At 42.7% G+C, this 564,048-nt stretch overlaps 2 protein-coding genes and 2 long non-coding RNA genes across 9 annotated transcripts; 3 read left to right on the top strand and 1 right to left on the bottom strand.

The window, feature by feature from the left end:
* Nucleotides 1–5,235: 5,235 nt before the first annotated feature.
* TGFB2 (transforming growth factor beta 2) lies at nucleotides 5,236–70,685 on the top strand. 3 transcript variants are annotated; one of them, XM_016165069.2, is made up of 8 exons: nucleotides 5,236–6,053; nucleotides 19,485–19,568; nucleotides 48,582–48,745; nucleotides 61,889–62,021; nucleotides 62,131–62,241; nucleotides 63,845–63,907; nucleotides 64,994–65,147; nucleotides 67,847–70,685. In XM_016165069.2, the coding sequence occupies exons 1-8, from the start codon at nucleotides 5,708–5,710 to the stop codon at nucleotides 67,869–67,871; spliced, it is 1,080 nt and encodes a 359-aa protein (XP_016020555.2). In that variant the 5' UTR covers nucleotides 5,236–5,707; the 3' UTR covers nucleotides 67,872–70,685. The 3 variants fall into 3 exon arrangements, with proteins under 3 accessions (XP_016020555.2, XP_016020553.2, XP_016020554.2); XM_016165067.2 differs by having other exon boundaries at nucleotides 5,239–6,053; nucleotides 63,730–63,907; XM_016165068.2 differs by lacking the exon at nucleotides 19,485–19,568 and having other exon boundaries at nucleotides 5,244–6,053; nucleotides 63,730–63,907.
* A 13,434-nt stretch (nucleotides 70,686–84,119) lies between these two features.
* Nucleotides 84,120–434,426, bottom strand: LOC107520858. Of its 4 annotated transcripts, XR_004955424.1 has the most exons (19): nucleotides 434,299–434,426; nucleotides 432,770–432,861; nucleotides 352,630–352,713; nucleotides 272,849–272,924; nucleotides 222,747–222,908; nucleotides 189,909–190,030; nucleotides 184,275–184,396; nucleotides 180,063–180,168; nucleotides 169,841–169,952; nucleotides 163,516–163,608; nucleotides 125,683–125,815; nucleotides 118,467–118,641; nucleotides 106,730–107,875; nucleotides 105,330–105,465; nucleotides 96,513–102,623; nucleotides 95,070–95,189; nucleotides 94,537–94,740; nucleotides 90,416–92,592; nucleotides 84,120–85,235 (listed from the first exon to the last, which is right to left on the bottom strand). It is a non-coding gene; the product is annotated as an uncharacterized LOC107520858 (long non-coding RNA). The 4 variants fall into 4 exon arrangements; XR_004955421.1 differs by lacking the exon at nucleotides 84,120–85,235 and having other exon boundaries at nucleotides 89,709–92,592; nucleotides 94,606–94,740; XR_004955422.1 differs by lacking the exons at nucleotides 84,120–85,235; nucleotides 125,683–125,815 and having other exon boundaries at nucleotides 89,709–92,592.
* On the top strand, nucleotides 192,604–194,299 carry LOC118613365. The gene is made up of 2 exons (XR_004955429.1): nucleotides 192,604–192,685; nucleotides 193,095–194,299. It is a non-coding gene; the product is annotated as an uncharacterized LOC118613365 (long non-coding RNA).
* A 58-nt stretch (nucleotides 434,427–434,484) lies between the features above and the next one.
* Nucleotides 434,485–457,669, top strand: LYPLAL1 (lysophospholipase like 1). Its single transcript, XM_036235447.1, is given in 8 exon segments — nucleotides 434,485–434,589; nucleotides 439,537–439,593; nucleotides 439,596–439,635; nucleotides 447,322–447,491; nucleotides 456,510–456,625; nucleotides 457,386–457,419; nucleotides 457,422–457,568; nucleotides 457,571–457,669. Coding segments are annotated over 8 exon segments (708 nt in total). The 5' UTR covers nucleotides 434,485–434,492; the 3' UTR covers nucleotides 457,618–457,669.
* The last annotated feature ends 106,379 nt before the right edge of the window (nucleotides 457,670–564,048 follow it).

Here is a 564,048-nt window from a genome sequence, read left to right on the forward strand (position 1 = left end):
TCACTAACGTGGGAAGGGGACAGAATTCATTCTGACTTTTTGGAGTCTTTACCTATTGTTCATTTTCCAAAACTCAAAAACGAATCTGGCTGTGCAGACAATACCTGAGAAGCTTCTCAACCCTCTCTGGGTGGGCAATGGGCTTTTGGGGAGCTTGCGAGAATCCACCGAGCACCTTCGAGGGGCTGGTTTGGGACCGCTGCGTGCTGGTGTAAGTTCTACGTCGTACAGGTAAGCGTGTTCAGGTCAGAGCTCCGATCGTGAGTATCTGACCCTGCCGCACAGGCAAAGAACAAACAGGCCTGGAAATGGGCAAACGGTACGACTAGCCAAGAAAAGGTGAAAGTCTGATGCATTGTACAGATTCAGACTTTAAAGTGGCCCGATTTAAAGCCGAGTGGCAATGAGGGACAGTCCTGGTTCACCCCTGTTGTGCTCTGTTCATGAATAAGCTACCCCTGCATTTTACGGTCACCCGCTTCTAAAAACTTTCTTTCCTGAGACTTGAAACACACATCAGGGGCGGTTTGTGGCCGAGTTTAGGCATCAGAGCGATCTGCGTGGCTTCAGTTTTTAAAAACGTGGATGCTTACGCTTTGCTTTCCAGACCACTAGTTTCCCCTTCTAACGTGAGAAAGCACCTCCGGGTCATCCTTTTATGTGTAGTTACTACTGCCTGTTGGTTTGTATTTTATTTTCACATTTTCATTGCAGCATAATTGAGCCGAGGTTGTCTGAAATAGGTTGGTAAGTTTGCTAATGGAAATTTCACATTTGGAATTTTGTACAGTCTGTGAAGCCCACTGAAATGATGATGAATTCACTTAAAGACTGTTTTTTAAAGTAAAAATTCCATTTCATGTCATACTTTTTAATTACGAGAACATACTCATGTTTTTCTCTCTATCATTTACCTTTTCTTTCCCTTCCTCAATTTAATTTTCATTTTAACTGTGTGCATACTTCTTCCTCTCCCTTTCTCCCCAGCAACGTAAGACTGGCTTCTTGTTTTGTGAAGTGTGTCTCTGGATTCACAGCGTGGTCAGCAAAGTGACACAGGCCTGGGGATTCTGTGAGGGCGTAGGGGACTTTTGTGGCTGGCTTCCGATGACCAATAGCATCTTATTAGGCATGTACCCACATTATGCTGCAGGCTAGCTGTCCCCATAATGTTCATTATCAGTCACTAAGTACTATTTATTTACACCAGTTACTAATGCCATTGGAGTGGATGAATTTCGCCAGGGGCAAGAAACCACAGGCTGCCACTGACTCCAGTTGGCCCTGGGGTTGACAAAGCCCAGGCCACAGAGAGACTTCCTCCCAGAGAAAGACTCGCTCCTGTCAGAACTCTCCCAGAGCTGAAATGTAGAGACAGGTAGAGACCAAAGGGCCCCAAAGCCTTCAGCAATAATCTGTCAGCTAGTCACAGCTCGGAGGAGTGAGATAATGTTCTCAGAGTTTCATTAAAGGCTTTCTTTTCCCCTTATCACTTCTTTCTCAGATTAACCTATAGATCCAGATTGAAGAAGAACTAGATTACTTTTTATGGAGAAATCGCCGACCTTTCTTTCCATTTCATCGTTCTGAGAACAGAAACATTTCTCTAGAAATGCATATAGAATGTGAGGCAAAAATTGTTATAAACACTTTTCGAGTTCGGTATTAAAGATAAAATTATAAGTGAGAACAGAAAAGGCGTTCGACGTATTTTCACACTAAAGGGGTCTGTCGCATTTATCGAGAGTCACTTTTTAGAGTAAAATGTAATCAGTTACAGTAGGTCCCTATGTATCTTTTTCTCTACCTCATTCTTTTTTTGATGCTTGGAACCATTGGAGAAAGCTTTCGAAAAGTGTTAAAAGTAAAGGTATTCTTTCATCAGAGTTAGGAAGGGCCTGTTAGATCATAAACTCTAGGGCAAAACTCAGGACAGGGATGAGCAATTGTTTTGGTGCCAAATGTTTGTTGAGCCTCTTGTGGGAATTCCACACCGCTTACGGCAGCAGACCCTCGAATGAGCAAAAACGGGCCAGCGGGCGAAACAGCTGCCCCCTCTACCTCTGATCTGGATGCAAGTAATATTCTATTTTAAAATGTTAAATAACAAGAAACCTTAACGTTGAATTTGGACATAACTGGACTTCGATAGTCATTTAGAGCGCTATTCACCAAAAGTGTATTTTCCTGTCTTTTCTTCCTACAATTGCTAGGGGCAAAATACCTTTTTCTTTTTTTTTTTGAAAGACCATAATGTTTAAAAGAACTTAATGACCACGTATGTGCAGAAGGGAACATTTAAAGAGCACACACGAGGTGCCGGGCTATGTTAGAAGCGCCTTCTGTACCTTGTGCGATGTAATCCTCACAAAAATCTCATGTCGCCGGCACTATGTGTGATCCCAATTTCTCAGGTGAAGAAACTTACAAGCGTGTGAGTGACTTGGCCAGGATCACGCAGCCAGAAAGTGACAGAAATTTGAACCCGAGAACACTTGAATCCGGAGCCTGCCCTTCTAAACACTGCGCTCTCCCGTCTCCAGATGGTCTCCGTGGGTTAAACAGCCATGAAGTCTCTAGCACATAAGATCTCAATAAATTTAGTGAATGTTTACTTCTCGAATATAGAGATGAAAAGACTACAAGAGTCACTTAACATAAGAAGTATCCTTCCATGGTTACCAAGGAGACAGCTCTTACAGTCTTACCCGTTACATCCTCAAAGGATCGCTCACCTGAGAGGCAGAAAGTGGCTCGCCCACACCGACCACCTCTCTGTCCTACCTTCCTGAGCTTTAGGGAAATTAAAAGCAGCCTCTTAGGAATAGGCCAGGGGCCTAGGGTTGTAGAGAAAGCACTAAGTGTCCAACCAAGTGTCGTGGACCGAAGCGGGTCTGTTTATGTTGGGAAGGGGGGTGGTCGTCAGCAGAATTACGGCCTAAGTGCTTTTCCTAGAAGTGGTTAGACGGGCTTTCGCCGCTCTGTCCACACTCTAATCTCACTCCACCCAACCGCAGGTGTGTCTGTGTCTGTGCCCAGAAGGTGGTCCCCCAGGCTTGCAGAGAGGCCGGACCTGAGTCCTCAGTGCCCCATGGTGGCTGAGGTAACCAGCCGTAGGGCAAAGCGACGTCGTCACTTAGCGGAGCTCCTGCTTTACACCGTCATGGTCCCAGCTCGTAACTTTCAGAATTATTCCTAAGTGGGTCGGAATAATTCCTTTATTCCAGAGCTTTCTGGGGTGTATGAATGGGGAAGAGGGGTGGGGGAATTCCATGTTCAAGGGAGTTTGGAATATGCTGGGTTCAAAGCCTGGACTAGTTGTCTGCAGGGTTCCCAGCCTTTCACATGACGCCGGGATCGTGACTCCGTAATGGCGCCCGGTGTCTCCTGTGTCCCATTGCGGAACCCTGCAGGGGCCAGAGCGTCTTAACACGTGGACGGCGTCGTCTCAGACAAGGCTCTTTACCCGCGAGGTGTCGCCTCACCTGCAAAACAGGTGATGATCATGATCACTCCTCCTCAGTAGGGTTCCGAAACTTAAACGGCCACATACACCTCTCTCTCTCACTAAGTGCAATACATTACCTATTGTTGTTAGGACTTTATTCGGCTCTGTTTACTAACAATATAGGCCCCATTTACATAACTGTAAATTCCAAAAGTTAGAGGAAGTTTCTCGTGAGCTTTCCGTAAGGGGGGGGGGGGGTTAAACAGTTTCCAGTTTAAATCATCTGTCTAGTCAGTGTGGCCACAGGGGTGATGAATTAAAAAGTTGATTTTAAGTAACTGAAGGTAAAATAAACGAAAAAGGAGAACGTGAACTGGCAAGAATTATTCTTGTGTTTCTCTAATTTGGATTAGTTTGAAAGAGAAAGTGTCAAGTTATGTGCGAAGTGTAACAGTAGACATCAGACACTTCAAATTCCAGCTCCCTGGATGTTTGCTGTGACGTTGGTGGCTAAGGGAAGCAGCGGAGAGAAAGCCATATCAAGAAGTGGCTTAGGCGCAGCGAACTGAGAAGGCACCCCTTCATGCGCGTGGTAAAACAGACAGACAGGCTTGGTTCTCTCGGTAAAAAAGATGGAGCGCTGTTTGGGGCTTTTCACAGGATAGCTTTAGGCAGGGGTGCTAGCCTGGGGTCGGGGAATAACAAAGCGATTCCATCAAAAAGGCTGGAGGCGAATCCTAGATGGGACCTCACGTCTCATGGCTGTGCTGGTCCGGAGTAAACTGATGCTCAGTTTGCTTTGTTTTGCGCGGGCGCGCGCGCGCGCGCGCGCGCGTGTGTGTGTGTGTGTGTGTGTGTGTGTGTGTGCACAATACAGGGGAGAAGACTTCCATTCTGGAGCACGTGATTCAATTTGGGAGGCTGTGCGTGAGCCCCACTAAGCCCAAACGGGAGGCTGGATAGCTTGTCCTTCAACAGACGGGGCCAAAATGACTATATAAAGTAAATACCATAAATCACTGTTGTCAGGGCGCACACCCCACCTCCGGCTCGCTGCCCGCAGCCATCCCCGTCGCCACACCCCCTCGGCGGTTTGGGGCGCGCTCCTGCCGTCGTCTAAGTAAACGGGAGGACTTCTGACTGTAACCGAGCACGTCACTTTGTTGAAGGCAAACACGTGGTCCGGAGGGGACGTATAAATCTCCCTCCCCGGCAAGATCGGGATATTATCTGCTGGCAGCAGACGGTGCGCTCCGAGGGGAGCCGCGGCAGCTCGGGACGGAGAGGGGAGAGGGGGAGAGGGGGAGACGGAGAGAGGCAGAGGCGGAGAGAGGGGCGCAGAGAAGAGCCACTGCGCAAGGGACAGGGCCGGGCCGGGATGGGGACCCTGGCGTAACGGTCCGGGCCGCCCGGGGTCGCAGCGAGGGGCCGCGCACAGGGGGACGGGGAGGGTGTATTTCAGGGTGCCAAGTGCCCCCGGCGAGCGAGTCCAGCGGGGCTGAAGGCAGGCGAGGCGGGGAAGGGCGGGCGTCCCGGGGAAGCCCCTCGTCGCCCCCGCCCCCGTAGGCGCACAAGTCCCGCCGGCGGCGCCCGGGGCGAAAGCCACGGCGGCGGCCGCGGGGCGCCTGCGGCCGGGTCGGCGTCCGCAGCGCGAGCGCGAGCGGGAGGCGGAGCGCGCGGGCCGGGGCGGAGGCTCCGGGCGCAGGATCCTCGCCGCCGCCGCCGGCCCCGCGCGCGCCCCGAGCGCCCCGCGCGCGCACACGCGCGCCCCGCCTCGCACACGCACACACGTGTGCGCCCCGCCGCCCCGCGCGCGCCCCTCGGCTCGGGCCCCTCGGGCCGCGGGCGCCGAGTTCGGATCCGCGTTCAGACCCGCGGCTCCGCTCGCGCCGGCTGAGCGTCCGGCCCCGGCCGCCCGGCCGCCCCTCGGCCCGCCCCCGCCGCGGCGCTGCGCGAGCCCCCCCGGGTGCCGGCGCCCCCGGCCCGCCGTGGCCCGGCCTCGCCGCCTCGGGACCTGCCGGCGCGTCTTTCGAGAGGAGCCCGAGCGCGAGACCTGTTGTGCTATGGGACGTTGACTCGAGCGTTTGCAAAAGTTTAGCATCGAAAAGAAAAAGAAAAAAAAAAAAAAAAACAACCCTGCCTGATCTGCACTTCGAAAGTGCTTGATTGCGTTTTTTCTTTTTACAACTTTTTTTTTCAACTTTTTTGTTGGTCTTGTTCGTTAAAAAAAAAAATCCTTTTTCCACTTAAAAAAAAAAAATGCGCCGCTGCGTGCTGAGCGGGCTGGTGGGGCTGCATCTGGTCACGGCCGCGCTCAGCCTGTCTACCTGCAGCACGCTGGACATGGACCAGTTCATGCGCAAGAGGATCGAGGCGATCCGCGGGCAGATCCTGAGCAAGCTGAAGCTCACCAGCCCCCCGGAGGACTACCCCGAGCCCGAGGACGTGCCCCCCGAGGTGCTGTCCATCTACAACAGCACCCGCGACCTGCTCAAGGAGAAGGCGAGCCGCCGCGCGGCCGCCTGCGAGCGCGAGCGCAGCGACGAGGAGTACTACGCCAAGGAGGTGTACAAGATCGAGATGCCGCCCTTCTACCCCGCCGAAAGTGAGTACGCCCCCCGGGCCCCGGCCCCGCTGCCCCCGCGCCCCGCGCCGCCCCGGGTCGCCCGCACGCCCCCCGCGCGCCCGGGGACGCTGGGCTGCAAACCAGTGCCTCTCCGCGGCCCCTTCTCCATCTCCCCCTTTCCTTCCCCCCGGCCACCAGCCCCCCAACGCCTCCGTCCTTTTTAGGGCGTTCTGCTCCCTCTCCACTTCTCCCCCTCTCGCTTGACAAGGCCACCAGCTAGAAGTTGGTCGCCCTCTGTCACTCGAGAGGCGCTCCCTCGGCCCGGGACTCGTGATGGGTTTGTTTTCCTGGTCCCGATTGGCCGTGGAGCCGGCCCAGCGGGTGCAACGAAGGGTTAAAAAACGGGGCTCACAACTGGCCTCTGCGGAAGGTGCCCCTTTTCTGGCCCAGCTACCCGCTGGTTCCCCCCCAGCTTTCTCTGTTGTCTCGAGCTCCCCCAAAAACGCCAGCATTGCCGAGGCAAACCCGATTTGGGAGACACCCCTCGAAAAACCTACCTCGGGACCCCCACTCCCGAATCTATTGCCACAGCTCGGCGTTTACAGCCCCCAGAGGCCAGCCCTTGCAGCCAGGTTCTCCGTGGTTTCACCTGGGGGTGGGGGGGCGGGTGAAGCACAGCTTCGTTTCTGCGGACGTTTAAAGGGGTTTGACGTTATTTTTTTCAGAATTCACTCAAACCTCCCATCTTAAGCTGGCGGGTGCCGTAGATCATTTTCCTCATGCGTTTAGCTTTCTCCCCCTTGACCCTCGTGCTCCACAGTTACTTCCCTACCTTCCTAAACCTCAGAGTAGAAGACAGCTGTTTTTAAACAAAGCAAAACAAACAAACAAACAAAACCCCTGGCTTCTCAGAGGGCAGTGTCCTCAAAACCGGCTGGCCGTGCAGCAAGCAAGGGGAGGGAACTGATTTATGGAGGAGTTCCTTGGGGTGGGGGTGGGAGGATGAAAGAGAACGTAGAATTATTTCCAAGTTCTTAAAAAAAAAATAGAAAAAAATTAAAAGCATCATCTAGTGATAGCTGAGAGGGTTAAACACCAGGAAGAAGAAAAAGAAAAAAAAAAAAGAAAAAGAAAAAGAAACTTCAACTTTTGCGCAGTCCAAACCCCAAGTTGTAAACTTTTCATTGGCTGCCCACTCTCTCCTCCCCTTTCCTGCCCTATATACTTGCCGTCTGCCTTCCCCAAGTCTCTGCATCTTGCCCAAATAGATAATATGGCCATCTCGATAATCTTATCCTAGAGGTTCTAACGGCGGGGTGGAGCTTCTCTTTTTTAATATTTATTTTTAGTTTGACAAGTCGCAGCTCTGTGACTTGCCGTTGCCTCCTACTCGCCGGCGTCAGGAAGTCAGCCCCCGTAGTGACCCCCGTCTCCGTGGCCACCTTCTGCTGCAGCTTCTCCTCTTTCCGTGCAAGGGCAGTGCAGATGCAGGAGACCCCGGCGAGCAGGACGGGTCTAGTATTGTGATTATGGCACCGTCCACCTCAGTGGTGATAAATACACTCCACCCCCGTTAGTCTCCAGGGGAAATAAAGTTCTCTACCTGGGGAGGAGCCAAGGAGGTATTAGGCAAGAAAATTTACTGTCATTAGTCCAAAATCAGTGAGACGGAACGGGAGGGGGGTTGAGTCAGTTCGCTGTCTCCAGCACGTGCGTGAGTCCTGCTGGTTTTTGGGGAGACAAGCGAGTGTGTTATATAGAACGAGTCACCCCTTTGTTTACCTGCACTCACGAGCAGCCGGCACTTTTTGGCAGACAGAGGTCCGATCTCATCATTAGATAGCTAGAGAGAGAGCAAGTTGCCCACGAAGGTGTTAATTCTGTTCTTTCAAGGGTATTTTAGTCCCAGGGCTGAGGAGAGGGGGCTCAGGATCCCGGTCACCACCAGACTGAAAACATTCTCAGAGCATTAGGATTTCAGGGGATGCACCCAGGGTCTGTGTGTGGACGCTTTTCCCCATCCCACCCCCAGCCTCCGCCTAAATTAAAACTTCTGACAAGTCCAGTGTGAAAAATATCCTATCCGTTTCCATGCAAAGAATACGAGCTTCTTGAAACCTGTATTGTGTATGGATATTTAGGAGCAGAAAACCATATTACTAGCAGATCTGATCCTAACTGTGCAAGGACTGTGGATAATTTTATAGAAAGTAGGCTAACTGATTTTCCAGCACTTTCTAGTTAGACTGGAATATAGTAAACCCTTCCAAAAAAAAAAAAAAATGAAGAAAAGAGAAAATCACTCCACCATATTTTTAAAGAGCAAATTGAAAGTACAGCATTGGCTTCTATACCAACTTTTCCTCGTTAAGCCTGTGGCAGTGGCTGCGGGAGGGAGTATGCCCGTCATTTATTGCAGTGAGTCCTGTGAGGGTCATAGCCTCAGAGATGAAGCCATGGGAAAGATCACTGGTTCATTTTTTACCACCAACTTATTGGCGTTTGGGGAGTGACTTCAGCTCAAATATTACAAATATGCTCTAATTATACTCAATGAGCTATATATCATTGCAGATCGCTGATAGCCCTTTGTGGGACATTTTATACAGTTCAGACTGAATATTTTTAGCAACGTGGAGATTTAAAAGTAAAAATATAAGAGATATTGTCTATGCCTTCAGGCATATTTTGTCTTAAATATTATCCTTGGCCCAGCGTGCTATATAAATACAGTAAATATGAATAGAACTGGCCAGTTGCCAATCTCCTAGGATGAATTTTAGTCAAGAAGAAAGGTATTTATAGGATATAAATAATACTGTGTCAACATTTAAAGAAAGGGTCCGATTAGTTTTGAATTTGCTCATATTGATCTTTTCACATGCTGTTAGTTTAAGGCTCAAAGTGAAGTTATGCTAAGGTTTATAGATAGTTTACCGAGTGGGACTTGGTGGACTTCTAGCCCTTCTTGAAAACCTGTTTGAAGTTCGGGATACATGTATTCAAAAGATACCGCACGAGGCTTTGGAAATTTAGAAAGCGTAGCTAACTCCCTTCACTAGGGTAAGGTGCCACAGGTTGCCAAAAGCTTGCAGGCTCGCACACTCGAAACAGGGAGGCGGCGAGGAGTTTCACTTTCTTTCCTTCTTCTCCTCCTTTCATTTGAACAAATCAGGCACTCCCCCTGGTTCTTCTGACTTCACACACACACACCCCGCCCCCACCCTCAGGGATCCTGAAGGGGTGCTACTGACTCTCCGTGGGTGGAGGCCAGGGATGTCCCTGACTATCCTGGAAGGCACAGGACATTCCCCCCCACGGCACCCCGCCCCCCGCAAAGAATTATGCAGCCCAAAAGGTCGATTATGCACATGTTGAGAAGCTCCGGACCCTGGTATTTATTTGGGGTTTCTGAATTCTGCTAGTAGGGTCGTTTTAAAAAGTCATCAGCTAACACTAAAATACCTTTATGATCAAAAGGACATGAAAACGAGAGCAGCGAATACAGAGATAATCAGGAAGTCATTTTAATTAAACAGGAGTATAAATTGGACCATTATATATGGTATATACTTTGTCATGATGATCTCAAACCACCTACATTAGAGGCAGCCGAACTTCCCATTCATTTAGCCTGAGTCAGCGGCTTCAGTCAGCAGCAAGGAGGCGTCAGAACAGAGAGAAGACGTGAGGGAAGGGTCCTGGGTCTTCCTTGAGCAGGAAAGCAAGCGCTCTGCGCTGATCAGGAGTGGGCCTTCTGCAGGAGGCAAGCGGAGGAAGTTAAACGAGCGTGTTAGTTTATTCTGTCATGTCGAATTAGATAAACTAAAGCATCCAGCCCGAGAGCCCTCGCTGCGAGGCTCCCTCTGCCATCTCTTCGCATGAACGTTAAACATCCGATACCAAACAATGTCCTTTTCTATTTCCCCCGTAATTTTCCAAGCGAAATCGTGGAACGTAGAGCGAATCCCAGTCGCGCTCTGTTTTGAGGGAATGTGACTTAAGAGTCTGTCCATGGCTGCGTCTGTCTGTGTCTAAATTACTGGATTATTGGCCAATTGCCCAATGAAAGAAAACATTGCCGGGACGTAGTAGTTATTTTGGCCTGACGTTCAGAGATTTTATTTTTTAAGATGCCCCGCGTGGGGGGGGGGGTGTGTGAGAAAGAGAAATGGGGGTTTGGGGGCGGGGGCAGGGAGGGGGAGGGAGATGTCAGAGACAGACTCGGACCCGGCCATCCACAGAGCTCGAGTTATTAATACACCGCAGACCATCCGATCCCCGCACCTTTGTGGAGTCATTGCTTGTAGCAACTCTAGTGCCTGATTGTGGTTACAGTTGACTCAGGCCACATTCTCTGTCAGGATTTCCTCTTTTCTTTCTTTTACTTTTCAAGGACTAGGAAAAACCCTCAAAGAAACACACTGTTTATAACTGAAGCAGTCGCGGGTCCCTGTTGCCAGGTGAGGCCAGCCTGCTTGGAGCCTCTCCCCAGGGCGCCCCGCCCTCACCAGGCTGGGCTTTGCAGAGGCCGGAGGCGGTGGGGGACCCTTGACCTCCCCTGGGGGTGGGGGGGACCTGCAGCCCTCTGTGTCCACAGCGGCCCCTGGAGGCCACTCGGGGAGCTGCATGTTTTGAACTAGGGCTCCTTCCTGGTGGAAACCCGCCGATGTGACTTAGTTGCAGCCTCTTTCACGTAAAGACGCGAAAGAAGGACAGGTCATCGTTCCTAGAGGAAACGGGGAAGTGAAAAAAGGGCCGGTGACTCACCGTTGGCCCCGCATCAAACCCCGGGGAGAACCGCGGAGGCCGCTGGCTCGCAGGCCCTCGCCCAGAGGCGACGGCACGCCAGGCGGCCTTTTCACAAGGTCAAGGACACTAGCGTGGGGGGAGCGGGCCCTGGGACGGGCGGTCTCGCTGACCGCCGAGGGGGCCCCGCCCCGCCCCGCCGCCTGGGTCCTCCGGGAGCTGAGCCGTCCGCCCAGGGGGCAGTCTGAGAACAGCCCCGGACGCCGCGCTGCGGGTCCCGAGGGAGCCCGGAGAGGGGACGCGCGTCCTCCAGATGTGCGCGCTCTGCTCTGGCAGCTGGAGGGCGGATTCCAGTTTTCAGATTCCCAGCAGCTTGACGAAAGATGCCTCCGGCCGAGATAAACAAACCTTTCCATTGTCATGTTGAAGCCATATGGTGTGCTTGTGTTTTTCAACTAGTCTTTAAACAACAAGTTTTTGTTTTAACCTAGGAATTCCATGTTCTTCAGGTATTTTAAGTTGAATAGCATGCGAGGGTTTTATTTTTTGTTTTTTGGGTTTTTTGGTTTTTTTGACGGCTTAGCGTAGGGGTCTGAGAGGTTCTCGCCACGCCGCGGTCACACCTGGCTTCGTTTCTGTTGCTGTCCTCTGCTCTTGCTTCTTCCGTGACCTCCGCTATCCAGAAGTGGGTGTGGAGCTGCGCCTCGGGGTGGCCACCGCCTCGCTTCCTGCGTTGGCTTAGGGTGGCCTTCACGCCGCAGAAAACACCCCCCGGACCTCTTCCCCAGGTCTCTGAATTTCTTTCCGGTTCTTCACTACTCCGGAATATCTGCATGGATGGGGGTTTCCTTCACTGCCTCAGGCCTCAGTTTCTTCACTTGTAAAGATGAAGATTTCCTCTCTGAAGGGTTGCAGAGGGCTGAGGGCGTCGGGCATGAAGAAGCAGCTAGCTCTGCCTCTGGCCCTTAGCAGGCCAGCTCTGCATGGCAGCTGTTAGTCACTGAGTCACCAACACCATTCCTTGCTTTTACCATACCCCATTGTTTTGCTGGCACTAAGAAACAAACATCACTGACAGCTCGGATGTGCCGTTAATCATAGGAGATATTAAAAGGAGACGAGAAGTGGATGCTCTAGGACCCACTCCCAGCAGCCGGGATGTCCCTGGCCCTCGTGCTCATTCTTTTCCCTGTGGGTTCCACTCAAGGGATCTATTTCCTTTGATCACTTGGGTTCTTTCTTCGTTGACTTTGCCACGTGTGGGGCTGGGAAGCCACCATGTCCAGCACGATCTCGTCTTCATCCAAGAAGGCCTTGAGGATTTAGCCTTCTTTGGTAAGAGTTCAGACTTCTTAGATAACGTCCGAGACCCTTCAAGTCCGGCCTCTCCTCCTTGCTCCATCCCAGCTCTCAGTAAAGCTCCGCATGAAAACCGTACTCCGGCCTCGCCACCGTCTTTGCCTTGATCCACACGGGACAGTTATTCCCATGCCTCCCGGCCTTGGTTTATGCTGTTCCCTGCACTTGTAGGGCCATCTTTTCACACCTTTGAACATTCTTCGAGGTGTAGTCAGATGCCACCTGCGTACGAAAACGCCTTTGATTTTCCTGGCCGTACTTAGTTAGCTCTTCTGCACTCTCTCAATACGGGTGTTCACCTCCATCTTGGCCTCTTTTCTTTTCTTGCTGGTCAAATCTGGCTGTATTCTGACCTGTCTTCATTAGTTTGGAAGTTGCCTTAGTTGCCTCTCAGCCTTATCCGTACTCTTACAAAAACTAGCCACATTTCTTTGCTTAGTACCAAGGTTAAATAAATGAGTGAACATTTCCCTTTAGAGAATAAAATCGAACCACCCGAAGACAGATCTATGAGTTCAAAGCATCAGGTCCAGGAGAGGTGTAGAGATGAAATCTACTCACCTCCGTGACCAGGGACGACGCGTCTGGTGGATCACAGCACTATGCCGAAGGCCACACGGGGCTTCTCATCCGTGCATTTCCTGTTTCCAGTTTTACAGATGGTAGCGAAAGTACTGGCAAAGATGGCGATGAAAGCTAGCCTTCGCTGGGCACCTCCTAGGTGCCAGGCCCAGTTTGACATAGTTTACATGATGCACTTACTTAACCCTCACGAGCAACCCTGTAAGGTCCTTGCTGACATTTACCTGTGACATGTGAAGACGTGGATACAGCTGTTTCTCTCGGTGATGTCTTATTGACAGCAAGGCTTTCAGTCACCATATTTAATAGGGGCCCTAAAATAGAGACCCAGAAACGGAGAGCATGACTTTCCCGCCCTGTCGTGAAGTGGAATAGGACCGTGACGACCGTCCTCTCTTTCTACACACTACATTTATAAGCTCTAAATTCTTTCCCTGCGAAAGGACAAACCGCCGAAGGCTCTGGGAGTTCGAGGCACTCGCATCCAACTCCGGGTCTTTACTTCTTGCCTCTAACACAGTCAACATTTATCCCCGCCCTCGGTTGATATAAAAATTGTGATTTACCACGTTTTTTGGGGGCCTGGACTTTAACCGCGACCATTTTTTTTTTTTCTCTCCAAGTTTTGATAAATTTGATGGGTAGGGGATTCACCTTTTCTCTTTTGGAGAATTCGTTTATTTGGGAAGGCAGATGGTGGCGTGCAGAGCTATCAAAACGTCCTCGTTGACACCGAAGTTGTCTCCCGTTGAATTCAGGTCTTGGCTCTGCCGTTATTGGCTTCGAGACCAGGTTGAAACCCCTTCACTGAACCCGGCCTCAGTTTGGTCACGTGTAAAGATGAAGAAGAGAATGCCCACTCCCTTGAGACTGTAAAGGACTGAGGATCCCGTAAGCAAAGAAACTCCTAGTGGTATTGCTTCCTGCACTTAGTAGGACTGCTTTGCGAGGCAGCTGTTACTCACGGAATCGCACACGCCGTCGGCTTTAAGACGCACCATTATTTTATGTGCCGCCAAGAAAGAAATAGCGTTGCCAATGAGTTATAACGTGCCACCAATGATAGGAGAGAGTTGGGATTTTAGAGATAGTAAAATATGAAAACTATGCGAAAGCAGTGAAATTACACGCATGGGAATCCGCGCGCGCATAGCAGAGTGCCGTTCCGGAAGCTTCCTGAAAAGTGAGTGAGGTGGAGGCGTGAGAGCCGCCCCCGGGAGACTTTAAAGAGCGGCCAGCTGGTCACAGCCACCCCTGGGACCCCAGGCGGGAAGCCGGTGCCCTGTTTGTCTCCAAGCCAGAATGTCCCGCTAACGCATTCCTCCCCAGTTTTGACGTTTTGGGAGGCATCTCAAGATGTCACCAGTCGTTTCAAAGGTAAATGCATCTTTAGAGGAACCGATCTCTCTGCCTATGCCCGTGAGCCACGTGGCCCTCTCATCTCTCTCTCTCTGTGTGGGCCATAAAATCAGAAAGCCAGCAAAGGATGAAGGGGGGGGGGTGTCGTTCCCAGAAGCCCCCGGTGCCCCGAGGAGGGTGCTTCTGGGTGACGTGCTCCTGGGCCGGGGCCGCCCATCCTCACGGGCCCCCCGGCCTTTGTGGAGAAGGAGGCCGGGCTGAGGCCCACGAGGCCGCTGCGGTGAGCCCTGGGTAGACCTCAGGTCACCTTGGCAGCCGACCAGCCCCAGTCACAGCAGTGTCTGAGCTGTCAGGTCATTCATTTCGGAATGACAGGAGGGAGCAGAAGCGTGGAAGAGGAGGATGGATGAGAAGGGCGGGGAGAGGGTGCTCAGCTGTCGCCACGGAGGGGCTGAGGAGGAAGCAGAAACCTGGGAGGGGACGGGGGGGGGGGGAGGCCGCCCTGGACCTGGGCGGGTGGCTACGGCACAGGATGTCCCCGGCACGAGGTAGCCCTGGGCTCGTGTGGACACAGAGGGCTGAGGTGATGGGGTTCAGCGTCTGTTAGGGGGAGGGAAGGGGAGCCCCACGGTGCCGCCCGGTCTTCTTCGGGGACCAGGCCCCTCCCTTCGCGCTCTCAGAGGAGCGCTCGGCTTCGGTCCTGCCCAGCCAGCCGGAGCGGGGACTTAGATGTCCCTTTAGCCTCGACCAGAGGAACTTGAGGCGAATGGAAAAAGCTTCCTGGATATGGTGGAGCCCAGACCTTCTGAAAATAGTTCGAATGCAGTTCCAGCCTCCACCGGCAGCTGTCTGCTCTCACTCCAGTGTGCCCCACATGTCCCCGGTCACAGGGGGGGTGTCACCCCTCCGTCAGGCCGTCCCCGCCACCTGCGTATTGGTAGCTGCGAAGGAGGCCATTCCGTAGAAGAGACACCGTGTTTCTAAAGGAAGCTTCACGGGCAGCTGTTGGAGCATAAGACTTCTTTTCTGGGAGAGGTTGTTTGCTTCAGGAAATACCGTAGCATCTTTCCAGGCTTACGAAAGAAAGAGAAAAATGTTAGGACTTAGACGCTGGCTCTGTTCGTTTTGGCTTTCCCTACCTAACCCACATCATGCTGACAAATACCACATCTGTCTTGACGAGCTCGTTCACAAATAACTGGCTTGTAAGCATCCCGATTTTATTTGTCACTTCATCTTGCGAATGAGAAGGCAGAGTTTGTTTTTCGAGGAAGACACTTGAAATGACCACAGGTCCGCTGGTCTTTGCAGATCTCTGAGGAGACACTAGCTAAAAGAGAAGATGGTATTGACTGATGCATTTGAAGAGCACTAGACTATTTATTGTTGCCAAAACATAAATGGGAATTGTCTGGGAAGTGCAGCTTAGTTTTTAAGGGTTGGGTTCATTTTAGTGTCGTTTAGTAATTCGATGAATGCTTCTTAGACCAAATCCATGAGGGGTCATTCGCTCTATACCACGAGCGGCAGTAAGTCTGCCATTTCTTCCATTTTGGCCTTATTCTCATTTGGTCATTTATTCCCTTGACTTAATCTCATTTTCTCTTCTGCTTTGACATCTCCGGTGACTTTCCCATCGAAGTCGTATTTCATTATCATAAACTCTTATAATTAAGTTGCTTGCTTTGAAAAACCAGAAAAGACGACTGACTTATTTTGATTCCGCTGTAGAAAGAGAAAATAAGAATAATAATAACCACAGACCGAGGACCTTTCTTTGCGGAATACGGTCGGGGGGAGGGGCCCTCTCCTTGGGGGTCTCTCAGGGTTTTCTGTGGGGACGGGTTTCCACATGCAAGCCCATCGCTTGGCGCTTGGGGCTTCGGAAGTTAAGGAGGGGAAATCAGAGTTGGGACAACGCCTGACTTTCACCCCACAGGAGCCAGGCAGAACCAAAGCCGAATTACGGCTGCCGCCTCAGGCCCCAGAGCAGCCCCTGCACCCTCAGACAGGCCTGTTAAGAAGTCACGTCGGTTCGGTCACTAACTCAGTCGTTCGCTTGCAGCTACTCACAGGATTAAGCCGGAGGTGGTTAAGTGTGTTCACGGGTGTCACCGGCCGGTCAGGCCTAAGGACAGAGTCCTCGGCGGCCACTGGCTCACCCCAGTCTCGTGCTTTTCTCTTCCACAGAATGAGGTGACTCGTGCTAGTGTGTCTTAGAGAGAGAGAGAGAGTTCAGAAGAATTCCGCTGTCAGAAAATATCACCATCAGTAGGAAAACTATGTCTATAGAGTCATGTCTGAATTCATTAGCTTTTTTGGCAGTAGGACTCAGATTCTAGATGGAGGGTCTCGAGCCAAGCCGACCCCAAGTCATTGTACATTTGGGATCAGCCATTTGCCCCTTTTCAGAGTTTGCTGAGAATTCTCGAAGTAGAGTAAACATTCATTGTATTCTAGTGTCGGGAAGAAATGATAGGACCCACTTATGGACCTGCCGTCATCACAAGCGACCTTCGTGTGAGGGTTTGGGAGGGGTCGCGGGAGGGAATTAATCTGCGTGGAGTTTAGGGAGCATTCTTAACAACACTTAATGCTGCTTAAGATATCCATGCAGCAAGAATGGCTTTACCTCTTTCTTAGAGACACTTTCACACTACACAAAGCCATTACTGGAACAAATAGCCCTTGTGAGGGGATAATTTTTTCTTGATCCACTTGGTTGGGCGGTTTTTTGAGGTCAAATGAGATTTTGTAAAAAGGCCTTCGTAAGTCTCGAATTTCACCAAGCAGAAAGGATCACCTGGAGTGCTTATTGTAAATGCAGATTGCCGAACTCCCTCCCCCTCCCCTGCATCCGGATTATGATTCGGTCGTTTTAAGGCGGGCTCCAGAAACCCACGTCTTGACAAGACATCCAGGCGATCAACTCTCAGGCAGGTAGTTCAGAATCACACTCCGAAAACAGTGCGTGTTTTTGTTGTAGTTGCTTTATTTCTTAGCTGGGTCATCACAGGCAGAAGTGAAACCCGACATATTTGTAGGTAGCTTCGACTTTCAGTTGTTTTGTAAATTACCCATGCAAAATTTTAATTCCAGGCCTGTTTCTGTCTTACGGCGTAAGCGAGCCATAGTCTTCCATTGTGCATTAGCGAGCGCCTGAGTGTTGCTGGAAAGTATTATTTCTCTAAGACTTTTAATGCCTTACATTTTCCTTAGGGTTTTGCATTTTGAAAAGCATTTCACGTACACCCGATGCCTCATGGACCTGACAAAGTGTATCCATACCATCAGGCCACTGCAATCATAAGGATTATTGAAAATAGATTTAAAAAAAAAAAAAGAATAGTTTTCTTTGACTTAAATGATCACCATCAGCATCACTGATATCTCCATCCGATTCATGGTTTTAACTTCTGAGGCACCAAGTGCATCCTGCCCACAGGCCCGGCTTAAAAACCAATCAGCAAACAACAGCAACAAACAGGAAGGAAGGGAAAGAAAGCATTCCCAGGGCGTAAACAACACCGGAGGCTCCCACGGGAGCAGGCTTGCTTTGACCTGGGTGAGCTCGGTGACCTGGGCGGGGCAAGTTCAAGGGTCTGGATCCTGTTGACAGAACTGTCCCTCCGCTACACGATACCCACCGGCCTGAAGAAGGTGCTGTTCCCCAGGAAAAGGATGTAAATCCCCCCAAAGAAACGCAGAGGGCCGCAGCGTGAGGGCGAAGCCTCGCTGACCTGGGGACTTCTGCCCTGTGCCGCTCTGCCTTTCTCTGGTGAGATTCTTTGCTGGTTTTTTTTTTTTTTTCCTCCTAACGCTAACTTACAGCATCTCCTCTCAGAGGTCAGGTATGAGTGAGAAGACGGTTTGACTCGCTAATCTTAGGACAAACCGTTTATACCCAGTGTAGCTTCCTGTCTTTGCCAACTGGTTATCCGAGGGAATTTCCTCCCTTTAAGACGGTGGAGAAAGCTCTGAAAATAAACAGCATGGTCGCTTACTGGTGAGGGCACATGCGAGCGGATGTCAGCCGGCGACGGCGTGTGGTGGCAACGTGACACCGGCAGGTCTCGGAACGCTGGGCGCGCGGGCCCTGCCCTGCGGGCCGGCCGCACTCCCACGCCCCAGGTCCAGACGGCTCCGACCGAGAGGCGTCAGCCACGCACGTGCGCACGTCTGTCCCATTGGCGAGCTCAGCATCGAGCTCAGCGTCGGCAACGGGAAGCCGGAGGGTATGGGAAAAATCGTCCCTATCTTAAAATGGCACAAAGGGGAAAAAAAAGGGGAGAGGGATCCGTAAGGCCACTCGTTGTTGTTCGTCGAAAGGAATTTTCACGCCAGGTCAGGTCTGGATAGTGGCAGTGATGCTTCTAGAAGATACGACCTAAATGAATGGGAGGCGCGTGGATCGTGAACCTGTGGAAGGCGGTTTGAGCCGCGTCTGGCCAACACGTTACGTAACTGATGTCACTGCAGTACTTGATTACCTTTCATTTATCGGTCTTTTCAAACGCCGTCATCTCATTTCAATCTTATAATAACCTTCGGGGGCAGCATTATGTCTGCTTCATCTTGTAGAAACAGAGGCCTGGGTAAATCAAGGGACTTTTCTAAAGCTTCACCGCAAACCAGGGACAGAGCAAGGGTTTCAGCTGCATCTTCTCATGCAAAAACGCCGTGTGTGTTATTGAGTCTACACAGATCGGCCAGCCTTTGAGCCTCTGAACACTTAGCAGTGCTCTCTTTTCAACTTTTGATATAAGGATATCGTGGGCAATGTTTAAGACCTAGGTGGTGTTACTTTAAAGAAAGTGAGGTTCAAACTCTCAGGGTGTTTTAACCGTCACGGAGGACACGTTCCGCACATCCCAAGGAGTGCTAGCTGCCCCAGCTGTAGCTAAGGAACCCCAGACCAATACGCACATGCACGTTCGACTCATTCGGGGAGGAGTTTTCATGTGCACGTGGGCACTGGTGACAGGTGGCTTTACGAAAACTGACATCTAGGCCAACCAAAGGAAAAACAGAGTTTTATTCTTAATAGGTAGGCTGTCTTTCATCAAAAGAGGTCAAGGCCTTCCCCACTCACCTCTAATAGAAGTCAACGTGTTTATTTTAACATTTCGGTGTACAACCTGTCCAGTTATTTTAACACGAGAGCACATTAAAGGGAACGCTGGACTCAGGAGCCTGGTGGCTGGTCAGGGGATAACAGAAGACCTGGGACTGGGATCCAGGGTCCCCCAGAGGTTTTTAGGGTCTAGTCCCCCGGCCCTGAGCATCAGAGACCTTAGATTCCCCGGGGGAATGATAAAGCAGATTCGGTGAGTCCCTCTGCTGCTTTGGATGGTTGTATAGCTCTGTGCGAGGCGTCTCGTCAGTCAAATGGCTAATGACTGTGCTTTTTGAAACTCCTAGCTGTCTGCCCCGTTGCCACAACACCCTCGGGCTCAGTGGGCAGCTTGTGCTCCAGACAGTCCCAGGGGCTCTGTGGGCGCCTTGGTGAGTACGCTCGTCTGCTTTATACCGCGTTTGCCTTAGCGCTGTCGAGTCTCTCTGTAGCGTGTGTCTCCCGTGGGGAACCGGTCAGGGGCCCCGTAGAATGCCGGCACTGTCGCTGAGCAGCCTGTCACAAAGGCACCCCCAGATTTTTGAGCCGGTGTTTACACGCGCCCCTCACGAACAGCTTCGAAGTCGTACGATGACTCGATTGCAGTATATAAAGGGACGGGGTGGGGGGTCCCTACGTGAGATGGGCGTTCCAGGGGGGGTCACAGAATGATTTGAAATATTAATCTCCTGACCCTGAGGAGGTCACCCTCTGGAGGTCGAATAACTTGGGCCAGAATGTCGAGGGTCCTTCTTTTCTGGTACCTTATTTGTATCTGTTTCCTTATTCCTGGCACATAGTAGTTGCTCAATGAAGGAGTTTTTTGTTTTTTTTTTTTTCCCTTTTCTCCTTTGACATTCTCGAGGGAAGCCCGTGGGAGCGGAGTGCCGATGCTATTATTTGTGACCTTCACGTCGCCGTTTCTAAGAATGGACGGTCACGGGTCACGGCTCCAGCCGACTGACCGGGGAGCTCGCCACTCGCCCCAACCACTTAGCCCCGACTCTGAGAGCCAGTGCCACGTGCCAAGCCAGAGGTCTCATTCCTTCCTGACTTGGAACGTTAATCAAGTCGGCTGGCTTTTACCGAGTGTCTCCTATATGCTGGGCAATGAGACCTCCACGAAGAATAGGTCTCGGTGACCCTGACACTCAAGAATTCAGGGGTCCGGGCCGCCCCGGATCATGCTCAGGGCAGAGGGAAGGGGGCTTGCAATGCCCGCATTGGTTCACTCTGCGTTTGTGAGGCCTGGAGAAGGTGGATTATATTAATGCTAAATGTGGGCAGAGGTCCCAGATAGGGACAAAAATAAATGTTTTCATTACCCAGATAGAGGCCTGGTTTACTGGCAATTTATCATGCCCAACCTTGCTTCGTAGGAATCAAGGAATAGAATGGCTTATATCCAGTGGCCTGAGCTGGGGTTTCCTCAGAAAGAACTGATTCTATTGAGAATATATATTATTTTAGTACAGAAATATATGTTATTGTAGGACAGAAAGCAGCAGAGTAGCTAGAAACTGCCATGTGAATTAAAAAAAAAAAATGGAAGGTTTCATCGATGCTTTTAAAGTTATTCAATCTGCATGTGTGTCATTTCGCTGTGTTGAATAAGGAGTTGCCTGTCTGATGCTTTTTCCCCCACTAGCTTTTTGGGATGAGGGACGGGCGAGAGAGAAGGACAATGGTCCTTATGTCCCCGGTGCTTGGGGAGGCATCGTCATCCTCCCCGTGCCGGGCGTTGGCAAGGGCCGGGGTGGCGGTCCCCAGCCGGCAGGACGCGGGCCTTGGAGCGGGAGGCGCCCCGCCCTCGCTCGTGGGGCTGGCCGGTGCGGAGCCGGAATCCGAACGGGGGTCCGGCCCCCGGCTCTCCGCCGCGGAGACCCCGGACCTGTGATGGGGGATGGGGTCTGGTCCCCTCGCTCTCGGCCGCGGAGACCCCGGATATCTGGACGGGGGTCCGGCCCCCGGCTCGCCCCGCGGAGACCCCGGACCTGTGATGGGGGATGGGGTCTGGTCCCCTCGCTCTCCGCCGCGGGGACCCCGGACCTCTGATGGGGGGTCCGGCCCCCGGCTCGCCCCGCGGAGACCCCGGGCTTCGTGTCTGCCTTCCTTTCATGCTCTCTTTGGAGTCTCGTCCCCTGAATTTTGTCATTTTCTCGCCGACGACTTCGGATGAATTTCCGTTTTCGTCTTTTCTGCCCATAGAAACAAATCGAGAGGCCCCCGTTGGTCGTTGGCCCTGTTTCCCCCCTCGCTCGGGGTTATTGGGGTTATTTCATGGCTTGCAAGCTTCCCTCTTCCTCTCGTTGCAAAAACACTGGAAACGCACCCTGTTCCCAGCGAGGGGGCGGGGGGGCAGGGGGGGGGCTGGGGGCAGCTGCACCCAGGGCCCCGTATTGCGTCCGTCGGGGCTTCCGTGCCGGTGGGAGAACTGGGGACCCCCCCCCCCGTCCCCCAGACCTGCCGTGTAAGGGCGCTAAGCAGCGGGCTCTGCATTGAGTGTTTTTTTCTTTTTTTTCCTTTTTGGTCTCTGTTCTTAGAAATAGTAATTGGGTAAAAATGTGCGTGAGCAGGTGCCAGGCGGCCGGCGGCCAGCGTCGGGGCGCGTCTCCCGGCGCCGAGAGGGACTCCGAGCACGCGCCCGGTGGACACCGGCCGTGCCAAGCAGCCCGAGGGCCGCCCCTGTCACCTTGCGTGACCCGCCTCTCGTCCCCGGGGGCGAGGCCCGCAGGGAGCGCGGGGCCCGCGGCGCCTCCCGCCCCGCCCGGCCGCCCTGGGACCTGGGCGCAGGTGCCACCCGCGTGTGCCCACGCCGATGGCCGCGCTGGCCGTGCGAGGCGTCCGCAGCGCGCAGGGACACCCGCTGGAGGGCGAGATAACTCCCTCCCGCTCCCCACAGGCCCGGCGGCCGCCAAGTCGGTTTTCTCTTTTTTGAATAGATTAGCCCGCAAATATTGGTCGGGGTGAGACGAGTCTGCCTGGTGAGATAGAAGAATCTGGAAGAGAAGCAGCAGAGATGGGCTGCCCGTGAAGGAATAGATTCAGATTCGTGAAGGTGGATTCAGGGGCTTTGGGTTTGGGGGTTTTTTCCTAAGTGTTTCCTGAGCAAGAGGCTTTTAAGTAGTTTGGTTAAGATTTAGAGACGGTGCTGCTCAAAGCGCTGAGTACGTCCGTGTGTCCCGAGCTGTCCTCGGAAGCAGGTCCGCTGGCCTGTCTCGGAGCCACGGGGCAGGGTGGCGGGTCAGTCGCGTGGAGCAGGGGGCCCTGCACGGGGAGGCGGCTCTGCAGGTGCTTCTGCTGCCATCGGGGTTGGCACGTGTCACCTCGGGGTTGGCACGTGTCACCTCGGGGTTGGCACCTGTCACCTCGGGGTTGGCACCTGTCACCGGGCCCGCGCTTGGTCGGCTGGCCCTGCAGGCGTGGGCCCCGGAGTTCACGGCACAACCGGGTTCCCCCGGCCCTGTCCGCGTTCCCGGGCGTGGTAGGCTTGACAGTGACATGCGTGGCACTCGCCCCTGCTCACCCTCGCCGCAGAGGGGCGCGGAGGAGGGTGCTAGGAAGTCAGTCTCATGCAGAGGGGCCCGATGCCTCGTTGGGAGGCTGCGCGTGGGGGTGGATCCCTCCTCTCCGCGGCCTCCCACGGGGCTTCCGAAGCTCGTGCATGCCACCTCAGGGGCGCGTGTTCTCTACCACGCGGGAGGTTTGATTCCCCGGGGCGGACTTTGGTCAGAGCGCTGTGGACTCTCGGCGGCCCGGGTCCCCATCTGGGACGTCCCGAGGGAAGGGTCTCGCCAGCAGCGGAGTGTAAACACTCCGCTCTCTCAGCCCAGCTCAGCTTCCAGTGACCGTGGCTTTCTCGTTCCAAACTGTGTTGTTTATGTTTTTCAACCAGGGCTTCAGAGCAGGTGAACATACGACTCAGCTATTCAAGGGAAGAGTTAACGATAAATCGCGTGCTCTTTTCTTTGTGCATTAACCGCCCCCTTTATTCGGAAGTCGTGTTGGAACCACCACTGTTCTGAGCAAGCCACGCAGTGTGGGGTCCCACGACGCCCGTGCTGGTTTTGGCCCTCAAATGGTTAGAGAAATACCCACTTCCACGTGGCGTGTGTTACTGAGCAGTCCACGGGGCTGCCGGAGCATCAGGGGCGTGACTGGTAGTGTGAATTCTGCTTCCCAACAAGCCGCTTCGATGAAAAGATCTCAACATTAACTGCCAACGGAGATCTGGTTAAGATAGATGTCAGGCGTGTGCAGAGATCATGGCGAGGCCAAGGTAGAGAGGCGACGTTCTCACGGCGGACCACTCGGCGGTGTCTGTGGAGTGCCTGCTCTGCGTCAGGCACTGCCCTGGGCTCCGGGGATCCCGTCCGGGAACAAAGCAGCAAAAACGCTTTGCCCTTGGGAGCTTCCCACTCTGGAGGAGGAAGACGGACAATTGGCTAAAAAAGATTAAGAAGGGTAGAAGTCGATGAATGTCAGAGGGGAGGAAAGCCGAGCAGGCTTAGGGGTGGGGGGCTGAATTGCAGTTTTAAATAAGGCTCATGAGGAGGGCGGCTTCAAGGCCGAGACCGGGAAGAGGCCAGAGAACAGCCCGGGGCGCTCTGCGAGAGAGCGTGAGGGACTTGAGGATTATCCGAAGTGTCCTGGGAGATGAGGTTAGAAAGATCATGACAGGCGGGTCACGGAGGGCCTTAGAAGCCGTTCTGAAGTCTGGGGGTTCCTCGGACTACAGTGGGGAGAAAGGTGGCCTTAGCCAAGGGGTGCCAGGGGCTGTTGAGTTGGGAGTAGTGCACGGGGTGACCGAGGTAGGAGCCAGACCCCAGCGGGGACTCTGTAACGCACCCGAGTGGTCCTCTCCACAGCCGTGTGTCTGGGCGACCCTGCGCCAGGCCAGGAATTTCAGGCAGACCCCACCCCTGCCCCGAGTTCTTGCTTTAACAAATAAGTTCATAGGCAGGCTGCAGTGGCTTCTGTACATAGAATATGAGTGTTTTTTGGTTTTTGGTTTTTTTAATTGTCTTTAGTTAATATTCCTGAGTCGTTGGCAACCCATCCTCCTCCTTTCTGGACAGAAGCAATCTCTGCACCATTCTGTGCATGAAAATAACTTCCTGAGTCTCCCATCTCGTGCCGACAAGTGTGGAATGATGGTTATTGGCATTCGTACTCGCTGTGAGGCTGGTCACCGACATCTTCTGCCCGGTGGCCAGGGACACAGAGCACTAAACTCATGGGTGACCGCACACTGGCCTAGGAGAATGACACATTACCTGTCCCCATGTGAAGCGGAGCCTCTGGCTTAGGGAGGTCTGTGGATCTGTCCAGCTCTGCCGAGTGCCTTTGCCTAAACTCTGAAATGAGGCCGTGAGCCAAGGAATTTGTAAAACTATGTCTCTTATCAGTCAGAAAGCATTTCTGTTGGGCTTGAGTTTGCTTTCTAATTTTTAAGTTTTGAACATCAAGGTTTTCCACTGGGTTGTCAATGTTATTCCTTCGCCCGTCTGTACAAGAAATACCTATCGAGCCTACAGTTCCATGCGTCAGGGGCTGTGCTAGGCCTGCCGATCGCGCAGCGTGTAGCTTAGACCCTGTCCTCAAGAGCCTCCGACTGGATGAGAAAGTCAGGCAGACCAAACTCACCAAGCAAAAGCAAGAAGCCAGCACCACGTGGTCGACTATAAGGAAGGGCTCTGAGAGGTCAGAAGGAGAATCGTTTATCTTGGTCTAGAGAAGTCAAGGAAGCCTTCTTGGAGGAGGTGATGTTTGCTACTTGAGAGCTGGCCGTTAACATTACAGCTCTGCGGTCAGCAAGCAGCAAGAGGCTGCTCATGCTTTCCGGGAGGAGGCACTCACCCTTTCTTCCCCTGTGAGCCCGCGTGGTCCCTGCCACCTTGATGCGCCGTGAAACAGCAAAAGCGCTTAGTGTGGTCTTTGAAAAAACTGATGCTTTTCTACAGGAGACCCACTTTGAAACAGGGCTCAATTGTTAGCTCGAGTGTTACTTATTCAAAGTAGATAAATTCAGAAGACACAATTGACCCGTCGCATATAAAATCCATTATGCCCGTGACGTGCTATGGTATAATGGGACTCTGTAGGATGTGGTATTATTTTATAAGCTCAAAGTCACTGTGTAGAGCTTTTCTCTTCATCTTAACGGAATATTGCAAAGAAGGATCTCTCGCTCGTATTATATGGATTTGGGGGTTGGCCAGGGCACCTTCCTTCCTGGGCCCCAGCTGAGGGAGCCACCTCCAACCCGGGCATGTGTCCCCCATGGCCGGACCACGAGATGTGGCAGCCAAACTGGAAGCCACGTGCACAGGAGGGGGCGGGGGGGGGGAGCACAGGGTCCAGGCTGGTTCCGTGAGAACACGCCGCCTTGCCCGTGCCGTGAATCATCCCTCTGCCCAGAGTCTCCACAGTGTAGACGCTCCCCGCCCCTCAGTGACTCAGTAGCCGTCTGGGTTACCACCAGATCGACCGTCGCGATGTCTCGGTGCGTGTGCTCAAGTCACGCTTGTTTTATTCACTCGTGGCCCCAAAGGGCAAGAGTAGCGATACTGGGGATTTGGACATGCCAAAGGGAAGCCATAAAGAGCTTCCTTTAAGCGAACAGGTGAGTACAGTGTAGTAAGATATTTTGAGAGAGAGACCACATCACTTTTATCACAGTACGTTGTTAGAATTGTCTTCTTATTGTTGTTGACTTTTTATTGTGCCTAATGTATAAATTAAAGTTTGTCAGAGGTATGCATGTCTGAGGAAAGCTAGAGAGAGAATTTGGGTCTACCTGTTGTTTCAGGGGGTCTCGGACCGTATTTTCCGCGGATAAGAGGGGACCGTTTTGTGAGTGTGACATGATCGAATCCACACGATGGCTTTATCTATGGAAGTACGAGCAGCTTTATAATGCGTGCTTACTGAATAATTAGTAGGTCGACTTTATAAGACAGGCATAAATGTCTCCCTCCTCCATTTTTATACATGACTTGTCCCTCCGACTGAGGCAGGTTCGTCCACTGTAAAAGGCACAGTTGGTGGCACTAGGTTTCTGAAGCAAGTCCTGATGCGTTGTGTAAAACTCGTGTGTGTCAGGGAAACTCTGGAACAGACACTCACCTCCGAAACGTGCGGGGATATCCCTTAGCCTCAGGGTCTCGGATTGCCACGTCGCCCTGACATGCCCGGCAGGAGCCGGGGGATGTTGTCCGCAGCAGGGATCCAGGCTCAGGCTGCTGCAGTGCTTAACTTAGCTAGAGAGAGGACGGCTTTCCTCTCTCTGATCTCTCTGCGTGAGTCCCGTGCCGGCACGGCACTGTGGACATCCCGTGCCGTGCGCTTCCCTGGGAATCCCGTACCTCAGCCTGAACCGGGGTCTCCTGACACTGACCTATCAGTGGACCGCTCCCACTCACCCCCCCCCCCCCCGCTATGCCCAGTGAGCAAACTGCAGAGCAGCCCTGCCTGGCATGGGGCGTCTCCCGGGCGACTCTCGCCCAGTGACAGCCAGCCACGTGCACTGACCCCCCTGAGCGTGCGTAGGTGGCTTGGCGATTGCGAGTTGATAATCATCGCCGCGGCCCGTTCTTAGTAGCAGCAGATGCCGAGTTTTTCCATTCTCGCTCTCGGGGTCAGCGGTGGGAAAGAGCAGGAAAAAAACGAAAGCATTGTTTTGCACATGGCCGGACATCTGTATCTCTGAATTGCCCTGTTGTGTGCATGATGCAACTGTTGGAGCTGTCCGCCGAACGTGAACTCTGTCCACCCACTGGAGTCGAAATTGGTTTTGGATCCTTCTGAAATCAAAATGGTCAGACCATATTTTTCTAATCTTCGCTTGGCCCGTGTCTCCGCCCTGCAGTGGGGCCGACTCGTGTGTACGCGCATTCACAGCAGGGGTTGCTGCTTTATTTTCCTGGGCCGTGCTGCTTGTTATCTCAAGGCTGCTACTTACCTCGTCCGTGTGGAGGGGAGCTAGGGGGCAGCTCCCCGGGGTAACTGCAGCCACTGCGCCTCCGGGGACCGTGCACTCGAGTGTTTTATTGTTAGTGCGAGAGCAGACGGTTTTTCAGAAACTAAACAGACGAAGCCCCGAGAATAGCTAACCTACCTACGAGGTTAGGCTGGGACCCTGGCAAAAACTTGAACTTGGTCGTCAGGGATCAGAGCCCTGGGGTCTCTTGATGGCAGTGCTGACGGTCAGAGCTGTGGTTTCTGGGTTCAGCTCCGGCCCTCAAATTCCCAGCCTCACTGCACACCAGAATCACCTGGGGTCGGAGTGCAGCTGACGTCTCCTGGAGCCTGGGGTCCACCTCCAGCAATGCTGACTCGGTTCGTCTGGGCTAGGAACTGGCATCTTTAGTTTTAAGAATCTACCTGGGTGGTTCTAAGGTGCAGCCAGAGTTGAGAACCTCCACTTTGGGAGTTTACATAGCTTTTGCTAAAACTGATTTTCTGTCAGGCGACCCATGTTGTAATATAGGCGAATTTCTGCATGAAGAGAAAAGGCCTGCGTTTGGGTCAGGGTCTCGATAGGTGAGGAGGACGGAGTCCGTCTTTAGAATAATAAGACGAGTGAGTAATAATGGTAGCGACAGCCATCGGTCGTTGAGTGCCTACTTAGGCACCACGATAATCGCCATGTCATCTCTTTAAGACGATAGATACCGTGACTGGTCTCGGTTTTATAGATGAGGAAACCAAGCTCACAGGCTTCATATGAGTTTCCCACAGCCAAAGGATAATAGCCAGCAGAGCCAGGCCTTGAACTTGGTGTCCGATTCTGAGACTCATCCTGCCAGTCACTCCCCTAAGATGATAAACCCCGATAGGAATAAGAAGGTTCTAGATGAAGGGACGAGACTTTGGGAAAGGAGAATCCACTGAGTGAGAGTAATACGTACCTGTGTTGTGAGGAAATCCTTTTCTGAAAAGGAGGATAAAAGGTAGCTTGGGATGTCTTTGTTTTCTTTAAATCCGGTATTCCTCACCTCCGAACCTACGAAGGTTCAAGGGGGGCGGCAGAAGCCATGGGCTCGGACTCTGGTGTTGGGATTAGGCAGGGACTTCTGCCCTTTGTCCACGTATTCGCTTCTCATCCGAGGGGTGACAGTGGTTTCTTTGATGAACGCGAAGTCTGGTACCCCCTCTCCATTATTCTCCGGTCCAGACTGGGTGGTCATCGCAGCGTGCAGTGTAAAATCCTGATGAATCTTTAGGAAATTTCCCGACAGTCCTGTCTGTACCCATGCACAGGAAGAAATGTTGCAGATCAAGGCCCCCGGTAAATATTCGTTAAATGAGGGAGCGAATGAATTTTGCAAATACGGAACGTGATAGGAATAGTGCTTCGCGTATTGCTAAGGACTTTTTGGGAAACGAGAGAGGCTTTAGTCCATTGGTACACTCCCAGTGTCTCTTGTCGGCCCACGTGACCTGTTAGCCAACCCCAAGAGCCTACCTGTCTGAATAGACTTAAAAAAATAATCATATCATTGCCAGCCTCTGCCTCTAAATCCCAGCCTCGATGAAAGGCTACTGTCTGTTTCTTCGCCCTCAGTAGCATTTTTCGTGTGATAAGTTAGAAAAAGTTCAGAGCTTCCCCAGGGGACATGAGGACCAAGAGAGAAGCCACTTGCCAGCCCATGTGAGAGCGGAGAAGGCCAGCTCTGACCCGTGCTGGCCGTGGGGAGGCCCTGGCTTAGACACTGTTCCCTCCGTGGGCTCAAGCTGCTGTCACTGGAGTTATAAAGGGGCAGTCAGGCCTGTGGCACTGAGTCCTCAGCCAGACAACACAAATGCTTTTTAGGACTCTCCTTGTTTCTGTCCGATTCCTGCTTGAAACTTTCACACAAGCAGGCCGCACCGAAACGACTCTGAAACTATTCTCCGGGTAGTGTAGGAGGAGTTGGATTGGCGCTACAGCCTTCAAGCAATTTATTTTTTTTATTACTAAATATCCAACAGGCTGAACAGAGGAAATTCAAGTCTAACCCTGGAGAGACCCCTGTTTAGTCATCTGTCTAGACAGACGGGTTCATATAATGGGCCTCTGTGTTTCTCTTGCTTTGTTGCAGCAGACGGTGGTCCCTGCCTTTAAACGTTGTGAAGATGTCAACATTTGGTTTTTCTTGATCCCAGCCTACTATCGATAAGCCAAGAAAGTGACTCACGCACGAGCCAAAGATGACTCTGAGTGTGACAGTCAGTCTGTGATATAGTAGAAAGTAAATACAGGCTTTGCCTCAAGCAGACCTGGGCAAAATTCCAGCTGGGTAGCATTGGGGTAGTCAGCTGCCCTCTCTGAAACTGACTTTTCTCTAAAATGAGAATTAATTTTTAAAAATTTACTTCTTAATGGTACTTTAAAAAAAGAAATTATGTAACATAAAAATGGCTTGCATATGGTGGGGGCTGAATAAACTCATTCATTCATTCATTCATTCAGTTACAAGTGATTAGTGAAGCCTTTAACTTTTTTTGTTTTCCTATTTGTGGAAACCATAGAAAGCCAGAAATTTCACCCCACGTTTTAAATATCAAGTTGGCCTACACTGAGAAAGGCAAGTGACGTTTCTTAGAAGTCTAGGAGGAAAAATTAAAAGTGGTACCCATTTCTGTAAGAGGAAAATAATATCAGATATTGTTCAAAAATTGGTAGAAGTAAATAAGGCAGAATGACATTCTTTTGTCTTATCAGGAGGGCTCGAAATTCCCAGAACTTTGCTAACGAGATGATGCGTGTTAGCAACTCTCTCCCTTTCATTTTCACTTCAAGCCCTGCCCGGATTGTCCCTGAAAAACAGTGATGTGGGAAAGTTTTGTTTTATTCAGTTTAATTTGGTAAATATTCAGGGAGCATGTACAGCCTGGAGGGCTTAGCACCTGAATCAGACAGGTGGATAGAAAAATGAGATGCCTGGGGATGGAGCCCCTCCCGAGAGAGCAGGGCAGACAGCCCAGAGGAAGTCACTCGGGCCACACACGCTGTTGCACGCGGCCCCTCCCCGCGACCTCAAGTTACATAACATCAGATCATCAGATCCGGCAGGTGGCCTTTTTAAGCCTCCGTTTCTTATCTTCCACTAGAATGGGATAATCTGGGTTATGTACCTGAAGGCATGCCCCTCAAAACTAAGTGATATAGTTTTTGTTATTTCTTTTTTTATTGCTGTTAGTACATGAGCCTTGACTTCAAGTAGCTTGCAGCCTATTTCTGCAGACCTGTTTGTAAGTGAACTACCTTACACAAAGCAGAATAATAATAATAACAATAATAATAATAATAATAATAATAATACCTGAACGATATTGACAAGCAAAGGGCAGTGGGGGCTCAAAGGCGAGGTGGCCGATTAATAAAACCAGCTTTTAAGAGAAGCAATCCCCTAACTACCTAGAACCGTGAGCGCAGCCACAGCCTTCCAGGGAAAAGGGAAATAGGAAAATCGGCCTCTTTCTCAGCCGTCGAAGGACAGACGTGAGTGACGTCTGTGTTAATTAGTAGTGCAGTCTTCACGTCTCGTGGTGTGCGGGCCTTGGCGCTTCCAGACATTGAAATTCCATCAGAACCCAGCGCCTTGCGTGGCTTCAGATACGGTGCGACTGAGTCATGTCTCTCTCGGTACAACTGCAATCAATTAAATAAATAAATAGATAGATTGATTGATTGATTGATAGATAAATAAATAAAAAAACAGTACGGTGCGGTTAACCGCAGGCCACGCCCCCCACCCCCCGCCCCGCAGATCGGCGGCGGGATTCATCCAGGTCGGCGCCGCCTCCCCTGACATGCTCAGGGTCGCGGGAGTTGTCAGCTTCTTCCTGCCCAAAGGGCAGGAGTCCTGCTCCGGCGCTGGCTGCCGGCCCCGGGCCGTATCGCTGGCCCCGCTCTTGAGCCCTGGGAAGCCAGCCCTGTCCTGTGCCTTGGGTGGCTGCCCCGTGTCATGGCTCTGCAGAGTAGATGCCGCCTAAGGACGCAGTCCGCGGCCCGGAAGGCCTCGCTGGGCAGAACGACCAGTTTCTTCCTCTCCGTCGTCGCTGTAACTCAGGCCGCTTTTTGCAGCCTCTGTGCGAGGAGCCCAGAGACGATGCCCCCCCTCCCGCCATCAGCCGTCGCTTTTTGAGTTTTTAATTCATCCTGTATGTGTTAGTGCGTTTTCTTGCTTTTCCTTACACGCGCAGAAGGGGCCTGAGGGAACATCGTGAGCTGTGAGCTCACGGGGAGGGCGGGAAGGACCGAGAGGTGGGTGGAAGCAGGTGTGGAAAGGGCGCAGAGGTGGCCTTCGACCGCTTTGTCCAGGCCCGCGGCTGTCACTCACGGGCGCAGCAGCGTCCCAGGGCAGGGGGCGGCTGCCTGCCCCCTCTGGCTGTCCTCCCAGCGTCCCTGAAACGTGACCTCCGTCACCCACAGGGGAGAGCTGGCCTCGCGAGCACCCGTAATCGTAAAAGCAGACCGAGAGCGTGTGCTCTGTTTTCTTTACCCGTAGGAAAATGTCGAGCCTTTCTCTGTTCCTCCCTCACGCTGGAAGTCAGCTTTCATCTTTTTTCCTCTCAAAGTCGCCTTTGTGCAAAGGCTTTTTTTTTTTTTTTGCAAGTTCCAAGGGTAGCTGTCCAGAAGGTAAGAGGAAGCCAGTCAAAAACGGAATCCTTCTTTCTGCTCGAATGACAGAGAGACGTTCAGCTCTGACGTTTGAATCAGTGAAAGGCAATGACACCTAAGTCGCTAGCTACGCTAGCATCTAACCTTAGGGTTTTCTCTCGACTTGCTTTTAGTTCGTGGAGCAAAGCGGGCCTCAGTAAGTCCAGCTGCATTTAGCTTCTTTTACTCACTTACAGAACAAGTTTCCCTTAGCTAAGGACCCGTGTCTATCTAGTTTCTCTTAGTCACACTTGGTATTTGCTCGCTAATACAATAACGGCGACAGTAACAATGATTTTAATTAATTACTTCTGCAGTGCGTCGTATACTCCAGGGACTTTTTTCAGCTTGTTAGAGATACTGATTCATTGATGCTGGCAACTGTAGATGGGTGTTATTTTCTATACTTCGTGTAGAAAAAAAACCAAGGCACGGATCGGGAGCTATGGCGTGGTACCGCCGGGGCACCCACCCGCCGCAGCTGCCGCTGGCCTCACCCCTCACGCCCACTGGCCGGAAGCTCGCGTCCGTCGCCAGTTATGTGACCACAAAAAGCAGCAGTAGGGCGCACTGTTTAAGGACGCAGACTGCAGGATAAACGTGCCTAGGGCTGTTCGTTTGGGAGAAAAGCAGTCCACTCTGGAAGTACAGTCTACCTGGCCTAGAACATACAGATCACTTCTGTATCGGAAACTGATGTGCGCATGTGCACCCGAGGGTCCCAACCGAAAAGAGCGGTCAGCACGCCAGGCTCTTTTAGATAGCTTCCTTCCTTCCATCCTTCCATCCTCCCTTCCTTCCTTCCTTCCTTCTTCCTGCTTTCCTTCCTTTATTTTTCTTTCTTTCCCTTTCCTTCCCTCCTTCCTTCCTTCCTTCCCTCCTTCCTTCCTTCCTTCCTTCTTCCTGCTTTCCTTCCTTTATCTTTTCTTTCTTTTCTTTTCTTTTCTTTTCTTTTCTTTTCTTTTCTTTTCTTTTCTTTTCTCTTCTTTACTTTTCTTTTCTTTTCTTTTCTTTCTCTTTCCTTCTCTCTCTCTGTCTCCCGCCCTCTCTTTCCTTCCTTCCTTCCTTTTTCTTTCTTTTTTCTTTCTTTCTCTTTCTCTCTCTCTTTTTTCCTTTCTTAAAAAAAAGGAACGCCTTTGATTAGCAAACAGTACAAATGTTTATAGAGCTGGAAGATCTCTAATATCTTTATTTGAATTGCGCGAAGCAGCCAAGTGTCGTTTGGCCCTGGGCTGCAGTGAGTGCGTGTCCGGGCGCCAAGCATTCCAGACCCGTTACCTTGTAAGTGTAATATTTACCAGATTTTTGCTTCATCTGGAGATGAAGAGCAGAGCTGAGCGGGGGCGGGGCGGGCGCTGGGCAGGGCGCTGGGTGATCAGAGGGTCCCCGAGTGAGCAGTAGCTGGGAAGGTGGGCGCGGACTTGCCGGAGACAGCCCGTGTGCTGGTGACCGGGGCTCTGGGGAAAACCAGCAGAGGCTGACCTGTCGCGGTGCTGCCTTCCTGCCAGGCTCAGTAATAAGTGTTCTCGCTCTCACGGTCCTAGTTTATCCTCGTAACTTGACCAGGAAGATGCCGCCTCGTCCCATTTGATAGACGGGGACAGTGCAGTTTCTAGCGTTAAGTAAGTGGAGGCTCCTTGATTTTTACTTTGGTAAAACTGGTACTGAGAAGGGACAAGAGTGGCCAGGTGGAGCCCAGACGAGTCCAGGCATTTCCTGCACCCTCTGTTGATTCTCATTTCCTCCAGTTTCCCAGCCTCCCTGCAAGGCAGATGAGGAAACCGAGGCCTAAAGAGATTGAGGAGTTTTTGCCGAAGGCCCGCTTTTAAGTGGGAGATTCAGCCCGCTGAACCCCAGAGCTCCATCTCTCTGAGTTATAGCAGGGCGTCCTCATGAGGCCCGCCGTGCCAAGATTACAGACGAAACCAAACCCTGCACCTCACAGCTCCCCGTCATGTCCCTGCGAGAAGGGGCTCGGGGCGGAATTCCAGGCGGTCTGCACTGAACTCCGCCTGTCAATACGCAGAGCTGGTAAATGAGATAATGTGAGAGAGAGAGAGACAGAGAGCGAGCGCGAGCACACACATGCAGTGAGGAGCTGTAGGCTGCAGCCCGGAAGAATTATTCTTAAACCGAAGAGGTCAGCAGTTGCCAGAGAAGCACATGTGTCACATCCCATATTTTGGATGTATCATCACTTTATCTGATGAGTAAATGGTGACAAGACATCCAGGGTCAGCAAAAGGAGATGGCGAAAGCCGGCTCTGGCGCTTTCTGCCCTTGCCAGGTGGGGCCTGCTGTCCGCATCCCCCGCCCCCCCCCCCCGCCCCGTACTGTTTTTTTGTTTGTTTTGAGGTGGTGTGGGGGGGGGGGCAGTCAGTGTTTGTGACAGTGAAGCCATGGCCTTGGAACAGCCCTCCCCCCCAGCCGGAAGCGTTCCGGCCTGCGATGCTGGAAATGCAGACAGCAGAACCTCCTGGCCCAGAGGCGTCTTGCCCTTAGCCCTCCTTCCGGTTGAATCTCACCCAAAAAGCAGTATTTTTAGCTGAAGGTGGAAAATTATAAAAGCGAAGGTGTGTCAGGAAGCTCTCGGGTTAGCCTTGCGGGTGGAAGAACCGAGCCCCAGCCCCGAGAAAGTGTTTTTGCAAGACTCGCAGGCAGACTAGAGCGGGCCCCTGATTCATCCCGACGCGAGGCTCGTAAGAGGACTCACAAAGCGCTGGGCTTCACGTCCAAATCAAAGCAGGTAAGGTAGTCAGGTTCTTTCCCTGTGGAAATCTCTGGGCTTGGTCCCGCCACTGTGTCCTGCAGCACGTTTGGGCATGGGAATGGAATCCGAAGAATGTTTTTCCATCATTTCAAACCTTAAAGCAGAAGAGAGTGGAATGATTAGCCTGGAGTGGAAGAGTCAGGGTTTAGGGAAAGGAGTCTGGATCAGGACGAGGAGGGCTAAGGTACCCTGCTCCCAGCGCAGGGCTGGGACCGTCTAGGTGCCCTGCAGCCTCTCCGGCCCTGACCGTATGTGGAGGTGTGATGTGCCGTTTTATCTTCTGGCTTTTGAAAGTAAATATTTATAGTGCGAGGAGGTTGTTCTAGGCCACAAGCCTACTGTAAGTTGTTTTTAGATGCCTTCTTGGAAATAATTGGGTTTTTGAATTAAAACGCTAGATGATAAGGAAAGGTTTCAGGGAAGACTATAAAATATAAAACAAAAGGCAAGACAGGTCCCAACCAGGAAGAAAAAAAGCTACGCGAGAGAGCCCTAAACGTTTGGCGTTTGCCGCGGGTGCTTCAGGAGAGCTGGAGAATAGAATTCATGATGTAAATACAGGCGTAAAGGGAAGACTATGAGCAGAAGGGAGCCCGCTTTTAGACAGGATCCGAAACCCCTGTTTCGTCAATGTGTAGTCCTCCCCGGATCGCTAAGTGACCTTCAGAGGGAGCAAAATGCAAGCCAAAGCACCTGTCTTTTAAGAAACGGATCATGTCTTGTAAATATCGATCTACGTTTAAAAACTTGCAACAGCATTTTGCAGTGCAATCCCGAGACCGCCAGTTGTCTCTTATGGATGGGCAGCGAGCGGCCTCAGGGGTGGCGAGTCCCAGGCCCTGGGTGTCACATGGGTTCATATGGCTTCGTAAGCGAACGGGAGCTTCTTACCGAGAAGCGGCGGCGTATCCCCTTATACGCTATGATTGGGAAGTCTTGTTTTCGTTTTCGTTTTCCCGAAGGATTTTGACGCAGCTATCCGCCAGAGGACTCACGTTTGGCGATACGTCTCATGAGTCAGGTTTTTTCAAGGAGTTCGACGTTTCAGCAGAAGGAACCACAGGCTTCCGGAGGCCTTTCCGTGAAAGGCGTTTTTGAGTAAGAAACGCCGCCTTGGGGTTTTCCCACTCGAGAAGGTAGAAAATCCCCACGTGCTGGCAAAAAAGCACCACGTTTTGGAGCCTCTCGAAAGCCGGGAGAGGACACAGCAGGCAGCCCCTCCCCCTCACGTCTTCCTTCGTTTCGACACCTCAGAGTTGGTCACACCTGGCGATTCCGTGGCCGTTCTGCACAGCTGAGTTATAGAGGAGGTTTATTTAAATAACATAAAGTCGTTCATTGGGGTTTTCCCGCTCTTCTCGTCCGGAACATCTTGGTTCAGTTTAAAAAATAGAAAAAAGAAATCGAGTAAGTGCGGTAGATCTTGATGCAAACCCTTCCTTCATCCCTCTAACCACAGCCACTTGTCAAGACTGAGGCCGAAGTCTCGCCGAGCTGCCTCAGACAGCGCCGCCGGGTCGGGACCTAGAAAGTGACGCACCAGAGGCGTCCTTGCCTGGGGAGGAGGCGCAGTAACCGCACCCCGTTCTGGCTCCTCCGGAGCCTGGATCGGGCTCTTCGTGAGCTCGGTCTCTGAGCTCCCGGTGCTTGACGATTCAGACCGGCCGACCCCGGCTTGTGCTGACAGCAGCGTCCCAGGTCGTCAGCGCGGTGGCGTTCTAAAGGTCATCTGCTCCCGTCGTCTCTCCTCGAACCTGGCCAGGAGACTCGGCGGCTCCCAGGGCTTACCACGCGCCCCTTCTGCGCTTTGAGCCTTAGAAGGCTCATCATTTCCTGAGCTTGGGTCGTTCGGAGACTCTCCGCCCCTGGTCCTGGAAATGCTGCAGCACGAACCTTTACCGGGAGCGAAAGGGACATGGAGCTGTGGAAAGAGGGGGGGCCGGGGCTCGGGTAGACTCTTTGGCTTGCAGGTCCTCAGCGGCGGTCTGCGCTCCCTGTATGCACAAGTGACTTGCCTGCCGTGAACCCCAGTGTGAAGTACCCCGCACGCGGCACAGCCGTAGTGAGATGGCACTTACGTGAGCCACTCAGGCTACGAGCGTGGTGTAAAGAGCGTGTCAGCGTGGGCACTTTTACTAGTGAAATCACGAGGAGTCAGTGTCCTTTTATACCTTGTTTGTATTCTCCTGGGGGGTCAACACATCGAGTGAGTGCAAGAGCGGTTTTCTGAGACGCGCCCCACAGAATCGGGCTCGCGTCCCGGACCCTAAGTTGGACCCCGAGGGGCAGGGGCAGGTCCCAGGGCGGGGCTGGCTCGCCGGCATCCGTGAGGCAGAAGCAGGCTGGTCCCCAGCCGCAGAGCTTCCGACACCGCCGCCGCCGTGACGCGTGCGGCGTGGTCTCTGTGCCTGGTCGGGGCGGTCACCGTGGCCGCGGACCCGGAGCAGGTGCAGCCTGGCCCGCTGCGCCGTCCGCGGTCAGCGAGGTCGCCGCTCGCTGCATTCGCGCCCGCGCCCCGCTCCACGCCTCCTCGCCGCTCTCGGGGCGAGAGTTCGCGCCATCACGTGTGAAAGACACAAACGAGTCCGAGTCCTTGCTTTCATGCCGTTCTCATCTAGAAGCTAAAAGTGGAAAGGTTTTTTTGTTTACTACCCAAGATGATAAGTGGGGACACAGAGAAGGGAGAAACTGATTCTAGAAGAGCTGGAAATTCTCCTGAGAAGAAGCGGCACTAAGGCCAGATGCGTAAATGTGCCCAAATGAACGGGGTTTCCAGGTGAAACATCGATGGGGCCTGGGCACGGTTTGGGGGGGGGGGGTCTGTCCATGGCACATTTGGAAGTCACGTGGCGTGTAACGGGGGCGCGAAGGGAGGGGAGACGTCTCGGCAGAGTGCCCGCGAGGCTAAGAAGGCAGGTTGGGGTCACAGGGTACAAAGTAAGACGGGAGACAGAGTCGCCTCTTCGAGGTATTTGGAAATCGTTGTCAAGACTTTTCACTGGCCAGAGGTCGAGAGGGAGTTAAGGACGGCCGAGAATGGACCGGGCTAGCTCCACCTCCAAGCCATGACGGAGTTTGCAGTTGCTGACCTTGAACCCCCATAGCCTCTAGGGCAAGCAGTGACTCTCCCAGCCTTAGACGGAAGGGTCTAGTCCCAGGCCGACAGGTGTTTAGACTTGAGGGAGCGGCGGCCCGGAGGGTTGGCGATGGCTCTGCTGGGCAGCCGCGGAGACACCATGCCCTGCCCCTCCCACGCTGCGCACTGCGAATCACTTCTCGGTCTACGTGGCCGCACGGCCACTGTCCCGGACCCCTTCGCACTTGACCTGTTCACTCCCCTTCACTCACGCTGGACTTGAGGCCATAGCTGGTCTGATTGACAGCTGGGGAGACAGGCCTGGCCTGTGTTGACCGTCTATGTATTAGAGTCATAAAGCGCGTTCGGCATTCTGAGATCCTTCTCCGAGATAGTTTTAAATGCTGACTATGCCGTGAAGTTCATGTCTCACTCTGTGTCCCAATGCTCCCCCTCCCCCCCAACGCCGTGTCATTCTACACAGAAATGCATGCAGCCCCGCTGAGAACAAAGCCATGCCTCCGGGTCCCCTGCGAGCTTAGAAGCTACAGTTAGAGGTCCCCATGCGCCCACAGGCCACGAAGAGGACAGGACGTGGGATGAGGCGAGGGTGTAAGTAAGGGTACGGAGAGGGCATCTTTGCCTCCTTGAGCCCCCCAGCTTCCTTCCTACAAAAAAGAAAAAAAAAAAAAAGCTACGTATGGTCAGTTGGTTTCAAAAAAAGTGAGCCAAGAGATCGACTGGCGTTTATAAAAACCTTCGTTGGGGCTGCACTGGTGGCCTGTCTAGGGGAGAGAGGTCACGGCTGGCTCCCCACACCCAAGGGACATTCGAAGGGTGCTGTCAACTCCCAATTCTGTCACTGAGGGCGACGGTCAGAACGAGCACCTCGGGGTCCCTGCTGTGAGCGCTGCCGCAGCCGCCTTGGCCCAGCCTCCCCTCCCCCACCCACCGTGGAAGAAAGAGCAGGCTCTTCTAAAGACGCCTCACGACCCCCGCTGAAACGCGGCGGCCCTGGACGCACGCCCCCGGCCCCTCTCCTCTCCGCGCCACTTACGGAGAGGGAAGGTCACTGCATGCCACAGGCCCTGAGGTGGCCGCCTGGACAGAACCCGCTCTCTCCACCTCGGTGCCCTGTGGACACCCCCCCCGCCAGGCTCCCGTGCGTTTGGAGGAAGGCGCTTCTGTTCCCGGCGCCAGGACAGCTACCTGCGAGGGAGATTCCTACTTTGAAGACTGTTGTGTATTTTTCTCTCTCTCGCTACGGGTGGCCTGACCTTGAGCAGAAAGCCGCTCACACCCAAACGAAGGGCGATTTCTTAAAACGAGGCTGACACAGGCAGCTCCATTCCAGAGCCCGGTTATGGCACAGCTCACCTGGATTCCTGTAATTCCTGTGCGATCCAGTATCTTAATTGCCCACAGCTCTGTTGCCAGTACAAACAGGAAGGGGAGGAGTACACTCCCGAATCCGGCAGCCCGGCAGCCCCAGGGAAGCGCGAGCCGGCCACACTCTGACAGTGGCTGTCAGGTCCTGCGGGGCCGCCTGCCCAAACGCAGGAGGGCTCTCTGAGGGCTTCAGAGCCAGCCCGATTCCCTACCATCTTGCCAGTCAAGTTTCAGGGCGATAATTCAACATTAAAAAAAAAAAAAAAATCAGACCTTGCCATGTGGCTTTTCTAGGCAGCATGTCTGGAACTAACCCTCGGAATGTTGGTTGTCGAGTCGAGGACGGGCATTCTGGGGAGTGGTGGGCTCTGGAACGTTCCTCAGCCTCGTCTCCTTGGCCGTTTTTCTTGGCGATTCACAGGAGGGCATTCGCCTTGAAGAAAATGTGCTACCAGGCGACGGTTTGTTGTGGCAGTAGTGTGAGCCTCTTCCCATAGACGTGCCTGACCCTCCTGGAGACAGGCTGTGTGTGGCGGTGAGGCCTGGTGTGGAGAAACCACCTCACAAGGATGTTCCAGTGCGGATTCACCCTACACTGATCATAGAAACTTGGTTCGTGACCTTTGTTCATGTTGGGAATCTGGGGTCTTGAGTGAAATGGATACTAAAGCTCTGACCGTCCTTTGCAATATCCTTTAACAAACGAATGCACGAGTCTACCAGATTAGACTCCGAATCCATCGTAGCATACTTGGAATGAGTCAAGTCAAATTAGTATGCATCGAATAGGGGTGCCTTGTAAAATCTGCTTCGAAAACCGTCAGCGTATAAAACATACGATGTCGACATCTGTGAGATAGTTTTACAGATAGAAAAGGCCACATGGAAAAGACCAAAAGGCCAAGACTTGTGATTTATCATGCATTCAGAAGCATAGAAAATACCACGTGAGTGCAAAGGTTAAAAAAGGAGGGAATTGTCGGGGTGCATTAATAAAAGTGTAAGTTCCATAATCGTGCTACTCACCTTGAGAATTCTAATCCTGTTCACATTTAAGAGTTCAGATTTAAGGCCGGAGCCAAGAGAACACCCACAAAGGTGAAAAGCTTTCATGAAAAATAAAAGGAAATAGGGATGTTGGTTTAGGAAAGAAAAAAGATGAGGCCGGGCGGGGGAGGGAGGAGAACTGGCTTCGGGATTTCTGCACGGGGTGGAGCGGAAAGCAGGAAACCACCTCGGGAGGCAGAACTAGATCCACAGAGTAGACTCTCAGGTTGGCAGACCTGAGCCCAAGACGGGGAGGAGCCCTCAGGCAGCGGGAGCTGTCACACACCAGACGCACCCGTCTCCCTGCGTTCTGGGCTCTCTGCCCCTGAAGCAGTCGTGGGAAAGGCTGTCTTGTCTCGTCTTGTGGACGTACCTGCAGGAAGAGGAGGAATTAAGTATCAGTACCCTTGAGAGTGCCAGGCAGGTGCCAGGCAAGCCCTTTCTGGGCTCTGGTTTCCAAGTGCAGTGAAGTTCCGTAGAGACCGAATGTTGGCTCTTGTGTTCGGTTTTTTCCCTTTCTCTTGAACTGGTTAGTCCAGACCATCTGTTCCTTTCCGTAGTCACTCCCAAATCCTGAATGTAATGCGTGCGCTCTAATAGCCTCTCGCCACTTGCTTCAGGTGGTAAATGGCTTGGGATCCTAGCAGGGTGTGCCCGGAGCTTGCTAGCTTAGCTTTGGGGCAGGGCAGCAAATCAGCCTCCTTCCTCAAAGTAATTAGGAGGTTGCCTGACAAAGAAGGTGGGCCGCAGGCAAGAAATTTACAGAAAACACTGAGAAAGGCCCCGGTGGTGCCAGACATGCATGGCCATTGTATGCATCCACACTATAGTTTTAGGAAGATTAGAGAAAGATTTTCAGGCTGGCGAGGAGTCACCAACCCTCATTAAGCTTGTGGAACAGCCTCACCATCCTTACAGAGCCTCGGGGAAAACGCGGCAGTTTCTGGAAAGGGGAATGTTAAAGTTTGCTCTGGGATGAAAGTGTTTGCTCTCTCTGCTGGAATGAGCAAGAATGTCCTAGACGGGGTGTTTTAATCCTCACTTTGCCGATGTCCTCTATCATTTTGGAAAAATTTTACTCCCCAGTTTTTTAATCTGTAAAAAGAGATTAAGAATAAATCCATTTTTTGGATGTTTCTAATCCATGGAGATTAAAGATAATAGTCTAAATTTTCAAGTTGAATTCTATCCTGGCCTCGACACATAATGCCTCCCTTCACCGCCCTCGGGGGAAGCCAGCGCTGCAAGAGGGGACAGGTACGTGGATAACTACAGCATGGGGTTACCGGCCTCTCGAAAGCCATTAGTGGACCGAAAGTGTGACTGTCTTTCCCCCTGGATACTGTAGAGAAAACAAACAAACGAACAAACAAACAAAGATCGAAGAGAAGTAAGAAAAAGAGGAGAGGAAGGATGTGGAACAAAGGAAGGAGAGAGGATAAAAGGAGAAGAGGAAAGAAGAAGAAACCCCCAACCGGGAGAGCGTAATGGGCCTAAGGATCAAGACAGGGCGGAGAAGGGCGGCTTCGGTTGCCTGATCTAAGCATGAGGACAGCCCGCCTCTGCGAGGCATTTAGAACGGGTGTGACGTCTCCGGCCTCCAGGGGACCTCTAAGGGAGCCCACACTACTCCCGTCAAAGGCGGGGTGTGGGGAACGAGGGGCCACCGCACGCATGAAGCGCGTCGGGAGTCCACGCCGGTTGCTGCAGAACGGGAGGAAAAGCGCCGTCCCTCCCGGAAAGGGCGAGGAGGCACGTGTGCTGCTCGTCGGGGCGCTTGGGGGTGCGAACCGGTGGAGGCCGCAGGGGGCCCCGAGGTGCCTCTGCGTGGGGGCGCAGTCGTCGGCGTGGTATCAGCGCAGTGCCTCTGGCCGGGGCCTTTCACGCTGAGCAGACCCCCGGCCTGACCAGGGCCATGCCCCGAAGGCGCCTGCCGGACCTGACATCGGGGTCTCTTGAGCGTCACTGCGAGTCAAGGCGGCCTCCGGTTGCGAAGGAGCCACGCTCGCGTGCCCGTTTTCCCAACGCCGCTGCAATGCGGGGTCGCTGTTTCTACCGGGCGTCGAGTCCGCGCCCTCGACCCAGGGGGGCCCTCTGTGCAGGGAGGAGGCAGAAAGGCCGCAGGTCCCACTGAAAGGCCGGCCTCGCCTTGGCCAGGGGTCATGTGCTTGCCTTGCTCTTGCTCTTAGTTTCTTTATCTGTGAGATGAGGCCCAAGAACACCTCCTCGGCACGAACCCAGGATGCGAAGCCGTCCTATCCTCACGCACGAGGGAGGCATGAAGTGGAAGTCCGAGGCCGCAGTGGGGCCAGGCCCTGCTTTTCAGGGTGTGGATCGTGGGATGGAAATATTTCATTCATCCCTAGCTGGTTCACGACATTGGGAGGGAAAGCCTGGCCAAGGTCGTTGTGGTTAGACCACAATCCGAGGCAAATGTTATTGGACCTGCGGATGAAACAGAATCGCGTTGGGTTCACCCAGTGGGTGACTGGAGCCAGGTAGTAAGCACATTAATAAGCTCCCCCAGGCGAGACTGATGTCGGTGGTGAGTGACAGTCATCTCGCCCAGGAGCTAGCGGAGAAGGTAGGCTTCGAAGGCTCATCCACGGGGAGCATCACGATGAGAATGACGTAAAGGCAGGGTTTTAACAGCCGGGGCCATCTAGCCCAACCTCCCCCGAGGCTCAAGACACCCCACTGCGTCTCTCGGGGCAAGGTGCATCTTGCAATGGCATGAATCCTTCCGGTGAGGTGAGGGCTCCCAACATTGAAGAACAAGGCACACCTTTTTTTAGATAGATAGATAGATAGATAGAATAAAGCTCTGTATATATTGAGGCAAAATATCATGCCCCAGCTCTATGTGAAATAAGAAATTTCCATATGAAGTATTTGAAATCTCTGAAGGGATCTCGTGTCTCTGAGTCATCTCTTCTGCAAGCTGAGTAATACCATTTGCTCTAAATGAGGGGTTCTCTGCCCCGCCTGTGCATGAGACTCGTTGGAGGGGGTGTAGAAAAGTCTCCCCTAGTCCAGTGAAACCAACGCTCAGGGCTGGGTCCCGGCGTCAATATTTTGAAAGTTCTTCAGTCTGAGAAAGGTGAAAGGGATTAAGAAGTACCAATTGCTAGCCATGAACGTAGTCACGGGGTTGTAAAGTACAGCACAGGGAAAAAAGTCAATAATGTTGTGATAACTGTGCATAGTGCCAAGTGGGTACTAGACTTATCGGGGTGATCACATTGTAAGGTATGTAGATGTCTAATCACTATGACGTACACCTGCAACTAATGTAATATTGAATATAAACCGTAATTGAAAAATAAGTTTAATATATATATATATATACACACACACATATTTCACAAAAAAAGTTATTCGGGTTTGACGTATGCAGTCAACGTAGATCGTTCCTGCAAATCACGGGGAATTTTATTTTTCTATTATAAGAGCTTTAGAACTACAATTTCTTTTCTTTGTCTTACTCTTTTTTTTTTTCTATGCAAAATGCCTGATCGAAATTTTACATGTCCTTTTTTCTTTTTTTCTAATCATTTAAGACTATTTATCGAGCCACGACTATGTTCTGTGCGTTTTCCTAGAGAGTCTGGCTGCTTCGTTTACCAAAACAGACAAATCCCTCTCAGGAGTTTACATTCTAGCAGCAGGAGACAGATGATAATAAATAAGAGACGAACTAAATAGCCACTTTTGTGGTATGTTAGAAGGTGATCAATGCTTTTGAAAAATAAACTTGTATACCAGTTGCCTCTGTATCTGTCTATCTTTGTGGATTTCTCCTCTTCTGTCTTTCGTTTTAGTGGTTCTCAAACTTTAGGGCGTGTAAGATTCGACCAAGGAGTTAGATGGAATGGAGACCCCGGGGCCTGCCTCGCGCCCACACTTGGAGAACTCCAGCGATATGGGTTGCGTATATCCTGGCCTGGGCTGCTGGCTAAGCCTCTTGCAGCTTTTCCCGTAGGCGGGAGGTGAGCTTGTCTGTAAGGTTCAGGGTACATGGTGAGAGGCTGGGCGGGAAGGCGAACAAGACCTGCAGGCCTCTCATAATTCCTTCTAGACCCACACTTTCCGCGTTTCAGTGTGAACTACTGACCTTCTGCCTTAACCTGGAGGCTCGCCGGGGACGCTGGGACCCGCGCCCCGTTTCCCTTGGGGGTCCTGGTCAGTGCCGTCTCCAAGAAAGTTGCCGTAGGTGCCGAATCCTCTTCCCTCTCGTTCCCTGGCCTCTGCCCGTGAGCTCGTTCTGTGAAGTAGCACTGGTCTGACCAGCTCGGCATCGACCGTATCTTTAGCCCAGTGGTCCTCACACTTCGGTGGCGCGTCAGATCCCCCTGGATGATTCGCATGTGTCACAGGTTCCCAGGTGAGGCAGGCGCCGGAAGTCCAGGACCACTGCTTCAGCAAAAGACAGCAAGAGGTCCTGGACCTGAGCCCCCAGCGTCCGCCCCACTGTCCTTCCTGCCGGTCCTGTGGCGTCGCCAGCCTAGTAGGGAATAAACCACCGACGGGCGGCTGAAACCTCATGCTCCGGGCATCCTTGGGGGATTCCTTTCAGGCCCCACACCCACGTTCCCTGTCAGAGCTCCTCACATAACTGCTGACGTAAGACTTTTCTTCAAGTTTTGTTTGTCGCTAACTTTTTTTTTTTTTTTAAATAGTGCTAATATGAGCATCATAGTGGGAGGCGGAATTGCTTGATGCAGGAATTGTTTGGCGGATAGTGGAATTCCCTTGTCACCCCTTCTGCTGGTCAGGGCTTAGTAAAACAGGCGAAGCATTGCAGGATGAGAGTGGGGGGTCTGTGAGACCGTGTTGGTGACTATGATCTCTCTGTCTACAGGGGAGACGAATTAGAATCTATAGAGTTGTTTATCCACTGCTCAAGGTGCTTACGTAGGGTGGAAATAACATACAGTGAGCTAGCAAGTTATTTGGAACATATAAATCAACACATAATGCTTGTAAAGTAACTCATAATTAAGTGCTATAATTACGCTTTCTGTATGCTGCGACTTTGTAAGTAAATAACGAGTTAAATTTCCTCATTTTTCTGCCTCCGTCCATTCCCCCAAGTTTGATTCAGCGGGGATGTGTAGCCAAGGTGGGGGTGAGAGCAACACCATTCATTTGATGGCATTCTGGAATCTTCTACGTGTAAGATTTTCCCTGAGAGGAAGACACGAGGCAGAGAACATGGGGAGAGGAGCAGAGTCAGCCTGGTGGTCTGAGTCGGTCCAAAGGGTGGAAGGAAAATCAATCCGATTGAACCAAAAAAAGTGGGTCAGAATTCGAGAGGAAGAGAGCCAGCCAGGATGCGAGTGTGGGTAAGTCGGCCAAGGTCAGGCACAAGTACCTGACCACCTGGCGATGAACGAGGAACCGGGATGGGAATTCCAGAGGGCTTGAGAGAGAACTCCCGTTCCCTCTAAATGAGTTCTTGGAGCGGGCAGAGGAAAACGCTCCGTTCTTCCAAGGTGCAGTGGGTGGATCAGGCTGCACAAGCCATTACGCACCGACCCTGCCTCTCTGGCACCCGGAGCCCGGAGCCTGGGAGCGAGCCCGCCGCGTCCGGCCGGGAGCGGAGGGCCTGCTTTCGGTGCTCCCCACGCCAGGCATCCAGAAGCTTTGACGAGGCGAGGGCAGGGTCACAGACTAGGCTGGAGCAATTTGCTGTGATGGTTTTTTTTTTTTTCCCCCTCAAATGCAGGCACATTTGGCAAATCGCTCAAGTTCCTCAGCCGGGTAGGGGGACGGGTGACCCATAGCAGACGGATGGCAGGGAACAGCTGGGACCGACCCTTGCACGGGGCGGTCGGGTCTTCAGCCAGCAGTCCGTACGGGGCGAGCCGGAGCAGGGGTGTGTGGCAGGCGGCCGGTTCCTCCTGGCCTGCTCGCTTCACTCGGGCCACAGGGACAGAGCAGGGCGGCTGCTGGGGGCCACGCAGCCTCGTTGCACCTGCTGCATTCGCTGCTTCTGCTCATAGAAACGAGATCCCAAACTGCAGCTTTGTGTGATCAGGCAGCGGACGCAGACAACAGCCAAGTGGTGGTGGCGGCCGGGGACGGGAAGGGCGGCTCGCTAACGAGCGGAGGAGCGGGAGGCACTTCACCAGCAGGCTGCTCCTGTAAATATTTGCAAACGCCCCTTCAAAGCTCGAAAGCCCACGACAGGACCATTGGATGATTTGCTTAGAAGAAGAAACAAAATTGACCTCACGGTCCGCATCAGCCATAAAAAGAAAGTGTGTGTATGGGCAGAAAACCAGAAAGGGGGGGGGGGAATGGCTCAGAGTTTACTAAACACAAAAGAGAATAAAAATAAATCTCGAGAGCACTTACTTACGCACTCGATGGAAGGAGAAGGTTGGGGCGGGCGGGGGCGGAAGGTGGCGTTCGAGGGGCAGAGCGGGCCTCGGAAAGGGGAGCGCAGATCCAACGCGCTCGCCTCTTAGCGACAGGACACACCCCGGATGAGCTCTGCTCTTCCGGAATGTTCTTCAGAGCGCGTTTGCATCTTCTGCTGTCTAATGGGGAGGCCGCGGAGGGATGAATGCAGCCGCTAGGCCTGTGGAAGGTTCTAGACGGTTTGCAAGACCAGCGAGCGTGGCTCCAGCCTTGCCCGGGTTTTGCTGCCTGGGCGTCCGGCCTGTTTTCAGCTGAGCTGGTCGGGCGCGACCCAGCCCACCAACCACCGGGGCTGGGCGCGTGCGGGCGAAAGACCCTTCTCTTAGCAGCTGCCTCTTCGAGTGGCCACGCCAGGGGCTCCCGAACCCTCCCGCCTGTGCGCGCTGGCCGGCCCGTACACAGTCCACCTGCCACGTGGCGGTAGTCGTGCTACTAGGCCATCTCCGTGTCGGCATAAATACTTTCTTTGCTTTAGATTTCGGGGGTTGTTTGTCTGTCTGTCTGTTTCTGATACTTCTGGCTCACGAGCTACAAAGCCTCAGTTCACACCATCGCTTAGGAAATAGCCGTCAAGCAGAGCATGACTTGGAAGTCACCAGGACCTGGGTGAGGGGAGGGGACCCGGCCCTCTGGCTCTGAGGGTAAAAAGCGCAGAGCTCTTCAGATGAGGAAATAAACCTCGGTGTGTTCTTTGCATTTTTAGTGTAACCATCAGGGCATGGACTTCTCAAGAAATCATGAAAGGTGCTTATTTCTATTTTAAGATCGGCAAGATGGCTCATTTTTTAAAAAAGAAGTTAGTTTTGTCAATAGCCAGACACCTGAGTCTTTCAAGGCTCCCGTTGATGACAAACTGTGCAAACAGTGGCTATTTGGTGAACTCCGCGTGTGCGGAGCCCTGTCTTAGGTATGTGGGGGAAAAGAAAGACTTGGCAAACAGTCTCTGCCCTCGAGATTCTTAAAATTCAATGGGGTAGGGGAACAAACAAACATAATACAGAGGTAATAAAAACGTTTGTCAACGGCCGTAAACAACCGCGAGCGGTTTTGTCGTGAAGCTCCATCGTGGCGTGGATGCATTCCGGAATAATGACGGAGAGCTTTCAGAAGGGGACCGTAGACACATCTGAACCAAGCGGCTTGCCCCGTGCAGCTGCTCAGTAAATGGGGGTGGTCCAGGGTGTCGGGGGGCGGAGTTGGGACCCGCTGTGCTTCTGCTCAGGGATGCGGCAAAGGCAGTGGCAGATTGAATTCTTGAGCTTGACATCGCTCATCGCTGTACTCGCTATCCAGATGTTTCACGTGGCTCAGAATTGGAGGGATTGGGGCCTATTCCTTCTCTTCATTCGGCAGGATTGCCTCCTACCAATGGACGTTAATTAGCCTGAGTAAAGAATTTTAAGACCGGACCCGGGTTAGCCAGTATATTGGTATAGCTTTTTTTTCTTTTCTTTCCTTTTTTTTTTTTTTTTTTTTTAATTCAAAATTCCTCACCCTAACTTAACCAGAGGGTGTACTGGGTCACATGGGTGTGAAAAACTAAACTATCAAAGCCAAAAAAAAAAAAAAAAAAAAAAAAAAGATGCAATACCTGAACCTGGAGAGGGTAGAACATTTGAGTTCCAAACCTCCAAGGAAAAAACATACATGGACGAAGTGCTTGCCATGGCGAGCCGTTTCCTTGGCACACGTGGCGAAAGTGTCCGCGAGCCCGACAGCTCTCTGCAGGCGTCAGCTGTCACGAGCGTGGTCCAGTTCATAACCGCTCAGGATTGTCGACTTTCAAAAGATAGGGGTAACCGCGCGCCCGCACACAGAGTGGGAAGCGTTTGGTTGGTTAACGTCTGTTAATCTGCTGCCCCTGTAACCAAATGTACATGCTTATTTTTTTTTTTTTTCTGGTTAAATCGTTAATGCTATTCAACTGGCCATTGAAAACGAAATCAGTCTGTAGATATTTCCCTTACGGTCCCTCGAGACTGCCTCGTGCCGCACAGCCTTTTTCTTGGGAGAACAATGGATCTTTATCATTTTCACTTTTTTTACAGACACCATCCCGCCCACTTTCTACAGACCCTACTTCAGGATCGTGCGATTCGACGTCTCAGCGATGGAGAAAAATGCTTCCAATTTGGTGAAAGCGGAGTTCAGAATCTTTCGTTTACAGAACCCCAAAGCCAGGGTGGCCGAACAACGCATCGAGCTGTACCAGGTAACTAACTGTCGCGTGGGTCGTTCGAATGGCCCGTCGGCCCGAAGTCTTGGGGTAAAAGTCTTCGCACCTCTGAGATTTTCCGAGCTGACGTGAACCGTCCTGTCTATGCGCGATCGTGAGGTGGCCCCCAGTCGTCATTCCCTCTACAGCGAGACCTCATTGCTCCATCACTTGGAGAGGAAGGACCTTTAGGATGACGGGCGGGTGCTCCGAGCACACGTTTTTGGTGGCGTAAAGCCGTTGGCGGGCTTCAGTCCAGAAGCCCGGCCCCTAAGCTGGGAAGGCAGATAATCGTCCAGTTTCACCATAAGGAGGGAAGTCAGCTGACCTTCTTTTCTCATCTGATGGTGGTCCCCCCTGTCTCCTCTTCTTTTATCTGCCTTCCCGTCATCTTCTCTCTCCCTCCTCTTTATTCTTTTTTCTTCCTCTTCGCTACCTGTTTTTTCTTCATGGACCTCTTCCTGTCTCCTCTTCCTCTCTGATTCTGTCTGCTCCCTCCAGCCCATCCCACGTCCCCGCCTCATGCACACACGCCCTTTGTCCACCCTGTTTTCATTACCTGAGGCAGCCCTGTCATCTCTCTCGTTTCCCTACGTACGGTTTCTGCGTAGTTGTGTCAAAAAATTATGATGGCGATGATGGTGATGATGGTGATGATGGTGATAATGATGATGGAGATGATGATGGTGATTATGGTGCTGATGATGGTGATGATGGTGACGATGATGGCGATGATGATGGTGATGATGGAGATGATGATGATGGTGAAGAATGTGATGACGGTGTTGGTGATGATGATGGTGATGATAGTGATGATGATGATAATGACGGTGATGATGATGGTGATGATGATGTTGGTGATGATGATGATGATGATGATGATGGTGGTGATGGTGATGATGATGATGGTGGTGATGATGATGGTGGTGATGATGGTGATGATGTGCCCAGTGACCGAGGCTGCAGAGATGTTCTTTACTGTGGCACAGTCTAAAGGCAGCAGCGTGAGCATCACCTAGGAGCTGTAAGAGAAATGCAGCCTGTCAGGCCTCACCCCAGACCCAGTAAATCAGAACCGACATTTTTAACAAGGTCGCCAGGTGACTCTGATGCCCGTGAAGTCCCTGCTCTGGAAGCCCGGAGACTGGTGAGGGAGCAGATGCATAAACGAGTAACTTAGGTGTGTCACAATGTCACATGAACAACCTGTACAAGCACAGAGAGCAGAGCTGAAAAGATTTCAGCAGGGCATTGATATTTGGGTGGGGCCTGGAGGAGTGTCTGTCAAGACAGGACGAAGGGTGGGCGTTCTCGGTGGAAGGAGCAGTTTGTGCAAAGACAGGGTCTTGAAGGGGCCGGTCGAGAGCACCAGACAGACGGTGCCCCGCGCCCGAGGCTGGGGAGACGCAGGGGGGAAGCCGGCCTCCAGGAAGAGCGTGGAGCGGCCGGAGAAGCAGGACTGACTGCCCCCGAGCGCGCCAGAGTCGAGCGGCAGGCGTGTGTGACAGTGTGACTAGCAAGTGGGCCGACCTTAGACAGAGACAGGAGCTGACATTGTGCGTGTGAACCTCCCGCTGTCCTGGGTTCTAAACCTTTGGATATTAGGATTATTTGGACAAGAGTTTTCTTTGTATGTCTGATGAAAACGGGGAAATACCATACCCACGAATGTCGTAGATGAGATCTCGGAGAATACGTTTAAAGATTTTAAAATGGTTTTCAAAGAGCGCTTTATGGGCGTGATCATGAAAAGCAATTCTCACTTATTAGAATGAGTCCCCGAGGACCTCTCTGAGGTGGCCTTCAAATCTTAACGCATGTCCTGAGAGCACCTGGGGTGTCACTGCTGCCTGTCACCTGGCGGAGCTGCCTGTGTGCTAGACTGTCGTCTAAGGACCCCCCCAGGTGTTGGGGTCCTCAAGGCTATCCTGTGATGTTTGCGTCGTGAAACTTTATCTTTTCCAGAGACATAATTGACATATAACATTCTGTTAGTTTAAGGTGTACAACATAACGATTCGATGAAGGTATGTATTGCGAAATGCTTACTGCGTTAGGTTAGCATCTGTCAGCTCACATAGTTACACATTTTTTTTTTTTTTTGCCTTGTGGTGAGAACTTTTAAGATCTCTCTTAGCAACTTTCAAATGTACGACGTAGTATTGTGAACTACAGTCACTATGGGGCACGTGACACCCCTCAGGACTTAACGTATCTAATAGCTGGGAGTTTAGACTTTTTGACGCCCTTGACCCAGTTAAAGTCTTCTTTCTACTCCTGTTTCCTTTTCCCACTTTACAGAGAAAGACACTGAGCCACAGACACATTAAGTCACTTGGCCAGGGCCACGCAGCTTGGAGTCCCAGCTGCCCACTTCTCACCAGACACTGTGCTGTTCGTAGCAAATCTTTCCCTTTCTCTTCGCCTCAGTATCAGCCAGAACAGACGAAAAATAAGAGAAACTAGGCCGGCCAGAGGGTGGAGTGATACTTGGAGGGAAAGCAAAGATTGGGTTCTCTGGGGGAAAAAAATACGAGATCAAAGACTTCTAAGTCTTCAATTACTCCAAGAAGAAGAGCCTTCTACCGAGCTACCCGCCAACGTTAGTTGCCAGGTTATTTTCAAGATGAACTTATGAGCTTCGGACCACTGATAAAATTATGCAACAACAGCTCACTGGGAGGCAGTGGGATGTACTGGGTTCATACATCATAAAGCATCAGGAAGAAAATGTCGGGTTCTTGCACAGAGCTGGTGTGAGGCCACAGATGTTCATGCTGGGTGCCTTGGTAACGTACAGTCTGCTGGCGGGGTCCTGTTTATAAGTAGAAGCTGAATGTTCCAAGGTATGATACAAGCTCAGTGGATTTGAAAGGAACCTTAGGTTCTCTGACTCAGGAGGCCCAGTGGCGCTGTTCGTCCTCATAGAGAGAATGGCATCTAGCTTCAGTCGAAGTCACCTTTGCCTAATAAGAGAACTCTCCCCGCCACCCATGGAACCCTCTAGAAAAACTCTGACAAAGGAGAGTAAAACAAAATCCGTCTTCTCGCTTTCTCTGACCTCTTTCTTTAATACTCAGATTTGAATGCCTATCTGAATTCGCATTGAGACAAGTAACCAGTTTGTCGAACGTGATGACATGTCATTTCTAGAGACCGCTCGCGAGGATAGACCAAAACAGTGGCTAAATCCTAAGCTGTTTGCGTCCATTTATTTTCCACTTCAGAGCAGAGCTGCATAGTAAATGTTAAAGGATGTTTCAGATTCGAGGATGAAAGGATGCATCGATATTTATGGAGAAAAAGATTTTAGTGAGGAGGAGTGAGTCAACGGCCACTTTAATGCACATTTCACATAGCATCTCTGCAAACACTTTCAAGCTACACACAGCCCCTAAGGCTTTACAGTAAAAATTCAGTGTAAATGGTGTGGGCCTGCTTCATACGGGGCTCTGTTGCTATCAAGTGAAAGTTGAGGGTTCTGACATTTTGGGGAACACAGCACTAATGGGGTTAATGAAAGTCGCCCCTCTTCTTAACCCCAAACACACGCACACACACGCACACGGAGTTCAGCTTTCATTTCTCATATTGCCCAAGGGTGTGCGGAATAAAAAGGGTCAGCCAAAAAAACTGACTGACTGTTCAATTAGACTTGCACAAAACGCTACTGAAAAAATAAAGTGACACCATGCTCCCGCTGCACAGACTTTTACAGCCTACAGTGTCCCAAACGCCAGCCCAAACCCAGGCGCCACGGCGGAGACACACGCCTACAGCAACCCACTTTCAGAAAAAGGCCTCGAGGCATAATCAACGGTCTGTTCGCACGAGGCTATTAATATCTCAGGCTTTTTCCGTCTGACCGAGCGACATGCTTCCCTCGTGCGGAAATCGGATCGTTATCATTTGCGTCCGGTGTGGCGTTACCTGGCGTCCGTTAACTTCGCGAGCAGAGGTTTGCACGGACGGTAATCCTGCCACGCTGTGCGCGAGGAAGTGTTCGGAAACGTGCATTTGCAACTCATCAGTCTACACTCGCTGTATTTTTTGGAGCTTCTGTTGTAGAACCATGTTCTAGAACAGATGCCACAGTGGAGAATTCCTTCGATGAGGACGCATCTGGATTTTTGAAAGGTAGTGTTGATTTTTTGAAAACTGCCGAAGTTCTAGGGAAGAAGGAAATGAAAAGTGATCAAGTTGATTTTCCTGTGTGACGGCAATTTTGAAAAGACAGATCCGAAGTGCAGCCACTTCTCACATCTTGGCCGCTGCTACTCTTGTCCAAGAGGTCCTTGTCCCTTGCTGGAACTCTGCAGTGGTCTCCTAGCTGGCCACGCTGTTTGCAGGTAGAATGACCTCTGCCGAGATATGGGTCAGATCAAAAGTCCCTGTTCAGAGACCTGCAAAGGCCTCTCGCCGCACTCTGGGTGGGAGACAAAGTTCTTCCTGTGCCTTATGAGGCTGTCCCCGTCCTGTCTCTCGCCCACCCCCACCCCCAGCCGTGACGTCCCTCACTCAGGCGGCTCCCCACGCTGGTCTCTGCCGCTCGGACACCCCGTGGTCGCTCCCCACTAAGGCCCGCGGCTTCTCGTCCCTCTACCCCGGGGCCTTTTCTCCTATGCAGAAGCCTCTCCCTCCCTTCAGTCCTTTAGGTCTTTCCTCGAATGTCACCTGCTCGGGGTCCCATTCCCAGCAAACACTTCCTATCCTCACTGTCCACCGTCGGTTTCGCCTTCACGATCCTAACTCTTCGCCATTTGCGATGCTTGCCTTTCTCCTCCATCTTTACCTCGCCGATAATCTCATCGCCACCTCTAGAGATAATCTCCCAAACCAGTGGCAGGTGCATCGTGGATGCTGAATAAATGTCTTGAATGAATTTAAGAAACATTCCAAGATAAGATTCAAGTACAAGGAGCATTGTTGAAATAACTGTGGAATATCATGAGCGGACTTGAGAAATATCATTCATTTATTTGGATTTAGAAATTCAACTGCATTTGTTTTAAAGATATCCATCTTTATAAATATAAATGTATACATAAATACATACACATACACCCCTATTCTGTTATTTAATCAGAGCTAATAGTGGTTAAGTGGATAATAACCATGAAGTTAAAAAAAATAAAATTACATAATAAGTTAGTGTAACTAATATTCTTAGGTAACCCATAAACTCCGTATGTTTGTAGAAAAACCAGAAGCATTACCATTTTTTTTTTTGAGTCATTACTTTATAGTCACACCCCCTAAATTAAGTGCTGAGCTGACCGTAAGCATGGACTTAAATCGTAGTAGAGGTCACGTGTTATTGGAGGCCAGGACAAGTGTGTGGGAAGCGTGTTCCCCGAGCGTGAGTGTGTCAGTGCAAAGTCAGAGTGGAATCAGAAAGATCAAACAAGAAAACCAGAAGACATGGCCCCAAAGAGCTTGAGGGCTTGTCGGGGAGGCTGGTCCCCTCCCGAGGCAGGAACCAACTAGAATGATCAGGATTCATGTCGGTCGGTGTGGTTCCGCCTCAAGGGCGACTTAGTTTCCCTTCAGACCCTGTCACGGGCTGTCGTGCCAACTGACTGTCTTCGCTTGCCCGGCTGCTGCGACTTTTGTCCAGGCGGACCTTTCTCTCTGCTGCGCGGTTCACGTGTGAGGGTCTTAGGCGTGCGGTGGAGGGGCAGCGTCCGCGAGACTTCGGCTCACACACGACTCGTCCATCCCTCGGCCTGGAGAAATGAACTGGCTCGTTTACACACATGTGCAGCCAGCACAAAGGCCCATCTGTAGAGAAAGAAAAGCGTGAAGGGAACAGTAGAGAATTACACGGTCACAGAGGAGAGGCGTGTGTGTGTGTGTGTGTGTCAAAGGCACACGTGGGGACAGTTCTGCAAAGCTCACGAAAGATCCGCACATGCCATACTTTGTCCTCGCTTCACATGGATGCTGTCGTCCGGAGCTATGTAGGATAAAGCGTTAGCCGAGGGGCCTCATAACGAAGATGTCTGAGCTCCGGCGGAACGGTAGTTGTGTGGGTGTCTTTCCCTCGGTGCGTGTCCCTCGGGTGCCTGCCGCACAGGCTTGCCTGGGGACGCTCTCGAGGCCTCCAGGCTCAGGACCTCGCAGTGGGGAGCCCTCGCAAAGGAGCCGTGGCGATGACAGGACACAGAGACGGGGGACGCGAGACGAGCCGTGGGTGTGTCAGCCCTTCTGAAGGAGGACCCGGCACCCCCGGGGGGGGGGGGTCTGCGTCGTTCAAGGAGACCGCGGTTAAACGGGAGAAAGGTGATTTTATCAAGGAAAGAGATTCTGTCAGTCCCGATTCTCCGTACAGCTCCACTTTCTGGTACCCAGGAATTCTCTTGCTTGTTTCTTCTCTCTTATTTTCATCCTGTGATGAAGCACATTAACCAGAAAGGGTCAAATATAGTATTCTTTAAACTGCTGGTGTCAGCAAACTGGAATATAAGGTTCGCGGAGATTTAAATACATTTGTTTCTCTCTATCTTTTAAGAGCTTGCTACCCCATTAAAAGAAATGGACATTTATACACACACACAGGGTGACTCTTGAAGCCACTTTGTACACGGGGCTAACCACTCGGCGTAACCAATAATTGCTTGGGGAGCTAGGACAAGAAAACTGACAACGTGTAATACTTTTATTGAAAAACCTGACTGAAGAGGTAATAGCAGGAAGGGTTTTTTGTTTGTTTTGCTTTTAGGTAAAAATCAGAGTTGGGGAGAAGACATTCTGATAGGGATACTAGTCCTAAACACAGAGTTTGGGACATGTAGTATATGTTTTAGGGATAGTGTTTAGATTAGGCTTCCAGAAATGAGAGGTGTGTCTAAGATGATAGCTTTTTGGCAAGTTGTGTCTTAAAGACTAATCTAAGGAATCTGGAGTTTATTCAGCAGACAGTAGAAGCCTCTGGAAGATTTTGACCAGGTAAGGAGCATGATTATAATAATAACTTACATTTATTATTGAATACCAGCCTTCCCTGTCATTTAATTCCCTTACAAATATATAAGGTGGGTTTAATCAATCCTTTTATAAATAAGAAAATCACAGATCCAGTAAATGATAGTGTATGTTTGCCTGACTTCAAAGCCCGTGAACCTTTTCGCTACGCTAATGATTTCCCAGCAGACTCGGCACACCTTACGGGTTCTCTGAGAAACCTAAGAAACAGAGGCAATGGATGGATCGTCAGCTGGCGAAGGTGGGCAGGCCTCCCGGCCTGCACCGGGCCTGCACCTCGCTTGCGCTCGAAATTCTGCTTCTGTCCACTGCATACGACATAACGCAGAGTGTTGACCCGAGACACAGGGCCCCGGCGGAGAGGCATACCTAAGGGTCCGGCGACGGGTCACGGCCTTGGCCTGCGTCATTTCACGCTGTTATCATCGAGCTGATGAGGTCACACGGGACGCGCAGAGGCCGGTGCCGTGTGGCCGGGAGCGACGGCAGACGTCAGCGCCCGAGAGACCCCGAAAGGCGAAGAACGGAGGTCGAATAAGTTCAGAATTTACACAGACGTAGGTGTAATTCGAAATTAGGTTCAAAAAATGAACTGCGTAACTATAGACCAGAACGACGCTTCTCAGCGTGGCCCCTGGACCAACCTGCAGCCGGCGCACCACCGAGGGACAGCTCAGAAATGCGAAGTCTGGGGCCCCATCCTCATCCGTATTAAGTCACAAACTCTGGGCATGAGGCTCAGCACTGAATGCATTGAAAACCTTACATGCATGTAAAGACAGCAGCACGGTGGGTTTACACTCGTTAAGCCGTAGTTTCCTCTATAGCCCGTTGTTAAATTTCTCTTTCCGTTAGAAATCTGGTTGAATTGGCCTGTTGACTCCCCCATAGGTCTGTCGATGTCTGAATATGCAAAGTAAAATAGTTTCCAGTGCTTTCTTATAACCCTTCGCAGTGTCTCACAGGAGCGGAAGAGGTGTTGCCCCTAAAGTCTACGCCGAAGCCCGAGTTGATTTACAGCATTATTCCTTTAAGACTTAAGATTTTTCTCTGGCCGTAATTTCGCACCTAGTCTATTTCTTTTTGTTCCTTTTTGCTCCCAAACTATTGGGTGGCATCGGTGATTTTCACCTCCATCCACCCCCTGATTGGCTGCTTTCCAATGGTAGGAAGATGAATAGATGCTTTTGTGTACAGAGTTAGGTAATTCAGTGAAGAGCCTTGCCAAAGACGGCGTGTGGGTATTTTGCACGTATCATTGATGTGTGTCTATCAATAACACAACGTGGGTAACACGAAAACATCGTGTGGGTGCCAGCAACATGACACACAGCTGAATCCCATTTCAGTACGTCGGAAGCCCTCTTCTCTAAGTTAGTCAGGAATCGTTGTTGGTCTGTTGTTTAAAGAAAAATTTAAAGCAGGGGATTATAGAAACATGGGGGGGCTGGAGAGAGAGAGAGAATGCAGACCTTAAATATTTTACCTTAAAGCATCTACGTGTGTACATCTGTACACACACACACGCACCTGCACAATTTCCATGCTGGGTTTTTTATAAAAGGCCAAGGACTCGTCTTTGTCTGTGGCTCTCTCTCCCTGCTACAGTTTCTGCGTGAGCCGCATCCATAGTGCACCGTTTGTAATTTCTAGATTTTAGTTTCTTTGAAGAAAAGAGAGGTTTCAGGATAATTGCCGTGCAGTCCGCGTGCAGGATCCTCCTAGATTATTGTCACATTATGCCTTTTGTTACTTCTTTCATAGCTGTCTCTGCTGCATCTGAATTTATTTTAAAAAATACTGTGGCAAAATATACAGAACATAAAATTTACCTTTTCATCATTTTTAAGTATATAATTCGGTGTTATTAAGTACATTTACAATGTTGTACAGCCATCGCCACTATCCATTTCTAGAACTTTCGAATTAAACCAAACGGAAATTCCGTACCCATTTAGCAGTTACTCCTCACGTCCCCAGCCCAGCCCCTGGTAACCTCTGTTCTACTTTCTGCTTATTCTAGAAACGTCAGATGAGTGACGTCCTATCATATTTTGTCTTTTTTATGTCTGGCTAATTTCACTTAGCGTAATATTTTCAAGATTCACCCATGTTGTAATATGTGTCAGAATTTCATTCCTTTCTATGGCTAAATAATATTCTATTGTGTATACACTACGTTTTGTTTCTCGCGTATTTATCGATGGACACATGGATCGTCTTCACCTTTCAGTTATCGTAAATAACATGGCTGTATGTACCCAAAGTCCATGCTTTCCTTTGGGTTTATACCTACGAGCGTCATTACTGGATCATATGGCAATTCTATATTTACCTTTTTGAGGAACCACTAAACTTTTCCAAAGAAAAAAAATTTTTTTTTTTTTTCTAAAGTGACTCATGTTTATGAAAACTTTTCAAGGCATTCAACTCAGTTTTCCCTGTGGCAACAGCTCTCTTTCCTTTTGGTCCCGTAGTTCGTCAGTTTCTAGACCATTTAATTGACTCACATAACTACAATACCAAGCCTGACGATCAGAAACAGGTTTTGAAACGTATACAGTTGACACTCGCCAAGCGTTCAATGCCGCTAGTGAGGCCAGTGCACTTGGAACGTACTAGACAGTAGCCTGCCATTACCCCCCACATGCCATGGGCACCAGCTGGTACATATTCCAGGACAAATGGACAACACCAGTTAATCTGGCCAGTTAAAAGGAGGCCAGTTAAGAGAGCTTCCACTGTTCAGCTAAATTATCTTTGTCATGATAAGATGCAGAAAGGAATTTAAAAGCGACAGCTGCATGTTCACGACTGTTAACACTCAATGCACTTGTTGTTGAGAGATGAGAGAGAGGAAGGCAGACAGCACAGGCTAAAATAGACCGGGAAGCTGCCTGGTGTGGCCATTTGGTATAAATGCTTGAATTTAAGAAAGTACTAATCAGTAATACAGCAGCGGGTTGATTGTCTCCCTTTACAGTTTCATTTCGCATGGCGATCAATGGAACGTCAACAGGGAATAGGAAAATTGTGCCTATTCTTGGAAAGAAGATACCCTTCTAGTTAAGATTTGAGAGTTGGACGTGTGATTAGAAGGTTTGCTGAAGCAAAATCACGAAGCCGTAGGAGGAGGACTTTTATAAAGCATCATTCATCCTTGTTAGCGACTCACACGATTAAAGGTTTGAGAAACGACTCCTCTAAATATGGGCTAAAGGAACTGGGTTTATTTAGTTTAGAGAAAGAGAGCGAGCGTGCTGAGGGGGACTTAATAATAGTCTCCAAGCATATGAGGGATATTCTCTGAGTGATGGGGAGCAGCTGTTTCCTGTTTCCACGGAGGCCTGGGTAAGAAAAAAAGGAGTCAAATTGCAACAAGTGGGTTTAAGAACTCCTTGGCCAGAAGGTTCGAGACAGCACACCACCAAGACCAGAGCTGCTTCTCTGTTTCAGGATTAAGTAGCTAGCTAGCTGTCTTTCTTGGGTGGTTTAAACTGGCCTGTTCTTGAACTGGTAAAAAGCTGTGGAAGGCCTTTTGCCCCCGTGATAACGTGAAGCTGTCAGTTGTCAGAACTTACTAGCATTCATTCTGCGGCAGAGGAAGCACGAATCTAACGAGATTAAAAGTTTCAGAATAGTTTTGCTCCCCTTGGGTCTGTTTCTAAAGCAAGATCATCAGGATTCATTCCTTCTCTATGAGGTGAAGAATTTCCATGGATTAGAGAGTGTGTTTTCTGCCATTATGGTCAAAACTGTCATGATCTTTTTTTAAAAACTGTCTTCAGTGAAACTGTCTACACTCATATATGTCTCTCATGGGTAGATGCCATAGACATTTTATATATATATATATATATATATATATATATATATATATATAATCACATATATATCAATCATGTGATTATATATACATACATATATATGTCATGTGATTAATTCAACAAAGAAAGCAACGTTTTGTTCTAGACAGTGTGTCTAAGTGTTAAGGATATGAAGATGAATAAGATATTCACTGCTAATTACCAAAGGAGCAAAGCAATTACCAAAGCATTAGGAAATAATGCATCATTATAGGAGGTCAATTAGGGGAAGAAATTTAAAGACAGAAAAAAATGAATTCTGGGTGTGTTAGTGGGTTTTAGACAACGAGGCAGATGGACATGCCTGGAAATGTCTCCGCCCTCCCCCCCCCCGCCCCCCGCCCCCGGCCATTGTCTTATCATTATCCTAGTTTGGGTTAATTACGCCATTTATTCTGAATCGGATGAGTGGTACCTTACTTATTCAGCTGGGAGCGTTCTCAGGGTGAGGTTTGAATTCCAAAGGATTTGCCGCTGTTAAAAGCCGTGTCTTTAACATGACAGGTTCACGTCGGCATTCACTGAATCCATGAATCCATGCCTTCCACAGTTTACATTTTCATCTTGTATGAAAATGTATGATGTTTAATAAGAACATCCTGTATGATGTTCTTATTAAAAATCTTTGCCTCCGTCATTGCATGGTCTCTGTCACCTGGAAGCGGGTGACGAAGAATGATGTTTCAGGCCCGGCTCCCCCAGCACTGATGTGGGAGAGCGAGTCCTCACTGTGAGGCCTTTGGGGAGATGCTTAGCCTCCCAGAGTTTTGTTTTCTCAATCTACCTCGCAGGAATATCTCAGGGGATTAAATGAAAGGAAATGACGTGTGCTCTCACGTCGTGTTTACTTGCTTCCATTACGTCACAAAGAGCATCTCTTGCCTGTGGAGAGAACCATGACTAGATTCTCTCCGCTTTGTGGGGTTTGTTGGGCCCTAGGGGTAGGGTCTGTAGAGTAGGTTTTGTCTAAAATTCATGAAGACACTTCAAAACTCAATTGTGTAAATCGCTTCCCTTTTCTAAGCTTCCTTAATCCGGGAAAAATAAATTCTATAATGCCAGATATTCTAGGACACATTTGTTGCCAAATGACCTGAAACAAATCACGTACGCATGGAAGAGAAGTACATTTCAAAAAACGACGGGAAGACTATGCATTCTTGTTTTCCAAGGTTCGAAGGAGAGTAAATAAATCCTCTGGATAGTCAGATAATCATTTCACAGACACCGATGAAATCGAATGCTGTGCCTTCCAAGGATATCAGATTGAAGACACAGTCCCTGCGGAAGCTCACGAACGTGCTGGAGACCAAACGCATACGTGTGAGATGACCACAGAGGACTTAGGCTCGGTGTCAGGAAAGGCAGTGTGAAATGACAGGGCTTGAGCCCCCAAATCCTGAAGGAAGGCAGCAGACGGATTTGGGTCAGGGGCTGACATAGCTCCAGGAGACCCAGCATCTCGCTTTGAATGATTAAGAAAAGCACTGTCATTTAAAGACTGACAGAAGTTTCACAAACCCACCCAAAAGGTCCACCTCCTACAGAAACCCAAGATCACACTGGCATCTCTCTCTATTTATTTGAAATGAATGTGTCCTTCCACATCTCTGTGTTCAGGGTGATTCGCTTTTAGATCGTCACTGCACATCATGCCAGACTCCTGCCCGGATCCATTCTTGGTCTGTGGGATGTGGAAAATCTTCATAAATCATAACAAGTCACATTGAGAGTAAAAACCCCAGCTGGAGACTTACCTCAAAGCCGAGGCCACATTTTTGTAATGTCAGTGGATTTGGGAACCGGGGTTAAAACCTTTCTCTCTTTATTAGAAGGCGATTTATCATTTGGGGCCCGCAGAGGGTGAGCATGGCTCCTCCGAAAAGGACCCCTCCCCCTCCCCACATCCCAACTCCCCAAATTAAATAAGTGGGGAAGCAGGGTAACAAAACCATTAACTTAACAGCATAGAATTTATGGCCGAAATCTTGCAAAGCTTATGTCAGCAAAGTAAAATCATTACTGTCACTTTCTTTCAGACACTTGGCTTTATGGTTCCTGTCACCTTATCCTAACACGCAACTGATTTAGTAGCTCTGTTTTTCATGGCAAACGGCCTGGTTTCGCGTTTTTATGCACGTGGCCCTGCCGTGAGGACGACGCGACCTGGAGGTCCTAGGGCGGGAGCGACATTTCGCCCCGCGAGTTTCGGGGTTCCGTCCACGGCTCGGGTGTAGTCGCGCGGTCAGCGCGCCCACCGAGGCCTTCCTCTTGCTCTCCCCTCCTCCAGATTCTCAAATCCAAAGATTTAACGTCCCCGGCCCAACGCTACATCGACAGCAAAGTCGTGAAAACCAGAGCAGAAGGGGAGTGGCTCTCCTTCGACGTGACGGACGCCGTCCACGAATGGCTGCACCACAAAGGTGACGCGCCTCCCCCCCCCCCCCCCCGCCCATTCCTCCCTCGGGGCCCGGCACCCCTAAGCCGGTGAGACACGCATGCCCATGACCTGCTTGACTTGCTGTTTTCCAGACAGAAACCTGGGATTTAAAATAAGTTTACATTGCCCCTGCTGCACCTTCGTTCCGTCTAACAATTACATCATCCCCAACAAAAGTGAAGAGCTGGAAGCGAGGTTCGCAGGTAACTGGACTCGGGCGTACGCGGCGGGGGGAGGGGAGGGTCTCTTGATCATTCGACGGGGGGGGGGGGGGGGGGGGCGGAGTCAGGGGGCGTGTGAAAATGGGACCGTTTGGGGAGGCCTGGGAAGTCTCATCTGTTCGGGCAAAGATGCGGTTGGAGGAAGATACACGAAGGCAGCAAGGACTGGAAGAAAGGGCCCGGTGCGCAGTGTTCATGGCCGGGCGCTCACTGGCCGACTCGACGACCCTCCGAACTCTTAAACTGTCAGTTGAGCCCTCGGCGGAAAGCTCACGCTCCATCCGTGCTGGCGTTTTAGGGGAAGAGAGCATGCTGCTGATGACCCCCACTGCCAGGAGCCCGCAGCCGTATCTCACAGAGGAGGGGGTCCCTTGGTCCCCTCGGCCTCGTTAGCCCACCTCACCCGCGTGGGAGCACGTCACCTTTTGTAGCCCTGGCGCCCGAGATTTTGAGTGTCTTCCTTATCAGACTTTTATCATAGTTCAGAAACGTATAACAGGGGTTTAGTTTTCCCTACATTCTTGCTCACCTGTTAGTGAATTAGCCGAAAGTCAAGGAGACCAAGGGGAAGCCCGGGGTTCGGGCTGTCCCACGTGTCAGGTACCGAGTCGCTGAATGACAGGAAGGGACCGGGGGGGGGGGGGGAGGGTTCTGCACCCAGGCTCGGCACTGGCCCCGCCAGCGCCCCAATTCAGGAAGCTGGTCCCCCTTCCCTCATGAACACCGCCCTGGACCAGGCGAACGGTGGCCCTTGCTCACGGAAAAATACTCCCTGAGGTCGAGAGATTTATTTCGGTCTCTAACCTCATCGGGATTCTCCAGAGTGTGGAGATTAAATGCTTAAACTGGCAGCCTCTCGAGCGTGCTTCGGGGAGCTTGAGTTTCTGGATCGCGGATGGAGTCAGGAAAGCGTCGAGGATGCCATAAAATAAATGAAAAAGCCCTTTCTTTCCATCCAGCTTCCCAAAATAGCACTGGGTAAGGGTGACTTCTGTTTCGCCTGAACCGAACTCACTGCAATTTAGTGTAAGCCTCAGCTTAACGCTCGTTAGGAAAGAGTTTGGGGGCCCCAGGAAGAGAGCAAACCAGCGGGTGACAAGGCGGGTTTCTGTCGCCGTGGCGGTCACCGAGGGGTCGAGCACAGCCTCAGCCGAGGATGGCCGGAAGTTCCCTGCCTAGATGGCCGGCCCTTGGACTGGAGGTCAAAGACTCCTTCTGTAGTGACGTTCCTAACCCGCAAGCCCTGCCTCGGAGCCCCGTTTACAGCGTCCGTTGTCACCTGCGGTAGCCCCGGTTCACGCCCTCTGTGTCTCTGCGGGGAATGACTGTCCCCAGCCGATGGCTGGCGTCGTCTGGTGGTCATCACTGCTATTTGTGACAATATACAAAATAAAAAAAAAAGAAGTTATGGCTGATGATATTTGATGAAGGTAAAGCTAAATGTTTATTACCCAAATGCATTTTTTCAAGGTATTGATGGCACCTCCACATATACCAGTGGTGATCAGAAAACTATAAAGTCCACTAGGAAAAAAAACAGTGGGAAGACCCCACACCTCCTGCTAATGTTGTTGCCCTCCTACAGACTGGAGTCACAACAGTCCTCGCGGCGGAAGAAACGCGCTCTGGACGCAGCCTATTGTTTTAGGTAACGGAGATTAACGTTCTCACAAGCCCGGTAACGCGCATTCTGCCCCTGCCCGTCCCCCGACTGCGACCCGACTTGAACTTCAGCCGGTGCTTACGGCCAGGTGCACAGTACCCTGGAGCCATCGCACCTCGAAACGTTATTCTTCCTAGAGGCTTCGCGTAGCTCTCTGTGGTGTAGCCATTGTCCCTTTAGCAGTGAATCCAGTGTGCAGGGAGAAAACGAGCTCCCTGAGATTGTGTCCCTAAAAATCTCTCCGACATGCTTTGGGGCTGAAGGAGAAAATGAGCTGTTTACCCGAGGGGCATGGCAGTGGCTCCCCGATGAGAGAGACCCCCCCACACACACACACACACCTGCATGAGGCCGTCCTCACTGCACCGTCCATGGTCACGGCCCTTCTACTAGAGCGAAAGACAGAGCGCGTGATTTGTCACGTCGTTAGCTGCAGAACACGAGATGCGGGAAGGCAGCACGATTTACCTCCCGTTGCCACGTGACCGCTTTTCTGTGGCTTCTGCTCTGCCGAGGGGAAGGTTCTATGTTTGAAGAGCCGCGGGGCGGCGAGGTGTCCTCACGAGTAAAATGACAGTGCTTGGTTGTAGAGCCCCTGTTGGGCACCAAGTGCGGTCTCCATGTTTTTGGATCTCCGCTTCATCCCTAGATGAAGAAGTAGGAACTGAAATAAAGGATTTATTTTCAAGGGAAAGAACCCGTCTTAGAGGGCACGTCGGAAGCAGCTGCAGCGCTTCGTTGTGTGCTCGGGGGGCAGCAGGGGCCAGATGGCTCCCCTGTTGGTTGGAGAGACCTTGGTCCCCAACAGCCCACGCTCTGCTGTCGTCTAGACAGGGAAAGGCTCGATTTTTGAGGTCACAGAGAGGGGGTCAGGGTATAGAACCCAGAAAGGAAAGTAGTCCAGCAAATCCCCGTGATACCCCATCGCGAAAGTCCCTTAGATTATAATAAAACCACAAAGCGTGGCCCATGATACCTGCTCATTTGTCGAATAAGCGAGCCGTTCTCGCGGTTTGGGATGCCGCGGGGGAGACGTCAGCTTTAACCTCTCCGTCGCTCTTCTTGTGACAGGAACGTGCAGGACAATTGCTGCCTGCGTCCTCTTTACATTGATTTCAAGAGGGATCTTGGGTGGAAATGGATCCATGAGCCCAAAGGGTACAACGCCAACTTCTGCGCTGGGGCGTGCCCGTACCTGTGGAGCTCCGACACCCAGCACAGCAGGGTAAGCGTCCGGCTGACTGGCCCCCTCTGCTCGTGGGACAGGTGACCCTTAAGCAAGGCGGAGGTGGAGGACCGACACCTCCCCTACAGTCCCAACTCCGCGCAGAGCTTATGACCCCCATAAAACATAACTGCAGCTGTCCATCGGTGGCCATGCGCTATTGGTTCTAGAACCTTCTAGGGACACCCAAATCTGCAGATGCTCAAATCCCTTACATAAAATGGGCATAGAACAAAGTTTGGTTTATTTTTTTCCTCGTTTTCTTTTTTTTTAAATTTTTAAAAAGCTGGAAGTATAAATAAGTAGCTAGAGAAACTCTTTTGGAATCACTGGATCACTCAGAGTCATGTGCGGCAGAGATGTGCAGGGACCCAGGTCCCCACTGAAAAGGGGTCCATTGTCACCCACGGCAGGGACCGTCGTGTTCGAGAGAACACCGAGGAGATGCCTTTGCATAGTGAGCCACAAGTGTAAGACAGTTAGAAAGTTGTTTCGCCTCTCTGAACCTCAATTTCTCATAGGAGAAAGGCAGGTTGCTATTAAAAATTGCCTTTAAAATCAACAAAGGCAAGCTCGGGAGCCGATGCGAGGAACAAAGAGGTGATTGAGACATGCGAAAATGATTGGAAAATTAGTCTTTCTCGACTATAAGCCGAAGTCAGTGAGACTCGAAATGCTTTAGCAAGCTACTCCGATGAGGGTTGGAAGGCTCAATCAGAAGGCAAAAGGACTTCATAAATTATCTTGCCCAAACCTTTCACTTTTCTAAAGAAACGGGAGTCTGGATCACGTAGGTGGCTTGCCTAAGATCAGGCCGCTGGTGACAAATGAGAGCTTGGAAGGCAGAGCAGCGCGGTTTACAGCTCGGCCTCCGTGTTTCCCTGCCTCCCTGCGTTTCATTCCTGAAACGTGGCCGCCCGTTGGGGTCACGCCTCTGTAAATCTCCTTATTAAAGAGGCATTAGAAAAACTGCCTTCGCCGCGGGCTAGGAAAACGGCCCTGCCGCCAGCGAGATCACATAATGCCTTCGGCCGAATCCGAGAGTTTCGGAGTGATCAATTATTCCAGACAATCCGTATTATCCAATTTCTCTTTAATTCCTATGAAAAATCATGTGCTAGGAGAACGTGAAGTCCGTTTATTTATCAATGCCTCCGTACGCTAGACTTTAAGTCGACAAAGATGGCTCCCCTTCCTTCGGCTCTTTCCTCAGCTCCCCTGTAGTTTCTGGCAGGCAGAGCTGGCCATGTGCTCAGCCACGTGAGGGACGTTCGCTCACGCCTGTCCCTTCGTCCGAGCCCTCTGGCCAGGCTGCTGCATCTGGGCTGTGGCGACGGTAGCCGTGATGTGGGCGAGGCCCAGCTGCCAAGGAGAAACATAACTCCCCTCCCGGACACACAGAGGGAGTGTGTGAAGGCTGAGACCAGGCTTGTTTTTCAAGGAGAGAGGAAGAATAACTGTCATGGTCACAAATATGCGGTTTGGACAGTTACCCAGGAAGCCAGAGCTAGCTGAATAAAGTTGGTAATGTTGCCGCCCTGAACAGATCTCTGTCTTGGGCAGAAAAAGCTGCAGCGAATCTCGAGGAAAAGGTCGCTTGCCGTTTCACTAGCACGGTGATGGCATGCTTGGAAAGGTCTCCTTATCATCACTTGGGAACCCGCATACTTTTAGTGCTAAAAGTCACATTGCCCTCTGATACAGAACGAATGGGGTGAAAGGCACGGGACTCATTCCAGAACTTTCTGCTCATCCTGTCCTACCACTGGCTATGACATCTTCCAACTTGGTCACTGCCATTTAGACACAGAAAGCTAAACAGAGTGCCAATTATTATTATTATTATTGTTAGTAATCACTTTTATTTGTTTGTTTGTTTGTTCATTCATTTATTCATTTATTTTAAGCACACTGTAAGGAAGCGAACAGTTAAGAATAACGATTGTTTTTGATGTCATTCTTCACGTGATTGTATCTGTGAAGCAATCATAAAATTAAAAAGGTGGCCGTTTTTTTTCTTTTAAATGAAAACTTAGATGACATTAAATTGGCCTGAGAAGACGCTAGTGTAGAAAGACTTCACGCAGCAGACAGGTGTCTTTTTCTATCTATACCTAAGGGTAAAGTTCTAATGGGGGTTTTACTAAAAAAAAAAAAGTTTTTTCTCCTTACCCACGTATCCATTTCTTCACCTAGCATATAAGTCTTATTTGTCCAGAGAAAACTGACAAGGGCCAAGAGGTAAAAACAAAGTCCGCAGGGTGGGAACTGAAAATATACACTCGTGAAATACCTTCGGTTACAAAGAAGTGTAGGGACGAGACCAAATACTACGAGAACTGTTTTTCTGACGGCCTGGGAGGCACATGCATCAAAGCTGGGGTCAAAGTAAGGACTCCCTGGATAGACCGGAAAACCTGTCGAACAATTTTGGCCAATCCGAATTTTAAAGAAACAATAGTTTACGATGTACGAGGAAAGGATTTTGCAAGAAAATGATAAATTCGTTGATTACCAGAGACACATCCCCTTTTGACCACAATCGGGGTTCAGAAAAAGAGATCATAAACCAAAACCAGTTTAAATTGCCTACAGGGCTCTGATCGATAAGATAACGATATGAAAAGGTTTTTAAAAAATAATCGCCTCTTATTTTTGCTCTTCTCCTGTGTCGTCTTTTCTCCCCCGTGACCTTCCAGGTGCTCAGCTTATACAACACCATAAATCCAGAAGCATCTGCTTCTCCCTGCTGCGTGTCCCAGGATTTAGAGCCACTGACCATTCTCTACTACATCGGCAAAACACCCAAGATCGAACAGCTTTCTAACATGATCGTAAAGTCTTGCAAATGCAGCTAAGATCCTGGGGAACGTGGCAAGACGGTAATCACACGATGACGGTGATGATGACGGTGATGATGATGATGATGATGATGATGATGATTGATGATGATATGACAACAGCAAAGCCAACGTGTGTAACAAGAAACGGAAGAGAGCTTTGCTTCATCAGTGTTAAAAACCAATTTCAAAAAAGCGGTACTAGTTCAAACACTTTGGAAGTTTGTGTTCCGTTTGTTAAAACTGGCATCTGAAACAAACAAACAAAAAAAATGTCGAAGGCTTTATTCCACATTTCAACCTACTCTGTACGTGAGAGAGACAAGAAGCAAAACCTTTTTTTTTTTTTTTTAAGAAAAAAATAAACACTGGAAGAATTTGTTAGTGTTAATTATGTGAAAGAAAAAAAAAAAAAAACAGGAAAATCCCGTTAAGTGGACTTGCTGTACATACGTTCCTACCCTATGCCTCACTTGATTTTTCTGTATTGCTATGCAATAGGCACCCTCCCTTTCTACTCTTAGAGTTAACCATGAGTTATTTATTGTGTGTTACTATATAATGAACATTTCATTGCCCTTGGAAAATAAAACAGGTGTATAAAGTGGAGACCAAATCCTTTGCCAAAACTCGTGGATGGTTTAAGGAACTTGAACTCAAACGAGCCAGAAAAAAAGAGGTCATATAAACAGGATGAAAACCCAAGTGTGTTATTGTATGACCAAGCGAGTCTGCGTTAAGATAAAGACCCCGAAAACACATGCTATGTACCAACTGCTTAAGGAAGCTTCTTGTAAGTTTCGAAACTGAAAAGCCTGTTGTTAATAAAGGAAATTTTCAGTCAGAAGAAGTCTGTAAGATTTTTTTTTCTTTTTAATTGTTAATGGTCCTTTGTCAGTTTAGTCAACCAGCAAACCGTTGCAATGCTTTGATTCATACCGGTCAAACTTCAGACCTTAAAGTATTGCTGTATAGTTATGCTCTAGCTGTTGCCTTAGTGTTGGTATATGTAACCGTACCTATATTATTATAATACATGGGTGTAGAAGCCAGTATAATTGGAAACACATCTGCAGATCTTTTTTTTGCAAACTCTTAAATCAAAGCATTAACTACTTTATGTGTAATGTGTAAATTTTTACCATATTTTTCATGTTCTGTAATAATGTCAACTATGATTTGAATCGGACTTAAATTTGGGCTCTTTTTAATGATCACTCAGAATTGCGTGTTTCCTTTAGCTGGCCAGTGCTTTTGAGAAAAGCCCCTAGATTTTGACTTGCACTAAAAATACATGTTTATAGCATTTCCTCCACCTGTGCTTTTTATGAATTGTTCGTTATTATGAAATAAGCTACCTGAGTCCACTTGTCCTTTTCTTTTTTTTTTTGCAGAGTGATAGATTTGAGTTCAGTTGTCTTACTTCATCTTCTAAGCATCACTACAAATCAATTCAGACGTTAAAAAGCTTCTATTTTTGGAAAATTGAGGAATATTATAAATCCATAGATAATGAAGATGAAATGTTTTAGCAAAGGCTTAAGGATCTGACTCAAGCTCAGAATCTTAGTGACTGAGTTAAGAAAGTTTTCTCTCATTTGGTTTCCACAGAAATCTATCGTTATTAAAAAGTAGATAGTTCATAGGAAGCATTTTTTTTTCTTTTTAATCAGGTTTTTAGTATTCAGGGGGAAATGGAAAGAGTTCCATTTTAGCTGATTTTTATCTAAGGGAGTAAACAAAAAGAGGTCAGTATATCTCATTTAGTTTTTATAGATGTTCTTTGAAGATTGAAAAGGCACGAACCAAATTCCCCTATGATCAAAAGATATTTTTTTCCCCCTCTGAATGACAGTTACATAGATTTGAGTCTAGAATTTACCTTGCTTTAATAAATGACTTGACACACCATTGCAGAGGAGGTAACCTTATGTCAGGGTTCGTAGGCCATGTCGGTTTGTCAGATGCCACATTTAGTTTTAAGATAAAAATTCATAGGTCAAACAGTGGCATATCCGCAGTTTTGCTAAAGAGCAGCGCAGTGAGGTGTGAACCCCAAATGAAGTTGTTTGCTATAGTAAACTTCTTTTTTCTGGAATTTCCTGACCGTTAATTATAGTGACGAATTGGACTTGCAAGTTGGAGAACTGGAAAGGCAAGGGTTGGAATGCCACAATAGCAAAGACCCTTGTGGTGGGTGCCACTCAGTCCCAGATTTGAGTGTCTTGATTTTTTTTTTTTTGTCTTCCACTTTACTATTAATTCTATGTAAATCACTTTTATTTCTGCAGGCATTTTCCTCTCAGAGAGAAATGACATTTGTTTTGTATTATTTTGTCTTTCCTCATGAATGCACTGATAATATTTTAAATGCTCTATTTTAAGATCTCTTGAATCTTTTTTTTTTTTTTTTTTAGTTTGGGGTTCTATAAGGTCTTTATTTCCCATAAGTAAATATTGCCAAGGGAAGGGAGGGAAGGGGGAGGAAATGGGGAATGGGGGAAATGTTAGTATGTGGGGCGGGGGTGGGCAGCAGTTTTTCTGTGTTAAGGAGCAGTACAATTTTATGGTTGGCATGGTTTAAAAACAATGGAATATAAGAATAGCTGTTCTGTATTTTGATGACTGATTACGCTGTATTTTAACACCTTTGTCTGTTTTGTGGTGCTCTCGTGGTAAATAAATTATTTCAATTCTGTGTCGATGTGTTTTTCCTATCGTGGCATCATCATCAAAGCTGGAGAATACCTATGATGCGATGACAGTGAGATCAAGCTGGAAAAGTCACACTTTCTTTAAGATCGTGGCTCTCTCTCCCCCTTCCCCACAGCCCCCCCCCCCCCCAAGGAGACTCACTACAGAAATGTCGTGGTTTACAGCTCACGAGCCAGGATGTATCTCTCAAGAACTGAAGAGAGTCTTGTGCGGTCTTTTTCTTCTCTTGTTTATTGCTATTTGGTAATTGTTCGAGATTTAGTTTCCATCCAGCTTGACTGTCTACCAGAAAAAAAAAAAAAAATGCAGAGAGATGTTTGGACCATGCTTTGGCTTTCTGGTTCTATGTTCTGCCAACCCCAGGGCCAAAAGAACTGGTCTAGACAGCATCCCCTATAGCCCCATAACTTGGATGATCGCTGGGCCAGCCAGATATAACAAGAGCCACGTGCTCTTTGGGGATGGTCTCTGGGAGCGGCTACTTCTCCCTCCATTTTTCCCCATCTCACTGCACTGAAAAGAAAAAATTCCTATTTCCACAAATTTCCTTGGCTGTTCCCTGCAAGACCAGACTTCACAAGTGAGTTGCCAAATTCTTAATAAATGGAACTAATAAAAAAAAGTAGTTATGGCTCGATCTGGTTGTCTTGCTTTATCTCATGAAAGAACTAGTTTGTGCCTGTTTTCTGAATGTCGCAGAGAAGTAAGTCATTAATGCAAGCGTTTGGGAAGAATAGAAAATGATCCCCTTTTCTGCAAGCTGTGTTTTAACTTTTGTGCTCAGTTCACGGATAGAGAAAGTGTCTCACTTTAAAACAAATGAGTTCATGCTTCTCTGCACAGGGCCAGTCCCAAGCCCATCATCCCAACCCACGTCACCTCTGTGTGCTGAGTGAGAATCGGAGGGTGGCATAAGGTAATGAAAAGAGCCACCGAGCAGCTGTATCGGTTTGGGCAAATGGGTCGGCTACTCTGAGTCTCGGCTTCTTTATTAGAATGAGGATGAGAGGATCTGCTTTTCCGAGCTTTGCACGTTTGTTTTTGTGCCCTTGTTAAGTGAATAGACATATGAAAAGTCCTTTGGCATTTGGCCTGTAGTCGAAGATCATCAATGGTACTCTTAACGCTGTTTCCCAAGCTGTTCTGTTTTGGGCTTCTTGACAACCCTGTTCTAATGAGCTGCTTATATCAGACCGTCGCCTGGGCCCATACATCTTCCTCTTGATGTGGAATGCGTAAACCCTCGAGAGCCTAACCTCGTAAGTGGACCAGCCATCAGTTATCACTGAGACGATTTTCTAACCCTATATGTTAACCTTTTGGTTACGCGACTGACCAGACGTTGTTTAAAATAGTGGAGAAATGTTCACGTTAAGCTTTGTTTAAGTCCACCGAGTGAAATTCAAAGTAAAAGAGACAAAGTGGCTAGTCAAATGACCCATTTCCCAAGATGATAATGATTGTTTGCCAAGCACCTACTAGATGCTATTCTCATTAACCTACTTAACCTCACATTGTGCCCTATGATGTAGGTATATATACATATATACCTCCATTTTATAAGAAGTGAGCAGACTCAGAAAAGTTAGCTACATGTTCAAGGTCACCCTGTTTGAAAGAGGAGGGTCTAGAACGTCATAGTTCAATAGACTAGCTACTGGCCAGACGTGGTCTTCAAGCAGTTGAAATATGGATAAACTAAACTGAGATACACCAAGGTGTAAAATATGCATCAGATTTTGAATCCTTACTACAAAAAAAAAAAAAAAAAAAAAAAAACAAGTGAAATGGCTCATTTATTTCTTTATATGGGTTACATGTCTAAATAAGACTATTTTGGATATATGAGATTAAATAAAGTCTAATACTACAATTAATATCACCTGTGTCTTTTTATTTGTTTAATACAATTGCCAGAAAATTTAAAATTTCAGATGTGGCTCACGTGTATTAGGCAGGGTGTGTGGGTTTTTTTCGTTGTTTTTTTAAGGAATCAAAATTGTAAATTTTCAGAGCCTTAGAAAGAGCCCATAAAAGTGAAAAGCTGGAATATACATTTCAAAGCCGCCTTCGGGCCCTAAGGTAGAACATGCCTGTGCTTCTGCCAATGACTGTTACCCTGTAATTCTAGCAAAACCTGGACCCCGTCTCTTGACTGCGAATCTGCGAAATCGGTCGCTCCCAGTCTCTGTCCAGCTTTTGTCTCTGCGACCACATCTTGTGTGCTGAACACACAAAAATAAGACCCTGGTTTTGCTAACATTCCAGGTCAGAGGCAAGAGAGGAAAAGTTTTTATGCCTCTTTTGAAACATCATAACTAGACCCCATGAGAGTAGAGGAATCGTTAATGTAAATATTAGGTCATCGCGTCAATAGATATGAATAACTTTACATAACGTTGCAAAGGGAATGCTTTTCATGTCCTTATTTTTAATGAAAGAATTGCTTTAGGTCTTTCCCTGATTGTGTCTTTATGTCCTTGAAATACCGTGTAGTTGGTTTCTTCATTTCGGCAAGTAATGGCTGTTTGAAGGAGACGTGGGACATTCCCGTTTGAGGCAGGGTTGCCACAAACCTTCAATGTAATCGGCAGAGAGCTGGGAGAAGGGACAGAATGTCCTCAGGGGGGCCGCTGTGTGATCAAAACGAAGAATATTCAGTCTGAGAGAACAGACATAATTAAACACTAAGGCAAAACAATTAGTTGTAAAGAAAAGGGCACAATGTAATTCCTCAGGCTTTTCCGCCCAAAGAGGGATTTTCTCTCCCGTAGACACCAATCCAATTAAAGGAACACAGATGTGTCCTTCAGGTGACATCGTCAAGGTCTGGCCGGACCTGGTCATGGAAACCCTCTCCTCAGGCCCAAATCTCCATTCTGAATCACATAGAAAGTTCCTAATCACAAGATGCTGGGCACAAAAAAGCTAAGGAATCATGTAATCTGATACCGTTCTAAAAGCAATGCGAAGTCGTGCAGTTCGGCTTGTTCTCAAATGTGGATACAACGCTAATTTCTACACTTAAAACAAAATTAAGTTACACAGGACACAAAACTGAGAACTTTAAATCAAGCGGTGGTTGTTCATTTTGTGAAACATCAAATTTCCCATCCCTTCCCACTCCCATCTTCCCCTTGCCCGCAGCCTGGTGTTCTGAGAAACCACTGGACACTCTGATTCCTCCAGGGCTGAAACACGGAGTCTGCTGTGGGCGGCCTGGAGGAGCCACAGGGAGGTCTGGCCACCTCTGGACCTGGCCTACTTGTTATAGGCTCTGCCAGTCAACAGTGAGGGATTAACCCTGCGGCATTTTCAACCAAGGAGACCCAGATATACATATACAGATATATCCATCCATCCATCCATCCATCCATCCATCCATCCATCCCTCCCTCCCTCCATCCATCATCTATCAATCATCTACCTACCTATCCACCGTCTGTCTGTCTGTCTATCTATCTATCCATCCATCTATCTATCTATCCATCCATCTATCTATCTACCATCTATCATCATCTATCTATCTCTCGCTCTATCATCTATCTGTATGTATATATACACACCCACACAGATAGAGTCACGTGTCACTGACGGGTACATTCTGAGAAACGTGTTGTTAAGTGACGTCATCACCGTGCGAACATCACAGAGTGCGCTTACACGAACCTGGATGGGTGCATGCCACAGAGACACGAAGCAAGTGAATCCTGTTGGAAAAATCGTGCCCGTAGACTTGTTCGAGGCAGGGTTGCCATGAACCTTCAATGTGTAATAAAATGCAATGTCCGTGAAGTGCAGGAAAATGTGGCATGCGTGTGTGTGTGTGCGTGCGTGCACGTGTGTGATTTCTTAATTTCAATATCGCCAATGGGGTAGCACAGGAAACAATTCAATCCCAAAGCGCTGGGATCCATTTTGATTTACTTACCGTAGACCGGGGGTCCGCGGTGCTGAGTCCAGCGAATACTTCAGGGCCCCGTGGAAGTGGAAGGGAGGAGGCGACACAGGGGAGGGGGCAGGAGAGGGGATGGGGGACACCGAGCCCCTGCTTTACGTACATGGCACATGCAGTTCGATGTCTATATGTACATAGCACCAAAACGACTGAACGAATGTAGCGAGAAGTTCAGAAACAATTCATCAGCTGGGCTTAACTTCAAGCGAAAGACCCGAAGGAGGAATCCCACTGTGCCGTTGTCTTTGTGCAGGAGGCTTTAAAAAACGTGCTGGTTGCATAAATGATGTGACTGGAAGAAGTGCCTCTTTGTCCTCTGTCTCTGCCCTGCCGTGCCGGGTTTTGGGAATAGTCACGGCCCACCCCCAGGGGTCTTCCTCGGAGCAGCAGCCTCAATGCTACATTTCCTATTCTGGACTGGTCTTTATTTATCTTGTGTTCCCAGTACCTCACACATAATTTAGCTCACGGTAATTTAACAAGTATTTGTTAAATTGAGGAAAGGCGAGGGATGGGGTTACAGCCCCTACTCCGCTACCGATGTGCTGTCTGGGGTCCAGAGAAATCCACAACGTTCTCAGTGTCTCGATAAAACAAAAGTGTTGGATTTGCGACCTATAAAGCCCTTTGCAGTATTGTTTGTTTGTTTCCAATTTGCAGGTTGTCCTCATGTGCCGTTACGTGATTAGAGCAAGGAGCAGGAAGCAGCTATTTGTAATTCATTCATTCAACAAATAATTACTGAGCGTATCCTAGAGACAAGATTTCGTTTTAGGTTTTAGCTTTAGGTTCACAAAAGTGAACAAAACAGGTCAAGTCTCTGCCCTCAGTAGATTGTTTCGCTCAAGTGAAAGCCTGGAAGAAGCTGCTGTAACTGCCCTTGCGCACCACGATTTCATTTACCATCTTGACGGTTCCAGATGCAGGATCACAAGCCACCCTTTGGGCATGATTTTAGAAACAGTGCAGAAGGAAGGGCCCTCACTTGCCCGGATGCTTTTCCCATCAGAGGCTATAATCGGGCAAAGCCCTTCATTAGCCCGACAGAGATGAGGCTGGAATATAAACCCATGTTTAACTCCGCCGGTCCACACAAAAGAACTGATAATAAAGGAAACCTGGAACGATGCTGTCTCTACAGATTTAGGATCAGGCTCTATGACGGAATATCGCTTCGACCCCTAAGAAACACTGCTTCTGCCCCCTCGATTGATGCTATTGTGAAGGGACGCCTCGGTCCACCCGCCTCTCTTCTGTCTCTCCAGTGCGGTCCTCTCAGATGAGCAGGCGGGTCTTTCTCAGGTCATCCTCAAATACGTCCGTCCCTACTTACGCCTCTTCGGTACATTCCCATGGCATGGATGGCAGGCACGTTTTAATCCTCAACATGGTGGACGTGCGTTTTAAGATTCTGTACGCAGACATGAGAAAAATAATTTAGGTTCCCGTGACTGAATCCACTTAACTCGTGAGCTTCTCATTCCGTCTGGGTAGTAGAACAATGAGGCCCGCCAAGCCGAGATAACTGTGTCGCTTTGGCTGACCACTCCGTCCGTCGGGGATTTGCTCCGCCCACTCCTCCTCCTTGGCCCCTGTTCCCTGAGTAGCATGCGGGGCTCGGAGCGGCCTCCGTACCCTCTGGAGCCTCCGGGACGTTCACATTCGGTCCATGGTGCTGCTGTCTTTTTACTGGTCTCTGGGGTGTATAACCCTCCGGATCTTGGACTTGGCCTTGTATATCAAAGAGGGTCCAAACAGGAAAATAAAAACCGCTAGCGTTTGAAGTGGGAATTCGATGTTTGAAACTGATTACCAGGTGACGACAGAGCTGAGGGCACAAACGGGGGACATTAAGGCGATCCAGGGATCGGCAGCAACAGGAAGCCAGCAGCACCCCCAAGGCAGAGAAAGCAGTGTCCCGGGGGGCGGGCATCGGAGTGGGCCTGTCTGCCGGGAGCTGGCACCTCGCGGCGGTGAGGAAACCCAAGCCACGTGGAGAGACCAGGGTCAAGTGTTCCAGCCAGCAGCCTCAGGTGAAGTCCTAGCTGACAGGATCGACTCTCAGATACGGGCGTGAGGAGGCCTTCAGCTGGCTACGGTGGGCGCCGCTGACTTTCCATATGAAGAACCCCAGCAAGAACTGCTGAGCTAAATCCAATTAATACCCAGAACCACAAATGGCAATAATAAAAAATGTTTAAATAATAAATTATTGCTGATTTGAACCACCAATCTGGGGTGATTAGTTATACAGCAATGATGGCTAAATTACTGTTTTTGCCTCTATAATTAAGAACTTAACCATGTGACATTTGACTTACTAATTAAACTAAGAGCCTCTGTAAATAGGAAAATCGAACTATATGATCTGCATGAACTCTTTTCACCCCAAAATAACATGTGTTTATTTGTTTGTTTTTGCGAGTGTAGTCATTCAGCAACTTCTTATATTACCGGGAAATGTATAAAATTTCTGGAGATTCAGATATGGGGAATCCATCATTTCTGGCCACAAGGTTCTCAGCGCCTTCTGAAAGAGACACCTGTCTAAAGAGCAAATACAACCTGGAAGTCTAAAGCAACTAATTCATTGAGTATCGACCGAGCTCTCTACAGGTATTGGGAATACGGTGGTGTTGGGGTGACAGGCACAAGAAAATAATGCTAGTTGGTTATAATAATAAATTCGTGAGCTACATTGGAAGCGTATCACAGTTCTTAGTAACGATAGAAAATGATTCGGGCAAAGTTATTAGCTTGAACCCTGTGAATTTGGCTTTATTGCGGGTCAAGAAAAGATTGACTATTGATCATTTTCTATGAGGCTCACGGAATCAACAGGATTCAGGGTGACTAGACTTGGGGATCAGAATGGCTTCAGGGGGGCATGGGCAGTCTGGAGGCAGGAAGCGGGGATCAACCTTCTGCTGGTGGGGGTACCACTGAACACGCCGCCACTATGGCTGCAGAGGTTATGACGATGGCCCCTAAAATGCTCCCTCCGTCTGTCCCTCCCTCGCTCAGGGTGAAAGGTTCGAGAAGCGAGCATCCGATTGGCTGAGGGAGGTCCCGTGCCAGTTTTGCTGGAACATGAGATGTTAGAAATAGGATCTGTTTCCTTCGCTTTGCGGTGGGAGAAGCAGCAGCAAGATCTGCTCCCAGCGAGACCGCTCAGGAAACAACCGCTCAGGAGAAAAATGAGCTTAGCTGGGAAGACGCATGGAGGCTGGTGTCTACGTGTGACTTTACTGGGGCGACTGAGCCGAAGCACCGCACCTCGGGTGGCTTAACCACCTAAATACATTGTCTCACATTCTGGAAGCTGGAATTTCAAAAAGAAGGTGGGGGCAGGGTCGGTTCTTTCCGGTGGATCTATTCCGGGCCTCTCTGTAGTTTATAGATGGCCATCTTCTCTCTGTGCCTCTTCAAGTCACTTTTCTTCTATGTCTGTCTACCTCCGTGTCCAGATTTCCCCTTTTAACAAGAACACCAGTCACACTGGATGAGGGCCCACCCTAATGACCTCGCTTTAACTTAATTACTTCTGTAAAGACCCTACTTCCGAAGAAAGTCACAGTCCGAGGTGTTTGGGGTTAGGACTTCAATTTTTCCTTTTTGGGGACACAGTTTTCACTCAGAAGTACAGAGAGTAATGACTAATTATTCCTGGAGAAATTCAAGGAATAAAAAACTGTATACGAAATGGGCTTTACCAATCTGCTAATGGCTAGATATTTCTGCCAAAAATAAGAGAAAGAGTCAGGCCAATTAGACCACACTCTGCTCCCAGGCTCCTTTGAAAGACATTTTGAAGAGTCTACAGTTGTGGAGGGGAAAAAGCTCTCACGCTCCCACACGGATGGGTGCCCCACCCGGCCCCAGTCATCCCAAGGTCCCAAGGCAGGGTACACAGCAGAGTTACCTGGAGAACTTTTTAAAATCAGTTTAATGCCAGCCTCTGTCAATGACTGTCCAAACAAATGCATATAAATTTATGAGAAAATGTTCATACAAATGAGACCATTTCAATGGTAGTTTCCACACACTACAAATATCTGAAGGGCTGTCAATCAGGAGGTGAATATGGATGCCAAGTGGTCACAGACTCACGCTCACATCTGCAGGGGCCTTGATGGCCTCGGCTCTGTTCTCTTCTTGGAGATGCTTGTATATCCGTCTAACTCTCCAAAAGCAATGTCACCCATCTCTAAAAGAAAAAAAAAAAAAAGAAGCATCTTTATCTCCATTCTATTGCGTAGTGAGGGTAGGGTCGGGTCTCTTGGGAAAATGTCAAATATCAAACATGAAATGTTTAGAAGTCCATAGTTTGTCATTTCCCAAGATAGACATATCCCAGGACAAAAAGGAGAATTGTTTCTTCACATGACGGCGGCTGCAGGAGGCCGAAATGGAAGTTTGGCAAGTGGCGTGGTCTGTGATCCGTCACTTCAACTAGACATTTCCTGTGGGTCTGACTTTTTCTCTGGGAACTTTCTTGCGTGCTTCTCTCGTAGAGAGATCTTCCCTGATAGCAGCTGTTTGTCTGTCCCTAACTTATACAGAATGATGGCTTTAATAGAAGTCTCCGATTAGCTCAAACTCTCAGGATGAGAACAACAAAGAAGTTTTGCTAATTGTTCCAAAAATCGAATCGGTCGACTCGTTGATTAGTCTCAGGCAGCCAATGTAATGATTTTTTTCCCTCCCCTCTTTTCAGTAACACTTTGGGGGTTGCTTATGCGCCTTTAATGAGAAAGGTTTCTGAGGCCGGAGAAACTTTATCTGACTTCATGGCGTATGGAATGAGTGTTTTCCCAACAATATTGCAGCATGTGGTTTAAGCATCTGCTTTCCCCTCTTAGCACCTGTCTGCCAGGTGCCGGGAGAACTGGAAGGAATGAGCAAAGAACAGATTTTTCTGTGTGGCTCAGTCCTCACTGCTAATTGGTCTACAGAAAACAGGTTGCCGCAATTTATTTCTAAAGAAAATAGTCCTTGCGAGAGAACGCGAGCGCTTGACCTTTGAAGTCCTGAGGGGGAAAAAAAGGTAAAGATGCCAACTCATAGTGCTCGGCACATAATAGATGCTCAATAAACTTCGATGTCCTTCCTTCAGCTCCCCGAATCATTACACCCTCACCTCGTGGCGGGTCTCCCCGAAGACCGCTTCGTGCTTTCTGCAAACCTGTTCCTGCGTGGCTCGCTTGACAATCAGCCAACACACCGGTAAGGCGCTCAGCAAGGAGGAAGGTCGCCCCGAAACAAGCCCGGGTCCACAGGTCCCTCATCTGTCTTCACAAGTCTCCAACTACCCACTTCTTTTAAAAGCCACCCTGGCGACAACTGTGCCAGATCCCCCCAGCGTGCAGTGGGCCACTGCCTGGTGTCCTGGAGGGAAGGAGACGTCTGCTTTCTTAGGGGCTGGGGAGGTAGCGGTGTCCCGACAACGTGTTGAAATGTCAGCGCCCTGGGAATTCGCAGGGCTCGTTCTCTACGGGGCGTCTGCCCCTCACCACGGCAGAGCACAACTGCTTTTTCAAAGGAATGTTTGGATAAAACATTTTCCAGGCCATATTTATCCCTCCGCACGACTATGTTATATGTGACAACCTTCCAATTTTGAGGCATGGCTTGTGCCAATCCACACAGGCAATTAGAGCTGACACATTCCATGGGCTATTGGTCAAGTCCTCAATAGACCAGAAAGAGAACCCACAAAGGAAAACTTTACCAATAGAGGGAAACAATTGGACTCAGGCATGGAGCCGTAGAGTAGAAATTTCTTTCTGCACTTGTATGCTGGACTATTTATTGCTTCGCCATTTCTCCTGGCTAATCGCCCCCAAGGCTGGGTGTATGGGGTGCTCTGTAACGTGGCTGACAGTGGCGGACAATACTTGGACATGACCCGCCTGAGGCTGAACCTGCAAAGCTCACAGTGATCATTTCTGAAGAGTAGTTTAAAGCTTGACGCCGCCTGCAATGATGTTTCAGTCGGCCTGATAGCAGCCCTCGTACCACGAACATGCACTGCAGGTGATGTAGAAAAAGCCTCCCTGCTCCCACCTCCATGACGGCGGCCATGACTGTCCTCAGGTACACGGGTAAGTGCGCAAATTATGGAGTAAAATATAACCACCTTTGGAAAAGTTGTGACGTTATTTCCTAACTGCAGAGCCTGTTAACTCGACAAGTCTCACAAACAAAGAGAATGTGATAAAGAAAGTGTTATATAATCAAGGCTTTGGGGGACTTAATACAAGGATAGTATAGCTAAGACACAGGAGAGCTCGTTGTAATTGTTGTCAAGATCTGAGATGTAAACGGTTTATGAAGCGCTTTAAATTATTCTTCAAGTACGCTTACTAAGCTCAGTGCAATCTTGTCTTTCTCATTTATTTTTTTAAGGCTTTGTAGAAAAATATTGCCAAGATCATAATCAACATACAATGTTGGCATTATTTTTAAATTAATGTTCTCTTTCAAAGGGGAATGAATTCATGCATTATCTCTGCTAAAGTAACCAGATTGGGCCCAAAATGGAACCCCTCATGTTAAGAGCCCCATGTCAGCAAACCAAACTTAACTAAGTGGCTGTGCTCAGCTCTCCCAGAAAAAAGAAGGCCCAGGTCAGCCAGTCCTGCTTGCCTGCTCAATTTTCATGACGGGCTCTAAGACTTCCCTTGCTCAATATAAGAAAAGTAACTTTGCAACAACCAAGCGATTCTTGGCCAGTGTAGCTTCTTTATTCCTGCTCATTTTGGTGGATAAACTATTCTTGAATTGAAAAGGAAGCCTCACACACTGCTGGTGGGACTCTGAATGCGTCCAGCCACTGAGGAAAACAGTATGGAGGTTTCTCAAAAAACTAAGGATTCATCTACCATATGATCCAGCAATCCCTCTACTGGGGATTTACCCCCGAAACTTGAAAACTCATATCTGAAAAGATATTTGCCAATGTTCATAGCAGCATTGTTCACAGTGGCCAGGACATGGAAGCAACCAAAGTGTCCCACGATAGACGATTGGCTAAAGAAGCTGTGGTACATATATACAATGGAATATTACTCAGCCATAAGAAGAGATGATATACTGCCATTTGTGACAACATGGATGGACCTCAAGATAATCATGCTAAGCGAAATAAGCCAGACAGAAAAAGTTGAAAATCACAGGTTATCACTTACACGTGGGATATAAACCTAAAAGCAACAAATGAACAGGACAAACAGAGGCTTGTGGACATGGACTGTAGACTAGTGGTTACCAGAGCGGAGGGGGGAGGGGAAGAGGGAGGGGAGAGTAGATGGGGTAAAGGGGGTCAAATACGTGGTGACAGAAAAATTTAACTATGGGAGGTGAACACAGTGTAAATATATATATATATATGTCTTACTGTAAAGTGTACAGCTGAAACTTATTGGATTTTGTTAAGCAATGTCACCATAAAAATAAATAAATTAAAAAAAAATTTTTTTAAGAAACAAAAATGTTCTCGAGTTGTATACAATTCTTTGGAGCTCCTTTCTATCTGCTGCTCAGTCCAATGATGCCTGATTCATGAATCCTGAATAAAGCCAATAAGATTTTTAAAATCTACTCAGTTGAATTTTGCTTGTAACATCTCTATCAAGACACAATGTAAATAGGAATTATGTGTAGCAGTAAAGTAAAATACTGCCTTGATTGGGAAGACACCCACCAAGAAGATGGGAGACCTAATGGTGCCTTAAATCCGTCTCACTCCCTGGACTAGGTTGAGGGCTTTTAAGGATTTGGGGGGAGGTGGTACATAGAAGCACTGCTCGGGTACGTTTTAGTTGGACGACCTTGGCACTTGGCTTTCTTCCATCATCAATGCTGGCTCATCTCAGACAATGAACCCTTTGCTTCTGAAAGGGTTCCGGTGTTCCGGTTCCAGTTACGTCCTGGTGCTTTGGTTCGTGTGTGTGTGTGTGTGTGTATGTGTGGTGGGGAGGGGCCGAGACTTGTTTCCAGGTGCAGCGGGAGGTCACCGTTCTCTGCTCTGCGCATGCTCCGGCCGCATGACTTCTCGCTTTGACCTCCTGTCTCTCAGAGGCAGCTCGGTGTCTTGTTATCAGGACAGGGCCATTTCGGCCAGTTCTCTGCTTACAATATGTCGGTTATACTCATGCAAAAGGCAAAACCATCGAACAACAGCCTGAGGCCGATAAGCACTGCCCATGTCATAGAATTCGGTAAGAATTAAATATAACCTGAAGGGCCCTGGTTTTTCTGTACGGAAATGTCCCCGTTTTGCTTGGATTCTCGTCCAGGGTGGGCCCCTGACTTTTGTTGCTGACTTTCGGAAGAGCTGTGAGGCAGAGGGCGTGAGGCCCGAAAGGAAAGTGTGTGGGGCTTACTTAGGCAGGTGGCCAAGATGGCGGCTTGGCCAACTCTGCAGCAGTGACACCAGGCGAAAGCGGCTCTAGGACATTCGGGAACAAGGCCCAGTCCCCCCGAGACCCTTGCATTCATCCACGGGTCTTTTTTTTTTTTTTCATTTGTCCGTTGCCTGGCGTCTGGATAGGATCTTTTCTAAAAACCTGCTATTTAGTCAAATTAGCCCCTGCCTTCTCGTCCTGAAAGTGGACTAGTGTCATCCAAGCTTCTGACTCTCTCCCCTGTCTTCTCCTGAAAGCCCCTCAGGCAAGACAGGAGTCAGGGCAGCTTGCAAGGCCCCGCAGCAGAGGTGACCTCGCCTGCACAGTGCCCACGGCCTTCCTTGCCACACAACTGGGATTGCAAAGCAGACCCAGTCAAAGCCACTGGGACGGCCTCACAAAACCACAGCAGGGTGTTCGGCTTCAGACGTGGCGCTGAGGTGACTCACCCCCAAACGCTTCCTGAAAGAGACTAATTACGTTACGGCAACATATTAGAATGGCATGTGTACTGCCCGTAGGAAACAGAAGCAAGTCGTTCAGACATGGCCTCTTTCTATGCACCATCAGCACCCCAGCCATTTCTCTGTGTTCGGTTTTCCAGTCTTCTTTTTCCCCCTGAATAAAGGCAGAGGCTACAAGAGTCTTCTCCAGCGCCCTCAGGGTCGAGCAACTGGCCCCCCACTCGCCAGACACAGCCTCTCAGATGCTCCCAGTATGCCCCCCACTGCCGGGCTACGGCCCCTCGCACCAGACGCTCTGGTCTGCCACGTTCCTTCCAACAGTTCTGTTCTCTGTTTATTAACAGGTCAGATGTACTGTCCCGAAGTGAGTGGAAATGCAGAGGTTATTCATTCTGGTTTCCTTGCACCGTGTGCGGTCCATTTCCATGGCTGTCCACTGGGTACCTCAGATATGGCTGAGGAGGCAGAGGACAGGCCGGGAGCTTGGATGGCTTCCCTTGGAGGTGGCGCACCAGGGCCTACCAGTCCCTAGGATGCCCTCGGGGAGGGCCTGATTAACCAACAACCTCTTCTGGGCTGACCTCACTCTGCAGCTCCAGGAGATCCCCATGCATCCCGCCCATTTTGGCTTTACCCCTACTGGTTGTGTGGATTTATATGTCTGCCTACCACTAGGCCACAGAAACCTCTGAAGCAACGATATTCCGTTTGCGTCCAGTACAGTTCAAATCACACAAAAGGTGCTTGATACGTGTAGGTCGAACACACACCTAAATGAACACTGGTTCTAGTTCTTTTCGAGTTTGAAACAAACTCAGCATCTTAAATTCCATCGATGGTTTTGTCAAAAAATAAAACGCACATATTAATCACCTATTGCGTCAGGATTTTTTCCGATACCTTAACTTCTTCAAACTGCACACCTCTACGATAAAGTCTTATCTTTAATCTACATGTGAAATTTCTGAGTTCAAGAAGGTTAAATCATTTTGCCTAAAATCTCTCTGCTGGTAAGCGCCAAAGCCACGATTTGGACCGCTGGGTGTTTTTTTTTTTTTTTAGTTTGTACTGCTCCATCATGCCCCGCCTGCCCCAAACTAGGTTGCTAGCTTCAACTGTGTGAATTAAACTGGGGGAATGTGCTTTGGGAAAGTGTCACTCAAAGAGTTCATACCAAAATAAACGGATGGCTACATATAATTTTACAGACCTTTGTATTATGGAAAATTTCACACACATACAAAAGCTGCAAGAATTGTACAATAAACCCTCATGTTCCCTCGAGCCAGGAATAACTTTTATCTACATTTCTATTCACTTTCCTCTACCCATCCCTCACTGGATTTTTTTTTTTTTTGACACAAATCCTATATTGTATCAGTTAAGTAAGATTTTAAAAATCATGAGCATCATGGTACTCCTTTCCTGGAATATAAAGAGACAGACAATTCGGGTAAAACCAACAACGGACATGGGTCCTCTCCAGGTGCCAGAATCGTGCAGCTGCTTCTCCTTCCAAAAGAACTGGGCGAACAGTTCCCATGATCCTCCAATCCCATTCGTCCTTCAGGGAGTGACATGTGTCCCACATCAGTGGAAAACAAAAGCTCCATAAAGTGTACTTCGTGTTTTAGATCGAGTCACAGTTCGGGAAGAATAAGCACGTAATCCTGCACGTCTCCTGGGCAGCCTTTCAGAGAGCACTGTAGAAGAGCACAAATGAGTTAAACTTTCAAGGGTTATTACTTTCTTTTCCATGGCGTCCTCTTCGATGGGCTCCCTGTCTGTTTCCCATAGGCCGGTTGTTGATAGTGACAACGGCCTCTTCTCATGACACCTGCAAGGGTTCGGGACAGCTTTGGAGAAAGAACTAGCATTTAAATGTGACTAGGAAAACTTGCAACCATCCCAGCGTGTTTTAGAAAAGTTCTGGGAGAACTTAGCAAGAATGGGCTTTTATCTGTGGGAAACGATTTAATATTTCTCTCTTCCTCATCCCAGTCTGGGTTATGATCAATAAGCAGGGGGCGTGTGTGTTTGCGTGTGTGTACACGCGTTTGCATACGTGTGTGTGTGAGTGTGTGTGTCTATAAACGCTCCAGACCAAGGCAAGAATGCTCTGTCAAGGGGACAGGAGGGGGTCCACCCATGAGGATGAGAACCATTTTGGTATCTGTAGCTTTATATACTTCGGAATCTCAGGTCTAAAAATAACCCCCGTTTGGAACTTTTGTTGTTTATCTGTATCCTGGGTTTTCCCATTCTTAAAAATACCCTGACATGCATATAAAGACTGCGTTCCAAAGGTTAATGCTCCTTAATCCTGAAGGGAGTGGTGAGCAAATTCTTTATATATCAATCCAAGAATAGGTCTTGGAGCTATTCTAGCCTTCGTCATAATATGAGTGTGGCTTCTTCTTTGTTTTTCTTTTTTCTTTTTTTTTTTTAAGGAAGCAAATGGCGATGGATGGGGAAAGATGAAAAGGAAGCGATGAATAAAAAAAGGCTTTGGACCAAACGAAAAGTGTCCTTAACATTTGTCTATAGCTTGGAAGAATCATTGCATAGAAATAGTTTTATCCGAGCGTGGAGGGGAAGAAGAAATTGTGGGAGAATACTTCTCACTGCCGTACTTCCATTTGAAGCCTAACCTGGGAACTCTGGAACTCAGAGGAAAGGGAGCACTTAAAAAAAAAAAAAAAATTAAGGCTGCTTTCTACTCTGCTTTTCTGGACTCAAGAGATTCTGACGCGTTTCTGCGCGGGCCGGGGTGACAGGCCCTCGGCGTGTCCGGCACACGCTGTCAACACAGAGTCCTTTTCGTCTGTTTCCTGCAGAAAGTCTGGCAACCAGACTTCCTGAATCAGGGTTGTTCCTGCACCGGGGTTGATCCAACATGCTAGGGGCCAGGCGAAGAGAAACGTGAAACACACACACACACACACGCACACACACAAAACTGGAGCTAACTCAACAGGCCTGGTAAAGGTTTCAGATAGCGTCGTTTGCTCTCTGAATTAATTTCCCTTCTCTGTGTCCCTTTATGCTCCCGACTGCCACCTCCCAGGCTGACGGATCACCTCTGGTCAACACCCACCCCTATTTCCTCCCAGGACCTGCTTTTTTTGGGCAATTAAAAACAAGCAAAATTTTAGAACAGTATACATCTGAGCGAGTTGGAAAGGTCAGCTAGGTTTTGTTTTTGTTATTTTTCTTTTAAAGGATGTATTTCTGTATGACTCACCGAGCCTTCTCACTTCCTGCCAGAATTATTACAAAATGAATCTGGGAGACAATAAGCCTGTTGAAGATTTCATGGAATATGGACAGGCCTACTACAGTATCCATGCCCCTTTTGCCAGTGGCCTTTCCTTGGTCCCCGCTCCAGGGTCACCAGCAAAGTCACAAGTTGTGCAAAGTTAACATTTTCTTCTTCCAGGCTGGCTTGTTATATTAAGCATTTTGGGAAAAGTGGTGCCTATTGATGGTGCCTGAGACATTTAGTCACATGCAGTCCTGATGGAAAAACGCATTACACAACGGGTCGCGATGACATTGCTTATGGTAACCGTTATTTTGAAACGTGTTCTGTAATAATAATATTACATCCATTCTGCGTGGATTTCAAGTTCTCAAGCACAAGCAGATATAGTAAGGAAGGAGCCCAGGGCACACTCAAAGGTCTTGTTCTGCTATCCCAACGACAATCCGAGTTGTCCTACAGGGTATTTAGATGTCTCCCGAGACAATCTTTGCTTAGGTGACATGATTCTCAAGACATTTTCCAGCCACGTGTCTTAGTTTCACGCCCACCAAACCCCATTCGGATGAATAACCCGGCTTCCTAGCTACTCGGTCCACAGACAGTGATGTCTAAGACCAAAGAGGCAAGGCTTCAGGCCACCAGACGTAAATTCACCCCATGATAAATTAGTACATTGACCTTCTGGTTTGCACACCAACCTCCTGTGGTGAATGGAGCGTGTGAGTCTCTCCCCAAGATTCTCACTACGTCTGGGATTATTGATAAGGGCCAATTGTGGGACTGGAAAGGCAGCGGGCCAGACTCTGGTCTGTGACTCATGCACCAAAGCCATGCCATGTTGGAAAACGCTTGACCAGGAACTAACTGGCTTTTCCCCTGCGACGGGCCTGTTTCGCCTCAAGCCTTGCTTTCCAGCTTCGACATAACTTAACCTTGTAAGATTTCAAGTCTCACCCCAGATGCTGGAAGTATCCCTTTCACTGCCTCCAAAGCCCCTTGAAAATTCCATTCGTACTTTATTTAGAAATATTCTGATTGGAAAAACAAAAAAACAAACAAACAAAAAAACCTCATGCCGCTTCTTTTTAATAAAGAAAACTAGATGAGAAGGTCAAATTGCTCTTAGAACTTTTTATAGGTCTGGCAGCGCTGGGGACGTTTCATCATTAAAGAACGTGTGACAAGTCCCTGGGACCGTTTACTGAGGGTTTCTTAGGGACAGACCAAGAATAGCAAAATAGATCTTTTCTAACAGACTCCACGGGTTGACTCGATTTTCCTGAGAACAGCTAGGACTAATTAGAAATAACTTACAGCTTGTATTGGTTACATTTGGGTATTTGTTAACAGGCTCTTGTATGCACAACAAAGATGGATTTCCACTTGATTCATCGCTTTGGTTCTCTGTTCATGTCTGCTTCCACCTTTTTAGTTCAAGGCAAGAGTTTCTTGTTTAATGTCACTAATTAGCAGAGAAAGTTGGGACGAGACTATCTCGTAGGCTCCAGCTAATTAGAATCCCAGTCATGAATGCTGGAGAAAATGTGGCTTCTTAATAAAAAGAAAACTGTCTAGAACAATATTATGCAGTTTATAAATTCCACTGAACCACTGTACAAATAAACAATGCTACCGAATCACACAACAAATCATCTCACAATTAGGCCACACAAGACCAGCTGCTTTACAAAAGAGCCATGAGCCAAAGAGAAAAACTTTGAAGATAAATATTGCCATATGTGAAAAGAAAAAAAAAAAGAATTCCCAGCAAACCTTAATTGCACGAAGCATCACTTTCAAATGCTATTTGCCGTGGGAATAAAGGATTTTGTTTTGTGACCCTTGAGGGTTATAAGCATCTTCTTCAGTCCTGGGGATAGGATCGCGATTCGATTGGAGGCAACGCGGGCCCGGACACACGTGCGACGAGCCCGCGTCCTGCTCGCTCTCAAGCTTCCCTCAGCCCACAGCATTTCTCACGATTTAGCCTATGAAATCAATTCTCCACGCATTCATGTGGACTGTCGACTTTGTTCTTCGAGTGAAGAAAAACTTTAAATGCAGGCTGCCCGCCCCAAAATAGGAGTCGTGGGGTATCCCCAGGGCATGGGCCCGTTTGAATATTTGTTAGGGTTCGGTGAAAAGGCTCCCTCAATTCGATGGCCCATTCCAATGCAACTCTTAGATTGTCCTTACATTTGCCAGTATGACTGTGGCTCCTGAATTATTCCTGTCACCATTGTCCCTCGTTTTTAAGCCTTGACAGGGACTGTACTTTCAGCTTCAGTTCTCATTTATGTCAAATACTAGTCAGGGCGGGACAATCACCACAAGAAAAACCAGAGAGATCCCCAGGGTGCCAAAGGAAGGTGTCACTGCCAAGTTTGTAGCCTCGGCCACCACTGTGACGCCTGGAGAATGAAAGCCAGTCAGGGACTCGAAGGAAAATTCTCACTCGAAGTTATGGAGGTGTCTCGCTCTGCTTTTGTTTAAATTAATTAATCAATCAATTAATTAATTAATTTTTCATGTCGACATTGGTTAATGAAATCCAGTAAGTTTCAGCTGTACACTTTAACAGTAAGACATACATATATATTTACACTGTGTGTTCACCTCCCGTAGTTAGATTTCTTTCTGTCACCACATATTTGACCCCCTTTACCCCGTCTACCTCTCTCCCCTCCTCACCCACCCCCTACCTTCTGGTAACCGCTAGTCCATTGTCTGTGTCCATGAGTCTCTGTTTGTTTGTCCTGTTCGTTTGTTGCTTTGAGGTTTCTATCCCACATGGAAGTGATATCATATGATTTTCAACTTTTTCCGTCTGGCTCATTTCGCTTAGCATGATTATCTCGAGGTCCATCCATGCTGTCGCAAATGGCAGTATTTTACCTTTTTTAACGGCTGAGTAGTATTCCATCGTATATATGTACCACAGCTTCTTTATCCAATCATCTATAATAGGACATTTTGCTCTTCTTTTAATACTGTAATCTTGGCAAATGCAATTTTTGGCAAGCTCTTTGAAAGAAAATCATTCCATCTTATTATTATTTGTGGAACGTTGACATGTCTACATCTCTTTATTAATAAAGGCACCACTTTCCCACTTATGTGGAGTCTCTCTTTAGTCCACGGTGGGTGAGGTAGTGACAGTAACAGCAAGCCTGTGCTTTTACTGAGCCATATCTGCATCGTTTCCCAAGATGAGTTCTTTTTTCCCACCTTACCCTTTACGAAGCAAATGCTTCTCTTTCCTTTTCCTTCTTCTCCTCTTGTGAATTCAGGAATCAAATCTGCCTGCATCAAATTAAAACCTCTCCAAGGAGCAACCAACCACATCTTAGGGTTCATAACATTCATCGAACTATGACGCAGACTGTTTTAAGGTTGATGGTGAAATAACGTTATATTTTTGAGCAATTACCATCATTTGTATCATGTTTTATTTTAGAAAGAAAAAATTAAAGAGTTCAGAAGAAGGTAAATGCTTTGTTCTTTTGCAATAGGAATGCAGCGTTAAGAGAAAAAGTTGGAGACGCACCTATTTACTTAAAAAGAATTTAGAATTTAAATTACATATAATTTGGGAGATCTTTTCTCCTGTATAGTTACCGGTCACAGGTCATTATCTCCAAGAGTATAAACTAGGCATCTTCCATTTTCATCTTCTCAGGGGTGGCTTGGGTTACAGCTTTTCCATTAAATCTGCTTCTTACTTGAAATCAGCCGTCTTAACACAGTAAATACCTGCAAGGGTGTTGAAAAGAATGATGGTTACCCATGCTCCCTCTTGCACCAAATACAACAGCTCCTGTTAGCTGTGAACTTTGACAGCAGCACAGCGCAAGAGTTAAGATCGTGGGTTATAAAGACACATATTTGGGTCATGAGGTTGTACGTGCATAGAAGCACTCCGTCACGAAACGGAGCAGTATAAACGAGATCGGGTGAAAGCAGGACTTCAAGGCAAAGGGCAGGTGCAAGTGCCAAGATGCAGATGCTCCTGGAACATCTTCCTGCCACACTGCTTCCTCCCTCTCAACACAGATACGTGGCCTCATGGGGGCCGCCTGTTGTCAGCTGACTGAGGAAGAAATCATTTAAGTCTGGTTTAAGGTAGTTCTTGATAACATGCTGGCACTACCCGGCAGTAGACAGGAACTGTCCTCCAGCTCCACCCTGGGGTGACCCCAGACATAGTGGTAAAGAGCAGTCTACCAACCAATGATGCAGGTGAACGTTTCCATGGATCTGCTGATAGAAAACACCACCTTTGAACCCCAGTGATGAAAAATGTTACCACTCCCGCACCAAGAATCCCTTTCTTCTCATTAGGAGATCTAAATTACAAAACAACAACAACAACAACAACAACAACATTACACTCAATATTATTATATTTTTAATTTCTCCAGTAAAAATTTTATGGAAATTGTCTTCTCTTTTATTGTTTAATACCTACATAATATCCTCTATTTTGCTTCTTAGCCCACGAAGCCTAAAAATTTACTCTCTGATTTCCACAAAAAAAGCTCGTTGGCCCCTGCTATAAAATATTGTGCAAAGGGATTTAATTATTAATAATGATAGTCACTGCTTACAAGCAAAGAATGCTATAAAACATTTTCTTTACCTCCTACCTACATTAAATCTCTGTTTATACTTTTAAAAACACAATACTCTTTCTTAGAGCTGGCAGAAAAAGAGGGAAGGAGAGAGAGAGAGAGAGAGAGAGAGAGAGAGAGAGAAAAAGAGAGGCAAGAATCTGTTGCCTATCTGAATTATACTCTAAATTTTATAATCTGAATTGCAAAATTTCAAAATTCCAAATTTGTGAAAATTTGAAGAAAAGTAAAAAAAATAATAATAATAAAAAGATCAGAAGAACCAAACCAAGAGTGGAGATGCTGGCTTGTACCATACTCCAAAAGCCCCATGAGGGTTTCTGTGATTGGCGAACCCTGGGGGCGGGGGAGATGGGGAGGGAGACTTGGAAGAAGAGACAGATGTTGAGCTAAGCGCCAGGGGTCCTCAGGCAGGCGGGTGTGGGAGTCGGAGCTTCCTGACCTGCCTCAGATGGAAAGTTACGGCACTAATAACATCTTTATGGGTAGAAAAACCTTGAAAAGGAGTCAAAATTAGTTTTGTATGAGAACAGTTTCAGATGGGGGTGTCTATTGAAAACACAAAATACAAAAATAACCTTGAGGGGCCACAGCGTCCCTTGTGTAGTTTTATGACATGTGTCAATATCTCCATTCAAGGGAGGAAAAAAAGGATAGGAAGAGAAAGGAAAGGAAGAAGAGATTTTCAAGCGCATACCATCCGTTTTTTTAATGTTTCGAATATTCGAATATTCGTCTCACTGCATGCCGGGTAAGTGGGGATGGACTGCAAAAAACGCCCAGAGTGCCTTTGTTAGAGACTAATTAGGTAAATTTGATTTTCTAAATCATGAGCCAGAATCGCAAAGGTGGCCTTTCTCATCCCCCCTGAAGGGGAAGTCAGGGGGAGATGAGAGAGAATAACCTTTACCTCATAATTTCCCTCCTCTCTGTGGAAGACACATTCGTCTCTCAGTCAAAAAGGTACTTGGAGAAACTTGCTAAAATTTTCCCTCATGCTTGAAATTTACTTACCCCGGGTAACAGGAAATGTGGAGTCTTGTGATGTAGATTGTTATACCAGATGGTAATTGAGCACATGCTATTCATGTCTATCAGCCGCGTGTGTCAGCCGTCCATCTGAAGCTGGCCTCGGCCACTGTCAGATTGGGTTCCACGCCACTGCTGTTAATAAATAATAATAACGGTACTGAGCCTGCGTCGTTTCGATGCACACTGAACGAGGCCGTTGCCCTCGCATGATGTTAAATACGGAATCTTGTATTTGCCTTCTCTCCTTTTTAACCACTGGCTAATTTAGCCAAGGATAATGGTTTCATATATATTACAGCTTTGATTACCTGGTGGTTGCAGAGAGGCCGGGTGCTGAGGGCGACGCAAAGATGCAAAGATAAACCCCCCAGTCAGGAGTGACCTCGTCTTTGCTTCCAACTGTCCGTCCATTCAGCTTTCCTGCCTTTAACCCTCCCCTGCGTCTCTCCTGACCCCTTTTCTGGCATTTTCCCCCGAACGGCGCCTAGAAGCGGGCTCTGCACGTATCGGTCCCTATCCTTTTGGCCTGTACCCATCTGCAGATTTTCTAATGCGACACTTGCCTGTCCTCTTGCTCGCAAGGCTTCCCACTGGCGCCCCGTCTTGTCGTAGACACAGGAAGCCACTTGCCTGCATCTCCGACTTCCCCTCCATGGCACCTGAAAACGTGACTCTTCTTTCTCTTCTTTCCCTCCGTCTCAGCTGGTGTTTACTTCTAAATTTGGTCAGCGCGTGGGCCTGGGTTAGTGCGACGCCGAGATTCGCTGTTCTCTGACCCTTCTGAAAAAATCCGTCTCAGCCTTCTTTTCTTCCTCCGTCCACCTTCTGTCAGGGCTGCATTCGGTACCTGATTCAGTAATGGCTCTGTCTATACTGGCGACGAAATGGGGCCATCCTGCCTTTCTGGGGGATTTCTTCCTTGTCTCTTGCAGAAAAAAAGCCATCATCTCCTCCCTGCCCCCCTTGGCCTGGCTTCTCTTACCCAACGATAACATTTCTGACCCGACATTGTTAGGATTAGGATTCTAACGTTTTATGGGGTTGAGTTTACATGCACTTTTGTCGTGGCCTCTCTGAGTGTGACGAGAGCCCTTTGTTTGCTGACTGAATGTGGATCAGACAAGAAAGCTAGTAAGCTCATGAGGGGTTTCACTCTGTGCAAAGTCCCACTGGAGTGACATACGGGTTAAAGGTCCAAAAGACACGAGTTTCGGGGGAAACGAGAGGCATCAGTTTGCCCATTCTGGTGGGAGTTGGGGAGTAACCTGTTACTGAAATCGTGCTGCCAATTGCAGGTGACTTTTTTTTTTTTTAGTTGCGTTACTGGCTGAGGCACAGGATTTTTAGGTCTCTGGGATTCTTCAGAGCGAGGTCATTTAACATCAAGGCCTTTCTAGGTATCACCTCCCCCAAGGGGCTAAGCTGTGCCCTGGCAGTCCACCTCTCCCCCGCCCCTGCCCTCTCCTGCTCGCTCTGGACCACCCCTTGTACCTCAGAAGAAACAGCTCTCTACAGTTTACTAAGGCCTAAACAGGGGCTCAACTGAGACAGTCTCAGCTCCCTGCTGGGTGGGGCGGTCTCCCCCAAATCAGCGCAGACGGCAGGCTTTGGGATCAGACGATGGCAGGCTACAGTTCCAGCCCCAATCCCTGTAACGTCTGACGAGTAGCCAAACCGCTCCTGGCCTTAGATCCCTCATGTATGAAACAGGCATAAGAGAGCGCTCGTCTCCCAAAGTGGCCAAGAGGGTGCAATGACAGCATCTTGTAAAGTACCTGGCACCAGCTGGTGGTGGCTATTTTTATCTATGATCCAGTAGGTAGAACATTTCTGTGCTTTCCCCGTTTTGAAATGGAGATGCCTTTACATCATCTTCCAGGGCTATTCTTAATGACTCTTGTCATTTGGCTTTCGAGTGCCCATCACGAGCTTTCTATAAAGCCACACGAATGGCAATTACAGAAATAGTCTCTGCAGGGCTTTGCGATCCTGAACTTGTGTGTCAGGCTCTCTAAATCATCGGAGAGCAAGGCCACTGATGAGCATTTGGAGTCTAGGATTATCATCAATACTAACCATCGTCTCTCACCTGCCGTGAAATGCTAAGACCTTACAGTCATACGAGACACCTGGGAGGTCACATACATGTGAAACCGAAGATCAGGACTGGAATCAGGAGATGCAGGTTTCAGAGTTGATTCTTCCAATGCTAATATCTTACGATCGACGATGGTAATCTCTTCAGCTAGATTATAAACTCCTCGAAGGGGTTATTGATTTCTGGAGGAAGGAAGGCGGGGGTCAGACTATACAGCGATCTGAAATAGAACCAGTTCGTATATTGCTTCCTGGGCTTATCTGAAAACTCCATTCCTCTCTGAAAGTAACCTGACCTCCCCAAACTGTCAGCTTTATAGTGATCTCTACCTGCAGCAGACAGCTATCTAGTGCCTGGCAGATCTCTCGTACGAAGCTCAGACTTCAGAGAAGGAACTTGCGTACTGATTTCAAGGTGATTATAATAATCTAATTAAGGAAATACGCAGGTCAATCTTGAAACACGAAGAGCACCCGTTACAAAGCAATTTATGAACAGAGACGATACTTACCCCTTTCAATTTTCCTTAACACGCAGAGTAAAGACTCAAGGCGGATTTTGTTTTGCTCTTTTCTGAAGCTTTCTTTCTTCATTCATTCATTAAATTCCTAAGCATCATATCTATAAGATGCTGTAAGAGATAAGAATTATAAAATTCTTGAGTACGATTATGGTAAGAGCCTATTTTAAAGGATAACGATTTGTTAGTTAGAGATTCTATGACTACGGATATCGACATGATGGTCCTATTAGAAAATGCCAAGAATTCAAAGACACTTGTTTGATGAGTCATTGACCTTCTTCCACAAATAGTCTTAACTTAAGCAGGACTCTTAAATCAACAGACAGAATTTGCTAGAAAGACACTTGCAACTAAACAATGAAGTATTATTATTATTATTATTTTTTTTTCATTGGCAATTCTTTGGCCTGTAGCATGAAATCTGGTGTCTGAAGGACTTAGAGATTGGCCCGGTCCTGGTCCAAGGTGATGATTCTCTTCACATTGTCCCTGGCTGTTCATTCTCTGTTGGCACACCAGTGCCGCCCACTCGAGACAGAAAGAGAGCCAATAACAAAGCCACATCTATAACTTTAAATTACAAAAAAAAAAAAAAAAAGTGAAGTTAATTTTAATACTATGTTTTATTTTAACTCATTATGTCCAAAACATTACTACGTCAGCATGGAATCATTGCAGAAGTTATTACTGAGATATTTTACATGCATTTTTTTTCATACCAAATCTTCAAAATTCAGTGTATTTTATAATTAAAGCAACTCTTAATTTGGACTAGCCACACCTGAAGTACTCAATGGTCACATGGAGTTTAGCAGCTACTCTATGGCACAGATCTAATACTGTCACAAAGAAAAATTCAGTCTGATACCTTCTGACCCTCCCCTGGAAACCCACTATGTTTTTGAAGAGCTCTAGGTCAGAAAGCTCTTGTTTGTGATCATTTCTGCATACTTCCAATTTCTACCCTTAGTCTTTGTCCTCTCTTCTCAATCATATTTTTAATACTACAGAAATTTCACGCTGGCTTTCAGTAGTAGCAAGATATCATGATGTAAGTAACCCTGCTCATTTTCAAGTTTTTTCCTCTTAAACCACATTTCTCTATTAAAAAACAAAAAATTGAAATCAGATTAATTTGAAACCAGCTACAGAATTTTCTGCTTAGAGTTATTACGTTTCACCTTGCCGGTTGGCCATTTGTTCCAGATGGACAAAATCTCTTTTGGAGCAGAATGCTCCCAACTAATGCTCCCTCCCAGTTGCATGCCCTCCCCGACTCAGTGACAAGTATGTTAAGGTGGACGGGGCATCTGCTGCCGGCCACGAGACTCCTCCTGCTCCGCTCAGTGTCCCCCCCAGTCACCCCGCTCGGGTCCCAGGCATTCGAACAGGTTCAGTCTACATCTTGCCCTGCAGGACATCATGACTCACCTCTGTCAAATGTCCTCCCCAGACAGTCAACGTTCTAAGCTGTCAGAACAGGAAATAAATGAAGACTTCTCGCTTAATTCAGTGAACCCGCGGGGAGCTTGGTCCAGAGCCACGTTTTTCTCCCTCCAGGCCTCTGTCACCTTTCACGTTCTCCATCGTCCCTCACAATAACCGACACTGGCTCATGGCGCTCATCTTTCGGTTTCCTCATCCCAGGGATCTTATACAAAATATGTATTTGGTCTTCTTTCATTCTTTTCCAGCGTGATTTCTTTCCTATTGCTATTTATTCTGTCCTTCAGGTCTAAAAATTATTTTTGAATATTCTGGCATAGGTTACATCATTTAAAAATAATGTTTATGGTTTCTTCACTGAAACAGGTTCATGCATGTAAGAGAGAGAGGGAGAAAGAGAGAGAGAGAGTGTGAGACAGAGAGAGAAAGAAAGAGAGAGACAGTGAGAGAGAGAGAGAGAGGGAGGGAGAGAATACTTTCTTGGTGGTGCAAGTTTCTGAAGTCAAAAGTTCTTGTAATCAGGGTGATAAGATGATATTTACTTCTCGGATCGGGCGGAGAGAGAACAAGCCTTTTGCCATAGAAAGCCATGATTTCCAAGGGCCTACCTATATCACCTTCTTTTTTTCTTTATCTGTCTTCCCTACTGATTTGCTTTTTTCTTTTTCTTTTCTTTTTTTTTTTTGGCAGCGCTGCTTGTCCTATAGTTCTGTTCCTTTTCTCTATTCCAACTTGTTGCTTTTCTTTACGTTAAAACGGTCAGTATCATTTTCTTTTCCAATCATAAGACCAAGAGATCTGAAGGGTTGTTATTTATAAAAGCACAGGAAAGCAACCAATCAGAGGCCCCGTGGAAGAAAAGATATTTCGCCAGCTCCTTCTAAAGCCACGTCCTATCTGTGGCCCAAAGCTGGGTCATCAGCTCATCACTATTATGTTTTAATTTTCTGTTTTGGGGTGTGGCTCATCTACAGTTCTGTGAATTCCTGGATGTCAGGGTCTAATAGCTTATTAATCTCTGCATTATCGGCACTTTATGCTTAACACCCACTCCATAAACACGGTGCCACAAATGAACACGTTCGTGAGTGAATCTCTTATAGGACACTTACATACACTGTCTCCTGGAGCGCTTCCTGTTAATGAAACACTCCTGAGCCAATCCACTGCTACGTTGGTAGCTTTAATGATAAAAAGCTTTTCTTTTGAATTAAACTAAAACCTACCTTTGGAACTTCCATTTTCCCCTAGAAAATACCTTTCTCCCTTATTTATTCTAAATATTAAAATGAAGGCTTCGGGCCCGATGAAGATGCCAATTTGGTTTTCAGCAGGAAGTCCTGTGCTATCCCTTTGCTTGTTCAACCATCCTCATTCCAGGGGCATTCCAGTGGCGAATTTCTGGCGTGCCAACCACACAGGTCATTTAGGGAGAAATCCAAATTCCATTTAGACAGATTTTGAGCTCCTCTAAATATTGTACTTTCTCAGGCTTCCAGGGGACCAGTGTTTCTCACTGGACGAGTACAGTTACAGAAAGATCAAGGACTTAGTTTATTCTGGGTCACATCCATTGAAACGGCCCGGGTTAAGCCAAGGAGTCCTCTTGTTCCCAACCACGTTCCCGGGTCTTAGAATGAAATTTCCTGACGTTGTGCCCTCCCGCCCGGCACGAACCCCTGTGCCCAGGTCGTTCCTGTTCTTCCTTCACTCGGGACCAGCAGAGCCGACTGGCACAGCGCTCTCCTGTCTTTGTCACCGGACAATACAGTGTGTGGGACCCAGGATCTCACACTCCTCCTGTTCAACACAAAGAGAAATGATGCCAGTGCCTCGAAATGGCTTTTAACATAAAATATGTCAATTCAGCGCCCCCTCCCCCAACCCCAACCTTGCTCCTTCTTTCTTCTTTGCATTTTTTTTTTTTATATATATTTGAGATGTTCCGAAGTTGTGTCATCTTGGTGAATTATGATTTTAGGACAAAGCATGTCGATATCATGAATCTACACTAAAAAAAAAAAAATACTGCAAGAAACATGTGACCATGATTATACTGGCTTTGATCACACTAATTCCACTAATTAAAAATTCCACCGAGGAGAGTGCTGTGGAATCATGTAAACCCTGTGAATTACCTAATAATGATAGAAATATTCAAAGCATTAGTGATTAATGAACAGATGTGAAGAGGCAATGCAAAGTTATGGGAAACCATTTCGAACAGTGATGTCAGCAAGAAACAATTTGCAGACATAATTACTAAAAAATTATCAGAGACTTCCTTGTCAAGTATTTTGTATGTTTATAGAGCTGGTGGTGACTCATTGTAGAAGTCTGGGAGCCTTATTTGATTTGGAATCAGGATTTTATTATAGCTTAGCTGTTATGTAATAGTTTACTCAGACTGATGGGGAGATAGTCTTCCATGTCAACAAACTTGTATGTGTTCAGTGAGGCTTCCTCATAGTTATTTCAGCAATTCAGATCTGAATGCTGTTCTGTATCTTCACGCCTGGAGTATAGTCTCAGTTTGTAAACTGAAGCCCAAGAATGGATGTGAGATTAATAACTGAAGAGACTACCACCAACTCCAATGGAGTGGGGCATGGGAACAAAGTTGCTTTACATTGCGAAGTTGGTAATGTCATGTGGGGTGGCTGCCTCTGGCATGCCGTGAGTCATCTATGAGTTTTTTTTTTTTTTGTCATCTATTTGTTGTGCTACTCAGCACAGTAAGTTGAAGTCCTCCATGGTTTTACTAAGGTCAATACAATAATTAGTCAAGCTTTCCCTACATACCCCCCAATTCCTGTGACTGGGTGCGAAGTCATCTGGGTACATCGGTTTTTAGGGTGCTGGGAAACTACTGTTTGGTCAACGCCTCCAGTTGCCAACTAGAAAGGAGCGTTTTCTTTGGCGTTTCTAACACACCGATGCAAAGCAGATAGACAGTGTGTCTGCCCCTTGCTTCAAATCTTAGTGATGTTGTTGTCTCCACCACACCTCCCAAAGGAATAGAACCCCACCTAAACATGGTGCTTTCCAAGAAAGGTTGGGTGTTACCTTTGCTCTGAAGGGGACAGAGCGAAAAAATGATTAACTAGAAGGAGGGAGGCTCTGGATTCTGCGCCTGGCTCTTCCATGGCCAAACTGCTGCTGGGCCCCTGCTAGGTCCGGTTTCTCCCTCTCTAAGTTTCTTTACGTACTGACTCAGAGAAGCAGAGCTGAACCATGCAGCTACACAATTAGTCTAAACATTTGCCTACACAGGTTTCTATGAAGATATAGGATCTTATTTAAACTCTTTTAGATGGACTTATTTTATCACTTCACATCCTGTTTGACAGTCTCCCTGTCTCTGAAATATATATATACACACACATACATAGAGAAGAGCAAGGGAGGAAGGATAGCATAATGGAAAAGAAGAATTTGAAAGAGAAGAGGAAAAGTAATGACTCGCTCTTTTGTATAAATGAAGGTCAACAATATATTTTGGATGATAGCTCTGTCATTGTTCAACATTAACAGAAATGTCTCCTGTTTTGTAGTCTTGAATAAAGAGGAACATTTTATGATCCAGAAAAGTCACAGAAAGTCACAGTACAAAGGAACTGCTTCCTTTTGGCCAGTTTTTAGTTTGCAATAAACAAAGCTTCTATTTTAATTCCTAAAGCACACATTGTCACGCAAGATGGTCCCAAGAGGAAGAAATGACGCTTCCTTTTGGCATCTTGTAGAATTTCTCTAAGACAATGATGTGGTCCTAGCATATCATGGCGACCTTCCATCTGTCCACAGAATATTTTGTGGGATGCGGCTGAGGAAGAGCAGGGCCCAAGGGCCTCTGGTCAGTGTCATCCACACACAGTCAGAAATCACGTTTAGTTTGTAATGGAGGAGGATGGGTTGGCAAGGTGGGCAAGCAGCATGGTCACCATGTGCCAGGAGGTGTGAAGAGAGCTGACGTTCAGTCCTGACACCAGCCAAGAACAGGACACCTGGGCTGGGGCTGGAGCGTCGGCCATTGATTGCGTCTCTGAATGTAACTCTGGGTGTTAGTGGTTCTTACAATTCCATTTGCACGGTGCTTCCTGTCTATCTACGATGATCCGGTGGCTAAGAAACCTAATTTACTACCTCCTATTCCTCTCGATCTTTGCTTAAAGGGCGGACAAGACAAGTAACAACCACAAAGACAGCAGTCAGCCTTATGGAGCCCTTGCTGCGTGTGTGTGAAAGCATTTCCCTTAAAGGGTCAGATGTACCACCCTATTGAGTCTTTTCAACAGTCTTGGAATTACTGATACTATGAACTTGGGATTACTAATCTCATTTTAAGGATGAGGAAACTGAGGCTTAGCAAGAGACTCACCCAAGGTCACCAAGCTAGTCAGTGGCAGAACAGAATTCAAACCCCAGCTGTCTGACTCTAGAGCCCGTGAAGGCTCTTAAGCAACACTGTAGTTAGCCCCTTCACGTACGGAGTTTGAAATGTTTGCTGCCAGAGCCGACCGACGATGCTATTGGTCAGCTGGAGAAGGACGTCGAAGTATCTTTGGATTTCAAAAGCAAATCTTCCACTTTATGTCACCGACTTCCTGCTTTTCATTCCCATCGCCGACACTAGAGTTTTAAGTCGCCATTGCCTCTGACCTGAACCTCTTTGAAAATATTATTTCTCGCTATTTCTAAAATTATTATAAACTCCTTGTCAAAATTATGGAAAATGAGGAAAAGTCGACATCAGAAGAAACTTCGTTTCCTGAGGACAGGATCTGTGATCTATTGACCGTCTCTGATAGTTTCTAGCAAATTCCATGCAAATATAGGTGCTTAATTATCATGTGAACTGATCTGGCTTTTCTTGAGTACTAGAAACTGTGTAATTTAGGCTGAAATCAGAAATTACAGGTTTGGGGATAATTGAGTATCTACTGTGCCTCAATTGATATTGTACTGGACTTCTGAAAACTTAGGCTATTTTCTGAGTTCTATAACCATGGTTACGTTATTGATTTCTAAAACCATGTCATGAGAAAACTGTGGGATTCTTGCAGTCTCTGGCTTTGACCTTTTAATTTTCTGGATAAGAAAAAAGGAACAGGGAGTTTCCTAATATCGGCCGTAACTGTTAGAGCAGGTGGCATATCTTCATGCTCGGAGTGCGGGTTCATTTGTTCTAACTCACTGCCTTGGACTCTCCCAGGGCAGAAAGATCAGATTAAAAACAAAAACAAAAACAAAAACAAAAAACCCAGTAAGTCTCTGCCTAGATTTAAATACTTATTTGCATCCGGCTGGGGAAAATTGGTTGTGATGCTCATCAAAAGTAGTTTCCTTTCTATTTAGCTGCAGCTTTCGAGAGCTTGTAATTTTCTGTCACTTGTATTGAAGTGGGCCTTTGCATCTGAAAGCATGTCCTCGCTGCTCCGGGCACTTCAAAGGTCAGATTTCACTCCTAAACTACACTTCCTTCAAAATATACTTTGAGGTGCCAGAGATTCTTTCTGGCTGAGTAATGAACATTTCTTTAGTATTAACTAATCACAGTCATTGGAGGTTAGAAAGGATCTTAAGACTATCCAATGATCTTATTTCACATTCAAGGACACTGCAGTTTACAGAGGTCCTGACTTTATGAAGTCCCCTGCAGCGATCGGGACCAGGAACAGACGTCTTTCTAAGGGGACGGTGCAGTTGTCATGACCTTTGTGTAAAGGCTGAGAAAACAGAGGAGGGTTACGTCACAATGCGACAGCCGTTGGTCTGTTCATTTGCTTAGGAGCATGGCATGGGTATTTCCAAAGTTAAGCCGAGCAGGATTCAGACGGCGACTTGAGCTGGATGATTCAAAGATGAGTGTGAGGGACGGTAAGGAGGGCGATGATGGAGAAGCGAGCTGTCATTAAAACAACCCCACGCGTCGTCGGGACTGCAGCCTCCAGCCGGTGAGCTCACGGATGTCTGGAGGCTCTTCCACTTTACACCCAGCATGTGGGACGCTGGGCTAGCTCACCTCGGTGACTGTGTGCCGAGTGACTGGAGTGCATGGCCCGATGACAGAGCGGTAGCTCAGTCAGTATCGATCTGCTATTAGAAAAGGAGAAAGAAACAAAAACGAAAACTAAATAAAGGGCACAATAAAAAATACTCCCTCTCTGTCTTTGGTTCTGCATTGTACACGTTTAAGGTATTATTAAAGGCTTTGTTTACAACAAAGCTCCTGGAATTTTCCACATTTGGTCTTCCTTTAATCCCTTCACAAGCTCTTGAATCCTGTTCAGTAGGGCTTTTCTTCTGGCTCCTGGGAACGCTCCTGCCCAACTCACCAAGGTCACGGTACGGCCCAGACCTTGAGCCCCTCTCAGACCTCTTCCGGGTGAATGTTAGCAGCGCTTGGCGTAGCCGGCTTCCCCGATCCTTCCCGAAACACCTCCCTCACTCGGCTCCTTGCCACGACGGTCTCAGGCCCGACCCCTCACCGCCCCTTCTCAGAAAGCACCGAATCCTTCACCTCTGAGCTTCCAATGTTGGAGGACTTCAGGGCCCGTCCATGGGCTCTTCTCTCTTCTTCTTCTTTCCTTTTATTTTTTTTTTTTAGCCAAGGCAACCTTTGGTTGACCTCACAGGTCGCAAGGACTTTGTCAGCTTACAATCCCTTATTTTTTATTTTTACACCTGTAACACCTGGTCTTCCTAAGTGGTCTCTCATCCAAGTACTAACCAAGCCCGACCCTGCTTAGCTTCCAAGATCAGACTCTTCTCTCTTCTAATCGGCCCTGCCGTCCAGGTGATCTCGGCTTCCAGACGCCGGGGACCGTCTCCACTCAGGCCTCCCCGTCAGGAGTTGCCCTGGCCGCACGCTCTGCAGGAGCAACCACTGTCACCGTCGGCTTCTGGTCCCGCTTTGTTTTCCTTCACTTTACCTATCACCACCTGATAACCTGTCAGATCATCGGCACATCTCTATTGTCTGTTTAGTGTCTTCTGTCTGTTCCGCTGGAATGAAGCTCCGTGAGTGTAGAAATTCTCGAGTTCCCTCATGTATCTTCAGTGTCTAAGAAATGCCTAGCCCAGAGCGTGGACTCAGCACAGTTGTTGAATAAATAAACGCGTGTGTACAAACGACGATTAAAAAGACCATATTACGGCGGTGGGGTAATAGAGACAGAAATGGTGTATGGTCCGCAAGAATGACAATATTTACTATCTGGACTTTCTAGGAAATGTTTGCCGACTCCTGGTTTATATACGTTAGAACGTACTGGGTCAGAGTGTAGCTCTGGAGACAAATCCCCGTCCTGGGTTCAAATCCCCGCCCCCAACCAGCCGTGGCTTTGGTTAAGTCACCCGCCCTCTCCGTTCCTCAGTTTTACAAACTGTGAAGTGGAGATCACACCAACAGTAACCGCATAGGGTAGCTGTGAAGATGAAACGAATTAACGTGAGTGGAGTCCTAATGTCTTCTAGAAACACACTCATGAGCGCTATTGTGTGGTGAGAAAGTACTTGAGGGACGCACTGCTAAGCGAAAGGATGTGTGTTTAATTGATCCCAAAGGATACGGAGCAAACAGCTAAGTACTTTTTCCTCCTCTGCTGGTTCATTCTCTTAGAACTTCTCACTTTGCTTGTTAAGACGGACGAGAGAGCTGCTTCTCCTCCTCCCCTCCTCCCACTCTCCTTCCCGTCCATTCCTCCTTCCAGTCTCTTCTCTCCATACCGAAGCTCAGGCAGGTCCTGAACTGGAAGATGGAGTAGAACTACTATCGTCTCGTCGTCTCCTCACCTTGAGTCCCACGTAAAGGCAGTGACGGTGGTTTCAGAACAAAATATCTACTCACCGATGACGCATCATCTACAAGGACTTGAATGTATAATATGTGTCAACTGAAACTGGTTCTCAGCTATAATCTATTATCTATCATCTATCTATCCATCCATCCATCCATCCATCCATCCATCTATCATCTATCATCTTGTCTGTCTGTCTGTCATCTATCTCATTGTGAGCATTTTTTTCCTAAGGAAAACATTTTGACATGAAAGTATGAACTGAATGGTAAAATTTAGACACAAATATATTAGGAAAATTGCAAGGTAGGTAAGAAGGCAAAGAAAAGCCATAATAGTATCTATGTTTTTGCAGGTATTAAATGACCAAAAAAAAAAAGCTAAAGGTATAACAGAATAACAAGGAAACCCCAATAGAACAGTATGTTTGTCAACCAGAGTGACTAGGCTGTTATCTTGGCTGAAGAAGTAAACATATATTAGATGGAATAGTATATTGTTCCCTCTAGAGTTTCTGTTTCTCCATTTTCTTTTTGAAAAGAGAAAATCCCTTCCTGGGAACACAATCTGATAGGAGTCGATTAGAACAGAGTGGAACGAAGAAATGGAAGGTGTTAAGATGTTTGGAGACATTGCAAAAACAGGAGCTTTAAAAGCACTTTAAGTTTTTCTTATGTCTATTAGAGAGAAGGAGAGAGGGAGAGAGAGAAAGAGAAAGAGAGAGAGAGAGAGAGAGAGAGAGAGAGAGAGAGAGAGAGAGAGAGAGAGAGAATTTTGCATTTAGTCCTTTGAAGGACCACTACTCAATAAGGAAGAAATCTTGGTCAGTGTGAATTAGTTCAAGTGGTGACTTTTGTACTCTGAGCATTTAGGGGAGGTTGAAACGCCCACAGTCCAGATGATGCCCTCAAGAGGCTGTGCTCATGGTGATGGCATCTGTTGGGGCAGATACAGCCTGAGACCGTAGATGGAATAATGCTGAGGACACATAGAAGTCACTAACCTTTGTCTTCTGAAATAACCCTGGAGCGTTGCAGTATGGGAAGTTGTTGATTATCCAGCAATTTTTCCCTCTAGGGATCTTTAGAGAAGAAGAAAACATTGGTGTGTCTTCAATGGATCATCCCATTTGTGGTGCTCTGTTATTTGATCCAAGAGAAAGAAAGAAAAAAATATATACATATATATACACGTATACACATAATACCCATGTTATATATATAATACGTACACATATATATGTCTATATGTGTAAACATCTTTGGTAAAGCTTATTAATGAAATTTATGTACTTTTCTTTTGGGCAAAAAAAAATCCATATGCATACCACAATTAATTAAGTCATAATTTTCCACTTTGTAAAACAATTTTTCCTTCAAAAAATGATTCTTTTTAAGTTTAGAAATGAATGAACCGATAAGATCTTACAGGTCATTAAAATAGGATTTGCTATAGCAGTAGGAATAATAATAATTAGCATTTATAAATCTTCCCTCTTGTGCCAGGCACTGAGCTAAGAGCTTTATGTGAAATACTGCATTTACGCCTCCGGATCACCCCAGGAGGTGAGGTCCTGCACTCATTGTCCTTACCTTTCCCTGCTTTTCAGAAGCTGAAGTTTAGAGAGTTTAGTAACTTTTCCAAAGTCACACCATTAATAAGAGGTGTAGCTGCAATATGACCTTACGTACACCTTTCTCCAACAGCATTGCTGTATTTTGGGGTACCACGGCTCTTACCTAAAGAGACACATCTGAGCAGACAGCTCGCTACAAAGCAACACACGAAACTAAGGTTTGAACAGAAATCAGAACATTAATCGTCGGTTTGGGTGTAATCGTCAAAATTCCAAGAATTTTGCCTTTACTTATTTATGTGTTTATTTATTTATTTATTTTGTAATTTGGGAAAATCTGATATCAAATAAATTCCTGAATTCATGCTATGTAACCATGTGGGCAACGCTAACCCAGAGCAAGCAAGGAAAGGCAGATGCAGCCTTCAAAGACAGAAGAATGTGGAGAAACTGCCAATCTAGATTTTTCTCTGTTTAAGTACAGTTCCATCGAGGCAGGACAGACTATGCGGGGACCAAAGCCTTAAGTATTGAGCGAGAATGTGGTTGATTTGCTTGTGGCGAATCACCCCTCCTGGACTTTTCTTAGCAAAGCAGGCCATTTCCAGCGTTTTGGGGTGTCGCCCAAAGGGAATTCAGTCTCGCACCTGGCTCGCTCTCACCTTCCACGTACTCTCCCGATACACACACACACCTCCTACAGAAACAGGTCTGCATGAGCGACAGGCCCACAGAAATGACCCATGTTTATTCAGTTCATCAAGTTTGAAGGGGTTTTCCTAGAAACACCAGCAAGACAAAGGTAGAGAGAGGAGCCCGGGTCCTACCGGAGGGACGAATGGGTGTGAGAAACCGCGAGGGAGGCTTTTCGTATAAACATAACCGAGGTCAAAGATCACCGCGGTCCCCGCCGGGCTCAAACGCGGAGAAGAGGAACAAACGGGCCCGGGCAGCAGAGTGCCGACTCCCGGGGGAGGTGAGGAGTGGGCAGGAGAAGGCGTCCACGACCTCTGCTTATCTGACAGCTGAAGTTCTGATCTCGAGGCTGGGAAAGACACGGCCAGAAATAAATGTTTAGGGCATGACATTCTTTCCATGTTAGGACACTGCATTCTTGCTGTTTGGTGACAAATGACTGAACAGCGAGCTTGGTCCCGTTTATGATCTAATTCCATAAAAATGAAACTCCGGGCATCGGCTTCAGAGCCTTCCAGGAAAGAGTTAAAGCGGACGCAGCTGCCTGGTTCCTTCTCCCTTCTGAGTGACCGAGGGTCCAGGATGCTGGACTGGCCTCGTTTGAAGGTGCTTTGTCTCGCTTCGTGCTTCGTTGTCTGCTTTCTGTGGAAGAGACCATCTCTCTCACTTTCCACTTCCTTTTGGCTCGAAATCACTCATAACGAACATGCCCCTTCCATCTGAAGACTATGCACAGAAGGTCGTAGAAACGGACCGTCACTCCCACTTTTGAAAAACGCAGACGGAGCGAGTGAGTGTGCGGGTGTGTCTGGGTGTGCGTGATCCGTGCAGGAAGCGTCTGAGTGGGGTCCAGCTGGTCTCCTCGCCACAATAATTCTCTAACCGACTGAACAAAGCTTCCAATAATACATGGTGACATTTACACAAATATTTGTGGTCGTGCTTCCCATTTCTTCTTATAGGAAACAAGTGAGATTTTCGAATGCTTTAGGGATGTGATCAGCAGACAGTAGTGGGAAAGAATTTCTCTGAAAGTTGACTCGCCATAAAAACGAGGAAGGAAGATCTGAAAGAGGTGAGAATATCCCAGCTAATCAGGATGTGGCGCTTTCCGACCTCTGATGTCCAAACGAGTGTTTTGAATCCGATAATGGGAACATGTGTCACTTTAATGAATATTTTCCTTTTGGAGCCGATTGGGTGGTTACATTTTTGGCACCGAGCTTGAGGTCTGTTGCTTCCATTACCTGACCCGCGGTCCTCTTTCCTGGTGTTGGCTGTGGGAAAGAAGAAAAGTGGAAACTATCTCAGAACCTGACAACGGCGTTGAGAGAGAGAAGATGTCCTGTCTTTGAACCGAACCACTTCAAGCAGAAGCTCTCGATGGACCATCTGCTCCCTATCTGTGACATCATGTGTCACAGGAGTGAAAAAACAAAACAAAACAAAACGAAACCCATAAAATGAGATGGGACTTTTTCAAAGCCTGAAATAGGTCAGGTCTCGGTTGTCCCTTAACAAAACCAACCAGAGACGAGCAACGTTTTTTAGATCCAAAAGTGTTTTTAAGAGTTTGATAATGAGCTATCGCAGTCGATCACTGAATTAGTTCCACACAGGAGAATCACCTCACGCTCTGAAAAGTGTCTTTAGGTCTCTGCTCTTTGCAGACCCCTTACACATGCTGTGTTTTCTGTCTTTTCTGTGTGCATGTCCATGTGTACCTATGAGTAATGCACGTGTGAGCATGTGCATATGTGTGAACATGTGCATGTGAGTGAGTGAGTGTGTTTCCCATTAGACACTAGGTCTCTCAGGAGCTTTATCAGAACACTTAAAGGCATAAGCTTCGGACTCGCGGCTCAAGGGGCAAATCCAGGTGCCATCGCTCTCCAGCTGTGCTACCTGTCACAGGTGGCTTCATCCGTCTGGTTTCTTCACCTGCGAACGGATGGAACAGCGGTGCCCATCTCGCCAGGCTGCTGTGAGAGAGCGCGTGGGAGGCGCTTTGCCCCATGCCCAGTAGAAACGTTCTCCGCGGGAACCCGAGATGCCATTCACGGGCTGCCTCTTCCCTTCACGGTTCCGGGAGGAGCTGTGGGTTTTGTTTTTCGTTTTGAGAGAACGTGGGTGTCTGTCTGTGTTATGGATTCTCTGACCCACGGCAGCATGTGGATTCTTGTCTCCGAGAAGCCGCCTGCTCACTCTGTCGGGAGAGGCACGGTCCCCCGCCCGTTCCGTGTGACCCACTTCCCATCTGGTGGCCCAGGTGCACATGGCACAGAGCTCGGCGATGCTAACAGCGGCACTGTCTGTGTGGAGAAGGAGGCTCCGCCTCCCTGCACACCATCCGGTCCAAGGCACAGAGCCCTCCGCAGATGGAGAGGAAGGAAGCCAAGCCAAAGGAATGCAATGGACTCTGGGTCCAAGGGATCCGTTTGTTTCAAAATGACTTTGAATTCCACTGAGTAGCCTCTTAAATTCCCATGTGTTGCCCTCAGAAGCAGTAAGACAGGGACGGAGAAGCACATGTCCTTTCCACTGGAGGGTCCATGACAGTGAGGCTTTGGCGAAACCCTTCCCCGTGGGGAATGCCCCTCCCTCTGGCTGCTGGTGGCAGTCACTCTGCGGCCTCCTCCCATACCTTCGAATTGCATCCTCTAAACTCCCTTTGTGGGGACGTGCCATATTTAGAAAGCCGATGGGTCAGTTACGATTTCAGAATTGTTTACTTATACATTCAACAAATTCCATGTAACACCTTCCAGGCGGTAGGCTCTGAGCTCAAAGCTGGGAGGAGAGGGTCGTTTAAGATACCATCCCTGATTTCCAAGCGTCCACTGCCCGGTCGAGGAGAAAGACGAGCAGATTCGTGATTTCAGGGTGGTGTGGCCCCTGCCAGGATGCACGTGGAAGCCCAGGATGAACGGGATGGCGGGAGGAGAGAAACCGGGGTCACCCATCGGGGTCGCAGAGTGTGGTAGGGGCGGAGCCAGGATTTGAGCATGGTTTCCATGACTACAAAACCCACGTGCTCACACGCCAAGGTAGACGCCTCTTCTGTTGCCCACGTAGATTTTGACAGATAACTAAAAAAATGATACTTAGATTCTGAGACGAAAATAATTCTACAATCATATAAATGTGGGTGACGTCTGAAAAATTTTATACATTATTTTTTTAAAAAATGACATTTTCTAATTAATCATAGTGACGCGAAGCAAGCTAATAGAGCAGCACAGGCTAAAACGTATGACCGGAGAGAAAAGTTTCGTTTATGCCGTGTCCGTAATGTCAGCATCGAACTGTGCAAATGGGGTCCTCGGGGTTTTTTCTGTCAGTCCGGATTCCGTCAGGCTGCATGGAACGGAGGGCGGACTGCAGTGGTTTCCAGAAGGTCTGAAGCGGCCGTTCAGGTCGGAAGCAGTGGGTCAGGGCCAGCGTAGCCATCCACAGGCCTTTTCCAGCTTCCCGGCCCACCATTCTCGCCGTGTGGTTCGCCAACACCGGGTATTACATCTACCTGCAAGGCTGAGTGGGCTACGGCGACCGGGGGCAGGGCGCGAGGTGCCTGCGGCTGAGCCCGGCCCTTTTCATTAGAAAAACGGCCCCATCGCCTTCAGCTTTACGCTCATTGTCCCCTGCCGGGTAACACAAGCACCTTGAGCTGTAACGACTTTGGAAATGAGGGAAGAAAACGCATATGAGCCAGCAGCCAGCACCGTCTGCCACTTTCCCTTAAAGTAGATGAACTATTTGCTTAAACTCCTGCTTAAACCATTTGTTCTCTCATGAAACTCCTTAGAAACACATAGAGGGTAAGAATACGATTCAGTCCGGGCTCATCTGAAAGGTCGCGCCGTCTAAATTAGTTGAGTCTACATCACAGTCGCCTGCACACAGGAAGCAGGTACGTTCTCGTCTTCCTTGTACTGCTGCAGCCCCAGAAGGTTCTTTTCGGCGAGAGTGAATCAGTTTCTTAGTTATTTTACGCTTTCAAGTGAAATGTGACTATAATCCTTAGATTATCTGGTTCTTCTTTTATTCCTAATTTTTGCCATCAGTTATTTTCAGTGGGCTGTGATAAAAGTTTTTATAAAATATGCCTTGGATTTAGAATCAAAATTAACCAAGAAGAACTGAATAAAAGTGGGAATACAGAAACCAAAGGGTTCAATAATGAATCACTCAACACATATTTATTGAGTGTTTTTCCATGGCCAAGGTAATTACTTTATAACACAAACCTTTATTATTTCCCCCGGCACCTGGCATGCTGTACGGTACACGATGGTCAATAAATGTTGCTGATTGACAAAACTGCGTCTAGCAGGGGGTTTAAATGGGCAGAGAAAAAACGTCATTTCACCTATCATCATCATCATCATCACTGTCGTCGCCGTCATCATCATCATTGTGTTTATTAATGGGAATCGCAGAATGTTATTTTTAAAGAGAAGAAGAAGAATGAAAGTTCTGGGCCGCTTAGAAGTCCTGGAGAAAAGATGTGGAAACGAGACCAGCACCCACAATCGCCCAGATGGAAGTCTTCCGGACATTGGGGTGCTGCCGCTCTACGCTCACTACTTTGATGATTCTGCTTTTAAAGCGGCCGAGCCTTTCCTTCGACAGAAAAATGAACAGAACGACGAATGTTTTGCGTTAAGACAGGTGCCGAAGGTCCACTCTGTTTGCGAAAGCCCATGTAGAAACCTACCCGCCTGCAGGTAGAGGTGGCTAACTCTGAGGCAGTGTGAATCAGGACCAGGTGTTCCAGGGGTGTGCTCAAGATCAGCCCAGGGGAACCGAAATGTCCACGCGTTTTGAAAGATGACATGGTAATACAAATGCCAACGGATCTATGTACTCATTTAGTCATTCGACAAACATGCGCTGAGGGCCTGGTGCGTGCCTGCTACTACATTATATGTTACGAATATAGCAGCGAACAAAAAACAAGTACCTGCTCTCACGGAGCTTCCGGTTTTGGCAGGTAAGCCCTCAGTGCATATTTATCGAATGACTAAATGAGTAAACGAATAGATCAGCTGACATTTGGATTACAATGTCATCTTTCAAAACACATGGGTGTTCCAGTTCTCATCTGGTGAGAGGAGGCTGATCATTAGGGACTAAACACACACACACACACACACCCCGGAAGTAAAGTGGAGCAGGTGAGGGGCTGGGAGGGCTGGGGTTGGGGTGCTGTTCTGACAAGCGGATTAGGGACGGTCTCTCCGGTTAGGGCACATTTGAGTGGAGACCTGAAGGAGCTCTGGGAGGCAACGTGACCCTCACGAAAGCCGTTTCTGTATAGGAAGGCAGTGCGTGGGGAAGATCGCAGGGAGACAGGGCGAAGCTGGTGGCTCGCAGGGCTGCCGCGGCCATCCAGGTGCAGGATGACGGCGGCGGGGGTCCCAGTGTGGGCCCGGAGCTCCTCTCCTCGGTCCTTTCCGTTTTTCTGTTTTGCTGGTTCTCTGGTCTTCTCCTCTTCGCCTCTAATTCCCTAACCGCGAAGCAGATGGAAAGCCTTGGCCCTAGCGTCCAACTGGAAGTCCTTCTAGTGAGCGTAACGTCTGCCACAGCATTATGCCGTCCGGAACCTTCTGTCCTCCTCTGAATGTATTTAAAGAAACAGTTACGTTTCTAGACAACAGAGTTCAAGGCCCCTACTCCCTGACCTTCCCGTCCCTCCTCACAGCGTGGTCCATGTTCTTATCCTCAAGCCAAAAGATGCTCTTGCTCTTGTTTACGTAGTCATCCCTCTTTCCTCTAACCATCATCTATTCTATTTTCCTTTCCTTAAAATTAGATCTTTGCCATCTGTTAATGTTCTGTACTTTAGTTGTATTTTCCTTTGCTAAGAGTACCTGGTTCTAGTCACAACTTGGATAACTCTGCTCAGTTAAGACAGTCTGTATTTACGTGGTTCTGCTTTTGTGCTAATTGTTTATTTGTTGTTTTTGGCATTTCTGTGATGACTTTCGAACTTCTCAGAAGTGGGTACTGTTTTGACTACCTCCTCTCTCCAATAAGTGTTCCGTATACAGAAGGCGCTCAGTGAATGGCTAAGTGAGAGCCAGTCGTCTGTTGATCAAGTGGGACACCTCAATTCTTTCTGCCCAGGGCCAAGTCCAAATACACCTCTCTTATCTGCGACACCGTCTGACCTGCATTGCCGTATTCCCAGACGCTGTGACTGAATTGCTTTGTGTGGAGACCACTGTCCGTGGGCACAAGTCCGGCTGGACGCATGACCAAAAGGACTTCCCACGCCGAGCACGCAAGTCTTTGGTGTGCAGCGAGAGGCACTTATAGACAGAATCTGGAACTGTTTGTGAGTCTAAGTTTTATGTCCTTTACGCTTCTCTCCGAGAGCCGCCCCACTTCTGAAGGATTAGCGTCGGGCCAGCTGCTGGCTACCAGAGCTGTTTAGCAAACCACAGACCTTTTGCGTCGTTTGAAGTGGCGTTCGAGTGGGCGTTTTCTCTGCTCACCTACATTATAACCGGCCGATCTCTGCTAACCATATGTAAGGCCACATGGTTCTCTCCGAGTCTGAATTGTACAACACAGCATGGGAGCGTGTGCTCGCTCGAATTGTTTGGTACTTGCTTCATGTCTGTACGTAACTCCTTGAGGGTAGAAAGATTCTTTTATAGTCCTACCAAGTCTGGTACAGCTGGTGATCGCTCAATCTTTACGGCTTTGCTGACAGACGAGACCAACGAGCGATGGAATTATCAAGGAAAGCTCGGTGGTTCTCAAATTTTAATGTGCTTTGGAATACCTGGAGGGCTTTTCATCAACACACGATTGCCAGGCTCCACCCTCGGAGTTTTCCCTTTCGGTCTGGGGTTGGCTGGAGAATTCAGTTTTCTAGCAAGTTCCCAGGTGCTGCCACCACCCCAGGAGTCACACCATGAGGATCACTGCCCGGGACTGTACCAGGAATCCAGCTTTTCCTCTGGGAAGCGGACAGAGTGGGACCTAGTCTAGCTTCAGGACTCTGAGCGTAATTTGTGCCTGGAGGACGGTGGTCCCATCCTCCTTCCACGTGTCTCTGGGAAGGAACAAGCTGTTTGGGCTCCTTCGTGAGCACTTTTATTAGTTCACCTCTGAGTCATGCCTAGCATACTTGATTATAACATTAGCCAGAAACACCCAGCTCTAAGCGCCGAGAATGCTTCCAAATACGTCACCACTGAAAAAGTGCCAACCCAGGCCATTGGGCGAGGGCCGGCCATCTGTCCGATGGCTGGAAAATTTACCTGTGGGTCTTGAACATTTTGCGGGATATGAAGAAAGAAGAGAACATGATATTGTAGAAAGACCAATGGATTTCAGCGTTAGCAGCTGTGTGACCGAGTTTTTTAAACATTCTAAGTTTCTGTTTCCTCTTCTTGAAAACGGTACGCGAACGCCTCACAGGGAAGGTTTACGAATTAATTGTGTATAAAATCCCTCTTTTTGTGTGGGACACACGAGACCTCTTAATGAATGGTGACTAGGTCCCTACGTTTGTGACGTCACACCCATCCGCTCTGTGTTCTGCCCGGTGCTTCCACAGGGTCCCTGCTCGCCCTGCAGCGACAGCCGAACTCATCACGCATCCGAGCAGGCAGCGATGGCGGCCTCGTCTGACACTCTTCAGAGCAGGTGAGCGGAGCCCAGCGGCGGGAACGATCGGTATGTCAGTGGTACCCGACGGGCTCTGCACCAGCGCTACGCAGAAGATGCTTCGCTCCTGGCTACGACAGGGCCAACCGGGGGCAGGATTAAAAAGTCCTCCAAATCGATCTTCAGTGCTCCTGAGGGCCGCATGCTTCGCCCCATTCCCCCAGCGCCCGCCTGCAACAAATCTCATTCCTCAGAAAGGAGGCGGTGTCAGTGAGTCCTAAAGCCTGCAGGAGCGGCCGTCGCCAAGAGCCCCCGTGGTTCTGGTGCGTGTCGCATCTTTGGGTGCACCGAGGGGTCTCCTTCTGGCGGAACCAGTGTCTTAGACAAGGTGTCACTTCGTTCGCTCGTGTTTGCACGTTAATCCTTATCACTCACTGGCGATCCGAGGGCTCCGTCCTTGACAGACGTAAGGAGATGGTAAGGAAGATGCAAGTGCTTTGGGCAGCTCTGCAGTCTGGGCCGCGGGTTTGAATTAATACTGAAAATGTCGCTGTGCCCTGTTGACAGGTGGCATGAGAAAGATCACACACATGCACGCGTGTGCACACACACACACACACACACACAACTTCCACTTGCAACCAATTTTTCTTTAACAGGACATGGCATTTTGTCAGGGCAGAACTGCTTTCCCACTCAGAGGAAATAACTCCTTTGTTTTTGCCATGTGGACCTCAGAGAAGAAAGTGCAAACATCTCAGGGGGAGAAAAATTTTAAAAAGGGTCCCCTTCAGCCCTGCTGGGACCCCGCAGCGTGGCTCCGGTATGTCCGGGGACCTCTAACCCGACGCGCGAACCATTGAGCAGGGAAGGAACAAGTATCGGCCGCTTGATGAGGAGGAAACTTCAAACAGGAGGAACAAAGGCCGGCTTCTGCCGCCCACAGAACACGAAATGACGACCAGCAGGGCAAAACGGAGCCGAGAGTGAAAAGAAAACTGGCAGGAGGCCAGGGTAAAGACATCCCCGACATCCTTAGCGCCGGTTTCTAAGAGAGGGAACATTCCAAAGACCACCCTTACCTTTCAGGGGCGTTTGTTCCAAGACGAGGACCCTGCTTAGCCAAGGGAGCCTCTCACCTCAGCTCCCTAACCCACGCGGATCTGCTCCCGAGAGCGGAAAACCTCGGAGTCTCCTGGTCAGGTTTTCCAAGAGACTGGGCTTCGGGCTTCAAGGGGAAGATCAAGGTGCGTTGTCAGGTTTCTGCTGGAATGCGTGACCAGGCACTATTTCTTCTAGCTTTACAGTCAAAAGGAGCTTCTTACACACGTTTTCTTTCTTTCTTTTTTTTTTTTTTTTTCAGCAGAATTCTGGAGCAAGACACCAGGAGGAAGGACAAGCAGAGCGGAGCCACGTACAGTGACTCCGAACTACCCGGGGTGTTTATCTGCGGTAACGCGCTCTCTCCTCCGATAAACATCACGTGCTTCACGCAGATGGCATGCCCTGTTCTCTCCTTAGCGCCATCGTTACGGGCACTTTGGGGAGACATCTTAATGTCTGTAAAGGGACAGAGCCAGGATTCAAACCAAGACCTGTACTTGCCAGAGACTGTGCTTGAAGCTCTAGGTAATTAGCTCATTACATCCTCCTGAAAACAAGGAAAGAAGGAAGGAAGGAAGGAAGGAAGGAAGGAAGGAAGGAAGGAAGGAAGGAAGGAAGGAAGGAAGGAAGGAAGAAAGAAAGGACAAAAACATTTCTCTCATTTTTTGCCTGCTTGGGAGTGAAATGGAATTCTCCTCCCTTCCAAGGAAACAGGGAGAGTTAGGGCTTACGTGTCCGCCTACAAGTAGCCAGACTATCTTTTTTAGAAGTTTGTGGTCTGCATTCGAAGGAAAGATTCGAGATGGTTTCTGGTTGAGCTGAGTCGATTTTCAAGCCTGTATACTTTGCGATCCGGTGCACGGCTCTGGCTTCCGAGCTGCACAATCCATGTCACCACATCTGCTCAAAATGAGATGATGATACACTTCGGTCATCTCGGTGGAGGAAAGCAGAGAAGCCAATGATTTAGCTAGACTGGCCAAAAAAAAAAAAAAAAAAAAATGAGGGGCATAGATTTCATATGCAAGTCATTTGCTTCTGTTCCAAGGCGGAAAAAAGACATCGGTCAGGAACATTTGGTTTAGAGAGGGTTTGAATGCTTATGTAGGTGAATACAAAGGGATAGCAAATGAGAAAGACAGAGCTATTTAACAAGATGATATAAGAGCTGCAGACAGATACGCACGTTAAGGATGACTTTGATACCGGTGGAGAACGTTGCCTAATGTGGTCGAGTCCCTGATGATGAGACATCAGATACTTTTCACCTTGCTCAGGGACGAGCGCATATGTCCAGACTGCACAGAACAGTGTGCGTGAGCTGGCTGTATCATCTTTACGTTGGACACAGAACTCGCTTTGGTGAAGGAAGAGATAATGGCAGAGTCCTATCCAGCTTGACACTTTTTAAAGCACGCTATGGCTCATATTTAAATTACGTGGTGCGTTTTTGATGTCGGAGCTGCAGTGTTCCCTGGGCCGAGGTCAAGAGTGTGACTTTAATTTCTTGTGAACGGTTTGGTGATAGATCCAAGATTCCTCCGGCGAATTTGAACATTTTGTTGATTAATATTTGCCGAGAGTTCTCCTCGTGCTCACAGTTCTTCAGAAGAACATCCTCTGACCTGGTTACTACCCTCTTTCATTCCCAAAACACATAAATCGGTCCGAGCGCGTGAACCACTGGCCCCTTACTGGAATGAGAGCCCGGATGCCGGGTCCAGGCCTGACATTCACCTCTGTGATCCTGGGGAAGTCACTTCATTTGTTCTTTTGACAAGGATTTTTTTGGCATGCACATCAGGCAGTGTTTTCAGCACTCGGAGTGATCTCTGCCTTCATGGAATTTAAATCTGAGTGGAGAAGACAGACCACTAAACAAATCATTACAATCAAATGTAACAAGCGCTATTTTCGGGGACAGGCAGGAGCCTGCACCAGCGCGAAGAGGACACCTCGGCCCTAAAGTGTCAAATAAAGCTTTCTCATGCTTTCAGCGGAGACTTCAAACTTTCCATGAATATCTGAGGAAAACATGTTTTGCAAAGGAGAAACTGTGTCTTTTTTTTTTTTTTTTTTTTACTGAGAGAAAAGAGAGGGCTGATAGCATAGCACTTTAAATCAGACAATTTCAGTTTGCTGGGATCCTGGGCTGTGAGGATGGCAGGTGGGGGCTGGGGAGGTGGCAGCCGTGACGTGAGGGATGAGCCTGGAGGGGTAGAAAGATCAGATCTTTGGAACAGTAGTGTCCACCTCACACACGTATGCTGAGAATCAAAGGAGGACGTGTGTACTAAACGGTCTCGCAACCTACACGGCACCGTACAGAGACGAGACACTCGCCGGGAGGAGCCGGCTGTGGGCTCTGCGTTATTTTCCTAGGAGCTCTTTGGTGGGATACCTGGAAGGCTCTCAGATACTGCTTAGAAGGTAATAAAGTTCTTCCACTGTGGCTGATGAGGCCAGTGTCTAATCAGTTGCTTGGCAGCTATAGCTGTTGCTCTGGTTGGTGGCCGTGGGGCCTCGCCAGGTGCCAGTGACCTTGGCTGTGCCCTGTCCCAGCTGGGGTTGGCTCGTGAGGCTCCGAGGGTTATACCACCCCTGTCTCGTGGCTCTCTGCAGTGTGGCCGGGAGGGGAGGCTTCCCCCTAGGATGACGGACCTTACCGAACTTCCAAAAGGACCTCGCTGTCAGCTTTCTGCGGTGACTCTAATACCGCCTCACTTTCACTTACCTGTCTCTTCCACCTGCCTCTTGATGTTCAAACTCCTACAAGCAGGGGTGGGAACCACCTGGGACTGTCAGATTTGGCAAGCAGCAAGAGAGGATGGCAGCGTCGGTATCACCCAAATGTTGCGTGGGACATACTTGGACCAGTCTGTGTTGGTGACCTGAAACCCAAATCGAACCCGGTGTCCTCCTTTTATCTATCCATCCTGCAACCACTGAATCCAAATTAGTGATCTTCCCACCTCCAGGCCCCTTGTCACGCTTACAGTGTAGCGGGGGTCACAGATTACATATGGAAAAGGAAAAAAGTTGCTCGCTTAAGGAAGCATAATGGCTGCCACAGATGGGTGCATGCAGGGGGGTGACTGTGAGCGACGCGGGGGTAGCCCGGGGCTGCATTAATATACTCACAAAGGGTCCGTTTTCCTTCAGGTTTGCGATCCCGAAGCCAGTGCCGTGCTGGGACAGCCTGAATGGCCAGAAGCCTCGACCTTGAGTTTGGCCTTCACGGAAAACTTTAGGGTTCTGATCTCTTTTCATTCACATCGAACAGGTGATAGAATCTAATGATTCAGACACCTAAATTCTGAAAAGTCAAAATGTTTATGTATTGATTGGGGAGGGCAAGAACATTTTATGGAAAACACGATGTTAAGCAATCATCTTTCATTTTCCTTTTTTGATATAAAGTATCACTTCTTTCAGGGGAAGGAGATGTCATGTCTGTGTGGGAATAACAAACTGGTAAATATCTTCGCAGAATCCTGTCAATAAATCAGGCAGCTTCCTGATGGACGAACGGACAAACAGTGGAATATTAGTCAGCCTTCAAAAGGAAGACGATCGCACATATGCTATAATCTGAACGAATCTTCAGGATTCATTTATTCTATGGGAAATAGATGAGATTCACTTATGCTGAGTGAAATAAGTGAATCACAATGGGAAATACTGTATGATTCCACGTATACGTGATATCTAGGTCATCAAATTCACAGAAACAGAAAGTTCAATGGTAGCTGCCAGGGGCTGGAGAAAGAAGTTATTTAGTGGGTATGAAAAAGTTCTGCGGATCTGTTGTACAACGATGTGAATATGCTCTGCACTATTAAACTATACACTTAAGATGGCAAATTTTATGTTATGTGTTATTTTTACCACAATTTTAAAAGAACAAAAAAACCCCAGCTTTTTAAATTTTTTTTTCCCTAACACCATCTGAAAGCATTAACTGGTCCACTTAAATATTATTTGGCTACGTAAATCCCTCAGATTGCTCAATTACCTCAAAAAATCAGTCTAACGAGACCTTCTCCATTCCTTCCCACTGGACCTTCACTTCGTCTTTCCTTTGGTGGTTGGATTTATCTCAGCTTAGCGTTAATAACTGCAAACATGTTACTTTGACAATTTGGATGCAGAGAGAGGAAAAAGGTTTTCCCCTTATTCACACATCATTTTGCAATGAAAGGTTGACAAATTAGAGGAATCAGGGGGATGTGTGGAGAAGAACCCCTGAAAGCATCATGGAGAATGAACGAGACTAACTGTCTGAGAAGGAGCTGTACAAAATGGAACTGGCCCTTGTTCCCTGGGACAATTTTTCTTACATACATGATTCTCGCAATCCAGAGTCAGAGAATATTTACCTTCCAAACGGGGGGAAAGAAAGATGAGAAAAATTGGACTCCAAACATGACCACCATTCAGAGCGATGATAAAATGTTAATTCGAATTACTGAATAAATCATTATCAGACTTTTAATAAGTTAATATGCTCTTCCCTAAATGTGGTCTTTAACATGACACTCATCATTCCCTTTAAGTAAACTATTCTCTAGATAATTCCCATCTGATGGTCTTCTCCAAGAGATAATTTTAGTGCCCAGAAAAAAACTCAATTTTGATAGTTTTTGTCACCAAAGACTGAGTGACTGCTTGGCCAGCTCCATAACTTCAAGAAATGTTTTTACTTTTGCAAGAATTCAACATCATAAAAATAGGCCATTTTAGGTGTCTATAAACAGCTGGCAACATTTTGGATGTTTTCGTGAAATATTTGGAGAAGATAATAAAATGTTCAATATAAAATGATTCAATTCAGGTGCTGAGGCGCTATTGATTTAGGCAAAGTGCAGAGTGAGGTGGAACCCTGCAATTTTCTCAATTTACTCATTCACTCATTCATTCCTTCACTGGGCAAATATTAACTAAGTCTTTAATATGTCGGGAAGTATTTTGAACACGGTTTAGGTAGATGAGCAATCCAGGTACACTTTGAATGAAAAATACAGTGAAGCTTTTGTTTCCCCGGGAGTTTTTCTTCGGTATGAACTATCTAGATAGTTGTTGACATTCTGTGTTAACTTCGCCTGTAGAACGACGAAGCAGAGAGCCTGAACCCTAACACAGAAATTACACTCCAGACGCCGAGCAGGAAGAAGGCACTGTTACTGGTCCTTACTGCCGTCGCCTTCTCCCCACTAGCATCCCTTACGTTTCCTGTCCCCCTGGGTCACGAAGCCCCCTCCGAGGGTCCCCCTGGACGCGCACAATGTGATGCAGACCCCGGATGTGCTCACACGACCCGCGGTCTGCCTATCTTCTCATTCATTCGGACGGCGGAAGCGCTTCCCCTTTCAGAATTCGATATTCGTTCCCAGCTTTGCCACTTGAAAATTCGGGTAAACATGTTTATGCACATTCCCATATTTTTCTCTAAACAAACCTTCCTGGGATGCTATTAAAATTCCAGAAGTCATGGCAAAACTACTGAAAGAGGGCCACGAGGAATGGGAGGGAGGATGAGGCTAGGTCCAGTGTGGGAAAAGTCAAACCACTGCAAGGCCGATAAACAAAGATGAACAAGAAGACGCCAACGGCTGTGCCACGCGTAGGCTTGAAAGAAACAACCCACTGTACTCCAGAGACAGGAAGCAGCGTCCGTCAAGAGCGAAACGTCTCCCGCTCTGCTCCATCGGTAATAAAGCCTCATCACATGAGTGGTAATCGGCCTGTAACGTTATCCACATGATGCTCCGGCCTTTGTTCTGCCTCCTTCTTTTCCTCTGCCTGGTTTCTGCCTGGGAACACTTTACAGTCCCACTGGGAGGGAGTGGGAGAAAAAAGATCCTCTCGCTACTCTTTAAGCTTTTAAAGAACATTTACTTTATTTTTCTTTTCCTACAGAGCACAGCCAAACGCTGGTCCTCCCCTTTGAAAGAAATCTCAGCTGTACCTGCTCTTTCATCTCCTGGGTGGAAAAACAGCTATCCGCTGGCTGGAAGGCCTGCGTCTTAATTTTCAAGGATTTTTGTTGTAAGCCGTTCAAGGCATGAGCTAAGGTTTCAGGCAAAGGTAACTTTAGTAGTTAAGCCTGATTTCTACCCCCACCCTCTGCCCTCCAGGGCTATATTTCTGTGAGTGGATAAGCTCCTTAGCTAAGAAGTAAACTTATGTTTTCTGGTATCTGATAAAGGATGCTGGAAACTGATACTTAAAAGGGGGGGGGGGGAAGAAAGAAAGAAAAAAAGAAAGAAAGGAAGAGAAGGAGAAAAAAAAAAGGGAGAGAAACTGAATCCAAAGGCTTACAAAGGGATTAGAAAAAGTATACTCCAGATGGAAAATTTTATGGGAGCTGGAGAAAATGTATAAGTAAAATATCAGTATCATAAAATAACAGGAAATAGTGTAATCTACCTGATGGAGAAAATTGTCACTTTAACAAAAACCATCCTAATTTCCTTCAAAATGGTTCTTGTTTTTGGGCCAATAAACTACAGCTCAGCTGACCTCGGCCCTTCCTTCTGCCAAACTCATATTTGCCAATAGAACCTCCGTGTGTTTACAATTGAAACTCTTCCATTCTATTTTTTTTTCTTCCTAATTAAAATAAAGCCACCCAGGGGCAGACAGAAATCATGCAATAAGGAAAGAAAATTGCTAATGATCTGGGTGAATTATGATCCAGAAGTTTAGAGGAAAATCAGACTGAGTGTGAGCGCAATGGCCTCAAAGCAAATTTGGGGTCAACCAGAAGAAATGCAGGAGGGGAAATCCCGTTTTCCTTTAATAAGAAATAATAATAATACAATTTGTCTTAAGTATGTGCATGGTAGAAGATAAATCAGAAGATGAATGCCTAAGGCACTTACTGTGGGGAAATATGATATAGATGTTATGTTTGCCTTGATTTCTACCTCCTCCGTCCCTAAAGCTCTAGGATGGATTACATGACTTAGTAAAGCTATTGCCGAGCATATGAGAAAAAATTTGTTCTCTTCTTAGACAGGGTATTAACAGGATTAATTTCCTGTTATCTATGCACATTATTTTGATTGGGATAATCATGGCATTTCCAAAGGTAATGGTTTAAATTGGTTTCATAATCCATGATCTACACACACACACACACACACACACACACACACACACACACACGCTATTCAATGTGCTCAGTGCAGTGGAGAATGGGAAGATGGATTGGAACTCAAAGATTTAAGTAAAAATGCCAGTTTGTTTCCGGGTAGAAAGTGATACATATCACAAGCGATGGATGGATAAAACTGTATAGAAATTCAAAGGATGGAGATTGACTTAGGGGTGGGATAAAGCCTGGGAAAGTCTTCGTAGAGGGGCAGCATTACCCCGCACCTGTAAGGTGGGGCAGGAATGAGACACGATCCTGAACAGGTTTGTGTGAATTTTAAATAGAGCTCTGTACATTCATTGCTCCATTCATTCATTTGACGATGTTCATTGGGCTGCAGGTATCTAGGTTCTGGGGAGAGAGCAGCGAACCAAATAGTCCACTGTCCCTCGGGGGGCTGCTAATCTGGCAGGACCAGGGTAGGGGAGTGGGTAGAAGGGGGTGGGGTAGTGGTTGTATTTGAAAATTTTATTTTCTTGGAACATCGTTGTCTTTGAATTACTGGTATTTGCTGCAAGTTGAGAAAATTTGTCTTTCTAACACATTCATTCGTGGCTATTGGAAAATTTTTAATAGGTATCAGCAAAGATACTGAGATGAGGTTCAAGTATGTATACATAAAACTTCAAACAAAAGCTGTAGAATTACTGTGCATTTCCCGCAAAAGAATAATTTGAAAATTCATATAGATTGTGCACAAATTGGAAAGAAGATGAGGAGAAAGGCAAATGACCATTGCTTTTACTGGAATTAAAGGATAAGAATGAAAACAATGGAAAAGAGGTGACCAACATAGGTTTTAAGGTAGGATGTAGAGCAGAAGAAATAGTAAATGTCTGGGATTAGTTCAGAAAGCAAAAGGTTAGATTTGGGGGAAAAAATCCTCCCAGTGGCCACTTTAAAATGAATGTGGGAGAATTAGTCTTTTGATACTTTGCAATAACTTTCAAGTTCATTGTCTTACACCCAGGAAGGAGATCAACTGTGGAAGAAAAGGCAGCAAGCGACAGCTTAATCTGCAGAGCTAAGAATGGTTCATGAATAAACCATGAATAGACTAGTCCCACTTACCAGAAAATGGATAAATGTTTGCTCATTTGTGGCTGTATAATCACTAGGAAATAATTTGTCAGTATTTAAATAATTTTGGTTTTAACATGTAAACAAACAAAATTTCAAAGAGGAATTAATCCGGTTTCTTTTCTTTAAAACATTTTTTTTTTTTTTGATCAGTGGGAGAAGAATCATTGGCTATTCACACATCTAACTGTTATATTCTGGATCTTTTAGAAAGCAGAGACTGAGGCAAGGCTTAAAATGTCAAGAATTGATTTGGAAGGTGCAAGCTAAGGACAGTGGGATTGAGGGGGAACTTAACGTCGAGACAAGGAAAGATGGGAAACAGCGTGACGTGATGGCTTACTTCATAGGCTATTGCTTTACAATAAGTTACAAAGATACATAACAGATTACTCAAGAAATCTGTTCACTTGCCTCAAGAGAAAGACATTTCTGGTTTTCAAGGAGAATCACATCTTAGAGCAGCCCACGGAGAGGATAACGAGGAGAGAAATTATGTGTTGAATTCCCTTTGGCCTCTTGTTTCCCATTGGTCAAGGTTCAGCCTCTGGGAAGTTAATTTTTCTGAAGGTTTAGGCTGCAATACTTGCGGTCTCTCAGGAAGCCAGACCCTGTGCTCCACGAGCAAGTTAGGAAGGGGTGGAACAGCTCAGCACGACAAACGAAGAATGACTAACAAGGAATGAAGGACCCGGGGGAGGGACTCTGGGAATACATATAAGATTTGTGTCGAATACACCAATCAAGGGATATTGACATGCATTTGCCCTTCCATTTGGACCTTCTGACTCCGATAGACGTTTCATTTCACTCTAGTCATAATGAGGCCAGTGGAGCACTCTATCCTTATTTTTCCCCACAAAATGAATTCTTTCTATATATTTTTGTCTCTTTCACGAGATCTTCATGACCTCCACAGGAATGAAGGCTGATTTATTTCTCCATCTCTAGCACTCATCAGAGGTCTTGACATATACCATTCCTTCAAAAATACCAGGAAAGAGGAGGATAGATGGAAAAAAAGAAAGAAGCTAGCAGTTAGTTTGTGACTACAAATATTTATTATGTCACTTGTCTATCTTTCCATCGAATGTGTAAAAGCATCAACCCTGTCAAGAGTCAACTGGTACTTTATAAACCAGGGTTTCCAAGGGAGACGGATAGGAAGTACAGAAGACAGAGGCACAGGTGTTTAGAAAATTCTTCAGGTGATTATGATACAACCTACCTTTTCTCTACATAGATAAGAACCAGTGTCATACCCCAATCCACTCCCAAAAGATATCGATTGATGTTCCTAGCAAAGAGAACAGCACGGAAGTGGTAAAGTATAGCATTTTGGGAAAACTTCAAATAGCCTGGTTTGCCTGTCTCTGTCAGTTTTCATTCCTGACCTCTTAGTTATGTGCATTAGATCCATTCTTCCAGAACAAGGCAGAAAAGATCTTCTGGGTGGTATCTAGGATTTTTGATGCCTGGAATTTCTTGATAGTGGTTGGATACTCTTCCATTATAAACCAAACGAGGAAGGACATATACGGTCTCCGTCATCCCATAATTTTAGAAAGAAAGCATTCCTAAGAGAAGCTACCAGTTCCCTAAATTGGAAATGGGAGTAGAAGGACCATAAATGACTTGCCAAAAATACAGGCTGCATGAATATGAGATGTGGGAAATGGGCTTATTCTTACATTATGGTCAAGCTACGGGCTTTCCTCCCTGACCTGGTGAGTGTTTTCAGCTTTCTTGGTGTTAAACATAGCCCAGAAACACGTTGCTACAAAACAGAATGGAAAACACCACGCCGAGTTTAACTCAATTTCTCTGGATCGGGTTGGGTCACTGTTACTCAGAAATAGCACACGAACAGCAGAATTTTCTCAAAGTCCTTCTACCATATTAAATTACCAAAATAAATGGCAGCTATATTTTATCTGCAGTATCAGCAAGATCATATAACACAACATCGGCTGGTATCACTTAACAAGCTGAGCTTTTAAAAAAAGCACACAAAAAACCCATAGTGGAGTATTGGAAAGTGTTGGGTGTTAACTCATAGCACGGTGTGTCTAGCTCATTATCATATGATGATGAATTAAAGCTTTAGATATTACTCACTGATTCGAGATCCCTGTGCTCTGCGATGTGATGCCCTCTCTTATCAACCACAATTAAAGGCTGATCTCTACGGCTTAACGCAGCTGCCCTTGTGGAATGATTAGATGTGTTCGACAGTCCTCTTTCTTTAGAACTTGAAAAAGAGTGAAAGAAGTACAGGTAAAGTTACTTTATCAGGTGAACCAAGAGAAGAAAGGAGAACCTACTAAATAAAAGATGAAAACGTCTTATGATTTTGATTTTCTCATTTGTAGACTTCAAAGAGAACCAAACCTCCATAATGAGAAATTGTGAACTCATTGCTGGGGGGGGGGGGGGCATATCTAATTTTGTGAAAATATATATAGCTTAGTTAGCTGCAAAATTATTTTATTACTTTCTTTCCTTTTTTATTGAGGTATAATTGACATATGACATTATATTAGTTTCAGGTGTACAATGTAGTGATTTTCTATTTGCGTATATCACAAAATGATCACCACAAGTCTAGCTAATATACATCACCACACATAGTAACAAAAAACGTTTTTTATTATAATGAGATCTTTTAAGATCTACTCTTAACTTAAGACCCACTCAGCAACTTTCAAATATGCAATACGGTATTATTAACTATAGTTACCATGGTGTATATTACATGCTCAGGACATATTTATTTTATAACTGGAAGTTTTACCTTTTGACCACCTTTACCTATTTCATCCACCCTACTCCCCTTAATTTTATTATTTCAAAGGACATATATTACTTAAATTAATGCCAGTGAAGTGCTCCCCAATTCTAGCAGGCCTGCGAACTAGATAATTCTTTTAATTTCTGTTAGTCTATTATTAAACTGTTCATGTTTTTAAAAATGATTTATTTTAACAGCCCCAGTAATCTTACTGATAATATGATATAAACATATTTTAAATTGAGTAGATGAAAGTCTAAATGAGTTTATCATGCTTAGATAAAACTAAAACAACAAAAACCCAAAGTGCCACAATCTCTTGATGAGATGATATAAAAATGGTACTTTTAAAGATATTTCCATTCTTGTTTACCTGGTAGTTGATATTAAATAAGTGGATAGTAAAACAGTTATTAAAGAAATGAGTGTGAGCACATGTTCACAGAAGCAAAGAATCACAGATTTTGAAGAGATGTTTGAAGGGATCCAGTTAACCTAAGACAAACCCTCTGACAATTCATTTCATCTTTGGAATGCTGAGACAGTTAAAAAGTTCTTCCTTAAGACAAGCTAAAGCCTGCCAACCCATAACTTTCCATCTGCTTGCCCTATTTTTTCCTCTTGGAAAAATATAAACTAAGCATGAGTCCTTTTCTATATGTTAACTGTCCAAATATTTGAAGACCATTATCACATTCCCCGTGTATTTTTTCATTTTTCTTTTTCATGCAGTCTGCTGTCAAGCCAAGTCTCCCCACTTTACAATTCTATTATTGAATTTTGAGGAAGCGAATGTAGAACTTACATCTTTAAAATTTCAATTTTTCAGAGGAAATACAAGTAGCTGATAAGATATGAGAAATAAGTGAATCTCTAAGTCACGAAAAAGTAAGTTAAGACCATTGAGATTCTACCTGTAACCTATACATGGACAAAGCGTCGCTCAAGATGAAACCAAGAATTTGACAAAAGAGAAAAACAGAGACTCTCATACGCCACTGGTAGAAAAGTAAATTGAGATAGTCTTTTTGGAAGGCAAATCAGCAATATCTATATCAATGATCACATTTTAGGAATTATTTTAAAGAATTATTGGTTTGGGACAAACATTTAAAGTATGTTCATAGTAACAATGTCCAAAATAACAAAATTGAAAACTATCTTATCATGGTTAAATCAATCCCAGAATGCCTACTGTGGTGTTGGAAAATGATATTTCAGAAGAATATTTAACGATGTGGTGTTAACTGGATAAAAGTAGGTTACACAACACCTATTGCTATATAATCTCTCTACACACATATATATTTATATAAAAGTAGAGGAACAGTTAGGAATAACAACAACAATAACAACAACAACAAAAACTGGAGGATTTACACGAAAGCGAAGCCAGTGGTCATTTAAATCGAGCCCTTTTTTGTGGTTTTACGTCACCATTTTACATCATCATTGCAGATGATTCTGACTCATTTTGCTGGCACAAGCTCTATTAGTTCCTCCCACACCCTTCAGCTCTGTCATCTTTAAACGTGATAAGCACACTGCCTTTGCTTCTATCCAAATCATTTCATAAAAAATGTACAACGGGACAGGGCCCGGGCCTGAGCGTGTTTTGTTTTCTGCCACCAGGATTGTGTGGCGAAAGCAATGGGTCAAGGCATGCCAGTCGGACTGTGTGCTGATGTCGAAGATGAAAGATCGTTCATTCAAGCACATATCCTTTAATCAAATGCTTATGAAAACCCAGTATAGGTCAGGCGCGCACTAGATATTTGGCTTCTCAATCATCTGTAAATCAACATCTTGTTCTGCTTTAAGGACACTTAACCTTGGGTCAGGATTCTTCATCCATCCACTCAGCAAATATTTCTTGAACGTCTATTGCGGATCAGCCAATCTGATGAACACTGGGGAAATCAGGTTTAATGATTATGTACAAGAGAGTCAAGAGAAGAACAATCTCATGACTTTGGGGCCAAATATATGCCTCCAGGCCTTGAATTAGGGCACAGAAGATTGAATCTGTTGGTCATCATGGAGACCAAACAGAGTGAGACTAGGAGGCTGAACTCCTTCCTAAATTAGTGTGGGGTTCAACTGTACCCAGAAGGCTTTGTTATGACTCAAGTTCAATGGAAGGACACCTTTCCCAAGCCTAAGATTACCTATGGATAAGTAGCCAAACCAGGGAGAGAACCCACAGCTTCTTTTTTTCCCTCTCAGAGATCAAAATGAGGATTGTTCATTTTAAATATAAAAGTCATCTCTTCCACATCTAAAAATGTTTATACATATGTACATATAATATCTATTTATGTCTCCCATGTGGTGACTTAGGTACAAATGATTCTGGAACATATGGAGTACATTTTCTTTTAATGTAAACAGAGATTTTTAATATTCAGGAAGAACCAATGGCAAAATGAGCGCTGGCTCCTCTAAACCCCTAAGAGTTCGAGGAAGTTACAATCTTCAGGTTACGAAAAAGAACTCTGTCTTTCCTGAGCTAACGTTAAGTTTAGCCTTTGTTTAGGAGAAATATGAAGTTTACTTTCAACTTACTGCAGCGTTATAGCAAGCAACGTGGAGATGTGATCTTGTGTTCGAGACGGTACCGTGCTGACTTTTAGATCGCAAGCCAAGAGCGTTTACATACATAATGAGCGATCCTGGCCCCGTCCAGTTAAATGAGACAGCTCCGGCTGAAGGACCACACTCAGGTGCCAGCCTCTTAGATCCATTCTAACCCGGGATCGTACTCTGTACACCTAACCTTAACTTTCACATGATAAACTATGTACTTAGCCACATTCACATAATTCAGCGCACTTTAGTTAATCTCGTAGGGGAGGGAAATACTTCTCTCTACGCTCTTAGTTTCAGTAACAGGAGTTTGTAAATTAAACTCACAGAAGGAAGATTGCAGTAGAAAAGGAATGCACGTTGAACTGGATGTTGATATCTTAGTATTTTTATGTGCACGGAGAACGTCACAAAAAAGAAATGAACACTCAAAGAGGCGCTCGGACCTGGGGACTTATATACCATTTTAACAAAAGGGTTTGTGCTTCTGGGGGTGGTATATTGTAGCAAGGCAGATCTATGGGGGAACCAAATGGAAGATAAGGGTTATTTTAGTAAGGTTTGTTTATGCAGACACATCTCAGCGCTGACTTTCTGTCTCCAGTGAAAAGGGCTGTTCTCCTTCTGGTTCCAGAGAAGGGAGTGGAAATACCTTCACAGAGGGAAATTTATATCCTGCTTCTTGGCAGAGAGACGGAGGGCAGAGCGCTCCTTCTACATTTGCTGCTTCTTAACTGTCCTGTGCTCAAAGCAGTCCTTATGCTGAAGCCTCAGATTTGGGGTGGCATAGACTCATTCCTGCCAATATCAACCGAGATTTGGCTAAATAAAGAAGAAAATGTATTTTATAATTATCTGAAGATCCCAGAGAGAGAAAGGCACACACACAAAGAATCACAACAATGAGGGCAATATGGAAAGTTTGGGGCTGAAAGTCCAAGGTGGGTACAGGAGAGAGAGCAACCGCTCTTCTTCGGGGAAGTCAGGGGAGCATCAGACGATTGATGCCTGAGCTGAATGTGGAGGACAGAAAAGATGCTGTGGCCTCGGATGAGAGCCCAGGGCGTTCAGGCAGAGGAAGAAGCATGCTTAGAGCAGAGGCATGAAATGAACAGCGTGCTGGGGGTAGTTCGATACTGCTGCCGCCTGGAGTGTAACTGGCAGGGCTCCCGATGTGCGGAGAGGGGGGTGGCTGCAGATCAGGCTAATGGATGGACAAGTTCATAACGTGGAAGACCTTATGCCCCATCTTCAGGAGTTTGGGACTGATTTTGAATTTGAAGGAGCACCATGAACGTGTCCGATCTCAGGCATGTAAGTTGGTTTACCTTGGCAGCCAATGTGGAGGGACTGCGTCGCCGGCCGGCTGAAAACATGTATTATCTCAATACTAGTTACTGAAGCCGCACGCAGGAGCAGTGGCCGGAGAGGACATAGTTCGAAGTAAGAACGAACAGGGCTCAGTGATCGATTTAGACAGTAAGCGATAAAGAGATGGAGAATTGAAAGTCCCTCTTGTGCTTATGACTTAAGGTTAATCAAAGGAGCGTGGTATCGTCACCTAAAACAAAACACAGAAGGACGACCAGGCTGGGGAAGAAAGATCATGAGTTTAGTTTGAGATACGTCTGATGGGACTGTGGCGCTTCGAGAGTGACAGGTGAGAAAGGTGGGTAGGCGGCTGACCGTAAAGATCGGTGTGAGTGAAACAAGACAGGTGTCCCACGTTCCTTCCCAATGGGTCAGAAATCACACAAGAATCCAGGGTTCGTGGGGCCTGAAGGTTTTAAACCATTAGGGATTCTTAAACATAAATAATACAAAATTTAAAAAAAATCCAAAAAGAACATGATTTTAAAAACTAACTGAGAATCATTAATTTAAAAGAATTTTTTGGCTGCATAATCATTGATTGCCTCTTCCCAGAATAATTTTTTTAATACTTCCTTCTATGCCAGACATGGACAGATAATTGTCTTTCCTCCTTGGGGGTCAATCCAAACTTATTTTTTAACATTGACAATTTAGTGATGTTTCCTTCAGATTCACAATTCATTCATAATTCTGTGAGTTTTTGGAATTGTTGCCAAAGTTGGGAACACATTTACCGAGTTTCTTTTCTGTCGGAGCACTAGCATTTAAAAGAATTTCCCATGGGTGAATTTGGGATTCCATCCATTTGAAACTTGATTTCTCTGCTGCTACCCACACACTTCCTGTCTGCAAGTAGGTGCTGGGGCATGTGTTTATAGTGTGGCCTGGCATCTTTTTTTTTTTTTTTTGGTCACAAGTTGTGGCAAGTCACTTGTGTGACCCACAGTCATGTTCTCGAAGCCGTTCCTATACCGGCATGACTAGCAATAATCTAGCAAAGTATGGGAGTATCCGTGAGCCACACACATACAGTCCACTAAAAGCAAAGTACATTGATCTCAAATTCCATTTCTTCTGATCCGGATCTCACAAATGCTTAGAGCCACCTTGTAGTCACCCAACATGACATGACATGAGCGAGTACATGACACATCTTAGTTTTGTATATTTTACAGAAATATTTGACCAGTGAGCTAGGGTTAGAGACCTTCACAAGCCTGGAAAGGGCCTCCTGCAAAGGGAGAGGTCTTGAAGTTTAAGCTTCACTAACTGCATGGGAAAAATCATCTCCGTAGCAAGGCCAAGGAGAAGCATAGAACTCTCTCTCTTTCTATGGAAACACACGCCGTTAATGGGAACCCACTTATTCCTCCTTTTCTACTTTTGAGATTGTAGTTGGGCCTCTGAAATAGATTCTATCTGTACTGCTTGTGAGATAAGACTGGAAACCTCTCCCCTGGTGAAGGAATTTGCATTTGTTTAGAACCTGCTGGACAACACGTGGCCTTCCTGCTATGAGTCTCCTGGAGGAAATGGCTAGCTAGCATCTACGCATGGTGGAAACAATTCCTTTAGACTTTGTATTTCCTAACACCAAGCATGGCTGTCCTTCTCTGTATGAGAAGGATATTGAACATGGGTTTAAAACAGCATCTCAGAGCATGTTTATTACATACTCAAGAATGAGTAAACCTAAAAGTATGAGAACTTGAAAATCTTTTGCAGCATGGGAGAACAAAGCATTAGTGACTGAGAGAAAATGAAAAGATTTATTTCATGAGGTCTAAAAAATATTTAGAGAACAACTTATTCTCAATGAGGACATTATTTTTATTTTAAAGCAGGCCAAAATAAGAATTTTTCAAAATAAAACCAGTAATCAAAGTAAACTGTTTGAGAATACTAAGAAGCAGACTCAAAATTCCCCCCCCCCCGCCCAAAAAAATTTAAAGAATGAAGTAGACAGTAAACTGAGAAACAATCTCAGAATTCAGAAGAAATTAGTATAAAGATAAAAGTAGGAAAGAATTGTTAGCAAATATGAAGAGAAATTCATGCGTACCAAAGTCCTGAATAATTGTGTTCTCATGTAGAAAAAAAAAACAGTCAACTTCCCAGATATAAAAAACTATCTGATATTAATGGATTTACTCTTTTTAGTTTATTTTAGTAAACCGAGATTTAAACAACAAAATATGTTGATAAATATTCAAAAGCTTCAAATATAAAGGAAGACAAGCCTCTATAGGGAGAAAACAGTATTTACCAAAAAAGCAAAACAAAACACAGTGATCTTAAGTGACTTCAGGGATCTTTTTTGAAACAACCAAATATGGGACAATATAGTTACAGTGCCTCTCCCACCTCCAAAAACAAACAAACAAACTGATTTTCGATTAAATTGACACTTTCATATCTACAAAGTTTTATAGAATTTAGCAGCTGACTACCACAAAAACTACTAAAAAGTATACCCCAGATAACTAAGGGATGGACGAGTTAACATGAGAACTAAGCAAGGAATATGCGTAAACTACCTCTTCTGTATTTCACAGCACAAAATTCCGAGGTTCCAATATTTGAACAGATTTATAATTTTTATACTTTCTTGTACTTTTTATATTTTAGAATTATATCTTGAGAATCTTGCTTTATATCATGGCCTTTCTAGATTATGGGATATTGAGTACAAGCCAGTTAGGATTCCCTGGAGTTTCTTTATATTTTTCTTTTCTATCTTTTTTTTTTTTCTTTTTTTGAGGCAAGACAACCTTTGGTTGACCTCACAGACTGCAAAGACCTTGTCAGTGTGCAATCTCTGATTATTTTTTTATTTTTTATTTTTTACGCCTACAGCGCCTGGTCTTCCCAGGTGGTCTCCCATCCAAATACTAACCAGGCCTGACCCTGTTTAGCTTCTGAGATCAGATGGGCCTTGTTTTTTACTGATTGATATGTGTGTGCACGTACGACTGTATGTTTGTTAAATATTTGAGTATGAATTTATTGATAGAGCTAGATTTTTTATGAACTAAACAAAAGCATAGTTTTATTTAATCCACTAAAGGAGATGATGTATTTAATTTTGATAATAATGAAGATATGATTAAAATGGAGGCAGATGCTAGGTAAATCAGGATGGTTATTTTAAGGTTAATTTAGATACGTATAACTTAAATGCTGTTCAAAAAATGCTGTGATAAAAAATAAATCAGCTACTATGTATGTCAACAAAAACATTACACTTTCCTTGCGTTTTTTTTGCTAATATAAATCTCTCCATTTCACACATAAGCTTTTAAAAAATAAACTACAATTTTACCAAGTCTGCATGACCTAATTTGTTATTAGAGCTGAAATATTTTATAAGAAGCAAAATTGGTAATTAATGTAATTATTGGCTTTAAATTGTTTTACTTCAAAACACAAGTTTGATTGTGGTAATCATTTCACAGTGTGTGTGTGTGTGTGTGTGTGTGTGTGTGTGTGTGTGTGAAACAAACAATTTTTATTTGTCCAAAAAAAAAAAAAAATTAGACTTTAGCAAATCCACAAACATAAAAGGGAGAGTGATACGAACCTTTGCCGAAAATGCAAATCCAACCTAACTTGCCACCCTGTTTTTTAGGTTAAAAAATTCTGGCTTGTTATTTTTTTTTCCAAATTAATTTTGGATCATGAGATTCTATTAGCTGGTTTTTGCTGGCACCACTTTTCTGAAAGAATGACAAAAAAATAGGGAGCCTTGGAAATTTTGCACATCTGCCCTAAGTATTTCAGTCCCATTTTATAACCCAACGTCTTAGATCATTTGGATCTGGTTTAGATAAGCCTACTAGAGTGAAACCGAATCGGTGAATCTTCTAAGCTCCCCCAGCCATCCTTCATTAAGGGAAGTCATTTTTGCCTGTTATGAAAACGCAGAGCCAAAAGACCAATCCTCGTTGACTTTCATCTGAAACTTTTCTCACAATTCTGCTGCCAACTCAAAGAGCAGAAGTTTCAGTTTTTGCATTGCTGTCTTTCAAATACGGGAACGTGATACGGGGATATTCTCTGTAGCTTTGTTGGGCCATCTGCTTCCCTTTGGTTTGGAGTTCTCAGAGCCGGGCATTTGTGGAGTGCTCAGGCACCAGCATGTCTGCCACCCGAGAGGTGCCAAGCAGTGTGTGCCTTTGCTGCCAAGGACTCAGAGAAGACACCTTAAAGGGATGTTGCAGTGTTATAAGCTCTTTTTGGTCTTCATCAGGTTCTAGCCAGATAGGTACCTAGGGACTATGGTTATTCAAGCTCTTATTCAAGCTCTCTCTGTAAACTCGATAGAATGGAGCATATTACACAGGCAAAAAGAGTCTTCTGTCCTTGGTGGACACACTCCGCCCTGACTTCCCGGGAACTCCCATCTTAAAGGAAGATCTTTGGGCTCCCCATTCACGTCCAATGGGAAGGATCCCAGACAGAGGAGCTTTGTATGAAATTCCAGCCTGTAGCAATTACAGGATCATAGAACATGAGAAGTAGAAGTCATCTTTGATATTCTCTAGTCCAATATTTGCATTTTATATATATAGAAAAAATGTAGTTCAGAGAATCAGGTGTCTCTCCCATGGTCTCATGGCTAGTTTGAGTCTGAACTAGAATTAGAGTCTGAGTTTTTCCATGTTTGGCATCTAGTTCCCAAGCTGTCCTTGGAGACTGATGGTTTCTTTTGGTCCTCATAAATTAGAAAAGTTCTAAAATGCAATTGAGTTGTTACTTTTTGTTCTTGATGTTGTCGAATTACAACTTTCAGTCTCAACCCTTAAGTTTATAAAACTGGCTTAAAATCTCTAACTTTCTCAGTGACGATTATAAATGTCTGAATACATAGTTTGGTTAAACTCAGAAAGTCACTGACCGAGAGTCCATAAGACTCTAGAACATACACTGTCACAGACCCCATTAGATTGTGAATTCTGTGAGGACAATTAACTACGGCCGCCCTGTTCAGGCCTAGCAGCGTATCTGTACATAGTCGGTACTCAACAAATCTTTTTTCAATAAAATTTTCCTCTGTTTCTCTAACTTGTCCAATTTATAAGCTGAAGTGATTCTGTTCCCCTGGCAGCAAGTCACATTCAAAAAAGTTTCTGTAGCCAACTTGTCCACCTCACACCCACCTTCGGCTGGACGCTCCCTGCTCTGTGCCTTCAGACGTCTTCCAAAGGCTTGGCCAATGCATCGATTGTATGTGTTGATCTTTTCTGTTAAGTCATTTACTGAATTATAATACAAACGTAGAAAGATGCTCGTAAGTGCATAAGCTTCCTAAGTTTTCTCAAATTTGTCTGGTTTGGAATAAAAGATACAAAGAGATCATGTTCCTATCATTGGAATCTCTTTTAAATAAAATATGTGCATAAAAAAATTAATTCTGCAAAGGGCATGTGCCAAAAGAATGGGGCACATGATATTTGTAGGAAGAGTTCAGAGGTGAGAAAAGGCTGAGCTGGGCTAGTTGGGACGATTTCATGGAAGACAGAATTCAGGCTGGAACTTAGAGAATGGCCATGAATTAGGAAAGGATTAAAAAAAAAAAAAGGATGTTTTTCTTGGAGGCACAGAGTGATCAAGTGTTACCATGTTCCATGTGAGGTCAATAAATGAGCAATATTCTAGAAGTTGTTTGGAAAGGCAGGGCCTTATCCTTTATGCTGTATTATGTACAGACTATGAGTAGAGGGGTGAATCGTGTTTTTCTTAACAGGATGGGAGAGAGAAGGAGGAAAGGCTGATTAGGAATGGCGACCGCACACCCAGCAGGTATGCGGTGCTCAGCCCACACAAACCTGCACGCCAGTCCCGACGGAGCCTGGCTCAGAGGGACAGCATCAGGGACGAAAAAGAAGGGGAGATGTCCGAGAGGCTGAAATAACTGAAGTGCTGTCAAACAGAGCTTAATTGGTAGAAGAAATTAAAGGCCAACCACGGTTTAATATGTCATTTCCCTAATAACATTTTAGGCTGAGCTCTTGATGTTTTAATTCCCAAAACTAACTTGTGAGTTTCACTATGAGGTTGGCTCAGGGGGCGATATATTTTTGGTCAAAGGCTTTTTTGATGAGCCTTAAGAAACAACTCCTCCATGCTTCTTTCATTTGTAAGCTCGACCCCATGTGGCGGTAGGGGCCAGGCAAATAAATAACAAGAATAAGAACGTCTTTATTCCTCTCGCATTCCCTTGACTTTGTCCTTTGTACCATGGCAAACTGGAAGGGGACATTGAAGCATTAATACGGTTGTGTGAGGCGCTCGCAGTGGCCCCCGAGGAACAGTTTTCAATGCATTAAACTGTTTTGTTAAGAAAGTTTGCAACCCAGCTCGTTAGATTCCACGCCTCTCTAGTAAGAATCAGCAGCGTCAAGTTGCTCAAAGAATATTCACTAAGTCTAAATAAATATGAGAATTTTCCACGAAGGTGAATTGGGTACCTCGTGGGCGGCTACCTCTCTCGAGTGTCTTCCTGGCGAGTAAGTTGGTGTTCAATAAATACTGGATGAAAAATTAAGGAATTGGTGAAAACTAATTCACTGATTTGGGAGGAAGAAGGCCAGAAACAGGGAGAACTTTTGCTGCACTCCAGACCTTTGATTACGAAGGCTTAAATGTGAACACAATGGGAACGTGGCAGGGCAGTCAGAGGTATACACTGTGGTTCACCGGCTGCATAGGGAAACTATTAAGATGTAGGGGAAGAAAAGGGTCGAAGATAGAAGTTGGGTAGTTGAATCTCAGTAGGAGCAGGCGAGTCGATGGGAATGAGCAGAAATAGCATTATTTACAAGCAGATTTGCTTCAGATCACGGTAGAAGCCTTTGCAAGGCTGATCCTGTCAGTGCAACTCTCCAACTGGTGTCTGGACCAGAGGTCTGGGCAGAAAGTGTCCTCGATTGATCCATTAACGGAAGTAAGCATGCCATTAAGATTGACACGTTATAATGCGAACATCGACCCTGATAGGGAAAAAGAAAATCATCCGTTTCATGGTAACCCAATAGTCAAATTTCTTTTGAAAGACTGGTGAATTTTATGTAAACCCAGAGTGCGTGCAAGACAACAGCTACAACAAATTCAAGTTCGTACTGTATCCACAGGGTGTCCAAACCACGGGCAACGCTGTTCTGAAGTGTTTCTCCACCTTGTTTTAATTATCATCCCTTAAGGAGCTTTTACAGACAGCTTGAGAGGGATGGTATTTGGAGTTAAGAAAAACTGATGAGCTCGCCTGCAGAAGAGCGTGAAGAGCAGAAACCTGAGAATCACACCAAAAAAGGGGGGGCAGAAAGGGAGAGAAACAGGAGAAACAGACTCAACACATTTAAAGGACTCAGGGTGTAAGATCTGCCAGTCACTGAGTCAGGGGAAAAGAGAGTTTTAATGAGGAGGTAATAATTATCAAGTACTAAATAAAGGTGCAAAAGAAAAAAAAATCAAGAAAAGACCATGGGATTAATTTAATACTTCATGAACTGGACTTATAAAATTTATGTCTGTCGCCAGTTATGACTCATTTATCACTAGTCAGATCAGTTTTGCAAATTAAGTACAAATAATCGTCTGCTCTTGGTTATTTGGTGCTGTGCATATGTATTTTAAGTAGAGCTGTTTGGTTTGTGGCTCTCAGTAGGCTGCACTGACAGTGGGTAGCTTTATCACAAGAATTCAGATAGACAGTCCCTTTCTTAGTAGTTGAAGGCTGCTTATTGTTAGCATCAAGGAAAACATGGTCCATTTAAGGTCGAGACATATTTTCAGCAGGAACTGGCAGTTCACTCATTGGATGGCTAACAAAGATTTTTCAGTGTCAAGACCAAGGGCGGCTGGTCACTCGGCTCCAACGTGCAGGTAGCCAGTGGGCTCGGCGGTGAGGCCGAACGGGAGTGAAGACATGTCACGGACCACAGAGATTTTTCAGGCCACTGCTGTGTGGGATGTTGTTTATGGGTCAATTTTGCAAACAACTTCCCTCAGACCGAATATTCAAGTAACTAAAGCTTGGGCACAGTTACGTGGGGGCTTCTGTGTGTACATTGAGTCCTGGACTTGAGCAGATCTGAGCGACCAGCGAGCCCAGCCTCACCCCTCACCCCCTTCTCTGCCTGCGATCCGTCTGGCTTCAGAGGCACTGACAGATGTCGTGACAATGTCTGTTTGAACGTTACCAGCAAAGAGTCAAGCACTAACTACACTGTGAGAAGTCCTTTCTGATATTAATAATCTGTATCTTAGAACAATCTTCACAATCTCCTAAAAAACAGTAGGAGAATGTTTAAAATCGAATACCTACTAGCCACTATTCTTAGCACTGCATATGAGTGTGCGTATAGCACTATAAAAATATGTTTAATCTTCTCTTTAACCCCATGGATATTATGGACACATAACAAAGTAACAAAGTAAATGCTATTAATTAATATCCATATTCTTTAGATGAGGAAATTATGGCATTGATCAGTAAAGTAACCTTCCTGAGGTCAAAGAATTTGAACCAGCAACTGAATTCATAACCAGTTTGCTTTAATGCTTACTCTTTCTTGTTGGTTATTCAGATATTTCAGGACAGTATTCCCTAAGCATCCTCCCTAAGAATTCTTTTCCCAGGCTCACTATTTGTAGTTAATGTAACCATTTTTCTCACGTGATGGCTGTGATCTTTTAGAAAAGCATAATGTAGTTTGTCATTGTTTACCTTAAAACTAGTGCTCAGGACTGAATATAGCCTTGGCTACGGTCTGACCAATGCACAGAATTGTGTGGAATTATGCTATAGTTAGGTTCTCAAATCAGTGTACAGCCAAAATCACCCTTGAAAAAGCCTTTTGCTAGAACTCCCAGTGGAGAGTACTTATGATATCGTGTGTACCGTCCCGTACAGAAATTCCTCTGTTCACTAAAATCTGAGAACCACTGCGCACCGACTAAAGAAGGAACAAGAGGGAAGTCGATACGCAGGTGCCGGCCCATTAAAAACATTCTGCTTTTCAGGTAAAAATCACATTCCTAGTGGTGAATGAAGGATGAGCGGAACATGTTTAACTATCTTGTTTACTCACAGCGTTACTTCGACCTGATGAAATGTTAAGCTCTATACAACTTACCATATGTTAGTATATTTGTGTCGCAGTGAGGATCAAACAAGGAAGGAGAGAAGGGGGCGTTCTGAGAATCAGTTTGTACGTTCAGTATAATGTAACAGGAGGCTTTAGCATCCAACAGGGGAGGTATCACCCCAAGGAGGCAAAAATTGATTATTGGGGGACAAAAACATTCACTCTTTTTTGTATTTAATTTTTTAACATTCATTTTATCCTTAATGTTCTAAAGATAAGTATTTGACTAGTTACTCATAAAATGCTAAGTCTGTCTTTCAGAAATTTTTTTAGAACACACACATATATGTGTGTGTGTATACACATATACATGTATATATACACACATATACCCTACATGTGAACATATACCTATATACACCCTATGTATATGAATACATATACTTTATACACATATATATTTTTAATGATCTTGTTCAACAAGTGTCCCTCCAAGAAGCTTATGTTTAAGATTAAGAAAAACAAGATTAAAAGGTCCAGCATATTCTTTAGTATAAGCTACAGATGTGCAAAATTAATAAAGAACTGATTTCTGAGATAGAAAACGATTTTCATCGCTTGAGGATATCTGAATAAGAAAGAGAAAGAACCAAAGCATTAGCTGTTAAATGTGAAAATTTTAGTTCCAGGGCCACTGAAATCTAAGTAGTGTAGGTCAACCAAAGAAAATTTCCTAATGTCCTTATACGAACAAGGCAAGATTTCTGGTCTGTTTTTCCTTAGGCAGAAAATTCGAAAGGGAATAATACTATGCTTCAGATGCATGTCAGTCACTCAACCAAATACTTTAAATATTTGCGATGTGCAAAACAATATACTAATCTAGGTTCTCCTACACTCGGGCTTTTCCCTGGGATCAAAAAATCACAAAGAGATAGTCAATTCCAGCAATGAAATTTATACATTAAAAAATAAAGCAAACTATCAACAAGTGAAAATTATTGTGATACCAGGAAAATACATTTAAACGGTGAGAGCCATGAAGAAAAAAAAGTAAATAATATATGGAAGATAATTATAAAAACGTCTAACCACTGTGCTATACATCTGAAACTAATAGTAAATAATATTGAATGTCAACTCTAACTGAAAAGTAAAAGTTAAAGAATATCTATGGAAGATAATGTAATGCAGTGATTGTGAGCATTCAGAATCATCCAGGTTTAAATTCCCATTCTGCTGCTGACCTGCTGTGTGACATTAGACAAATCCCTTATTCTCTCTGTGACTCAATTTGCATATCTGTTAAATGCGCATCGCAATAAGACCTTTTTTTTGTAGAATTCTTCTGAGGATTAAATGAATACATTAATATCTGGTAAGTACTTGACTGAATATTAGGAATAGACTAGAATTCAGTAAGTGGTAGCTGCCGCTGCTACCACTACTACTATTATTATCATTATATTTAATAATAAAATCGAAGAAAAGGTGAATCTCAAATGTAGTTTGTACTTGGACCAGAACCTGTGGCACTCATTCAAACCATGGCCCATATGGCAAAGCAACCCTGCTCCTCTTTAAGAAGATTTAGCCCTGTGATTCTTTAAAAGACCACATTTCTTAAAGAAACTCATATTCTAAGGTCTTAATCATTATATTTTAGATTCAATAAAATGGCCATATTTAAAAACCTTTTTTTTCTCGGACAACAAAACTAATATTTTTTCTACAGTAGAATGGCCAAACGAACATGTATACATTGTTTACTTGAGTACATGGGCTTTTTTCTTATCTTTTTACTGAAATGGTGTGAGGACAATACATAAACTATAGAGATAAGATGGAGTTTAAAATTCAGTCCTGTTAAATTCAATTACTGCCTCGCCTTAGATTTTAATGGAAAAGCAAGAATGTGTTACTTAAGAGTCTGAATTTGTGTGCTATGCATACAGCATTTCCTGGTTCCCTTGTCACATTTAGAATTTCAGTGGGAAATTTTTGTATTTCAATGGGTTCTGGTTTTTTGGCCAACACTCAAGTATCTGTCACAAAGAAAGGAAAGGGATCTGGATCAAGGATAAAGATGTCTGGAATGGGACTAAGGAAGGAGGCTGGGGTTCTGGATCCCGTTTGCTACTCTCTTGGCAGATCTTTGTGAAGCAAAGGCAAATGGCTCCACTTCCTAAACTTCAGCTTGCTCACCATGTGCAATTGTGAATTCGGGCAACATGACCCGTCACTGACAGCTATAAAGTTCTGATACTCACAGTGCTTCCTTAGACGTTTTGTACCTATTATAAAAATTATTACGTTTGTAGTAGAGACCAATAAGAATGTACAGTTGACCCCTGGACAACATGGGGGTTTGGGGCGCCAATCCTGTGCAGTCAAAAATCCACATATCACTTTTGACTCCCCTAAAACTTAAGTACTAATAGCCTACTGTTGACTAGAAGGCTTACTAATTACATAAACAGCCAATTAACATATTTTTTGCATAGTACATGTATTATATACTGTGTCCTTATAATAAAGTAAGCTACATAAAAGAAAATATTAACAAAATCATAAGAAAATAAATTTTCAATATCTATTGGAAAAAATCTGTGTATAAAGTGGACTCGCACAGTTCAAATCCGTGTTTTTCAAGGGTCAACTGTATTACTGACGTGATTGTTTTTGGTGATTATAGCTAAAATCTATTGAATGTTTCCTGTATAAGATATTAGGTTAAGTACCTTACAAATATGACCTCAGTTCAACTAATTCTCACAACAATACTGCGAGATTATTACTATGTTCGTTTTTTAGACAAGGAAATTGAGATAAATAAAAGTAAAATATGATGACGAAAACAAATAGATGTCTACCCATATGCACAATTTCCTTCATCCCAAACAGAATCTCTGAGCTTTAGCTGACCACTTAACCCGCACACACACACACAAAACAAAATCCTCTTCCCAGATGCCCTTGCAGTTAGGTGCGATCGTGTGACTGGGTTCTGATCGATGGGCTATAAATGAAAGTGTGTGGCAGCTTTGGGCACCTTCCTTAAAGACGATCACGCTTTTGCTGTGTCCTCTTTCTTTGTTTTCTATCCTGCCAGGAATGCAGACAAGATGTGTGAGGCCCTAGGTGCCACCTTTGATCATGAGGAGGAGGGCCAGCCACATCCCAGGGGAGGCAGTGCAGTCTCTGAGGTCACTATGAGGCTGAGACTCTATACTTGTCCCTTAATAACTAGCTCCAGACTTTGAGATGAGAGAGAAATAAAACTGTCTAGTGTACACCAAGGACATCTTGGGTTAGGATCAAACCCAACCTTAACTAGCCTGCGTATATTGCCCAAGGTCACACAGCCAGCGAGTAGAAGAGCTGAGGTTCAAAGCCTGGTTTGCCTGACTAGAGAGAACACAAGTACATTGCCATAGTGTAAAACTAAACCTAGAAGTAGGCCCTTCGCTCTGTAATAGTAGATATTTAAAACAGGTATACCCGATCCTGGATCAAGCTAATAGTTTGTTTTCGGTTAGTCTGTCTCTCTACTTATATTTGACTCTGGCTGATGTTACATCGAGGTCTATACCCTAAGCACATATACATACAGTTTTTGGCAAGAGAAAGAGTCTCATGAAGGCCAGTTTAACCTTAAATTTTTGTTGCAGATGCTCGGAGGTAGATTATGTACACCAAAGCTCTTAAAAAATTAGATTTGCATAACAATGATTTCCACCAGCCTTCTTTATTTGCATGAAGGGAGCTCTGCCTGAAGAGTTTGCCTGCCTATGTCAGGCGAGGGTCTGTAGTTGCTCACAGAAGCCTACTGCTGGGGTCCTGGTACCTTGCCTGGAGCATGCAAGCAATAAAGCCGTTTAACATTTCTTTGGCTATTTTAAATAAATACATTTGGGATATCGATTATCTGCAAAATACCTCAGTTCTACACTCAACATTGCAACTAAGAAAATAATGAACGATACACTCTGTCCTTGAAGATACAGTGTAGGTTGCAGGGAGGGCAGGGCATAGGCATTGTTTGAGGATGATTTAATTCCACTGCTCGACATCCCAAGAGAACTAATTGAAAAGCTCCTGAATTCATTAAGAGTTCATAAGATGAGCAGATACAATAGAAATCTTGGTAGTGTCCTTTATAACAGACATAATCGTATGACATTAAAAACTTTACTCATGTGAGCAGCTGAAAAGAAAACAAAGCTATTGAACCTAAGAGTAAACGTAACAATAAATATACTGGACTTTTAGGGAAAAAAAACTTCAAATTTTCTGAGAGATATTAAGGATAATTTAAATTAATGAAAAGTGATTAAATTCTTCTATAGGACAAGTGAGTATTGAAAAAGCGTTGGCTTTTCCAAATTAATTTATGGGTGATGTCATTCTGATCACAATTGTATTAGAATTTTATGAGATCGAAATAATTTTAAAGTTCATTTGGCATAATACATTAATAAAAACACCCAAGATAATGTTAAACATTAAGAATAATAAGGGCTTTACATTTTGAAATATATTAGAAAATAAAATCATTCAGTGTGATATATATAAAAATATAGGTGGACCAACAGTACATGTAACAACTCGATAAATGATAAAGTGGCATTAAAAGAGATAATTACTAAATTCTGAGCTTACTAAAAATTCAGTGTCGAATCAGGAGAACGTAAACATAGGTGAATCTATGCCACGTTTCTGGATGGGCATGAACTTCCAAGCACAAGAGCAGTAAAACAAACAACGGAAAGAAAAAGGAATAGATTTGACTCTATGAAAATTTATGACCTTTCTATGTCAAATGCACAGTATAAAATTAAAAGGAAAATGGGAATTCCCACATGACAGCGTGAGGAGCCCTAAGGAGCCGCTCTCCAGTGAAACAAGCATAATTGTTGGAAATTATACATATTATAATAATAAAAAAACCCCTACCATTTAAAAACTCTGTCCTAAAAACGTACAGCAAATAAAGAAAGATTTATTCAAGAGAACCTACTAGTCTCAGCAAAAACAGCAAGTCTATGGGATTTGGTCCACAACCTGCTCTGTCCTCCCTACATCCCAGCTCAGCTTGATGGGAGCTTCTTCACTCTGGGTCAGATGTGGCCAAATACACAGGGCTCCCTCTTTCCTCAGCTCCCGATCTAGAGGAGAAGTGTCTTACCAAGGAGAACAGTCTATAGCATTTCTCATTCCCTTCAATCCTGAGATGAAGAGGTTAAATTCCTAGTGAGTGGACAAAGAGGCTGGGGCTACCTCCCCATGGCAAGTGGAGGAAGTCGAGGCATGACTGCCCGCACCTCAGGTCCCTTGTAGTCGCAAGGATATGTGACCGGAGAGGAATCTATCAAGATTAAGTCTGCCATCCCACCAGCGCCCGCCGCAGTGGCTCAGAGATTTTGCCAAGGGGAAGAGGCAGAACACAGAGAGCTTCGAAGCTCACCCCAAAGAAATTGATTTTATTTCAAACAGAGTCTTGAGAAGATCAAGCCTTTGAGCGTTCTTAGAAGCAGTAGCTTAAGTAAGAGCAATGAGCAAAACTGTAGGTCCATCAGTCAGTTCACTGGAGAGGACGGCGAAGGAGTCAGCAAAGGAGAGGGTCCTTCTGGGCCCAGGAAGCCTCAGAGACAGGCATCCAGCACTCCCCTTACCCCAAAGGAGCTGGATCGGCCTCTTGGGAACTATAAGAGAGTCATCAGTTGGGGATGAGTGAAACTTGACAGTTTGCGATCATACGAAATGAGACAGACTAACACAGTGACCAGAATCAGGGACAGCCCCTGACCCCTCCTTGTTGGGTAGCCCCAAAATACCCAAGCCATGACTTTAATCTAAAGAATTCTTGACTGGTCATCTCTCCAGAGCCTTAACAAAAGCCAATGGAAATTCCCTCTGGAATTTTCTCTAGGTCTCAATAGATTCTTGAAAATAATTCTTCAAAGAGTCCGGGTATCTCGCAGTCAAAAATGACTAAGCATACCACGTGCTCAGACCTTGATTTCTAAATACTTAGCCTTGCCATTTTTTTTTTTTTTTTTTAAGGAAATAGGGTTTTGTGCCCAGGCCTGCAGCAGAGAATGTAATCATTGAGTCTGCAGGATCTTTTTGTGTGAAAATATCTGAAAGTGGTCTATATGCAAAGCTCACTGAAGCCAGCGTAAAGGTTGTTTTTTTTTTTTCCCCATGTAAATCAAGCATCTTAAACTTAAGCATCAAAATGATTATTCACAGTAATAAATGATATTAGATAATCAAGAGTTCATGTTGATAATGAAAAATATAAATAAGCAAATAAAGGGAGGAAGCTTTATTTTCGTTCGTTTGTGTGTCTTCAATTAACTGGCAGATAACTAATAAACATAGGATGACAGAATTAGAAAATCACCATTTTGCAACCGCTATGAGTATAACTGATTTGGGCAAAAATTGTCGATGGATACCGAAGCTACTGAGTGAAAGTTTGTTGGGAAATTAGATACTTGGTCTCAGAGCTTCTTCTCACAGGTTATTTAATAATTAGAAAGTTATAAAAGATATCTATAGACTGTAAAAAATAACATCACCTTAAATGCGCGATCAAAGTTAACATATATAAAAATAAGACCAACTGAAATCACATCCCTCTTGATGGACACAGATGACTTATGTCATACTCCTGCCGAAAAACGCATAACCTGAAACCAGCCAAGGGGAACCAACCAGACAAAGGCAAACTGGGTGACATTCAACACCACAATTAGACAACCCTCCCCTGTGACTTCTGCTCCCTTCTCATCTCTCCCATTCAATAAATCATCTCGTTCTGCGGATTTCACCTCCTAAATAGCACTAGGATTCATTTGCTTCTCTCTGTTCTCTGTTACATCATTTCACCTAATTGCTAAAACAGTTGCTGGCCCTGTTCCCCTTGAATCCATGCTTCACAGGTTAGCCTGAGCGATCTGTCTATAGTTTACATCTGATCACGTCATTTCCTTGCTAAAAAGATATCTGTGGCTTTCAGTGGCTATTAAAGGCGGATTCTTAAAATCTGTTTCATGAGGCTGTGCTGACCTGGCTCCTGCCCTCAGGCTTTACCCCTTGAGATTTCTCTGTTGCCAGCACCTTATTCTTTGCATTTGCCAGTTCCTTAATTTTCGATCTTGTTCTGTTTTTGTGTGGGATTTTATCCATATCTAGAACGTTTTCTCTTCCTGTACTTCCAACCTCACTACTTTTTGAGACTAAACCCTTTCGTACTTTGGGTCCCAGCTTAGAGAGGATTTATTCTGAGAAGCTTTCTTTCAATCCCACCACCCTGGCCTCACCCCGAGTCTAAGTTACATGTTCCTTCTGTGTAAAGCGGACGCACCTTAAACCTACTTCACTCTCAGCTCGTTCTAAACAGCACAAATTATGTGACACTAACCTTGGGGACTGTGAGCTGAAGATGATAGTTAAAGGCTGAGAAGTGACTTCCTGAACTTTCAGTGAAAAAAAAATATATATCTTGTCAGGGCCCGCCAGGTCTTAATTTTTAAACACCATGCTATAATAAAAGGAACCCGGACTCCTTGGAAAAGCAATTGATTCGAGAATTGGGACAGGAAAATATTAAGATAAGCGTGGAACGTCTTATAAAGCCTGGATGCAAGGAAATGCTCCAAAAGTATGAGGTAGAGGGATTAAGAAGTAAGTAAAGATTGGCAGTTATAAAAATAGTGACTGGGATAGAGTCGAGAACAGTGATAACTCTGTAGGTTTCGGGTGGGCAGGAGACTTACTGGGGTGATCACTTCATAAGGTATATCGATGTCTAATCGCTATGATGTACACCTGAAACTAATGTCATATTCTAGGTCAGCTGTACTTGAAAAAAATTTTCAGAAATTTTAAAAAATAAGGGCATGTTGTAAGGACGTAAGAGCCAACTGAAAGACATTCCATTGGCCAAAGTTGGAATAACTGTAACAACGAAATAAATAGTATTGAATTATAGCCCAAAGAATAAAATAAATATCCGCAAATCCATGCCGATCAAAATGAATTAAATAAACAAATACATGGGGGAAGGCCTCTTGCAGAATTCGTACAGAAGAATTCTCATTAGTAAATGTAGAAGAAATGGGGGAAATAGAAAATTACCATTAGGTAAACAGTAGAGTAATAATTGTTATAGGCAGGAGCCGTCGATGAATCCCCAAATCAGTGGGCAATGTTTGAGCAGGAACAGAATATTTATATGGCCTCGCAGTATATTTATTCCCCAAAACACATATTAATTACACAGGAAAAAAAAAATGGTGACTTTAGAGTTGAGAAACGTGGCAAACACCATCTTAACCAAATATGATACTGAAGAACACACATCACCTGGGTGATAGTTTTATCAAAAATGCATAACTTTAACCTAATCATGGGAAAATATCAAACTGAAATTGAGGGACATTCTACAAAACAACTGTCCAATACTTTTCAAAAGTGTCAATGTCACACTAGAAGAAACTAAGAAGACATGACGACCTAATTCGATTCTGAATCTTATGTTGGATTTTGGCACAGAAAAAGAAAAATGAAGATATGAATGGAAAGCAAAATCTAAATAAAGTCTGTAGGTCGGTTCATAGCAAAGAGAGAAACGGTTGTCTTAGCAACCAGATTATTGTGGAAGAAAGCAACTGTTTGCAAACACATGAGAAAGTACATTAGAGGTGCAACAGTTATGGAATGAAACATAATTTTCAAGCTGTTGAAATGTCTGTCCATTTATTTCTAAATTGAAATGAGTCCTTCAGGATGCCTGCCACTTGCCAAAGCGCCAGGCACCTCACAACGGGCTTTTTTTATTTCTGGTTTAGTCTTTCTCCCTTGGATTGTACCAGAGCCCGTGGCTTACAGGGCTCAGCATATCTGTTTGTGGTGGGGTGACTGTTGGTCCTTCTGCCACACGGCACTGCTGCAGTGTGCTGACTCCCCAGATTTGGTCAGGCCTGGGGGCTCAGAGCCGCTCTGAGCCTCGGCCAGCGGGTGCCTGCTGCGCGCAACCCCTGGGGTGCGGAAACCCTGGCCAGCTCCACAGGACTCCTGGGAACACTGTCCCTCTGAGGGGCTGCTAGGGTCCGGGTCCCTGGGTACAAGGACATAAATTATTCAATAAGCAAATGCCCCCTGCCCCCATCCCTACTCTCCGGTATCTTACCTCTTCCTAGGAAAGGTCCCTAGGGGTTAGGGCCACTTGCCTTCAGGACAGCCTCCAACTTCCCATCTTTGCAGACCTCCAGAGTCAGGGCGTGTGCGTGTGTGCATGTGTGTCTTTGTTGGCAAGGGGGATGCAATGACTACTTTTATGTGTCAACTTGACTGGGCCAGGCGCCCAGAAGTCTCATTAAACATCGTTCCGAATGGATCTGTGGATGAGACCACAGTTTGAATTGGTAAACTAAGGAAAACAGCTTGCCCTCTCTAAAGTGGGCGGACCTTCTCCGATCCATTGGAGACCTGACTAGGGCAAAGGGTGGAGTAAAAAAAAAAAATTGCTCGCACTGTCTGACTCTCCTGAAGCTGGGATGTCAGTCTGTTCCTGCACTTGGACTTGAATTTAAACCATTGGCTCCCCTGGGCCTCCAGCTTGTCAGATGCAGAACTTGGGACTTCTCGGCCTCCATAATCATGTAAAGGGCCCCTTATTATACACCCCTTTATATATACACACGCACATCCTATTGGTTCTATTTCTTAAGTCTATCAACTGCTTCTTGGGAGATAAGCTCTGGAATACCAAGCTGTCCTCATGAGAAAAATTAATTACAAATTGTAATTTAATTTTAAGTTACAAAGTACAGCCTAACATGCACAATAGAAAGAGAATAATATACAAATATCCAACTAAAAATGTTAAAATTTGCTTTAGTAGAAAATTTCCTATTCATCTTTTTACTAATGAGCAAACACTGACAAAACATGAAGTAATTACATTATTATAATAGATTGCTCTGCGATTCTAGCTTTCTTTCCATGCACATGATTTCGTTTTATTCGCATGTATTTAAAAAAAAGATAGCACACTCACGAAAGAATGGAATTAAAAAAAAAATACCTTGAAGTAATTATACCTGAAAGAACTTGAAGTCATAAATAATATTTCCTTTCAAAATAATATTAACTCAGATTTTTCAAGTTTACCTTCCCATTAATGAGGGTTTTTTATTTTTTTCTTGCCAAAGTCCAGAGGCTACGGGAGTTTCTTTTGATGACTCACTTCCTGTACCTTAAATGCTCTAAAGAGGTTATTTGAATTTATAATATTTTACTCACAGAAAAAGCAGTGCAGCAATTTATTCAGGGATCGGTGTCGCTTTGCCCACACGTCTCCTGCGCTTTTGGAAAGAGGTTGGCCTCTGTGAGGGACAGTTTAAAAGGAGAACACCCTAAACAGAGCCCATGACTAAGACTGAGCACATGTCAAACTTTTTTCCTAAATGAACAAGTCAAGTCGATTTACTCACCAACATATGATCAACTCCGTCCAACACCTTGTTCTGACATTTTGAAGTTGACTGACCAATGATTTGACAGAGATGACTGGCCCCACATCGTTAAAATGATTAATGTGTGTGAGTCGGGGCACAGCCAAGCACTGCTGTTCCCATCCCTCAGATGAAGTGGGGGGGCTCTTGGTCAGAGGCAGTCAACACACCCCGGGGTATTTTCTCTTGGCGTCACCAACTACAGAAAGAGAAACTTTCTTCAAGATTGATGAAAAGTAAGAGTAATTTCCTGAACTCCCAGTTCTTGGCTGAATGTTCCCTTAATTATAATTCAGATCCATTCCCTTTAATGTCCCAAGCCAGGCTGATCGACTGTAAAGGTTACCACAGAGTTGACTAACGTCTCTGAATCTTGTCATTCTTTAATCGTGAAAGAAGAGTCAGAGCTATCCGGTATCGCTTACATAGTCTCTTATCTTCTTCAGTTTCCTTTATGAAACCCACACACTATTTCTGTGATGGGTGATTTTATGTATCAAGTGGGATGGCCTGTGGTGTCTGGTCAAACACTAGTTCAGATGCTGGAGTAAAAGTATTTTGCAGAAATAATTCACATTTACAATCGGTTGATCCTAAGTGACTACAATGTGGTTGGCCTCGTCCAGACAGATGAAGATCATAAAAGCAACAAAAACCCCTGCAAATTTCCAGGAAAAAAAATTTCTGCCTCAACCCTGTAATGCTGAAATCCTGCTTGAGGTTTTAGATTGCCGGCCTGAAACCCATATGAGTTTCAGACCTGCCGGCCCCCATAACTGTATGAGCCAACTCCTCAAAATAAATCCTTTTCCTTAAAAAAAATCTATCTTAGATAGATGGACTAATAGATGATATATATGTATGTATGTCATCTATTTATCTACCTATCAATCATCCGTCCGTCCGTCCGTCCATCCATCCATCCATCTGTCATCTATCATCTTTCTCTCAACCTGTTAGTTCTGTTTCTCTGGAGAAAAATTCATCGCAGTGGGGCTGGGAAGACACTCACGTTTTGATAGATTTTCCCGCTACCCCTGTAACCTCACTATTTCATAACAACATCAACCTGAAAACATAGTACATCTGACTCATCCTTCAGGGCCCAGGGAGAATTATCTGAAGCTTATAACATTCCTGATCAAGTGAGAAAAAAGCGCACACACGACGCGGTAGTGTGCAAGGTGTGAGAGACGGCGAGACCCACGAGTGTCTCACAGGTGTGAGAACCATCAAAGGTTTCTGATATCTGAGTAGTCAGGAAAGGGGGAGCTAAGGTCCTCACCCCAGCAAGATTTAAGGTAGTTATAAGTATATAAAGACTATGCTGTGGCTAAAACAAAACAAAACAAAATAAAACAGAAAACAAACGAACAAAACCCCCAGAAATCGCAGTACTTTTCACAATTGATCTTTTGCTTTCCTGAGATTTTTTAAAGAGTCGTTATTTTTCAAAATTTCTAAATAAATTGCTTGGTCTCAAGAGAACTCCAGGAAGCCAAGTCATGAATTCTTGAAAAGAAGAGATTGTATGGAAATGCGTTCAGAGCTATGCTGGTCAGCAAGAAGCAATGTCAACGCGGTGCCTGGCAGCCCACTTTTTAAGCCATTCTCCGGTCTCAGTGACAATACAATGGAAATCACACACACACGCACACACACACATGCACACGATGTATAACCTCCCTGTTTGCCGTTTTCGAACACGCTACTCTTTTCCAGCCCATTTTCCCCCAAATCAGGCTAATTTCGAAGAGCGCGTTTGAATGTGGGAATGGACGTTTTAATCTGGAAGCCTTTGTCAGAAGCACACGTGGCTTCAGCAAAGCTCAGGGCACGTGCCGCCTGCACTTCTGCCCGTCTTGAGGTTCTGTCTGAGACAGAACGGAGCGCTGATCGAAAGCACAAATCCAGCAAACTGCCACTTCTACGGTCTCTCTGTGGCTCGGCTTTGTATGTGACGCCGAGCGGCTCACAAACGAAGAAACCAGTTGGTGGCCTTTCGTCTAGTGTCACCATAAATGTCAGGTTGGTTCTTTTTGTCCATTGATCACTAATCAATCACTTTCAGGGATTTTGTGTTGAGACACTCGTTGGACTGAGCTGGTTGGATTGGTATCAGAGACCCGGTTTCATTTCCTAAAAAATCATCGCATCGGGGCAGCCAAGTGTGATCGCTGATAATGACTTTGAGCATTTACTTTTCCTATATCTGAAAAAAAGAAAAGCCCAACCCAAACGCCCCCATTCCCAGCAGTCTAACAATAAGTAAGTCAGCACGAGACACCTATGGCTTCAACTTGAAAAATTTATGGCGCTTCTATTTACTCTTGTCCATTTTAAGAGTTCGTGCAATTTCTTGAAAAATCGTTCAAGGGCATTGCAATGTGGTCAAACGTGGGTATGTCTCATGACAGAAATGTGAGATTTGCTCATATACAAAATCAAAACGGATCATAAAACAGCCACTGAAACCTTTGGCCAATTGTCTGTAAAAAGAGACCCCCAATGACCTATAGCAGGAATATAGATGCAAACTTGTGCTTTGCCTCATGCCCTGGGGAGGTTTTTGGCTCTAAGATTTTTGTCTCCTCGCTGCCAAATGCGAACGCCAAGTGCATTGCTAAAGCTTTAGACACATTTTCATCAATAAAATGTCTTATAAAACAGATCCTGCAAATGCTGAACTTATCTGCCAAATAGCCAATTAATTATTTTACATCCTGGTTGAACAATGAAATAATTTATGATGGGTAAAGGTTTTACCATCCCAAATTAGCGTTCTGGAAACCACAAGGCCTAGCTTTCAATTAGCAAGAGGCATCACAATTAGGGATGAAAAGAAGCAATGCTGTGGGTTGGAAATTCTCCCCACAGAGAAATAAAACTCTTGAGGAACAATGACCCAGTTAATTTGAGAGACTTGGGTTTTTGGAAAAACAGATCCTTCTTAAAGGGAAACGTTCAAACACTGCTCGGATGACTAGATGCCTCCGTCCTTCCCCTCCTCGAGCATCCTTTCTTTTCGGAAATTGTGTAGCTATTGAACTTGGCGCATACTTGCCCATCAGGTATCAGCATGTGTGAATCCCAGTTCAGACACTGTGCGTTCACTCTCTCATCGACGGTCACCATTTCCTGCCTTGGGTCAGTGGGGAATGGTGCCTCCAATTCTTTGAATTTTCCAGAAAAGAGAAAAATCTGGGCTGAAATAACACTCATGCAATTGATCTGATTTCTCAAGTTCAGGCCAGGTCCGGCAGAGAAGGAGAGGTCTTATGGGAGGGCGTGTCCTGGGCTCCAGATGGCCGACTTGGATCTTAATGTGAGCCATTTGCAGAGGATGATGTCAAACTGAATGGGTCATGTGTTTAAGAGCCATACTTGTTTACCTAACCAGGGTGAAATCAACACCTGCAGGGAGAGGTAAGAAGGAGGCAGTTGGGACATAGAGCAAGACACTGTCTCTAAGGTGACAGCGAGAGGGACACTAGGGGAATCTTCATTCGTGGATGAAATTCTTGAACGTTCTGACACCCTCAGACGTTCCAGCAGAAAGAAAAGGGGGCAAAATGCAAAATCTTGGATCTGTTTCAAATGATATAACGGGATGAAGCTTGAAACCGGAGAAGGTCCACCTGTCTTCTTGAGAGTCTCATGTCCCCAGTGTTGTCTGGGGGTGTGTTTACTTCCGTAACTCCAACAACTTCCGGAAAGTAAACTTGCCCCCTGCGAAAACGCCCACTTTCAACTGGAACAGAAATCCCCTGAGCTGAGGATTTCGATCCCGGAGTTACAGGGGCGGCTCCTGTTGGAGTTCCTGGAAGCCACACGTTTACATCAGAGAAAAAAATCTGGCTCGGCCTTTTCCTCTTTACGCGGTCCAGGATGAAATCCCATCCTTTCAGAAACTTGTAAGTAAAAAATGTTGGCAGGTCTCGGTGTGTGTGTTCAACACTGTACCTTCTCCCGTCCCATGCGAATGAGGGTTTAGCTCTGGACTTGGGCGTGCGTTTCTCTCTCTTTCTGTGTCGTTCGCCAAGTCAGAATCAGCCACGCTACTTCTTTGTAATCAGCCATGACAAAGACTCCCCAGAAAATCTCTGGTATGGTTTTCTCTTAAGTACAAACCCATCTTCTGCAATAACCCACTTTCAGACAGTCCAGGATATATAAGAAATTCACATTTACAAATTAGATGAATTAGGTAGAATTTCGCTTTCTTTCTTCAAGAGTTTTTATTTTATTAGTAGAGTAACAACTGGTTCACTTAATGATATACTCCTTTAATACTTAATGACCACTTGATTTCTCTGAATCTGTTTTCCAGAAAAATGTTCAGAAACGCATCTCTGATAAATCAATCAATTGGTAGTAAGTATTCTTTATGGAATCAGCCATAAAGTCCTTGAAGAAAGTTGTTCCTAAAAATAGAGTTGAAATTCAAATGTCTGAAAGACAAACCAAACCAAACAAGGACATCTATATTATAAGGAGATTGTGTTCCCAGAGAAATAAAATTGCGAGGTCTCTGATTTGTGCATGCATTGACTTCCCTAGTCCCAAGGCTCCTTGGGGTCGATGAGACCCTTCTCCGGTGGGAAGAGACTTCTGCTCGTAGGTGCCAATTCCCCCCTGGGCCTGGGAGGTCATCCGAGCACCGACTGCAAGTTTTCACCTTAACTGCAGAAGTCAGGACTAAAAGTTGAGTGGAGTTTTACCTACACACTCCTCCAACTTAGATATGCTGGGGCTTCGCACCACCATCCCCAGGGAGGTTTCAGACGACTGTTCAGGAATCTCCCTTGTTATAAAGTGGGGGGTGAGAAGGTGCTCCCAAGGGACTGAGAGCTCCATTTACGTGACAAGTCCCCACCTAACGAGTTCCGCCGCCCCAGCTTCGCTAAATTTGCCATTTCCTGTTCCATAAACACAAACGTTGTCTTTGGTATTCTGTAAGTAGAGACTAAAAAAAAATACATTATTAATTATAAAATATCTTGGTTCCCTAAGAGATCATAACCATCTTTTCCTGAAGCATGATGAAAGAGAAGTTTGAGGCAAGTGTCCCACAGACTCAGAAAGAAGGGTTGACTTCCAGCCCTCATTTCGTTATTGGCTTTGGTGGCTCAGGGCAAGTCTTTCCATTCCCGTGAGTCTTGTTTCCTCGTCGTTACTCTGGTCATTCCTACCTCGGTGGATTATTAAGAGATGATGTGTGGGAAAGCACCTAGTGTAATTCCTGGCTCACGACACTGGCTAAAAATAAATACTGAGCTTGACAAACTTGAATGACCAAAGGGCATTTCAGAATGGGTTGTTTTGTTCTGTTCAACATGCTGCATCAACTTACAGATATTCAGCTCTGTTCCATCTTTTGGGGTGTGTGTGTGCGTGTGTGTGTGTGTGTGTGTGTGTGTGCATGTGCGTGTGCATTGGAGGGGATGAAGGAAAAGAGGACAAAAATCCAACAAGGCTTCTGATGTACTTTTCCCCTTCTTGGACATTTAGTTAATTTCCTGTAAGTAGTATGTCTTTATTTTTTATCTTGTAGTGTAATTTTGGACTGGGAAGGCTCCGAGAGGTGGAGGACCTTTTGTTTCGCAAAAGCCATTTTCTAGTTCAGCCTAAAAAAGATGCACACCTCCGACAGACAGCCACAGCTGGCACGTTTCTGAGAGAAATGCCAGGAAAAGTTGAGTGGTCGGGCTTGGCATAGAGCCACCCCCAAGTTCCCCAGACCCTGGGCGTTGAATGAAAAAGACCTAGAAGTTTCCAACAAGAGAAGCAGAAGATAGCTGAGGTGAGTATGAACTATGGCATGGGCTCTCCAGAGGGGACACAGGGCAAGTGAGAGGTGGCCCTGTGGGTGTGGGGCACGGGAGGGAATCACCCAAAACAAAAAATATGTGTGAGCTGCATTCGGGAGTTGGGAACGAGGGTGTCAGTAATGACTGAGAGAGGGTGCCTTTGGAAGCAGGACCGTCAGAGCTGTGACTGGGTCTCGCAGACGAGACCTGCGCTAGATGAACCGTGGGCACCTAAGAAGGCAGAAGCCATTAGGAGGATCGGGCCCCTCCTCACCTGTCACAGTGCCCTGCTTGAAGAGAGGACAATTTATTACAGAAGAATATCATTGCTCTGGGTTCCCAGCCGGTCTCCTGGAATGAGGAGCTGGGGGAGGCTGTGTGCTTTGTACAGAATCGCAGAGAAAGGTGGCAGGACTAATTTGAATCACTTCCATTTTAAATCAATCTGGCTCAGTCGCATCGGAAAAAAAATGGGGCATTCAGAACCTATCTGGGGCTTCAGTAACAATCGCCAGTAATCGGCAACTTGTTGTGATAAATCTGTGCCTTTAATGCTGAGAGGCTTCCTACGGTCCAGCCGCATGAAAACGCCTACGACAATGAAATCAAGAGCTCGTGATGAAAAGGCGTACTTTGACTTGCTATCTCCTTTGGTTTTTGAAATGGTTTGACCACTAGCTCCTTATTATGGCTTCTTACGTACACTCTTTCTGAGATTCAAATTATGCTTTTCAGATCCATTTACCGTGTTCCATAGGTTTCTTATTTTGTTTCTGTATTTTCTATTCTTTTTGGTTTCTGCTAGTACCTTAAATTTTTTAATTTTCTGCTGATCTATCTTCCAGTCACTTATCCTCTCTTCCACTGCTTCTAAACTTCATATCGAGGTCTTAATTTCAATTACTGCCTTTTTTTGATGCTGCCATTGGCATTTGATTCTTTCATTTATTTATTTTTTAAAATCTAGATTCTGGTTCTCAGATGAAATTCTCAATCTCACTTAAGTCTGATAACTCCAAAAATTAAGTCACATGAATGTCTGTTTTTATTTTATGCTTTAACCTGTACACTGTTTCCATATGCCCGTTACTTTTGTTCAATTGCAGACAGGTTAAAGGTGGTAGATCACTTTAATCTAATCAGAGAGTGAGCCGATTTGTGGCTGGGCTTCAGTCTTTATAAAGTTCTAGATATTGTTTATCTCTGCTTCTAGGGTACAGGCCTCTAGGGATCCCCACTGAAAACCTGGGGTGTTTGCTGAGGTCAATCTTGGTAAATCCAAGGGTACAGTATTTGTCTCCTTTTTTATCATGTGACTCTAGAAAACTCTGCTTTTATCGTCTCCATTGTTGTAGTTGTTTGTTTAATCACTTTCTCTAGAGCCTAGAGCAGCATGAGAATCCAACCAATGTCTTGAGGGGAAAAACCATCTGTGTCTTCCTTCTCGTTAGAGCTTGGCCTCCAGATTCTTGGTTGCCTTGGTCAACTCAGACTCTAATATTTGTCTCTCTGGCCCCATGATATTGCTAAAGACTCCTGGCTGCTGGCTCCTAATAGCGGTCATTAACCAAAATGACTTTGTTTTTTACTGAGAATCATCAAATGCTCCATGGGGGAAATACCTTAAAGAATGTCCACTGATCGCTCCAAGATTCCCTTAACTCTCCGGATCTTGCTTCTTTTGCAACTCACCAATGACCTCGAGCCCAAAGCCTCTCATTCTCCTGGGAAGCCTGCTGCAAACTACTTAATTATAACTGGAGGTCAAAGTCAGGCTTGAGACGCCTTCAAATTACACGTGCGTAATGTTTACAAATTTGAAATCCAGTATTTTTCTTCTTTGTCTTCATTTGGGGGTTTCCCTTCTACCATTAATTGGCATGACGTGGACATTCAAAGAAGAAGCTAAAAAGTTGGCAATTTTAGCTCAGCCCTTGTTCAAATAGACCAGGGTCTGGCCAGAGCTTTTGTCTAGTTAGTCTAACTCCATACCCACACCCCCTGCTCTGATAGCCCACAAATGCGGGCCACGGTCCCCACACCAGGGCTCCTACCAGGACTGCTCAGCCTCCTTCCTCTGCCCTGTCTACAGCCTGCTTAGCTCCGGGTCCTGCTCAGTGTCCCAATACCAGCCAAACTGTCACTCTTAGGTCACTTGCTTAGTGTCTCTAGTTTAATCCACAGAGTTCTCAAATGGTATTGGACTGGTCACCTCATGGGTTGGACTCATCGAATATTATTAAGCTTGTTAAAAATGTAAGTTTTTAGGCTTTGGCTGTACATTCTGAATCATTGTTGGTCTGAGACGAACTCTGACAATTTGTATTTTTAGTAAGCACCCGAGGACCCCCCCCCCAAAAAAAAAAAAAAAAACATTGTGGAGCATGCAGGATATCCTACCCTGGCTTGCATTCCCAGGCCTCATACTTCGGCAGTGGCTGATCTCACTGGCTCTCAGGTCTGCTCTGCCCTGTGCCCTGAGGAAGGGCATTAGTCCCTGAGAGTTTAATTAATGTGTTGTTGTTGTTGTTGTTGTTGTTGTTGTTTTAAATGATCCCTGCTCTCTGGGGAAAAATAATCAGAGGATCACCTAAAGGTGATGAGGACACAGCCCATTTGCCCATGGTAGGCGGCAGTGGAGGATTATGCGACATTTCATCTTTGCTACTCTTGGACTCAGAATATTTAGAATGTGAGGTTCAACTCAGAAACACCTGCCCTCGCTATCACCCCCCGCGGCAGTCTGGAGAACCCCTTCTCGTCCAATACACGGAGTCGCGTCATGTCTTAAGCTATTACTCAGAACATTTCTAGCCTTCGTTTTATGCTTAGGACCGTGAGCCAAGCCAAGAAGGCATAGTTTTGCGTCCCCCCGCCGTCTGCTCCCGACCAGTACTGGGGGGGACGTCAGCCTGCGAGTTGAGGGGATGTTATTTAGGGTGGCCTGAGGGGTAATAAGGAGGATTAATGGGATGAAATTGAGCAAAGGAAAATTTAAAGCAAACATCAGGAACATTTTCCGAAGATTGAGATCAATGATCCTGCGGAATTCGGATCCCAGGGGAGCTCGTAGGGGCCCTATTACTCGAATCAGTTCAAACCAGACTGGACCGAATATTTGAATATAATCCCACCTTGGCAGAGAGTAAACCTGTGATGGCTGGAAGACGGAAAAAATGACCTAATAGGTCTTTTCCATCCCTGACTCCTATGAGTCATCCAATGTATGCTGTCGTGCGTCACGCAGCCGGCCAGACCCGGGTCGTTCACTATACATTTCAGCCACAAAACCCTCAGATTCTGATGGTGCCGCTACCTCAGCAGACGCTGAGGGCTCCTTGGGGATTTCTGGTTAGTTTATAATCAATTAAATATCAGAAATGAAGGCAGAAGTCAGTGAGGAGCGGAGGGCGGTAACTGAGTTCTTTCTCGTGCCCTGTGGGAGGCTCACGCTCGGCCCTGTGCAGACAGGAAGGTTTCCACTGGCTTGTCGTCTGGAACGTCGCCTCTCAGGCCTGGCGGGCCTGCGGGCTGTGCCGGGACCTGCCTCCCGCCACTGCCCTGGGCCTGCGGTGGCCTCGGCGGCAGCCACCACCCTTCGACCACCTTCCTGGTCCCTGGCAAGGGGACCCGGCGTGCAGGGGCACTGCTCCAGGACTGTCAGCTGACACGAGCCCCGAGCGTTTTCTGAAACAGCATTACCGGCTCCGCCGCACCCTGCTGCTGCAGACCCAAGCAGCGGACAACGCCCACGACCCCCGTGAGCGCAACTTCGGATCCGCAGGGAGGGGGCCCGGGACCCACGAGAACTTTCCTTCTCGCCTGCGCCCCTCCTCGCCCCTCTGTCCCGAGGCTGCAGAGAGGAATGCACAGAGGCCGCTCCCAGACCCCAGGCCGCTTCTCTAGGCCCTTCTAGGCGTCCCCGTTGCTATCTCACAGTCAGTCAAACCTACACAGCGGAGGGCGAGGCGAACGCCGCGTCCCAGGCCTCGCGGAGCCCTGGGCCCGAGCCACGTGGCCTCGCCTCTCCCTCTCCCGGCGGCCCAGCCTCCCGAGCGGCCGGCGGCTGGACAGCACCCGGGGAGGGAGCAGAAAGGGAGGCCGGCGACCGGTGCCGAGCGGGCTGGGGTCTCGCATTAGCCACACCCGCCCCTGGCCACCCGCTGGCCTCCCTGCCGCCCGCCCGGGACTGCGGTGCCCATGGCGACCCCGGAGGACCCCGGCGGCCTTGGAGGACTCGGTCACCTGTCCTCTCGCCAGCTCGCTGAGTGATCTTTCCCTGTATTGTCCCTTCTGTTCATTCACCAGAGTTAAGTGCTGCCCTGACCCAGAACCTGAGGCTCCTCCTCACTTATTTTGGGTCCTTCAGATAGTTCCCGAATCCATGAAAAGTAAGCTTTGGGTTAGGAGCAACTTGAAAAACAAACAAACAAAAAAAAAACGGAAAACCTGGAAGTCACTGAAGTCCTTACCCCACTTTGTTCCAACTACAGAGGCTGAGAGAGAACCTTCGAGTCCTTACCCGCCCTCACCCCTTTCCCTGAATTAGACAAAGAAGAAACCTAAAGGGGTTACGTTGCTGCCCAAAGCCCCACTGCTTAGAGAATCAGGATGAATTCCGGTCTGACGCGAAGCCTACCCTCTTGTTTACTCCCAATTACAAGTAAATTCTCACTTAACATCATCCATAGGTTCCTGGAAGCAGTAACTTTAAGCAAAGCGCCGTTTAAGGAAAACTGTTACCACAGGCTCATTCATATAAACAAAAATTAAGTCCCTGTGGCCTGGCCACCAAAATATCCCCGAACTTCTAAATAAAGAGCCCAAACACTTCTAAAGTGAAACATTGTGCGCTATGCATGCATTTGAGAAAGATGAATGAAAACAAGTCGGATCATTGTTCTCCAGCCCTGACTCCCTGTTCAGGTTCTCGGCGGCCGGAGTCTCTCCCAGCAGCTCCGGGCGGCAGGCGGGACCCGCCCTGGACAGGACGCCACTCACACCCACCCGCGGTCACACGAACTGGGACAATGTCGACACACCTGTGTCCCCAACATGCACATCTTTGGGACGTGGGAGGACACCGGAGTCCCCAGATGTGGGGGGACGTGCCGGCTTCACACAGACAGTGGACCTGGCCGCTTCTGCATCAGAGTCAGGAGGGAATGGCGTTGAGTGACAGGACAGGCTGTCCTCGGGGAAAATCAGGGCACGGGGCTAGGGCGCGCGAGCTTTGAGCAAACTGTGGCAGCATTTAGAGGAAAGGTTTCTGCAGAAATGTCCTCGGAGGGCCATCTTTTACAAGCCAGTCCTCAGAGGGTCTTTTGTGAACACATCAGAGACATATGGATTACAAACATTTAAAATCCATATGGGTTGAAGAATGGAGACAGGGGAAAGATCTTGGCAAACGCATTTGCTTTTCTAATATACGTGTGTGCGTGTGTCTATATATGTCTATATATTATCAAATTTAAAACATTTGAAAGGCGTTGCAGCTGAAACCGCAGAGCGGTTCATCCGTCCGCACTAATAGGTCCCAAGCCTTCTGTTGTGTGGTCTTTCCATCCCAGGGGTTAGGACCCCCTAAGTCTGTTATACTTCAAACCTGAGTTCTGCCTGTTTTATCCATTTTTTAAGGTAAGTATAGAGAGAGTAAACCTCACCCTCCCAAACGGGAACCTAACTCCCCGGAGTCAGCATTTAGCCGAATGGCTTCATTGTATTTTGAAGGGTTTTAAGTCTGCTTATAAATAAATTGGGCTATACTGGTGCTTTTGTAATGCACATCATGAAAAATGAACAGTCGGCTTCAAATAGGTTTCCTTTTACTGCCAAGTGCGTTATGTGAAAAATGCACCCCGTCTGGCAGGCCGTGTGGTCGCGTGGATGGAGCTCGGATAACGGGGCCGTCCTTTGTTCAGAGGGCGCCATGCAGACCCTGATCCCTGTCGGGACGTGTGCCACAATCCACCCAGAAATCCACGACGGGACGGGCCATCACTGCTTCCTGACACCCACAAAGTAACCGTCCTTCCGACGCGGCAGCCGGCACTCGCGAGCCCGGAATCGACTACGCATCTGCCTCACTGTCTCTCTCTGTGTCCAGTGTACCCAGGTCAAGAACCTACGCTGGGTCGGTCTACACCCGACAGCCTGGCATCACCATTTCACGGCACCCGATACCTCCTGGGGGCCGTCACTATGCATGTCTTCGCTCCGGCAGAGCTGAACTTAAAACCAGCTTCTTGCGATTCTTTAACGTCGGCCCTTGTCACTTTGCTCGTTCACTCTTAAAGCTGACACGTCCTTCCGCTCTTTCCCTGTGAATTCGTATCCGTCATGTCCTTCAAGGTCCACAACAATGTCTACTTGCTTAAAGATGTCATCAACAGCCCTATCCAAACGCAATGATCCCGTCCGTGGACCAGGGGTTCTCTCGTATTCCCAAGTTCTTTTCCTCTCTGGCTTTCCTCTTTCCTTCTTATTTAAGACCACTACCTGTGGGAGGGGCTGGCAACTATATATAACAACATGCCACGGCTGCTAATCCGAGTCCTTCAGCCAGGTGACTGGACACGTCTTGAAATGTCTTAGTTCCCTTTCTAGGGACACCCATGAATTTTCATTATTATTAATTATTATTATTATTCTGAATCCTGTCTTCAGTATTGTGTTCACCCATCAGATCTAATTGGTAGATTTTTCTTTTGAGCTTTGACTCTAGGCTCTTCTCTAGACTCCGATCCTCTTTTATGATGTGGTTTTATACCTCCCTCTGTCCTGGCCTAGGTGGCTTTCTTGCCTGGTCTGCCCTCGGCTTCTGTGTCCTCCGCTGTGGTATTAGTCTGTGTCCACTCAGGAGAGGAAAAGGCCAGGATTCAGGGGACAAAGCTCGAATGGGAGGACAGCAAGAACCTTCCTGTGTGATGGGTAATGTATTCGGCAGGACGCCTGACTCAGGTTACCTAAAGCACCATCCCTGGGATCGTTCCGCGCACCACCGCCCACGGCAGGCTCTGTCTGGCACAGTGCTACGCATACCACAGGCAGTAATTACAGTTCACGGAGTGAGTGGGGACCGGACTAAAGAAAATGGCAGTGAGCGTATTCCCAAGGACCTTTATGGGGGTTCGTCCCACATGTGGAATTCTCCTGAACTGGCCGCCATCACAAGCAGAGTGTGACCCGTTCTCAACTAAAAGTCAGTCAGAGACAACAAGACTTTTCGATTTCCTCCCGTGGAAGCCAGAGAGAAGTTGGAGGGAAGGTCGGGCAGGTGGGCCGATCCTCTGGGCTTCCAGCTCAGTGCCCCGGGAACGTCAGAAGCAGATAAACAGGTAGGGCCTGGGAAAAACTCATAACCAAGAAGGAGACTGAGGTGGAGGGACCATCTTGGAAATCAGCACAAAAGGGCAAGTTCAAGATGATGGAGGGTAGAGGGGGTAAGTCGAGGAGACATAAAATTAGAAGATGGGCTATAAACAAAGCAGAGACACAGACGCCTCGTACTTATTAGGGGCTGATAAGGAGACAAAGTTGGTTTGGCCATTTCGAAGTTCAAGGCTGGCCACAACTTGGAATTAACAGTCTACTTAACGCCGTTATTTAAGGGCTGCACACTCAATCCTGCTACAGAGAGCTCTCCCTGCTCCTGTTGCTCTATCTCAGCATGTTAAGCACATGGGCTAAAAAAAAGCTCAGCACGCAGATTACACATCATGTACATAGCAAGCATCTTCGCGTCTGGAAACTGTGAACGTGTTACTTACCTGACCGAAGGGACCTTGCAGGTGTGATCTGGGGTCTTTGAGACGAAGAGATGCTTCTGGATCAGCCAGGTGGGCCCGGTGTAATCCGAGGGTCTTTTTAAGTGAAAGAGACAGGAAAATGAGTGAGAGATACAGAGATGCTACATCGCTGGCCTTGAGGACAGAAGGGGACCCCAAGCCAAGGGATGCAGGTGGCCACTAGCAGCTGGAAAAGGCCAGAAGATGAATTCCCTCCCGGAGTCTCCAGGAGGAACACCTTTGCCCTGATTTCAGTCCTACTGAGACCCGTTTTGGCCTCTTGACCTCCAAAACTGTAAGGTAATGAGCTGCGTTATTTGAAGCCACTGAATGTATGATAATTTGTCACAGCATCAGTGGAAAACTAACACGTTTGTACTGCTGCTGTTACCTAAGGACTAGTTTTCTTTTCTTTTTTTTTTTCCCCAGCTTGGCACTCAGGGTGAAATTTTTTCTTTTAGGTGATGCTCTCACCTATTAAAAAAAGAAACTTTATATTTTGTGGTTTAACTGCTTTTTTTCTGTAGAAAATATTAATGAAGAGATATTGGCATGTCTTTCTACTCATTATTCTCTTTAAAAATAATAATTAGAAAACTTCTTTAAAATCCCTAATTGTTTTAAACAGCTTTGTCTTTTCCCTGATTACCTCCTTAGGCATATTTCGATGGCCTCTTTCAACTAGTATTGCATTTTGACCTTAGAGCCAAAAGTCCTTGTATTTTGGAAAAAAGTTTTTTTTAAAACCAATCTTCTGTCCATCTCTCTAGAGGAAAAGTGTTTCTTATGCTACCCAAATGGCAGATATTGTTTTGCCATTTCTCAGGCCATTTTTCTTTTTTATTCCTGCCTCAGTAAGTGAAAAGAAGGCAATGCCTTGGAGAAGAAAATGGTAAATTTGTGTCTTTTATTTGTCTTCCCACGATCTCCAAATATTTGTATCTCAGGACTCCTTTAATTCTCAAGAGACTGTCTCATTCTTCCCCAATCTATTTTTCTCTACCTATATTCTCAATCCCTTATACTTCTTCCAAAAGCTTGTCTCATAAATTTATCTTTTTTGTCTTACCATAGCGTAAAAGGAAACTAACAAACATACATAATCAGTTCCTTTCGCTAGATCCTGTTTCTGTCTCTAAATAGTCATCTCTTTCTTATCTCTCTTTACTTCAATACTAGATTTCTGATTCCTTACCTTTCATTCACACTTCAGGGTTGGCAACCTGGATCCAATAGCAACTACTCCACTGAAATTATTTTTGTGAAAGTCATAGATGACCTGATTGTCATGAGAACACTGAAACTTAAACTTTCATGTCAAAAGACAACTTGTAGATATCATTGTCAGTGCTGGTGAGGCTGTGATACGTAGCTATTCTCAAAATTGTATGCGAAATTTATGAGAATATTCATCGAAGATTTTCTAATGGCAAAATTTTAGCAACAAACCAAATTTCCAATAATTGACGTTACTGATTCAATTATAATCTATTTTCTATACCAGAAGACTACGTAGATAGTTTAATGATGTTAGAAAATACTTAAGATCTGGAAATGGAAAAAAATTAAAAAGCAGTGACTCCCCTTTGTGGGGTAGAAGGAAAAAATTCACCATGTTTTAAATGGTCATGGATGACTTAAAAAACCGTTTGCCTTTCTAAATTTTCCAAATTTCTATGAAAGGTATTGATTTCATAAGTAGAAATAACCAGGAAAAAATTTATTTGTTTTAAACCACAATAAGCTATAATAACTAAAGAAGCCAGAAATATTTTGAGAGGCTGAGATTTTACTAAGTCTATGGAAAAGCTGAGTTCAAGGTAATGTGACTTGCAAACGGCTGGGAGGCAGCTCTTCTCTGAGGTCGCTAGAGATGGGCTCGTGGGCTCTGACCATCTGAAAAGCTCATGGTTGGACTGATCACCTCTTAGGGAGCTGATGAAAAATGTGCCCAATGAGAAGGACACCACATCTGATCATGGAAAAGAAAGCGTAGCTATGGGCTTAATGAGTGATGGAGGACTGACTATGACCCACTCTACACACAGAAGAATGCGTAGAGGTTGGTGGAGGTGTGGTTTTGGACGGATCTTGAACAAGTCAGGACTTGATCCTAGAAGCCCAACCCACAGGGGGACAGGTGGGAGCCACTTTGCTCTTGGAGGTATCAGATAATACACGCCTGGTCTAAGGCTCTGTCCGGAGCAGGAGGCAGAAAGAGCCACTGTAAAGCAAGAGTCCCCGGCACTTGGGGAACCGTTCGAAGAGAAGGATCAAGAAAGAAGCAAAGGTCAAAAATGGCTGAGCCGGAGTCACAAAACTGACGGGATGGGACATCAGTCAGAAATGCACTCACGAGCGCGAGCTGGTTTTAGAACGAAGACTTGAGTTTGATCCTCGATGTAGCATGTGAACAGCAAGACAGGTGAACGCAGCATCCAGCAAATGAGTGAAAATACAGGACAGAAGCCAGGACTGGGCATGGAGTATGTAATTATAAACCTCGTGGAGGACGGTGGGGAAAAAATGGAGACTATTTGATTGTCTGTGGATGAAGTCACACTCATATCACTAATGACTGCTACAGGCATAGATCTTTTTATTATACGTGAATTCCATTCTACAAATGCTATCAGATTCCTAGGTAGCATGATTCAGCGTCTCTTCTTCTTCTTGGGTGGTTAAAACCACTCACGTTGGCCTTGGACATTTATAACCTGATCTGTGATGGGATATCATATGCTGGAAATTAGCTTCATAGAATAAGGAAGGCTTTCTACTCTATAAGAAAGCAAAATACACTAAATCATATCCCCGATCTGTATTGCTGTGAAACTAATTCATTCTGGTGTGGGAGAAATTTCTTTCATCAAAATCTTCAACAAGGCATCTGTTTCGGCTGAAATCGAATGAATGAAACCAAATGGATAATTCAACAATTTTAATCTTAGAAACTGTGCGATTTCACAGAATGACAGAACATTGACGTTTGCGAGCATCTGTACCTCCAGAAAGCTTATTGCTGTATTTTGGTTGCTTCGAGTGGCAGGAAACATGGCTTATAGTACTGGTGTTTTCCATGGCAGATTCTGTGATGGTAGATCTATTATTTATCTTTCTTGGGCCTTATTTTCCACCAATTAAATAGAGACTGCAATACCTTATGGTCCTAACTCACAGTACATGCATCAAATAAGATGCTAAATGTGACCATTACGATGGAACCCATTTTAAATATTAGTCAAATCTAACGCTTGCCATATATTACATTTGCAAAAGACCTCCTTAAAATCATGCATAAAAGGTGTCAATAAAAAAGATACTGTTGACCTGTTTGGTAAAGCTTATTTAAAAGTAATGTTTTCTTTAAAAAAAGTTAACAAGCACTTTCAAAGTTAGTTTTGTCGTGTACATATGCACACGCATGTGTGTTTGAGCTCACACGCTCACACACGCTCACACACACATTCACTGTGACTATACAGACACTGTTTCCTGGTGTTGGCTGCCACTTTCCATCACCACTCAGATGGTTGTAAAATGTGAAAGTCATAATAGAACGATCATAGCCAATCTTAATTAAATCAATAAACAGACGCTTACGAAGTTACTAGCAGCCATTTACATTTTCCTCAGGGAGTTCGTAATTCAGTAATGTCAGACATTTCAAAGTAGCACCTCCTGGCTCTTTAATTTGCCTTTATATTGAACTGATGAGACCCCTTTAATTTTATAATTCTATGTAGGATCGATATTTAGAAAGCATTTCTAAACCTTTACTAACTCTTTTATAGGTTGAAATGGGTGGCCCCCAAATTCATGCCCTGGCCCCCGAGACCTCAGAACATGACCCCATTTGGAGATTAGGGTCTTTACAGAGGTGATCGAGTTCCAGAAGGCCAACGTGACTGGTGTCATTAAAAAAAAAAAAGGGCAAGGTGGGGATAGGCACATACATGGGAGACACTAGGCAAAGATGAAGGCAGAGATTAGGGTGACGATCCTACAAGCCGAGGAACACCCATGGTTGTCAGCAAACCTGAGGTGAGGGAGAGGCGAGGAGCAGATCCTCCCTCCCAGCCCTCAGGAGGAACCAAGCCTGCCGGCACTTTGATCTTGAACTTCTAGCCTCCAGGACTGAGACAATGCTTTTCTGTTGGTTAAGCCACTCTATTTGTGGTACTTCGTTAAGGGAGCCCTCGAGAACTAACACAAGCAAATTCCCTCCTCCTGTTTACAAACTTGCTGAACAAACTAACAGAAGACGTTGAAGAGCATGCGAATGTTTATTGAGAAAAGTTATGTTGTGTGGGTATTCAAAGCCAGTTACTTAAAAATAAATTCTTTACCGAAGAGATATTATTTGTATTCACAGGCTGGCAGTGAAATTATTTGGAATAGTTTGGTTAGAAAAGATTTCTTCTTCAACAGAATTCCAGCAAAGTAGTTGTTGAGTGTGGGCTGTGAGCCAGGATATAGAAATGGCTTCATGATGGAGAACAGAAGCTTACGATGGGATTAAATTAAAGTTACCTCCATCTTTACTTAGCTTTTAAATGTGATAATGCAGTGAAAACATACAGCTCCATGCCTGGGACACAGTAAGTAGTCAGCAAATAAATCCAAAATCTGGAACCTTTGATGTTTAGATAGAGTCGCCCAGTTTGATTTTAAAGGGGTGTTTTTAAAAAGCTGTTATATGAACTCTGCTGCAATTAATATTGGCTATTAGTAGAGCTTCAGGACACTTTCCATCAGAACACTGAACGAAACTCATGAATGTTCTCACTCCACGAAAGTGGGCTTTCTGGAGTTACACGCATTAACACGTACTGCCAAGGATGCGTCAAGTCAGGATGTCTGAACCTCCTTTCTTGTGTTTCTGCTGCACGCTCTGCATTATCTCTACCATAGTTCCTAACGGCTCAATGTAATCGTCGTGTGTGTATTTCTTCCCACCAAACTGTGAGCTCCTCAGGGCAACTTGGGTCATTCTTCTTTGTGACTCCAGGGTGCAACATAGTATCTGCCATCTGGAGACTCTCAGTACCAATGGTGAACATGTTTATATGTTGAGACAGCTTCTGCAGGATGAAAATTATATCTTATAAAAATTGAGCTGGTTTCCTTTTCTGCTGCAAGTTTGTTTCAGAATGAAGTCACATTAGCATTGAAAACTTTAAAACTGCAAGAGTCATTTCATACAGTATCTTCATTTGGTTTTTAAAATACCTCCCAAAGATAAGGCGGATATTATTATTCCCATTGGAAAAGGACAAAATTGATCCAGAAAAGTAACATGCACAGGGTGATATAAATATATATCAGCCTCATTGGGCTCAACGTGTGGCCTTCCAATTCAACAGCACTCATCTGCTGTCACACGATGTCATTTACTGTGTGGCGATTGATGCCACTGATGATGTGATTTCCTCACCCAGCCACAGAGACCACTGAAAATGCTGGATTTACCAAAGCGCACCCAAATCGTCTTGGGTGTCTACACAAAGACAGAAACTCTCCCAGGATGGACGAGACGAAAGATATTTATGAAGGAAAGACATTGTACCAGGCGATACTTCCAGCCACGATACACAGTGGAATTAAATTAAGCTTACACTGGAATACGGTATCTACCCAACACCCTCAATAGCATTCCCTTCCCTGTTAAAACAGACTAGAAATGTTAGAAACAGGACACCTGTCAGTCTGTCTGATTTATGTTCCACAGCTGTATATCCCGCTCGGGGTTCACAGGTTGACCTCTAGGAGTTGCTTGTAAACCTGGGTCAGGCTGACAACAAAAATCACTGACCTGGGAGGTAATATTACATATGTAATATGTATATATTCTACACACACACCTAGTTAAAAGTATTATTTGTATTATATGTTATATATATATAATATGTATTATATATTATTATATATTATATATTGTATATTGTATATTATATATTATATAATTAACAAAAACATGGATTGAGTCGGCATGACAAAGCGTAGAATTTCTTGAAAATTCAAAAAGGTGTAAGTACTATTCCATCCCGTTTGATGAGGGATGGGGTGCCATGTGGGATTCTGTGTTTTTCAGCCGCTTCTACCCCCCGGGTCAGTGATGTCTGTTGTTGGGCAACCCCGCTGCCCTCTGCGAGGCTATCGGCTGACACTTGGCACTTCTAGACTCTAAGATGATCACTACTGGCATATGTAAGCATTCGCCTTTACAGGTAAACTTTACAGACTGAAGCACCAATTCTGTTTGTGGTAAAACAAAATGAAACAAAACAAATCGGCGCTAGATTACCCTTTCCTGGAGACTGAGCAAATCCCCACGTCGCCGGGCTCTTGGAACTGCGAGAGGCAGGATTTCCAGGGATGGACCATCACCAGTCAGCAGTTCCCTCCTCTTCCAACCTCTGAAAAAGAGCAAAAAGTTACCGACAGCTCGAACAGATTCCAGGGAGACATTCGGCAACACAGAGATGCGCCCCGCCGCACCCCCTTACAGAGCACCTTCTACAAATATGTTTTGCCAAACAGTAACTCAGTTTAAATATCTGCTCATTTCTAGCCTTTTCACGATCCAGTGTTACTGTTTGTACTCGGAATAACTGTTGCCTTTCTAATTCAATTCCCTTCCCCCACTCCCGAATTTATTTGCTGTGTAGACACAAATGTGTTGAAACCTGTCTGACAAGGTAACCCAAAGGAAACGTTCTGAAGAGGTGGAGCCGCCAGGCATCCTCACCCCGACTTCCAAGTGGAACTGTGGGCTGCAGGACCACACCTCAAGTCTTCATTTTGCCGTGCCGTGGGCAGGCCTTTCCTCCCGACCCCGTTCTCCAACAAAGCAAACCCAACGACTCCAGGTGCTCCCCTTAAACACTCCAGCTGTGGGGTTTCAGCACCTCCCAAGATCCCCGGAAGCAGGCACACCTTCGCGTGCTCTCAGAAGCTACTGAGTCTGACTACCGCAAGGGAACGTACAAATGACTTCCAGCTGAAGCAAACCACATCCCCATCCAACTGGCTCAAGCTGGGGGAAGCTTCCCACTGGCCTCCAGAACAGACCCCCGGCCTCTGACCAGATCTCGTTCGCAGCTCAGGGAGCAGTGATACGGGGATACACCATTCTTACTCAACCACAGAGGGGGGACCGGGGTAATTCAGCTCCCTAATGTCTTGTCGACACTAGACAGATACAATTTTGTCACCGTGGAGTACAGAGAGAGCTGGGACTGACCTTATAGCAGGGCCTGACCGCTGCTTTTTGCTCTCTGATGGGCTGAAATGTTTTCTTTTCCTTTCATGAAGGAGTATCCTCGATGTGGTTGATATTTTGGTGGAAAAATCACACCGGTCCTCATTTTACAAATTCCCTGCCCCTGGTTGAGAAAGCAAAGTGACCTGCCAAGTCCCCACTTCTGCTGCTGGTTGGATCCTCAAACTAAGCCTGGCAGTTTCCTCTTTCGTAATTTTGCTTACAAGAGACTGGAGAGTCACTATCCACACACTCTTGAGGGATTCTCTTGGATCCACTTGGGTTTATTAAGGAGTTCAAGGTCAAACTAGCTAAGGTATTGGGTAGGAACTGATCATAGGATGCAGTTCTTGTATCTGGTTACAAGTACGACACACTTTGACTTACTGCCATTCCCAGAAGTGACGGCATATCGTGGGAAAAAGCAGCCTATCAGGGTGACTAGAATCAATAAGCGAGATCCTGAGAAACCCTCCGATATTTAAATCTGTGTTTAGGCAGCGTCCTCTTTCCCCTTGCCAGATCTCTTTAGTGAAAAAGGATGCGAAATAGTCTTGTCTGCCAAACTGCATTTTTCTTATCCATCTTACCGTCTCTACTAATACCATTTGCTCGATACGTTCTCAAATAGACGAGTTAATTTAGCGAGAAGAGCAATTCACTCTATCCAGCGTCAGATATGCATTGGTTTTCCCCTGATAATAGTGACTCTACGTTATAGAGCTTACCACTTAACTATGCAGCTTTTATGAACGAAACCTACAGTGAACACGCAGAAATATAAGACCCGTAGAATGCTGAAGAATGAATGAAATTTAGAAATCTATTTCAATTCTTTTACTTCACTGGTGCAGAAACTGAGTCCCAGATAAACGAACTGACTGACAAATATCTCTGAGGAAAACTGTAGGGAAGGGGATCAGAATATGCCACCCCCAAATATGTCTGTCACCTCAGCATATGGAGCATTTTGAGCTGAAGTCAATGGAGAATCAACTAATGTATAAAGAAGCCTTCTTGGAATGTCCCTTATCTGACTAAAAGCAGAGACTTCTGAGAAATGAGGACAGCCATAAATCCTCTTTCCAGAAAAGTTTTATGGCCATGAAGAGAATGGAAAGTACATTGAGATGAGGCTGAACAAATGAACCTTAATAAAATAACTCTTATTTTCCATAGGTTTCCCCATATATTTACCTTTCCACAATTTATTACCCTTGGAGGCCCCAAAGCTCCCTTCCCTTTGTCTAGTCCCTTCTCCATAATTTATTACCCTTTATTAAAATTGTATATAAGCATCCAAGTTTAACCACTTCTGTGGGTTTTCATTTCTTTTTTTGTGAAATCCCCATTCATGTAAAAATATTGACATCGATAAAGAAACATATATAACTTCTGTTAATTTCTCTTGTTACTTTAATTCGCATTCCCCAACTACAGAATCGGAGAGGGTAGAGGAAATGTTTTTTCCCTCCCTGACAGCGGCAGAGTTAAGATCAAAACTCCCTGGTCTTTTGATACCCTGTTTGGCACTAGAAAGAAAATGAAAAAACAAAAAACAAACAAAGAAACAAACAAAAAAAAACCCGAAGACATATTCTATTTATGGAAGGTTCTTAATACAGTACAAAATTTGTTTATCATGTTGAATAGTTTGTTATATTTCCATGTTTCTTGCAGAGAACATTTAGAGGAATTAAGAGAATGAATTTAATTAAGATTAGGTCTACTTGGAATTATTGAGGGTATTATTTTCTTTGAACTCACTGGGCAATTTTCATATAATGATCAACTCCGAAAAAATTCTGGGTTGCCTGTCTCATCTGACAAATGTTTATGCAAGTGAGTACAGGACAGTGTACGAAACCTCAAACTTCACAGTCACAAGGACCCGGGTTAATCCACTGATTCGTTACATGAAGACTGGTTAGGAGAGCTTCAACAATATTATTTTTAGTGTGTATTTACCCGGAGGACAAATCGCCCGAGGGTCTTGAAATCGCGATCTGATATTAATCTCAGTCCTTTGAAAAGCTGCGCTATTTCTGCAGCTTCGTTTAAGTGATGGTAGAAAATTCAAAAGATTGAGTGGAGAGAGCCTCGATCCTTGGTTTTCTGTGTTCGTCAATGAAAGCCAGCGTATGCTTTAGAAAAAGCTCTGCGATTTTTCACAGCCAGGGCAAGAAGCTGATGGAATTCTTTCAGTAAGGAGCGGCAGAAATGAACCGACCAGAGGAGGCTGACTCTGCTTATTTATGTGTAGAGTTTAACGCTGAAAGTTGCCATTGAAGGCGAAGACCACATCTAGTGTCAAAGCAGTTAAAACCTTAAACATCCCTAATGACTGCTTTTAAGTCATGGCTGTTCCTAGCAACAACAAACCAGGGCTAGATGAAGTGCGGGGCACTCATGTGACAAACGATACCAGTCGTCTGGCTTTCTCATTACGGAGCTTCTGCCAAGTTCAGACTCTTAGCCAAGGATGATTTAACCATTCGGAGTGTCAAACTGACCTTGCACTTGGGGATGAGGGTGGGGAGAAGCCTAATTGCCTGAGTGTTGTTTTCTTGAATTCTAAAATATTGAGAAGATGAAACCATAAGTTTGACTACCTTTCTTCACCCCCATAGTTAAAATCTGCACCCCACATAATTGCACCATGAAAACTGTGGGTGCCGGAGGCCTCTTGAGCTTTCACATATTAAATCAAACAAATACTCTTTAAAAAGGTTTTAGAGGACAATGGGAAAAAAAAGATAAATGGCTTAGAGACCCAGAGTTGGCAAAATTAAATACGATGATTGTTTAATTAGAGGTGTCTGTTTATGTGTGTTTTTACTGCCCTGAAAAATATCAGGTTGCCATGGTAGGTCTGTGTAACGAGGAATAAAATATTATCTGAAACATGAGTCTGCAATTTTGAATGCATTCAGAAAGGAGGCCCTGAGTCCCTCTAAACATCGGTAAACACAGATAATTATTTTAAATGCTTCCTGGTCGCTCTGTGACGCTGGTAGCTGGGATTGTTGCAGAGCTAAAAAAAAATTAAACTTCACATTGTCATTCACACAGATAGAAGTGTTACCTAATCATAGCTGTCATTAAGTCTCCCTCTTTTATGCTGAATAAAATGGCATGTCATGGGCATGGCTAACAGGTCCTTTAAATACTCCGGAAGTAGTTTGTTGTTTAGAGTATCTGGATAACCAGCTTTCGGGGGAGAGGAGTAAGCTTTGCTGACTTCCACAATGCACACAGTGAAGTCATCGTTCTCAAAGCACAGAGGGTGGCCTACGGGACCATTCTCAGGACCGAGTTGGTAATCGGGGCCAAGTGAAGTCCAAAAGAATCACTGACCCAAACTGTTTTACGTTATATGGTGACTTCGCCCTCTACACCTGGCATCTGCTGATAAGGGGCTGTATACCTGCTTTGGAGGTCACAGCTTGTGGATTACACATGAAGGTGGCTCCCCCACACTTTCTGGCTTCCCCTAACCCCCGCTGAAGTCCCAGGGTGACACTGGGGACAATTCTATCAGTACTAGTACAGCGTTTTCCCATGAGCACCTACTACGTGTCAGACACTGTTTTGCATGACCTTGAATTTATCATTCATGCAAATCTTACGAGGAAGGTTTTAACCCCATTTACCAATTGGATCTGAAAGAGAATTTAAGTATGTTGCTTTAAAATGGCACAACTAATAATCAGAGGAAATAAGGTTTCAGTTAGGTTCGCCTGCCCACAAGCCCCGATTTCTATTACAACATGCTGTCCCTGCATGCCCGAATCGATGGCCCTGGAGGTATAGGTTGTCGTTAGTTATTCTTTGCATTCAATAGATCTCACTATGTACTTCTGTTGTTATTAGAAATTTAGAATTTAGAAAAGGCTGTAGAACTTAGAAAATTCTGTCGAATTAAGAAAAGTCTGTAGAATCTTTCATTTGAGATTTTTTTTTTTTTTTTAAATAAAAGCTAATTTGGAAGAACGAAGGTTTGAATGCAGTCCTGCTTGGAAGCTGCTCTGTGAGGCTGTGAGTCCAGGAACCACCAGCAATCTGACATTCATTCATGTGTAAGGCACTTGCAAGAGGTTTGCAAACCCATTTAAAAGTAGTCATTACTCTATGCCACATTTACTGGACAAATTAATTGCCCTCGGTTTCTCAATGTAGTTTTCAAGTGGCCTTGAGGGGAAAGGTTAAAAAATAATAATTAGCTCTGCCATTTTAAATAATCAGGAGGATTCAATATCTGGATGAGATTTTAGAAGTTCTGGATATGCATTGCCTCTGAGTATTTCAGTTTGGCCTTTTTCTTTGTATTCTTAATCTACATGTTCCAACACTTCTTTGTTTATTTTGGTGTTGAAAAAGTTTGCAACTCATTGTTTATACTGCTAAGAGTTGTTTCTTTGAATTGTCTTCCCCTAGCAAAGGGTAAAATTATGCCAAGGGCAAAACTGTAAAACAGGTAAAGTTTATCCTTGGCACCGTTTTACCTGCCTCACCCTGGCCCCCATTCTTGGTCTTTTAACTGGTTTCTATTACTTGTCCCCAACAATGTCATATTTCTCCATCTCTTATCTGGGACAAAATATTCAAGAAATTCATTCCTAAATAAACAATGTACTTTCAAGCAGGTTTTTTGTTTGCTTGTTTTAAATCTTAAAAGAAAAAAAAAAAACTAGGGAAAGGATCAGTAATTATCTCAAAGGTATAAATTATAAAGGTATAATTATAGTGGACAAAAGTGTGTGTGTGTGCACGTGCGTGCGTGCGTGTGTGTGTGTGTGTGTGCACGTGTGTGTGTGTGTTGTATGTATAATTCATACTATTTCTTCCTTCTGTGGAACCTCATTTCACCCATTGGTGCCAGGGATGGGTATGTGAACCAGACGGCTGGGCCTCTCAATTACAGCGGTCTGTAAATCACTAATTTTCATCCCATTTTTGTGGGGGATCGGTGTTGGGTTTTGAGACAGCTTGATTTAAGTTTTTTCGGTACTTGGAACTAAACGGACCCTGACTGACACATCAACGACAGGACTTAGGATACTTTTCAGTGACACATTTTGGGGTAGGCTGTATTCCCGCCTCCTCTCTCCTGCCCTCAGGATATTCCTTAGCTATTACTTTTGAATAATAGTGTTATGTTGATAGCGCCACCTACAGTTACTTAATGGTAGGCAGCTGTGATGTTTTCCACCATTTCTTGTTAGCGTCTTCGATACGATTCAACTCAATTCAATTTAGTTCAGTGTAATTAACCTGGACCAGGTACTCCGTGGGGCTCATTTCTAGAAGCAAGCGGTAAGTCATTTACACATCGCTTTGCAGGGCAAGTTCTTCCACTCATCGGGTATGCAAAGTACCAGCTATCATTTTAGATTTTGTATGACAGTTTACACGTCTTCTAAGTCCATCTGTTAAGAATGGATAAAAATCAATGACTTGCATCTGCTTTGACCTTTAATGCATCTCCAAGGCCTTCAGTAAGTAGAAGATGGGATTGGTGATTACAAGCTGATACTCGACAAGTTTGCCGAATGGAGAAAGATCATTTACATTTATGCTTCTGGTCCTGGGTGGTCGTACAACTTTTTCAACATCATTGCCAACGTGCCAATGAATGAAAGATTATACAAACAGGAGATGAAAGTATGAATCCTCGGGTTCTTGTTTCAAATGTCTATTTATTCTAAGTGATTATGACTGTGTATTTATTTATACGTGTGTATGTAAACTCACACAATTCTTCACAGCAGAATCTATAAATAGCTGTAATAACCATCCTAGTTAAATATCACGTGGATTCCAGTGGGAGAAAAAGATCAAACTCTCTCTCTGCGCGCTTTCTTTTTAATTTTCTAATGCGACTTGGCTTTTGGCTCCTGGACGGTTGACACAGAAGGTGCGTCGGCCTTGGGCCTGAGGACCCTCTGCTCTCCTGGTCGCTGACTTCCGCGTACCACCTGGAAGCCGGGGTCCTGTTCGCACCTCCAGGCTGAGTCCTGGCTCACAGCGCAGTGAGGGGCCCTGTGCAGGAGGCTCCGGTCGGGAGGGCAGGCCTGCCCGGTGGGCGCCGCTCTGTCCGGGCACCGAGTCGGTGTCTGCGCATGTCAGCCGAGGACTCTCACAAACGTGCTTTTGTGAGGCTCAGTTTCAGAATGGACCGAACTACACAAAATCAGCTAGATGAAAACTTCAGGTGGTCAGCTGGCACCTTTGTCTATAGATCAGCAAATAACCAGTTTGAACGGTTAGAAAGTCATGTGGAAAAACAATGAATACATTTTGTATACTGACTCAGATTAAAATAACCAACTTCATTGTTTTGTCATTTGAACCAAATCTTAATTTTTATGTGATCCATAATGTAAATGACATAAATTTTTGGATATAAATTATTTTAGTAGTAAGAGTCTTGAAGATGTTTATAGCCTTAATCAGATCACTGTTATTGGATCAAAAGCCAAGTTTCTTAATCAGTTGTATATTAGGCTGTGACTGTCAATGTAAAATTTATTGGTTACTTTGATTATAATGATTTGCATATTTATGAGATAAGAACAGAAATTATCTTATTTAAACACCAATTGTTTTCTCCAAAATGACAAAAATATCACTTACCTAACTTGTAACCTTCCAATAAGTTATTTCAGCTTTCTAAATATATAGGTTTATGCATAGAGACCTGTCTTTTCAAACGACTAGATCAAGTTGATTGGTAATCATTCTTCGTGATGCTTGAAAAAGCAATCGGCTATCAAAATGGTATATCCAATAAATCATGGAATTATGTAAAATGCCATGCTACAGTTCGATGGGATATAAAGATATAAAAACCACGAAATATGGTTCTTGACATTGAAGGATTTATAATCTACTTGAGAAGGACATGTGGACACACATATGTATACACACACGATTCTAGATGGCGAGCAAATGTCGTGGTCAGAGAAGTTTGCGAGGGGTCAGAGCAGAGGGTGAAGGTGACCAGGGATTGAGATGAGACTTAAAGAATGAAACAATTCACGCGTTTGAAAAGGAAGAAGAAAATGCTACGTGACAAAGAAATGAACCATTGTAAAATGAGTCCTAATTCCTCTCAAGGAGGAATAGTGGAGCGATATCGAAAAAGTAAAGGACAGGTTTTAATAATGTCAGAAAAGTGACCTGATGTCTGATCGAATCCACAGTATTCGTAATCTTTTTCTGACTACCTACTGATTTAATGTGTCTTGTTAATCAAATTAACTAGCTATTTGATTACATTAACAGGCCAGTACATATCTATTTATTATCTATTTGTAGATAATAAATCATCCCACACTTAGGGGCTTAAAACAACACCATATATTTATAATCCCTGAAGGGTTCCCTGGGACAGGAGCTCAGGAGGGTGGTTCCTGGCCAGGGTGTCTCTCGCGATGGCCGGCGGGTGTGGGCTGGAGCTGAAAAGTGGGGTGAGGGATGCAAAAGCAGCTGGGTGCTGGCCCAGCTCCCCGTTTCAGCATTCCCAGAACCTCTCCACGTGAGTCTGGGCTTCCTCCGTCATGGTGGCCTCAGGACGTGCAGATCATAACAAGGCTGGCTGCTGACACGAGAGAGAGAATCCTAACAAATCAATTCTTCGTCGCCTGCCTTTTAGGACCTCGTCCTGAAAGTCACCCAGTATCGCTATCGTCGTATAGTCACACTGCATCCAGTCTCAAGGGGAAGAAGCACAGACCCCATCTGTCACCCCGAGAGTCCTGTTCTAAGCAGAAGACGTGGAATGGAAGCTGTTGTTCTGACTGTTTTGGAAAACACAATTAGCCACGATAAGTCATTCTGGGCATTTTGTTCGATCGAATGCTGTTCTTAGAGGAGTAAGAAATTAGTACAAAAATCTTGAACAAGTGATGCTTCTGTTTATTGGCTGAAATGTGTCGATAATATGCACTCCAAAGAGTGGAGGGCATCCATTTACACACTGGTACGATCTCGTGTAACCAGTGGCTCGAACACCCCACCTCTCATTTTCAGTTTGTAGGCTCCTGGTCTGGAAAAACAAAACAACGTTGGAAGACTGGCCCCACTCATAACAGAAATAAAAGGCCATCTTCAAAACACCTCACGGGGTTTTAATATTTTCTTTTCTTACCTATCCTTCATCTGAATCAAAGCTCAACCTGGCAGTTGCAGAAGTATTTTCTTTAGGCTGCAGTTCATTGCCAGAGAGGTGTCTTTTTCTGGTGAGATTGAGCAACGTGAATGGTAACCCACATTCCTGAGGCTTGGGCTCAGGTATTTTCAAACGTAGCTAAGGGTTAAATAGACTTTTGAAACAGAACAGCCTTTTTACGATTGTTGTTATTCCTATTATTTTAAACATGAAGCTTCATGTTCCAAATACGTGTGCTTCCTTTCATGAGAAAGGGCATCCTCCTTGGGATTCTCAAACCTGAGCCAGAAAAGTCTATAGACTGAATCGCTCTCTCTCACCTAAATGTGAATTAGCATTTCTCATCATTCTCTGTGACGTCTATATATTATATATAAAATATAAACATAATAATTTTATAATAAAATGATTTTATAATAATATATATACATTTTAAGAGAAATATTCTCTTATCGCTGCCTTGGCTTTCTTTGCCTTGTTTTCCACTCTTTCCTGTACGAAACATCATCGGGAAAACAGCTACAACCGCACATCGTTAACTAGCACGCAACCTCGTTTTATAAGGCACTCCGGACCCCGCCAGATTACTTCCCTAAATGCTTCTCAACTGTCTAAAATTGCCATAAAATAAAACTCGTGTTTGTACACCTTCAGAGAGTGCCTTCACTCCTTCTCCTGCTACACGAGGGATCACTGGTGGGGATATTCCCCATAACACAAACTGTCATTTACACAAGAGAAGCCAAAGAGACGTCACATAAGGGCCATGGCATTGACCTTTGCCTGTTGGGAGTCTCCTCTGTGTGGTGTTAATAGCCACAATTGAGACGACATCCCTGGAGTTACGATCAGGAACGAGAGTTACTTGGTTTGACATCAAGAATAGAAGACTTGGAAAACTCAGTTTTTCAAGAGTATGCTTTTTTAACTGTTTTCATTTACAATCATCAGGTTAGACTAGAATGTGACCAGCTTGAATATTTAACTAGTAATCCTGTTAAGTATTTCTCCTTATGTCTGAATGCTACAACTGGAAAATAGTAAAACGACTAGAGATTTTGGTTAATTCAAAAAAAGTTTATGGTACGATACCTTCATTTCTGGATATTTAAAAAAGCACCAAAGTTCTTGAGAATTTCACGTCCATTTCCATTTTCTGACTCTAGGCGTGCATCTTCTGAGTTTTTGTTGGTGTCCTCTATGGGGATTAAAGAAAAAGTTGTAAATAAATTTCAACCTAAACTTTATACCTTACATAAAAAAATCAACTGAAAATGGGTCATGGAGACTTCCATGTAAAATGTAAATGATACAATTTTTAGAAGAAAAGGAAGAAAATCTTCACAACCTAGGGCTAGGTGAAGAGTTTTTAGGTTGGACACCAAAAACATAGTCTATAAAAAAAATTAATATATTCGACCTCATCAAAAATAAAAACTTTCACTCTGGGAAAGACACAATGAGGAGGATAAAAAGATCAGAAAACCTTTGCAAAGCACAAAACCAATGAAGACTGTATATCTAGAGCATGTAAAAAACTCTGAAAACTCAACAGTAACAACACACAATCCAACCAGAGAATGAGCAAAAGTTATGAACAGACATTTCACAAAAAGGGCATACAGATGGTAAAAAAAAAAAAAAAAAAAAAAAGCACAAGAAAACATGTTAAACATCATCAGCTGGTGAGGAAATGCAAATGAAAACCACGCGATATCACGGCATGCCCATCTGTGGTTAAAATAAAAATTAGTAATAACACCGAACGTTGGTGAGAACGCAGAGAGGCGATTGCTCACGCATTGCTGGTGGATGACAGCGACGCGGCCACCCTGAAAAAACGGTTTGGCGGTTTTCTTTAAAAACTCGACATGACCTTACCATATAATTCGGCAATGGTAGCCTCGGGCAATTACCCAGAGAAATGGAAACTTGTGTTCACAAAAAAACCTGTAGCCTCAAACTGGAAACAACCCAAACGGCCTTCAACAGGTGAATGGTTAAACAAGCGATAACACATCCAGACCAGGCATGCCATGTAGCAATAAAACTGTTCATACAGCCAAAAACTGGGCTCCATCTTAATGGAAATATACTGAATTAAAAAAAAACAAAAAAACAGAAACCTCAAAATGCTACCCCATATGACCCTATTCGCGCAACATTCTTAAAATAACAAACCCCAGAGAGATGGAGAGGAGATTAATGGTCGACAGAGGTTAGGGAAGAGGTGGAGGTGGCTACAAAGGGTTAACACAGGGGATCTTGGGAGGCTGAGCAGTTCTGTGTCTTGACTTGTGATGATGGTCGCATGAACCTATATCTGCATTAAAATTGCATTGACTAGGTTGATATAAATGTGCTTAGATGTGTATGTTCACACGCATGCACAAATGAGTATGTGAGTGTCCACGAAACCTGTGAACTTTAAATAAGCTTCCAGGATTGTGTTACTGTCATCTTCCTGGCTGTGATATTGTACAGTCTTGCAAGACTGTACGGGGAGTTCACAGGCACCCTTCACCTAGTTTTCCTTAGTGAAAGTCCTTCCTGTGAAAACCCCGAGAAATACAGAGGCACAAACGTCCGGCTCCTCTCGCCTGGCCCTGCTGATGGGGTCTCTCCCACCATTACTCTGCTGAGAGCGAGGAGCAGGACATGCCGTTTGAAGGCCCAGGTTTCAGTCCCGGCTCTAGTCTTTCTAAACTTCATGTATTTAGCTATAAAACGAGGAGATTACACTTATTTGATGAGGCAATTGTAAGGCTTAAACAAAACAAAACAAAACAAAAAACAGGTAAAGTGCTGATGACGGTGGCTGGAAGTCAGTAAGTGCCCAATAAATGTTATAGACGCTATGTTTTTTTTTTTCCTTTCCAAAGGAAATAATATTCATTGCATATGGTTGTTATTATCTTCAAGTAAATAATAACCATCTACGTAAAAGCGGTTATTACTTGTTGTTACACCCGTTGTCACTAGGTCACAGGCTGATGAGACCCCCACCCAGCAGACTGCTCATGTCATGGAGGACTTTTTGGAAGAATGGGGCTCAGAGGTTGGTGGACTTCCAGAGATACCAGTTACGGAAGGATGCTGACTTGGGCGACACTGTCGTTGACCTGTTCACACCCATAGGCATGTTCATTGGCTTGAGTCTGCCCTGAGTCTGCCCTGGACCGTCTGACTTTGGACAGACAGTCCAGGGCCAGCTGCTTAGGTTGCATGACTATATTCACCAAGGCGGGTTATTGATGGGTTGTGAAGGTGACTTATTATTCAGGTTACAGAACAATAAATCTTTTCCTAAGTGTGTGGGAACATTTAGATCCTCAGCTCTTACTTTTCACATACCTACCAATTCTTCTAGAAGCCGTCTCATCTAAAAGAAATCAACCTTGCACCCACGGATGCTGAATAGCATATTGTCGGGGTTCAGAATATGGCACTCCAAAATACAACACATTGGCATATTGATCATTTGAATTAAAGGTACCTGAGACAGAGCTGGTGTAAGAAGGACACTCCGAACCTCCTTTGTCCCCCATTAGGGACAAAGGCAGGAGCTATAGCTTCCATACGAAGGGTGCCCTCCCTGGACCAGGAGGGTAGAAGCATCCTCATCATGAGTGACAGGCAATGCAGGGGGAGCTGAGCTATATAAACAAACACAATTACTTCTTCATCACTTTACTACCCTCAGGCCACAACTCCATCTTATCAATTCTTCACAAATATATTGTTTCTTTGTCAAAAAGTTATGAAAGCTTCCTACTATGGTCACTTTTTTGTCTCATAGCTTTGCGGGACTCTCTTACACACATACAAAATTAAATTGGCCTTTCTTTTGTTAATCTTTTTATTACAGGCGGTCTCAGCCAAAAACCGAGAAGGGCAGAGGAAAATTTTTTTCCTCCTCTACAATATCCTATTAAATACATCAAGTTTACGAAGAAGGTATTGTTATCCTCCTTTAAAAGGGGTTAAATTTGAGGTATGGAGAAGTTTACTGTTTTGCCCAATATTAGATAGACAATGAGAGTAAGCAGGAAAGTGGATTTGAAGATACATCTGCGTAACTATAAAGCCTGGACTTTCAACCACTACGCAGGTTCTGATTGCTGCCAACTTTGTTAAAGCAACTGTTAGAAACGTTAAAATTTAAAGTAAAGGGCGAAACACAAGTTATTCACTCACGTATTCATTCATCCGTTTAACACTCTTAATGAGTCCCTATGTGTTCTCGATGTTTCTGACAATCCAGAGATGAAGAGAAATTCGGTGCCCTCTTAGAACTTACAACTTAGTGAGGAAGGTTATACACAAATGCATACAAACTATATTGCCATCAGAAAACAAGAAGTTTGAAGTACTGTGGTGAAACTTGCTAGTTTTCTTGAAGAATTAACAATTTGTTCGAGGAGCCAAAGCACGAATATACCAAAAGTTAAAGGGTTCGGAAAAGCGTCAAGCAACCTAAATGAAATACTACAAGGATTCTGAAATAAGGCATCAAAGATGAACTTCGATAGGTATCGCAGAAGACAAATGCGCCTGTGGACGCGGGATTCTGCTGAGGGCTGCGGTGTTCTGGGCAGTGTTCGGGAGGAGGCTGAAGAGTTGATAGGATTCGGCTGGAGGGAGGGAGGGAGGGAGGCATCCTGGAGCAGTGAAAACGAGTCGATTGTCTCAAAGAGACAGGCGAAAGTTCTTTTTTTTTTTTTTTGCTGATAGTTGCGAAACGTGACAGATTTAGAGAGTGTAAGTTTGGCCCTCGTGGCTCTTAACACTAAATCTGAGGCCCCGTTCAATTTCATCCACCTGACCTTGAAAACACCAGCATGAAGCCTGGATGTTCATGCATCAATTTCTGAATCTCAACAGATGGGGTATGCTATTTAAAAAACAAACAAACAAAAATACTACATTTACCCTGCCCTGTAGAGTACGAAAACCTAGTTGATGTTCTCATTTACTCATCGCCCGTCTCCTTTAACCTGTCATCCATCGTTTGCTCTGATTTCCCTGAAAAGCTCGTGAAAAGCTACAGTGCAAACGACTGAGCAGTCAAAGGCCTTCCGTGCTCTCTCTGATGGGAATATGGGGGGCGGGGGGAAGTCGAGCTCCTTTGACAACAACGGCTGATGCGTGACGGAGCCTGGAGACAGGCTGACGGCAACTCGATTTTGACCTGGCTGAGCACGCCTCGTTGTGCAGTGCACGGCAGCGATGGTGGAAAGCGGGGTACACCTCTGTGTCTATCTGGGTGTCGGTGGATACCGAAATAAGTTGCTGCTGACTCACCATTCTCGGAAGAAGCCTTTTTGGCCGTGCTGCTGGAGGTTGACCAGATGTCCAGAGGAGGAGGCGGGCCCGGCTTCTCACACATTCCTTTGAATCCCAGAAAGGTAATCTCAGAAGTAATCCTGTTGCCCAAGGGGAACAGAACGTATGTGCAGCAATGACAAGGAAGTGGTAGATGACTCTTTTCTCCTCTATTGACGGGGAAGTTGAGGAAAGAATGATGGCCTATTTTTTAAAAACATGCAACCGACGAAGTTGCCTTATTTAACTGTTATTCAACTTCAACAGTGCCTTAGGTGTCAGAGACATTTAGAGCAAGGGGAGTCGAATTTAATTTCCAGGCCTCTATGATTTTTCACGGAGCCCCGTAACCTGAAGACTCAGCTGCCTCTGACTGGGCTGTTTATTCACTTGTGATTTTTTTTCAGGGATTTTTTTTGGGGGGTGGGGGGTGGGATGGTGGTAAGGGTTGGGTTAAAGACACATTCACAAGTGTTCGCGATATATATACGCCACTTATTTCGAAACATTTGAACTGACCTAGTCAGAGACGATGTGTTCTAAAATTAAAAACTTCTCAGAATTGAGTATACTAATAATGCAATCACCAAAATTAAGAAACAACATTAATTCTATGAGTTAATATAATATGCTGAGAGTCTAATAAAGGCCAGTATGCTGCGTGCCATGGGGGTATGAATAAAGGACATTATATATATATATATCTTTTGAGAAGTACAATCTTACTAATGTCCCAAGCAGTCTAAAAAAGAAAAAAAAAAAACCTTTGAAAAACCATTTTTATAAAACTTTAGTGGCCACGTTTATATATACATATCGGTTTCAAAAATCCCACCGCCGACTAATGTAGTCAAATAGAATTTTCTACAGGGGAGCCCATCTTACAGGAGAATGGATTCTAAATCAGAAGAAAAATGAAAATAGTAAAATCCTATTTTGTTTCTAGTTGTGCATCTCTCTACCTTCTCCTAGTATGATCGACTCGACCAGATTTTTTCCCAATAATAGAGAAAGTTTCCAGGGCTGGCCATGTCCAGCAGTAGGAGTTGGTGTGTGTTTTAGGGCCTTACTCAGCTCTGCCTTTAGGCCTGAGCACGAGGCACCCTGTCTTAAGTCATTAATTTTAGACTAACTCCTTAGATGTCAAAGTTCAAACAAAGGCAAGTAAATGTTTTAAAAATACACGACTGCTTCTGTCACTTGGGATCCAGGGCTCAGTTTTGGTCCAGAATGATCCATAACCAAAGTTGGACACATAATTGGTGGGGCCAAGTGCAAAATAAAAGTATCCTTTTTATTAAAAAAAAAAAAACAAAAAAAAAAACAAAAAACAGAGAAAGTGTTGTGAAAGATACATATAAAGACACTTTTTCCTCCTTCACCCAGTCTCTCTCTCTCTCTCGACTTGTAATGGTATTTTTTATGCGCTCTGTCATGTCACCCTGAGTAAGAAAATTTTAAGTTTTAAATTATTGGCATGCGTCTCACCATTCATCTTTACATTGTGCAATGGCAGTTATGGCAGTTACAAATGTAAACACTGGCACATTTTGCTCGTATGCAGGATCACTGAAATGACACAATTTGCATTTTGTTGCTCAATCCCTGGAGCTGGCCAAGGGAGACAAAAATCTGAGCCAGACTTGGAGGGGTGAGAAGAAGGGAGGATTTCCCCCCAGGCTTTGAGCCAGCAGAGGGAGAGCTGATATGGAGATACCGCCTGGGAGGAACGCAAGGGAACCCCGCCTGAAGAAATGCTGCTGCCCAGGAGTGATGAGCATCCACGGTATTACGTCCCTTCCCGTCCCAATTACGGTTCTGGAGAGATTTAAGAACTAGTGTGGTATCTGCACACGGTAGCTAGATGCACACGTGTTTACATCGTTAAACATTCACTTTGCTTTTAAATTTATTCAATAGTGGTAGAGATGTCATGTGCGTCAAATGGGAAACACTGAATGCTAGAACTGTGAGTGGTCTTTGTACTTAAAAAATTAATGATTTAATTGAGTTTTCAAACCTTTTCAGCTTTATTTCAAGATTTCGGTTTAGATTTTAGATAAACATAAATTATAATTTCTATCTTGGCTTTAACGTTAATGGATAACTTTTAATATCTTGAGAGAGTAACTTTTAAAATAGGTGTATAAAATAACAAACTTCCTTTTCTTACATTTGCTTCAATTTATGTTTTTATATACTTTGTAGATTTATATTTTACTTTGTGCTAGAACAATACTGTATCAAAACAAAAATGTGAAAATCTTGTTCATAACAATATAATTAGTAATTTTACTGGAACAAAGGAAAGAATAATAAATTTTTATGGGCTAAATACATAATACTTTATGAATTGTGGATGTCTTTCCTGTATTACTCATTCAGACATCACCGGCCCATAAACAGGATACCTTTATGTGTATAATAATAATTAACTTCCATTGTCTTTGATGTTTTCCAAACTTTCAGTCACATAAAACCATAGCTTTACTCATATTTATTTTTTTTAACTTTTGTTAATATGAAGGTATAAGTTTCAATGTTGAGAGGATAGAATTTTTTTACTTAACTCTTTGTTAACTTGATTTATAACTTTTAAGTACTCAGGCATATGGTTTACAGGCCTCTATTTGTCGTCTTGCCCTGTGCCTCAAAAATTAGGTAAAGGTTTGTTGTTTTATTAAAATTTTGTCTCCTGATCTATAAAAATCTCACTCATAGAATAGAGTTGGCATTTGTGAATGGGACCAACCGAGAGACATTACATTGCTTCAAATGTCCCAACTCTCAGACTCTCTCTGGGGTATGGACTCTGGGCTTGGAGCAGTTGCTAAAATTACTTGCCCTATCTAGTTTAATTTTTCCCTTTGCTCAAACACATATATTCAAATATTATAAATTAAATGTAAGCATAATGCTACTGCACTGTAACCCAGATGGTTAACTGGATAAATTGTTCCTAATTAGTTTATTAGTTGTTTATTAAATTCAACACGTTATAGTTTTTCTACATTGTATGATTTTAGTGTTTTGCCTTCATTCACGTAGCCATTCATTCATTCAACACGACTTCATTGTTGAGCATAGAAGACAAACGTGAATAAGACATTCCATGTTCACTTCGGGCAAGATACTGGAATAGATACTATGAATAGGTCTTGGCTGCAAAATAACTAGTCGGACCTTTTAATAAACTGCTATGTTTACACAAAATAAGAGAAAACCTCACCATGTCCTCCCTACTGTTAAGAAATGTGAAGAGTCTGAGATAGTACCCAGCTTTCAAACTAACAAGTCGCCTGCCACAGGTTCGTGGATGCAGGTGGAAGACAGGAGTCACCTCAGTTATTACTCACGACATGGCAGGCGGCCTGAGCTTCACCTTCTCCTGAGCTCCCTGACCTCTAAGCCTCATGGGGTGGTGGAGCAGCCCAGGAGGATGCCCTGTATGCCCTGTGTTTATATCATGTTTGAAGAACGCTCAGATTAGGAAAACCCAATCTTTTTGAAGGATTACTAGCAAACTTGCTCAACATTTGCCCTAGAGGGAGAGATTCTGTTTACTCTTCTGGATAAACCTACCCCTTGCCCCAGATGGAGAGAGCGTTTATATCTCCCCAGGCTGTTGGCTCTAAAAAATCCTAGAAAAGATAATTCAGAACAATAGCTGTCAATGCTTCTCACACAGAAACGTGAAAGACTCGTGGATAATGTTCTCCCAACACCCACCGAAAATAATAAACAAACAAATGAACAAAAATGAACAGTGAGTGGTAGTAAAGAGATATAAACTGGACTTACTCTGAGGGCAAGTACCAATATTGGAATACTATGCCGTGGCTGGGAGGGAGGGCCGAAACAGTACATTACAGACTCGAAACAGAGGCTAAATCATCTCAGGTCAATGACACCTACTGGTTCTCAGCGTAAGCAAATGATACTGGAAACGACAAACAAACAAACAAAGAACAACAACAACAAAAAAACTCTGCTCTCATTCTTGGAGTGAGTGAAACGTGATTACCATATAATAAGACCAAATAAACAGGAGCACATAGTTCGGAATCACCAAACGCCTGACGAAATCAGCCACCACAAGTGAGAATTATCAGAAACAACAAAAACAGATGTATAGCCAAAGTAATTCAGATACGGAAGCATGAAATAAAAGAATCTGATAAAATTATCAGATAAATCTGAATGAGAAACAAATACAACTTTTAGAAATGAAAACTATTGGCCCCCAGAGACTTCATGGATTAGGCCATGTATAAGATTAGGCCAGTGTAAGATAAAAGTAAGTAAATTGGCGAACTATGAGAAAAATAAATCTAGAATTAAACTCGGGGAGACATAGAGATAGAATAAGAAATATTAAGAGATATGCAAAATGGAACAAGCTCTAACACAAATCTAATCAGAGTAAATCTCCCAGAAGGAGAAAATAGAAGAGACAATTTAAGGGATAACGGCATAATGTCACCCTAATCTGCCGATACCGCCGGGCCCCTCCGGTCTACCTGAACAGAAGATGAAGAGCTCAGGACGTCAACTTAGAGAGTGAGGCAACATGGGACAGCTGAGCTCACCGACAGGAGGCAAGTAAAACCCTTTCCTAGTAAGTTCACACAGTTCAGTAAACGCGTACCATTCTTACCGACGTAAAGGCCAAACGAATAGAAATTCTGTGCCTAGAATCTTAATTCTGTTCACCCTAACTTCAGTATGGTGCCCTAATTTATATTCTAGTATTAAGCGACAGTGTTTCCTCAGCATAGTTCGCATTTTTCGAATTGTGTATAGTGCTTCGTAATTTAGAAAGCGCTTAAGCCCACATTATCTCATTTAATCCTGACATTTGATACATAAGGACAGGTAAGAAAGTGACCGTCGTTTGTGTTTTATACGGAAGAAAATAAGTTCCTAAGATGCCAAGTGACTTGTTCAATTCAGACGACAAGATACAGGCTGAGCTGGGGTACCTGCATCTCACATTTAGCACGCATGTATTAAGTCTGATGATACGTCAGGCGCTCGTCAAGGTGGCGGGGGGCCCGTGGAATGGCTGCTCACGCTCTTCAACCCCGACCCCCCCTTTTTCTAGACCACATGGTGTTTCACATTTCATTAACTCTAGCTACTTCTAAGCTGCCAGGTTCCCTGTCAAACTCATCTCTTAAATTCTTTGGCTATTTTTCTTGAGCAATTTTTTTTTTTTTAAAGCGAGCTTTAAAAATACTAATAACACAGTTTCCTCCACAGCCTGCTGGTTCCAGGCTGATTTACACACACAGTTACAACTGGGTGAACCTGAGCCAGTTTCCCCTCGTGCTCAGGGCCCCAGCGCCCAGCACAGTGCTCGGCAAGTGGTGGGAACTCAGTCCTCATTTGTTTGATGAATAGAAAACTTATTAGACAATCTGGGCCATGGTCTCATTTGGCGAAATCATGTGACATGTATGCAGCTGAGCCTCTACCACCTGACCGGGCCTTGTCTGGTGGAGAAACAGCACCTCTGAGGGCTCATGGCTGGCGGGGACCCCTGGGTGAGCTCCTGGGCTGTCCTGTCTGTCTGTCAACACCACATTTCCTCCCCAAGTCACGGTCACCCACCTTTGCTCATTCGACGGCTCATTTCCTGCTCAGCTTCTCCAGCCTGACTCACGGAATGGCCTATTTTCCGGGCTCCCAGGCTCTGACACGCATCCTTCTTCCTGGCATTGCTCTCCTGTGGACTGATAAAAGGGAAGAACCCAGTCTCATCATGGACTAGGGAAGGACGCTCACCCTTCTCCCACCTCCACCCCCAGCCCCTTCTCTTCTTACAAAAAAGAAAAATATTACCCACTGTCAGCCCTGAGTGTCTTGTCCTGGGTTGGAATGATCTATTTTGTGCAAACGCTAGATTCGTTTGTGTTCTTGGAACTACTTTGAAATGCTTGAACTAACTTGCTTTTTTATATCCTTTGGGTAACCCGAATTCTCCCTTTCTTTTCTCATCGTGAGTTTCATTAAAAATCCTGCCTGTTTCAAATACGCCCCCAGCCAGCCTGAGGACAAACACCAGTGCCCCCCACACGGCGGGGCACGAAGCTGTGATAACCAAGGCGGCTTCTGCCGGGACTTCTGGGTTGTCACCCTTCCCTCCCTCTGTGACAGAAAAGGACAAGTATGAACTACGCATGCATCAAAAAGAGTCCTTAAATGTCTTTTTTTTTTTTTTAAGATTGTTCCTACTTGTATTTCCATTTCTTTGTCCTGCCGACTGTCCAATGCCTTTTTTATCCTTCAAGAAGGTGCCATCCCCAGTACAGTGCGGTGGCACACATGCATCTTGGAAAGTCTGCCCTGTGCACATCCAGCATCAAAATCAAGGTCAATGGCATTTTTTTTTTTCACTAAGGAAGATCAGTTTTTAATTACGTGTTGGGATCATCTAGTGTTTGTTTGTTCTGGCCTTTCCCTTCCAACACCCAGGACTCTCCAGAATATCCCCGGGGGCTATCGATTCCTGCCGTTCACTGTTTTTCCTCGAATATAATGAAAAGTAACTCTAATAGTGGCTTAAGTAAAACATAGTCAGGTAGGTTGCTCTGCAGAAAAAATGTGAAAGAGAAAGACTTTTGTATTGTCTATCACTATTGTCATTATCATTGTTACTATTACTACGGCCGCCACCACCATGACTTACTACCCCTGTTATTATGTGGCCACGTGACACTTTAAGGCAGATCCCGCCCTTTATTTTCCTGCAGCATCCGGCTGAGCCGGGCACCGCTTTGGAATTCTCTTTTGAGACAATTCAGAAGCCGTCACCGTCTCATCTCCTCGTGGTGGAAAAGCATTGGGGATGAGGCCGTCTCGTAGCATCGCGACGTCGGAGGAGGTTTTAACATCCGTCTCATGCCCCCGCCACCCATTGCTCCGGCCTTCTCTCTCTCTCTATGTGTGACCTTCCTGCCAAGAGAGTGGTCTGGCTTCTGAGGGGACACCGGGGACGACCTGCGTGTTCTCCGACACACTGGAAGCTTCTCTCTCTGATCACCTTTCACCTCATTCCTGAAGCAATCATTCTTCACCTGTGGTTGGATGGCTGCTCAGTGCCAAGGGGGGCCGAAGGTACTAACTGTAACATAGTCCAGCTGCATAAAATGCATTTGCATAGAACTCTTTTGAATTCGAATCTTATCTCCCTGAGAACCCCAATTGCTCTCCGTTGTAAGTTAGCAGCTCTGCATACTTTAGAAGCAATGAGCCTACACAAAAAGGAATTTTTTCCCCAGTGGTTTGCCTTAGAGCCAACAGAAGCTGCAGTACATACCCTGTGAAGAAGGAATTTACTGGGTTTCACAGCGAGTCTCCTCGCTGATCCCTGCTTATTATTATAGTGTTAGCCCGAGTCCCTCTACTGTCCTAGAACTAACCCTTAGCTAAAGTTAACCATTAGGCAAGGCACGATTTCTTTCTTAAGCAACAGCTGATACTTAATAACGTTACAAATAACCTTGCTTTATTGTACCACTAAAAGGAACAGATGGCATTCTCCTATTTTCTTTCAAACGTTCTCGTTTCTCATGTAATTAACTTACTAAAAAGCTAATCTCGCCTGTAACTGGAGGCAGTTATTTAGGGAATAATATCTTGAAGCATTTACAACACGTATTTTGATGTGAAACAAATCCTTCGTTCTCGCTGTTTTATATGTCACTGGTGGGAATTGGAAAGGGGTAGCATCTGGAAGGAAGAACGCTGAGTCGCGAATGGCCACTGATTTATTTCATCCTGGGGAGGACTGAGTCTGGGAACTCAGCTCCTCATGGCAGAGTACCTCCGAGCAGGCCCACAGAACCACAGGCTTCGCTGCACCTCAGACAACGGTGTGTGAGCAGCAGCCTCGTGACTCGCTCGAGGGCGAGCTGGCGGGGGTGATGGGGGGTGATCCCGAGCAGGTGGGAGACTCCTTCTAACGAGGAGCAGGCCCAGTGATTAGCAGCGCTTGCTCTGGGCCTTGCTGGGAACCTGGGCCGTCTACTACATGCTGCCGCCTCACTTCCTCCCCAAAAGAGGGTGTGTTTGTTAAAAAAAAAAAAAAAAAAAAAAAAGGCCCCGGGCCTAGGGCTGAGGTGCAGGATCGGACACATCTGGACGGTGTAAGGCACCGGGCCGGCAGTTAGTAAGCGTGGCGTCGACACGCGTGGAGCGGATTCACGCTTCCGTCTCACGCCTGTGACGGCTCCGGCTTTAAAACCTGAGTCTTGGCTTGTCAGTCGGGAAATTTGTAACTATCCAATGACTTGCCGGATGTGAATTCTCGTCGGGGTGACGGAACGTGCCTACTGTGGAAATGATTTCATTTGGTCAGATCCATGAGTTTCTAAGCCTTCCAAAAGGTGATTTTTTTTTTCTTGGGGCACAGAATGGTCTATGAGTGTGTGCTTTGACTCCATTACCACTATAGTATGAATAATCATATTAGAATTGTATTTCAAATAACGGCAGTCTATGAACAAAATAATTTCTGTTCAAAAATGTTACTTTATGAGTGACAGTCTATTGATGATCTTCTTAAAAGATTGAAAAAAAAGAAACTCGAAAGTTTATATATGTATAAATATGTGTATATGTGTAAATTACGGAAATTAACATATGTAGAAAAATACACTTGTGTGTTTATCTGTATAGGTCGAACTGAGATCATGACTGGATATTATTATTTGACCGTTTGGGCTTTCAGGGTTTAGGGAGCAGTAGGAAGCGGGGCATCTCTACAAAAAAAGACTGTTCTTATGTCGTTTTCAGGCTGGATGGAATTCAAAAGTATCCGGGTGTTCACAAACGGCCTTCTTCTCAAAGCTTTCTTGGCCACGTTTGGATACCCCAAGAGGCTGAGGAAAACATCGGACCCTCTGGCGCACGCCACACCGTCTAAACCTTTTCGGGCTGACCCATCACAAGCAATGAGCTCAGCAAAACGGGCAGCACCTTAAGCAAACAAGACAGTTAGACTCGAAAGACAGGCCACCTTATACTTTAGTTCCTGTAAGAAACGGTCAATTCAGAAATGTTTTCTTTTCACTGAGTTAAAAATAGCTGAAACTGAAATAGCTCATCCTATGAAATACTTAAGAGTAAAATGTGTCTTTTCTTTTCTTTTTCTTTTTTCTTTTTTTTTTTTTACTCCCTTTCCCTTAAAAATGTGTCATATTAGACCAATCGGGCAGCTGCAGCCAGGATGGAATGTTAGCCATGCCACCGGATCCGAACTGGAGGGAACATGCCTTTCATCTTAATTACAGGCTGGACAAGGGAGCGCACTATATCCTCTGCTATGTACGAACAGGAGAAAACTTTCCCAGGGTGTTTTTCTTTTGCATTTCTGAGTCTTATTGGATTGGAAGCTGGTCCATGTGGCCCAGCAGGATCCATTTTCCATAATAAGGCTAAAAATATGTCAGCAATGTTTTCTTTAGCACAGTCTATGAGGGTCGAGCATGAACGCGACAGAATCCTTTTCCTGCTGATTCGAGTTCACCTTTTCCTGGAGACGGGCCCACTGTTAACCTACTTTTCTCGCCCAGGGTTATTCTTCTGATAGGCTGCGTAACCTGGAGTGTAATCCAACATGGAATAATTGTAGAAATGTATCCCACGTCCCTCTAAAATACAGATTTTGTTCTTTCTTGATGGTTATGTTGCCAGTGACTCACTTCGAGAAATCATAGCCCTGGAAATATTTCCCTGTAATGGGAATGCATTATCACTGAGTCATCCACAGTCTATCAGGCTTTGTTGTGAACGCTGCTAGACTTAGAGGTAGTTCATCTAACTGGATTATAAAGGGATAATAAAGAGATCAGGAGCATAACTTTAGGTCAGAAGAACTGGGCTGAATCAACTGATACCCATACAATCTTTGGTAGGCTTTATTTACACATCTTACTTCTCCATCTGCAAATCGGGTACATGAAGGTGTTGCAAAGATTAAATGCAATAATGCAGCCGATGTCCTTAGCATGGTGTTGAGCTTCTTTTAAGGAGAAATCCGATGACCTTGGTCTCACTTCTAAGCAACTGAACCAGCTAACCGCAGATAGAGTCCGTAACTCCATGGGTGGAAATGCTCTCGTGATTAGGAACATCGTCCCAGGCTTCTCTGGATCTCTGGACATGGTCATCTCTGGACCAGTGGTCCTCGAAGGGAGGCAGCTTTGCTCCCACGGCAGATGTTCGTTTTTGGCGGTTGTGACGTTCATTCTTGGCGGTCATACCTTTGGCGCAGTGGGTTCCATTGGCATCTAGAGCGTAGGGGCCGCAGATGTCGCTAAGCATTCTGTTAGGCACAAGACAGGCCCCCTGCAACGAAGAATTATCCGGACCAAAATGCCAATAGTGCAGAGGTTGATCAATCCTGGTTTAGAACCAAAGATTTTAGGGTCTATTGTTGGTCCGGAAAGATATCACAGGAGACATCAAAAATAAAAAACAAACCACCTGTTAAGTTTCTCTCCGTGCCTCATTTATTCCAGGGACAGTTCTGAGTGCCTACTGTGTTCAGGGCTGCACTGCTGGTGGTTGAGATAGTCTGGGTTTCTGAGGCCGACAGGCTTCTCACGAGGCCGGGATGCTGGCTGATGGGTGAAGGGCAGATGGAGGAATTAGCTAAATCCCCCTGATGATAAATGCATGCATTTAATCCGGGAGATTAAATATAAATTAGAAGCAGCTTTAGATGCTTTCATATCATTCCTAAGACTTAAGAAGAATTTTCCAAAGTAAATTCATCTCCAAAGCAAGTTAATATTTTTACCGATTTAAAAGGGTTTTTATTGCTCGCGGTGATATGTAGAAACCAGCCCGTCTTGCAGAATAGTTGCTTCTTTTCCGGGTCCAGGGTTTGCCAGATGCCAGGCATGGAAAACGCCAGATGGGAGGCTTACAAAAGTGATATTCATGTACGAGAAGTTAAAAGTCTTGTTTTCACTGAATTCAAAAATTAAAAGTTAAATTAAAAAAAAAAATCGATGAACGTAATTTGTTTCAGCTTCACGTCTTTTAAAGCTCTGAACCTTGCTTCGCTTTTCCGGAATTGCTATCTGCCTCTGTCAAACTGCAAGAGGCTGTTTCAATTTAGAGATTGAAATTTATGTGTAATTTCATTTCCTAGCCAATAATAATTTATAGTGTACATTTTCCCCATGCACGTATATAATAAATGTTTTCAGGGTTATCCCATTTCTTGCTTACTTCTCACGCTCTAGATGTATTTGTCATAATTTGCTGATGATGGCTTCTTTCTGATGTCCCCCAAGTCAATCTCCACAACCAACCAAGGTGGCCCCATAATCAGAGAAGTAAATGAGTCCAGCCTCTTGTCACTCGAATTCTATGTTTATGGTTCGCGGCCAATGGCTAAGTTCTCAGCCACATACTATTCTGTTCTTGGCACAGAGAAATTATTTTGCTAATGCCGGCATGTCCTTTTCAGATTAAATTTTAATCAATACTGAGATTGTTAATGTTGTAACCGGTGATTGATTGAAACTAGAAAAACAAAGTAAGGAAAGCTTAGTATAGACTATCTATAGAATGCTGCGCTGCATGTTATTTTAATTGATAAATTAGCTTAAGAACATGCACAGGAAATAAAGGCTATGCAGAGGAGAGGCCATAGGAAAGGGAATCATAGATTCTGATTCTAGTCCTAGACGTGAACTAGATAAAATCACTCAGACCTTCCAAGTGTCCAGTAGCTCATTTATAAAAATGGATGGATTGAACTTCACCATCCCTTTTTAATGCTATCATTCTATAATTCAGTTGAAATAACACTGCATTCCAATAAGTGACCTTATGTAGAAAAGAGGTCTATAATGAAATCTAGAGCCCATGCAGACACTTGATTAAACAGTAAATTATTTCTTAGCAAAAATGCTAAGAAGGACCCTCTGATCTACAAATGGCTGTGGGTCTGTTTTGAAAAGCCGCCACTGGTGGCTCCTCTCCATAGGCTGATACTCTTCTTGCCGTGTGAGTTCACTGCCCTGATCCCAGGTAACCAGATATTGGGCCAAGGAGGCGCCTAGTACAAGCTAGCAATGTACGTGTTGGCCAGTGGCTCCTAATATACTGATGTAGCCACTGTAAAGTGAATGGCTGAGCACATCCTTCTTGAGAAGTTTGGTTTGAGGGAAAGTCGGCAGATAGTGCAGTGGCGGAGAAACCAAAAGAACCACAAGAACAACAACAAAAAAACCCCAAAAAACAAAACACACAAAAAACCAGAATCCCATAGCAATAAAAGCCTGAGGCAATCTTTGCTACAAGCAAGCAGAGACCCCGAAGTACTAATTTACGCTTAGTACCAAATGTCTATCCATGAGCGACATGTTCGGAAACGAGAAATCCTTGGCAACATATATTAAAATCAAAACCAAGTGTTTTAGGTTGTAAAACTGTCGTGACTTTACGGTATCCATCACATTCATAAGACTTAGAGACTAGGAGAGTAAAAATAATGGCCCTCCCGTAAATGGAATACGTTGTAAACAAATGCTGGTGATGTGCCTATAAGCGAGTTTAGCCCAGGGGCCGCTGTTGGTGTCTGTAGAGTTGACATTCCCTTTGGCTACGACCTTGAGTTCAGTGAGGTCTGGAATGAGTTGGTCCGAATGAAGTCGCATCGTTTCTGAGCGAAGCGCTAGGACTCAGCTCTCCTGTGCGCTTCCTTCTTCACGACTGTGACTGACGTGTGTCCTTTCCAGCTGCCAACCGTCACTCGCTCCTCTTCGAATTCCCACTGACGGCACGGTGTGGCGCCCCACACACAGCAGGTCCTCCATAAATACAGACTGAGGTCACGATGAGGTGACAAACAGTAGTTACTTTTTCAAATACCTATAGTTTAGTTCGAGCACTTTATGATGGGCTTAGGTATATTCTATATATTAAAAAAAAAAAAAACAAAACAGAAAAAATGTATGTGGGCTGGACATACTTAACATTCTCCGGACTGTCCTGGCTCTGGTCACCCAGTCATGGCTAGGTCACGTGATTGCCAGAGGTCAAAGCTCAGAGAACGCAGCTCTGAAGCTTCTGTGTACAAGGGCGTAGTTTCGAGTCGCTAGTAACTCGGGAACACTCGATCTCGCCCTTATTCTTGCCCAGATGAGTCACTTTCTCGGTAGTTTACCTTGAGTTCCTCCTGCTTACACACAGCGCACCAGCTGGCAAGGAGCATGGCTGCCTCTGTCTTTATTCAAATACATCGCTCCAGGCGGTTTTCCTCCGGTACTGTTCTTTTCCTCAATGCTTCATTTCTCTAGTCCCATTGTTTTCACCTAAAACTAGGGAATTAATTAGTCCTGAATATACCGGGGAAGCGGAATGTCCACCTTTGACTGAATTTATTACAGAAGAACAAAGTAACAAAAAAAGAGCCACTGCGCCCGTTTCACGAAGAATCGGCCGGGAGAATGTCCACTTTTCAGAGGCTCGTTTGTTTTTTTAAATCCCCAAAGAGAGATTTGACTCAGCAAAAGTGAGTTTTGAGCCTCTTCGGCGGCGGCGGCAGCAGCTGGGCTGTGGATCTTGGCTCCAGGTCTGGCCTGGTCATTCAGCAGATACTGTCCCCGCCAGGCCCTGGAGCTGCTTTCAGCCGCTGCCACGATGCTGCCTACCAACTGTTGCCTAGGTGAGGGGAGCCTTAGCCTAAGATCCGGGCACCCCCCTCCCCCCAAGTCTGCCTGATTCATTCGTTCACACCACGCCTTCCGTCGCTGGAAGCTACGCTTGCCTCTCTCTCTCTCTCTCTCTCTCTCTCTCTCTCTCTCTCCTTCTTCACTGACCTGGGAGTGATCCAGCCAAAACTGGAATGAGAGGAGGCACCCCCGCCCATGCAACACCGACGCACAAAATAAGAAAAACGGCTGCCGCTTATTTAAAACCGTTTTGGGGTTCTTTAAGATTCCCTGCAGTTTTTCTTTTTTTCTTTTCTTTTTTTTTTTTTTTTTACTGAGGACGTTTTGGGCTTTGAGCAACAGTTTGCTTTCTGTGGGTTTGACTTAAGGGTTTTTCTCCTCTGACTCCACGTAATTGTAGAAATGGCAATTGCTTGAAAAACGGTGTGACTCAAAATTCAGAAGCCACTTTTAAAAAGATTGATCTATGTGATTACATAAAAATATTACTGTAGAGTAAAAAAAATTTTTTTTAAGGAAAAAAGTAGAAAACGCCGTAAGTAAAGTCATAAGACAAAATAAGGGAAAATGTTTGAAACTCATTTTGCTGCCAAAGGGCTCATTTTTTTTTTTTTAATATGTAAAAAGCCCCTACAAACCATCAAGGGAAAGGTCAACGGCTCAGTAAAAAAATTGTAAAATATAGGAATAGAAAGTTCATGGAAATGAAATTAAAGTGACTTTTAAGCACATGAAAAGATGCTCAAGCTCATTCATGATATGGGGAGTACAAATTTAAACTAACTACAGATACCAGACTGAACAGGGCCTGGGCGTGAGTGCTGTGGATGACCAGCCACGTTCACGAGGTGCCGGTGGAAAGATAAATGGTTACCACTTCTAAGGAACAAAGTTGGCAAAATCTATCGAAATTATATGTGCACACAGAGATTCTGAAAAATTATACTCTGTATATACTCATACTTGTCTGTAAAATGGCACATATGTCGAGGTATTCCTTGAGGCAGTTATAGAGCAAAAGATTTTAGACAACCCAGTTAGAATACTAAAAAGCTGTTAAAAAAGAAGAAGGAAGCTCTTTGTATACTGACATAGTTCTCCAGGAGATAGTATTAATTCTAAAAATTGAGGCGCGCATTAGTATGTGTAGTATGCTCTCGTTTGTAGAAGTAGGGGACAAAATTATAGACTGAGACACGATATCTATTTGCTTATATTCACATAAAATATCTGGAGGCAGGGTGCACAAAAACATTCCACAAGAAGGGAATAAAATGGATGGGATATTTAAAAATTTTTGCGCTATGTAAATGTCATAGGATAAATTTCACACCCAAAAGACTGGCAGGAACACCTGAGACTCCATGCCAGGAAAGTCTGTGGCACATGTCACTTAAAACAATGCGTCACATCGTCATTCCCCTTTGTCTTAGTTTGGGCTGCTGTAACAGAATACCACAGACTAGGCGACTTAAAAGAACAGATGTTAATTTCTCACAGTTCTGGAGACTGGAAGTCCATGTTCAAGGCACCAGCAAATCCAGCGCCTGGTGAGAGCCTGCTTCCTGGTTAGCAAACAGCCCACCTTCTCACTGCATCCTCACGTGGGAGGGAGGGAGGGGGGCGGGGGAGGGAGAGAAAGAGAGACAGAGACAGGCGAGGGCAAGCTCATGTCTCTTCTTATAAGGGCACTAATGCTATTCATGAGAACCCCACCCTCGTGCCTTAATTGCTATCATATTGGGAGTTAGGATTTCGACATAAGAATTTCGAGAGGACGCAAACAGGTATCCCATAGCATCTTTACACATGCCTTTTATAGTCTACTTTTCAAACTTTGTACCTTTTTTTCTCTCATTAATTTTCTAAATACATTTCCACTCCTAAATTCCCTTGTCCTATAATTATGTATTTACTAGTCCATCGATCTATATATTAGCTTATATATTAGCTTGCTCAGAGTTTAAACAAAATTAAACCCAATTTGTAAACTTCATTTAGATACACAGGACACTAAATGAGGTTTTAAACCTGGGGCCCTTATTCTGAGAATCAGCGAGACAAGAGAGTGGTTTGGACTTATGCAGTAGAATCGAAGGTGAATAAAATACTTAGTCAAGCCGGTTCCTTACTGTCCAAGGAAGTTTCCTTATAAGGAACTGGGCTTAAGCCAGGTATGCTGGTCAGATTGAGAAAACCTTTCAGTCCATGTCTTACTCTACGGAAGTTTTGAAGAACTTCCATTGAGTAATAAAAGATTTATGGATAGTAAGTGAGTTCCAAGTGACCATGACCAGGAAAATTCTAGCAACTAAGAAAAAACTTACTAGCCATGTGACCAAGTTCCAATCACCCAATCTCTCAAAATCCTAGCATCTTGATCCATACAGTGGGGATGTTTCAGAGAGACCAAATAAACTACATATAAAGATGATGGCAATGGCCATTGTGGTAGCCGTGCTCCAAGGTGACCCACGACGATTCCTACCTCTCGGTATTTATACCCTTGTGTCACCTCAACCACATTGGACCAGGGTCGGCCTGTGACAAATATGGCAGAGGTGGTGGTATGTCATCTCTGAGGTTAGGTTATAAAAGTTCTGTCTCTGTCGTGCCCTTTATATGTCTGTCTGTCTGTCTGCCTGTCTCTCTCTCTTTAGGGAAGCCAGCTGCCATACTGTGAGTGACCCTTTTGAGAGACCCACATGGTGGGGAGCAGGGACTCTACCAGCAGAGCGAGCCTGGAGGCGGACCCTCTAACCCTGTTCCGTCTTCAGGTGACTGCAGCCCTGGCCAGCACCTTGGAGAGCAATCTAAGAGACACCCTGAGCCAGAACAACCCAGCTGAGCTGTTCCCAGATCCCTAAGCCCAGACACTTTGTGACATAATAAAAGCTACTCTAAGTTGCAAAGTTTTGACGTAATTCCTTACGTTGCAATAGATAATAAACACAGCCGCATAACAATAACTACAGTAACTAATCAATCGGGTTCCTTTTTCTCTTCATAGGAAGAATTGCCGGTGTGGCTAGGGTCTGGACTTGGGTACAGTGGTTCCAGTGGAATTATTGTCCTTCCGCCTCACCATGCAGCTGTCTGAGGCGACGGTGCCCAACAACTCAAACATGCGTCACTTTTGCCGTGCTGCCCTCATTACCTGCCACTCCTGGCATCCGGTACACAAGTCTCATTGGCAGCGTTTGGGGAGAAAGCTCCTGACGAAGACGAGAGTCCTGCTGTCCTTGTTGCTGTTGACGCTGACCCACTGCACCCAATTGGCTGCCTCCACTCTGAGTGAAGGTTAATGACGTGCAGTTTTAACCCGCAACAACCACGCCTGGAGCGCACACAAGACCTGGCAAAACGATCTCATCCTTCACGCCTCAGTCCCGAACCACTTCTTCCATCCACTCGATTCTTACCTTTATACGGCATTTTTTTCTTACTGTGTATAATGGATCGATTTCATGACACGTCCCCGAAGACAGACTTCATAAAATGACTAAGCATGATTTTAACATTTGGAAGTGTTCCATCACTAAGGCTGTGATTGTATGTGTTCCATGCTGTGTTTCTGAAAGTCAAGCTCCAAAAGTAGATCCAGGTCAAAGGTCACATCCTGGACAGGATTTGTGGTCCTCTGAATTTTTGCTGTGTCTGTACAATACAAATTGCTTTGAGCAATTTCATTAAAATCATGTTCAATAAAATTGGGGGGGGGGGCGTGGTTGTAGAAACAAAGGTTTTTAATGTAGTACAGATAAAAAAAAATGATGGGTTACGTTTTTCTTTCTTTTCACAACCTGAAGAAGAATATTTCACAATGCGATGAATCATCTGACATTCACTGGTACGTCCGTAGTGTGAAACCGAAAACTCGGGACACAGGGTTTGCGTCCAAAAATGTGATTTCTGAAAACCACGACGTCTTTAAAGACAGTAAAATAACCCATTAAAGTCTCTTTTTTCCTCTAAAGATCTGAAGAAGAAAATGTGACTGTCATAACGAAAACAATCTTCATGTCCGAGAAACCCACGGACACGGTGCCTCAGAATAAATCCACATTCACAGGATGGTAACATTATTTGGAAATGACAGCGTCTTAAAACTAACCAAATCTGTGGAAAACGGGCACTCATCGTTTCCTGGGAAGGCCTTTGGGAAAACACGTCTCCAAGCGTCCCGATGAGCCAGCACTTCGCAGCGAGCACAGGAACCCCGTGTCCTTTCTCTCGCGTCCGGTGATGTCTAACGTGGGTGTCCATTGAGCCTGACAGGCAGATCGTCCTTCAAGGCAGCTGATCTCATTCCCTGTGGGCGCCGAGTTCCTTTTCCTGAACTTGTGGGTGAGCCTAGAAGCTCTGGCGCTGCCCATGACTCACCAGCCTCCCCCCACCGGCCCCCCACTGCATGCAGGCACCCCGAGAAGGCCAGCAGCACCCCAGGGCCACCGAGCAGCGGAACGGCCTCTTCTGCTATCAGACAGCCCCAAGAATGCAGATGCGACAGCGAGCGCTCCCTCCCAAGCCTCTGCGGTTGACGTGCATCGCATTCTTTCAATTGTTGCAGATATGAAATACCCCGCGTTTTCAAGTCAACAATTAAGAGCTCAGGGTCATATTTTCTCAGGAGATGCTGGCAGTGTTTGAGTTCGGGGGTGAAGCATTTGAAACTTGAGTGGTATGTATATTTATTCTGTGTCTAAATCTTGCAGACGAAGGAGAGATTTTTCAGTTATTCAGGTTTTATCAGGGGAGAGGAAAGTCAAGACAGATGGTACTCTCTCCAAATAAAATATTTTGTATTACGTTGACTGGATACTTAACAAATAGTTATTTTTGGTAGTGTAAAATGGCTGCCTGCCTTGGCTCCTCGGCCCCTCGCCCACCCCCCATCCGTGACATGGAGATACTAACAGGACCTGCGTGCCAGGTGCCACCCTCGTGCCTTAGGAATTTAGAAGCCTGGCCAAAAGGAAGCGTGCGAACGTCCTCTGTGGATCTGTTTTCTCAGAAGCCTTTTCTGTCCTTTTCTCTTTCTTTCAAAACATTCCGCATCTCCTCCCCCATCCGCCACTGCGTCCCTAGCGTGCCATCCCCACGATCATTCCTGTGGGGTCCATAACAGCCTCTCGCGTTTGCCTCTCCCTATATGCTGCTACTTCCCCTGGATGGACCTTCTTCCTCAGCCCCATTAACAGCCTCTGCTCCTCTACGGGCCAAGTTCAAGTATCTCCCATCTAGGGCCCCTGAGAACCCCATCAGCCTCAGATGCGGCACCCCCTCCATCCTCTACGGGCCCTGAGGACCCTCCCAGCATTCTGTGCATGCCGCTGCCACGGCACCTGTCGTGCTGAACTGGAATTGTTGACTTACAAGCTGGACGCGACCACATTTATAATACTATATATATTTTGATTCTGTAAGTTCTGGCAGAGTGCCTGGAACATGGTAAGTGTCATTAAATGCCCCCCGAATCAAGCAATCGATTTAATAAAATTAGTCAAATATTTTGCACATCATCTAATTATAATTACCTGCCCCTTTTGGTACCCTTTGAAAAAATTATTACTCCCCAACAAACAAATACATGGAAGAAATATCCATCCGATAGTTCTCTGTTCAATTACTTACCAGAAGAGCTGACATGGGAAAATGCAGGAACCTGTCTGTATGCTATGTTTGTGGACTAAGCTCCTTGATCCCATTTTTTTTTCGGGGCGGGGAGGGGTGGGCAGAATAAAATATATAAGTAATAAAACTGGAAGTTAATTTATAAAGTAGCCATCGCCCAATCTTCATAGATGGAGTGATGTCTTAAGACGGCCAACAGCACACTGGGCAGAGCAGATAAACTCATTCCTTTCAGGAAGTTGAACAGTCGTCCAGGTTAGTTTGGCCACCAGGAAAGACACTCCTCCTCCACAGGAAGCAGGGTGGGAGATCGCTACCACATGCCAGCAGCCAAGTCTTGAGAAGTGGGCCCAGAGCCTGAGAGTACAGACGCCACGTTTCCTCATTTGCTGGAGACAGCCCCAGTGTGTGCAGGTTTGACACGACTCTTTGTAGCGCTTCGTTCCCATCTTAAAGGTGTCCCAGGGAGGAAAGTGATGGTCACCGTATTGAGAGGAGGACAAGAGATGGCAGCTCACATGCGTACAGATGCTGTGCTCACGAGTACTCCGCGCATCCCTCTCATTTCTTGTCTCTGTCCGTGAAAGAAGAATGGCGTCTCTTCCGGTGGTGGTACGAACTGAATCGTCTTGCATCCGGGTTAGTCATTTCCACTCTTAACTAGTCAAATATCACTTCTTCCATTAGATAATTTCGAAGGAACTATACTAATTAATTCATTCAGTAAATTATGTAAGTAAAACAGATGCTAATTTGACATGTAAATGCAAGGAGTTGTTTGTCCTCGCGTTTAGCCATTTTGTTTAAACGACTTGGAGCCGAAGTGAAAGCACATAGCCTCTTCCCCAGAGATCATTCTTGCTTGATCTTCCAAAATAATAAGTGCCAGTAAATTCAGGGGAAAAGTAGGACAGGGGCAGGACAGGCGCGAACAACAGCACAGAATAATTCTTCTTAGATGGCCGTCCTGTCTCAATGAAAGGTTGGATCGTCTCAGTTTAGAGAAACAGCTAGTTGGCCTTGAACGCGGTGTGGGGTCAAGGTTGGGGAAGGGAGGGCCGCCGTGACCGTGAGCTCATGGTCTAAACGGAGCCCTTTGGGTTCAGTGCACATGTACAAATCATCCTGGGAAAAATCCGAAAGTTCGAGCTGCAGAGTTTTCCTGTTTCAAGAGCAACGATCAAAAGTTCTAGCAGCAAGATGGAATGATTTGTCTGGTAAATGGAGGGAGAACGTACAGTGATGGAAGCAGCTCAGATAAGCACTGCAGAATCTCAGAAATGTGAGGTTAAATGGTGTTACTCGGACTTGATGAAGCTGGAGCTTGAGAGGACATGACAGGCCCTTCCTTCCAGCCGGCAGAAAGATCCTGCATGAAAGGGACAAGCCACGGTGGAAAGCAGCATGTCCGAAAGAGGATTTATTGAATGTCTATTCTGCCAAGCACTGTGCTCACCGATGGCTGACATGTCCCTGCTCGGATGGAGCTTACATTCCTATTCATAGAGAGATGCTCTTAGGAAATAAAGTCAGAGAGTGATGACTTAGTAAAGAAAAAGGAAGCAGGATTAGGGGCTAAGGAATGATACGTGCTTTCATTATAGATAGGGTGATCGGGGCACCTGAGGGAACAGTTCCTGAGCAGAGATCTCAACAAGTATACATTTCTCGAGAAAGGAGCATGGCTGGTATTTCCAGGAATGACAAGCTGGTGGCCCCTGTGACAGAGTATAGTGAACGAGGAGAGGTAGAAACGGAGGAGGGAGACCAGATCATGTCAGGAGACGACTGTGCTATTACAGAGAAGATGGAGGCAGAATGATTAGACTATCTCGGGGCTGGTGGCGGAAGGGATGATGTTTTCCAATCTGAGATACGTTTTTGAGGTAGAGTGGACAAATTACCTTAAGAATTTGGTTTAAAATGTAAGAGAAAAAGAGGAGTGTTTAGGAGACACGTTGTCAGAGAGTCGCCAGTTTAATCCGGCGCCTCGTAGGGACATTAACGCCGCCATCTCCACCTCGAGTCGAGCTTAGTGCCCACGCAGGCAGAGAGCTCAGGGGATTTAGGAGGAAATAAGAGTGAGGCCGGGCTTCTTCGAAGCTTCTCCGGCTACGCATTCTCTGCCAGGCAAAGGGAACAGTCACGCTGTGAAGACGGGGATGTGGAGTAGCCTAAGCGTAAGGATAAGGAACACATTACCGGGGCCTCCATCCAGAAAGGTAAGTTTCCAAATTGCCTCGAGTCACCGGCCAAGAATATGGGCGCAGCCACAGAACGAGGAGCTGTGAGATGTGAGGAGCACAGAGATGTGTTTCTAGGAGATAAAATGGCCTAGATTCAGAACGCCGTGGACCGACAAGGGAGGCGGCCTTGATGCCGGCCATGGACTGGATCCCAAGCACCTAGACCCAAAGAAAATAGACCAGCAGCCTGCTAAATTTTTAAGTGAGCGGTACTGCCAAAAAAACCCATATGACTGGCCAAAGGGCCTGTATTTCTCAAGCCCTAAGATAATTCCAAGGATCCAGCAATCACATCAACAGGAAGCGGGCTACTCAAGTGGTCAGACCCAGCAACTGCGTCCTTTCCAAAGTCTATCTCCGCGGAAGACAAGAGACAAGGGAAAGCCATTCATAGGGTAGAACCAGGGGTGTTCTCATTAGTCGACCAAGGAACACCGTTCGTTGCCAGGACAGGTTGTCCTTGTTATTGATGGCCAGCGGATGATGATCTGCGCCGTGACCAGTGATTTCTGCGTGCTTCGCAGTGCCCACTTTCCCAAGTGGAAGTTTTATTTCATCTGTGCAGGTCTCTACTAACTTTCGTTAACAGAAGTGTTAGGGATCCTGTGCTCCCCCAGAAAGTGAACCCCGATCAAAAGCATATGTGCTATCATTACCTTATTCAGATGTGTGGATGACAGGAGCAGGGCTGGGAGGCGAAGGAAGGAAAGCCAACACAGAGTCACAGTATCGAGCTGGCTGCCGCGAAGCGCCTGTATTTATTTTATCACTTGGCGCTGTCCTTTGGGAAGCCAGGAAAAGTATGTCTCGAAGGCATACGCCGAGGAAACGAAGGGATGGAAGGGTTTTCATTAGCTCTCGTCTCCCAGCAGTCACCGGTTTACCCTCTGGACTTCGACACTTTTTCACTGTGAGTTGTGCATAGATGGGAACCGAGTGAAGACCCACAGTATCCCACGCACATCGAGAGGGAGGCCACGGGGCAGGACCGGGGGGAGGTGGTGCCGGGCTGTACCTTCACGATGCTGATGGAACCCCACGTGCAGTTCGCATCATAACAGTGGGAGAGAAACAGAGGCAGGTGAAACTGAGTGCGTCTGAGGTGCTACGCAAGAGGGGCCTGGCACATTAGGATTACTCCTAGGGTGGGGAGAGACGTACCTGGCTCTGGTGAAGGGGTCCACCTGTGACACAGTAATCCTAGACTCAGAGGTGGGGTAAGTAGCTGGGTGAGAATTTGTCTTACCTCTCTTTGTGCAGGAACTTCATCTAGTTTGTGTAACTGAGAGTTTTTGAAAGCCTAAGTACAGAAACGGGGTGTGAACAATGCTGTGTAAGCAAGGGGTAGACTGCACTTGCCTCCCCATTACACTGGCCCCCAGCATCGTGTAGTGGCCCATGTCATATTTGTGGTCTTGACCCCAATATCCTCTTTCAGGGGTGAGCTACAATTGGGATAAGCTCCTCAACATTACCACAACTCTTGGGGGCCACGATGATTGGCCCAGGAATGTTCAGCAGCCCAAGCCCAAGCCAACCCAACTTAACGACAAATGTACAAGACTTCTGTACAGGGGGGAGCCATACTGGACTGTGCATTTTGCAGCTGGGAGCCTAGAACTGCTACAGGCATCTCGTTCGCCATGAAGGAAGAGAGCGGAGCATGAAGCCAGCTCATGGAGAAGCACAATGGTGAGAATATAACAAAAAAGTCCGGTCGACACACCAGACAAACTCCCATCTATGACGACTAGGTTAAAGTTCACATGAAGTACTGAGTCCTCTTCCTTGTTTAGACGACTTTGAGTTGGGTTTTCCTTCCTTTGTACCCAAAAGCACCCTAGTTAATAGGGTCATTGTTGGTCAAAGCTGAGGATAATTCTACCTGGGTCATAAACCACCAAGTGGTGTGTTTACAGAGCCACGGTAGCAACTCAGGAGACTGTAAATGTGCGGCGGGTGGAGGACATGTACAAACCACCAAGTTCAGTTAGGGAGACTGGGGGATAGGTTCCTGCTATAGTTGCGAGGAGGCAGGATTGGAATATAATCTTCCACTACCCGAGTTAAAACTGAATCGACCAAACTGTAAATATACAAAGAATGAACGTATTATCAGAAGGGAAATGAACAGCATGCGACCTAGAAATACTAGGATGGAAAAATAAGTTTTAGTATTTATCCAGGATTATCCACGGATCTGAAATACTGGGTTTAAGGTCATGAGCATTCTTATCCCCGGAAGGATTTTCAAATAATCATCAAGCCAATCTATCTCTCTTTGCTTGGATTCTATATTTTTAAAAAATTGTAAGTAAATAAAGTACAAGCTCGCCAGAAAGAAATATCTCCCAAGGTAAATTTTTCTTTTGGAAGAGCAGCTATAAAATTAATGCTAAAACTTAGGCATATTAAAATAAAGCCAAACGTCATTTTTTTTCAGCTGGGTGGTTTCACATACACTGATTAGTTGTAGTATACTAGTGGAGTGGTAATGTTTTGGCATTGATTCACAAGCTCCTACTTCCAGACACTGATCCTAACCCTGTGAAATGTAAACTTTAATAATTTTATTAGTGGCTTGATTAATAGGACTCACATTATTACAGCTCTGATCTGGTAATAAGAATATTCATCATCATCATCATCATCATCATCACCATCATCATCATCTGAAAGCTGGGTTATGGTGATGATAGATAATATATACATAATTGTCTTCTCCATTATATGTGCCTATCATAAATACCTCAGGCATTAATACATGCTGTGCTCAGTAAATATTTGTAAATAATTTGGATGGACACACTGATGAATGAATGATCGAAACAAACACATGGTGAAACCAGGATCAAACCGAAGCGAAACAAAATCTTAACACAGAGAATTATAAAGTTTACAAAGTGTCTACACATACATTATCATTTTCAATCTGGACGATATGTAAGGTCAGTAATACTGACCACATATAAAGAGAAAGTGTGGTTTGATGAGATTCACACAAGGTCATGGCTGATGGTTAAGCGGGCGGACCCCGGAGTAAGAGAACTCGCATTGAAACCTCGCTCCCTCACTTACTAACTAGACCAATGCCGCAGCTCTCTCGTCTATAAACGAGGAGAAATAATGGCATCTACCTCAACGTTCTGTTTTGGTAAACGAGAAAATTCATGGAAATGCTTGGGACGGTTTCAGGGCTGTAATGAGCACCAACTATTATCGCTGTTTTCACTGCTGAATGCCTTACATTATGTCACAAGCTAGCGTTTGGATCAAGGCTTAAAGAGGGACATCATGAAAACTAAAATGGCATCTCCTGGAAACGAAGTCTCATTGAAATTCGACCTGCAATGGGAGAGCCATCAGGGGTCTTTTGCATGACTCCCTCTCTCTGTGGCCACATACGCGCTCATTTTTGTTTCTGTCTGTATGTCCACCGCATTGCTTCTCTCTACGGAAGGAATCTCTCATCACGCTCGTCCATAGCAAATGGCCAAAGGGACAGTCCCAGCCTTGTCTCCAAATATTACTCCAGTCCAAGCACCTACGATTGTCTGCCTGCGATCTCTGTCATGGCTCTGGACTGAATTCTTTCATGTGAGAATCTCGTTGCTTTTCACCATCTGACAAGCTCTCCACTTAGATTAATCAGAAATATCTATATTGTAGCTCCCTAGATTAAATCATGCTTTCGATTACCATGACTACTCTCAAGTGTATAGCTTCATGTCAGATGGCTCCACCAAGCCCTAGTTCCTCAGCTGGTTCGGGCTGCGGTAACAAACACCGTAGACTATAGTCTTACCACGAATACAAGTTTGTTCATTCACTCATTTGACAAATATTTATTAAGCGGCTATTATTGAGGCTCTAGGAATAAAGGGGTGAACAAAATGAAGACTCCATCCTCATGTGATAAGTGACAGTTTAATGTACTTATCCAGGGACATCCAGGGAAAGTGTCAATCAAGCTTGACAGATGGCATGGGTAGGACTGAGGTACAAGAGAAGAATGTGAAGGAGTTTCAGGCACAGAGCCGTGAGCCAACCAGGACGTGGAGAGGAAACTGTGGATAGACCAATTTGACTGGAGTGGTATTTTCAAAAGAGAAGAACAGGGAACATGAGATTTAGAAATAATAATAGATAAGTGATGGCATCTCATCCCTAATGGAAGGTTTCAGACTTTCCTTAAAGGGCAATGGGGCAGTAATCACAGGCTCTTGAATCGAAGATAACCATTTATAGAACACGCTCAGAAGTTTGCGTGAATCATGCAAAGAGACATCATGGAAACTGAGTTCGGCTATGATAGTTCAGCTTGATGGGATGGAGAAAAGAGTGGAAACAGGGACCCGGCTGGGAACAAGTAGGAGAGCTGAGGTTTGAGAGGACTCGGGCTGAGCTGGGATGCCAGCAGTGGCCGTTAAGAGGGAAGACAGCGGTGAGGGGCACCGAAGAGCAAGAAGTGACAGACAGGACTCGGAGGGGGAACGGACATGAGGAGAAAGAGGACGGTCGGAGGTCATTTCAAGGTGCTCAGTGTGGGTGATGGAGAGAATGACGTCGCGGACAGGAAAAGGAAAAAGGAGGAAGAATTGGCTTGGAGAGGGAGATAACGAACTCTTTTTTTTTTTTTTTTTTGAGGTAATAGCTGTCTGCTGTAGAGGACAATCCAGAAGAGGAGAACAGAGTTTTCTCTCTATCCCTACATAGACTGTGTCCAATCAGATAGGAAAGAACGGCTTATAAGTTAACGAGAAAAACAGTGCACATTTTATTTGATTCGCTTCTAAACTAAAATGAAGCTTTGTATTATTACTTACATTTATGATTTTTAAATAATACATTTACTTTTAAGGCACATCCTCCCTCCCCAAATTTAGTTAATCATACCAAACCGAGGTGACAGTCGGGAGAGTCTCAGAAATGTCACCGTGAGGTTGGCAGTCTCTCTCGCCACTGATGACCTCTGTCCTTCAGATGCTCCAAGGTGGTAAACGTTTGATTTAAGCTTGCAGACATTTAATCAAAAATAAAAATCCTTGTTTGTCCCTATTAGGAGCATGGCGTTTTTGTCTTGTGTGTTGTTTTTACGTTTGTTTGCCTTCGATGGGTTCAATGACAGAATTCCCTTGTGCGCCTGTCCCATTCCACTGGCCACAGCTCAGTCTTCTGCACGTTTTCCATGCCCTACGCGTGGCCTCCGTCCTTACTCTGCCAGACTGCAGGGGCTTTATGAGCCCAAACCCCCTGGGCTGCTGTCTTCCCTCCACACGGGCCTGGTGAACTGTCCGGTCATTACCTTTCCCATATAGAAACGGTCTTAACTTAGAAGGTTATGCCTCCTTAAAAGGGAGGGAGGAAAAGTAGCATGAAGGAAATAAAACTCTTTATCCCTTTCAGAGGCATTTTAACTGCTTTAAAAAAAAATCTTTGGTCTTTTCTTGACAAATCCGTAGTTTTGTTTCGTCCTTAGTTCTCATGTACATTCAGAACCGCTTGTTTGTGAAAAATGACAAAGAGTGAAGTGTATTTTCATTCTGTTATCTCACTTCTTTAGCTTCTCCGAAAAGTCAGGGTATAAATAACCCCATAATTTTAGCACTGGGGGGTGGAATGAGTTCTTTTTATAAGTGGCAACAGGTGGAAAACATGCTCTAGCAATTGAATTGGGTAAACCCAGGCCCCTTAAACGTCTAATGAAAATTCCACGTGCATATTTGATCATTTCAGGTGTGGGGGAATTTTCGACGGGCTCCGAGACAGCTTGAGAGAACAGATAAACTAGGTGTCTCATGACTTTTAAAAAAGGTAGAATTTAGTATTAATTTAATTTGTAGTGAGGGGCAGGATGAGGAAAATATGAAGTCTCTTTCAATTCATGGGCAGATTACTTAGAAATGCGAGTCTACAAACCAAAATGATTATTTCATTTTTTTTTTAATGTTGGTTAACTGCAGCTGAATAGCTTTTTTGTTGAATCCTGCCTTCCCCCCTTTTCCTAAAGTTCTAAGGCCCAAATGTCAAAAGAAAACTAAGCTCGGAATTTGGGATATAAAAAGGAAAAAAATCAGATAGGTTTCTGGCACCGGCTGGCCTCAGAAATGCAAGCCAGGCAGTGCTTTGCATTTTGTTCGGAATATTTGGAAGTTTACCTACATTTCAGAGATGCCTACCTCTGGGAACCGGAGCGCCAGGCGAAGGAACCTGCCAATACTTGGGAGAGGCTGTGAGCGGAGCCAGCAGTTCTCTTCCCGCCGTGAGGTGCGGGCCGTTCACTGCTGCCCGCCCACGTCGCCATGCCCCACGCCCGCCACCGGGACCCGAGCAGAAGCCACACTGGGCAGGGCCTTTCTCTCTGACAGACTGAAAACACACGAGGAGGTGCCTTCTGGCTTTTGGAAGCAGCAAGATGTGGTGATTTACAGCTGCCCTAAGGTTTAAAATAAGCTCATCTTCCTAATTGGAGGGTGTAAATCGTGTGTCCTGTCCATCACCGGGAGGGCTGATGGCTGAGGGTAACAGCAGAAGACAGCAGGCGAGAAGAGTGTTGTCTTGGTTGCTGGGCTTGCGCTGGGACCTTGAAAAAATATTCACCTTTCAGTGCCTCAGTTTCTCAGTGCAGAACGCCCCTGGTGTCTCTGAAAACGTGTTGGGGACTAAAGCATAGCTGACATGTTACCTCCAATTGTAAACACTTTCTCTTCCTGTCTTCTCTGTTACCGTACATCCTAGCCTGGCTTTAGGGGCCTGGTTTGGGGAGGAAAACAAGAAACAAAAGGATGGGGACAGGTGTGGTGCCAAGTTTAGAACCCACTCAATCTTGTTCCTCCTGCTTCTTCAGCTCTCAGTCTGTTTATTCTTGGCAAAATGAAGCTTCCTGTTTTTTTTTTTTTTTTTTTTTTTTTAAGAAAAACGGCTTATAAAAACGCTTATAAAGGCTGCTTGAACATCAAAACACCCTTCTCAAACAATATTTTGATGATTTAACATGTAAATGCATCAAAACAATGCGAGCAACATTTCCTATAAAGTATGTGTGGGTTTTAAAAATTAAGGGGATCGCGCTTAGCTAAACAGACTTTGATTATTAAAGATCAAAAGCATCTGAAAACTAGTTTGAGAGGTTTGCTAAGTCTAAAATGAGGCAAGCCAACCACGCTTGGCTGAAATGCGAGCAAACAATTCATTATTCAAAGAGCTCACGGATGTGATTATTCTTCAATCTCTGGGCTTGTGACTCTCATAGCCAAAATAATCTTTATGAAGTGACTGTAATGATACCCCTGAACAGTCTAGGGACGAGAGCCCTCAGCCTGTCCACAGAGGTGGAGGGGCATCAAGGCCAGGCCCCTCAGCCTCTCAGTGTAATCGTTTTCACCCCCCCTTCCCGGTACTAGGAGATGTGAGGTTCCCAATCACTGCTGATGGGATGGGTGGTTTCGTCGGATGGGAACATAGCATTTGGCTGTATTGAATACTGTAGGCAATCGTAATACACTGGCAAGTATCTGTGCATTTACACATAGTAAAGATACAGTAAAAATATGATATATGGTACTTTTACACTACAACATTAGATCATCACTGGGCAATAGGAATTTTTCAACTCCATTATTATCTTATGGGACCACCATCATATACACAGTCTGTTGTTGATGAAAACATTTTTATATTGTGCACGGCTATCTTTGGTGGTTTTTCATTTGAAAGAGGACTTAGACTCGATTTCTATAATACCATGTGGTGGAATTAGGGCCAATAATTCTTTAAGAATTTATAAATGTTTGTTGGATGTCAGCTCCGTGGCAGGCACTGTGCTGAGCCAGGAGATGAATATGAACACGAGGAGGTCCTGCCTAAAAGGGCTCGGGGTTTATTGGTTGACAGAAACACAGGCGGCCATGATGCAGCATGATTCATGGGACGTTAGTTGCGTAAAGGAAGAATGAGCCTTTAACTTTGCCTGACAGTGATTTTTTTTTTGACCAATGTTATAGCTCATAGACTTTTGGTATTCTCGTAGTTTTGTAAGATTTACCGAAAATAATTGCTTAGAAAAAAAGTCAGCATCTTATAGCTCTTGTCTTATAGTTTTTCTTTCCCCAGAAACAACTACTGTCACCTCTTTTAGCTGATTACTGCGGTATTTATTTCCATGTCTTTAATGCACGGTTGCATTGCTACTTCTTGATTTTTCAGTTTTAGAATTTATCTATTGGCTTTCCCTTAGGAAAGATGAGACTTCGCTTTATTCCTTCACCCTCCAGCCTCTCCATAACATTATGTTGCATTTTTGGTTAAAGCAAATATTCTGTTATCATGGCTCTGAAAATTGTATTGAGAGATGAGTCATGTAAAATCCGTTTACGTTTCCTTTTCCGCACAACTTTTTATTTTCCCTAGAATTAATTGTTTTTCTCATTTCTAAATTTCCTTCTTTTTATATGTACTTGTTACTAATTCAACCCCAAACACTTTGTTATTTGTCTGAATTTTTTTTTCTTAAGACGTTCAGGGCCAGTTGATTGCCATTCAACCTCATCTTCCAGAATTTCTTCCCAAGCCTCCCGAGCTCCTCAAACTGGACTGGTGGTCGCTGCGTTCCTAGGGCATAGCTCTATCCTGGCATCTCCTTGCCCGGCTATCCTGAAAATTCCTTTGCCTTTTTCCTGTTTGGGTTTCCCACTTCCCGGATGCCATGTCTTCTCTTAGTTAATAACCTTTCTTGAATGATCACATGATCTAGTTATTCTCCATGCAAGAGAATCTGTGAGATAAATATTTGAGATGCCGTTGACCTGATAATATCTTTATCTTATCCTCATATTTGATTGACAGTTTATCGGGGTCTAGACATCTAGGTTGGAAATCACTTCCCTTCAGAATCTGAAGGCGTTGCTTTATTGCCTTTGACCTCTCGGGGTTGCTGAGAAGTCTAAAGTCTGGCTGATTCCTGATCCTTTGTATATGACCTATTTTTCTTTTTCATCGTTGAAAACCTTTAAGTTCTCTGTGTTGAAATTTCACAATGATTTACTCTCATAGGGGTCTACTCATATTTCCTTAACTGGGTATTTATTTGGTAAGCTGTTTCAATCTGGTCTTTCCATTTTGGAAACTTTTCTTGAAAATTTTATTGATGTTTTCCTTCTCTCCATATCTCTATTCTCTCTGGAACTCCTGTTTTTTGTTTGTTTGTTTGTTTTTGTTTTTGTTTTGGATTTGGACTACTTGTCCTAGTCCTATGATGTCCATACATTTCTCTTCTACTTACAACGCCTTCCTTCCTTTAAAATTAATCTCTGATTCTCATTACATGGTTGCATTTATATTTTATCTCCCTGGTAATATTAATTAAAAAAAGTTGTAGATATCGAAGTCTTCTTTTCTTTGCAAATCATCGTCTTAGCCCAGTTGCTTTGTGTGATGGATTGGGGGAGGAGCATGGGTTCTTCTTGGTTCTGTATTTTCCGCGTTGGACGCTTTCCTCCAGGGTCTGGTCATTTTCGCGCGTCAGAGCAGGGCACTCAGAAGCTGATGTGCTGTTCTGAGAGCACAGACGAGGACTGTTCACCATCAGTTTTACTGTAGAGTGATTTGGCTGGGTGGTTTTAATGGAGAATCTCTGCTGTCAATTTCTTTATATCCTTCTTTTTGGCAAAGAAATATTTCCCATGGAAGATTTTTTTTTTTTAAATGTCGTGCCCAGCAGCCAGTGTTCTGAGAGCCAAGAGGACACACAGAGAGAGGGTGTTCGCTTTCGGCGTGCATTGCACTACTTTTTTTTTTCAGTAAGACATCTGCACACTCAGCTGTGCCTGCTGCTTCTTAAGGTCCTGTGTTTTGCTCTTTCTAGACAATAAACTGGGGTGGAACAGTCTGGCATAGTGAGCCAGGGAACTGGCGATCTGCCCGTTTCTTATAAAAAATGCTTTCAACCAATTTTTAAAATTTATCCACTCCCTTCTACTCCTACCTCTCAAGGTACCAGATGAGGCCAAATTTTGAGCCTTGGGGGATTATGTACTATAAATCTGGGTTTGTTTTCAGTTTTTCCTACTGCTGGCTTAGTCCTCCTTTTCCTTGGGTATCTAACTCTTTTACTGTCTATCTATAAGCTTTGTAGCTTGCACAAGCTTCTTCTCTCTTGTTCCCCTTATCCTTGAGAGTTTATGTATATATATTTGATCTGAGATCAATTCTGTGTGTGATCTGGGATGTTTGCAGAGAAAGAGACATTTGTGAAAGACTTTGAAGAATAAGTCAGGTTTTTGTTTTTTTCCCAAGCCGTGAAAGCGCTAAGGAAGAACAACAAAAACAAAAACAAAAACAACCAGAGAGATGCGAGTCCTTTCACGGAGAATTCAGGAAACAGTGAACGTGGCCGGGTCATTGGCTGTCTGTCATTGGGTCGGCTGCGGTAGTAATTAGCAAGACTAGAAATGAAGAGTGAGCACACGTCGTTATTGGGTAGGGATGGGAGGGAAGAGAGGAGTCAAAATGATTCTGGAGCTTCCAGATTGGAAAAGTGGGTGTAAGGCTATTAATAAAGCCTATGGGGGGCATTTTCTTTGCCACATTATAAGTCATAGGTCTCCCACAGTAGGCAAGGTTTCCTTGAGATATGGTGCCTGATCCTTCCTTGCAGCTGTTAAGCCCTTGGATGGACAGCGATAGAAAAGCTTCCAGATTGTTTAGCCTATGAAAAATGCCGACAATTTTCCAGCGTATGTGTGTCCTCTGTTAAGCTATCTGATCTCAGGTGAGGTCTGAGAAGCGCAGAAAGGAGGGGGAAGAGAGAGGAAGGAGAAAGAAAAAGGCGGAGAAAGAAGAGACAAAGAAAAGGCACTCGTAGCGATGATATCATCGGCGCGTTGTAAAACTGAGCTTTAAACCTGTGAGAGTCATTTCTGTTCTCTCTCAACAGGGAGAAACACGCCGAGCTCTTGGGGTCGGTGACTAACATGTCTACCAGATGGATGGCGGGTTTGGCTGCCGGGGAGGAGCATTCCATCACGGGGTTTAAGACGCAACGATGCACTATTAAACCTGTCTGTAACACAATAAGCAAGATGACATCATGTCCCTGGGTGTGTGTGACTTCATCAAGAATGCGTGCCCTGCTGTGTAGAAAAAGCGGAACCCCAGGATATAGACGATGAGTGAGTGCCTTATGCACAGCTGCCCTTCCCCCGTTCCTCTCTCTTTCCTCGCAAACCCAAAATGTCCTTTAAAAGAGGAAGAGAAAAGCCCCATATTTTACGGAGTCCTGCATCAAAAGGATGTAATAAAAGATATGGAGAAATAAGCATCTGAAATGAATGAAAAACGGATCTAGTCTCAGGAGACGGCGATTTTTCGTCTGGGAGCTCAGTCGTGGCCGGTCGGGGAATAAAAAGCATTGACTATTTAGAAGGGTAGGACCTGAACGTAGGGAGCCGGCTCTGCTGCTGATAGAAGGGCTGGGGAGTCTAATGAGATGGCGAGGCGACCCAGAAATTAGCAGAGGCGAGAAGGCGCTGTGACCTGTGAGCTGGATGCGGGGAGCGCGGGGAGCCCATCAAGCCGGCAGAAGAGACGCTGCTGCTGGGGAGATGCCACTGGAGAAAGAGACAGAGTCTCCCTGACCTGCCCGCCCTTCCTCGCGTTCTCCAATCTGCTGCCAGTGTTTATTTCGAGAGGGCTGAGTCCAGAAGGCAACTGGTCGACTTAGAGGCCTGGGAAACCCAGCCTGCAGCGGGGCAGTTTTTCTGCAAAGCAAAGCAGAGCAGGGGGACAAAGAGGACTAAATCTAAGGGCGAAAAGGTCCGAACCAGCCTGCCTGGAGAGACAAACGCGGCCTACAGGGAAGGGCGTCGCATCTGCAGCATCATCGCTGATCTGCGCACAGCGAGGATGCGATGGTCCATCAGATCTGAAATGGGATGAGGAAGGCTGAGGGCCTGAGCCGCTGAACACCGCAGGGCAGCCGCCTCTGTCACCTTCACAGCCAGAACTGGGAACGGGATTTTAGCAACGGGCCTAATCACCCAGCGCGATTCACTCTCTTTTAATGCGTCTTCACTGACAACGTTAAAAATGGACGACGGTAATGGAAAACATTATTCTGGTCGGAAAATGAAAATTTGTGTCTTATAGGTGTCGTTACTGCCGTTGATGCTGTTATTCCTAATAATACTGATATCCAATACACATGTGTTTACTCATCATTTGATAACGCACCGCTGAGTAATCATACTGTTCTCACAGGTCGATCCCATTTCCAGTCACCCCTACTGCAAGAGCGAAGTAATTTCTTTAAAAGTGATATTCGACGGTTGACTGTTGACACAGGGTTCTATTATTAACTAACGTGTAATTAGCTGATTAAGAAAAATACCTCAACTGAATAGCATGTAACGTAATACAATCTACCAAAATGGAGAACTCCACAGTTTCTCACGACTGGGGACAAAAATTACAGTGCAGGGAAACTGGAAATGAGAAAATGCCAGCTGGCGCGCCGCGGAGGGTTTCAGATGACTGTGTGTTTACGACCTCTGTGTTCTAGAAAGAAAAGAAATTAATTAGATTATGCTGTGTGAGAATCTTGAAACTCCAGGGCTCTGTGCCAGCCTCATCAGAACCACATGGCCGAAGTTTAATTAAGCTGTTTTAAATGTCGCCCATATTTCTGAGCTTTGAAAAAGCAATACATGTAGGAACTAATAAATAACGGTGGAAGAACGTCGAGATTCCCTTGGATGGCAGCGTTCAGGGTAGAATTATGGGTCGTGCCGTGGTTTACTACACAGCCGTGTTTGTGACCATGAATGTGAGACGAAGCAGTAGTACTTTTTCTTCAAGAGTGTTCAGAAAATAAACACATGCGATGTGGGCACTGTACATGTGGAAATTTATTCAGTCGTTTTTAGACATTCAAATCATTCTCTACTGGTGTGTCTACACCTCAGGTTGGGGTCAAAACAGGGAGAGGCATGTGAGCTCCAGCATAAGGAAAGGGAAGGGAAGAGAGAGAGACTTTCCTTGATGGACAGTTTAGCTAGTCATAATATGGGTAGGCTTAATCTCCTTACGTTATTAATTTTTTTTATTTGCTTTTTAATTGTGGTAAAATATACCTAGCATAACATTTTCCATTTTAACCGTTTTGGAGCGTATAGTTCAGTGACATTAAGCACACTTACATTGTGATGCCACCATCGCCACCAGCTACCTGTAGAACTGACGCCAAGTTCTTTTGTTAATTGCTTTCTAAAAGTGAAAAAACAAAACAAAACAAATCGAAAACCTGTTTTAAATTCCCCTTGGGATATTTGGTCGCTTTAGCCAAGGGCCGACAACATGCATGACGCCACAGCTTTGTCCGCCCGCATCCTTAGGAGCTAGCGCGATCCTACCTCACAATCCTGCAATCGAAGTGTTTACAGGCTTCGATGGTGCCACCAGATAAATGAGTTGTGATTGAATAAAACAACTGTCTAACCGGACTTATGGAAGGAGGATATTGACTGTTCTTGAGAAAATAAACAAACCTGACAGAACAGAATCTGGCACTACCGGCCACTTTCATTAGGCTGTTTCATTCATTCAACAAACACTGAGCGCCCGCGTGGACCACACGTCACAGTGAGGGGTTTGCGGTGAACAAAGGCTAAGCCCTCACTCCCTGAGGTCTTAGATGCTCACAAGAAAGACAGTCAGTACACAGACCAATATACAATACAAGCTGGCAGTAAGAATGGAGGAGAGAAATAAAAGCAAGTTTGGGTCCCTTTTTCCCTCTTTATCTCCACGTTTAACATCCCAGAGACACGAGGAGGAGACTCTTTTCAGATGAAAACCCCTTTCACCAAACATGCCCTCGGGCCTCATTCTTCGCTGTGCCCTCACCCTGGCACCCAGGGCGGCAGCCTAGGGTGCACGAAGGTGAGGCTTGGGCTGGTCACAGTGTGAAGACCATGTTTTTCATTGTTCTCTCCCTGTTTCTCAGCATCCTGGTTCTTTTTTTCCCTTTTCCTTTATTTCACTGACGAGACAAATTACTAAGGATGCTTATCTATTCATTGCTCAAAAAAATAAGAATTGGAAACCCACCACTACGGGGACACTCTGCTAGTTGCTGTAGGGAGGCGGGGATGAGGAAAGCACAGTTCTGAGCCCCCAGAGTTCACTGGATTATAGATACGTAGCTGCAGAGGGAGGCAGCCGATGTCACATGTCATATGAACAGCAAAGGCGATATGTTTTGAGGATTTAGGAGATGTGAAGGTAACTTCTGGTAAGACAATCAGGGAAGAATTCACAGAAATGGTCACTTTAGAGATGGATCTTGTTGAATGAACGATGCAGAATTATGAAAATTAAGAGAAGACAGGATCTCAACGCAAAAGATATGACCAGTATGTCCACTGCTATGAGGAAGCTCAAGTGCAAAGGGACTGAAAACGGTTTAATTGCGAGTTGGGGCCCTTTGAAACAGTATCTGTGTGGTGGAAAATGAAAATTCAGGAAATCAACTGTTTTATCTAAATAACGCCAACTCACCTATTTGGCTGACTTCACCAGTGAATTAAGCTCACTCATTCATCATTTCGTTCAATAGATATTAACAGACTACCCAATGTGCACAGGTACTGGGGATACATACAGCGTTACATTCTAGAGAAGATAGATTTTGATCACAGCAGTGAGTAGAGAATATCTTAAATGGTTATAAGTGCTATAAAGAAAAGGACAAAAAAATGGAGTCTTGGTCCTGAATAAGAGGTGAGCATGGCATCTATAAGGAACATAAGAGCCCAATGCAGCTGGGGCATAGCAGCAAGAGGGTGACGTGGCCCAAGAAGCAGGGGCCAGATCTCACAGGTCTGGATGCTGACGCAGAGACCTTGCCCTTGACTGAGTGTGGGAGCAAATCAGGCGGGATATTAAACAATGTTTCGGTAGGACAGCTCTGGCTTCCGCGTTGAGACCAGATTGAAAATTCTGTATCATTGTGGCGTAGACATACCCTGAAGGTCATTGCTTATCTTACATACGATCTTTGGGTGCCCGTATTTGATCCAGTGGAAAAAAAAAACCATCAAGCTGGTGGTTTATGACCTCTAGGTTAACGACAAGATGATGCATCAGTATCATTCAGGATAATAGAACCAGTAGGCGATATATTAATAAGTGTCTCTATATTAATATGATGCCAATATTAATTATATAGCTATATAGTAATAATAGTAATTACATATAATATATCCATATTAAATGTCGATATCTGTATTTACATGTTCCTATCTATGCGGAGAGAGAGAGTGCGAAAAATTGGCTTTTGCAGTTATGGGACTATCTGTGGCTGTCGGCAAGGGCAGGGTGGAACCTCTAAGGCAGGAAGTGATGCTCCAGACCACACGTGGGATTTCGCCTTCCAGAGGGCAACCTCGGCTCTGCTCTTAAGGCCTTTCCATGCCTTGGACTTGGGTCAGATTATCCGGGAATCTCCTCCACGTAAAGTCTACTGATTGCAGTTGTTAATTACGGCTCCAAGATACCTTCACAGCAATATCTGGATGAGCGTCTGATTGATAGCTGGCTGCTACGGCACAGCCAGGTTGACACAAAAGACTGACCGTCCCAGATCACGAACCGATTTCTACCCAATGACACACTGACTCGCTGCGCACACTACGCCAACTCCCTCCTCTACCCTCTGCTGTTTAGCCGGTTCTTTTGAACAAACTAGACAGCCTCGGATCTGGATTTCCTGTCTGAGAGATTGTAGGCAGGTTCCAAATGACAAAATATTAATTAGGAGAACCAGACGTGGTCTCGCTTGGCAACTCGATAGGACCATGACCCTGTCTTCTGCTTCCGGATGTTCCAATGTCAAGGGGAATAAATTTCAGCCCAGGCAGCAGCCACCTGGATTTTATGTCCCACACTGTTGCCGCCCCAGTGGTCAAAACTTTAACACAAAGATGAAGGTACTACCTGGTCTGATGTCCCTAATTCAATATTCAAATGCCTGGTCGAAAAACAAAATAGTGCCTTTGTGCGGGTCGCGGTAAATCCTAGGGATGAGGAACAACCGTCCAGTTCATCCTATTGACCCTGGTGAACTCTGCTCAATAAATATTTGCAGAGTGACTGGATGCCAAAGCGGGCCCTGAGTTTATGCGACTCGGCGACGCTCGGCGAAGATCGTGCTATTACAAACTTTATCTTGGAGAACTCAGGATAGGTGGTGAGGCAGCTCTGAACCTAAGAAGCGGCTATCGGCCAAATTATGTGCTCTTGGAGAGGGACGTTTCCTGTGTATTACATAAAAAAAGAAAAGGCCCAGCGTGACTAATACGGTAAGAATGTTCTCATCTTCTCCAGAAGAAAGGAGTCAGGTAGAGCCCTGCGACAATCCGTGGTCACAAACCTCGGCGGACGCCCAGGGCATTCACTAACCACACGCATGTGGCACGCGGCATGGAACATCCCAGAGGTCTGAAGCCACAGGCATCTCCCTGCTGGATTCGAGGGAGCAGTTTCCCCAGCCCGGTCAGAGACAGGACGTGGTGCATTTGCAAACGGTCCTGATTTATAGGCAACGGGAGCGAGGTTTGCTGCACAGGCAACTTAACCGCCTGCAGTTTTCCTTGTCACCTCCTTCCAGAAGCCCTGGCCGCTGAGGTTTCTAGGAAGATACCAAGACTTGCTACCACGATGACCCCGTGCCGGGTCTCTGTTCCCATCCTCCGGCCACGCATCTGTGCTGTGATCTTTCAGGAAGAGCTCTGAAACCCCTGCCTTTGGTTCCCAGCCAAGCTAGGGTGTGATCTTTTTTTTTTTCCTGTTTAATTAAAAAGGAAAAATAAAAGGCTCACCGATTTGCTTTCTCCGGCTATCGGAAAGGTCAAAAGGTCAAGAACATTTCCCTCCGCAAATAAGCCGTGGGGTGGACTTGGCAATTGAGTTTTCGTCCATAGTTGCTGTTTTCTGAGCTGTTCATTATGCTGGTGAAAGAGGAGAAATGGGGAGTTTCCTTCCTAAAAGGGAAAAAAAAAAAAAAAAAAAGAGTGACTTTCTAATGGGATATTTCTGGGAGGGGGCTCTAGGAGTGTAGGGTCACCGTAAAGACACGAATATAGGCTGGGGACACCCTCAGATGGGAGGAAAATGCCCCCTCGGCACAGGGAGAGTTCGAGTTTCCCTTGAGAGGAAGTCATAAAAGGAATCCACGTCCCCTTCAAGGCCTTCTGAGGATAGGCCATGACGATGCTGTGTAAACAGCAACCTGTCCTCAGTTAAAGGCTCTTTCATTCAATTATATTTTTTAATTTCTAACAATGCGAAGCTGAACGCCATGCTTGCTGTGCACGGCTGCCCACGAGCCCCCACCAGGGAACGGGGCTCCTGCCCGCGGAACTTTGCAGGACCCCCTTGCGTGCCGACTCGTGGGTGGAGATGCGTTTACAGAGGAAAAGACATTTGAACTGTGCCTCAGAAATAAAATGATTTGAATGACAAGGAAGGACGGATGCTAGGTGTCCGCCGCCGGCTCGATCGTATCCTCTAATACTATTTTTCAGTTACTGAAGATAATTGGCTTTAAGCCCCACCCTTCCTACTATGGAGATTCTAGCACCTTCTCTGTACACCTCAGAAGTCTTTGGGGGTTTATCTTTTTCCTGGTTATTTTCCTGCAGTTTCTTGGCTCCACTGAATTCTCCATCTCTTCTCTATGTCTAATCTTCTAAGCTATTTTTTTTTGCCCCTCTCTTCCCTACCTTGTTCCTAAATGTAGTTTCTCAAAACACCACAGATGTAAGGCTATTTGGTGCCTAGATCTGAAGGTAACCAAGGAGAGTCACAGCATAGCACACAGTGGCAACATCTCAAATTTTACCCCTCATCCAATTTCCCAGACCCTCTGAGATGTAGGCAATATCCTACCAGCCATGTCTCTTTTCATTAACCTGGGGCACAGCTAGAGTAAGATGACAAAAAGATCCCCTGATATTATGAGTTGAAGAACTAAAAATCTCTTTTTTCACATATCAGTCTAAGGTAAGATTTTTAGGCTAGTCTTACGCTCTGCTCCACATAATCATCCAGGGACCTGGTTGTTAGCGGGCTGTTGGCCTCATTGATCTCCTGGCCTTGTATTGTTCACGTGGCCAAAGAGGAAAGGGGAGAGAGAGGAAGAGAATATGGGCTCTCACTGTTAGAATCTGGGAACATAAAAGTATCTAGAAAAATGTCTATAAGTTTGTCTCTCTCACCAGAAGTAAATCCCACCAGAGCAGGTGTCTAGTCTGCCTAGACTGTTGCGTCTCCAGTGTCTGGGAAAATGTCTGGTATACAGTAGGAGCTAAATAAATATTACTCGATTGGCTAGAGCAGTACAACCACTGCCCTCAAGAAGCTTGAAGTCCAGTAGAGGAGGGAGTCAGGTAAATACAATACAGTGCAGTAAGTTCAGTGACAGGGGACACCGTAAAGCTGCCTGACATCAGAGGGTGAGTCTGCGGGAGGAGGGGATTAGGCTCCGGGAGATGGTGCAGCGTGGGGCCGGCCCTCAGGCCGCAGTCTTCCTCTCTTCCTCTTCTCCTTGAGGGTTCTTGGCTTCGCATCTCCTCTTCGATGGGAAGGGACAGTGGGGGGATGGAGCCAGCACGCGGGGCCTGCTCTTTCCTGGGTGTGGTCCCTTCTGTAGCTGTGCCAGTGGGATGACTCTGCAGGATCTCAGCGAGAGGCCTGCGGGGCCGGAGCACTGAGGTCTTGGCAGAACCTCTCCCAGGGCTAAGGTCAGGACTGGGGAAAGATGTGGTAATCGCCGAGAAAGCACATGGGCTCAAAGGCAGGGCTGGCGCCGAGCGGGACTCTTCTGGAGAAGTGTGACTACAGGGAGGCGATTGGGAGCTCTGCCTGTGTGTGGTCAATGTGATGGGGTTAAAATATGACTCAGCCTAAACATGTAAACAGCAAATTCCCCGGTGGACGATGATGTAATAATCCGTTAGGGTTAGGCTGAATGATCACTGGTCCTGTGTTCTCACGTTGGAATCTGGCCCAGATATCAAGTCCTTTTATAAATCTCATAGTCCGATCCACTGAAGAGAAGGCTTTCTAAAGTTTCTCGAGTTTCGATGAGGCATTTCTTAGCATCACTCGGAGAAAACAGGACCATCACTGACTAGCTCCGAGGGGCCTCAGGAGCTCGTCTAGAGCAGAGAGCCCAGGCCTGGGCTGAGCCAGCTCGACCCCGCATCCCAGCACACCAAGAATTACACAAGTGTCATAACTCATGTAATTTTGCTTACACCCACTTATGTTCATGTGAGCAATTTGATATTTTCTCAGTTTACGGTGAGGTCTTTAGATCATTAGATGATTCCTTAAGGCTTTACCCAGCTGGAAGGTTCATAATTCTATCGTGCGTGTATGTGTGTGTGTGTGTGCGTGTTTCCAAAAGAACTTACAATGAATGTGAAAATGGGTTCTTCGCTCAGTGTCTCGCAAGGCTAAGATCAAGGTGCCATCTCAGCCTGAGGCCTGACTCGGGAAAGGTCCGCTTTCAGGCTCCTCGAAGTTGTTGGCAGAATCAACGCCCCCGATCTTGCTCGCTGTTGTCTGGGGCCACATGCAGCTCCTAGCAGTGGCTCTCGGGTCCCTGACACACGGCCCCCTCCAAGGGCCCTTCCAACTTCTCTGACTTCAGAAAAGTCCCAGTCCCTTTTAAAGGCTCACCTGATGCGATCAGGCCCACCCAGGTAATTTCCTTTGGATTAATGCAGTCGACAGGGACCTTGATTACATCTGCATATAATACAATACAATCGCGGGAGTAAAATCTCGTCATACCCACAAATTTTACGCACACTCGATGGGAGTGAATTATACAAGGATAAAGATCACTGGGGTCACCTTCAAATTCTGCCACAGCTTCCTTTCCTTCTCTGCTGGGGAAACTACTACTCATCACCCAGGAGCTACCTTAGATGTACCTCCTGTGTTAAGTGCGCTCGCTGTGCACATCTATTAATCCCAACACTATTATATCTATCGCATTATATTATAACTAGCCTTGTATGTATCCATTTCAATTAAAATGTAAGATCTTGGGATATCGTGAATTCTGTTTCGCTTTGCACGCTGCAGATCCTATGTTTGCTGATACTGTGTTCTATGTGTTTAAACCCCTTTCTAAATGTCATTTGCCCTAATTGAAAGGGAGCTGTATCAGGTTGTTTAGTAGAGAGTATTTTCCCAGGTAAGAGTGGAGGCTTAATGCCAAGCGAAGCATGAGTCCCTTGCACATTCATTACCTTAGGCCCCTCACGCCGTGTATAGACACAGAGATTCAAGTGTAAGGTTAGAATTGCTGTTTGTGTTCATTCTACGTTCACGTTGGCTCATAAAGAATTAGATCATATGAGAAAACATTTCAGCAAAATGAAAGGAAAGATGCTGAACAAGTATAATTTTTTCTTAATTAAAAATTGAACGGTTATTTCTCATCCGTTATCCAAATGAATAAGGCTGGTGGTATTCACAAATGGAGTCAAATAATGAATCGAGATCACCACTGGCATCTGTATAAGAACTTCAGAATGGCCATTAGTTATACAATGATTTTTCCACTGGGAAATTTTCTTTCGTAAAGAAAGTAGAAGGAATTCACATCTCATGTGCTTGATTCTTCCCCTCGAGAGCCAGTTCGGGGCTTGCCCAGTCTTTCCAGGACTAGTGAACCCCATTTTTCTGTACCATTCCCACTAGGCACGCAGGCTGGAGATAAAAGACCATGCGAGATTATCAGATGGTCCACACTCATCCACACGCATGCAAGATTTGGAGGAAGAGGTTGCATTTGCTTATTTAGCAACGCAAAATATCCCTTGCTCTGTCAATTTTCTGGAAAGAAAACTGGAATTTGACTCATTTTATACTATAGGCTGAATTTCAGGATTCCTGATTTTCAAAAGAATGAGCATGGGAAGTTATCCAGAACCCACAGGTCTTTCCTACAATTCTTTGAAAAAAAAAAAAAATGAAGCTGGAACTTACCTCCCCATATTTTATGCAGGACAGCACAACTCAGCAACTACCCGGGGTTCAGAAAGAAAAAATAATAACTCTTTACATTTAAACATGTTTGCAGAAAACTGGTTTTAACCTGTGCCAATGGAATGCTGGAAATAAAGGCACGAGTCAGGGTAATATTTAACCAAATATTTTGACCTGGCATGGAGCTTCCATTAATGGAATTAAGAAAGACCTGCCAGTGCTCTGGGGAAGATGATTCCCACAGTTCTCCTCCAAAAGGTTTTCAAATATGCAGGAGGAAAAAAAAAAAAAAAAAGACGAATCAAGGAGAATACCTCGTGGACAATTTTTCTAAGCTGGAATAAATTAACTTAGCTTCCGTTCCCCGATCGATACCTTCTTCAAGAATGTATGGATACGTCCATTGCCCTAATCAGCGGAGACAGTTTAAAAATTGATCTGGAAAGTTGGCACTTGACCTTGTGACTCTGCTTTTTGTCGACACATTCGATCACATCCCATCTGGTCCTGAAAGTGTAAAATTGCTGGCCTGCTCCAGAGCGTCTCGCTCTGACAGCTGCATGCGTTTTGTTCACAGAGTAACTCGCCTCCCACAGGCTCGAGCAACCCGGACGGCAGAGCTTCCTTTGCTCCGTGCCCTGACCGCAAAGAGAATTCTAATAAGTTTCCACAGAAAGGCCTTCTGGCCCAAGATGCTCAAAAGGACACACGTGGAAGGGTGCTGTCAAGGGCATACACTTGAGTGAGAGTGCGTGGGTGTGTGTGTGTGTGTGTGTGTAGGGTGGGAGGGGCTTGATTTAAATGCTCACTCTACCTTTGATCCTCGGTTACTCAAAAAGGAGTAAGGCATTCGCGTTCTGCCTTCTGGGGGGTGGGGAGGAACTGTAGAGACCGAAATAAAGTGCCACTGTTGTAAAAACGCGTTTTAAAAAATAACTATATAACTCACAATGTTTAACTCGACAGCGTCATACTGATCTGAGCCTCGAGTCCAGAGCAATGTGGTATTTTATAATAAAATATAGATCTTCACTAATTCCACAGGGTTTGCTAAGCATCGACGATATGTCAAACTTATTGCTGAAAATATACAATATGAATAAATAAATAATTTAACTAACTAGAAAATCAACCCTTTGATTTTAAACTCTAATTTTATAATGCACTCAATATGCCAAAAGTAATACACAAAATATTAATATACTTTTAATATATTGTTAAAATATACTAATGCAATATAAGTAATATACTAAAGCAATATAGTAAATACTATAATTACTTCTAATATAATATGCTAAATTATATTACTTGTAAGTAATATACTTCATATATTTTAAATATACTAAAAAATTTATACATATATTGAACACGCGTTGGGCCATCTCATTTAAACCACATAACAATCGCGTGAGATAAAATGTCACTGCATAAGTAACTGAAACTCAGAGGTCTTTAACCACACGTCCAAGGTCACACAGCTGGTGGAACAGGTGAATCGGCCAGGACTCTAAACCCAGGGCTGTCTGATTCCACGGCTGGTTTACAGCACCCACCACGCTGACCTCCTCAGGATGCCCATTACTTCAAGGAGTTAACAATTCCAAAGCTCCTCGCAGGCTTTCAAAGAGGCTGACCTCCCGGCGCCACTAGAATAATCTGGCATATTTGGATCTAACAAAGGTTATCTTCAAAGAATTTTAAGGCTTCCTGTAACGTAGGCTAGAAGTTCCATTCGAATTCCTATGACGGCCTCTTTGTCCTCCGAGCGCACTGAGTCTCCAGCTTCCTGGGGAGCTGCTGTCCACCCCCCTCCTGGCCACCCCGCGCTCTGCAGTCCGGTCACTTCCCCACACAGCCTGAGTTTTTACAGGGCTTCATGGTGCTATTTCCAGAGAAGTCTTTCAGCCACTTTGGGACTTCAGTAGCTAGAATTGGGAACTCTTTTTAATTTGCTCTCGTAGCATTCATTAGCGTATCTTTATTGTTGCATAGATTCCATTTATTTTAATTATAGATTCATATCAGATTACAAATTCACTCTGCCTTGCCTATTTTGTCATTCTAGTGTCTAGTATAGCACTAGAATGTGACTTCATATGGGCTCATGAAAGGGATGACGTGTAATCTCTTTGTTTCCCTCACTCTTCATCTTTTATGTTTGTGTAAAGTGATGTTGGAAGCCAAATGACTTCTTACTGTAGTTTAAATAATATTTTCACAGTAATGCTTAGGGTCCTTTCTCAATACCTCTTGTGATCACACATGGAATTGGCCAGTCATGTCCCCTAACATATGAAAGCATGTCAATATGAATGGCCATGATGCTGGCCCCCACCCCACACCAGGGCAAAAAACAAAGCATATCATTCGTCCATTCAACTCACGGTTATCATTTAATTTCTAAGGAACGTTGATCAAAGATTAACCATTGAAAGATTATTTTTTCTTAAATGAAGATTTAGTACTCTTGATTCTCATGACTATGATTAGTAGGTCTGATTTCTGATATTTCTAAAATACCTCTCATCGAAAAGTGCTCTAGAGACTTCCACGTGGAGACAAGATATCAAAATAACATAGGCTTTCTCCTCCTTTCCCAAATCCAATTCTAAATACACCAGAAGTGTGAGAAGGAGATAAGGTGGAGCCATCTGAGAAAATGACATTACAACTTTGAGCAACTCCTGCAAAGGGGTGGATGGATTTGGATGTAGGAGAGAACAGTGGCTTGGAGGAGATGAGGGTTATGTGCATACTTCACGCCGGGCTCACTGCTCTGGTTGGGAGACTCTTATATACATAGGACCTTTCCTCTGCCTTCGATGGGAGAAATTGAAAAAAAAAAAAATACAAGATTGCCAAAAGTGTTTCTTTAAATGCTACCACAGAGGCAAACCAGGTGCTTTGGATGCATATAAATAGGTTTCCTAATTGAGTTTTGGTATATCATAGAACATGGTCCCACAAGATGATATGTTGACTATGTCTCAAAGAATAAAGGAATGACGGCGAGAGAGACAAAGAGAGAGAGAGAGAACGAGAAGGGCTGTATCGGGCACGAGATGAGTCAGAGGACAGTGATGAATGAAGCTACAGAGGAGGCAGAGGTACGCCAATGTCAAGCTGGGACGTTAGGACTGTAATGAGAAGTCACTGAAAGATTTCAAGGAAAGACCTGACAGACGTGTTATAAGCATATTCCTCTGATGGCAATTACAGAGCGGATAAGAAGAGGGCACGCTTAGAAGGAGACCGGTTAGGAGATGGTTGCAAAATTAAAGTGAGAAATGATGAGTACCGGAGCCAAAAAGGTGGGGACCCCGAAGAGAAGATGTCAAGTTAGAGAGACGAAGGAGGTTGCGTTGATCTGGCAGGCTGGCGAGTGGGAAGGGGAGAGTGTGGGGAATGAATAACAGGAGAGGGCCATTTCACATTTATTTATTTGCTTGTGTGTTTGTTTATTAAGGAGGAAGAAGTGCAGGTTTGTACTGGGGGAAGATAATAAGTTTATTTTCAGTCGCCTCGAAGTGTCTCTTGGATATTCAGCAGACAGGTACTTATACTGGAGTAGAGCTAATATTTCTGGCAACCATATATGGAAACATGACCAGGTTTTATGCTACTCAGTTCATCAAGAAATTATTGCCTAAGGTAGGTACATGGTACGCATCCCAACAAAGAACGGGAAGTACAACTCTATTTTTTATAGTAAACAAGAGTTAATATTGATAGTAGGGTCCAGTGGTGCCCACGGGACTTTCCCATGGCATCTATACTGGCAACTTCTAGTTTTTGGCACAGTACCTTAAAAAAGAGCCTGTTCATGTGGCTATTTATTTATCATGGATATTGTACTCACGTCTCAGTTTGCCACAAGAAAAAGGTGACATGGTCTTGTTTTGATTCACAAAATAAGTTAAATTTAATGTTGGCATTTACTTAGCCCCAATGCAAAGCATCAGCAGGTTCTGTGAAGTAGGAACTTCTCTAGCATCTCAAGCTCTGTTTCCTTTCTCAGAGGGATTATGTGTAGCCTCTTTTCCTATCCGTTCTTCCAGTACCAGCTCTGTGTATAACCAGTGAAGAAGAAGGCAAGTTATATCTTGACGATTCAGACAAGGAAGCTTGGACAACTGAGGGGCAGCCTCATTCATCACACGAGCTGATCAATCCCCTCATCCTTAGGCTTAACCCACCCTGCCCAATATGACTCAAAGCTATCTGATCACATTTGCCTTTAAAAACAGCCAGGGGCTCTTTAGTTTGAACTAATCCTCGGGCCAGAAATTCGGGCCGTTAACAGAGATCTTGGCAATAGGAGCTGCAGCTGTCAACGAGCAGAAACAGTGAGTTAACACGAACACGTTCCATGAGGTGAAGTTATGGGAAGTCCATTTCCCAAATCCTACATCAAGACATCTGACAGTCCCAATGAGGCTGCAGACAGAATCTGGCTCCCTCCAGGACAAAGAGTAAAACATCTTCGTCTTAGACTCCTTTGATTAGAAATTCAGAAAGGAGAGTGACAGAAGTTTACTTTTGTATTACCTAAGAAAAGATACTTGGCTAATAAGAGTCACGAAGTGAAAAGGACCATTGGACTAGAGAGCAGAAGACTGGGGTTCCGGTGCATGCTCCCCCATCTGCTAGTGCGACAGGACTCTGTGAGGAGATGGTGTATTTTCCTGACTTTATTGTCTTCTTTGCCTTCACTGTCTAAGCAGAAACCCTTATTATTTCCTTGCCTCCAGGACTTTACCAGGACAGGAAGCAGGAGCTATACGAAATCGGTGCATCCTCCCATCTTTTGCAAAAGCTCATGATCAAAGAGAGGGGTTAGCCACAAATTCTGGAATGCTTACGTTTTGCCTGTCCATCTCACTAATCGCTTGGCCTGCCTTATCACCTGGCGCTTCCCAGTAAAGCGATGCTGAGCACAGAGAGGAAGCACATCCACGTTGCTGATTGTGAGAAGGATCTACGAACGCAGTGACGAAACTCACTGGCAGAAATCGAACTTCTTTATCCAGAAGAAGCAAAACAAAACAAGAACTGTGGAGCATTGACGCTGACCATTAAGTTGAAGACACCTCGGCATGACAGAATGTCAGACGCTACCGCCATCGCTCCCAGAGCTAGGTCATGGGAGCCATGAAACTGGTGACTAGTCACGGGAGCGCTGATCATTGATGTCACATGAATGGCCCCTTGAAAGACATGAAGCTGGTGTCTGTCCACTAGACCCCTGCTGCAGAAAGCACTCACATCTCCATGACCTTGTCTGCTAGCCGAAATCAACCCGAGCAGCAGGAAGACGCTATTGACTTCATCTCCCCATGTCAGCTTTTACGTCACTACAGCTCCTTGGTGGAACCAAGTCTGAAGCTAACATCCAAGGTGCAAGTGGTCGACGTTACCTCTAGTTTTGTAGCTTCTAACGTAACAGGAAGACTGACTAAAAAGGGCTGGAAATGGATGCTGAGAGCCATCATAACAGCCAACTGCTACCTGGATGTCTACCTCAGATGGCGTTATACATCTAAACTCGTCACCTTTCCTTTGCAGCATGCTTCTCCTCCTGTTCTATCTCAGTGGTCATGATTACATTCAGTTTTCAAGTCAAAAACCTGGGAGTTCTTTTTCACTTCTCCTCTCTCTTTCTGTATCACCTAGTACGACACGGAACCCTCCCGAGTCCTTCTCACAGATGTCCCTTCTGTGAACGCTCACGGCCACGCTTTGGTTTCATGTCCTCATTATTTTTCTTTTGGAGTGTTCCAGTGCAGTCATTCCCTTTTATCCAAGGGGGACATGGTCCAAGACCCCCAGTAGATGCCTAAAATCATGGATAGTACTGAACCCTATGTGCGCCATTTCTTCCTACACATATATGTACTCATGGTGATGTTTAATTTATAAATTAGGCACAGGAAAACATTAACAACGATAAGCAATAATAAAATAGGACAACTACAACAATCTGCTGTGATAAAAGTTATGTGATCTCTCTCTCTCTCTCTCTCTCTCTCCCCCCCCCTCTCTGTCTCTCTCTCTAAATATGCACAATTTAGTATTTTTGGACCTCAGCTGACTGCAGGTGACTGAATTCTCAGAGCGGAAACCGCAGATAAAGGGGGATTAATGAAATCACTCTTATTATAATGTGCTTCCCACTCTCATGAATCATCCACCCTGAAGTCTGAGAACTCTTTCTGGATGCAAATGTGACCATTTACGTCTCTGCTGTTCAAAACCTGCCTCATCCAAATTTCAAAGACGGCAACGTTTCTCTTCCTCAGCTGGTACCTGCTCCCTTTTCCAAATTTACCCCTGATGCTCGCCATCCCTCTTTCTTCGTACTCAGTCCCGGATTCACTGGCATTCCCCAAAAATGTCTCTCACCAATTTATCCAGCTACCTATCTATAAATACCTATTAAACATCTAATATCTGTTAAAAGCATAACGTGGTCAGAGATGCGAAGAATAATGGTGAGCCATAATTTCCCATAAGGCGTTATGGTTATAGTTTAAACGGAGAGCTATAACACAGGCAAATAATTTCCCTTTGCAGGGGAGATGGGTGGCGGAGTCAGAGAAATGTTCCTCACGTTGTGACACCTGAGCTGAATCTTCTTCGAGCACTAACTAGAAGGAGAGGAAAGATCGTCACTCGAGCGGTTCTGCGTTTAAGAAAAGTAGCTCTGCCGAGAGTAGAGAACAGAATGGAGTGAGCACGAGAGTCGGGAGAAGCTGTGGAAAAGGAGGGAGAAGCATTGGAAACAGGCAAATTGCTCCCATGGCAACGTGAGTAAGGAAAGATGATGCTCACACACCTCTGTTACATCAGCCTGTGATGTGCCTTTGCCCATTGTCCGCTTGGAAAAATCCTATTTGTCTAAGAAAATCTACTTGCAATGAGCAGAATTCTAGGATATTTTCAAAGAATCACACCCTCTCTAATCCTTACCCTCGGGTGCTGGTGGGGCCTGTGAATATGATGGAACGCTATTTCTCTGATTAGATTAAGGTCTATTGCTAGGACGAAGGGGTTCTTTGTTACCAAAGTCCCTGATCAGGTAAATGTTCAAAGTTAACGGAAGGGAAGATTTTTCTGAGTGGGCCTCATCTAATTAAGTGATGTTTACCCTTTTCAGAAAGGATCTAAATGTCAGGGATGGAAAAAAGAGTGACAAATGTTGGCCTGGAAGATGCAAAGTGCCACGTGGCAAGGACCAGCAAGCATCTCTGGTCGCCGATGCTCTCGGTCTTCTAACCATGGGGAACTGACTTCTGCCAGCAGAGCCACAGATGAGGCTTCAGCCCCTGCCAACTCCCTGACGTCAGCTTCGTGAATTTCTGAGCAGAGGATCCAGGTGGGCCATGCCCAGACTCATGACCTACAAAACTATGAGTTAATAAATGGGTATCATTTGGGAGACAGTTTTGTTATGCGGCGTGAGAACATTAATACACCAGCTTAAAATGCATCTCCCCGAAGAGAGTTCCATTCGTTTACTTTTTTCCTTGAATGGCATTCCTCCGTCTTCCTTCTCTACCACCACTATCGACTGTGCATGTTTATACTGCTGCATGTACGTGGCATTCTAAGGGGTTTGCTCACATTTCTTTATTTCCGCCAGGCTCTCAGTTCTTAGAGGACGAAGAAGATTCTCCCTACCCTGGCGCCACAGCACAGTGAGTAAAACAGCTGGCGAGCGATTAAATTAGGGAACCGAAGTGACAATAAAGTCAGTAAATATTCCTTAAAAAAAAATTTAGACAATTTAACCAACTCAAATGATGGCTTCGTCTTTGACATCTTGGGCAGGTACGATCTGAATGAGGAACACAAAACACCAACTAGGACAGAGTTTCTAGAAGCTTGTAGATTTTTTTTTTTGAATAGAACTTTCTGGAATGACCTACCAATTGATTTAGTCACCTCTAAAAAGCCCTCTATTGCCACAAGGCATAATTTCCCACGAATATAAATAAGGTAACAGAAAATAGCTTCTTAGGCTGGGAATGCAAGCTTCCTCCCATTTGGTAGCAGTTTATAGAGACATTTCCTCTTTCGAATGGGATGATAGGTGGTGATAGCAATAGCGTCTGAGCAGAGTCCGGAAGAATGTGAGTAGTTGGATGTAATCCGAACAACAGACACTTGTTTGCATCCAACATTTGGACTAGGAAATGAGAGGTGTAGGCACCGCCTGCCAAAAGCCATCATCCGGCGTCTGGCGCGTTTCCACGCTCCTTCAGATATCATTCATAACTATTTTAGCCCTGCGAAGGCAGGTCAGGATGGATACAGTCAGTTTGCTGGTTCTCAAGTCAAATGAGGGTGAAAAGTTGAAAGCGTCACCTCGTTAAACTCGCATTAATTCTTATGGTGGAAATAGCAAAAATAACAATAGTTCCCGGTACTGAAGGAAAAGAACTGGCCCTAAATGAGTTAACGCAAAAAAAAAAAAAATAATAATAATAATAACTATTTAGATTTTATAATTCCCCTCACTGTACTGCCTGGCCTATTGGATCACGAATAATGGAGGGGGAAAAGGGGTTCTGTGTTTTATTCGTTGGCTAGATGTTAAAGTAGAAGAACTTAAGTAGAAGGTCCATTTGCACATTAATGTGTGGTTTGATTTATGTCTGAACGTCTCTAGAAGCTTTAGGAGAGCAGCAATATGGTTTATATGCCTCACTCTGTATCCCCAGTGTCAAGGTCAGTGCCTGGCAAATAATAGTCACTCAGTTAATATTTGAAGACTGCCTGACTTGCTGGGGAAACAGATCCGAAATCAGAAAATAATAACAAACTCTTAACTAAATGAAATCGCCGAAATCTACAACTGGCAAACCTCGTCTTCCTCCCTTTTTCAGGAGATTAATTGCAGTACTTAACATTTGTAACGCATTTGTGACACATCGAAATGGCCAGAGGGGAATCCGTACTGAAAAATCTAATCCATTATTATGAATAAGTTGCCTTGTGGTCCCAACATCCCCCCGGGATTCGGAGATGGGAGAGAAAGAGAAACTCACTTTCAATGTTTTCCTCAATGTCTTAATTTGGGAAAACGCAGAGGTTTTTTCAGTGGTTCATTCTGAGGTCTGGGCAAAGGTTCAAAGCCCATCCCTGAGTTATCTAAACTGATTCCTCCTCCCCCGTCCAAAGCCAACAAACGCGGAGGTTCGCGGCAGTCCTCCGTCCTGACTGTACTTAGTGCAGAGAGCCTTTTAATCTTTTCCTTGTTGGTCCTCTTATCTCCTGGTGCTTCTCTGTCTCGTCCCCTTTACCAGAGGCTCCCGGCATAATCAGCACCTCCTGCAGCTGATGACAGACACAAGAAGCAGATGAACCAAGAGGTTAACGGAAGGGGAACAGTTAAGTCCAGCCTGATGCAGAGAAAGGAAAGGCGACTAGTTCAGCTGGGTTCTATGCGAGCAGAGGTAACTGGAAAAAGCCTTCGAAGATCTCAGAAACAGGGTCAGAAAAAATCATTCTCCAGGTCAGCTGGTCATTGTCTCATCCGAAAGACGAATTATTGTTTCAGCAAATTAAAAAAAAATTATATTAAAATTTTCCAAAGAGCTTTTAGGTCTTTTCTCTTGTTGGTGGATTCTAATAGTTTGTCATCTTCTTCAGTTAGAAAAATTTTCCAAGTCATGATGAGTATCTGGTAGTGTAACATCTCTTACCCAGCATCCATTCCTTTTTTATTCCGACAGGAGTACTCATATTTGATTTTAGAGAATGATTTCTCTGTCACTGAATGCTGTCTTGATGATACTGTCAATATGTCAATATGTCAAGGCCGAGCTTGTGACCTATGGAGAGTCAGCTGGGCTTTTTGTCTTGGTGGCTGGAGAATGGAGTGAAACAAGAATAATAATAATAATAAAAAAAATGATCTGAGCAATCTCAACCCAGTGGTGGTACCCAACGACCACCAGCAGTAGTTTTTGTCATGTAGAAGGAATCTCAGTGTTCCCCTGGATTCCATCCTTTTCGAGTTTGTTTGTGTGGTTTTCTTTCCAGGTGTGTGCCCTACTCCAAATCTTTCCCTAAAATTCTCTTTCGTTGAGTTAGACGAAGCTCATCCCTGCTGCTTGTCGCCAAAGACCACTAACAGATAGGACATGTATCTAGCTCACTCTCGTTATGTGATATTCTTGCAAAGAAATATGTAATGATTGATAACATGGGTGTATGATGAGTTCTCGGATGACAGGATGGAGCAGATGGAAGGTCACGGTGGTTCAAACTCTGTTTTACTCGCACAGTCTTGTGCGTTACAAAAATTTCAGAACAGAGTGATGATTGCCGTTGAAACTCCTACACTTTACATATGTTTTACTTGTGGTTCTAGTTGATAAAGCAGGTTCCATACAGATTAATATTAAGTATGATTCCAGTACTAAGTCTGGCCTCTTTCCAGGAGGAACAACAGGCTTACTTCTGAGAGCAGAAGAAGTTCAAAGTTTTTCATTGAGATACAAGCTCTAATTGTAATGAACATGAACTTTTATGTCATTCCCCCAGAACCGTGTGCCTGAGATAACTGTGGAAATTTCTGGATCCTTGGAAAGTAGAATGAAAAAAACTAAGGGTAAACAATAAGGATGGCAGATACCGTGAGAGAGATCTTTGTGGCCCACAATGTCCTAGGAAGTCTTTAAGATGAAGATAAGACTTGATTTTGACTTTAAATGATGAATAATTTTTGAAAAGAAAGAGGTGCGAAGGCCATCCCGGTATGATGAACAAAGTCAGTGAAAGCATTTAGGCAGAAAAATACATCTGGAGTATGGTACATAGGAGCATCAGGCAGAAAGGGCCAAGGCATAGGAGTTTTTGGAAGAAAGACTGAGAAAAGTGTGTTCTGAGTGGACGGTAGAAGGCCTTGAGTTCGGGCTAAGGAGTCTGGATTTTATCAACCAGGCTTTTGTAAGCTTTTCGAGCACAGAGGTGAGGGGGTGAAACGATGCTCACAAAGCTCCACCTGGTGTGAGACACAGGAGAGGAGAGCTCAGGGAAACCACAGGCGGACGGCGCTGAGGACTCCCGACACAGGGCAACGGAGGCAGAATATGATAACCCAGGATCCAGTTTTTGATGGTCATTTGTTTTGCTACCAAATTCCTGACACTCTTTGGTTTTCTAATGGTTCTCCCATTTCTTCTTGAAGCAAAAGATGGGAACGTTCCAGTTAATTAAGGATTCTAATGGGTTAGGATCCAAATAATCCAAGGTTTGCTTTCCTTTTATTGTTTGGCCTGTTTGGGGTGACAGGGAGACCCCAGAGGCTCTAGCTAGCCCGGTGGACAAAGTCCTGCCGTTCACACTGAGGAACAGAGATCCACCTTCTGCCAGCCCTCATCACTCTTTTCTTCCAACATTTGGAAGGAGATTCAGTAAAATTACTACATCTCTTTGGGTGCTATCCTAGCTTTTCCTGACCAGGTATCTGAAATTTAAGCCAAACATTCTTACTAGTCCCTGCTCACCCAAAGAAAAGGAAAGTAAGTTTTGTCTTCATGTGATCTGCTGTCAGTCACGCTGACTACAGCACTAAGCTAGGAAGAATTCTAAGAGTGCGTCTGGGCTGGGAAATAACTATTTCTGCTGAGGAATGATACTGGCCATCGGTGAAGAGATAGGGCCACTCTGATTTAGGGACTCTGTTAGGCTAGCAGGGCTGGGCTTACAGTACAAAGCATGGTTTTCTTCACACTATGTGGATGGCAGGTCCCAGGAAAGCCCGAGTGTCCCCAAGTATCCATTCAAATATTCCTGGGAGAACTTCGAGTTGAACTAATTAATCTAAAGTACAAAAACTTAGACCCTTCTCTGCTACATGCAAGAGGCGGGACATAATTTTCCTGGGTCTAAGGAGGAAATGATTATCTGTATCCTGGAGATTAAAATGGAGTAGGAATTGCTTTGCAAACAATCATTTTTTAATATGATCATCTTTCCTAGACAGAAGAGAGGGGAAACTACTTGACAGGGATTTATTTTAACTTAAACAATTAGTTTAGGTTAATATTTTACAAAATTATAGTGATTCTCATTTAATTATTGAAACAATTAAATAATATACAATTGAGACTGTCCGTGAATATCAAAACATCTATTTAGCCAATGACAACGGCAAGATTTGTTTGGCATCTATGAGATCTTGATTATTATTTGACTTGGATTTCTAAGGCACATAATGATTTTCCTGCTCATTATTTGTTATTTTGATAGATAATCCAGTTCATACTTCAGAATTCTGAGACCAGCAAGTAAAGCCTATAGTTTAAATAAAACTGTATGTGGTCAGATGTACATAATCAGGGATACAAATGTGTTTTACTTTCTATAAAAGCCAACATTATAAATGTTTGTGAAGCAGACTGATTGGAATAGAAGGTTCACATTATGAAAAGTACAAATTGTTACAACAAGAACATTTTCATCTTTGAAGGTTAAGTTACAAATGATTATGTGTTTGATATGGGATCTGGAAAGAGAGAGGCACATGAGAAAAATATAATGCGCATTCAAATCAGTCAGGAATGAGGACAAATTGATCTTCATGAAGATAAAATAAGCCCTTGTAAATTCGGGTTCAAGTTACAAATATTTGATTAATAAAGAACACATGGATATTCTAACGTTCAACCACAGTAGGTGATTCAACCACAAGTCATGGGTATCCTCACTGTATACTTTTTAGAAGCCCACCCCATAAACAACACTGAATTTGGGAATTTTTATCACAATTATGTAGAATAATAAAGTGTTTCACAAAATTAGTTATGATCATTATCATCACCATCATCAGGAAATATTTATTGAACACCTACAATGAGTAAGAAACTCCCTTACATTCAGATACACAAGAGCCTAGACACGTCTTGTTTATATAATGGCATACATGTTTTAAAAATAAATCAGTTTGGAAGTAATAGGAAGGAAAGCAGTACCATCACATCTAGACTAAGATTAGCCCAAAAGAGTAGAAATGCTTCTTTTAAAACGATATATACTATTCGGTCAGGTTAAAGGCAGTCCAAAATGTTTCTTTTCTATGGTACAGTGGTTGGGCCACTTGGCTTTGTTATCTGACACCCTCTTGGCCGGGATCCCGTGCCCCCCACCCTCTCCCCACTCCGCCTCCTGCCCAGCTGGTGTTTGGGCGTGGGGCTGAAGAGAAGCTATTGCACAACGCCACACAGCAAGAGAGGGACAGGCTCTGGCAACAAGGCCCCCAGAGATCCAATCCAGCTGCTGTAAAAGAAATCTCATGGTATGTCCCCACCCTGCCCCTGACGAAATCACAAGCGATCTTGGAAAAGTTACAACACCATCTTGCTGATTTGTGCACATGTGTCACACGCGGGCTGCACAGCCCGCAGCAAAAAAAGTGACAATGGGGGCTGTTAGGACCAGCTCTACCACAGCCGTGTCGGCGACCCCGGGCAAGGCGAGGGAGCCCTTCTGCTCTTTCGCAACTCCAAAGCGGACACGAGAATAATTATGTTCTAGAGGATGCTGGAAGAAGAACTCCAAGCACGCGAAGGGGTTAAGAAAACATTGAATGCTGTCATGAAAGAAAAATGAGAAACGATAAAGGTTATGAACATTTCATATAGATATATTTTAAATTCCAGGAAACTTTTAAAAGAGAGGTTAATAGGATGAACGTGGTATTAGAAACATACAAATGTGAAATGAGAAACTCTGCTTCTGATTAAATAATCATTCTGTGTGTGTGTCAGGGGGCAGATTTTAGATGACAATCTCCAGGATCCTCGTTTGATCAACAGCCACCATGGGAGGTGAGCTGGGAAGCTGATGTTATCACCATTTAAAAGAAAATACTGAGGTTCTGAGAGTCTTGGGACAGCCAGGTAATAACAGATTTAGAATTAAAGTCCTGGGGAAGAGATCGCACAGACAGGTGCTTGTCCTGAGGAATATTCCGGAAGGATCTAGCTGGCAGTTCACTCTGACACGTGGATGTGTAAATAAGCTAGAACAATGAGGCTCGTTTTAGAATTGGTCATTGCTCCTTACGATGCTTATTAGACTGTCAAGTTGAAACATATGTCCATAAAAGTGGACTTTATAAGGATATTTACTTCAAAAGAACCACAGCAACAGAAATGGCAAAAGCAATGGTAACGTCCTACGTAAATCAGCAAGATGCTGTTTTCTCCCGAGAGTTTAGATGAGGTGAAAATGAAATGGCGCCACGCAAAGAGCCAAAGAGGAACATTTTTCTATCAAAAACATTCTTTTTCCCTTGCCTTACACCCCGCCTCCTGCCCCAACTCTTTATTTTGAAAGAACATATTGTGATAACCTGTATCCTGCTACTCATTTGCTGAATTATTTGCAGTTTCATTGCAGATATTATATTTTACCTCTAAACATGTCACCTTGTAGCTCCAAAAAAGACACCTTCCTACAGAATCACAATGCATCGATCATATCTAAGATTTCTTCACTATCATCCAATATCCACTCCATATTGAAAATTTTCAAACTGTCAACAGAATATCATTTGTAGCTTTTTTTTTTTTTTTTGGAAGCACAATCCAACCAAGCTTCACATTAGATTTGGTTGTTATATTTCTTTCGTTCTTTTGTATTAGCATGGTCTTCCTCCACTTTTTAATTTTTCTGTAACTTTGACTTTTTTGAACAAAGTCAATTTTCTCGCAGACTGCCTCACGTTCTAGGTTTGTCTGCTTTATTTCTTTGTGGTGAGGTTTACCGTGGGACTGTCCTCTATATTTCCATTAACTGGGTGTTAGGTCCAAGGGCTTGCTGAGGTTCTAGTTAAACATTTTGGCAAAAACACTCTACAGGTGATGCTGTGTACTTTCTATAGCACAATACCAAGGGGTCCTGTTATGGATCATGCTAAATTTGATCATGTGATCAAACAGGACCATGATATATTTTTATAGTTAAGATATATTTTTTCCTTTCAGATTAACAAGTCACATGTGGCATAATATTTGTTCCCCAACAGCACAATTCTAATATTTTTTTTTTAGTAACTCTTTAAATCCTTCCATGATGATGATTTTCTAATGTTATCATTTCACCTACATTTATAAACTCACATTATTCATTCTAAAGAATGCGTTCTTCCATCAACAGTAAATAAGCTTCATTTTATTTAAAAAGTAACAATAAATGCTAATTCTTTTCTTCCCTTTAACTGGATTTTTCAGGAAGTGGTGTAAGAGTATAATAACAAAGTATTAAAAGTTGAAAATACCCCTTTTAAAGTGTTCAGAGATCCTGAGATTTTTTTTAACACTTGCAATTGGGTCAGGCCAACAGTATCACCTGGGCATAATCTGCTCAATTGCAGGTAGAAGATGGTTGTTAACTACAATCCACTTGCTTTTGGCTCTGTTTGGACCTTGGTGATCAACAATTTATCTTCTGCTCAGGAAGATATTATGGAGAGGTGAATCTAAGATTGTAGTTAAGAATCAACAGAGGGGAACTTTAGCTAAAGCTCAGTAACAGGAAGGTGTAACTGTACCAAGTGCTGAGAAAGTTTATTGCACAGCTGGGTATTAAAGAAGGGACTGACTTGAGAAGAAACGAAGTGACTTGAGATCCTTCTGACTCTTTCCATGGGGCACAGTCCTCACCATCTCCTTTTTACTATTTAAGTCATTTTGAACCATGAAAACAACAGCATTGGAGTTCCAGAAGAATGAAATAACTACAGATTTATTCTTCTTCCTTTTTCTTTATTTCTTTTATCACGGGACATAAAAGGCATGTATTTCAATGTGAACCATAATCCAGTGAGTAATTTCCCATGCCGAGACAAAGTCATTGAAAGTTCCAAGATCCTTGAGAAGATAATCAGGGCTTTCCTTGTCCTTCTCTGCCCGTCCCACAACCCCGCACCTCCTCCCCGCGAAGGTCTGTACTAAAAGTGTTGCGAGCTAATAAAACCTATTGAACATTCTGTCTTCCTTTGTAAGTTGCCAGGCATTGATTTTGTTCAAAACACTGTAGGTGGCGCCTACTGATTCCACGCTCTTTGCCAGTCACTGAGATGGAAACCAGGGAACCTAGGAGACTCCAATGCAGGGAGGGGACGAGAGGGGGGAGCTGGTCCTCTGACTCTAATGGATCCACTGTATTACAACCAGGCAGCCAGAAACTGCGGTGTTCAAAATCAGAGTTAAAAAACAAAAACAAAAACATACTGTAGAGAGAGTGCCATAATAACATTCTCTCCCTATTTCATTTATTTTGCATTTCCCCCCAAAGAAATGGTCAGTTGAAACAAACAAACAAACAAATAAAGAATCATACTGTAGGACCAAAGAGGTCGCTCAAATGTAATTTCCATGGATGTGGGAACGAGGCAATGAAAGGACAAGTCCAGGCGAAGGTCAAGAGCGGAGTCTGATGGAAGAAAGACCACCTGGAAGTTTCACTGTGGCAACCCCGCACTGGGGAAGAGCGGAGAATGAAAGCCAGCCCCAACGTCAACCCAACGGGGTACATGGCGGAAGCTGCCCTTGGCGAGAGAGCCAAACTCGCTCATTTTTGTAATATAAGAGAGAGTGAGAAGGAGAGCGTGGGCTCACCCCCCAGGTGCATTCTGCACGCTTTCCCAGTGCTCCTTCATTCGTTCCTCTAATGTTATTTATTGCACGGAGCTTCAAAGCTATATAGGGCGATGCCTGCCATCCCGCACTCATTCTGACTTCTGTCCGGATTTCATGGTTTGCCTACTTAAAAAAATGTTTTGTTTTGTTTTTCTTTTTTGATTAGGGGAAAATATGAAAGCATCTCAGAGATTAGTGAGCTTCAGTTTACAGGGGTTGAATGCAAACGCAAAGTTCAGGTGACATTTCTTAGAACCTCTTTGTCACGTGCTCGCATGACTTCTGGTCAAGAGCAACGTGTTGAATTTGAAGCATCTACATGCTGTCAGAGTCATTCTTTATCATTGTCCTAAGGATTACATGTTTTTGGCAGAAATTGTAGACGCACATCACTATTTCTTTTCAACTCAATGTAGTGAGACGATTTTTTGTTTTGTTTTGTTTTAATTTAAATTTTGTTTTGTCTTTGTCCGAAAGAGTGTGGCTTCTCGTCAGTATTTTCTGATGCTTGTCGCCTCCCACCCCGCCCCATCCGCCAGCTGGCCCCTCACTCTCATCTCCATCCCCAGTCGGATGAACATTCCAGCCTCATTTCCTCAGGGGAGACATGGCACAGGACGGACGCAGAAAGTCCATCCATGACTTTGGCATTCCGAAATAAAAATTTCAAACTCACGACCAAATGAAAGGTATAAAAGTTTGGGTTTTGGGGATATCTAAAGCATTTCCCTATGGAGAATCAGGGTATAAAATGATCAGATAAAAAAAAAAAAATCCGCCATTTTCCTGGTTCCTAGCATATATAAAGATTTCATGGGAAAGCAAGAAGCAGAGGGGCGATAACAGAGCTGGAGGTTGGGGTGGCCCCTGAGCAGCGGCCTCGGGTTCTGCTCTTCCCTCTTCTCCAGCGGTTCCCAGTTTGGGGGAAGTGGCTCCACTCCATCTTCAGGGGAGGCCCAGAGAGAGGTCCGCGCCCTGGTGCACCCCTGTGAACAGTGGTTCAGGAGGAGTGGACGCATGTGGAGCATCCGGCCAGAGGGACCACAGATGGCACAATCTAACGCCCTTTGAAAGAGTACTGCCTACGCAAAGATAAATGTTTTCCATGTGCCCCATACAGAATGAACTAAAACAGTCAAGGGCAAAGGCCCAGCGGTGGACACTGTAGACCCAGGACTGGAGGGAGTTAGGTAGAGCGTGATTATATCAGCGACGTGCCAAGGCTGATGATATATAGGAATGATGGGTATCTTGATAAGAATTCCAAAGTCATCTATGATATTTAAAAATGCGTATGCATCCCTATGTTCATTGCAGCAATATTGATAATAGCCAAGCTATGGAAGCAACCTATGTCCATCAATAGATAAATAAAGAAATGGTATGCATATTTAATGGACTATTACTCACTCATAAAAAAGAATGAAATCTTAGCATTTGTGACAACATGGATAGCTCTAAAGGGTAATTGTGCCACATAAAATAAGTTGGACAGAAAAAGACAAACACTGTATGATTTCACTTATATGTGGAATCTAAAAAATAAAACAAACATCACAAAACAGAAACAAACTCATAGAGAAAACAAACCGATGGTGGCCATAGGGGAAGAAAGTGAAGAGATTGGTGAAAAATATGAAAGGGATTAAGAAGTAAAAATTGCCAGTTATAAACTAAGTCATGGGGATATACTATATAACATAAGGATTATAGTCAACAATATCATAACTCAGTATGGTGACAGATAATTACTAGATGCAGTATGCTGACCATTTTGTTGTACACTTGAAGCTAATATAATATTGTAATATTGTATGTCAACGGTAATTAAAAAATAAATGTAAGGAAATCGATTGGGTGGCAAAGGAAAAGGCCAATCTCAAACACTCTCTAAAATTTCAAGAACTCTAAAAAAGGTGGCTCGTTTGGTTAAACACACACACACAGACACACAGACACACACAGATACACACACTGGTTGGAATGAAGAACTAACAAAAAGGTAAACACAATTGGCGATTTCTTTCCATCCCATCCTTACTCTTTCTTATCTATGCTGTTTTCATTTTCAGGACACCTGGCTTGTGTGGCAAGTAATTAATTATACAATTGGTATTTACACAATTATCGTACCCAGTCCAATACTGATTCCAAAGCAGGCTTCACTGCCTTCATACAGAGACATAAAGCCCCATGTCTGGGCTTTAACAGACAAAGACCAACGAGAAGGCGATAGAAACGTTTCTCCTTCGTGGGAGGACTGCTGATGAGTTGATGCGAAGCAATTCATTGATTTTGAGAGAACACACAGTGAAGGTGCCTGGGAAATCATGTTCAGGCTGCACGAAATTCAAAATTAAATAAGGTATCATCTGTCTGTCTGTCTGTCTGTCTATCCATCTATCCATCTATCATCTATCTTTATCTATCTATCTATCTATCTATCTATCTATCTATCTATCTATCTACCTACCTATCTACCTATCATCTATCATTATCTATCTATTAAATATTTATTGATCTATCATCTATCTACCTATAATTTATTTATTTAATAGAGCTTTAAACTAGATTATCTTCCCTTGCCAATCTGTAAAACTCGGAGCTGGTATTCTCCACTATTAGTTGGTGAACACATAGGAAAACTTGTTTAATGTTAACCTCAGAAATGTCTTATTTGGAATGTAAACCTACTGCCAAAGGAGGAGGAAAAATGTAATGCATTCCACGAAAAAATGGAGTTTCTGTTTTTTAAAATCATCTCCCGTGTCAGATTACCCAGACTGCCATTTTGTTTTAATCATAGGTAGAACAGGATGCAAACTAATAAGAATGTGGTATATTATGTAAACTTTCTGAGTGTACAGGATGATACAATGTGAGTGACAAAATGTTATTTTTCTAACTGCATTGTGAACCAGGAATATGGAAATAAGAAGAGACGGTAGTAGGATGGTTTCAGAATAGACTTTAGGAATGTTTATAAAACCCCAGAGGTGTTTTTTGAGGACGGTCAAGGGAATTAACAAGAAGGTAAACCTTTGAAGTGATAATAAATACTAAAACTGATGCTGAGAAAGTATTAGATATACAATTCTCTGGGGGTAGCTAGAAAGCCATGATTCCTGGAAGAAGAGAATTCAACAAAGAACACCTCAAGCCTCTAAGACTAAAAAGAATTTCCCAGAAGTAGCATCCAGCTTTAATGGACAAAAGCCAAAAGTGAAATCTTTTCTGTCTTCAACATCTGTAATTTACAAAATAATGACAAATATTCGGAAAATAAACCTGATCCTCAGGATAAACCCGATGAGGGAAATGTTGTGATTATTCCCATCCTAAATATGAGGGTGAAGAGTTAGATGAATTGCTTGAGGTTACCACCACATGGTGCAGGTGGGCTCTGGAGCCTGAGCTACTTACTATGTTAATAATTCCAAGTGACATTATTTATATGACTTACTATAAGCTACATCTCCAACAATAAAGAATGAGGTTCTTAGATGATAAACCGAGGCACATTAAAATTTTAAGAGTTAATTTTATCAAAAATCAATTCCATTAGGGCTGCTCTAAACCAGAGGTGGTTAAGAGTGCTCAGCTCACAGGAACCAAGGAGGAAGGATTTGCACAAAGAAGACAGAGAAGCAAAAAAAAGGTTATTTTCTGATTGGCTCTAGCTTAAAGACCGGTTGGCTGTTTGTGATTGGTTGTCCTTAGTAGTTTGATTTCATAACCTTGAGGCATTTACAGGCTTAGGAACAGGGTCTGCTTACATCGGCTGCCAGGTCACGAGAGTCACCTCAGTCTAATGGCCTCCTTGTTTATTTACTTTAACATTATGGCTCATCTGTGCAATTGAAAACCATATTGCCATAAAGTAACGCAGATCACTACTCAGAAAGATAAAAGCAAGTTTCAAGGTCATGTAACAGTATGTATCAATCTCTAGGGGAAAAAAATACATAAAATTGTGTAATATGTATTTAAATAAAAATATAAATGTAAAACCAATTTATAAATATTAGATAAAATCTAGAAGGAAATACCAGAATGTTCACAGTAGTTACATGTGGATGAATGATAGGGGAATGGGTATTTTTCCCTTTTTGTTTAAATATATTTCCCATTTTTATAACAATAATCACTAATTGTTTAATTCAAAAAGTTCTATAATGTAGAAGGAAAAAGGGTGTCTCTAAAAACGTGATTTTTTTTCATGATAAATGGAGTTCTTTTGTGTTAAGGTAACAGAAAACCTAAGAGTATATTATGGAATTGCAAATGAGCAAAGACTGAAGAGGGAAAACGCTCTTTATGAGACCATGGGAAACCCTCTAGGAAGAATTGGGTGACATCCTAGCTCCGACTGGCTTTCACAGACTTGCTGGGTCCTGGTATTACATCTAGGCATTCACGTTCCTAGACATCATATCTCATAAGAGATGGAAACAATCGTTCTAAATTTAACTGATTGGAAAACAGGAAGAACCTTAGACAAGTCCATTGTATAAAAGAACTGTAATCTATGAAAGGCACAAAAGCCCATTTTCTTATGGAATGCCCACAATGGAATTTTTTTAGGGCATGAAAAGTATCCTTGTCACTGACCCTTTACAATACTCTGGAAAGTTTTTCATTTTCTCAACTTTAAAAGAACAGAATCGGTGCTTTTTTTTTTTTTTTTTTGTCTCGATACCTAAAGAGAGGAAAATAACTAAGGAAGGTGGAAAAGCCATTTCTGCTCGTAGCGTATGAAGGGGTTGTGGTTGTTTGGTTGCAGTTGTGATGCAGTCTGATTGTACGAGGACATCTGGATATCTGCAGGGGCTAAAGAAACCCTCAACTGAGAGAAGAACAATGAGTAAGGGACCCAGACAGAGTGTGACTCTAATCCCAGCTCCATTTATAAATGGCGATGCTCCCCATCAGATTTCCAGACGTGGTACCATGTTCGTCCCATCCTTTCCTTCCTCCCCTCTCCTCTCATTTTCTCTTTTATTTCCTCTTTCTGTCCCACCACATCAACATTTTCCAAGGCCCTCCCCTCAGCCCTCGGTTCATCTCCTAGGGATTACAACTCACCTACTCTTTCACTTTTACACCTGCACGAGCAATTGTTGAATTGGTCATTCGTCCTGGAACAATCAGGGAAGGGCTTATGGAGGAGGCAGGCTTTTCAAGATGGGATGGATTCTAGTTTGGAGGACATAAAGAGGGGAAAAGGGACCTCAGACAAAGGAGAACAGCATCAATTAAAGCTCAGAGGGACAGAAGTTCTAAATGTGTGAGAGGGACCGCTAGTTCGATAGGAAATACATTCACTGACCCTCTTTAGAGTAACGATTTTATTTTTCTGTTACACCTCTTTGTTCCTTGCCTTGCTTCTTGGTCTTTAAGCACCTGTCTGAATGTTCCTGACCCATCTGCACTTCTTTCACAGATCGGTTGACTCTCTCACTTCTGAGGGGCTAACTTTGAATCATCAAGGGCGAATGTTGATGTTTCTCTGCTGATTATTCTGCCAAGAGCTGATTTCTTCTCCTCCTCGTCCCTTATTAACCACCAGAATTTATTCTGATGCTCACTGCTCAGAGCCGGTTCTTGTAACACATGTTTTTTTTTTTTTGTATAACGTGGTCTTTTATTCACAATTTTGCAAACCTGTAGCCAGCAGGACTCCAGTGCCACATCATACGTGGACTTACGTCATACCTGCTTAGCTTGCTTTCGTCCATACCTGAACCGGCAGGATGCTTATGTAGTTATCCTATTGTATTGTTTTAGAATGTCACAGTCAAAGACTGAGTCAATTTAATTTGCTTGGTGTGGTATTCTACACAACACCGTGGAGAAACAGATATTTTGGAGCTGCTTTTTGGCAATTTTTGTCATATATTATCCAATCTGTATGAAGAACTTTGAGTTTCATGAGAAAGAAATTCATTTGACCTGGGCATCTTACACTCGGGAAATTATTTTAAGGACACGAGAGAGAGACAGAGAGAAAGAGAAAGTTTCTTGAATAAAGCTGTTCACCAAAGAAGTAATAGATTTCCAATAAAAACAATTTTTAAAAGCTAATATATGTTGAGTCCTTCTTAAGTGCCAGATACGGCTTGAAATGCTTTATACACATCAACTCATTTGGTCTTTCACAATAACCGCATGACATAACTTTTATTATTGCCATTTCACAGATGCAGTTACGTGAAGTTAGCGTGACATGCCCATGGCCATGCAGCTGGTACCTGTTCCACACTAGTCAAGCAAATTATGTTACATCAACTTGATGGAACTCTTTCTAATGACCATTATAATGACCGAAGAAAAAAATTTAGAAATTCTTATAGTTTTATAGAAAAATTCAACTAGGATACACCCACACACACATACACACACATACATAATAATTAGTGACATTTTAAAATCGTAGACCTAAACTATGTCAGTTTAGGAAGGAGAAAAAGTAAAATAACTGATATGCCAGGATGATAGATTTGGTGTTATTTTTTGTTCTTTTAGTCCAAGTTATTTTTAATGTAATTTAATGTGATTTTTTAGAATTACATAAAATAAGACACATGTAAACAGCAGTTAGCATATTCTATGGGAAGATGTCACATGCTTCTGTCAGAGAGTTCTTTGAAATGAAAGTGTGGTATTCCAGATCTCTCTCTTCCTAATCACTATTTATCCACTATCCAAAATTCTAGATCTCTATTTCCTCTCGAAAAAATGGGAAAGGTGATTGAAAAGACAAAGGTTTAATCTCAAGTTTATATTTTATCTTTCCAATATCTTTGAAAAGATATTAGAAAAGGCATTTTCTAATACCTGGGTGAAGAGATACAAAGAATTGGGCCATTACCCAAGGAAGCAGGTGGAGGCTGACTGCCAACACGGGTCTTTTTCTGAAATGGACAGAAATACTGCTTTTATCAGCCACTTCATTTTGCTCTGTAAATATATTGTTTGCTGTGCAAAGTGGGGTTGGGGGGAGGGAGAAATAGCTCGGTTGTTGAATTTTGTTGTACGCTTGTTGACAAGTACTATGTAATATATTTGACATTCTTTGGGATAGAGATAATTATGGCTTCAGTTCCCCACTCCACCCCACAAAGTCAAAAAAAAAAAAAAGTTTAAAAGGAAAAGTACCAACAAACAAGAGCATGATCCCCAAAGTCAAACCTTAACTCATTTGTATCACTATGAGGCATAATCCGAAAAAGCAGAAAACCAACATCCATAAACTGAAATGGGCAAAAACCTCTAAAAAAAAAAAAAAAAATAGAAGCCATTGAATAATAGCCTTTAAAATAATTCAAGGGAACCAGAATGTAAAAACAAACTCCATGCCTGCTGGTTCCACGGGAGAGTGAAGCACATCTGCCTCCACACACATCTGGACCACCTGCCTGCCCCTCCGCCCTTCCACTGATACCGAAGCTGTGGGAATCTCCGCCCATCCAATGGGAGGCTTTCCTACTTGCCTGTCATATGAAATCATAAATCCTGCATTATTTCAGATGAGGAGAGAAAATGGAAACCTTTAAAGTTTGTACTTTCCACAGGAAGTCTCAATCCACCTCAAACAGATGATTTTGATTTGGGAGGACACAGTGGGCCTTTAACTTCCTCAGCATCGGGGACACATTAAATTCTAAGAGTCCCGCGCTGTCCTCATGAAATGGCCGTAAAATGTGGGTCAGGATTCCATTCTTTCAGAGACTGACGTGGATGAATGACTTTGAGGGGAAGGAGACAGGACCCAACCCTTCACCTATACAAAAGCGACTCTAAATCGAACATTTCGCAAAGCTCATAATACTGTGCAATAGAAATGTTCTTAAAGATAAATCCAATGTTTCTGTTATACATTTTCCTATTCCAAGTGTGGCTTGAAGTTATAGGCCTGAACGGAAGTTGAAAGGACAAATTCGGCAGGAACAACGTCAAGGCAGAGATGATGTTTGCCTTCTAAGCCATCACTGAGGCCACGACTTCTGGAAAGTTTAATCGATCTATTCAGAAGTCTTAATTTGCTTAAAAATCTACCTTTAGGCAAGTTGATCTCAATGGAACCAAGATATGTTCTGAATCAAGCTATTTTAACGTAAATTTATCTTAAAGTTTCTTTTAATCAGGAAAATAATGCTTCAAGCCTTTGAAGTTTTCCAAGGAGCGATTATTTTCATCATCCCTGCAGCCTGGCCTACGGGCAGTGTCCTGAACGATAAGACCACTGGCCTGTGGGACCATCTGTGGGTCAAAGCCATATATTCAACCCCGTTGCTGAGACAGAGACCACAGAACGGCCAGTTAAAATCTAGAGCAGGACGCACACTCAGAGGCAGCCAGACTAGAGTTAATTCCTGGCTACTTCATTCCTTCGTCAAATACCTACACATAACAGAGCACGAGTGACCATTCCCAAACAGTAGTGTGCATTCCGAAGAGGATGCTTGAGCTTAATTCAAGAAAGGCCTAAATTCCCCGAGTTAAAGATCTATCTTGTGTATTCTTTGGCAACAGAGAATGCAAAAGCGTGCTCAGAAATGATGGTGATAAGAAGGAAAACAGATCCAGGGAATGGAAGGGAGACACTTCAGGAACCAGTGGGTTCACCGGCCATGCTAATCTGTCTGTGGGTTACAATCAGGAGAGGATGACTGAACGCCTATTAAGGGGAGATGACAGCCAAGGAAAGCCAGAGAGGCGGGAGACAGCTCTTCAGCCGGCGTCAGGGTGGGAGGGGGCGTCTTAGAGCTCTTAGTAGTCTCAGTAGTGACTATCTCATTATGGTGGGAGGAGGGTGTGGGAGAGGCTGAGTGACTCATCCTAAGTAAAAGAAGATAGTGCTTGATGTAGGGAGGATCAAGGAGATAAAGATGTCATGCTAAGCATCTAATTCAAAGAAACCACATTACAGAAATTCCCAGTAAAGCTTTCCTTCCTTTCTTTTTGAGAAAACAGAATGAACTCACAGTAATTGTTCTAGTAATAGGGAATCACCGAGAGGGCAAAGCTATATTCTATATACTATTTTTTTTTAAAATATAAAATTAAGGTGTCTATTCAATGTCTGGGACCAACCAGATACCTTCAGCAATTTTTATGTTAGATGATCCGATTACATATCTGACCAGGAAAATTTTAATAAAGCTGCATAGTCATCACAACTCTGTTCAATAAATCATTCTCTGCACCTTCAGATGTTTTTCAATAAAAAGAAGAGAAGAAATTATAAATATAAAAGACACACATGGTCTTGCAAAGTCAGATAATCCCAGTGGGAAGTGTTTAAGTAATTGATTTTGAGTAACTTTGGCCTGAAAGTGAAGTCTTACTGCTTTCCCAAGTGATCTGGGGCCTGAGTGGGAATGCAGATGGCGTGGTGGAAAATTTTAAAGACTTCGCCCAAAATGCTCTATTCTTTTATTTCACCTTGTTGACTCGAACAAAATAAATCCCCATGTCTGTAATTCCAAAAAGCATCTGTTTCTTGTGGATATACAAGGTCTAAAAATACATAGCGCGTGTTGAAGTCGTACCAAGCCACACTCCCGCAGTGAGTACAGGTAACCTTTAGACGGATCTACCTCGAAGGGCTTCTGCCCGCGTGTTGGCATGTACGGTGCCCGGGGAAGACCCTGTCACGCCAGATAGCGTAGCGTCATCATTCCTGCCCCGCGGGACTCTTGTTACATTGTTCCCTCTCGTTTTCAAGAGGGACTGACAAAGGAGGGACTCTCCACACTGGGTGGGCGGTCACCGCTCCTTTCCTAACCCCCACTCCTTGCATCCGCCAACCGAGAGTGTCACTGTATTTCCAATGTTTTGCCACTTTGCAGACAATCTATAGAAACTCGTCGACCTTCTTTTCTCTAACGAGTGATTTCTTCATTCATCCATTTCCGCACCTCATAAGGGATGAGTCACATTCTCCACGGCCAGATCATCAAAAAGTCCTAATTGAAACCATGTGACTGCAGTGTGAGTCTTCTGGGTTAGTTAACTTCCTCGGCGTTATATGTCCCGCTTGATGTAATTCTTGCATGTCGCCTGCTCTCTGCACGTGTGGGGCTGAGTGCTCATTCACTCTGCATGACTGTGGCCATCATCCTTCACATGGCAGTTACAGTTTACCTTTCCAGAAAGAAAACATATTTCCTTTCAGTTCCTGTATGAGGAAAGCCTTTCTGTTTTCTGTTTTTCAGAGAAAGTTCTTACCTCCCCAAACTCTTAGGCGAAACATTCAGAGATGACTCTGGAAATGTGTTCTACTAGAATCTTCCCTGACACCAGATAAATGCAGGCTTGCCATTCTACTGAAATATAGTTTCCACACTCTAGGTCTCGTGTTATTATTTACATCTTTAAGGCAGTCTTCCTTCATAAGGTGGAACCAAAGGACCAACTGTTGATTTAATCTATCCTGGAATTATTTAACAAAGAAAGCAAACGTTGAGGAACTCTCTTTTTTTCCTTATGTATTGATCCTTGATCTACTTAAAAAACAGTCTTTGTCCGAGAGAGCTCCAAGTGAGACGTGGACATGTATTTCCTCCTTCTCTCTCCAGTGAAAGTCTGCCAGTTTGCAGTTCTAAACAGCTGAACTTTGCCCAGGCTTTGGGGCGATGACTTCATTTGTGCCACTTTAAGGAACGAGGAGAGTGCTTTGTGGAAACATTAGTGTGTTGCTACTGTGACAAGTTATTATTATTTTTTTATTGTAACAAATTATTATAAATTTAGTAGCTTACAACAATACACACTTAGTAGCTGACAGCTGTGTAGGTCAGAAGTCTAATGGCCCTGCCTGGGTTCTCTGCTCACGGTCTCATAAGGCCAAAATCAAGGTGACAGTTAGCTGGGTTCTTACAAGGAGGCTCTGGTGGAGAGAATCCACTTCCTAGATCATTTAAGTGATTGGCAGAATCCAGTTGGATGCGGTTGTAGGACTGAGGTTCCTATGTCCTTGTTAACTGTCAGGCTGGGGTCATTCTAGAAAACAACCATACCCCTTGGCTATGACCCCCTCCTCCCATCTCCAAAGCCAGCAACAGCAGTTGGAGACCTCATCACTGTGTGAATCCGTAACCCCGTCTCTCCTGCCTCTTCCGCTGTTGTAACACCCTGACCCCAGCAGGAGAAAGCTCTTTGCTTCTAAGGAGCTCATGTGACTTCTTAGGCTCACCTGGATAATCCAGGCTGATCTCCCTATTGAAGATTTGTAACCATAATGACACTGACCAAGCTCCTTTAGCCATGTAAGATCGCACATTCGTAGGTTCCAGAATTAGGCACTGGACGTCCTGAAGGAATTCAGCTCAAAACACTGGGCAATGCTTTGTCTCTTTCTGTAGCAGTGTGGGCCACTAGGAGATGAGAAATTGAGAAAGAGTATTTTCTTCTGTTACTTTAGTTGCCAAGAAAAAACACCAACTACATAAACTAGTGACTCTTCAGGATCCCGGGGAAATTCTCATGATGACATTTTAAGAGACATAAGTTCACTTGGCACATGCATTCCTGGAATCTAAATAATTTTGAGAAAGCTTTCTTCTTTGTAAAATATCAAGTTAAGCTCTATCAAGCTTATCTTCTCAGTCGTTAGGAAGGATCTGAATCAACACGAGTGTGTGAAGCTTTAGGAAATAACATACTTTTGTTTAATGGTGATTTTTGATTGAAGAGAAGTCATTTCTATGTACCACATTTCAGACTGGATGATGGTGTGCCTTAGGCCAAGGTCTGAGAAAGTTTGGGCAAGGTTTGAAGATTGTGGAGGGGAGACTCATGCGCACTGAGCAGTTCCACCTCGGCTCTTAGGAAGCATTGAAAAACCTGAGTGTGGTTAAGGTGGAGAACGCCATTGAGTGACTGTCTCCCACATAGGTGCATCCAGGGTGGACATATATATATGGTCAGCAACCTCGAGGGTCAGGAATTTGCTATTTTTGAGGAGGAGTCTGGATCCAAGACCCCCCTGGCCTTTATCTGACCCTTGACCTCAGATCTCTTGGGAATGCTCTGCTCAGCAAGGACTCATGTGCAGGTTCTAGGTCTTGACATTCTATCGTTCACACTCAAGGAACATTCCTCTACCTGCTCCTGCAGAGCAAAACCTCAGACTTTTCCTTACTTTCATTCACGGCTTCCCATCAGGCATGACCTACTATAAATACCATCCAGAAATGGAACTAGCAGTGTGTAAAACCTGCTAGAGGCATCCCTCAGCAGATGTGGGTCTGTTTCCGGGGACCCCTGCAGATACCAAAGTCCTCTGAGGCCCTAGCCTCTTATAGAAAATGGTGCAGATCTGAAGATAACTTATACACATCAGCCCACATACTTTAAATCATCCCTAGATTACTTGTAATGCCTAATACAATGTAAACGCCATGTAAATAGTTGTTATACTGTATTGTTTAGGTCATGGTGACAAGAAAAACAAAGTCTGCCCATGTTCAGTACAGATAAAACCATTTTAGGCTTAACTATATAGTGCATGTCAGCAACGATGTAACTTTTAAAAAATACGTATTTTTGATCTGCAGTTGGTTGAATCCATGGGCCCGGAACCACGGAGTACAGAGGGCTGACTGTCTGCAGAGCACTGTTAACATACATCACGGGGCCTCGTTCAGTCTTAAACAAAAACATCCCATAAGCCTGTGTGAAAAGTACTTTTATTTCCCCATGACGAAACTGAGATTCAAAGGCTCCAACTCTTGCTCAAAGTCACATAAATGTCGACAGGAATTGTTAAGACTTGAACCCAGGAATGAAAATGGTACGGGATCGCCCAGAGATTAATGCAAGAGTCAGATGCAAGCTTCAGGTAGAGCAGCCACTGAAGACATCCTCCCTCTCGTGGACGACTGACGTTTGTGTCCGATGAGCAGATGATGATAGATTTCTTCCTCTTCAATTAGTTCCTTAGACTTGGGCCTTTGAGGGATTTCTAGGATTTTGAGCTCTTTTTCCTCCTTAAATATGAAGATACTGATTCTAGTTATTGTCCAGGTACCCCCGAAACACACAGGGGTGAATGCACTGCTCAGTCTGCCTGCATGCCTCGCTGCACAGCCGTGAGCAGGCACCCCCACCTCCGCCACGGCCCCCGCCCCCCACGAGAGATTAACTGGGAGCCAAACGCAGGCAAGGAGCCAAACCAGTGTGATAAGCATCCTGGTTTTGATGGAATGCCTGAAAATCATTTTAACTTTTCCAGAGCTAATGCAGTTAGGCCCAAGGATGTGGGGGTGGGAGGTCTTGCGGGTTCTACAAATGGCTTCACTCCGGCAACTCCCCTTAACCTAAGTAAGATTAGAAAGAGTCGCACTAATTGGGGAGAGGGGCCCCTGTCCTATCAGACTTGCTATCACACGACCCGTCTTTACTCCTCAGCACGGTGGTTTTTATTTGTTTGTTTGGGGTGGTTACACAAGCTGGCTTGTTTCTGTCAGTCTGTTAGAAAAGACTCTGTTTCTCACAGAAGGCCATATTTACCACACAATCTTTGGCTGCTTGGCTAAGACGCCATCTTGCATTTGTCTTTCTGTTTATGTGGGGGCTGTGATAAGAAGTGGGACTGACAAAGTCCAGTTCCTTTCTGCAGAAGAGAACGCTCAGCAGGAAGCAGAGGCCTTCATGAGAAGGGTTTTCTCAGGAAGCTGCCCCGATTGTGTATTTTTTAGAAAGGATCGTTGGCTTTCGTTGCTGTGGCCCCGGCTGGAATGAGCCTTCCTGAGCTGGTGACTTCTGAAGGCTACTCAAGCCTCCATTTTTGGATTATGATGCAAGCTCTACCCATTAACTATCAGTGCGAGGAAAACTAGGGAATTCTGCACAGAAAGGCAAAGCCCAGGCATGACTGAGGTCAAAGCAACACTGATAGCACCTGGAATTCCCAGGCCTCCACAGGGCCCAGCAGCCCAGGCGCTTCTAAGAGGTCGGATGTCTAAGTTCATTTCTACGGGAGGGAGGAAGGTAGAGATGGCGTCCAGCCGCGAGGCTTATTAAAACACTGACGTGCTCCTGTAATGACTGGCAGGCAGCTTCTACGATGGGTCCCCTAGGCGCCGCCCCTGGGCACCCTGGGTCCTCCCTTGGCTCAGCTATTAGCCAGCACTGGTGGTACCTATTTCAAACATTGTCACTGGAGAAAAGAAAGCCTTCCAAGGTGTTCATTGCGAGTGTCCAAACTCCAGGGTCACTGACTTTTCCTATGGCCATCTTTATGACTTCAGGCTTTCCTTCGGTCTCACGCTGTCCAGATGACAGTGTCTTCCTGGGGTAAAGCGCTGGCGAATGAAGTCGCAGTCAATTGTTAGGGCAGCACGTGGCTCCTCGGAGTCCGATCCTGGTCACCTTGCTACCCAGAGTATTGCAAAAGAGGCCCTTGCGAAGGGTGACAATCACTGCGCAGACAGGAGACGTCTCATGACGCCCCGTGGGTGTGGCCGAGAAATGAAAAGGAATAAGGTGCCTCCGGGAAGCCGCGACATCACTCTACATGTGACCAGCGACGCCTTCGTGTAAGAGTGGAATGAATCTCACTGAGACGTGAAGATAACAGATTTCCGTACGGATCTGGAGTCCCCAGGGAGTGTCCTGTGCGTGCCGGGCACATTAGGAGCACAGACGCAGGGGGTGCAGAGAGGTGGGGGACGCAAGCGACGAGAGTCATGCTCTTTTCTTCACGGGGGTCTGTGAAATGCGTGCCTCTGACACAATGGGGCCTCGGGGGGGAGGCGACCTCCAACTGAACGCCAGCAGGTCCTTCTTACGACGTATGACCTCGACAGACCTTGACAGAAGCACTTACACCGCTCGGGCCTCAGGAGCACTCACCGGTAAGATGACACCAATGCCCACTGCCTCCCTGGGTTACTGCGGGCGTTAACCGAGGCACCGTTTACAGAGCGAGGCACCTGCTCACGGCATCGGGTGCGCCCCCGCGTCTCTGCCTCTGCGCACGCACGGAGGCGAAGATGGACTGAGCCGCGCCGTGTGGAAAACGGTGCCATTTTCTTAAACATGCACACGGACGAACACGCGCAGAGTGTCAGAGCAGGCAGCCGAGAATCCGCGTGAGGTTTTATCCAGGGATAACAAGCCCAGTGTGCGTTTGGATTCAAAACAAAACAAAAAAAAATTGTGACAAAACTACACTGTTTGTTTTGGAAAGTCGCTTAGGGCGAAAGCGTCGCTACTAGAGTTGGACTTTTGTTTTGGGTCACGGAGATCTGCACATGTGTCTGAGGGATGAAATTTTCCCCAGCGATCCTGGAAAACGACGCGCAAATCAACTCGTTTTTTTTTGTCACAGGCTGCGGACTTCTCTGACTGTCGAAGCAAAAATGGTAAGCTTTACATGTATATGGATATTTCAGCTAGCCTTTGGGAACAACTGGTGTCCGGGCCCAAAGCTGGCCTGCCCTTCGGACTTAGATACTGCTTCCATTATGAGATCCTGCTTGCGTTAATAATTTACATAAAAGAAGAGGAAAACTAAAACTTAGCGAAAGACATCCCCCCTCCCGAGTCCACCCCGGCCCCTGCTGCCATAAAGCTGATAGAGCAACTGGGATCAAAATGTAACCTGAACCACGAGAGTTTTTGCAAATAAGATGAAAGCTGCCATTTAAGGTTTTTCAATGGCACCAACTGGATTAGATCAGTTCTCCAGACAGGCGTCTTTTGACAATCCCTGGGAACTGTGTCTCCTGACTGGAAGGCACAGTCGATGCATGCAAAGTCAATTAAAACGCTAAGTGCACAGAAGACAGCGAGCAGCGCGACGCGATCCACACACGGCGTTTTCCAAACAGCCCTGGCTTTGTGTCTCGAGGTGGCAGTGTGGGGAGCGATCCGAAACGGAAGTCTGCAAATCGAGGAATAAAAACAACCAAATCCATGCCTAACTGTGGAGGGCCAGGGAAATTCTAGACCCGCTGTACATATTCCTATGAATAATAATTCGATCTTATGCAAGAGCTTGTAAAAAATGAAGTCCTTTATATTGACGTTGGAGTGTGTGCGTGTGCACGTGTGTGTGTGCTGTTAAAATCTTAAGTTCTTACAACTTGCGTTGTGATTTCTTGCAAGCTGCAACCCGTTTTCCCAAATGCCAGGTGGATAATCCCTTTGCTATCAATGGAACCAGTGACAGGTGCACTGAGGCTCCTATCATGATGCTGACGAGTTGTGTTTTTGAGGCTCTGTTACCTGTCTGTAGTGCTCCCACAGACCAAGCCCCAGCCCCCCAGGGTTCTACACGTAAGAGATTCCTCCCAGGTGAAACCTGATCAGCAACCAGACTTTCCCAGCACGTGAGGCGACCCCTACGCTTTCATTACACGGGTTTGGTTGATTTTTATGTGGTGAGTGAAGCAATGTCGTCTTCCCCGTTTAATGCAAAGAGAAAACGATTTCTCATCACAAGCCCGTAGCTCAAGCTCTGGCCCAGCTCAGCCAAGTTCACGTCCGTGGACTGAGCACCTCTTTGCAGCAGGAACTGTGCACGGTGCTGGGACTTCTCTGACCTGAAAAGCAGGTCATGTCCCCAGAGAGTCCATAAGCGGCAGCTCCGGCCCCTGACAATGCTGGCTTTTTTGTGTGTGTGTGGTTAAGCCGGTATTTTTCACCTGGGCCTCCAGGTATTCATAGAGGTAGAAACAGAGTCCTCGAGCCATTGTCAGCATTTCAAAATTACCACCTTTACCCTGGAGATTGCATCTTAGCCCTGGGAAAGGCTGCACAGGTGAATTCTCATATGAAAAAGATCGCCCAGGAGAACTCACCTGGGAAGCACTTTTCTGGAGTCTGGCTTTGCAGGGAGACTGACCTCCGGTCAGGAGAAAGAGCACTTTGCTCACCATGGGGCGCAAGCTGGGAGTGTCCCCTCACTGCCTGTCCGGCCACCTGCTGCTGTGCTCACTCAGTCCCGGACACCAAAGGTGGCCCAGGGCGCACTTTCCAAATCTGCCCCAAATTGTGGTGGTGTCATAAGGCCGCTCGCCACACACAAGCCACCTCATCCTCAATTTTGTTTTCGATTCCAACACAAATAAACGTGTTTGCAGATCTGACTGCTAGCTCCCCAGAGCCTGCCAGCGGGCTCTATTTAGGGAAGATGAGAGGCTTCTCTAAACTCAGGAGTCAGTTGAGAAAGTTTCCTTGCAAGTCCACCAACATCCATTCTGCAATTTCGAAGGAAGCAGCATTCGTTTGCAGAAATCGATAGCGTGATCAGTGGAGTGTGGGGGTCGGGGGTGGGGTGGAGCGTTCCTCCCAGGTTAAAATAGTGGGGCCACGTCAAGGACGGCAGTCACGCCGGGCGGGATATGGCCCTGCCCCACCCCAGATCCTAGCCCCACGAAAACCTGAGCGAGCTCCAGCCAGAACACGTGCTTGTCACGGTAGTGCCCCTGCCGCTGCTACTGGATGCCACACGATGACTGCCTCAGCCGGCCACTCTGCATCCAGCGTCTTTTCCTGTATCTGCTACTCTGATGCTCACTGCAGAACACGCCCTAGGAAGTCTTATCCGGCAGGGCCGCCTGCGTCTCTAGGGCCTTGTGCCGTCTGATGACATGAGCAGGCCCTTCATGTAGACTGCCATACAATCTCTACCATGAAATGCCCTGCCCTGTCGGATTAAATAATAAACAATTATTCTGGGGTCCCATGAGTCTCTGTGTTCTCTTAGACAAATCTGGAAGAAAATAAAACTTGCTCTCATTGATATATAGGATATTTTTGCTTCCGTTTCTTTAAAATAAAGAAAATCCCCAATTTCGTGAAAAATAGAATAATATTCTGCAAGGAAAACGGTATCCATAAGACCTTTTATGTTTCCTACTTTCACAATCTTAACCGCATATTAAGATTTTCTAAGTGGTTAAATGGATATTAGAGCAATACATTTATTTATTTTTAATTCGGATAACATTTAAATATAGAAAAATGCATAAGTGTGAAGTTTGATGACGATGACACATATATACATCTGAATAACTGATACCCACATCAAGACATAGAACATTTTCATCATTCTGGAAAGTTCCCTTCATTACTCATTCCAGATAATTCCACTCTCCTTATAGCCACTGTTCTGCTATTAATCATCATAAATAATTGCGTCTGTTCTTGAACTTCATATAAATAGAATCATATGGCATGTAATGTTTTGTGTCTGTCTACTTTGACTCAGTGTAATGGTTTTGAGATTTATTCATATGAATAAGAGTTTATTCTTTTTTCTTGCTAAGTGGCACTCCATTGCATGAATAAATCATGACTCCTTTACCTATTTTCCTGTTGATGAATGCTTGGGTTGTTTGTAATATTTTGTTGTTGTTGTTACTATGAAAAAAGCTATTATGAATATTTATTATACAGGCCTTTATGTGGACATCTTTAATTAACCCACAAGTGAAATTTCTGGGTCAAGAGAATAGGTATTTTGTTCGACTGTATAAGAAAATGCCGAAAAGTTTCCCAGAGTGATTGCATCATTTTTACAATCTTTTCACCAATTACTAGAGCTTTCATTGCGTCACACGTCCTACACCATTTGGTGTTTTGGGGCTTATTTGCCATTATGGTGGGTGAAAATAGCATCTCATTATTATTTTAGTTTGCATTTCCTGCGTGATAAAAGATGCTGAGCATTTTTTTTCACTTGTTTATTGAACATTTTAGATATTCCTTTATGAAGATTCCGCTTACTCTTTTTTTTATATATTTAAAAAACTGGTTTGTCTTTTTTTTTTTTTTTTTAATAACTGAGCTTGTAGAAACTCTATATAGTCTGTGGATATAGGTTATAGCTCAGGTAGAGGTACTGGAAATATTTTCTTGCATCGTGAAGCCAGCATTTCTACCTTCTTAAAGGCATTTTTTGATAAGCAGATATTTTCACAGATTTTGACGAAGTTCAGTATATTAATTGTTTGTCCTATAAAGATCTTTATCTAGTTAAAGTTTCAAAGGTAATCTTCTATTCTTTTTTTTTTGTTAGGAGTTTCCGGATGTGTTTCAACTTAACAGCTGAGCCCCCAAACCCATATCCGGAACACAGCTTCTTCTAAAGGCTGCAATGTCACCTGAAGTGTCCAAGTACAAGGAGGATATGACGGGCTCAGGAGCTTTGTGGGTCTCGAGCGTCACAGCTTCATCGCTCACAGCATGACCAGCACGAGGAGTTTCAAGGCCCGAATTTCGGTGTTATTTTTGGAGATGACTTGGGTTTCTGTAGCTTTGGCTTTCTGCAGGACCAGAGAGAGTCATGCTTTACAGAAAGGCCTGCCAAGCTAAACTTCTCTCTGGGTGAGAAAGCACGTGTTTACCCACGTGCAAACCTGAGCTTTAGTGTCTTGTTGTAATTGCATCTGTAAAACCTCTTCCTCAAATATTACTCTTTGCCTCCGTAAAAAAGCAGCATTTTTAGCAAAAAGGACAAGTGGGCAAAAATTTCCATCATACCACCGGAGGGGCAGCATTTAAAAATGGAAGTGGCTTGTGTAACCTACTTTTCTTTGGTTTTAAAATAACAGCTCACAGATTTGCATTTGTTTTTAATTCTTGGCCCTGTGACCTCTGCTTCTGTTTTACTTGATAAATTCCATCTCGCCTTCTGCAGGCAACCATTCGGTCCTGAGCTTTTTCTAACATGTTTCATCGAAATGGTTTTGGGTGAGTTACCCATTCTCTAGACTGGAAATTTCTGAATCGAGAAGAAGAAAATTATCTTCACTATCTGGATTTCTCACTTTAAATTCTTTTTAGAGCCATCTAATATTAATTACTACCCACAATTAGACAGAATGTAGCATGTAACACATAACAGGCCATGACGACTCTCGAAAAAAGAGATTTTTCTGAGTTTTTGCTGTTCTTGTTTCATAGCCAACTCTGAGTTAAAACACAACAAAAAATAAATCTTACAGACTTCCTATTTGCCCACTTAAATACATGTGTGTGTACACACATAGGTGTATGCATGCACAAACCTTATGAGAATACAGAAAAAAAATCACCCTTTGGAAACAAAGAAGTGATTATGTACACTGAGAATTACTGTCAGGAGCACAAAGAGCACTGTTATGAAATTTGCATTAATAATAAAAAAGACCTTGAGAGAAAGTGCTGGTGGGTAGAAGACGTATAGATGGAAGTTGGCGTGCATATATCACACAGAGATAATTAAACATATTTTGTGTTATTTTTCAAAATACAAGGTTTCGTTTATCTTATTTCTTTCTTGATTACAAAAGTATGCATGCTTATTGTAAAATTTCAAGCAATACAGACGTGTATAAATAAAAACAAAATTGGTGGATTTTTTTCCCCTCATAGTCCATTTCCTGAGGAAACCAATGTCAATAGTCTGGTAATTCTCCCTTTATACAAACTCATAAAAACATGACCGCATAGCATTTATTATGATTTGATATCTTTTTCTTTGAAACAGAAATTGAATCATACTATGGGTATTGCCTTGAAATTTGCTTTCATCATTTATTGATGTCTCAAAGATATTTTATATATAAATGTTATATATATATATACGCATACATATATGCATATTCTTATGTATAGATATCTATATCTGTCTATATATACGTATATATTTGAATATTCTTTTTAATGGCAACATAAAGATGAATTAACTCACAGTATTAGTCCATTATGGCTGCCACAACACAATACCACAAACTGAGTAACTTAAATGACATAACTTTATTTTCTCATAGTCCTGCAGGCTGGAAGTTCAAGATCAAGGTACTGGCAGGATTGGTTTCTGGTAAGACTCTTTACCATGTCCTCAAATGGCCTTTCCTCTGTGTATTCACATTTCTGGAGTCTCTCCTTCTTATAAGAACACTAACCTTGTTGGATTAGGGCCCCACCCTTATGATCTCATTTAACTGTAATTACCTCATTAAGGTCCCTATCTCTACACACAGCCATATTGGGAGTTAGGGCTCCAATTTATGCATTTTGGGGGACACAATTCAGCCCATAATATTCACCAATTCCTCTACTGGTTTATATATCTAGTTTTTTTTTTTAATCATGTTTAACTACACCTTTCAAAATAATCTTAATGTTTATAAAAATGGTTCACGTTCATCATTCAAATATATAACACACACAAAAAATGCAATGGATAGAGGAGAAATACAATTACTGAAAATCACTCTCAACATCCGGTAAGCATTCTAGATGTATGTATGCAAATAGAGAGAAAAATAGGTAGTTAGGTATGTAGGTAGGTAGGTAGGCAATTTTATAAAAAAGCACATACATGCTATTTTTATGGAAAACACTACATTTACTATGACTCAAACTTAATGAAAAAAGAATGTTAAAAAGAATCTGCTGAACTTCTAAATGCTGTTTCTTCGCAGCAGGAGTTAAGCATTTCTAAAAGACCATTTGGATTTTTAAATAGTTTGAGAAACATTAAATGGCTATGATTGTTATGCTTAATTACATATTTTAACCCACATAACATTTATAAGTCCCTTAGAAATAAAAAAGAGGAAGTTCTCTGTTCTTATATTCCAAAGCTTCTCTTGTGTCTATTTTCCATTGTTAAAATATATAAAACTAATATCCGATTCTGAAACACATTCATTTAGGTCCAATGTAAGATGCAATCATCCATCGCTCACTAACAATATTTTCGTTAGGGCTTCTCTAATCCTGAATTCTTTATCCTGAATAACCTTTGAGAGCAAAAATTTATCTTCAAGTATGTTTATCAAGGCATGCTCCGCATTCACTGAGTTCCTGCATGTCTGAGGATCTATGTCTTTGGAAGATAATTTGACTTGATGTAAAATTTCTGGGTCACATTTTCTTTCTTTTATACATTTGTAAATATTGCTCCTGCATCTATCGATATTTTTTTAAGTCTGGCGAAGACATTTTACTCTCTTTTATGCAACCAGGTCTCTCTACCTTGTTACCCACAGGCTTCTACATTTACTCTTAAAAATTGGTAACTACACTAACATATGTGTAAATGTCAAGTGATATTCACTTTTTCCAGATCATGTTCTCCCGTAGGTAATTATCGAATCTTTAAACTAAGTTATTCCTCTGTAAGTTAAAAAATATACATATATGTGTGTGTGTGTGTGTGTGTGTGTGTGTGTGTGTGTGTATGCGTATACTCCTTATGAATATTCTCATCTTTCTTCTTAAAGAGGAGCCTAATATAGACACACATATATACTCCAACCTTGATTTTTAAAAATTTAATAGTAACACCCAGGATGGTGAGAGGCAGAGGGGGCACTAGGAACAACGGGCGAGCCACTCCACTGCCTTCCAGTGTGCCCACGTCCCCAGAATGGCCTTAGGTCCTTCATCTACTAGAATGAAGGTTAATAGACCCTAAGTAGCCCAGATACCCTACAACTATTTGGCAAATAAATTCACAGTTATAAATATAACTGTTACAGGAAAATTAATTTAACACTTGCAACTTTTTTTTTTTCCCCACTCGCCTGGCAGGTAGCCATACATGCCAACACAGTGTGATATATTTAAGAATGAACACCGAGACTGTCTTTTATTTCAAGGAAAACAGGATTCTAAATGTATGCCGCTGGAAACCTAAGGATGCCCCTGCATGGCATATTTCGTATACATGTATAAAATTCCAGAATAGTGGTGGGTACATGGATGTGAATATTATGGCTAATATATCTATGTATGTGCTTATTAATGCTTGTATACCTCACTTTCCTAATAAATGAACATTTTCTTTACAGAATGGGGAAATGTTCCCTTGGGGGAAAATATAGGCCCAGAAATTATTAAAGAATAGAGCAAACTTTTTAAAAAACTGAATTACTTTACTCAAAAGAAATTGCAAAATTAGAATACAAAGTAATGAGGTTGTTTTTTTTAAATATTTGGATCATTAAAATCCAAGGGAGCAAATAATAATTTGGTGCAAGACACCCACATAAATAACGAGTTCTTCAGCTTCATCTGCCTTCCCCAAAATGTGTTTACTTTTAGGATAATATGCTGCTTTGGGGGTTGCTCAATTTTTTTCTCCTAGAATCAGATATAAGCTGTGATTTTCTAGAAAAGAAAAGGTGTCTTCAATCTATATGATGTAGGACTTTAGGGCAGAGTGGCTAGTTTGATTCAAAATGTTTATTAAGAAACCGAACTCCAAATGTCCCTACTGATAGAAATAAATGATTCAATAAATAACGAGGAGCGAATAGACAGGTCCCCCACGGAAGAAGATTCCAAGGAATTGATGCAGATGCCTTTCCCTCATGGAGGACGACACAATCTTCCACTCCTCAAGTGTGGGCTGTCCCTACTGACTTCCTTCCTAAGAGGACAGTATGCGAAGGAGGGGAAGTAGCTTCATCTGGTGAAACCTGACAAGCACTACCTTACCCAGGTGAGCAAGATCCTGTCCACAGTCCTAAGTCATGCTGGGAGAATAGGCCCTGGATATGATGTGATGAAAATGATACTTTTCTTTTATGCTGTGAACACAAGTCAAATCATGAGAAAACTTCAGACAAATCCCAATTGTACACATTCTAGGAAATCCCTGAGCAGTGGCTCCTGGCAGACAGCCCTTCCTGGATACCCTGAGTTCAGAGGTTATCATGTCCAACTGCTGTAGAGAGTCGATCCTAATCTTCCACCGTGTTGGGGAAAGAGTCAGCTTAATGAGCTTCATGGCATTAAGGAAGAATAGGGTTGTTTAATACTTTTTTTTTTTTTTTACCAGAATTGAAAACAATCCTCCTGTATTCAGATCCACTGGCACCTTTATCTTCAAAAGTACCGGCAGCCTTCAATTCTCGACCCTTTCCTAGGCAGTGATGTGAAATTTGACTCTTTTTATTTTTTTTTGTGGGGGGCGGGGCATTAAGTATGCACTTAGCTTTTTTCACAATGATAATTAAGTACAACTTGTTCCTCTGCTTTTCAACTTTCAAAATGTCATTGGTTTATCTCATCTGTTCTTCAATTCTTGATTATTATGATTATTATTTTTTTGTCCTTGTGGGTTTTTGAGGTTTCTTTTCTATCCCTTTACTGTCATTATGGTGATGTTTCAAGAATGATCAGAAGTCACATTGCATCTTTTCAATTTGCTCTGCTGGATTAGAATTGTCGATCTTCATCTCATTCTACCTGTTCCAGGTTCTCAGCTCACACTTCTTCCAGACTTCCGTGACTGCATTCATGACGTTGACTCCAGAGTCTAGCCTGCTAGCCTTGATCTACCCAGAATTTATGATTCTATATACCAACCTCCTCCAGCAGAGTGTCATTCGAGTGAACCATGGGAACCTCAACTGCATCTTGACCAGAAAAGAACCCATTATTTTATTTTCTCATTGCAAAACATTAACAGACATGTGATTATTTCAGGATCCTCATTACTCCCCATTTTAATCCATCACCTACTCTATTAATTCTGTCTCTGTGCTATCTAGCTAAATTGACTTTTTCCTTTTCACTCCTATTGCTCTGCCTTTGATCTGGGCAATCAAAATGGCCTCCTAACCTTCCAGATTATTCTAAAAACGTCTTCCATGGTTTGATTACTTTAACTTTATCATGATGGGTAGAATCGAATTCAAGCTTGTCAGCCTGGCAATTTGAGATTCTTGACAATTTCACCCTTGCACACTTTTCTGATCTTATATTTTATAATACTGCTCTCATGGCTCACAAACTTTCTCCCATAATAGAACCTCTGGACTCCCCATCTGGGTACAACGCTTACCCCCTGTTTTCCTAGAAGACTTTCTGTTTTTTTTTTTTTTTCAGAGTGTACCTGCAATTGTCTGGATCAGTTATTTTTGTTAGTTTTTCTTTTTGTTTGTTTGATACAGACGAACTTGGAGACGATTATTTCCCTTCCTGAGAATACTCGTTTCAGTTTAGCTTTTGAATATTCTAATTACTTTGTTGGAAGTGAGGATTGATAATGGTTACTGGAAGCTACTGATCACAATCTTCTAGCAATACATTCTTCTTCAGAGGACCAAGTTTTATTGAACAACAGGGAGACATCTTAAATTTAAGCTTCAGATTGAGCGGTTTCAGTGGCCAACAAGAATGGCTGAAGAGAATGACACATGACTGGCAAAAGGCTGTGATCAGAAATCCCCAGCGGGCCGTAGCCCTTTCCAGTGATGTAAGAACCCAGCATCTAAATCTTATGGCTAAGAAATTACCACGAATGATCTTTTGATGTCAAATCAAAAATGCTCATACCTGAGTGAGATGAAAGTTTCTGAGAATTGAAACACAACTGGAAAATACCATACCGTGAACTCGGTGTCATGATGGCTTTACAATTCTTTATAGCTATAAACCATTTAATGTTTTTCAATAAAAACTCAGAAAAGGCAGAAAAGCATGCGATTTTCTTTGGCAAGAAAAAAAAAATCCCAGTTTAAATACAGCGAAAAGGTTTGCGTGGGTTCAAAAGGGGTGACAGAGACACTATTTTTTGCTATCATTGGCCCGCTATCAATTTTTGTGTCCAAAACAAATGTATCTGGATGGAAGTAGTTAAAAGACCAAAGTGAACTAGTCCCAATTCTTTTAAAGATATGATTGCTCTGCTGTCCTCCCCCGTTTGAAATCTGCATTGGGAGATAGAGACCACTTCGGCTCAATGAGTCACTTTGACTTCCCAGCCAGAACAATTAAACTTCTTGTATAAAACATGACCTGTAGCCTGCCCTTCGCCACATCATCCCACCTCGAAACCTCCCAGAGGTCGGCTCTGACATTTTACAGCTCACAAATTCAATTTCTTAAGCTGATGAGGCCAACTTCATGCTTTTACAAATGACTATTAGGTTATTGCAAATTCTCTTCTTTGGTGTTTTGGGTAATATATAAAACGTGTTGTCAGTTCGACTGCCAGCCTAAATAACATTACGCATGCCTCTTCATCATGATGGAGATAGCGTTCGTAAGGCAGCTATGGGGAAAATGAGAAAAAGACGAGCAAATCTTCCATCCTCTACTCCCTCTTATTCCAACCACCAACCCCTAAGGGAGGGAAAGAAATGGAAAGAAGACATACCCCAATAGATGTAGCTGTGCAATCCATCAAGCCAGGATTCCTGTACTATCTTACGAGTTACTGAAACACTTAATGTTTTTTGCAAATTTGTTGCTTCTTGAGCGTTAGCGGCCGAGCAGCTTTTTTCCTCCTCCTGTCAGTGGTTACTGATCCCTTGCCACAGTTTGCATACAATCCCCTCACAGCATTAGCTCATTTTTGCTCCAGTCCTGCATGTTAGCTAGGCTGGGTTCCGTTTTCTGGTGTGTTGGTGTTGAGTGTTGAACACGACTTAATTTTTCCTCCTTAAAGACATTCTCAACCACAATAGGTAGTGAATGAGTTTGATCTTCTTTAACATCATGTCTTTGACCGTCCTCCTAGAAGGGACTCTGAGCTTTCTATTTACTCATTTGTTGGTATCTCTCTGTAGGAGGTGAATTTATGTGGAAAGGGAGAAGGGTTTTAGGTTCTTTTCCTTTATTTTTCAATTGTTTCCAAAGCCCACCCTCTTCCTGAAATGTATCTTTGACATTATTTTAATGAGAACCCTGTTTCTCACCAATTTAACATAAGAGAGGCCTCTGCCACCTCATTTGAAAACAAACAGGTCTTCCTTGGTCTAAGGTTTACTTTTGTTTACCCTTTATTGGCATAAACACACTCTATATTGTCTACTCAGGGCTCACAACTCAGTTTTAAGGACAACTAAATTTAATCAAATAGATTAACCTTAAATCCACGGGAACACTGTGGTTGCTATGTCCCAGCTCTTGCCAATGTATACGGTGTTTGTGCAGCCGAAGTGCAAATTCAGTTACCACTCTTTATACCCACTTGCCCAAATTTCAGACCTCAGAGTAAATAAAAAATAAAAAGTCCAATGCCATCCTGTTTCTGAACTTTTTCCTTTAGGTAGCTGAAGGGCCACCTCCAGCTCTCCATCCCTATTTCCACCTGTATCTTTACCTCTATCTCTCTCTTCATCTCCATCTGCTTCCACATCTATATCATCATTTATCTACCCATCGGTAGTACGAATGTACAAGTCTTTATGGTTTACCAGCTATTTGCAAGGGACTGGGCCAAAAGGATGAGCAGGGCTCAGCTCCTGTCCCTCAGGAAAAGCTGAAAGGAAGAGGCAGGGATGTTGAAAAGGACACATTTCGATGGCACGGAGGAAGAGTAGGAATAAGCAAAGCAGCGTGAGAGCCGATAGGGAAGATCGATCAGCTCTGCTCATGAGCTGGGGAAGGTTCGCAGAGTGGACGAAACTTCCCGACAGGGGAGCAGGAGTGTGCAAACAGAAATGGTAGAGAGAACAGGATGTGCAAAGGCTCGCTGAGTTAAGCGCGTGGTGTGTTTGGGGACCGGCGAGAGAGCCGGGGTGGCTGAAGTTCGGCTTGTGTGGGATGGAATGGCAGAAGCCCAGACTCCGGGGATGGAAAAGACCTATGAGCTCATAGTCCCCTTTCCCCATCTCTTCCTTCTCTATCTCCGAGCCAAAGTGTCCATGGTGTTCTCATCCCTCGCTGGCCCGGGAAACTGGACTTAATCTCTTTGAACTGAAAGAAAGGAGGTCAAGAATGGAGACAGGCTAGAAGCCAGGTCACAACCTTGCTTCCCGAAAGCCAAAAACACGTCGTTTTTACATGTGAAGGCCTGTGTGCTTTTTAAATTTGAGTTACTCGGCGTTTAGGTAATATGCTATTTTTAATCTGTTTGCTACAGTCAGCCATTCCTCATCCCTAAATCCGTTTCCTTAGATCTGAAAAAGGATAACATGTCATTTGATGTACCTTCGTGACATCGCCATTGACTTATTACTTGAGATTTCGAGCTGGCATTGAGATGAGTGATGAAAAATAAATTATTTATTGAGTCTGTCCTCTTTCCTTGTGCACGCAGTCAAAACACTTTCCCTCCCCGACGGCCACCAAGCAAACTCTATGATGCCCCCGCCAGGGGACAATTGAATTTCTTATTCCCTGTCGCCCAAGCATGACCACATGCCTTGTAATTATAAAAGGTATTCCATGGCGGTGAAGGCAGTAGAAATTACATAATTGCAATTCCAGATAATAGTCACTAGATTTCTTATTCATACAGCAAGAGTTTAGTTCACAAGATTCTTTTACCAAGAGCAGTACAGACTTTAAAGAACCAAACGTATTTTTTTCTACATTTGTAGATATGAAGTTAACCATTAAACAGGTATTATGCTTTGTGAGATATCAAAAAATGAAGGCTGAGTTGCCCTTGAAAATTAAGTTAAATGCCCTGGTTAGAGTTCAAAGGCATGAAAAACAGTGTCCCGGGAATAATCTGTATCAAAGTAATCTGTATCAAAAAAAGAAATCCAAAGGGAAAGACAACTACTCGTTTCTTTTTCTAGCCATTTACAATGGATGGGTCAGTTAAAAAGTCAAATATGTGAGGTCTCATGCACATGGCATGAAGCAAAATTCCTATTATAAAGCATATCTAGCCAGATACGGTGATAATTAAAATATCACAACAAATTAGAAATATAATGTGGAATATAGTAGTTTAAATGACTTTGAAATCATTCTCATTCACAATCTTGTATAAAGCTTAATATTACATTTATTCTTACATCAAGATGATATGAATCTCAAAGTACTTTTTCATGCTATATACTTACCTGTTTAAAAATACAGTAACGTAGACAGTGTCATTCATCATTATAAGCATTCGCGTGCAAGTTATATTCTACTCTGGGAGTATATTTTAGTTAGCCTTGTGTTCATTTTCCCTTAGAGATGTTGTACAATTATATAACACACACATATACACACACATGACAAAATAAACACAGACTCATTCATTGTTAATCCCTCATAATGAGTGTGAGGTTTTGAGTGTGCATGTGTCATAATTTATAATTTATGTAATAATCATTTACTGAGATACCACTTTATCCAAAGCACTTTGTCAATTGCATACATCTATACATTCAATGCAAACCTTAAAATGCCTCCAAGAGACAGCTTAACTCTATTTTACAATAGAGAAGAGAGAAACAGAGCCAGAGAATGTTTTCAGTAATCAGCCAAAGTTCAAAGCAGAAAAATTTAGATCTAAACACGTCGGTTAAGGCTAATTTCCACACAGACTCTTAATTACTACTACATATTCTTACCCCTTTGTCCATTGAGGAAATGGGTGTCGAATCCTTGTAAGTTGACATGCAGAATCGTCTTTATTTATTTTTCATTCTAAAATAAAAATGGGCAATTGTTAAGTAAGTTTTCAATAGTAGAAACTAGTGCAGTAAGAAGCAGAAACATTCAAATTAATACAAATATAGTAATTCTCTACTCTTAATTATTTCCTTAGGAAAAGTAAAAACACTACTACCTTCATAGCTTGTTCTAAAAAATTGCCAATCCAAAAGTTGTCTATTTTTATGTCCCATATAGTCACTCTTGCTGTCATTTAAATCAATTTTCTTTTCCCTGTATCTTTTTTGGGGGAAGGAAACCAGTAAGAATTGTCATCTGCTTCCTATTCTGTATGGCTTTATTTTAACTCCGGAGTCATTCTTTAATATCGGTTGTGAAATTCTGAGTTATAGCATCACTTGAAAAAGGAGAGGTTATAAAGGATGGGAGAGCTTCTTAAAACATAATTTGAGAATGAGGTGTTTCAGCTGGTTAGCCATCAATTTCATACACCAAAACTTAAAAATAATAACTATTTTGTCGAAAACCTTTTTTTAGGTGAATTATATATTTTGCCACCGTCAGAAAGAAAATATTTTGAATGTAATTATACACTCTTTGATTCAGAGCCGTTACAATAACATGTGAGAGTAACACGATGTCACCAGTAGGACTATTTCTAATGCTGTGATAGTCCTAGATTTTTGCACTTGTTAAATTTTAACGTCTGCCTTTCACTGTGTTTCTCTGCTACCCTCAGACTGTGAACATTCTGCCCTGCAGTACCTACCACGGAGCACGTACGTACGGAAGAAATAAACAGTGCCGCTCCCACTTTCAAAATACCTCTATTGGCCATTTCACCTGCTTGTGCATCAACGGACCTCTTGCTTTACAAAATCGATCCCTTTTTGAGGATATAGGGGTGGGCAGTCAAACCCTGTGCACTTTTGTAAAGGATAACTAACAAAAACGACGGGGACGCTAATAAAAATATAAACGCAGTTTGAAAATATCTCAAATCTAAATTAAATAAATACCATAAGAAACACTCAATTTTAGAAATAAGGCGAAAGGAGCTTGATGGAGGGAATACGAAGAACGAGATTATAAGGAAGAAGCGTGCTGTGTTTTAGAGACAAGGGTAAAATGCACAAAAGCCAGGGAGAACCGCTCAATAAAACTTCCCAGAACACGGCCAAACACACGGAATGACAGGGTGCTGGAGGTCACGCTGTGTTCCTTCAGGCTTTGTTGTGTTCAGCTGGTTTATTATGCTTTGCATTCTGTTCCTGTGACTACATGGCATGAAATGTCAACGTACTTGGAAAAAAATTATACATGAACAGCAAGGATATACTGAAGTATCCTGAAATTATTCCTTTATTTCCAACAGTCTATCACTGATTGATGTATCAGAAACATTCATTGTACTAGAGCTGATTGTACTGCCTTCATAGGTAAGTGATATGATATTGTCTTTTTTTGTTTTGTTTTGTTTTTCCAAATATTTGGTAGTATGACTATATGGTCACCAAAAGTATCAGAAGATGTTGCATGGAGAGAGTGAGTCATTAAGTCTTTCGATTTGACAAACTACATGCATATTTTTTTTCAAACAATAATACTGATATTGTTTTGCCTCCAAAGGTTAGATTGGTGAGTATTCCTGAAGTGCTGAAAACAAAAATCTGGTGCGCTTGTCATGCTGATTTCTCGGGCTTTCAGGAGGATGTAGGGGACCAGTGTACAACATGGGGTCTCCATTCGGAGGGGACATCAGTGCCAATAGTGAAGAAACCCCACACTGCACTCTCCTGTTTAGTACAAATTTACTGAGGCCCTTTTTCCAACTCCCAACCCCTCTGGGACCATACGCATGGCTAGGTTTTTTTAGATTGTGATTTTAGGCAAGTTATTTTTCATCTCTAAGTCTTACTTTCCTCAACTACAACGAAGGGAATAATAATTCCCCACAATCCCGCATAATTATTCTGAAGTTAACGTGCGAAAATGAATATAAAGTGCTTCATGAAAAAGATTCATAACTACAGCTTAACAAAGGTGATGGTGGTGATTACGACGACTACTGTCGACTTGCGGATGATGACATGAATTTTGATATGACAGCAGTCAAATCACGTGCGCGCCATCAGAGTTAATTCTGTTAACGTCACGTTTAGGTAAAGCAGAATTGTTCAGCTAGTTTATAACACCAAGGTCATAAATTCACTTCAACAAATTTCTCTAACATCTCTTAGGTGCTAGATGTTTTAGCTAAATGCTGCATAGAAAAGAATAAAATCTGTTTCCTATTCTGAAGGAGCTGAATAATGAGTGGAAAATACTATGTAGAAATTAGTGCTATACAGCCCCGGAAATAAACACGGATAGGCAGCGCATGGATTATAAAAATTGATAAGTCTGGCTTCAAAAATCTGCCCCGTGATTAACCCGAGATGAAGCTGATTAACCTCTAGGTCTCTCTCAATTTCAGGCAACACTTTCAGAAAATTAAAAGCAAAGCATCTACGAGGTAGGCGCTTTCATGTGGTTCATTCAATGAGTATGACAGGGGCATAAAGGACGCAGCAGAGAACTTTGCGATTGATTTTACGTAAATCGCGATGATTTAAAAGGTCAAAAAGTAAGTTCATCAAGATTTAAAAAGCCTGACAGTCCAAAGATTCATGGCTGACTTTTTTTTTTTTAAAAAAAAAGGGGGGTAAAGAATCAAACAAACGTGAGCTGTATAAAGACTCCATTTAGATGCCCGTGAACTTGCAGTGCCCTTGAGGAGGCCTAGCTCACCCCTGCGGGAGTTACTTCCTCAGGTCACTGGGACCCACACATTTGCACCTGTTCTCTCTGGCTGCGTTAAGGACAGCTGGCCCGGGGGCAGGGTACAGCTCCGTGCCCCATGGCAGAGACGCAGAGGCACAGGACTGACAGGAGACCTGTGACCGATTTCTCTGTTTTTTTTTTTTTTTCTAAAGAGAGGGGAAAAGAAGTGTTCTAAAAGAGACTCGAGGCTCAACAAGTCAAATTTGGGATTTATTCCTGGCATTACTTGGATTTTCAAGAATTTTTGGAAATTTTGCCTTTCGGCCACAGCACTCCTAAGCAATCGGAGTTATTTGCCAAATTCATTTTGAGCTCTTGAATTTACAGTTGAAAGAGAAAGAAAGAAAAGGCTTTCATTTGTTCCTAAGCGGTTTATTTTGCTTGTAAAACCAATCACAACGCCTCCCCAATAAAAAGCGAAATGCATGAAAAGTTCTAACTCCAGAAATCTTAACTGTGGAAGCTTGAAATTCTCTCCCAGGCAGAGCCAGAAGGCAGTTTAACGAGACAGAGTTTTCTCTTTGAACTTGGGAGGGCACAAGCCACAAGCCTGCTGAGAAAATTCTCCGTTCATCCTTCTCTAGGATTCTCCCCGGTTAGGACAGACCGTGGCTAAGCCTGCAATGGGAGTCGCTGGCCTTGTAAAGGCCTGAGCGGCAGAGAGCAGGTCCCCAACCCTCTTCCCTTTCCATAGCCCGCTGGGGAAATTGCTAGAAGCTTGGCGAGCTGTGGCGCACCATGACTCTGACTGTGGGCGTGCCCTGTGCCACGGCCCCCACCTCTCATGCCCCTATGAGGCACACAGCAGTGACAGCCAGGCCGGGCTGGCCATCTGCGCGTTTGGAACCACAGACATTAAAAATGTTACGAAACGGACCTTTCCTTCCCCCGTTATACGTCCCGAGCGAGGCGGACATGCACACGGAGGCTACGAAATCGAACGGAAATGAGGTGAAACGCAAAGGCCAGACCGAAAAAACTGCACCCTCCAATTCGTTTCAGACCCACCAAGACCCAAGACCGGCGCTGGCCATATGGGATCCTGTTTTGCATAAAATTGGACACCAACCAAGAGTTTTGTTTCTTTGGGTTTAAAAACTTTTCATCACTTTTTCCTTCTAGCATGAAAATACAACACTAACTACTTTACCAGGAGAAGCAAAAGTGTTTGAAAAATCATTCCGCCCCCTGCCAGAGCCTGTTGTTGAGATCAGCGTCGGGGCCAATGTGTTCCTGACTCTCAAAATTATTATTATTTTTTTCTCCTCGGGAATTTTCGCTTCCTGTGAACACCAAGGCAGAGTATGTATGGCACAAACAGGTAAATAAATTAATGTTATACGGAGCAGCTGCGCTGTCGAGGACCGGGGTGCCAGTCACCGTCTTGCTCAGTGGTTGGCCTCTCCCGTGATGGGGCAGAGACCATGCTTTTTCGGCTCCATCGTGAAATAACATGCATTAAGTACATTCTTTTCATCTTTAAGTCTTCCTCTCTTCATTCTTCTTGAGGGGTGAGGTCGCTATCATTACGCCATCCCTCTGTAACTCTTTTAACGACTTATCTGTTACTTGTCCCGCATACCCTTTTACTAAAACTGAGACATCGACTCACAAATAAAAACCACAAAACCAAAACCAAAACCAAACATAATGACAACAAAAAAGCCAAAGGGAGAATGCCGTCAACGCCCCCAGACATGCTCTTCTCCGTTTTCTGCGTTGTGGGGGGCCCCGGGCTCCCGACTTCTCTCTCATTGGTGGGAAACGTACAGCAGGGAGGCAGCAGAATGAAAACACGTTCTTGAAATGAGGAGGATGTTTTTATTTTTCTTTAGATAATGTTTGGGGAAATATTCAAAGATAGGACCATGGCCTACTGTGACAGATGGCCTGTAAGAGTGGAGGACACAGAAGCCCAGCCTCTGGTGCTTTTCAGGCCTGGTCCGACCATGTGCTCAGGTGTCCTTGGGAAAGTTATCAAACGGCTCTAAGTTACGGTTTCCTGATGTGTGTAAGAGCACCCCAAGTTCATGGGTTTGTTGACAAGATTTAGCGCGATCAGGGATGTAGAATGACTAGCCCCATGCCTGGCACAGAGAGAGTCCAACAGAAGTGAATGATAATTGGACTATGGTGCCAAATCCACACACTGGTAGGTGCCCTTTGGCCAGAGAACCCTGAAATTCTTGAAGATTTAGCTGCACTTTCCCACAAGGCAGCGGGACAGAGCAGACTGAACATGAGTTGCCAAGAACTGCAGTTAATATATTGTTCCTTCATGTGTGAGCTCTGCCGGCGGGTCTACTGTCATGAAGCAATGGCTTCTTTGAGCTTGTCCCTCTCTAGGGTTATTTGAGGACTGAATGAGACAACATAATTAAATCACTTTGCCCACAGTAGACTCTCAGTGAGTGTGGCTTTCATGCTTACAAGCAGGCATAGCTTTGAAACGCCCATGATTGAAGCAGCTCTTTTATGTGTTCACTTCCTGCCGTCTTTTTAACGAATGCTTCTAATAAGCCAAAAAAAAAATCATTTCCATTACCCTCTTGTGAAAGATACAAAGAAGAAAGTAACGTTGACATTGATGCTTTTATGAGCAATAAAATTTAATAAAGACCGTTTAAGGCGTTTGGGCATCTAGCTGAAGAACTTGCCTGAAAACTATGTTTGATTAATGGTAAGAAGAAATCCTATAGACAGGAAGTTCTGCAGGAGTTCGTGAAACCAGTTTGGCTAGCTTGTGATGGGGGAGTGTTAGAAGATAAAGCTAGAACGTTCCAAAGCCTGAGTGAGGCCAGCCAGATTGTGGATAATTCAGGAATTTGGACTTTATCCTGTTTCCAGTTAATAGGGAACCATAGGTGGTTTCTGTGCAGGAACTTGACACAGTCAGAGATGGTTTAGGATTATTAGTCTGGTAGCAGAGTAGGATGACTTGGATACAGGAAAGCAACCACGGCAGGAGAATGGCCTGCAGGACTACTGCAATAATCATGCGATAAGGGATAAGAGCCTGGACCAGGCAGAGAGAATGAAAAAGAGACAGAAATAATTTTATTGATGACCTCAAATCTCCTTTTTTTAAAAAAAAAAAAAAAAAACAAGAATTAAAACGTTCCATTTATTATTGGGAAATTATGATAAAATATGTGAATTCTTCACAAAGCAAGAACACTGTCAGAGATCAAACATATTAAGAAAACTAAAGAGAGGTGATAAAATTATAATTTTCATTGCCATTCTGCATTCTTTAGTGAATGAGGAAATAGATGTTCATCCAGAACAAGTCAAAACTTTTTTTTTTTAATAAACATCCATGTAACATGATTTACCTGATAATTCTTAGCCAGCTCTTACAAAAGAATTATTTTAGTTGGATTGGGTTCTGAATATAGAGAAAGCATGGAGGTCACATATGGTTCCATTTCATAAATTCTAGGTTATAGGAAGTTCACATATTGCAAAGGAAAGGCTTAGAAGCTCTGAACAGAGCAACTAAATTGATTTGTGATGTAACTGTCATTGGTGCTGGATTAACAACTGCCACAGTTAGGCAAACTATCCTATCATCATGAAAGAATGCAGAAATCCTGAGTCTATATCAGAAACATGACATTCACTCTGTAGAAGAACCTCAGGCTGAGCCAAATTGATGTGGTTTAAGTTAATATCTAACTTAGCTAGTTCCTTCCTTCCTTTAGTTCATCGCAAAGCTTTGTCTGTATCAGATAGTGTTCTCTCTCTCTCTCTTATCAGTTTTGCAATCCAAGAATACCATTCTTAGCCTTTGAGTAAGTTCTCAGTCATCTCTGGAAGCCAGAGTTCAAAAGCTTTAGTACGTCATAAAATTCCATCTTTCTTCCCCTAATATAGTCCAGCAATTCTAAACCTTTCTCTCTGCTCTAATCACTGTCGTAATAAATTCAGAGATCACAATCAGTCCAGAGAAGTAGCTCATCTACTGGAGGAAAAGTTCTCGGCATTACAGACATCTTCATTTGAGAGCGGAAATGATCTCTTCTTGGGGTAGGTGGTGGAGAGGGGATCAGGCAAAGCACAGGTTTTGGAGCCAGACTAGCCAGAGTCTCAATCCAGTCCAGACCATCTGTGAGTTGTGTGCTATAGTAGTCGGCCATACCCAACCACTGTAGCCTGAGTAGCCTAAGCAAAAGAGATTTATCTTTTCCTAGTCCTGGATTCTAGATGTCCAAGAACACTTATTGTCAGGGTCAGTTTCTTCTGAGGCTCTCTCCTTGGCTTGGAGATGGTCATCTTCTCCCTGTGTCATCAACCGCCTGTGGTCTAATTATCTGTGATAAACTTTCTTCCTATAAGGACATCCATCAGTCATATTAGGGCCCATCCTCACGACCTCATTCAACGTAATCATTTTCTTAAAGGTGCCATCTCCAAACAAAGTCACATTTTGAGTGTTAGGATCTCAACATATTAAATGTCCTAAAGTCATTCTGTGTCTTGGTTGTCTACGTGGGACAAACTTTGGACACTGTCAAATCTGAAGAATTGCAGGTGTTGACTGTGAGGTAAAGGCCATACTTGACATACTCCAAACAGAAATCATTGTTCCAACATAAGCACATTCATAACGATCTTTGCTTTTCACTTTTAAAGCTAAGGTCTTTGTTTTGTTGGGTGCTGTTGCTTTTTAAATAAATCTAGGCTTATTTGATGTACTGATACTCAAGATAGACATTTTAAAACTATATTTCTTAGAAGAGCTGCCAAAACTAACATATTACAAATATTGGGATACTTACCTAAGTTGAATCCATAAAGGTGTGAGATTTATTTAGAATTCACATTCTTGGAAGAATAGCATTGTTTGCCATCTATCTCTAAATAATGATACTTACCGATTATTTTATTTCTTCCTTACCCTCAATTTTCACATCAAATAATCACTAGGTCCACCAGGAGCTACTCGCCAAATATCTTGATAACATATTCTGTCCTCTCCTTCTCCGTTGTCCCCAGCGTAGATCAAGTCCCCAGCAATTTTTTTTTTTTTTTTTTTGGCAGCTGAGGTATAGGGTCTGGACTATTGCAATAGCTTTTTTCACTGTTTTTTTTTGTTTGTTTGTTTGTTTTTTGTTTTTCTCCCTCTAGTCCTGCCCTGTCAAATCCATAAAAACTACTGCCAGATTAGTCTTGAAAACTGCAAACGAGAGTACATCTTTAACTTACCATCTATAAATTGTCCGGTACTGCACATAGCTGTTTGCTAGATTTTTTGAGGATACAGTTCCCATGAGTGACATGGCCCCAGCATTAACTACCGCGGTCAGAGGCCGTTGCGCAGTGAACGTGGCGTGATTGCTCTCTGTCTTTCTGTCCTTCCATCTCACACCGATGCTTGATCAGTCTGCGCTAGCACTGATCCAGAGAAACAAGGTCAAGATCCTTTTCAAGATTTTGAACCACGGCCAGGTTACACCTGACCCCTCGCTGCCAGGAAGGCTCTGGCGATCTACTCGTTGGCTCTTGGAGTTCTCTCTCTCTCCTCGTTGCCTTCCGGGAGCGGGTAACTGCCCTCTTGCCTTTATTCGGCTCTTTGATGGTGCTTTTTATACCATACATCACCTCGAGCCTTAACTATGTTTGCCCTTCAGTCTCCCTCCACGGTGAAGCCTTCACCCTTATGTCTCTATGGCATCCAGTAGCGTCAACGCAAGAGATGCTTGAATGAAAAACTCAGAAAGTGAGAAAGCGAGAGAAGTCTTTCTGCACCTCAATATTTTTTAATTTTCTCTACGTTTATGGGAAACTTCATGAAGAAAACAGAATAAAGGAAGGAGAGAAAGAAAGCCAGGAACGAGTATGGAATAAGGCTGAATCTCGCCTAGCAAAGCTTGGTGGTTGAGAACCACACCTGATGTGGCACTTTGCACCCAGCATTTTAGAGGAGGCTTTGCCAGAAACTCCAAGAAGACAGTTGGGAAAGGAGGGAGAAAGGGAGAGTAAGGGGAGGTAGCTTAAATAAAAAATAAAAATAAAAAAGAGGACGGAGAAGTAAAGGAAGAAAGAACGAGAAAGCAAAGTGAGAAGAAAAAAGAAAAAAGGAAAGCAGAAGAAAAAGGCAAGGAGGAAGGACAGGGAAATAAAACTATTTCCCGGAGTGAGGCAGCCAGTCTTCTCTGCCTGTGAGCTGGGGTAGCGCCTGTTCTTTTACTTCTACTGGGATTCTTCACTTAAATCCCATTTAGCATAAAAGCAGAAAAACTAATCCTTCAAGGTCCCATAAGAACGGCTTTGATTTCATACTCCTTAGAGAAGTCACGAAATTGTGACTCAAGAGAACTTGACTAAAATCGGTCCAAACGAGAATTAGCATTACAAAGCTCTTGGCCGTGAAAAAGACAAAAAAAATGACTTGAGCCCAGAGAAGGACTTACTGGGAAAACCACGCCCTTGTAATGCCTGTGAACTTAAGGGACACAGAAACCTTGATAAGCGAGACCACACACTCTCCATGGAGGGCGGTGGCCCCAGAGCTTAACGCATGAGAATCATCTAGGACTGCCAATCATGCTGGTGCTTCTCATGTTAAAAAAAAAAAAAAAAAAAAAGATCTCCAGGATATTTTGCCAATTCTTTAGCCTTGGGTCAGAGTATTTAGGTAATCGCATGATGAATAACGTTCATGTTTTTTCTGTTAACCATTTTAAAGTAAACTAAAAGAAAATCTTCTTAACCACCTAGATAAACATCTACCTTCCCCAATACATCTCCCACTTAATAAAGTTATTCTCCCAACTGCTATGATTAACACAGAACTGACCAACTGACCGACTGCGCCCTTTACTGAGAAGGAGGATGACCTAATTTTCAAAGCTCCAACAACTCAGATTTCTTTATATTCCAAAGATGGCTTTTTAAGTCAGTTTCAGCAACTATTAAGCACAAACAGCATAATAAACCCTATGTGGGATATAGGGAGACAGTCCTAAGACAATGAGAATAAAGTCAAAAAGTGTCATCACTATTACTTTATTCCAATAGAGACTCTGCTTTTACGAATCTGAAGTATTTATAACCAAGATCGATTTTAAATTTTAGATTGGGCAAATACTCTTAAATACAACTTAGAAAAACAATTTCTTTTTTCTCGGCAGCATCTTCCCTAAGTCAAACACATGGCCGCCCAGTTGCAACGGACTTAGATTTCTTTAGATTTCAGAGGTGCGGCCTCACAAGGTCAGGCCCCTCACCAACGCCTCTGCTCGTGCCGTGGCATCGTGTGCTTACTCACAGTCGGTCACGTTTGATTACCACCCTTCCCATGCCAATTGTACTTGTATCTCTAACTCAGTAGTGTGTAAGGCAATGGTACATGAGCCCTCGAGGAGAGTTACAGCATCTCTGAACACTACGCTGAGTCCTTTGAAAAGGAAGGTCGCTGCAAATATTTCTGCTGAATTAGGTGTGGGCTAGATGCTTCGAAAAGATTGGGAGAAAGCATAAACATCTAGAAGGATCCTGGATTCAGAAGATTTCACATGTCTCTGCAATTCTGGCCTCCCTTTAAAGGAACTGGAATTGAGAAATAATAGATGAGGCATTATGGGTGTGAGTACCTGAGGAAGGCTGTGTGGTATTTCAGTCATTTGAGGGAACCAAAGGCCCGGTCTTTCAGAAAAAGACTTGAGAATTAGTGTACGTTTGTGAAATCGAAATAAACATGTTCAAGGAACGTATGCATCGCTTTTGTGACCCTCTCTTTACAAAGCGTTTTCATGAACCAGGCCACTGCGGGTCCGGTGACTTTGACAGCAAAACGGAGGGATGACGAACACACCTTTACGGCACGTGCAGTAAAAGGCACACGGGTCCCCTCAGCCACGCTAAGCAGGAAGCCCGGCCTCTCTAACCTGCGAGTTCTTGTTTAAAAAATGGGAAAGACGGTATCTGTCGGACTTACTTCACGGCTTCTTTTTGATAATCCAGTGAAGTAATAAATAAATATATTTTATAAAGTTCAAAATGCTAAAAAAAAAAAAAAAAAAAAGAAAGAAATGGAAGGCAAACAGACAGATCTCCTGAGCTTCGAACTCCCAAAGATGGGGTCTGTGTCTTGTCTGACTCTGTATTCTGAAAAAGCCCAGAGAATGGCACTTGTAGGGAGTTAAAATAAGAAGTCTGTAATAAATGAGTTAATGGGTGAATGGACCGGTTTTTCCTCCCCAGTGACCGTTTCCTGGCAGGTGGGCTACATGGACATCTTACAACCTGTCCTCACTTGGGCCACTTCTGGCCATGTCTACAGAGGAGGCATGTACCAACCCTTCTGTACAGGTTCAGGTGACGCATGATTGATGTTTATTAACTCGTGTTTATTGTCTGAGTCAGTGAATGAATGGGCGAGTGAATGAAAATGTCCAGACTCTGTTTTGTAACCCTGTTTTCCTCACAATTTACTGTCAAAGCAATAGGATTTGGTGGTCGTTCAGTTAACAGAGTCGGCATTGGGTAAATGTTGAATGAATAAATAAATTTATGTGTAAACTCAATGTGTGAACATGGAGATAAATGTGTCTCTTGTATTTCACAGTTTTGCTGAAATATATTGTGTACATTTAAGGTGAACAACTTGTTGACTTGATACACATGTGCATTAAGCATGCTTATGTACACTTGGTATATTTATATATAGTAATATGATTACCACCGTAGTGTGAGCTAGTTCCTTTATGAAGTCACATAATTAACATTTCTTTTTTCTGGTGAGAACATTTAAGATCTACTCTCATAGCGACTTTCGAGGATATAAATATATTACTGTAAACTATATCACAATGCCGTGCATTAGATCCCCAGAATTTATTAATTTTCTAACTGCAAGTTTGTGCTCTGACCAGCATCTCCCATTTCAACCACCCCCGAGCCCCAGACAACCACCATTCTACCCTCTGGCTCTGCGAGTTAGGCCTCTGTCGACACTACAGATAAGTAATATCTTAGAGTATTTGTCTTTCCCTGTTTGACTGATTTCACTTAATATAATGCCCTCATGGTCGATGCATCTTCTTGCAAATGGCGGGACTTCCTTTCTCTTGGTTGATACATATACTATATATATAATGTATATAATCTTACATTATGTATAATGTATATCCTGTATATCACATATATAATCTGATTATATTTATGTAGGTTATATATATGTAATCTTGCATCTTTATCCATTCATCTGTTGATACACACTTAGGTTATTTCCATATCTTGGTTATGACGAATACTGCAATGCTGTAGTAAACATGGTGGTGAGGATCCATCTTCAACATCCTGTTCTCCTTTCCTCTGAATCTAAAGCCACAAGTGGAACTGCTGGATCCCATGTTACCACTATTTTGCATTTTTAAAGAAACTTCCACACAGTTTTTCATAGTGTTCCATGTTGTTTTCACTAATTCCCACCAACTGTATACAAGAGTCCCCTCTTCTCTCTGCCCCTGCCAACCCGTATCTCTCTTCTTTTTGATGACAGCCATCTGAAGGGTATGAGGTCATACTTCATGAAAGTTTTCATTTGCATTTTCCTAACAATCGGTGAGGCAGGGCACCTTTTCATGTATCCGTTGGCCATTTGTGTGTCTTTTTTTTAGAAAAAATGTCTATTTAGTTCTTCTGCCCATTTTTAAATCAGATTTTTTTTTATTGAGTTGTATGAGTTTATTTTTTTTATATATTTTGAATATTAACCCTTTATCAGATTAGGTGGTTTGCAAATATTTTCTCCCATTCTGTGGGTTGTCTTTTAATTTTATCTATTGTTTCTTTCACTGTGCAGAAGCTTTTTGGTTTGATTTAGTCCCACTTGTTTATTTTTGCCTTCGTTGCTTGTGCTTTGGAGTCATAGCCAAAATTATCACTGCCAAGACCAAGGTCAAGGAGCTGTCCCCTGATGTTTACATTTTCAAGTCTTACACTTATATCTTTAATCCACTTCAAGTTAATTCTTGTGAGTGGTATGAGACAGGAGTCCAGTTTCATTTTTCTGAAAGTGGTTATTTAATTCCCAACATCATTTATCGAAGAGAACACACTTCCTGCCTTTTAAACTTAATAAAGCATCTTGGAAATTGTTCCTGATCAGCATACATAGATCTATGTCACTTTGTTTAACAACTTTACTATCATTCATTTTATCATTTTCTCACTAATTTCATGTTGTTATCCTACATAATGTTGCAATAAATTCTTTTACACACACACACACACACACACACACACACGCACGCACACACTTGTTTATACACCGAATTGAATCTGTAAAGTGAATTCCTAGAAGTAGACTGTCTAGGATGAAAGAGTTTAGCAACAGGAGGCAGAGAAACTGACTTATTAAATTTATTTTTTATATTTAGTGATTTTTGAGAATATTAGCCTTGTCCAGAAAAATGATGAATGGATTTCTTTTCTCCTTTAAAGTTAAAATGGAAGATTGAGGGCATTTTGCACCTAAGGTAGGAATATTAGACAACCAGGCTCAGCTCTGTATTTGGGAAACTTTCAGTTTTTAGCATAGAAAAAAATTTACAGAAAATTTGAAAACTTTCTGCAATAAAGATGTCAGGGGATCGCTTTCATCTCTTGGAAAATTCATCTCAAACATGATCAAACTGATAGAAATATACTTCTTTCAGATACATTTCATGTTCCTTTTTCCTTTGGGCGGGCTGGTTTTTGGGGTTGTTTTTTTTTTTTGGCAAAGAAAATAATTAAGTATTGATTTTCTTCAGCCTTCCCTGTCTCAATGAGTACTTTTTAAAATTGCTTTAAGATGATAGGAATCATAAGGAAATTTAAGCGCATCTCTATCTGTTAAACAGAGAAGAAAAAGTCATCCACGTGAACACTAATGTGTATAGATAAAAACAACTAATTAATGATAAAGAGTATGCTTACCACTTTGACTGAATGAAAATAGTTTAAGACACGAGAACAATCTGAGTTAAAAATTGGTACAGAAGCTAATCCTATAGATGCAGTTAGTTCTTGGTAGAATTCACTAAAGAGGTATTTTACAGCCAAGACACAACAGCAACCTAAGTGCCCATCAATAGACAATTGGATAAAGAAGTTACGGTACATATATACAATAGAATATTACTCAGCCATTAAAAAATGAAATCTTACCATTTGTAATGACACCAGGAGATATTTAAAAAAATAATTATTGAGAATAGTTTTTAAAGTGATTAGTTTAGAGTTGTCTCCAAACATACAGAAAAAAATTAATACAGAACTATTCCATCTAAAGCTGTTGGTTGAAGAAATCAATTGCCATTTATAACCATTGTTCTCAGTCTTGGCTGCACATTAAAATCATCGAGAGCTTTTTGAAAAACACAAATGTTCAACCGAACCAATTAAAACAGAATCTGGCTGAAAGAGGGGAGTGGCAGGCATGCACATTTTTTAAAGTTTTGCTAGTGATTCTAACTATGCAGATGGGGTTGAAAACTACTAGTTACAGAAAGATAAGAAGCAGGAATGTAGAATGGAACTCTTTCTGATAACTACCAGGAGGCCAAAGTAAGTGTGAGACGGATCACCTCTCTCGCTGCATGCAGATTTTAAAATGAAATGGCCCTAAGAGCCTGTTCTATATTTCCGCAACTCAACAAATTCAAGGATGTAAAAATGGAACGGAGTGAAGATTTAAGGAGAACGTGAATGGGGACCTCTTTAGAGAGAGTGGATGTTATGGTAGAGCTTTCCTTCTCTGAAGGAGGCATCGTGGATGCTACCTTTTGCCTCATACATAGAGGAGGGACTCCGATGGGTACACGTAGAGAGCACTGAGATATGTTTCCTGCCACTGGGAGATACAGGATTACTGTCTGATCCATGCACGAGACAGTTTTATCAAGCATAGATTAGTCTGTGTTCTACCAGCTGGCTGGTAGAATCAACAGTGCTACGATGTGGAAATTGACTTTCTTCTCAGAGTCTGTCAGGGCAAGAAAGCCATAAGTGTTTTCCTGTAGAGAATGGCAGTGACATTGGGAGACAAATCCCACATGGTTCCTGACCAGCATGAGTGACACAAGAGGTGAGCCAACTCAGCAGAAAGAGGTGGGAGGAGTATCCACATATGAAAAGTAGGGTTGCAGGTGATCGCTTAGAATAGAGTTATATCTTCTTGGGTCGACAGAAGAGCAGAACCCCCCAGAGCCCACAAAGACCACCCATGGTATCATCTTCCAGGTCTACATGTCAACGAGCTGCCAACTAGAGTATATAAACCATGCGAATATAAATCAGCCTATTCTTTTTCCTCGTTCGCCTTCTCCTACAGCGATACTGAAGAGAGCAGAAGGGCTGGCAATCACAGCGAGAAGAGGAGATGAACCCATCATGCCCTCTTTCTCACTGCAGGTCGCCATCTTGACACCTACCCCGGACGGGGGAGATATGTTAACGGTTACTGGAGCTGGACTAGCACAGTGTCTCGTAATCCCAAACCTTACAGAGCACAGTGGGAAGTGAAAACTGAGCTCTCAGTCAAGTGACATTCTAATTAACAATTTTAGTCTTGACATGACTTACTCATCCTTTTACCCATCAGCCTTTATATTCCTTTGATCCTGAATATCTTCCTGCGTCTTAATCTGTAGCTTCCTCACAATGGGGTTTCTTCATCTGCCTTGCCTACTCTTAAGAACCATCTAGTAGTTGATGTCTTCTCAATTTTTTCTTGAGAACCCTGACTTCTCATTTGCTTCCCACTCTGCTGTGCAGTGTTATTTCTCAGTGGCATCTGCTCGTATTCAAGTCGTCACCCTGTGCACTGCCAACCCTCATCAACAGCGAGGCAGGCCTCATCATGAAACAAAACACAACAATTAATTAGCTATTTTCCTTTCCGGCTTGTTTTGTTAGCATTTTAGAGATGTAGGCAAACAGCAAAGGGCAACACAGTATGTAGAGAGCTCATTAGTGAAGCATAAAAGTCCACACCAGAATGAAACTAGACTGTGAGCTCATGCAAATTATGGAGCTGCAAATTCAGGGTTTTGTTTGTTTGTTTGTTTTATGTTTTTTGGGTTTTTTTTTGCATTTGATGAACTGTGTGCTATAAATGCACTGGAGATCACAGGACCTAATACAGTCATGTTATGTGATAGTTGAAAAGTCACACACAAAATCGGGTACCTTTACTTTTATATGTGCTCGCTTTTAAAATGGTATTGAAAGTAGGTTTCAAAATAATAATAATAATAATAATAATAATAATAATAATAATAAAGCACTGTTCAATTTCTTGTTAAAGGGTTTGAATTCTGACAAAGTAGAAAACTCAGATAATTATTACAAAGAAGACTTGGCTGCATAAGGTCAGTCTTTAGGACTGGAAATCACTGTCTTTTTACTTGCTGTGATCTATCCTGTCTCTCTCAAACTGCTCTGGACTGTTCGCTGAGCCGGTCTAGTAAGAAACCTCAAAGGAAGCCACGGCTGCAATACATAAAGCAGAAGTCTGGGTTCTTTATTGCATTTTCCCTTCCTCAGATGTAGAATGCTAATGAAAAAAAAAAAAAAACCCAGAGTATCACATACCACTGTGTTAATGAGAAAATTGGTAATGGTGACGTTTAGTTAATTCATAAATCTTCATTCAAAGTACGTACAATTTTAAGTAATGAGTTGTAAATTATGCTGTTTATTGCCTTGCCATGAGTAAGGTGATCCTTGTATGCCTGCCACTTTCGTTCATTAATTCATTCAACGAACATTTATTTGTTGTCTAGAATGTGCGAGGTGCTGGAGATATAAGGTAGGGTGAGATACGATACTGCTGCTGCTTCGCATTTTTGGCGTATTTGCAGAGAAAGGCTTGTGAAAGGTCATTTCAGGGGATGGTAACTGTGCTCCAACTCCGGTGATGGAAATAAAAACGGCGCAATTAATTGATTGGAACGATTTGGGAGGAAGTGTTTCAGAGAGGAGAAAATCTTTGAATGAGTTTCGTAAGCTACAGGAGGCATGCTAGAGCAAATATGATGATGCCGAGGGAGACACTGCACACCACAGGTGAGCATCCGCTAACGTGCTTAGGCATGGAGCAGCTTGGCGCCTCCGTGAGCTGTCAGTCACGTGATATGGCAAGAGTGTGGGGCATGAGAAATAAAGTCCTAGGAGATGCACTGATAAATGGAGACAACTCCCAGAATACAAAGCATCTTCTATGTGTGCTGCAGAATTCAGTGCGGCTCTGTAGGCGATGGGGTATCATTAGAGAACGAATGCTGTCAGATTTGGGGTGTTAGATTGTTCTGACAGCCATATGAAGGATGGGTTAAAAACTCCAATTTGAATCTTTCAAATGTGTGACAATTGATGGTAGATTGAGAGGGTCTGTTAAACTCCTATGCTGAATGCAGAATTTGTGTGCCTGTATACTTTTTCCATAGATAAGTTCATTAACATGCATTTGAATTTCAATTATTGAAAAGAGCTATTTTTTAGTTTTATATATATGACTTTCTGTTGAATGATACCCTTGAAACTTATTTGATTTTGTTAATCGATGTCACCCCCAATAATTTTTAATAAAAAAAATAAAAGATTTAACCTTCTCCTCCTCCCCAAAAAAGATGGTACTGAAAGCCCGGGAGTGGGGTGACCACCTCATCTTCATCTGCCTGGCACTTTTCTAGTTTTAGTACTGAGAGTGTTGCATGCTGGGAAAATTCTCAATTCCAGGAAAACTGGGACGATTAGTTACCATACAGGGAAATCAGAAGTCTGTCAAAATGGTCCCTGTGCAAGGAAATTAAGAACTTCAGCTAGAGCAGAAGTAATGACCTTGAGAGGTATAATCCATAGAGTGGAGTGGCTAATGGGCTTAAGGTATGATGAGAAAAGATGAACTGAGTATAATAAACCCTATGTTTCTAGTTCTTGTTACTATATATTTATGGGGTTACCATAAAGGAAAGGGTGTGTGTGTGTGTGTGTGTGTGTGTGTGTGTGTGGAGAGTAAGGATGAGTTCCACTTTGAACATGTCAATATTAAGTATTTATGAGATTCTAATAAAAATGTCCAATGGGAAGTTGGATATATAAATTCAGCATTGCAGGAAATATATTTAGGATGGATATGTAATTTAGTGAGCCATTATGTTGTGAGTATTAATTGACATTTTTGGATAAGATTATTTAGGGGTGATGTGTACAGGGAGAAGTAGTAGTCAAGGAGAATATCCTGAGAAATTTCGATATTCAAGGACATCCATAAGAGAAAGACTCTGCCAGGTTTGTGAAAAAAGTCTGCTCAGAACTATGAGCAGATTTTGCCAAGAGAAACTGCACTCTCAGAATCCAAGAGGAAAGATTGTGATGATTATTTATAGCTTTTAAAGTTTTAAATATTTTTCTGGATGCACCAGCCAATGCAAACAGAAAAGAGAAAGAAATTATAATATAAATATTGGGAAGGAGGAGATAAAATATATTGTTTGAAGCTTCCATGATTCCATACTTAGAAAATCAGTTGAAAATATGATTGCAGCAATAAGAGGACTTAGTAAGCTGGTTAGAAACAATGTTAGTGAGAAACCAATAGTTTCTATTTATATAAACAATAAGTTGAAAAATGTAATGAAAAAAGACAGTCATCTATAATAGCAAGAGTTAATATTGAATGTCATTATTAAATGAATATTGAATGTTGTCATGTGATCAGCATTCTTCTAAGGGCTTTCATAATTTATTTACTTTATTCAGTTTTCACAACAACTGCATTTTACAGGTTAAGTAACTTGTTCATGTTTGTACAGTTAATAAGTGGAAGACTGAGATTTTCAATTTAGGGAGCTTTAATCCATAGGCTGTGGTATTTATATGCTGTAGAATACAGTTAGTCCCTTTAAGAAAGAAAAGTAGTAAGGTAATATTCAAGAATATACTCAACAAGAAATCTATACGAAGAAAATGTTAAAATGCCACCAATGGAGAAAGAAAGTCTTGGACAAAGAAAAAGCATATCGTATTTTGGATAGGAAAACTTAACATAAAAATATAAGTTCTCCCTAAATTAATATACAAATATAACCTGATTCCAATAAAAATAACAAGAGATTTTTTTTTCTGTGAAACTACTTTTAAAGTTCATATGGAAAAATTTCAAGAGGAAAATTCATAAAAGAAGAATATCATTGAGGGGATAACTTAACAGATATTTAAAAATTGCTAAGATTTTCACCAATTAAAACAAGGCAGTGTTGGCACATTTGCAGGAATCAATACTGAAACAAAATAGAAAGTCCAGAAATAAATTGTATATAACAAATATGTCTTTCTATCATATATTCTCAGTGGAGAAAAAGAGGGATGATTCGGTAAATGGAACTTGGACATTGGGGAAGCCATCTTGGACAAAAAAAGATTCATATATCATCATTTAAAATAAATTTAAGAAAACCAAAGATTCCACTTTCATACAAAAAATATCAAAGCATAAACGTAAGAGAAAGTAATCATTTTTATAATTTCATTACATGGAAGACCTTTATGTGAATGACATAAATACAAAGGCCATGAGAAATCATACTGATAAATTCAACCAAAGAAAATCAAAATATCTAATCTGGATCAAACTACCATAAGAAAAATGAGAAGAACATGATAAAGGGGAAAACATAACAAAATAAATATGTGCAATTTCCTTTCACTGAAAAACAAAAAAACTCTTGCAAATCAAAAAGACCACCAATCAAAGAGAAAAATGAGCAAATAGTATGAACTAAAAGAACACAAAAGGTCATACAACTTACTTTTAAATAAAAAATGTTCACCTTTACTCATAATATAAGAAATACAGATTAAAACTATATTGAGATTATGAAAAAATTCAAGATAATGGCACATCGCGTAGAGGAGAATGGGGTGCAGACATTGGTAGAACAGCAAACTGGTTCAGCCTCCGCGCAGAGCGATTTGTCAATATCAACCAAATTTAGAATTTAGAAATGAAGATATCACCTATGCAAAAAATCAAATTAAAAAAAATCCGAAACAGTGAATGGTAGGTCATTTGGTTCATTTTTTCCACTAAGAACAACAAAGGGGCTTAAAAAACATGGGTAAAATTAGGATTGAAGAGGCCAAATGAGAAAACGTTAGCATGAATGTGAAGGGAAAATAGAGAAATAAGTGAATACTTAAGCTGCTTTCTTGTTGATCCTGATCATTTTAATTTAGATAGCTTTACCAGGTGAGAACAGAAATACAAGCCTGCTTCCTCTCACCTCCTCCCCACCAAGAACCAAAAGGCTATCATCACCTTACGGTAAGGTAAAGGTTAACTGAATATTCTCATGGGGACTACTAGACCATTTGAATTCCTTTCGACCTTGGTTGAAAGTGATCACAAATTGTCAGAGAACCAACACCCTGGCAGAAAAATAACAAATCACATCTGGACAAGTTCATTTATTGTATATCTCAATAATTATTTCTCTGAATTACTATTTCACATAAAGCACCTAGCATGCAGCAAAGACAACCATCCATCCAAGGAAGTTACTCAATGAGTAGGGGCCGCCAGGGAAAAAACAAACAAACAAACAAACAAAAACAGAAAAACAGACTTGCAAAGATTTAGATATTGAAATTACCAGATACAGACCCCCCCAAAAAATCGATCATATCATATTTTTAAGGAATTGAATACATCTGCAAGGAACTAAAGCTATAAAATGATATAGTAGACTTGAAGAAACAAGAAAAATTTCTATAAATTAAAATAAATGCACAACTGCTATTTAAAACTGAAAGAACAAATTTAACAAGAAAATACACACAGTGAAAGGAAACTGGTGAAGCAAGGGGGAGGCAGAAAAAAAATTCAGAATGGAACAGAGAGTAAAGAAAAAAAAAAAAGTGATGGACATATAGAAGACAGAGCAAGACACCAGAGTGAGAAATTCTAATATAAGTTTAATCAGAATCCCCCAAAAGAACAGACAGGAAAGGAGCAGAGACGATATTTTTAATGATAATGGCTAAGAATTTTTTTCCTAACTAAAGGATGCCGATATACAGGAAAATAAATCTTAAGCACAATAAATAAAAAGTCCAAACTTAATTCCCTTTTACTGAAATTTCAGTATATTAAAGACAAGAAGAAACAAGATCTATAAATCAGTAAGAAGAAAAACAAAACAAAACAGAATAAACGAACAAACAAAAAACGGTTTGCCTCCAGAGGAGTAACAGACAATCGACTTAATAGCAAAAAATAAGCCAGAACATGATACGTGTTTTGAAAGAAAATAGCTACTAATTTAGAATTCAATAACAAAAATATTCTTCAAAAATAAAAGTAAAATGAACATATTTAGAAAGACAAAAGCAGAATTTGTCACAAGCAAGTCTATACCAAGGAAAAGTACTTCTAGCAAAAGCGAATGGTCACAAAGGGATGTCTAAATTGCAAGATGGAAATAAGAGAAAAAACATAAATATATGGGACACTTTAAATTACTATTAACTCTACAAAAACAGAAATAATTCTATCCAGTTTGAGCTTTAAAATACATAATTAAAATACACTCTAATACCAGCGTACCTCAGAAAGGGGGAAGGGGACATAATGCGCTTTACGGTTTTTGTTTTTTTTTCTGGTTGGAAGTTAAAGTTATTGATTGACATAAGTTAAAAACGCATGTTAGAATTTCCAAAGTAACCAATGAAAGGATTTTTTTTTAAAAAGAAACGCTTTTGTTATATATTACTATGTAACAAACCACAGCCAAATTTAAAGAATTTAGAACAATAATAATGCCCTCTATTAGGACTCTTAAATTGAACTAGAGGTCTTAAACATCTCAGTGTAGCAAGGAAAAAAAATAAAAAATAAACGATTTAAAGATTGGAAAGAAAGGAAAAAAAGTATCATTGCTTACAGATGACATGATTATGGATATAAAAAATCTAAAAGATTCTATATAATATGAGATTTAACAAGCTTCCTAGATATACAAATATAGGTAATAAGCAGTCGTTTACATTTGCCAACAAAATTAGATAAATTAAATTCACTTTAATTTAGATTTACTTTAACATCATAAGTATCAAGTAGCTAGCTAATTCTAATTCTAACAGATTTCTGCAAACAGCTAAGAATAAACAAGGCATACTTGAAGAAGAAAGTGTGGGCAAGGGAGAGTCTCGCTTTATAAATATTGATATTTGGTAAGCTTTAGTTATTGAGATACCGTGATACTGGTACAAGAATAAAAACAGTTGAATGGTACAGCATGGAAAAGTAGAAGGCTGACCCACACGTAATATGGACCCTTAAATATAGCAACGGTGCCTTGGAAAGTGGTCAGGACAGTCTTTTGAAGAAGTGGTGTCGATAAAATCGGGTCTCTGCCCAGGGCAGAAGTTGGAATCTATTTCACGCATACGTGGTAGGGAGCTGTAGGGAAATTATAGTTCTACATATAAACATAAATAAGAATTCTCTCAGAAGGTAATACAGGGGGCATCTTCATGATCTGGAGGTGGAAAATGACATCTCAGGTAAGACACAAAAGCTACAGATTCCAAAGAAAAGTATCAGTACATTTATGACATGAAAGACTTGAAAAATGTGTTTATCAAAGGACAACGGAAAGAAAATGAAATGGCAAGCAACAGAAAATAACATATGGAATACGTATTACTGCTGACGCAGGGGTCACATCCGGGAGACACAAAGGAGCATGACAAACATAAGCAAAAGATGGAAGAGAAAAGGCAAACCTGTAAAACAGAGGGAAAGGGCTGGGACAGAGGCTTCTAAGAGCATAAGCTCAGGTCGGATTAGCTAAACAATGATAAAAATAATTTTGAGAACACCAAACTCTTTCACTAATGGAAACAAGATAAACTGATCAAATCAATAGTTCATCATTTTTTTCCACAAAGTTGAAGATTTCCGTTTCTCGCGCCTTAGCAATTTTACTCTTAGATTTACACACTGTAGAGATGTGTGCTCAGAGGTACGGGATATGACGCCTTCCAGCCACCCACAGCTTTAAGGCATGGTTGCCATGGTGACCAGAAAGGCTGCTGCCACAAGCAAGGGTAGAAGAATCAATCTGTCAACCAGAAGATGATGACTTATGTTTGAGGTATGGCAAAGGATATGAAAAATGCATGAGAAAAACGTCTTCCATTTAAGGGACTTCGGTATTAGAGGAATAAAGCCAAACACGACAGTTTAACAAACAAACCCAGACATATATAATTGCTAGAGCCAAATAGGGCTGAGATCTCAAGGTAGGCCGGTGTGGCCAGCATATAAGCTGCATGGGACAGAATGTACGTGGAGTGAGAGATGACGGGCTTGCACGAGGAATTTCGACAGCTAAACACAATGGACAATATCAGGAGCCATGCTCATATTATCTACTATTTCCCCCCAAAAAATCTTTAAATGGTCATCGCTCTCCCTTGACAACCTATCTGCACTTAATCAACTCGCGATTATTTGCAGCAAGGAAATAACTCCAAAACGATCTGCTTTGTAATTAGAACAAAGTGTACGCTGTTACTCGAAGTCCGTTTGTCCTTCTTTTGGATTGTTTAGGCTGATGTGAAAATAAGCTCGCGCTCCTGAGGGACAGTGCAGAGACACACTGCTCGGCATTGGAGGCTCTGGTGGAAGGCCACTCTAGGATAAAACACTAAAAAATGCTTCTGATTCCATTTCACGTCGTCATGGCTAAACACAAACAGCCTTAGAACATCTGGAATTTCCTCATTTTAATTCCAAATTAGATTTTCACACATTCCTGGTTTTTTGGTGCCTGGATTGAATTTTTTTTTTTTTCCTGATGTGATGTGTGTCCACTTAAAAGATGTTAAGAGTTCCCGTCAAATCCAGGCCTTAGATTTTCCCATGTAGACTTGTCTCTTATGGTAAAGCTGGTGGGGAGGGAGTAAAAGAAAGACTAGACAACAGGAAAGAGAATTTCCGAATTAAATACAACATGAACAACAAACTAAATTATTAAAGAAAATTCCCTAGAATCTTTTCTTTCATTTTAAAGGAATATGTAATTTGAAATTGAGGCTAACATCAAGATAATAGCTTTCGGATCTCCTTAAACTTATCCAAGATTTCAGTTTGCCCCACCCTTTTATAATCTCTCTCTGTTCTCTAGTTTTCTCCCTTAGTATTTATTATTATGTAGCATATCTATCTATCTATCTATCTATCTATCTATCTATCTGTCATCTATCATCATCTATCATCTATCCATCCGTCCATCTGTCTGTCATCTATCTATCCATCCATCCACCCATCATCTGTCTATCTTATCTATCTATCTATCTATCTATCTATCTATCTATCTATCTATGTATCTATCATCATCATCATCATCATCATCATCATCATCATCATCTATTTACCTAAACAGATGAACAGAAGGAAGGAAGGATAGGGGAAAAGGTATGAAAGAAGGAAGGAAAAAGGGAAGGGAGGAAGGAAGGAAAGGAGGGAAGAAGACTGGGTGTTTGCCTGTCCAGAATTCTATATATTCATGCACTGGAGGGAACATTTTACAGACAATGAATGAGGCCTATTTGACTTTTAGATACATGTTCTCTCTATATTTCCAGATAACTTCTGGTAATTTAAAGTGGTGTTTTCAGTCCCATGCCAACAGGCAAACCAAACAAAATTCAATTTCTGAGAAAAAAAAATTAAAAAGACTAAAGAGGATGCAATGTTTTTGTTTTCAAAATATCCACTAGAAAGTGTATGAATTGTTTAGTATAAAAAGTAATTAATCATTTATCCCTGCTTTAGTGAAAAACTGTCTGAGGAAAAGCATGGTAGTTTGAGGTAAATTAGTTAAGAAAATAACGAAGAATCCTCTTTCTGAGATAATGCTAATGATTTCATAAAGATGATCCCTGAAAAGAACAGAAATAGACAGAATAGTCATTCGGTCTACATTTTCCTCAAGCCATGTCAAAATACACCAAATTTTCCTCTGAATGGAAGAAATAATAAAATCTGTTAAACCAAAGATACTAGAAAATTTCAACTTATTTTGCTGGTTTTTTGGATCTTGAGAAGAGTGTTAGTCAAATGAGCAACTCATCAGTTTAACTACAGGCATCTAAGTTTTGTATTTTCTTTTCAAGTCTATCTGGGATATCAAGTGATTCATGAAAAACTTCAAAAGGATTGATCAATACACATCTAGTTTCCGTAGTTAAAATATCAAAAGTTCTTTACTCCCCCCAAGCTTTATGATGATTCACCTAAAAAAATCTCTCTCACTGGCAGAAACACATATTAGCTACATTTATACGCTCAAGAGAAATACCACAGAGACCAAAATATTATGTTACTAAGTTAACGATATGCACATCTTATAGAATTTACTGTAAGTGATATCTGTGACCAAGTTGGCAACAGATCAAACCATGCCCTAGATCAAACCCCTGCCAGGCCCCTCCCCTGAGAGCTCCACCCACTGACCACTGCCGAGCTGATTACATGGCTCACCTTCAGACAATAAGTCACTGCCAGTGGATGGCCTTATTTGGGGGTTTCAATCCTGCTACTCACTGTCCATTGCATTTACTCATACGCGGTCAAAAGCATTATGTTACATATACTGCATCCACGAGCTATAGAGATATTCTTTCACTATTAAGCTATCCAGTTACCAAAACAAGAATTGTCCAGCTCGACTTTAAGTGAGGACGGCACAGAGAGGCTCCAAAACATGCTAAACATAACATTTTATATTTGTGTGTCATGCCACTGAACAGGTTCCAGGTGGTTTCGCTGGCCTTTTATCTGATCTTCAGAACTGCAAGGTGACATCAGGGTGACAAGGTGACCTGCCTTCTGATTTTCAGGGCTGTCATGTGAGAGGTAGGCTTGTTCTGAATGAGCCCAGAAGGCAGAACTAAATCAATAGGTGAAGTCTGCGGGGAGTCACATTTTAACCAAAAATAAAGGGGCCCTTTCTGCCTCTTAGGTCCCTAGTGGTGCACCGGTGTGCGCTGTAGTTGGCGTTTCTTAAAAATGGAATGCCCAGCACAGTGAAAGATCCACTGAGTAGCTGGACGAGAGGACCTTTCAAATTTCATTGAAGGCCGGAATCCTGGGTACGGGCTCTAGGATTTCTTTAGTTAGAGGGAGGGAGTAGCTCACTGCCCTTCCGATCCTAAAGGCGACCACGTGACCGCTCTGTTGCCCTCTCTGCTCATCAGGGCTGCTGGACACGTGTCCCCGTGGGTGAACAGTTCCACCGTGGGTGCAGCTGCTGCGTGGGTGATGAGTAAAGACGCCAGGAATGCACACGCTCATCGCGTCAGCCAACAGGCTCCTGTTTGGCACTGGGCGAGTAACGAACACATCTTGGTGCCTCATGAGGCTTATGACCAAAGGGAGGGTTGTTTTCAGAGGAAGCAGGATCAACATTCGACACTGTCTTCCCCACTGGGCTGTGTCATAAGCCAGTGACGTCCACAGAATCTTGGAGCAGCAAGGCAGCTCAGAGAAGAGCGGACTTCACATTTCTCAAAAGGTCTTCCATGAAAATATTGCCCATGGAAAAAGCTCCATGGATAAAAGAAATGATCTTATGTCAAAAAAATAAAATAAAATAAAATAAAATAAAGAAATATTGCATAGTTAGGTCTTTCTAGAAGATTCACAACACATGTTATTGTAATAAATGTTCTGAGAAGTCTTATTGCAAAGGACCTCTGGTAAACACAGACCTGACCAATAATTTTTTTTTTCCTTGCATGATGCTCATTACCATTCCAGAGAAAACACACTGAGAAACAATCATATTTTCTTATCAAACCCTCATTTTTACATAGTGAAGAAACGGGTCAGAAGAGATGAAGTGACTTGTCCCAGGCTGTACACACTGATAGAGTTGTGACCAGAACGTGGATTTCCTTGCTCCTAATTCTATGTTCTTTTCTCTGAAAGATAATCATAATTATATTCTTGACTTTTACACTTCATTTTATCATGCCCAGGTGAAGAGCTCATCCTTTGATCAGCTCTGGCTACAGGGGAGAGTCTGGGAAAAATAAATACCTGCTTAGTCAATCTACTCAAGTCAGAAGGGATCATGTTGTAAAACAAACAAACAAACAAACAAAAATAAATCTACCAAATCTGAAATTAGCTGCAACTGAAAAGTTATCCATCACATCTTCCATTCTACAGCTGCCCTAACGCACGCATTTCCCCATTGTCACACGAATTCCTAATGAGCCCCTGCTTAACACGATGCACCTGTCCCACAGAGAACCCTAAGTGTCCTCAACCCTACTCAAAATAAGCATGTATCGATATCCCCTAAGTCCACTGAACTATGAAATACTAGCAAGATAGCGTTTCCGAAACTGAGAGTCTGATGACCAGTTGCCTGACCAAAGAGAATACTGGAAACGCTGCCCTAAGGATCCCTCAGCTGTCAGCCAGCCTGTCTTCCCCGAGATCACCGTGACTGCAGCTGAGCCGACGCGAACTCCCACAGCGAGGAGAGAGCCAGCAGCACGTGCTCTTTATCTCAGGTAGCACGTGATGGTAACTCACAAAGCCACTTGTCCTGTACCAGCCACGGTTTTAGGCACCCATGGGGGGGGGGGCTCTTGGAATGTGACCGCTCAGGTAAGGGGGAGACCACTGTACAGTTTGCTATTGGAATGGGAGGAATAAGAAAGAGACTTACCCTCTGTTCAATGTCAATTTACCATTTTTAACCAAAGGTGCACATACATATAATAATTATTATAGAAAAATCCACTAAAAACATAAAACAACACATAATGTCTGCATTTTAGTACCATGAGAATATTATAAACTCTGTGACATCCTGTTTGCTAGAATCTTTAAGTAAATTACAAATTTTCCAGAGCATTATAAAGCTTCTAAGAACACGTGCTTTTGTGTATTGCTCGACGGGTAGGGATTTTTTATCTGCGAATCCTCCACTGCCTCGTTTAGCTCAGTAACTTCCCAATATACGTTAAGTATTTGCAAGTCAAATGATACCCCAATGATGTCAGCTTAACTGAAGAAGAGTTTAAAATAAGGCTGACCCCTTCTTTTCTAAGCTGAATGTTCTAAAGACATGTGAAATTTGGAGATTAGATATTTTTCTCATTTCTAGGCACCAGGATTCCAAAGAATTTTTTTTTCTAGAATAATAGGGACACATGATCAGTTTTGACTAAAACAAGAAACTCCATTTGTTTTCATGTAGAATATATATCTCATATATGTACATATTGAGTAAAATAGTATGCCAGTAACATTTTAAGAACAGCAATTCTGAGGGAACGTGCCAAAGGTTTCACCTTTGTTCTCATGGTGATTTCCTGGTAGAAATGTGTTCTCTGAGGCCTTGACCTTGCCCGTGTCAGTATCTCCGGCTCCCCCATCTCTGGGAAGCTCCAGCCAGCTCTACTTGTGTGGCATGGGAGAGATGAACATTCTTCAGTAAAATAAGTTATGTAACTGAACGGATCAGTGATAACTGTGGTTTAAACTAAATTGAAGAGTAGCCAACAATTAAACTGACCAAACTTCGGTTCCATCTTGGCCTTACTTGAACCTGTTTCATATGTCTGAGACTTTAACATTCTGCCTAGTAGAAAGGAAATCTAAAAATTTCCATACGAATAAGCAGAGAAGACCCAGCAAAAAACAAAACAGTCTCCTAGAAAGAATTCAATGAGTTGGTATTTACTGACGACCCCGTTTGTTTCTGAACTAGATTTGGATGCAAGTTTGTCATTTAAGTTCTGAAAGATGCTTTAGGGTTTCTAGAGGAAAAGTTCTGTATAAACACTGTACGTTATTATGGGGCCAAATATTCACAAAATTATAGTTCAACTCACTAGAGCAACAGAATACAAACACAAAATACATCTGGAAAAGGAGATAAAAAAGAAAGCATGGGTGGCCACTTTCCCAACCTATACGCTCCCTAATAAATCAGAGTTTGCTTCTTTACAAAAAATAATATGTCATCTCTCACATCTTGAAAGCTGCTAGAATCATTTCATGGAAAAGTGGCCTAATGCCTAAATCATCTCCCATCAGCCCTAGAGCCTCCTGTAACTGCCAATGAATGACACCTGTTTGCAGAACATTGATTTGCTCCCTCGTACGATGTGGGCTACTTTTTAGCTTAGAACTCAATTCTTTGGTGTAGCTTTTAGACGATTGCGGTCCTCGATTGTTTTTCCTGAACACTCTGCCATCTCCCCTTGATTTGTTTCTTTTGAATCTGGTTTCTACTATTATCTTTTGGATCTTTGATGGGAATTCTTAGAAAAGTCCTCCTGGGAAGGTGTTCATTCTGTTCACTCTTATTTGTGTCTTGGAGGTCAATACAAATAAGAGACTTGGCACAAAAACAGAACAGAACATTTTATCTTTGAGTTGTGTAGATCATAATCAAAACCTCATTCATGATACATAATATCGTAGTATTTTTCATTACTTGTCAAAAACTGGAACACTCTCAAAACATCTGCATTGTCTAGCTTCATTTACTAGCAGTAATAATTATGGAATAGGGTGGATTAGAAAAGAAGGTGAGGAAATCGAAATTTTTGCCCCCCAAAGGTGATTTTTTTTTCATATTTATAGTCAAAACATGTAAATATAATGGGTCTTCAAATAATGCATTTTTTTTTAGAAAAAGGAGAGATCATTGAAAATCACTCATAAGAAAGAATTGCCTCTGACTCTCTCCAAACATATCCGATCCCACGTGGATATCTCCCACTTTGCAAATTGCATTTGCAGTTCTGGGAAAATGCTGATGTCATAACTGCTTCGGAGCTTGTCCCTGTGTTCCACACAGCGCTGGAGAATCCACTCGATTTATGCACCTGTGTTGTTTGGCCATTTTCTTTGTGTCCTTTGGGGGACATCACATGGCTGCCTTGATCTATTGTGCATGCGGAAGCCACGGGGAAAGCAGTTCTTATGATGGGAACACGCTGCATTTACAAAAGTGCACAGAGAAAAACAGGGTTGAATTTCTGTTTTGCTCATGGAGTGTGTGTGTGTGTGTGTGTGCGCGCGTGGACACACGCGAGCCCCTGGATATGTAGATATGAATGAACTGTCCATTTCAGACAGCAAGGCCGCTGGCTTTTTTAACAAAGAGAATGTTGTGTCTTCCATTTTGGACACACATGGAAAATGTTCTTAAATACCTTTCTGTTTTTATCATTAAATGTGGGAATAAACCTAAAAAGTACTGCAAAACTATCTTGTGTGGTCTGAAACATTTATCACTTTTTCCTATAGAAGTAAGGAAATTCTGTATTTAGCCTTTTGTGGTAGAAGGTAATAAATGATTCTAAGACCTGATAATTACTAGAAGGTTTACTTTGTTTATATAACTAATAATCCTGATATTTAAGTTTTGTATTCTTAGCAAGTTTTCATTAGTGGTTTTGTCTGTACATTTAAAGAATAGATGATTAACGAACATATATTCTATATGCCACCACGAATGGTATTGTACTGAGAAGATTTAAGAAAAAGCATAAAACATGGGGATAATGATGAAACTTAAAAAAGAAACTCAAGAGATTAGAAATATTTAGTGATACTTAGTGAATATTCCAATGACACAAACTGTCACACAGAGATTTAGCAAACGTTTTATGACTACTCAGGATTAAATGTCGGTCCCTCTGACCTGGGTCTCTCACTCTTAGCATCCTCCCTCTGCTCATCAAATGGCTGGTGCTCCAGTCACACCATCTAAAGAAGCCCTTTTAGCCAATGAAAGAGGCTTCTCTCGTCCTTACATCCGAAGAGACTAAGGTTGCTTCAAACACTTCCCTTTGGAATAGCAACTTCGTAGCCTTCCTCACCCACTACACTTCTTTCCTCCTTACTAAAACATATTGTCAGCTGTGTAACTTTTTCTAAAATAGATCTTTTGTCTGCTTTGGGAATCACTGGGTAGATTATTTCCTCTTTGATGATTTCTCCATTTTTGTCATTGGCAAACTCAATAAACCATGGATTTCTTTTCACTAAGAGAGAACGTGCCTATCTCGGGGTTGCTGATGAGATTGGTGGCCAAGCAGAGGAGTGACCTTTAGGTGGCATGGAGAACTCTTTGTGACCAATTAAAGATAATACAGCACAGAACAAAACCAATAAACCAACAAACAAAAATAAAAACAACCCAGACTCCTAGGAGAGATGCGGTGTCTCACCAATTGTGCAGATTCAAACTGACCCTCCTTAAATTTATGTGACCTTTTGTGATGCAAGTTTCTACCATAGCATTTTCAGCAAGGACTTAAAATTAGCAAGATCAAGCCCTTTATTCAATTAACATTAGATCTCTGACTTTGCAGCAAATCTTCAGCCAGACACATAAAACCTGACTTTCATTCATTCACGATTTCCATCTTTCTTTTTGTAGAACTGTTGATTTCAAAGGCCCAAACCTTTGTCCAGATTGTGTTTTCCAGTTGACTTGCTGCTCAGAATTGCTCCTCCTGTCACGTGATTCTTTCGATATTTCCATATATTCCCAAATTCCTCCTCCCCTCCTGTGTTTTTAATCCCATCTAATTTCATTTCTGTTGTAATCATGTACTTTCCGCCAGCATTTTTAGTATTCTTACTATACATCCAAACCAAGAGGGACAAAAACAAAGTATGGATTTTTGAAACTGCCATCACATTTAGTCCGCCTCTCCTTTTCTCCATCCTCCTCCGCACCTTTTGTCAACATGTCTACTTCCTTTTATAATCTCATCTCCTTGAGAAGCCTTTGAAAACCTTGCTCGTAGAAGAGCATTCACTGGCCACAGGAACTGGCACCCATGAGCTGACTTCTACCAGCTCTTACCTCAACCACACACAGTTCTTACCTAGAACACAGATTATCGCTACTCTTGTGACTTGCAGAGAGGAATAAACTTCTAATATTCGAGACCCACTACGTATGACGAAGGCATTCTAGCCACTGTTTTATTTGGTTCTTCATTACAGTATCTGGAACAAATATTCTAACAATAACATAATATAACAATAACATGATCTGAATCAATATACAAATCGAATGGGATCTTGACATAGAAGAAGAAACTACATCCATTTATGTAAAATAGAACTATACTGCATGTACCTCTGAACTTGTGGCCTGAGGTTCGTATCTGCTACGTGAATATATAATAAAAATTCTGGTGATTGCTGACATAGAAACGAGCAAGATCCTGCCAGAAAGGATGTCGGAGGGTAGATAATGTCCTCAGCTACGGTGATCAGAGAAAAGCTCTCTGAGGAAGGGTCGTTAAGCAGTGATATGATGGGCAGGAACCGGCCAAGTGAAAGGCAAGAAGAACAATCCCGACAGCAAGGCAGTGTGCATGAGTGAGGGTCCTAAATCTTCCAAATGTTTAACAATCTAAAATATGAGATTGCTAGAGAAATGAAAGGAATTCCAGGTGGTGCCCAGACTCTGGAGTTCATTGGAAAGTGGCCTGACATGAGCCTGGTAACGGAGGCGGGAGCCAGAGCATTCAAGGTCTTGCGGGTCAAGTTTGGATTTCGTTCCTGGATTGGTGATAAGCTACCGAAGGACTTAAAACATGGGAGTGCTGTGCTTTGAGCTGTGTTTAAAAAAAAAGATGAACATGGTTGCTACGGACTAAATAAAAGAAAAAGGCAAGAACAGAAGCACCAGTAGCTGCTTAGAGGCTATGTCGCAGTCCAAGTGAGAAAGACTGAAAACTTTGCATAAGATCATGGAGGTGATGTGAAAAAACAGAGAGAAATGGACAGATCTGATGTGTTTTGAAACAAAGGCGGGATAAGACTTGCCGTAGCACTGGACTTGGGGAATAAAGGAGAAAGGGAACAAGTGTTCTTTTTGTTCTGAGCTATTGATTTGAGCTATTTTTTTTCAAATCAGTTTAGATTTCTGTCACAAACAATCCTCACATTTCCTGATTGATCGAAATAAAGATTTATTTCTCACTTATGCAGTAGGCCAGTATGGGTCTTCCTGGCTACGAAACTCTTCTAGGAAGTTCTTTTCTAAGTGGTGGATTGGAGATCCATCTTTCTATTTTTCTCTAGGTCCCTAGAACTTTTTTTTTTTTTTCCATTTAGCCTGCTAATACACAAAGACAGCAGGAGCAAGCAGGGGGATTTGTGCAAGAGATTTTTATAGGTCCGTTCAGGTGATAGCACCATGTCTACGATATTACACTGACCAACCTCAATGGCATGGCCTAGTCTAATTGCAAGAGGGACTGGAAAAAGTCACAAAAGGGTGAAGGAACCATAATATTCAGTGACGGTGTCAAATAGTCTTTAGGGTATAAAGTCTGGAGCCCTTTGCTCAGATAAATTTGAAAAGAAAAAAAAAAGAATAAACAAATCTGTATCAAATCCTACACCCAATGATCTAACTGAGGCATTTCAGAGGGTACAAAGATGCACACCCCTGCCTCACTGCCTTGCTACAGAAGGAACATGTCATGTGATTGAAAAAAGAAGATATAGATATCTGAAAAAGTTGTAAGAGAAAACAATCAGAGATCTCATAGAGCAGCCCATAATTAACAAATAAACAATGTAGAGAAGGAGAGAGAATTTCATCACAGGCTGCAGAGAGCTAGGGAGGTTTCCTAACCAGGAAAGAATTTTAGGTGGTCGTGAAGAATATATATGAGATATCCAAGAAAAATTAAAAAAAACAACAAAGACTTTTTTCTTAGGCCCAAGGAATCGCATCACTTGAAATAAAGTTTTTCACTATTTAAAATAACTGCGCTTTCATCATAATGAGCACCCTTTTACAAACAACAGATTTAAATAACGTAAGTCGAATAACTATTTCATAACCAGCTACTAAATGACTGTATTCAAAATGATGTTTATGTGCCTTAAGGTAAGTTTTCTCTTTCTAGACGCGGTCAATCATCTCAGAGCTTGAATCTCTGACTCCTGCCCTTGGTCTCAGCTCCTGGCTTTACACAACTAGAAAGATGAGCTGTGTGGGCTTCTGGGGGATCCGGAAGTGTCGGCTGGCAGAGGACAGACAGTTCCTACAGATGCCCTACTCATGAAGATCTGATCGCATGAGGATCGGGAGCAAGCCAGAGCACGCAGCAGCACAAACGGCGTCAAGGAGGCAGGAGCAGGGGATGGTCTGTCTTTTCAGAGACTGAGAGAACTTAGGTCAACTGCTCTGTCTGCGTTTAGGTTCAGACGCTCAGACCTCACAATCCAGGGCAGAAGATGGAACCAGGACCGAAGGAAAGCATCATGATTCACTCTTTGAGATTTGCCTTTGGCTCTATGTGAAACAGACCAACGATGACGATGATAATGTTAATAATGATAATAATTTGCACTTACTCAGTAGCTTTCAGGGTTCATTTTCAAAGACGTTATAAACATTAATTAATTAAGCCCTCTAGCAGCCAGTAAGGTAGCTATTACTTGTATTGTGCAAACAATTAAGCAAAGCAAAGGAGGGTTAAGTAGATAGCCTGAAGTCACATAGGAATTCAAAGCTAGGGGAAAACACAGAGATTGAATTCTGATGTCGTTTCCTTGAGAAAGGAAGCAGACATTTATAGAGCACGGAATGGATTCTGGGGGTGAGAGCTGAACTCTGAGGTCCAGGGGGCATCTAGGGGCTCTCCCAGAATTCCTCCGAAAGTCAGGAATCCAGTGTGGGTGTGTGCTTGAGGCACTGATGTCCCTACTGGGTCCTGGGTCTCACCTCTCTGCCCTGCTACCTTCCATGCAGGCGCCTGGCTGTGGCGAGCGGGTCACATGCCTGGCTCCTTAACCAGAATATGGTCAGGTGACAGGTGGAGGTGTGTTATTTGCTTTGATTTTTCAATATCTAACATAGCGTCTGGCATATCCTAGATATGATCGTAATAAACACATTTTGAATAAATAAATGCTTATGTAAAATATTGTTTTTGTAAACTTTGCTCAAGGTACCAAAAAACAAAAACAAAAACAAAAACAAAACGCCTTGTAAAATAAAGCGATTCCAAAAAGCAATGTAGTTACCGATCGAATTGGAAGTAAAGGAACCCTGACGCAGAAATCTGGGGCCTTGACCGTGACAGGAAACACTGACCTTGAAAGACATGCCTGAATTGGCTGACAACTGATTCTCTGTCTCATCTTCAGTTTACTCATCTGCAGAAAAGCAATATGAGCCTCAGAGAGTTGTTACCGGGCCAAGTGACAGAGGATATACAGATGACCTATCTCTAGACCACACTAGTGCACAATAAATATCCACGTTCCTTCTCCTTTTAAAAGCAAAAGTACCACTAAACCTTAACAGTTATGGATGTTAAGAAGTCATGATCTTACCTCTAGGTGGAAAAAAAGCTATCCTCACATGGAAAACCCTTTATCAGCAAGGCAAAATGGAGGAAATGTTAAAATATTAAACTCCCTACGGACTAAAGTACAACTGTAATTCCATTTAAGGGGCACAGTCGTAGAAAGCTCTATCTAGAAAAGGGAAAGTTGGCAATTAGCTAATTTACCTGATACGCATGGTCCAGAATTAATTTAAGAAGCTCACATATCTAATACAGTGACTACCAATATTAATTAAGTGCATGATTATAAAGGCAATTTCACCCAGTCCTGCAGAGTCAATGTTTTGGACTTGAAAACAAGATGGAAAGAAATTAGTTGGAGGAAGAGAAAGGGCAGGAAGAGGGAGGAGGAAAGGGAAGAGGAAGAGGTAACACGAAACACACACACACACACACACACACACACACACACACACACACACACACACACAAGCACGCTACCCCTGAGCTGTGTGCTTAATTTACAGAGACCTTCGGTGAGGGTTAAGCCTACAAAAGGTGAGAAATGGGTCTTAATCACATTTTACTTTGACTTACTCTGTAGGAACACTCCTATAAAGTTAGTTTATTTTGCTCTTTCCAACAGTCTAGAAGATAAGCCCATTCAAAATTGAAAAGACAGTGGGTCTTTCTTGCCACTCTCGGAAAATCTCACTTGCGATAATAGTTTTGACCTTCACTGTACACTGGGCTCTGTGTTCTCAGCTTGCTCTCCTTGGCTGTCACGTGCCTCACCTGACTCGGAGCTCACGAGAGGATGATGAATAACCCGTGAGGGCATGGAGAGAGACCCCGAGAAAGCACCCTTGGAAGCCAAGTTAAGGAATCTGGAAGACACGTTTATAAGCTGCCTGATAGTGCTAGCTCTTCAAGCAGGGAAAAAAGTATATAATTGGGATCACACCTTTGATTTCTACAAGGTAAAGGCATTATCTTTATTAGTTGTTGACTGACGCTGAAATCTATCTTTGGGTTTAATACAAATACGACGTGAGATCACTCTTCGGTGTTGAGCCAAGCCCCGGTATTAATATGTTTGGCTCTATGAAATCCATTGGAAAGAAGCAATAAAATCTTAGTTGTAAGTGGGAGACAGTCACAGTTTTATCATCTGTCATTGTCATTAAGACACATCTACATGAAACTGAGGGAAGTGAGCGTTAAAACAGAGTAACTATATTTTTGGTGCATCTTCAATGCTTCAAGTTTTTTTTTTTTTAATTGCATTAACTGTTTTATTTTTCTTGCTGGAAGTGGCGATATCTGATTAATAAATCGACGGACAAAATATGGACTTGTTGATCATCAAATATAAACAAGATAAAGACAGTTTGAGCCAGAAAACTAAACAAATGTGGTCAATTTTCTTGAAGCTAAACTGGTCCAAGCAATCCATGCCCTTCATTAGTTCTTTTTTTAAAAATCCAAATTCTGTTTTTAAATTTTAGAATTGAAACTCAATTGGGTTTTGCAACTATCTGCATTAGCTATGAGCAGTTGAGGGTGGAATGCAACTTAGCGTCAATCAATTCAAAACGCCTGTAGGAGCCTGTTCTTCCCATCTCTCTGACCTTCCTTATAACCTTGACCATCACTAAGAATCATATGCGAAAGTCAACCCTTCACAAACATACTCTGCTGTCACAAATCAGATACAATAAGAGCTTAATTCAGAACTTCAAAAACAATGAGGTTTGGCTCAGAAAGCATAAGAAATTTCTTCTTAAATGAATATAAAAATAAGCAAATTTAAGAAAAATACAGGGAAAATACAATGGGCTCAATAATTACACTTAAGCTTTCTTCTATTAAGCTAATAAAAGTATTTTTTAAAGTAACCTACCTCATTCTTCTGTAATGTTTTTTTATGCCCTCCACATTGACCAGCATGCACACATGTATAATACCACTTTCTTAAAGGGAGTGCAAGTATTTACAAATGGTAAATTGTTCATATGGTTTAGAGAGATAGTACGATTATTAAGTCTATTTGGCACCAAAATGTCAACATATTTGAAAACAAGTCTCTTAGAAATAAAGACATTCATTCATCTGGATAATAAATTAAATGCTGTCCATAACAGATGGAGTAGTGAGATGTTTACTTTTTGAGAACTTTGCTTTGATGACTTTTGAGCAATTTTGACTTAAATGTCCAAAAGGTTAATGGTCCTAAGTAACTTCTGTAGCCATCAAGTCATTTGCAGCTGTGACTACTTCCATGGCTAAGCCATCGTTCTGTGCATACCGTGTGTGCACAAATCCTAACCTGAGTGGCACACGATCTTTCCAAGGTGACAAATATTTTGTCAGTGATGTTGTCTTGCTGTTTCTGCAACACACGGTTTGCAGGTATCATTTATGAAATGCTTCAAAATGTGAAATGTGGCAAGTATGTGAGCCATAGTGAGTATTAAAAACAGTCACTTTTCTGGAATTGGTGTCAAATGCTGTTGCCCAGGAAAAGCTGAACATTTTGTACAGACTATTTAGGGTGCTTTTGCCTAAAGATACGAGGATGGGCTAAATGAATTGTCCAGCTTTCTTCTGGTTCTATGAGTTTCCAGAAATGACCTCTATTGATATATTTGTCCTTCTAGTTTGCAGATACCTTAGTAGCATTTCTTTTTCTAGATTGTTTAATAGCTTCTGGTATTTGATACAGGTCTGATCTGAAAACATTTTGAAATGTTTTCAAACTTGCTCTGAATTTACTAAATGTAATTACGTGTGGTTTGAATGTCAAATGTGTAAAATCTGTTCAAGAGAAAAAATGTCTTAGGTGGAAAATGTTAAAGAACAGTAAGAAAGCTTTTCTGACATCCTTACTAAAATTGATGCGTTGAATTCAAATGACTCATTTTCGATGGACTAGTGCAAGAAATTTAAGACTCACATACATGCCTGAAGACACTCTTTGGCCTGGACACTGCTGATTCTTGATGGAGAGGGGTGGGCTCTTGTCCCATGAGAGATTGTAACCAAGGTGGGCATTCTGATGCAAATTTTGTCTCTCCATCATGTAAAGCTACAGCTGGTTTCTTCTTAGTTATATAAGCAGCAGCACACACATTTGCCAGTGTGACTGCTTATTGTGCCTTTGACCCTGCACCTTGGAAAAGGAAAACCTTGGCATTGTTGTTCTGATGGACGTTTCCATCTTCCCAGACCAAGGTTTCTTAATGGCGGTGATGCTGACACTTTGGGCCAGACGCTTTGCGAGGGGCTACGCTGTGTGTTGTGTGACATCTAGTAGCCCCTCTGACCTCCACCTACTGGATGCCAGTGGCAGTCCCAAGTGATGACAACCAAAAATATCTCCAGACAACACCAAACGTCCCCGCTGGGGGAAGAAAAATCTTCCCAGCTGAGAAGCAGGCCTTCAGCTGTATGTATCTTACATTAAGAGAATTGAGAATTTTCACCGTAACTGTGAATGGCCTCCTTTGCTCTACCCCAGGTAACAGCATTAATTAGAATCTTTTCTGTTTCCAAATTGCTCCACATGGCCAAAAAGCACAGGACACTGTGTACCCAACAAAACTGAAGTAAAGACATCAGACTTACAGCTAAAATACTGGGATCTGGGAGTGAATGGGTCGCATAAAGCCTACGAGAGTGGCCTGCTGTGACAGTCTTTTTTCCTGCAAATTTCCAAAGTTCGTTTGCTTTTGCCTGACAATAAGCTGACATTTCATTGCTTGGCTGTTGGGCGTTCTCATTTCCAGGGTTCTTTTGGGGCACTGAGTCGGCTCACCTAGGACACCCAGGGGTGTATCTGTGGCCTTCTCAGTTCTGCCTTTGCCTTGACCCAAGTTCTCTGTGTCTATCGGGGTCACGTTCTCATAGCTGAAGAGCTCCAGGAAAGCGAGGTTCTTCCAGTCGTATAAAAATAGTTACCGAATCATGTTTACAGTGTTCTACGCATGGATACGGACGTCTTTCAAAAAACACATCTCGTGATTTATATACAAAAACCGAGAGAAAGTCAAACTGTCCATCCTGTCCAACCCTGTCTATTTCTAAGATTAATTTTAATGTGATCCACTTTCATCTTTTCTTGGAAAGTATAAATAAAAAAAGAAATTCAGCTTTCAAGTTTTCTTAATACATGCCATGTAGTTAAATGCCCTCTGGGCTCCTACCAGAAGAAAATATCCATTACTTTTTTGTTTGTGACAATCAGGGTAGGGGAAATGATTTGGCTTTTTCCAAGGGAGAAAAGGCTTCTGGAAAAACGCTAGCAAGCGTTTAAATGATTATGATCACACACACATAAAATTAAGTATTCTTAGAAATGCATCATGGTGCTTTTTTTTTTTTTTTCCAGTGAAGGGTAAATAAGAAACAGATTTTTCATTTTTTATATTTTTAGTTTTATTGGGGACATTTTATAAATCACAATGCAGTGAACGTCACCACATGCATCGTGCTGGACACCTGCCACTAGTCAGCTCCATAAAACATCATCTCTCCTTTGAATTCGGAGAACGGCTCGTGGCCTGTGAGAACATCTGGGGCTCAAAGCTCCGGAAAGGAGCAGCTCGGGTCCCTTTAGAAAGGCTCTTTCTGCGGTGGGGACAGGACTATGCACACAGTTAAAAAAGAGTTTGTAGTACCCACTGGCCAGAGGCACCGGCTTAGAGCTTCGGGGCCTGGAAAGATAAATACGGGCCTAACAACATCTGCAAGGGGCCGCATGAAGTCATTTGCTGGGACTCAGAGGGCCAGAACGTGCTTGACATGTCTTTTCTGTTCTCTTTCTCCTTGGTTTCTTAGGGAAAATGAGTCCCCGGTAGGACTGCTGGATCCTGGTGTCCTAAAGTCATGATGAAGGAAGGGGAGGGGTGATCTGGAATAGGCAGGGGCTGGGGACAGTCACACAGGAGCCAGCACAGATCTGGTTCCACATGCCCAGTGCTGTTTGGTGAGTTTTGATGGTCGTTTCTAAAGCACAGAGTGCAGAGGTTAACAGGTGAAGAGGCCTGCCTCGCAGTCACGTAAGGGAAAGCAGTCTCATTAACACAGAAATGGCAGCCATCTATCTACCGGCAGATGGTCCCCTTAACTGCACCCCTGTCTACCCACGCAGGGGGCTCTGGCTCATCTCCCTCCGACAATGGAATTCCTTGTTTCTGGGAGCGCGGGACAGAGAAGGGTGTGCACACGCACACAGACGCAAGTATCTCTACCTTCTGCAAGACTTTCCTCTCTGACTCATTCAGGATGCTTTAAGATGAAGAGAGGTATTACTCATTAAGCACAATTACCTGAATGATTTTAATTGCAAATCATTAAGGAGAGATGGTCTTGTATTTTCTTAGAAAATGGAGCACTTAAGAAATCGTGTTACTCCTTTCTCTGATCTCTTGGCTTTATAGGTGCATGTTAGGGGGGTGATTGAGATGAAGTCGTGGAGGTTCTGAGACATATAAAAGCAAATTACGTTACCAACAAAACAAGATTTCTTTAACTCATTCTCATCCTCTCTTTCAAAAGCAAAAGGCCTCTCTGCCAAGTGTCCAAGCCTATTATTTCCCAGAGCCTCCTGCGGCATAAGTCTTTACCTCATCCTCCTAATCTAAACTCTACTGCCTGATGAATCAAATCGGGGCCTTTATATCCGACATGGTCCATGATCTTTGGTGTCACATCTCTTTGTGATTCCAAGGCCACCACTTTGTGACGGTCCCTCAGTGCACCTGTCTCCACGCCAGGGCTTCTGGGGTCTGACTCAGCGGGCACCAAGCACCCTTCTCTCCCTGGCGCTCAGAAAAGAGAGGGAGCGAATCCCCATGTCTCTGTGCGTTCCTGGTTTTGTCCCTACCTCTTTCACTATAAGTGTTTTGTTTCGCTTTGTTTTTCTTTCTCAGCTTATCTTCCTCCCACTGGCACCTTTTATCTATTTATTTTTATTCTTACAAAACATATGAAATTATACCATGATAAGAAAAATCCCAGTCTGGTGGCCTATTTTAGGACCTTTGCTCTTGATTGAAACAAACGTATGCCAAAAAGAAGCGGAGGATGGTCTTTATCGACTCATCAAACCGAATGTTCGGTTGTATCCCGAGTCCATGAGCCTCACACTGCTTTGGCGTATGTTGCAGAATCGTCCCAGGTTCCACGACATTGGTGTCGTCCCCAAGTGAAATACATGGGCTAAAAGAAGGAAAGGGGTTATGTCCCCAAAGCAAAATTCCGTAATTCTTGGGTTTTCTAATAGCATCTTCAAAAATGCATTCCATAAGCAGGTCTCTGTGTATGTGTGGGGGGCGGGGGTGCAGTGTCATGTTTGGAAAAGGGTACGAGGTAGCTTTGGGGATGACAGTAACATATATTTCTTGATTTAGCTGCTGATTATAGGGTGAAAATTCTTCCAAATCATACTTAACGATTATAGTCTACTTCTATATGGATTTGATATTGCAATAGAAAGTGAACTTAAAGGAAGCATGTTAAGACTCTTGAGGAGGTAAATACTTCCTTATACCCGATACTTTCTTCTCAATGGAGATTTGCTAGTTGGTGTAATGCTGACTTTTTCTTGCCCTGCCTCTGGAGTGAGAAATGACTTATGTGACTGACGAGTTTGGAAGAGGGGTTATTATGTTGAAAGTTCCTTGAGTTTAGAAAGCATGTTTTATATATTTTGATATTTTCTACAACCCTAGGACTGTGTTTTACTCAATAAATGCTAAGACATTTATGAACATTCAATAGATACTAAGACTTTTATGGACAAATACATATAATATATGAAGGTCAAGGGAAAGAAAACGAAGTCAAGGATAGAATAATTAACTTTAAAGCCTTTGATATTGTATCTCAGAGACCAGGGGTTGGCTAATGATGGTTTGTCAGCCAAGCACAGCCCAATGGCTATTTTTGTAACTTAAGTTTTACTGGAAGACCCCGCGCGAATTCATTTACATGTTGTCTATGGATGCTTCCGCCACAATGTCAGGGTTCAGTAGCTGTGAAAGAGACCAGATGGTCTGTAAAGCTGAAAATATTTATGATTTGGCTCTTTGCAGAAAATATTTGCTGATCCCTGTTATAAATCATCAGCTTGGACTTAGCCCTTTACTCACTGGTTCTTCGTTCACCGACTCATTCACTAGATCTTCGTGGAGGATACAGTATTATGCCAGATACCGTGCTGAGTCCTGAGGATTAGGCAGGCAGTGAACAACGAAGACGAGACCGCCACCACTGTGAGGTGTACAGACTGCCCTTTCCCTCGACCCCCACATATATGGCCTAAAAATACAAAGGCTTCAAATAAATAATCCAACCCCCCAAATGAAGATTTGCTTTGTAACTTTTTTAGAACTTTTGTTCTTGGGCAAAATACCTGAGATAAATGACCAACACAAACTGGCTTTTGTTCTCTACTTTTCAACATTAAAAGAGAGAGGGGATTATTGACACTGTTTTATAATCAGAAAACGCTTTGAAAAATAAAATTGCAAATTCTTGGTGAGTACAACATCCTGAAATGAGGCAGTTAACCACAGTTTCCTCTCTTGATTGTTAGTGGGACAATTTAGCCCTGAATCAATTTATTTTTCCAATGTCACTGTTTTTAATGAAACATGGGGTTACAAAGTTCTCATTCTCCAAATCATACCAAGCTTCGATTCTCACAGGAGCACTGGTCCCTGGCGCCACAAAGGTTGGAGACCAATGCTCTACAGCCTTCTAGAGTTTTCTAGTGGCTCAAAGCACACCAAGTCAAAGCAGGTTGTAATACAGGGTACGTGTCCTCAACGCTTTCTCCTTACGTCACCACCTATATTCAAAAGCTTCTTTTAAAATTCTTCACAGGCACTGATGTTGCTATCAGAACCACTGGATAGACCTTGACAAACTCTGTGCTATGATTTAGGAAAACTCAGTGCCCATCGATAAATGGCAGGAGGAAATGCAATGACAAAAAAGAGCGACTTCAAATGCAAAACGTGTTCTTTCTCCTACAGCAGAAAAAAAAATATATATTTCTTTTGCTAATACTCGCGTTTATGCTACTTCAAGTAAAATCGGACTCAGCAAATTTTGCCTGCTGACTAACCATTTAGCTAGAGAGCCATGGTAATTAGTGATGTCATCCTGGACCGATGGTGACAAGAGCCCAGAGTCATCCCCTTAGAATCTGAAACACTCTTACACTCGAATCGGAAGACTTCCAGGATACCTAACGACGCACCATGAAGCCTGACAAGTAATTTCAGAAAGAACTGGGAATTCGGTCAGAAGGAATGGCTTCGCAAAGGCTGTTAACCCGTTTGACTTTTTAGGTTAATGGAAGATGTCGGGTATATATTACATATGTGTTACTGCACAGTGTAAGTTTATACCGCAGAAAAGGGTCAGGACCTGGAGCCTCCAGCACCTAGTGTTGCTTCATGGGAACAGACAACTCTAAGCCAGAATTTCTTTTCTCTTTGAAGCTGATACTGCTCAGGGCTGAAGCCACTGCACTAACAAGCTGACGGTTTGAAAAGAAACACCCCCCTTTAATTCCATTTGAAGCTAAATTTAGATCATAATTCATCTTGCCATAGAATTAAATTTTATAAACGACGTTCGGGATTTAACCATTAGTGTTTCTGTGCATAACAGTGGAAGCCAAAATGGTGTCAAGTTCAAGTACTTTCTCATGCAGCGAAGAGAGTGAGAGCTGTCAGTTACCCTATCCGGGCAATAAAGTTCACGAGGGCGGAAGAGTTTCAGAAAAAAACAGAAATGAATGAGGATCCCTTGTGCTATTTTCTCTTCTGTCAAGACTAAACGCAGATGCCTTGGAGGTCTTGAGGACTATCTCCAACTTCTATCCAAGCAAACAGCCCCCAATCAGAAAAAGACGTTCACTCATGCTGCTGAGAGAGTTCTCCGAGGGCTCAGCAATGAAAATGTTTAAGAATGAACACAGATTTCGCGTGCAGAGTGCTTCTCAAACTCTAAAGCACGTCTGGACTGCCAGGGATCCTGTGGAATAAAGATTCTGTTTCAGGAGACCCGAGGCTGATTCTCTGCTTCTAACAAGCATTGGGCGATGTGGCTGGTCTTCAGACCACACTCTGAGATGTGAGGATCCAGAGCGCCAATTTTGTAGTAGCTGCCTGGAGTGTTCTGCTGAAAAAGGAAATTCCGAGGCTAAATTCCAGCTTTGGGGGAAGAATGACACCATTTATGAGTGAACTTTGCCCTCGTGGTGGTGGTGGTCGCTGCGATCATGTCAGTGTTTTGACGCTTTGAGGCAATCACGACAGACTCTTACCACTCTGCTTTGGGGAACAGCGAGTCCTAGAGTCTGTGACATCCTCTGATTTCCAGAAGGACTTAGAATTCCTGCATACTGATGAGATAATAAGGTGGCATAATTATGCAGGATCATTTGTGCACAGAGGAAGTTCCGACAGAAAAGTCATGTATGGTATTAGGCAAGGTCAAGTAAAAAACCAAGAAGACGCTAGTTTTTCTGTCTCCTAAAATATTTCTGTGATTACATTAACCTGGGACTCACTTTTAGTATCAAATATATGTGAAATCCAGGCAGAAAATAAATATGAGTTATTCTCACTCTTAAAAATGTTCATTTTAGATATAAAAGTTCATTTTTTAAAATTAGTGCAAAGATAAAGTAGAAAGAAATTATTTGCACTTAAAAAGAAATCATGATACACTTTAAATTCAGCAAATATATTTTTGAATAAATTAGTTTTGTGTCGCATACCTATTTTTTGGAGTGTATTATACCTGTATATCTCTTGGATTATAGTAGTGCATCTATTGCGGTATACCTGCAGTAGTAATGCTGGATATATATGTTATTGGAATGAGAGTTGGCTGAGTCCTGCACCACTATTATCTAACTGCATGAACTTGGACAAGATTGTGTGTGTGTGTGTGTGTGTGTGTGTGTGTGTGTGTAAAAGAGTGAGACAAAATGAGAGACGACGAGGGGGAGAGGGGGAAGGCAGTGCTGTGGAAGGATGGTATCTAAGGGGGCCCTCAAGGGTAAAGATGTTTCCATCCATCTAGTGTCAGAGCAGTGTCAGGTGTCAGAAGCAGGCGCAAGTAGGTGCGACAGGTGTAGGTAAGAGTCATAGGAATCCTAAGGGGGAGGTGAATACTAGGTTGCAATTCTCTGTGTATTACCACATCACGAAGGACAAGATAAACTCTGAAAAATCAGATTACGTGATAACTATGCCATTCGCGGAGTTTGGGTGTTACGGTATTAGAGACAAGGCAACCGAGAATTGGAACCCAGGCAGAGAGTCCAGGCCGTATGAGTAAAAACACAACTTGAAGAAAGCCCTTTATCTGACTGAATGTTCTCTGTAACCTGCCATTTGCTTTAGCGTCTGCACGCTTCTTGTTAGGATAGAAACGTGTCCCAAAGATGGCTGGCTTAGAGATTACAAGTGGAATAAACTAATATAAGGTAGAGAAAAGAGATGTTGCACCTTGTTGGCCCAGATCTCCCTATCTTCTTTCTACTTAGTGACAAACTGACCCCTGAGTCCATGGTCGAGCTGCAAAGACAGGCAGAAGAGAACAGGATGTGGACACAATGTACCGGCCAGGCTGGTTTCACAAGCAGTGGAAAATCCGTCACTCGGTAAGCAGGAAAATAACTGTCAGTTGCAGACATTTAGCGTTGGGGGTGGAGAGGAAAGAGGCATTTTTGTGTTGTTGACCCTCTTTGGGAACCCCTGAAGTCTTAGCCCTCGGGTGGGGGCTTATTTGAGCCTCACGTAAAGTTGCCCCCATGGAAGTAGACTATAGATACCCGGATAATATTTCAGAAGATTAAACACAGAAAACATGGCTACTGAAACATCTTACAGGATGAGGAATGTATTAAATGTGAGCCCAGAAGAAAGAGGAATAAATTCTGCAGCATTATGACCTAACCTTGTGATCTATGGGGACGATAAAGTAATAACAATGTTCAGTGAATTTATTAATAACCACATTAATACGAAACGTATAGGATTACATAATGTTCTTTTCCTGTTATCAAAGAGTTGCAACTTTTTTTGCAGGGAATTTGCAGACATGCTAAACCCGTTTAAGACATCTTCTGCAAAAACACTTCAACAATTTCCAGGTGTGAACTGGCAGACAAACTGGGTTTCCAAAGAGAAAATGACACATAAATACTAACTTCCTGTCCATTTAAATTAATTAATTGTTACTTTAAAACAGTTATTACTTCAAGGGATTTACTGTTTAAAATGGAGCCATCCCTTTGATATTGCACACCAAAATGATCTGGAGGAAAAAAAAAACCCACAAACACACTGTTTAATTAGAGTAAACTGAACTATTCTTTGTCATGAAAGGATTTTTTTTTAACAACAACTTTTGCTTTTCTACAATATGCGGAGGAAAATACTGAGAATAAATCTCTCATATTTAAAATTCCCCAAATTACAGCTTCTAAGAAGTAAGACAAAAATAGTCACTTGCCCTAGACATGTAGGTAACTCTTTATTGTCTTCTATAAATAAAAAGTATGCTGGCAAATGTAATTCACAGCCACACAGATGCCCTTCGCAGATGTCTCAGGGCTGGGACATGGTGGCTAAGCCAATGGCACAGCTAGACCTCCCTCTAGTTAAAATTGGTCACGGTTCCAGTTCACCGAGACACGGGCAGCGAGACGAGAGTCACAAATTCTGACCTATGTAGGTCAGTCCACCGTGGAAACACTTAAATTTCTGGAGGAGATAGTATCAGCCAACTCACCTGAGGGTAGCAATCACCACTCACTTTTTGAGTTGTTCTTGGAGGAAAAAGAATTGGTATTGTCTTAACTATGTTTAAGGAAGACTCGTGAGAGCTTCCCTTAACCGCTTTACTCATTTGGTAAAGAGAATTAAAGTTATCTTTTGACAGCCCCTACCACTGGCAACTATCGGTGTCCATAACTTGAAGCATTCCCAGAGTTCATGAGTTTAAAAGAATTAGGTTATAGCTCTGAGCCTGTTTTTTCTTCTTAGGCAAAACTCAAAGGAAAGAGCGTTTGAAACATCCCAATTCTTCTCTGACATTCTCCCTAATCATGGGCAAATCACTGAACCTTTTTAGATCAAACTTTCCTTCCTAGAGAAACGCTCCTCAGCTCTCTGTTCGTGCCCATTGTAGTGGTTTCTGAAAAGGGATCTCAGTAGTTTTAGTTTTAAAATATGGGACTAATGAATGAAAGGCCACGTAGTTAATCTCTGGGTGGGCTGTTTAACTTTGTTCTGTTACATGACCACACACTTTATCTTAACCAGGGACTTGGACCTAATAAAATATCAATTCGGTTCAAGTTTATTTCAGAAACTATTCTGATGCTCCAGTTTTATTCTGGTTCAGTGGTTTTCAAAAATATAGGGTTGGTTTCTGTTCAGAAGTTCTCACTGGATTTTAAAACGAACGGAAAAAAATGTTGGCATTATTTCTTTGTAAGTGATGTTCAGCTCAGTTCAGGGTTCATTTAATCAGAAGTTCATTTCAACTTTGAGTATAAACTGAGTTTATAGTTGGAAACGGTTCAATTCTTGGCTTCTAAACTTAAGTCAGATATCTCACAAGTAGATACTTCTAGTCAGAAGAAGAACAAAGTAGGTGAGAGTAAAAAGATTCAGTGTATTTCTTTAACCTACTCTGTAAATATAAATTCTACTGAAAGTGGAAAAAACATGTCATGTTATACAAGCAGGACTCGTGAGGTCTTGATCATAAAAGCGACTTTATTTTTGTCTTCCATGATATCTTTAAACTGGCTCAGTGGGGATATTCCTCTCCCTCTCAGCATAAAAACCTGGGCAGCTTCATGATTTTCTGGTCGCTCTTAGGAAATTAAAAAAAAGAAAAGATAAAGACACAATCTCGGTTCAGTAACTCATTGCGTCTAAAGACGGTCCGTCATGATCGAAACTTCAAATTTGATTTAAAACTGACCCTTCCCCCATCCCTTCCAGTCCTGCTGTGGCTGAGCCCCGGGCAGAAGTGGCACATCCCCTCCTCCTTCTCCCTGTTCCTCTTTGGCCCTCCTTTGGTCCTTCCAGCAAAGGAGAGGAGGATGTGGGTGGGCTGGACAGGACAGGACAAGGATCGCTCACTGGTACCGTCTAAGATACCTGCCCACTCACAGTACGTGGTAAGTTTTTAAACCTGACTTTTTTCCTCATGGAAACTTCTGTGAGCTTCAAAGAACAGGGGCTTCTGCTTCTGCTTTGGGGCATCTCTCTCTTCCAGGGTCTCAGACATATCATATGCAGGAAAATGCACAGAATACATCCAGTAATGTAGGAATAAACATGCAATGGAATGCGCTCAAGTGGACAGGGGTAGAGAGATGGTGAATAAATGGGATAATCTGATGGAGGTTTGAGAGATGATAAGCCTTGAGCAGAATTTAGCTGATAAAAGGACGATAAAGGTCCTTCGAGGCAGTGAGGAGAGCATTTAACTTGTCTGAGAGGCAGAAAGAGATATGACAGGTATGGGAGGACGTTTGAATGACTTTCCCAATGGGGGGTAAATCAATCTCTAGCAGGAAATCAGAACAACGTGGGAGGTAAGAGGGGGATATTCATTATGAATAATCAGAAAATCTTGATTCAAGAGGGAATCGGAAACCCTCTCAGGGATTTAAGAAAGAAAATTTCAGTGGTTAAAATATTGAGGGAGGTGGCCTCGAGAACATGCGCTGGGGGTGACAGAAGAGGGTATTGCCCGGAAGATGTCTGAAGAGCCACGTCTGGTGAAAAATGTAAGTCTTGTGAAATCCAGATGGTCTCACATTTTCCAACTCGAAGAGATCAGCACCTTTTCCCTCTGTACTTATGAATCTTCTAAAAATTTCTTCCTAGTCTCCCATATTCTGATGAACAGACCTTTTCCTAGTAATTGGCAAAGAAAGCGGTGACAATTTCACTATGTGGTCATTTTTCAAAAAGTGCACGAGAGTCATATAACAAAATGTGGCTTTATAGGAGAAAAAATAGCATTCGAAGGGTGTAATTTTTAAAGACCCCATAAGAAATGCTCATTGATGTTCCATAGGAATGAAGAAAGCTTTGTTCCTCGCTTTGGATGATGGAACCACCTTCCTTCTCCTGGGAGGGTGTCATGAACGTGATCACGTGGGTATTCCATGAGGAATACATTTTAAAGAGGTGCACAGAGTTTCTGCTCTCCAGTCGTGGTTTCTGTTATTCCGTTAGTCTTGGGAAGTATGGTTTCCATTGTCCAAATGAACAAATGAAGCTCAGAAGAAAAAGTGATTCACCCAAGTCACATAAGTAACTGAAAAAGCAAAAACTCAAATCCAGATCATCTGACTCTCTAAGTTCCAGGCTTTTTTCTTGACACCAAATAATTGGCATAAACAACTACTCATGTGTTAGTCATTGATCTTATTCTGTCTGCTTCATTTTCCTACATCATTTACCCCACATTCCGGGGACAATGCGTGACTATACTATTAAGGCAAATTTGTTAGTATGGACATGCCATGTTAAGTCACGAGGATGCTAGGTCAATTATTCTTCCTTAGATTGAGTTTTTGGTAGGTATATAGTGAGCTTTTAGCTGTGATTAGCCTTAAGATATGTTGTAAATATCAATATACACTATATTAACTGCATAAAAAAACTATAGTACTTTAAATAATTGTTAAAGAGTGTAAATATTGAGTTATATTAAAGTTAATAGTTTAATTCCAATATCCACAATTGTCACAACCACTGAATAGTCCTTTCAGGACTTGGGAACTTACAAAAGAAAGATGTAGCTAGACAAAAAAAGAAAAACATGTAATAGGTAAGATATGGGAGAGGCCATTAAAACTTTTGCTTATGTTCTTAGGAATTCAAAGTAAACCTAGATAAGATGGAATTCAACTAATGAGGGCCACTTATCTGATTTTTCTCCTTCTAGGCACCAGAATCTTGATAAGATTATTTAAGGAGAACCCAACAAACAAATGAAATACTAGCTGATCAGTTCTTTACCTTGAGATCTTATAAGTATTTTAAGATCAGCAATTACGACAACAAGAAACATAAGCATTTTATGGGGCAGACTTGCACACAAGGTAAAACTTCACTCACGTTACTCTTCGATGCGCAAAGAAAATGTAATTCCTGTCATTTTCTCGAAGCCTAATCTTTCTCAGGAGCCCCTCTCCCGCCAACAGGGAAAAAGAAATGCCATCCGTTCTCATAAATACACTCTAGCCACTAATTTAATTATTTCAGTGGTCCAGGTCTTCTCTTCCTTCCATTGTCCCTCCCAAGTGATGCGCAGTGTGTAAGTATAACAGCTTCATAGCACCCTATTCCCTGGTTGTCGATGAGAATGAAAAAAGGGGCTGCATGGTACACCTGACAAGCTCAGAGTGAAAGTGACCACAGGAGATGATCCAATCATAACTGGGCAGGTCACAGCAGGCGGTGAAAGATTAACCTTTGCCTTAAGTGGTCCCCGTCCGTTGTTCTTGTGCATCTTGGATAACGCACCTTTGAGATACCAGGGTAACCTCCTCTTCTGGACCCCTCGGAGGCGTAACCGCCCTCGTGGGAAGATGTGCACCAAAACGCCTCACTGCTCTCTTGTTGCCCACGTACCACCTCTGTTTACCCTAAATGTTAAATATTCACTGTCTTCTACACACCAATGCAAAAGAAGTACATATCTCTTCATCTTACTTTTTATCCGGTCCTGGGGACTTCCCAGCTTGCTTTCTCGGCCCTCCTTTAATCCACCAATGATGGAGTTCATGCAACCTTCGTTATGTTTCCTCTTTTAATTCTAAATGTATAAAATGAACTACAAAATTGTCACTCTCTGGAGCATGTCAGTTGATTGAGATTGTGCTTCCTGGCGCAGCCTTAGTTTGGCTCAAAGAAACTGTAATAAACTCTTACGGACTGTTCTATAGGTTTGGTCATTCTTGCACTGACATGGTGTACTTACACCATAATCTCTGTATATTACGTGCTCACATTGCCTTCACCTTCTCAGTATTATCTCAGAGAAGCTACTAAGGAAAGAGCAATGTCACTTAAATAGCAGAAAAGAGATAGAAGATTATTCCATCTGTTATGATCTACAAAGGAGCAGAAATCCTATATAAACAGTTTGCCACTAGGAATAGATCATGGTTATCCAGATGATAAAAACAATTATGTGTAAAATGAAATAATAGATTTAGTAAAATAAGGTGAGGTTATTACTGTGGATATAATGAAGTAATCAACTATTACTTAAAGACAAAAATGTTATATATATATATGAATATATATGAGTATATATATATACACATATATATATATAATTTGTCATGATTTTATTATTTACCTTTCCACCTCCCTGAAATACACCCTCTTTACCTATTCAAGGCAATACTAACAGCTAAGATACATTACACATCAATAACCCCCAAAGCCAAAATGTACTACTAATAGCTAAACTGTATCAGTACATATTATCTGAAATACTTTGCATATATTAACTCATTTATGCTCTCAACAATGTTGAAAGTAGACATTATTACTAACTCCATTTTATCCATAAGAAAACTAAGCCAGATAGGTTAAGCAACTTGCCCACGTTTCCACAAGTCAGTACCAGAAGCAGAATTTAAATCCAGCATTGCAAAGGAGCAGCTTAAATCTTATGCCATGATGCGGAAACCTCTGATTTTCCCAGCCCACATTTATTGCTTCATTCTCTACTTCATGTTATATTTATTTGTGTGTAATGTAATTAACATTTTACACTGTTATCCTTAACCTATGATGCTCTTCTTTGCGATACTTAATTTTCCTTTCCTATAGTTTAATACTTGTTCATCGTATCTATTCAACTCCAGTGGTAAGAAAAGTGAATAAGCAATAACTCGGGTTGTGAATTTATTCTCTCAGCAGCCATGTTTATACAAAGCCCTTTATTCTTAATCATACAGATACAACTATGGTGTTTTTCAGAAATATAATCAATTCCCATTTCCCCTTTATTAAAGTATCATCTAAATGGTGATCCTCACGGGTCCCGAAGTTATGGAAGAATGAGGCACTGATGTCACCTAAAGAACTGAGCACGCTTTACGTGACACAAGTATGGACAGATACCTACAGGGATGTTGTGTTTTAAAGGTGGGCATCAATATGAAAGGGGCAGAGGAACGACAGGCTGTTATGCCCCCCAATGGCTGGGACCATGGCCATATTATCGATGCCTGGCGCTGACAATACAGACATGCCTCACACAGAGTAGGCACTGGATGTGCTCCCTTCCTCTAGCACAGACACTGTGCTAGATCTATGCATCAACAACGATGACATTATCGTTGAATGAAGGACAGGTAGCTAAATTTTGCTAAGTGCTTATTATGCATCAGACTCTATTCTAATTATTTTGCATGCATGGACTTATGTAATCATCATCATAGCCCTATGGAGGTAAATACTATAATAATTAACCTCATTTTACTAATGAGAACATGGGCACAGAGAAGTTAGGCAACGTGCTCAAAATCACACAGCTAGTGAGTGGCGGAACTAGAATTTTAACTCAGGCGGTTTGGTTCCAAGTTTTCCTCTTCAAAATTGAAGACAATGAAGTGATCTGAGTTGGGCAAAGTGACCTCTTCAGAAGCTCTGTCTAACTACATGGAAAAACCATCTGGCAGATTTTTTTTTTTTTCTGAAAGACCAGAAATCGAGCAATCATTAGCACAGAACCACTTCATTGTCTTCTTATTAATCTGTTTAAGTATACAACACTGGTTGTTTTGTTGAAATGTTCCATTTACTTATTTCTCCCTGAACGGGATCCTCTTAGCAGGCTGGTTCTGCAGGAAACTGTGTGAGCTGAAGTTCCTCAAAGAGAGTAGATTCATGTCATCATTATCGTAAACAGTGGTATCATTATTCATCATGTGACATGAGACATTAAGCTAAACAAATCTGTTTTATTTTCTTCCTGACAGAAAAAAATCCCTGTATTCCAAATAGAACTTGACATATGAGAGACCATAGCAGAAAAAGCCGAATAATTAGAATGATTGAAATGCTTTAGCTTAATCTAAAACCTGCTAATTTATCTATCTTAACCTACTGGAAAAAAAATAAAACATTTTTAACTGTGATTATCAAGGGTTTGCACAGAAAACAAGTATAATTTTTATGTGCACTCTAAGTTAACGTCTTTGAATGCTACCTGCTATGTGCTTCTATATGAAATATTTATCTTAATCAAAATGATGATGCTACTCAGGACAGCTAAATAGTAACAGTGAATAAATGAGAAAATATATATAGTGAATAGTAGAAAATATATATTTTATCATGTTATAAATATTATAAAAATAATTATGTATAGTCAGTCTTTGATATATCTTGGTTCAAAAGTAAAATTCTAACTGTTTTATAAAGCCTCCCACTTATCGTATAATGGTCCACATCTGCTTAATAAGTGTCTACCATGTCTACTGAGTTAGGCATTGGCGTCCAGTGGTGAAGATGAAACATGGCTTATGCTATAATGTGAATTTTGTTTTTATGCAACACTGTGGTCAGATATATAGATGTCTACAAAACCTATTAAATGTGATTTAACGATCATGTGAAGAGATGAAGAGTAAACCTCTATTTAAACACCCAGATAAAACACATAATAATAATTTTCACACTGACTCTCACAAAGCCTAATCTCTCACTGTAACCGGGACCATACATAGCATTGCCACTTGAAATTCTGTCTAAAAAAGAATTCTAGGAAAGCAAAGTGAAACATAAAAGAAAACAGATTATGCAGCAATGTCATGTTTTTAATCGATGTATAAAATAGTGAGCCAGCCGTACTGTAACAGAGAGGCGAAGATTCACTGTCATCCCGCCCGAGCATCAGAGCCTTCTGCTGTGGCTCTTCTAGTTTAATCCATCTTTTGAAACTATCCCTTGGCTGCTAGAACAAGGGGTTCTGGTCAGTGAGAACTGGGTGTAACTTCCAACTTCTTCGCTTTCTCGATGTGAGACCGTGGTTAAGGTGCTTTGCCTCTCTGAGCCTTAGTTTTCTACTGTGTGAAAATAAGCCTAACTACTCCACCATAATAGAGATCTAAAAAGTGAACCAAAGAATTTATTTTAAAACACTTTGCAAAATACGTGGCGTTATATTAGATGAGTAGCAGTGACGACGCAGAGTGCTTCCAGGAGTGACATGTTGAAGAGGGTGTGCATGTCGATTTTGAGTTGAATCGAGAAAGACTGGGATGTTGGGCCTGGCAAAAACAGCTCAGTGAGAGACTAACAGTCACTTCCTAAACGATTAAATGACTGGAAGAATAATCACGGCCGTGTGAAGAAGTATGGAAGGAGCACTGGACCCGGAGTGAAAGACTCACGCTCAGATCCTGGTGTTGACGTTTATTTGTTGTTTACTTGCTGCCATTTATTTATGGTGCAGTTTTGCATAAATCGCTTAATCTTAGCGGGTCCCAACTTTTTACCTAAAAAAGTGGCGGAGAGAGTATGATGATTCCTGTAGGATCTTAAAGATCAAATAGGATAATGTGGCTGACAATATTTTAGGAACCATAAAGTCTGATTAAAATGATGAACGGAAAATTGCTAGCAAATGAATGTTTCCTAAAGGTATGATACTGTTATTAAGATATTCTGCTTAGTTTTCACACGGCATACATAGACTTCTTTTACGAATCAATAGAAGGCAGAATTAAGACTGGTGAGTGAAAACTCTAGAATTGTTTTTCATATAAAAATCCTAAGAGACCTTTCAGGAACTAGAGCAGTCCAATGACAGAATGCTAAGGGCCATGTAGACAAATAAGCTCTGCTGATTATAAATAATTTTGAAAAATTACCACATTGAATGGAGAATCACCTAGGTGTCCACGAATCTAGTCCAACACTAAATCTGATATTATCTCATGGGTACTGACTGCTGTCAGCTGGACTGAGATGGATTTATACTGTCTTTCTCATAATAGTCCCTCGCATTATGAGTTGGTTGTTATACAACATATAGCCACAGGGTATTGGGAAGCCGGTCTACACGAGATCCCGAAACCTGCTCAGGCCACCTCAGCACTCTGCTCTGACTGAAGCCACTTCCCCTGTGGTCACATACAACTGCGTTTGGTGTTATCCCTTCCCGATCCATGGTCTGAGTGGTCCGCAAAGTCAGAGCCTAATTATTACATTACTTTGCCACCTCTAGGTGCTGGTGATATTCTGGGACAGTGATTCTTAAACTTTTTACAGATCTTTTTGGCAGATCGATAAAAGCTATGGCCCTCTTCCTAGAAAAATTCATGCACACAGAATTTTCCATATAATTTCAAAACGTATCCATTGACTTTCTTCTGGGGATTAATAGACCACAGTTCTAGAACCATCTGACTGGAGCTTTACTTGGAATTTGAGCAGACAACACATCCAGGCGATCCTCAGACTGTAAAGGAAACCAGGGGCCCACCAAAATACTCAACGCTGTCTCCAACATAAACTCAAATTTCCAGGGAAATGGTCAAAGTCGGGTTACAAGTAGGCCCCTGTTCCTAAAAAAAGCACGACCACTGAAAAATAAAATACTAGAGTTCGCTGCCTCCAGAGTTACTCTCCCAACGTTAGCCTTTGCTTAAAACAGGTGAGCACGTAAGTGAGAATAATTGCACCCCCCCTATTTTGATTTACGGCTCCTGGAATTGATGGCGCACATTTTCATTCCAGGATATTGATAACTAGCTGAGTTCAGAGGCCGGCCCGGTGCCCTTAAACCAGATTGGTTTTCATTGCCTTCGTTCACTTTTCCTTCTCGGCTTTGATGTTCCCCTCACTGTTGAGCTGGAATGCTAAATTACAGGTACGCGCAGCCACACGTGAGGGTTTTAATGACCACCGTGGGCCCAGATATTTTGGCCTCATGATCAAAATCAGACATTTTAGAAGTTATTTCCAACCCGAGGCCATGTGCTTGCCTTTCGCCCTCTCCCCGTCAATGCAGAGCCACAGTTTTGCAAAATATCCTATTTCTTTGATTTTATTTTGTGGTTTCAAAGGTAGGAAAGAATTCCACCTAGTTTGAAATTACAGCTAAGAGCAGGTAAAGAATGTGACTGTGTGTGCCTTGGCTCACTAGAGCCAAGGATAATATAAGGATAATTAAAATGTCTGCACCAATTGTGGCCATTGTGTCTGGGTTTAGGTCTCATTAGGGAGTGAACCTTGTTGATGGATCTTTGTGTGTGGGCTTCACGTCCCAAGCGAGGGCCATCAAGCTAGCGACTGGGCTGGCAACGCCAGAGGGTGTTGGTTTAGGCACTGAACCTGACATCAGTTTCTGCAACCGCGTTCTAAACTTAATGAGGCAACTGCCTCCATTTATTCTCAGTTCTTGAAACTCCCCAGGGAAGAAAGGCCAGGGTGAGACAGTGGGTAGGAAGCAGGCGCAGACTAACGCATCCTCCTTATGCCTTGGGAATCCTCGCGCCTCCTGACCACGCTGCCTGGTCCTAGGCTCTAAGAGGCCTGGCTGTGGCCCATTAGTTGATCAAGAAATCAACTCGGTAAGTCACAATAATCCTTTATAAAAATACAAACAAACATGCATATATGCAAATATAGATAGATTAGGAAAAAATATCAGAATGCAGCACAGGTAGTCAGAGTTGGAATATTCTATAAGACTTTTATTTCAATTATGGTTATGTGTGTGTTCGTAATGTAAATATATATTTATGGAGTGTTGGTCCAACAAGTTTGAAAGCTGTGTTTCAGCTGCACCCGAAGCTCAATTAGAAGAGCAAACGCCTCTTTATCTACATCTCATGGCCCTTTCTGCTGTAAACAGAATGAAGGCACTCATCCTGCAGTCATGCTGGTTGTTTTTAAGGAAGTTGCTCCTAAATTCAGTGAGTTCAAATGACCCCCGCTTACACCTTTCCCTCCTTCCTAACCTGAGCCTACGTCTGCGGATTAGAATCCAGTCCCCAGGCCAGAGGCCCTGGTCTGCCTGCCCCGACAATCCCCGTCCTTTCTCCCTCCCTCCTTCCTCAGTCCCTTCTTTTCCTCTGCGCTTCCTCTGTCGGAAGACTGGAACGAATATTTCGAAGTCAGGAAGGTTTAGCAGTCAAGGCAAACCGTGGTTGGAAGTAGAAATTATAGCAAATAAGCAATAAAGGTGGATATGATGCTCCTTCCTTCCGGCACCTTGCACAAACATCCCCGCCCTGGAAGAGGCGCTCATCACCTCACGCCTGGATTGTCACCACAGCTCCCAGCTCGCTCCCTGACGCCAGTCCCTCCTCATGCGACTCCGTCCGGCTCACGCAGGCCAAATGAATACTTTGACTATATTGTTTCATCAGGTAATTGTCCTGCTCTGAATCATGCCAGGCTCCTGTCGCCTCCAGGTCAAATCGCCTCCACAGCACGTCATGCTGGACTCTCCACCATCTCGCTTCGACCTGTCTGGCTAGACTCGCCTTTGGTTGCTTCTCAGCTGGAAGCCAAGTCCTTTCCTGCTCAATGTCCCTGCCCAGCTTCCAGTCATCCAGTCTCCGTATCTCAGCTCACAGAGATTGCTCCTCGGTCTGAACACACGCAAAATCGTCTGCACCATTTCTTTGAAACCTTTCCATATACTCTCACCAGTTACTTGATGGTTCGTACTAATGTGTCTAATCTCCTTGAGTTACTCAAAGGCAAGTTAATCAAGGGTACTCCTCCCCCCCAGCATGCCTCCCTTGCCTACAGAGATGCTATATCATATTAACATATTAAAACAATATCCAACATTGAATGAGCATTACCAACAACGGTCAAAAGTGCATTGTCTAATTTAAATTTCAAATAGGCATTATTCTACATGTTCTTCATAGATGAAGAAATGGAGGAAAGAGAAGTTAAAAGAAAGAGCCACGAGAAAATCTTGGAGCTATCTATCTCTGAGGAGACAGCCTATGTTCTCACTTACTGCCTTAGAGCTTACAGAATGGTGGTTCTTTCCAGAAAAATGCATGTATTGTGCACTAACCTTCATTCGGTGTCTGGGGGCATGGACCTCTGAAGTGTCCATTGAGCCTGAAGTGTCCATGGATACAGGTTTGGAATTTCTGTAATGATCATTACATGACGTGACACATTCAAATCTGCAGCATCCTCCCAAATCAACGCCCATCACACAAGCACACTTTTACGATATCACCCTAGAAATTGGAGGCTTTGTGTACTGTGAAGCCGGTGTAATGGGTAAGCAAGTCTTTTTGACTTTCGGCCTTATCCCCATTATAGAAACGATGAGGCTAATGAGGTGGATAGAGCAGTTTATTATTATTCCCATCTGATCAGCGGGGAAGATGAACTAAGTTCACACGCCAACCCCATTCTCTGCCTCGCACCTGGACCTTGTTGAAAATCAATGTGCGCTATGCCGGAACCAGGACCACGAAAGGTAGATGATTGAACCAAAGCACAGCTGAAAGCCAAGAACTTGGGATCTGATGTTAAAAACCATTAACCGTAAGTAGTAACAGTGGCGCCTTAACAACGATTCCAGATGTGTGGCCTCCATGCTGTCACCTGCAGGTGAGGGCTGTCGCCGTCTGCAGCCCACACGGGAAAGCCAAAGTGCTTTTTGCGAACGTGTGATGGCCGTTACAACACCTACGTGTGGCAAGTAAGTCCATAACTGCCAACGTGCCTCTCAATGCAAACTGGGTCTTCGGTTCAAAAATCACCTGGTTTATTCCACGTTCACGTTCGGGTGTAATAAGTGTATTTAACCACCAGCGCAAAATGAACATCAGTGACAGTTTATTTATAGCTCACTTCTGGCCTTTCAAAGTCCCTGTTCCAAAACCCCTTCCATTTTCTGCCCCATGAATGCTTAATGAGTTCCAGTTGAAGGTGCTACAGGTCCACATCCAGGCTATTAAAGAAAAAGAAGAAGAAGAAAAATGGGAAAAAAGAAACCTGAAAAGTATGTCTCCCCAACTACCAGGACTAGTAGCTGATACAGCCTCCCTCTTTTTCCTCCCTCTTGGCAAATGTTGGCAAATATGCTAGCTGTTGGACAGGCCTGCTCTGTTTTTAAATCCTTTTAATCCTTTTCAGAGTAACAGAAACGTTTGAGGCTGATCTTTGAAGACTGCAGAGTGCCGAACACCTGCGGCTCCAGTGCTTCTAATACCCAGTGTGAGGCTAACGGGGTCGGGCAGGCTCAAGGCCTCCTGCCCCCTCTTCCAGAATCCTCCAGGGTAATGAGGGTCTCTCTTCCCCTCTGACCTCACCTTCCCCAGCTTAAACCCGCTCTGGGAAATGGCACCCTCGCCCTCTGACCCTCCCCAAATGGCTCATTGAGTCACATAAAGCCTCATAAAAATAATTTGCCAATATGTCAGGAAGTAGAACAAAACTGAGTTGATTCCAGTTTGAAAATGGCTCCCATCACTAACCCACCCTCCTTCCTTTTATTCAGTTGCTAGAAAAGTTGATTATCCAGGATTAAAGCCAGCGCTGATGACCGTCTTGCAGCCAAGTGGAAAAAAGGGCGTGTGATTCACTCTTCTCTTTATTCTATCTCTCAAATAATGAAACAAAACCAACGATGTTCAAAACCTCTCGGAGAGTGATTGAAATCTGTTCGCACACAATACCTCTCTCGAGGCAGGGATCACATATGCGCCCTACTATTTACATCTATGATCCTTTGCATAGTTGCTTCATTATAAATATCCCAGTAGGTAAAAAATCCTACTCCACTGCAAACCAACTTTACATTGCAAAATTCATGTTTGTCTAAAGTAGACCTATATAAATTAATAGTGAGTCACACAATGATTCACTATAGTATTTTGACATGGGAAAACACTACCGTGTTAAACATATTTGATGAGAAGAAACATGAGCAGAGTTTTCAGAGAAACGGCCAGTGTGTATGTGAGAGATTTCTTAACTCTGGGTGTTGTCAGGCTATGCCGCTCATCAGTTAAAACACACACATACACACACACACACACACACACACACGTCACTGAGAACAGTGGAGGAACCCAAGTATATATAGTGTCTTAAGTCACGTGCAAAAAAAAATGTATTCTTGGATTTTTTTAGTCCAATTATGATGTTTGAATTCAACAATTGTCACTCGTCCAATCAGGTCTCTGAGGCCCAATTTAAACTAAATGCCTATTCCATTATCTACCTTTTGAATGCAGCACAAATGCCGCCTCTCCCCGAAATTTATTCCTCGAACCCTCCCTCGGTAAAAAAAAAAAAAAAAAAAAAAAAAAAAGTTCCTCTTCTGTTCGAATCACTTCCTTGTCTCCCACAGACTTTCATAAGCCACCATCTGCAACACCTGAAGCATCTCAGTGACCCTGGGCTTAGGTCGGAGGACAGTTTTCAAAGTGAGTTGATGGCAATTTTTACGTATGCATTTCGACAAGCCTGAACGACTGGGTTTCCCCGTGCGTTTCGATCGACTGCTTCTCCGATGGTTGCTCAAGTCAGGGAGCTGAGGGGAGAGGCAGAGAGAAACGGGGCACACAGAAAGCATCCGGGCACTCACATCTGCTGCTTAAGTCACCACGATATTGCTTCTCTATGGTGCTGGCGACACGTGTGAACTGCGAATGTTTTGCTCTAAGATCTCTAGATACATAGCCATTTTTCACTTTATTCGTTTATCTGTCAAAGAGCGAGGTTTACACTGATACTGCAAATCATGAGGCCATTCTCGAATTCGGTTAACATAGCTATTTTCAGATGTGCCGCACCTCGGTATTTTTATTCTACTTAACCAGGATGGGTTTGTTTGACAGAAAAGTAGAATTCTAAGTTTAGACCGCTCCATATTATTTAACTCTGTAAATCTGAATAAACTACATCCATTCTTATTCTCAATTTCTGCATCTACAAAAGTATTATGGGATTGGGTTAGATTTTATCTAAAGTATTTTCAAGGCTTAAACTTTTTTTACCCCATAAAATTAAATTTTGATTGAAAAAACATGAAAATAACAAATCTGGATATAATAGAGATCACAGATATAACATACATATATGTATGTATGCATGGATATTTATACCTTTACCACATTGCAAAAAAATTTTTTGAGATGACTTACTTTAATCCCACAAGATAAAAATAAAATTTTTAAAAAATGAAGTGACGTGATCTACAAATAAGAATAGCTAGGAAGGGCATACTCAGATTCACTGAATAAAATAATAGGAGAAGTATCTGGGGACCAAATGTGAGGCGTCAGATTTTATTTATTAATGGCAAGGATAGAGCATGAGTAATGGGCCCAGAGCTAGCAGATGATGTGCCGATGGCATAGCCTACCTAGGTCATTCCAGAAGTATCTATGAAGATGAATGCAGGGAAAATACTGTCTTTCACCCTTAGACCCAATGACATAAGCATCATGAAAAAATAAAGCATGTTTGATATGATAATGGAAAGCGTTCGTGGTGGGAATATAGAAGTTACTTTCTTCAGTCTATGAAGGACGATACGGAGGACACTTTCTTAATATAGAGCATGTGCCAGAGAAATGCAGAACTTCAGATGGCTACATGGACTCCTGTCTCTCAGGACAGGATAAACACCTGAAATGGCTTTGACGTTCGCTTTGATGGACTTTCTACCTGTCGGATGGTAAAAACGGTCAGAAATGATATATTCCAGAATGACTCAGGTTGGTAACAAACGCTACCAATAGCAAAAATGGCTTTTAAAATTACATTCAGAACAACAAAAAAAATTAAGGAGACTTGATATTAGAGATATATCTATGTAATATTAGGAGATAAACAATCAAAAGGCTGAATTTCTGAATTCCGCTTTTACTTTATTTTTTTTTCTCTCTTATGGAGAAGAATCATCAAGCTAAAAAGACATCCAGATCACTGTGGTTAAAAAAAATTGCATGAGGAAAGAACTTCCTCTGCCACATATTTTTCTGTTAGTATAGAACTGACATAACACAGAGATCAATCGAGAGAACAAGTAGATTATTCTAAAAGACAAAAAATATATATGATCAAGGAGCTGTTGCATACAAATAGTGAAAGAATAGATTAGCAAATTAGGGATGCTGATTTTACATAAAATGCTTGTGTGCACACACGCACGCACACACACGAGACTATGCAAAATCAAGGACAAACTATCTGGCAAAGGCCCATGCAGGCTGCTTTGACTTAACCTCGTAGAGGTCACACCCAGAGGTGACTGCATTAGGTATAAGACAGTTGGGCTATTTCTGTTCCGGTGTATCCAAGGGTCATTGGTTAAGAGCCACGCACCGGAAAACGCCAGTTCCCAGCACTGTTCTCCACTGGCGCAAGCATCCTGGGCTCTGACGGTCAGAGGCAGCCTCCCAGCGAAGAGATGGCTGATGGCCGGGAGGGGATGCATGCCTGCGGCTGGCCAGTCAGGTGCAGGAAAAGCAAAGGAAATAGAAGAGGAGGGGATTCGAGGGGACGCGGGCCAGCTCCGACAGCTGCTGCCCCATTCCCTCAAAGGACACTTCGCTTGCACACGCCTGGACCCTGCTTTTTTTTTTTTTTTCCCCAGTATTCTTGCCAGCCAGTTGAAGACTGCATAGAAAGCAGCCATCGACTCTTGAGTGGATGACTCAAAAAGGTGGGACAAAATAGCTAATAAGTTAGTTATTTCATGTCTGGAAGAAAGCTTGAATGGCAGGCCCAAACTCACAGGAAAACGCAAAGGAGATAAATAAAACCCTTCCCACTTAGCCTCCAAGAAAAAAAAAAGAAATCATCTGGATCAGGTATAACGAGAGAGAAGTGGGTTGACGGCAACGGAAAAGGCGAAGAGTTTATAGTTCACGACAAGTTCAGTGTGAGTCAAGTGTGTCATAACCGGACAGCACACTCGACATCACGCAGAGAGACAAAAGGACTAAGGCAGCTTAACCCAGATGCGGGGAAAATGAGGAGAAACCGAGGGTAGAGGGGGACTGTATTTATTCCACGTTGCTCCAGAGAGAGACACTAAGCAAGGAGGGCAGACATCGTGAAGAGGCGGACTCTGGCTCAGAGTAAACGAGAGATTTCTAGCCGTTAGGGCTGGACAGACCTGTCTTTTGAGGGTAGCAGCTCCCAGCTCTTGGAGTTGTCTGAGCTGTAGCTGAAATTCTGCAGAGACAGCATGGAGCTGCTTTTTACACGGGGTAAGACAGAGGGGAAGTTGGACCGAGAACTCCACATCCTCTTCCAACTCAATTATTCTGTGATTCTGTGAATTTACTTGGTGATTTTCAGCAAAACTGTTAACAGACAGGGAGCTCCCAGAAGCAGAAAGAGAAATGCCATGGGCCTGGATAGGCCCTTAATGGGTGTATAAGTCTCTGAATTATGGAATTTATTCAGTACTTATGGAACACCGTTCCAAATTCCTGCTCAACTGTGAATGCTTGGAAGGTACTGGGAAAGATCCGCCACCCCGAACACATCTATGCTTAGGATGAGGCGAAGAAAGCCAAGGAGAGAAAAAAGACTTGGAAAATCTCCTCACAGAGAAAAAGGGGAAGCTTGGACGAGTTAGAGAAAGGAAAGGCAAGAGGAAGGAGAGACCATGTATTTATTCACCTTTGCTCTCCCGTTTCCTACTCATTGTTTTGGATGCGTTGAATTTTTTCTCCTCTGGGTTCAATCAACGGCTGACCACATCTGTTTGATTGGAAGTATACGTCATCCTGGTTTTGGAATATAGGCAAGTATGCACTTAGTTCTCCTCCAAGCCAGGAGGTTGCTCAATGTTTAAGGCCTCTGCCTTTGGAGAGACAGAAAACAGGGAGCAGTGGTATGGGGACAGGGAGCTGTGCACAGGGATCAGCCTGTTGTCATTCCACGAGCCTGCGGGCCATTTCCGTGACCTTTTCAAGAGAAGGGCATCCCACCCGTAAAGCAGAACCTCACACAAATTATAAAAATATCTTTGTAGTTTATCTATGAAACCCTCTTCTTCCAGGATCTCAAAGTACTTCCTCTAATTGACAAATTAATCTTTAGAAGTTTCCTAGGGAGACTGCAACAGTGATTATCATGTCCACTTTACATAGGAAGAAATCTGGAGGTTGATACATAAAGCGGCAACAGAAAAGTCTAGAACAGAGGATAGAAGTCGCCTGAAACCCAGTTTAAAAACCACGTAAAAGACCCCTGAGACTTTGCTGAGCACAGTTTTACAGGAGAGATTCTGGAATGACAGTAAATTCCATAATAATGCCCATTTTATCTGGCCAAGGGACCTTTAAAGTTTGCTACCATATATGCTGCAAATGCTCTGGCTTCTTAGAAAAGGGACATTTAAAACTGTCCTGATTATTATCTTCTTTGGGCTTACATGCAATGACATACCAAATTTTGGCTTCAAATATCAAATACATCTAAGAATAATAAGAAAGGCAGGATATAAATTAAATAATCAGTCTGCCTTCTATACAAAACAATAATCGGTTACAAGATATAATTAAATAGAATTCCTCATTTAAAATAGTAACGTAAAAAAAATAAAATATCTAAGAATAAACAAAACAAGAAATGCTAAAACTACACAATAAAAAAACATTAAAACCATGTGGCAAGACACAAAAATAGACTTGAATTAACAGAAAGCCATACCATAGAAAAACTCAAAATCTAAAAGCTACAATTTTCCGTGAGTTAATTTTTTAAATATTCTAAGACCACAATTAAAATACTAAATTTTTTTGCAGTCGATCAAGAGCTTTCTAAAATCAATAAAAAATGATCAAAGAATACTCAAATGCAAGAACGGAGTTCTAGTGTATTTTTCTCAAGAACAGCACGAATCATTGTCCTCAGAAATACAACATTTCCTCCTTCACTTCACCTTCAAATAGTCGATGTGGGCTTCGCTTTTTAAAGTCCACAGCAAGAATCTAAGGGGGGAAAAATTGTTTTGAAAGGGGTTGGGTAGAAGAAGGGGAAATAATATATGTTGTAATATTGACGTAATATGTCTGCGAACCACCCAGCGATATACTTTGAAGTAGGTGCAGAAAATAAATCTAATGAAATTAACGTAGCTGTTCAAGTGAGCCAAAAACAGGAGGCAGAGGGAGAGGAGACGTATTAATTTCCTCCGACTGGTTATGAGTTGCCTACGGAGGTAGTTTAAGGACTGGATAGCTATACGCGGTACTTCGAGTCACCCAAGGGCATACGGTGATGGCCCCAGGATGGTGTTAGAAGTAGGAGTTTCCAAATGGGCCGGAAATGGAAATGGAGCGGTATCAAGGTAGGTTTCTTCCATGACTTAAAGTCAGCCACGTGCCATATTTAACTACTGTCCTCGATCAACCCTCATCTTCCCATTTTACTATCGTGCTTCTTTCTACAAGGGTTGGGCATGGGGTGATGAAAAACAGTGAGAGAATAATCAAATAATATTAGCAATTCAATTCCATTTAACAGTGAAGAATGTACTTGTACTATTCTTAGACACCTGACAATAAACTGAACTCTAATTTACTTAAGATCAAAGTAGCTAAAAATTGTGTTGGGAGTTATTTATGATTTGGAAAAGCATTTTTTCTAAATAAAAAATATAACTGCCCTTTACTCATATTATGTTTTTAAATTGAGACACATAGAAATCTTCATCAAAAAGCAGAAACCCTGAAGAGTTGTTTTAAAGCAGAAAACAGGAGAGTTTCAGTAAATCGGGACTGATTTTAGGCAAATAATTCCATGCGTATCCAATGTGGCTTTATTTACTAGAAATGAGCCAAGGACACCAAAAAAAAGCAGTCCCTGTCTTGTCCTCGCCCTGTTTTGTTCATCTCTCTGGTGAAGGGATTCTGACCTACTCTTCAGCACTGGGCAGGACGCCAGAGTTTAAGGGTTGGCCAGGAAGGGTGAGACCCCTCCTTAGATCAGGGGCTCCCAGTAACGAGCAAATGAAAACAAAGGAAGATGAGAGGAGGGTGGGGGCTGAGCTGCTGACTCTGAGTTTCTATTTTCGATCCCTTGCATGGAATCTTTAGGGCGGATGCCACTCGACGCTATTATGAAGGTCGCCAGAAATGGGACTTGGCGTCTTGGCGCTCTTTCCACCTCTGCAAGTCCTACCCTGAAGCTTCACCAGAAAAAAAGTCGCTTTAGCCCTTACTGTGAACACATTATCTCAAGGTGCAGCCTTACCCTGCACTTGGCCAGCAAACGCAGAGGCGGGAGCATGAAAAAGACCTTGGAGAGTTCAAGACCATTCAGAGCTCCATTGCGGAAAGTATTTATCATATTAAAAGTCGTCGCTATAGAATATTAAACCTCATCTCTCGTGCCTTTCCTGAAACTACATTCTGCATTCTCGCTGTTTGTCTTCTTCGATGTTTTCTCTGTCTTCTTCCTGTTTCCAGACTTGACACACATGAATCCCTCTGAAGAGCATCATTTTTTTTTTCCTTTCTCTAGCCACCCTTCCCTTCCCCAAATCTCAGCTCCCACTCCCAGTTCCTGAATTCAGATTCTGCCTCTGACTCCTCTTCTGTGATTCGGACTCATACTTGCAATTAGCCGATATTTCAACTAACGCCCTGTCTGCCTGGATGAGCCCTGCTCAAAACACCTTAGGTGAAACATTCAGATAATGTTCCTTTTATGAAAAGCAGGAGTATGGAGCTGCAGATGTCCTAAATTGGCTCTTACAGTCATAACCCAAGTGTCTGTGACCCAAATGCCCCCAAACCTCTGGACATCTGGAATTCTTTAATAATTAAAAGGGGGGGAAAGGTTGAAAGCCTCATCCCATATAATGTCCCTCTTGATACTTCCAAGGGTTCTTAAAGGAGAGAGAACAGGTGGCTTGGAACGGGAGGTCATATTTCTACTAGTCACCTCGCCTCGCCATCTTGTGCTCCAATTTCCTGCTTTGTTTAAATTCTGAGTCTCGAGGGCTGTTTTCTTTTTTATGTTGCACGTACACCAATAACTCCCAGATTCGCTCTCTCCCGTGAGGTCTGGAATACATTTCCTAAATGCCTTTTCAACACTCGACTTGGATATCTGATAAGCATCTCATACTTAAAGTACACAAAACCTAGACTCTTCTCCCCTGCCCCCCCCCCACACACCTGTTTCTGTAATTTTTCCCCATCTCAGAAAATGGCACTACCATTCATTGGATTCCTTGAGCTGGGAAGTCCAGGACTCATCTTTGATTTTTCTCTTTACCACACACTGAGTGGGTCCGTCCAGCTTATATTCAAAATATATCCTGACTCCGACCATCCCTCATGCTATCACGATTCCTCACCAGCCATGAGGAATCCTATCGTCTACGGTCTGCCTCACAGAACTGACGCGAGGATTCAATGAGAAAATGTACTCTAAGAATTTAGCATGGAGACTGACGTGTACTAACTGCTCCGCACATGTTTGCAATGTCATTAGGAATAATAAGACCTCATCAATGGATTCCACACTTCGGGCGACCTTGTGTTTAAATTGTGTCCCATGTAGTCTGCCTGACCACGAGACAAATCTGTTGAGTCCCTTGCAGAGATACGCATCTTATTATAAATGAACACATTAGTATTTTTTGAGTTTTGTTTAGAATTTTGTGGAAACCACCTATAGCAGTGTGGCAGTACAGTTTGGTGACTGAGTAAACAACTCGAAAGTGAAAAACCAGTGTGCTCGTTACATCCTATTACCGTCACAAAAATCACCATGGTCCTCAGAAATGTATGACAAATTACGTCATTTTCACATTCTAAAGCATCCAGGGGCACCTCCTCCAAACACTTTGACAAGTCCTCTGAGATCTTGCTGACACCTGCGTCTCTGTCTTCGTCTTCTGTTGGGCTCACCATGGCTTTTTTATTCTTCGATACAACATGCTTCTTCCACTGCAGGGCATTGTACTGGATGTTAGTTTCTGCGTGAAATGCGCTTTCACCAGTTCTGGTTGTTGTTATTATTATTATGCCTATAATTTCGAATTTTTCAGCATCATATGATCGTTGGTGAGGAGCTGTGAGAACTGTTAGCAGTTCAGTCGTCCTCGAGTAGAACACGCAGTCCTCACTTTTGTTCTATTTCCTGACCCCTCCATGTCTTTCTTTATAGCATTCATGATGATTTCATGTTATATTATATTATAGACCTGTTAACTTTGTCATGGCAGGCCTCCTCCCCGTTCTGTAGAGGCCAATGAGGGTGGAGTCCCTAGTGCCCGGAGCAGCTAACTGCCCACGGAAATCCCCCGGTAATTAAGTTTGTTTGCACAGAAATGGACGCCCCTGCCTTGAAGGTATCGCTGGACGGCTTTCCTCCTCCTCCTGGGCACAGGCTCCACACATCTTGAAACTCCAAGTTCATCGCTGTCTCCGTGAGGCTGGGATGTCCCCCTTCTTTGAGGAGATCACTCCCTTTCACTGAGCACTGTCTCTCCTTTGCAACTGATGATTCAGGAAATTGTTTTTCGTGGTGATGGCTATTTATTATTTCCTATGAGTGAGTGGCATATCCTGTGATTACACATAATTGGGACTTAGAGAATAACTGTCATCAAAACGAAAGTCACGATCTTCAGTTTCAGGCAGGGTTAATGGTTACAAAAGTAGGCCGACAAATTGAGGGGATCGAGGTGGAGATACGCCGTGATTCCATGTTATAAGCTGTCCCCAACCAGGCCTCTGCACACAGTGACGGAGGACAGCAACAGTGGTTCAGTAGCTGTTCCAAACCCCCTCCCCGCTCCGAACTGGACGGTAAAGCGAGCAGCAGAGCATCTGTTAAGACCAAAATGAAGGCAAATATCTAGTGAGAGGTGCCAGGAAAGAAGGAACACAGGGCTTCCTGACCCGGCATATTTCCCCTGGTTCTGAGACCACTTCGTTTCCACGGGTACTCAGTACCTCCAAGAAAAAAATTCTGATGCTAGTTTTCAATATATTAATACCATCTTCTAATCCTTAAGTCAGGACCTTTGAGGATATCAGCCCATTTATCATTGCCAACATCCTGGGATGGTGGGAAGAAACCTTATTCTGCAGCTGAGAAAACAGGCTGGTGTCGATTAAAGAACTTGTTCGAAGCCAGCCAGGTAGTTGAGAGACAGGGGCATTCTGCACACCCAGGTCGAGTCCCTCAGATTCCAACGTCCAACCTCTTAACTGCCGGGTCAGACCTCAGAACCTCCTTCTGCACACAGCTTCTACCTAAGACCTCTGCAGCCAAGCACATGGTCTTGGTGTATAATTAATTCTTGCGCTCTGTAACACAGAGGTTTATAATTATAGTCACAATTCTTTATTCTTAATTCCAGAATATACAGAGAACCGAAAACTGAAAATTTTTTCATAAGTTTGGTACCAGTTCTCTCCAGTAGCTAAATCCAAACTAACCTGACCTAGGCCTCTTCATAAAGTAAATATTTACATGTTTCAATGAAACAATATTAAGTCTGATTAAGGAGTGCTGTCCAGACACTCCTTAACACTGGGAGTTTTATGTTATATGCTTTATATGCTCCTTATTACTTATTTAAGTTTTGAAAAAAAAATCCTTAATATAAATTCCTAAATACATCTGGCTCCAAGGATGTGGAAAAGAAAATGCAGGCCGCCAACCCTTCCAATGAGGCTTGATCTAATCAAGGAGAAGAGCTGCCACCATTAGCTTTGAGTTTTTCTAACTCAGTGATTCCTGGACTGGCCTGCAGGCACCGGGGACCTTTAGAAAGGCTTTATCCAGAAGGACCTAGGCATCAGCATTTTTGAAACTCCCCGGCCCATTCCAGTGTCTATCTGTCTGAGAACTACCGTCTGGTCCTAAAGCCGCCATTCACACAGTCCTTTCTCGTTCAGCCAGCTAGATGTCCGCTCTCTCTGCCTCCCGTGACCAGATCACGACAGTGCCCACCCATCATGAGACACAAACGATCTCAAAGAATATCCAGAATTGGTAAAGGCAAAAAAAAGGTCTACATGTTATGGGTTGAATTGTGTCCCCCTAAAAGATAAGTCCTAACCCTGAGAACCTTGGAATGTGACCATATTTAGAAATAGGGTCACTGGAGATTTAGTTAGTTAAGACAAGGTCATATTGGAGAAGGACAGGCCTTCAAATCAATATGATCTGCACCCTTATCAGATGAGGAGAGGAGAGGCACGCCGAGGGGGGAATGACATGGGAGGGCACAGAAGACACACAGGGAGAGGACAGCGACGTGACGAGGGGGCAGGTTTCGGAGGGACGCATCTACGAGCCAAAGAACACCATGGATTTCCGGCAGAGCCCAGAAGCTAGGAAGAGGCAAGGAAGAATTCTACAGGTTTCAGAGGAAGTATGACCTTGCGACACCTCGATTTAAGACTTCTAGATTGTAGAACTGTGAGATTCAATTTGTTGTTTTAAGGCACCTGGTTGTTGGTGCTTTGTCGTGGCAGCTCCAGGAGACACACCACGTGGGTGGGAATGAATCGGAGGACTATGTTCAGATCGTTCCCAGAGTTCTCTCGATCCACCATGAACGGCTAGTCACAGATGTCGAAGCACTGCACTTAGACTTGAACTTCAGGCCTCAGCTTGGTCACTGCGAGAAGTGGGAAGAGCAGAAACTAACTGACGTTTATCGAGGGCTTAATGTTCTTGCAGGCACACATTACCTGGCCTCATGCATTTAATCCCAGACAACCCTTTGCGCTAAATACTATTTAGTAAATACTACTTGCTAAATGAGCAAATACTATTTAGTAAGGGGGAAGCTGAGGCTCCCACAGGTCAAGTAACTTGTCCACTGTTGCTTAAATAACCATCAGAAGAGCGAGTACTTCCACCCAGTTGAACCTGACCCTGAATCCCCTGTCTTCTATGTTGGTTTGGGAGAAAACTCTTGGTGGGCCCAGGTTTCTCTCCAAAGCAACTTTCTTAACGAGTCAGAGGTCTAGCCCAGCCGGCCATGCTGCAAGAGGGTGGGAGTCACAGCTCTGATGTGACAAACACAGGAGTCTGGCATTCAGCTCTTGCAGCTGCCAGAAAGAATTAAACAAAGTGGATGAAAGCAAAGGAAAGGCAGCAACAGGAATGCCAGCAGTGGCCGCGGGAGGGACGGCCCAATTACTACTGGTGGACGTGTGAGGAAAACTAAAGTTGGTGATGGTTCAAGGTTATGTTGAAATTCCAAAGCCCTGGGCTTGCGTAACCGTGAAACATGGAAATTAAGGTCGTACTGATGTTCACAGTTTGTTTCAAGATTCCACTTTCTGTCTTCGTCTCGACAAGTCTCAGTTTAGTCACGCACTAACCACCACAGAGAGAAAGGAATAAAGATGGAAGTGTGTGTGTGTGTGTGCGTGTGAGTGTGCGTGTAATATAAAATATATGTATTAAAATATAAAGAAATTAGAAATAAGGCAAAGTATAAAATATATCCTTGGATCTACTGCTCGCTTCTGGCTGTGTCCATTCACATTACATGAATGAAGCGAACTGCGATCATTATCTGGTCCCAACAACCTTAAACCATTTTTCAGGCAAACGCTTTCAAATTCACTTACGAAAGCACTGATAGCATCTGAACCCTCGACAGTAATAATCACTAGATTCACTGAGCATTTCCCACATCCCAGACATGACACGTTCGATCCCCATGACAGTCCTAAAGAAGAAAGCACAATCATCACCATTTTGGAGTGGAGGAGATTGAGCTTCTGAAACCGAAATAACTGGGCCAAGGTATCAAAGCTACAAAGAGGAGGAAACAAGGCTTGAGACCAGGCCGGACCGTCTGACTTAAAAGCTCGAGCTCTAAGTCACCACGTCACCTTTCTCCACTGTGCTCCTGCTCCGCACACGCCTTGTCCCATGCCTTCCTCTGTGTTGATGGGGACTGCACAGCTTTGTTTACCTCAGACTCAAGATTTTTGGCTATCGAATCAGAAGAACCCCAGCTCACCCTCCATGCTGGTTAGATGCCTTCTTCAGTATCTCTGCACTTGACACAAACAAGGTTTTTTTCCCCCCATCACCTTTTCAGAGAAGTGACTGCACAAACTGTCAACTAGGCCCCCTTTTCAATTTTTATAACGCAATACTCACTCACTGACGTTAACAATTTAAAAAGTTGACATCTGTGTAGCAAAACTTGAACAAAAATGACAGTCACTTAAACAAAAATGACAGTCACTTACCCTTCCCCATCTGTCACATGAGTAGGTCTCTGGGAGTATGACAATAGATATAAATATATATATATTTATGTCTCATGCTTTCAGGAGATGGATAAAAAACTAGAAGATCAAATCCAGCAAAAATTGTCCTCAAGTAATATGATCACTTAAATAAAATCAGGAATTTTGTCCAGATTTACGAACATGAAAAAAGTAAGAAAGATAATTGGAAAACTTAATATACACATTTCAGAGTTCAGTCTGAATGAACAGTATTCGTGGGAAACTCTGCTTACCTGATCCTGATACTTTCTGACCAACTGACAAAGATCAGAGAAAAGAGTCCTGTGTCAGGGATAATACTAGATGTTCACCACATCTTGTTTTGTATTCCTCATTCTTGAAAATATGAAAAACTCTACTTTTCAACCCCTTCAATGTAGGTGAAGGCACGTGATGAATTCTTGCTAAAACAAAACAAAACAAAAAACGAACAAACAAAACCTGTAAATAGATGTGACGAGGGCCCCTTCTAGGATGAGGCAAAATCTTCTTCTACTGCTTCATCTTCCTCTACTGCTGTGATCAAGACCTCCCGCTGAGATGGGAGAGACATAAAACAGCTACATTGCTGAGCTGTGGACACAGTCGCAGTCACAGTCACCTGGAGAGTCACCTGAACTGTAGCAGACTCCACGTGGAGTGTGGAGTACAGTCCAGGAGAATCACTGGGCCTGCTGTTTTCTCTAGAGAGCATTTTAATAATGAACTTGGTTTCTTTAATAAGCACAAGGGTATCTTGAAGTTCAAGTATTACTGATGCTCACGATGTGTAGTTCAGAATCCCCATCTCCGTCTCACTTTGTCTCGACCAGTCCTGTTTCAGTCATGTACTCGCCACCATATTTATCCAGGAATTTTGTCAAATTTTCTTTATTTTCAGTCTTTTTAAAATTTCATTTTTTTTTTACTCTTCTGTATATCATTTTCTTCTTTCTACCTCTTTTAAATTTGCATTATTTTTTTTCCAGCTTCCTAAGGTGAAAAAGGTTTTTAGAACTTCTTGGGCGATTGATCTTAGGCCCTTATTTTTAAATATAAACATTTAATATTCCACATGTTATTAAAAAAATGCACATTCCTCAGTTTGGGGCTGGAGTGTTTTAGGAAGAGCGGTTAGGTCAAGGTGGTTGATGGCCTTGTTCACTGAAATCTTCTATATATTTATATTTTTTCCCTTGAGTTTTTTATCAATTGCTTAAGGAGGGTGTTAAAATCTTCCACTTGTGGATTTTTCTATTTCTCCCTTTAATTCTGTCCATTTTTGTTTCATGTATTTTGAAGATTTGTTATTAGGTGCGCATATAAGTTTTCCTGGTGAATTGACCCTATTATCATTATGAAATAATCCTCTGTCTTGACATATTCTTTGACATGTTTCATGTTGACATAGTCACTCTAGCCATCTGATTTGCTTTCATCTTATCTGTGTCTTTATATTTAAAGTACATATTTATAAATACAATGGAGCTGGGTCTTGATTTTTAAAATTCCAATAGGAATGCTTACAGTAAATACCCTTAATATCAATTTTGAGATCGTTTGATTTTGATCTACTATTTTCCTGTTTGTTTTCTGGTCATCCCCTCAATTTTTGTTCCTCAATTGCTCCATTCCTGCCTTCTTTTAGAGTAACCGAATATTTGTAAAATTCAATATTTAATTTATTTCTTGGCTATTCAGCGACACCTCTTTACATTAATTTTTAGTGGTTAAGAGATTATAATATACATCCTTGACTTTTTAGTCTAGTGTTAATGTCGCCATGTAAGAGGCCTGTCACTATATATATGGCCATTTACCCTTTTCTTTGTCCTTTATGGTAAATTTGTCACATGTGCCTATATATATTATAAAACTCCATAAATTATTCTAATTTTTACTTTAAAAGTTACACTTTTTTGATTAAGAAGAAAAATATCATCTTTTAAATTTGCCCTCATATTTATGATTTCCAGTTTTCTTCATTCTTTCCTGAAGATCTGAATTCCCATCTGACATCATTTTTCTTCAGCCTGAAGAATTTATGTTAGCATTTTTCATAGTGTAGGTTTGCTGGCCACAAATTCTACCTTCCATTTACCTGAGAATGCCTTTTTGCTTTGATTTTATTCCTTTTTTTTTTTCTTCAGCTTTATTGAGGTGTGATTCATTCCTGGTGAATATTTTTATTTGATATGAAATTCTGAGTTGAGAGTTTTTCCTGCCTAGCCCTAAAAAAATATTGTTCCACTGTTTCCTGACTTCCACTGTGACTAATGAGAAGTCACAAATAGCTGTAATGAAATTGTTGTTCCGCCGTATGCAATGTGTCTTTTTTCCTCTGCCTGCTTTCAAGATTTTCTCATCATCTTTGCTTTTGAACGGTTTTACTATGATATGCCTAGTTGATTTTCTTTGCATTTATAGCTCTCTCATTCATAAAAATGTTTGAATCTAAAGTTAATATTTGTTTTTCCTTTTTACCAATTTAGGTAATTTCAGTAACTGTTTCCTTCAAATTTTTTTTCTCTATTGCCTATCTCCTTTTCGTAAATTTTCCGTGGGACATCGATCTTGCAAAATAAAATTTGTCAGCCATGGTACTTTTCAGAAATGTATTCTCTGTAAATTCTGAAAGGTTATTTTATTTATCACTGATTTTCCTAATATCAGCATCATGCCTTTCTGCCCATTTAAGAGCTCACTGAGACATCCTAAATTTTTTTCTTCATGATTTATATCATTCCGGACATTTGTATCTCCCCGCTTTATAGTTTTAAGATTTAAAACTTTTAAACACACCAGTTAATTCTTTGCATAAGTATTCTGTTTCACTGTAGGATGATGCCTGGCTGCTGTTCCTTTTCTATAATCTACGTGTGCTCTTTCCGAATATAGGAGCCAGAATCGATTACGCTAATTTTATTTCAAACAATCCAGTACCATTAGAATAGTATTAAAGTAGCTTTCGCTTTTAACTTTTATTTCTTTAACATTCACCCATAAATTGAGCTTCTACTATTTGCAAATCCGTTGTTTGACTCCTATCTTTAATAGGCAAAGCTAGGGCTGCGTGGTTCACATATTCAAACTATCGGTAGATAATTTGATGAACAACAAATGCAGAGTGTCTAGAAAATTATATGACTTTGTCCAACTTTAGACATCGGGATCACGTACTTTAACTTATAAAAAAATTCTCAAGACAAGTCGGGGATTTGGGTAATTGCCAGGCTCCTATTATGGGCTGAGAACCTCAGTTCCCTATTTTTAAATATCTTCCTGCCATTTAAGATAAACAGAGACATTTGCTCTGATTGACCTGCTCGCTCTTCTTCCATCCTTTCGTTTATTCCATATTCTTTTTGTTTCTCACCCCCGCGGTCTCGCTTTCTCTGGCTTGTTGGCAATTCTGCTCCCCACGTCAGTCTGGTGCAATGATGCGGGTTATTACAGGTTCTTTTTTTTACAGGGGGAGAGTGGAAGAGAAAATAAACCTCTTCTGCCCTCAGGGTGTGGGATGGGGAGACAATTTTTTTTTTTCACAGTGCCTACGTTAATTATTCTATTGGCGTTACACAAGGGAGCCTGCGCCCTTCTCCTATTCTCAGCCTGTATGTGTTCCAATCTGATAAAAGAAAGGAGAAGGAGAAAAAAATATATATTGTGACACCTGAACCAGGTATTGCAATGGGTACAGTGGATCAATAATCACCATTGAGCCGTTGTACCCACACTACTGAGAAGTCTCCAGTATATACAAATAATTTCAACATAATGTGGAATAGATCAGAGCAGCATAACTTACAACATCAAGTACCTGAAAAGGAGCACAAACTCTGCTACTTTGCCCGGAGGGTTTTGGGAAAGTTTTTAACACGTGGACATGACATTTGAATTGAATCGCACCGCAAGCCCTCGCTATTAGCAATTCTTTCTGCGCGTAGCATCCTTTCCCCAACTGTTCTTTGCACAACTGACAACTACTCTTCAAGTATTAGCCTGTGTTGACCAATGACAGGACTCTCCATGACCACACCTTCTGTGACGATTAACTCTACCACTGATCACAGCTCCCTCTTCATTTTCTTCCTAGGGTTAAACTCCTTCTTTTCATACGTATCGATCATTTTTTTTCATATTCACCCATTTATCACCTGTTTTCTCAACTTGAATGTAAGCTCCATGAGAGAAGGAATCTGGTTTTTAGCATCATGTCCAGTACATGGTAAGTAGGTGCTAAATAAATACTTATTGACTAAGTAAATTGTAATATATTTACTTGTTTGTACATCTATTGTCTCCATCAAATTGTGAACCTGCCATATTCATTTTGCAATTTCTATTTCGTATGGCAACTCCTCCTGCTCTTGCACACATGCTGGGTGCTCAATAAGCTCTTTTTGTATAAATAAATAAGTACACAAATTGTTACTCGTTCTTCTTTATCCGCCAGTTTCACTGTAAAGGAGGTAAAGAAATCCTAGGCCATAATATTTTTAAACTTATCAAAAAGTTTAAGGGAAAAATAAGTGACGCTACTGCAAGTTGAGCGTAAATAATTCTGCCACCTTCCAGAAAGAAAAACAAAGAAAACCTTTGAGGCCTTGTTCTACATCTGATTGGGAATAAAATAGTGACAAGGCGAAGCATTCAAGAATGTGACCACTAAATAGAGCCTTGTTGAAAAATGTTTTGATTTTTATCCTTGGACATATCTCGGTAGGTTAGTAGTTTACAAGGTGACCACAGACAACGTTTCCTCCCCGCCAATGTCTGGTACATTGCCTCTAATGTGGCAAACATCTCGAATTTATTCCTTGACATCTCAGTTTTAACATGACTTTGCGAGGCCTTTTAAGTACACCAGCACAAAGATGAATCAGAGGCAAGAGAAATAACAACGTTTAAGAATAAGCAATGTCTGATTAAAATAGACGTTTAAGAATAAGCCATGTCTGATTAAAATAGATTTATACTTAGTTGTGTGCCTTAGCAGAACTTTTTAAAGTCTAGTACCCATTTCCTGTCATAATAAACTTTAAGTCCTTCACCTGGCTTAAGGAACCTGCTAGAAAAATCAACTGAATGATAATTAAGCATCTGTCTGGAACCTGCATCATGAGTCAATTCAAAATGAACAAATGTTGAACACCTACTATATGCACAGCCAGCATCAAACATTCCTCAGAATGTTCCACGTGGTGAGAGTTAGAACAGGATATACGTGTGGCCCCGGGAGAGCTCTGAATGGCCTTAATCCACACATAATCAATATGAGCTTTCCACAGTGGCATATCGAATGCTATAAAAGATATCCTCATCCTGGTTTATTTTTTTCCAGAAGAATCTGTATCTTCAGATTAGCTTTTCTTAAGGTATTGCCGTCACGATCTTATTTAACAATTTTTTTTCTTAGGACACTCATTCGGATTACATCAATCTATCCTATGTCGAAATTAAACTGGTGCCTACATAACAAAGCCATCTCTCTGGGTTGCAGGTTATGAGTGTTTCCTGCTGCTAAAAACACATATGTTAAGGGTAGTTCTGTCCTTCAGTAACTAACTTTCAGCCGACGACAACCAAGATCAACCTGCTGCATATCTTTAGAATAATTATCATAGCAAGTGTCTAGTGCATCACAAGTTTTGAACTGGTTGGGTTTGAGTTTATGAGATAAACTGAACTTGATACAGAAAAACAATTAATATTCACAATGAAAATTTTGTAAAGGATAGGTAAGCACATGAGAAAAAGCAGAAGTCACATTAAGATAATATCAAGTTCTAGTGGGACAGATGTAGAGAAATATTGGCCACTGGAGATGAAAAAGAAAAATTCTGTCTACCCTAATGACACCACCAATAGTACTGATCACTCATTGTATCCCTATCACCAAGGCCACCATAAGTTACCATATGTGTTGGCTTAGATGTGTTTCTTCACTACCAGACTCAGAGTTCTGGAAAATCAGCATCGAGTCTTTGAATCCCAACACTTAATATCATAATATAACTCTGGCACATAATGCAAGTTCAATCAGCATTGTCAAATAATTAATTAGCTGGCTGAACAATTCGTTAAAAGTGCTGAACATTATGCAAATGTAAATAGCTCCATGAAGGTTGGTATCTCTGTTTGTTTTGTCCACATTTGATTCCAGAGCACCTAAGACACTCGATAAGCTTTTATTGAGCAAATATGGTCACTCCCATCTGTGTGGTACAGACAGGGGCTCTACGGACAAAGTTTTATTGACCGAGTGAGTATCCTGCAGACATCTTAGGGATGCTTAGGGCTGCAGGATGTGCTCAAAGAAGCTACTATTTCACTCGTTCTCACGTCTGGTTAAAGAAAAGCAGCTTCCTTTCCTCGGATACTCCCTTTGTCCATTCTGGTGGCGAGGAATGAACTTCGGTAAGAAGCAGTGGAAAGTATATTTTGCATGAGTAGAAAAATAAGAAATAGAGTTTTTCGGACTTCAACCGAGAAACATAGTTTACTTATTTAGGGTGGAATTTTATTTGCACGTCAAGGTCTACCCAGCCAGGAGTAGAGCCATGTGAGGAAGGAAAAAAAAAAAATCCCAACCACCACAACGCTGGCAAAAAAACACATTTTCACAGGTTAGCAATAAAACAAAATCATTTTTCATTCTTGCTTCAAATTTTTGGCACCACCACGGCACAATTTTCTGAAGTTAAAGGGAAGAGCAAAGAGAATGGCGACTTTGGGTCAAGGGCGACTATTGCTACGTGCTGCTCGGAGGCCTGAGTTTTGAAGGAGCCCTTATGCGGGCGTCTTGCTAGCTTGCTTCCTGTGTCTGTTTCTTTCTTTCTGTTTTATTGAAAGACATATTTTCCTATCCATTAAGATTTACAGTTTTCTGCCAACTACTTCAGTGGAACAAATTTTCCCTTTAATTTAACGATGCACATATTAGACTCTGACGTACCCATAAAAACTTCTTTTAAGGTAGTCGTCACAGAATGCATTTCCTTAGGGCCGAAGACAAATAGAAGTGCAAGATATGTAACTTGGAACCACGTGGCTCCCACCTACTTAGCGGGTGAGTACGCGGGGCCATTATCATTTTGCCAGGTCACACTCAGTGAATGAACTATCTCTAGGTTCTGACAGCCACGTAACCTAAGGTTTCTTGAGAAAAAAAATAAGACTGGCACTGATTTTTTTTTTCTGGCCCATTTGATCTTCTGTATGGCTTACCTGTTAGCTGGGCTCCAGAAGTATTAATCTTCATTTACCCGTCGTTGCCAGACACGTGGATTTCGTAGCATTTGCCACAGCATGCTAAAAAATGAAGGATTAAAAAGGGATTTAAAAAGAGAGAGAAATTCTTAATCATGCTTTCATAACTTTTGGTGAACAGTTGGTTTAAATTTCCAAATAACTCTTTTCAAAAGGTTAGTATCAAAACACATGCGAAAAATAAAAGTCTAAATAAAGCACAATAAATTATTTCACTGCTGAGGTATTAGATTTCAAAGAGAGACGAGAGCACACATAAGGATATTAGAGTGGATGGACTATATTGGATCTCTGGGAATTGCTGTCAGTTATTGATGAAAACAGAGAGACTGTAGGAGATCAGATAAAAGAGAAAAATGATTACATCTGGAAGAACAACGTGAACTACGTGGCCAACAGAGATTTCAAATGTAAGCTAATAGCAGTCCACGAAAGGACAAACTTGGAGCAAGTCCCACTTCTCCGAGCACATTCACGATCATGCAGCATCTGTAAAAATTTTTACATAGCATTTTCCCTCATTTTAAAATTTGCAAAATACATATTTAATAGGTTTAGCATGTCAGCTGGTAATTTTGTCCATGGGCAGTGAAAAGGATTTGCGTTTTTCAAAAAGGCCGAGTTGGGTTTTGATGCGGCTTCCCTGCTGGCTCCGCCCCCAGCCAGCTGCAATCAGCAAACGCACAGGGCCCGCGGATGCTGTAAACAACGTGTTCCGTAAGTTTCAGCATCCGCGCTGCCGAGAAAACCCATCATCTTACACTTTCCTCCTCTCTTCCCCCCAAAGCTTCACATCCCGTCAACCTGGAAGAGACGAGGAGTCCATTTTCGCATTGCTGACCGCTCTCATATCTCACCAAAAATCACCGAGGAAAAAGTGATGGGAGAAACTGTTCCCGAACCACATGTTCCGATCTGATAGGAGTCTTAACTGTTAAGATTCGAAATGATCAAAGATTACTCAAACCGAAATGAAATTTGAGAAGAAAAAAAAAAAATAGACAAGCCAGCTGGGACAGTAACGGGGTTCGCCAGTTCTCCACACCTGGCACCGAAAGTCCCTTTGCGGTGATCTCATCGTACTGTGATACTATCTGGAGTGACCACGGCACGAGCAGCAGACGGCTCATGTCACTTATGTAGCTGTTACTTCATCGTATGATGCAAGCTTTTCAAATCCCACCCCCCCCCCAGCTACATTCTGCCCTTTTTTCCTGTCTCTGCACCAATTTAAAAAATGATGGTAGATGGCAAAGGCATGATACAACGGCGCCCTGAACCGATTAACTGATAACGTAGATCCTTCCCCTCCTTTACCGAAGCGCTAGCACCGCAGAGATTGTTTCAGGGTGGCCCTGAGCACCTCGATACTGCGGTGTGAGCACCTCAGTTCGTAGCTGATTGGTTTGAATTAGAAAATTTACCTCTCCTGCTGGGCAAGAGAAAAAAAAAATACAAAAAGATATATGTATTTGAAAACGTCTCGATGCTATCCAAATTTTACTGTCATCTACGAGCCCTCAACTAATTTGATATCAAAACTTTGTTTGGTGTGGCATAAGACAGAAGTTTGGAGAGTTTTTCCAGTCGGCTCATTTCATCTGCTGTGTGTAACAACTCCATATTTACTCCATATTATAGGACTCTTGTGTTCCAGAGGTTCACGACAGAATAACTATGCCTTGTGGTTCATTTATAAAAATAATTATTCATGCACAGTATAACATGGAGAGTTTTCTTAGTGGAGGTAGTTTAGAAAGGGGGTTTATTTTCCCAATTTGCTTTCTCAGGTATACAGTCTTCCCAATTTCACTGGAAGTAGAAAACACAGCTAACAGCAGAACTGCATTATTAGAGAATTTATGTCTGTTGGGACTTTCTGACAATCTCCCTGGGACAGATTTTTGAATTTGTTTCAATCTTGATTACAGGCTACACAATGAACAAAAAGTATTTCGACACAATGGCAAATCCTTACTGAAAATATTATTGTTTTAGTTTAGGAAAAAAAAAAATTCAATAAAGCCTTCCACTTGCATTTTGAAAGGAAAAAGTTAAGTACTAGGGAGAATTAGTGTCTTCTTCAGAACAAGTCACATTTTCATCTGCAATGACTGAGCTGGCATGATGGCAAAGATGCAGGCAAATGACCTTTCGGTGAAATGTCTCACAATTCTCTGATGGATCAGTGTCACAGCACCCTGGGGGAGTCTCTCCCCCGGGGTCTCTCATTACATTCTTATTTCTGGGACTGTAATGGTCCAGCATGGCAGCTAAGTGCAGGTGCTCCGGGTAAGACAGCCTGAGCCTGAGTCCTCAATCAATCCCTCAGTAACTGTGACCGTGGGGAGTTACTCAACCTTCCCAAACCTCAGGTTCCTCATCTGTGAAATAGGGACAGTATTTCTTCCATCATAAAATTATTCTGAAATTGAGACAAGGTGTATAAGCGCTTCTCCTCGCTGCCAAGGATATGGCAATTGCACTATGTTTAATATTAAGTTGGAGTAGTTTTAATAATAAGACAGTGACTTCCTGCTGCTCTTAGCAATCTGGCTATGAACAACTGTAAGCCTTTTAAAATGTGGTGACCCCTCTTCCCTCCCACTAAGACAAGCCCCTCGGCCTGCTATCACGTGGTCACTGCTCATGACTTTTTTTCACACCCAGTCAGTGTGTTATATTACTCTTCTTTCAGATAAGTTCAACCTCCTCTCCTCTCAAACTCACACACCCCTCGGTGGCCTGAGTGCTCCACAGCCGAACGGGAAGGAGGACTTTCTCCCCGTGTTTTGTTTCATTTTCATTCTTGTCTAATGCCCACTCCTCAAATCCAAGTTTTATTATCATGGAACTATTATTGTTGTAAATCAAATCTCGAAGAAAAATCATACCAGTAGACTTCTTTTCATGGAATGGATTATCAAACGATATAAAACATAGGTCTAACAAAACACATGTCCTCAGTCTATGAAGAAGTGCCCGCAGGTTGACCTGCAAAGTCGGTTTCGTATCAATGACTCCTCTAAGCAAAAGAGCAGAGTTTCCTTGTGGATCACCTTTGATCACCTCAGTGGTGATGTGCTGGGTTATAAGAAGCTTTTAAAATGGGTGTTTTTCCAGTTGGTTTATTATTTTTAAATTGTCTGGTTTTATTCACTTTATGGGTGCAATAGATGGAAATATTCAGCTTTTGAAAGCTCACACTTTCTAGTTATCTGTTGCTTTATAAAAGACGTCAAAGAATGAGCATTTTGTTTGCTCACTATTCTATGCATCAGCCGTTCGGGCTGGGCTCAGCTGAGAAGTTCTTCCGCTCACGTCACCGAGGGTCACTTATGAAGCTGCAGTCATCCGCTGACATTTCCAGAGATCAGTGGTCACAGTCAGCTGGGCCACATGTCTCCAGTGGGATAGTCTGGGCTGGTGGCTAGGTCCCAAGACTACAAAACCAAAACCTTCAAAACTTCTTAGGACAGGCTCACATGTCAGCTCTTCTGCTGCATTTTGTTGGTCAAGGCAAGCCATGGGCACACAGAGAGGAATTACAGCAGCCATGTTGCAAAAAACCTACCAAACCGCATAAACCTTAATAAGAGGAAGTCGCGCTCAGGTAGTACTCACCTTCCTGATTCTTTCAGCTGACTTTTGTTTGTTTGTTTACTCTATGCTGTGTGTCAGGTGCTAGTGATGCAGTAGGGGATATAGACAGATCTTGCCCTGAGGGATTCCTTCTCTGCCTGAGAAGTAAGTTAGCAGACTGTCTGGATGGCGAGTGACTCAATGACCATATGATGTTGGTTGTGTTCAGTTGACAGGCATTCCTGAGATGGGCGCCATTTATCACGACCCGGCTGAGCGAGGCTTCCGTGGGCTGTTTATAAACCCAGCTTCATTACAACAACGTAACAGAATCAAGCAAGTCGTGAAATACTTTTCACTGAGAACAAGTTGATGGCCTTGTCATCACACCCGAGTGATGTCTTAGGTTTTTGATCCCCATTTGAGAGATGAGTGTAGTGCTTAAGTCTTCATAGACTGAGGACATGTGTTTTGTTAGACCTATGTTTTATATTTATTTATCTGGCTTTGCAAAATGTTAACAATAATGATAGTAATATATCTCGGTATCTCACGTTAAAATAGAGGTTATACTATAGTCTACCTCATACGATTATACTGTGGACTAGAGAAAAGAAAACAAACTGTATAAACATCTTCACTTTCAGATATGACAGTATTATTTTTTAACTCATAAAGAAAAAGGATGCTCTTTCAGAAACATTTGAGCGAAGATCCAGAATTTAAACTTACTCAAGTGTCCACAGTTTTTCTTCTTTTACCCTCTGCTCGTTAAGGATCTTGGTGAACCAAACAAAAATTTATAGAGAAAGACTGCAGATATAGTATACTGGTTTGAATTAGAAATCAATTTTCTTTTCTTGAAACATTTTTTTACTGGACACCACATGAGAAATGTGTGTGTGTCTATTTACTGTGATGGTCGCAAATGACTCCTGATTTACTTTCTTTCTTGCATAAACTCAGCTTTCTTGTAATGGATGTTTTTCAATTCCTTGGTCCCCAAGAGGTATTGAGCATGGGACAATAGGAAGAAAGAACTTGATATACCCCTAAATCCATCGCATGGAAAAGCTCTGCCGACTGAGAGGCAACCACCGAAATCCACAATATCAGAAGGAAGGTCATGCTTCAGCGTTTTCAGTAAAGATATTCCAGAAGCCTTGTCTTCTAGGGCCAAATTCCTAATTTAAGAAATAATTTTTCATCTATTGCAAAGTTGGGATGCAGTACCGGTTAAAAAATAAACCATCTCTGTTCACGTACGGTCACCACCAACCAATGCCAGAAAATTCTTGCAGCTCACAACGCCTGACTCTTAAGTTGTGACTGTTAAGACTTCGGTTGGTTATGTCACCACTTGAGTATTATCTAAGTATGTTTCTCCTTTTAATTCGATTTCCTGTTTTGTTTTCTCGAAACCATAAAGTGTCTCTTAAGAAAGTTTACAAAATGCATATTGTCCTCCCGTGAGACCTGTGCTGTTCCTCAGCTAGGCTCTGCCCGCCAAATGACATTTTTTGAAAACAAGTTTTTCCTTTACTGGTTTTGTATAATGGTTGCAACAACTCTCAAGTAATGAAAAAAGAATGAAGAATGTGTGTCCTTTCCAGCGCACAGCCACAATGTTAATGTTAAAACAACGCAAAACAGAGCAAAACAAAAACCCACCCTTGGAGTGATCTGGACAGCCAGCCATCCTCTCGGCTCCCTTATTTGAATTCAAGATGTTTCCTATCTTTTCTCCTCGTATTCAAAATAAACTATTTATGCTCAAAGAAAACCTGCCACGTAGCACATGTGCGGTCATGTTCTTGTGGTCTCCAGTAACTAGTGGAGAATTCACGAGAGACATGACTTCTCTGAGCCTATATCATCTCATTTGTAAACTAAGGACGATGGCGCTAACGATGCTGGATTGTTTTGCAGATTCAGGAGAAGTCACGTGAGGGTGAGGACACAGAGTTGAAGCTGAATGTGAACCTGTTCTTTGTTCCAGGACAAAACCACCATTTTCTGCCTTCACATTACAGGGGGGACATCGAGTATGGCAGAAGGGTGCTGGAGATGGGTGACGAGGAATGGCAAGCGTGCTGTGGAGACACACTGACAGAGAGTCCCACGTCCCGCCCTGCTGGATGCCAGGAAAGCATAACGCACCCGCATAAGGTTAGGTGGACACTAATTTTTCTATCTACCGCAGCACATAAGAGGCACTAATTAATGTCTGCTGAATTTTTTATTGTCATGGGCCCCTGGGCATAGTAACCTATAACAGGAGTCAGTAAACTACAGCTTGTGGGCCAAATCAGCCCCACTGTCTATTTGTGTAAATAAAGTTTTATTGGGACAGGGCCAGACCCATTTATTCAATGATTGTTTATGCTGTTTTTGTGTTACGATGAAGAGTTAAGCATTGACAGCACGAGTCCCCTTAAGGCCCATAAAGCTAAAACTAGTTACTATTTGACGCTGCTCCTGTGAAGACATTTTACCAAGCTCTGGCCTGTGGAATTAAGTCACCTAGCTACTCCTGCCTGAACACGAGGTCTCCTTATAAGCCTCCTAATTCAGGGGCCGTGTGCTTCTTTGGGGATTACGTTGTAATGTAATTGCTTCATTTTCCCATGGACGTTCCTGGCTTACTGCTTTTTTAAAGGAGAACCGGATTTTACCAAAAAAGAAAAAAAGAGTGGCTGTGGCGTACAGAGACACAGGCATCTTGGAAAGACGAAGGAAGGGTACCGTACCTCAGAGGATGCTCACGGCCCTACTGTCGGCCTCTCCACGCTGCCTGTCAAGGATGACGGATGAGTACCACTGACCTGCTCTTCATTCCTAGCCCTTCCCTGGGTCTGTGTCCTCTGTGGACTCATGGATAATGTCGCCACAGAGAGACGCTGGACAACAACGGGACAAAAGAGACGGGTGTGTGGAAACCGGACTTGTGGATCGGAGGTCTCATTCTGCTCTTCATTCTGCATTGGGGCTGACATTCCTGCTACGGCAGAATATTGTGCGCACGTGGCCCTGATTCTCCACAGTCACTCTCTGGGTGCTGGGATGCATTTGCAGCTGTGGTTGGCTGACCCTCAGCAGGAGCGAAAGCCATCAAGAAGCAACTTGGGGTCCTCTGCTCTCCGTCTGGCAGCCTCTTCTACTGCAGTCACTGTACTGCAGAGGCCAAGTTGGCATGGCTTCTTGACAGCTCTGCAAAATCCATTTGGATCCGTTTCTTTGACTACCATCGACTTGGGGGGCAAAGGAAAAACCAGGCCTAGGAGCGTGGAAACCACTGTGCTTAAAACTATATCCTTTGCTTATTTATTTCAAGTAGGAGGCCACACAGACACGGCAAGGCAGCAGGCTCACGAAGCTCCATTCTGGTGAAAGGGGCCCGCCTGACGTTTCGTCCTGGAGCAGTACTCCCCAGCCTTGACGAATTTCCAAACCTCCCAGGCCTGGGAGCCTCTGTCGTGCTCAAGGCCGCCAGGATAGGACCCCATAAAAACCCCAGAAAGTTCAGGCTGAAATTCCACGTGGGCCAAGTCCGTATGGCACACTCCCCTGGAACTGCTGGGTCCCTTCCAGAATGCTCTCAACACGTGGGACTCCGTGAAGTTCAGCATGTGGAAAGGGCTGACGCCTGAAGCCTGTGAGTCTGTAATGGAAATGGGGCGGTGACCCCGTGATCCGGGTCGCTCGGTGCTGCCATAAAACACGCTTCTCTAAACAGAGCAGGAGAAGGGCCCGGGATGGGCGGGGGCGGGGAGGCAGCTAAGAAGCAGATTCTCTAAATAAGAACACCGTGCACTTAAGGGGAACTTCACAGTTTGCAAAAGTACTTTTGCGTTTAAGATTCTCGTGGTAAGAAGTGGGTAAGACGAGCGCATTCCTTTCCTCCTTTTATTCTCGAAGCAACTGCAGCAGGGATGCAGAAGGGCTGTGTCGAGCTTCACGAGGGACTCAGCCAGAAGCCGAGCCATGTCCTCCGTACCTGGCTCGATGTCCGCCCTAATGAATCATTCTCTGATCTCTGTTTCTGTGTGACCGTCTCACTAGATTTTCAAACGTAATTCTTGTCTGCAAATAAATCTGATACCAATCGTCTCAAAGAGTGACCGGTTTGAGAACAAGAGTGAGGAAAGTAGACAATATTTGATGCTCTTAATGATTATTTAATAAAGGCCTTGGAAAATAAGGTGCTTTCGTGAAACATAATGTAGGATAACCACATACGAAGCGGTCCCTTCAGCGTCAAGTGGGGATGAGTTCATCTTTAACAATGAGTAACTAATCAGGCACTGCTAAGCAGCAGTTCTGCCACAGACATCGACTGGAGTTCAAAGAACTGCGAGGTGCCTAAGAGGGGGACCCACAGTCATCTCTGGAGACGTCGGTAAGCAGAAGAAGGTTAAGACCAACAGCGAGGCCACGGTAAAGGTCATTCGGTCAGAGGCCCGGATGTGGCTCTCATGCTGTCCCACTGAGTCCTGCCATAACCAACAAGGGAGCCCTTCGGGTGGCTCCTCGTGCCCGAGCTCACATATGCAGTGCCCTCCACGGCCAGCCCCTCCCCACTGTGCCCCACGGGTCTCCTTCATGTCTGGCCCACCTGACTCCATGTTTCCTCTGCCTCAGGCAACATGTCCAAAGATAAGGAAGAAGGAATTGGAAGGGATGCAGAATATCTTGTTTCCATGATGGCTTACCAAGAGTTTTTGAACTACGGGGTCCTGAAAACAAAGTCCATGCAAATCACGGGTAAAAGGTATATGGTAGGGGTCAGGCATCGAGGGAATCCATCCTCAAGTTAGGGACCTGTGCAGCGACACCCTGAGTATTTTCTCTTGGGCTCGGTTCATCCACAGACACTTGTGTAAGCCCATTGGTCCACGCCTCACCCGTGGCTTACGAATATTTTTATTGCCTTCTATGTTTCATTTTTAAATATGAATCAGAGCTCCAATTCATATAATACTAATTAAAAAGAAATATAGGCTCTTCAGCCTACCAATGAAAAAGGATATGAAACATTGCTCTGACACAGGCAAAATGAAACAAAAGTTATACCATACTAACCAGAAACGTCTGTTTTGAAAAAATTATGTGTTTGAGGAAGAGGAGGCCCTAATTGGCATAGCTTGCTTTTTAATGATGATTTGATTCATTCGAAGTTTCAGCCTTCTGTGTAAGAACACCTAAGAATATTCATTGGAAACATGGTTTCTCTTCAAATTGGGGGCCAGTGAAAAGACATTTCAGAATGGAGTGCTTGTCACTGTGACATCTGCAGACTAGCGAGCTTGGAAAATAAAGATTTGACTGTACGAATTAAATTATTTGGGGGAAAAATTAAAATTCTTGAAACAATGTTTTGTTGAACATAGTAAGTAGGGTTCATTTTAAAAATTAACTCGCCAAGAGAAAAAAAAAAAGAGAATGGATGCGTAGTAGAGAAGGACTTTCTAAGCATAAAGCAAAACTCATAAAGAAAAACATATATTTGGAAAAAGTCAAAACTCTCCATATTATAAATGCTATTAATAATGCACCGAGAAGGTGATATTATCAAAGTATATAGTAGACAAAGGGTTAATGTCTTTAATGCATTTTTTAAAAAATATTCTTTTACATCAACAGGAAAAAGAGGAGTACTTAATTGAAAAAAATCGGCAAAGGGCACAAAGAGGCAAATTACAAAAGAAAAATAAACATACGAGTTTATGCTCAACATTACCAGCATCACACAATGAGTTTCATTTTTGGCGATCAAATTGGCAAAGGTTAAAACCCAGAACGAATTCCCTTTGATGGTAAGATTAAGGGAAGGCAGGCACTCTTAGACGCTGCCAGTCCAACGGCGTCTCTCTGCAGACGCAATGGACAGACCCAGCCCCCATGGGACCCGAGGTCTGTAAGGAGAGTCAAAGCATTCGAGGATTTGAATTGGAGCTGTAGAGTGAGAAACACATACCTTATCCCATTGTGACCTAACCCCGTGGTGCGGACCTGGACCAGCAGGCTGTATCCAATCTCTACCAGGTACATGGGATGTATAAGGTATGGTTCTGTGTAAAGGTTCAATGCTCACACAGTAAGGCTTCTCCTTAGAACACCCCCAGGGGGAGGTCGGGGCCAGGATCAGAAAATAGAGCCCTGTTCCTCTTACTCAACATGAAAAATAAGCAATGAAACGAACAAGTATAAAACGATCTCTGCTTCTTATAAGGAAAGGCAACTTTAAAGTTTATAATATAAAGGTTGACCTGACACATTGAACGTTTTATTTCTGGCATCCCAAGCCAATTCTGGTCTTTAAAAATGGCTTTCTTCCTACCCTCTGTTACTAGCAACTCCCTCCTCTTGTGCAAAAGGGAATTTTCCTCCCTGTGAGGGTCTACAAGCGCTTCCAGAAACGCTTGAATCACAATTAAATGGTTTCCAGGCCTTGGGGGTCTTTATTTCTGAGCATATCCTGGGATGTTTATCGTACTCAGGAAAATGACTGTCAAATGCGAAGGGATAGAAATCCCCTGCCCTGCCCTGTCGTCCATTTTCTTCAGAAATTATGTAGCGATGGAGCTGTCGGCTCTGGTAACTGTCAAAATTGACATCTGCCATCTGCAAAACTGGGGTGGGGAGATGTTTCCCTTGTAATATTTCAATGATTCTTTCGGATTGGTGATGAAACTCTGGAAGAACTTATAATTATTGGAACTTTTCTATTTCCTCCTCAGATCTGAATACCGAGTACAGAGATGTGTAGAAATTAAAATGGAATCTCCAGGGTTTCTTCCTTCAAGGTACTTAGCATGGGCTAGAAAAAATTTTAACATACTCAACAAGGATGAGTGTATTAGCAGATACAGTCTTCCAGAAGGAAAACAAAAGAGATAATATGTGTAAATATCTTTAAGCTGTCTACATATTGATCCAGTAACTCTAATTCTAATTATCATAAGAAAATAGATACTCAAAGTTTCACGTACTAACACAATCCACTCGATTTTACTATTGTTTTCAATAGTAAACTTTTAAACTAAAATACTAGCTTAAAAATTACTTAATAAGAGATACTAAGGGATAACATTTTTGTTTTCTAAGACTTTTCCAGTACAAAAAAATGTTCTGAGTATATTTTAAATAAAAGCTAGTTTATAAAACAGCATATTTACTATATTCAGATATTTTTAGAATGTACATAGGAATAAAAATGACCAAAAGTATAATCATTAAAATGTTAATAGCAATTTTCCCCTGGATGGTAAAAAATATGGATGCTTTGTTTATATTTTGAAATTTTCTAGAATTTATATATTTTACAGGAATAATTGTGGGAAGCAAATAATCATCTTCGACATTACTTTTTTGGACATATATGTGCCAACTTATCTCTCAAAATAAGAAAATATATAAGTGATTAGAATTTTTCTTTTTATGACCATGAGTTATCAGGAAATCATTGCTAAAATTTCATTCTTTCAAAAAAAAAATGCCTTTAGTTTCTTGGTGGAAAATTGCAGCCTGACTCTAGCAGTCCCTGTTATTTTCATTTAGGAAAGATAAAAGACTAAAAATTACATCCCAGAACTATAAAAAACGATCCACATTTTAGTGTTTAAGTAAGTTACTCCCAGGTGTGGTTTTGTGATGCCCATCCTGTTACCCAATGAATATTTCCAGTATTATTTCATATTTTTCAAAGAATCATCAAAATCTGTGAACCATCTTGTGCCTCATCCGCTCTTCAATCTTTCATATGGAATCTGAAGAAAGTTCTTCTTGGTGCCTCTTTCCAAAATGATATGGTTACCGTGAGTAATTTTTTAGAACATTTAAACCCCATTTTAAGTTTAAATTATTTTTCATTGCAAAAGCAGTTCCCTATTAGTGTGGGAAAGTGAGAAAATACAGGTAAACTGAGAGGAAAAGATCAAGTCTCATAATCCCATTGCCCAGAGACGATCACTCTAAACTCTATGGTATATTCTGTCTCAGTCATTTTCACAAGCATAAATTTTCACGTAGATATCAGACACACAGACACAAATTTTCACAAAAAAAGAGGATCAAATTATATATTTTTGTTGCTGTGTAGTCTTTTTACTTAACAATGTATGGTAAATATGTTTCTAAGTCAATAAATATGTATCTACAATATCATTCTGAAGTGTAAAACATTTAATATTATATTGTTCCTTACTCATTCATTTAATCCTGTAATGAAAAAAGTTTAAATTGTTACTAATAGTTATCAGCATAAAAGCACTGAAGTGGACACCACCTCTGTAGTGACATTAGAATAAGCCATCTAGAATAAGCTACATTAATTTTGTGAATGTGGGAGATAGAGTCCTGACGTTCATTAAGAATATTCACATTTCTCTCTTGGCCATATGACGTACGTTTGAAATCAACGTTTGAAATCAATGAGAAATGTGTGAATCTCTTTTAAAGGAAACCATTTCTGCAAAACCCAATTTGAATTGCGATTATTTTTATCAAGCGTTTCCTTAACACACAAACTTAACGTACGTTTAAATTACTAGCGCTACAGTACTATACAGCTATAAAATCAAAACAAACTTATGTAAGTGACACGTCAGGACCCATACAATTCAAAGGATCAGTGATGTAAAATTCCAAATGGTGTTGCTTTGCAGAAATAAAACTCCACGGCACGGGCTACCTTCTGCTAAGTGTGCAGAACGCTGCGGATACCCTGAGATGGCTCTGTTCTCTCCACACTTTTTCAGCTTGAAGTCCATTCCCACAGGTTACCCTGACATCAGTTAGCCTTCATTTGCTAGTAACTATTGCTTGAGTGACAGCTGCCACTCAACCCCCCACCTCATTAGCCCAGCTTGGCTCTAGCACCATGACAATCCTGGACATAAATGCAAATGTAAGCACCGAATTCACAAGGAGGTCAGATAATCCATGACGTATTATTTTTTTTTTTCTTTAGGATAGCACTCAAACAAACTTGTAAAATTTTAAGGATTTACAGAGACCTCCCCAAATCCCAAGAATATTCTAGTGATAAAAGCAAAGGACACTTCTCCCTAGAGGACATATAAATGGCTAACAAATATTTGAAAAGATGCTCAACATCACTAGCTATTGGTGGAAATGCAAATCAAAACCACAATGAGATACCATCTCACACCTGGTAAAATAGTTATAATCAATAGGACAAGTAATAACAAATGTTGGAGAGGATGTGGAGAAAAAGGAACCCTCATACACTGCTGGTGGGACTGAAAATGGGTACAGCCACTATGGAAATCAGTATGGAAGTTCCTCAAAAAACTAAGAATTGCTCTACCATATGATCCAGCAATCCCTCTACTGGGTGTTTACCCCAAAGACTTGAAAACCCATATCTGAAAAGATAATTTGCACGCCGATGTTCATAGCAACATTATTCACAGTGGCCAGGACATGGAAGTAACCAAAGTGTCCTAAGATAGATGATTGCCTAAAGGAGCTGTGGTACATATACATAATGAAATACAACTCAGCCATTAGAAGGGATGAAATACTGCCATTCGCGACAACATGGATGGACCTCAAAATAATCATGCTAAGCGAAATAAATCAGACAGAAAAAGTCGAAAATCACATGATATCATTTACATGTGGGATATAAACCTAAAAGCAACAAATGAACAGGACAAACAAACAGAGACTCATGGACAGGGACAGTAGACTAGTGGTTACCGGAGGGGAGGGATGGGGGAGAAGCGGCGAGGAAAAAAAAAGGCAAAGGAATCCGGTGTCATTGACCCACCTTTCTGTAGGGAGGGTCGTTACCTCAGCAACAGGACTGGAGACAATGAGATTGGGGATATAATCTGGATTCTGGCTCTGATTATTTTGTACTTCGGGGTACATTAAACTCACCTAGCCTCGTTCGCTTCATCTGAAACAAATACAGTAACACCTTTCAGGTCTGTTGTGACAATCGAGAGGACTTTTTTGTATAAAGAGACTGTCGAGTGTGAAGTCCAAGCACCTTGGTGTGGCCCCTGAGTCCCCGTCTGTCCAATATGATCTCCTCCCATTATTTTTCATACATTCTACTGGAACTCATCCTATTTTTTGAAAATTCCAAGTGCCTTTCTGCCTCAAGAGCTGTATACATGGGCCATTCCTTGCTTCCCAGGCTAATCTTCCACCAGAATTCACAGGACATGAACTTCATACCTCTCCAGTGTCTACTCAGACTAACAAGAGCCCCTTTTTTTTCCCTACACAAGTTATTACTCCCTCAAATCACATTATGTGTTTATTTGCTTATTTGTCCCTGTCTCTTTGCCTGTGGGTTGGTGTCTACCACATCTCCAGCCACAAATGTGTTTTCCCAAAGAGAGCACTCAACATTTGTTATTACTTATGAAGTAAGGCTTGGCATCTCTCGGAAGGTTAGGATCTACTATTTCAACACACAGACCCAGAACATATAAATCTTCCATATGGACAATGACATGATAAATTAATGTCAACTACTAAACTCTTCTTGCATGCTAAGCTGTGATAAGCGCCCCGGAGAATGGAGAAAAAAATATGTCCGGTAGCTTAAGCACATAACATTTGAGATATAAGAATAAGTTATTATAATAACGAGTTATATGGGTCTTATAATAAGATCCAAGAATTATTCATTTAAATTATACTAATAAAAGAAATATTTTTTTAAAAAAGTGGAAAGAAGAACACTGTAAAGAAATAAAATACAAGCGTGAGAGTTTGATATCTTCTACCTGTTTTTGTGGGTATTTGTATTTGTAAGAATAAGAGAGCTTTAAAAAAGCTCAATATTCTTGCAGCTTAACTCGGTAATGGTTTAATGAGGGACCCTGTTTCAGACAGGCATTCAGGGGCAAAGTTTCCGTACATCCTGAGCCTCCGTCTTCTCCTACACCCTCAGATTCCTCTGCATTCAGCCAGTGAGTGAACAAGGAAAACAGAGGTGGCGTGTTTTATATGGCCCGGACTTGGAACCGCTGTGTGTCGCGTCTGCTCATATTCTATTGCCGTAACCCAGTCCTGGGGCTGTCCCTGTGCCTGGGTGCCTGAGACTGTATGAGTAAAAGAAAACAATAAAATAACATAGCTTTGGTAAGCAATACAGCCTCTGTTACAATATTAAAAAAGAGTTGTAATCTTACTTAAAACTGTAAATCTGTAGAGATACATTCTGCCAGGGATAAATGTGTCAATCATCCATTTATTTCCATAATGCGGCAAATAACATGCAGTGAAATTGACCTCACTTAAGTCTTTATTGAGGCGCAATGATGAAAGGTGTCACCACGCTGTACACTTTCGTACAGATTCATTTTTGTGGTCAGTTCAGCCATCTGTGATGCTGAGGTACAAACCATTATAACTCCTGTGATGACGGCACATCATGTCTTGTGACAGTCTTGTAGGTTGACCCATCAGTCTTTTTGGTAATATTACCAACCCTATTTTGAGCGCTCATTTTCCCTCATAGCATAGGTAAGATGAACACTATGTTTAGAAAAATGTTCACGAGCAATTTATTTTCTGAATCCTTGTATATCTGATGTTTTTCTACCGCTTTCACATGTAAAAGACTGATTGTGAATAAAATGTTTCTATACAAAATGTTCCCCTCAAAAACTGAAAAAAATGGCAGAAAAGTGAGAAGCCGGACTGATTTTTTTTTTGTTTCTTCATGCTATCTTTTTACCCAAATAACATGCAAATTACTTTTCTTTATTAAGTTTGCCAAGAATGTTTCGAGGCTTTTGAATTTCATAAGTAAACATGATTTAGCTCCAGAAAATTTTCTTTAATTATGTTATTTCTTCTGTTCCAATTATTTTGATTTCTTGTCTTGGAAAACTCATAATCCTGACGTTAGTTGCCTGTTGTCTGTCTTCATAACTTTCATACTCTCTTTCATCACTTCCATCTTTTTCCTTTGCATTCTTGGGATGCTTCTCAGGTTGATTTAATCCCTATTTTCTTACCCTTCCAAAAATGTTTTATGGCATATAGAAGCTTGAAAATTGTACAAATATATTCACTTTTAAATATACTTACTATCATGCGGTACATACCGCTTTTCTTGACTTTTCACTTAGCTTTCCAATTTCTCTTAAAAAAAATTTTTTTTTAATCACTTTTACTAGTTGCATGTATTTATTCTGTCATCCAAAAAATGTTTATTGAGCATCCGTTATGTAACAGGCACTCTTCTTGGCACTTGTTATATTACGGTGAACAAGATAGGGAAAAAAAATCTTACTTCTGGTAAAAAGAATCTCTAATTGTACATTTGAGATTGTTTCCATCTTTCCACACTGTAACTATGAATCTTTGTGTGTTTATAGTTATTTCCTAAGGACATATTTCTACAAATGCTTTTATTGCATAAAGAATATAAACATTTTAAAGTGTTTTTTTGACAAATATGACAAATTATCTTTGAAAAGGCTTATACAATTTATATCACACACCACAAATGAGCAAGCATGACTATTTCAACACTCCCTAACAAACAGTACCTTTCTCTCTTTCAATTAAGACAAAATTTACCTTCCACCAAGCTAGCAAAATAAAAGTACCTAGGTCATTTCAGATATCTAACCAAAACATAAAAATGAAACCCAACAACAACAAACCTCTTAGTTTTCAGCATTGGTACACTTGTATTTAATGCGAGAAATTAAACCCATTTTTTTTTTTACCATCATTTCTAAAGAATATCCCTAAAAACTTCAGATACTTTTCATATACAAAGATTTCATTACAAAGATTTTGTTACAAATAATACAAATAAAGTAATAATAAGAAGAAGGAAATCAAATATCTTGGCCAAAATTAAGTCGTTCTCATGTTTTGGGAAAACTAGAAATGCTGGCTGCCTCTCCCAAGCAGTGGTTCATTAATACTAATTGGTGCTTTCTTTCCATGTCAGAGAGAAAACTACCTCGGATCCTAATCACCCCTCATTACAGCGACAGCAGGCTCTACTTAATCCGCTACTCGACTTTTTGGTTACAGAATCAGTTGACCTATAATTAAAAGGCATTTAGGTCTTAGGAGGAAAGAAAAAACAATTTGTAATGACAAACAGATACCAGTGTCTTAAAACCCTGTCCGCCTCGCCTTCATTTGCCCACTGCGGCAACCCCACGTCAGCGTGACTCAGTTCTGCTCCGGGAAATGGAAAAACTGTCCGTTCTCCCTCCAAAAATTAAAGTGCACGCAGGAGCACGTGGTGTTCAGAATTGCACAAATATCCAAATATGGGATTACATTTTTTCTCTTTATATGTAATATTAGTTTTTTCTTAAATGAACAAGCAATGCTTATTTATGTGAGAATTTTGGAAAAATATAAAAGACAGAAAGAAGTAAAAAATCTGGTCGCAGGAGATAAGCATTTTTAATAGTCCTGTGTGTTCCCTTTCACTCTTTTCTTTACATTTACATTTATTTTTAGTAAACACACACATGGCGTTTTGTTGATGGTTAGGAAAGTGAGAAGAGACAGGTCTGAGACGAGAACGCCATGCAGACGCTCTAGTCGGTTTGCCTGGGATGGCACCCTATCTCCCTCTTTCCACTGTGTGGCTTGGGACAACTCACTCAACCTCTTTGAGCCTCAGTTTCCTCATCTTCAAAACAGTGATAAAAACAGCACCTACCTCACGAGGTAATTTTGGAGATTAAATGAGATAAATAAGAACCTGGCATGAAAAACTACTCATCAGCCATAGTAAACCTTTTTAACTTGTTTTTTTTTTTTTCCCATTTAAGCTTATATCATTATCATTGTTGCTGTGACCAAAAAGTGTCAAAAACCTCATTTTAAATAGCTGCATGATGTAATATGACATGGGGTACGATGTTGAAAAACTCCTTCATTATTGGGCAATTAGATAGTTTACAGTGTCCCGCTCTTACAAATAGCACTGCTGGGAATTCCATTTGTTATTATCGCTGATTATTTCTAAGGGGACACATTTAGATTTTGAAATACTGAGTCAAAAGGATTGAGCTTCTTGACAAACAGTCCCCAAGTGGCTCTCAAAAGTTTGTAAGGCAGGGTGTGGTAGTCTCTTGTTAAGAACACACTCACCCACACTGGTTACTACCAGATCTTTAAATTTTTTTATTGATTGGATATGTGAAAAAAAAATGAATCCCTCTATTAATTCGACTGGAAATTATTTTAGTTATTTTAAAGAAGCTGAGTGTTTTAGATAGCTTTAAAGCCATTGTTATCATTTATTTTGTGACCTTTTTTTTTGCCCATTTTTTCTTTGGGGTCTTTAGGTTTTATCTTGCTGATTGGTTAAGTGAGATTTATTTAGCAAGCACATTTCTATTTTAAATTAAATGTTATAAATATTTCTTTTAGTGCTTTTGGTCTTTTCGATTTTGGTCTTTTTGGGGTACTGAGTTTTAAATGTTCAGGTAGTTAAAACTTTCCATTTCTTCCTTCATAGTTTCTTCATAATTTTCATGTTTAATGTGTAAATAAACGATCTTCTTCATCACACTTTCTGAACCACTTGTCAGAAACAATCGACATAACAAATCAGTACCATGATGATTTGTTAGTGTGAGGATCCTTGCCAATACTCATCCAGAATTTCTCTGAACACGTTAGTATCTTCCTGATATATACACTAGACATGGCAGCCAATCTGAGTAAACTATGCCAATTACCAAAGATAAATTTCTTTGCAGAATTTCTCTTTTGAGAATTATTTATAATAAAGAGGGCTAGTGACCTAAATTTATTTTCCTAATAATGAAGTTGATAAATATGTGACTTAGAATAAATCACGAGTGAAAGAATGGCCTAGATTTAAAACAACAGTGGACTTGAGAGCGTTTATGGATTTATAGTGAGTTCACGGAATGAGGTTTATACTGTAAAGTACTCGGAGGCCAAGCAAGAGTTGTTGGTAAAGACGGTGTGTGGTGGACTGACTCGTAGTCTGCCCTGGGGGTGCGAGGTAAGGGGGTGACATTTGAGCAGAATGGTTCCTCTGCGGATCCACTCTACTTCTATGGTTTCATAAAGAAAGTTGTTTCGTTTTCTTTTTGATAACACATGCTTTAAAAAAATCCTTTAAACAAACAAAAGTTTCTCGCTGAGCTATCGACCCCTCTCCTATTAGCACTCAAAATGTGCCCTTCCAGTACTTTCTGAGAGAGGAACAAACTTCGCTAAGCCCCCTCCTGGGTTCTTTATGGGTCTCATTAAAATAGGGACCCCTCTGCTCATAGCACTGACCACCATCAAACTCGCAGTGCAGACTCTCGATTGATTTTAGTAGCTGTTCGGGGGGTGGTTAGATTATAGACCTGACATCAAGACAGTGCCGTGTTAGTCTAGGGTACACTTACTTAGAAGCAGTCATGGACACGCCCCCGGGTGGAGGGAAATCAGAAGGAGTCTTGAGATCATCGAGTCCAGGGACCCAGTGGACACTGAAGCCACCTTCGCAATATGTCCACCAGGTGATGGGCTCACCGAGTCTGGGGCACCACCTGTCCCTGGGAGCGTGCGAGCCATCAGGGAACTTGCGTGTAGAAGTGTTGGCTTGTTTTCAGGTGTTATGTTAGGCCCTCCACATCGCAGCTCTGCAAGGGTGACTTTCCTCTACTTAGAGATGGGAAAATCAGTGCAGAGCTAGGATTTGAAAGGCGACAGATGGAACTTTCTTCTATGACGTCACCAGTCCCGGCCGTGGCACAACCCCGAACCTCAAAATTTACTATTTGTTTAATAATCAAAATCAACTTGATTAATATGGAGAGACTAGAAGGTATATCAATAGTGCTTCATGACTAGTATCCAATTTCTTTTTTTTCCCAGAATCTCAGGCTCTGTCTCTATTTTATGGCCCAATGTAGACTTTTGATCTGTTAACATTGTCAAAAGGAAGCCTTAACCAGTTTGCTTTAAGGCATGACCTAGGTTAACATGAATTGTTATGTCGATTGCCTCTATAAAGGCTGCTAAAAGATTTGAAAAGCATTTTAAACGTTTTAAACAAGTGAAACATCTCCAACTCACCTCAAACCTATTAATTAATTTGTATGAGAAACTCTATAAAGACAGAAAAATTCAGTTTCTTTATTCTTCTTCACAGACTGGAATATAAATCTTACTCATCCCAGGCTAGCTGATAAATCCATTCTTTAACATGCCCGCATGATTTATACCTCTATTTTATATTTTCTGGAATACTACAGTTTGGCCCACAGCTAGATATGAACATAAGCAAATCAGGCAGTAAGGCTTGTAATGACCAATTCACACACAAAACTGCTTATTTGTAGTTAGCGAATGAAGATTTCCTATAAATGATTTAGGGCAGGATTGGCTAAGTTTAGAACCCACTCAAACTTTGTTGGTTTCGAGTTGTGATCCAAACTTTAGTTGTTGGGTTTATATGTTGTTTTTTTTTTTTTCTTTCTTTTTACTTTCGGAAAGGATGACTTTCTGTTTCTAAGAAAATCAGTAATAAAAATCTTCTTAGACATTTAAATTGCTTCACAAAATGTTTTGATGAGTTAAGTATAAATGGAAAAGAAACATAAGGCTTGCATTTCCCTTAAATTCACAAGGGATGTAAATAAAGGAAAAAATATTCACAGAAACATGTTGGGAATATGTTCGAACTTCGAAAAATAGTTAGGGACATTTGACGAGCCCAAATGCAGCTGGATCTTGATCATTCGTGACTCTTTTTCAAAGGTAATGGATTATAAATAAAAACACATATTAATAATTCACAAAAGGGGTGATAGCAATGGAAGAGAAAAATCCCTCTGTGTTAGTCATCCAGCTGAAAAAATTCTAAGACAGACTCGAAAAACTAAAACATGAGGAAAACTGCAAAGTTTCATCACTCACATAACACAGTTGCTTTTCCTACAAAACACAACAGAATTACAAAATCTAGATGATTAAAGTATTGAGGAGTACCTGAGTATCAGGTATGCCTGTCAAACCGGATTGGCTCCCATACCCATGTGACCCTATCTGCACACGAGAACCTTTTCCATCAGAATATAGGAGTTTGTACACACATGCATTTTTATCCAGACTTTAAAATCTTTAGAAAAAAACAATTAAAAACTCTCAAAATATACCTGCGTCATAAAAAAGCAATAAAAAAACTGACATTTGGCATCACGCTTTCATGTAACTGTAGACTCGATAAGTTACAATAAAAACTTTGATCAAAAAACTCACATTGGTGATTCTTCAGTTGGGATTTCAGGTCTGTGGATGGCAGGGTTTTAAAATAACCTACACTTTGGGGAGGCCCTCAGGGGAATCCAATGAATTAGCATTATCAAATATCATGGGCAAGGGCTAGTTCAAGTTTCCTTCCTGAAATAAACCACAGCCTTACTCATTGGCACAAATGCAGCTCATTCCCTCCTATGTTCACTGATTTAATATATAATTATCGTACACCTACTACAGGCGCTAAGCATAATACCAAGCTTGGCAGTACAGAGGGTGCTTCCTGGAGTATAATAAAAATACATATTTGGTCTTTGTCCCCAGTTCTTGGCACAGAGCCCCTAAGACCTTGGGAACTCCCCGAGAGACTTTCCCAAGTGTCTTTTGTAATTCATAATGAGCCCCGCTACCATACCCGAGTTCATGCTGCCAAGGTGGCTCACTCACGGTGGGCTGTCGGTTTCCAGGGAGGGGCTGGCTACCCCAGAAATTACACCAGGTGCCTGCTTAGATACTGAACTCACAGCCTCACTCCTTGACCTCCAGGGAAAGGAAAGGAACTAGAGATCGTATTTAATCATCGTTTAATTAGTGATCTAATCAACTGTGCCTATGTAATGAACCTCCAGATAAAAACTCTGACAACAAGGCTCGTGCAGCGTGCAGGGTGCTGGGAGGGTGGCACGTCTGGGGAGGACAGGGGCGTTCTGTACCCCAATCCGCTTTCCGCTTGGCTGTGCCCTTTGTGACCAAACTGTAATGTTACACACCGCGCTTGCAGTGAGCTCTGTGAGTGGTCCCAGAGAGTTACCAACAGGAAGAAGGGGCATAGGATCCCCTGAGTCTGCTGTCATGACAGCTGGTCAGAACTACGAGCAGCCTGAGGACCTGGGACTTGTACCTGGCATCTCGAATGGGGACAGTCTTATGCGACTGAGCTCCTAACCAGTGGGGTCCGTGCTGTGTGATAAGTTCAAATGAGTGTCTTCCCAGTTATTCTCCGAACCATAAATCCCGAGACAGAGGAGGTGGAGAGATGGAATTCCAACCGGCTGAAGAACTGGGGGGTCTCAAAAGAGAAACTGCACCCCAGTTTTCTGCTAGTGTAGACCTTTGGCCCTTTGTGGAAAAATCACAAAAAAAATGGGAAAAAAAAGAAAAAACAGAATATCATATCAGAACCTCATAAGAATATACACGAACATGTTTATTAGAAAAAAGAAAAAACATATTTTTTTAATGTTCACCAGTATCAGTGAGATTAAAGAAGATGTGATATCTTGAAAGAGGAAAAGAAATTCCATCAGGAGAAAATAAGACACCATCAGGAAGATGCTTGGAGAGAGAAAATGTCCCTGTCCGGAACCTTTCATGCCTGGCAATTGAAACTGTCCCTAGCAAAAAAAGCGCAAAAAGATTCTTCTGGCAAGCAGACGCTCCTCTCAGATCCTAGAATAAATGGATGGTCAGTAAAAGTGTTTGATGCTGAGGAATTTTCATATTTTTCACTGATAAGTATTTAATGGGAATTTGGGGGGATTTGCGTTAAGGGGCTGCTGCCCAGGTGACTATATATTCATGAATTTTCTCTTTTAGCTCTGAATAGTATCTTTAGGCAAAAGCAAACGTTTTTGTCTGGTGCAGAACGTGGGTGAGAGTCCAAAGAGGTCAAGGTCAGTGGTATTTGGCTGATATCCTCCTCTCTGACACCATTATTGTCCACTGAGGCCAGACAGGGACCTGGCCCTGATAATTCTGACAACTTGGCTAAGTACAAACTGATACCATTTTCTCTCAGTCTAGTGAGAAAAATCATGAGGAGGAAGGATTTTGGGTCTACTACATTGGGCCTTCAATATTATATCTATGAAATTAGAAAACTATGACCCTTGCCAAACTTAGTCAAGGCTGTTCTGAACACAAACTGAGATGCTAATCACTTTTGGGGAAAAATAACTGAAATATGAAGTATCTTTCTCTAGAACCTAAAATGAAGTGGTAAAGCTAATTTTAAGAAGGTGCTTAGCCTTTGACCTCACAGTCCCAGGTGAAGCACTCTGGTCAACAATCACACATCAAAAATAAATAAAGCGTCAGGGCACATTATTCTCCTCTTAAATCTAACTAACTGAAACGTTAAAATTCTGATCACTGAATGAGAAAAATACACACTGAACCAATTGTGTACGTTCATCAACGAGAAGGGAAATTAAACCTAAATGAAAAAATTTTTTTTTTAAATCATCATTTTTGTCTAAGTATTGACCATATTTTCCCACTGCTTAAAGAACAGAATCTGGCTTTGTTTGTTTCATGAATGTAATTACCGTGGAACACATTGCAAGAAGAGGAATGTAGCATGAGGATTATCAGACTAAGGCACACGGCTTGCAAACTCCGTCTTATAGAACCATTCTGGACTGAAGACAGCTGCCAACGACGGTAAAGACGACATCCGAGGTCTCTGGATGAGGGTTATTACTCTTACACCTGTGATTTTGTCACTTATTTGGTTGAATTGAGCAAAACTGGCTACATTGATTTCATTTCTAGTTTGGTATAATTATGTCCATGCTTTGACTTCAAAAAAAATATGTTTTAAGGTATGAGTAAATTCAACTATTCTTGTTGCGCTCAAAGAAATTAGGTACTACTTGGGGGACTAATAAGAGTGACAAAGAACACTCTTTGCAAGACTGATTTTGTTAATTTGAGGAGAAAAAACGAGCAATGTTTTTTTTAAAATTAAAGAAAATACTGTAAACATATGGACCAATGAGCCTCTTACATGTCTGAATATTTAAGAAAGTATTCATTATTTAATTGGCAACAACACTAGGTGCTTTAAAAAGAGAATCGAATGAGCTATTTGCTCTGTCTGAAATGACACAGATAAACAATGAGAGGCCATGAAGACACACAGTGACCTTGGAAAAATATGAACAAAATAATGTTGAATATTGCAATATCTCCAGGTGTAAAATTTATCCATTGGCTCCTCTTCAGAGAAGAAAAAAGTTGAAACCTTCTTGTCTTCAAAAGACTCCCTCTCTTGGTTCGCAACTATTACACTTTCCGATCCACAAATAGTTCTTTTAATATTTGCGCCCAAATTACAATAACCCTTATTTTTTTTCCACGATCTTATCATGTTAAAAGATATGCAACATATCCTCTTGGTGAAAAGATACTATATCGAAACGAAACCAGAATTAATTAGCAGCCGAGCAATTTAATTTCATTTTCTCTCCCTGTACCAAAAGTTAGAGTTATAAAATTTTAAAGTTCTCTTAACTGAAAAAGTTTTCTTCCTAGTCACTGTTTACTTTGCACATAACCCAGACAAGATTGTTGGCTGCAACTCTTGCGGTGTTACTAAAATATTTCTTTAATGTCCCAAGCTAATAGAGTATACATGAATAGATGACTGAGACAGAAGCTGGATGTTCATATTGTACTTTGTCACACAGTGTACAGGGATTCAAAATTTGGCGGGTTTTAGTAAATGCTGCACATATTACAAGAGCCTAAGAGTTTGGGTTATCTTTACCTCCTTTTGAACAATTTCCCTACTGTTCTACATTTAATTAAATTTCCTAATTCAAGCTTATGGTTGTTCCAAAACACAGAAATCCAACTATAATTCACATATTTTGGCAAGAAAATAGACCAGGTGATCTATAAGCATATTTTCATTAATTATATTGGTCAACAAGAGAAGATGTTATTGAATAATAATTAAGTATTCAGTTATCTGAATCTGCAAATCTAACTCAATTTTACTGAAGGGCTTAGAAACAAATGTTCTAAGTAATTATTTATCATTGTTGCCTCAGTCTACACCTTTAAAAGGTTCCAAAATATATCTAAAGTAAGAGAATGACTTAGAAAATTCATGTGGAATTACTACTGGAGGCTTTTAACTATTTATTGGTTTATTGTGTCAAACATTATTTATTATGTCAAGGTACTATGCTTCAGTGAATAAGATAAGTCTTGAACAAGTATCTAAAATTTTGCTTCTGAATTCAAAGTAAATTTGACCCTAATATTCCATCATCAGATCTCAAAATTTATGTCTTTGAGTTGAGAAAATAAAGATGTTTCTGAAAATCTAAAGCAAGTGCAGAGAACTACAATGTCACAATCTCCAGGAACTAACTACCTTTGGATGTAGATCTCTTTACCTCATTCTATCTATAGGCTTTACTGATTTAGAATTTAGTTCACCCATTATATTCACAAGGGGAAAAAAAGAAATGTTTTAACAATCTAGGCTCTTATAAATTTTGGATATGTAAAGTGTATTCTTGTTTAGTAGTGGTATACACCATTCATAAAAAAGACAACATTTGGACATTCATTCGACAGATGTCAGCCAGCGGCTGAACCACACGACTTTGACAGAGATGCCCTGTACAGAGCTTACCTTCTGAAGGGGTCGGGGTCGTAGAACCAGCCAATATACCAATAAATTAAGTAATTATACAAATTAAGAAATGCTCTGAGGAACCTAACAGAAGTCGGAGGTAAAAGAAATCATTGGAAAGAGGAGAAGAACTTGTTTATATTAAGTGATCAGGAATTATCTCTTCGATGAGTTGCCTAAAAGCCCTGGAAACATGAAATGTCAGCCATATGCAGAGTTTAGAAAAGAGTGTATTAGGTAGAGGAAACTGTTTAATCAGACCATGAGGTGGCAAAGAGCTTGACATGTTCTAGGAGTCAAAACACATTAAAAATATGTGGAGGAACATGATGAGCTAGGGGTTAAGTGTTCGAAGAATTTGTTAACAGCTAGTCAAAGGATGTCTTGTAAAGACGGTGCATTGAATTCATGTTTTGACTCACTTCTTTATTCTAAGTACGAAACAATAGTTAATGAAATAGAAAAGGAAGTAGGAGGAAATAAAAAGATAGGGTGGCTCATGGAAAAGATAAACATCTCGTGGACCAGCGCTTTAGTGAGACCGGATGGGGCCGCGTCACCGGTGGACCCCTGGTCTGCAAGCCGGAAGTGATGATTGGCAATCTGGCTCAGTGGAGTGGAGGAGGCTCATCAGAAAGGCTGTGGGTGAGGCAGGACCCCAGAGCGAGGCTCGCTATTTATATCAAGGAACTGAGTGATGCTCCACTGTATCATGAAGAGGACCAAAACTAAGGGTGCTGACCACTGCCCGAAGTTACCACTTTTGTAAAATAAGTTGTATATCCAAGAGCCAAGAAGACATACAAAACATCCTGGCCAGGAAATGAACAGTGCCTCACTGGCTGGGGAACTAAAATTTTATCACAAAGGATGGGGAATCCTGAACTGCTTTTACATTACCTAGTTTAAACTTGGAGCACAAGGAGCTGAGAGGTCACCATGAAGTTGCTAGACTGAATGCTCAGAGAAAGAAAGGATACAACATACCCCACATAAGAAATAAATCTGCAAACTAAAAACTTAAAAACTCAGAGAGATGAAAAACTCAGTAATAGAGGAATTAAAGAACAAAAGAGACATGGTATGTAGAAAGCTAATAGCAAAATGGCAGATGTAAATCCTACCTTATTAGTAATTGCATTAAATGTAAATTGAACACTCCAATGAAAAGTTGGAAATTATCAGAATAAGTAAGTCAGTGATTCAACTATATGCCGTCGACACTTTAAATTCACAGATGTAAGAAGTTGAAAATAAAAAGATGAAAAAAATATACACCATGTAAATAGTAACCTAAAGAGAGCTGAAGTGGTTATATTATATCAGACAAAACATAAGACTTTAAGACAAGTTGTTAATGGAGGCAAAGAAGGACATTTCATGGTGAAAAAAAAGGGTTACTCCATCAAGAAGATGTAACAGTTATAAACTTAACAGCAGAGCCCCCAAATCATGAAGCAGAAAAGAAGGAACAGAGACAATTCAACAATAGTAATTGGTGACTTCAATGGCCCACTTTCAAAAATGGGTCATCAACTAGACAGAAAGTCATAAGGACACAGAATATCTGGAAAATATAAAACAGAAGTAAAGTATAGGTGAAGGTACACACAGAAAGCAAAGCATAAGATGGAGATTAAAAAAAAGTAAAATAAAATAAGACCAGACCAGAGCGCACCATCCAGAGGGAACAAATAGAGAAAACCTCATTGTCAATGGATTCCAGAACATTTTTAGAATGAAGGGACGAGGATTTCAAATAATAAGGTCCACACCTAGATAAATTATCATTATTTTTCAGTATGTTGGGAGCAAAGAGGAGGTCTTATGAGGTTCTATGTAGGAGATGAACCATATAACAGTTTGTAAAAGATTAGGAATCTGATTTTTCTTTTAACTTTTGATCGACATTACTAAAAACTAGAGATGATTAAGTAAGGTTTTCAAAATGCTAAAGGAAAATCATTTCTAACCTAAGATTCTAGAACTAGTTTAGCTAAAAATTAAGTAAGATGGTTAAATAAAGATATTTTAAAACAAGTAGGTTCTCAAAAGTAGATTTCCATTGCACCTTCTCTCAAGAACTTACCAGAGAATGCTATCTACTAAATCGAACCCCACGTCCTGAGGCACAGTTGCCCGAGACAACCTGCAGACTCACGACTGAGAAATAAACATTTGATTTTCTAATAACTGAAATTCGGGGCTTATTGGTTATGTAGCATCACTGCAGCAAAGCCTGATTAAAAAAAAATAAAAAATAAAAAAACAGTCACCCAGATCCACCCCTTTAATTTTTAACTTTTTTTATCATGAGAACGGAGTAGATAATAATTAAATAATTTAAAAATCAAGAAAACAAGATGTAAAAGTGTTTATTTTTGGAAAGAGAAAAATAGAGCAAGGAGTGTGGGTATGGGTAACTGTTTTGTTTTTGTTTTTGTTTTTGTTTTTAAATAAACCTGGTCAAACTATTTGATCCTTTACACTATGTGAGTGTATAATTGATAAAAAATAACTTTAAAAACAAAGAGAGAAAACAGTAAAATATCCACACATAATAGGAGTAACTAACCACAACTACAAAGATAGAACGAGATATCTTCTGAGAATTTTCCAGACTTGAATTGAAAGTGACCTGAGTCCTCACGAGGAAATCTAAATATTAATGAGTAGCTTTTGTTTCTTGAGCTGTTTCAACTCTTTTCTCAACTATTCTCTCTCCTTTAAGTGATCCCTATTGGTCTCCTTAAAAATTTTATACCACCTCATCTTCTATTACTTCTTATTCTCTTAACATCTTTTTTTCTCAAAAACTTAGATCAAAGTCCTCTCCATATGTTATTCTGTTCTCTTTATCCTTCTTATTTACTCCCTTTAGTATTTGTAGTTTTCTGGAGGACTTTTCCCAGTCGGATGTGAGAGACCATGTCACATAAGAACAATTAAATCAATTAGGGTTACTTTGAGGTAGAGCTGGGAGTATGTGATAGTCATATTTAAATATTTCTTGTGATTACCAGTAACAGCTAACCCTGGCTGTTGGGACAGGACTATCTAGTTACAAAACAGTGATCAGAAGAGTTTGAACACCTTGGGAGAAACATGAACCCCCAGCCTTCAGCTAGACCTAAGGTTCTTCACTACACTTACATTAGTGACAGTCCTAATCCTTAATCCTCAGAGCAGCCCGTTCAGTAAAATCACAGAACAAGGCCCTGATTAAATACAGCTGTATAACTACCCCGAACGCAGCATTTAACAACAATCTTCTTGTCATCGCTCAAAGATATTATAAATCCTTAACGCGAAAGGTTACGATTAATTATTTGTAATGTCCTAAATCCCTTTACTGAATCTCTAAAGCTCCCATACTTTTTTAACCCTCACTCTCTAATAAGTACTTTAAAAGAGAATCCTAGAAGTTAGAAGAATTAATTGGAAGAATCCCCAGCCTAGTTTTCTTGTCTTAGCCGACTTACACAGCCTCCTCTCTGCAAGCCTCTTCTTTGCCATGCCTTCCCTTAACCTTTCCTATGGCACCATTTTTCCCAAAGAACCTTTGAAAGGGGCCGTTCACCAGAGGAGTGAGGAAGTGGAGCATCGGCCCTTCCCGAGCTCAGAGACAAACTAGACTGTGCTGATGGCTCTTCTCTTCCTTTAGAATAGAATAACGTCGGTGCCTGCAATCCTACTTGCTTCATTTGTCTGGAACAACAGTTTCTGGGATGCCAGCCCTTCGAGACCCAGGATACAAAGCTTCCCAGTGACCAGCAAAGAAAACAGGGTAGACCTGCTTGAAAGGACATCTCTTCTAGGTTTGGGTTTCTGCCAGAGGTTTCTTCCTTTTGCAATGTAATTCAATTCAAGATAAAAGAATGTTCTTTAAAACCTAATGCCCTAGTAATCGATTTGAGTTTGAATATTTCATAAATTTAGAGCTTAAGTTTTCAGTTTTGGGTGTTCCTTATAAAAGCTGCTTTTTAAGAAAATTGGACCCGTTGACTTTCTGGACGTTCCATAGATTTTATGAGGTATGATGATGAGTAAGCCATAAAAGCATAGGGCTTTACAGATTCTATTTCCTATTAAATGCACATCAGTTTAAAACGGAGGAAAGAATTGGACTGTACAATGTGTCTTTTAAATTTTGCTCAATCTAGATATTTGGAAACTGGTTTAAGGTGTTAGCCAAACCAAAAATGTAGTTAAATTCACCCAATTCTGATTTATACCACATATTTAAGCCCACTTCCCATTGAGTTGCTTCCCAGAGAGTGCTTGTCTGTTGATTACTTTAAAATATAGACCAAGTTCAGCAAAACATTATATAAACAGAAGGGAATTATTCTGTTCTCCTGCATTAAACTGAAACATTACCCAACATTTAATTTCTACTCCATATCTTTGGCCTCATTTTTTGATGTAGGTCAAAAACAAATATCTTTTAAGTAAAATCATTTGTGAACCATTGTTTCATATTATAATCAAAACACTCTTTGATCTGTACCTGGGAAAGGTTTAAAAGTTATTCTGAATGTTGTTTTAATGCCTCTGATCTCGCTTTCAAGTTTCACTGGAATATTACCATAAACCTAAGATGTACATAAACATATTGATTTATTCAGCACTAGGCAATCACAGTTCAAGTCGATTATTTAATTTCATCTCTGACAAGCATAGTGATAGCAGAAAACCTATGTATTTTCCCCATTCCAACTTTATTATGTAGAGCAAATATGAAAGGTTAGTAACTAAACGTTTGCCATGAATATCATTTTGGCCAATGTTCTCGAGTGAATTTAGGAGATGAACTGCAGTATATTGTATCCAGTTTGGTTTAAATAATCACCCCTAAAGTTCAGATCAGTATCTGAACTTTATCCAAACTATCCAAACTTCCTTTAGTTTGTGATTCAAGTCTGCAAATCTCTTGAGAACAGATGCTCTTGTAGCTTTCCCTCACTTCCTGTTTCATTGTGAGGAGATTTCCACAGAAATTCCAACGTGTAGCCCCAGGAGTCTGAATGCAAGATGCCTGGGGACCTTCTCTCCCATTCAAATTAAAATTGGTCATTGCCTTCATCCCAGGGAAACTTCAGTTCTTTCCTCTTTTAGTATCAAGTTCCCCAGGGCCTTAGCTGCTGTCGGGGCTCCATGACCTTTCCTGCGTTGACCTTTGCCTCATCGGGACACCCCTTCAATCATTGGGGATTGCCCAGGCTCTGTAGTCACATGATAAATATACCTTGAGCACTTTCTGTGTGGCTCACGCTGTTATAGGTATCGGGTTTATAGCAAGAAACAGAGCAGGGGGGAAAACCCTGTTCTCAGGGAATGAAACTCTCATGGGGGTAAAGGATGAGCGATCATCATCATCATCATCATCATTGTCGTCGTCATCATCATCATCATTGTCATTATTGTCTAGACTACATTAGATGGTTCCAAGTAGTATAGGAGAAAATAAAGCAGAAGGGAGGAGGTGGAGTAGAAATAGGGTTGTCGTGGTAGATGTCACCGAGAAGACGACACTTGAACAGAGACCTGAGGAGGCGAGGCTGTGTTTGCGCGCTGTCTGGAGGAGGAGGGAAGGGCGTCTGGGAAAGCTGGGAGACTGGCACGTGCCTGGCGAGCCTCTGTCCTACTCTTCTTCCCACTCAACACGTTGCTTATTCCCATGGACTAAGGTATCAATAACTATGTTCGTTGCTCCCAAAGAAGTAAACAATCTGAAGTTTAATATAGCTTAGGCTGTAGAAAAGGAAAAACTCCTCCCAACAGTTTTACTGTAGTGGAGAATATTCGAGAATATCCAAAAGTACAGGATCGTGAGAAAGTTAAAGAAATAATAGGAGAAGAGAAAAATAAACCAAAATTGCAAACAAGAAGGTGTGATAGAAATACCTATATCGAATAAGAAATTAGGTCAGCTTGTTCTACTTGACAATTCAAGAACCAGAGCAAATGGACAGCAACCCTAAAAGATAGCACCCCTCACCCCAATATCACAACACAATTACCAAAAACTTGCTAAAAAAAAAAAAAAAGAAGAAGAAGAAAAAGAAGAAGAAGAAGAATTGCTGAAAGGTTAGGAAATCCTAGGAAAATACCACCTTTCTCTTTCCAATACGATTAAGAAATTTTTCAAAATCTATGGTAGTCATAAAAACATTTAGAAACCAGTTTTCAGATTTTTCTATGGAAAAGAAAGGAATCACAAATTCCCAAATTTATATATTTACCCATAACCTCTCAATCTCCACTGTGACGTACACTAGGTATTTCCAAGTTAATGCATCAAACGTAACTTTCGATTTCCCTTGCTGTCTCCTCTCGCCCCCCACTTGCTCCTCTCCCCGTGCCCTGCATCTCAGTCTTGAGTACCACATCTCTCAGCCAAATAGTCGAGGAGAAAACCTTGACCATCACTTCCCACTGCAGTGCCAGAGAAAACCCACTCAGTGCCACCTGCACCATACACACTGAACCTAGATTCTCCTCGTTCTCCACTGCCATCATCACCATCACATTCATGTAACACGATTTTCTGCTTAAAGTCTCCTATCAGAATAAAATTCAAATCGTTAACCATAATCTACAAAGTCTTCCGGGCTCTGGCTCCTTCCTGTTCACTCGCTATTCTGTGCTAGCTCTACCATGTCAGACGTCATCAGGGATGCTTTCAGCGACAGAATATCTGACGAACGACTGCTCAAACCATAGGACATTCATAATTTACTTACCAAAAAGCCCAGAAGTAGGTGAACTCAGAATCAGCCACAAAGACCACATGATCGAGGACCCAGGCTCATTAAGTTTCTATTCCACTATTCTTAGCAAGTGGGATTTTAGGTCTGTGCTCATTCTCTCGTGGCTACAATGTGGCTGCTATCACGCCATTTCTCACATCTGTATTTTACGCAAGAAAGGGAGAGAAGCTGTATCTGTCTTTTTACTGGGAAAGTAAAAGCTTTCCCCAAATTCCCCCTTATGTCTCATTATCCACAAACAGACTTCTTTGTAAGTCTCATTGCTTCGCAGTTGGTTAATGACCAGGGCTGGCAACAAGAGCCACTGAGAAAGCCATAATCTAACGCTCAGCCTCCTATATTGGAAATAGGCAGGGGGCGAGCCAAATAACATCATCTCGCAAGCTGGTCCTCGGCTTATTCCGTGCACACACCACGCTAATTCTTCCTTGAAGGCCTCTGTGTGAGTTATTCCCGTTGCCAGGAATGCTGTTCCCTCCCGTAACTTTTCATGACCGCTTCCTTTTTGTCATTCGGTTCTCGTTTTGAATGGCATCCCCTCAAAGAGACTCTCTTTGATTACTCTGCCTGAACTTGCCCCCCAAAACCTACAATTACTCTCTATTCCATTACACTAGTACATTTTAAAGCACTTAGACTGAGTAGGATGGCAGAATGGGAGAGCAGTAAGTCCCCCTCCCCCGCACCCCGTCAAAGATGAAGACGTAGAAAAAGGAAATGATACATTAGCTGAAGAAGAGAGCAAAAATCAAACGTGTTAGCTTCCATCTTATCCAATAGCCACACTGCCATGTCCACGCTACCCACACCCTTTCATATTATCCAGTTTCCTTTCCAAATCTGGAAGTGACTGACCATTCTGGGGGCGTTTAGAAGATGACATAGAGATCACCTACAAGGTGATGCCTGAGCTGACCCATTGCCAGAGAATAACTGTTTCAAACAGACAGCTTGCTTCTGGTGTTATATGCTAAAATTGAGACTTTTCAGCCTCCAAAGCCTACACGTTTGGCATGAAAAGTAGAAATCTGGCATTTTTAACGCTCGTATGTCCAAAAGCTAGATTGCTAGAATATGCTAGAAGTCCCAAATTGGTGTCCACTCCAGAATATTTGGCCCAGGAAAATATATATCCTCATGCCGCAGGAAGTTGGTTTGCAAAATGAAGGCTGAACTGGGGCCAAAAAGCAAGCAGCATTTGCCAGAGCGTAGATGAAATACGATAGTTTGCTGCACACAGTTTCTTTTTAAAAGTTATTTGCGGCTGCCACGACGCATCTTTAAAGTTGTAATGTGCAGAACTGTTATTTAGGAATTCCAACAGAGGGAAACAAATCTCAGTTGTTTACATTTAAACATGATGTAGCGAGATACGAAATGTAAACATTACAGATTGGACAAAGCAATACATGTGAGGTGTGGTTCAAATCACAGCATAGACTTAAATGGTCCAGAGCAAAAGCAGAAATCTTCGTAGCAAAGTTATATTTACTATTATTATTTAACAGACTTTCTGATGGCATGTTGGAGAAAATATATTGTCTTAGAAAGTATTTATGTCAAAGTAATATGATCATGGAAATCCATCGCTTTTAAAAGGAAGTTTTAATTCTTAACAGATAATAGTAATCTTATGTTTTTATTCCCTTTGAAGAAACCTGATTATAGAAACTCATCATAGAAAATTTACTAGTTAAAAAATAGGATTAAATGTTTTATTTTAAAAGTTAGAAACCATGTGTAAGCAGGACTGGACTATTAAAATGGAATAAAATTTGGCAAGTAGATAGGAAACAGGGTGTCTGAAGAAATTAAGAGTTCAAAAAAGAAAAAGATAAGTTCATGAAGACCAAAACTCAGAAGACAAAGGGGAGAAGTTTTTCATTTTATCTTGCATTTCTTCTAGTCAAGAATAACTTTGAGAGTGTCGAGATGCAATTTTCAAGGCTGAGTTTTCCATTCTTTGGTGACATTAGCAGTGATTTAAGGTGCAAAGTATAGAGGTAAAGTATCAAAGGAAATGGTTTATTCTGGTAAAAAAACAAATTGATTTTTGGTTTTTCACTGAATCCATACTCTTACTTGGAGAGATGGTGGTTAATGGTAGAAACATCTTTAATCATCATCAATTCCTATCTAGTCACCACCCAAATGAACCTGTCCACTGATTGCTGCTCTTTCCGTGAGATGCTGGTACCTGTAGAAATGAAAGCTTTTAGTTTGCTTTTTTGATGGCTCTACATTGCTCTTCGCCTTAAAATATGAAAAGCAAAGCACCTAGCTCTAGAGCCAGACTTCCTGGGTTCAAAAATGGCTCTCTCCCTCAGTCACCACATGACCTTGGGCAAGTCATTTCCCACCTTTTGCCACAGTTTCCTCACCTGTGCAACACAGGTGATGAAGTAATGCCTATCACAACGGTATTGATGAGGATTCAATGAGAGAATGCAGGGATAGTGCTTCGCATGGTATCTGGAATTCAGTCACTCTGCAGTAAGTCACGGCTACTATTATAATCACCTAATGCCATATCCATGGTTGGGGAATAAATATTAATAAATGCACCGTGACCGAATCTGCTTTGCCTGTGCACATGTAAACAAAGCACATGATCCTTTTGTCACATTCCAGCCTGTGGCTGTGGCAGAGCCATTTAGGCCTCACTAAATAGCCCACGCAGTAGACCAAACGTAGTCCCCGTATTTGCCAGCCTCCCTGGCAGTCAGCTGGGACCACGTAGCTACTATGCTCTGGCCAGTGTACGGGGGGATGTGGTGGAAGCTTCTTCACCCAGGATGACCCACAAACGTTCCCGCCCTCCATGCCTAGGCCACAGCGCCATCGGAGGCATGCACTCTGCAGAAGATGAAGTTGTCATATAAAAAAACAGCATCCTGATATGCATCGGACTTTTCAAGAATGAGAAAGAAACCTGCGTGAAGCCACCAAGAATTGACAGTTTGTTTGTTACTGTTACAAAGTCTAGCAAAATGGTCACAACCACGGGGATCAAAACGATGCATAGCCCCTTCAGAAAAGAATTTATTAAAAAAAACAAAAAAAACAAAAATCATTATTCCAATCTCTTGTTAATGTCCAGTGAAATCTACGATCTCAATGAAAGAACATTCAACACCTCTTCCTCTCCTTAATTTCCCAGCCTGGCACAGCGGCGAATCTGATACATAGTGTTATTTAATATCCGATTTGGCGTTATTTCAAATCTGAGGGACATGTTTTAGTATGGCCTTAACCCTGGGCTGTTTTCGGTAGCTAAAATATAAATACACTTAGTGAATTTCTGCTGATTCCTCTTGTCGGAGGATGAAGAACATGAAACAATCATTTCTGATACCAGCTACGTTCAGGTAGAGATGATAACTCTACCGCCTGGCACTTGCCTCCCTCTCCTGGCCAGAGTGTCGCCTCATGGGCTAACATTTACCTCAGTATTTCTTCCTTTTGTAATCATTAGGCAAGACATCATCCTATTATTTCATAGGTTTATATGAGCCACTAGTGGATGTGTATTTGGTGAAGAGATGGGCCATTGCGACAAAGCAAAATTGTTCACTTAATTTGAAAAGTTCCTTAAGGCTGTCTTGCTCCTCAAAAGACCTAAGGTCTCCCCTGCCTGTCCCAAAGTGCTGAGGACATATTGAAAAAAAAAAAAAAAAGTGCTAGAGGCAGGGCTGGAAGATGAGAAGTCAAGGAATACACTGTCATGAGGCCAGGGAAGGTCGATTTGTCTGTTCCGAGGTTTTTAAGGGCACAGTGACAGATCAGAGATTCGCCTTGGGGTCTGTCGGGGCCTTGTGCTTTAAAGTACAGGAACTCTTAGGAAAGGAAGAATATTAAAGGACCTATCCTGAAAGCCTTGCTGGGGAAGGTGTTTTTGGAGGTCAGGATCAAGGTTTCTAAAATAGAATCTCCATTGCAAAGGTGTCAATTAAAACATCCGTCAATTAAAAAGTTTTAAAAGCCATATTTACAAAGTAATTTATATACTGCAATAGACGCAGGCAGCTAAGAGCCCTCGCCTCTGATGTTTTAGTGACAAGCCCAAGGTACGGTCATCATTATTCATAAAAATTGTGGCTTTTATAAACAGAAATAAAACGAAAGGACAAAATATACTTTAAAAGAGTAATTCACTTGAATGATAAAAAATATTACTCTTTTCTGATCTCTCAATAGTTCACGATACTTAACAGAAGTAGGAAAAACATGTCACTAGAGAATTTTTATAGTCCTTTTCTACTTGAATAACAATAACCATTTAAAAAGGTATAAAAGGGACTGTTGTTTGTTTGCTTTTAGGCTAAATTTGCTTTGGCGAAATACCATGAGGAATATATTAGCAACATGAAGTTAAGGAACTGAGTGACCGTGCAGGTAATTTCATCTTTATAATTGTTTTCACCTAAAATATTAAAATGATTTTATCTAAAATATTTTTAAAATACCTTTGTAAAATGAATTGTAGAGCTGTCATCTAGATGAGATATTTGTGTGGTGAGCTGTCACAAAACATAGGAGAAAAGAATTTTCATGGCTGGAATAAATTATCTAGTTTTCCAGCTGACATGGCCTCTTTTCATTTTACCTCTGAGGATGCAAGTTACAGGAAATTATAGCTCTTCGGGGGTATTCTAAGCACTGTGACTCTCTCATGGGGTATACTTCACTGCTGAGTTCTCTCTGGTAGGAATTTCTTATTCTTGGTAATCTCCCAGAAGAAGTCTGTACAGTAGACCCCCTTATCCGCGGGGAATAGATTCCAAGACCCCCAGTGGATGCCTGAAACCGCGGGTAGCACTAAACCCTAGACATACTATGTTTTTTCCTATATGCGCATACGTAAGATAAAGTTTTATTTATAAAGTGAAGAAGCAGAACTGGCCCCTCTGGGGAGGAGCAGAGACGTGGGGCTGTCCGAGACTCCGGCTGGGGACCCTTTTGCCGCGGAAATAAAGCCAAACGGACTGACGGGGTTCGGGAGGCGGCAGGAAGGTGTCACAGAAATACGAGTGAGTGATGCATAAGACTGAAGACATGGCACTGGGCCGAAGCTGCCGGACACAAGTGACCTTGCCTTTATGTCTCTTGGGCGGGCCACAGGGTCAAGACTGAAACGTCGAGCAAGAACCCTTTTGCCGTTTTAGATGAATCCGCACTTGGCACAGCATGTCGCTCTGTGCCCCACGGTTCGTCTGCCCGGTGTAATAAAAGAAACGCCCCAGAAACCCGGACGCAGGCTGGCTGTAGCGGCTTCCTTCACCGAGGTCCGGCCTCGGGGGAGTTCCGCCAGCCGTCAAACGCCACGGCCTTCCACGGGTGCATCGCTGCTCCAGCAAATCGGTTCCTGAATCTGGTAAATCGTGCGGCACCCGGGGAGGGGGGTGGCGCAGGCTGGTGACCTCAGAGCCCCCAAAACCGGTGGAGTCACAGCACCGCGTTCCTGAAACGCTCCCTCTAACTTTCCACTTTGACAAAGCCAGGAGCAAACACGAGAGGTGGCAGGTTGTGACATCCATTGTCCTTCTCCTCGGACACTCTCTCCTAGTTAACAGAGCACAGTGGTTTAATTCACAGCTTGTGAGATTTAAAAAAAAAAAAAAAAGAAAATATCGACCTTTCAAATTTTTTCTATATTAATCAGTGGTTTCTAAAAATCCACAGGGATAAATAAACCCTACAAGTTGGCAGGGGTTTCTCGAGGCATTACCGCTGGTAGTTATAAACAGTAAACAAAACATAGTAACCATTTTAAGCACAAGAGATTGCTGTATCACAGGGGGCATAAATCATTAGCTTAATAATTTCAGCAGCAGCAGCAGCGTCTCCAAAGCAAAATTAGGCCAACGGTTCCCCCTGTGGCGATAATGAAGTACTGTTAATGTTAGAGAGAGAGAAAATAAAACAATAATAACAACAACAAAAGAGAAGGCGTTATTGTGCCTTGAGACTGATCGAAAATCCAAGTGCAATAAATAACCGCGGGACTCTCGTCTCTGCATCATTCTTCTGTGAGGTGGGAAAGGGGTTTCCTCCAAAACCTGTGTTTATTGGGGTAAACAGCTGGACAAGTCCAAGTGCGCTTTAATTCAAGATCCCCCACCCCGTGGCTAGCGCGTGCTAGAGGTAGGTCACGGAAGCGATGACGCGTTACATCTGAGAAGATGGTGAATTTCTCTCCGCTGCGTAGCCAGTCATCATTCATCATTCACAGGTCCAGAGACAGCCGACAGAGGGCTCGGCTCGGGACGGGACGGGACGGTGACGAAGCCCGCCTTTCTGGGGCCCTCCAGCTAGACGGCCAGCCGTCTGGAAGGAAACACTTTCCAGTTCTGAGCCGGGCCACTGGACCCGGCCATAAGAGTAAAGCTGTCCTGACTCCCCACAACTTTCGCCAAGTGCCAAGGTTTGTAGTTTCAAAAATCTGGCTGAAAATTTGTTCATTTCGGATACGTGTATGTGGCCATGGGACATTATCGGACAGAAGTTGTTCAGGAAGACCTTCTCGATCCCTCTTGTGTTGAGTCAATACGACAGAATCTTCATTCTGCATCCTGATTTCTTCATCTATAGTTTTGTCATTATCTTTAAAAAAGACAATTCTAATTGTAGACCTTTTTTCAATAATAGCATTTGCTTAAAGCAGCATTTGACCTGCTAGCAACAATTTTTGAGTACTTATTATGGATACGATGATCTCTTAAGAATTACTCGGTTTAAAAATTGTATGATTTGGTCAAGCAGAAGCTGTATTATTTGCACAAAGTTAAGTACCAGCTTGACTTATTCAGTGGACCGAGGTGGTGACGCGTTTGACAATATTTGAATACAGATTAAACTGGAGTATATAGTGTCAGAGTCACATTTATAAGACAGACACAACCTAAGCACTTTAGAAATAATCAACAAAGGTATTTTTCCCCATTTTTGTTGTTGTATTTTGTTTTTAATTATGACATCATAGACACAGTTGTCTTAAAGAACCCAATGACCATCCTTAATAGGTTTAATCATAGATACAATGGCTTTCTTTACTTCGGATATTCACACTCTCCTTCATTAATCTGAAATAAATGACTGTCTGTTAACAGGAGGTTCTGGAAAACAGTCTGAATGGTGCGTACCAATGTCCTCACCCGGCTTTTCCAAATTCGATGGTCACTTTTCTGAGGATGCACTCCATCACTCTCCCTGCACTGTTCTCCTTGGTTATTCTTCAGAAGATTTATAAAAATGAGACAAATCATGCCTCTATTCATTATGTTAGTGTTTTATTGACTATCTTCCCTCTGGAATGTAAGCCTCACGAACCGGGAAGTTGGTTTTGGCACAGAGCGAGGTAGGCACGAAAGAAACTTTTGTTGAGTGAGAAAAAGCGGAGTGCATTTTTCCTTCGTTGGAGGATGGGAAAAATAAAAACGGTTGAGTTATTCAATAGTTGAAGAATGTCGAGTCCTCTCCGAGCCCTCTTCTTTCTGACGGTGACTTGCCTGTATCCCTGGGGACTTCAAAGTTGGGCTCTTATGCACCCCTGGCCTTACGTGCACCAAATGTCACTGTCCTCGCCTTCATCTCCTGCTTTCTGTATCTGTTTCATTCAATGATCGCTTCAAGTGTTTCTAAATCCAGTCTAAAAACCTAACCCTTATTCCCAGTTGAACGATTTGCTTGATAGTTTGGCATGGGAATCTAAGGTCTGACCTGGGAATAAATTCTGATTACAAGTGTTCTCATGGCCAAACCAAAAGATCAAAGGTCTTTCCCATTTCTACCACTGTGCATTCGAAATCATATTCCGGCCAAACAAAACATCCTATTATACACTATAAGGGTTACGTAAGTCACAGCCTTTGGCCTCGAGAAGTTAAACTTGTCACAGACATGCTCTTTCAAAAAAGAAAAGAAGACTCCGCGGCCTCATTTCTGATGGCGTACTTGTTTTGCCCTGAGTTTGGTCTCAGAATTTATTTTTAAATATCACATGTATAGGCCTGTGTTGAGTTACTCCAAATCATTCAATTCATTTATAGCTACCTTCCTATATTTCTGCTGCCAATATGTATTAGGTAGAATACTTTTGATTGTCTTTCAGACAGTAAGATTAAAAGAACTCGATGAAATTTATTTTAAAAAATTAATTATTCGATCATTTCTAACACACGATCTTTCACTAGATTCTCACAAGCTGAAGTCCGCATTACCACTGTCAGGGCCACTGAGAAGGAGAGCCAATGACACCTCGCCTCACCTGTACACCAGCTCCTCACCAGCGGGATGTCCAGAGTTCTTTGAGAACTTATTTCTACCCAAACCTCCATTGCAGTATGATTTGGACTCAGAAACATATCTGGGGGTGGGGGTAGAGTGGGAAGGCAAATCTGCCCGAGCCCCACGTGCTCCCTCGTGATGGCGCCGATGCCGACACACGTCTGGATGTTTCAAATCATCCCGATGATTGGATCTCCCCACTCTTCGCTTGGCCTTTTGCCCTTGGCCGACAGAGCTATAGCTCGCTGGGCTTTGGTCCTCAACGTGCCCCCAGCTGTATGCTTTGCATTACACTCTGCTTCGCCTTTCTCGTTGGCCACACTTATCCTAGCCTTCACGCGTTTTTTTTTTCCCCCTGTGTCATCCCAGCCTAACTAAGCACCAAGCCTTACCTCGCCGCGCCCTGTCCAAGACATACTCCTCCCCTGAACCCTGCTCAGGCCCCAGTCACCGTGTGTCCAATTACTCGCCGACAGCTTTACAGGAGTTAGCAGCGGGTAAGCCCGCTAGGAACGGAAATGCCTACCGCCTAAATCCAGCCACCAACAAGCATGGATCAAGTGCTTCCTTCAGGTTCGGGTGCCACCAGGTCCTGGGCACCCCTAAATTATGACCTTCCACTCTCTAATCGTATCTCCTCCCAGCGTGCGCCAAACGAAACCATCCGATCCCTTTCGGCCAGCGCTGACTCGAATGTCTCTTTCCTGAAGGCACGCTGCGGAGACCCTCGGGGCTGACGAACACAATAAATGCCGCCGCCATGCTGCCCTCAGACCGGCTGCTTCACGGTACATACACGTGGGGTCCTCGATTATGAAAACCTCGACGCGGCGGGATTACGTAAATGTTTGCGCCAGCTTTAAACCGATGAGAGATCCACTTTCTTTAATTCTTGCAGCATTGCATAATTCAAAAACAGAGTTAACTGCAAACTGTGTTCACACGGTGGCTGTCGCCCACGATGTCGCGAAAGGCGACACAAGCGTCCCTTTGTCAGTATGATGAGACCCTCTCTTGAGTCCCTGCATCAGAATTTCTGAAAGTGACTTTCAGTTTTATAACCTGAGCAGGCACTGTTATAACTGTTTCAAATTTCATTTTTTTTTTATACCTTTACACGATGTTTTCCAAGTTCATTAAAGGACGCCGCTGAAGTTAGTGCTGAAAACAAATCCAAGATCAATAGCTTTGGAATAGAAATAAGACGGGACAAAGCACTACGGGAGAGCAAACAATCGCCAACATTAATCTAGAAAAGAGCCCTCAGCGAAATCATAAAGAAAATGTGAAGAGCAACTTCAAAGCAAATATACACTAAAATAATTATAAAGGTATAAATTCCAAAAACGCATTCCATTGGTGGGAAAGCTCGTTTTGAATTATTTGAGTTTAAGTTATACAGAGTCTCCAGGAATAACATTTCTCCCCTATGAAAAGCAAGTGCCCTGTACTTAAATTTTATTTCCCACTGCTCTACCTCCGATCCCTACCGTTTAGCTAGAAAAGTCTCTTTATTATCCCACGCACCCTCTGCCAAGGAAACCAGTATTATTCCCTTTCCTATTTCTTTTATTACACGCCTCTTCCTGTTTTAATATCTTCACTCTTCCGACCCACTAATCCAAATCCGTGGCCCGGCTTCAAAGGCCCACTCAAGTTCTAGTTGTACCTACCTGCCTTAGCAGAGGAACAGGACTTTATTCTTGGAAGGGATTTTTGTGATTATCTAATTTAAATATTTTCCAACTGTGCGACAGAGAGACACTTAGGAGCCTTTCGAAAGAGAGTCTTCACACTCTGCCCCTGGCCTACCCTTCCAACCTTACCGACCATCGTTCTCGTTTCTCTGTCTTCACTCTCGTCCGCACAGCCATCTACACAAATGCTTCCTGATCTAGTCAACACACCCTACGTGCTAACCCTGGACCATCTGCCAGTTTACAAGTTCATCATAAACTTTCACATACACTTACACTTACTTAAGCTACTCCATCTGTCTGTTCTGCTTTCTTCCTTCTTATTCTGCTATAAAAATCCAATGAGCAATGAATGCTATTGCCATCTCCTCCATGAAGCCTTCCGTATTTCTTCAACCACAATTATTTCCTCTCCTATGCCCACTTACCATTTATTTATACCGCTGTAACGATGCTTACGTTTCTGGCAAGTTATGAATGGATGCCTTTCTAGCCCTTACACACAAATCTCTTTTATTCAGGGACTAGCGTGTACTCATTTCTGTAGATTCCTCGTACCTCGCATATTGTCCCACACATAGTAAGTGCTTTTACAAATTTAATTTCTCAGCCAAGTTGAAACAGAGATCGACTTTCATTAAAAAAAAAAAAAAAAAAAAAGCAAAGCAAGCCATCTACCATATTAAACTCTCGGGGTATCTTCGTTCTTTTCCTGCCCACTGTGTGCCCTTCAAACGTTTACTTCATCGCAAGAGTCTAAGGTTTCTCTCTCCGAAATGGGTTTAACATGCTGCAAAGCTGCAGCAGTGAGTCTGAGAAGCTTGTCGAGAAGCCTCGATGAAAGCACACAGAGCCTCGAGTGTAATGACAAAGACAGGTGTGGCGCTCAGTCCAGAGCCAGCCACCTGTACGTCCTCGGTTTTCAGAGATGACTTGCACATGTTGGTCACGGGTTTCCCCAAGTCACTGATCGCCCTGTGCGCCATGCTCCTGAGACGAAGACCATCTGGGATTGCAGACTTTTCCGTCCTAAACTCCTATCATTTTTCGATCACCTGCTCTGACATAAGCCTGGTTTCGCTTTGTGTTTACAGTGTGTCTCCCGGGCAGTTTATGAATCTGTTTCTGGCTTTTTCCTTCGAATCATCTTGGGAATTACAGAATTACGTTAGGGGAGCAAAAATCCAAGTTAGGCTGTTTCATTTTCTGTCCTGGATTTCCACATCCTTTTGGCTTTTAGAGCTAGTGACAATAAATGCTGCCTTTACTCAGAAAATATGTAGATAAAAACCCATTACGTCTATAAATTATCCAGATAATGGTGACAGCCTTAAAAACTACCTGACAATTCAGAGGTGACCTTCATGTATATTGTCTAATTTCATACTCATTACAATATCGTGAGGTACATACACATCCTGTTTAACGGATCAGAAATGATAGTTCACATTTTTTTTCTTTCTTGGAAACAGAGCTAGTAAGTGGTTGAGCTAGAATATTAATCTCTGAACCCAAATCCATGACCCTTAGTACAATATGACATACAGGAAATAGCCAAATAATTAAAAAAAATCATCAGTGATATTTTAGATAAGTGATCTAATGTTCTATTTATTTGCAAACTAAGATTTTTTCTATAGCATAGAAAATTCTCAATCATATGTCACAGTATATTGGTGAGAAAGTACAGTTCGATTAGGAAAAAAATGTCCATATCGTGGTATTTTAAGGCAGTTTTATTACTGATAAGCATGGTGGGTTTGGTTCAGTAAATGAATAATAAGTAAAATACAGTAGAGAAAGAATGATTTGCACCAAGTCTTCAGTATTGCTTAATGATGACCAAAGTTAAATACTGTAATGATCATTCAAGCCATTTTATTTATCCTACATTAAAAGTGTCATAGATTTTATAATGTTAAACAAAGCTAATTACAGGCTGCGTTGTATTCTGTCTCCCATACTATGATATTTGGTTTTTCTTAATGCAGTTATTATTTATAGTATTTCAAATATCATTCATTAGGATGCATTAAGGATCTTATCTTTAAATATCAATTTATTGATATCAAGCCCAATTTTTAAAGACAAGTAACTTCAATGGTATAAATAGCAGTAATATCAATCTCTGGTGTTACCTCCTTGATTTTGGATAATAATTTGGATATTTCACGCCTCTTTTATTTTTTTCACGTGGAATATCACCAATAAAGTATGATTTTTCCTCCTGTAGGTGATTAAAAACTTGAGGAAGGGCAGAGAATAACCGAGGTCTGTTTAAGTAGCCTGTCTCCTAAATGATCCGACGGGCTATTGATGTTGGGACCGCTTCTTGTATTATATCTTTTCTCTTTGGGAAGAGTGTGTTTCTGCAATCTGAAAATTCAAGTCTTCCTTCAATTCTAAATACTTCACTTTCTACTTCTTGAACATCGTCATCCATCAAACTCTCTGTACCTCTGCTCCCTGGAGTTCTTTTCTAATAAAAAGTACCTTGAACCTTATCAAGCTATTCCCCATGTCTCTTGACTCTTCCATAATTTAAATGTATTTGTATCTATGCTACATTCCAAGAGATTTCCTCAGAACTATGGTAATTAATGCTTTCTTCAGTTAGATTCAATTTTATGTATCCGTGGAGAGTTTTCTTTTTGCAATGACTATATTTTTATTTCTAGTAGTTTCATTTTTTTCAAAGATTCATATTTCTTTAGCATTTATGACCTGTCCTTACATTAGGTTACTATTTCTTCTTCAACTATTTTAACACTTTTATATTTAAAGAACTATAAACATATTTATTAATATCTTTCAAATTGTTCTGTTGTCATTATTTCTTAATATCTCACATTCGTGCCTGCTTCTGCTACCTCTCCCTCAAAATTACCTTCTTTGTGTAAAAAATTTATATCACTTTCAGTGGGAGATTGTTTGCTTACCTCTGGGGACTCACTGCAAAAATTGTCTTTGTAAAAAAATTATTTATCCATATACGTATATATACACACATACATACATACATACATGTGTATATATCCATATATATGTATATACAGAGAGAGAGAGAGAGAGAGAGAAAGAGATAGAATCTTCTGCAGTCAATTTATATTTTCCTTTGTGCGTTCCATGCATCTATACGTGTAGAATGTCTTTATAGAGGAACTTGAGGGTTTTTAATTTTTTGGTTTTTATTTTTCTCTCCAGAACATTCTTCTGGTCTCAGACAATTTTTTCCCCCATTAATTTCCAAGCTTGTTATTCCCGTTTCATGTAGTTACTATAAATTTTGACCACACACTTCCTATTGGTGCAGACTTGGACTTCAGATTTTTCTCTCATGAAAGGATTTATAATTCTGTCCAGGGCCTGGCAAGTCAGCAACATTTCTTTGCATTTGCCTGGGTCTGTCTTTGGGGCTCTCTTGCCTAGAAATGCCCTATTCTGAAGACACTCAAAGCTATGTCCACTAGTGATTTGGACATCACTTCCATTTTCCTTTTGGATTTGAGTTTTCTATTAGTTTCTGGCATTAAGACTTAGAGATTCCCTTTTTGTGTGCTTTGCCATGCGCCTTCTTAATTAGTTTATGTGATATGATATCTAACGCTTTTCTGTGTTTACAGTTAAAGAGTGATCATAGACCAAAACTCATGCAAAAATAACTCTGTTGTTGCTTAGCAGTGATTTAGAACAGAGCATTAAATAAACGGAATGGCTTGGGCAACTATTTTACTCTCTGATCTTATCCTTTCAAACACATTTTCTAGAATGCCTGACTCCCTATGGGAGCAAAATATGCAGAGATATGTACAATTTAGCTATTCAATCCTGATTATATCCATTTCCAGACCTCATTTCTGAACCAGTAGACTGTCATTTTCACTACCTATAGCAAGAAATCAGCAAGAAGAGTCCAAATAAGAACAAAAAAATTTCACTTCACTAGCAGGATTAACTAAGAGCACACAACTTTTATTTGGCATTAATTGGAAAACAGTAATTTTAAATAAATGGTAGGATTTTTAGTGAGAATTTTTTTTTTTTTTAACTGAGAGAAGAGGCACATTTTGATAATCAATTTGCCCAGCTTGGTTAGATTATTGGTGGCATATTTTGGAAAGAACATGGAACTTGGAGCTGTAGGTCCACCCTTTGCTAATACAGAAACTTTTATGAATATACATTCATTCAGCTTGTCAATACATTCAGCTTGAACCAAATCAGGTGGACAGCTGAACCTTTCTTTTGTTCTTCAGTTACTTTCATAAATATATCTGCAATTTTTGCTGTTACTCCTCCCTTAGATTGATCAGTTTGACTGCTGACATTAGTCAAAGAACAACCAATCTATTATTTTATTTGTCTACCAAACGCGGAGTCTAAGCCAGAAAGAAATAATACAAAAGCAATCAGATTCGCTTCAGAGGCCATTTTTAAGAGAAAAAAAAACTAATAAAGGAAGATTCTTACAGCTCCCTCTCTTACGTATCCACCCTCTATCCATTTCTATTTCTCTTCCTACATATTTAGGATAAATATGCTCTACTACAGACAAGTCCAACATACCTTCAGTCTCTGAGGGAATGACAACAAAAAGCATTAGAACGAGGAATTCTTGGTGTTCATCCCAAAATGGATGTCCCTAGATCACTCTTGTGATACTCCTCCCCATCTCTGTACAGATTTATACTTTGTGCACTTAATTTTCATGGCTCTTTAAGTCACTTGGAAAATACTAGTATTTTTACCAGGATAATTCAACTGACACATGCCAGCTAAAATGAACGCTTCTCCCTTGACTCCATATTCTCATTTTACTTCTCTCAAAAAACATATCTCTGCCGACAGAGACACGTTAAATTTGACTTGTGCACCTGGCTACCATTTTGGGGAACTCTTGTTTCTCCCTCCTGACGGAGTCTGAACTGCTGTGGCCCCGCCATTATCTCCATTGACAAGAAGGGAGAGAAATACCAACAAACGGCACTTATGTGAGCTACTTCTTGTCAAATGTCCTCACGGCTCTATTTCGCTTACGTTTGAATGTGCCACTTAAGGCGCTGAAGTACTCTGCTAGCGAGAAAAGCCAAGAAATAACTAAAAATGCCAGTAAAATGTGATTTGAAACCAAACATGTTTCAGATGAGGTTAAGAGTTTATAAACAGATATGTGTATTATTGGTAGAGTAACAAAAGAGTACAGTTTTTCCCCTGCAAGTTAATAGATTATAAAATCAGTAGGCTTTTCATGAAAGCGAGTAAGAGAAATTGGGGGAGAAACAACTTCAATCTTTTAAGAATATTTTGCCTTTAAAACAACTTTCTGTAAAATCACCTAAAATGAAATATAAGTTAACTCTGATTCTATGAGCTTGGTGGAGTCAAATTTAACTTGAAAACATCTTTCATCTCTATAGCTACTTTATTATATTTATACAAGACTACAAAAAATTAATTGGGTGATTTAAGTGAGTCAACTGTCACATATATTATGGGCTCTGTGTGTGTATGTTATGAAGCCATGCTGACTATGAGTTCAGCCTTTTACCAATTTATTTAGCCAAAGTTGCTAGAAGTTACTTAATGAGCATGAACACACAAACTGTCAATAAACCTACAGGGGAAAAAGTGGCCCATGACCTAAAAGGACCCCTCTGTTAGGCAAGGGAGATGATGAAGTATGTCAAGTCACTAGTCCCTCTGTGTGACGCCTGTTTATGCTGCCAAGGCACGTGTGTAAATTTGTAAAGTTGGGGGTTGGGGGTGGGTAAGAGAAGATCAGTGTCTCAAAATTTAACTCACAGCATGTATTCAATTAAAAACCTGAGCGAAGTACTTTTTTCCAACAACATTTAAAAATGTATAAATATTTGTAGCATGTACAAAAAATGTATAAATATTTGTGGTCTCTCAGTACCTGAGCTATCCTTTAATTATACTTGGTGACTTGTATTAATCCTTTCAGTTTATAGAATATTAGAGTTAGGAAAAAAGCTTAAAAATTACCCGTCGATCATATGGAAAGGAGCTCACAAATCAGACTTGTACCCTGACTCCACCATTTAAAATCTGTAGGGCACGGGACACAAACTATTTAAACTGTTGAAGCCCCAGTTTCTTTATCTGTTCAATTAATAAAATAAATAATGCCTACTGAGGGAATAGTTGTAAGATTAAGTGAAATAAAATAAAAATTAATGTAATGTAATTCCCTCAAAAGTATTACCTTTTTTACACCGTCGGTGTTCTCGCTTTTAAGCGATAGTAACTGATTGGTTACATTAAATGGAAAAGGAACGAACTGGTAAGATATCAGTAACTTAGGGAACCAACTGGAAGAGCGGAGAATGATGCTCTGGCACAAAACCCAGGGCAGCTGGGCATAAGCGCATAGTCTGCTCAGGACACAGGAAACGATGCTACCGCCGCTGCTGGATTCTTGCTGCCACACACGGGCTTCTCGACTCCTCCACACCGGCCGGGAAGAGTCTCTAACCGATCCCACTCCTGCAGTATCCAAAGCCACAGGCGAAGGGATCTTACTGGCTAAGCTTAAGATGGGTACCAATATTCTACGGTCCAGAAGGTAACCAGGGACCCCTTGTGTTTCTACAGAGAGCGACAGGGCCTGTCTTCTCATCCTATAAATCCTCCAAATAGGAATAAAATGACTTTTTTATTCCTATTTGGCACACGACTAAGCTATAAAGCAAGATTCAATAAATTTCAAAGAATCAACATCATACGGAATGCATTCTCGGACCACGATTCCAATTCCATTAAATCAGAACTCAGTAGACAAAAGGATAAATTTTTAAACCTCATACACATATCAGTAAATTTTTTTAAAGTGTGTTTGAATTGCTGCAGTCAAAAAAAATCATAATAGAAATTATGAAATCCTGGAACGTGGATGAGAATAAAAATATCACAACATAGGATGTAGCAAAACTGGTATTTTGAGGGAACTTTGTAGCCTCATAATGCTTATATTCAGAAAGAAATAAAGTCTGAAAACTAATAAGGTAACTTCCCAGTTAAGAAGATAAGAAAAGAATGGCCGAATAAACATACTCATGGCAATCAGTAAATAGAAAACCAATGTAATAGGGAGTAACAACAGACCAGAAGTTAGTTGTTTGAAATAATAAATAAAATAAACAGACTTCTGATAATACTGATCGAGAAAGAGAAATGCAAACTAATCTGTAGTGACAGCCGAGGTGGTTGCCTGGGGACGGTGAGACGAGATCACAAAGGGCACAAGGACATTTGGGGTGATGGACACGTTGTACTCTCTCTCTCTCTCATTTATTGCGATGATTTCATAGGTGTGCACATATGCCGAACCTTATAAAACTGTACGATTTCAACCTCATTGGTTTATTATATTTTTATTAGACTGGAGCTATGTCGTTAAAAAATAGTAATTATAAGAGAGGGAAAAGGAACTCCATTCCAGTTATTGGTCAAAGAAGATAACTTCAAACTCCAAGCTATCCAATATACAATAAAACTCAGCTGAGCATATGATGGCTGCCTTTTTAGTTTATTATTTATTTAATCAAGAAAGATTTGTCCATCACCCAAGATAGCAATGGGGATATGTCAGTGAACAAAACGAAATGCCTGCTTTCATGGAGCTCACAGGTTAGCGGGGTGAGTTTGACCGCAAATAAAGAAATAAATACGCACTGTTACGGTACTAAGCGCTAAAGAAAAAAACAAGGCGGAATCATTTTTCCTGACACCATCAAATTTTCTCTAAATTCACCTCTTCGCATTCTTTTCACTACCCCCACCCCACCCCCCCCAGTTGACGTGCTCTTATTCGACTGCACTTTGGGAGCGATGTGACCGACACATCTGGAAGGGTCCGTAAAAAACCATTTCACAGAAATCATACGTAGCAGAAAAGAGGAGGCCGGCTCAATTCGAATTGATTTCACATTACGAAAACGTATTTAACAAAGATTTATAGAGCACTTCACCTGTGCCAAGTACTGTTCTATATGCTTCATAAAAATTTACTCACGTAGTTCTCGTCGTGATGTTATGAGATAGAAACTAGAAGTGTCCCCATTTCAGAAGTGCAAACCGAAGTGCAGAAAGATTGATTACTTGTCCAGGTCCTCCACAGCTCAAAAATGCTGGAGGTAGACAGCTGGCTCGAGGGTCCGTGCTCTGAACTATGACTTTGGGCCACCTTCCTTGAAACCAGAAAGCTTTCATAGGGATGTGGCATTTTTGATGGATTTCAGCAATGAAATGCAGAATACGCATAGTCCAAAAGAGGTGATAAAAGGGAATAATGAAGGTTAAGAAGAAAGAGTGTTGCATAGAGAAAAAACGGTTTAAGCAAAGAATACAAATGGGAATTGCCAAAACATTTACTTTTTCAACCAGTATTTAGTAAAAGCCTCCAAAAGGGAATAAAACTGAGGGACCAGAGACAAATGTCGCCCGCAGACAGGTGCAGCTTCTCACATGTATGGTACCTGCCTGGCCCTTGAGAGATTATCTGCTCAGTTTCTAACCAGGGAGATCATTAAATGCTGGGAATGGAGAGAAAACAACCCAGTCCCTGTCCCCAAATAGCTTATCTATATTCATTCATTCATTCATTCATTCATTCTCTCTCCACCAAACTTGTTTTAAGTGTCTGTTTTGTGCAAGATCAGACAAAGCACAGGGCTATATGGCAAACTAGATAAATAGTCTCTCTGCCTTCCTGGAAACAATACTTAGCTTTCTAATAGGAGAAGCAGACTCTAAACTATCGATTTAGTAGTTGTTAAATTATCCCTGTTATAAATTATAAAGGATACTTTCGATCGCTGAGGAGGTATGAACACGATCACAGTTTCGAGAGTTAAACATAAGTGCATCAAGCCCAGGGGACCAAGGGGACATACGAGAGAGTCCCCAAACTACATAGTCATGGGGAAGGGCAAGCGGGAGACAAGGAGGGGGTTTCGGAGAAGAGGCCCTTCTTAACCCAATCATCAAGACAAGGGAGAAGGAAGGAAATTGTAGCTTCTGTTTTCCTCTCTCCATAGAGGCAGCAGAGAGAATTACAGAAAACAATTGTTTTCTACCGCAAATTATTTCGTTTTCCTAACATATAAGTTTGGCCCAATTTTGATATTCCATTCGTCTCCATGTGAACCCAGGAGGGCTTGCAGCTAGATGTGCATTAATGGCCCCACCCGACACAATCTGTTTCTAATTAGCTAATTCGGGCTCTCCCTGGATAAATAAATGACTTAGCATGACTCCGCAGCCTAATATTTTTTTAAAGGAGCCTGATTATTTTATGACCCAAATAACTTATACTAAACAAAGTTAACCCATGCCCTATTAAGCAAAAAATATATTTCCTACCCTTGAACAAAAAGGTTAATTACTTGTGCACAATGCGTGCACCGACAGCCGGATTTCAGACTTTATTGATCTTCAAATGAAGAGTGTGCCCTTGGACGAGCCAAGCCTGAGTTTGCATTTCCTCAGTCTTCCCGTAGCATGATTCCTTTCGGCAGCCTCCTCTGTTCGTTTTTGTACGAGTTAAATCCAAGTCACAAATAAATGACTCTGTCACCGTTTCTCAGAATGCGTGGCACTCGGCGTGACCTGTCGATTGTCCCAAGTGCTCGCTCTTCCCGAGGACTCGTGGTAGCACGGCCCATCGAGGCCCTCTGCTTGCGTTTTGGCCACCAAACCCCGTGCCTTTCCTTTGACCTCCACCCAAGGATACAGCCTTGCCTCATCCTTTTCTCCAGATGTCTCCGGTTTTTTTTTTTTTTTTTTTGATTCGAGTCCAAAGTATTTTAACTTGAATTTCTTGACTTATCCCAAGAATAAGAACAGCTGCTGGAAAAAAGCCCACCCTCGCACACTGAAACGCAGGCGGAACTCCCTCGCGTGCAAAAGCAGTTTCAATGTCACGGTCTGGAAACAGCCCCTCCAACTTTCTGTCACCCTCCCCGGTGCCGTCGAGAGAGTCAAACGAGATCAAATACGAGACGCTGTTTCATGCGGGGGGGGGGGGGGAGATCACTTTCAAATGGCTTTATTCTTTACCTGAATTGGTTTTGTTAGTCTAGAAAACAAGAACTTGAATGAATGGCTTGCCGGACTGTCATGTAGACTGACCGACTAATTGGGACACCTGCTCTATCTACTTTGGGGCTTGTCTCAAGGTATCACCTCCTCCAAGAACAGACTGTGAACCTCGATTCTCAACTTAGCTGCACATTAGAATCAACAAGAGGGCAGGGGAAGGGAGCCTTTTAAAATTCTGATGCCCAGGCCACCCATCTCAGAACAATATGCGAGAAATTCTGCAAGTAGGAGCCGAGCACCAGTGTTTTTGAAAACATCTCAAGTGACTCCAGTGAGCAGCCATGAGACTCACTGGTCCGTACTTCCACATGGCACGAGCTGAGCCTTGTCACAGCCCTTCACACGCGATATCGAATCCGTCTGTCCGTGGGGCCATCCCCCCTCCAGGACGGTCGCCTCCGCCTGTGTTTACGTCATCTCATTCCATGTCTCAAGCCTAGCATACAAACTAGTACATACCGAGCAGTCGATAAATGTTCAATTAAATGGAAGAGAACAGTACATTTCTCCAGATCCTTCCAGACGACATTTCCTACAATACGGACCAGGAAAAGCCTCGAAAAGTGAGTAGGAAAAGATGGCTGGCTCAAAGTAAAACAAAATTTTCTGTTTTGTTTTGAAAATTTAAACTATTAGTTGTAACTTTCGAGAGTTTGAAAGATTATTAAAATTTCATCTCTGAGAGAAGAATATCTTTTTCATATGTAGTGTTTAACCTTCAGGGTAAAAGTTACTGAACTGAAAACCAAGAGGTAAATTTATTAATAAATTTTAACAATTTTAAAATAAATTTATTAGCGTTCTCTACAACTGATATTCTCTCAGTATTCTAAAACACTGGTTTTAATATTTTGGTATGCTTAAAAATGAACTTTAAACTGTTAAAAAAGCATATCCTGGGGATTAGTCCCAGAATTTCACATTCAGGGGGTCTAGGCTAGAACAAAGGCATTTATGTGGGTAATATTTTTTTTCCTATGCCTAAAAAATGTTTTATTGTCTACACAAATGTATATTATCTCAGGCACTAAACCATACATTAGAGAATCAGTGTCAGAGATCATCACTTAAAAAAAATAATAAGATACCACTATTAAATACTAGACTAATATCAGAATATCTATGGTGAAACATTTTCAAAATAAATATCCTTAATCCCATTAGTAGCTTTATTTTACATAAAATAAAGAGAAGAGATCATCGTTCAGATGCTCAAATCATATCACGGGCCACACAAGATTAATTTAATGCAATCGAACCAGTTAGAGTTCCCTCTCTCTTTTAAAAACATTCCCCTTCATGCTTATATTCTTGTTATCATATGATTTGGTTTGGGCCCAGTCAAAACTGGCTGCCAGGGAAACTGGCTACGAGAGCAATTATCAGATATATTAATATGCTTAGTTGTGATAACAGAATCCATTGTACTTACTTACAGAAGAAAGGGTTTTATTACGAGATTTGAGTGGCTCACAGCATCATTGAGAAGCCAAGGAAACAGACATTAGGCTAAGTTCCAGGAACGACTCCCAGAATCACACGTCCTCCTGGCCCACCCAGGAAGCCGATGCTTCTGCGTGAGTAAGGACCCTGGAGATGCAGGACACTGTGATGGACAGCCCTGCCTCCATCCACCTGGAAACATGGAGGCATCGCATCCATTAGTTTTCTCTGCATAATTCAGTTGCAAACTAAAAGCTTTCTCAGGTGCATCTGATTTCTGGAAACCAAATTAAATGTCTGTCCTCAGCTGGAAGAGGTTCCACTTTGGAAAATGGGAATTACTCTGTAGAAATGGTGTCCAAAGTTGTGGGGTAGCTGAGGTCCTGTAAATCATGACAGTGATCAATTTTTGCACCCTGAAACACTCTTAAATCCTTTTTGCTTTTTATCGAATATCCTGAAATGGAACATCAAATCCCCTAGGAGTTCCTCTAAGCATTACAGTTGCTTCAAAATCGATGATTGCTGAAGATTTTTTGAAAAGTTTCGCTGGGGCTATTTATCTCCCCACTGGAGATATGTTTATTTTTTGGTTTAATACAGGTAGCAAGATAGATTTTGATGGAAGTGTTTAAGCCGGCGGTTCCATGCAGATATACTTTAGGCTGATACATAACCTTCGAGGATAAACAGATATTTCATCTCACTTTGCGAATGGAGAGTATATTAAAATCCCTTGGGAGGAAGCAGAGGACAGAAAACTTGTCTACAATGTGGGCTGGAAATAGAAGAACCAATGCCCTTTAATTTAACCATGTATATCTATGGCACATATGTGACTGACCAACACTGCGCCATAATCACCAGCGCACAAGTTCGATCCATTATATTGGAAGGAAGGAAGGAAGGAAGGAAGGAAGGAAGGAAGGAAGGAAGGAAGGAAGGAAGGAAGGAAGGAAGGAAGGAAAAGGAAAAGGAAAAGGGAAGGGAAGAGAAGAGGGAAGGAGGGAAGGAGAGAGGGAGGAACAGTTTGCCTCAGTTTAGACAAAGCTACCTGACATTTGGGACGGATGCCAATTAAAGAAGTAGACAAAGTTCAGCCAAATCTGACAACTATGAGAAGCAGCATGGGTTTCCTTTAAACAAAAAGGGAGGTGGTTTGACATTAATACTGGACTTAGCTCATCACCTCTCTCTTGTGTGAATTATCCAGTACAAACACAAGGCATGTGAAGAGCTTCTAGAAGTCTATTATCACTTGTTATTGGAATTTCGGTCTGTGCACTTGATGAAAACTTTCCAAATCATCTTGTGAAACCTAATCTATTCAAACTTCATTTTTGGTGAGAGGTTTTTCTTTCCTTATTGTATCACCTGGTCAAGATTTTGAGGTAGCCAAAAATCTTAGTCTCCCTGACTGGAGTGTAACTAGACTCCTTGCTTTCATCTAGAGGGTCAGGATTTTTATCATCTACCTTAGCCTTTATTCCAAAAGTATTATCTGATTTCATTCATGCTGAGAAAAAGACGACCCATAGCTCATGGTTCAAAATCCTTTTAGGAGCTAACAGAGCCAAGTCTTAGATTTAAAAGGAAAAAAAAAAAAAAGACTCTAATGGTAGTCAAGGGTATCACCCTATAAGTAGAAGGATTTAAACACAGGTTTAAGAGAAAGATGGATACACATATAAAGACTCCATCTCTCCATTTACATGTGCAATTGAACATAAAAGAACATGTCATGCAATTGCCTTTTCAAAGTCTTAAGTTTATAATACATTGTTGGCGAGACGTACACATACCTTGTTGATGGGAAGGCAAATAGTCACAACTCTTGGAGAGGGTGGTGGATTTGACAATATTTAATGAAACTGTGTATGTATGTATGTGTGTGTGTGTATACATACATACATACATACATACATGTCTTTTGAAATCCGGATGCAGAGTAAAAGAAAGTTCCAGGCTGCCTAGAACAGACGAAATAGAGCATCTAGAAGGAAAAGCAAGATGTGGAGATGTAGGAGCGCTTCAGACAGAAACTGGCCCCTGCGGCTTTCCCCAGGCCCGTGCGTGAGTGTGTCCTGGAGTTTTCCACCATCTTTGGCTGTCAGGACCTTATCGAAGCCCCTGGGAGAGCAGAGCGAGGTCCATGACCTCTCTTCCCAAGTCAGAGAAGGGGTATAAAGAGAGAGAGAACTGAAGAAACCCAGAGAAAAAGAGTACACAGAGGAGAGAGAAAGGAAGGAAAAGGTTCGAGAAGTAAAGAAAGATGAGCACGGAAAATATTTTAGCAGTGTCACAAGCAATCGCCCCAGCTGCTGTTCGGTGACACTCACAGTCCCCGCAGCAAACACATGATTGGGGTGTGCAAGAATATGGTTGAGCAAGGAGACGATTTCCGACTTGATCGACAGATGGATCTGATGAGCTCTGTGCGTCCAGGGGACAGACGGATGGTGTAGATTTCAAATGTGATCACTGATTTATTTTTGGAAGAGCTGAATAGAGATAAAAATGCTTTGTAGCATCCCTGAATCATCTGAGATTATGTTAATTCCTCTTGATTGTACTGTTATTTTCAGCTACAGATGTAGGAAATAAGTGAACATAAAAATCAGACCTGTATGAAATTCAAACCAAAACTTCACTGCAATTTGATTAATCTGATCAATTTGGACAGCTAAACTAGATAATTCAAGCCTTCGAGTGCATTTTTTGGATCAACTAATCTTACAAAAATGAGCAATCTAGTTTGACTGTCTGAATTGATCAAGCGAACCAGGTAATAGCAGAATTTTTCCTCGTTTCTGCTCCGCAGATAGAGTTCCATCGTTGAAAGGCAGCTTTGAAAAACTCTAATGGGATTACGTTGGCTGGGGAGTTTTCCATGTTTTAATTCTCAGCCTCTTCTCCTACGAACTCGTTTGAACGGAAATGTGGTTGGCAGTCCACGGGGAGGACAAACGGTGTGGACTGGTGGTTAGGAATCTGCGGGCTCCTTCAGGTTTCATCGCAGGTCATGTCCCTGTCGTGATCCTCACATCGGGTTGCTAGGTCATTCCTTTTCTTCCTCCTCTCCCTGACCCACCCCTGGAAAACCACCGCCCTCTCTCCGATTCGGCCGCTGGGCAGGCCGATTTAGCGAGGATTCTGAGCAAGGCCCCCTTCTCTCTCCTTGAATTTCTCTCCTTCCCCGCCCCTGGCACCACGCTGGGGCTCACGCAAAGTGACGACACAGAGGAACGAAGGTGTCTTTACACATCCGACCTCATTACACGCCCCTCTCCACTGCCTCCTTCCTACCTCGTGCGGGTCTTGTACCCTAAGTCCCATGGTTTCCTCTTCTCCATCATACAAATAACTGCCTTATGGTAATAATAATAATAGCCAACACGTCAGGGCTTAATAAGTGCCGGGCACTGTTTTAGCCACTAATTTATGTATATATATATTAGCTCATTTGATCCTCATTCAAGCACTATGTAATAGACACTATTATTGGCCACCTTTTATAGATGAGGGAACAGAAGGACCATTAAGCAACTTGCCCAAGGTCACCGCTCACCAGGAGGAACTCGAGGCCAGGCAGTCTGGCTTCAGGGCCCCCTGCTCGTAACTCTTCTGTCCCAACTGCCTCTCAGCAGAGCCTGCTACAGTGACGTGCATGTCTCCTGGCCTGGCAAACAGCTGCGGGCTTTTCTCTACCGGGTTTTTCTTGAGTGAGAACAGCACTCATCCACTGCCGGGAAGGAGCCTGGAGACCTCTCCTCCCAGGGCCTGGCGGTCACAAGTGTGCCCCATGGAGCTGGGACAGCAGAATTAGGACCAGCATTAATACTGCCGGAGTCCCTGCCTCCCCCGAAGTCCCCTCAAAAGCAGTGGAAACCTCAGAGGAACTGAAGGAGCTGCTGTAAACTGCCGAACCCCCACTCTAGTGGCCAAAAAAGTCACCGCCGGGTGTGTGGATGCACCTGCAGAAGTCTAGCGCGCTCATGGACTCACTCAACCCACCACACTGACGTGCCAAGTACTGGACCAGCGGGGGGTTCTCAGCACCCCTGAGATTCCGTGACAATCTCTAGTTCATTCCGTGACAATCACTAGTTCATTCCATGACAATCACTAGTTCTTTCATTCACTTTATCTTATTCACTCGTGAATTCATTCGACTTTAATTAAGTTCCTACCGGGTAGCATCCGATAACATGCTAAACTGGAGGATACAAATCTCTGGGCTGCTGTTCCGCACGTCTGAGGGATCAGTGCCTGGTGCCTCTACACCTGATACCCTTTTTTACACTAATACATGTGTCATCATTCAGACAGGCTTGAAAAAAAAAAAAAATCAAGAACCCCTTAGGTACCACACCGTGGCCCGATAATGCTACATTACAGCCAGTACTAACATGGCTGGACTTTCTGCAGAATTCTGCACTTGAAGTCTTGTTGTTGTTGAAGCCATTGAGGGCAGAGGGTACCTGTGTTAGGATTTGTCCCCGTTTCTAGCTGAATCGGTTTGAGAAATTAATCTTCGAAGCCTCGATTTCCTCATTTGAAAAATAGGGTACTAACGTCTAATTTGAAGATTATACAGACGAGTAAATAATGTGCATAAGGTGCCTATATGTATTAGATACTAAAGTGGCAGCGGAGGAGGAGAGAAAGGAGAATTTATGCCATGTGACTTCTGTAGGAATAAAAATGAGGTCATCAGAGAGCAACCTCCAGGCTCAATGAAAAACCAGGATGGAATTTGTTTCTAAAAGAAACAAAGGGGTTTTTTGGTTGCTTTGTGTGTTTTTTGACTTTGGAGATCTCTTTAGTGAAGTATATTTTCTACAGTTTTCAGTTCTTTAATTATACTCTTTTTTGACTTTCTGTTTTTCTTACCCTAAATCTGATCCTTCTTATTATTTGGGAAATTTCCTGAAGTCACTGTTCTCCCAATTCCCTTTCAGAAAAATAGTCCTTTATTTTAGCATCGAGATACATTTTTTTTTTCATTTTAAAATATCTCAGGGATAAGACATAAACCCACATATTTCTGTTTAATATAAAAGCATTTCAGAAAGCCATGGTGACAACTAGATTGAGAAAATGCAAGATTCTTGGCTTCGGAGGCCCGCTTTTATATAACGTAAAAAGAACCTGAGGCCAAAAGACCATAAGGAAAAGAGAAAAAAACATTAATGTATTTTAACCAGCTTTTAGGAAAATATACGTAAGATGACTAAATATGAGTTTGATAGCTAGCTCAGAATACGATCGGAATCATTAGAGAACTGACTTTGAAAGAAAGACAAAGGCACCCTGATCTGGTTTTCTGGAGACTCCTGGGAACCGTACTGTAAGACGATAAAATATATTTATGAAGAACTGCTAAAGATCCAGCAATCAAAAACGTTTCAAGTTAAAACTCACCAGAGTAAGAATAATACAGGCCACTACGGTAAAGTGGGAAAAGGGATATAAAACTTTTATATGCAGAAAACCTTCAAAAAATATAGAAATCTAGTATAAGGGGCTTGGAGGAGCCATGTGCGAAAGCAAGCAGTCACAAAACGAGAAGTTTTAGCTTCAGCTCTGAGTGAGAGGTTTACACACCAAACCACCGGAAAACGTTTCAGCGGAAAATAATGGGCTCTTGAAATATATTTTCAGAGTAAAGGAGCAAAGGCGAAAGCTGTTCTCCTGACAACATGCTAATGAGAAATTAAAGACGGGGAGAAGAAACATCGTGAGGACCAACCCCAGCGACTGTCACTCCTTCGAAGGGAAGCAAGAGAATGGGACTAACTGGCCAGCACTGGGAACCCAGTTCCTGGCATAACTGGGAATATGTTTCAAAGTGAGATGGTAGAAATTCAAATAGCAGTGAAAAGGCCAGAAACTGATAAGGCAAAATGTACACCAGGTCTTGATAATGTATCATTATTATTACTGGATTAATAGCACACTGTTCCGCTATATCAAAACCGTTTGTAGTAAGGGATCATATAAAAGGATCAATAAAACAACTCTTTAAAATAATAAAGTAAACATATTCCATATGTTTTAGAGGAAATGAAGAAAAAATTAGTTAAGATTTAAGCTTGCTTAGGTCTCCTTTGCCAGGTTCGATTAGTAAAAATTCAAAACAGAACTAAACGTTATTTTTCAAAAGGCTGGGAATTTAAAATCAAAGGAAGAGCCCAGGCAGTATGTACTGAAGATCTGGCAATTTTCTGGTTAATTTGTTTAATATGGATAGCCTCCAAATCGTTTTTTTTAACTTGTACTATTAAAATGATCTTTCTATATTAACTATACATTGCCAAGTTTCCTCTTTGTGCTTTATGAATATAGCATAAGAAGCATAGATGTGTAGTTTAAGATTTTCAGCAATATTTGTACCAAATAAATTATACGACAAATACATATTATATGAATATAAGGTATTAAATTCTGTAGATACAATATGCATAAGAGAAAATACTATATATATATAGTATAAAATACTATATATATATATATATGCACATATAGATGTATGTATTAACTTATTTATTCCTTACAAAAAGCCTGCAAGGTAAATTTTATTGTCATCCCCATTTTATAAGTGAGAACACACAGGACCCAAGATTACAGAGCTCAGCAGCTTTGGTTTGAATCTAGGCTGTCTGGTGTTCCTGGACTCTCAACACTGTGTTATTCATATTCTTAAGAAATCGCTCTGTTAAAAATCTGGAAAACACAGCGTGAGAGCAAAGGCAGGCATAACTAACTGAGAGGTGAGAGGGAGGGAGGGTTAGGAAGTCTTGCTTGAAAGAGAAGTCGGAATTCACTTAGTAAGTTGAAGGACAATTCTTGCAAAGATATAAACACATTATGCGAGAGAGCGTACGTTTGGGATAAGGTGGGATTACAAATAGTTGAATGTCAGTAAGTGCACAAATCAGAAGCATGTAGAGTCACTAATTTATTTTTTGAAATCTGCCATAGACAGAGTGAGTCCTCAACGTGCTAAATTTATCCTCCTTCACCTGAAGCGAAAAATGTATTCCCTTTCGGTGAAATAGACTTTCATATTTAACTTGAAGAGATTATAATAGGTTAGGTATGCTGGAGGTAGATTAAACGTCATCAGGTCTGCTAATGTGACTGATCATTTTAAATGTCAAGTATTGTGATTTTAGCAAAAAGAAAAATAGATAAAATATTTGATTCAATTGATTGGTCAGTACAAAATGTGTAGAGACAGAAAATTCAACAAATAGGGATTTTTACATCTTGTGTGTGGAATCTCGCCTTATAAAGGTTCTATCTTCCTACGGAACATAGCTATTTTCATTAGAATATCTGTTTTTACTACTCATTTTTAAATTATTTGAGCCTTTTTTTAAAAAAAACAATACCACAATATAGTCTATTTCCCAACAGAAACTTTAGCGAAACAAGAATATAAATACTGGCAACAATATAATGAAGTAACTCCATATTATTAAGATAGAGCAGGCTATTAATTTTTAAATATTTCTATTAGTTTCCTTGAGGTCTTTTTTCTTTACGTATTCTCGATGAAAGAGATTTTTTGAAACCTTAGAGAATTTCCTCTAAGAGTTAGTGTTTACTATTCTGGTGCGTAACTGGCGTCCCAAAGAAACAGAAACAGAATTAGAAAATTAGTTTTGAGACTGACCAAATTTCACTTTCACTTCTCACTAACATCTCAATACTCTCCTCCCGCTCTCCTCCCATTTGAATTCCTTGACGTTTTTCTGGAATGAAAGCCGACCTTAACTTGAAACCATGATGGGGCCTCTTACTTCCCACCACTATTTTCACCATCCCTCGCCCTACTCCACCATAATGACCCTTTGGCTTGGGATGATTCGTGCAGGTCTCTCTGACAGACAACGCCCAAAGAACCCTCATCAAGAACCAAAGCCCCTTGGAGATTCCTTCAGCTGCTGCCCTCACTCGTACCCACTGACGGGATGCCAGGTACTGATGCCGGGCAAGCCAGAATCAGTTAGTGCTGCTCTTTAGGAAGCCACAGTGTTTGTTACACAGTTAAGCGCCCCCTCTGCCTCCAAACTTTAGTCCCAGAAAGCCCTCAAATGACACAATTTGCAGCTGAACACATACCGATATAAAATAAAAAATTTTTTAAAAACCCCACAACATCTGGCCCGATTATCTGCCTGCCTGTGAGTTCTGGGGCTCCACTCTGCGGAGCTGCCCACACAACTACAATGTCCTCGGACCTTCCTCATACATGCAGGCTGGCAGCTAGGACCACAGGGATGCCATGACATGGCCATCTCTCCGACGGGACTGGACTCTGTCGGAACACATAATTAACTGCGCAGACACTAACTAAGGGCAGGAGCCCTACATTACCATGGTCCTAGATTACCCAGGGAGACGCAGATTCAGCGAGTCACCTGTACCAACGGCCACCGGCTGATGGATACCGTCAGCCTAGGGTGTCGCTTTGTCCAAGGAAAATGATGTAGGAAGGTTTGGTCTCTCCAAGACACTTGGAGAGCCTGGGAATAATAAATGACATGACGACTGCATTTTTACACAGAGGTAAGTTTCTCAGTACATCTACCTTCATCAGTTCAAAGACGGAGGACAGCTCGATAAGATTTTTTTTTTTTTTTTGAGTTATCTTGTATTCATTTCTTAAATCTAAAGTCCAGGCTTCCTCTTCTGACTTTTCATTTGCATAAACTATGCTTCTTAGTGTTTTTTACATGGATATTAAAAAACAAGCAAGAGGTTAAGTTGCCCTCTCTCCATAATGCATGTGACTTCTACGTAATAGTCTTCAGTGCAATTAGACATTCACTGGAGGTCCCAAAAATGCCAGTGATGACAACAAAATCCAATTAACCCAATTTTTCATTCACACAGGGTGCTATCATTAAAGAATAGGAAAAAAAAAACGTCAGATTATCTTTAAGACTTTCAGATAAAGGATAATTTACACCTATTTTAGAGTGAGAAATGATTATCTCGTGGCATGTGCTAAATTATATGAGTATTAACTCTATGAGCTTATGTCACTTCTGGGTAATAGACTCTTCCCCACTTTATAAGAGTCACTATACAAAGAAATCCTATAAAATTGCTTTAAGCTGTGTAGCGAGGCATACCATACCTCTGAGTTTACGAAAATTTAACATAAGCTAAGTTAAAGTCTTATATCTCCCTAGAGAGCACGATCCATGTCTGTTTTATTTATTTTTTAAGATCTCCTGAGCCCCCAAACACCTAGCGACAGTACCTTAAACAATACTAAATACTGATGAATGCATTAAAATGATTCATGTTCTCGAAAGGATTCAATATATCATATAACTTCAACTTCCACATGTCACAATTTAGCTTCTTTGTAATTGGTCGAAGTTCCCTAGAGTTTTTAATATATTTGAATGATGTCGAACTACGGCATCATTACCTGAGATAAACTTCATTACTTGGGGTCGATATAAGAAATTGACTGGCAAACTCATTGTACTATGTTTATTGATGACTGTCACACCATGTAAAAATGTAAGTTGATAACAATCAAGAAAATACACTATTCAAAGAGAATAAGCTAGAAGAGACTCACCAGAAAACTGTTTTGGTGGATTCGGGTTTTGTTAAATTCTTAAATATGTTCGGCCTAACACATTTCCCTTTAATTCCCTTAATATACCCTGTGGATTTCCACAGAAACATGAACCATGCGTTTCTGATTCGTTTATACTTAACTCATCAACATGTTTGGTAAAAATGATTTGAACGGTTTTTGTGGGATCCTTTATTTTAGTTAGTAAACAACTGGAACCTGAACCCAGAAATCTCGGGGCTTCATTTAAACCTCAAATTCCATAAAGAACGAGAGTGTTCTTGAGTGGATCAGGCACACTCGGCCTTTGACGGCGCCTCGCTCCAAATCTTACAGCTGGGAGGAATTATTTTGATAGTTCGCTCCATTTCTTGTCACTTTGGTTTTAGAGACTATAAGCCTTTGATGGGGCAGAACTTGTCTGAGTCAGGACTAGACGACACCCCATCCGCTGTCTGTTTAGGCTGGTGCTGTGACTGTCTCAGGAGCAAGACTCTGAAAGGACAGCTTTGCTCTCCGGGTAGGGGATGAAGAGGGTCGAGCAGCGTAATGACATCGTCCCCCCGTGACCCACCCAACAGAACTTATTTACAAAGGGAGAGAAAGAGACAGAAATGTTCACCCAGCTCTCTCTAGGATGCGCGCGGACAAGAGTGAAATCATCTATTTCGTGAGTATTTTCATCGAGTTCATCATTCTCCAGGTTTCTAGTCTAACCCTGCATCTCTCAGAAAGCTTGGGGACACATCCATCTCCATTCTCTCCCAACTCGGAAAAGCGCACAGCAACGCTCTGTGCCTGAGCATCTCCTGAGAGGCGTGGTCCCACCATGCCGGCTGCCTGCTGCTCTCTGCCATGAGTCTGTCATCCCGTGGGGTTTTATTTTTCTCATTTAAATGGCTGAAATACATATATATATATATATATATATATATATATATATATATATATATATATACACACATACATATATTTTAAATTAACCAACACACCTCCTGTCCCTCCTTCTCTGAAGGCACTCCTCCCAAAGCTGTCAGACACCCGTTTCCCTGCGGTTTGGACTTATAAAGACCCTTCGCACTCTGTGAATCACTAGAGATGATCGGCTCTGTGTTGTACCCCCCCACGCCTTCCCTGTTACTTCCAAAAGCTTTCCTCTCCTTCTGTTACTCATGGCAAATCAGAAATAAAATGCTTCTGGCTTTGAGATAGATGTTATTTCTGCAGAAGAAACCCAAAAACAGAGGATCAGCGTACTGAAATAAGAATAATCTGAAGGAAACTCCTCGAGAGGAAACACAGGTCTCTTTCATCAACTCTCCACAGAATTAAAGGGAGATGAAACAGATATGCGTGGTATTTGCAGTAAAAAATACCACACATATGTGCTTTTCAATACAGAACATGAAATCTACCTTCTGAGTTTCATGAACAAGGAGCCTGATCGCTTTCTTTTATCAGACTGGAGTGGTCAAACTTATCAGGGGAAAAAAAAAAATACAGAGAAAGAAATCTGTGCGGAAATGGGTCCTGAACCACTCATTTAATAAACATTCCTGGACCGAGGTGTTATGGAAAATAAGGCACCAGGGATGGAAGTGTGTTACCCCTCATTTATAATCATTAAGGACTTTTTATTTCCCTGTTTACATAAATCATTCTGCCCTATTAAGATTTAAGTCCGAATGGCCTCACTCCAAAGTAGAGAGGGAAAGGAATTTATTTTATTTTTAAACCTTATCCTTTATCGTTTTCTTTTTAAAATATGTTGTATAATGTGAACAATGCATTGTGTAGTACATGCATAAATCTTACAGGTAAACACACAGATATTGGAAAAACGGGCTCAAAATGACCTTCATTTTGTTTTACTAATAGGAATGCACAATTAGATGTTAGGAGACCGCTGACCTATCAAAACGGACCCTGGCCTGGTGGTCGTGGGTCTGAGGCGCGGCCCCTGACCTGTCACACTCAGCTGCTCTCTGGACAGCTCAGTGAGGTCTCGAGTCTCCATCTCAGGTTCCAAGGTTAAATCAGATACGGCCTGAGGCCCCTGTTGGCAAAAATGCCAGTCGTGCCTCGCCTATGTGCTTGTCAAAACCTCACCTGACATTCACGGTGACTTGCCACTGAACAGGTTGTAAGTGCGAGCTGGGATTCTGCCAGTAAAAGAAAATGAAAAAGCTGATTCCCTTCTAGTCTCTCTAAGGAGGCCACCAGGAATGGCTCCGTTCTGCTGTACGAGACAGTTCCATGTCGCATATAACACCGCCTGCTTCTCAGGATTTTCCTGCTGGTCAGTTTAGGGGCTCAGTTTATGCTCATGGGGGAGGAAAGTTCTTAATGGTTACAGATGGGGAGCAAATAAAGACTCGATTGTTGAAGATAAAGAAAGAAAACGGTTACTGTGACTAACGGGCGGCTGCGACAGGGGTCCCTCAAAACCGCCCCTAGCAACGGCCTCGCGTTTCTGCCAGAGAACTCTCTTTGGATTTTATGGTTTATTCAAGGGCTGCTTTCTTAAAATCTCACTCATTTTCTTAAATTAAGATTCTCGGCCGTATCCCTTATGAGTTCAAAGTGTCGGTCCTTACGTTCACCCCACTGATAAAGTTCTAGCCTATAATTACACTTGTCAGCTATAAATAATATGGAGTACATTTCATTCGTTTAGTCTCAGAATTAAAAAATCTTTACGTGACATATCTTCCTTACTAGATTTTTGATTTCTTGAAAAACTAAAACAGCGTTCAAATCATTCTGGATACTCTGAGGTACCAAGCACGTTTCTTTTTTCACACAGAGAAGGTGCTCAGAACATGTCATGAATGAGTGAATGAACAAGCAAGAGCAGACAGTACCTCGCCAAAATCGGGGGTGGGGGTGGGGTTCCCAAAAGGCAATTGTGGAATGCGTGCATCACTCACACTTTCGAGACTTCGTTGGGCCCCACTTCAAGCCTGCTGAATCGCTCATTTATTAATAAGCTTACCAAGAGATGCGAGGCGTGAAAAGTTGGAACCACTGGCCAAGAAAAATGTCAACGCTCTTGCCCCGTTTTATTTCCAGAGCCCGGCAGGGACGTGAAGGATGGCTTCTCCTCTAAAATTGCTTGAGACCTAAACTTTTCCTTTTGCCCCCTGAGCTGGTTTTGTTTAGAATGCCATGCGAACCCCCAAGGCTGCATTTGGGGTAACTTGACAGTATTATATTGGTGCGGGGTTAAGGGCCGGTCGGAAGTGGTAAGTAGTAATGGTTAAAATGTACTAAGTATTTACAGCATGCTAGGTTTTATTTTAAACATGCCTTATATAGATTTATTTAATTAATCGTCAAATGTATCCCTAATTATTAGGCTCTGTTATCAGGTCCATTTTACTGATAAGAAAAACGAGGCACAAAACAGGGTGAGTAACCTGCCCACGGTCTTACAGTCAGGAAATGGTGGAGCCTCAGTTCACACCCAGGCGACGCGATTCTCAAACCACACACTTAACCTGTCAAGAACGGGCTAAACCGCAAAGAACAAAGTTCCAAGGAGTTCAGGGAAGAAAGAGGTCATCGTTCTGCCATGAGAAGAAGGCTTCTGATGGAGAAAAACCTTAATGACGTGTGTGCTGTGGCTGTGAGTTATTAAAAGCCATCGCGAAGATCCAAATCGAAGACCCTTTCCTGAGCGACGGTCGCTTAGCTGCTCTCACACCCTGTACGCCCCTGGCACAAATGTCGTTCTTAGAGTTGGTGGCTCTGGCTGACCTTAGCATGAGCTGTCATCAAGGGGACTTGGGCTCTCAGTGTGGGAGCGGCCCAAGTGTTACAGGGATGCTTAAGACAACGGAATGGCTATCTAAGCGGCACTCAAGATTCTCAATGTGCCATAAATAAAAATATAATTTTAGGGAAACATAAATTTATATATTCTTCATTGTGGATACAGTGGGAAGCAGGAGCGAGGAATTTCTTACTTGCCACAACGCCAGCCCAGGTTACGTGAGATTTATCAAAATGGAAAGAATATGGAAATACAGAGTCCGGGCGGGTCATTGTCACCGACCTGAAGTAACAGTGGCGGAGAACGCAGTTTCCTGGGGATTCAGGGTAATTAATTCTACAGCCAAAGAGGGGTGTGACACTTCAGCCCTCTCTGGAGAGGCAGGACTGAGACCCTCTCACTCTTTTCTCAGATGAAGGCAAGACCACACTAGTCGCGACATCCAATTGTCATCGACGAGAGAAATGTAATGTCAAATGCGTCCTTCTGAGGCAGCTTCCTGACGCTCTGCTTGCCCGCAGTAAGACATGAGGGACTCTAATCTCAGCAGTCAGAGGGAGCGGGTCAGTTTAGAAGGGATCCAAGACCCAGAATTAACAGCGCCTTGTGCAGACGGACACATACTTCAAGTCACCAAGCAATTTTCGAATGCCTGCTCTGTTCCAGGCATGACGCCAGTCTCGGGGGAGAATTTCCTGCACATCGCATGGAAGGACATCTAACAGGGCAAGATGTCAGTTTCAGACGGCAGAGTGGCACTTGCTCATTATGGTCCCATGTACAGAAGAGTCAGGAGAACTTGGAAGCCTGAGGGGAGGCCATGGGCCCTGCTGCGGGTCCACACGGAGCACATGGGCCCGAGATGGCTCCACCGACAGGTCACTTCCCGTGCTACATCCTAAGGCCACTCATCCCAACAGTCCCGGCCCTCTGCCGCTATCTGGCTGACGGCTGTTACGGGGTGTGAAATAACGCAAGCAGGAGACACTAGTATTATTATGTCCCCCCAAAATTCACGTCTATCCCGAACTTCACAATGTTACTTTGTTTGCAAATAGGGTTTTTGCAGATGTCATTCGTTAAGGGTTTTGAGATGGAATCATCCTGGGTCTACGGTGGGCACTAAACCCGATGACTACGGTCCTTATAAAAGATGGGAGAGGAAGGGTTAGGCACAGAGATGTCCAGGCACAGAGCAGACGGGGATGCAGAAAAGGATGTCGTGTGAACACAGAGCAGAGGATGGAGCGATGCAGAACAAACTAAGGGAGACCCAGGTAACTGCCAGGAACTGCCAGAAGCTGGAAGAAGCAAAGAAGATGCTTCCCCCGAAAGCTGGGGTGGGGGGAAGGGGGACCCCACTGACGCTTTGATTTCAGACTCTGCCCATCAGAGCTGTGACAGAATAAACTTGTCTTTTTGAGCGAGCAGTGCCTTTGTGCTCTTTATGACGCTGGCCCCACGGAACCAACACGCCACTCCTATAGCTCATTCAAAAAGGAATCAGAAAAGGTATTTCAGTGGCTTTAGAACCCACCGAAGAATCAGAGCTTCTAAATACAGAATGAAATAAAAAGTTCTGTAAGTCACACTCTACGCGGAGAAAAAATTCTGTTAGTCACACTTCGCACTGAGCAAACACCAGTCATTACTGGCAACTTTTATTTCCACTTTTGATGGTCTAATAATGAGAACAAAATCTGCTTACAGTCGAGAGACATTTTTCCGTCGCATAACACACTTCAACATACTTCTAAAACAGCATGCTTTTAAAAGACACGTGCTACAAAAATAAACTTTAAGGAAATATTAAAAAAACAAATTCCGAAAATATAAGAAAATACTGTCATATTTCTGCCATCAACAACCATTGCGAGAAATGTTTTCATTACTCTTGGTCACTACTGATTTATTTAGCCTGGTTTCAAATCCATTACACAGTTAAGTTCATTTCAAATATTCATTAATCCATATTTTTTTCCACAACCTAAATGACTAGGGACTATCAAAGATCCTTTTTTAAAAAATATATTTTACCTGGGTCCACTTACGGCCTTTTGACTATTTTGTCATGGATGACTACTACCCAAGCGAAACACAGAAGAGACCCCAAATTTTAACTTATTAGAGGGGGAAAAAAAAGCCTGTAAAAATTTTATGCCTTGCAATCAAAGGTAATGCTCCCAGCATGGCGCCTGCTACCCATGAGCAGCTGTGACTGAAAACAGTCAAGGTGTGATTAAACGCTCTTTTTCATATCATCCTCCCTGAAAGGTTTTTTTAATTGGAACACAGCCATCATTAACAGAGCCTGTTCGCTCGCCAGGAGTCTGTGCCCCACGTGATGAAAAGAGCCACCCGACTCCTGCCTTCCACATGCCAGGTCGATGCCTGCTCCTGACATTGCTCAACAGTGTGTGCGTGCTCTGTCGCCGGTCACTTTTAATCAAGAAGATAACACGATGATAATTCTGTTTATGAGCTTTCGACATCCTGTGGCTTCATAAGATATCGATTTTATTTATTTATTTTTTTTTACAGCACAAACAAGGAGCACTGAGCTGGACCTTCTCAGGAGGAATGTACATGCCTCTCTCCGCTCTACCCAAAGGCTCGCTCCTGTCCCGTTTCCCCCTGTCCCTCTGTAACAGGATTATTTTCTGGTGTCCTGGCCTGAAAACTTTGGAGCCGTTGAACTAAACACACAGGTCTCCCTACTCAACGGTCCTGGCATCGTATTTGTCATCAGACACTTTCATCTCTTAAACGCAGCTGTCTGGTTGCTGGCATTCCTCTAGATCCCCCACCCCCTGTCACCTGAGCCTTGTCGATGACACCCTTGGGCATAGCCTCCTTCCCTCTGAAATTCCTTCCACAGTCTCCATCCAGGTAAATGTGCCTCATACGTTACTCGCTTCATGGCATTCTCTGCTTACTATTTTGTTTGGTTCCCAATGGTCTACTAGATAAAAACCCTAATCCCATAATGGATTTTTCAAACCTTTCCATAATGCAGGATGATCTGAAACCCTATTTATAACATAGGAGGGTTTGAAAACCCAAACTCAATTTACCTCTCCGTCTTTCCTTTTCTTGGAAACTCCAGTACAGCTACTGTTCCAGACGGATCCATGTTCACTCTGCTTCCTCTCTACCTGGACCACCCCCTTCTCCGGGCCTCATGGTTACTCTTCAGCCTGACCCCCAAGCTTCTTTTGACTTTGGGGACAGAATGTCCTCCCTCTTCCCCACCATTAAAACTCCGTCAATTCTTAAAGATCCTGCTCAGTCCCGCTTCCTCAGGGAGTCCTCACACTACTATGCTCTACACAGCGGCCCGCCTCTGAGATCATTAACTCTCCATGTCCTTGATCCCGTTCTTCCATTGTCTCATTCCCGCATTCCCTGGTTCTCACAGAGACCCAGGTGGAGACCTGCAGGCTTTCTGCTCTCATTAGTGTTCCACTCTACCTGCCCTTTCTTGGCTTAATTCTTCCCCTACCTTGTCTGGACAGGTTTATATTCTCATCAATGTGATCAACAGTCCCACCTCACCTTGACCTTCTGCTTTGCTATCACCAATATGAGATCAATGCATTGTTTATCTGTTTCTGTTCATTAACAACTGGTATAAATTCGATAAGAATATAGTTTAGCTCCTTTAAATTTTCTATATGCATTTACGGCTACTTAGCAATCCTTCTCCATTCTAACTCAACTTCCTTTTCTTTCTTAAGTCCTTAACCTTTTTTCCTTATTTCTTTAATTCTTGGCAAATTCCCATTACATGATAAAACCTCGCTCAGCTTCGCTATCATCACCTTCAGATTTGCCTACATTTCTTTCTAGTCTTAGAGGAAGAGTGTCCGTACTCTCCAAGGCTCTTGCTCCCTGCCTCTTCCGTCTTTTTTGAGTTCTTGCTCAAACCATTGTTCTAGTTTTCCCTCTCCTTGGCTTCTCTGGTCAATTTATGACATGCTGAGTTACTCTCCTCCCGCCTTTCCCCTCCCCGCCCCCTTGGCTTTACAAGTAAACTTTTTTAAAGTAAGAAACTACACCTTCTGTGTTCACTTTTTGAGTCTAGATTCCCAGAGCCACTGTAATCTGACTCCTGGACCCATCATTCTACTGAAATTGCACTCAAGAACATATCCATGCACAAGAGAATACTATTCGGCCATAAACAGAGGGGAAATCCTGCCATTTGAACAACATGGATGGACCTCAAGGGGGTTATGCTAAATGAGATAAGTTAGAAAGAAAAAGACAAATGCCATATGATCTCACTTATATGTGAGATAAATAAAACCAGACATACTCGTAGAAAAAGAGATCAGATTTGTCATTATCAGAAGAGGGAGAATTGAAAGGAAGGAGTCAAAAGGTACAAGTTTCCAGTTATTAGACAAATAACTGGAATGTACAACTTGATGCCTCATAGTTACTCCTACTATATGGTATATTTGAAAGTTGCTAAGAGAGTAAAGGTCTCATCACAAGGGAAAAATGTTTTGCACCTCCTCAAAATGTTGGAAGTTAACTAAACTTATTGTGGTACTCATTGAGTAAAATGTGAAAGTCGACTCGTTGTGCTATACACCTCAAACTTATACAGAGCTGTCAATTATATCTCAATAAAACTGAAAGAAAAAAAACACACATCGTCTGCCAGCTCCCTCCCCTGCTGCCGAATCCAATGGCCTCATTTCATCCTCACATAGGACGCCATGGACGTTCACCTACATCTCAAAATGACTGTCTTCTTTGCTTTCGTAACATACTTCCACATTTCCTTTTACCGTCATGATTCATTCTGAGAGTTTTTCACTGACTTCTCTTCCTTGGCTTAGCCTTTAAATATAGGTCTTTAAAAAACTACATTCTCTTTCCTCCTGCTACTAATTTTCTCTCAAAATGATTGCTTCAATTCCTATGTTCTTTTCTGATGTCAAAATGCTGAGGACTCTCATAATTTACTTTCAACCCCGATCTATGCTTTAGAACCATATTTCCAGCAGTCACCAAACTTCTGTTGACACCTCGAATAACCTGTGAAAAGCTGAATTCACTGTCTTCACTCAACACTTCTTTCCTTCCTCTCTCTGCATTCTTTATCTTTGTTAATATCTTCACCAGAACGCTTGGAGATAATCGTTTTAGATTATTTCCTATATGTTGCTTCCAAGTCTTAACCCAACCCACCTTTCCAATCGACCCCTACCCCATCCTGAAAACCACTGCCCAAATTCAAGTAATTCCTCTCTCTCTAATCTAAAAAGGACTTCTCATGAGTCCCTCCTTACAGCCTTTCAATCCACCCATTCTATCTTCCCAAAAATTATTTCTATGTTGCCAGAGCTAGCTTGTTACATACAAAATCATGTCACTCCTCTATTAAAAAAAAAAATCGACTCTGGTCTGAGATAGGTTTCTAAAAGGCAGCCCGTCTTGTGCGTTTTCCCAAATTACAGCAGGGCGTGTACTTAAAGGCTGGTCGAGAAGACCAGTGCATGACGTTTGCTCGTATGGTTTGCATTTGAGGGATGGTCACTATTTTCCTCCACTGTTCAGAGTACCAGGCGCTATCTGTGAAACCGTTTCTTCCTTTCTCCAAATGCAGTTCCCCCTGCTCCAAACCTGGCCTCTCGTGTCAGCGGCTACTCATCTGCCTGTGGGGTCACAGAGTCCTAGGACCTCACGGTCACGGTTAAAGGAGGCAATGTTGACTTCAGCGAGGTCTCTCGAAGATCCACACTTATTCTCTTCTCACTTGTCACAAAAATTAATGTGACTTTTCAAAACGCCTGCTGAAACATCCCATGTCCTGGCTTTTTGTCTGGAATAAGGTTATGAGTAGAAGGATTAAAAGAATTGAATTGAAGATGGCCCTGAATTTTCACGATTATTTTAGAAGATTTACAGTTGTTTCTTTGCATTCGACATGTGCAAACGAAACCATCAAGCCAATTAAAGCCAGTTTACGCTGACGGCACACGAAGGCGCTTAGTCACTGTCTGCCAGCCTGGGCATTTTGCAAGTCGCAACACATGGATCTGGCTGGGAGAATCGGAGCATAGCTCTTAAGTCTTGCTCAGGATTTGTAGAGGCTTTTCTTCCACGCTACCGTCCAATGTAAAGCATTATTTAGTAAAAGACTGAAAGCCCGACTTTGTGTTGATTTTTTAAGCCTTTCACAGAATGTAAATATAAAGAGCATTATCTGAGTTCACTGGAAACTGTCTCACTCAAGTTGGATCTTAAAAAATGATTTAAGAAGCTCCCCCTTCGTTTGTCACGTGTTAGGGTGTGTGAGAAAGCAGGAAAGCAGAAGCCAAGGATTAAGTTTGCTTATCTTAAAATTTTTAACTTATAGTCAATCGTTTCATTTTCATGTGCTACATCATGCTACAGTAATTGTTTTAATCCATCTCCTGCTGGCCATACCAAACCTTTTGTGAAATCAATTTAATTTTGTCTTTTTGAAAGTGCTTTCCACAAAGCAAGGGAAGTAAACAATCTGAAGCCAATAGATGAATAATTACATCAAAATCCAACTATTTAGGTAGAGTTTGAGCTTTTATTTTTCTCTGTTGGCTCACAGTTTTGAGCACATTTGCCATGTAAGGCACTGAGCTGGATATATTTTGCAGGACACAAATGTACTTAGATTAAATGGGTCAATTAATTTATTAACTAATTAATTAGTTATCTTCCTGCTTCGCTTTTCTCCTATTACATAGCTGGTTAAATTTTTTAGGGGAGCCACACATGATATAGTGATAATTATCCTCATAAGCTATTATTCCCTGTTATAAAAGTTTTGTGATACAAAATCACGCAATTATAATGTCCTTAAAAAAAAAAATCTCCCTCCACCCAAAAGAAAAGGTATAAATTTAAGCTAATATAAACTTGTCAGAGTTCCCTCTCTCAATTTCACACCAGGGTGTGGTGCGACTCAGCTGGGGAGCTGGGCTAATAAGTGTTGAAAAATGAAAAATGCTGCTTTATGGCATCACATAAACTGGCCAAACGAATACTTTTACCTCCACCCCATATTTGATAAATAAATGCCAAAATGTAGATGCCGTAAGAATGAAACTTTATGGTATTAGACCCATGGGACACACAGAATTGTCTTGTGGGAGTTTCTTTTTATGGAATACTATATATAATAAGAAGTGGCATAACATTTATAAAAACTAATCACTTTTTGTTCCTTTTTGAACCTCAAAGGGGTCATTTCTAGGAAAGCTATTGGGAACACTGCATAATGATCTATTTATCCAGTGGTGAAACAGGATTACGCCTTTTACAAGGAGACTGAGCTTTCTCTGACAATATAAATACTGTACTATGAATGCGCAAATTGAGGATTTTGAGGAACGTTACGTTCGACAAATATTTATTGAATACTGTAATAGAGTTTCAAAGCCTGGTGTTAAGTGCTCTTGCGTGATTTTCATTAAATGATACCATCGGGATCCAGCTGCTTTGCTCGGGCTGGTTTGTTTCCTAGCTGGTGGCCAGTCACTCGCTCACTCGCTAGCCATTCATTTGACGATCGATCGGCAAACATCTATTGCAAGCTTATCGTGTCCGAGTCACACGAGCCTACTCGATCGTCAGAACTACACCATTACAGCAAGATAGCACGGATTTCTCATGAGAAGAAATCTCTTAACTAGGTGCTCAAAATCAACTCGATGAAGCCAGAACAAGGCAAGCGAAAAAACAGAGGCAAGAGGGTCCACTGCCAGGCGACATTCCTCCCCCATAGTGGGCTTCAGTGGACAGACAGGAGACAGAGCAGCTCAAGGTCCTATCCTAACACTTACAAGTGCTGTCTGAGTCCAGTGGCTGGAAATTTCTGATTACCATATTTAGACAACTGTGATTGTCTCTTCCACATATACCTTCCCTGATCTCTCACCTCGAAACTTCTGAAAATTTTATCTGTAACCTTTTGATAAGTGTTAATAACATTTACCTTATATTATAGATACGTACACCTCATGTCTCCCTACTAAACATACACACCTTAAGGGCAAAGTCTGATATATCTTTCACCCACCGACAGTATTTAGCAGAGTGCGTTATGGATATTCTCCATCATTTGGTTGAATAAACGACTTCAGTGGACTCAACGCACATGTAATCAAATACTTATAGCATCAGACTATATTTATTATAGTAGTATAAAGGAAGAACTATAAGTGTTAACTGAGGAAAATGAAAAGCATAGCTACCCTTAGGGAGAAGTACCACTTGGATGGTCTAAATCATGTGCTGATTAATAAATAATAGGATGAAATGAGGGAATACTGATTATAACTTTTAAAATGTGCAATCACATGAAGACGCCAGCAAAAAGTGACCTCTTCCAAAACGTTCAAAGTATCTGAGTATATTTTATTGGACGCAATTGAAGACTACAGTAACATGAGCTGAGTTGTAGTACCGTTTTTCTCTCACATAATTCAATCAGATGCATCACTGGAGTATTTTCCTCATAAACTAATGCCAATTCTGCAAATGGCAGAAGATTTCCAGGAACAAATCTATCCCCTCTCACTATTCTTCCTCTCAGTGTTACTTCTGCTGAGTCAGGACTCAGTTTACTATTACGTACAGCAAAACTGTAGACACAAGAAGGATTTTGATTATTTGTAGTAGGTTCTAGCTATTAAGCAGATAGCTTTAAGTTCTACTCTGAGCTACAGAAAAGAAATGTAGGGTTTTTAAGAATATAGACTTGTCAATTATCTTCCTTACGAGTGCTCAGAATATAGCTGACAGTCAACCAGTGCTGTTAACACTTTTAACTAACTTGGTTAAGTTTAATGAAAGATTATACTGTATCCCCAGGTAATAGTTACTAAGTCTGGGGTATCCCGCTCAACTTCTAGGATGATTAAGAATGTAAGGGTGGCTTACCATCTACCTACATCACATCCAGGAAGCTAACACTGATTTCTGACTTCACTGCTGAAGGGAAGATTATTAGAGGTTTTTTGTTTGTTTGTTTGTTTGTTTTTGTTTTTGTTTTTTTTAAGACTCAGACTGTTCACATTTGGGGAGTGGTGAACACAGGACAATTTTACATCTAACATAGGACATCTAGACACGTAAACAATCACTAATTTTGTATCACTTGCCATGAGATTTTTTTCATCCACTCGAATTCAAATGATAGCCATGGCAACACGGCTTTGCTGGGCTAGGCACAAAACACGCCCGAGGCTTGGGGGCTTCCAAGGGTCACCTGCAAACAGCGAGGCCTGCCAGAAACACTCTCAGGGATGCCACGCGCACTTTTTCAAACAGTGTGAGAGGTGGGCAAGAAACTTCAGCAGAACATCTTGGAATGGAGTCACGCGGAACATGGTGACATCTTTTGAGGAAAGGATTTCATCAACCACAGGTCAAAAAAGACAATAATTACAAACAATGACAAGGTCTGAGGATAGCTGTCACCTGTCACCACAGCAAATGAAAGCTCTCTCTTCAAAGGGCTTTATTTTAAGCTTCAGATGCCCAAATGATTGTCGTGATTAGCATAACCTTTGAATACAAAAACAAGCTTTTTTTTTTCTAATGTGTAATACAGACCACTACCTAAGAATATATCTACTTGGTTTTTTTACAGCATTTGTGTGCTGCTTTCTTAAGCTCACATGAATCTTTGCAACGAAATCCTTAGAGAAGCTTCTAGCATTAACCCTATTAGAAACGCCTGAGAGATGGCAGAACACAGTTAAGAAATGGTTGCTACTGAGTACGAAGAGAATGGCTGAACTTTTAATATCACACTCTATATTTTTCTTCTTTTTTTTTTTTTTTCAGGCCGCCTTAATGATGTTACGAGGGAAGCCGGCTGCTTTGCACAAAGCAAATCTTGCAGGGAAAAAAAAAATGCATGCACCTCGTGTTTATGGCCAGGGCCATGGGTCAAAATGCAAATAGCATCCTGCGGGAACTGAACCAGTCAAGAGGTTTCATGTGCGGTGCATTTTTATGTTTTCTGCAAGTTCGTTTTAAGACAAAGAACATATTTATTGATAGTTCAGTCTTTTCACGGGACCAAGAAATGGCTTATAGACAACAACGAGATGCGAGTCTACATGGGTATCAAAGGAACAGGGAATTTGCCTTTTCTATTTCCATGCTAGAGTCTTCTCTGAATAAGCAACAAGTTGGCGGTACCTATTAGCCCAAGTGGCTTCCAGATGTTAGCCATGTGACCGAACAGCACTATTCCGTGAGAAGAGCGACAAGAGAGGGAACTCGTTAGTGTATTTGACGATTTTAATAACCATGAAACACACTTTTTTGTCTATCAACTCCACCTGCACAATGTAAAAAACTCAATAACCTGCACAAATGGGATACTTTTTTTTCTGGGGAAGGGGAAGATTTAAATGTATATAGCATATGTGAATCTACTCTGTAGAGGGAGAAAAAAAGTAACTTAATGAAGGCTGATTACCATTTATCTTTTAATGTTGTAATTTCTTTAGACTTAAAATTTTATGTCCATGCTGTATAGAAAGGGATATACAGTCTTATAATCTATGTTAAGAAATTACAAGCCCTTTTGATATTTTACATAGTGTTAGGTAAAAAAATTGCCATTAAATTGTTTTCAGTCTAAGTTGCATACTGATGTACTTTACATTTTTCGTTAAGAAAAATAAATAATTCACACTTTTGCAAATGAAGGTATATACTTTTTCCAGCTTTCTTGAAATTATATTATTAAAAGCAAGTGCCAGCAGACTTCATGGGTGGCATGTCTCACTGAGAAGCAAGACATGAATCAATATTTTTCTTACAGTCAAACCACTTGTCTTCATAAGCAAAATATTATTAATGTTTTCCCACTTAGACTTCAACGTTTTTAAGAAGAATATACAAATTATTAGAAGTAAAAAATAAATTACTCAGGTAAACAGCTTTAAAAGACCATCCTTGGTGCAAATCGAAGCAAGAAGTTGAGATTTAGTTAAGTTTCCAAAAGCTGATGTTTTAGTGTGTTTTTTTAATTTTTAATGTAAATTATTGAGTAGGTTGCTTGTTCACCTCTTGTACTTTTCCTATTAACATAGCTGTAGTTAATGATATTTGGATCGTCTTTTGTTTACTCTGCATCCTATGGTAACCATGTAAATATAAACTAGTGGGGAATATGGGAGAAAAATTACATGAAAATTCTTTCTCTTTACACACACACACACTCATTCACTCTTTCTCTCCCTGTCTCTCTGTCTCTCTCTCTCTCCCCCATCCCCCCACAGGCTGCCTTCGAGCAAGAGAATAATCACAAAATATTCAGCACAGCGGCAATATTAAATAAAAGTTCTTGATTTCTGTTGATCGTTCTTAGGCCCATAGTGTGGAGGGAGGGAAAGGGAATGACAGAAAAGTAAACGATCAAGTATGAAAATGCTACACGTAGTGGGGACCCGATTTGCTATAGGAATAGGTATGAAGGACATTTGAGCCCAGAACAGGAAATATCAGCTCAAGGAGTTTAAGGTCCCTAGAACTGAGGCAATGGCTATGTTAAAGTTTATAATCTCATATAACCATTCCTTTCTAAAGAGTTTAGTTCTGTTTCATAAGAATTCAGGACCTTTATGTTTTCCTCTTTTTGTTTTTTTCCCATAAATGGCTAAGGGTAATGAATAAAGAAACTTTCGTTGTTAATTTATACAATTTTAGGCTTAGGCATTTTATCCACTATGTATGTATTGTTCGTGTTTCTCTGTTTCTCAGAATAATGCAACAGATAAAAAGCAACCAATGGATATGATCTGATGCTCAAGAATGAGTAAAACAGAAAAATGTAGAACTGTGCCTTGTCTACATGACTATCATTATTTCATTTAACTGTAACCTTTGAAAATGCCAAATACACTATTCTAAATGGCTAATCTTTCAATTATTTCTTTAAAGCCTACAAGTGTGCCCTAAAGCAGCAAACCAAGCTCCGACCTTAACAGTTCCTTTTAGATCCCAAGAGATTTCAAAACTCTGCAAAATGGGAGCTTTTTCTTTTTTTGCTTTTATTTTGTTTCCTTGCTTTTCTTACTTCAGACATGGAAGTTACCAGAAGGGAGTGCGTCAACAATGGGCATATAGACTGGCTGAAAGCAAACGAGTAGCAACAACATCAACAAAATTAAGAGATACACAGAGAATAAAAGAATGCATCAATACAAATCTTCCAGGGATAATTTCCCAAGTTCAACAGGTCAAAAGATCCACCATAAAAACAGCAAACAACCATCCTGAAACTTAATTACATTTCAAAGTAATGCAGTCCCATGAAAAGAACAAAACATTTTTGTTCGATAGTTTGCCTACCAGATGGCATTTCTAAATATAGTCCTCTAAAACCTTCTGTTTTTTCTATAAATAAAGATGAAAGGAATAGCAACAATAGCTAAGTACTGAAATCACTGGAAATAAAAGAGCACTTTGATTAGGTTTGGAAGAATCTGGCTGATTCTAATAATGATCCCAAATCTGGGAAGGCTCAAATTCTAGATGAAACTCAGAATCCCAACCTTCAGGTGCTACTCAGCCTGGTGGTCACTCAGGTGTCGGGGCAAACTAGGAACCAATACAAGGAAACCTGGGGGAATCTTAAGAAACACAGGAACTTCTAATAAATAGAGACTACAGGGTCGAAGTCCAAATCCCAGTTTTGTTTTGTTTTTAAATAAAACAGGTGGGATGTGTCTTGTCTTATTTTTGTGAGTTCATATGTAAATGAGTGTAATGGTTAACGACCTACACTCTGGAGTCACACCGACCCCACGTGTGAGTCCAAACACTACCAATGACGGTCACTGTGACCATGAGCCAAGTTCTTTACCTCTCTGAGCCTCCCTGGCAAAATCAGATAATAACAGTACAGAGTATTATGGGAATTATGTCAGTGCTTGGCACCTGATGTCTAATGAACTTCAGCTGCTTATTATTATTATTATGAGCAATAATAACCATCACTGTTCAGTAATTGTTTCTGATTTTTTGCCGTCTCCAAAGCATGGAATCGTGCGTACCAAGGTTTTCCGGCAGTGAATAGAGTTCTAAGAGTTGAACTTAAAGCCTTACCTGGCACGTCTCCACGTGGCCTCCTCTAATACAGCATTGCCTCCTCAACCAGCTCTTCACACTCATCGATAACGGACATGGGAAAAGCAGGTCTAGAGACAGAAGTATTTTATTTCTGAGAATTGCGGGTCAGAGTTCAACCCAACCCAGCATGCCCTCTTTCATGACTTTACTCTCGGTCTCTCAGCTGCAGAGCTACAGGTTTGGGTGAAAGGACTCGGAATTCCTGCTTGACCTGCTAAAGTGATGGACTGTCGGTCCATCTCCATCCACAGTGCTGGTATAACGCTGTGATCGCACAGGCCCTATCTTGGCAACTGACCCATGATAATAAGCAGCGTGGTCACTTGGGAGTAGGGCGATTACAAATAAAAGTTGTAATTACTTACAACTTTGATGCAGACTATAATGGAAGGAAGGCTGGTGTTTAATGGTTCTGCTGGGTTGTTTTGAAATTTTTCATGAGGAAAGAGTTACCTGTCGGGAATGTAGCCCTTAGTATAAAAAGGTATCTATGGTTAGGTCTTTAAATTGAAAGGCATTCCATTTGCGGGGGCGGGGGCGGGGGCGGGGGGGGGGGAACGGAGTGTTTTTAAAATTATGACATATGCATAATATAAAATTTGCCAGTTGGACTATTTTTACGTATATAGTTCAGTGGCTGTAGCCATTAAACAGTATCTTCCCCTCTTCCCTCCCCTTAGCCCTTGGTACCCTCTACTTTACTTCCTGTCTTTCTGAATTTGCCTATGCTGCGTACCTCATATAAGTAGAAACACACAATATTTGTCCTTTTGTGACTGGCTTATTTCACTTAGCACACTGTTTTTCGAGGTTCACCTCCATTGTAGCATGTGTCAGAATTTCATTCCTTAAGGCTGAATGACATTTCGTTGTATGCATATATAATATTTCGCTTTCCATTAACCAATCGAAAGACATTTGAGTTGCTTCCATTTGGAGGCAATTATGAATAATGCCGCTACCAACACTGGTGTACGTGTATCTGCTCGAGTCCTTCCTTTCTTTTTCTTTTTCTTTTTTTTTTTTTTTTTTGCATATATATCTAGAAGTAGGATTGCCAGATCAGATGGTAACTGTTTCGCTTTTTAACACACCAGCAAACTGCCTCCGCAAGTGCTACAACATTTTACATTTCCATCAGCAGTGCGCAGGGCTCCAATATAACCACATCACGACCTCTATTTATTTTCCATTTATCGAGGTCGGCCATCTTAATGGGTGCAAGAGGGTATGACTGAAAATTAGATTTACATTTGCCTTGTCAACTATTTTTTAAAAAACTATGTGGAGTTGTTATACGGCTATGTCATCCCCTAGATAAACAGCTACACACATCCTGTTCAAGTCCCAAAGTAGAAGGTAAAAAATATGGTTTATACCTGTTCAATTTTCAACAGAATAACACTAATATATTTTTTTTTCTCCCAAACAAAAAGGGACTCCCTCCTGAGCTCAGAATTTCAGTTAAAAGTCGCAGAGCAAATAAGTACCTTCCTTGGCCTTACCGAAGCCTTCGCCTGAGCGGCAGCATCCTTAAGCGCGCGCAAACTGGAGGAAGCCGGGAGCGCCTCCCACCTGGGCCGGCGTCGGGCGCGCGCCAGGCCCCGCGCGCGTGCGCGTGCGCGTGCGCGTGCGCGTGCGCGGGCTCCCTCGCCCCGGCGGCCGCGGGGCGGGGCGCCAGACGGCGGCGACAGCGTCCATGGCGGCTGCGTCGGGGACGGTCCGCCCGCGGCGGTGCGTGGTGTCGCCGGCTGGGAGGCACAGCGCCTCCTCCCTGATTTTCCTGCATGGCTCAGGTGGATTACAGCTCGCGTCCCCGTTTTCTGCAGCTTGGGGGACATCCCCCCAGGCGCCCTCAGAGATGCCCCAGTAGGGAGCGGGCCGCCGGGCCCCTGTGGGGCGCGCTGGTCTCGGGAGAGGGTGGCTGTCCGCGCTCGCCCCGCGGCTGTGGACACGCACGCAGCCTGGGGACCTGTCCCGAGCTGTCCCCACCTTGCCTTTCTTTCTCCTACCTTGTGGCCATTGGCCCACTGTCCTCGCTGGCGGCCCAGGTGTCCCGCGGCTCCACCAGCTTCCGCCCCCGAATCCCCATCCCCAGCCCCATCCCCAGCCCCATCCCCATCCCCATCCCCAGCTCCATCCCCAGCTCCATCCCCATCCCCAGCCCCATCCCCATCCCCAGCCCCATCCCCAGCCCCAGCCCCATCCCCAGCTCCATCCCCATCCCCATCCCCAGCCCCAGCCCCAGCCCCATCCCCAGCCCCAGCCCCAGCCCCATCCCCATCCCCAGCCCCAGCCCCAGCCCCAGCCCCAGCCCCAGCCCCCCGAGTTCTCCAGTGCAAGCCTTGCCCTCCCGCATCCCTCTCCCCCAGGCCCAAACAGAGCCAGTTAGCAAGGTAAGTCCCCTGCTGGAGACACTGCTTCTCAGGGTCAGGTGTTAGCGATTCGAGCTTTCATCCGCGCTGGATTATTTCTTGCCATTTTTCGCCCCCAGTCTCCCATGCTAATGGAAGCCATTGAGATCCACCCTTAACTCCAATCATGTGCATTGACGGTCCCCTCTTCTGTAAGGCGCAGTGCCAGGGCCAGAGTGCCTGTCTCTCCGGTTCCTCCTTCCTCCCCCCCCCCCCACCTCCTGTAATTAAACACCCCAAAGTAGAGCACAAAGTCAAGTCTGAGTCTCAGAGACACATACTCTCCCGCTTACCTGCCTTTGGGAATGATACCGTTTCTTAAACTCATTCGCAATTCGCTGTGGTCGGTCTGCCCCACTGGGCCTTACTTGAGCTCCTCAGGAATAAGAACCTTGGCCCAGGGCAACTTCTTGGGAAATATGTGTGTTTTGGGGGGTTTTTGTTTGTTTTTTGTTTTGTTTTGTTTTTTAAGAAATGAAATGCAGTTGGTGTCCTGGGGGGGGGGGGCTACCTAAAGTTAAAAACAAAAACAGTTCAATTAGTTTGAGTCAGCAGGGCAGGGGCGATCACAAGATGGTGCATGGTTTAATGCCAAGTGAATCGTGAGGGGAAAATTGTGGTTAGGCTTTGTTAAGGCGATGGAGAGCTTGTCACACATGACAGAGAGCTTGGTCTTTCAGCTGAGACTTATCTGTAGGCTTGAGAGGATGGCGGGAATTGGAAAGGCACAGGGTAGAGACCAAGAAAGCAGGCAGTTGTGGGAAGTATTGTCATTTTGGAAATGAGTCCTGATTTGTCGAACAGTGTCCCCAAGGTCACTTGGCTGTCATCATAAAAGGTGGTGGATTTGGGACTTGAACCCAGATCTCTCTGACTCCAAAATCAGTGCTTGGAAAATGCAAGGTGAAAAAATTCGGAACTAGGATGTATTATTTTGGAAACGGAAAAAAGGGCCAACAACGTTTAAAGGGACTAATGAAATATATTTAGAAGGTAAAATGTCTACAATAATAACAAAGTTTTATAAATATGCGATTATTACTAACACAACTCAGGACTCCATTTATAAGCACTCAGAAATTCCCCAATACCATACTCCTTTTAATAAATAACTTAATTATTTTATAAGATCTTTAGAAAACACTCCTAGACTTTTCCTGGATTACTTTGCTTAAAGTAAGTATTCTTATTCTTTTCAGTTTCAAATCATGACTTTTTTATAACCTGTAACTATATATCTCTGAAATCAAGTTATATATACATTTTATATATTGTTTTTCCCTTTGTACTTTGAGCAAAGTATTACTCCAAAGAATTCTGCCAATTATACAAGTACGATGTACTTTCTGTATATTTAGATCTCCATTTTAGTAAATAAAATTCTTATTAAGAGTATGATTTTATATTAGACTTTAACATATGTGGTTGTTAGAGGAGATGTTTGGCTTCTGATTAATCCACATGTGGGCAAGCCAATTCTAATAGTTTTACCATACACTTGGAATAAAGTGCTTGCTTTCAAAAAAGGAGACTTCGTGACTAGGTGGATAGACGTTTTATAGCGTTCAGCTTTGCTTTTCAAGGTTGAAAAAGAGTGTTTAGAGGCAGATTTAGTGTTTGTGTTTATTTGTTTGTTTGTTTTAATCTTAAGAGCCCGAGGTTCTCATCTGGGTTACGTATGGCAGCCGTAAAGAACAAATAAGAATGTAAGTTATGTACAGCCAATTTAATGTGTGCCTTTCCTACTGCCAAAATACCAAAAAAGTACCTTTTTGAGGGATGATTAAAAACAAGTGATAGTTTAATTAGCTTTATTTGGCTTCCCAGATTAGATTAATTCACTCTATTATATGTTTCCTTAGGACTCTGTAGTTCTCATTGCGATGGTATTCATCATATTTCTGCTTACTGTGCTTAGGTGAGGTCCACGGAGGCCCAGACTACGCATGTCTTGCTTTCTCCCTAATTAGTCTCAGCCAGCTAATTGAGCTGGCTCTTAAAGTCCCCAATGACCTCTGTTGCTAATCGTAATGGGCATTTTTGGATCTTCCTCTTCTCTGAGCTGTCAGCAGCACTGGGCTTTGTTGAACCCCTCCCCCGGTTCCTTCTACCTCTATTTGTTCCTTCTGGTTTGTTTTGGGGACTCATCCTTCCCTATCTCGCCATCACTGTTGAGGTTCCTCCATATTTAGTCCTAGGGCCTCTTCTCGTCCTACATTTTTCTCCCTAGGCTAAACTCCATATAAGCCCATGGGATGCTATTTTTACCTATATACAGGTGATGCAAAGGCATGTCTCCATTTTAGGCCTCATTTGAGCTCTAGACATGTTTACCCAACTGCCTAGCAACCACTCAGTCGTTCATCCATCCATGCATTCAAGGAACGTCTGATACATGGCTGCTGTGTGCAAGGCACTGTTCCAGGCTCTGGGCGTTCAGCAGTGAAGAAAGCAAACGAAAATCCTTGCTCTCGTGGAGTTGACATCCGAGTGGAGGAAATATGTAGTAGAGGATAGTTCTATCCTCTGTGCGTAGTAGAGGAAGTAGAATAAGGAGGGCGGACAGTGTGGGGGTTTCAGTGCTAATAAGGTGACCAGAGCAGCGGAACCATCTGTCGTCCTCCAGGATGCAATGCCCTCTCAGTACCGAGGTATGACAGTGCCCAGAAGAATATTGTCAAGCAGGGAATTTGAGTTGAGGTTCCTGTCCAGAGTTTTGATTCGGGTTGTATTCCACAGACATGACTGATTTGTGTTTGGACTCAGTCTCCAGCCTCCTCTACTCCCTGGAGGTCAGACTGATATCACATGGTTCAAAGGCCCGGTCTGCTCGGTCTGCTCAGTCACATGGTTGGTCTCTCTGGCTGGCCCACTCCTCTCCTGAGTCATCACCCCGAGCAGAAACTGTCTTGTGGTTTGAGGGCCCTTCCATGAATAACAAAGACACTCAAATCACTCAGGAAATTCTAAAAGTTTAGAAGTTACCTCTTTCTTTGGAACTGGGGACAAAAGCTAGCCAAACTGTTTATTGCAGTTATTTTTAAAAGCATGGCCCTCGCCTCATCTGCATTCACCCATTCACCGCTCTTCCTTTTCTTTCTCTGCTTTTCGGGTCTGAGCTGTCATTACCGCTCCTTCCTGTAAAGCACTATGACAGCCAAGAGCTAAGATGGCTGAGTCTCAGCATCTGCCCGATGCTGCCCGAGGTGCTGTCTGCTTCTGCACTACGCTTTTCACCACCCCGTAGATCTTCGTTCAGACCGTTTAACACCTGTCTGTCAGACACCCGGTCTGCGCCAGTCCTGTTCTAGGCGTGAAATGGACACGCGTCTCAGTGGGTAAAACTCAAAATGAACCTCGTCTTGCACAGCGCACGTTCGAGGGGCGTTATCCCCAAGCCCCTGCACTGGGTCGGTTCCGAATACAGTGAGCCCATGCCACACCAGCGTCTCGTGTTTGTAACGGTTACGTTCATCTTTCACGTTTACGTGTATAATTATTGGACTGATTGATGTCTGTTTCTCACAATAAACTATATACTCTGTGGGACAAAAGATTCTCTCTCCCTCACCTTCTCATCGCTGCCTCTGGGCCTGACACATTAGTAGGGATTCAGTAGATAGTTTTTGAATCGATGTCTTAATGAATTGATTGATTAAAAAATTAAAGTTATTACCTTTAAAATTTCCCTTTCAGGACTATATAAGTTGGACCTCTGTTTCCTTCCTTCCTTTTTATTATTACTATTTTTTTAATGGAAATACACATATTAATTCTTACATTTGGTTAATTTTCAGCCTTAGAACATATCTTTATTTTAGGCCATGTAAACATGTTAGCAAATTAAATTCTAATTTCTTCAAGTTAAAACTGAAAGTATGTGGGATGCCCCCTTATGATGGATTTTATTATTTTAAAGAAAATTGATTTACATTGTTCCAACTATAAAAGTTTATAGGCACTTTAGGAATTTACTGTGTAAACTGAAGATAAGCAATGACAGTATTTAAAATCAGAAAAGAAAATAAAAGATTTTTTTATTTAGAAAAATTGATTGACTTTATTTTTCCTATTATACCCTTTAAACAGATGGGAAAACTCAAAACTCAATCTTAAACGAGGTCTTTAAAAGTGATCAATGGTGAAGTTAGTAAAATAATCAAAATTATTTCTACCTATTGGTGCCTGATCTATTAATGTATATTGATAAGTAGTCTCTGTACAGTTATTTTTATGCATAGATTTTTCCCCACCAAAGTTAAAAACTGCTTTTAAATACACCGTATTTTCACAATGTTTTATCTTAATCTATATTTTGTGATTCATCAGGTGGCTCTGGAACGGGACCGAGAAGGTGCATCAAGAAGGTCTTAAATCACAATTTAACGTCCAACACATAAAAGTTATTTACCCGACAGCTCCTCGCAGGTACGTAGTTGACCCCACAGCTCAGTATAATTATGTGCCATAAAGCATAAACAGGTGTACTAGCTAGGTGTTCTTTGAGCTTAATTCTGTTTTTAAAATATTTTAAATTGGGGTACTTTATGCCCAGATTTTTTTTTTTTTTTTTTTTTTTTGGTGCAATTACACTATTGAGTCACATTTTGCTGGGTAAGTGATTTTTTTCCCTCTTTGTAAAGCGTTCCCTGCTTACCTTGAACTTTGTCGCAAGCATGGCCTACAGGCCTCTGCTTCCTCTGGCCTGCAAATTGCTCATCTTTCTCACTCCCTTCCCCCCCCCATCCATCCCAAAAAAGAAACTAGCAATTCCAACGAACATAATCTTTTTAATTATCTAATTAACCCAGAGTTCATAGTCTTGAGAATAGGAATCCATGGCATCCTTTCTACCCTTAAAAGGTTTTAGAACTAATGTAAAGCTTTTGAATCAAGTAAACAAGAATAGGAATACAGAGTGGACTACCTAATAAACAGTTCACTTTACAGCCTGTAGATGCATGGTCACGTGGTTGATACAGTTTTGAAGTCAAACCACTGCTTTGTAATTATTAAATCGTTATCTACATTGTCATCTGTGCTGAACATATGCTTTAAACTGGGGTTTGCAAGTCCTTTTTGGCATAAGTGGACTACTGTGTGAGCCAATCTGATTTCTCTTTACCTATTCTTGATTTATTTTTGTGAATCAACTATGTGCTTATGCAAATGCTTTGCTTTATTTTTCTGTTAACTTAGTATTAAGGAGAAGTAGAACCAGACATTCATGGACTTTTTTTATACACCCATTAAGATTTTACTTAACCTCGGTTGACAGATGCGAACGAGGTAAAACAATAAAATGATATTTTTGTCGTGAGAATTAGCAGTCAAAAAAGTTATTTTTTAAATATAATTTTAGAGGCATTTAATAGTTTGATGGCACCAATAAGAGACCTAATAGTGACCGGGGGGTTATTTTTGTGCTGTAAGTTGGACGTCTTTGGAAATGTCCAAAGAGCTTGTCACTTGCTGTTGGTTTTTAAGGCAGTGCAGTTGGGAAGGAGAAAGACAGAGAGGATGGGAAAGATCAGTTCATTTCAACCTAAATAGAAATGTAATTGTCTGATAAAACCGAATGGAAGATCACTGGGAACGCGGTTCTGGTAAGGAATATTTTTCAGCTTATGAATTTTGTGTCTTCACCACTGCCAAAGATCTCTAGGCTAGTTTATCTCAAACTTGAGGCCAGAGATACTTCTGAGAGTCCAGAATTCTTCACGTACACTAAGAATTATTTGTGGGTACTGTTGTGATTTCGTAAAATATGAAATTATTGAAATAGGTCACTGATCTAATACCGGTTACAAATATTATGTAGTAACTTTGACGTTATATGTCTTTATATCCCGCAGCTATTTGAACAGATAATCAAACATTTTAGACCCGTTAACCAACAAAATATATGAGCTACATATGCAAATTTAAATTTTCTTGATGCCACATTAAAAAAAAGCAAAAAGAAACAGATAAAATTAATTTTAGTAGCATATTTTAATCAACCCATTAGATCCAAAATGTCATTTCAACATGGAATCAATAGAAACTTATTAAAACGCTATTTTGCATTCCTTTGTTCATTCCAAATCTTTGCAGTCTGGTGTGTATTTTACATATACAGCACATGTCAAGTTGGACGCTAATTAATTTAAATTAAAAGTTCAGTTCATTAGTTGTACTAGCTGCATTTTTAATTGCTCTATAGCCATATGTGGCTAGGGATGGCAAGGTTTTGACCTTAACAAAAGGAGTTACCAAGATAGTATGTTGGGGGCCACTGTTCTAGATCAAAACATCATTTTTACTTAAATTTCTCATGAGTTACAGCTCTTGAACTTGTAAGATTTTTTTTTTTTTTAATAAAATGATTTAAATCACTTGTTCTCAGGCAGGGGTGATTCTCCTTCAGGGACATTTGGCTGTCCTGGGAGACATTTTTGGTTGTCACAGCCCGGAGGAAGGGCAGCTTAAAAGGTGACTGGCATCTCGTGGGCAGAGGCCATTATGTCCCTGAACAACTTGAAATTCGTAGGACAGTCGCCGCTACAGAAATGATCCAGTCCCACATCTCAGCTGAGATGTCCCATTTTAAGCTACGCCTCTGCCCCTCACATACTAGATGATTAGTCTTGTTTCTCCTTCAAGGGGGAAAAAAAATGTTGCAGTGTGTTCAGCTGTTTATATTTTAGAAAAACAAACATCTGAGGTAATTACACTCTGAATGGCATTATTGTCTTTGAATCAATACAAAAAAAAAGTCGAGATTGTGTTTAAGAACGGGTCTTTGTGTACTAAGCTTCCTTTATTTTTAGACTTAATTTCTAGGTCAGAAACATTAAAAACAAAATTCAATTTTCTTTCAAAAGGCTTTCTAGTCTCAAATTTACCCTCTTGAGCATGGAGTTGTAAAGTTTTGCTTTCCTGTTTTCACTGGTTCCAAGATTTCTAAAATAAAGAAATACAGCCCGCATAATCCAGTGCAATTTGTAATTTCCTATTCTGGAAATCGAGCTCTTCAAAAATATTCAGAAAGAGTATATAAATATGTTTTAACTACAAACAGGATCTATCTGTGCTCTAGAATATTACATTTCAGGACCCAATCTTTGATCAGGCCACAGCAAATAAAATATTAAAATAAAACATATGTAATTAAGGATAATAATGCCAGTTAGTTTTCTTCTACTCATATGCAAATCAAATAAGTTTGTAAAGTACTCTTGTTGCTTTTCAATATCAACAGCAGAACCCTCAACTGACCTAGCAAAGTTATTTTGTGTTAAATATTCAGCAATTCGTACATTCTTTAGCTCTGCTGTATTTCACTGGTCCTTTTCCATATGAGAAATCAAATGTCATTGGTCAGGGATGCAAGACTTTTGACTTAAGATTTTCTAAATATCAGAAGGGGTCTTATAAACAGTATAACAAGCAAGACTGGTTTAATATTTTATCAGATTAGAAAATGGTTTTCAACATTACCGTGAAATCATTTTTCCTTTGTTTTATGAAAAACGCAGACATCACCAAGTTTTCATTCCAGATGTCTCAGACTCACAGAGCAGTTAGAAACTTCATTTAATATGTAATTTAAAATCTCAAGCTCTAAAACATTTTAGTTTTCAAATGCGAATCACATCTCTATTGATTGAAGCTTTTGTTGTCTCAGTTCGTCTTACATCTCATGGCTGTCAGGGAAAATATTCTGCACAATTTCCGTCTTCCGATACTGACACAGTCCTGTATGCGGTCCGCCTGGTGACTGTGCTACGTGCATTCGTGTGTCTAGAATTCTAGAAATGTCCATATGTGAAGGTAGTTACAGTATTGCTCAAGTCTTATATTTGCGTAGTCCTTTTTCTAAGTCGGTTTTTTAGGTACTAAAGAAAGGCTGTTAGAATCTCCAACTATAATTGGTCAGTTGTTTCTTTAGCTCTGATAGTTTCTCTGCATGTGTTTTTCAGTGATATTGTTAGGTGCCCGTGTGCGATTGTCTTCCTCATCAGTACCTACTTTTATCTTATGAAATGTTCATTTTTATCTCTGGTAATACTTTGAAGTGTACTTTGTTCGATAATAATATATCTGCTTTCCTGTGTCTACCATTTATATAGAATCTTTTCCCATCCATTTGCTTTCTCCTGGTTACTGTTGCGTAGTATGTTTTTGTCTACCTTTTTTACTTTTAACCTGTCTATACCATTACATTCAAATTGAGTTTTGTTTTGTTTTGTTTTGTTTTATAGTCAGCAGGTATTTGCGCTTTGTTTTTCTTCTTTAACCAATCTGATAGTCTCTGTCTTTTAAGTGATTTGTTTAGACCATTTGCATTTAATGTAGCTATTGATATGTTTAAGTCTGCTTCTCTTTTTCAGTCTTTTTCCCTTTCTGTCTTCTTTTTGGATTATTAGAGTTTTTTAATAGTTCGTTTTTATTTATCTATTTTTGCCTTTTTTTCCCTGTTACTTTAGAGATTACAAGATAGGTATCAAACCTTTCATTTATTTGGGTTTTTTTTTTTTACCACTTTACATAAAATGTAGAAAACTTACAACATAGAGGTTCCTTTATCCTCTCTTCATTTTGTTGTATGTATTTCATCTGTATACATTGAAAACTCTATCAAACAAAGCTTTGATTTTTGCTTTCAACAGTCATACATGTTTGAAAATGTAAGAGGAGAACAGTAGTCTATTATATTTACCCAGTTGCGGTCCATTACAGCGTATCAGTCCGTTTTGTTTAAATTGTAAATTGCCATTTTGGCTATAAGGTATTCCTTTCCTCGACCCTGCTTAATAGATGTTTTTAATCAGTTTAGTTAAGGGCATATTAAGTAAAAGTCAGCAATTAGCTTGCTGTGTTGATCTAAATGGAAAATATTGCTTCATTTCCATTTTTTTTTTCATTCTCTTAACTTAGACTCTATGTAACTGAAGTGCTCAATAAAGATTTTTATTTCTATGACATACTTTAATTGTATTTGTAATTAAGAGTTTTCTTGGTTTGGGTTTACTATTAGAATTTCCATTTTAAAAATAATAACAATTTTTAACAAGCCATTAATCATTTATATGATGACATATCGTTTCTCTTGGTTTCAAAAAAATTCTAAAAGTAATTAATAAGATCTACATAGTGCCTTGACTTTTTGATTGGCTATTATTTTATATGAAGTGCATGTTTATATTTTCATTAAACACATATTCCAAAACAGGGTTAGACACTTTCAATTCAGGTGTTATAAAGGCCTTTATTCTGTCATTTCAGATTTCTACCTGAAACGTGACATTAGGGACCCTCTCCTGATCCTAGTAGGTCTGTACTGTAAGCTCACGTCACTGGGAAGGAGCCCTACTAGAAAAAGCTATTTTGAATAAAGAGTTTTACTTTTTTGGTGTTTTAAATAGCACATTTAAATACCTATTAGTATGTCCAAACTTGTTTTCTTAGAAATATGTGCTTCAAAAAAATAAAAGCAACAAAAATATTTGACCTTTTCCTAGAAATCACAGTACAGATTTTAGAACAAATCAAGTCAAAAGGTGTTCAGAGCAAAATAAAACAATTGTAGATATTCTCTTATTTCTATCTGACACAGATCATCCAAGTGACATGAATGATTATGGACATTCATCATTCAACAAATACTGTCCTTGACACTGAGGGTGTCGCTGTAGAAAAGATAAAGGCTCCACTCTCAAGGAGTTCACACAGAAATGGGGGAAAAAAGAGGGAGGGAGCAGAGAGAGAAAGAAAGAGAGAGAGAGAGAGAGAGAGAGAGAGAGAGAGAGAGAGAGAGAGAGAGAGAGAGAGAGAGAAAATAAATATATTAACTTCGAATAGCAATAAATTCTGTTAAGACAGGCAAGTAGGATAATGTGATCGGGAGTCTCTGTGTGCGTTGTAGGGCAGGGGGAGGTATCCTATAAATGGCAGGCTTAAAGAAGCTTCCCCTGCAGAAGTGACATTTGAGCTGGGATCTCAGGGATCGGTGGGAGCCCACGATGCAGAGAGGTGGCGGAGAGCATTCCAGGTACAGGGACTGGTGGACGCAAAGCCCCCGGCTCAGTAATGAGATTGTCCGCTTTGCAGAAAAGCGAGAGGGAAACGCGCCGTGAATGCTGGGCTGCCTCTGTGCAGTGAGGACGAGGGACGGCTGGAGCCCAATGACGTTATCTTAAAGGTTATGAGTGGCTTCGATTTGATGGCTTCTGGGGAACACAGATCCAAACAGAACGTGGTATCCGGATGAATGTCAACTCTTTCTTTTTCTTTTTCTTTTCCAACCCTGGGCATTTTATTCAAGCTTAATACTTTACCAGTGTGTAATGGTTCGATTGATTGATTGATTGAGGAGCCACATAGATGTCTTTTGCCAAACATATTTATTTATTGTGGTAATGTCTGAGCAGTGTTATACCAGCTAATAAAGTGATTTATTTGAGGACGAAGGTGAATGAGTATAACATATGTACCAGTTTGTCAGCTATTTTAAAAGCAGTCTTACTTTTATGCTTCATTTAACAGTTACTCTAGCATCTTAAGAGAGTTATGCGTTCTCAATTATGTTTTCTTAGCAAAAGAGTTCTAAATTATTCTGTCTCATTAAAATTTCCCAATTATCTCCTTTGGACAGAATTTTAATTTCCTTAGAGAATAGAGGGAATTCAAAGCTACTATATTAGTAAAACTTCCGTTGGAATTTTACCTCGATGGAACATCTATCACTAATTAAGTAAGACACTGTCAAAGACGAAAGTAAAGCGAATGTCATTTTTTTCTATTAATGGCTGAATTCCCAGAATGATTCATATCTTAGCCTATGATATCACCCTTATTTAAGCGTTTAGACAGACAAACACAGAAATAACAGAATAAAATGAAAAGGGAAGTAGAAATCATTTAAGACAGTAACAGCTGAATTCAGCTTTAAAGTCGGTGGTATGTTCAGTTTTCATCCAGGAGATCATCGTGGCTTTGGTGGCAAATCGAATAGAGTTCAGAGTTTCATTTTGTCTGACAGTGACATTAACATTAGGCGGAAAGCACCTGCTCTCATTTTCAAAGTAAGAAGGTTGATCCTGAGAAAGGGATTCTGGGAGGTGGGAGGCTTGAACGCTTTCTGTCTTCTCTGTCCTTCTGATTCCAATTGACTTACCTCTCGTGAGCAAAGCAGCTGCTGAGGTCAGAAGGCCTACAGAAGTGGGGGAGAACTGAGGCTCTGTAGGAGCCCTTCTTGACAGATGGGGCAGGACCATGTCTTCTGTGCACCCCCTGGGAACCTGGGAGGACAATGGCGGAGAAGACTTAGGTGAAGGTCAGAATGTGGCAGGTGCCGGGGCGAGCTCCGTCTGCAAAAACACCTTTCCTCCTCTCAGGTTTATGTCATGGAATGTGAATTCCCAGGCAACCACGCAATATTAGGTAAAGTCCCACAAGGATTTTGAAGGGGAATTATTTGAAATTACTTTAAAATTCACTGAATATTGATAAATTTTGTAGACAAATAAGAACGATGTCTGAGAATAGGCAGGGCAAGTCTAAAATAGACACCGGCGGTGATGATGGCAGCGTGAGAGGGACCGCGTCACCCAGCCTCAGGACACACTCCAGACCCACCGCCACACGGTCGGTGTGACCCCGACACGGTGTGGATGAGCTGATCAGAAGAACACGAAGGAAAAAAGAGCCTTTCTCAATGACAAGAGCACTTCAAAAAAAGTAATTTGAAGCGGATGTTTCAAAAGTAGACCTGATTAGCCATTTTTTTTTAAATCGAGCAGAAAATATATATACACACACCATATACACATAATATATGTATATAAAATTTGCTTTTTGTAGGGTCTTTCTGGGGAATTTATGAATCTTAATAGATGAAGAGAATAGCGATGATGAACTAGCATTAGTAAATATTAATAAATTAATATAAATATGGACAAGTTAATGCAATATGCATGGGGATACTTTTAATATGAATTTTTTCATTTATGAAACATGGAGGAAATTAAAATTATTTGGTCAAAACACTAATGTTTTAGAAATTAAAACATCCATTTTAAGATCATTCCCTTTTTTTCTTTCTTTTTTCACGTTTTTCGTTTTAAACAGGCCATCTACTCCTCTGAAAGGAGGACTCTCCAATGTATGGTTTGACAGATTTAAAATATCTAATGACTGCCCAGAACGCCTGGAATCCATCAACGTAATGTGTGAAGTGCTTACAGATGTGATTGATGATGAAGTAAAAAGTGTCATCGAGAAAAATAGGATATTAATAGGTAAGACCTTTAAATGTTGGTAATTTAATTTTTTTTTCACTTTTGCTTAATTCTATACATTGAACTTCACATGGAATATTATCTAAGGAGCACTCGTATATCATTTGACCTGTTCACAATTTCAGATAAACTTATTAAGGGATTTAAAGATATTAGAATTCTAAACAACAGCTCATGAAACTTGAATTCACTTTATTCTCAATAGTCACATGATTTGAGAAACTCATGTTTAATTTTCAGTTATTCATTTCTATTTTAAAAATAATTTATTTTAATCAGCTTAGGTTTTATAAATATATTTAAGCTATATTACCATGATTAAGGTAGAGTTCACAGTCAAAATAGAACATCAAGTTCACAAACAGTAAACTCTTCAGCGATAATATCACAGGAATAAGGTATAAACTTTCGTTAAACATCTTTAGCAATTTCTGTTCCCAAGGGAATATAACATGCCTTTACATAAGCCCTTTATCCTGCTTATTATCCTTTTCTATAATCATCCAATACATAAACTATCAAATCTCTATAATACATACAGAATGAGATTGACTGTTTAGAATGCGGCCGGCAGAAAACATACTTTGGCAAGGGAATTTTTTAAACATAACTATAATGAGTTGCGTTTCATGAAATCATAAAGCAAATTATCTGTCAAGTTCTAAAGAACATTAAAATGCACATTGAAATTCCTTATAGACAGAACTTGCATAAATTAGTAAACTTCCTTTGTGTTTATTGACGCGCTGAACTATTGGTTGAGCTGAGAGGCTTCGCGTCATGATGAATTTTTCTGCCTTGCTTTCGGCTTCTACAGTAGTGTCCTCCAGCCCTGCGACACCGCTGTTCTGTGCCTCCGGTTCCTCATCTATATTTACCTCTGCGTCTCTCTGTTTCTGTGTATCTGCGTTTTAACGGCTACATTTAACTCTAATAGAAATAAGTATAGACCATGACGGGAGGACTGAGGGGAGCACAGGGAAGGGCACCCAACTCAGTCCAGGGGAGGGTACAACATAATCACAAGACGGAATCCGAAATGTCTGAAGGTATGACCGACTCCATCATTCAACCGTTGACCAAATCTTTTCTAAGTTCCTGCTGTGTGCCAGGCAATGTGTTATATGCTCGAAGGGACACACAGCTAAATAAAACAGAACCTATCTCACGATTGCTTACAGCCTGGAAGGGCCCAGGAGGTGCCTCCCAGTGGCGACATAGTACCAGCAGGCCAGCGATGTGTGTGCCCTTAGGCAGTATGACTGACAGCTCCTCCAAGAGAATGGTCATGCGTATTATTATTATTTCCCAGGACCTACCACAATTCTTGGCACGGAGCAAATGCTTAGGAGGTTTATGAGGCATGGCGTGACGTGATCAGTGAATCTATGATTTGAGTAATTGAATATCACAGGAATTCAGATGAAGAAGAGATCAGATGTCTTTGAGGCTGTTCGAGAAGAGTTTAATAGGAAGGTAGCAGGGGCATTTGAGATTGTGAGAGGCATAGGTAAATAAAATTTTCGATGAAATAAAGCTGATTTCAAATAAAATAAAAATTTAGCTATTATAGTTTAGAGGTCTAGGCGTAGAGAATGGTACGAACGGCACATAGGAGTGGAAAAAAGTAGAGCTGGTTGTTTTCATCGATCTGAACACTGGGCGGTTTTGGAGGACAGTTTGTGGTCGGAACAGAACACGCCTCATGGACGCCGAGCTGGACTGAGGCTGAAGAGCATAGTGATGGAGCGGCAGGAACAGGTTCCACTCGAACGTCCGCCGGTGCCTCGCCGGCCCGCCACGGAGCTGCCCACACCGAACCTCTGCTTCCTCATCGGTGAAGTGGGAATAATCATGCGCTGTCTGTATTAGGAGACGATGCTTGTAAGATGCTCGGCTCCGTCTAGGCTCTCAATAAATGCCATCTACTCTCCCTTTTATCTCTTATTCTATAGGTAATTAGTGAGGAATGATTAAAGAAGATATTCGAGTCATATAGTTAATTAGAACTGTGCTTTAGAAAAGTTTTCTGGCAGGAGGGGTAAGTGGAGAGATGTGAAGTTGGACGTGGAAAAACCAGTTGCTGAATTTAATTTAATTTAACGTTATGAGGTAATGAGATCTGGAAGTAATATGATGAGTGGGAAAAGGAGAGATTGGGATAAGAAACGGCTTTAACATAAAACTACAAAATCGTCACACGTAAAGAAGGAAGGAGATGCGCTAATTCACTTACGTTAAAGCGTTTATCCCATGAGTTGCAACTGCCATCTACTTGTTCCTTCTGCCTCCCCACAGCCATCAGTTACTCCATCTTGTTTATCTTTGAAAAGAGACAGGATTGTTGTGAAGTCAGAGAGGTAAGAATTTTGAATCTAGGTTTTAACTTCATTTCAAAACCCATGATTCCTCCATTTAACCGAACATTTTTAAGACTTAATAAATATTGTCAAATTCCTTTCGCCAAAAAATTATACAAGTTGACCTTTTACCACTTGTATTAAAATGTCCATCTTATTACACCCTCACTGAATAATCCATATTGTTGTGAAAAATCTTTGCTGAAAATAAGTAAAGAAAAAGTGGCAATTAATTTGCACTTACGTTCCTTCCAATTCTGTTTGTTATATTTTGACACACAAAAAAGCTTTTTTAAGTTGTCCAGTAATCTTTTATGATTTTTTTCCTAATAATTTATCAGTTTAGGAAGGTCTCCAGAACTTGAATAAATATTCAAATAGATTTTCTACTGCTTTTCTATAATTTTTTTTTTATTTTAGAATTTGTAAAAGAGAGCCTTTTCCCTAGCTTGAAATGTGAAAGAGACTACAAAAGTCCAAGTCCAAGGTCATTTGTCCTTGTTACCTATACTATTAGTTAACTAGCCAATGAATGTAAATCTTCAGTAACGATTCTGGAATTAAAACATATACCCCACAATGCACGTGATTCTTGACCTCTATACGACGTTAGTTATAGAAACTCCTTTTGTCTCTGCTGGATTCTTCACATAGCTTAGCTCTCGACGCATAGAGAAAATAGCATTCTAGTCCTGTAGGGAATTTTTGTTGCAGTTATTTGCCATATCAATCTAACCAAGTATCTCATTTATTTGAAAAGGTGGCACAAGAAGCTATATTAGAATATTATGCATTAGAGTATTTATACATACGTTCCCTGAGTTATGGATATAACTGCAGGTGCTCTAATGCAGCCGATGGCAATTTAACATAGTGAAGAACTTGGCCTTGGACTCAGACTGCGGGTTTCTAACCCCTGATTCACTACTTTGTAGCTATAGAATCTCCTTAACCTCTTTAGAGTTGTGATAACGGAATTAGTTCATCTGAAATACTTACAAATGCGTCTGGCACGTAATGATGAAAATGTTTTCCTGCGGATTCCACCTGGCCCGTGGTCACCCCAGATGGGCCAGGCTGGACCTGGACCAGTGCTACCGTCACAGGCTCCCGGGTGGCTCATCGCTTCTTCCCTACCGGCTGCTTTATTTTCCATCAGGGCTGGACGTGCTGTGTGTCCTTCTTTTTCATTGCTCAGAGGTGATATACACAGAAGTTACTGCTTAATATTTTTCTGCTGTTTTATATGCTTTCGTGCAGTGTCTATTAAGGTACATTTTAAGTTAGTAAGATTTAAGTGCTACTCAGAACATTTGAATGAAGAAGGGATTCAGTGGGAAGTCAAAGAAAAATGCATTCGCGATTTCGAAAAAATGTTTGTTAAACGCACACACCTTAGTCAAGTTAGATTATTTTTAAAAATTAATTATAAAGGAAAAATTAGAGAATCGTAAGACTGAAAAGGAAAAAAATGGAGATAATAGGTATACAGACTGTGTTTATTGATTTTGTTTAATATGTGTTAAAATTTCTGACTTAATATTATACACTATGAGGTCATGGAGCCCTTGTCTCGGAGATTATAATCACAACCAGTGTAACTTTGTAAACAAAACTTTTCTATATTTTAGTAGGTGGGAGCCAAATCTTTTTCTGTGGTTTTATTTCAATCAGTGGCATTTTATTAAACTTAGTTTGAAAAGCAATTCTTTTTATAGTATATGGTAGTCAACCTTTTCTGGGTAGTCTACCTAGCTCGGTCAGGTCAGAAACGGTACTTCTCATATTAAATTCAGTCTCCAAATTGTTAATAAAAACTTTAAGCCCTGGAGTACCAACAAAACTATCAAAATGTTATAGTCTAATGAAGGAGATACAGAAGTAAAGTGTTCTAATACAATGCCAGTATTGTCAAAATATGTACAAGGTACAGTAGGAACATTGAGAAAAGAACAAGTAAATCTTTTGGGTATTTAGAAACTGCTTCTTAGAAGAGATGACCTTCCAACTGAGTTTTAAAAATGAGTCAGAATATGACTGGTCAACAAGTAGGGAAGTAATATCCATGCAAAAAAGCAAGGGGCACATCCACATCTCTCAGGAAACGCTAGTTTGGTATGCGCTCCAATCCCTAGAACTTTTGCATTATATACAGAGGGTGATGTGATCAAATGTGTATTCTGGAAAGATTGCGCTTACAACGCCACGGAGGGCTGACCAGTCTAAGAGCCAGGAGAATAGCAAGAGGACTAAGTGCAGCAGATCCGGCAGGAAAGAATGAGGAAAGACTAACACATACTCTGTTTCAAAATTTGGGGAACACAAGGGTGATAATGATACTTAAAGACATGATAGTCGACTGCAGGTGTTAGCTGTGAAAATGAATTCTTCGTTTTCATCAATGAAAACATGTTTCTTTGTTAATGAAAAAATAAACTTTGGTTAGATGGGAAGAATGGGGCAAACGGTTCCCTCCCTACCCCAGGGTCAGTGTGCAGGACATGTTCCGTGAAACTGTGCTGCTTAGAGACACTTGTGAATCCTCACTCTCTGCATTAAGAATATCAGATATAAGAAGTTTATTCGATTCTATATATCGATAGCATACACGATTCTACAGAGGCTATGATAAAAGGGAACACACAAGCAATAAGATAGCAACTCTCAAATTACTTTCTGAATGTTGTCAGTATAATTATTAGTAACACTCGAGTTCAAATCCTGTATTCTGAGAACATTAATAATATTACATTATCATGTCTTCTGGTTTTATGAATATGTCGAGAGTGCCCAGTGTGCGGAATGCAAGCCTATTTTATAGTATCATCTGCCTCTCTGTTTATGTCTGTCTGGAAACTCTTCAGTTCCTTCTGGTATTTTCTGTACAATGCGGGAAATCAAAAGGGAACATGCATATCATTTTTCCTGTGTATGTTGTTGTGCTTAAAGCGTGTGTACAGTAGTGATCCTACTAGAGTAGTTGATGTGTACATGACAGTTGACAGGTTTTGATTCACCATTATGTATCATAATATTTCATACTTAGTGTTTAAATTATACGAGTTGTTTTCATATATGGTGTCTCTCGAGCGTTGTAATGGGAAAATAGGAAATTATTATTCTCATTTCAGTTATGATGAACATAAAATTCAAAGAGATTACTGGCTATTGTAAAACAGAGTTCAAACTGGAACCCAGATCCATTGACTTAGTCAAGAACCTTGTAGGGGATGAGATTCCTTTTTTGGCCACTAGGTGGTGATAATTTGTTGTTAAGAGAAAAATTGATGTAATTTAGGTTTGACTTTGATCTGAGGTGTATAGAACCTGACTACTGATATGACTAGATGATAAGAATTTTGGTACTGTGAGCATACTATCAGAATCTTGAAGCAGGGATAACCAGGTGCTTCTGGAATTACACCTGAGCAATTTACATGGATGCTCTAAACACCCATCATGAGGGAAGTGGTGAAAAGATTATGGTCTATTAATACAAATGAATATTATGTGACCATCGAATGCTGTGTATATATACACAGAAGGCATCTACTACCTATGCAGTCAATGAACACAATATAATTATGGAGTTTTGTGATTCTGTTGAAAGACTTTCAAATCGAAAAGTCTCTTATATTACATGAAAGAAAAAGTAAGGTATAAAATTGTACATTTAGAGTGTTTAACTGTTGAAACGCAATTTTAAAACCACATCAAAATTATGTATGAGTAGCGAAATTTTGGTTGACTCACTTCTGCCCATCTGGTGAGACACTTTGCATAGTGGGTGTATACTAATATATTAATTTTATAAGATTTAAAATAAAAATGAAAGAGTAGTTGGAATTACCAAGACAAAGCCTAGCACCAGAATTTCCAAGCTTTCTCGTCCTGACCTTATACAAGTTTCTTCTGAAGCTTTTTCTTAGAGCTAAAACTTATGAGTGATAGCATTTTGCTACTTTCTTTTAACTGATATATGTCTTAGTTGAACAACTTGTGGTTCTTCAACAATTATCAGAACTTTAAAGACATGGGACTGCTGTTCTCACGGCTTCGTAAAGAAGATAAATATTTTGTTTATCCTATAACTTGGTATGAGAGAAAAATATACAAATACATATATATTTCCAAATCTTTTGACTATCACAACTGACTCTGAAGGATAATTGTAGTGTATAAATTAAATGGAAGAATTGTTGAAATTTTCAGGGAGGGTAGATTTTATTGTATTTTAAAAATCCTATTCAATAGTTAATAAACTTGAATTCTAAGTATTTTTTCCTTCGGATTTTGTTTTCAAAGAGATTGTTTTATTTTTCCCAGCATAGTTTATATATATATACATATATATATATATATATATATGTATATATATATACAGTTTCTGTTTTATTTTATTTTAAGAGTTCATAAAAGCTAGGTTTATTATTTTTTTAACATGTTTTATTCAGCTTGTTAATCTTACATGTCTGTTGAAATGTTAACTCTTGACATTTTAATACTTTGCTAGCAACTATAAATATACATTATAACCATTACCTACAATGAGTTTACTATTTGGTATTTACTTATTGAACAGTATATTTTATATTGCATTTTAGACATTTAGATGGAAATTGAATTCAGATAACTAGCCCTTTGTTTTAAATTTCTTTCTGTTAGAAAAAAATACACAAAGTCCCTTTCATCGTAGTGTCCGATGCTAAAGGTGATTGCACTGTCACAATGGCTGCTGAAAAATTGCAGATCACTTTATGGTATTATAAATGAGTGAGGGGCTTGCATTAAATTTTTAAATAATAAGATTTCAGTGAGTACATTTTTCTTCCTTGTAAACTATGAGAATTGAGCACGAGGCTACACGTTGGCAGGATTCATTGACGTTTGTTCATGATGGCATTTCACAATTGGGAGGGTGTTTTCTTGTTGTTAGGCTGGTCCCATCAGGGGACTCTGAAGCCATGTGACGTGATTACATTGCCCTGGCCAATAAAAATGAAGCGATGGAGGGGGTGATTTGAAGTGTAAAATATTCTCAATAAGTATGCTTTTAAAATATGTTTTCATTTGCTAATTTACTTTTTCACACTTTATCTTGTGATGTGATTTTTAAGACATCTTTATCACGTTAAAAGGTTACATTTAATGATCTTAGCTTCAACATTATCTTTTTACGAAATATCAATTTTATTTTTGCTCCATTTATGAATTTTAAAGCCTTTTTTTCGATTTTTGGTGCAGCTTAGATTACCTAGAACTTCATCGTACAATATGATAACCCTTAGCCACATGTGTGACTATTTAAATTTAAATTCTTTCAATGGTTTTTAAATTTAATATTAGTTTAAATTAAATTAAACATTTAGTTCCTCAGTCACACTAGTCACATTTAATATGTTCATTAGGTAAATTTAGCAAAAATATGATTTAAGCTCTTGAATTTCTCCAAAAAATAAAAACTTTATTTCTGTAGCCTTGGTATCTATAACATGTGGATTTCTCTTAACTCATCATCTTATTTTCACTTTCTGTTCTTACCCATTACACTTAATTTCGAATCATCTGCCTTACAGCTATTGATATTTTTCTAAGGCTGCGATTCTCATACATTCCATTGATGGGTAATAGAGCTTTGAAAAATTAGACACATGCTTTGAGATTGCATTTGTGGGTCTGGGGCTGAGTCTAGCAATCTTTGTTTTAAGAAGCCAGATTTAGAAATCACTGGCTGGGACACACCAACCATTCACGCCTGTACTTTCTAAGCTTTGCTTTAATGTCAAACCGGATCACCAAAAAGCTATAGGTCCTGATGACATAAATCTGTCTCCTTGCAGAAATTTATCCTTATGGAACTGCTATTGACATTGTTCATTTATTCAATAAATATTTACAAAGCACCTACTATGTGCCAGCAGGCACTGTTCTCAGCATAAGGAAGATACCTCAGTGACTAAAGCAGACATTAAATGTCCAGTCATATCTCCACTGACTAGCACAGTGTTTGGCATACAAAAGATAATAAGGTTTGGCAAATGTTGTAAATCAGTTTCTTAAAACTTTTCTAAAATTTTCTATAAGTGTATATGTTTTAATTATATTATCATGTCAGTTTCCAAAAAAGGTTTTAACTAGCTAACCAAATTTTTGACCATGTTTCCTAACTCAGAGATCACTAAATATCTACTTTATGGCAGGCAATAGAAATATAACTCCTGATGCATCTGATAGTTTGGCAAATAAGAGAGAATATGCATGTTATCAATTCTAGCTGCAATGTGAGGACTCACCATTATAAGCAAAATATAAGTAAACATTAGACATTTAAATAAATAACATGTACTATGACTCATATTTTGTATTATGATAAATATTTTTGCTCGGTAAACATGATTTCTTTGTTTGATTCGAGCTCCTTTTATTACGAATCTCTCACCAGTGGCCGTATAGATGGGACGCCATGACTTACTCACAGCAGCTCTTTCCTAGTGAGTTCTAAAGTGAACTAATAACCTCGTAGCGCTCTGTTTCTTTAACGGTCTCCACGTATTTTTTTTTTTAAATGTTTATGGAAGACCGGCACAGACATAGCTTCTTTTAAGTTATTGTCGCCTATGTCCTGCGATTCTGATAAGTGAATTTTTGCTCCTTTTAGGAGGATTTTCAATGGGGGACTGCATGGCGATGCATTTAGCGTCTAGAAATCATCAAGATGTGGCAGAAGTTTTTGCTCTTTCCAGTTTTCTGAATAAATCATCTGCTGTTTACCAGGTAAGTTTCAGATTTTTAAAAAATGTGAAATATTCGCACGTTGAAACTAAAACAAAAGCGATAAGTAATGATAGTTGATGCACAGAGCATTTCTGGGAATTCATGGCCAAATTAGTCATATGATTGAGTCCAGCTGTTTATTAATGTTCAGAAAATGCCCTGTACAAAGCAGGTATCAAAAGGGAAAGATAAAAACAATACGTGTAGGGAATTTATGTACCTTTTTATATATTAAACCTGTACACACACACACACAGACAATTACAGCCAAGTTTGCTTGTGATGTCATGAACAGAATCAAAACAAAGAATCAAGTACACTGCAGACAGCTGTCTCACAGCGATAATAATTTATGAATATGATCCATTTGTGTCGCAGCTTCGTTACCAAATGGAGAAGCAGCAGATCTAGAAATGAGAAGTACAATGTCCTTTCCCCTTGATTGTACCCCAGCTCTGCGTTCCTCCTGCCTTCCACTCTATGTGAAGGCGTTTGTCTTCTCAGGTCACTGGGTTTCTTCAGGAAATGCGTTGATCATTTTTGAAACAGTCCTCCGGAGTCAATGCAGGCCACGTACAACACAGCTCAAGAGGTGCCAGTAGCTAGCCGCCCCCCGGCCTGGCCCACCAATGCCTCTTTGTTTCCCTTTAAACGTTGAAACTTTGGTAAAAGTGGAATATTCTTGTTTTCTCTGATTTCCAAGATTGATGTTCTTCAATGAATTTCTCAAACTTTTCCGTTTTCGTATCCTCGTTTCTAGGGTGTTCAGATAAGTGATAGAGTGCTCCCCGAATTATTCATGGCGCTGCCGATAAGTTAGCTCCTCGCGCTTGGGCTGAAGAGACCAACTCACTGTTGAAAGCTCGAGGAGTGAGCACGGAGTTTCATAGCTTCCCGGGTCTTCAGCAGGAGCTAAGCCAAGGTGAGCTAGAAAAACTGAGGTCGTGATTCTCACGAAGCTACCAGGAGAAACGGAAAGGCAAAATGAATGAATCAAGATTGATTTGTCGATGTAGATGGAATGTCTTTGTGAAAAGTGACCTTTGCTGCCAAATCATAGATTTATCACCGATAATTAAAATATTAAGAAATATCATCAATTTGCTGACTTATTTATTAGCTATTCAAATGCTTAGCACCATGGAGAATAGTATAATCTTATTAATGGTAAACATTAGTTTAGACAGATAAAACTATATATTATTTTGAAATACATTTTTTTGTAAATATTTCTAGACCTTGTAAGTAATTAAACATTTACATTTAAACAGTAATTCCAACTAGTTTACATAACGGCAATGAGAAAACAGGAAAAGACCAATCATGGTGTCCTTTTATCTTTCCCACTGCTTTGTTTAAATCGCCTTTGCAAAGCTACCCCAGGTCGTGTAGTTTTCGACAGATTAACATTGATACTCAAAGTCCTTAAAGCAGTTTGACATTATCTCAGTTGATCCTCCTAAGAGCTTGGTGAAGTAGATTGAGTAATTGTTATTGGTATTCGACAATAGGGCTCGAGGATGAGAGACTTGCCCAAAGCCTCGAGAGCCACACCGCCTGGCACCCGGTCCTCCCGCTCCTCGGTGGAGCTGGCCGCCGCCCCAGATCGCTGCCCTGCTAGTCCTACAACGCCAGCCGAGCTCCAGGTCCTTGCCCGACACCCGGTATGACCAGTCTTTTCCATTCTGTTCACTCTGGTGTGCGGAGAGTAGCATCACATTGTGATTTCTCCATTGTGTTTTCCTAATGATGAACGATTTTAAGCAATTTTTGCATACCTATTTGTGATCTGTCTAAACTCTTTGATAGTTTCTCTATTCAAATCTTTTGCCTGTTTTCCTTAGGCTGTTTGTCTTGTTGCATTGTTAGAGTGTTTTTTATGAATAGTAGATACAAATCGTTATTTTGCAAATGTTTCTTATTTTAGTCTTTGGCTTGCGTTTTTATTTTTTCCCAAGGTAATTCGAAGAGCAAAAGCTTTTAATTTGGTGAAGTCCTGTTTATTCATTTTTATTTATGTTTTTGTGCTTTTGATGTCATAGTTCAGAAATCTTAAGAAAACCAAAATCACTAAGATTTTCTCCTACGTTTTTTTTTTTTTTTTCTAGTCGCGTAGCTTTAGATCTTATATTTAGTCTGTGATCAGTTTCAAGTAAATTTTTGGATACGGTGAGAGTAAGTGTCCAGGGTCATGTTTTGCATATCCAGTTGCTCCAGCATCGTTCGTTGAAAAGACTGTCCCTTGTCCACTGCGTCACCTTGATAGTCTCTGGAAGTCCAGCCATTCATGAATATCCAGGTTAACTTCCAGACTCCGTTATGTCCCATGGATCTATTTATCTGTCTTAATGCTAATTACCACCCTGACTTGCCCACGGTAGCATTACGGTACGTCTTGAAATCAGATCGTTTACATCCTGTAATGTCGTTACTCCTTTTTAAAGTCACCGTGACATCGTTTGTACGTATCCATGTACTTTTTCCAGTGCTCTTCATTCCTGGTAGAGTTTCTGATTTCCATGTGGTATCATTTTCCTCCTGCCCGAAACGCTTTCACATTTACGATCGCGCAGGTGTCTCCTGCTGTTAAATTCTTCCAGCCTTGGCATGTCTAACAAAGCATTATTCTGCCCTTAGTTTTGAAAGATACGTAGGATCCTAGGTTGAGAGGGTTGTGGTTTTTTCCCTTTAATTACACTAACGCTCACCCACGCCTGTCCCCTCCTGAGGTGGCGCCGGGACAGCGTTTGTGTCAGGACCAGTATTGCCCCCGACTCAAGCCATGCATCTCTGAGTCTTCTGGCTGATACTCGCTGGGCGGCGAGGTTTTACTAGCTGGCTCGTGGGCACACACACTCCCCCGAGCCCTCTGTGACCCCCAGCGACCGTTCCTCCCGCTCTTTGTGGATGGCTCATGCGTTACCCCTACTCATCTGATGATCAGCACTTTGCCGAGGCCGAGGGGACCACTGCAGCTCTCGCTGGGCACCCAGCCCAGTGTCCCCAGGGGGCTTCATCTGGGTCTCCGTCCCCACAGTGCAGCCTGGAACCTCCCTTCACACGCGGAGCTGGCCGTTTGCGGAACTCACCTCGTTTGTCTCTCCTTCCCGAGGGATGACCGCCCTGGCCTGCCAGTGTCTGTTATCTGAAAACATGTTATGTGGTCCAGCCTGTTGGTTTCGGGTCAAAGAATAGATCTGGTCCCTGTTACCCCATCTTGGTTATCTTGGTTGTGAGCAGAAGCTCCATCATTGCTCTTTTGTTTAAATTTATAAACTCTAACTTTGGAGAGGGCGGGACAGAGAGAGGGAGAGAAGGAGGCAGGGAGGAAGAAAGAAGAGACAGAATTTCACTAATAAAATCCAAAAATGACTCAGTTCATGCAGCGTTTTAATTATCTTAAGCTTTTATAATGACCTTCAACTTCTTGAAATTTTAAATGCATCGGCTTAGATATACACGGGTCACTCATGTTTAAAACCTTTATGGCTGCAATTTGCCCTAAGAGTAACGTGTGTGTGTGTTATAGATCAGGGTGTCAGTCCTATAAGTGCTGAGTGTATACATACCAAATATAGTATAAAGGAAAGGAATCCAGATTTTTTTTTTTTTTTTTTTTTTACAAATACTTGTCCTGTCACTTAATAATCATGTATTCTGGGATAAATCTCAACCTCTGCCACAGTGTACTCTTTTGTGAAGTTGTGTGAGGATCAAGTTATATAGCATATGTGAAAGCCCTTAATGGAATGTAAAGTTAAACAAATTCAAGGTATTACTAGCACAGCTTTGCCAGAGATGGAGAGATCTGTGCACATAATGGTTATAAGTCTCCATAAACTGATCTATGCATGGACTATATGTCTAAATATTTTTTGTACGTAATCTCCAATCCCGTTCCGGTCCCCTGCCCTTTGGGCTCCTAGGAGCGTCACTCTTTCTTGAGCTCTTTTTCCTCATTCCGAATCAAGCAAGATCCAGGCCCCCTTACTCGAGGCAGCACGTCCAAAGAAGGCCCCGCAGCGTCTAGTTCTCACTCACTTATTTTGAGGTGACTGTGGTCCTTGCGTGTGTGGCCTTCTACTGCCTGAAGAATGGTTGCTAAGGCTGGGAGCAGCGGCTCTAAGCTTTACTCCTCCTGAGGAAACCACAGCCATCGTCACGTTCCGTCAAAACCATCTGCTACTTTAACCACATCAGCGTTTCCTAAGGGAGCGAAATAGCCTCATAGCCTCGGTGCTTTCTTACCTGGGAGAAGGCAAATGGCCACAAGAGGAAAACATACATCAGCAAATTATCTATAATTCTGTGTTGAGGAGACGAACTTTGCAGGGGAGGAGAGAGGAGGCTGGGGCGTGAGCGAAGACAGACTTCTTTTTCACTCTCTTTCTTCTGTTTGAATCTCCGCAATGAGCTTTGTTACTTTTGTCATCCGTAAAGTGACATGTTTCCTGGTTGTATTTTTTTCTCCACTAAAGACTGAATGAGAAAGATCATTATCAGTGGTAAGGAAATTAAATGTATTCTGTATAGGAAATCGACTATTTCAATTGAACTATTAAAAGATGAACCAAGAATAAAATATGAGGCCGACCGGCAATCTGGCTATTGAGAACTTATGATACTTTGGTATGTAAAAGAAAATGTCCAGATATCATTTAGCCGGAGTACATTTAAACAAAAAGTCTTTATCATATAAAAGGGATTTCTTGATATACGATAAGAGAACAGAGTCGCCAAAGCCGTACAAACATTTCAAGAAAATACCAAAAGTATGCAAACATTTCAAGAGTGTTCAGAGTACATAATACACAGAGACAGCTGGTTCCCCAAACTTTAACCGAGTCATTTTAACACACGAAGAGCCAGAATTGTATTTACAGGGAACAGACGTGCTGTTGGGTGTGTTTTGATTCCCCTTTGCAGTTAACCCTCTGGGATCGGGTGTGTGTGTGTGTGTGTGTGTGTGTGTGTGTGTGCGCGCGCGCGCACATGGCCTCTTCCGGGCAGGAGATGCAGCCTCGGCACATTGTGACCCCGAGGGTCAGATGCGGACCGGCGCACGTGGCGTCTCTGCCATCCTTGTTAAATTCTGCCGTGCAGCTCAGAACTGAAGCTACTCCGAACAGGACCCTGAGCATCAGGATTCGGCCAGCCTGCCGCACGTACCTCCCCTGTGCCCTTCGGGCCCCGCTCCCGGCCGGTGACGAGGGACCTTAGGAGGCCAGGGTCCTTCTCACGTTTCGGTGTTGACCCTGCCGCTTGGTCCGAAGTGCTTATCCAGGCAGGACGTATGAGCCATTATGTTGGCCACACCTCGGTCTGCGAGGACGCAGTCTGGAACGATGTGTCACCATGAACCGACGTGGACCCGAATGCTCCCAGGGACAAGAGGGGACCGTTGATCATTTTAGCTGAAGACAGACACAAGTTTATACCAGCTCTTCGAACTGGATGACGCCCGCAGTAGGGGTCACAGCCCTTAGGCTGTACATAAACAACAATCTCTAGCAGGCTTTCTCAAATTGCCCAACGTCGCTTCCTTTTGGGGACCCCTCCCAGTCATCGGAGACGTACGGGAGCTACTTGTGGTACTGCCTAAAGCACTTAAAGATCTCTTAAGAAAGATGAAAGCCTCAATGTTTTCCAGGCGGACAAGTCAGCGCCTACGTTACCATCATTAGGCCACCTCGAACAGGACCCCCATCAGCCGAGGGCACAGGTGACAGTGACAGTGCGTCCACTGTGGCCAGCTGGCGAGCCTTAGAGGCCCCGCCCAGTTCAGCTTCACAACTGAGTCTAGTTTCTGTCATCACAGAGGGAGCCCAGGGATAGTGTCCCCCAGCCCGCTCTGTGTTCATTCAGGGAAGTGACGGCTGAGGACAGAGGGGTGAGGAAGACATCTGGAGTGGAAGGCGTTGTCGTTTCTGGTCCAGGAGCCGGGGCCATGCTTCGCCGTTTCCAGAGACTTCTTAGTTAGGATAAGAACAGCGATCAAAGTTCGAATCCTCTACTAGGGGATGGCGGGCCCCGGCGCAGGCCAAGTTCAGGTGCGTGTAACAGTTTGGGGCATTGTCCACCTTGAGGAAAGCTCCAGGAGGACCCCTCAAGGACGGTGGGCACTGACGTCCCTCTCTTCCCCATGAGCTCCCGGGGTTCAAGGTGTCCTCTCCTGAGCTTCCAGAATTGTCGCTTTTCCTGCACTCACATGCCATTTAGGTCCTATTCTAATAGTTGTAACCTGACCTTTTTCTCATTGTCCTCTACCCTCTCCCAGACCTTTCATCCTGAAGGGCTGGGTACGAGAAAGATGAGGGCACATTTATGACACTTAACGGTGGCTCGCACGGACCCCCGTAGGGGGACACGCGGCTGCCTTCCTAATCTCTCCTCGTTAGGAGGAAGTAAGATGGAAGACCACTCTTGTCTCACTGACCACGCGGTTAGGTCAGCGTGTTTGCTGCCATTTCCCGTGGGCCTCAGGTTCTGTGAGCCACCCTGTGAAGCCGCCATCCCGTCCTCTCTAGTCCTCGAGCACATTAGAACATGAGTGTGGAAGTTCACTTGAAAGACCAAGTGGACTTTTACAAAAACGTAAAATATTTCTAAATCTGTTCTCTGCGCTACCCTCGCGAAGTGGCTATTTGAATTACCTTCATGGTTTTATTGAGACCTTTTGTTCTGGACTGGTTGTGAAAGCCATATGTGATTTTTATATTGGGAATAGAATTAATGGTTCCATGATGAATAGTGGACATCCTGTTTTGAAGAAATCATATTTTGGGCAAAATGCCCATTAGTGACTTATGTTTTTGCCAATAATGTAGTTCAGAGCCTCTGGGATTCTCTCTCTCTCTCTTTCTTTCTCTCTCTCTCTCTCTCAGAAGTGAAGAAGAAGTTTGATTCTTGCACATTCTATTTTAAATTCATTTTAAGAGCGATTTCAAAATGTCTTGTTACCTCCCTTTTTGTCATCGTAACTAATTCATAATCGGGTTTTTTGTTGTTGTTTGGGTGATTTCCCACCCACTCTTCGTGTTACTTTAAAAATCACTCAGTTTTCATTTTGTTCCCCTCTTTCTTCCCGTCCCAATTTTTTCTAGTCAGTTGTTGGCTCGCCCAGTCGAAACTAGAGATGTACTTGACATATTAGTTACTTGACATATTAATTTTGGCCACTTCTGGTATGCTCTCTTTTGCCAATGAAATTATTGAAATTGAAAAATCGGGTGGGGGTGTCTGTGAGAGACAGAGGTCCCTCCCTTGGGTATGAACTATTAAAGCCAGTTTCTCTATCATATAACTAGAGAAGTGTTAAAATCAAAGTTCACGACACGCAACTGGCAAAAGCAAATAAACGGTCTTCTTCAAAAATTTCACTTCGACGGCAATAAATTTCTAGTTAAGCCTAAAAACAATGGCAAATAAAAGCTAAATGGCAAACGAAAGCCATATCAATTTCAAATAGTAGCTGAAGTGCATTTTTTTTTGTTCTTTTACGTTTCTTAGTTATCCCGTGAATCATCAAATGTGTCTTAAGGCAGCCGGTCGGTTAGTTCTGCCATCGAATCAAAAACTTCTCATTGCTGGAGGGAATTCAGAGATTGTCATTTGACACGTATGGAAACTGAGATCTTAAAGAGTGACATGAACGACTCGCGGTTCCGAATGCGCAGGGCCGAAACCTAACTCTCCATTCCGACGCCATTTCCACCACGTCGCATCGCCACGGTAGTCAGCGCTGAGAGAGCACAGCTAAAACTTGTCTAAATTTCAAACGCTTTAGATTCAGAGCTGTTTCCTTTCCTTCGTAGACACCTTGTATATTCATGCAGCTTTGGGCTCCACTTTTTCTGTGTTCTAAAGGAACATAGTGGTCTCTCCCTCGGCCCCAATGTAAGAGGAGACCCAACCTTGTTTTTTAAGTCATGGTACGCATGGAAGAGGTTTTTTTTAGGATTATTAATAGTTTGTATCAGAGTTCTGATTTCTGAATCCCACAGGGTTTGACGCTGTGATCAGCCCCTGATTCCGGAAACCGGGGCCTTCCCGTCTGGCTTTTCCAGCCCCTCTGGACTGTGATTTCTCTGCCTCTTTCCATGAACATTTATTTTAAATGACTTTCCCTCCATGTGACAATGTCTTCGCGTCCTGCTCTCCTCTTTCCCCTCTCTCGCCTCGTCATCACGTCAGGTACCAGAGGCTCCTGATGTTCAGTCAAAGACGCATCTTCCCACCTGGCCTCCTCACCATCCTCGTCGCCTCTGCCTTCCTCATGGCTTCGTCGTGCCTTCGGGTGGGTGGGGGTCCCTGCCTCTGGTCTCTTCCATCTGTTCGTTTCCCAGCATGCCTCACTGCCTGACGAGCCCCTGCTGGCTCCTCGCTGTCTTCAGAATGAAATGAGACTTCTTTAGCTAAGCAGTAAGGCTTTTCACAACCAACCTAGTCCTTGCTGCCCATTTCAGTTTCATGTCCTGCATTTCTTTTCTCCCATGTCACAGTGTGTGTGCACACACACCATGTATGCACACGCACACACACCCAAGCATGCACATACACATGCACAAACATGCATACACACACATGCGCACACGCACACACACCATGCACATGCACACACACATGCACATACACCATGCACATGCACATACATGCATGTACACACACATGTATGTACACACATACACACACGCACACACACCCAACGCTCCACTACACCAAAATTCCCTGGACATTCTAAACTTTCATGACTTTGACTTTACCATCTTATTTCCTCCACTTGGAATTCTCTCTCCTCTGCCTCCTTCAACTGATAAAATCTTAACATGCAAAACACAAGTTCTAGATGACCCAGTGCCTTGCCGAGTTGTTTTTGGCAGAAGCCGCTCTGTTCTCCACGTTTTTGTATTTATCTTTTATATGTTGGTCCTCTACCTACTCCGAATTTTGGACTCCAGGACAAGGGCGCTATATATGTATACACATATATATACATTCCTCCTCAGTGCCTATTACAATGATTGTCATACAACAGAAATGCAATAAATGGTTGATAACATAATGATCATTTCTTGCTGGCGTCTTTAACCATTAGATTTCTTTGGGTGTTCTTTTCATTTTATTTTATAAGAATCTAGAGATGTGGTCCTTTCTTTTAGCTTAGTTTCCCCCGAGGTTATGGCTGAGAGGGCGGCTCTCCTCCCAGCCTCACAAACCAATGAGAGATCCCTTTCGTTTACCCCTGCGTCACGACCTTCCCAAATCTAGTCCTCAAGTTCTGTCGAGTCCATCTCTGAAATGTGTCTTATGTATCCCTTTTTTTAATCCTTCTCACCATTGACACAGCCTTATTTTTAAGCTTTTGCTTTTTTCTTGCCCGGTCTATTGAATTCATACATTTCTTCCCTTGAATGAAAGATAGTGGAATAGCTTCTGACTTACCTGAAATATATTAAAAGTTAAAATGATCAGTACAGAGTGATTTTGGCTGTAGCAATCCTGACCAACAAGGATTTCAACGGTAGTAACAGTTACTCATCTCACATGGAAAAGTCAGAGAAGTGTTCTCAGGTTGTATAGCTGTCCAAAGCCATCATTAAGGACGCAGCCTTTTCTATCTGTTCACTCTACTATCCTCCACATATTGGCCTTTTTCCTGACAATTGCCATCCCGTGGTCACCGGATGGCTGCCAGAGGACCAGACGAAGCATCCGCACACCCCAGAATTCAGAACAACAGGAAGGCATGACACGAGAAAGTCTCCTCACTTATGTCTTTTTTTCAGGCGACATAGCTCCCAGGAATCTCCTGGGTGTCTTCTCCTTCCGTTCTGGTTTTCAGAACTGTGTATCATGGTCCCATCTCTCTTACAATGAAGTCACACTTAGCCGAGTTCTCTGACTTCGTTAGTTATTTTTTTAAGTTTGAAGTTCATACCAACTCTTCTGACTTTCCGCTGGGAGGATGAGAGGTGGAGAAAATCACATTCGTCCTTTCTAAACTCGTTCGCATCCCTGTGCAGAGGCCAATTCCTTCAAGAGGACAGAATATGTAACTCGATGAGCATTCATCGAATATCATGGAAAATGCCAGGATACGATGCTTAGCAACCCAGATGAAAACCTCTGCCCCGAAGGAGCTTACGATCATCTGAGTGGCACGTGGAGTCAATCAAAACCTAAATGACAGGCAGTCAGGAGACTCCAGAATTACCTTTACCTATTTCCTGGCAGTCTACTTTACTCCTTCAAAAATAGGAGTCGGGTGTTGATTTCTGGTGTTTTGACTCTAACCTAAATCACGTTTTTCCTGGCTGTTATTTCTTAGTTTGTGAAATGAACTTGGGCTTCTTTCTGCTTTTAAGTACTAACATTTGCAGTGCTATTTTGGCATCTTTTTGTTCATTTTGCTCAATTATGATGTTGAGAATTCTGTAGTTTTACACTTTGAGCAGCCACTCTTCCTTAAATTTAGTGTGTCCCATTTGAGAGGGGAAAAAAAAAGAACTTGTACTTTAAATGGAAACTTTTGCTGTATAACATGGCTTTGGAAAAGTGCCACAGGAATGTTTTTAGATTATATAGGACTTGGCAATGAAAATAATTGGTTGAAGAATGACATTAAAAAATAATCCTTGGATTTTGACACCTTATGGAGGAAAAGAGGGAATATTATTGTTTCGTTCTTTGTCCGTGATGTGGTTTCCTTAAAGGAGAACGGTATCTGTTCTATTTAAATAATAGTTTATTCCATAATGTGTATTCTAAAAGGACACGTTATCAGTTTGGAAGCTTTGGAACAGCATGTAGTAGAAAACACAGACTGTCTTAGTCCGTTCGGGCTGTTACAACAAAACGCCACAGGCCAGATGGCTTATGAACAACGGAAACTTATTTTTCACATTTCCGGAGGTCAAAAGTCCAAGATCGAGGTGCCAGCATGGTTGAATTCTGGTGACGATCCTCTTCTGAGTCGCTGCTTGACCACTTCTGGTTGTGTCCTCACACGGTGGAGGGGCGAGGGGTCCCTCTAGGGCCTCTTCTGCAAAAGCGCTAATGCCATTTAGGAAGGCTTCTCCCTCGTGACCTGGTCACCCTCCCAAAGGTCCTACCTCCTGACATCCTCATGTTGGGCAGGAGGCTTTCCACATGTGGATTTGATGAGGGGGGCACGAACGCTTAGCTTCTAGCAGGTGTTATTTTCCCTTTCAGTCTTTTAACCTGTGTTTCTCCAGCTCTTCCAGGTTCGCGCTTGTGAACTGTCCTGAGCCATTGTGTATGGAGCCCATTTTGAAAATAAAGAGTAAAAGACCTGAGCTGTTTTCACTATTCAGCCACTTGATAACTGCCGAGTAGGTTCTTGCCGCTATTTGATTGGTTCAGCAGTGTCAACCCACTGGTCAAAAGAAAAGTGGTTTAGCTAGGATTCCGTTGTCCTGACCGTATGTTTTCAATAGTGTCCAAAAGCTAAAGACAAGTAAAATACGTATGAAGTTAATCTCGTGTCATTAAAAATTGTAGATGTGCTTGTAATTAAAGTTAGCTGACGACTTCCAACCCCCGGTGCAAGGATCCGTCTCCATCTGTATCTCCTTTAACCTTATCCTCTAACCTCGGTTGGTTCTGAATGCCTGAAATGTCATCTGAGTGCTCAGCTGGGACCCGCATTTGTTTAGTTTAAATCCCCACGGACTGGTGCAAAGGAGCCTGGTAGGTGCTGGTGGGAAGTTGTTCCCACTAAGGCCAGTTCCAGACGAGGAGCTGGATTCCTTGGGAGAACCACGCCGAGGCCAGCCCCACGCCAGAAGCCCTCTCGGCCACCCACCCAAGTGGACCTTGTTCCGATTCAGAAGGCATTTTTAGAGGCCCTTTAAAAAGTAACTTGTCAAAATTCCATTATATAAATCTTTGAAAATAGCTAATAAAACCACTAACAATGACAATGAACTTGTACAGGGCATTCCTAAAGAAATATAATTCTGCTTTTAAATTAGTCTCTCTTGCCAGTAAACTGAAATGCTTGGAATTTTAAGTAAATCATCCTTAAGACCCCTTAACAATTTTGTACAGATGGAGGGCCACATGGGTGAATATCTTGCACGCATGGGGATGAGATCCAGATGATGAGAATACAGAAAGGGTCACTTGAAATATGTTAGAGGAGAACATTGGAAACATCAAACGCTGTGATTATAAGCAACGGAGATAACTCTCCTAAACTGTAAAACAATGCATGAATATGAAGATGTCAAAACCCTTGGTACCTTCACTTAGTCTATCTCTGGGCTAAATCTATTTGTGTCTTCTGTCAAAAAAAGATTACCGTGAATGTATAAATATATTAATATAAACACACATATTAACCAGCACACATAATGTGTGATAGATATTACATATATTACTTACACTGCATATGAGTGCATATGCATGTTTGTGTGTGTATTTATATGCATATAGTTTTTTAAGGACAGCCGTCACTTGGAAATGATAGAGAATATTCATTATTATACCTTCGTTTAATGATTTTTTAAACAACACCACCAAAACTAGAAAACATAAAAATGAAAAGGATCATCATTTTTTAAATAGATGGAAAAACACTCTCCGGGGAGGCCTGACCAGAGTGATGTTTTGTCTGCACGAATCACTTTGCAGACTCTCTGGCATTTCTTGGCAGGTTTGGCTGGCTTCCTATACCTGGCGAACGTCAGCATCCATGGGCAACTACACATACGTGCTCACGGTGTAAAGCGTATGCCAAACAGCTGCTGATGTGTGCATGTAATTATTTCTGTGCCACATATGTCCCCTGTCTTATTGTCACTAGATACCAAGCTCTTTCAGAAACAGAGTTTTATTTTCCCATCATCCTCCATGGCACATACATAGAGAATACTTGGTACAGAATTTTTACGGCACTGTAGAATCTGTCCATATATTCGTAATTGAAATTGTATATGTTTCTACTGCACCTTTTTTTTTTCCCCCATAAAACTGGCCCTCAGGTGTCAGAGACAAGTTTACTCTTGAAATTCTAAATTTGAATTTCTTAGTCATCATAATCTATTCATTTCAGAAATAAATAACTTTCCTTTTAAGTAAATAACTATTACCTATATCACCTAAGACCTGTATGTTTTAGAGAGATGTTTATTATATAGATTTAGAATAAAGTGGTATTCTTTACTTCAGATGACTTAGCTCTTCTATAAATCAACAGTAACGCCCAAGCTCAGATAACCTCTCTATGGTTTATTTAAACATACACATTTTTTTAAAAGCAGCGTAACATGAAGTTCGACCCTTACATAATATACAAACATTAACTCAAAATGGATCAAAAACCTAAACATAAGAGCTAAACTTTAAAATTCTTAGATGAAAACATAGAGGAAAGCTTCATGACTTTTGATGTAACAGTGATTACTTAAATATGATACCAAAAGCATACGCAACGAAAGTAAATATAGATAAATTGGACTACATCAAAATTAAAAACTTCTGTACATCAAAGGACACAATCAACAGAGTGAAAAGGCCACCTGCAGAACGGGAGAAAAACATCTACAAATTCCATATCCGATAGGAGGGCTAATACCCAGAGTACGTAAACAAACTACAACTCAACAACAACAACAAAAAGACTTCAAAAAATGGACAAAGGGCTTAAGTGGACATTTCTCCAAAGAAGATGTACAATTGGCCAACAAGCATATGAAAAAAGCACTCAACAGCGCTAGTCATTAGGGTTATGAAAATCAAAACCACAATGAGCAATCGGACCTCATGCCCATTGGGATGGCTACTGTCAAGAAAAGGAAAGGAAGACCGGGCAAGGATCTGGAGAAGTTGGAACCTTTGTTCGTTGTTGGCTTAAATATAAAATGGAATAGCTGCTGGGGAAAACAGTATGATGATTCCTCAGAAAATTAAAAATAGATTTACTTTACGATCCATCGATTCCATTTCTGGGTATATATCTAAGAGAATTGAAAGCAGGGTCTCAAAGAGATATCTGTACATCCATCGATGGATGAACAGATAACAAAATGCAGTATGTATGCGCAATGGAATATTATTCAGGTTTGAAAAGGAAGAAAATTCTGACATATTTTGAAATACATTTGGTTCCTTCGTAGGAGAGAACATTTGAGCTGCTCTCTTTATCACTTAGGGACATTTATTGAATGCACATTGTGGAGTCTCTAAGAGAAGTTATATTTGCAATGTGTACACAGCCTTGAGTTTGGAGGTAGAATGAGAGTTATATCTTTTCTTCAAATGTTCAAAATTACTCATTTCTTTAGCGTTGTACTTGACAAAAATAAGAATGTGACAAAGATCAAAGTAACTCAAAATGATTTTTAAAAAGTACTGATTTTCTACACTGGCTTTCTATGTAGTCCCTATATAATGTAGTACAAGATCTCCTGTTTGGGTATGTCATAATCCACTTTGACCAAGATGTCCTAAGGAAAAGAAAATATTCATTTAATTAAAATATTACTGTAGCTTGACTGTGAACATGTGGTTTTAGATGGCTGACAAGACACTTTGCAGAGGCTGAAATAACCACACTGTTAAATCACACACTAACCCATGTATTTGCTCATGGCTACATCTGTAAGCAAAAATGTAAACATCTGAAACATAAAGGTGACATTCTTGAAACAGAAAACTTCTTTCACTGAGAACATACACATTCTAAAGTTAGTACTGAGGCATCTTTGATTACTACCAGACCACGCCGAATGAAAAAGCGAGGTTGTCGAGCCAAGCCTTTGTTTACAGAACATAATCTAATTACCTATGGATCAGTGTGGGAAAATGGGCCAGGATCTGACTTGACATCAATGCGCTTTTAATATTTCAGAAGACCTATTTTACATTTAGCCGTGGAGCGTGGGACTAGACCAAAAATGTTTTTGCCGAGTAACTCAGAAACCAAGCTTGCCGTTTCTATTATGGATGTGTGTACACACACAGCGTATTCGAAAGTGAAATCGCCTACTTTCTACATGGTTTTTTAAGACATATTCATTATGTATGTGAGCCTTTGAATTCAAGCATAGTCTTGGCGTCGGGAGAACGTCTCAACGCCAATATGGAGATTAAGTACAGCATGCTCGTTTTATGTACAAATTGCCAGCATTTAATAAAGTTCCTGTCTGCCTTCGGCACATTTGTGTAGAGGGCCAAGGCCCAGGTTGACATCGTGGATTCCCATTATCAAGGAGAAGACCAAAGGCATAGCTGGAAATCTCGACATTTATTTGGAGTTCCAACAATATTGTTTTCATTATAGTGAACTTAAATAAGCATTAGCAGCCTTTCTATCAAAGAAATTAGTCCTTGTGCGAATAGCCTATAAATGAAATTGTTATACAGTGGAATAATAGGAGCATGTAATGAAACTTGATTCCCGGCCAAACAAACATATGGACATTAAAAATTAAAAAGAGGGAAACATGCACGTATATGGGTCCCATGTGGGATGATTTAAGTCATCCGACGAACGTGTGTGTCTGGATTCTGTCCATCTAGAAGCATGAGATTCTTTCAGGCAGGGGACTACTCTCTTTGTCTCGGGGTGTTGGATGTGAGAAGATGTGGTTTCCTGCGGGGAGAAAAATGGGTGAGGCAAAGTTTTCAACAGTTTCCACAGTTTTGTTCAGCACACTTTGTTGGATCGCGGGCTACTAGGATTCGCGGCAGAGGCAGTAGCAGCAATTAGAGCGTTTGCTGTTATCTCAAAGCCAGGGATGAATGATGCTTCTATTTTGTGTGAAGAGTTGTCTTACAAACACATGCAAGGTTTTAGTTGTGTGTATCAGACCTCACGATCATTTCATACGTTCGCTAATAGTCTCTGACATTCATTTATCCAAAACCTTTATGAAACACATATCAGTTAGACCGTCTCAGAATAAACGAAGAAAGATACACGTTATTTATCTTGACCCAAATGGTCCATTCAGTCAGATAATCTTAGTAACAGTACTTTTCATACATTTCACAGCTTCCATAGTCTCCTCCTGTGATAAAGTACTGAAATCGAGGGCTAAGTTATAGTTGACTAATCTACTTGAACTTTTTATGAATTCTTAAATCACTGAAATGCCAGTCGAATATGAGCAAAAGCAATTTTTAGGTTTTTCTAACACCTAAAACTGGTTTGGTAGAAGATACTAAATATAAAGTAATGCTGTTAACTGAGTATTTTGATAATAGAAGAAATTTACAGCTAAAATATACAGCGACATAAAAAGTTCAGCACAGGTGAATATACGTGCTAGAATACTCCTTACTCCACACTGAGGCTGAGAAAACCTGGAGTGAGCTATTATGCCAAATCGATCACCAATAGAATAAAACACAGATTATGTAAGCTTCAAATCTCATTGCTTATGTATGTTTCAGATGTTTACATTTTTGCTTACAGATGTAGCTGTGAGCAAATACATGGGTTAGTGTGTGATTTAACAGTGTGTATTTTATATTTTCTTTTTAGTACAACAGGAAATGATCATTTTTATTTCGAGCGACATTATTTGGGGGATCACAGTGACCAAGCTGTGTGGATCTTAATGATTCAGACCTGTGTTTGGGGGAAAAAAAAAAGTGGTAGGGAGAAATTTCCAGTTCACCAAAGATTTTATCAGCACATTTTATTGGATAACACTAAGTTTAACACAGACAGTATTAATAATTACAACACATGGCATGATCTCAGAACGATAATGATGTTTTTGTGTAAAGAGACTATTAGTTATCTTGCTGCTCGGTCCAGTTTGATCATAAAGTTTCCACTACTCTTGTCTCTGTTTTCTCTCTTCCCTTTGTCTGGCTTTCGTCTGTTCTTTCTCAGATTTCCGCTTAGCCTTCTCTTCCTCCAGGAAGTTTTCTAGGAGCATCGAGACTGAGTGGAGCCTTCCCTGGGTTGTTTTCATAGCACGCTGTACTTACTCTTTCATTTTACTTATGATTCCTTGCTTCATACTCTGCCCGCCTGCCTCGCTGCCTCTTTCCCCTGCGTACGCTCTGTTAGGGCAGAGCTTTATCACCTACCACCTCACCTCCAGCATCTAGCACAATCCCTGGCACATAAAAGTTGTCCAATATATACTTATCGAATGCATGAAATAATGAGTGAATGAAAATGAATGGGTGAGAATCTGTAGACCTGGCCATGAACTGTTTGTGTGACAAATCACTCGCATCTCTCTGCCTTAGTTTCCTCAAGTTCAACATGAGAGGTGTAGGTGAGATGATTTCTAAAAATATTATGGATGTCAGTGTGCATGTTTCTGTGTTGAACCCTTCAGAGGAATCCTTCCTTCAGAATAGCGCTTCATTCTCCTGAGGAATGTTTTTCTGAAATTCATAATGCTACCTCGAGGGAGGATTGCTTCCGGGAGCAAATGTGTGTCTAATACCCCCAAATACAGAGCATCCCTTAGCTTTAAAGGCAAGGTCTTGAACCACTGCAGACTTTATGGGTTCTGTCTGCTTTGCAATGTTGAGACTATCACAGAAAATCAAATAATGGATAATAAAATAAAATAGGGCCCTTTTAACCTATACCAGCACGAATAAATAACAATATAAATCTTACCTCACTTAACAGTTTTATTAGCCGTTTAAAAAGTAAGATTAAAATAAAATAAGACAGCTGAAGAATGGAGATGAACATAAAACCTTATTGCCGCTATTTAGAGAACTATATTTTAGCCATTGTCTATGTGAATTCAACCAGAAATTAATTAAGAAGTGAAAGAAGAGGAGAATTTGGCAGATGTGATCTTCGGTATAGAGCGAGTGACCTGGAGAGGCGTTCATATGTATGTGGGTCATGTACAGATGAGCTCTGTCCCAGGAAATTGTACATCAGGAGAAATTACTTTAATTATCTTCTGATTTATCTGCCTTAACCATCCTGTCCCTGGCCACACCAGGGAGACTGTCAGATAATAACAGTTAGCATTCATTCAGAGTTCACTATGCGTCAGGCACTGTGACAGGAAATGTCTTATCATTTCCAGTTTACAGATTAGAACATTATAAAATCAGTGGGAGTACTGAGGTTCGAATACAGGCTGTAAAACTCAAGCATGTAGTTACCATGTGTGTGTGGCCCCTGCCACCTGCTTGCTCTGGTCATATTCCCAGTATGGTTCTTGCAGCATCGTAAGTGCACAGATTATGTGTGTTGAATTAATAAATGAATAAATAGGTGATTAGGTAGGATCTCAGAAGTAGATGAGGAGTCAGGAAATGTGAAGATCGTTCAAGGAGTTGGAGAGATGGCAGTGACAATCTTTTGATGAAAGAAGCTCTATCTTGGGATATAGAGAAAGGATTTTGTCACAGAGTGCATTTGTGATTTGCAGTATGTGTCTCTGCATGCGTCCGTGTTCTGTGTTTTCTTGTGTTAGCATGTATAATAGTTTTTAAATGATAAGGTTGAAATTTAAAAGTGAGATTTAGGTATAATATCCCAATTTACAGCTAAACTAAATGTGACAGAATACAAACTCCTGACACGCAAGGATTATAATGGAAAGCTTGGCAGTTCCTCAAGTACGCTTCTAGAATTCATCCTAATATTTTAACTCTCACAGTTAGGCCCAAAATAAAGTGAAAGCACAGCATTTTCCCTACAGGCATTTCATCCGATAATTATCACTGAATCTGTGATTATTGGACTCTCCCAACTCATCAGACAGTGTTCCACAGGTTTACAAAAGATTCATTGAGATACATATTTTTTAACTAGTGAAAAGAAAAAGCCATGGTGTTTCCAGTATCACTAAACACTTGTCAAACGATGACTCTACTCTGGATGGGAAAAGACAATGTGACATCATCTGAATTTTCGAAGGTGTTGTTTAGTCAGCCAGGCTTCAAACTCTGATTCCAGATGCAAAGCTGTCATCCATTAAGTAGGATAGATTTAAAACCAGTTCAGGGTGTCGCTTGTTGCCCGACCAGAAAACAATACATCTTTTCCTAAAGGATTGGGAACTTTTTAGCTTCAGGTCTAAGATGAATTAGAAATATGGTTTTCTCACCTTGGGTTCCATCTAGGCAGTTATAAAATAGTCACCATCAAGTTGAGAGAGAAGAGCATCAGAATAAGGAAGCAAAATAACCCAGTGTAAAGGACCATGCTTGCAAAAGAAACTTTGGGTGTGGTTATTGACCAGTTCCGTTGACCAAGAACTCACCGGAAACGCTTAGTTCAGAGGCCTACCAAGTCTCCGAAGGAACCGTATTGCCGGGGGAGCCATAAATGACCGAGGACCTTGATCATCTCCAGGCCTCTAACCTTCTGTGGCTTCAAGGTTGCATCCTCCCCTGTGTCTCCCCCCAGGGAGCCCAAGAAGGAAAAATAGACAAGGAAGAACCCACTGGCCAGCAGAGTCAGGGGCCATGGGGGACCATGGACGAAACTGTCCCTTTGAGGGAATGGAAGCAGGGCCGGCACAGGGGACTTCTTCACCCTTACATTGCTGGGTAGATACGAAAATAAATGAAGAAATAAACCAGTGAAGATTTGTTGTTAAATCTCCCTGAGTATCGTTGTGAAAACTGTTAAAGTTCTAGAGCGAAAACCTCGTGATAGTCACAAGATGTTTGGAGATGGACAAGTAGTGGTGGAAATTTAAGACAATTTTTGCCAGAATGACTTTTTCTTTTCTTTTTTTCCTTCCTACATTTGCAGTTTTTCTCAAGCAGATCTGTAGTCTGGAGCTGCAAACAGTAAAAGTCTCCCAGGCCCGTGTAAACGAAGGTCACATGTGGCATCTGAGGGTTGTGCTTAGCCAAGTGTCCCACGGTTTAGTCCTCGTTTCACTGAAGTCAGGGGCAGGGAGGTTTCAATCTTCAGAGAAAGGCTTATCTTCAGTATTACTTTACAGTCTCAGAATTGCAGGGTAAAAAGGGGAAATCCAGGTACAGCTTGGAAGCATTTGAATACACTGGTTGGGAGATTAACATCTCAGGATGTTTAGACTGCTCGACCTCTGAACCTTAAAGGAACTTTATCCGATATCACCTGCAGTAAGAAGCCAAACCCTACCCAGGCATTAGAATGACAATGATAAATTGGAGAGCATGGTTTTCAGATTTCCAAGATCATGAATTTACATTTTACCACATTCTAATTTAGATCAAGGGAATTTTTACCTTAATTTTTTCCTGCAGGTTGGTGTAAGGGACTCTAAAATCAAATTCAAGGCATCTGTACATTGACTCATGCATCATTTTGTCTTATGCATTTGTTCTGATAAACTCTACTGAGCTATGTACCTCAATATAATTTGAAATAAGAAACACAGTAAGGAGAGAATTTGCATCCTCAGACAGAACCAGGCTTGGAGTTAATCTGATGAGTATAAAATTTGACCCGTTTCGGCACCTTTTGGCGACAATCTAAACCGCACACTATGGACTAACTGATAAATCAAAGGGGGTTGGGGCGTTAGCTGGACAGTCACAAAAGAATCTCCTGTGTGTGTGTTGTGGGGAGCAGCTCATCATACTTGGGTTTATTTTAGGTTAATTGGTCAAGAAACGGAAGTGCTGAGGACCGTGAAGAGAGAATTGCTTTGCACTTTGCCTCTCAGTTCTTTAAAAACCTTTCACTACCAAAGGGGTCCTCCTGGCTGCTTATCCTGTCTCTTACTTGCTCACAAAGGAGACTTGAGTTATCTGATTGTCAATGGCACCCGTGGTCTCTATTTCTCAATTGGATATAATTGATCCACTAAAGGAAGCAAGGAAAGGCAAGAATCCTGTTCTCTGGTACCAAAGATTCCTGCAGGCAGGCTGGCCCACGGCCTGGACTTGGGATGGAGCAGCGAGGTCCTTTTATCAACAGATCCAAAGTCACGTTATCCAACTAGCTTTCCCAGTAAGGAAGCTGACATTTTCATCTCCATCTGAGTCTGATTTCTCGCATGGACCTTAACATGAGAGGGGAAGAGAAGAGTGTCATTTACTGCTTTTCTGAACATCAAAACTCTCCTCCGTGTATCCCATGTAGTTGTCCCAGCTTGCAGTGACTGACCCCAGAACCCCCTCCCTTCATGTCATACAAATGCCTAACTTTTGACTGGACTTAACCTTAACTTACACTTACCATAAAATAAGGAATACGTGGTGGAAAGGCCAGAAAATTGAAGTGAGCCTCACCCGGGTTGCAATTCCGGCTCCATCACGATGCAGATGTGGGCACAATACGCCATCATCTGTGAGTTCATTTTCTCTCTGGAAGGGCTATCTTGAGTATTAAATTAGACATATCAAAAAAGGACGCGATACAATCATCGTTCAACAACAGATTATCCTGTCAGTATTAGAAATAACTCATTAAACGGAAGCAAACTTTTGAGATAACAGTTCATAGTTTTTAGTACCGTATAGTCAATCTATGTTCATTCTTTTTCATTTAGTCTTGTACCCTAAAGAATGAGTAACGGGATTTAACTAAAGAAGTTTTGCTTTACTTGTTAAATTTAAAAAGATGCAATGTAAAAATCCTATAAAGAAACATCTCGCAAGTGAAATTCATAGGTTTCCTTAGTTGGGACCGTTCTAGTCTGTGCCGCGTTATTTCTGGTATGGGTTTAAGATCTCGTTGGGTGGCCCAGCCATTCGCCGCCACACATTACAAATGTCGGGCACCACACACTTCTTAAATCCAAAAGCCATAGCTCTTCCTCTGTGATCCTGCTCAAATCGGTTCAACCGAAAGTAGAGGCGGGCCGTCCACCCAGCTAGGCTTTGCTGCTCGCAGCTCACAAGCTTTCCGTGGCTTACGATGTGGTCGGTAACTGGGGGAGCTCCACAGAACCAGCTCGCTGCATCTGGGTCAAGTGTGTACGAAATTGTAAATACTGGCAGCAGCCTCAGCCGAGAAGAGACACCATGTTTATTCAAGAGCATGGCATGGTAGCAATGCAGCTTGTGGCCCATGATTTATTTCTTAAGGCCAAAAGTCAAATGGCCCACGTTAGAAGCTTTTTTATTAAAGCCTCGGGCATGTGGGGCTTATTTGATTTTTAGAAGAAATCAATGAGAAATGTAGGTGAGTGAAGGGGGAAAGAGTAGAGAGGGTTAAAAAAACAATGTCTCGTAAACATGAAACCAATTTGAGATTTTTTTCTTTTAATCCTTGAAAGAGAGATATTGCTGGACCAAGTGATATTCTGTCTATAAAGAAAACACTATACCACTTCTCAAAGTATTTCTTAATATGCATCTAAAGTTTCATTGTCAAAGAGTCAAATTTTCCAAATCAGAGAGAAGTATTACTTCATGGTTCCCAAGTTTCCGATCGCTTAACATATGAAACGTTGACGTTTAAGAGTCAAACGCTCCAAGTGAAAAGCATCTGTTTGATGTTGGGGAGGCCCCTGACAAACTCCGTGGTAAAAGACCCTTTGTGCTGCTCCGAAAATGCATCACTTTATAATAAATCCGTGGGCTCTGACACACTCAGTGATGAGGTCTGCTTTATAGACTTGTGCGAGGGGACCTGTCTGCCACACCTGGCCCTCTGGGTGATGAGAGCGACGGATTTTCAAGTCTAAATGAACAAACACACAGCTCCGGGTTCAGGTGCTGACGTAGATATCTTGATTTTCTTTACATTCAGAACATACATTCTCAAAAGAGTCGACTCTCCTGGCTTCTCTAACTTCATACTTCTCCATTTCTGGAAGAGACGATATTAAGTTGTAAAAGATATAAGGAATTAAATAAAGCTGCTGAATTGTTAATTATGAAAGTTGCTGAGTGTGTAATTATGGCACATGGAGTGCGAGATTGCTGGTACAATCGTTTCAGCCACTGTGGGGCTAGTTGATTTGCACAGACAATGCACTCAATGTAAAATGTGGTGTTTTGTAGTTGCTTTGGGGCATGAAGACGATAGTAAAAGCAGATATCTTACTCAACATTGAAGAGTATTGTGATGATGAATTAGATACCTAAAAGTGACACACTTCTTTAAGAAAGACGTATTATTTAAGAAAGATGTATTATTTCTCTGCTATAGAACCTTTAGGTACTGCAGATAAGTGCAAAGAAAATGAATCCCACAATCTTGAAATGACTACTTTTGTACACATTGATTTGTCTTATACCACAAATTCACAAACACAAATATGTATGAGTCTCTTTAAGAAAAATAACACATACCCCTTCACATATCATTCAAGAGAGTAGTTTTGTCACATAAAACATCAGAAATATCATTCTAAATCTTTCTCCGTCTCCCTCCCTCCCTCCCTTTCTCTCCCCCCACTTTCGGTGATGTGTGTGTATATACATGTATTCATTTTAAAGGTTGCATAATATTCCATTATATGGATATAGATAGATGTCATCTTGGACTATAAGACAAGCCAGACCCGCTGCCCCGCAGTACATTCAACAGTCAGAATCTAATAAGTCAGCAACTCACACCACTAAGCATGAGCCTTACTGGGCTAGAGGCTGGCGTGGCGAATCTTACTTATAAATGTTAAAGAAAAACATTTAAATGAAAATTTAAAAAGAACCCATCATCCAGACAGATACGTAGATGATCAGCAACGACTTACATATATGCTCAGGCTGCTCATCTATCTTACTCCCTTTTTCTACCACCAAACGAGGTGTCTGGGTTTCTATTATCATCTACCTTTTTATAAAACAAACTACATCATTTCATAAATTATATAAAAGTCTACCCAATGTATTGTATAACTGAGACTAATAAAAAAAGATATAACAAATGTCATTGTATCTACCACCCACAATGGATAAATGTTAATATTAAAAATAATAATAATAAAACTAAAAACAAAAAAAGCAAACTACACACTCTCATACACACGCATGAGTAGGTGACTTATTTTCTCTGGTGTTTCACCTTTATAAAAGTGGGATCGTCTCGTTTGAGGCTTTCTTTCAACACGCAACATTATAAATGTCTTATAATTCATGCTGAATGTAATTCATTCCTGTGTAAGATATCATAGTTTTAAAATATCCTTTTTATCCACTCTGATGTGGACAAACATTTGAGTTGTTAGAGATTGTGCGTGTCTGTGTGTGTCTGTGTGTGTGTGTGTGTGTGTTGGCGTGTCACTATTCCAAATACCACTAACACGAATTCTTGTGCATGTCTCCTGAAAAAATGCACAAAAATATCTAGGAGTGAAGATCCTGGATCATAGCTTATGCTAATATTTGACTATACGATAAAATGTCAAATTATTTCCCAAAGTGGATTGTACCAATGTACACTTCCACCCAAAATATGCAAAGGTGCGTAAAAGTCCCAGTTGCTGCATATTCTGACGCACGCTGGATATTTTCCGTATTTGTTCATTTTCCCTGCTCTGTGGCACTGTGGCACTGTGTTTCTGTGAGTATCTCGCCCAGGACAAGGGCAGCTGAGCACCTGTTCGTAGGTTTATTAGACATTTGGAGGTTTTCTTTCGTAAAGTGTCTGCTTGTATCTCTTACCCATTTTCCGCTGGCTTTCTTCTGTTGTTATTTAACTGCAGGAATTTTAAAACACATTCTAAGTTTATTATTAAATAAATTGATGACAAATAGTTTCTTCCATTCTTAGACCAACCATTTCACTCTGTTTATAGTGTCTTTTGTTGAACAGAAACTAATTTCTCTCAAGAGTTTTTGTTTCTCATGTAGAGGTCGCGTATAACTTTTATTCATTTTATTCAGAGATGCATGTTTTTTTTGATGCTGTTGTACATGTAGTTTTTTTTTTTAATTTAATTTTCTGTTTACTGCTTGTGTATAGACATATGACTTGTTTTTATCAATCTGGGGTGCAGCAAACTTCCTAATTTTACTTATTAATTCAAATAATTTGGCTGTAAATCATCTGGGTTTTCTCTGTTTAAAATCATTTCGTCTTGAAATATTACAATTTTTTTTCTTTCACACCAATTCTTATGCCTTTCATTTATTTTTCTGATCTTATCGCACTAATTGGGATCTCTAGTCTGACGCTGAATGTAAGTTACAAGAATGACAACCCTGTCTATTTCCAGTATCAAGGAGAAATCTTTCAATAAGTCACAATTAAATAGGATGTAGATATTTTGTAGATGCCTTTCAACAAATCAAGGAAGTTTCCTTCTATTTCTAGATTCTTAGACTGTTTATTACAAATGGATAATGGATACTGAATTTTATTTTTCTTTACCTATAAAGATGACAAAAATAAAAAGAAGTATATGACTTTTTTCCTTTTCCCTTAACGTGATAAATTGCATTGATCGATTTTTAAATTTTCAACCACATTTGGCCATGATGTACTGTTCTTTTTGTGTATTGCTGGATTTGGTTTGCTAATATTTTGTTTAGAATTTTTCATCTATTTTTATAAGATAAATTTGCCTGTAATTTTCCTTTTTTAATGTTCTTATCAGGTTTTTCTATCAAAGTTTAATTGCATCATAAAATGAGTTGGGAAGTGTTCTTTTTTTCCTATTCTCTAGAAGAGTTTTTATAATATTGGTTTTATTGCTTCCTTAAATGTTTGTGAGAATTCACAAGTGAAACCATCTGGGCTTAGAGTTTTCTTTGTGGGGAGGTCATTTAATAATTGATTCAATTCCTTAATAAGAAAAGGACTATTTTGATTTTCTCTTTATTCTTATGTTAGTGTTGGTAAGGTGCGTTTTTCAAGAAATGTGTACATTTTATTTAAAAATGTATTGATAATTTAAGATTATTTAAAATGTTCAGATTTATTGGCATATAATTATTTATAATGTTCTATTATTTTAAATATCCGTGCAAAAAGTAGTGATGGCCCCTTTTGCAAGAAGGCTCATTTGAGTTCTGTCTCTCTCTCTCTCTCTCTCTCTTTCTCAATAATCAGTCTTGTTAGTCTTGCTAATTTTCCTTCTGAAATACCCAACTTTTGTCTTTGTCGATCCTTCAGATCACACATTTATGTCTCATTAATTGTTACTGACCTTTAATATTTCCTACCCTCTTCTTTGTTTGGGTTTAATTTGCTGAAATTTGTCTATTTCTTAAAAATAGATATTCAATTTTTGATGTAAGTCTTTCTGCTTTTCAGTATATGTGTTTAAGTCTACATACTTCCATCTAGCAAAGCTTCAGCTAAATTCTACAAGCTGTCATATTTTAATTACCATTTAATTTAAATTGTTTTTCAATTTCCATTGTAGTTATTCTCGGTCCATGAGTTAGGAAAAAGCAAATTACTTATTATCCAAACATTTGGAGATTTTCTGGCTATCTTTTTCATTGTTTTTTACTTTAATTCCATGGGGATTAGAAAATATACTGTATGATTTCAGCTAATCTTGCCTCAAGGCCTGGCATTTTGCTGATTTTAGTAAATGTTCTATGTGCACTAAATCAAATGTGTATTTTGTTTTTATTCTGGTTTGTCAGTTAGATCAAGTTTTTTAATTATCCTTTTTAGATGCTCTATATCTACTGAATTTTTTTTTTTTTTTTTTGGTTTGCTTATTCTATTTCATCTGTTTCTATTATCCATTTATTTGGTCTGGTCTCTTAGAATACCTGATATTTTATAAGAAAACTTGAGAAATAATTTGGTGCTTTAGATGATCTTATCTTTCTTCAAAGGGTTAACTTTGTTTTACCAGGTAGTTAACCTAGGTAAAGATTATCTTAGTCCAATCTTATATTAAGCACATTTAATTGGTTTGCAGTCTTTGTGAGACTTTATCTATATAAAGTTGATTCCTAATACTAGTATGGATCCCTTCAAGGGTCTAAGTGAAAATTTTATGTTTAGCAGCCTAGAGCCAGGAGGATTAGGAGGAAGTAGGGAGTGATTACAAACACATATGGAGTTTTGTGCGGGGTGATGAAAATGTTCTGAAATTAATTATTCTGACAGTTGCATAATGCTGTGACTATATCGAAGTTCACTGAGTACTTTAAAGGGATAAATTGTATGGTGCATGAATTACATCTCGATAAAGGTGTTACATAAAATTTTTAAAAAGTCACCTGCAAAAGAATATAGAGGACCTCATCTAAAATACTGAGAGATAGAATATAGTAAAAATAGTACCTGTAGAAAAATTATAACCCAATAAACTAATATCTAGCTAAGATATAAGTTCGTTCTCCTTTCAGAATAAGAGAGAGTTGAACCTGTGCAAGGGCCAGAGAGTAGACATGCTGCTGGCATGTTGCCAGCTGCTATGACACCTCAGTCCCAAAACACTGTGGTGTCTCACGTACAGCAGAAGATTCTTTATCATTCATGTAAAAATCGGAAGTGGGGATACTTGGTCAACATGAGTATGCGTATATCAGGGAGGAATGCTTTTCTTAATGCGGTGATTCAGGGACAAAGCATTCCTTTTATCCTTTGTTTATACTCTCCTTTATAACCTCATCTCAGTCATCCATATCCAGCCAATTTAGAGGAAAAGGATCAGAAGTCTACTTTTTAGGAGTATTGGCCCATAGGTAACAAACATCACTTCTAGTTGCATGTCATTGGTGGGAAGTATTCATACGGCTGTGGCCATCAGGAGAGCTGAGAAATGCAGTTAATCCACGAATAGCCACTTTCCAGTGACAATTCTATTACACTGTCGGAGGAACATAAAATTTGGTGGACCATTTGATATCATCTATTTGACATACCTAATAAAAATTTTCAAACAAATAGTTATATGCTAATCAAATAATGAGTGAACCAGAAAAAAAGGTGTTAAGATGGAGATAATAGAATTTGATCCATTTAAATGGATGAAGAATATACAGCACATCCCTTCTTAAAAGGGACTTTGGAGAAGGGACTCAAATTATCTGCGTTACAACGTGTGGATATGAATGTTTCATTGGCTTAGGGCATGTGGGTGGGATTCTGAACTAACCTGGCCCGTTAGATGTTCTTTTCTCCTGTCTGGTTTTTAAAGGTCAGTACGTGGACCACTTCAGCGCCTCCCACCGTTTTCCTCCGCATTTTACAGTGCCCGCGTGAGCTTCAGCAGGGAGCACGTTTATCGTGCACGCCACTCACTTCGGATTCTACTAGGGCAAATGATTACTACAGCTCAGAGGGGAAAAAACTGGAAAATACGTCCCTGATGTAAAACTGGTCACACGGCCAAAACGGTAGTGCCAATTAGGATTTCAGTGCCTTACACACGTTACTCTGCCAGCAGCCTTTTAAACAATATATAGTTTATTGTTGGTTTGGGTGGGCACACTAAACAATATTTTTTCTCAAGCAGCCTGTGGTCTTTGTATTAAAAGTGAATATCGAAAGTTTCAGTTCACCTTTGCTAGTTTTACTTGTTTGATTCTTAAATGAAGAGTGTTAATGGCAATGAAGTAGGCAAACTGGGGTATATATAGCACTTTTCTGTAATTTTCTAGCTTAACGTTCCTTTCCTTGATTACGTGGATTAAAAGCGGCAAGCCAATCGCTCAAGCGATAAAGGTCATTACAGTCTTCTTATGCTGAAGTCAGGGATCCTGGTCTCATGAAAGCCTTGAAATAAAGAACATGATACCTGCTCCTACATCAAGAAGTTTTTGAAGAGATGAATCATGTTAAGTCATGAAACAATAGATATCCAATAGTCCTATTATATAATGACAGCAACAAAAAAGAATGCAATTCAGAGCCTGATTGTTAGTTAAATCGACTGCATGCGCAAGAACTGAGATGAAATTGAAAAGACCTGGAAGATAAATCAGTCTGTGAAAATGGTCCCTGTTATTGGCTGTGTCATCGAAGCATCAAAGTAAATTTACGAATGAATTACTTAATGGTGAAAATGACCACCCCGATTATTCTTTGAAAATAAACTTCAAAGTGTGGTATGATGGTCACCTCTGAGCACTGCTAAATCCTGGCGTTTCTTCCTAAACCAGTGTATGAATTCCCCTTTTGTGTTTCCTGAACCCCGAGAGGACATCTGGAGTGACCTAATCAGCATCAGGACACGGGGTCATTTCTAACACAACACGCTCATGGATACCTGGACAACGTGCCACTTACTTATTTGTATCAAAATGTACCCATCGCATAAATTTAGGACACTTTCCAAAGAGCTGATGACACGGAACTCTGGCCAAAGTCAACAACAACAACAACAAAATAACCTGCCAGCCTCAGCCAGCCCTTTTCTACTTCAAGTTCAGAGATTAAATAGTTGAAGCCTGGATGAAGCCCCAGTAAAGTCAGGCTGTGCCAAACCAAGGAAGCTGAAATGTGGACAGGATACGCCTCTGCTTATTTCTTAAATGTGACTACCTAGGGCAGGACTAGGAAATTGTTATCCCTTAAATGCCTCTTGCATTTCAGACCTGTGCTACCTCCTCGTGCCATTTATAAACTATCCTTTTGAGGGCTTCTGACCTATTCTTTCATTCCATCATTGATTCACTAAATATCTGTTCCAACAGATGGAGAAGCAGGCTCCCAGAGAATAAGCTCCAGGAAGTAGTTTGCCTACGATCACCCAGTTGGTTAACAAACTGAAGAGAAGAGATTTCAAGCTAGATCGATATGACTTCAAAGTCATGTTCTTTCCACTATGTAGGAGCTTGCAAGCAGGGGCTCCATCAGAATCATCTGGGGCCCCCACATGTATTTCTGAGCCTGATTCTAAATCATTTCAATGTTATCGTCCATGGTAGAGTTCAGGAACATATTTTAACAAGAGTCCCATGTCAGTTTCATGGGTAGTCAATCAGGTGTAGTAACAACTAAAATACAATACACTTGTCTTCTATCTCCTAATACAGTAACTGGTCCAAAACACTCAATAAATCATAATTCATTTGACAAGTATTTACTAAGCACCTACTATGCCCCTGGCATTGTTACAGGCTTGGCAGTGAACAAAAGGTAAGGAAGGGAAAGACCAGATGAGCTCCTGTTGGGTCTCTAAGGCTGTTGTAAGTACCTTAATTTTTACTCTGAGTGAAATGGGAAATGATTGTCAGATTTTGAGCAAAAACTGGTGAATATAAAACAAAGAATTCCACTTTCAAACACCAGAAGATTTTGAAACTTTCCTAGCCTGGACTCACATGTAAAGGCAGGTATTTTTCTACATTATTCCCGGAAAACTGTTAAACTTTCTCATAAAAACAGGCTTCATTATTCTTTAGTCACCCATCCACTTTATTCGACTGTTCATTAACCAAACATTTATTAAATCCACAGCCTACCCCGTGTTAGGTGCTATGACCTGGCCCCCAAAGCGCTCGTGGGCCCCAGTAGCAGGGTCTGTGGCCCAGGTTGCTGTGAAGTAATTGTTTATTCCCAGCCTAATTACTTCCATTGTAATTAAATCCTCTTTCCTTTGGCCGATTGTCAACAGGTGACGTAGTCAAACTGCTCACCAGCTCTGTGCCTGTAACAAGCTATGGCTGGCAGTCTCTTCCAAAGTTTTATTGGAGGGAGAGGCGTGTACATAGTTTATTTAAATAGGAGGACTGGAGATTATTGGCAGAGAAGAAAGAATATCAGAAATTGGAGGGCATGGGTGGTAGAAGCTAAGAGATTTCTCTTGTCTCCTGAGACTGAAGGCAGGGAGAAGGAGAAGGCGCTGCTTCGAGCATTTGGGGAGCAGGAGAGAAGCGTGGCTCCAACTAGCTGCCTTTGTTCGTGTCGTGTATATTTGGAACGGATTTTATTGCTCTTGAATGTGACAGTGCTTTAGAGGAATAGCGACATGGGGAACGAAGACACGCCAGAGGAAGAAGTCTTAACACAGCGACTGATTCCTTTCAAATGATTCCGCTTGCGGATGTCACAGGTAGTGCAAATAGTGTGACAATGCGCAGCGGAACGGAATAATAGTCACCTAAGTTTTCTTCCTCAGAAGGGATAGAGACCAAACGTCTGATTAATACCTTAACTATGCTTTAATACGATGCCATGTTAGTGACCACACTTAAAAGATATTTCTTAGTGCTTTACCTCCAGGTCCTTCCATCTCCGCTAACTTTCTGGAATGATTTTGTTTTATAAATATGTCAGCCTAAGGGATGATTGGAGCACATCCTACCTCCCTTATTCATTATTTTATTCCTAAAGACTTTGGCAGATAAACTGCATTTTTACTTTTTATATGACATCTTCATTATAAATATATCATAAATCATAATTATAAACATATCACATTATGAAGAAACAGAAAATCTGATATAGAAGGCATCTTTCTCTAAATATGTTTCTGCCATTTTATTTTCAAGAATGGAGAAAAACAGCAATGCAATTGCTGAGAGTCCTCAAGGTACCAAACTATCACCTCCCTAAAGTGACAAAAGTATACATGACCTTAAAAAAATTATTCAGATGAATATATAAATTCTTGGTTAAGAGTTCAAACTCGACTGACTACAAATCTCAATCTTAGAAAGTACTGATGCGAAATGGAACATAAAGGCAAAAGTCGCATCCCATCGAAGTCGCTAACAGTCCAGATGGGAGATGAGCTGCGTAAAATCCGAGGACACACCTCCCTCAGCCAGAGCTACTCAGCAGCCCCGCACCAGGGGGAAGCTAGAGAGAAAAGCTCACCCTGTCTGTATGTACTTGATGCTGCTGTTTCTTCGCTTACTAGGCACTTTTAAATGCCATTTCATAAAGATTCTGTTGACTTAAAAACAAAAAACAAAAAACAAACAAAAAAAAAAACAGTCATACCTAGAGGAATTTTCTCTTGAGAGCTAAACTGTGCTAATCCACACGGCACAAATGGAGCCCAATGTGTGTTCACTGATTCATGCTTGTTGAAGTGTTCTCTTCTGAACACAGTTTTACTTAAGCATTTTTAATACCCCTAAGTAGGAGGCCAGCTCCATGAGATTAAAAGATTACAGTCTTTTTCTTTTTGACTTTCTGGCTGCGCATTAAAAAGCATTTGGAAAGTATTGTTGATTAAAGGGCCGTACAGGTAATTTAGAGATTTGGAATTGATTAGCTAATGTGCGCATTTAACATTTTATAAACCGAAATGCCAGTCCCTTTCTTCCTTCACTTGATCCACGTGAAGATCATACTGGCCTGATATCTGACCATTCTCAGCGCAGTGACAGGTGGCCACCTGCCAAGAAATGATGCTTAGTAAAGTGCCACAGGTAAACCAAAGGGAAGCCTTTAATATCTCTTAGAAAGAGCATGATTCCAGTGTCGAGAATGAGGTAGATCGTCAGGTTCAAAGGAATCAAAAGATCAGCAAATTCTCTCTCCCTAAAGCAACTGTAAAACTGAACAGATTTGGCAAAAACAATCTTTCTGGTCACCTGCAATTCTACTAAAGCCATTGTGAAAAACAGAGCTTCACTCATGAGATAGCCACTGAGGGCCTGATAAGCACTGCACATGTCCGGATGTCTGGAAGCGTGAGAACTCTTGGAGTGGAGGCCTGAGAGAGTCTCCTCTCAGAAATACAGTGTCAGGCAGGAAAAGCTGGGGCAGACTTGAAAACTACCCGGACCCAACGCAAATCCACTCACACAGTGGAAGCCTTATAGACTTGAAGTATTTAAACACAGCTTGTGACCAGTCATTGGCTGATAACTAAGCTATGCAGACTCAGGGGTTACCTCTAGGAAGCCAAGCTAAAAAAATAAATAAAAATAAAAATAAGAATTCTTTTTTAAAATTCTGAGCAGAAACAGTAGCCCGCGCACTATGAGTGGTAGGTTTGACCAGTTAAGTCTAGGCTGGTTAATTTTTTTTTTTTAATAAAATAAGGAAAAGAAGAAATAAACAAAAAATCCGGCAAGAACAAAAACCCTCAGGAGAAATAAAAAGAGATTAGAACCAGAGTTATAATATATTATCTAAAATTTTCTGTAAAAAAGTTACGAGACGTGCAAAAAAGGCTGAAGAGTATGATCCATGCTGAAGGAGGAAAAGAAACAGTCAATGAAAATACACTCAGAGAGAAAAACAGACTTCAAATCAGCTGTCGTTAACACGTCCAAAAAACATATGAAAGAACCAACACGGAACATTGATAAAGAAATCAAATCTATTAAAAAGTACCGAATAAAAATTCTGGAGTTGAAAAACACAGAAATCAAAATGAAATATTCACTAAATGGGTTCAATAGCCAGTTTGAGATGAATGAAGAAAAAAATTAGTGAACTTGAGTATGACTCATTGGTACTTATTCAATCTGAAGAACAGAGAGAGAGAGAAATGGAAGAAAAGTTGAACAAAGACTTAGATACCCAGGGGCCACCACCAAGCATAGTAATCTATGTGGGAGAGGAGAGGAATAAAGGGACAGAACAAATATTTGAAGAAATAATGGCTGAAAACATCCCAAACTTTATGCAAAGTTTTTATCCATAGATATGCGAAGATCGATGTATCAAAAATAAGTTAAACATAAACAGATCTTCACCTGGACACAACAGTCAAAATGTTGAAAACCAAAGAAAAAGAGAACATCTGGAGAGCATCAAGAGAAAAACCAGTGTCAGGAGCTTAGACCCGGAGCAGATGCGTCACCGATCAAGGAGGCTAGGATGAACCTCAACCCATGAACCTGTTTACCGAGGTTCCTAGACCTCACACTAAGTACAGGGGAAGACTTGGAGTCCTATTTTTCATCCTGATGCTTTGACGCATCTTTGAGTACAGCTTCTATTTACTTCCTTAAATGTTTTTGAAAAATAGATTAATGAAAGAGGATCTATAAATGAAAAAGGCTATCTCCAACTTGACCTTGATCAAGTAATCTCATCCATAACAGCAGTAGTGATTATTTTGGCAATGTTCTAAAGAATAAAAAATCTAAGAGCTTTGATCGAATCCTAGGGAGAATGCCTTTGCATCCTATTCTCCCAGGAATGACATGTGCAGAGAGAAATCAATTCTGGGTGGTCTGAACATCAGGTGAGAACAGTATGGCCGTGCCTCTTTTTTTCATATTGCTAGAGTTTAGTGACCCTGGCAATTGAAACCCATCCATATGGGTGGATGGATTAGGAGAGCAAAGCGTACAGCTGGTTTCAAATGAAAAGAGAACTTTGTAATTCATAGAATGCTCAAGGTCAAGTCCGTACCTCCTTATTCAACCTTAACAAGCAAACAAACAAACAACAAAGTTCTCTGATTTTTAATACCATGTGTTCAGATTTTAGTATATTTCACTCTCCACATGAGCTCACTTTCTGGATAATTGGAAAGTGAAGTAATTGCCTAGAAAAGGTAAACATTTATTAAAGTCCTTAAGAGGAGGTTTAACTTATTCGCTACAACTGCAATAAAATAGTAGTTCGCGTCGACATAAAATCCTTCTTGTATCTATCGCGTGACGTCATGTGAAACTGCCAACACACACATTCTGATTTGAAACATTTTCAATACACTTCATTCAGAATCAGAACCCACGTCGTGATATCATTTTCCCCCTAAACGCTGAATAAATAAATAAAAATGTGTTGACTTTGATTTATTTGTGTTTTTCTTAGGCGCTTGATGACGACAGCTTAGGAAGCTTCCATTTACTGCTGTGACAGAATTAAATAACTAATGACTGAGGAGGGGGAGGCATTTTGGGTTCTACACTAACGAGCTGAAGTCTTTCAGTATTTACGCTCTTACTTTGGGTTCGTGATGTACCACGTCACATGTGTGTCCCAGAGCATCCTTCCCTTTGTTCTTTCTTCTCAAACAGCATTGGTTCTCTCAGCAGGAGCTATGCCCGGTCCCCTTTCTCTGCGTCTCCTAAGGGACTTTTGAATGCGTTTTATAGGCATTGGTGATGGCCTCGATGAAAAAGGATGGGGAGGAACTCGGGTGTAGAATTGGAGCCAGATCTTGAAAATGAAAGGATTTTGAATGAAAATGTAATGAAATTGGATGGTGGAGCCGATTATTTTAGACACTGATAAAAACAGCATGCTTCGATGCATAAAAGAAGGAAGAAAGCACACAGCTTAGTAGGGGACCAGCGGGCTGGCGAGTTGATCAGGGGGCGAGAGTGGGGTACAGGAGGAGACCCAGAAACTAGAAAATAGGAAACGTGGCCTCTTCATTTACCTGAGGAACATTCGAAGCATGAAAAATTTAGCTCTGTATCTTTTAGGATCTAAGTGAATTAATTGGCACGTTTCAGGAGGTGGGTTCTCTTTCCTGTGTCGAGTTTGAAGGATTCACAGTCTTCCAGAGCCGGCAAAGGGACAGATTTTCCTGCCGTCATCACGTGAGATAATCCGTAATGACTCTAAAAGTTCACAAGCCCTCTGCCTATATCCGGCTCTAAAAAATGGTTTTAATATTCATTGTTGTTATGGATTTCATAAGCCATTCTTCAAAATAGTGTGACCGTTTGGAAAGGCAAGTCTCCTTTCTTCGGTATTGTCCCATTGATAAGTTATTTTTCCTGAATCATTCCTGTTGCCCCATAAATCTAAAGGACAATATTAGGATATTCAAAGACGGTTTTCAGTATTTGTTCTCTGTTCTTATCTTCTCCCCTTCGCTGCTTCTTCTCTTCTTTATTTTGGAAAGTTTCTTAGGAAAAGAAATGCAAGACTTTGCTAACTGCTCTTACCCCGCAGCGAGCTTTCCTTCATGTCACATGTCCTGGAGCCACTCTCTGTGACTCTGTCACTCTGCTCTGCTCACCTGGGTGCTGCCCACAGTCGTTCTTCAAATTTAGTCATTCTTCCAATGCTTCGGAGACACCCCTCCAAAGGCTGGAGTCTCCCCACCGATGTCCCAAGTCCCTCAAGAGTAAGGACTGTGTTCTCCACCTCTTATGCACACCCAGCGTCATCTCATGTGGTTTAGAAATGATTATAAACTAAACGCACGAGAAAGAGAAAAGCATTCAGAAATTTTTATTTCTTCAGAAACTTGGGCTATGTCATATTAACTCTAATCTCTGTCTCATTAGGTTTTAAGTAGATTTTTTGTTATCAAATGAGGGAAGTGAAGTCAATTTCAGAGGACATTTTCTTCTAAAAGCAAATTATAAATCTATCATAAATCTTAAAGATAGTTCCATAGAATAGGTCAAGAATGTACTTTCTTGAACAATAAATCAAATGTTGATTTAGAGAAGAATATACTATCTACTAAGTTGAGTTATAGGTAAATAAAACTATATGTTTCTTTTCAAGTTATTAACCATAATAAATATTAAAATAGTGCTATAAAATTAAATATAACATATAAATATACAAAAATATGTGAATCGAATGTAAATTAAAATAGTTAAAATAGTTAACTCATCTTAAGGCTCAGGATTCCAGACTCTAGCTTTACTCTTTGCCCCCAAGACACTAATCCAACTAAAACAGAATTTTGTGCCCTTGAACTTTATCTTTTTGCTGCTAATTTTTGCTGCTTTTCAAAGGGAAAATTTAAGTGTTTTCTTCCAGAGAATTAGAGCAAGCGAAAATTAAAGATACTGTCTGTGGTCTTTCATCTTCACTGGCAGGAAAGGGTAATTCTTACATAATTTTTTGAAACATTTGCGACATGGAATATGTAAACTAAAATAATGTTTACTGTAGCCCCACTTTGGCGCTGGCCAATTTCCTACCCAATTTGCCTCTCGCTCAGTCAATTCATTTTTCAGCGGGGCCCACTTGAAGTAAGAAAACCTTAATTGAACTTGCCATTGTGTCTTGGACTATTTTGGTGACAATTTTCTATGACAGGGAAAAAGAGTTGCTAATTCATTGCTTCAGGAAATGAAGGCCTAATAGCCTCACATCTGGTGAATTATGGCCTTCCTACTCCTTGAGGCAGCAGCAGGACTCACAGCGTTATTTGGAATTAAGAAAAAGGAGCGAAGGAAATCAATTTTTACATTTGCAATGGCCTCTACAAAAAAAAAATTGCACTTTACAAGCCAAGAACATTTTCTTTATAAAAGCATCCATTGTCTAAGACATAAAATTGAGTCAGCCAGAGGATAAATTCAGCAAAAACCCTCCCAGTATCTGGATGGAAACTCTGAGAGGTCACCGTGGACTTGGATCATGTGGTACCGATTCTTGCCCCCGGCGGTGGGACCATGTATAAGTTTACCATATTTATGAAAATGCAGAGTCTCCAGGGAAAACTATAACTGATTTTGTTTGGAGTGGGGATCACGTTGAATGCTGGACGGGAAATTCAGTTCAGGCTTGCTTTTACGTAACACCTGGACAGGTCAATATCCCAAAGAAGTAAGGATGAGGAGGTGGGGGACAGTCCCCCACAGGTCGCACACAGGGCGTGGCAGCCTTCACAATGAAGAATTACAGGAGTGCAGACGCAGAAACCGAGACGTCCCACCCCAGTTGCTGTCCTGATGATGGGCGTGGTGGTGACACTTTTACCACATCCACACCGAGTTGTACCACGGGCTTATGCCATCACCCCCGATGGCTGTCATATCTGTTCCTATTCAATTCCCCAGGGTCAATGAACGATGACGACAAAACGGGCAAATTGGAGGACATCCCTGGTGTGCGTAAGAGGTCTGGTGACAGTAAACCTAACATCTGAGACAATCACTCAGAGCAGGGAGAGCATAGCACAGCATAGACCTCGCTCCCGCCTGATCCTCTGAAACCCCCAATTGGAACAATTAGTTTTACAAGGAGCCATGCTCCCTCGCGCTGGGATTTCCGTGGAGAGCTCTATGAGGTGGACACGTGTCCGTTCTGATGCGTTTTGACAGCTCCTTTCACCTAGAGCGGAGACTTCTCCTTGATGTTGGTCGCATTTGGTGTTGTAGATGGAGAGTAGCTGCGGTGGCCCCTTGATCACAGATCACGGGAAACAGCAGGTGCTAAGAGAGGGAGGGAGGAAGGGAGAACGAGGCTGTGGGTTCTGAAACCATCCTGCCTGTCTACACCCGGGCCTCGCTCCACGCAGCTGGCACGAACAGGAGGTGGGGTTGGAACCACAGCGAGTTCAGGTCAAGATGTCACGCCAGGGTCGGCAATTCCAGTCAGAACTGAGAGATCTGGGGGAAGCAACGCACGGCAGGCTCAGAAGCTAGAAGACGAAAGGTCAGAGCCTTCACACCTGCCATGTCTGATGTCATCCTTCAGGTGGCTTGACTGTCATTTACTAAATGACTCATTTTCAGATGACTGCATGCCTGAAGGCATTGAACAAATTGGCTTAAATCATCGATCTATTTTATTTAACCTTAGCTCTTAAAACCAAAAAATTATCATTGTGATTTTTAAAAATATCCTAGAAAAGTTTTAAAAGTTCATTCAGTTCATTGGCCTATACCCAGGAACAAATTTGGGGACTTCAGATAAGTTAGACTTTTCCAGTTCCACTGTTTTCAAGTAGATAGATATATTTTTTTAAATGTTGGAGATGTGGGAATGCCAGAAGATACATAATGTGAAATAGCGTCCCTAAGAGTTCAAATACGTGGTGATAATAATTTTTCAAATTGTTTTCACGTTGCTCATCTCAGTTTATCTTCTGAGTGACCTTACGAGCTGTCACATGCCAGCGTCCTCATGTTTCTCATAAGGAAATAGAGGCCTGGACCGTGTGAGTCACTTTGTCGGAGCTCCTAATGACATCAGAACTGGAACGTGACCTAAACCTTGGCTCTGTTCCATAAACCGCATTGCCACGAGTCTCACCCTTTCATAGGGGACCCAGGCCTCTTTCTGTGTGAGGGTCTCCTAAGGTGTCCCTGTCATTGTAAGTGCTAGGGAGAGAGAGTGAGAGAGAGAGAGCTGACTATGTAGCAGGCCTATTCGGAGCGCCTCAATGCATGATAATCCATTTAATCATCATAATGAGCTCATAACATACATCCATTGTTTGGGGGCATTTTGCAGATGAGACAATGATGCTCAGAGAGGGAATGGACCTGGCCAAGTCCATGCGACTCGGAAGCGTCAGAGCTGTGTGGTCTGAACCCAGGGGCTTTTGTACCGAAGTCGACGTGCTTACCCACCATGCTTTATTCTCTCTCTAAACTTCATAAAATTCCTTATCTCCCTTGCAATGGAGCACATAAAAAGCACTTGATGAGTGACTTCTGGAGTGGGAAAGAAGCTGATACCTGCCATTTCGTGTACTTGCCTCTGAGCCTTGGCTGGGTGTTCCAGCCTCTGCACTATCGATCTGGGGGCCAGGTGGGTCCTCGTTGTGGGGACCGTCCCATGCTCTGGAGGACGTGTTAGCAGCATTGCTGGCCTCTACCCACCGAGGGCCAGTAGTGCCCCTTCAGTTGTGAGCGTCAAAACTGTCTTCAGACGTGGCCAAATATCCACCAAGGTGGTGGTGGGGGGGGGGCGGTCCTGAAAAGGGGGTACGATCTTAAAGGGGGGCTGGCTGGCAGCGCCTTCCCGGGAATCCCGAGTCGAGAACGCTCCCACGTGACCGCCTTTTCTCAGCACAGCCTGGGAAAGGAACGCAGGAGGGGACCGTGCATCTTTGCCGTTGCTCCTGGCGGCCGGGAGACCGTGCTCGTTGAAGCAATGTCCTCAAATCTCGAATAGCTGGCAGAGAGAGGGTGGTGGCCGGGTAGCTGAGTAGCTGGGTGGCTGGGGGCATGCCTGGCAGAGAGACGCTTGCGTAGTGGGACCGATGCTCCTATGTGACTCTCTGCTGGGGTATTTTGCATACCCCATCCCCCAAAGAAAAATAAATAAATAAATGTGACCTAAGGGATCTGAGACACAGATGAACTGAGAGGTAGACAGTTTCTCCCAGGCAGGAGCCAAGTTCACGGTGTCGTGGCTTTGACATGTAGCCGTAAGGGATGCCGGATGGAGAAAATCCAGACTTTCTTATCTTTCAGCGTGGACGACATTTTCTGAGTCATCTGACACGGGCAGTGTAGGACTTTCCTGATGGATAAGGAAACCCGATGTACTCATCTGTTATAACAATGAGGTCATCGGAAGACCCATAAAACTGGAGTCTGCTATCCAAGTTCAAATCTAGTTTGTTATTCAGATAATGGTTCCAAACTTATTTAACAAGCCAGTTTTAACAAGTTGAACTTCTTGATAGGATGTTTGTTTAATTGTAGCATAGCCACCCTATCATAAACAGCGTTTTCAACTGAATAGAGAAAACCAAAGTCAAGAGGCTTAGTCAGAGGGAGATTTATACTTTTTTCAACTAAAGAGTTTCTGAGTCAGATTTTCATCAAAGATGTGAAAAAAGATTACAGTCTTTTTACAGATTTCTAAAGACTGTATCAGAAGAAGAGGGAGGGAGGTAGGAAGGGAGGGATGGAGAGAGGAGAGAGGAGAGAGAGAGAGAGGAGAGAGAGAGAGAGAGAGAGAGAGAGAGAGAGAGGAGAGAGAGAGAGAGGAGAGAGAAGAGAGAGAGAGAGAAGAGAGAGAGATTGGAAATTACACATAGGCTTGCATCTTCAAGAGAGCTCAAAGTATTTGAAAGTCTCATTATAAATATACCAAACATCTTAACTTCTTTCCCCAAGGTGAGGTGGCAGAATAGGATGAACCCTATAGAGACAGATTATTTCCAAGGGAAGTCATCAACGGCACTTAAAATTTTGGAAATGAATGTCTCTTTCGTCCCTGCTTCTGCAACATGGAGTGTGTGGGCTTTAGGGAACTTCAGACTGCTGTCCAAATTATTCCGGACCTTCCCCAAGCCTCTTAACGTCCCTGGGCCTCATTTCCACATGTAAACATGTAGATAACACCTGTTCCATAAGGCTTTTGGTGCTTAGAAAGGATATTTTTAAAACCGATTAAATTCTTGAATGGGTCACTCAATAAATAGAAGCTATTATCATCATCTTCTTATCTCCGATATCGTTCTGACAGTTCGTTGATTCATTTAGACAAGCGGATATCTGCTTTTCCAAGAGTTGAAGCAGCATTTTATTTTTCCTGTCAAACTACAACACTGCCTCTTTTCCCGAGATGTATACAGATGGAGGAGAGAGGATGAAGGGAAGATGACTGCTTAATTTTTTATAGTATTGGAACCATGTTAAGAAAGTTACTTATTACTATTACATTCTAAAAAAAAAAAAAAAAAAAAAAAAAAAAAAAAAAAGAAGGATATGTTTAAATCTAGGAAAAGCACACAAGCTGGTTTCCATAGCATCAAACTACAAATAATTACTGAACAAAATCCACTCTGCATCCACTAATTTCTTGCCACGTTGACAAAACATCAGTCCACCATTCTGAGGACGCTTTGCAAAGAGAGTCCAACATTTTAAAAAGTCAAATCATGAAGAACTGAATGAGACTTTAATAATTAATTTCGTAGGCTCTGCCCATGGTGGCCGAGATGATGTACCATGGGATCTTTTGATGAGGACCGGCCTGGCTGTTGGACTCACAGGATGTTATGCAAAAAACACATCTAGCATCTTGTCTTTGTCGGGCGGCCAGATAAACCAGCACATAGGCCATTCACTCAATACCATCCCCCAGCTCTCCGTCTTGGCTCTAGCATCAGTTAAAAAAAAAAAAAAAATCGGAAGTAAACTTCTTAAAAAGTTATACTATGTCCTCAAAGACATGCAAAGAAAGTGAGTCCATTATATGGGTACAGGTCACTATGAAAACGGATCAGAGATGAGACAGAGTTCTTTGTCTTAAAAAATACAAAAATTGAAATAAAAATAAATAAATAGAAGGTTATAAGGTAGAGTCAAGGAACTCTCAAAAGTAGAACAAAAAATAAAGAGAAAGGGAAAACGAGAGGAAAAAGATAAGAAAAATTAAAGAATCAGTTTTCAGAGTTGAGCAGCTACCAGGAGTTCCAGAGAGAAGAGAGGAAACAAAAGGGAGATATTCTCGAAGAAGTGCTTTTTAACTTCCAGAAGCGAAACGCGCGTGTGCGTCTCCATCATGAAGGAGCACGTAGAGAACCTGTCACACGAGCGAAAAAACACAAAACCCCTGGTAGGTCGTGGTGAAAGTGAGAACACTTGAGCTCTAGAATAGATTTTAGAAGCTTCCAAAGCGGAGGAGAAAACAGTCAAATACACAAGAATAGCCTTGAGTTTCATAACAGCAACTGAGAATTCCGAGTGACAGTGCCTGAGTTCAACTTAGACTTCTGTTTTCTTCTAAACTGTCAATTATACAGATTACGAAATTTGCCACTTGAAATAATTTTGTCACACGGGAACTTTTTTTTTTTTAATTTTCCTTTTGTATTCTTTCTTAGGCAGCTACTAGTCGCTTGAGCAAAACAGCAGAGCAAACCAAGACAGAAGATGCAGACATTGTTACACGACACAGGGGCGAGCTGGAGGGGACACCCGTGGCGACTGTGGCGTCGGTCCAGAAAATGCCTCACCTGGAGAGCGACGGGAGGAAGAGGGGGCTCCGAGGAAGAGGTGAGTGGCGGGGAGATGGAACTGACCTGTTGAGCGGGTAGCTGATCGGTTGGCCTGTGGCAGAGATGTGTTTGGAAAATAATTAACCTTGGAAAGCGCAGAGCGAGCCGTTCGTCCCATGTTACCGTCTGGTAAATGGCGGAGCTGGCATTCTGACCCAGGCCATCTGGTTTCAGTGTGGATGCTCTTACCTGGGACCCACTACGACCTCACGAGGAAGTGACAACAGTGCATCTTTTTGCCACATCGTTTGGGATGCAACTCTGTTGATGTGGCACAAATCTTGGCATCACTTGCTTGAGAGATAATGTTGAGGAGAATTACGAGGGTGTCTCTGACTGCACCCCAAAGATCCGGTCGTTAATGTCCTGTTAATATCCCAGAGGGATATTAACATGGGGGCCTCCTGAGAGCTCTGCCACCCTGAGGCTCTGGCTCCCTGTGGTAGATTCCGTGGTGAGGGGACCTTGGCCTGTCGCCTCTGACCATCTCTGTCCCGGAACGTAAAGTATCGGTCTCCTAGTTTTCATCTGGGGCGACACAGCACACAGGCTGGAGCAGATCCCCAGCACTTCCTAGCGAGGAGCCAGGAGTGAGAACAGCCGTTCTCCACTGAGTTTTGACATTGCCGGTCAGAGCCAACTCCACAAAAGCCAGAAATAAAAAAATAAAGGAAGCGGGAGAGACTGTGAGACTGGGAAGGTGAAGAGCATTTCCTCCAAATGATGGGCGATTCTGATATTATAGAAAAGAGATTCCAACAAAACCCTCCTGCTAGCCAGACGTTTTAATTAGTACACCTCCAGTTCACGGTTGAAAATAGTCCCCCTCCCCCACACCTCTCTCCCTTCCCCCAATTCTGCAATTTAGTGAATCATATCATCGGAGTCACTGTTTTCCTCGTCTGCCACATTTTTGTTGTTTCACTTAAATGTGGAATCAGGAAATTCACATTGAAATAGAACATCCTTTTTCTATGGCCGAGAGCCGGAAAGAACTTGTGTTTGTAAGGCTGATTACAAAACACCATGTTTTTGTAATATTAACGTGTTTGTATAATGTCTTTCCTACTTGATTTCACCCAGTGACTATGGTTATGATGGACCCACTGGGTGTGTGCATATGTAGAAACTGATGGTCTGGGTATCTTAATGCACGTTATATCTGGAATATAATTAAATGTGGCACCCGATGCTAATAAGAACGTAAGGTTTCCAGTAGAGAAAAAATGCCCTTGACCGAGTGGACGCACGCTTGCCTTGCGTTACAGGAGGCACGGCTTCTCTGTCCCGTCCTCTGTGTCCGCTCGGTCCCCGTGTGTCACAGAGCAGTTTATCAAGTAGCGTTTCGTAAAAGGGGAGAATTCTGATAAGCTGTTTGTCAGGAGGCAGATGTCCTCAAACTCAACCATTTATGTCACTATTAACTCAGCCACGAAGCTGTCCCAGGGAGGGCAAACCCGTCACGGCCCTCTGGGAGGACACCTGCTTTTCTCTCAGTCACACGACCTCGACGCTTTCTAGTCCCCGTGACCCCTTCCTTTCCCCAGCTCCCCTCATTCCATTAGCCAGCAACGCTTATGGGTTTTAACACAAAATGCCACTCGCGCCTGCCCCTCGCACTGCGGTCCATCCTGTCCCCAGACGCGTGGCCTGTTTCCTCACAGTGCTGTTTACATCGTGTCCATCTTCTGGTCTTCTCAAGAAGAAGGCGAGATCGAGGCTCCTGAGCCTGGCAGTCGGGGGGCGGCATGGATGCTCTTCTCCCGGGACCCGCGATGACCTCTTAAGGAAGTGATGAGCCTCCATTACTGACCTGTGACGACGGCGTGAACCCCCTGCTCTTGTCAGAGGCCTCTAGTCATCGGTCCCCCAGGATCGCTTCTTTCCTTTCCATGACTCCTGCGCCTGGAACATCTAATCTTAATCTTCACATTTGGTTCCAATTCTTCACGATGACCTTTCTGTTATACAGCTCGGTAGCTAAGCGCTCAGGCCTTGGAGCCACGCCTTGTCATGCCGCAGGTTCCCCGGGCACAGGTAGATCTACTGAAGACCACTCTTGGGGTCAGCATTGGGGGATGGGGCAGAAGTGGCATCATGCGGAGGGACGCACGCTGCCCCTGCTGTCATTCTAAAAGTTTAGTTATGGCTCATCGCACATTTGTTCGCCATCGTAACCATCGAGAACCATCGAACTAGTCTATGAATCTCTAAAGACAGAGCTCGTATCTCTGTACCATTTCCCCTCCCCCCGCACAAGAACCTCGCCGTTGCGAATTTGCTTGATTGGTAGGATTTGGGTTTAGTTCTGAAATCGTGCGTTAGGAAAGAGAGAGATGGAAGACAAATCCCCCGTCGTAGTTACAAATTCAGTATTTCAAAGAGATTCCCAACCCTCGCTTTGAAACCTTTCGTTTAGGCGACGTTCATGCCCAGAGATTATGTCTGCTCCAAGGGGCACGTCAGAGGCCACTTCAATTGTCTCTCTCGTAAGTGTCCTACTACGTCCCATGGTCTTCAGCTTCTCCTTGTCACCTGATTCAGGGCCTCCACACTGCCAGGGCCACCCTGCTGGCTTCTCTCCCATCGGCCTGTCCCCCTCTCCAGTTATCCTCCAAACTGCAGCTGACACTGAATCGTTCCATGTCACAAACGTCATCACCCTGCGCTTCGTTCAGTTCTCTTTCGGGTTATGGCATTAAGTCCGAAGTCCACGGCCCTCAGAAGGTCTTTGCAATGGTTCTCCTCCGCGCCTCCTCCCAGATTCCTCAGCTTTCTGGTCCCCAATTCACCTGTTCATCTTCTGCAATATCATGTAGCCTTTCTTGCCTTTCAAATGGTTTTTTCCTCTTTTTTAGTATGCCCTTTTCCTCGTTTTTCTAATTGACATATGGTTGGCTTTAAATCTATATTTGGTAAATAACATTAATATATATACATGTTGAAAATCTTCTAAATTCCAAAGTAGATCTGTGTCTGTGGGATACAAGGAGGGTAGCATCCGGAGTCTAAAAATAGGGGAATAAATAAACGAATTGATCCTAAAGAGAGAATGACTTCTGTGACTCCTGTCCATATAGACAGCCCTTTACAGAACAAATAAATGAGCTCCTGCAGGCTAGGCGGGGAGATGCTTTTCGTGGATAGGAGACACGCGGGTTTCTGGTCCATGTCCCAGTCACGACTCTGTTCAAGGCCACTGGGAGTCTGCACCTGGATAAATGGTCCAGTCTACAATCTCGATGTGGCTGGGCCTCCGGCTGGCAGACGCCACTGAGGTAAAGGGTTAGACAGGTGAGGGCCCGTGTGTGCGGCAGTCGGTTTGGGCACTTAACCAAAGAGGCACCCAGGCTCCTGGAGATGCCGCAGAGGGAATTCTCCATCAACCAAGCACATCAGGAAAGAGTTCAGGCTCATGAAAGAAAAACCATCCGTCTGAAGACGGGTAGCTTATAGAAGGTGAAGGAAGCAAACCAAACCACCCTTCCTTTATGAGTCACTTTCGAAGGTCTTGCTTAAATTTTTTTTTGTTTTAAAAAATTATGATTTAAAAGGTTCAAACATACTTCATGCATACTTCCAACATTAGTTAATATTTACTAAGAAATCATAGGTTACAACAAATTAAACTTTTTGGCTCTTCGACTAGCTTTTCTGGCCGACGACAGTAGTGACTGTTCCTACAGATAGTTTATAACTATTTTTTACCCCTCTAGAGTAACTACAGAGCAAAGAAGCAAGAAGAGTCTGGGTCCATGTGGTTCTTGAGCCAGGGTCTTAGGAAAATGGACTTGAGGTTGGGGAATGGATCACTATGGGCAGGCAGACACCAGACGTGCCTGCTAATAATCGGGGAGAGTGAGTTAGATTTCTCCTTGTTTGAGGTGGAATTCCTTTGTAGAAACCTGGGCACCCTCAGAGAGAAATGGCTTATAGTCCAAACTGATGTTTATTTTGGACTCTGATTCTCTTTCGGCTTTCAGTTGTGACCCTACGAATGAGCTCACAGTTGGAAGCAAATCTGTCTTCTGTTTCTACTGTTAAAGAATTACCTACCCACTGGAAAACCACATAGGATCAACAATGGCCCCGTCCCAAATACGTGCTTTTTGGAATTGTACAAATTGTATTGATGTTGCTAGCAGAATTCGGTTCAACTGCTGAAATATTTCGATAAGAGCGATTGCATTCTTAGTGAATAGAATGCTTCCTCAGTTCGGTATTGGTCTGTTGAACGCTGGAAGTCTGGCGGGTCTGACCTGTTCATGGCACATGTGTAGAATGATAGAATAGACAGGCCATTTGGTTGTGATACCGCGTATGTCTTGGGAGGTATCTCGGGTTGAAATTCTATGAATAAAAAATGGTCCTTAGTTATTTTTTGCCTCCGAGGTGCGGGCTCTTAGTCCTGAAAAATGGGTCGGACTTCTGAATGCCTGATCTGGTTGTACAAATTATGATTTGGCATATCTCTTTTGTGGATTTTAGTTGGTATCAACTAAAAAAAAATCTGGTAGCATCAATTTTCAAAAAGTGCTCGTGTTTTTTACTGTATTGATTTTTATCCTTGAAGAGGACCCAGCTTATACACATTGGATTACTATCCCAAATTCTCTGGATAGGATGGAGAGCCTAGAAGTCACTAATATTTATTTACTCATTTGTTTTTCCAACTAGCTTTTACTTCATGCTACCCAAACACTGAGCGGAATTATTTACCTATAACATCCAGTTCACTTCCAACAACTCTATGAAACCCATTTTATAGGTATGTAGACTGAGACTCAGGAGGGTCAAGTAGCTTGTGAACAGAGGAGCTGTGAAAGGGAAGACCTGAGGTGTCGATTCGGGTCTATCATTAAAAAGAGCTAAGGCGTTTGCATCAGGCATTCTCTCTCACGAACGCATCATGACTACGGAAACACGAACACGGCTGAAGGAGGGACGTGGGGGCTGATTTAGGAACAGCCACTCCCGCCAGCCACTCGGGGAGTGAGGAGAGATTGCTGGAGAAGAAACACCTTCCTCCTCTTCGTCCAGTTGCAGACGACATCCTTCTCCCCCACATTTCCTCCTCCTGGCCTCCTTTCTCCGCCACCCAAGTCGTGTCGTGAACTCCCACCGCAGGCAAACGAGGGAACATCATTTTGAGAGTTCTCCCCAGGCAAGCCTCTGACACCCTCCAGCTTTGAACAGCCTCAAAACGTTTCAAGAGAGAAGATTCAAAAAGGAGTTTTGAAGAGAATCAGACCCAGAGTTACACGGAGGCAGTGAAGACATCTTTGAGGTCATTCTTTCTCTTTTTCGACACTGATGTATTCTCTCCAGAGTGATAATAATCTTTTTTGAAATGCAGGTCTAAGACGGAAGGAATTTTTATCTGGAAGAGTAATATAAATTAGCTTCGACTGCCAATTTCCACTGATGATTACTTTCCAGGCGGAATTCCTACAAATTCTTGAGGCATGACCTCCAAGGAAAAAATAAAACCCCTTTAAAAACTTGTTGAGAAATTCCAGATAACTTTCACAAGAGATTTAATTTTAGAGCATTAACACAATCTTGGTTGGAAAGATAAAACTACAATGCAGATATTTGGTGAAAGTCATTACTTCACAATGAAGTCATTGGAGATTATTTTACTGTGCTTATCTGTCCCTGATTTTTTTTGTCTTTTAAACTTGGTTCCTTTCACCCCAAACTAATTTTATTATGCATTACTCAGTGCACCCTGGATTCACCCTTATAAAAGAATAAAGTGTTTCAACAGATAGCCAATCGGAGGCAGCCAACTCGAGAGTCAACCTACCAGCATGAGCAAACATTGTTATAGGTTATCACATTCTAGTAATATGTACTATGCATTATTGCATACATGTGGTTTGGGAAGCCATAAGGGAAGGTTTAAAAAAAAAAAAAAAGAAGAAGAAGGCATCATATGAAGCAACAGATTCAAAGAGATCGCTGTGTAGTTTTGAAAGAGATTTAGGTGTGGGGAAGTAAGAGCACACCTCTAGTTTTTACTGAAAGTTTAATAGACAAGTGTAGAGGTGTTGGGGGAGGGGCACTATCCCAATTGGACAGATGGAAAAAGTACAGATCAGAAGAAAGGTGATTTGTCCAAGGACTCACGACTTCTAAATAACGGAGCAGGAGCAGGTCAAGTCCAGGAACATCTGACCATAAAGCTGGTTCTCTTCTCCCCGCGGTGCGTGGCTCCTCCTGGAGCTGGCTTGCATGGGCCTGGGAAAATGTGAGGACCGGAACCACGTGTGCAAAAGGGATCAACGGCTCGGAGCAGCCCCAGGGGAAGATGTAGATAAGCGGATCCTGAAATCGTCATTTACTTCCATTTAAATCTTCATTTGAATAAGGTTATAAAATATTACTACATATAATTAAGATACATCAGCTTCAAGTAAAAGAACTATATAGAATTAAATAGATATAGAGGAAATATATATTATATACATGTTTATTTTATAGTATATATAAATATAATCACTGGGAAAAATGAATTATTCTCATCTTTCAGGGCATTTACATGAAGGAGTATGATTTGCCTGTAAATCTAATGGTTATTTTTAACAGAAAACTTTCCTTCTCCTATTTAAACATTTAATCTTTTTTTTTAGTTGTTACCTATGAACATATGGGAAAAGGGATTTATAAAATAAGACAGATTTTGGGAACCTGTGAAATTTTTAAATTCTAAAACGTTCTAATTCTTCTGAGAGTAAGTCTATAGCAGATACTATCTTTTTAGATATTTAAATGTCATTTCCTCTTTTCAAGAATATTCATTTTTTACTGGCGGTCATACAAGAAGTCAAAATGAGTTGTCTCTCCAAGAGTCATTCAACATTACTACTTAAACGAAATCTCATGGCGTAATTTATATTGTATAAACCAATTCATTCATTAACCTCATTTATTAAGCATCTTATTTATTCAAGGTACCAGGGATACCAACATAAATAAATACACCCTCTCTCCCAGGCCATTAACGGCAGTCTAGAAAAACAGGTACGAAAACACAATCCCGGTACAGAATGGTGAGGATTATGTCTGATGAATAAACATATGAGCGAGCATAACTGGGCTTTCGAAATTCCCAGATGTGCGGAAATAAGAACTATATTCAGTGAAAGTTGTATTAGAATATATAGAGGAAAGATATAATGCTAGAGCATAAGGAAAAATAAAAGTTTATTTCTATTCCATTCAAACCTGCAGTAAATATTTCTCCAAAAAATACCTAAAGCAGTCTCACATATATTATACCCCTTAATCTTATAGTAGTTCGAGGATGTGGAAGGAGGCAGGCGCTTTATTATTTCTAATTTATACGTGAATGTCTGTCATAGCTAACATTGCTTCTCAGGCAAGATAAGAAAACCCTGCTCGGTCATATTTTGTAAAGTTTTGTAACTCTCCAAAAAACATTCTCTGTCCCCTTTTCTTTTTTGTCTAAACAGAACTCTAATATTTCAAAGACGTACAATTTAAACTCTCTCATTCGCGATTCTCGGTGTATTATAAATGATTCTCTTTGCTTTTTTGCATTTGCGAAAAGCAGCCAGTAACTCATTCTGCCTTTTAAATAGTTTGTATTTCACAATAATCTGTATTTATTTTGGAGGAGAAAACTACAAACTATAGATAAGCAAAAGCAAAGACCGCAGTGTGTGAGTGTGTGTGTGTGTGTGTGTGTGTGTGTGTGTGTGTGTGTGTTAGGAACTGTAATCAGAAGAAGGTACCACAGGTATGACAAAAGAGAGGTGAGCATGGCAAGGGAATGGCCAGCAATAATCAAGGCTGTGCCGTCCTCCTAATCGTGACCCTGTGATGACTACGTAATTCTCCCAGTCTTAACCCAGGTGGACCATTGTCATTCCTCCTACTTCCTTTGCATTTACCTTAGCCCAGAGGTGTCAGAGTAACTATTAACTCCTCTCCTTGTTTCTCTCTCTCCTTCAGTCCATTTCAAAGAGTCACTTCCCTGGGTAAGAATTTTTAGTGCCTTTACTTGTCTTATCATACAGATACCAACAAAGGCACTTAGCATATTCTAACAACAAGATAACCAAAGCCTTATTTTTTAACTATTCCCCTACACACACCTCTGCTTTCTACCACGCACTGGTGGCGAGGCGTGGGAGAAACATGGTCCTGGGAATCAAAGTGAGATCTGGGTATAAATTCTGGCTCCGTCACTAACGTCTGATACTCTAGGCAAGTTTCTCTACTCCTCTGAGTCTCAGTGTATTCATCTCTAGAATAAAGATAATAGCATTTGCCTCTCAATATTGTGATAGAACATAAAAGAGAAAATTATCTGAAAATACATCGCCCAGTTCTGGCACGTGGTAGGTTTCCAACAGGAGTTATTTACCCCCCCTCTCCAATCATATTGTCCCCTGCCCTTTCCTACCTTGAATCTTTGCCTGAGGCGTCCGCTTATCTACATCCTTCTATTCTCACTGGAAGATCTAAGTCCCCGGGCTCACGGGAATTCCTTCCTGCTTTGAATGCTTAATACATTGTATGGCTTCCTGCTTGACAGTTTACCATTTGCTGGTGAGACCTGTGAGACCTTTCTTGACATGCTGTCTTATTTTTCTCCTGAATACAACGTTCCATGCATTCTTGCTTTGTTTCCCCAAATAGACCATGAACTCACCAAAGAGAGGTCCATTCTCTCAGTAATCTCTGAGTCTCACACAAGGGCAAAACGTAGAAAGTGCCCAATTGTATCTTTACTGAATTGAGATTTTATCATATTTCCTAGGCCTCTTCCCGCATTCTTATCCATCAAAGAGAATCCTTATCACTCTTTTGTTTGCCACGAAAATGTATTGAATGTCTACTATGTACCTAACACTGATCTAGTTACTCCAGAAATAGCTGTAAACCAGAGAAACAAACTGTTTGCTTTCAAGGGTCATCTTATATATTAGTGGAAAAATAAACAACTCAAAGGTAAACAAATAAGGAGTCATGAACACTCAGAGGGAAATTAAATAGGGTGACAGTATAGACAGTGACAGAGAAGCAGGGCTGTGCCCCAGGTCTGGGAATCCTGGGACTTTTCGGCCACGTGGCAGATGATCTGCAGCTGGCGATTGGTCGCCTCTGGTCACCCAATGCACTGGCGTGTACAGAGCGTAGAATCTGCAGGCTTCTGAGAAGACTCGCCCGTTAAACCGTCCAGCACTTCTCAAGTACTATTTCATTGCCATGTTTGTTCAAGAAAAATCTCACAGGGAAGTCCCTACCCTCGGAACATTTTCATAATTCCACGGAAACATTCGATCTGGTTTATGTTATTTACTTTCACAAATAAGGGAACGGAGGTACCGAGGGCACACAGAATGAAGTTAGGCGCCAGGGAGATGGGACCGGTGTGGAAGGCAGCTTTCGACACTCTGTCGCCCCATTTGGTCCCGACTTTCTTCTGCTTGAGGAAACCATTGCCTTCAAAGCCATTTCTTAATTCAAGGATGTGATTTATTGCTCCGCCTCAATTTTAGAAGATGCTATCATCCAGTGCAGTCGCTTCGTTTATTTTGCAGACTTAGTGCCAAAGAGCTTTTTGCTGTCCCCTCTGACCAAACCAATTATAGGATGAGCACACACAGCCATTGAAACTGCACAATACCCTGCAGGCTTAGCTGTGAGTCACCTCGTCTTCTCTTTCTGATCTCCCCTTAATCCTCTGTTCCCCGATGATGGTACTTGACACATTTTGTCTTGTATCATCACGATTTACACCCTGAAGTTCGCCATAAAGAGTGCAAGCTGTCTATGAGCAGGAAATGTGTCTTAATCTTTGTGGTACCCACTGAAAACAGTGTCTTATATCATAGTAGGTACTAAATATCAAACATTAAGTACATGTCACAGGTTCTGACACACAATCAAGCCAGAGAGAGGTATCAAAAAATTATTTGGAGCATTGAAAACATTGGCATATGGGAACAGCTTCCCCGAGTATCGGTCTTGCCAATGAAAGCATTCATTTGAATGTATAAGATCTGGTATGTCACCAAAAGCAATTAATCCAATTTCATCATCTTGGCACCTCTTTAAGCGAGTGGCTGTTAGGTTATTCAGAGGGGATATTAGGTGCTTTGAGTGGGATTCAGAAGAAGCTTAAAACATAGCCCACACCTTTAGCAAATTAGCAGTTTTGACTGGGAAACAAGAGCCCAAAAATCTAAAGTCATACATAATTAAATTGCAAAGCGTGTAGCAAAGGTAAATGAGGCAGAACCAAGGGACAGTCACTGTGGCGGCAATGGCTGTGGGGCATGAAGAAGGTCTCAGACCCCGGATCTCCATGAAAGCACGGTGCCCAGCCACATACACAGCCCTCCGAGGGGATTCGAGTCTACACAGCATCACAGCACACACACCCGTCAGAAGAACGAAAAGCGATATGGACTTTCATTTTTCCTGTTGGGGAAGAGGCTTGCTTGACCACAGGTTTCAAAAATGCCAGTGTCAGACATTGTCCCTAAAGGAGACTCATTCAGGAAGGTGGTGAGAATGCAAAACTGTCCTCGAACAGAAGGCATGCAGCCAAAGAGTTCCCAGACGTGACTCACCAGTTCGGCAGATCCCACAACCTGCGAGGCTGGCTTGTGCCCAGTCACCGAGGGGACTCCAGTTTGCTCTGACATGGACTCTGGCTCAGTAAATTAGGACTAGGAAGGGGCAGGAGTTCGGACACAGAGAGCTGCGTGCCTTATAAGGAGAGACTGCAAAAGGAAAATGGTGGGGAACCGGAGGTGTCAGGCGATGAGATGCGACATGGGTCATAAGTAATTTACCGAAGCATCGGGAGTTCTAGACAGAGAAGAGACTCTCCACCTTGTTTCTAAAGCGTTTTTGCTGGCACCGTCTCCCTTTATAGCAGAGAAAGCACAGGGCTTCCAGTGCTGGTGGGTTTCATTCCCGCCCGAGGACTGGGAGGAGAGCAGTCCTCCTCACGGTTAACGCGTGCCCCCTCCAGAGCTCTAGAAAGCAAGCCGTGAAGTAACAGGTACCAGCCCGTAATCTTATCACCATGACTACAGCCGCCGATACTGATGAGAACGACCCAGGCGCGCCTCGCCGTCTCTTCTCGTCCAGCATCGCTTCCTCCACCTAGTCGTGCAGGTTACGTGGCCTGCACTCACCTGCTAAACTCATCGTCCTGTCTCGTTCACTATTACAGCCCCTCATTCCACCTAGCAGAAGGCCTCACACTCCGAGTCTTGGAAAATGGTGGCATACAAAAAAAAAAAATCATAAGTGAAAGGACCTGTGCTTTAGATGCATGGAAAAGAGTTCACATCCTGATTCTACAACTAAATTGCAGGTCACCAGCGACAAGCTGCTTAACCTCCGTGTACAGTTAGGATTGTGTTGGGCTCTGTGCTAAACACATAAGGAGTTTTATTGTTCTCATGTGGCAAACGCCACCTTAAAGGATGGCTTCTGTCCTCACGTTGCCCCTCCATCACAAGATGGCTTCTCCACTTCTAAATTCAAGGAAGAAAGGGAAGGGGTAAATGAAAAAGGCTAGGGCTAGAGAGAAATGTCATCTGCTAACCAGCTTCCCGAAGCCCTGCCCAGCGTCAACTAACAGCCATCGTAAAACTGGCCGGAACTCTGTACCAGGCTGTGCTCGCCCCGTGTGGAAGGCTGGGAAATGCTGTCATCGCAGGAGGGACGTCACCACCGCAGAAGCAGGTGCCAGCAGGCCACTGGTGCCCTTTGCCACACTCTTTCCCCATTCGTAAAATTGAAACAGTAATACCCACCCTATAAATACTTGGGAAATTTAAATTGGATAGTGCGTGCATGTGATGCCTGGCTTATGACAAGCACTCGGTAACGTTGGTCTCCTCTACTTCCTTGTATATAGTAGTAGATACTCAATAAACATTAGTTAAAAGAATGAATTTTTATAGCATCTTATGCTTTTCAGAGAGTTTCACGTGCGTTATTTCATTTGGTGATACATTATCAGCCTTGGCCTAGCATATCTTTATTGATCCATTAAAGCAGAGATTTTTGACTCAGCAAACCTGGAAAGAGGTCTCGAACTCTTCATTTTTTTAACAGATAATACAGGTAATTCTGACGCATTTGACTCACTTAAAGCTGTTTAAACAACAGGGCCTTAAGAGAAGTATCTGAGCAGTACAAAGAACAGTTACTACGTTTTTGATGACTCGTGTTTTGGGGGGGTTTTTTGTTTGTTTCATTTTTGTTTTCGAGGATCCTATGACTTTATTAGTGGTAACAAGCAGGTCTTAGCATAAGTGAGAAACAAATTTTGAACATGATTGGGAATCTCAAACTTAAATGAAACCAAAAATGATTTTTTGTTTAAGAAGTGTGACAATATTATTATAAAAACCAGTACCTTGCAGTAATAGTTAAGACGATGTGCAAAAGGATTCATATAAATGTTGACAAGTCAAAATTTTGTATGAAATTCAAGTCTTTTAGCTGATTAGGCACTTTACAGTTGGCAAAGGTACACTTTAGTCAATCCTCACCTAGCAAATTTGACTTCCAGTTTCTAAGAAAAAAAAAATCCTCTTAAAAAAAAATCTCATAAAGTAACTCCCAAGGCTTTTTGCACATCAAATAGCTCTTACAGAACCAAATTTTGATGAGGTAAGTGTAAGGAATTTAGTAACATATGGATTAAATTTCCCTTAAAATAGACATCATTTTAAAATTGAGGCAGAAAAAAGTTCTTGGTAAAATATGAAAATATGTTTTGGTTTTCCTTGAACCCTAAACACAATTTGAAAAATAGTTCAAGATGTTCACCAAACCCCTGATACAGCTGGTTTCACCCATCTCTAGTTCCAAGATTTGAACTATTGGGAGTTCTGGTAATTACAAATATTACACAAGTATTAGCAGATATTGGAAAAATGTCAGAGAGAAATGAGGAAAGAGCAAAAATTTAGAAATAAATAGATTCGCAGTTAGAATTTCCATCTTCAAAAGTTTAAGGATGGCCATTCTGGTCCCTAACAGCTGATGAAATCATTTAAATTTCTTCTTATATTTCAGAAGAAAATATTTATTAACAAATACGGATAAATAAATATTTTAAGAAAACTTATGTTAATAATAAAATAAAATATTCCATTACAAGAGACAATTAGGTGACGAGCTACATCCAAAGTACCCCTAAGGACAGGGCTACCTCAAAAATGCAATAAGATTATTCCTTATAGGCAAATGCTTCTACAAATTTTAATCATAACCAGCGGCTTCGTTGATGACACCTCATACTAACAAAACTAAGTCATGATCCAGTTTATTCTTAAAATTTTCCTAACTTGCCCCCTACAATCAGTCTTCCTTACTGGTGCTGGAACGACTTTTCTAGAATTCAAATACTTCTTGCTGTTTCGCTCAAATCCTTCCTGGATTCTCTGCTTCCTTCGGAAGTAAGCCCAAACTCTCAACATGGCACCAAGGTCCCCTCTGCGTACCTATTATCACATTGTTCACTATCTCGTGTTTAACTGCCCCCCGTCACTTTACAGTCTAGTCCCATGAACTATTTTCAGTCCCATTAATGTTTCTGTAGTGAAATATCCTGCTGAATATTTAACTTGGACATTTCTGTTTTTTACTCTGCGTGAAAACAATACTGGGAAGTCACCTGGGCGATCTCGAAAAGAGCTTAGAATCTTTAGGCACTGAACGTAGTGCTTTCGGTCCAAAGATCTGAGTGTGCATGCGTGTGTGCGTGTGTGTGTGTGTGTGTGTGTGTGTGTGTGTAAATGTTGGAGAAGATGAGATGGCCATTAGGAAGTATGCAGCCATCCTGATTATCCAGAGGAAAGCGGATAAAAAGAACCTGTCTATTTCCCAGACTGAAAAAGAAAAGCCGTCTGACCCCCGGTAGTGTGAGTTCTTAGGGAAGGAAAGAGATCCAACATTCTGCGTCTGCCGGGGAATAAACGCTCAGCTCGTTCCTGCTATCTCGCTCCTGCTGGCGCTGTCATCTCAGAGGATGACTCTCCGTGGTACCCGAAGACCAAATATTAAGGACTTTGTCCCTACGCATCCGCACTGCGCTGAAGCTGATCCGAGGGATGGACCCTCCCGCCTCTACCATTCCTAGCAGCAGGTCTCTGGTCCATCGTCATCACCATCTTTTGTGAATTGCGTAGGTCTGATTGTCAACAGTGTCACCAAGTGGCAGCAAGAAGCAAAGCGGCAATGGGCTGACCAGCCAGACCCCAGGCTCGTCATTCGTGGATGTTAAAGTCAGAACGATCACCTCCTGTTGGACCGCGTCAGCCTTTGGAGTTTTAGCAAACTCAGAAAAATGAGGAACTTCAAGGTGGAAACAGTGAATATTTTTGGCAAATCTGATGCGTGTGGACTCGAGCTGGTTTTCTTTTGAGTTAAAAGAGTAAAGGTGGATCCTCCACCCCTTTCTTTTGCCCAATTCTGTAGAGCAGTTAAAACTTGTCATCCTTCTCTGCTTTGCCATCAACTGGAGTGTTCCTCATTCACCTTGTCTTATAGTCAGCCCAAGTGTCACCTTACTAAGAAGTCCTTTCTACCTCACCGAGACTGAAGCGTCCCTTGGTGCCCCAAGCAGGCAGCAGCCTTAACCTTTCTTTGCATTGCCACCAGACCTATCTAAGTTAAATGCACCTCTCACGTGTGAGGCTGTCTAAAACAAGGGCTGCACGTTACTCGCAGATGCATTTCCACAACCCAGCATATGCTTTCTGCACACTTGTTAACAGTGAGAGAAGCAAGGTCTCTGGTTAGGACACAGAAACGTTTATGCCAAATTCCAGACTCAAGGACGGTGACCTACAATAGCTCTAGTTTTGCTGATAGTCTTTGAATCGAGTGAATAAAATAGATTGAAATTTGGCCAAGGTCACCAGGGAATTCTGTGTTTAGAGAAAGACGAAGCTGGTAAAGGAAGTCCCAAGATTGCTCGTTCCCTAATGAAATTGCCATGTCCCCCAGTCGCCAAGAGGAAGTGGAGAACCCTTATCGCATCCCTGGGAAAATGGACAGGAAGCTATTCCCAGAGGGCAGGTTTGACAAATGGCAGGTGGATTTGCCAAACCTTCGTCCCCTGCCAGTGCAGGGACCCTGGTTTCTTTTCTAGGAGGACATGGTATGTGTTTTGCACCAATGACCCCTCAAAGTTGCTTCCCTTTCTGTCCCTTTTCAAATGGAAGATTTAAGAGTCTTTTTTTTTTCCAGGCAGGGTCTAATCAGGAAAACAGAATCCATATTTCAGCAGAGCTGATACAACACAGGGGGTTGGTTAAATAGGAGTCGGAGGACGAAAACCCGAAGGGGAACGTGGCAGTGCCACGCAGAGGGTGATGGGAAGCAGGGCCCGGGAAAGCAGCAGGAGGCTGGGAGCTCGGAGAAGGGCCCTGTGGGGCTGAACTCAGACCTGAGGATGGCTCGTGTAGGCCCTTCAGGGGAAAGCAAACACCAGGCTGGGCTGCTGACGCCTGAAGAGGGAGTGCCTCTCATGGGGGGAGAGACCCCGTGGAGCTGTGACTCAGAAATGAGGGGGTGGCGGCGTGCTACATTGGGACTGTTGAGGGGACTCAGGGACATTGGTGCTGGGAGGGCTGAAAGAAGCAGGAGGCCTCAACCAGCCATGCTGCCTGGGGACAAAGGGCCAACGCTGGGGGCCGCCACAGGGCAGGAAGCACCCGACATTTCTCCCTAGCTCTGTCTCCCTGGTATCCCTTACTGGCAGAAGCCAGATGACAAAGGACAGATGTGGAGTACAGGGCTCCAGCCGCAGCATCGCAGAGCAGGGCGGAGGGGTGGGCTGGAGCGAGAGGCGAGAGCCGAATGAGCAGGACGTACCGACCCTTCGTTCACTCACTGACACACACTCTTCCGTGTGTACTTGAACTTTCAGGAAGGAAGAACATTTTTATACTTTTACCCTAATGAGGTTCAACCGTCCTTCACACAAGTGAACACTACAGACCTCTCACCGAACAGAGGGGACACGAAGTCCCAACAGTCAACATCCCTAAGCAACGAGCATCCCTCTCTGAGTGGCGTGAGCTACGTTTATAATCCAGGCACACCAGAATATTCTGTAACCTAAACACTGACTTCTTTGGACACTGTCGTTTTCCATTGACTTTGGCTATCAGCCATGAAGGACCAAAAGGTGCCGTAAGAACCCCCTAGAGCCCAGACATAATCCTCCCTGTCCCCACCAAACAGCAGCCATCCCTTCCCCCGGGTCAGTCACCCAGGATCAGTCGGCCGAGCAAATAGAAAGCTGCTTTATTATTATTTTTTTTTTTTTTTGCATGTCGTTTCAATAGCATGAGAAAAACAAAACGATCAATTGTCAAATTCCTGAGGTGGTGAGAGTATCAATCAGGCTCGTTCAGCAGGTTCTGGAGACTGGTTCCTGGGCCACTCCTTGGAGTTTGCCAAGGATAAATGTCAGGGTTCATCTAGAGAGACGAGGAGGAGGGTGAGTGGAAGAGAAACCCGTACTGCGAGGTGACAATGGTGGAATGGCATTGTACATGGTCGCCAGGTAGCGCAGCGCAGACCAAAGCGACAATCTCAAAGTACTGGAAACCAGAAGCGCCGGTTTTGGCCCAACTGGAGTGCCAGGGCCTTGGTGATAACTGGACAGAGTCTGGAGCATAGCAGAGCACAGCTCAGTGTGTTCCGCGCCCCTGAGTCGCACTTCGTGGACCGGCAGGGAGAACCGGCCTGGAACCGTCCGTGAAGCAGGTGCTCCCCACGTTCCCCACCTCAGCCTTGACCCCCGGATCCTCCTAGCCCTGTGCTGTGACTTCTCTTGGAACCTTCATGCCCAGATTTGCCCTCCCTGGCATTTATCTTCCTTGAGAAACCTCTTCCAGCCCCAACTACAGAACCTGACGACAATATAGTAGCCATGTAAACACACCTATCTCCAACCCAACCTCTGGGCTCCCTCGGTAGCTCAGCTGACAAACGATTCCGGGATGACTTGGCAAAGGAGCCACAGCGGTGTGATGAATACACTGGCCTCAGTGGATAAACAGATGTTTATAAGAGTCAAAAGCAAAGTCATTCTTGAAGACAATGAGGTGAATAATTTAGTCCTTAGAAACTCAGGCAGTGGTTTTGGAATACAAGTAACAGAATGTGTTTCTCTTTTCTTGCGAGTTATTTTTATGTCTTTCATACTTTCAAGCGTTCTTCCAAAAGTCAAGCAAAACAGGGGAAATTGTTTATTTGCAACTTCGAAGAAGTAAAGAGGGCGAGGGCTTACGTAGGTCTTCTCCAAGCTTAAATTGCATTATATGTGAGAAAAAAAAGACCAATTAGGAGCCTCGGGATCTTATATGATTTTTTCTCTTCCTCACTTAGCTTTTCTGTCCCAATTATTCAGAAATCTGTTGTTTCTGATCTTTTATGAGCATGGATACGTGTTCAAGTCAAATGCATATAACCTCAGCAAAGGAAAAATAGAATATCTGAAGTAAGCTTCAGTTTTAGATTATTTAATGCTGCATTCTGAATGCTAGTTTGTTTAAGTAATACCTTTTGCTTTGATCCTAGGTGTTAAAATAGAAAAGTTCTATGTGAAATTAGCTCCTGGTATGAAATTCAATTTGAAGTTCAAAGACAGATACTAGTAAAATGCAGACCTTGTTTTATTCATTAATTTCTGTAAGCAAGCACAACTACTTAGCTAAACAACCCAAGACCCAGCTGGACTGTCGAATGTATAAACAGAAGGCCAATTGTCCTTTCCTGAAACTCAGCGACATTTGGGGGAAATTCAGGAAGTGTACTGTCAAAAACTGCAGGTAGAGACACGCGGGTTAAGGCTAGGTCAGTCATGAAATCGGAGGCGAGCTAAAGAAAATCCAAGGTGGATGACCTTGGAGGAGGAAGAAAAATGGGAGGGAAGTGAGTGGGACCCAGATCCTTGTCCCGACTGCCTGACAATAGTCCTGCCCTTTCTAGAAGCCGTATTCTCTTGTACCAATGAGGTGGCTTTGGGAGAGGGGAGGGAGAAAGGGACTGGGCCAAGGAGACAGGCAAGAAGAAGTCAAGCGTGCCTGTGACGTGTGGTGTCATGAAATCCTGCCCACCTCTCTCACGCGTACTTGACCTTGACTCTGGGCTCTGTTACTTCGTGCTCCAAACAAAAGCAAAGGCAAAAACAATAAGAAGGAATCTGAAGAAAAGTATAGTAGCATCCTGCTTTCTCCTCTCCCGCATAGCAGTGTGTTTTTGATTTGATAGGAGAAACAGACACACAAATGTGCACATGCAAACGCACACCCACATGTGTACACGTGATCTTTCAAAGTCTGTGACTTAAGCCTCCTCATCTTTCTGAACATCTGTCACGTTTAGAAAATCAGCAGAGCTCCCCAGAACGCAGTAGCTGGCCAGCGAGGCCATGTTCTCTGCACTGCCCCCTGTAAACGCACGTTTCTCCAGGAATACACATCCATCCTCCACCCTGTAAGGGACCAGAACGTGGCCATGTGGTTATTCCTAGGAAAAGATGCTTCTGTAAGGGAAGCGGGTGCCAGTATCTAGTATTACATCCTTGCTCCGTGCTTGTGGGCCAAGGGCCCCGAGTTCCAAGGCTTTTTGTCTCTGGGAGGGATGACTGTTACCATGGTTTCTTCCTTTTCCCCAAGACAGAGGTACAGCTCTTTGAGAGAATGTTCCAGGATGCACAGAGGAACCAGGTCAGCTCACCAAACAGACGTACTATTGTTTCATTCTGTAAAAGACCTGCCTCGCCTCAACAATTCCACATCTACACGAATAAAAAGAACAAAAGGTAGAGACCTAGGCCCTGTCTGTCATCCCTTCCCCCTCCTCACTCCCGTTTTCTGCATTTAATAAAGGCGGCAGCTAAAGTTTAATAGCATTTGGAAAACCATGAAGCCATCTCCTGGAGTTACATGGCATGTTTCATATTATAGTGCTAAGATTAAGAAAGGAGGGAGGCTGGGATCTGCTTCTCGCTCCAAATACTGGTCTCTCGACGTCAAGTTGATATAGATGGTGACTGAAATACAGGATAAAGCGAGAGAGAGAGAGAGAGAGAGGAAGAGAGAGAGTGTGTGTGTGTGTACGTGCGCGCGCACGTGTATGCATGCAGGTGAAAGAGCTGCAAAGCAAAAAAAAAAAAATACTCAGTAAATATGATTTTTGTTGTCATGGCAAAATTATTGGTTTAACCGACATTATACTTGCAGTACGCATAGCAACCTCCCTAGATACGAGAGAATTCTTCCCGGCAGCCGTGCTTATAGGCAGAGCTCCTCGGCTTTTTTCAAACGAGGTGTTTTCAAGCTGACATGTTGTTCGCTGCGTTTGTTGGTCCTCACGAGTCTGTTCCCAAATACACCGACCTTATTAACGAGCGCCGGATTCGGGATATTTCCTAGGGGAAATACAAAATTTTTTGTTTTCAATAAAACATATGGGCCAAATTAGAAAGTAAATAAATGAATTCTTCTCAAGAATCCACAATAACACTTGCTGAGCAGTGGGTCAGGCCACATTTAATCTAAAATCTTTCTGCTGCGTGTAAACGATTATGTCATAGCATTTGTCTTTAATTACTCATCTCTTTCCAAAGGTTTGACTCATAATGTGTTTCTCGGTTAACCACAAACACTTGTACTACAAGATTTGTTATATAGATTCGCTCACGCCCACCCTCGCCCCTCTGCTTTCTGCTCTCTGCAGCAGCATTGTGAAGTCATAGCTCCTAAAAAAGAAGTTTGAGACATTGTCTAACATCCACCCCGCTCCTTTGATATTTCCAAGATTTCCATGCTAAGAAAAATAACGCTTTCTTTTCTTGACTCACAAAGACCGTTAGAAGCAGGCTTCATAGAATGGACCTAACAGGACTGTATCATCATGGTTTTGTACTTATATGGCATTGTTCCTCTGAGAATTTCCAAGACTTCAAGAACATATGAAAAGAATAAAAACAATGGGCTGTAGCTTGTAAAAGACGACAAGTCAATTAAGCAACCACATACACAGTTTTTCCTTCAGCACTTCGTTTCCCGCCTCACCTTCCCCTGTGAGGAACAGAGTGAATTCTAATTTAATGCAGCAAGAATTAAACCAGCCATCTCCTCGGCTCACTTAGCACCTATTAATAATCCCCTCAGTTTTAGCGGAGGTGTTGGCTTCCAGTGGTGACCGTTGTCATATCGCCGGTCTAATCCTGTGTGAAGTTAGGGATTATAGAATTTGAGGAAAACGTAGGAAATGATACAGTCCTAAAGGTATGTCCATCGGGCCAGGGGCATTTTGGTAGGTAAACTAAGAAGCACCTCAGTGATGTAATCTGGGGATTTTTAAGGGTTTCTTGACTCTCAAATCTCAATCCTATTGACCTAAAATCCTTACTCTGTGAGTTCAGTTTGCTTTCTTTCTTTCTTTTTTTTTTTTTTTTTTTTTTTGGAGGGGAGAGCGATATTTAAGATGAAGAGGCCTTTGTCAAAGACAGAAACAGGCACACGAATTTTTTTTTCTTTGCGTTAAAAATGACAATTCCCTATTTAAAATGCGATACTAGCAGGGATTGGTGACATGTTGATTATGTCCCCAGGAAGAAGGAAAAGGTATGACCGGGACCCTGAATATAAAAATCCTTTTTTCAGTGACCTGCTATAACTGCAGTCGGGCTTGTTACTGTAGCATGGCATCCTCTGTTCCTTTGTGGGGTTCTTGAGGCCCCATCTTAGCCGAAGAATTCCTTTTACCTGTTAGATTCAAAGCTTCTTCGGCCGCTCTCCGTTAGCCTGGGGCCACCAAGCTTAGACTCTCAAGGTCTAACCACTTTGACAGCGAGAGGAAGCAAAAGTAAGATGATCCTTGAATAAGGTGACAAGGGAGAGAGTCCCTTCTCCTGTGAGCCTTCCACTGCAAGTATGCTGGCCTCCAGGTACTACGCTGGCTCCCCCCCATGTGATCGCAAGAGTTTTGGGGGGAAGAAGAAAAATAGAGAATCAGCACAGAGAACCAAGGCCCAAAGGATAAAACACTACGACGTCCCCAGCCAAGAAAGCACGGCCAGCGACGGCGCGGGTCTTTCACATTCCGGCACCTTCTTCTGACGTGCCGCCCATCGCCCAGCGTGGCCTTGACCTACGTCGCTGCCCCCTTTCTCTATTCCTGGGTGGGACGTGGGGTGCTGACTACGGATTTCATCCGCGTGACAATTTCGCTGGACTTGCCGTGACAAATGGATCTGGAGCTTGCAAACAAAGAGAATATTCTGTTGTCGGTGACCCAAATATCCATCCCCTGGGGAGAGGGGAAATTGGTTTTTAATCTAGAGACTGTGCTTTCGAGACCAGCATCTCTGTCCTGTTCTTCCTCCCACCTGTGTTTATCTGTAGACAGGTGGTTTCTTATGCACGACGTTTGTCCCCATGCGCCCGCCCTCACTTCTCTACCACAAGCTAGTGCTGTGCACTTCTTTGACCAGCTGAGCAAACCGACCTCTTCTTGTTGGCTTCTTTCTTATTTGCACCCCAGTCCCCAATATCGGGGCTGGCGGTACTTCCAGTGTCTCCTTCGTGGACGTCTCTGTCATCCAGCCCTTCTTCTGGTGACACTTTTTTTTTTTTGCCCGTCTGGGAAAGTTTCCCTTAAGCCTCTCTCTCCACTGTGAAGACTTCCCAGCTGACCTGGAGAAAGATTTCCTGTCCGGCCGGTGGCAGACTTTCAGTCTGGACCTGGTTCCCCTCCGTTTTGATCCCGAGTTTCAGTAGCACCCCTTTCTCTCTATGTCTGCCATTATCGTCACCTCTTTGACTACATGCCGAAAGAATTGTCATTCTCTCCTCATAAACACTTCTGGATTTTTTTTTCCTCTTACCTGCTCGAGTCATCATTCAGACCATAATTGACATCGCAAAAATCTTCTTTTATATTTGATAAGGAAATCAATTATGATATAATACTCAAACCCTCTTAAATGGAACCCACCTTTGCTGAGGGCACGTTTTCTGTGGAAATGGGCCACGTTAAATCAAAACACAATCAAAAATGCACCCGCCCGGACTCCTGGTGCTACTGTCATCATTTGTCAATACCGAAAGTATTCTTTGTTATTTTTCTCTTCTTTCCACCATCCCAAATCTGAGTGCCTGGGATCGCCTGGAATTGCTAAACCACTTCTATGTTGTATAATTTTTATTCATCAATAAGCGTCATTTTTTTCTATCCTTATTTACCATTTTTTTTCTTGTTACCGATAAATCAATGTTATTTATTTATACCATGTGCATTTTTATAAATTACCTTAAATGCTTTTTGGAACAAGGTAGAAGTTATTCAGTGAACTTGTTAGTAAAAACATTTTTTTTTCCTCTCTTTTATTTTTTGTCTCCCTTTCTATGGGTCAGAATTTTCTTAGTCCACCTTGATTTCTTCCTCTGGCCATCGCCGTAACTTGTAATTAGAGTAAATAAATCTAAGTACTGATCCCAATTCCACACTAAGCAACAGTAACCACAGAGAGTTTCTTACCTATACTTAGATGAGGACGGTCCTTATAATGAAGACAACGTGATAAATAGATAAATCTGTGAATTGGAAGGGTCCTAGCATAATTCCTGAGCCATGATGTGTTCTCGGTAAATGCTCTTTAATCCATGAATCATGAAATATGATTGTCACCATCGGACCCAACTTCGTCAAGCATGCAGCAGTGACGATGTATGCGAGGCAAGTAGGATTTCTGAGAAACCTTTCTAGCGTCAACATTTCTCGTGGTCCCACGTGTGCCGTCGTTCATCAAATAGGTATATAGAAAAATTTTAGATAGGGACAGATGATGACTTAATTAAAATCCTTTTCTTCTTGAATAGAGGAAACATCCCAAACAGCCACCTCTATTTGGCCTTTTTCACTATGTATTTCCCCAAGGACGTGACTCGGTTTTCTCTGGAACGTTCAGTCAGCCCTCATTGCTGAAGCCAACGTGCCAACCAGTTTTTCCCAACCGTCTCTGATAATGTTTCATGGGAGTGGGAGAAAAGGATCCTCCTCAAAGAGAAGTTCAATGTCCAGTCTTCCCCTTCTCTGTCAGCCATGATAGCACATAATAAGAACTTGAGCTTCAAAGGTTTGGACGGCCACAGGAAGCTGTAGCATCTGCGGCATTCAAGTGGGCTAACTGTCTCCCCCCAAAGGCATTCCAGTAATCCCTCCTTCATCCTCACTCCCTCTGATTTATTACATTATCTTTTGACCTTTTTTTTCGCTCTTCATAAAAAGCATTAAGTTGCCATTCCTACAGCAGAAGCCAGCAGATAAATGTTCAAATTTACTCTCGGCCCTCACTTGGGAATGGACTTATGGATTTCTCGGGCACAAAAATGCCACGAAAGCATGTGGGGTTTGATATCCTTGGGTTGTGTAAGGAGGAATAATAAAAGGACCGAGTCCTAAGAGAAAAATTAAACTTTCCATAGACAGAACATAGCTGCATTTTAAGTAACCACTTTAAAGACATGACTGCTGTTTTGGCAAAAGCCAGTAAGCCACACAAAATTAATTTCATGTTTCATTGACATTACTTTCAGGAATTTCATGTTGACATAACCTATAGAGTAGGGGTGAGATACTGCAGACAATATATTTAATGCTGCTACACCAACACAAAATATTTTAAATCTGAGCAGAGACCCAGCTTTTTAAAATAATCTTGTTCTGTGTAAAAAAAAAAAAAAAGAATGAAACTAATTTTCACATCAGTTGTCTAAATGCTAATTGCTTCTGATGCAAGGTTAAAAATCAAATCATCAAGTCTTCTCATGGCCCCTTCATCGAACATATGACACATTTCAACCTACTTCTGATTTTGTCTCTTGTGTAAATAGTGACACTTTTACAGGATTGCTATGTTAAAAATATCAACTAACGTGTGATTAAGTGGTATGCCGGGCTAACAGAAAGGCACCTCTGATCGCGCGCTTCTAAATACATTCGACGAAACAGTTGTTTTTCTACAAAACAAAATGTGTTCGCTGATTCACCGTGAGGGGAAGGGAAGCTGTTGGCCTTGGCCACCGACATGTGTCTATGTGTCCCAAAAAAGCGGTCTGTCCCCACGAACCCACGAGCCAAGTGCTGAAAAGACTGTTGCATAACCAGGGCTCTCTTTGGCTCTGAGGCCACGGGCATTGTTTTCATAATACACAGTCTCTGTTTCTACCTCTTGGCTTCCAAAGCTGCCCAAAGTCACATATTAGCAACTGGCAGGAGTCAGGCCAGCATGACCGCTATTGTAAAGGCTTCTCGGCTACTTTCCATTAACTAAAGGTATGCACCAGCACATCCGTTAAGAGTTATTTTCATCCTGTTGGCTCGTAATTGGTACCCTTTCGAGTATACCATGAAGCCGGGAATTCGTTTAGTCTGGCAGAATGTCGAGGCCACTGGTAACACAGGAATCTCAGCACTGGCTAGGTGCTTGAATTTCTTTGACTTTATAATTTCAGAATTGCGCAGTGGCAACCAGTGCTTGAAGCCATGGGAAAATTTTCCCCTTAAGATTTAGTCTTACCATCTGTATTTGCCAATTATTGCCAAGATAACGCTGCATTTTAAAGACACCCCAGACTCACCGTCTTTAAATGATAACGGTTAGTTACTTCTCCCGTCACACACCTGCTGGTCAGCTGGGGGTCAGCTGGTCTAAGCTGGCCTCCACTAAGCACACTTCAGTTTTCGGGTTGGATCTGGCTTTGCTCCCCACAATTCTCATTGTCTGATGGATGGACCAGCCAGGACACATTTATCCATCTTGTGGCGATGACAGAGGCATAAGGAGGGGCAAGCAGGAACACACATGTCTCGTAAGGCTTGTTCTCAGAACTGGCGACCGTCACTTCTTCTATATTCCATTGGCCAGATCAACTCGATTGTCTGAACCTGAAATGAAAGACTGGGAAATACATTCTGCTGCTTGTGAGGAGAGCCACAAGGTCATATGGCAAAAGGCAGGACGCAGCGAGGGGTGAGGTAGCGATGTCAACAATTCAATCTGACACACTGCCGGACATCAAGAAAAGACATGCAAATGAGTCTGTGGCCATAAATCGAGGAATTCATGGTTGCAGCAATAAAGAAGGCCGTGCGCCATCTTTCGCCTGACTCTTAGCTTTGGCTTATAGTCCCTGAGCACTTACCAGGTAGTCTAAAGAGTAATTCTGATTCTTTGCTAGTTAATGCAAGGTTACATAGAATGTCGCAGGTTACTGCCAGTGGTATTTCCAGCCCTAGGTTGACTGATATATTAAAAAAGGGAATTTTGTAAAGATTTATAAATGTCTTTGGGGAGGACTCTGATGCTGAGCCAGCTCAGAAAATGTTATCAGTAAGAAAACTGGCAGCTTCTGCTGCTTCTTTCAGGTGGTCAGAGTACCCAGCTACTGAGACACCGCGCGGGAAGACCAAGTCGGGGCGGGGGTTATGGGCTGAGGGGGAGGCTACATGGAGAACAGTGGAGGAACCCAGCCCACAGCAAGCGCCTGGGCTCAGACGCATCACCCGGGTTGAGTCGTCTCAGCCGCTCCCGGCTGCTCAAACCATCCTTGCCCAGTCGCCGTATATGTGAGTGAAAAGACCATCTCGGGCATTTCGTCCCCAGCAGACGTCACATGAGGGAGAGATGAGCCATTCCTGCCGTGCCTTATCTTAATTCCTGGTCCACAGAATGGGAAGGGATAATAAGCTCGTTACTGTTTTAAGCCACTAACTGTTGGGGTAGTTTGTTAGGCAGCAAAGGATCATCGAAACAGTGACATTCATAAGAATCTCTCCAAAAGGTAGGATTCTTAATTGGCTCCTATCGTTTTGCCGTTTGGGACAGCCTTTCTAGGGAATGGCACATTTTTATCACAGGGAATGTCGGTGATGGCGAAAAGACTCATGTCTTGTTATTGGATGAGTTTGGAGAGGGAAGAGCTAGTTTATTCTTTTGTAACCGAGTGTTATTTAATGTTGAGGCATAAAACGTACAACCGGCTTACCTAAAGGCATTTGATAAATTAATATATTAGCTCGTTTTCTGCCAGAAAATTAAACCAGATCGAAGTATCACCACGTATTAGAGAGTCTAGGGGAGAATCCATTTCCTGCGTATTCGACTTGTGGCAGAATTCAGTATCTCGTTAGAGTCAAGATCTAGATTTCTTGCTGGCTATAAACTAAGGGCTATCCCCAGCTCGTGGAGGCCATTTGAGCTTCCCAGTTCCTTGCCCCTGTCCTGTAACAGTGGCAGGTCATGCTCTCACACTTCAAATCTCCCCTCCTCCCGTCTCATTTTCTACCCCACTTCTGGCCACCCGCATCTGCTTCTAAGAGCTCACGTGGTTAGATTGTGTCTACTCGGATACTCCAGCGTATGTTAAGGTCAGCAAATTAGTGACCTTAATGCCATCTGCAATTTTAATTCTCCTTAGCTATGCGGCATAAGATAGTCACGGTTTCTGAGGGCAAGGACGTAGATGTATTTGGGGTCTGATATCCTGTGTACTATAGCAAGATATCTGTCTCACTCAGTTGCAGGAAGCTCCTTTCGCATCATGGTCTATGTAAATAGCGCTCCAAAGAGCTGTGCGGGGTACAGCCCATGTAGCCATCTGTGGCAACTCTTAGAAGCATGTTAGATCAGAGAGAGGAAGATGACGTGTCAGGGTGCCACTTGTGTGTCTCTGGTCCTTCTGCTCTCAACCTCGCCACCTTCCTCCTCCCCCTAGGCTTCCATTTCCAACCCTTCTCTCCAGCAATGCAAGAAGAAGGTTTTCCTCCTAGGCATAAATGAAGGAAGTCTTTCAAAGAATATGTTTATAATAGGAATAAGTGTTTTAATTGCAGAAAGAAAGAATTTAAGATAGATTCTCTGGCAAGGAAAGGCTCTGGACCCCACATGAAGGTAAGAGGTATCCTGGATAAAGGAAGCTCATACCTTGTTTGGCCCTGTCATTAACAGGACCCTTGGTGATGCTCATATTGAGTTATATATACCAGGTCTCTCACGCTGCCCCAAAGCAGGGCACTGTCTCACCCCGTGGGAGCCATCGAGAGATGCAGATGGCACTATTTGTCCAAAGAACCAGAGTTTAGAGCCAAGAGGACTGGGTTGCAAGCCACAGCATCCCTGTGTGATCTAGGAAAAGTTCCTTCAAGTGCACAGCGAAGACAGAGTAGCTGGTTTTCAATCTCGTCTATAGGGTTATGACATGACGCAAGAGTGATAAGGATCAGAAAGTTTTAGGAAAAGGTAAAATCCAATGTTGTTTTGTTAGTTATTATTAAGAATGCAGTCCTTTCCCGTAGACTTGTAGAGAACTAAAATCTTTTTTGCATTTACGATGTACACAAATTACAGCCGCTTCCTTCATTCTGTTTGAGTCAGCAGCTGAATGGTGTCTCTAGTGTGCCAAGTTTAAAAATAGACGTTAGTCTTCTACGTAACACTCGGTTCGAGAAAATTTCGGTTTGGCGATGGGTACCACCTGCATCTACCCATTTCTAGGTTGAGGGCCTTCTTAAGACTGTTTAGAAAGACTTTGGACAGAGAACATTCTTGCAAAACAACATTTGATGAGTTGGAGTAAGTGAATTAGAAACATATGGGTCAAATTTCCCTGCAAATACATCAGGGTTGAAAAATTAAGGAGAAAAAAAGTGCTCTGCTTTATCCAAATATGTAAAGCCGAGCTTGGGAAACTTGACCAACCCCCAGACCCCACTGCGTGGTTGTACCACGTGTTGGCAGAGCCTTGGGCTTCCTCTCCATTCACTTTGTGTGTTGCTAACCAACCTCTCCCTTTCCAGTGCAGGAATTTACAATTAAAACGTTTCTTTCTCCAGGATTCTCAAAAATGTATACAGGAGAAACCTAACCCGCCCATCACAAATATGATGTGTGTCGAAAAAAAAAAATACATAGCACATAACTATGTTATAATACAGATTAATGTAATTCAGTGAACGAAATACACAGCTTACATCAATTTGTACTGAACACCCCATAGCTGGTAACTGCAGTTTGGGGTATTAACAGAGGGACGGATCAGAGTTACAGGGTCCCATTCAGCCGGGTTCTAGTAGCCACAATTCCAGTAGTCACAATTCCAGTAGCCTCACTATTTATTTGAAAGTCCCAGAAGTAGTTCAGTTCAATATGTCTGTGCCCAAATCTCTTCCAGATTTAACCTAAGACTCAAACCACTGTAAGCTATCTAGATCTCCCTTCGGTCCTTAGACAAGAATCAATAAGAATTTTCCTAATTGTCTATACCCAAAAAGAATGGGAACACAACCAGACAATTAAGAGGGTGAGATGCCAACAATTATGTGCGGGGGAAGGTTGCGTTATCCTATCTTCCAGTTTTCCTTTCCTGTTCTCCTGCTGAAGTTCACGATTAACTCCTTTCACCTAAACTCTTCCTTGCTCTTGGAGTTGAGTCGGTGGCCATCTTTAAAGTTTATCCCTTTCAGTAATTTTAATGAGCTTCCCATCTACAGTAAGACTAACATCGTGAGACTGGCATGATCAAGCTGAGATGCAGCACGAAAGGGAATCACCGTTTATCACTGGTCCGAAAGTCCTCGGCGAAACCACAACCAGAACTTAGGTCTTCCTGCGTCCATCTTTACTTATGTAAACTAGGAAACTGTTATATAACATGATGGGGTGATGAGTTATGCGTCTGACCTTCTACCTGCTAAAGCTTTCTCTACCTCGTCTAGATCCCAGGGCCTCCTCTGAACTTGTCTGAAGTCATTTAGCGTTTATATTAACCTGTGAGGTGCTATTCACTTGTGTACCATGTGCATGCATCTGCCCGCGCTACCCATCCAAGCAGAATTTTCCAAACAGGAACTATATATGCATCTAAAAACCCACCAGCAATGCGCATGGAATGCATTCAAGATACAGCTTTCTTTAATTCTTTCTTCTTCTTCTTCTTCTTCTTCTTCTTCTTATTATTATTATTATTATTATTAATTCCTTTCATTTTTGTTTTGTTAATAATAGATAGCCAGGTTGTCTGATAGATTTTTCACCAATTAGAATCAAATACTTCAGAATAAAGTTAATAATTTGAATACACGTTCCCAGATTCCACTACTTTTAACCACATATTATATATGTCAGTTCTAGAATACACACACTTGAGATATGCCCACATTCAGAAATTCCTTCACCTTTGACCTTTTACAAGTTTTCTTCCTCCTTAGATTGTATCAATGTGGGGCATGCCATAAGCAACGTGACTCTCTTTTCACAAAGGGCCCAATTTTCCTCTCTTTATTTTTCTCAAAGTAGGGTTTATTATTTTGGGTCAACTTGATAAATTGTCAGATTCAGTGTTAGACAGCTGGGTAATGTATGTTTTATTTTGTTTTAATGTGCTGCATTTATTACAGCCCTCTGTCCTGAACCAAGTGGCCTTTTTATTATTAAAAATCTAATGAAAATAAAGTCCACAAAGAACCATTGTTAAAGAATACACTTATCATTTCTCTTTTTCTATTAGGCGGACTTACAAGAGCCTGTTTTCATAGGTCTGGTCATGAATGACAAGCTGTTTGCGTTAGATTTATGTAGAATTTATAATAAAAATGAATCAAATTTATTTTAAAACAAAATCTAAATTAAGTGGACTCATAAGCCAATGCAATAAAAACTTGATTGAAATCTGAACCTTGACAATTTCTCTATAAGGAGCAGTTGCCATCTTTCTAGTAGATTTGTCTTACTAAAGCAAAATTTTAAATTAAGGTCAGGCAGGGGAAAAAATAACAGGGCTATTTTCAATACTTTTTGTCAGAAAATGCTTCATACCTACATCATCTTTGTTCCAATTTATTTTAATGCATTAAAAAAAAAAACAATCAATAATCACAACTGATCCATAGCCTTTTTCTAGTTAACAAATATGGCGATGTTTCTTAGGTCTCGTTCTTCTCTTTGGGTCTGCATATCAAATACGGATCATCTGCAACTTATCTCACTCCTACCCACCGACCTTTCTCACCTTCCTTCTCTCTGGCCTTCACCCCAGTTTAACTCCATCGTTTAGTCATTCCCTCTTCCTTCCACCTAGAACAGGGGAAAACCAGTGATTCTCCACTCACCTTTCCATGTTTTCTCTTGATCTGTGATCCCCTCCAAATTCCACAGCCTCTCAAGTTCTCTTTTCCTACAGAAAGCTCCCTCTCTACTTAAGATTTGCTCAAGTCGGTCCCAAACAAAAGCAAATAGCTCTTCTGAAATCGGCTGGCCCCTCGCAACACGCGCCCATCTTTTTCCGGCTCCTAATTATTTCCAACGGAATCACTAACTCGCCGCTGCCTCTCCTTACTCACAAGCGATGCCATCACAGCGGGTCTTCCCCCCACCACTGACCTGAAGCTGTTCACTCAGAAGGAACCAGCAGACCCCTCGTTTTCTCTCGGTCCACACACAGTTTCACCTCTTTAGAGTTCTTAGAGCTGTTAGTGATCTCTCTTTTTAAAAATGGCTCCCACTTTGACTTCTGTGGGGGGGGGGGGGATGACACTCTTCTAATTCTTTGATCTTTTTTTCATGCCTTCATTCTCTCCTTTGCTAGCTCTGCGTCCTCTTCTACTCACTAAGTGGGTGTCTTCTCCCGAATTTTGTTCTTTTATACTTCACATCTATTTTCAACATACTTTTTCAAGATTCTTACTGTTTTGGCTTTAAATACATCCGTCGCACGGGTGACTCTGTGCTTTATATCAACGGCCTTCATGTCTTCTCGACCTCATCCCAAATTTCCATCGCCTCTGAATATTACACCCCAACATCCCATCCTAATCGCCGCCTCTGCGTGTCGAAGGCCAAGCTCCCTGCGTTCCCCTCCCACGCCGGCTCTCCTTTTGTCTTCGCCAGACCCCCCCCCCCCACGGTAATTTCACTTCTGGAACAAGTCCTCAGGATTCTCCTTGACCTCTCCTATTTTACCTGCTCCAAGGAATCGATCCATAAACCGAGCGATCCCTCCTTTGACGTGTTTCTGGACGTTTCTCCTTCTTCTCCCAGCCCATCATATTCGTTATAGTGAAACCTTTTCCCCCTCTGTGTCTCTTGTTACAGGGGGAGGGCAGACGGGCCCTCGAGAGCCCTTGGGAGAGGGACCAGGAAGGCTTGATGCTGAGCAGCCGTTTGGCCCACAAACATGCACCCAAGAAATTAATAAAAAGCTAGAAGGCCGACATCAGAGAAAGAGCCTTTGTTGGATCCCAATCCCAAAGACACCCCCCAGGAGACCCTGTGAATTGGGGGAGAACCCATATAAGTAAGTGGAAGGGGACTTCAGAGATGAGTGCACCTGTGAGCCTGTCGGTATGCGTCGGTATGCCTGGGCTGGAAGTCACACGGTGGAGGGCCAGATGCCCAGGACTGACGGCGGAGTGGCGAGGATGTCGCTTTGAACCCGACCTGCATTGCATTTTATTTTGTTTTTGAGAATGGCCAGAAAGGGAATTAATGAAAAGTCCGGGCATACGAATTGGTCCAGAAATAGGCATGGGAAACAGGAAATAGTAGTAACGAGGTCAAATACTAAGAGAGATTTATGAAAAATCATGAATAGTAAGAATGAAAATGACGATGTCAATTTACGCTTGCATGAAAGAGATCAGGGAGGACAGAAAAAAAGAGATGATAATTAACAAGAGAGGAAGTTACAGTATTATTAGAGGTGTTCGTGAGAACATGCCTTAGCTAAAACAAACAAATGGAAGGAACGCAGGAGGAGCCCTTGGTGTTCGTTAAAACAGATCCCAACTGCCCTCCCCAGGCCCGCGTCCTCTGGCCCCTGCCCTGGCCTCACCCCTCGTTGCTCTGTTTCCCTTGTCATCAGGTGCTTCAGGTTTGATGTCGTGGGTCCCCAGCCTGCATTTCCCACTTCCCACTTCCTCTCTTTTCTGGCCCTCCACCGTGTGACTTCCAGCCCAGGCATACCGACAGGCTCACAGGTGCACTCATCTCTGAAGTCCCCCTCCACTTACCCATACGGGTTCCCCTCCAACTCACAGGGTCTCCTGGGGCGTGTCTTGGGGATTGGGGTCCAACAAGGGGTCTTTCTCTGATGTCAGCTTTCTAGCTTTTTATTAATTTCTTGGGTGCATGTTTGTGGGCCAAACGGCTGCTCAGCATCAAGCCTTCCTGGTCCCTCTCCCTCCTGTTTTGATCCTTAGTTCTCCTGAACCTGTTTCCAAGAACTTCTTAGAATAATTGTAGTTTTAAAGTTCGTTCATCTCGGCATTTACCGAAAACCTGCTACACGTTACAATCTAAGCTAAGAGAATGGATAAGGCAGTAAGTTATGGTCCCTGGTTTCACAAAACTTTTAATACAAGAAGAAAAGATACACGTAAGCAAAAATGATGGGGTAAGAGCTGAGACAGAGGCGTGGACAGAATGTTAACAAAGCAAAAAATGGGGCAGCAAAGCCCATTCTGCGATAGCCAGGGACAGGTCCTCGGAGGTGACAGCATCGATGAATAAGAAAAGTGTGTGTGTGTGTGTGTGTATGTGTCATGAAGGGGAGGGCAGCATGACAACAAAATGGAGAGAATGGAAAACATACCGGCACGACAAGTCTGGGGACAATACGGCATATCTTAGGAACTTCGAGTGGCATCTTTTAAGCCTGGATCAGGCGAAGCCCTCCATATATCTCTTACTCTTCTCATTGTTTTTATTCAAAGCTTCCACCATGGAAGTTTGTTTTGCTTTAATCTCTAAAACAACGTGGGGGAAAAAAAATAGCAACGTGATCTTAAAAAACACCTTTACCTCCACTTCACACAATTAGATCTTCTTTGAAAAAAAATAAAATCAGTCATTACATCGTCCGGTGACGTCTTCAGTGTCACAGCATGACCCGGGGACTATAGTAAGAGTGAGGTTCCCTTACATATCAAAATTAAAGAGTTGTCCATCGCAGAATGTTTACATGTAAGGCGATGGTCCTTTAAGCTAATTCGTGCGGACAGAGACAGCTCTACATGCTGCCGTGGAGAAATTAAAAGAAGTGTCTCCCCTTTAAGTGATTTTCTCTAGTACCAGATGCCGATGTGTTCTGTTCAGGTCGACGAAGCCACAGGCCGAGAGCCGCGTGCGCACTCTGTCACACCGTGTATGTTTTCCATCAGTTCTACAAGGTCGTTATTTATTTTTTTTCAATGTCAAGACTTAACCCACACACAGTCTCACGAGGCACGGAGATGCCGAAGCCACGGTGCCGGGTTGTAGGACCTAATATCCGTGTAATGATGGGATCGGCTGCAGGGCACATTTGGAACCAATCTCCAGCCTTCGGGATGGAGAGCGAGGGCAGGAAATAATCAAGCCGTGTGCTGCGCCCGCTCCCTCTGCTCCCAGAGTCCTGCACTCTGCGTAGAGAACACGAACATTCCACCGGCTCCAGGAAACGTTGAGAGTCGCCGAGAGATAGCAACATGGAGAGTTGAGCAGAGCGAGTGAGCACCTTGGACGACAACGTAGAGCCAGGAGAAGGGCATTTGGCGCCAGCGGGCTGCGACTGAGATTCAGATGCCGGAGGTCTCCAAGCGTCTCATCAAACACACAGACAAAGGGAAACGCTTTGCTAAGTAGCATGCACTTAACCCAGGGAACTCGATGACACACGCTTTTTATGGAGCCAAGGAACTCCGTAGCTTTTGTCAAAGGGCTGGACACGGATGAATATGAATAACATCTGCAGCTCAGCTAAGTGGGGTGAAAGGGAGGAGCCCGACCCATCTCCTGGCATCTGCTGTGGAAACGACTCCCGGTGGAGCTTCTTCCAGAGGCTCAAGAGCCCAGTGGGTCAGGGGCCGTTTTCCGAAGTCCTTGTTCCTCTTGCTCTGAAAAATCACAAGAAACCATAGGTAAAAAAGAAGGGATTAGGAGCCTCGTTCGACCTCGTGTCTGCTTAAGGCCCTCCGTGCCTGCGTGGTGCGTCCCTCAGTGCAGAGTCTGTGATATCGTAGTCACTGATTCATATTGTTATCTGCTATTTACCAAATGCCTCTGGCTAACGCCTTCAGAAAACATATTTAACAGTTATTAGATTAGATAAGACACATGAAATAGACAGACTTACACACATAACACATTTTCTCTCAGGACCTTTCCACTCGTAGGCCTCCAGCTGTTGAAAGACTGACCAGTAGCTGATTGTTGGGGTAAGTTCCGGTCCATTGCAGCCCAGCAGTACTAGTAGTATGGGAGGAAGGAAAGGAGATAATAAGAAGAGAGCAAAGGAGTTGCCGAGGATGCATGCGCAAAGACAAGTTCTCTCCCCGCTTCCTCCCCGCCCCCCGCCCCCGCCCCAGCGAGAATCAGTCTATTCCTGGTCCAGTGTTAAAACAGCAGGGTCCATGTCATGCCGGCTACTGGCTTATGTCTGATGATGACCAGTTGCTTCACAGAGGATGCCCATGCCAGTCATTTTATCCCCAGTGTATCCATTCTGGGATTGAGATCGGTTAATATCTCTGATGGTTAACGCTCTTTACGAACACATCAAAAAGTTGTTGCCGAGTCTGGCAAAATAGCAAATTCTGCCTCTCTTTTCTCTTTCATTCCCAAAGTCATTCTGAGGCTTTCAATGTACTGGGAACTCTTAGTAAAAGCACAGACCATCAAGATAGTTAAGCAAACAGTGAATTAGGGAGCTAAATAAACAAACCTGAGATGCGTCGTCATCGTCATGGGTGAATGTGCCATTGGCAATGGGACATTATCTGGTTACTGTCACCTGGTGCTAAGCCACGTTATCTCTGCTGAGCAGTGTCTCATTCAGGCGACAGTCACTTCTCACACTCCACTGGGCTGGGGCTTTATAGATTTCAGGGATTTGAAACTTCTAATTCTCCTTGAGTAGAGCGTTTTAGGTTTTATAAATTATAATTCTAATGTTGCTAATATTTCTGCATTAACATAAATACAGTGTCTCGGGGCTGTATCTGCCTCACTGTACAGAGGAAGTATGGCTGAGGAAAGAGCTCAGAGTCTGATGTGCAGACAACCAGACCTGAAGCTGGAGTCTGGAGATGTCATTTCCTGCTGACTTGACTTATCCCAGTTACCTAATCTCTTTGAGCCTCGGTCTCCTTACCTATCAATGGGGAATTATAACATGCACAGGGTTATTTTGAGGAATAGCGTAGATGAGATATAGAAGCATTTAGAACACAGTAGGTGCTCAGCAAACTTTACCATTAGTTAATGCTCCCTTCGGGTGTCCTCCCGGGAGCATTTTAGCAAGGTGTACTTCCCCAATCCAATCCCTGCTGAACAATAACTCTAGACACGGTTTCCTGTCTGTACCCACGTGTTCATTGTCATCAGCATTAGCCCAGAGCGGGCTGTATTCATCCTGTTTGACTTACCGCTGCCTGGGTGGTTTTCTTATCCTAGTTTGTTCACTATATGATTAATCTGTCTTTCTCAGTACTGATCCTTCTCAAACACAATATTTATCAAGCTACTGCTTTTACCAAAAACATTCAATCGTTCCTTATTTCGTACAGCATGACAACTAAAAGTTTACTTGTAATTCCAATTGTGCTAGAGTAATTGGTACCAATTAATAACCATCCTGCTCTAAGCAACTAGAAAATTGGACCAAATATATAACATGGCAGTTTTAAGACATTGAAAAGCAGTCAGCCCTAGAACATATTGTCTAAGAGAAGTGAAACAAAGGATGTAAACCTTTCCATGATCCCAGATTTTTGCCCAGGGCCATTTACTAGATCCTGGAACAGGAATGGGGAACCCAAAGCAGAATTATTGTGGTCTTCCTGAGCAGAGGGGACAGAGATCAGAATTCAGAGAGGCCGAAGCTACTGGGCCCCATGGAACAGAAAGTACCAGGAACGAGGTAGCTAAGCAGAGATAGAGCTCCAGAAATCCATATAAGTTTCCTTACGTGTTTCTCTGCAAACCAAGCTCGAGTGTCATGCAAAGGGCGAGAGTCCATGAATCCTGGCAAAGTATGACCACTCAACAAAGAGAGACTGTAGGAAGCTGAGCAATTTCTAAAAGTGGCACAGTGTTGGGTGGCACTTGTCTTCTGACCAACTGGAGTAGAGGCGTCTTGTTAAACACTGAAGGCGTTTGGTAGGACCCCAGAAAGATCATGCCTCAGAGTAACTCGCTCTAGGGTAAAGGCACACCCAAGCAAAGCTTGCAAATAGCATCGGAAGGATAAACTCGCTTCCCCCCAGGGACTTAACTGCTGTCAAAATAAAATTCCACACTCTTTTAAAAAAAGAAAGAAAGAAAACAAAATCCAAACTCTCATCAACACAAAAATCGCTTTTTCTAGCATCTAATAAAATATTACTAGACTTGTGAAGAAATAGGAAAATATGACCCATAAGCAAGAGACACATCACCCAATAAAAATAGACCAAGATATAAACTCAGAAAATGAAATTAGGAAACAAAGCCTTTAAAATCAGTATTATAAATATGTTTAAGAGTTTAAAGGAAAGTATAAATATAATAAAGAGAAAGAGAAAAATAATAACAAAATTTCTAGTCAGATACTATTTGAAATTTTTTTAATAATTCACTGTACGGGTATCACAGCAGATGAGCCACTGAAGAAGAAAAGGTCATTGAATTCATACGTCGGGCAGTAGAAAGAGTCCAAACTAAAGAACGGAAAGAAAAAGGACTGAGAAGGAATGAGTGGGGTGGCGGTGTCCCCTGGGATGATATCGAGCAGTCTATGATACAGTTTCAGAAGCAGAGGAATGGAGGCAAAGGTGTTTGAAGAAAGGATGATGACATTTTCCAAATTCTATTAAAGCAATACACCACAGATCCAAGAATATCAATACCCAAAGCAGGATAAAACCAAAGCAGACAAAAGATATGACGTGAACTATCAGTAAAGAAGATATAGAAGTGGTACATAAGCATAGTAAAAATGTTGCAACCCGTATTTTCCAAGGCGACACCTGAAGCATGAATCTCACGGCTGTTTGGGAATGCTTCAGGGTCACCTTAGGAGTTTACGTCACTCTGCGTAACCGGAGGGGTGCTCGTTTCTCTACCAGGACCAGCATGTTGTTTCTCTCCTCCTGAGCATCTACTGAAAACTGGGACCGTGGATTCCCAAAGAAAACAGTAACAATCCTCTTATTTTCCCAAAGAAAAACACATTCCCACAGATGAGAAGCGGGAAGACCAGAGAGTAAAACTTTTATCCACATATTCGACTGGGTGTGAGAGTTTCAACTTCTGAAACGGCCTTCTGATAACTCTACCTAAGTACGTGGATGAGCAGAGAATGAAATATCCTATCAAAAGAGGGTGAAATGCGCCCCATTAAGTCTTTATTGCAAAGCAGCAATAAAGGTGCTCAGGAGACCTCGGCCATCAGTAACGAGATCCTCGGTGTTCTGTGAGACGTGTGGTTCATCCCACTCCAGGTCCTGGCTGATAACAGGTGATCACTTATTTCTCATACCAACAATATCAGGAGGAAGCACCCTGGGCCTTCCCACTCGTTACCAAATGAGGATTTTCTTGATAAAGGCTAGGGCAAGAAGCGAAAGCCGAGGCTCAGACATTATTAACTCCAGAGAAGTCAGCAAAACAGGGATTTTCCAGCTGGAGAAATCTTACCTCATACATCAGGAAGCACAAAAGCAAAACAAACTCTTGGCAATTAAACTCGCTTCGAATATAATAAAGAGATGTGCTGAGCTACCATTTACGTTGCTGGCTAATTACTGTCATGCTGTGGATGTCACAAGATCACTGTGAATGAAGCATTGCGCTTACCTCAGCAGTGTGGCAGTACCTCTGAGCATCGCCGTGGTCCTAAACTCTTAAAGAATACACAAAGCGAACTGTGTTTTCTTACAGCAGGGGTTTATCTGCTTTTCGACTATCCCCCCCCCTCCCCCGTTACATCAGCCTCATTATATGGGGGTTTGAGCTCTTTTGGAGCATAAAAAACCAGTACTTTGGAGATCAGACAGGCAGTTTTCTTATGAACAATGGGGAAAGCAGATACTGCAAAATTCGCCCAGTATGGTCCTTCACAAAGCTTTCCTTTCTTCTTAAAAATAACAGCCCTCACCTCATTTAAAACTTGAAAGTCATTTGCTAAAACATGGGATGTGGATTTAATGATCCAGTTTCTTAAAACAAACACGGAGTGCATAACAAATAACATCGCGCATACTTAACGTGGGGGAGGGGGGAGAAATCTACAAACAGACACACAAAAGTCATGAAAATGTCACAGGAGGAATATAAACTGATTGTAAAGAAAAAATGCAAGTCCAAAATGTTCTATTACCTGACATACCTGGCATCAAAAGCATCATTTCTGTGGCTTGGTGGTCAAAGACGCCTTTATTTCAGACTCTACACTTAAGACATAAAAGCTGGTTATGAAAAGGCCACAAGGCTGGAGCTGGGCATGACTTCCAGTTATGTAAGGCAAGTGTGTGGGTATCTACACAGGGCGGCTGCCTCAGAACTTCTTCCCTCTAGAGTCAGCCACCCCGTTTGCTCAAGGTCTTATAAATCACACTTGCTTTCACGGCATCCAAAACAACGCCAAACGATAACTCTGGAAAATCCAGTCAGGATTGTCAACCTGTCTCTCCACATGTAAGACATTCCAGGAGAACGTTGTTGACCGTGGACCACAGCCAGCAAGAGCTTTGTGTAGCGGTGAGTGGGGATGGGGGGGGGGGGGTTGAAGCACACCGGGTTCAAGTTTAGGATCTTGAAAGCTTATCTGCAGCCTTTGCAAACGTAGTGAGCTTTGAGAATAGAGCTGGAAAACTTGCGGGGTGAGACTTTCTTGGTGATAAAGTCATCCCTGCTTCTTATTCGTGCAGAATTTATTGATCAGACCGTCTCTTCTGAGAGTGTGCCGTGTTTCTCTTCAGATTCACCATGAGTTTAGCCTTCCAAACGTTTATTCCCGTTTGTACCCACAGGCACTGGTGTAAGAAAGGACATTTCAGTGTCATTTGAAACAATTTGTCTCCCATATGAAAACGTAAGTTCCAGGAGAGACAATTTTATCTTTATTTTTTATTCTTCCTCATATTCCAGCACCCAGCAAAGTCCCAGGCAGAGAATCTCTCTAGTAAATTTACTGGAGAAATGAAAATGGAAAGAAAAGGTGCATGCATGTCTAGACACGTGGACACTTAGCTTCACATCCGGGTGTGATGATGGCCTTGCTTCAACAGCACACTCCGTGATGGCCAGAGAGAAAGCATGCCACCACCATGTCTAGACAAGCTTCTGTGGTGGCCCCGAGCTTCTCTGACCTCGTCCCTTCTGCCTCATGAAGAGAAGAGAGGCAGAGGATGGTTAAGACACAAACTGAGAATTTACGACAGAAAAGGAACGTTCTAATGACGAAGACTCCTTAGTCGCCAGATCCAGTTTTTCCTCCTGCACAGACAACAAAATATTCAGGAGCACGTTTCTCTCCTAACAGCTTCACTCGGGATGTTCGCTCGGTGTGTGTGCGCGTGTGCGTGCAGACGTGTGTGACGTGACCTCTGGTTCTCAGATGCAGGTACAAACTAGCAAAGGCTCCTTCCTGCCGGCCGACAACCACCAGCCCCCCTCGCTGTCTCACAGGGAGCAGGCGGGTAGGCCGCAGTGCGCGGAGCAGCAGGAGGGGACTATGCCAAACCCCACCGCCTCCGACGTCTCCCAGGGCCCGGCAATGTGATTTATCTGGCAGGTGTTTTCTCTTTGCACGGCCAGCGCCTAACTTGGGAGAGAGATGGGGCCGGCCTCTCTTTCAAAGCCTCTGTCCGCAGAGCCTTATTCCTTAGGGTGTGTGGGCTTCCTCGCATTTCATCCCTGCTCAGAGAATGTGGCAATGCGATGAGCCACGCACTCTGTCCTCGGCTTCTAAATCAGGGCTTTGGGGACCTTCGCACTCAGCAACTCACTTGTAAAAAGCGTGCACAGGGAGGACGGGTTTGATGTTTGAGAAATCCGAGGCGCTTTCTCAGTAAAGCCTTATTTCTTCGAAATGAGAAGAGTCGCTTTTCCAGTGGTTAACACGCAGCGGCTCCAGAAGGAAGCTGTGACTGAGGGAAAATTATTTATTCGTGTTATTTATGACAACGGTGGTGGGGGGGGAGGAAAACTCGAACCTTGGAGAGATGGAGTTTGGCGAGAACCCCTTGATTTTGAAAGCATTTCATTTTGGCAAATGCAGTCTCTCGGTGTCAATTTTTATATTTCTGAGAAGTAAATCTTACCTTCCTAAAGCAGTTAATCTCTCCATCATTTACAGAGATGAGCACGTAGGCTTTGTGGCCAGTTTTCTCAAACCAGCAACAGATGGAGAAATACCGAAATGGAATGTTAATCCGCTCAAAACTCCTCTCTCTTCTCGGTTTTGAGAGATGGATAGAATGTTACAATAGGTTGAGGACTCTGAGATCGTTTTCTTCATTCTCCTCATTCTGAGACCCAGAGATGGAAAGGGACTTGTCCAGGGTCGCACAGCAAGAAAAGAGCGTGCGTAATTCTAATCCACGTCCCTTGCTCTTGCCATTAAAGTAAGTCACCACCCCCTCAAAGGTTTTCCACGCAACTCATTTAACAGCCAACATGACTACACAACATGGTAAATTAGACATGTAGACAACTAAAATAAATTAAAATTTTTAAGTGTTTAGTGTTCAAATGGAAAAGTTTCCGGGATGTGGAAATTTCTCCTAATTCCCTTCACTCCCAAGCTCCCGGCGGCTACTTTTCTACTGTTTCTAAGAGTTTGACTTTCTTTTATTTATTTATTTATTTTTTAGATTTCACATATACACGATGCCATGCAGTATTTGTTTTTCTCTGTCTAGCTCATTTCAGTTGGCACAAAGTCCTGAGGGTCAATCCATGTCGTCACAACTGACAGGGTTCCCAGTTGATAAATTTTGATATCGATCACAGGTCGAAGTGATATTTGTGGGATAGAGGTTAAATAAAACACATTAAAGTTATTTTTGCCCTTTTCTTTACCTTGGTTAATGTAGCTGTTAAAAAATTGAAAATGACCTATGTAGCTCACTTGATGTTTATATGAGATGGTGCTGATCTATGTACAGGCTTTTGAAAACGCAAACCCGATGATGTCATTCCGTTCTATGGCTTCCCATTTCTCTTGGAATAAGTGAAACCACTTCTCCTTATCAAGGCTTAGAAAGCCCCCCATAAACTCGCTCCTCTGCACCTCTCCGACCTCATTTCGAGGTGCTCTTTCTCTTGCTACCCTAATCCTAGCCACACTGCCCTGTAGAGGCAGACCCTGTGTAACCCCTGCCCACCCGGCCCTTTCTCTGTTAGCAGAATTACATGTTCTTTTTTTTTTTTCTTTTTCTGACACTACATCCTACTCAGCGAAGGCACCATCTGGATGTACATGGTTTAGGGGGACAATCCTGACTGCTCTAAACTCGTGATGGTAATTCCAGTCTTGTGAGCAGTAATTTGCTTAGGTTCTGATTTTGGTATGATTCTGCTCAATGAGCCACAGAGGGTATCTGATGGAACATTTTGGTCAGATCTCCCTCTTAAAATGAACCAAGTGGGAAGAGATGACCTCTTCTTCAGCTAAGTATTGCTTTGTCCACGTTTGGTGTGTGGCCAGAACTGTTGATTCATCTTGTGACCACAAGGAGACTTAGCCAAGGACAACAGACCGAATGTTGAAAGGCCCTAGGTTCTTGGTAATGGCATTGAACAGCTGAATGTGTCAATTCCAACTCTGTCTTAAGTGGGATTGATCATAAATACTGTCATTTGTGTTTAGACCCAGTTGAGTTGAGTATTATTTGCAGCCAGAAGCACTTGAACTCCCTTGATCTACATGCTGCCCATTCCTTAATACATCCTGTTTCCCACCTTTTGACCTTTGCACTGTAGTCTCTGATCTTGTCTTTCTTTAGCTAGCTTCTCTTTATGATTCTAGAATTGATTGCAATATGACTTCCTCCAGCTACGCCTTCCATAACCAATCACTGTAAAGTGGCCACAGCTTTTCGGGCATTTTTTTTTTTACTTCATCTTGCTGTTTGTGTTGTACTTAGATTTTATCACCATCTGATATTGATTTTGTGATTATTTTTAGTTTGTTTTCCCTCGGTAACATGTAAACCCCATAATACATCAGGCATAGAGGATAGGTTCAATAAATATTTGCTCAACAAACAAACAAAGAAGTTGGAATTTAAATAAGAGAAAGTAAATGATCACTTTTACAGAAGAATCATTCTTTTCTTTTTCATGGACAAATATAATCAAATAGTCTATTTGTATTTAATCATATATGAATTTGTATAGAAGTTACCTAAAATATATTGTCTTTAATTTTAGGTTTCTGAGCTAATTGGAGTATAATTTTTATGAATTCCACCAAGAGTCAAGTTGACCGTTTAAGCTGCATCCATAGAAACCACTGCAACCAACAGGTAAGAAGTTGGAAAATTTAAACTATGTGTTTCTGTATTCAAAAGATGTTTAAATGACCTATTCGGATTCTTTTCTATGTGTTTGGTGGAAACCCTAATAGTTTGCATCAGAGATATGGTTTATTTTTATTATTTTGTCACAGTATTGGCATTTCCTATCTTTGAAAACAAGGCAGCACAATACGGCAGTGCCATAGTTAAAGTATGATGGAGGTACGTAGACAGTCCCAAGGTAGACCAGAGACGATACACCAACTAATTAAGAATTTGGAAAAGATTCACAGAAAGATGATCCTGGAATCTTATCTTAAAGGTTGAATAAGTGATCATCAGATGGACAAGGTGGGAAGAGGTCAGTTGAGTCTCCGTGTAAGTTATTTTCAGCCAATTTTTAATGAGCAGCACACTTTCGCACAAGAAATTAATTTCTAATTTTCAAATCTCAATGATTTGACGTCCTCCTTGCTAATTTATCGCCTGAACTACTTAACAAAGCTGGGCATACACTTTCTGCCTTCCTGGTAGACGTGTTAATAAAGAGCAAAAGGACACAGGGAAGGCTTCCAGCAAGAGAGAGAGGACAACCTGAGTTACCCGGGACTTGAATAAACAGCCTTGGATCACCAGGAGTTGACCGATTTCATTTGACTGTCAATGTCAATTCATAACAGCTCTTCCCTGGATACCTCCATGGAGTTTAGAGCTGGGAATTTTGCCAAAACAGGCCCCCTCTTCTTTCTTCTTGACAGTCTTCCACAAAACCCAAATTCCTTTCATGTTTAGTCATAAAAGAAGGACTATCAGACAAGTCAGAAGCACAGCCGTGAGCATGATAAATGGAATCAGGTCAGCGCCTCCCAGGACAGCAGTGAAATTTTGACTTAAAAATTTCTCTCTATTCTTAGAAAATTGTTCTCTTTGTCTCGATGGCTTCTCTGGGAGCCTCAGTTGTTATCGAGTGAAGCCAGAAACTTTCAGGCAATGTGGTTAAGGCCATCCACGATGAAAACTTTAAACTTCAATATTGAAGGTTGGGTGTGTTGACAACAAAAAAATATCAAGATGATTGACTACATTCTAAATTTTAATCCAGATTTTTTATATTGTTCATATGGCCTTATCTCAGTTCTGGTTAGTTAATCCTCCAACTAAAAAGGCCTCATCTAGACATTTTGGCTTCAGGCTGAGCCTACAACATATTACTATGGTGGGAGTGATCTATCTGACTACATAACCAATATCCCACTCACTCATAATCTTGTTTAATAAAGATCATAGCTGCAAAACTCATGAACCAGCCAGGAAGAAAGAAGAAAATCTCGTGAAAAAATAAACAGTAATGAATATTTAAATTTTCACTATGTGCTGCAGTTTGAGAAACAATAAATCTAATATTTAAAAAGGCGTTAGAAATCTGAAAAACTTTCCCCGGTAACAGAAAAGAGGATACTTGTGGAGAAATCAGAAAGACTCCTCATAAATATCAACTTGTGTTACTTTTCACTGAGTTGTGTTTTGGTAATCTACGTGACTTACAACTACAAAGGTATATTTCTTGTTCACATGACCTGTCATCTGTGGGCGAGTTTTCGTACTATATGTCTTCATCATTCTGGGATCCAGGCTACTAGAGGAACCCGTCCTTTGTTTGTAAATACCTTTACCTCCAGAAAATGGGAAAATAAAATAATAATTCCTTGTCACTTGACAATGGCTTTGGTCATGTGTATGTAGGAAAACGACTCGATTAAATTCAGTTTTTTTTTTTTTTAAGTTAAATTGTTATAACATTGTTTGAAACACACGATAATTGATTTGACCGAACTTTTCACTTTTTCGCCATTGAATAAATTGGCACTGGACTTTGAGTATATAAGTCATGCTTAATTTCATGAAAAAAAATTGCTAAGTGTCATATTTAATTATGCATCTTTTTAGGATTCTTAATCTGGGAAACATTTTAAATATGCTTTCTGTGAGTCTGTGCACTTTATTTATGTAAAAACATTTGTCCGAGAAGGAAGAGCTAGGCTTCATCAGACCGATAAAGCGTTTAGATGGACAAAAACGGTTAAGTCTCTCTACCTGACCTATGACTTTATCATTTTTCTTCATTCATTTCTTTTTGAATGTATTCTCTCTAATTAAATTATAAGCTGTGATAACTATACCTCCTTATTTCTCCTATATCCTTCTGTCCAGACCAGTTAAAACACCTTTGGCAGAAAATAATAAAAAATAACAGCCTATTGTCTGAGACAATGAAGTATATTCGTCATCTCGCCTAGCTATGTGAGATGCTTGGGGAAACACTATGGAGCCACATGATTGGGTGTCCAGTACCAGGTGGCAGTTTCTTCCTACCTTTTTGTCCTCTGATTCTCAGCAGGTTAGCTTTACTCTTTAGCAGCTCCAACCATGGGAGATGGCACTAAAATATGCAGAGATAGTTTCTAACTTTTGTCATTTTTATTATAACGTAGTAGTTAAAAAAAAAAAAAAAAAAAAACTTTCCTATTTACCTTCCAAAAAACTAGCCTTGTGTCTCCCTGGCCAGAATCACGTCTCTGACCCACGCTGAGGCCAGTTATTATCGGCATAGCCAATATAATGTCCTCCTGGCCCTGGAGACAGTCACTGTTAAATCACGTGGGAGCGGGGTGGATCCCCAAGTGGAAGAAGCATGGAGGGCTGGAGGGCTTTTTCAGCAAGGAAAAAAAAAAAATGCGATTAAGGCTGCTGGCTAGGCCACCAACGGTGTCTGCTGTGTCCCAGACACAGGGTTTTCAATCATCCAAATAAAGAGTAGAATTGAAGCAATCAAGTGTATAATTCAAACTGTAACCATCAGGAAGCAGCTACATCATTAAAGCAAAAACAGAGTTTATACAGCAGTAACCGTAATGAGTTGGTGAATCGCTTCATTTTGCCATCCTCATCCAGACAAATATTTTTCCCTGCAAGAACGGAGAATGTGTTCCTTCTTTTTTTATTTATAGATTCGAGCAGGCTCATTTAACGCAGAACAAGGGTGGGCATACAAATCTCCTTCATAATAAAACCAAATAAAAGGGGATAATATTTTTTTAAAATATTCGTTTTGTTTCTTTTTATATAACTTTGCCAAATAACAGACTCAGACATGCATGAAAAGGAGGCAATAAAAGAAGACTACTTCAGATTTATAAATTGTCACATCAGCATCTTGTCTTCTTACACGTAAAATGAAAAAAAAAATGAAGAGTAGAATTCTGCTAACACTCTGCATTCTATAAAATATTTTAATCCCCATGTGTGACTCTTGCTGCATCAAGAGCAGTGTACAGTTCAAACTTGGCTCTTTGGATCGATTGAGACCAGACCGAATCCGAATTTATTCGGTTCAGTCCAGTGTGCCTGGTCACAGGCAACAGGCAAGGCACGTTCTCAGTGCTGGTGACACAAACCTGATCAAGCCGATGTGAATGAGGAAGACAAATGTCTCCCCATCAGCACTGTGCCAGGCCTAATAGGCACTATAACTGAGGTCATTTAAAAAGTGCTTCGGGAGCGCGTAGGGGAGCAGATTGCGGAGAGCGAGGTCCAGTCGTGCAATGTGATCGACTCCGAGGAAATGGCATGTGAACTTGTGCTTGAAGGGAGAGCAGACTACTGCCTGGCAGGGAAAAAGAAAAGCATTTCACATGGAGGCGAAGCGGAAGCAGTGGCAAGTGTGACTCCGTCACCACCATGCCTGGGCTGGGCGGTCCCGGGGTGAGCCACCTTCCAGGGGCAGAAGCGTTCGCCTCGACTTGCAGCTATGAAAGGACATTAAAGGACATCTAAGCGCTTGGCCCACAGCAGCTCTCTTCAGAATCCCCTAGGCTGTCCCTACAGCGTGAGGATGCTCCGAGGTCCAACCTGAGAAGAATTCTGTCTCCCTCATCGATTTCCCGCCATTCTCAGTGTTCCATTTTCTCTATTTCTTCTCACTCCAGGCCCAGTGAAAGTTGATCCTCTCACTCTGGTTCCTTTTACCCTGGCACCTAATTCACAGAACTCGGACCTCCGTCTCCCCCTGCCCTCCCATCCGACAGCTCGGATACACTTGCTAATTGCCCTAATATCCTAATTCTGTATTTCAAAAATCTACACACCAAATGACCCTCCAAAATTAGGGGGAGGAAAGTGATATTAAGTTTTCTCTGTTCGGGAAGCCTGTGGACTTCCCACAGATTAAATCTTTTTGTCCCATCACATAGGAGGCATGAAAGTGTCGAGCAATACGGAGCTGTGTAGGGAGAGGGGAGTTTGGAGATGAGCTTTGGCGGTTGGTGTGCGGCCAGATCGTGGAGAGCCTTGAGTCCAAAGCTGGCACCAGCTTCCGAGAAAGGGAACAGCCTCTCAGACCTGTGTTTTAGAGAAAAGAAAAAAGAAAAAATGTCGTAGCTGTGTGAAGCTCAGGGAAGCAATACTATCCAGCATCCATCCTTCTGGGCTTCTCCATAGAACGGAACCACCTCAGTGGATGGGCTTCTGCACTAATGTAGGAAGCCCTCCCTAATTTTTCCAAAAACTACTTAAAATACATAAAGGGCCTATAAATGAGCTTGCACTAAGATAGTTGCCCACTGCAACTTCCTTCTTTCTCAGGCCTCTAGCAGTGAGAAGTACAGATTACATTCCTCCCTAAACGACCTTCACTTTCACACTCATGAGTAGATGATGAGTTATTTGTTCTGTTAGTTCCTGCATCATCCTAGGCATATTCTTTAATTTCTCTGGACCTTAAAAACCTCCTGAAAACACCTAGAACAGTTCTAGGCAGAAAGATGTCGAACCAAAAATAGGTCCCCCTATCTCTGCCTTTCTTCCAGTATTAAACTGCGAGTGTGCTTTACCTGGAGTCACGATTCAAGGGAACTAAAAAGGCCAGATTCCTGGACCCTCAGTGTCTGTTCCTATACCTGATTTTGGTCTCTACCAAGCTCTTGTCATTGGCATCCCTCGGGAAAGAACAGGGTCCCTCAGACGGTGTAGAAACCATCACGTCAAAGGAGGCACTGTGCTCCTGGAGGCATCAGAGATGTAAATTCCTTCTGCTTTTTCCAAGAACAAAACAAACTCACTGACTAATTGACAGCATTCTAGCCATAATTTTTGATCCCTTTGGATGGAGACTATTAAATTCACAAAGTAGCTCTCGGTAACAACAACATGACAGTAATTTTAATGAATTCCACCCCATTATCTGAAGCCAACTTGTTCCCAGCAAGTAAGCCTGTCCTTTGAACACCTCCACCCCTGGCTCCTCTGTTCCAGCCTCTCGGAATCCAGTTCCATATTAATATATTAGTAGGAGATAATGACTTAGCGCTGTACCTCCCCCCTCCCCCAGATTGTACAATTGCATTTTCAATGAAATCTGCTGAAGACACAGCACCTGCCTTATTCCAGAGGACCACTCCACTGGTAGAAATTCAGGCAACCCCAATTAGATGCAGAGAATTTTGAAAACTTGTCCAACTTCCTCACTTTCCAAATGAAGAAACCAAGATTCCCCAGGTGAATTCATTGGAATCCGAGCAGAAACCTCCAAACTCAGAAGGTCACCTTTCTCGACCCTTAGGAGGATTCTTCATCTTGAGTCTCTGGTATGAATTCTCAGTTTTGAAATATCCAAAACAATTTCACACACACTGTGGATGTGTCATACATGTCTTTTGATGAAAATATAAAATGGTAAAAATTATTCCTACCCATTTTTTTTCCTAGAAAAGCAGTCAGCTCAGCCATTCATAGGCTGATCACTAAGAATTTGCAAGCAGTGCCCTAATATTGTCCTAAAGGAAAAAATAATCAGGCAGCTGTACCATGCAAGTATTTACATTGCCTATGCTGTGGATTAGTCTGTTGTTCATCCATCAAGCGTTCCCATGGCTGAAAAGATGAGTCGTTTATTCTGACATGACAGTTGGGGGTTGTTGCACACTGGCAGGTGTGTAGAGCTCCACCGACCATGAATATGAAACCAGGGGATGTGCCGGTAATAAATTAAACGGTATCAAGCAAGATTTTGAGAACTCACCTGCACCACGTGTACAAGGCGTAAAAAGCAATAGGAACCCTCCCTCATCGCCCCATTTGGAAGCAAAGATAAGTTACAGTAGCTGACAGAGGGTAGAATTGCGGGGGCTCAGTTGCACCTCATAATGGGAATTCCCTTCAAATTCCACGAGAGGAGAACCTGGCTTCTGTTCGCTGAGTTATTACACCGGTCTCAGAAGGAGTCTCCTGGTCTCTTTCGCTGTTAATTATGTATACTCTGCAGTGCTTAATCTAATTGTGATTCTCTCTGGTGATTGCAGGATAAGACCTTCCCAGACCCGTATTTTTTTTTTTTTTTAGTTCCCTTTTTCCTGGGCTTCTCAGCCACAACTCATCTTCAGAATTTACACTCAAGAAGCTTCGTAACAATTGGAATCTAACTACATCTTAACATGACACTTACATTCATGCTTCTGTTTGCACTGTAAAAGGTAATCTCTGAATGGTTTTAAGCATCTGGATTCTATTACTGCGAAGTATAGCACTTAAAATGGAAGAGACTTTTTGCATTTGTGTGGAACTCGGGCAGCTGCCTGAGCCTTGGGCCTAGTTTTTTCAAAGAGATTTGCAACGGGCTTAAGTCAGAAATGATAAAATTGTCAAAGAAACTTTGGAATTCCTTTTGGAAGACAGCTAAAAAAATAAACCCAAACCAAACGTCCGAAAGGAAAAAGGAAGAGATTTCTGCCTGTGAATTTTTAATAATACAGTTTATTGGGTCAAATACTGAAACTCCAAATAGTGTCTGCTGTGTGTATCCAAGAAATGTTTTCACTTTTTTTTCCCCTCAAATATAACATTGGTTTTACAGTCCTGCAGATTACAAATCACATGTTTTTTTTTTTCTTTTTGTAAGAATATTGAATTTTTCTTCCATTTGTCCTATTTTATTTAAATAGTCCAAACCTCTGTGGTTTGGTCATTAAAATCCAGTTGGCAGAGAAAGGCTGAATCTTTATGTTTTCCAGCTGTGTTCCTACCAGCTACACACAAGCATCATTTGCCATGTGACCGTGTTATCATCAGCTGTGAGAGATTCTCATGACCCATCCTGCATGCAGCACGTGGAGATGCGGTGTGCCTGAAGCCTATGGTCATTCTGCCCTGTGAGAAGCCAAAAACTCCCCAAGCTTGATATCAACCCAAACGAGAAGTAGCTGCCCAAGAAAAGTGACGCCAACCATGTCTCCAGTGTCCACCACTCTGCGTTAGAACAAGACACAAAAAACACATCGTCGGCAAATAAACAAATCTTTCCTCTGGTAAGGCGAGAGAGGAACAGAACCAAAGAAAATGCTCAGGTCACACAGTGGGAAAGAGAGGGAAGATTTTAGTTCACGTAGTAGATATTCTCCCAGGAAAGTATATTTAACCCAATTTACAGAATTAGAAAAATTCATGCTCAATTCATTCTAAAATTCATGTGGAATCTCCCAGATAGCTAAAACAATCCGGAAAAAGACTAATCAGATTGGCGGTCTCACACTTTCTGATTTCAAAACTTACTACAAGCTACAGTGATAGAAATAGTGGCAGTGGCCTAAGTATGGACACACAGACCGATGGAATTAAACAGAGAGCTCGGAAGTAAACCCCCGCGTACATGGCTACACGATCCCTGACAGGATGCCAAGACCTTTCGATGAGGAAAAGACAATCCTTTCACAAAATCGTGCAGGCTAAACTGGTTGTCCACATGCAGAGGAGTGAAGTTGGATCTTGCCTTATATCGTATACAAAAATGAGTTCAAACTGGATCAAAAACCTAAATGTAAGAGCTAAAACTATAAAACTTAGAAGAAAACAGAAGGGAAAAGCATCGCGATACCAGATGCTTGGATATGACACCAAACGCACAGACAACAAAAGAAGAAATAACATTAAAAGCTTCCATCAAATGAGACTAGCAACAGAGTTAAAAGGCAACTCACAGAATAGGAGAAACTATTTACAAATCATGTATCTGATTATCCAGAATATATAAAGAACTCCTACGACTTAACAACAGCAACAAAACGAACAACCCAATTAAAAAATAGGCAAAGGGCTTGAATAAATACGTTCCCGAACAAGATACACGAACAGACAACAAACACATGTAGAGCTGCTCAACGCCACTAATCGTAAGTGAAATGCGAATCAAAACCACAAGGAGGTACCACCTCGCGCCCACCGGGACGGCTGTTTACAAAGGAAAACAAAGTTAAGCATTGGAAAAGATGATAGAGAGAAACTGGACCCCTCGTGCCCTTCCGGTGGGAATGTGAAACGGCGCACAGCTACGGAGAGTGGTAAGCAAGTTCCTCGAAACCATTCAGATAGAACTAACATGCTATCCGGCAATTCCACTTCTGAAAAAATACTCAAAAGCATTAGAAGAGACTTGAATGAACATTCGTGCGTCCTTGATCTTAGCAGCATTATTTACGGTAGCCAAAGGTGGAAGCAGCCCACCGTTCATGGGCGAACGAATGGGTAAACGAAATGGGCTGTATCCGTGTGATGGATGTTATTCAGCTTAAAAAAAAAAAAAAAGGAAATTATAGCATGTGAGACATGCTAATATGCTAGTGTGGATGAACCTCGTAGACATAATGCTAAGTGAAACAAACCAGGCACAAAAGGTCAAACATTACAGGATTCTATTTAGATGAAGTACTTAGTAAGATTCACAGAGACAAAAAATAAGATCGTGGTTGCCAGGTACTGGAGAGAAGGGGCGATGAGTTATTGTTTAATGCGGAGGTCCCCAGCGCCTGGGCTGCAGACTGGTATCAGTCCGTGGCCCGTTAGGAACCGGGCCGCACAGCAGGAGGTGGGGGGCGGAGCGAACGAAGCTTCGTCTGCATCTGCAGCCGCTCCCCAGCGCCAGCATCTCGGCCTCAGCTCCGCCTCAGATCATCAGGCATTAGATGCTCATAGGAGCACGGTCCCTTGCACCGCAAAGGTTGGGGACCGCGTTCAATGGGTATTTCTTCAGTTTTGAAAGATGGTGGTGATGGCTGCACAAAAATATAACTGTACATAATGTCACCAAACTATACATTTAAAAATGGTTAAAATGGTAATTTTATATTATGTATATTTTACCACAATATTATGTGAACTATTTTTAAAATGTCCCCCAGTAATAATCCCCAATTTAATAGAAAAGGAAGAGTTTCCCATAGGGAAAAAAAAAATCTGGATACTGCCTCCTCTTTAATGAATATATAACTGGTTCTATACAACACATATTTCCCTGAAATATTAATTGTAAATTAATTTCTTGTGAATCATATTTTTAAGTAGTAATTTTTCTTTTTAACAACAACAACAAAAAAAAACTGCAAAGAAAAATTTAAATGGGCCAAATTCTCACCTTTGAGTCTCCATTACAGTTTCATACCTTTGCATGTAAGGTTTCCAAACTCAAAAGCACTCAGATTCCAAAAGGCGTGGACCACGAATTGGCAAACATTTTCTATAAAGGGCCAAAGAGTAAATATTTCAGTTTTGCTAACCCTATGGTCTCTGTCTCAACTACTAACCTCTGCCATTGTAGCAAAAAAAGCAGAAATAATACATTAACCATTGGGGATAGCTGTGTCCCAATAAGCCTTTCTTTACAAAATCGGGGGCTGAGCAGGACTTGGCCATAGTTTGCTGACCACACGAGGTCTCTGATGAACACTAGAAAGATCTGATTTAAAAAAAAAAAAAATTGCTCAAGGGAAGTGATAACTGAGTGGAGTCAGGTTGGAGGAAAAAAATGAGGAAGTGTTTGTTATTCAGGCAAGGGAGGCTGAGCAGGTCTAGGATGACAGATACAAGGGTTGGGGGAGAGACGGTTCTCTGGCAGAGGGGGCGTCACAAGCAGAGGCCCGGGAGCCGGCTGGTGCCTGGTGGGGCTGCTGATGTGCATGCTGCTCCTGGAACTCATGGGAGGGCCCCGTGGTGGTGCAGGGGGAATGTTTAAGAGTCAACACATGGGCCTTTCAGTCGACGGAGACCCAGAGGGTTGTCAAGGCTGGGTGAGGCAGGGGGTGGAAGGCTGGACAATCTGTTTTGCGTTAAAACTTTTAAAGAACTTCTGAATGTTAAAGAACCGCAGTAAGCAGTTTTGACAAACCAATGTCCAGGAGACACCTTGCCGGAGAGGGAAGCTTATCCACCATTAAATATCGATCTGTGGAAGGGAAACACGATTCTTAACTCAAACCATTTCCATTTGTGCTTGGAGGCCAACTAGCGACATAGAATCCATTTCGTTTTAATATTCTAGGATGTGTAGTATGTGTGTCTGTCCTATACTTTAAGCCTGACTATAATATTTGCCAATAAGTGAAATTAAGTTCTTCTGCAAAAAAAATGTCATGGGGGGCATTTTGGTGACTTCTTTTAATTTCTGATCCACTATTCTTCAAACTTTTGATCAGCTCTCAGCAATGCCACTACCCCAACTTTATTGCTGAGTCACCTTAGGCAAAGAGTAAGGTAGCAAGGCATGACCCAAGAATTATCTTCCAACTTGGGCCTGGGGAGCGACACTTGGGGGCGGTTTGAGGGGTAGGGGGGACTCCTGGACCAGCTCCGTTGCTGTCACCTCAGACCAAATGAACACTGTCCCCGAGTGGAGAGAAGCAAACTGTCCCTTCGCTTGCCCGGGATAGTCAACCACCCTTTGACAAGGCTTCAATATGTTTTTGCTTTGATTAACTGTAAATGGGGCCTGGGACGTGACCATAAAGGGTAGGTGCAGGGCGAAAAAGAAAAGTGCTCCTTTGCGAAGATGCTCGAGGAGGACTAAGGAGATTTCTGTCTGCAGCTGGCCTTAGAGACACCCACTCATTCACGGAGTCAAATAGCAACGAAGCCCCACTTTTTGTCCTGCCCTGTGCTGAGCTGGAGATGCAGTAAAGACCGAATCATCGGCCTCGCTGTTGACGAGGTGGTGGTCCCCCAGTGCAGGGGGTGACAGCACCGGAAGCACGCGGTGTGCGTGCACCCATGACCAGGTGGCCCCGTCCCGGCAGCCCTTCTTCCCTTGGGACAGTGTAAACAGATCAACTCTCCACCTCTCCCTTGTGACAAGAATCCTTCAGTGGCGCATGAGGAGCCCAGTTCTCAGAAGGCACAGGAGCAGGGGGGGAGCTGTCCGAGGCCACCTGACCTGCTTCACAGTTTTGCAGAAGGTCGCCCTAGCTGGGTAGACAATCTGACTCTACGTACACGATTCCCCTCAAAGGAAAGGAAAGGCCAATGGGCCGGGAAGGAGCAGAGAACTGCAGCTCACGGGAGCGCTCACTAGGGGTTAGATGAGCACTCATGTCGGAGGGACCCAGGCTCATGGCTGAGGAAAGCTCTGCCTCATTCCAGACCATATCCAAGGAGTTTTGTGTAAAAGCAAGAAAATATCTCCCTTAAACTACCAACCACCTCACTTCACATAATGTTTAAATAAACCAATAGACAGAAAACTATATATTCCATTAAATTTCATTTTTTTAAACATGAGTATATTACTAAATGTTTACACTTAGGTGCAAATCAGAGAAGTAAAGAGTATACACATGCAAAAAAAAAAAAAGAATGATATTTCAAAAGTGTGGCCAATTCTAAACAAAGTTGACCCAAAAAGGCCTATCGAATTCAATGCAATATTTTTGCTGTCGAGATCAAATTGTAGTTGCGTCTATGTGATATAATTATGAAAACGTTATTGAAGACAGTAAACCACATATGCGTTTCTTATATTTTGTACCTAGAAATACTATCCGGACCATCGATGATTTTAAACAACAACAAACCACAACGATAATTCAATTTTCGGTCCCATATAAACTGAGTCTTAACTTCCAGACCATCATACTATTGCTTTCTAGTCTAGGAAAATTTCAAATTACTAATCGTTTCCACTCAAGTACTCAAGTATATTCATTTGTCTTTAAAGAATATATACTTCCTCACTTTACACTTTACCCCAAACTCAAGTCCATCCTTTGAGTTCAGAGGTAAAAAAAGAATCAGATTCACAGATAGTCGGAGTCGGGATTTCAACATACTAAGAGTGGAATATTAGAAATTATATTGGAACTGTAATAAATAAGGAATGTAGTGCATCTTGATGACACTTTGGCCACTTGGTTGATCAGGTGCATCACTGTACTACTGTAGGTCAGCACACCTCAGGTGTTCTCGACTCAGAGAAATGCACCGGACACACCTCTCCCGGGGTCCTTGGCAAATCACCTGACTGCATTCCCTGATATACAACATGGCTGTAACTCACGTAGCAGGAGGTGGCCGTAACATTAAAATTGGAACTGACATAAGGACCCACGCATAATATTCAATAGAAACACAAAGAACTGTAAACAGCATAACTCCCGAGTTTGTTACTGTCCAATCTGTGTCAGTTTTGTGGTCGCTTATATTCTCCTGACCAAATCATCATGGATTTATTGGGAGAGTCTCTCTTACTCTTTGGCACAGTAACCAGAGAAATGGTCCACGTGAGCTCGATTTAGAATAGATACAGCAGCGGACAGATCCTGTGGCTTTGGGCGTTAATAAGAAGAGAAATGATTTATGTCATTTCCGTTTACTATGATTCATTTTCCATGAGGACGACAGCAATTTCTTCAAGTAGAAAGTCTTCTTGGATTGGTATCTTGCCACCCCCATCCTCTTCCCTGCCAACTTTCCTCTCTTCTTTCCTACTGTTTTCCTCTCCTTCACGGCCAACGAACCGTACGTGAACGAATTTCAATGGAAAACTAACAAAGACTCTGTGGAGAAGTGAGACCAGTATCAAAATGGAAACATCCATCTTCATCTTTTCCAGTGACCCCCAAACTTGTGTATGATTAACTTACGAAAAAGGTAGAAGAAGGTAAAACAGATGGGATAGTGCAGAGGAAACTTCCAGAGAGTTCCATTATCCCGATGGCAAATTTGGATGGCTAAAGGAAACTGTTGAGAACTGATGCTTTTGCCAATTTATAAACTGCTGTATTTGTACTGTAATTAGCAAAGGATAGCCACCTGATGTTTCGATATTTTCTTTGGTGTCCCTCGGACTGTATGAATAATGCTTCTGCAGGCAATCAAGAAGCATTTGGGAGGCATTCAAGCAGTGGCTTTTAGGAGAAGATATTTGATTCCTCTGTTTATATATTATAGTTTATTTCAAAGTCTTCTCAGAACAAAAGTGATGTCAATGAATTAAAGCAAAATGTTCAGAGTAAAATCTCAAAATCAGGTGAACTGTCTGATTATGATCTTTGCTCAAAAAGAAAAAACAATTCGAAACACATTTGGTGAATTTTTAAACGGCTTCAAATATTGTATAATATCATATTTAGTAAAGAGCCTAATAAACATGAATCGGTTCAAATCCTGCAAAATATCAGACAGAAATATCACTCATCCAGAGACTGGATAACATTCTGATTCAACTATTATGATTCTGATTCATCACTAAGAGATGAGGAAAGAGACTACGAAGTAACTCTCCAACCCACATACTGCTGATTGTACAGCAGGTCCAAATGACTTCTCCTTCTAATTTGGATCGTCTAAGCCATAAGACCTAGCAGTCAACAAGAATTGGGAGCATGTTCTCCCCTGTAATGTCAAGGTCGGTGGAGCTGTGAGTCAATAGCACATATGCCTTCTGTGGATCTGCTGGTGATTTTAAGGACTCTAGCTCCAAAGTAGAACCAATTCATTTTTATAAGAAAGCAGAAGAAGCTCTTATCTCCCTCTATGTCTAGAGAACCCGCCTTTCTTAAAGCAAAGAGGAGTATGCCACCACAGCCAAACTTCTAGACTCAGGAATGCAGTGATATCAGTCTGGTAGGTACAACCCAGAGATGGAGTGGCAAGGCTAAACTCATGAGCTGCCTCTTGCATTTCTTCCAGCCTCATACTTGAGTTTGTGTTCCAAGGCCACTCAGAAGTTGTTCGAAAGCCTGCAAGTGGACAAGTTCCAAATCTAGTGCATTCCTATTCTTGAGGAAGTGAGAAGCAATGTATGGGGACCACGTATCTCTCTTTAAAAAGCTCTGTTTCATCATTAGAGCATGAGTTCCGATTTGGGACTCAGAGAAAGTAACTTCATTAGGTTTATATTTATTAAGAACCGTTTAGGAAAGTGTTTGAGGTCAACCAGTAGGACAAGGGTGGAAGAGAGCAGAGTTCCCATATTCTGCTTTAGTTTAATTTCTTTTTTCTCTTTGCGAGCTTCACAGAGAAGGAAAGAAGGATAAAATTGTTCACAGGAACAGGAGGGTAAAGAAACAAAGACAGAGTTAAGAAGTAATTGTACGCTATAATTTGCTAACAAAGAATTTTGTAGGTTGCCAACCTGTGTAAATTATATGCAGTTGGGAAAAGACCTCCAAGCTGAGGGAAATATAATCACTTCGTCTATTTTTTTTCTCAGTCGGTGTTTCTAACACTAACTCTATTGTATGACTGGAATGGACAAAATTGCATTCGTTTCACAGATAGCTTTGAAACACACTATTGTCGGCCCTGGGAACTCGGCAACAATCACCTGTGTGGTTGGAGCCCTCTGGTGGCCAGGTGGACTCCAGGCTTATGGTTTCCCAAACTGCATTCCTGGATTAATTCAATTTTCTCTCATTCCCACCGGGCAACAATGGGGAGCTAGCAGAGCATCCTGGGTACCCTTTTATAGCTCAGATGTGAATTGGAATTCTGAAGCCCACCTCCTCTGCCTGTTGCCACTTGGCATTTCCAGTCTCCCCAAGAGTGGAACCACTAAAGAATGGGTATTAGATTCCCGTAGGGAAGAAAATTCTGCACCAAGAGAAAGCAGACCTGTATCCAGCACAATTCTGCAAAGCTAGCCGTGCGGCTGAGTTTTCATAATCAACATGGTCCCCTGGAATTCAAAGAGAAATTTGAGATTCCTCAGAAGTTTTCAGGGATTATTTAGAAATGTGTCACCGCCCCCCAAAAATATTTTGAACTTACAACCAGAGTCTCCCAATGGCTTATATCCCATGCTCACATGTTTCTTTTCGGGCGCTTTTATTAGCCTCCTCCAATAAGTTGGAGCAACTTATACAGGCATCTTCTTTTCTACTTTGTACAATCTTAAGAAATCTCAAGTATATCCATTCCTTCGCGTATCGCCTGTATACCAATAAGCCTTAACTTAAACATCGTACTCAGATATCTCTTGAGTTCCAGACCTGCCTACCTGGGCCACCTTTTAGATGTATCACAAGAGTCTCAAGCTCACTATCTGGACGAAAGCGAGCTTGATCCAAACCCGCTTCCTCTCCAGTGATTCCGAGCGACATGAGAGTCACAACCTGCAAAAGCGGCCACCCTTTTCCCGTTTTTTCCTCTTTCCCTGGGACACGTTAATCACCAAGTCAGTAAATCCCGCCTCTTCTATCTCTTTCAAATCCGTTCCTCCTTTCTTTATTTTAACCGTCGTAACTAGCCTAGTCCAAGCCATGCAAACTAGTGCAGTCACTTTGAACCAAACTCCCGTATCTGCCCCCTCTAATCCATTGTCTTAAAATGCACATCTGACCTTATCGTTTCCCTGCTTTTATGATAAATTTACAAATTCTTATTGTGGGTTCAAGACCCTGCAGACTCTGGCCCCGGCTTACTTCTCTAGCCTCTTTCTCCCCGTCACGCTCCTCAGTCCAAATATGACAACTTTTCCTGTTCTTTCCCGCTTTGGGTACATCACTGTGCTCTTCCTGCCCGACGTGCTCTCTGCCCGCACTTAGCTGGCCAATTATCAATACTAATCTAGCATTTTTAAATGTGCCTCATTTTTTTTTTGCCGTTGTTAAAATATTGTGTGTATACGTCCTTTAGCTGAGCTATAATTAATAGGAAAGAAATTAAGCCAAGTCTTGTGTATGGAGAAGAAGCTGTCCCTCCCCGTCCCTTGCCCCCCGCCATAACTGCCGTGTTTACACATATGGAGTGCTCTGAAAGGTCTTGCTTTGAGCTGATAAGAAAACTAAAATTAAAGAAAAACATTTGATTGGCTGATGAATCAAGTTGAAGCCAGGTCCCCAAAAGAAAAAAAATCTATCATTCTTGCTTTACATCCCATGTGGAAGTTTTCTGTAATTTCCTTTCATCCAACGTAAAGAGATGATAACTCTGCTAAAGTCAAATTGTTTTTACTAAGCTGTCTGAAACACCTTAATTATTACTTTAACATCTGGGTTTGAAAAACAAATCTTAGATGCTTAAAATCAAAAATTACTTTAGGAAATATGTTCTGTGCTCTTCACTTGCATTTCAAATGATATTTCCACATTTGGTGTGCTTTCTTTGTCTTCCAACTATAAAAATTACCTGTGAAAAATTCTGAGTGGGCAAAAACAATTTAATATACGTCCTTCCCAGCAGTATTTTGTATTTATAATTAGCAAGCAAGATTGGCTGGTTTCTAATTCACACACGGGTGAAGGTTGTTACTTCCATATATTTTCAGCCATTGGCTTCAGCCTAAATATCAGTTTTTACATACTCAGAATAGGAGAGGACCGGGCTTTGCAAGTCCCTCCTTTAGTGGCTCCCCGAACCCGGGTGGCATTAAATCGAATCAGCCCTGATTCCTGCTCTACCTTTAAACTTTCTGTTTATAAGGACCAACAAACTCTATTTGTTCCCCTTGGAGATCTAGACATACTTTCCAAGGAGGTTTGTAGTGAATGGATGATGTTAAAGGAGGCAGTTTCTAGATCCTCAGATTCTGTGTTTGCTCTTCCTTAAAACAGGTGTCTGAGAACTCACCTGTGTTCAACACATCAGCCAGGCTCTCTTATTCTCAAGTCCCCTTACAGGACCATTATTTTCCCTGTGTACCAAAGAAAAGGGTAATTCTCATCCATCCTGAATCATATCCTAGTATACTATACTGGGGCGGAAAACTCTCCAGAGTGGGGAATAAGGAACATTATGACATATTTGTATCTGACAAACCTTCAATGACACATCACAGACTCACCTTAGAGGGTCATATCTTTCCTTGTTTTAGCTACTTTTCTGTTAAGGACAAAGCTTGTGCTTAAGAATTGGGGTTATTTGAGCTCTTCTTGAAATATTCTGAATTTGGAGTATTTGTAGATTTCTGTTCTAGGATTATGAAAATGTTAACTTTTGTTTAAAGACCTCCCTGTTCAATTCCACAAGTATTGTCAAAAAATGCATTACCCGGAGGATTAGACTTGCGGAAGCAAAGCAAATAGCAATAGGAAATATTAAGAAAAAATAATCAATAATAAATCCCTCACTTCATAGTAGCCCAATATCTTCTCTTCTTTTTTTTTTTTTATTAATTCCTACTTAACTCCCTCTCCGTCTGACAATAAATCTTATTCGTCCTTGTATCCATTAAATAATTGAGTGAGGAGAACCCCAATAAATCTATAGGAGATGCATTTCCAATAATTTTATCCTTTTTATATTTGATATGTATTAATTAAAATATATTTTAGTTTTTGTAATTGATTTTGTAGAGTTATTTATAATAGCAATATTCACAGTGAGAGTTAAATCTTAGCAATTCTTTCAAATTATACTGAAATATTGTTTACATCAAACAAAAACATACAAGAGGATTCCTAGTTTTTCCAAAATTCTTTTAGAAGATATGGCAGAAAAAAAAATATATTAAATTCACAGTCCTAGTCCATGTGTGTAATAATTCAGAGTAATTAAAAAAGAAATACCAAAACACTTACTATGTAGCTTCAGGATACCTAGATAATATGGCCAGTACTATTACTGATAGGATGTATGTTTTGAGTTGGCATTGGTTTCTCTAGAAATAGGGATGTATTTGAATAGAGTGATTTGTGTTTTCAATTTTCTGGTGACCAAATGCCTCCCTGTATTTACATAGTTGACAAATGCCCAGGATGGTCAATTGTTCGGTAAATGAGAAAAATCTTACATGATTGTATAAACATGCTGCCCTAGAACTTGACCTCCTATTGCATAGTGAGGCTGATTTCTAAGAGAAATGTACCCACTGGGTCTTTCCTGGACAATTCATCATATATTATTATGCAAAGTAAAAGCTGGCAATAAAAAGCTTGGTTAAAAAAAAAAGGGAAAGAAAAACAGAGGATTGGATTAGTTTCAACTTTTTTTATTTAACTTGTATTCTGTTATTTCCAAGTTTCTGTTTGGAAAATATGAAATGCCAACATTTTATATAATGATGTCATTGCTATAAAAATCATCTTTAAAATTTTTCCTTTGAGTTTTAGTTTAGTTAGTCCTGCAATAAGCTGAATCGAGGTACTTGAATCAGATCCCAGACAAAAAGAAAGCAAATTGCCACTGCCCACCATCTTAAGTAAAAATTGAATATTTTGTTTCTTAGTACCAGATTTGAAGCTAAACAAAATCAGTTTTTAAAAGTGCATTTTCTCCTCAGATTAGACTTCGCATTACACACAACATTATAAAATATCAGAAACATTAAAGTTAGAGTCAGTCAATTTTGGCCAAGTAGGTGGATTTTTAGTGAGTTTCTACCAATAAGATTGTGAAAATAGCTGGATTGTCTTAACTGTCACAGTACCATCTAAAGAAAAACTCTATCAGGAGCCAATAAAAAAGGCTAAAGTAAAAATATTTGTAACTTTTTATTGTATAATATGGGTCATTTGGTAAGATTAAGAAGTGCTGAAAGAGATGTTTTCTTTTGTCTGAATTCATATCAATCTGGGCAGTTAAATCACATTAATCTCATCTAAATATGATAAGGAGAAAGAAAGAAAAAAGGAGAGAGAATAAAACCTAAGAAAAGCGTTTTCCTGTTCTGGGAGGGGAGGTTAGAGAAGGACCTGGGATGTCCTCAAAATCTATTTATTTCCTTCATCAAACTTTTATGTCAGAATGAATATCTCCTCACACTGTGCTTGTATCTGAAGGCCAAAGAGTAACTGGAACTCAAAGATAAGGAGAGAGTAAAGGGGAATTGAAATCTAAGGGTCGTACAAACTAGAGAGATACAATTCCCAGCTGTGGGGACCAATCTCGGGCTTGTGACCATGAGTCACAGCAACAATAGTAGTCAGAAAGACCCAGAAAATAAATGACTCATGCCCTCCTTTCTCAATGAAAACTTGAGTGCACACACATTCCAGTTATTGAGTGAAGCTCTAAGTATACACTGAGGAGAAGTAGTCCTTACCTTCTAAGAGATTATAATATGAGGCCAGAGGCAGACAAGTAAACAGTCAATTACAATATAGGGACATAAAGAAGGCATTTATAATGAATCAGGATCACAGGGGACAGACAAAACGAGTTTCCCAAAGAAGCTGCGATATGCTGATCGAATTCTGAAGGCTGAGTAGAATTTAGCTATTAAAAAGTGGGGAAAACAGGGAGGAACAGAGAATTGAAGAGTTACAAAAGGAGCAAACAGTTCATGCAGAGGCCCAGAGGAAGAGACATTATTGCAGGGGAACCGACTATGCTTTAGGATGACCTATGAGGCTTTTTAGGTGGAAGAATAATATATATGGTCCAAATTGACCTCTCACCGTGTACCTCTGGCTGCAGTGCATAAAGAATAGTTGGGGTAGCCAGACTGGAGCAGAAAGATGTTAGGAGGCTGTTGAATTCATTCCTTCCTTTTCTATTGTCTGAAATTCAAGAACCTTGATCTGGGATTTATTACCCATAAAGTGGGAGCTTTCAACCACCCATTTAGAAAATATAACTTTTCTGCCCACCAGGAACTACCTTTAATGGGTTCTGTTTAGCTGTATCTCTTAGCTCGGGCTGCTGTAACAAAAAGTCATAGACTGGGCGGCTTAACAACAGGACTATATTTCCTCACAGTTCTAGAGGCCGGAAGTCCAAGGTCAACATGCTATCATGGTCGGTTTCTGGTGAGAGCCTCCTTCCTGGTATATAGATAGCCTCCTCCCCTCTGTGTCCTCACAAAGAGAGAGAGAGAGAGAGCTCCCTGGTCTCTTCTTGAAAGGGCACCAATCCCACCTTGAGGACCCCACCCTGATGGCCTCATCTAAACCTCATTATCTGCCAAAGCCCTCATCTCCAAATACCATCACATTGAGCATTAGGATTTCAATATATGATTGCTGGGAAGACACAACTCACTCCATAGAATTGTGATTATTGTAATAATACCATATAGCTGAGGTACTGATTATATAACTAGAATCCTAATAAGTAATCTCTTTTGGGGGGAGTTGCAAGTAATCTAGGTCTTTCAACTATGAAGAGAACATTGTCTTATTCCTCATCATCTTTATATATTTTAGTGCTAGAAGATGGTTTCTTCAGATGGCCACTTACTTTTACCTAGGATGTAGAATAATAAAGCGCATGACGATAAACTCCCCTGGAGTTCTACAATGTGCTGATCTTGAAAAGAGAAAGGTATAGGATACCACCGAAACATACAAAATAATGGACGTCAAAGTCAAGGCTGGCAGTTGGGATCGAAAGAATAACTGAGAATTTAGAATAAATTCTTTACGTCTTTTTTATCACTTCATCCAATACGGTGCTCTGTAGTTTATGAAAGACAACAGCAGGTCAACTGATAAAGTCTTTTAACATCAAATAAGAAACAGATAGATAGATAAACAATATTTTTCACCCTTTATTCATCTGTTTAATCATCTATTCAATCAACAAACACTTCCTGTGCACGTCCCCATATAAGGCATTCCCCAGACATTGTGGGGAAGGAAAGAGGACTTGCACAGCCATAGTTAGATGTCACAGTAAACATCTCCATGACAACGATTCAAAGTAAATTTCCTTCCCCTCTAGCAACATTGAAAAAAATCTGCATGGCATCCACATCGAACTCTTTTCTTGCGAACTAGAGAAGCTTGAACTTGACTGAGTAGATAGTAATGTCAAATAAGTTATATCAGGGATTAAAATGTGTGTCGTGACCTAGTACAGTACAGGTGAATAATATCTCCAGGAAAATGGCAGATCTGGGTATTTACTCTCTGAAGCCCACTACTTATAAAGTCCAAGAATGATCTATCTCAAGAGTAGATGTTTCTCCTGAAAGAAAAATGATACATATCTGCCAAGTAATTGGAGGATGTGCCTGTGCATGTGTGTGTGTGTGTGTGCGCGTGTGCGTGCATGTGTATGTGTGTGTGTGCACGTGTACAGTCTCTACTACTTTTCTGAAACACAAGAATTTTCAGCGGACCATTTCCTGAAACACTAAAATTCTCAAAAAGGTTCCCGGAACAGCACGTGACTATAACTTGACACCATGTTTTAGATACTACCCAATAAATGTTTGCAAGGCAGCAGTAAACCTTGTTTCTAATCGTGGGCTTCACGCTGAGCTACTGAAGTGCAGGGGAAACGACTGAGCGGGAGGGGAGGCTGGTACCCAGTGCGCAGGGTCCATCCTTCCATCACGGACCTTCGGAGGCCGGTCATGACAGAACTTCTGAGGAGGTTCAGGGGCCGCCCTGGCTCCCTCCTCATCACAGGCCACCCGCTTCCATCCTTTCTAATAACCCTGAGCATGGAAGCACTCAGCAAGGCCACATTTGAGGTAGCCCGAGGTATCTGATCCATCGGGTTGAAGAGCTGAAAGTCAAAATGCCTTGCAAGTATACTCAGAATAATAAAATAGTGTCCCTTCAGGCTATTTTTCCCTGATAGTCACACAGCTGCTGACATGAACCAGCTCTGTGAGTGCCCCTGGCTTCAGGTGCCAACTGCAACCCAATACGCTTGAGATTTGAGAACTTCGTTTTCTCAAAAGGTCTTAGAAGCATTTAGACATCAGGCACTAGTCCACCTTTTAAAAGGAGGAATAAGTTGTTATTATTATGCAAACGTTTTTCTCTGCATTGGGGCCAGGCACTCTGAACTGATTTGAATTTGCTAAAAAGTAAAGCGACAAGTTGGTCTCTATTCAAGTAAGGAAAGTTTCGAAAGCGAGACAGAAATTCGAGCCATCATGCATGGCGCTAAAGCCTAGAAAAACATATTGCACAGGATTTGAAGCAAGTTTATCGCTGTGGATCAGGGAGGTACGTACCCAGCAAAGTCTAACGACTCTCCAGCTCTTGTTAATTCCGGGAACACCATCTGTCGCTAAACGGGTTAATAAGATTAGCAACTGCACACTTACATGGTTTTGTTTTCTGACAAGGCTCTCCTTACTTTTAGAAATGCTTAGTTTCTTTCTCCTTGGAGATTTTGCTCCTCTGAAATGAAGCTGAAATGACCATTCTGTTATTTTTAGTTTACAAGATGTGAAGAAGGAGGAAAATAAAATTTAAAACAAGATTTTTCTTTATGATGACTCCCTATGCTGCAGCTAGATTGTGTAAACCATACTGGTAGAAATCATGTCTTATTTGTCTATTCCTA

This window comes from Rousettus aegyptiacus, unplaced genomic scaffold (genome assembly GCF_014176215.1).
Source record: "Rousettus aegyptiacus isolate mRouAeg1 unplaced genomic scaffold, mRouAeg1.p scaffold_m13_p_18, whole genome shotgun sequence".
Lineage (NCBI taxonomy): Eukaryota > Metazoa > Chordata > Mammalia > Chiroptera > Pteropodidae > Rousettus > Rousettus aegyptiacus.

Bases quoted from the DNA above. Each gene is read 5' to 3' on its own strand.
- TGFB2 (XM_016165067.2), top strand. From the start codon at position 5,708: ATGCGCCGCTGCGTGCTGAGCGGGCTGGTGGGGCTGCATCTGGTCACG. The intron at 19,569-48,581 runs GTGAGTACGCTC...CTTTTTTTACAG, and splicing joins GGGGCTCTGTGGGCGCCTTG to ACACCATCCCGCCCACTTTC. The intron at 63,908-64,993 runs GTAACGGAGATT...TTCTTGTGACAG, and splicing joins GACGCAGCCTATTGTTTTAG to GAACGTGCAGGACAATTGCT.